The sequence below is a fragment of the Columba livia genome, chromosome 12 (genome assembly GCF_036013475.1).
Source record: "Columba livia isolate bColLiv1 breed racing homer chromosome 12, bColLiv1.pat.W.v2, whole genome shotgun sequence".
Classification (NCBI taxonomy): Eukaryota; Metazoa; Chordata; class Aves; order Columbiformes; family Columbidae; genus Columba; species Columba livia.
In genome coordinates, this window is record NC_088613.1 from 12,483,650 (window position 1) to 13,050,481 (window position 566,832).

The window sequence follows — 566,832 nt, forward strand, 5'->3', positions numbered from 1 at the left end:
AAAGAACATCCTCTAAGCTCAGACTCCACACAAAAAGGGACTAGTCTGCCCCAGCAGCAGGCAGGGAAGAACAGAACTTGATGTCCTGTGAATACGCTCTAACAACAGAGCTGCTTTCAGCCAAAGGGCAAGAGGACATCATCCCTTCTTTCTTGTGTATGCCTTCTTGCTTCTCAAACTGTGTATTTCCAGAGAGGTTTCTATGCTATAAGTGCCAAAACAAGGAAAAAACTCATGATGACAGTAAGCATCAAAGATGGACAGAAATTCAAGATACAGCATTATGTTCTGTGTTCTTTCACTTAGCATGTTTATTTTTGTTGATCACATTCTGCAAGTATAACTGCCAGCAAAAGACTGTGTAAGAAGCCTAGGCTTAACTTTACCCTTTACCATTTTTTTTTCTCTTTTTCAGAGATAAAATTAATTTCAGTAGTAGTTTTTGGTGTCCAGTGCTAGTCTAACAACATAAAGCTGCTTGAAATTTGCTCACTGTTAAGCCAGATGTAGATCTGTTTGTATCAGCTGAACAACAGAAAGCAGCTAGAGCTGGCAAGGCTAATCCAACGACTCTTTTCTTCTGAGGCACAACTCTAGTTTTGTACATCTGTGTGATATGTGCCAACATCTTCAAATGTATTATGAGATTGCATTTTTATTTTGAAATAATTAAGGCTAAGAAAATACCTGTAAGCACACGTTATTTGTATGACTAGCTCTTATATATTTCACCACTAAGAGACAGGTTAAAATGGATGGGAGCACCTGAAGAAGGCTAATTCTGGCTTATTTGTTGTTGTCACTACTACATGTATGTGTGTCAGTGGTTAGTGATTTGCTATTGAGGAAATAACTGGTAAATACCAGTGCAAATTACTGTAGGAAGTAGTGGATAGGCAGGAGAATGGCAATTTCTCATGTATTATAGCGTTATCGAAGGAAGTTAATGTTAGGGGGGTTTGAGTGCTGGAACATACAGCATCACAAATGGGGTAAAACTTGTTTTTGTCTTGTTAGTAGGCAAATACTGAAAACATTTCAAAAATCTACTAAATAACTCTAGAGGAAACTTAACACTAGTCTAAAAACCACTCAGCTTTGCTTTCATTTCCTATTAGTCATTGTGAGTACTGTCTTCTGAGATATGGAAGGTATTATCATGGTTGACTACATTACACTTAAAACCCTCAGGGTACCAGTACACTTACCTGTGCATAACCTGCAATCAAATATGAAAAATAAATATTAAGGTGCATTTTGGAATCCCTGAGGTCTTGTTTGAGTGGCTTATGCTGTCAGCTTTAGTTTCTATCATGCTTTAAATTTGGCAGACAGATCAACAGCAACGGATACTTTATTTTCAGTTCAGATAAACCATTTTGTTTAACTATGGCTGGAATATGCCCTGAATTGCACAGCAGTACAGATTACAGGTTGAGTTTTTTTTCCTTCACAGTGCAATGTGAGACATTTTTAGTTCAGGTCTAACACAGATCACAGCCTCTGCTCTTCATTTACAACTTGTTGCAGGTAAATTAATAGGAGCAGAAGTGGAGAAAGATGACAATACTTGGCCTTTGCCTTTTTATATGCTGAGCCATGGGAAAACAGTATTCTCTAAAGAGATCTACAGTCCGTTTCTCTGTTTCACATACCGAAACACCACAGAGGTCATTGGGAACTGTAAAACATGGTGATGTGTAGTTAAATGTATAGTTAGACAATGCCGCAATGTATATGCTCATCGGTCTGGCATTTGTTGCAGCCATGCTTGTGTGGGTTTGGATTAGGACACAACTGCCCACAGTGCAGCTGGAAACTGAGATAGCTCTGGCTTGTGTTAAAGGATAACCCACAAGGACCTGAGGGAGGTTTTACTGAGATCAGCCACTGGTCTTACTCTCCTCTCACGTCCGGTAAGTCTGACATATAACTGACATTCCTGTTATCAGTGTAGGATAAGATTTAGGCTTGATCTCATTTAAATTTTATCAGCATAGCTGTTGATCAGCTGTTGTTATTCACACATCTATCCTGATTCTAGAGTTATCTGTTTAACTGCTGTTGTACTGAAGCCAGGGTATGCCAGTAGAAACATTTTATACCTGTGTAATTGGAACTACACTAGAGCGATTGAAATAATGATAAAAGCAAAAGCTGGTCTTGTCTGTGCAGGGAATTTTATGAGCAGAAATATATTGCTATAAGCAGAGGTTCAGGCACACCAGTCACAGGAATGAATTAAAGCACAGGATCAGCTTATCCGTGGCAACTACTACCTGTGCGGTCGGGACCATTGTCGATGCAGGACGGGAGAGCGTTAGAACGTTTCAGGGAATGTAGTTTCCCAAGCCCTTGCCCTGGGCAGGGGGCACTGACTTGGTCAGCTGCTTAGGTCAGATGATGGATTACCTTGTTAAGCTTCAATAACTTGCGAGCAAGTCTGAGTTCCTTCTTTATATAGTTACAGCAGTTTAACTCACTCTGTAGTAATGTCATAAAGGAAGAGCAGCTTTTGTCTAGTTTGCCTTATCCTGCCTTTACATTTATTCAAGGCATACAAATAAAAATATCCAAACCATGACAGTGATTTCTTCTCTCAGTAGCTGTCTTCTCTACAAAATCAATGTTAAGAATACAAATATCAAAATGTATTCCTGCCAAACATCCAAAATGTGTTCGTGATAGCAAAAGTTAAGTAACTTAAATATGGGTACTCTGAATAACTACGGTAACACAAATCTCAGCTACCTGGAGCAAACAGAGGTTGTCCTGTTGAGTTCTACATTTGAAATTATTGATAATGGTGATGATGATTATAACAATGAAGATGATAATAAATTGTTATGAATTATTTTAAAATTTTATTCATAAAGATAAACTTTGGAACTGAAGCAGAGGCAATTTTTCAAGGTTGTGTCCAAGATCCATTGTTGGGCTGGAAACTGCCTTGTTTATGCCTTTTCAGACAACTAAATTATTATTCTTCTCTAATTATGATCCATTCTAGTATATATATTATTGCATATATATTATCATACATTATTTGATCAAATGGTGTTCCATCATTAATATATAGCCAATATTGTACAGAAACATAAATAAAATTGTCAATATTCTGGGGCACTTATATTAACCAAACTTCACAATATAACACTAAGGCTTATTTTGGTTCTAGAGTTTATTTTGTAAAAGAAAAAATATATTCAGAAATGTTAATGAAATAATTTGTGATAATAACCTGAAAAATGTGGTCTTGAAAACTTATTTATTCCTAAATCCATTTCATCAACAATATTGAAAGATTTTAAAAGGTTTCCAAAGATCACAGCTAAGAATATTAGCAAAAACTTAGCAGCATGTAATGCACATTACAAGCAAAATGCTGCATAAAGATTTATTTGATTTGTATCATATATGGGATTAATACTTTTTTGCCAGACATTTGATGGCTAAATTATTTGTCAAACAATTCTGAAGATAAGTGATGATTTATCCATGTACTCTGTAGTCCTGTTTTCATTGTTTAGTTAATTTTCAGAGAGAGTTCATATAATTTAGGGTGCTTCCATGCTCAAGTTTTGCATATATACTGATACACTTCAAGTGACAAAAACTGAAATTCATTGATTAGTATCACTTTAAAAATAGTTATAAGAGTCCAGGAGGGTGAAATATCTGCCTACATAAATCCTCTTTGCACCAGATCAACTGCTAGAGCTCTTATTGCCATAATTATACCTGTAAAAAAGAAATCACAACCATGACTACCATAGTGCTGCAGCTAATTACACCTATTTTTAAAGTGTATATCTAAGCCACTTAAGAAAACGTCACCTGTATATTTTTTTTGTCTCACATTCTTTTCCAATAATAGGCATAAGTAGCCATCTTTTGAAAGCAAGCTGTGCTTCATTGTTAAGTACTGTAAGTACAAAGTTGCTTTTTTCTTTAAATTGTGTTTATTATGACACTCTGGAACAGAGTACACAGTACTTTCAATGGATAAATGGAAATTTAAGACCTTTAGGCTATATTGGTAAGGACTCATTATGAAAAAGAATAATCATGTGTTAAGAAAAACAATAGTTTGTTGTCAATTGTCTAACCATAAATCAAATGCATTATCTGCAAACTCTCACTGTATAATTCTGCATATTATTTCATTATATTTCACGATTGCTGGGAGTAAGGATAAGAACAATTTTCAATCTGTTTTGTTTCTCCTCCCTCTTCAGTTTCGAGAAATTATGTGAGCTAACAACTTGGTTTCAAGCTAGAAATGGTCGAGGACATCAAATACTCCATTTTTTTTTCCCCAAAATGAGTTTTCTTCCTTAGGCAACAACAACAACAATGTTGTATAAAACTTGAATAAGCCCCTTTTTTTCCCACTGCACTGAAATCTGTATTTTAAACCCACAAGCATAGGAAGCCTAAGCTAAGCTGAACTAGACAAAGGTGTGTAAGATCAACATATTTTTAACTGATTTTTAGTTATATCTTATTTTTCTTTTACTGTTTGCTCTAAAATTCCTGTGAATACATTATCAGTATTGCATCTGTGCTTTTTAATAACTAATTGAGAAATACGTTAATTTAAAGCTTTATGTGGGATGTTTATCTTGCTGTTTTGTTGTGATTGTTAAGCAAGATCATGATTTGCAATAGGTGAGGTTAAACCAGTTTCATAAACAGCCAGTAACTAGGCAGTGAAATTAGCCTGTAATTTTTCCTGCTAAATAGTATCAAAAAAACTTTTCTGATTTTTTTGGTTGCAAAGCTATTGGAGCTGGTGAAGGAGTAACGTTGCCTCTGACTCCCTCTAGTGATTCTGCTCTGGGAAATGCAGCCAGCTGTGGCTAGAGCCACATGAAATCACCTCCAATTCCTTGCTAGACAAATTCTTCACATCTAAAAAGAAGTTTTTCATAATGGTAATTGAATTCTCAATAAATTAATCAGGTTTTATAAGCAGTGGGATAAAGTACTGTAGAACATACACTCTGTTGGGAAACTGATGTTCTGTAGCGAATAAATATTTTCTGATGCCAGGGGCCTTTCTTCCTTCTATTTAATGGAGAACCCTGATAAGTGAATAGAAATAAAAGTTTATATGATAAAATGCATAGTGCTTGTGCATTGTTAGCTTGATATTGATGAAGACACTTCAATTTCCAAAAATGCCAAGTGCTTTTCTTGAGATAATTGGGAAAGTCCAACACGAAGTGACTCTAAAGCACTTACTGCATCAGTTTGTGATGCAGTAAGACAGAACGTCACAAAATGATCAATGTACAACCACTTCCTTGTGTAAAACTGTAATATTCATTCTGACTAACATTAATATTTTAGAGTCTTCTCTTCGGTTCAGACACTCCCCAACCATTACCATCAGTTGCTGGTGTCCTTACACTATCTCAAGCCACTTTTACAAGCAGGTGTTCAATTTTCACAAGCATTTGAACAGTATGAGTTTGATTATCTGCAAATATTGGATTTGTTCCACATACAGATTGCCTTTGCCGCAAAGACATTTCTCCTTGCCATCATCATATATCGTATTTGTGACCAGGTTTGAAAATGTCATCAGCCGGTTCTTTCTAAACAAGGGCCTACATCCAGTTTGCTACAAGCTCCCAAGGAGAGCTCAGAACATCTGTCCGTGGCATATGATACTCTGGTTTGCCCTGTATTAAAAAAAAAAAAGAAATAATGCATTTGTTCATTGATCATAAAAATGCCCTAGAAATGAGAAGTGGTTACTATTGAAAAGTGATTTACTATAATTCAATAATCATTTGGGATTTGGATTGGTATTTTTGGCATGTGGGTATCTCATGGTTTAATGTTTGATGAAAATACCACCTAAATGCAATTCCAGATTTTGACTGCCAAAAATACTTTTTTCAGCAAGTAGATGTAGAGTGCACAGCTAATTGCCAAATCTGAAAGGAGTGAATATGATGTCCTATGATGTCAGCCCCAAACCCAGGTAGGACCGCCACATTAGTCTGTCCTGAAGCCTCAGTTTGCTTGTCAATAAACCACATCATGTTCCTGTTGTGAAAGGAAAGTCTAGTGTGTTACATCATCTCACGAAAAACTTAATAATGGATATTTTGTTATATAAATTGAAGGAAAGGAATCTGTACCCCAGGGGCATGCATTTCTGCATAACTCTTCCAGAATAATCCCAAGCATTTTAAAATGAACAACTTCACTCACCGCTGAAATACAGCAATCTTTGGAATGGGAATTGCTGAGCACTTGGGAGCATTGCACAGCTAGAAGCATTCATACCCAGTCTCCAGTATTATTATTTTGACCCTGCAGCAGATGTTTATCCAGGAAGTCCTATCTCATTATTATGTATATTGAATGAATACAGTTTTTGATTGGGTCCAGATTAGTGTTCTGTCTTGGCAACTCCATTTTGCAAAGCAATTTTTCTATTCTCATCAGGGAGTAAATGCTTCAAATGTTAGGTTCAAGGTATTTTGAGGATATGGACCAAACTTCCTCAGTTTCTTTCCCAGGTCCTATAATAAAAACTGATATTGATGAGTACTTTTGGTACTTAGATGACAGAGCATGAAATCCAGGGATCATCATTCCCTGCAAATTATGCATCAGAAATCAAAGCACCCTGGTTTACATACCTTTCCTACTTGGAGAAATCGAACTTCGGAAATCTTTTTTCAATGAGGCTTCGTCAAATCACTGTCTCATTAACAGACTTTTCCTAACTACTCAAACATTCTAAGCACATCTGCTTATGGGGAGTCTCATTTTCTCAGTTCCTCTGGATATTAATTTGAAAGTAGGCCAATTCTGTCATGATGATTTTACATTTCTGGTGTTACTGGACTTCTTTTATGATAAATATTGCCACATAATAACTTTGCTTAGGTATGGCCTGGACATGCCTTACTGGATCTACTGGGAACTGAGTCACCTAACATAGAATGTGTCCTTTGCAACACAAGACAGCTGCTATGGTTTCCAGTTCCCAAAAGAGCTGTGTACTTTGTTTCCCACTTCTACCCTTACTGGAAAACAGAACTAGTGAGTCCAGCACTAGTTCACTAGTTCACAGTCTATTGGGTAGAAGGAAATACTCTTGCAAAAACTCACCTAAAAACACACAGTAGGGTGAGGTTTACTGCTATACTACTGTGTTGTAGCCATATTGCTTTCCCTTCCAGTTCACTCTCACAGTACTGGGTATTCCATACATGCTGATTTCAGTCAGCAAATTAAAAAAACAAACCAACAATGACACAGGCCAATGCACTCTGAGCTTACTACAGATTCCAGTGTCATTTAGATGGGGTCCTGAGTCTCCTGAATACATACAATTCAAGAAAAATTTAGAAATCTAATTTTTTGAAAGGCACACTCTTCAGTATTAGACGGCCACCAATACCATTAGTATTAAAGTCATACCAAAAAAGGTGCCTATAAATATCCTATTACTAAAGAGCAATGTTTTTTCCCTTTTGCAAAATAACAATATAGTTAATAGCTTAAGAAATCCTGGTCTGATAAAGATTTAAAAGCACTTTATTTTAACAGGTCTTTACTCTGTTAGCAAGACAATACAAATAAATCTAGGCATGTAAAACACTCGTTAAATCAATTACAATTTTTACCATGAAGACTGGGAGCTATGTCTAACTATAGATGTATATCTGTTTATTAATGATTGAGATTTTCAATTTATGACCATGAGTACAGAAATGAACTGTTTTATCTGGAGACCAGTGGGAAGTGGTGACGCCAAGGTATTCTTTAACTGCACACACAGTTCAGCTGGAAGGAGAGTAAAGAAAAACATGCTTATTTATTTGAGACCAACTAATATTTTAAGTCCTATAATGAATATTAAGTAGTATTTAATAATGAAGGAAGGAAGGAAGGAAGGAAGGAAAGAAGGAAGGAAGGAAGGAAGGAAGGAAGGTAGGAAGGAAGGAAGGAAAGAAGGAAGGAAGGAAGGAAGGAAATATGTAACTTTTCATAATACTAAGTAAAATATCCTGATTTGTGGAAATATAAGGGCAGGTAGCAGAATAACCTTTTAGTATCTTTTGTTTTGAATATTTGATTAGATACGCAATCCCGTTAGTGCATATCATTCTGAAATTTATAGCTTTCCAGTACAAGCTAATTTAAAATAATGAAAAAAATATTGTTTATTCTAGCATTTTTGCATGTCTAGACTGCTTCTTAAACACAAGCTGTGCTGTAAAGTACAGCAAAAGACACAATGTATTTCAGCTTTCTTAGTTTGTTTCTATTTTGCAAGACACAAATCCCCAAACACTCTTAAAGATGCAGAGAACAGCACAGTGTAACACTTGTTAAGTTTACAAAGTTAATTTAAATGAACAGTTTCTGCAGATTTTTATTACTCAAATAATTTCCTGTTATCAAGGACAAATTACAAATATTTATTACACAAAAGGTATTTTGTAAGTTCCTAGGTTAAAAACTCAGCCTGATTTTTATGTTATCTAAGTCAGACTAAGATCTCACCTGTATTGCCTTCGGTTTCACAGCTCCTGACTCACAGTCAGGTGGGGAACTGGGTGCACAAACTCCTGCTTGTGCGCTAAGTCCCACTCGAGTCTTCCCAACGTCTCATCTCATGCACCTGTGCCAAAGCCAGGGCCTTTTGTATGTGTGCGTGAACAAACAAAATGTGCAGTATAAAATTTAATGTGTTTTATACATAATTCATGACACTTAAAAAGCATTGTCACTTGACAACTGAGATGATTATAAATTAGTATGTTCTACCTCCCACTGTTAGGTACGGACTTCCGAGAGCCCATGTTGTAATCATTTTGGCAAGAGCCCTGCGAGACAATAAACACCACTGGTGCTTGGCTCACCCTCAAAAATGTGTGTTTAGACATTGTAACCCTTCCAAAGATAATACAATCTAAACTTCCCACTTGCCAACAATAGATGTTTAATGTCTCCAGTCCTGGAATGAAAGGAATAGGTACCAGACAGTTATGTGACAATTGTTCATCTTGATTCGTAGCAATAGGGATTTTTTTAATATATCCATCATTTCTTGTTAACACCATATTTGACCTAAAGTGTTTCGACCTGAAGTTATGTCAAGTTATTGAAAAAAAAAAAAGAAATCTACAAATACTCTAGCAAAACTGATCAGCCATTGTAAATTATGGCTCACCACAAAAGGTGGGACTTGGAGAGATCTGCTGTGTGTTCATTGTGAAGTCCAGATACAGGATCAGTTGGCATTTATGAAACACAGTGCAACTAGATAAACATTGCTCCTAGAAAAGCTGAAACTTGGGAATTTCCATTATTGAGACATGGGACTAAAAAGAGTGCTAGAGCTCAAAGATCCCAAGTGGGATTTATTTTACATTTCCAGCAAATGGGGGTGAGGGAAAAAGAAGACAAAGAAACTGTTGTTCACATAAGTATATGGAGAATAAAAGTCTTACTTTTATGTGGTAAGTAAAAGACGTGGTACAGTGCAATTGCAATTTGTTTTTTGAGTTCTTCTGTTGCTCTGACAGGAAAAAAAAGAAAAGCGGAACTGTGTGAGGCCTTCAGCAGTGAAAGCCTCCAGCCTTCTGTCAGCCTGGGGAAAGCAGCTCCTTCTTGTTCCCTGCACCAGCCTCCACACATACCCCATTTCCAGCAGTGAGGGGAAGACTTGGGTCTCCTATTTTCTTGCACAGAGACATAAAAGTGAATTACAATCTTTCTCGGAGACTGTCATCTCCAGCGGCCTCTCCACGGCTTCTCTGGGTGAGCACAGCAAGGCTACTCCAGCAGTATATTTTGTGTGACCTTTGCAAAAACACTGAGAACTTGTCCTACAGGCAGGGCATTTTTATTAACAGGCTGTTCCACAGCAACTGTAAAGCCAGGAGTTGTATAACATTGATGAGACTTTTCTCCTTATATTTGTGAGAAGTTTATTAAAAAATCAGCATCTGTGGGCAGAGGAACCACAATGAGTGCAATGGGGGAAAGGCAGGGAGAGCCCCGGTTCTGCAGGCAGCAGCCTGCCGGGCGGCCACAGCCCTCACAGGGACCTGCCAGGACACAAGCGGCTCTGGGTCAGCTGCAGTGCGCAGAGCATCCCCAAGAATCAGCCGAAGGTGCTGTGTGGAAACCAGAGTCCTGAGTTTTCCTGTTCAGTGCGAGTTTCAAGCTTGACCTTCACAGTATGCAAAACCTTGGCTCTGGTCCTGGCTCTTTTCACATGTGAATAGCTCCTGTGGGGCCTCCTCATGTGCTTGGAGTAACAAACAATTTCAGGATTTAGACCTTGATCTCGGTCAGGGGTAGCAGCAATACTGGCTGATACGCAGCAATATTTTGGTTTGTTGCAAAGTGATGCATTTGTTGCATGGACAGATTTAATCTTACCCTGTCTTTGACTATTTGTGTTCATGATGTAACTACTTTGGTTTGTAAAGGGTTTTTTCCCTTTTCAAGTCTACCACTTCACCTCCAATATCAGTTAAATAAGCCATCGACTCCTTCTACCACTCTTCCCCCCTCCCTTTTTTTTTTAATTAAACAACAATATTCACTAAATTTGACTTCTGAGTGTGTATTTCAAACATAGTTGAGGCTGAACTGCTGGACCCACTGCAGTTTCTCCTTAGAGACCACATGGAAAAGCAGGATGGGTCACCCCCCAGACATGCTGGTGGCTTTTCTCTCTGGAATGGCTGATGCTGTCACAGTCAATCGCTCTTGCACAGGACAAACCATCATGTAGGTCATTTCATCTCCCAGTAATATTCCATCTTCTTTCAGTTTGTATTTTTTTTTTCCCAAGTAATAATATTTACTTTCATTTAATCTGAAACCAGGAGGACAAGAACACATCCAGACAATACACAGAAGTTCTTATATCAATTGCCTCTTCCTAGGTGTAAAATAGAGCTATTAGAGAACGCCTTTTATGAACTTGGCTATTTTAGAAATCCATTGTAATGACAGCTCAGTGAAACAGGTATTACAGGGATTGACAACCAGTCCTAATCTGTATGCCATCAATGTGATGGAAACTCAAGACGCAGAGCTGCACACTGCTTTTCTTTTCTGTCCTTCTGTTGTTTTTATATGCTTTATTTCACATTTTATTATGAGATCTTCAGAACTGTTGGTAAATAAGTAGAACTGGCTGGTAGGCATTAGTCTCGGCATCATGCTGCACTGCAGTGGGGACACGAACTCTAATTTGTGGGTGATGTCTGTTTATACATAACCAGGTACCTCTGCTGTCTGTATATGGGACAAAAATAATGAAGTCACAACTTCACTAAATTCATAGAATTTAGTACCCAGTAGAGTAAAATACAATGAGCTTTTGGCCAAAGTCAGGCAACTGAAATACGGTATGGAAATATAACCTGGAGGAAGCGGAATTACATCAGTTCTGTAGTATTTTAGCATGTTTAATGGCCATGCAATTGTTCACTCCAAGTCTATATTAAAAAAATCTCATTGAATATATGAGTTAACAGGTAAAATGGATACAATTCACTGAATCACTAGCGATTTTTAGAAGCCGTTTTTAGAACTCTCTCATGCTCTTTCTTACATACCTTTATTTCAGATAATTCCAGTGTTTAAGCTATATTTAGTGATAAAAGTGAGACATCACCTACACCTTGCTACAGTGAAGGTAAAACAAGGCTTTCACGTACATTGTCATACTATTTTTAAAGAAGGACACGTGCAAAAATGTGTGATGTTATGGTAAGTGCAATTTCTTTTCTTGTTTATCAGAAAAGAGTTTAAAACTGTCTCCACATCCAAAAGCAAAGTACAGAAAAAAATGCTAAATTATTTACTAATAATTATTGTCTTCACTGAGAAGTGCCTACTGCAGGCATCTGGAGAAATACTGCAAATAATTCAAGATACTCAGATTATTAAAATCAACACCACAAATTAACTGTATTTTCACGCAAGCATTCACCAGCAGCTGAACTCACCAGCACAAGCTCACTTTGCAGTCACTGACCCTGCACGTGAAATGAACTGACTCGGCACAGGCTGGGCTCCCCTCCCCGTCACACGGCCGCCTCTCTCCCTGGGGATGCGCCTCCCGGGCGGCCCCAATCCGGCTCCCGCCGCCGTGTCCCCGTAGGGCGGTCCCCGCCGACCGCCGGCCCTTGCTCGGTGCGCGGGGCCCGGCCGGCTCGGGCGGGACACCCTGGCGGAGGCCGCCCGGGGGCGGTGCGCGGCCGGCGCTGCTCTCCCACTCGCGTTCCCCTCAGCAGCTGGTCCTCGCCTGAGGTTGCGGCGCGACACTACGCCTCAGTCCCGGCGCCCCCGGCTGGGCTCTCCTGGCCTCCGTGAGACCCCGGCCCCCCGGAGCGTCCGCCTGCCCTCCCCTCGCCCTGGGCGCCCAGCACCGGCCGCCCGGCAAGGCGCCGTTTGGCCGCCGGACCGGAGCCCTCGCCCCTTCCGCGGGCGCCCAGCCGGGGAAGCGCGTCTCTCCGCGGCGCCGCTACCCGGCGCCCCCTGCCCGTCCCCGCAGAGGCTCGGCGGGCGGCGCGTGGAGCCGGGGGCGGCGGCCACCTCCGCGGGCGCTCTCGCAGCCGGGGCCGGCTCGAAGTGCCCGAGGAGGGTCCCTCATCTTTCCCCACCGCCGCCGCGGCGCTTGTGTAGGCGGTGAGCCCAGGCTGAGGGGCAGGGGCGACCCGCCGGAGCAGGGCTGCCCGACAGCCCCGGGCTGCCCGCGCTGCGCCCCGCTCCGACCTCGTTGCCTGGGCCTGAGGCCGGTCCGCCCCGACCCCGAGCGGGGGAACGCGGGGAGCCGCCCGCCGGGCAGCACCGCGGGCCCCTCTGGGCCTGTGCCGCGGGGCGGGGGGCGCCGGCGGCGACTGGGGCCGCCCCCCGCCGAGGCGACGAAGCGACCACGCCGCCGCTTTCGGGGGATTCTCCGAGAGGAAAAGGCAGGGCGGCTCCGGGAGGGGGAACCCCCCTCGGCCCGTCCATTCGCATCCTCGCTGTCGCTCCTCCTCCTGGCGGTGATGTCAGCCGCGGGGAGGGCCGGCTGGCAGCGGCAGAGCGGGGCGCGGGCGGCCGCGGCAGAGCCAAGCCGGAGCCGCCGCCGGGACAGCGCTGGCTCCGGGGCGCCGCCGGCAGCGCAGCCCGCGCCCCCAGGGCCGCCGCAGCGGCCGCGCCGGGCCAACAGCCGGGCCCGCAGGGAGGCGGGCGAGCGCCCAGCGGCGGCGGCTTCCCCGTGGTGGGGACCTGGCACCCGCACCCCTCAGCCGCCCGGCGAGGGGAGGGCTGCGGGGCTGCGGAGCGGAGTTCAGAGTCCCCCCGCGCAACTTACGTTACGCGGCAGGACTTCTGTGGACTGGTGCGGGGCTTCCAGGGCGCGATTGCCTTTCCATCCTTTTGCAGCTGCAAAGCAAATAATTAACTAAACCCAACAGAAATAAAACAAACTCAGGCTTACCTAAAAGTTAGGATACCTTTTTTTTTTTTTTCCCTTTCTTTTACGATTTTATTCCCTATGTGGAAGTCGCGTACGAATCGTGCTCGGCACACTGCATGGCAAGAAGCTGCTTGTGTTTTGGATCGAGGATTTGCTGTTGCAAAGCGGTCTAACTTCCATGCAGTGGGGCAGCCTTCGCTACTCTAAACGCCTTGATGATGTGCTGTGGAGCCCATGTAGATTGACATCCTGTGCAGAGAAGGCTCTGAAGGTAAGAAGGGGGGGCTTGGGGGAAAAAGAGGGCTTTATATCCTTTTATATGATATCTTTTGTCCAGCATCCTCCTTACAGCAGAGCATCAGCAGTTCATCCAGAACAGTATTGATAGGTTGGAACTGATCAAGTAAAATGAAAGTCTGCTGCTGTGAAAAGTACTCAGAGCTCACAAGTGATTGCAAAAGAGGTATTTATTTTTAGTCTGATAGCAGAGCACGTTTGTGATCCGTGCTTGCAGCGCGGACGCAGAGCTAACTCACACCGCTCAGGGATGAGATCTACGGTCTCAGTCTCTGATGGGCAGTTTGCATTGGCTGCTGCATTTTGTTGAATGTGTAACCCCCACTACCTCCCTAGAGCATTCTGTCAGCCCGTTGGATTTGGTGGTTTTTGCAGATATAGCGCCTGGTATTAATGAGAGAGGGAGAGGGATGGGGGGGGAAAAAAAACCCCAAACATATGGAACATTTTATTGATGTGATCATAATCCTGTAATGGAGATTGCATTAAATGAGGATTGCATCAAAATGCCTAGCTGCTGTGGAGAGACGAGACAGCAAAAATTATGCTGGATTGTAAATGAAGTTCTGTGATTGAAGGATTTTCTTCAACCATGAAGGGATGTCTGTAAGCTTGAAGTTGCTGTATATGTGGAGTACTGGAATGGGATAAAAACCAGATCAGGCTGAAATATATTTTAATTTACTCCAGCTCTGGAGGGAGTTGGAATTGGTTAGAGGCATTGCAGTGATGTCCAAGGAATTCTTGGTTTCGGCTATGGAGACCAGAGAAAGGCAAGGGGAAAATTTCATGGCTAGGAAAGAGGAGGATGGTTCAGTTGTGACTTTTGCCACAACAGCACGAAGCTTACAGCCTGCTGCTTACAAGCAGGAACCTTGTAGGTGATCTGAAAAGCAGAGCATTTCTCTCATTCTCCTTTTGCAACCTTGGTGTAGTTGCCTGTAAGAAGTAGCTGTGAGGTGTGTGCCAAGAGGCAGACAGGGACTTACGTGCCCCTCTCGGACACTGAAAGAAGCTGTGAGCTTGAAAGAGATGGAGTCGACTCATCTGATCCTGTCTTTTTAAGCCTGAGTTGCTAATACATCTTGAGTAATTGTTGCTGCTTATCTCATTTGGCAAAGGAGGGGAGAAGATGTTCAAGTTTATTGAACCAGAGCAGAGCTGAGGACAGTAGATATTATCAACTCACCCATGCATTCTTTTTGTGCTGAATTTTGTGCTGGCATAGAGAACTGAGCCACAAAGAGTGTCTTCTTCAAGCCTTGCTGAAAGAAAACCTAAAGAAAACAAAAAGATTAAGCCACAGATAAATTTTAACTTTTTGCCTGTCAGCAGTGGAAGTAGCATTGATCTGTCAGATTACCCAGGTCAAAAGAGGTAAGATAGGAAAAAAGTTAGTTATTTATCTATTTACTAACCTTATCCACCCCCGCAAAGTTGGCACACAAATAAACACCAGCGAGTGGGAGAGCACCGTTGCTTAGAGCCACCCAAGTCGTAACTGATGTGAGCAGCAGAGAAATTCCTGTAAGAACACTCAATAGGATTTACCTATAACTGCAAAAGAGCTGGTTAAATACAAAATAGTATACAGAATATAGCAAAACAGAATAGTGGATGTTCTCAGAAGTGATTTGTTTTCCCATTTGAGTTGTGTACAAAACCTGAGGCAACTGCTCCACAGTCCTGTCTGTCTCTTGCTGGATATTTGGCATGAAGTTGAGATGGAAACTCTCATTTTTAAATAAAATGAAGAAAAGCAGCATAAGCATATTGAATTCCTCTTAAGCATTTTATTTTGGCAAAAGATGACTTATAGTGAATTGTAAGACATGCGTTTAGAATATTCATGGCGAAACTCCAGGGAGCTTAGTGTTAGCTCAGTAGGCAGAAGGTTCTTCCTCTGAAGAGATATCTGGAAAAGATGTGCTTAAATTTCAAGCCATATTCAGTTGAGACTGTTGGTTTCCACATTTTGAAATCATTTGTTATGCTTCTTAGGGGAATGATGCTTAATCTGGAAAATGAAGCAAGCAAAAAAGCTCACTTTTTTTTATAGAAAGAGCAAGCAGTGTGCTTTAATTGTACTTCTGTATGTACAAATGTTCCAGATTTGTCTCTGTTTTTTTATCAAATAACAGCTGAAGAAAAATTTGTCTTTGGAAACCATGGTTATCCGTGCAGACCTGGTCTGCATTTTTGCTCCAGAAGAACTCTGTTTCATGGCTGCATTGTTCATCCTTGCAGCATTTCTTTAAATGTGAGCCTTGCTCTAGTTAAAGGATAATTTATATTCGATGTAGGACTGTCTGCTCAGTGGAATTGGCTTTATACATCACAGCTTCTGTGAAAAAGGAGATCAAAGATCTGAACCTGTGGTCCTGTATTGCATTTGTATTCTACATGGACTTGAGTAATCTTACACTGGAGCCATTCACGCTCCCAGAGTTAAGAATATGTCAGTCTTCCCATTAAAACACCCATTTGCTTAGCAATTGAACAGCTAGTTTTAAAGATGGGCTCTGAGCTTAACTTAGGCACTTTCATAGACTGAATAGAAAGATATCTCAGGCAATGAAGTATTGGTATTTGCTAATAGAGCACTGCTAAACTGAATTTCTAGAAAGCTTTGCAGAAAATCATGCCTGCCTGAAAAATTTAGAGATGAATAGGAAAAAAAAAAAGTCCTCTCAGATTTGGAAAGCCTGGTGTGGATCCAGGTGAGCGTTTACACCTCGATTTGAAAGGGGCCTGTGACTGGTAAGCCGGCAGTAGGGCTTTTTTTAAAGGTGAACAGCACTGGCTCAGAACAGGAATCAGACTTCAGTTTAATGGCTCTGCTTCAGGTTGTATCGGAACTAGTGCCACCAGCATTATTCCAATTCTTTTGAGGGTCAAATTAAAACAACAACAAAACAAAACTCCCAAACCTCCTACTTTAACCAGTGAAGTTATTCTTTCTGTGAGCTAGAAAGAGCTATATACATTTTTGAATAATGTTGACTGTCTGTCAGAGGTGTTAAAAGGATTTTGAGGACGCTGCTACTGAAGCACACTCACCAGGTACAACACCTGAACGGCCATTGTGGTGACTGGCGCCTCTCTTCTAAAGCTTCCCAAAATCTGTCCCAACTGCCTATCTCAGTTACATAGCCGTCTTCTAACCGTGAAGTAGGTGCTTCATCTGTGAAAACAAAGTATATGAATGATTATAATAACTTTGTGCATATTTCAGGTTAGAAGTTAAAAGACTGGAATGAAAAATACACGTAGATTCCACGTTCCAGTTGCATGTGCCACATAGTGCCTGTGTTCAAGCAGTAGGTTCAAGATACAGCTTGCTGTATTCCAAGCATTTTGGATTGGAAGAAATAAATCAGTATTGCTTGAATGGAAGTTTTGTCATTTAAATAAAAAATCAGAAGGGAGATTAATAGTCTGCTGTCCCAATTACCTCTTTCTGCAACAAGATCACCAAGGGGAAATGGGGAACCGCCGTGTTTCTGCCATGTACTGAAGTAGTGGTGAGCAGCTTGCTTGGCTCTGCTGAAAACTCCTGCTCCCTGCAAACAGCCAGGCAAGTAATATGAAGCAGGAAATTTAGGGTGGAAATGGGGATTTGATTATCCCTTAAGATCTGTGGGAAGACTCCCATTCTCATTATCCAATGGGAAAGTAAGGAAAATAGGTTTAAAACAGTCTTTTTTCAATTATGGTCTCTGAATGAGCGGAGTGAATTGCCAGGAAGCATAAAAGCTTCCATAGCTTTTGCACATTTAAGAGCTCCACTGAAAGAAGAGTTTAAATGATCCTTAAATTTGTCTTTAAGGTCTTGTATTACGAATAAGAGTGGGATTGGTGGAAAACACATTTTAAGAGATAATATTTATTACCACCGGCATAAGTGAATGATAGGTTTTTTGTCGTTTTGTTTTGGCTTTTAGATTTCAAAAGCTTTTTAGGAAAAAAATCCTGTTTCCAAATAAGGAAAATAAATAATGTTTACACAATCATGCAGTAATATTTCATATTTCAGTGAAAAACCCCCCACCAAACTCACCCCACTTGCACAGGAGGTTTCATGAAGGTCCAGGGAAAGGTCATGTAAAACTTAGAATACAGATAAAAAAGGCTGTGGAAGTCAGGGTGTAGATACAATCAAATCATGGTACTTTTGACAGCAAATAAGAAACTGTAAAGGGCTTTCTGTAACAGTGTCATAATTACACATTCTTTTAATTTGAAGTCTTTTGTCATTGCTTTTCATAAATATCCTGTTGACAATTACTTTATTATAGATGTGCTTAGGAATGTTTTCTTCTAGATTCCGTAAGGCTTAGCCTTCTTGATCCAACGTGGCCTGCACCAAGGCTTCCTGCGGTCTGTGAAATATTCGTGTGGGAACAGGGCCTTGGGGAATTGCTTCTTGCATGACATAATGTACAAACTTGAAAGTCTGTCGCTGGTTGAGGAGTTGAGCGCGCTGTGGCGGTCCAGAAGGTGTTGCTGCAGAGGAGTTTGCTCGCAAGGGTGGCAGGACTGAGCCTGGTGAGCAGCAAGTGCTTTACTGACTTTTCAGGGAAGTTCTTTTGAAATGACTGTTGTTTTTCTTCATTTCAATTGCGATAGACTCCACAAGGATTATATAATTTCAAAGGCACAGACATCACCAGATCAGCAGAGAGCCAAATATGTTCTCAGAGAGAGAGATGAACATTGAAATTGCTGGAGACTTCCAAATTCAATAGTGAAATTATAACCAGAGGTGGCCCACTGTATTTAAAACCCATCACTGTGGGGTTTAATCCGGCAGTTCAGTGTGCGCAGAAACTTTGCCTGCTTCATTTTCCTGCCAGGGGAACATCTTGCATTGTGTACTACTTCCATTTGATATGGTTGTTTTGGGGATGATTTTCTTCCTCCAAGCTGGTCTAGAAAAAAGATGTCACTGGTGATGTAGTCTGTTTGTATATCAGCGTTTATCTGCTACATCCTTAAGGACATAGTTTCGTTATTTTTTAAGAATTTAATTAGTGATTATGTGTGCTTTATGCTATCTACTCAAGTAGCAGGAAATACATGCTAAAGGCAAAAATGTCCAAGGAAAAGTTTGGGATGCTTTAGGCACAGCATATTTCATTTAACCAACTACTTACACCATCATTGTTACTGCTCTGTGCTATCTTGCTAAATAAATAAATTTATATGTATGGAAAAGATAGATCTACTGGATCTACTGGATCTATGATCCAGTGGACAGACTATGATGTGAGCAGACTAAAGCCACATCAGGCTTGATTCCAGCTTTAGTCCCTGGCACATACGACACATACCTGCACATGAAAAGTGAAAAAATATTTGGGGAGTGACAGAACTGCAGGTGCCTTTCAAATGTAGCATAGGAACAGCAATAAAAAGTCATCTGCCCACTCTTAGTCTGGAACTCAGGTTGCATTAGGGGGTCACACTTGTTGGTAATCCTCCTCAGAAAGGAGATTTCATGACTTTGGGGAGGAATTGAGTTTTCTCTCTGCTAATGGAAGCATTAGTTTAAACCCATGTTTAGTCATTTTGCTGGTTCTGTGATTGCTTTTGTAGTTATAAAAATACATATCTTCTTGTCTTTTGACAAGCAAGTATGAAACGGTGTGTCCCAACAGACACCTGGTTACTAGGATCAGTGGTTGTACGGGGTAGTTTTCTTTCTGAAATGGATTCACAATTTGGAAAGAGATTTTCTTAGGACTTGAATGATGTTTACAATGAAAGACCTAAACTTGACTTGTGCATGTTAGAATAGCCGAAGAATGGGCCACAGCATTCCCTAAAGGAAGGTGCAGAGGAATTCCAGAGTTTTGAAACTTCGATAAATGATGACTTAACAGGAATAGTAATGTCCATGTCTAATTCTGAACTCAGATAGTTTGGAACCTCACTGTTCAGATGATAGTTGCTGCCAGTAATTTATCAATACATGCAAGGTAGAAGGCACAAAACAAAAGCTATCATTATATAGAGTAATAGCTTTACTTTGTCAGTCATTTAATCGACCCTTGGAAAATGTATGCAACAATGTGTTGTAAATTAAGATCTAGAATACAAGGCAACAAAGTATTAATTTTGGGGGTGAAAATGGGAATGAAATGCAAAAAATGCATTTTCTTTTAATCTCCTGCCTTGCCTGCATGTGAGACTTTACCAGAATGAATGGATTCCAGCTAAGGGTTTCATAATAGTTTCCTGTAATTGGGACTCTGCTGCAGGAGATCAGTTAAGTGCTTGTCAGACAAGTGTATATTCATGTCTAATTACCAGATTATTCTTTTAAAAATTAATGCTCAGGATATCTGTAATTTTATGATTTCTTAAAGAAGAGTGGATATTAGGTAAATGAAGGAGTCTGTTGTCCTAGTAAGTTTGTGGTACTTTTCTAACATAATTGAGAATGGCCTTTTCCTCTGGCCAAATAGCAGCTGGAGTTATAGGTATCGCTACTTTATTTTCTATGATTCCACCATAAACCATAAAGGAGAAAATTACATAAGTGTACATGTGTAATTGTTTATGGCATTAGTTAAATCTGAACAATGAAAGTTATAGAAGGGTCCTTCAATACTGGAAAATAAATGTATTTTAGTTGTATATAATTGGTCTGAAATAATGATGACTACAAAATGGAACTATTGTAACATTTTTAGCGTTCACATATCCTTCTCCCACCCTCTTGTTTTTTCATATATAAGTTCCTTAAAGAGACAATACATCTAGAAGAGCACCATAAAACATGCTTTCTTAACAAAAAAATTCTTTAAAATACCTTTTCAAAAGGCTACAGACTTGTAAGCCATCAGCCATATTTATTTATTTTTTGATAATACGTTCAGTCAAATATCAGTTAGTTTATCTCTTTCACTGCTTAGCTTTATCTACATACACAAAGAGAACTATTTTCAAGAGCTGCTCTCCAAGCACCCTAAAGCATAACACAAAGTGTGTTTGAGAGGAGTTCATAGAACATTCACTCAAGGTGTTCCAGGCTACAAAGAGAGGGGAAAAAGACATATGACCACTTTAGAAAAAGTGCCTGTGAGTCTGAAAGCAAAGACGTGAACAGTCTGTGTCAAAGAAATGCACAGTATCATGATGTGGGGCCTATTACTTATTTAACATTCTGTATTTGTGGCTCATTGAACAAATACGGTTAAGCTTCAACCAGCCTGTATGGTTAACGAGCTGTTGGTGAGTTGAACCACCAGCACTGGAAAAAGTCTTGTTTATATTTCAAGACAATCACACTGAGCATGAATTCCCATCAGAAATAGAGATCCTTTGAACTTTCTGTTCACCTGAACTTTGTAATCCAGTTAGGCAAATTGAGACAATAAACAGATGGTAAAACACTGGAGGAAGAGTGAAAAGGAAGAGAACTGAGCTCAAATTCAGTAAGAAGTTTCTAACAATATGAATGGAATTTGGCTCCAATTTTGTGTTAGGGTAGGGCTTTTTGAAATCACTGTGTAGAGTATTCTTAAATTACCAGAAAATATTAATTAACAAAATATTATTGCTATTTGGGACTGCTTAGCTTCAGATGCTGTGTTATACAATTTGTTCAGTAGCTGCTTTCCTTAGATTTTTTTAAAATCTTACTAAGTTACAGCAGGTTCCAGGTCTTTGTTGTTGTTTAACATCAATGGGAAAATATAAAAACCCAGATTATTTCCCTGTTAAGTTTGATTAATGCTTAATCTGGCTTCATATAAGTGCCATTTGTTATGAGTCCCCTGAATGTCAACACTTGTATTTTGGTTGTACTGCATTTTACAGAAATTAGAAATTAAAAAATACTGTCTGAATCAAAAATAGTGCAACATCAGTCTGCAAAAAAATGTGTACAGTCTCAGTTCCTTATAAGTAATTTACTTTGGCAGGTACGGTACTTTTGCATTTTATTGTATTATAAATGCTAAGAAAGCTTGGGAGAAAATAATTGGAAATAGGTTTAAAGTAAGTGACTTAGATGAGGCTGGCAGGTGGTGTAGTATGGCTATCGCAAGATTAACTACATTCTGAAAATTCAGTCACTTCAGACTATTGGATCTATGTCTTGATTTAGTCATTGCTGAAGCAAAATTCATCCCTTTGCTGATCTGCAACTGCGGGACAGTGGTTGGTAGAAATATTAATCAACCAACAGAAAACACTTTGAAAAGTTTGGGATGCTTCAGTAATGAAAGTGCAAGCTTGGTCATGGCACCTCTTTAATTGCTGTATAGGTGGTTGTATGTATACATGATAAATATGCAACACTGTGACATTACAGATAGGTCTGATGGGGAGGACAAATAAAGTGTAGGGAACCTCTAAGGGACAATTAAGTTGAAATGATGAAATGTCAAAATAGTCTTGGAAACAGCTTCAGTAAGTTACTATGGTAGTAAAATACCTGTTGGTGAGTCTCACAAAAGTTAGATATGCTCAGGTATTTCTTAGTCTGAGCACTGAAGGAATGATCATTTTTAATAGACTGTTTTGTGATCCATAAGGACAGATTAAGGATGCCATCCGTCATTACAGTTATGGCAGATTGTCCTCCTTTCCTTTTCATACATACAACTTCGACTGATGTAGTTCTTGCAAACTTGACCATAACTGTCAAACCCTCTGTGGGCTGGCAACAGCCAGCTTCTCGGATTTTGGAAATCCTACTCAGTTCTATGAAGGACCCTGTAAACAGGAGCCCTGGTTGTCATTACCCGTTTCTGTCAATGCAAAGAGTTGTCCAATGTCCTTGACATCAGGGTGGTTTTGGGCTGAGTTATGCATGCTAATTTGCACTAGATCCTTTGCTGTTTTCTACTTTCCCAAACCTAAACAGTTTATTCATCTGAGTTTTGTCAGTGTGAATTATTTGAAGCTGCAAGCACATAAGTAAACCAAGAGAGATACTCAAAGCTGTTTCTCCTTTTTGCATGCTACAAAAACATTCACTTAATACTCAGAAGAACCCTTGGAAATTTTCAAAGCTTGACCTAAGGCCCAAAGCAAGCTAATGTAACTTAGAAGCTGATCAGCAGGTTTGGCTAGACCACATCTCCAGATGTGTCTTCCAGCCTGAACTTCCCCGTGATTCTATGAAAAAGACATTGACTCCTCAGTAAAGGTCATGCATTATCGTTTGGTCTCAGTTGTGACTTTTTGCCCAAATTCAGGAGCTTGCTATGTCCTTGCTGTTCTGGTTGTTTAAGGAGTAGTGAAAAAGTGACAAATGAAAGAGGAACCTACTAGTGAACAGAAGAGACCTGGTGTTTTGTGTGTTCTTGGATTTGGATCTCAACACTGTTTGCTAATCCTGTCTCAGTGTGTGCTGTTGGGTGTAATTTTTGGAGGCCTTCTCAAACTGAGGTTATACACACAGGCTGCGACTCCAACGAGTCATCTATTCGCTGTCTGTCTACAATGCTGCTCAGAATACAGTTTAAAGCACTGCTTTTGATCTGTGGAACACTTTTAGTTTCATTTCTCTTTCTGAGGAAGACCTGCTGTACGTTTTTGTTCTGTAAAAATCAACTGGAAAGCAGAAGCCTCAGCTTTATAACCTGAGCTGAGGGCAAGAAAACCTGAGAGTGATTCTTTTCCCTTAGACCTGCAAGATCTCAGTTGACATTCAGAGCTGTAAGACGAACCTGCTAATTCAGTTTTTCCTGAGGGTTTTCTGGAGTGGACACATTAGGTGGAGCGTAATTGTGTTTGTGTTTGTGAAAAGTTCTGCTGATGGCTCATGTTGATGGCTTAGTGCTCTTGACTACAAGAGTGTCTGGAGGTTGATTGACAGGTTCACTACAAAAATGCAAGAAATACACTTTCTAGAGCGGGACTTAATGAACAGATTGTAAGGATAAAAGAATAAAATAAGGTTGAGAATTAACAATATTTTTTTGGACAGAAGCTTAAGTACTTTCACTAGATAGAAGACCACTGTAAATGAAACCAAGGTTATAAAAAATTCTCTAAAAAGGATTTTTACTATTACAGAAGCTCTAATTCATTCTTTGTTTTGTCATGGAATTATTTGTCAAAGCAGGCAGGCAAGCAACAACTGAGCACTGGAAGGTAGTGATGAAGGTTCCTGAGTCTGAATGAGCACTTAGTGATTTGTTGTTGTTAAGCTAGATTAGACTATGTCTTCATTTCAGGTGCTTTCACTTATTTTCCATGCTGTCTGTATAACATATCATTGTTTTTTAAATGTCTAAAAGGATCATAATACTGCATATGCTAAATTTAACTGAAGTTATGTTAAAAATTAGTTCCATGAATTTGTGTTGGTTTGTTTGGGCCCATTTTAACTGAAAGCTCAGCAGAATACTCAATGGACTCCTTTAGTATTTTCCATCCTTGACTCTTGCTGTACCACTTCATTATCCATTTTATTCTGCTGTCTGAACAAGAACACTTTCCCTTGAAAAATACTTAGGTGTTACTAAGATATTTCAATGAATCTCTGCTGTTTGCAGTTTATTTGTAGCTGCTTGGTCATTAAACATAGTACTTCTACAATGATGGACTGTTTCCTTTAGATTACATCAAGGAAAGCTTCTTATCCTAATTATTTATCTCAATGAATGCATGTGAAAGGCTGCGTGGCATTTGTACCATTAATAGCTCTCAGTCCAATATTTTCAGAACCTTGCAGATGTGAATTTTAAATACATGAAACGAGCAGACGGTATACAGGGAAATCTTTGGTAGGCCAAGAAGCTAAACCAAAGTTACCCTGAGTTCCAGGAGGTTCCCTGCATAGGGACTCTTTTTCCATCACTAGGAAACGTAATAAGAAAGTGCTGATCTACAGTATGTTGTAGACCTTCCTAAATATGCAGAATAAGCTATAGAAAAAGTGTATGCCAGAGAAAGAGATCGGCACTCTTCACTCTATGCTTGTTAGCACATATTTTAGACATGGGGCTTAGACTTGCTTTGAGATGATCAACCCTGATGGTGCTGAATATAAAAATGTCAATGTAATTAGTCATCTCCAGCAGAAAATATTTTTTGCCACTTTTTTTCAGTGTGTGGAGGAGAGGTTGAACAGGTTTTCAGTTACTCTTTATCATTGAGGTTTTCTGGTTTTGCCATCGACTGGTAACATTTCCCAATGACTTTTTTCTATCTTGTATTCAGGGATGGGCTATTTTATGAGACAAATAAAAGAAATGCCCTGATGAATCAGTGTGAACTGGTGATAACTCAGCAAAAGCTATTCTTTGACTGACAATCAGGAATAGGACACAGAACCACAGATGCTCAGCTTTGGCTATAAAGTGAGCTACTGACACTATGCTAGTGCTAATCCAGCCTGTCTCTACTAAGATATTACAAGTGTTCATTGTAGAAGCTTCGCATTCGATGTTCTGAATAAGGCACATACATATGAACAGATTCTGTTTGTTTTGCATTGGTGCAACTACAAGAAAATAAGGTTGTGCAAATATAAGATGGTATCTATAAACCTGGTCCTTCCTTTATTTGAATCACCATAAAAAATTCTCAAAAGATACTTCATTGCAATCATAGCTAGGCAAGATAGCGTACCTTAAATGTATAGTTACCCTCACAGGTAATATGTATGGGCTATGTAACCATAGGGAAATCACAGATTTTCAATTTCCCTCGGAATGCATTCATTATTAGATAGTATTACCAGAGTATTGTTTATTGTAAGAGAAGAAAATCCTGTTTGAGTTTTTAATGAATCTCTTGAGAGGTTCATCAGCTTTACAGGTTAAAAAAGCTGTAAACATTCTACTGGGAGCAGTCATTAAAGAGAAGATTAATGTGAGTTTTCTGTACATTTCTTATGAAACAGAAACCCTGAAAATGGTTTACAAACCAAAAGACGGTTTCTCTTTAAGTGGTCTGCACTGCTGCATTATGTAATGAAACACAAAGTGCAAGCAAAAGTAAGTGTGTTTGCAAGATGAGAAGCAGTTTCACTGTCTTGTTCGGAGAATTTTATAGGTGAGACAGCATTGATCTGAATTGAAGGGAAGAAGCCTGAGACTAATATTTCCTTCAGTTCTATATTAGAAAAAGCATTAGAGTGTAAGAAAAAATATCCTCGCTGCATATTTAATCAACTTGGAGGGCCCTATGTTGAAAATCTGATTTTCTAAGTGAAGTAAAACTAAATTCATAAAAGGTCTGCAGGTTAAATAAATATATGCCAGAAAGCCAGCTCAATCCTCTGGCGAGTTACTTTTTTGGTAAATCAAAAAGTGACAGCACAGGACCGCTAAAAGGCTTGTCTTTCCACAAGGCTCTTCACACCCTGGATTGCTCACTCAAGCTTGACTGAACCAGCAGCCTGCCAGTAAAAACGCATCATTTGTGATGAAGCAGTTTGTTTAATCCTTGTTTTGTTTGAAGCATTACAGATGCAGGGAAGGGAACAGCTTGGAGTATACTGCTAATAGATAAAATGCAGATAAATATTTCTAAACTAATTCACCAATAATTGTTGGTTCGAACTTTTAAATTGGTCATCTAAGAAATTTTCTTGTAGTTAATATATCCTGCTTCTTCAGGAAGCTTTAGATCTGCCATGAAGAAGACTGTTTGTAGTTGGGGTGAATTTTGGCAGGAGTTTTGTTTTTGTTGGTGTAACTCTCCAATGAAGCACAAATGTACTGAAAACTTGGATAACAACAAAACATGAACTGTGTCCTAACCGCATCTGTCAAACATAACAACAGTAGTTTCGCATTCATTCAGCTTTCCAAGAGGTCACACCCTTTGCAAATGATATGCATAACAAACTGCTGTATTCACAGTGTCTCATCATTACAAATAGTGTGGATTGCAGCTGACGCTGCTGTTCACATCATGTTACCAGTTCAGTACATGACTGTGAATCTGGCCATATTGTCATATTGTCACAGTGGAAATATTCAAGACTCCAAAATAAAGTCACTGTGATACCAAGAGGATTGATACTTCAGCTGAATTTTCTTAATATTTTGTAGACATTACCTGCCACTGAGTATTTTCTTCAATACATGTGTGTGAGTGCGCCCCCTTTTTTCTTTTTTCTTTTTGTATAAAAGTGTGGTTTTTTGTATTTCCTGTAAATACGCATGGACATGCTGTGGTCATGAAAGTCGTAACATGTCCTTGGTCTGAACTAAACGTTGTGCTTACAGGTTCTGAGCAAGCTTCTTTGTGAAGCAGTGCCAGTAAAATTCATGTCTGAATTCATCTTCACCCACATACAGAATCTTCTTGAGCAGACTTCAGTCATGGCGTTCGTACCAGCGTGACTGACAATGAAAGGTAAATCGGGACAAGAATAAGGACATCAGGTCTGCTCTGGATTAAGACTGAAATATCACAAAACATAAAGGAATGTACTTGATCATGTAGAATCATTTTTGTGATGCAGCCTGTTGGTGGAAAATTAATGGAAGGGTCTTGTAACATGTTTTCTAGTAGCACTGTGTTTGAGTATGTCTTAAATATCAGTGTTGCAACTTGTTAGATCTTATGTTCTTTACATTTCCTTTTCCATGAATTTACATTTGGACTATCACTTCTCTAGATGACTGGAAAGCATTTTGTCAATTTTCTTGTATCCACTGTCCACTATTACCTTTCTGTGCTTATTTGTCTCCTACCAACTCCTACTTTTCCCCAGATAAGAGCCCTAAAAGGAACATTTCATGTTACAAAAGCAATAGGTTCCAAAAGACGATTTGAAATCCTGTGACTATTTCCTTCACGGAGGCTTGCAAGATTTTAGGAAAAATGCCAGCTTGTGCACAGACAGTTTGGCTCTCAGAGGCCAGTGTTAAGGTTAACAAGTTGTAAATAGCTGCATGTTGCCATTATCTCAAAACCCTGCTGCTTTCAGGACATGATGAGGACTCTAATAAGAATGTTGTTCATCACTTGGTTGTGTTTTTTCCCTTCTCATGCACAGCACTCACTGAAGAGTAAGATTTAAAAGTTGGATGGCTTGTGAAGGGGTCTTGATGTAATTCTTTCATCTTAGTGACCAGTATATTACTGATAGAACTCTAACAGATAGATCACTGAGATGAGGGGAAAAAACAAAACCCAGACCTGCCACTGTTTACTGAACAACTGCTTCTAGGAAGGAATCTGTAATTTTGGATGATTTTTTGTTCTACAAAAATAAATTCAGTGTTAAGAGAGCTGAATATATTTACAGTATCTACTGTAAACATTCATATATGTATGACATTTTACAGCTATATAAATGTACACATCTTGATTGATGTCTGTTGAGCTGTGCTGACTATAAAAAACACAGATTATATCTATCATATGTCACTCAAAGTTACAGTAGCTCTGTTTTTCAGACATATATAAAAATTCAGTTTAGTGTATTTAATGAAACAAAATATTTCCCATGATTAAGAGCTGCTTGCTTTGCTTTGAGAATATTTAATGTATAAATTTTTGCATGTATTGCTCAGTGAAGTGGCCAATTTTGGAAAAAGGTTGGTAAATGAATCATTATTAGTATATTTTAGTCATGATACAATCAGAATGAATTTGACACCGATCCAGGAGGAGTTAGTATATTGAAATTTGGGATTCTACGTGATCATTTAATTCTAAAAGAAAGCACCAACAGTGAGAAACATCAGACTCGGAAATACTGGGAAAGAACTGAAGCTTGATATCATTCTCCCTATTAGTGTTTTCTGACCAAAAATGCAGAATAACATTGTATTATTTGATTTGAAGAAGAGTGAAAATGTTTCAAGTAGACATAAAACAATACTAGTAGTAACAATATTACTACACCAGTATTGGTGACAGTACCACTTGAACAGATCACCCAGCCAGAAGTGACAACATTCTCCTGAGAATTTTTTCCCAGGAGTTTCTGATGTTTCAGAATACAAAAAAGAAACCAAACTGGGTAAACCTCACCGCAGTCACTTTTTATGTCAGATGCTGATTATCATTCATTAATTAATTTTTGCTCATTTTATTTGTGGCGGGGAAGAGGGATGGAGGAGAGTGCATTGTGTTATGTAGGAACACTGTTATGCCGCTGTCTAAGATATATCAAACCCTGTCTTAAGCCTGGTGAATTTACAATGGAGGTGAAAAGAACCACCTATGTAGGAAGAAATTAGAGCAGACTCCTTGAGGAAAATTTCATAGACGTGAAGACATGGTTGTAGAAGTACGTGGCTGGAACCCCAAAGTACTGAGATGAATATGCTGCAATACCAAGGCAAAGTGCCAAGATGAAGGGAAAGTGTTCAAAGAAACTTAAGCACTGGAGCCTTGCAATGAAGAAAAGCTTTGAGGCAAGACACAGAAGTACTGAGAAAAATATCAAAAAGCCTGAGACAATTTGCCAAGCTAGCAGAGAACAAGAACCAAGGTGAAGCATTAAATTCTCATGGAGAAGTACCCAAGTGCTGAAGGAAAAATGCTAAAATGTTCAGATGAAATTGATGGTTCTAATGCAGAATGCTTAACAGGCAAAAGTAAAAGTGCAGTGTTGAGTAGCTTCAAACTGAATGACTGAGCAGAGGAACCATGGAAGTAGTCAAATTAGTTCTTTTATTTGAAACTACGTCTTTGGGGAAGCTGATGTTACAATTCAGTCTGGTTTTGACTGATGGACTGCTTATGGCAACATCAAAGGATTTATTGGTGTTTTGGGACCAATGGGATACTTTTACCTAAGCACAAGATAGCAGTAGTTATTCTAGCACAGAAGACTACTGGGCTTTTTTTTACTATAGAGAAAAGTTATGTGAGGGGTACACTCCTCACAGTGTTTGCTGTGTATAGAATTCAAAGGGGGAATTTACTTTGGTAAAAATTCTCCTTGGGAGGCTTAAAGTCTACGAAATTCTGCCCAATGACACCAACATGCCTTAAGATCAAAGGCTTTGTTAATAGCTATATGTGTTTGCAGTTTGATGGGATACAAACCCTACCATTAAAAATCTTTAGGAAAGGTTGCCCTAAATTACACCCGTTCAATCTCATTTAGGTAAAGGGAGCATGTGGTAATTCAATAAAGGAGACTTGGTTTTAGTACAGTACATGTGTCCAGTTTCTTCAATATTCAGCTCACTGAATATTCCTGTATTTTTCATCAGTATGTCGTTATTATATAGTAGCAAGGGGACTGCCAGATAAATGGTGGCCCATGACTGCTGTGGAAATTTACTGAAGGCAAATGAAATGCAAGTTTAGCAGAACAGAAGACGCTGCCCGTCTAGCTTATTTTCAGGCAATATGTGATGGATCTGTAGGAAGGGAAAGATGGATATAAAATTCACAGAGATTCAACTCAACCCTAAGTAAACTTCTTTCACTCCAATAATGGCTGAAGAACCAGAGTGATGACAATTTGTGTGCAAAATTGTATCTATGTAAAATAATGCACATTTGTCATGGCTCAGTACACCTAGAAAGAGAATACTGTATACGCTATATACATGTCTTTGTCCATGGAGTTGGCAAAAAGCTATTTAATTCTGTGCATTCATTGTCATTAGAAATTGCTCTGTTTGCAGTTGTTTAAACAATTGCTTTATTGTAGGGACTGACTTGGACTGCCAGCCATACTTTTTCCATAGTTGCAGAGCTTTGCTGTAAAGATAGAATTTTTAGTAAGATGTTAAGGGACATATTATGCTTCTATTTTTCTTTAGTTTAAGGAGTTTTATGGTTCTGATTAGTCTGTCAGTTATCAGGATGACATAAATACTACCTCACCTGATAAGACCAGTGTTGTTTCACTTTTTTTCATCGGTTTATTTGGATAGCAAATGACACCCACTCCCAGAGCAGACAGTGTTCTGTGCAGATTCCGACAGACTGGTGGCAACAGAACATAGATGCGTGCACTTTGCTCACAGATTCAATATGAAATATGGAAAATAAATTTTGATTACCATCTTCCATAATGTTCTCTTGCTGTAATGAGGAGAGGGATGCCTAGCACAAGGTTTTTAAATGTTCAGAGGCTACATCACACAAACATGTATGTAAGGTTCCCTCAACTTGGAAAATAACGATCTTGGAGCAGCCAAAGTTCTCCCTTTACCCTTCAAGTGTTTGCAATGTTGTTCTGTAGCAATGAACACGTTGTAACTCCAAAGGCACTGGAAGTTGGTGGGAGAATTACTGGAGATTCAGAACAAAACTTGTACGTGATCCAAGTCTCTCTTGGGCAAATACAGCATGCTGGAAACTTGGGAAGAGTGTACATTATGTAACCAGGCTCAGCTTCACAGCTGATTTAGAAAAAATGACATTTTGCTTCCCAGAATGAGATCTGGGTAAAGAAATTTTGTCTTGGTCAAACGCAGCAGCTGTTGCAGTTTATATTCAAGTGTGATGCAAATCAAGCCCCCATTTCTGCTCTGTTCCACTCCGGCCAAAGAGGCAACCATGTGTTGTTGTTGTTGTTTTCAGAGAACTGGCCTGTGGTCTCACCCCAGTAATTACAAATATTTTTTTTTAAAAGATATAGAAGTTCTGGCATATTGTAGTGACAGATACAAACAATTTAAAAACACTTAAGTGATGAATCTGTGTTATAACAGCCAGCTGCAGAGTACTTCTAGCTGGAGTATTTTAAACCATTTAAATATTCCAAATATTATGTACAACAGATCTTGTACTAATTCATTATGAAAACAGCAATTTCACTTAATCATTTATTAGCTATTTATAAGGTGTCTGCATATTAAGTATGCATACAGATTGTTGTTCAACCTGGCGACCAGTATAATGATTGCATGTCACCCATGTTTAATCACTAACAGTTTTTTTGGTGATCATTGCTCTCAACTACAGGTTACCAGCATGACTCTGTGATGCTGAAACATGTATGTATAATATAGTAAATGAGTCTTCAACCCCCTAAGAGGAGAAAGAACCCCAACAAATTGCTCAAAACAGTGCTCAAATTTTAATGTTAAGTCATTCATTACTCATTTCTATTCACTTCTGGAGCATATAGTTAACACTGTTGTAATAAAGACAGTGAAGCAAGTTGCCCAGAAACACTAAAATCTCTGGCCTTAGTGGTTTTCAAGATCCAACTGGCCAAAGCCTGAAGCAGACGGGTCTGAGATCAGGACTGACACCTCTGCACAGGAGATGGGACTCCAGCCCTTTTAAGGACCCTCCAATGTGAATGATTCAGTGACTGTCTATGGAGTCACAACGGGAAAAACAAAGCATTCTGCTTAGTTATGTGTTATGTTTGCAAGGTTGTTAAACTTAATTTTGTTGCAGAATATGATGTTGGACTGTGATTAAAAAACAAACAAATCCAGAGGAAGCAAATTGTGCAATACTCTGCCATTCTACATTGTTATTTTTACCACGCTGCTGCAGTGTTTTGGTTTTTTTATATGACTGACACATGAGTTTCAGCTTCCCTGCCATGATAATGAGCTGCTTTGCTGGCTCTTACTGTACCATAGGTGTAGGGTACCATAGGATGCAACTCTGATTAGCAATATACTGTTTGCTACATATCTATCTGATGATTAAAGCTTTGAGAATCTTAATCAAAGAATTTGCCACCAAAGTTGAAAATATCCCAGGATTTAGGATACCAAATCCTAGAACAAGACTCTTATCTATGTCGCATAAATATTTACTAGTTCGGAAATAGTAGCGTATATCTTTCACAAATTGCAGAGGCCTTAGCTTGAGCTCTAAACAGCTTTACAGCATAAAGTAAAATGCTAATATTAACAATAAACATAAAAATGTGCAAAATCGAACATACAGCCATCTTGCTAAAATTCGGCTGATCAGGTTCAAATAGTTCCATTCCATGCCTGGCCAAGTGCTGCTCTGCTGGCTGCTGAAACCAGGATGTGCACTAAATTACATGTAGATTGAATATGACTGTTGAAATGCTTAGATACTGTTAAAATTCTTACTAAAAGGGTTATTTATCACATCTAGTCTCACTCTGAAAATGAGTGTGTGAAGACTGGAAGAGACCTTGTAGGTCTTAACAATCTTGAACCTTGCTACTGCAAACACTTCACTATATAGTCCTTTTCATAGATGTGCTTACAGATTATTTAAATCTTACAAAGAGTGTGGGAAAGGGATAAGATTTTGTTCCAAATAATAATTTTCTCACACACCTCAGAACTTCCATTTTTTATTTTCCCCTTCCCAACCAGATAAACATAAAAATTCCTTTTCCCAGCAAAGACTTGATAAAGTATTGAAGATTTCAAAACTCCAGCAGATTCCCATAGTGATACATCATATGGATCATATGGTTCCTTTGACTTTAAACTCTTAGATGCAAATATTTAGTGCTGAGGTACTCGAGGTTACCTGCACTATGCATTTCTTGTGAGGTGAAGACTCTCATAGGCAGTGAAAATACGAATTATTCACAGCGAGATTTGGTATTGGTTGTGATGCTACATGCAAGTGCACCTGCACTAGCTTCACTCTTTTCAATATCTGTATCATTGCCAGTTTACTTAAAACTGAGTCTACATTTTGTTGCAAATGTCTATATTCATGGATTGCAATTGTCTTTGGTTTATAGATACTTACCTACACATATATGAGAAAGATTTCTTTCGAAAATCAATTTTATTTTCAATTGTGAGAGTGAAATCTCCCTCTCTAGGCACAAAGTTTGTTGAAAAGAAAGACAACAACAGAAGTCAGCAATTGATAAATTTAAATGGGAGATAAGGAAAACTGTGAAAAGCCAGAGTGTTAAGTCACACGCCGGTACCTGTGAGCATTCAACAACATGGCACAATATGGCATTCGATCAAAATGAATGTTAAGCAATAGTGATTAAGCATAAAGTGTAATAGTTTGGAGGATTAATGACAGACTAAAAGAAACTGCTAGCTTGCGGGATCAAGAGAGCTCATCTGGCTATTAATTGCCTAGCATACCTGCAATGAACTCCTCATTGCTGTTATACCTTGAAATGGATGGAGAAAATGGTATAGATTCTTTTTGCATAACAAACACTCATTTGCTGTTCATCCATTTTTTCAGTGTTGGTTCCTATCACCTAAATATGTTTCAAAAAATAGAAATGAGGAAGGAAATTATGCAAAATTATCTACAAGGGCTTGTATAAAGTACTGATTTTGCTGCTGCCAGGAAGAAACATGCTAGTTACAGGCATCAGTAACTGAACAACCAGAACAAGAATCAAGCCAACAAGAATTCAGCAATGGTAATGCCAAACAAAGGACAACAAATAAAAAAATAAAGCTTCATAATAATCTTTGTATCTCAACTTGCCTGGCACCCCAAAGAGGGCTTTTCTGGAGAAGTAACATCATTTTGCATACATTTTGGTACTCTGAAAATAAAGTTTGATATAAACACACATAGTCTGCTTGTCCTTCCATTTATGCTCTTTTTATACCAGCTCACCTAGACTGACTTAAGTAAAATTACACCAGATGAAATATGAAATTAAAGTCTTTAATGTTAATTACTGTAACGTTAACTTCCATAAGTCTGTTACCTGTTTAGAATGAACTGTTCCTTGAATGTATGACTGCAGTAAATTGTAATACATTATCATGAACTTTATATAAGGAAAACCATGGAATACTGAGTACTGAGATCCTAGAAGTGGAATATGTGATGGACCATTTCTGGGTAGTAGAATTGGCAACCAGTGTCCAATCCAGTTTCAGTAAGCACAAAAGCCAATAAGTTAAGTTATGATCTTGTATTCTTTAGAAAGCAAATCAAAGAGAAGAGAAATCACATTTGTTAGTTCAACAGACCTTGGAAAGCTCTTACTTCCACAGTGCTGCCTGATTCTGTGTTACCATGTGAATATCCTTTTATATGCCACTAACAAAGTAATCTCTCTAAATTCCTTTTCAATTTATGCTTAACCATGCTGATTTGCATGCACATAGAAAAGGAAATGAGAAATTTTAAAACCAAAACTCTATATTCTTAGACCTTGATATTCATGCACATTTTTATGCATGGGATTCCCATTAAGATTACTGGAAGATTTACCTACACATCTTCCATCCTGGAAGAGTAATTAAATTCCCAGAGTCTTATGAGAAATAAGAAAACTGTATCTTGCTTTTCAGTTGTCACTTAATGCTAATGAGAGGCATGTGCAACTACATTCTTGTATTGTTTAAATTGACCGAAAGGTTTGTATGAAGCTGCTTTGAAAGCTGGAGTTGGGTAAGAATCCATGAGTTATTCATGTCTCAGAGGAAATACTTTTTGGTTTGACTTCTGCTTCAGTGGCTGAATAACTTTTACATTTTATTTTTCTGCTGAAAAAAACATCTTAGATAAGAATGTGAATATATGTGAATGTGCGTGAAGTAGATTAATTGCATGAGTACCTACTAAAATTAGTATCAAATTTCCTAAATAAAATGTAACTATTAAGATAACAAGACCTTGTTTTTTAAGGCTGCTCTTCAATTTAGGGAGTTATACCTTCCGTTTCGAACTATCAGTTGATCTGAATATGGTCTCAGTTGCATGAGTGTGATGTAGCAAAATTTCCTATTCCTGTTTAAACTAAAATTCATTGCAACTTCCAGAACCTTGCTTCGTTTTCTGTTTCTAGGGTAGCAGCAAAGAATGATTTATTTCAAGTTTCATCACTGCTCTCTAACTTGCGGCAAACATTTGGTGCATCATTTTACCAGATACATTATACCACAGGACTTGAATAAATAGAGGTGTCAGTCTGGTGGTGATGAAAAGCCCAAAGAAAGATCTTCATGTTCAGTCTGAGCTGCTATACAGTCATATACTGTGCACTATACACGGGGCAGCTGTTTAAATCTATAAGGTGAATTCAAGCAAGTGTAGAAGGAATGAAACTGGAAGAAACAGTGATTGAGACTTCAGTACTGGCTGCATTTTTTATATGGGGGAATTAGAAGCATCTTTATTGTTCACTGGATTTTCTTATCTTTATATTATTTCTAAGTTTTCAAACCTGTGGAGTCACTGTAAACATTTATGTACAAACAACAGCAACAACAAAACAAACCCAAAATGATGAGGAGAGAAATATTGCTAAGATTTTTATATTAGTTTTGACAATTTCTATGACCATTATTTTATTTTTAAACTATTTTAATAATTTTTATTTATTTCTGATAGCAATGACTCTCAGTATAACCAATAGTCTCTCTGACATAAATAATACTGGAGTAAAACAAGACTTCTGGAAATCAAAGTTATTTGATGTTTAGAATTTATAGAGAATTGAAAAGTTCTCATCAGGGTTGATTGCTGAAGGTGACGTACAAATATAAATACACAATTCTGTCCTGAAGAATCTAGGAATATAAAGTGAGAGTGCAATGAATAACTTTAGTTACTGAATAATAGGTATGAACTGAAAATCGATACGTGCTTTCTTGCTTTTTTTTGTCCTGACATGAGAAGATTTACTATATGTTTAATAATTCTGTATTATTACATCCTTAACAATTTAAAGGGGGGAAAAAAAAAAAGAAAAAAACTAATAAAAAAAATGTGGAAAATATTGAATTTTAGTGCAAAATTTGCCCTTTCTACCTAAAGGTATCTCCAAGTCTGAAGAAAATATTGGCAGAATGGAATTTTTATTTTATTGGCTACTTGGACATTGGTCACGCACAGGACAGAAATTGCCTGCAACCTACCCAATAAAATCACATAAATTCTTAGAAAAAGTGTGAATTTAAGTTCTACCTTGTAGTACCAGTGTTTTAGCATAGTATGTATTTTTGTCACTAAAGGGTGAGGTGCTTGCAGTGTGTTCATTTTTATGCAGAGTGATCCTATTTTTGGACATGTACTGATAATTTGAACTAATGCATTGTGAAAGGGCATTTTCTTTTATGAACTTGTTATCTACTTTCACTAATAAATGCTTTTTTTTAGTGATGCTGCAGACCTTTTTGTCATTTACCTACACAGTATGTTCTAAATCAGTGCACAGGCTGCTGCTGCAAACCATTGCTAAATGTTTTTCTTTATTTCAATAGCCCTGAAAAATAAGTTATTTAATAATTTCCAAGGTATGGTAGAAGCTTAGAGGAATAAGAGAAAAATAAAGATCTTAAGAGTTTTGGGTATTTTCCTAAACTAAACATGCCGTTCCATATTGACAATGCTCTCAAATCTGCAGAGTTAGATTTTTCTTCATATAAATGCATTTGTTACTTTGATATCAAAAGGGTTGCTCTGATTTATTAGCGCTAAGCACAGAAGCCAGTCATAAGACATGGTGAGCGTACCTGTGTGAATAATTTATGGTAAAGAGAGCATGAGGGAATGTACCATCAACTTCAGTTGCCAGCTGACTGATAAACTACATTTTTCCTATCATTTCTATAAATTGAAGATAGTTTTCATTAAATATCATGCTCCTGATATCACATATTGTTCATAAATTTTAAAGGCACAGAGATTCAAACACTTGGCTACTTTTGTATTCTTGGCGCTATAATCAGTCTTGATGTATTTTTGAAATTGTTTGGCAAAATATTTTATATACTGTTGTTATTGACTGTTTTCTATTCAAACTACAGACTCTACACAGAGAATTCCTGAGATATGAAAAGCTATATAGTGCTTTCCAGAATCTGGATTCCTAGTGTAGCTTCTTTCAGATTCTTGTTCAGATCCAACTGGATCTTGTAGATGACAATAACATCTAGAGGCACTTTGGTGACTCTTAGGTGACACGTTTGTGTGCCTGGTTACATTCTTTTTGAATTGCCCTGGAGACTGGACATTCATGAGTGTTGTCAAGAATTCTAGGTACTTGTTGGCAGATTAACAAGAGTTTGTTCATTGCAAACATCTTTATTTTTACCTTTTCAATTAATGCCCAATGGCTCTTGCTTGCACTGTCTTGACTTCCTAACTACCTTTAGTTTTATTTCACCTATAAATGTGGGATCGAGCCATTAAATTTCCAGTGAAAAAAGCATTCCAGATTTAAAAGGAAAGAAGAAAAGAGAAAAAGTAATTGGTATAAAAGTTGTATAAATGAAGTTTCTTATTATTTTTCTTTAAATAATGAATTATTCAGTATTTTGTTGTTAATAATTTAACAGAACCCAAAGTAAGATATCAGCAGGATGTATGTGGGATGGGTGGTAGTTCAAGTTTGATCTAAAAGGCTTGCCTTTGTATTGAAGTTCGGTTGAAGCTTTGATCTATTTATAATGAGTATTCTAAGGGTTTACTAATTATTTTAAACCTGAAGAGAATCTCATAGTCCATTTTTCAGTTGGAAGGGAACCAAAAATAAACCTTGCTGGAAGGTAAAGCCAGAAAGTCATAAAGTTCAGGCATGTTTTTTAAAGTTAAAGCACGACCGCCTACTGGCTATAATTTCTGATAACTTTGGGGGAAAAGTGTGTTTTCTGTCTCCTTTTTTCATTCTGTGAAATAAGGAAACTTTCTGAGGTACTTTTAACTTCTGACTAGAGATATGGCATCATTTATATATTCCATCCGTTTCAAAAGTTTGTAGCCACAAAGTTGAAATGCAGAAAAAAAAAAAAAGTTTTATTTCCTTTGGAATTTAGACAAAACTTGTATCTATTTCAGTTACCTGCCACATTTAATCTATTAACAAACTAAATTAGCTAACATACTTGTTTATGAGAAATTGTGGCATGGTAATCCATTTATCAAGGGAAACTATATAAAATGTTCATGACTACAGAATTACAACTTTTAAAATAAATATGAATGTATCACTGCTTAGACTGTTGCTCATGACTCGAGAGGGTTTTTTGGAACCCAGATACTTGTTCCTGGTCCATAGTTAATTCCATCTTTAAAGGCAATACACTTATTCCACTTTGTTCCAGGTTCTTTGTGCAATGATTTTGTCATTCCTCGGTGGAAAAACTTCACGTTGTTCAGATACACAGAACATGAATATAATTTCCTAAGATGATCGTGATGGAACAGCAGTGACAGTAACCAAGTGGATCTAAGGGCATCTTCTAGCTGTATGTATACAGGCACTGCAGCACGTGAGCTGCACAGCCCTAACAGCTGGAGATTTTCATTGCATTTGAGGGTTCATATAAATATTCCTTAAAGCACTAGTAACAAGGCTAGGGAACTGATATATATTTGCATCACAAAAAGCAGAAATTAATATAAAACAATTCTGTGTATTTTGGCTTTGAATCGGTCATTTTAAAATCTGGAAGACGTGGAAAGCATTTGCTTTATGCAGATGTCATTTCAACTTATTTGATCGTTGGGATGATACTTTCTCTTTCTGAAGCCACATACCACTGTAATACTGAAGCATTGTTCCTGAATATAAAATGCTGTGCTTCACTATGGTATTAAGTGCTATTTACATCATGGGAGAAAGATTTTATTTTTTCTCATTTGCTAGGAAATTTTCCACTTCTCCAGGAGTGCTAAATAGTTTAATGAATCTACAATACATACTAAATAGTTTATTTTTTTCCCCCTCAAATCAGTATTTGGGATTAAAGGTGAACGTCTTTTCATGGTTCAAATAATTTTCATTAGCAAAAAGGAAAAACATGCCCAATAAGCCTAGCACTGTGGAGAATTATTTAAAATAGTTCTAAGGAGCAATTTTTGCCTTTTCAATTATGCAAAGTGCTCATCAAGTTTTTGTCTTTGCTCATCTTTGGCTGATATTAAAAAACTGACACAGACTTCTTGACCTGCTACAAATGTAATAGTTCTGCAGGGTTTGGTTTTTTGGGTTTTTTTTATACCTCTACTCTGGCAGAAGATTAAAGAAATGAAAGTACTGTATTCCACAAATCAAGCTCATACTTATACCTGTATCTTATCCTTGCGATTAAATTTTTATAGAATCATAGAATAATTCACACAGGAAGGAACCTTGGGAGATTCTAGCCCAATCTCCTCCTGCTCAGAGCAATGTCAGCATTGAATTCAGATGTGGTTGCTTTAGGCTTTGTCCAGTCAGGTCTTAACCTGCACAGAGGGAGATTCCCCAACCTCTCAGGCAACCTGTTCCAGTGCTTAATTATCCTGAGTGATTGTTTTTTGGCCATAATATCCAGTCAGAGCCTTTCCCATTTCAGTTTATGAGTTTGTCTGTTTTTCTCTCATGCTGCACCTCAGTAAAGGGCCTGGCTTTGTCCTCCTGGGATTTTTTCCATGCTGGTGATTCCTTTCCTTCTTGAAGCTTGTGTCTTTAGGCACAAACAACTTTTCCCTAAAGGCAGAGGCAGAGAGGCAAAGTTTCTGTTGTGTGTCTTCACTTTCATGTCCTGCTTATGTCCTTTTTGAACTGGAGCTCAGTCATGAGTTCCCTGTGATACCAAGCAGGTCTCCTGGAATGTCTGCTTATTTTCCTGTGTTATCAGAATGGAGTGTTCTGCTTGCAGAAAGTTGCCCTTAAAGGTCTGCCAGCTCTCCTGAGCCACTTTTCCTTTCTGAGCTGCCTCACACAGGATCTCACCCACCCAAAAGAAATCCCTGCCTAACCTGGAGTCTGTCCTCTTAAAGCCCAGGCTCTGTACTCTGCTTGCCCTCCTTTGTTCTCTCAGGGTTTTGATTGAATATCACTTCTAGACTGCTATAATGCATCAAATAATATACAAGAATCTCTTAATTAACACACTTGTATAACTATAGACATATTTTACCAAATTCAGTGAGGTGTAGCTATTTTATGGTAATTAATTCCTGATTGATCATTTAAGTTTTTGTCACTTGGACCTAGATGAAATAAATAATGAGACTGCTTGTTACAAATGCAAACCAATCTAGATCTAAGGAGAAAGCATACAAAAAAAGAATATTGGAATTAAATCTAACTAATCATTTAATTAGCTGTACCAAGTAAAAAGCTCGTAACAAAAAAGATCCTTAACTGTTCTCTCACAGAATTTCACTTCCAGGGTGCTGTATTTCAAAGCCACGTAACACATATTGAGTCCATGACTAGTCACTACAGCAAGCAGATTTACTCATTATCATTGAATTTAGTATTCAGCGCACAAAATTTTTAATGCCATGATATTAAAGACACTTTATGCCTTTTATAAGACAGAATTTTTGCAAATATTTTGCATTGATAGAAGATCAGAAATACTGTAACAGTGAATCTCTCACAATGTCAAAATTAGTATTGGCTCCAGTTGAAGTAGGGCAATGGAAGTCTTGTCCAAGTTAATGAAAGGTCAATACAAATCAAAATAATACACTACATGGCTGTACTGTTCTTAAAAATTAATTTTGTCTCTATGCCATTGATTTTATTTGGATTATACTGAGATAGGCTTTGGTTTGGTTTATTTGAAATCTTTTTGTGTAAAAACGAGGAAGAAGATTGGAAGAAGAGGGATCCTATTTTTCTCTAATGGAAAAAAATGTTTATTTTCATTCAGTTTTTCCATCCTTTCTATTTTACCAGTGTCAGTGGAAGAGGAGATTTTTAAAGCTCATAGCATCCTGTCTAAATGACATGCAACTGAAAACCATATAGGATAAACCACAGTGCTGAGTACTCACAGTGTATTGTGCAAAAGCATACATAATTCCAATTCATTGTGTTTAACTCTAGAACTTACTGATGAATCCAGACATGCTGTAGTAATCTACTAGCTAAGTAATACACAATAAAACTGAGGGTTTTTTTTCTCTGCTGCTTATTTTGCCAACATAGTTGGCATGTAGAAAGGGACACATAGCTTGTAGCTTGTAAATCATGTATATTTTCCTTTGGGTTGTGGTAATTTGAGTCTGAACAATGATTCAATATATTGTGTATAAAAGATGCTAGTAGCCAGGACATATGCAAAAGAAGCCTTATTCAAAACATATTTAGCTGTGCTAAATGTTTGAATGTGTTTTTTTAAGCCACATCTGTATCTGTTGTTATACGGTGTGTTCTAGTACAACAGAAATTTTCCATAGTAATATCTGAAAAATATTTCAATGTTTCTTATTTGTCTCAGTACAAGAACACATTCATTCATATTAAAAAAAAAAATACATTTCCCCACCATGGCTTAAATATATATTGGCAATACAGAATACATTCAGACAGCTTTTTCTGTTGAGGAACACAGGATTTCATGCTTTCATTTAGCGAGCACAGGAATGCTTTCTCTTTATAAGACCTTTAAAAACTTTTTAAAGTATGAAATTCAGAAAAAAAAGAAGTTTATTTCTCATTATTTAACATAAATAAAAATACGTGTAGCAACGGCATTAAGAAAAAAAAAAATTAAAAAAAACACATACCAACAAGGACCAAAAGTGTAAGCAATGTCTACAAATAACTTTCAAAAACCCAGGCTGTTTTCTTTCAGTATTTACCACATTTAAGCTCCCCAAAGACTGCCATAATTAGTTTTCTCCCTTACAAGTAATTATGAGCACCTGTAATTTAAAAAAATATTTGTGTCTGAGGTATGATCCCTTGGGTATTTTTCTTTTAGCACCTTCTTCATTTGCTCTTAGAAGTTCTTTTCCACTAACTTTTACTCTTGGGATATTTTAAATGGGGAAAAAAAAAATGGTCCACTTCAACCTCTTCAATTATTTTTAAAAGCAGATGAGACCTGAAACAACAATGACAATGTTTTCCTCCCCATGATCACTTTGGAGTGAATGTCATAGGTCCGATCTACCTAATTAATACCCAATGAGACAGGGAGATGATAATGTCTGTGCAGGGTATAATCGGACCAAAAATAGCCTTGGGAGGGTTTCACACAGTTCACATTTAAGTCCTCTGAAAACTTCATGGCAGATGGCAACAATGTATGGGTCTGTGTCAATTGCTCTCCCTAGTTCTCTCCATGATGGTCACATATCTTAACATACATTAAAATGTAACCAGAAACGTTGCAAGATGGCCGCATAGAAACTACCTTGGATCAGACCCCTAATGTACAGGATATTTAACTGATGACCTCCTATGTGAACAGGATGGTGGTTCTTTCGAAACTGTTCTGGGGGCAGCTTTTAGTAGCTATTCAGTGACAGAGAGATGGATTTTATAAGCATCTGGGTCTTAAGGAAGATTTTTGTTAAGGAATGGTAAGTCAACACTTAATATTTTCTCACTGTTCTATTTCACCCTTTCTCAAAACGGACTATGTATCATTCTGTGGGAATTATGCAACAGCAGAAATCAGAAGGTAGTTTAAAGACTGAAAACTCCAGAATTACGTTCCTCTAGTCTTCCTTCTACTTGGATGTGTTGCACATCAAACTTGACAGAAATAAATCTTCCATACCTGAATGTTGGCATTAGCTTTAAGCTGAAAGATTTCATCAGAAAGAATTATTTAATAGTAATTTTGCTTAATGTGACAAACTGACAGGGTAAGCCATGAAGTCTACAAAGAATTGCCCATTAGTTTGACAAACCTAAACCACTGACTATCTGAGGAAATAATTTGATTCAGTTTTTATTCTAACACTGTATTGATCTTAGAATGATCTTAACATCATTTTGGTACAGTAGACCAGTGATTAAATTTTGTGTGTTTTCTTTTTTGTAAGATATTTTGCAATTTCTCTGTGCACTGAATCACCAATATAATGTGATAGAATTTCCTTTTCATATAAGTGAATTCTCAGTGATAGATAAAAATCACTGAAAATTATTTGGTTTAAAAAGCACTTTGGTTTAAAGGTTTTTAGGTACAGTACATACCCCTAAATTCACATGAGTGTTGATGAGTGTCCTTAGAGGACAGAGATTTGTAGCTTTGAGATTTTAAACCTGCAGGTAGCATATAAAGCACAGAACCTATAGAGCCTTCCCAGGTTCTAGACAACATGTCCATCATGGGAATTTTCTCAGTTTGTGCTGATAAGCAATTCAGAGCTTTCCACTTTTGTAACCTTTCATAGGAAGAAATGCCAATTGCACAGGCTTAAGGGAGAGACGTGCTGGCCCGATCTTCAGTCAGGCTGACTGGGAGACCCGGAGTCAACACCTCCTGATGCAGAGCTGATAAAAAGCCTGCCTGACTCTAATTTTCATTTTCATCCCTCCTTTAATCCCTGTTAAAGACAATGGAGACACTATATTCTGGGAGGGAACTAATGTAGAATTCTCAACAAAAACAAAAGAAAGCTTCTCAAAACTTGCAGTGGTCTTAGCTGGACATACCTTGTAACTGTATTTTCCCAAGAGCCTATCTCCCAATGAAGAGGTTGAGATGCTATTGTGATGTCAAAGCTGACTCACTGTTACAGTTGCTATTAAAAGTTAGCAGCTGTAATTAGGGAAGAATTTTGAAGCTGCAGTGTCGTATTGTCAGTTGTAACAGCTTTTAATTATCTTATATTTTTCTTTAAAGTGATCAGCTTTGCAGAAGTTGAATGTGCTTTTATCATTTTTACCCTGGAAATGAGCTGACACATTTAATATAATTTAGATAGAAATACTGTTACCTCAGAAAACAATCGGAATCTGTGAACTTTCTAAAGGATTTTGAACACAGGAGACAGCCATAGTGCTTAGAGGGATTTTGCCATCATCCAATTAAAATAGTCTTCCATTCTCTCTAATACCATTCTATCTGGTCTTAAAATGCGTAAGACTAATTACATTAGCCCACAGAGGCTTGCATGGCTAATACTATTGGCCATTTCCTCAAATAGAAGAATTATAAATGATTAACCATTTTGCAAATAATACTGATATTTCTACTGCTGGACTAAATTTGATACACAGAGATGCTGTCATTTTTACACTCTGCTTGCAGCAGTGTATGGTACTTATGCATAGAATAGATGTTGAAGTTGAAATTGCAACAACCGATTCCATTGTCCCTCCAGCCTCCTTTAGTCCATCAGGAAACCAAAACCTTTTGTTGCTGTTTCTAATCTGGTCTTATGCTGAGGATAGAAAGAATAAAGACAGAGCCTTATAGATTAGTCTTATAATAGGACAAGCCTTGTTATGCATGACTTCATTGTCTTGAAGTCCCTTCACTTGTATTGGGAAAAAAAAAATAAAAATAAAAAAAAAGAGTTCTTAAGGACCTGAAAGAATGCTGTTGGTGTAGGTTCTACTTGTAAAACAGAGTCTGGGTTAGCAGGCTGTCCTGTGGCGTGCAGCAATCTAGAAGGCAAGACACAGCTACAGAAAGACTGTACAGTATTGTCATTTTTGGCAGGCAGCATCCTTGTCAATATGCATGAGCACTCAGATGAATGAGAGAACCTGTCACCCAAGGGATGTGCCACATTGATGACAATGACCAGTCAGAGGTCCTCTAACATGTAGTTAGATGAAGTTTACTTACCATTGTCACTCTGAAAGAAGGAAAACTGCGAGGCAGCAAAGGACAAGCAGCATCAGTAGTGCAGCCATTCTTGCAGCCAGTATTGATGTTTTCACTTTTGGGATCCTGCTTCATGATTGGTTCCTCAAGACTGGAAGAAGCGAAAATTCTGTCAGCTTCAGGAGCACCAGCAAACCTGAAAATTAATCCTTGTATTACGATATTGTCCACTGTAATCCCATTAGAGACCAATTTAACCCATTAGAGACCAAATTAGCCTATTAGTTCCAGGAATGCAGTCTCACCCCAGCATGTTGGTATTAGGTTGTATTATTTTGATAAATTTTTATTTCATATATTGTAACATTCATATCCAACTAAAAATCTATCATGGGAGAGATTCATGGTCATGTCATGACCTGGTTCATGTACTCAGCTTTTAATTATCCCAGACACCACTGGCTCTATCCTACAGTCACAAATCACAAAAGCAAAAGTAATTAATCAAGCAGGTATGGATGAGCATCCTTTATCCTTCTAATACGTGACTAGTATATATCAAGAGATGGGTAATAAGACCATAGTGTTGGAGAAATGATAATTCCTTCTCCCTGTGAAACTCCAAAAAGCCCACAAAATGCTACAGGGGAATTTTATTGTTATGAATTTAAATTTTAGATTTGAAATCTGGAAAATGGGAGCTTTCGCTTACCACAGAATGAAAGACTCTTTTCTTTCAAACATATTCAGAATGTACTTCCTGTTCTAGGCAGTTCTAACACCCTGGTGTGGTTTTGTTTGTTTTTTGTTTTTGTAAATATAAATGCCCATCAAATTAAATCTCATCAGTAGTAAATGAAGTGCAATATAAATGGTGTTGGATAGTACTGGACAGCTTTATGGTCACAGTCATACAGCTATCTACAGAATGTTCAGTATCTTGGTGAAAGAAAATCTCTATTCCCTTGAGGTAGATTTGTAAGTGGTGGGCACGCCCTCTTAACTTGTGCTTTAATACTCAAAAGAAGTTTATTTCACTGAATGCTTTTAACTATTTATTTTCCATATAAGGAATGTATATATACGCACATATATATAACCACATAAGTCCTAAATAAATTTATAAATTGATGCAGGTATTATGCTTTCCAAAGTGAATAGGTTTTTGAAAAAAACTTGGACTTAAATAGCACTGCATGAGATATCCAGCACTGGGGACACATTTCCCAGTGCTGCGAGAACATAAGTTCCACTGAAGTTTAGTAGGCCTGAAGCATTGGCTCTGAATAAACCATTTGTGATGTGATTTATTTTCATGGAGACATGTTAAATCAGAATATGTGAAAATTAGTCTATAGAATCTGAATAAGAAAATATTTTCAGTATCTTCTGATACCTTTGAACATAGCCTTTCCACAGGCTTAAACTCTCACTATCCCAAGGAAAGCAGTGAGAGTAATTTAAAATTGAGTGAAGAAAGGAAGTAGTCTTTTTTACTTTGAGGGAGTATTGGCTGCTTCTTGAGATTATTGAATTTTCATTCCAGTATACGGGAAAGCACTACAGCGCCAAGATGAAACAGAAAGCTTAATAGGCACTGTAGCTCTTGATGTTTATGGAAACTTTGCCAACAATCTTAAAAGAAGCTGAATTGGACTCTAAAATACTGACACAAATGAAATTAGGAGGAAATATACCTTGCAACGGTAATACCAGATGTGTCATTCACACTCGTAAAATTCTACATTATTCTTCATTTCATTAGATTAAGTTAGAAACTGTGTGTGTCCAAGAATAATGGGAAATCTTACTTGTAGAAAAAGACTGACATTTATTTTTTCAGCAACAGATTGAGATAATGGAAATCTTACAAGTAGCTTGATTACTTACAAAATTAGCTTTTAAATAAAAGAATTTGATCTTACTTAACAAGAAAAAGGTGCATATCTATTCCATATTTATTTTTTTACGGGAAACTGTCACAATCCTACTTGGGGTGGGGGGCACGACTTAATTCTCTATAATTTTTGCTGAGTTGTAACACGACAACATGATTATGATATCCAGTTGACTAAGTGTACTGTTACTTGCAGAACACTTCAGGTCATTATGGAGTACTTGTTATTGTTAGGCACTAGGTGGCCTGCTTGCTAAAACATAGTAATGAAGCCTTACACAAAGACAATTTGCAAAAGCACTGAGTGCAAAATAAGTAAATAAAAATGCATTTTTGATTTCTAATAGAGGATGATGCATTCAAACTATCTGATGCAAAGTAACATATGCATGGAAATCTGCAGATAGTACAACCTACCTGACACCAGTGTAGTACACAATTATTTTGTTCTTGTCTTGCAGACAATATTTAGTTCCTCTGTGTATGTTTGCTTGGTTTATTTTAGTATCCTCAGAAACAAGACAAGGGTCAGTACTACTTATTGTCTCTACAGAGCAAATGTAACAGCTAACTTTTTAGGAGTTAGTTGTACACATACATTCAATCTGATCTCAGATAGCAATCTATAGAAAACAATAATTAAGAATAATAAGCAAAACCACACCTTGCTGGGTGGGTTGTTTGTTTGTTTGCTTTGGTTTGATTTCTAGTAATTGAAGGCCAGACATGACCTCTGGTCTTTTGAGTATTCCAGCCTGAGTCCTGTGCTGGAATAAACCATGATAAACTATATTTTCCAGCAATTTTGATGTTTTCATTTGCTGGTCTGTGGCTCATGTTCATGTCAGTAGAAGGAAATATGTGGTGACTTGAGGTGGTGTTCAGTTTGAACTTTTGGACATCGATTTTTAAAAATCGATTTTATTTATTTAAAATATAATGAAATAATCATTTAAATAACAAGCCTCCTTTAAAAATAGTTTTACTCTTCAATTGAATGGCTAAATGATTAAACACAGATTTATTTCAATATGATTATTCACCTTCTTAATTTCAAGTCAGATGCAAGACTAATGAGATAGCTGAAATTGTAATGATTATTTTATTTATCATTGATAGAGTCCTAAAATATTAGCAGTCAAGGAGAGTGCAAAACTATTACTGTTCTGCAGAGACCATGGGAGAAGTGTATATCTGAACCAAGGAACAGAACATAATCTGCATTCCAGGCAACACTATTTTTGGTCATCAGCTTGGAAAGTCATCTTGCAGATATTTTTCAGCTGAATTCCCCTAATGTCTCTGTTATAAAACAAATAAATGAACAAACAACAGAAAGCCCCATTGCACTTATTTCTGATTGTATAAGAAAGGGCATTGTGTGGCTAGCGTAATTACTTGTTTCGTTTTCTCCTGAAATCACATGAATTTTAACAATGGATTCAGATGACTGATCATATTTTTCTAGGACAGAAAAGATATTTCAACCTGATTTTTGTGTGCCTTAATCTGAGTAAGAGTAGAATACACTGGCAAATATATGGCAGAATATAGTGTGTTCCATGAAAATGTCTAATTATTTATTTTTTTCCTACAAGAAAACATTGCACCCAATAGAAGAAGAACGACAAGAAATTGTATTTTTTTCATTTGATCAAAAAGTATATGCCTCCATATTCCAGCCAAGTCTGAGCACAAATCTCTTGAATTGATTTTAAAGAAATCAGACTTGCCAGTATCCCTCAGGTTACAGAGAATGATTCTCCATTTAAAACAATGCAGCATTCATCCACACTGTGCACTGAGGAACAATATACCTCCTCAAACTCTGTCAACAACAGAAAAAAATCTGTGATACATGGCATACAATAAGAAAAAAATAAAATCTCATCACTAATGCTGGTAGTAGCAGTCAGGAATGGACGACTGATGATGTACACACTCCTACTGACGCATGGAGAAACATCACTGTGAGACATTCAACTGCCTCTAGGAATTAATCATCTCTGGATAACATAAAATTGGTGTCATAGTGGGATTCCATTGGGCAAATAGACCTGCAAACTTACAGCAACATCTCACACTCAGTATACTGGCTTGTTTGAAAAAAATTCATTTTATCTCATAATACTTTAAAGTATACATGTGGACAAACATCATTAAGTTCCAGGAAAGTATTCCAGTAATCCTGTTAAACTTTCTGATATTTTGTTCCTAATGATTATGCTGTGATGGAAACTGTGGCTACTTTTCAATACCACAATACTTGTATACTTCCAGTTCCTATACCACAATAGAACATTTGCTTTGGGAATAGTGCAATTAATATATATCGTATATAATGCAACACTGGAATTTCAATAGATTTTAGTAATGGAATACCAAGTTTTCATTACTAAACACTCAGGGTTTGAATTTTGTAAGTTCTGAACATCTGTTATACTGGAACTCGTTAGGAGATCTGACTGACAGTTACATTGTTAGAGGTTAAAGATTTGAAATGTTATTATTTTCTCTATTCATTTAATCACAAATCAATATTTCTACTTTTTATACCAGTAACTGATGGAGCGGTTAATCTTATCACTGTTGTTCTTTTAACTTTGATAGAATACATATAGTTAGGTCCTTGTGTCACTTGCTTTGCTCTTGCTTAAGTCATTCAAAACAAATTTTGCATCAATTTTCTTGGTAGGTCTTAAATCTAGAGGCATAATTAGCTGATGTAAAGGAACAGTCTGTCTGATGTGTTTTCATGACATTTCTAGTACAACCATAATAGCAATGTCTGATTTCCAGAAATAACCAAAATGCCTTTGGTCATTTCTAGTTGACTGAAACAGGCAAAGTCACCAAAGGGTGAAGCATAATAAAAATTAGAAATGATACAGCATATAATACAAGCCCATGTTATTCAAAGATTCTCTGTGTTGTGGTTACTTCAGCTAACAGGCTGGTATGTGTTTTTGTGGCATTTTTGTGCTCTTTTCTGTCTTTCTTACATTCAAATAATAAGCTGTTATCGAGTGGTGAAGTCACTCTATTTATATGCAAAATTCATGTTTTCACTTGGGTTTGTGGAGCAGGGACATTCATACAAAAGAGAGGAAGCAGAATATACATCTATTTGAAACTTTAATCTAATCATTGTTCATATTATTCCTTTAAGATTTTTCCTCATCTAATTCCTACTTTCAAGAACTAATATTCTATTTTCTTCAAAAATGTTCTGTGCAGTGTACCAGTAATGATAGAATGCATCATGGGCCCATGATATTGTGTGAGAAGATGTACTTCAGTGAGATTTTTGATAGCTTCTTCATGCACATCAGTGACCTACAGGACCCTGATATACAGATGTACACTGTTCTTATTATTAATGTAGTTGTGACTCTCCCCTTCTCCCCATTAAAAACCTGTTGAAGCTGCTCATCCTCTTGCACTATGTCAGAAGAAGGAGAATGGATGGGAAATAATATCCCAGACATTCTGTTCTACATTACAAGGTTGAGTCTGTGCCACCTCACTTGTGTCTGGGCATCCTTGACAGTAGGCTGCCCGCACTCAGTCAATGGTCATGCAGATTTCTAGCTAGAAATATTTTGTTCACATTACAAAAACCCTTTTATTTCATCCTAAATGTTGACAGGTTTCAGTGATGAGGCAGTGAAGAAATGCAAATACCATGTTTTCCATTGTTTGAGTAGAAGTCTATGAAGGAGCTACAGTATCTCTCTGAAGTTTATGGATGTAGGCAAAACATTAAAAATCAAGTTTTCTGAGATTCTGATAAGCGTCAGCTTTACCATGGCACACTTGAGTTAAGATCATAACTTGTTTGATCTGGCCTGACATTTGTAATAACATCTCAAATTAAGTTTCTAATGCTGACACATAGTGTTCTATGCAAATGTTTAATGAAGTTCTGTTGCTCAGATAGGTAGGCTATCTCACTTTATGCTTAAGTTAAGGCATTCCATTTTCAGAGCTATAATTCTGGCAAGTTTTGTAAACACTAAAGATGCCATTGATTTCAGTGGACTTTGAATCAATGTAATAGAAAATTATTGAACATAACTTCCACTTTTTAAAACATATTTACTATATAGGCAAATAATAAATTAAAGTACAGAATCAGGCCCTGCACGCCATGCTGTAACACATATTTAAATATCCTTATAACTCTGTTTCATCCAACTTGTGACTCTTTTTACAGAGTATTTTTTGCACAAGTACTCCAACTGAATTTTGGTAGTTGCCTTCTCCCAAGTCTAAATAGCTACGCTCCATCATTTCCACTGGTAATTTAGTTTTCAATCCCCTTTCCAGAATCACTTTATAGTGTAGTGCTCCTGGCACAGAATTTCAGTGCTTAGAGAAGCAATCCATGTGTTTGCAATCTGTACAGCACTTTGGGGATCTGTCAAGATGAGAGGTGCTATGCACAGGAAAGTGTTTTACCAGAACAGCTAGATGATTCTAGTGTCGGGGTTTTTGTTTGTTTGTTTGTTTTGTTTTTAAAATAACAGAGAAAAAAATGTACATTTTTGCCTATATAAGCTGTAGAATTAAAGAAGTATTTTTCTTATACATTATTAAGGCACTATACCTTTTACTAGCAAATGAAATTTCTTAAATATTTACATGATTTCACCTTTCAAAAGTTGGTATATCTTTAATAGTCATGCATATGCTAATGTTGATTTATTAAAAGGTCGGTCCAACTCCATTAGTACATAAAGGATTAAGTTAATTTTTGTTGCAATTCCTGCATAATTTACTATACATATTTTGTTTGAAGGTAACGTCAAATAATGTGAAAAAAAAGCAGAAAGCACAGTACAAAATAATTATTATCGTTATTCCCATTACTTGCACTATATCAACACATTGAAGCAAAGGTCATTTGAAGGTACAAATGTAGTAAGGAGATAATTCCTCCTTAGGAGGAAGAAAAACAGGTAATTAAACACAGAGTTGTGTCACAAGGAAATAATCAAATGATATTACTTAATTTGACTTTTAAATATATATTTACTATATCTATATTATAATGTCATAAGAGATAAATTCATGCCCTTAATCATGTAAAATATGAATTAATAAGGCTTGATCTTAATCCTTTTAAACTATATCAATAGCTGGGATCAAATGGAGATGGTTTTGGCATCCCACTTCATAAATCACAAGAAATCTTTCATCAAACTGCCTTTCATTTTCTTTTATATATGCTTATTTCCCAGCATTAGGAGAGGAAAAAGGGTGGTTCACTTCTTCCTCAGAGAAAATGTTTCTAAAGCCACAGCACGCCACAGCTGCTACTGCTGATGCCTTTCATGTCCATCGCACCTTTCCCTTTGAGCGATTCCCCAAGTGCTTTACGGACCCTAAATAGAGGGATTTATTTCTTCACACCACTCTCAGTCTGTACCAACAGTGTTGCACTGAAGTGGCTTTGGGAAAGTGAGCAGGGAACAGCCTTTCCACCTGTACCTAGAAAACGTTGGCTTTTTTACCGGCCAGCCTGTGGTAACTCCGGCCAGAATTTGCAGAGAATTCGTTAAGTGTTTATTCACGCAAAAGTTTGCAAAAAAAGTTACAGCCTCTCTTTGGATACATAGTATATAAGGTAATGCACGCACCCGTGCCACAGTTTCTACCAAACAGGTTTACTAATTACCGTTTATTCACATTTCTCGGGCAATGCTACTCGATGGGGACCCGCTCAGGCGCGGGGCGAGCGGGTGAGGGAGGCCCCGCGAGCTGTGGGGAGGCTGGTGGCCCCGCCCACTCCCGGGAAGCTTCTGGAAGGAGGCGGGGGGAGGAAGGCGGTGCGTGTTATGGGTGTTGTGGTGCCGGGTTCGGTCCCGCACGGGGCTGTGAGGGCGTGAGGAGAGAGCCGGGAAATTATGGGATTGCCTCGGTCTTTCCGCAATTTCTGTCACGACATGTTCCACAGCTAAAGGTGGCGGCCTTGTCTTTGTGTGCAGGTAATGAAAAAGGAAGGGTTTTCCTAAAAATTGCCTGAGGGCTGGAGACACATTTACTTATTGGATTATTTGTCTGTTTTGTCTTAATCTGAGTGGTATTGGGTTTTTTTTTTTGTTTGTGTGCATGTATGTTTGTTTGTTTTTTTTTTTTTGGTTGCTTTTTTGTTGTTGTTTCATTTGGTCCTTTTTGTTCACTCTTTTGTTATATTTTGTTTTGGTTTATGCTCTGATATAACTTACCTTCAGGTGGTTTTGTTCTGCTGTTGGAAAAGCCTTGCTCTCAAATCATGTTCTCTTAGGAGGCTCTTACATTACGTACTGCAATGTTTTATTCATATAGTGTATTTAAATAGGGTGAATTTGCTAAAGAATGTGTTGACTGCTTCCCTACTGTTTAGACACATACATAAATTAGGAGAAAATTCCTTCCAACATGTGTAATTAGTTCTCATGTTCATGGTACTCCTAGAGATTCCAGTTGAGTTTATTGTTCATAATTATGTATTCTTATGTGTTGTATCCATATGTTACATGCAACAACTTTGGACAAATATGGTGATTAGGCTGTTAATTCATGTGATATGTGCTAAGGTGCAGATAACTTCTTTTATGATTTATTTTATATTTTAAATTCTTGACCAATACCTTCTAGTTTGAGTCTCATTTCCATTTAAGCTATCTTTAAGTAGAACAAAAAACCCATCTGAAAATGAGGAGCTATGCTGCCACTGGTGAAAAACATACTCTTTCTTATCTAAAGGCTTCCATGGAGACTATGCTACTGCTGAAATTTTCTTTTTTTTGCTTGATGGAAATAGATTGAATAAGAAACAATTTCTCTTTTGTGAAGTGATCACAAGGATGAACTATTTTCTTCCTGTTTTACCCAGTAAGAGGAAAATAAATTTGATGCTTAACTAGTTATTAATTACAATAATAAGTAATGAAATGCATTAGTTAAGGATTATGTAGGGGTATATTTCCAGACAGCCTCATGGGAGGTTGGAATACACCAATACTAAAATATGTTTTATGCGTGCTTTGTTGCTGTAATGTCCTGGTCCTGTTTCATGTAGGCAGGCTGATAATTCGCTGAGCAGGAATTATGGCAAAAGTTCAGCTACTCTTCCTTTCAGGCTTGGAGCACTGCAAGAACTTGTGACAGAATCTGTGAGAGTAATTTCACAGGACACTCAGCCTTCTCTGAGTATATTGAGGCAGAGAGAAACTGATGGAAATATGAAGTTTATGCAATTAAAAAAAAAAGCGGGGAGAGGCACGATGGAGGAAGGCAATTGATTTCAGCTGCTGCAGAATGTTGTTATATGTATGACTGGATTCAAGGCAGAATTGTACTTAGTGTAAGTAGGTAATAGACAATACAGCATTCTGTGAGTAATACTCCCACACTTATTTACAAATACTTTAATTGTACATTGTGAAGTGTATTTTTCTACTGTTCAATAATGAGAGCTATTAACTGGCAGTGAAGCAAAATGCATTATGTATGAAACAGGTGATCTTGATAATTGCTATTTCAAAGGATTTGACACAGGTGACTGAAATCAGATTTACGTTCATTTTTAAATGAATAAAAATGTGGTTTAAGTTGAAATACATCCAACAATCACATGTGTGGTTTCACCTAAGTTCTTATTGTGAAATAAGCTAGTTGTGGCTCCCACTTGCTCACTTCTTTTGTTGATTTAAATGGGTGTGGGGTGATGTTTTCTCCTGGTGATAAGAATTTCCAGTTTGATTTTCTTCATCACTGGAAAGAAAATAAATTAAAGAAGCCTCGTTAAAGTCAGTACCATCACACTAATAAAAAATAGATCAAAGAATAAATCATTTCTTTAGTGGATTTAGAGTAAAATTGTATGAAGGAATGAATATGGAAGCTTGATAATGTAACAAATAGTCTGTTTCTCCATGAGGTAGGTCTTTTTCTTTGAACATGATCATGAAATACACTATGTAGGGAGTGGATCCTGTGGATAAATATTGACTGCAAAATAATTAATCTTTGAAACATTCTAGAGTGGGAAGGTGAGTTCAGGTTGTTTGTTATAATTTGTGCCTGGCCTTAAAAAAATTGAGGAGGATTCCTGTCAGGCAACAAATTTGTAGCATTTCTAATTGCCATCAAAAATGGTAATAAATATCACTAAAGTCTATACCTTTTTAAAAAAGTTAACCACCATCAAAACCAGCCAGTTTCTTCAGTGAAACGTGTTATGTGTGGTGGCAAAGGATAGACGTTCCTGTGTTCAGCTATGTTAGTGACCCCAATAAACCAGAAACACACAAAAGAGATGCGCAAAACCCCTACACACCCAAACAAAAATGCAAACCCGACACTAAAAATTGGCAATACCAGAAGAAGTCATACCTAACAGTCCAGCAGCTGAGGTCTACAGGATAGAGTTGAAATCCATACCAAAATGATTCAGAAATTCCAACTCCCTGGCATATAGTATAGAAATGCTTAATTACTAGTGGGCCTTTCAGAGGGAGCCTTTGTGAACTAGAATAATTACAAATAGCTTACTCTTCAGTTAAATAACATTATGATCACGCTATTGACTGACAAACAGAACCCATGTCATGGGAATCTTTGGCTCTGAGAAACATTGTTTTAACACAGGGATTTAAATACTCCTGTTTAAGGAGTACATGGTGGATTAGCAGCAAATGAAAGGGGTATTGTGTTGAAAAAGTGTGGTATAGTAGCTAAATTTTTCCATTTAATTCAAATAGGTTCAGGAATACGAAGATAGGAATGGGAGTGATATTTTCAGTATTTCTTCTGTATTATGACTTCAATATTTGGATATTGATGTAGCTTTGGACTTCAGTGTAATATTCCTAAATTTTTAAAATAGTCTATACCTTTTTGGTGAAAACTTGATATTGCAGTTATGAGACATTACCAAAGCTTATTTATTCCTGCTCTAAGTCAAACCTGAACTCGGGTATCAAGAAAGTGTTGCTTTTTCGTCTGAAGTGGACACCTGGACTCTTTTCTGCATTTACTATTTTTCTGTGATCCTCCGAAGTAAGAAATAGCAGTTGAGTCCTCTAATAAGCAACCAGAATTCTGCCTCAGGTGGGACCATGTAGATAGAGCCTTGTGTGTAAAAAAACAGGTGTAGATTCCATTCTCACATCATACTCCATTAGGTCGTTAAACATTTTATATTCTGTCTACTTTTCAAGGTATGATTTGACAGCTGCTAAATGAAGATAATTATGAACAATAATATTTAAATTATGCCATTAATATTTAGTATATTGGACAAAAAAGCAACTGTGTTTAAGTGCATAGATACTCAGATGAATGAGAGCAAATCTCAGATTTTTATTTTTGTTCCTTTTCTCCTCCTACCCTCTATCCTGTCCATCTGGGCCAGTTGTCTGACTAGTTACAGAAGTCAACGGTACAGACATCAGTACATTCTTTTGAAAGGTGGGAAAATGGCTTGGCAAGCTTAGATGTTACTTTATGCTGAGAAATTTTATTTGTTCATAATTATTTTTTTACCTCCTTGGAAACATGAGTGCTGAAACTTATGAAGGGTCTTTTAGAGTTGGACTACTCTGTTTAGCCTCCTGTACTTTTTTTTTCTTTCCTCTATACTTCAAGAAAGCCTCTTGCCACGTGCTGTACTGGGACTGCCTTTCTGCCCACTTTCTTTCTTTTTTCTTTTTTGTATTTTTATCTTGTCCATCTGTATTAGTTCATCTCTAACTTTCCCCACCATTCCCATACGCTCTTTCGACAATTTCTCTTACTGACCAGTTTGTCTGACTCTGACATTTCTATTTGCAGTTTATTTAGACTTTCCCTTTGCTTTTAGATGTGTATTTATGTTGTTTTTCCATTTTGTGGTATGTATATTTATGATATGTAGACAAATATAAGAGATATTAAATATTTTATGTGCTTAGAAATACTCTGATTTTTGTAAATATCTTTCACAATGATGCTTGGTTGCTAGAAAGTACCTCATACTTTCTTTGCATTGCTGTTGCCATAGTATTCCTTTCAGTGCTGTGGCACGAATGGTGACATACAGCTATGACTATATAAATAGATTACTTTAAGAACAACAGTTTCCCCATGGCTTAAGAAGTTCCAGTGTATATCTAAGCAGAAACCTTGAGTCATGTTGGTGGGGTTTTTTTAAGGTTTTAAACTGTTCTTAGAATTGTTGAGAAAGGCAGGTAAAGACCATTTGAAAATAGTGTATTCTACAGAAGTTTAAGAATTACAAGTCATTGTTGGTTGTTTTTTCTACATTGAGATTGGTTTTCTGTTAAAACTCAATGCTACCTCTTAGATGTCTGTACCCTTTAGTGTAATACTTCAGGGAAATTTATGGCTGTAAAAGACATTATTTCCATGTTTTAATTTATTTATTTTGACACAAATAGTTTTAATAGAATAGTTCAAAGTTTGTTTCATTTTAGAAGAGTAAATAAAAATATGTGTAGTAATAAAATGTTAAGAAGTTCTACTCTGCAGTTTTCCTGACAAACCTGTGAGTCCTGCTGTTGTTATTCTGTAATACCTAGAAACTCCACTGTGGTTATAGGAGTTCTTATCAGTTATTTTTAATATAAGTTATCTGCTGTCATTATCACAACTCTCAGAATTGATTTGGGAAAGTTTTTCATGAACTCTTTAGACTATTTGATTTGTGTACTCATCCTCAAATTGCTTTGTAAAACTTGATAGATAAAACACAAACTTTTGAGTGTGAGTGGAATTCCCTGTATCTTCAAGACGAGAGAGAGAGAAGCAGTATAGCATCAATAATCTTGATAATAATAGAAAGACTTTTATAGCATAAGATTATTTATTTGGAAGTTTTATATGCATGGCTTTAAAATATTTTAACATTATAGTTTATATGAAATCTTTACATTAGTGTTTTCACAGAAGAATTTGGGATAGAGCCTGGAATTTGGTTTAATTTGTGTGTAGGCTTTTTATTATTTTTTCCCCTCAAAAATCAACTGTAAGTTTAAAATACTACTCTGTAAACATCAGGATGTGTAGTGTTGTGTTCCCCACCCCGTTTTATTATTTTTCAGTTAAATTTCTAGTAGAGAAAAATGGTAGAATAATGCTATTAATGTTATAAATGCTAGAAACATGCTACCATTCTGAAATATTGTTTTTGTTTAGAGGAACACTTAAATATCAACTCTTTATTGTAACCCATGCTCTTTTATTGGTGTTTTGCATGGAAACAATATAAATACATTTATTTTAATAATAGTAGGTATGAAAATGTTCTTTTCTGGAATAAGAGCTTACTGAAGGTTGAATGTACATGGGCAGTTATTTTAGTGAGGTGACAATTGCTGGAGTTGTTTAAAAAAATACAAGACAGTTAATAAATTCATAATAGTCAAACTAACGTATTTGTACAATATCACCACATTTCTGTCATTAAACTCATGCTGCTGCCATAGTGTTACCATTAATGATAATCAGTATCTGCTGATGATTTCCTTATTTATGTATTTAGAGTTTTATAATATAATGGATGTGTGAGATGGCTGTTTATAGTACACTGTCTCTTCACTCCTGAATGTCTGTTTAGTCTTTTATTGTGCTTTATACTGGATTACTAAGATACTGTAAGTAAGCCAGTGATTTACTAAAATACTGCAGGTAATGCAGTAACTGTACCACATAAACTGCGTATCCAGTTCTCATCTGTGTCAGCAATCTCATTCAGGTTAATTGAATTACTCCAGTGAGCAATGCCTTTTATCGTAAGTGAAAACTTTCAGGACTGGATTTTTATTTCGTGTTGCTCCTTTTGTAAAATCATAAAGCCAGAAAATGTTTTACGGTTAAGTCATGCTGGCATGGAAAGATGCACCTTACAGATCTAGTTCACGTGTTCCTTATCTGCTGCTTACTCCCAGTTGAAAGCAGGTTGTAGAGTTGAAGTGGAATAGCAATATTAAGTGTTCCTAATCTGTTTCACTGCAAAGTCTAATGTTTTAAATTATCCTGAAAATGGTACTGCTGAAAGACAGTAGCTAATGGGTGAAGGCAATTACTGGCTTCAATACTTTTTTCAACCACTGCAACTTGATCTGCAGGAGTGAATCAATCTGTGCTATGACAGGGAGAATAAAATTGCATCAGGAAACAATTGCATTTTTACCTGCACAATTAAATGAATGTAAATGAGTTCGCACAGGTATATTTGAAACAGATACTAAGCTGGTAGGAGCTAGAATTTCATTATCAGGAAAAATCTCTTAGCTTTAGTTCTATACAGAAAAGTTTTTCTCCTTCTGTGTTGAAATTTGTGCACTGCTCTTGTGGATTTAGACACATAATCTGAATATCAGTGATTTGAGTAATAATATTTATGTTTACTTCCAAAGATCAGATTTTTGTCATTTTAAAGCAAAGGGCTGCTGTATTAGTATCACTGTGTTAAACAGATTTCCACATATTGTTGGCTGAAGTTCACCAGACTCCACCTAGTTAACATTTTCTTACCAGTTTACATTTCTGTATTAAAAATAACCAGATTTCTTTGTGGCTAACAAATATTACATAATTTTGTCATTATAAAACTTGGGGAAAAATTAAGACAAATGTTCTTGGTTTCCTATCTCTGAGCAAGAGGTATAAAAAGATCTGGTTCTCAGCAGATGGTTGCTTGTAAACTTCTTACCTACTTTTTCCTTTGGAAACAAAAGAAATTGAGGACAATGTGGCAGAGTTCCAGAGAAGAGGCATTCTTAAGGAGCTAAGGAAAATATGCTGGAAATATTTAGTTGTTCATTCACTCTGATCCAGTTTGAAAGCTCTTACCTCAGTGTTTCAGAAACAGTTTCAAGCAAAAAATTGTGCAAAAAAAAAAATTGGCTTTTGAAGGTTTGTTAAGTTAAATATTGCTTTACTGACAGGGTTTTTAAACAGTTCAGGTTATTTGCTATAGGAAAGGTATGTCTAAATTTTTAATAATTTTTGTTTTCCTTTTTCCAGCTACTCTTGGTGTTCTGCACAAATACTCATTAGTCATTCTGGAGATGGACTTGCTGTCTGGAACCTACCTCTTGGCAGTCTTATTAGCCTGTATTGTATTTCAGTCTGGCGCACAGGAGAAGAATTATACAGTGCGGGAAGAACTGCCTGAAAATGTCCTCATTGGCAATTTGCTCAAGGATCTTAACCTAACGCTGGACCCAGATGCGCCCCTTTCCTCACCGCTACAATTCAAGCTTGTGTATAAGACTGGGGATGTACCGTTAGTACGGGTGGAGGAGAACACTGGTGAGATATTCACAACTGCAAACCGCATAGACCGAGAGAAGCTGTGCGCTGGCATCTTTAGTGAGAACCGCTGCTTTTATGAAGTGGAGGTTGCTGTTTTACCTGATGAAGTTTTCAGACTGGTCAAGATCAGATTCCTAATAGAGGATATAAATGACAATGCTCCCCTCTTCCCCTCAACAGTTATTAACATCTCTATCCCTGAAAACACAGCAATTAATTCTCGTTATTCTGTCCCATCTGCCATCGATCCGGACATTGGTGTGAATGGCATTCAACATTATGAACTCCTTAAGGTGGGTTTTTTCCATTCTTCTATGTTACTGTCTGTGTTACTGTGTTTCCACAAATGTTGCCAGTCCTCATCAACCCATTGTAAACCTGAAGCTGTGTACCACAGCAGTGGTACGTTGCAGATATCTGTGTGGCATGTTACTCTGTATCCCTGAGTGCATTCTAGTGCATCATGTCTTCACTTTGTGGAATGCAGTTTATGTATGCATATGTCTAGCTGTATCACAGTATGATGAAGCATGCCTGTCTTCATGAACCCCCTGCCAGCATTCACGGTGTTAGTACACTTTGGCTAACAGTCATCTTTGGCCACTAAAGATATGTTCTTATTGTCACCAACATGAGAATGCCAAGTGCAACAATATTTTGCATTGGGTTTATGTCTCCCTCTTGCATGACTGTAGATTTGAGCATTAGAGCTTAGCTCAGAAGCTTATGTGATGCTCATCTCTATACTGGTGGGCTATTCCAGAATGAAAAAGAGTTATTTGTAAAAGCGGCTTTGTAGTGTTTAGGCAGGAGAATGGGCAGGAGAAAGTCCAAAATACGAATGAAAGCAAGGATAACAGTTCCAATGGCCTTGGAGGAGCAGATATTTCATATTCTTGTGTCTTTTATCCTTTCTAGCAAGTGACAGGAGAACTGCAATTAGGGAACAAAAGAATAAAATGTAAACATGTGGTGCATAAGAGTGTGATTGCAAAATAAAGGATTGCTTTCATATGAGTTTACTTAAGTTAGAGTTTAGAACAAGAAAGGAATTTATTCTTAAACTATTGGGTTATTATGTGGGAAGCTGAAAATGTTTTCGCTTCCCTTCATTTGGAATAGAGAACTGTTCGGCAATCAATCTGACACCCTTGTTGCTGGCTGGAAGAATATAGACTATATAGGCCAATATATTGCTTGGTTGACTTGATAGGTAATATTCACTGGTATTGGTACATAGTAACCATTTAATAAAAATAAAGTGCTGCCTTATTTTAGCTCTTTTACACTTTTTTTCAACCTGAATTAATTGTGGCAGTGCGGGTACTAACTAGTGACAAAGACAAACAAGTCTCTTTCAGAAAACTGCATCCCACTGGACACTTCTGGTAAGCTATCTTAAACAAATAAACAAAAAAAAAAAAGAGAAGAATACAAAACCAAAACAAATGCACATATGTCTGTCTGCTCTCAGTGTAGCCTGGGAATTTAAAACTTTTCAAGAACTTATGACCAAGTTTGAAGTCTTCATAGTAAGCTCTTTAAAACTTCTGAATTCCTAAGTTATACTGAGAGCAGGCAGATAGACGTGCATGGGGTTTTTTTGATAGCTAACCAGAAGCGTCCAGTAATATGCAGTCATCTTTATTTGGCATTTTAAATGAGAATCTGTGGAATGATTAACAGCATATTAGATAAATAACAGTAGGAGCAGAAAATAATAAAAAAGCCAAGGCTACAGACAAAACTGTGGCAAAATAATACATGGTCTGAATAGATAAATGTTAGTTAATATATCTGAGAGAAATATGCTGCTATTCTAGGAAAAAAGAAAAAAAAATATAGAAAAAAGCGAAATCAGGAGTCCCTGGGATTGAGTGAGCAACAGTTCAGATCACCACGACAGTGGTCTTGTTTTGTGAGTTTATTTTTGGACTGTGTGTTCAGAAACAGAATGTAACAGATCAGCAGAATGACAGTATATTTCTGTCACAAGTGGGAGCTCGTCTAAAATACAAGCTACAGCTCTGTACCAAAAGTAGTGTGGGACATAAGGCCTTGTCTAAAGATCTAATGTAAGGTGAGGTGGGCTGCCAGAGAGTCGGGTTTCACTGAGAGAAGTGCAAGTAATTAAAAAAAAAAAAAAAAAAAAAAAAAAAATTGGTATTTGATTTAGGAAAAAAAAAAAAAAAACAAAACCAAACAAACAACAAACCAAGAAAACAAAACAACAGTTGCATGTTTATTCAAGTGTCTCTGAAAAACTGCTTTTGCCACATAAGAGAAAGAGCTGATGTGGATGAACACACAGGGATATGGACTGAAAGCTCTGAATTCTTGTGCTAGATGTGTCGCAGCAAAATTAATCTGTAAAATCACAACCCTATAGACCACCTAAATGAATTCATTGCATTTTTCTCTTGCATGCCTGTTGGTCAGGTACTTCTTGAGTTATGGATCTCTACTGCCTTTAAGCCAGCAGTTTCACATACCTTGGGAAGTTATCTGTAAAACCCAGAGGCACTTTATGGCAGCCAGACACTGTTTAGCGTAGTAATGTCCAGATATTATTCTGTTGGTAGTTCTTCCGATATTAATACCAAAAGTGATCATATAAGAAGAGGGAGGGAAAAGTAGGAGAAATAAAGTATACTGGTGAGCCGACAGGGAATGTAGCATGTACAAAGATCCATCAGTCACTGGGGAAGAGTAGGGAGATGGAAAAGGAAGGGTAGAGTGATGGTACCTGAGAATTTTTTCCTGGGTGACACTGAACTACTGGGAGGGAGGGTGACAGGTGCACAAGGATGATGTTTCTAGCCTTTTCTCCTAAAATACTCTTCTAATGTGTGTTATGCTGTGTTGGTTTTTGGGCTATGCTCTGAAGATACTGATTTCTTCTGGCTTCTGATGTGCATTGACCTTTTACTTTCATAACCAGGATGCAGGAAAGTGGGGTAGCTGCAGCAGATGAAACTGTCTTGCCTTCTGAACAGAATGAGTCTAGCAGGGCTGATATGACGGTGTTGTGGGGAATTTTGGGAAGCACCAGAGATGAGGATGATGGGCAGGGCAGCATATTTGGAGGATGGCAGAGGAGTGGGAGATGACATGATATGCAAGTCACTTCACAGAAGCACAAAGGCTGATGCTTTAGTATGCGTGCAGCAACAGTGAAATGTGTCGCTCTGTATTTCAGAGCAAGTAATAGCAGATTGACAAGCTGTTCAATGAAGAGAAAGTTCTTAAGTTACATTTTACTTTTTTGAAAGTTTAGCTAAAAAGTGCTTATTGTCTGTGTGAAGCCAGGCCTGTTTTGCCAGAAGATAAAGAGATTTTTTTTCTTTGCCATAACAATTTTTATAAAAAAGAATAAACTTCTACTGCAAACTCAGCTGACTATTTAATAGTTTTTTAACACATTTTCAGCAACTCTGTATCTCCTTGGGAAGGTAACATTCCTGTTTCAGTATTTTCCTTACTTTGTTACTTTCCTGCCTCTCAAAGTATGGGGGAAAGGTTGACTGTAATTGTTGTATTCAGTTTCTTTTGCAAAGGAGATAATTAAGGATAAACTCTTCTAACTATATGACAGATTTTCATGTTATTTTCATCTGCCTTTTTCTAAAAATAATACTTAGAAGAAAACTAAACATTGTAAAATGTATTCTTGTATTTTGGGTGCAGCATTACTTGGAAGTTTCATAACACTGGATTTGACTTATTTAATACAAAAGCCTGCTACAATTACCACACAAATTAGCAGTCAGATATTTTTTTTTTCCTGCCTGCGTTTTTTCCAAATGTATTTCAATAGAGAATAACTTATTTGTATGGAAATGATTCATGGAACTGCAACTTCAAAACTTTCCAGATGTCTGTGCTTCAACTATATGCTGTCTTAAATGCATGAACTCTAAAGAGACAACAATTTTACATAATTTCTGCACTTCTTCTTATAAGACTGAGTTAGGAGTTATGTGGAAGACAAATTCTAAGATGTGTTCTAAGGAAAGCGGAGTATGTTGTGTGTGGGTTTTTTTATTTATTTATTTTTAAGGAAGATCCAAGCATATCTCTTGGATATCTTTTGAAATGTACTTATGGTGTCCTCATTTAGAAAATGTATTACCAGAATTTGCAAATATTTCCCACCCAGACAATGTAATAGCATTAGGAGTTGACCAGGAGTGGCTCTGGTAGAAGTTTACAAATATTGAATTATTTAAAAGTAGTGATGCTTTAACATTACATGAAGGTGTTACCCCTCACCCCAGAGCAAGTCTTTCCAGGAAAGAGTCATGCAAGGCATCTTGCTGTTACCTGTAGAAATTATGTGTAGCATCCTTAAAGATCTTGTTTCTCTACAGTGTTTATGATGAACAAGGCTTAATAAGATAAGATTTAAAGTAAAAGAAAAAGCATTTAGAATGAGAAATAGCTCCGAGTCTAGATGGGCAGAGTGATGGTATAACCCTGACAGTAGGAGGTGGCAGAAGGGGCAGATAAGACAGACAGAGAAGTTGTTCAGGGAAAGAAATGGCCAGATGGACAAACTTGCTTTCTTGCTCAGCTGAGATAACTACTTCAAGTATAAACTGGGAATGATAGGGAAAAAGAGAGGCAGGCATTCATAAGCAAAAGCACTATGTTAAAACAACAGGATGCAAGAGCAAATTTTAAATCAAATTGTTAATGACCAGCAATTCCTGATTAAGGGTGAATCTGCAAACACTGCTGTTGTGGTTTAACCCTGGTATGCAGCTTGAACCTACAGGTCTTTGTTCACCTCTTCAGAGCATTCACATTGCTTACACACTGATTTAAAATGTTCATTGTGTCTGGCAATACAACCTCAGTGTTAAAAATACTTACATGCTGTTGTTGATTACGCTATTTCAGTACACTTACATTTGAGTTCAAGGCAAGCTAATATTTAGTATAAACTGATTAATACACTTAAGAGTTTACTGGTGTCCCAGGCCTCTGCTTTGACTATGAAGATTTTAGTGTGAAACATTTATTTGCTGTCTCAGATATTAAAAAGGGGAGCCGTTTCAGAGCAGCTTTTGAATAAATTCCAGCTCTGCAGACTCTTAACAGTCATGTACATACTTCCAAAATGATTTGTATAAATGCATGTTTTAAATTTAAAGTTTTTTTTTTTTGCTTAACAGTTCTTGTCAGTTAGGTATACTGTATATGCTAGATGTATAGGCACAACAATACCCAGTTAGCCATGGACTAGAGTGAAAAGCATAATTCTGCTTTTACAGGAGCAGTGCATTTTCTTCTGTGAGCTAATCCTGTGTGCTAATAGGTTGTTACTTTAATCTGTCGCAGTTTGGGAGTAAATTAGATTGGTGTTACTGTTACAGTTCCATTACTCTTACCTATTACAGTAATTTTCCTGTATTTACTTATCATTAGAAGCAGCTGGTGCATTCCTTCTGGAATAATATAATAATCTTTTTGTAGCTGTCAGTTCATGCCTCTGTAATCTGACAAAATAGATTTTTACTCAGTCTCACAACACGTCAGTCTTGTCTCTGAGGAGAGTTACCTCTTGCTACTGTAGATCATCTCTTGTGATGTCTTTCAATGGAAGCTTTCCCCTTCTTTCTGACACAGTTTATCAATTCCATGACCCATGGAAGGTGGAGATCACAAATCATTGTATTTCAAGCCTGCTCTTGCAACTAGGTTATTTCTGAGCCTCACAGTAGTTCTGGGTCAAGTAACTAATGTCACTGTGAAAATCAAGAATGGAAGGAGATGTCTTTTGTGTAAAATGAAAGCTAGGAAGGTAGTTAAATCAAAATTACAGAGTGAGACTAAATTTGTAGTTAAATCAGAACCAGAAAGCCAGATTAATGAAGTCGTTGTTGGTAATCATATTGTAAGCAATGATACAAATTTGATAGTCAAAAACACTAACAGTGCAGGACAAACAAAACTTTTCTGTGGCCTGTTTGTGTTTTAGTGCTGCACCAATACCATCCGAATGGTTCAGCAGATAGAAAGGAAGAAAGCATGGTTAATGTCCTTGCAGACTCTGTGCACAGTGATACAGACTTATATTTTCTAAATGCAGATGTTCAGCAGATCATCTTCACTGTCCCAAGCATCAGCTGCTTGAGCCTCTCATTGCTGCCCTTCTTTGTGCTTTCGTTCTTTGGAGTGGAAGCTCAAGGAGCAACCCTCACTTTTACTCTCAAACCATGTTTGAAGGAGGGAGCATCCCACAGCTAATCATAGTGAAATTAATGTGGGTGATTCTTCTGTGTAGGCTCCAGCAGCATGGCGGGACAATGAAGTGGTATATTTGCCCTTTAAATAGGTCACAGAAAGCCTGGGGTGGTTGTTACCAACATCTGCCTTCTCTGAAAACTCTGTCAAGACAGAGCTTTTTCTACATGTAAACACGCATTTATTAATATTGCAAGGTCTTTACTGAATATTTCAATTAGAGACTAATAAGATTAGTTAAATTCCAACTTCATTACTATCCTGTTATCAAAAATCCTTTGTAAATTTATGGTAAACCACTAGTAGCAAACTACTTTTGTACTTTCTAATTTATTTTATATTACCTAGCCTTTCTATTAATTGTGTAAGGGACATCTGGCTGAATTGTAAATATGGCTATTCAAAATCCCAATAATTTTCTTTTTACAGTCATATATATACTCATGTAAATAAGTGATTCAGGTAGGAAATTTTTTTGCCTTCCTGATAAGACAATGAAACTAACTTTTCAGTATTTTTTTCTTGTAAATTGGAGAAAGGCTAGTTGGTCAGCGATATTTCAAGATTCACTGATACTAAACAAAAAATAAATTACACACATGTTGAAGTTCCAGGTACCGATAGTACTTAGGTATTTGAACTTAAAACTGAGGAATAATGGTTTTGTTAAAACAAATTCTAGATTTGACAGTGCTTATATACAAGGTGAAAATGAGATGCATGTTAAAGCATTTGAGTGTTGGCTTTTTTTGTTTGGTTTTCTTCCTTCTGACATGTAGTGTAGATGAAGATTTTGATTTTTTACTTGGATGGGAGTGTGGCTTTATTTTTTCTTACTTCACAATCCCTGAACTGAATTAGCATAGGGATTTAATTCAGCATGACTTTGCAGGGCAGGTTAACTTTTGTCTTCATTCCAATGGCTCACATGAATTATGCTTCGTATATTTGCAGAACAGTACTGTGTCGTCTTTCCCATTTCATGTGCCGGCATGGATGGGGAAGGTAATAGATTTAGGAAGCTCAAAAATAGATTTAGAAATTTTTTTTTGCTCTGGAGTTGCACTCCAGTCAAGCTCTAAGGTCACTGTCTATTGCCTGTAATTGAATAAATATGGAGAGCTGGACATGTTGTCTTTGTAAGGTAACTTTTAGCTGCCCTTTGGAAGAGAGAGGTTTTCTAGGACAGACATGCTGTCTTTCAAATGATGCTGACTACTTTTTTCCCAAGTCCACAGTGGTAGTGTAGAATGTGTTAGAACTGAAACATCTTTCCCTTCCTCTCTTAATGCCACAAGATTGGTGTATTTGTTTGGTGTTATGGCATAGCTTCAGTTTTTTCATGTGGGTGGTTCCCTCTCCTGGTCTTTAATACAGAGACAAGGATAATTACAGTCTGAAGTGACAGGAATTTCAGCAGTCCCCTGAAGATCTACATGTTTTTCATAGAATTTTTACTATTATACATTTGTAGAAATTGAGGTGCCATTGCAGGTTTCTGTTAGATCTTGAGGTACCTTCTAAGTAATTTGGGATTTTTTTATTGTTTGCTTTATTCTACTTGTGAACTAGTGAGGTACTGTACAACAGGGCTAGATTTGAAAGTTAGTCTTCAGTTGTAGGGAAGTTCAGGCATTAGCAAAAAGGGCTTAATTCTTTGAAAGACTGAGTCTCACAGAGTCTAAAACTATCAAAAAAATACATAACACTTTGCACCAATGGTTTAGTTGGCTTCCTTAGTACCATTGTGTAGATTTTCAGATGTCTACTCTGTAAGGCTCTGATTGGGCAAAGAGGTTTTTGAGGTTTCAGGTGAAGTAATAACTCTGACACAATAGTTTTAGAGGTAACTTCATAAGTAAGTGTCCTTTACTCTAGAAATCAGTTCTTGAAAACTCAAAATATTGAACTTAAGGATTATCCTTTCACTCAGACTTTTGTCTGATAGGTGCAATTAGGCCTGATAATAGCGCTGTTTCTGAAATTGCTTTATACAAAAATCCCCTCTCCCTGTATTTTTATCTTGTTTTTCCAGATATACCAACCTGACTTACTCTGCACAACTTTTACCCCAGTACTTTCCCATAAAGTGTGCACAGAAAATATTAGATAAATGCTTTAAGTGACTTAAGACAGGATATATTTTGGTAACCCCTTCCGTTATTCTTGAGAGAAGAGAGAGAAAAATCTCTTACTATTACAAGTTGTAAACATTTCTAATGTTAATTATATCCTAATATCAAAGATGTGCGGAACTTGCTTGTTATCAGTTTCCTTATGATATAAAAGATATGTTGAAATAGTGAGGAATAGTTCAAATAGAATGGAATACAGAGTTTACTCAGCTTTTAGTTTAGGTGAAAAGTAATTTGCACCCTGCCACCATTTATCTTGTCTAGTTCAGGTAGTTTTGGAGTTGTGGGTAACATAGCATGAGCTGCAATAACCTATAAAATGAAATACAGAAACTTGAGGAGTGCTTCTGAGTACTGAGTGACGTCCTAAAATCTTTGAAAGCTTCCCTGCAAGTATATGAAGGGACAAATAACTTCTGTTTTGATCTTATTTTCTATTAGTAGTTACAGAACAAAACCAAAAAAAAAACCAACCCAAACAACACACACAAAAACCCCAAAGCAACAAAACCCACACCAAACAAAAAAGGAAAAAGAATAAAAACACCGAAGTAACAACCAAACAAACTATGACCAAAAAACCACCAACCGTTTTTACTTAGCTCCTTACCTCAAAGACTTTTTCTGTTGTCTTTGCTTCCTAAGACTATTTTAATTATTTTATGATGTAGTTCAATATCCACCTGCTTCAATATCCTCTTCCATTTACCCATTTTTCTTACTGCCTGAAATCTGAAAGTATATAGTCCTAGTGAGAAAGTTTTGTAGTAAATAAAAATATTGCTCAGTAGTAATTTGTCTAGAGAGATCTGGGCTGGTAAGTGGTCACTTACAAATGTTTTGAACAAGTCACTGGCTATTATTTTTAAAGGGGAAAATGCTGATTTGCATCTTACAGCTGTGAATTGGGTCTCTAAGGAGAAAAAACTCTGCTGCTGACTGGTGGTAGTGAGTCAAGAGTCAAGGTAATTGCTTCTTGTTGGTTGACACAAGGCTCCTTTAGGGTGGTTTATGGCATTATTACTGTAAAACTGTCAGGTTCCGTTATCCTGACATCCCTTTAGGGGATTGACTGAAGAATGGAGGAGAAAGTCTTGCTTCCAGGCATGGCAAGTTCAGTGAATTAGGGTGAGGTACAAGCTGCTGTATCTTTTTGCATTCAAGGCTCTGATTTTCACACTAGCTGTCATGAAACAATAAGATATAACTTTGCGTGTCTCTGTGTGGGAAGGATGATAGACTCAAGCTGGAAGGTACAAATCTGCCAAATGGAGATCTTCACTTCATCTGTCTTATATGAATATTATTTTTTGCTGGTGTCCAGACAGATCAGTACGCAAGTTAACACAGATGTGGTGATGCTTTCTGAGCATAATAGACTAAGGATTTATTTATGTAGTCTTATTGAAACCGACTATATAGACAACACTTAGAAATAAATGTTTTCCCCAAATATGCTGAGTAAAAATGTCAGTTTCATTTATATGGAAAGAAATTTCAAATTACGCAATCTATAATGCTCTCAACAGTAAACCACGATAAAAGCAGTAAGAAAACCCATGTGTATCTCAGTAAAATTATCGTTTGGTTTGCATATATGCATGATGTTGAAACTGCAAATATACGATGTCAAGCAACATTACAAAAAGTCTCACATTCTTAAGCAGTTACATTGGAGTATCCTCATGTGAACAGTGATTTTTTGTTTGTTTGTTGACTTACATTGCCATTTTATAGTAATCTCTGAGGAAAATTTATAGGAAAATATTAAATGTCTTGTTCAAAATCGGTGAGTTCATATTTCATGTTCAAGTGACTTTCCAAAAGTGACTTAATTTCGTTGTTGATAAATACTTTAGAAATCTCTACAAGTTGCCAAAATCTCTGTCAGCAGTATCTGCATTGACTACAGGTGTAAACTGTGTGGCAGAAAGTGTCTTCTACATGTTACTTGTGTGTTTCAAGTTTTAAAGTAAGCTCACGCATCAGCTGAACTTTCTGAAGGTCTTTGAAGGTTTTATGTTTAGGTGATGGTTACCCAGCCAACAGTTGGTGTGTTTTTTCGTGTGCTTATGTGGCTTGGGATGGCTTTAGCTTATGAGCAACTTGGAGGAAAGAAACAAATCAGTATTACAAGCTTGAAAATAGTGTGGCATAAGAGAATTTGAGGTTTGTGAGGGGTTGTAAAGCATGTGAACATAGACAGTTGCAAATATTTTGAAGTGCGGAAGGGTCCTTGAAGATGAGTTTTCTTTCTACCTGTTAACTGCCAAAAGTATTTACTAAACATTTTTTTAGGTGCAGACAAACAATAAAATTCTCTAGTAAGGTATCTCTGCAAGTTAAAACTCATTCCACAACTGAGTTTTACTGGTCACTTGATCAAGATTTCATTTGATTTCAGTAGAAGCTGCCTTGAGTCTTTTTAGCTTTTCCTTGCCATAAAATCCTCCTCAGTTTCAGAGGGTAAGAAACTACTGTTTGATTTGTCTTTTTCTATTTTTTGCTTTCTACAAGATGCAGTATGCTCTTGCTACAGTTGCATGTAGATTTGTTGCATCTAAGCACATCACTACTATTTGAGTTTGGATAGCAAAAATGCACACTGTGTCTCAACATGTTTAACACTCTTCTTGGGGGCTATATTTAAAATATGTGTCAGTGAATAGTTCTAAATAGAAATCTTAATTTTTATAGCTATCACTTGCTCTCCTCATGGCAATCTAACATTGAAGTTCAGTCTCCGAAAAATCACAGTCTGAAATGAAATGAATATATGAGTGCTTTTGAGGAGCAAATGCTTTAATCAATTATAAAAGCAGCTCCTCATCATTGTTTAACCCATGTCTACAGTTTTTAAAATCAGAAAAGATTAAAAACTGCATATAGAAATAAACACCAAATTTGCCACTGAATACTTGTGTGAAGAGGACATCAGTGCATACTTTCCTATTGTATTAAGATGCTCTTGATAAAAGTTGCCATAATTTGAAAGTCAGTTCTGTAAGTAGACCATAAAAGATTGATAGAACTTTCCTGCTTTCCATCAGTGGTGCACACCTTGTATTGTTTCACATAAATGAAATGTTCATCCAAGATGAATATCCAGGATACTTCCTATGCTTGTAAGATGTCAGAACATGAATCAGTTCCTTGAAGTTTATGGATTACCTAGTTCTCAGCAAGATTTTATGTTAATTTTATGTGTTTTTTTTCCTTAAAAAACTTCTAATGCAGTCCAGTAGTTGTTTTAAGTCAAGTAGGTTTTAAGGTAGTAGCTTAAGTTGTAATGATTAGGAATTTCTGATGTGGTTTGTGTTTGAAATATTCCGTATCACTATAAATGGAAAGAAAGAAGCTCATGCTGTAGTGCCGTGTGCTCTCTGGTTCTGAAATCACTGAACACTAAAGAGAGAGGTTAATATGCGTGTGACTGTGGAATGATTGGTTGGCTTTTCCTGCTGGGCAGCTGTTGGAACTAATCAGATTGTGCCTATGAGCATAATAAGAAAAAACTTTAATAATACTTAGCCCTCTTGGAAGATCTATCATTTGAGCTGTTATATTCACTTTAACTAATTTACTCTAGGTTTTGTTGTTTTGTTAAGTCATAATGCTGAATTTAGGAACACTTTTCACTTAATATTACATTTTACAGTGGATTCTTCCACATGTATTTACAATAGACCTCTTCTTACAGTAACAGTGAAGTTAATAAATGGTGGGAGTAGAGTTTTGACTCTGTAGGTAGAATGTGTAACAATTTTAGCAACTAGTTTTATAATGTCTCTCTTGGATTTTGAGATAGTTGTAAAGATAGTAATGTGCCTAACAAATTTTGAATTCAAAATCAACTCTTAAGTCACTCTTTCATAAACATAAGGAATTGAGTTCTTATAGCTTAACACCTTAATATGCAAGAATCCTAACAACACATTAAACCCTTTAAGATAAAGAAATAGAAATTAAGTGTAATAATCAAGGTTCAGGCTAAGTCTCTGTGTCTAAGTTAAAAATTGTATGAGGTGTGTTTTGTTTACCATGCTGATGGTCAATTTGCCAGTGGACATAAGTTAACATGTTTTTGCTGGATTTTTAGGTTGACTTATTTTAATAGCTGTGGTTTGGTAGATTCAGATTCATTTTTTAAGAATATGAAAGTTAAACTTGGCATAGAATTTTTCAGAGCATGTTATCATTGCCAGAGGGTGCTTTCTTACAACCATTTTCCTAATCCTAACCTGTATGTGGCTAAGAGATGCTGTCTTTGTTAGCAAGTGTCTCAAAGCAAGATTAATTCGATGGGTGTTTTGATGGTTCTTTAATGTGAGGTAATTATCATAGTGGAGTAGTTACAAAGAATCTAACGAAAGTTCTCAGTTCTTGTTTACCACACTGACACTTTGGGTGAAATCATGTGGTTGCCCAAAAGCGGTTAACAAATTCCAGTAAGGAAGAGGCCACAAGTCCAGTTCTGTGTGTATTACAAAGTTTTATTGTGCCACAAGCACTGTGCTTGCTGTTATTGGGAAACATCTGGTTTAGGACAGGAATTGAATTAACCTCAGGAAAGAGCTTTGAGTGGATCCAGGCCTGGGAAAGCTTGCTTGTTCTCTGACTTTGGTTACATGAGTCCTTATGGGGCTGAAATGGTTTCAACTATCTTTGCTTAATTTGCTTTTTGTGGAATGGTACAGTTTGTATGAGGTCAGTCATATTGTTAAATAATGCTTCGGCTATTTTGTTTACTTTGGTGCTACATTTCCTGTGGAGATACACATCATCATTCACTTTACCACTAGGATTAACCACTCCATGCAGTTTTTCTCATGAATTGTGAGAGAGGTTTTCTCAGCCTCGGAGGACAGATGGTTCACAATTTGTTGGAGGATCCATGTCACCTGGTGAGATTAATCTGGATCTTTGCAACAGGAGATGGATATAATATTTGCCTTCATACGCTGGTGTTCTTCATGCTTAAATGTTGGCTTACTGTGTTCTGTGGTTCTTTGTTGTTGTTTTTTTTTTTTTAACATTTTTTCCTGTTGGAGAAAAAACCCTGCCTAATAACCAAAACTTATAGTGTGTATTCAAAAGTGGACTGCTGCTAGGAAGTATAAACAATGAACAAAAACTGCGCAGAAAAGCTGGAATGGGATGATGCATGTTTGGTGTTTCCCCAGTAAACATGCCATGTTAATATTCTTCATTTTTTTTATTTCTTGCAAATTAATTGCAACAAGTTCACAGATTTTAAGTTTGAGAAACAGAACAAGTTTATTCAGTCAGAGTAAAATTGGAATTTTATTTTTTGTTTTTAGAAAGGAATGTGTTCTTGAGTACGTATCAAATATGCTTTTAAGATTTTTCTGATCCCAAACCACTCACAGGGAATTTGTTTTTAGGAATATAACTTGTTAACTAGAAAGCCATGACAGTTTATATACTAGAACTTTCAATACACACAGGTAGCATGAGATTGCTTTTTAAAATTGACTTTCAGAGTTGAGTTACCGCCTGACAGTAAGGAAATGTTTCTTCCTTTTTATTGTGCTTTTGTTCTACTGCTTCAGATAAATAGGAGTTGCACTGTAGGAAGAAGACAAGTTGTCTTCCTGATAAATCCAGCACCAGAAAATATGTTTTTGGTTTATCCCCTACATTCCTTGATCAACATGGTGAAAAGACTTTTATTTAATGAGTTTTTGAATTCAGTCCACTGGAAGTATTTTTAGTACTTACTGTCACTCTGCACATTGCCTCAGCAACTGTCTCTGATCTATTATTCTGAAATTGCAGTATTACTTATTATCTTCCAATATGTAGTGAAATGGCATCTTAGACTTACATACATCATGTACTTTTACAGTTAATTGTGGTAGTTCCAGTGTCATTTTTTCAGAATACTAGAAAAAGGATCAGTTTTCATTATTTAGGAAAGCATAGCCTCATTTCTTTAAAAAGCAAAAATGATCCTGTGTTAGTTAAATGTCCCACCCAAACTTCTTCTACTTTTGGGTTTTACAAAACCCTGCAAAGAGTGGAGGCCTTGAGAAACGCTGTCATAGTCACTGCAGCAGGAGTTGCAACAGGGCTGAAATCCTAAAGGCTGTGTGTGAAAGCTGGGGGTAGTCTACTCAGTGAAAGAACTGAGCTCTACTAAGTTTTCTCTTATATTTTTGCCCACATGAAGTGCGAACTTTCTGCCTTCAGACTGTAGTTTTTTGATGTCAAAATTCATGAAGCAGTGATACATGCACATTAAAGTATGGTCTCTGAATGAGAAAGGAAGTCCTTGAGATGTAAATCCAGAGAACCTGTTACCTTGAAGGGGGGAGCAGTGTGAGATGTTCATGCCATTCAGATTTAAGTTTTGTCAACATCTTTTCCCGAAAGTGTAAACATAAAGGGAAGATAGGGTGGTTTTGCTCACAGCTGAGCTTTTGTTTAAAAGGGCCGTGTATTTAAAGAAATAATGCACTATAGCTGAAGGTTTTTGTGTGTATCAGGTGGAATGAAATAATAGCAATGCATTAATTTAATTGGTTTGCAAAGATTTGTACTCGTTTTTTAACAAAGGTGTTCTCTCTGTCTTATTTTTTTCCATTTGTCATGAGCCAGATCCCTGTGTGTCCATCAGCCCCAGTTTTCACTGAAATTCCTGGACACTGAGGATACCGGACAGTCTCTGCTTTTGAGTAAAGGAATTTTCAGAGGTGTCTCAGTTGTTTCTATTTTCTTGTATACAGTGGCTGTCAGTTTTTATCTCTTTCTGCCTGAAAGTGCTGAGCTGGTTATAGAGCAGGTAGTGACTAGGAGGGCATTGCAGGTTCACACTGCTCCAACACCCCGTCAGCATTCATCTGAGAGCTCTAAAATGTGCGATGAGGAGCCCAAGATACCTTGTTTGGCTGTCAAAGCAAAATGAGGTTGTGATTTAGGAGCTCTTCTGAACAGCGATACAGAATCGTTAGCTGTTACCTCCAAAAGCAGTGATGCATTAGAGAATTACATCACTAAAACTTCAACTCTTTTTTTATATATTTGTTTCTGTTCCTGATGTTTTTCTTAACTAGGAAATTGAGCAAATATATAATTGTCATACATAATTCAGATATCAAAATTCACTTGTTGAATATCTTGTTGCCTACTATAAATGCTATTTTTTTTCTTCGTTATATATCTATAGTGGGACTCCAAAGACAGGGAAAATACTGAAGGACAAATCAGGTATCTGAAGCTTTAGCTAGCTGTGGAAACATGGGAATTCAAAACAAAGCTGAAACATATTAAATACCTTAATCTGAACACCCTCAGGTGTGCTGAAAATATAGTTTGCTGTTCAATAGGATATCTGAGCGTTTCTGAATGCCTATAATGGAGGAGATTAAGAAGGGAGGTTACTTCCCTTCTTGCCTTACCTGCAGCTGTTGACCTCTCTTCTTTCAAGAGGAGTGTCTCTAAATGAACGAGCTTTTGCTAAGTTTAAAATTCTAAAGTTTAGTTTCTAAAACTTATAGTTCCAAAGTTCAGTTTAAAATATGATTGGTAATTCAGAATTGGCTGGATTTTTCAGACAAGCCAGAAACCTTGGACAACTGATAAAATGTCTCTGCACTTCAGTTTCCCATCTTTAGATAGTGATAAAACTGTTTATCAGCAGCATTATGATGATAAATTCCTTAAAGTTTTGTGGTGCAGCTGCATATTTTGCTGAAATAGGTAATGTTATGTCTACAGTATATTGTGCAAGACTATTCAAATGACAACTCAGTTCCTGCTGCTGCTTTTTGTAAGCAATTATCTTGGTAATTTTATGTCATGTTAATGCAGCAATGTGGATACATAGTTACTTCTACCTAGTATGTAGAGGTATGTGAAGTGAATTTTTATCTAAATAAAAGTTCCAGGTTTTTGTTTTGTTTTAATTGTAACGCATGGTTCAAAAGATAAGTCAGATTTCATTAAAAATAAAAGCCAAACCAGCATTTCACAGACCAAAGGTGTAATATGGGAAGAGAGTTACTCTTGAAACCTGCTGCAGTCTTGAAAATGTTCAGTGTGTGTGTTGCTACTTTCCAGCAGGTGTTCTCTCCATCGTAAAGCTTGTAGATTAAAAATATCAAGACAATTTAGGTATGGAGTTTCAGGCTTGCTTTGAGTGTAGATTGGAGAAATTAGGGCAGCAAGAAAGTAAATGTATTCAAAATGTATTCACTTGTCTTTGTTTCTCCTTAATGGATGTGGACATGATCTAATAAATATGTTCTGAGAATTGGGTGCCATGAATTGAGGAAGATGTAAAAATATTCAGTTTTGGAAAAAAATCTGTTTATCTTCTATCTATCTTAAAAAATAAAGTTGACAGTGTTCAGAATATGACAAGGTTGTAAGGAACTCTTTGCAGAAAGGAACAAATCCTCCTAAAGGATTAGAGGAGCTCAAATGATATCATTGTTAGGATTGTTTCAGTCTTTTTGTAATAACATTAAATTCAGATTTCCAAGGAATTTAGTGTTTAGGTATACCTCCTAGCCTTTTTTTTTTTTCTTCTTCAGAAAACCAATATTCAGTGCATTGTCTGTTGCTTCCATTCCATGTTACACTTTTTACTGTTCCTTTCCAGCATGAAATGGTTCATTATTATCCTAATGTTGTATTTATCCCATCTACAGCATTTTGCTTACTGTCTGCCTCATAGGATGAGTAAGGTTTTGTGTGTGGTTGTATATATGGAGAGTAAATCTTTGGCAGTGCTTTACATTTATAGAAGCTTTTTTATAATTGGAGCTGGAAAAATAGTAAGTTATGGTATAGCCATTGCTAATAAATGATGTCCTTAACTTTTATGTAGGAATGAAGCTGAGTAGAATTCTCAATGAACAAAATTCAGCTTCATGCATGATTGGAAGCTTCCAGGTCCTACTCTTCCTGTGGATTTGAACATAATCACAGAATGGTTGGGGTTGGGAGGGATCTCTGGAATGAAGACTGAGGACACTGTTGATCTGCTCTTTGTCAGTTAACAGTGTATAGTTATTACATGCAATTATATAACTTGTAATGTTTTAAGAAATAGCAACTAATAGTGTCTTAATTTCCAAGTAATTTGTATTGTGAATAGTAATTTTTTATGGGTATTTAGCACAATATTCTTCCCTATTTCTTTGAGAAACTACTATGTTCTATCAACTTGCCGGACTGCAAGTCTAAATACATAAGATGTTTTGAACACAGCAGACTGTGCCACCATTAGGAGCATTAAGCAGAAGCTGGCCTCTTTCCCCCCATTCCCCTCAACAATGAAGCTCACATTACAATTTGTGGCCTAAAGGAACATTTGTTGCAACATTCAGGTAGACAATCCCCATGGATTTAACCAAACACTGGGGTGAGACGCTGTGGTACTGCAGTATGTATGTCTAGAGACAAGTTACGTGTAGACTTTAGGTACACTTGAAGTCCTGTCCATAACACTAGAAGCTCTTCCAGCTTATCGCATCAAGTCTATGTGTCATTGATTATGTATTTATTACTCTGCCTAAATGTTACAATTTTAAAAGAATTCTCTAATTTTTTATTTACATGACAGCCCAAAACAGCTCCGAAAAGGACATTTGGATCCATTACAAATGAGCAGGTAAATATATGGTAGGGAGTGTTCAACAAGAATACCGGTTTCAATGTTTTGGAGACTACTGTGTGCATGAATCCACTGAAAAGGTTGTTATGAAAATGGAATAAGGTAACAGCGTTGCTTATTGCCCCGATAAAGAGTTTTGTGATCTGAGCTAGGGTCTCTTAAAGTTAATCCTGGCTCTGAGATGGGCATAACCTTGTTTTGCATCGTAAGTTAGATTACATTGCTTAAACTGGCTTTTTAGATTTAAAAAAAAAAAAAAAAAAAAAAAAAAAAAAAAAAAAAACCCTCTTTTTTTTTTTCCTTACTCCCATCTTTCTGTAGTGCTGGAGATAATGTAGCAAATTGTTTTTACTAGGCAGTCTTTTTAATGGTAAAAGGCACTATATAAATGTTAATTACCTATTATGCATTTCCTATGGACCAAACCCTTCCTCAAGTGAACAAAACCTTCAGATAATGTGGTGACTGAGGTACAGTTCAGTCCAAATAACAATCTGACCCTAATGGAAATTTTCTCTTCACTGAGGTTTTAATGGTGATAGAGCCATTTACTTTCAACATCAGGAATTGAATCATGAAGGGTTTTCTTAGTTTTTCTCTCAGGATTTTTAACTATAAATTTCTTTGCTTATAACAGAGAGAATTAGGTATTTATAATCTTAAAAATGTTTCCTGGATAGTTTTTGTATGTTTGTTTGTTTTGAGTGTTTAGAATGGTAGAACTGTCCATTCTTAGAAAATGTTTGTTAAAATGCAGCATAATGTCACACCTAACGCTGTTCCTTAAACAGCATGCAAAGGTTGCTTAAATTAGGGCAAAGTATGATTTACTGTAAGTCTCTTTTTGGTGGTTTAAAAAGGATGTATAAACCTGTACTGAATAGCAAGAAATACTCTTGGATAATATTTTTCTATAGAAAATTACTTGAGTGTTGATAATTAACTTGGAAGAGATCTTTGCAGTCTTTTGTGTTTCTGCAGTAGTTTGCTGCTAGTGATGGGGAACTGGAGCTCTATATTTTATATCAAGCTCATATGGTATAATGAAAAATAACTTTCTCATACTTGATAGTTAAAGAAAAGCAGAAATGGATATGCATATGTATAGTTGCATGTATTCACAGTCTATATGGAGTGTTTGTTGTAGTTGTGGGATCTAATGACAGAATAATCAGTACCCATCTGTCAACTTGTGTACAAATAACTAAGTAAAAGATAACTGACAGGATTTTGTTCCTCTAGCTTCTGTTACTTTTTTTTTTTTCCTGGAAATTTATGTTAAAGTATAGAGTATATAATTCATTATTTCTCACTAATTATGGAATTTATCACAAATAACTGTTAGCCAGACTGAAGATGAAGAGGAAACTTGCACTCTGCCTCATGAAGAGATTGTAATAGAATTACCATTCTAAAATTTAACCTAATTGGCTGAAAATGTATATCTTGATTTAGAAATGGTTTGTAAGGTTTATATTTTCATATGCCTTCTGCTAAAGAAGCCAAAGCTGCATTTGTTTTATTGTTTCAAAATGTGCGACTTCATGTTGTCACATACTGTGCAAATGGTGCAGTGGTTTTTGAAATGTGGATGAATAGTTTTTTTTCTCTATGAAAGAAATTATTACTTTTCTAGGGTCAAATCCTGGCTTTGAGAAAACAAATCAGTGAAAGACCACATTTCACAGAATTAGACCTATGAATGTGTATTCACTTAACAATCAGTAGCAAGATACAGTAAATATAGATCTTTTACAATTAATGACAAATAAGAAACCTTGCCCACCGGGAACTTTTTGTTTCCCTTGGGCCTGAAGTGTCTCAGATCAGTTTAAAACACACATACAATAACATGAGTAGAGGTGAGACAGCCACAATAAATGGAGAAAGAATCAGGCTGGACTCAGTTGTTATTACAAGTATGACACATAAAAATAAAATCCTAATTAATCAGGATCTTTACTGATGCTTTCTTTTTCTGGGCATTCTATACATTCAGCTGTAAAGATCTGCATTCTAGCTTTGCCCTTGTGGAAGATGTGGCTGGAAAACTGCCCTTATGTCCTTTCTTCATCTGAAGGGTGAGAGATGGGAGAAATGAAGATAATTGTGATACTCTTAATCCCCGCTTGTCTGAGGAGATGGCAGAAGAGGGAATCTAGAACTAGATTCCTATCTTTATTTTAGCAAACTACTTTGTCAAGACTAGTGTTTTAAAAGAAACTATGTTTGTGCAATATATGTAGCATTTCTTGGCAATTCCAGGAGTGTTAGTGGTTCCACAAACCCCATGAAAAAAAATTGTTTTCAATTTGATATCATAGTTCTGTTATGTTTTCTGAAATGAAAATAGATCTTTTCTCACTGGGATTGTATTTTTCACAACAAAAATAAAATCTGTAATGATGAAGAAAGGAATAGTTTTAATGAGTTCTAAAATACATTCCTAATAAACTGTTATGACTTAGTTTTGTCTGTACCATCTAATACCTGAATTATGTAGTAAGCCCATTTTCAATGACAGTGTTGTTTTTTTTATGCTGATGATTTCAAATCACGTCTGGAGTTGCTCCAGAACAGAGAAACAGTCCCTTTATATATTTATTTATTTTTTTTCTGTTTTCCTGGAAATTGAATATTGGTTTAGGTCCTCCAGTGTATGCATACTGTCTTGCCTTTGGACGTGATTGAACTTTGGCTGCGTTCCTCTTCCACACTCACTCATACAATAGAGAAACCAAGTTACATCTGTCCAGGAATTTAATAACTTTTCTGTAGAAACAGAGAAATGAGTTAAAAAACAAAGCAAAACTTCACCACCTCATCCAAACCTACCCCATTTTTCTAAAGTATCTGTTTTTTCATGTGTCTGTTCTGAAGCTTTCTTAAGGCCCTAGAGTATAAAGCAAAATTGGATATTGCAAAGTAAAGGTAAATATGTGTATTCCTGTATACAGTATATATATAAATATGTATTCCATGACAATTTGAGAACATTGAGATTTCTCTATTGAAATATACTGTCATGCTAAAGTATGTTCTTTCTGTGTCTTGTAGGGTCAAAATGTATTTGGTCTTGATATAATTGAGACACCTGAGGGAGATAAGTGGCCTCAACTGATTGTCCAACAGATCCTGGACAGGGAGCAGAAGGATACCTATGTGATGAAAATTAAAGTTGAAGATGGTGGAAGCCCTCCGAGATCTAGCACTGCCATCCTTCAGGTCACGGTGACTGATGTGAATGATAATCGCCCAGTCTTCAAAGAGAACGACATTGAAGTTAGTGTTCCAGAAAATGCTCCAGTGGGCACCTCTGTTTCTCAGCTCCATGCCACTGATGCAGACCTGGGCTCAAATGCACAAATCCACTTCTATTTCAGCAATCAGATCTCCAGTTTGGCCAAAAGGCTGTTTGCCATTGATAATACCACTGGTCTCATCACTATAAGAGAACCACTAGACAGGGAGGAATCTCCTGTGCACAAATTAACTGTTTTGGCAAGTGATGGCAGTTCAACTCCATCAAGAGCAACAGTGACTGTTAACGTCACAGATATTAATGACAATGTCCCATCAATAGACACAAGATACATTATCAATCCAGTGAATGGGACAGTGCTTTTGTCTGAGAAGGCTCCCCTTAATACAAAAATTGCATTGATAACAGTAATGGACAAGGATGCTGATCTGAATGGAAAAGTTACTTGTTTTACAGATCATGATGTCCCTTTTAGGCTAAAGCCAGTGTTTGATAATCAGTTTCTCCTGGAGACAGCCACATTTCTAGATTATGAAGCCACACGGGAATATGCCATTAAAATAGTGGCTTCAGATTCAGGGAAACCTCCCCTAAACCAGTCTGCAATGCTCCTGATCAAAATTAAAGATGAAAATGACAATGCCCCAGTTTTTACACAGCCTATCATAGGTCTTTCCATCCCTGAAAACAACGCTCCTGGTACTCAGCTAACCAAGATAAGTGCTACGGATGCTGACAGTGGGCGCAATGCTGAGATTAGCTATATCTTGGGTTCTGATGCACCCCCTATTTTCAACCTCGACCGCCGCACGGGCATTCTGACGGCAGTGAGAAAGCTGGACAGAGAAAAGCAAGACAGGTACTCCTTCACTGTGTTGGCTAAGGATAATGGGATGCCACCCTTGCAGACCAATGCTACTGTGACAGTGTCTGTCCTGGACCAGAATGATAACAGCCCTGCTTTCACACATAATGAATATAATTTCTATGTGCCAGAAAATTTACCCATGTATGGCACAGTGGGGCTCATCACAGTTACAGATGCTGACTCTGGAGAGAATGCTGCGGTCACTCTCTCGATATTAAATGGTAGAGATAATTTCATTATAGATCCACTTACTGGTGTGATAAGACCTAATATTACCTTTGATAGGGAACACCAGGGGTCATATACTTTCCAGGTGAAAGCTGTGGATGGAGGAAGACTGCAGCGTTCCTCAACGGCCAAGGTGACCATCAATGTTGTTGATGTAAATGACAACAGGCCTGTTTTTGTTATTCCTTCATCTAATTATTCTTATGAGTTGGTTCCAACATCTGCCAGTCCAGGGTCTGTAGTTACTAAAGTCTTTGCAGTTGATAATGACACAGGAATGAATGCAGAGCTCCGCTATAGCATCATAGGTGGGAACTCAAGGGGCTTATTTACAATTGACCAATTAACAGGAAATATTACTTTGAAAGAGAAGGTAATTACATCAGATCATGGCTTGCACAGACTGGTGATAAAAGTCAATGACCTAGGACAGCCGGAGTCTCTTTATACTATAGCTCTTGTGCATTTGTTTGTGAATGAGACAGTCACCAATAGTTCCTATGTACAAGAGCTGGTGCGCAGGAACATGGAAACTCCAGTTGGCCAGAATATTGGGGATGGTGAGATAACTCCACAAACCAACGATTATGTCAAGATCATCATTGCCATTATTGCAGGCACTATGACAGTTATTCTGGTAATTTTTGTTACTGCTTTAGTACGGTGCCGTCAGACGCCTAGGCACAAGGTTGTCCAAAAGAACAAGCAGAGTGGTGAATGGGTTTCCCCAAACCAAGAGAATAGACAGATCAAGAAAAAGAAGAAGAAGAAGAAGCGCTCCCCAAAAAGCCTCCTCCTCAACTTTGTGACTATTGAAGAATCAAAGCCTGATGATCCTGGCCATGAGCACATAAATGGCACTTTAGACATTCCCGTAGAGCTAGAAGAACAGACTATGGGAAAATATAACTGGGCCACCACACCAACCACATTTAAGCCAGATAGCCCAGATTTAGCAAAGCACTACAAGTCTGCTTCTCCACAGCCTACCTTTCAAATTAAACCTGAGACCCCTGTACCCCCCAAGAAGCACCACGTCATTCAGGAACTGCCTCTAGATAACACCTTTGTGGTGGGTTGTGACTCACTCTCCAAGTGCTCATCCAGCAGCTCGGACCCTTACAGTGTTTCTGAATGCAGCTGTCAAGGAGGCTTCAAGACACCGGGCCCCATACACACCAGACAGGTAATAGAAATTTTAAGGTGCTGTCTTTTTCTTTCACTTCTTACTTTGCCGTTCCTATAGCTTTAGCTGTAAGAACTGCAAAATCACTTTTTCTGCAAGGATTAAAAGTTTGAAAGGTTGTGTTTGACCGAGGCATTGAAAAGTAAACAATTTGAGATTCATCAGTGTTAAGGAAGAAAATTAAAATAAAACTGAGTGTTGGCTGTGAGGCGGTAGTGAGTGATTGCCTTGGCGGGTGCTTCTGACTGCAGATGGCACTGTGACACTCTGGCATCAGCGTGACACTCGGCATCGTGGCAGCACCCGGGGTAGGAAGGCAGAGAGAGGTTGTGGGACTGTCCTCAGGACTGTGTGCTTGCAACTTGGGGTAATCCAGACCAAGTGGGAAGCAATGAAGCTTTGCAGGGTCTGATAAGTGGTTCTTAATATTAATGGAGTCTGGAATTGCAGTCTTCATTTGGGCATAGCTTTACTTCAGGGTCTTGCAAAAGCAAGCAAGGATTTTCCTCTGGGAGTTTGTGTCATTTTCAGACTGGAAACATACTGGACTACTTAGGTCTGGTGGAATGACACAGTTGACAGGCAAAGTTAGGGAAAAATTTGAATCATCGGTATAATTGCTCTGACTTATTTGCTGCTGTGCTTGATAATACAGGTATTAGCTTATGAGAAACTGAGTACAGCAAGGGAAATGTCTAAATAATCTTTAGCTTAAAGTTAAAAATGAGAACCAAAGTACCTTGTATTCTTTAAGAGCCCACAGAAATGCTTTAGATCACTGGAAATTCTATCTAATGTCTGGAAAATTTCATTAATAATAAAGCTTTGCCGTTTGCTTACTTTTCTTCACAAATATCACAAAGTTTCAATGAAAACAGTTTTCTAGTTAAGCTTGAAATGCTCAAGGAATTAATCATTAAAGAAACTAACATTTCAGGAGAGTTAATTATATTACTGATGATGTATTTTCATGCTGTTGCTCAGGAACAAATCCTCAGCATGACTAATTCTGTTTAGCCTTTTTACTCCAGCTGAGGTTTTGGAATTTTCGTGGGGGCTTTATTTTGTTACCATTATCATGATAACAAAATGTGCCTTAAAAAAGCTCCCCGTTCAAAGTAGTCATCATAGTTTTTGAAAACTGCAGGATGGGTTGTTTATTCTATTTTGTTCCTCTTACCAGCACTAATTTGTGCGGTAGTCCATATCACTAGTCTTTATAAAATTTTCATCTTCTTTTGAGGTGCATTAACAGAAAAATTGAATAAACAAAAAATAATTTCCTATTTTTAAGATGATAAAAATAAAAAAAAGCATTACTTTTTGAGATCTGAGTATTTTGTATTAAAGATAATTGGATGTGTTAATTTAAATTACACATTAGAAAAGCTTCTTTCTAGTTCATGTGCTGGAGCTCTCATAATTCTGAGGAGGTTGGTGCTGTTCTCAGCATTTCTGTAGGTCTGATCCAAGTGATTTTTCAATTGAATTCTGATATAGTTCCTCTGAGCCAGAAAGGTTCTTCCATTGTCTGCTCAAATAAACTTTGTCATGCAGTAATTCTGCTAACAAAAAAAGCCAGCTTGTGACTCTCTGGGTTTTTTCTAACATAGTTTTTCCATCAGAAGGGACTTTTAAAGTAGAATGGAAAGCAGTTCTCTTCTGCAGAAGTTGGCTGGGGGAAAGACCATTTTTTAATCTCTACCTTAAATGTCAATGACAGGTGCTTCCTATCTGGAAGAACAGAATGGAACTACCTTGCTTTTTTTTTTTTTTAAGTACTCGTTACCTGATACTAGCTTATCTTCGCTTAGCTGTACCTGAAATTATATTATTATGATGTGCTGAATATATCAAAAAGAGATTAATATTAGTATTGATTTTGTTAGATCTACAGCTATCCATCTTAGGTATATTTTTCTGCATGAAAGTGATTGCATTGTTAGGGAAAGCATAACTACTCCCTATCCATGGCCCTTTATACTAATTCAAAAACAACATTTACCTTTAAACACATGAATTCACAGTATTATTATTTAAATAAAATATAAGTAATTTCATTAATGTGTTTAATTATATAGATTGGGCAGGAAAGGCCATTAGAGTTAAATCCTTTGTGTTGGACCATGATCACAAAGGCACAACTGTATTTCATTATAAGTAAAAACAAGAAGTATATTTCTTAAACCTTAATGGATCTTTTAGAAGTCAGTCTTATTCCTAACCTGATTGTGTATGTTGCAATCTATGTAGTTTTATCACCTGTGGGGCTATAGAAGGTTGTTCAGGACCGGCTAAGAGTTGTCACTGGTAGCCAGTAAAGAAACAAAACCAACCAAAGTAAGCTTATGCCACAGATCAGATGTCCCACTGTCCTGCCAGCCTCCAGCCTCTGGGACCAGCAAGGCCTTTGTGGTTAATTATGCATTTGTGTCGCTCAGTCTCTCAACTTTCAGAAAACTGTAGAACAGCCTGGAGAATTGGAGGATAAGAGGTTCGGTTAAAAAGGGAGATGTACTAATTTGAAAAATGAAAATAAGTTGTCTAATGTGAGGGGGAAAAAAAAAATTATCACTAATGGTTACTGTAATACATTCCTTGGTCAAGCTAAAAGCTCTGTGAAGGAGGTTAAGATGATCACATCCACTGTGAAGAGCTCTTCAGTTTCCAATGAGTGCTCATACTAACAGGCCTCACATCTCAACTGTTCTTGGATTTGTCCATGCAAGGCTTTCTACTCACATACCTGAAATACTATTGAGTTACAGCTAAAAATATGTTTTCTTTTGAAGCTCTAAATTTTGTGTATGTCTGAATGCTATTGATTCAAGTGTTAAAGAAAGGAAATTATGTCTTTGCTTTACTGCTAAATTTATCTAAGTGATCTATAAAATGACAAAGTCATCATAACAGCTGTACTCAAAAAGCATGAAAGAGAAGATGGAAAGATTTTTCTACTAAAAAAAAGCCAAAACATCTCTTTAGTGGTCATGTGGGTAAATAAATACAGCAATGCAACAGCTGAAATTTTTATGGAAAAGGAATCGGAGACTCCTGAAGGAGCTGAGGATGGATCAAATAATGAACTATGTGGAGGTGAAGAGGGAAAAGTATGGTCCTGATGTAATCTCTTCGAAGAGGGAGAGTTAAAGCTTCTGTTGCATGTAAGAAAGAGAAAAGGAGAGAGATGTTAATATTATTTTGAAGTTTAACAGTAGGAAGTAATAAATACTAGTGGCAGTAGACCTCCAAAGTTGCATGCTTTCTTTGGGGATGTTGTAGAGAGAATTCTTTTAAACAAGTTTTACGAAGTGATAAATCTGAAGGTGCAGCTTAGTCTTAATAAGATTTTCAAACCAGAATATTTGGAGGCTCAGAAAAATCAAACTGCCTTTACTGTCACAGAATTTTCATTGTTTTGGTAATTATAGACCTCACAGAAAGATGCATTTCTTTGGAAGAAAAACATACAGCACCTTTAAAGTTTGTCTGCAAGCTTTGTAAAAGCTCAATTGCTTCTGATATTTATCTTAGTGAGAGCAGACTATGTGAAGTATTCCATACTGACACTTTTTTTTTTTGCATTGGAAGAGGTTTTTCCAGTCTAACTTTCACGCAGTATGTAACACAATTTTAATATCAGAAATCTTTGGTCAAGTATGTTAAACAACATTTAGACAGTTCAAGTGCCTGTCTGTGTATCAACCTGTCTGTTCAAAATATGCATAATTACAGAGGACAATGTTGTCTCTGGCAGCTTGGTTCAAGGAAGCTACTGCCACAAAGGTTCCTTAGAACTTCCTGTGCATCCTGCTTCTTCTTGTCTCTTAATTAGAGCTATTTCAGATATTCTTTTCATTTGAAAATAGTATACTATGTACTATAGAACAGTAGAAATCTTCAAAAATAAACACCTGCTCAATCAGGAAGGGTCCTGTGACCTTTTGTATTGTCATTTTTAACTTAAGAACAAGTTTTATCTGATGTTGTGCTACTGAAGAAGTGTGAGAGTTCATGAGAGCAGCACTGGAGGACTTGGTGCTGTTCCAGTCTAACTCTTCCCCTGATAGAGCTGGAAGGTGCAGTCATTGGATATTAGGAAAATTCTGCATGGAAAGGATTGTCAAGCACTGAACAGGCTGCTCAGGGAAGTGGTGGAGTCACCATCCCTGGAGGCATTTAAAAGGTGTTTAGATGAGGTTCTTAGGGACATGGTTTAGTGCTAGCGTTAGGTTATGGCTGGACTCAATGGTCTTGATGGTTTCTTCCAACAGAAATGATTCTATGATTCTGTACGTTTGGGTGGTTCTCCCTGCTTCCAGGCGGACTCTCATCTGTCTGTTAGCTTAGTGCTATTGCTATTACACTATATTATCTTTGGGAAATCACTCAGGGAGTGAACAGTTGTGCAGGTTGATTTTTCTCATGTTTGCTAATGCAGATCTTCATTAGTTTATTTCATTTGCCAGGATTCTATCATCTGTGAACATATCCATAGTTAGGAATAGAAATTTCAGATGTCATAGTAATCTGTGTTCAGCTTGTTTGTTAAAAACTGACTGGAGACAGACACTGAATTCCTTATAGAAACCTGACTGGGAAGTAGATCTCATTTAAAATACACTGTCTTTTTGAGGCCCTACTGTCGCACTAGCGACTGCTCGGACCTGCTTCCAGCTATGTTATATTTGCTCTTCTGATTCTGATTTGAAATGTCATGAAATGTCATTATAGCTTCTCACTCACCGTGAGAACAGTGTGCTTAGGATGTGAACGGAAGGAATATTGCACTGTTCCTGAAAATAATAGCTCTGAAAACTCAGCTGTTACGTAAATCTGTAGCTGTGGGATTTATTGTTTTGTTTAATAACAGTGAGACTACCGAGTTTTATCTTGTATACTGTAATCATCAGTAGGCAGTGCTGATGCTTCTGGTATGTGAAAAAGTATAGAGATAACACTAGTACTTTGCATTGACAGATACAGAGTAAATTACGCTCAAAGAATAGTATCAGCTAAATAGCTGTTCGTATAAGCTCTTCCTAAAAGCCATTTCAAAAGAGACTTCTCTGATTCTAAATATTCCTGTTACTTTCTCTTAATTTTCTAGCTGATAGTTCTAATACGGTGACATGTGTATACATTTCAGAAAAAAAAAAAAATGAAATATGCATCTGGAGAAAAGATTTCTAACGGAAGGATAAGTGCAAGTCTGCAGCTTGGAAGTTAGTGAGCACACTCAAATGAGCAGTAGTGCTGAAGTAAAGCTGGTCAAGAAAACGCTTTACCTCGGTGGAACACTTTGAAGAATATGGGAATTGTTCTTTTAATGTCTATTTTTTTCACTGGAAGAGCATGGGTGAAGATACCTAGGAAGTGCCCCCCTTGATTCATAGTAGAGGACAAAACCAGAGCACAAATGGAAGAAAATAAAATTAAATTAGTGTTTTGTGTGAGGCAAAAAAAGAACGATTTTGAATATGACACTTAAGTAAAAACTAATTCAGAGAAAACAAAGGTGCCTTTTTTCCCCACTAAGAACTCATTGGCTGAATTTATACTAAACTTGCTAGATGAAGCTCCAGCTGTAATAATTGGGTGAATTTTATACAGGTTGGAACAATATGCAACTGTCTCTCTAACAGCACCATAAATTTTCTTAAATGTTAAGTGCATTTCACCTTTATTTTTTAAGTGAGAACTGAAAAGTTTAATCTTATCTCCCTGTGACCCAACTTTATTTTTTCAAATGACCTACAGCTATAAATCACTGTAAACAATGAGGTCTGATTTAAGTGCCGTTTAATTTTCAAACTTCTTTCCTTTCGTATTTTCTCCCAGAAAGTATTGCAGTTGGTAGCAATTTCCTGACCAGTGAGTGGGTGGTGTCTTGGTGACTGTGGTATTGAAAGTGCTTTCGTTCCTGGGAAATCACTGATCTGAATGGTTTAATTTCTGGGAATTTTTAGGACTCAAACTCTTGATTATATAAATGAAACATGCAGAAGAACTCTTCAAATAAAAATAGTTTGTGCTCTTTTGAATGAAGTCAGGTAAAATCCTGTGGAACGTGTTCTAGGTAGCATGGTAGTTGTCCGATAGCTATAATGTTGCAACAGCACTTGGGGTTTCAAGCTGATAAAGCAATAAAAAAAAAAAAAGTATTTGTTTGTCTCTTGTTTCAGCATTTTTATGATGAGTATATAGATGTGTGCGGATCTTTGTGTACAGAAACCTGAAAACACACACACAGCAAAGCTGGTTGGTTACTTAAAACCCCAATAGTTCAGTACTTCACAGACCATACGGTGATTGACACTGTAGGAGTTTGGAAACAAACTTTACAATATATGGGGAAAATGATGCAGGAAAGGGCTTTTCTCATGCTGTTTCTCTGTTTGCCAGCTCTGAACGTCATCGCATCTGATGTTATATACTGAAGTCGTACGTGTACACAATGATGTTAAGCCAGCAAACATGAAAACATGGAAATAGCACGAGAAAGCCCTTTGTCCTGTCTCTGATTGCCGAAGAAATTTATCGTCTGATCTCCAGAGGGGTTTGGAAGTGACGATGAACTGTTGAAGCTGCCCTACTGAAAGGTATCAAGGGCAAGAATTTTTTAAAAAGGAAAGACAAAGAAATTTTAGTACGTTGTGCTATAGTGTTCTATAACGTAGTTTTGCTAAGAAAAAAGTAATGTGACCCATCCTTCTTCACAGTTGGCAATTATGGTAAATTTATTTTGCTTGTGTTCTTGTCCCAGATTTTTTTCCTTATTTATTTTAGTTGAAACAATTAGGAATTTTGTTTCTATAAATATATTAAAAGGGAGCAATAAATTTTATTCATACATTAAAAAGAGAATGTAAAGTTCTTTATACTCCCTGCATTTAAAAGAAAAACAAATTGTTGACACTTATAGCACCATTACACATGTTAAGAATTGTTATTTATATCTATTCCATAATATTTTTAATGATGATATTGCTGCTATGGATCATAAATAGAATTGATCAAATCACTGCTTTCTTATTTTATAGGCACAATAGTAGAGTGAAAAGTGAGTACTTTCTGCTTTCTTATCCACATTTTGTAATAAATTATCACCTTTTAAATAACCAGAAAGTATTCACTTTGAAAAATAAAATTTAGTTTGCGTTTTGCTTGCTGAAATCTAGATAACGTCTGTGTAACAGGTGCCATACATTTAACCTTTTGAAATACTTTAATAAAAAGAAAGTCATAAATCCAGTGGCTTACTTTTCAATGTGATAAAATAGGAAAGAGCATGCATACTTTTTTCACTGTTAGCCAGCACATGGGGGGCAAAAAATGGAAAATGGCCTACTGTTCCTTGTTTTCCCAAATTATTTCTCTGTATAGTTAACTTTTTTAATGATTTTTTTTTTTTTTTTACATTATAATTTTTTATTTAGCAGAGGTCATTTAAAAATAAAATTTGAATATCATAGCTTCGTTTGCAGGTTGGTTGCAAAGTCTTGTATATTGCCTCACATTTTAGGGAGTAATGCTTAATATGTATCATCTATAATATTAGAATTTCATATGCAATGCGAAAATCTCGTAGGAAGCAAAGGAGTATAAAGAACCCTGTTTTCTGCACTTATCTAAAGACATGTACTATTAGTTTGCTAGAATAAAATGAAATACACTACTTTTAACTGGGATGTATACAGTATATATGACTTTCTTTTAAAGAAAAAGTTATTAATGCTTCATGAATTAGACAACAACATGGAATTCTTACACATGACTGTATGTTTGATGTAAAGATATTTATAGGCTTGTACTTAATAATCACGTTGCCTCAGTTCTTGGACTGCAGAATGTCTACCATGACTGTTGCCTATAGTTTTCTGCACATTTGCTATCTGGCTCTTTGGAAAATGTGTATTTGGCTATTTGATCTGTAAAATAAATTCTATTAATAATGAAGTACGTATTGTAATTTAGCATATTGTATTGCATAATTATAGCTATGACTGTTACAGAAAATCTTTCATTTCTGATAATGAAGTAATTTTCTTGGGAAGAAGTTTGTGTATCTGTAAGACAGTTTTGCTATTTCTATTTATCATACCCTTGCAGCATTTGTGCTTTAAATTAAAAAGCCCAACACTTGCTGTGGTTAGACATACAGTAATGATACTTATTGACTAAATGCCATAATTCAACCAGTTGCTTTGGGTGGAAATTTCATTCCTGACATAGTTAGGAATTTCTTCAAGAAATATTGTTTAGTGTAACAAAGCTTGGTCCTGCTTATTGCTGTTACAATTGTTTGTGTAGGTGCTTTGTCGGTGGGTGATGGGAAATGTTCAGATATAATTGTTAAGAGTTAGAACTATTGGGCCTAGCAGAGATGTTTGCCAGGAAGACAGCAGGATTTCACAGGCTTGCAGTTTCTGCTTTTAATTATTTTTTAAAAATTATTATTACTATTATTGGATTTCTGATCTTATGATAACTAAGTTTGATTTCATTGATGAGAACTCATATACATAAAATTAATGTTTGATTAAGGAAAGTTCCAAATAATCTGAATGCTTACATTGAGACTTTTTTTTCTTAAACAAGGGATAGTGAGTTGAGATACTGGCCTAAGTTAACCTAACTTCAAGCATAATGTAACTAAGTCATCTCAAATGAACATATAGTTGCATGGAGTATGAAGAGAATCTTTCCTAAGTACATTTCTAAGTTAAAAGCACCACTTATGTACTTGCAGAGAAAAAATATTTTTCATGAGATTTCTATTGCTTTTAACCTAGCTGAAGGTCTACCTATTCCTAGTGTTTCACTGGCTGTATCATTCCAGTCTATCAATAAAGAATTCTAAAAGAATCTAGAATGATTTTAAACTTCAAATAAGTTAGGAGGTATGAAATAAAAGGTACATCAAGTGGTTGGATTATTGGTCCAAAGGAGTAATCTCCCTCTTCTAGTTCTCTCATGAGTCAGCACAGCCAAATATAATAACCCTCCAAATGCACTAAGGGAAAAAACCACCAACCTCATAAGTGGTTCATTTTCCCGTGTTTCCTCTGTTTTGATTGGTTTTCTTACATCTAAGTATCACTTTTAAAAAAGTAATTCTTTCATAGACTGGCATGAGACTTGTTCAGCGAGCTCGTTTCCTTCTGATGGTTAAATGGGTTCATGGAAGTCTCAGGAAAGCCTGTATGTGTACTGACCCAATATGTATGTGTGCCGAATACCAATTTCTACACTTCTCAATGATGTGAAAGCTGAATGGAGGCCAGCCAAAAAATTATGTATTTAGTTTTGTGGGGTTTTTTGGTGTTGTGCAGGTTTTTTCTTTGTGGTTTTTTTTTTTTCTCTTTTTGTCTTTTTTTTCTTCCCCCCCCCCCCCCCCCAGTTTTGAGTATTGGCATCCTGAGTCACAACTAGGTATATGTGTGTGAAAAGCAACTCTGTTGCTTGAGTGTCTTCACCTACAGAAATACTGTTTTCTGACTGCATAGAAGTCAGAGGAAATTATGAGCAAGAATCACGGAGGGTACTAAATGCTGCTTTTGAAATTGAAAACTCTTTATATTTTCTTTGGAATATCAATCATACTTTCTAAGTTATTTTATTTTACTTTAGACTGCAATTATTATTACTCAGCATCATCTCAGATTCATCCTTTACCTGGTGCACGTTGCCACCCATGTCACGAGTGCTTGCAGGTGTGTCAATAGGTAGTCCTAGAGTTTGGTTTTAGTTAGTCACAGTGCTACGTGTGGCTCAGCAAGAATAATAATTCTTTATTTGTTGCCAGTTTTGGAGTGTAAATTAATCTCATGGCTGCTTTTTGCCCTACAATGCCAGGAGCCAGAGATGGCTCTTAGATTTGCTGGTCTGCATCCTGTGTCATGTTGTCAATGCCTGGATGTTATACGGGTGTGTGTCGACCAAAGCTCAATGCCACTTGTTGTCAGACGTGCCCTGGTATCAAGTGAGTCACTCCAAGGTAAAGCTCTGGCACACAATCTGCAGTTTGTGTGAAAGCTGCCTGTCAGATCAGAAAATGTATTGGACTTTGGAGGATATCTTTAAATCCTTCTGAAGTTAATTGAGTGGAGGACTGCTGAAGGGCAGTACGGTGCTGTCAGGAACAAATCTGGTTTGTGATGTAAATACAGTTATTTTTCTAACATAAACTGTAAGCTGCAGGGTATTTTTGGTTACACATTTTCAGTGATTTCCCGTTTTACCATAAACCGTATATTTATAGTATATCTTGGTCTTCAGTATTATTTATAAAATCTTTTAAACAATTTTAATATTTTTTTGCTTTCATATTGAATTACTGTTCATTTTATGTCTTATTTCTAAAATAAATTTTGTTTGAAGATAATACTTGTATGACTTCTGGAGAAGCAGTTTTTAAATACACTTGTGGTCTTTTTGCGTAATGCATGCAAACCATCAGATCTGGACATATGCTGATATTTTTTACAGTGATTAGGAGCTGTAATTATTAAGATAACTTCACCACACATGAAGTACAGTAAAGCTTCCTAGTAATTTATCTAAAGAAATATGCTTCTCTCAAGACCTCACACTCCTTAGCAATACGTGTCTTTTTTTCTACTTTTTCTTCGAAGAAATCTGGTCTAAGCAGGAATTCTGGTCTTTTAATAATGTTTACATGTGTGTTTATACAGTGTTTATAGCTAGAGAGAGATATATATACTGCTTATATTTATTTAAATGGATTTTTTGTGCGGGTGTATGTGAAGAATGAGCATGAGGGTGTATGTACTGCAGACTTGTGCGTATCTCAGTCTCTGGTACCTCTTGCTGTGAAAGGCAGCCAAGCGCTGAGGTTTTCACTTTACCACGTTGTTTTGAGACCTGGGATGGTTGGTCTTCCCTTCTGAGAATGTACGGGGTTCTCGCTCTACTAGAAAGTGACTCTGGATAACTTGAAGGTTAGGATATGATATCCCAAGTGCAGTTTTGAATTCCAGTTATTTTTCTTTCATTATTTCACTTTTCCTCATTCCAATACTGTCTCCCACTATTCCAAAACACTATTATTTTTCTATTACACTCATTCTCTTAAATCTTGCCACTGAAAAGGTAATGAAAGTGATGTTTCTGTATTTCTCCCAAGTTGTGAGCTTCTGCTTATTTCATAAATACATGTAAATAAAATTCAGTTATTTATATTAATACAGATGGATGCTAAGTGTGTTATCAGGAACATTTCAGGGGTACGAATTTTCTGCAATCTTTATATAGGCTTTATTCTTTTGTGTTTAGTATATTTTTCATTTTTAGCAAAGTTGTTCATTAAAGCTCAACTAACTTATTTCCAATGAAAACTGAATTATGATATCAAAGATATGAGCTTTAATTTCCCATAACTGAATTGCAGCTAAGAATTATAAGCTGAATTCCAGTCTCTTTACTCAGCATAGTTTTCATCCTGTCTCTGCTTTCTGTGGCTGTCAGAGGGATGAGTCGCTCTCTGCTTGTGTTCTCTGTTTCCTTCTGGGCTGTGATGTTGTAATTGTTCTTGGTATGATCACCAGAGTCTAACATGAAATTTGAATTGAAGATCTTTCTTCAAAAGAATGCTTTGTGAGGCCCTGGTGTGTCCAGGTGGTCTTTCTTCATTCCTTCCTTTTTGTCTTGAAAATGGCTTCATTTTGAATGAGGAAAAGGAACCACGTCAGGAGGGGAAGCTATAGGAGCAGTTCTTGGCTTCTGCGCAGTCTCACTCTTGTCTCTGTCTCCATCTTCCTCTTCACTTGCAGATATTGAACAGTCTTCAGCTGTCCTGTCAGGCTTCACCAGGCATGTCTTCATCTGTTTCAGTCTTCATGTCTTCTGCACTGTATTTTAATGCATACAGTAGTACGTTCTGTTGTGTCACTATTTCTTTTGTGTTGCTCCGTATTATTATTAATGCAGAATTCATGGATATTCACACAAGTAAATCTTAAGCTAATGCTGTAAAGCAAACGTATTTGGGAGAATTTGTTTCTTTGCCAGTCAGTACTTTCAGGAAAGTGCTTGTTCCTTTTCAGCCCATTTCTGGGATCCTCTCAGAATTCTCTGAGACTAATACATTCCTATGTCAGTACAAGTATTTAATATTTCTGGATCCTCAAGTATATATAGATGTCTCAGTGGAAATCAGATCCTTGTTTTTATCAGTCCACTACTTATATGCATATATATCTGAATGAATTAGTCTTACAGATATAAATATTTTATATCTCTTCATGTGCATTTTTAGAGTAAAACCCAATCCAACACTATTTTTTCCTCGCTTGTATGGCTCATCAGCTTTTGTGTTTGTCTTTATTTTGTAAATATTTTGTTAGTTTTCATTTGGTTTCCATCTAGTTCTACTACTGAAAACACCAATAAGCTGACACAGTCACCATTGTTTTACAAAACAATGAGGGAATCAGACTTTTTCAGAAACTTACCGTGAAGGCTGGATATTAAAAGCAGATAGAAATGACAGAATAATGCTGTCGATAGCAATTGAGAAAGATGAGATTGGAGGGAAAAAATGTTCATTTGATGTTTTCTGTGTACGAGTTACGCAATGATGCAGGTATCTGTTAACTTTCAGCCACCAAGCATGATTTATTCATTCAAGTATTTTGGCTTTGAAACACTGAGCATGGATAAGACAGCACGTGCTCACTTGTGTAAGGGTTCCAACATCTGTCCTGACAATCCTCTTACAGAAAGTCTTTCTAGAATTAGGAAATGGCAACATGAGTTCTGAAATGGATATGAAAGAAACAGAGTAAATGGGGGGATGGGGGGATTGGAAGAGAATATTACATTGTTTCATTGCCCCTTTTTAACACATTAACTGCTTGAACTATTTGTTTTTATGATTCCAGATGGTAGTGAGATGCATATAAATGAATAAAATGAAATAGAACAAATCAAATGCTTGGCTGCTGTTCAAGAGCAGCTAAGGCTAAGCTTTATTAAATTCACTTGAGGATATGATAACTGTGGAATTTCATAGAATGAACTGCAGTAATCTTAATCATGAAGAACATAATTCTTCTTGAGATAGATGGGAGAATCTAAAATTTTATCAGGGAAAAAACAAAGCCCATTCGGAGCTTTATTTTCAGAGAGCATTCTCTACCTGAGTGAAATCTATACATGTGCCACAAACAGAATCAACATGCACAGTCCATTTTTACACACTGAAAGTTTTAAGGGCTTGTTCCTTCTCAGCAGCGAAGTAGAGAATACTTCAAAGAAAGTATGTTCTATGTTAAAACTCTTCCTTGTGTCATATCAAGAGGTGAAATGAAATTCCCTTGATGGAAAACTTCACAAACATGGGAGAGGATGCAGATCTTGCTTGCAATCTGTTGTGATAAAAACCTTCTGTTTGAAAGATTTTTGAAGCGTTGAGTTAGTTTAAGAGGTAACTCTAACAACTTGAATATTTGCAGAAGTAATCATTTTTTGTTTTTAGTGATGCTGTACATATACTATTTTACAGCTCTTTGGCAATTTGGTGGAAGGTATGAAATAAGCTAGACCCTCAAATTCAGTGAATGACTGAACGAATGATTGGAATGATTCAATGCTGGGTACAGGACCAGTGCAAATATTTATTGGAATTTTTAGTAATAAGAATATTTTATATGACAGGCACTTGTATCCTATTATTTGACTCGTAAGTCAATTGGAAAAGATCGGACTAGTGGCATCCTTTGATCTTGTCTTTAAAACTTCTGTGGCTTTTAATGCTGCATTAGAATGATTCAAAATAAACGTTTTAGAACAAAGAAAGGGAAAACTGTATTGAGAGGGCAGTGAACTATTTTGAATATCATATTAACATAGAGTCCAAAGTATAAACACGAGCTGTAACAGAAACTCCATCTGATTATTGTTCATTACTTACGAGTGATACTTGTCTTTACTGTTCATTATATGTGCTTATACTCAAGTTATTGAGCAATACACAAGCTCAGAGCATAGTTTAGTACAGTAAGTACAATTAGTACAATTTTTTTTAGACCAAACAAAAAGCAACATTGAAAGAGCATGGGAAATTTTATAGGAACTGATGAAACATTACATCCAGAAGTTGGGTGTTAGTAGAGTGGACATCATATGGAAATACAATTAAAAAGAATTGAAGGCAACTGCTTTTTAAGTGTTTTGATGCTATCGCTTGTGGTTGGTCTAGGTAATGTCAGACATGTCCATTTTTGTTTGTGGGGCTGAACAACATGTTCACTGTTGTCCTGTTTGAAATGGAAGTGCAAGACAGAATCTGCCTGCTTCATAAACTGAAGGTATTCACCAAAGCCACAATGCACAACTTAATTGAAGGATACCTACACTTATTCCTGAAAATAATAGTTCAATGGTCTATATAAAAAATAATGGCCAGAAAAAATCTGACATATGTCATAACAGATCGATAACCTTTTCTCCTTGTGAAATCAGCCCAAATAAAAGCTTTCAGATTTAATCAGAAGTGTTTTTCCTTTCCCTGTGTCAATCAAAACTTCCCTATTGATAATCTGAACAAAGTAAAGTTGAGAACACAAAGTCTACTTTTGTATTATTAAGATGAAAAGATTCTGCCATGATTTGATAACATTTGAGATGCAGAAGCTGTTACAGGAACATAATGAATATCAAATATATCTGCAAAAAGGAATTTTATCAAGATAAAATCCTGATGAAAAATGCCAGTTATTCTTTATTTTCCATCAGGCAGGTTTAAAGACTGCAAGTCAAGAATGTAGATCTGTATTTAATGGAGGTATTTAGTTTAGTACTCTGTGTGCTGAAATGTGAACCTTGAATTCAGTCGCTTCTCATCTGATCCACAAAATAATTTAAAAATTGGATCAGTTCTTTCATATTCAAATACAGAATATTCTATTAATTAATGAGAATTTACCAATGGATGTCACAACTTTATGGGTAAATCTGTATAACCTGTTATTTCAAAGAAGTTCTGTAGTACTTGGACTGGTTTCAATGTAACTATTTCATATACTGTTTCCAGAGGAAAAAATATCTGACTAGTCACTTTGAATTTATACACCTTGGAAGTACTAATACTAGGTGCCATGAGTGAAGAAATCAGATTGAGTACAATGAACCAAAAGTTGCCGTGACAATTTCATGTAACAGTCCATGACTGTAATAATTTTTTTTTTTTAAGATAGAAGGGGGTTATTAGTCTGGTAATTGTTTAATTGGTTTCTGTTTGTTTTTGGTTTTATCTGACGGTGTAACATCTGAATTTATTAAGAGTGTTATTCAGGACAGGGAGTGAGGAGCTGGAACAGGATGTTCCACTGCTGGTCAGAGAGGAAAAAAAAGTGATGTGATGTGAATTCCCAGCTGAAGGTACTGTAGGGATTGGGGCAGATTGTCTTACGCTGTTTCTGTCCCACGACTTGTATGTGGTTGTAGGCTTTGTGTGGATTTCTTTTCTGTAATTGTTTTTGCCTTAGCCGTAGTGTGGCTGGAGATTGGAAGAAAAAGAAAAATGGTTAGAAAAGCTTAATAGCGATTTTGTTTTTGAAAGGGAGGTACTGGTTGATCCAGCATAGATGGTGACAGCTGGATCAACCAAGAACTGTTGAAGTACAGAGACAAATGCAAACTGCAAAACCTTACAGGCAAGCACCACACCAGCTGTAACCAGAAGAGCACAGTGAGAAGGAAAAGGGAATGAATAGGATATATTGTCATAAAATTTTGAGAGGATATCCAAGACCAGATGTGTGGAAATGGAACACCCTTTCTTAGTCGGGAAATTATAGAGAAAATCCAAGAAAACTGTTGTTTGGAGTGTTGTTGAGGATGAATGGAGCTCTCTTAGTGAAGGACAGTTCTAATTCATGACTGCGTTGGTTGTACATGACGGTGTTTGTGTGAGGTACATGGACAATATTCAGGTGCAGGCGTGATCTCACTGAGGCGATGATCGTACTGAATCCTGTAGACTGGTACAAGTGAACATTTTGTGCATATTTTAGGAGGAGAAATGCTGAAAAGCGATAAGGTAATGCTTTAGGTTTTTGTGGGGCTTTTTTAGTATCTTTGGGTTATTTGATTCTCTTCTGCAAATTTAGAAGAGATTGGCTGACATGCTGAGTCAGAAAATACACTGTATCAGGCCTAGATATTCAACTGTCATGTTTGGGTAGAAGAAGCAGAGCATACGCAGCCTTATTACTCACTTTGTATTATGTAGTGCTTGATGTTGAAAACAGATATCAACATCTCGTAGTCATTTCTTACAAGTGATAATAGTTTCCGTTTTGAACGGCTATAAAGGTAGCATACGGATTATTTATTTATTTATTTATTTAAATGAAGGATTTAGATTGGAGTTCATTTTTTCTGTAGGAGTTAAAGGAAGAGAGAATCAGCTGCTATGTCTCCAGTACCTGGCACAAGCTGGAATGAATCACACTCTGTAACTATCCTCACTCTAGGTACTGTAGGAGGAAACTGGGTGGACACTTAGCTCTCAGGTAGCTAAAGCTGAGTAAGATGATTTCTGAAATCTAATACAAAAGTAATTTAAAAAACCAGGGCTCACAAAGCTGAGAACATTTTGAAGCTGTGACCTTCATTACCAGAGGCATATGATGTACTCTGAGTTAGAAGGAGCTGAGGTAATTAAATGATAGATAATGCAGAAAGCACTTTTCAAAGTGAGTTGTAGTATTGTACTCATATTCTCACCTCCGTTGACATTAAGGGTGCTAATTCCATGTATGTTGTTAGAAGTTTGAAATATTAGTGAATTTTACCATGCAAAGAGATACTAAAATCTCTGATATTTGACCTTCCTTTTGTAGACTAAACATTTTATACACTATGTTATAGGGATTTTTCTTACCTTTGAAGTAATTTTTCTTCATTACATCACTGTTGTTTGTGTATTTCTGTCAGTCTGATTTCACCTCCTTTACTCTGATATAAGCTGATAAAGATACAAACGTGTTAGTTCTGCTTTTTTATTTGAGCATTCGCGCATTATAGTAGTAGTAAATTCCTAGTATGTTTACAAAGAAAAAAGTACAAGGATCTTGGAGAATATGTATTTAATATATCAGCACATGTCTCCATATTGCCAGCAGGCAACCTGCAGTGGATCCTGGTACATTCCAGCAAGCCAAAAACTATGCCCGAGGAGAAAGTGAGAAATGTTGTCTTCTGGCGGTGTGGATAGTGAAATCACTTTCTTGTTTGCGAAGTTCACAGGTGTCAGCATGCATGTTTTTGTCTCCTTTGATAGCATCTAACCTTTGGAGAAAATGCTGGTCACTTTGCATTCTGAGGGTAGTCGCTATTGAGCTCAGTCAGTGAAGCATTGGGCAGCACAGTAAATCCTTCTGGCAACACATCCTTACAAGATGAAGTTTGTGTCACGGAGGAGAAGTGGGAGTCTCTCTCCTCGAGCTGTGTTCCTATGCTGCTACTTGGTAACTTGCAGCAAAACATTTTGGGAGAAGCAGTCCAATAGAGAACTTGTTTCCAGAAAACACTAGATATTTTGCCATATAAATACTGCTATCAAAGTTTAAATTGAGTTAATGGTTTTAAAGAGTTCATGTTCCTCCCGGATTATGCCACCAGGACTGCTTTTGGAAAAACTGGACTAAGAATGATAATTTGTCAGCATAATAATTCTGAGATGGGATGTGAATGGCGAATGTCATATTCAGTTGCCTATGTCCTCTTCCCAGAAACCTTTGGAACACTGAGCAGTACAGTTACATCTTTATGCAAAAGAGTAGGAGCTCAGTTTGCAAGTATGGGTGATAGAAAGATTGGAAGTGGACTCTTTCAGGGGGAGGATTTCATCCAAATTAAATCTAGAAACAACTAAAAAGTCACAGAAATTTTTGAAGCAGAAGAAACTTGTTGCTTTGCACAGCTTTTACTCAAGTCCAGGAATTCTGGTATCTGTTAAGCATTTCTTACATTATCCTTCCTTTGGAAGGAGTCTATGTGGGATGGAGAGGACCTAGTGATGTGGGAAAACTGAAATTAAACTCCACTGTGATACAATTCTGCCTTTTCTCAAAGTAGTCTATTGCTCTTTTACTGTTGCCAGAGACAGACATCCCAAATCTGATAAACTGCCATCCCATGTGATATTAACACATTGAGGTGTTCAGAAGGATTTCAAAGTCTAATTAGCATCTGAGAGCTGAACTATATTTTCAGTGTAAGTGGAGCTCCCATCATGTCAGCATTTACATGTGTTAGAGTAGTATCATGAAGCTGCTCTTACATTGTGATGTGTTTTCAGATTGGAGTGGTTTCAAACCTGAACCTTCCTGAGTAGTCCTCATACTGACATGCAACATTTAAAGAGTTGGGGGAAAAATCAAAACAAAACAAAAACCAAACAACAACCCCAGACTATATTTTCATCTTTTTTCTTTTCAGATAATTTGACAAAGAAATTAGTTCTGATGGCTGCATTTTAATATACTTTAAAAAAGAATTGCTGTTAGTACTGTTTATTATTTGGCTAATTTTTATTTCTTCAAGGCCACATCTTAAACTTATATTAATGGAAAATCAAAGGTACAGTTATTATTTGATGCTTCATCTCATTTGCTTTCTTCTAGTTTAGAGAAATAGCATGCTTTTATTGTATGAATAAAAGGCCAAGAAAAAAGTGCAATAATGAAGTAGAATGATATTCTGTAAAGACATCTTTGTGATACTGTACATCATATTGCATTATATTTGTACACAGCTTTGCACTGTGAGAAAACTACAAGGGAATGAAACCTCAAGAGAAGAAGCCCTATGAAATGAGAACAAACAATATCAGCATGAGGTGTCTTGCTAACCTTTAAAAATGCAATGCAGTCCCCCACAATTTTCTTTTTTCAGAAGCAATCTGCAGCTCTTCAGCAGCAAACCAATCAGCTGAGTTCTCACTCACTTTGATGTGTGAGTTGATATTGCATACAAAAAAAGATCTTCTGGAATATCGTGTTAATGGAGGTTCATTTTCATTATGTCCAGTTTTCTTTCACTATTGGATAGTTATAGGGATATCTTTTCCCCCCTCATGCCCTTCTCTAGGTTATTTTTGTTTCTTCACATCCCTGGAAATCAGTGTAGTGGTCTCTGCTACTGGCGTCTTTCATCCTATCTTGCTGTGTTAATTTTAGCCACAAAACTTTATAGGTTAAAATTTTGGAATCATCTATCCTTCACTGAACTTAGACATCTGTTTCATTTCTTTCCCCAGTGGCAAAAGGTTGCTATTGCTTTATAGGAAATGATTTGGGGTTTTTTTGAGAAACAAAGCATCTTTGCATAATCTCAAGTACTGAACAACAAACAAAGTGTCTTTTAAATGTGAGATTTATTGATCTGTTTTTGAAGAGAACTTCTGTGTTGCATTCCTGAAGGATTTTGTTGTTGTACAGTGTCCTGTTTCCCTTTTCACTTTGGAGGTCTAAATGTAAGAACATACTTGAATCTGACAGTGGGATGCAAGAAGAAACTTGTCCTGGCCTGCTCATCTGTCTGCAGTCCCATAGAGACACATAGAGCAACAATCACTAGGAGCACTATCTGTTTAGTCTTATCCCAAAATTTGTTGAAGAAAAAAGAACTTTTTATTACGAATCTTAACCAAGCTATTCACAATAGAACCAAGTGGCGGTTTGTTTGGAACAGTCTGAATTCCTACAGTCTGAGAAATACATTCATAGACTGTCTTAGTTGGGATGGATAGGAACTCGCCATTTGGAAAGCATTGCTATTAGTATGACTACATTCAGAACAGGTCTTGTGGCTTAGCAGTCTTCAGTCTTCATTACCTGTATTTCCATATGAAGGATACTGTAAGCTTTTTGAAAAAAAGTTCAGAGTAATCACTATTGCAAATTGTCAACCAATTGTTACGCATAGTAGAGACTAATCTTACTTGTTATTCATTATTTAAAGGAATTGTATCATTTCAGAAACCTGAGTATTCTTAGGTGGCCAGCAGAAAGATTTTAAGTTGAAACAATTTTCTTTAATTATCCTTCAACAATTCACAGTTTAAGAAAAATTGCCCTTTTAGCAAAATGAATATAATGAACCACTCTAAAGAGCTCAGGGTATATACTGTATAGGAGTATCACTTAAAAAAATATCTCCCTAAATAAAATGTCTTTAAAACTTTTAAGGATTTTTTTGTTGTTGTTTTTGCTTTGTACAACAGTTAATAAAACCCTGTAAATGCAGCAGCATGTGATGGAACCTCTTAAAGAGAGCAACATTGATTGACGGGTGTTGGTATTAAGTAGTAGGAGAATTTTCCCAGCAGATGGGACACATTAATTAGAGGGAAACCAAGAGCAAAACCTAGAAAGCATCCGAGACTGGGTTAGATATGTACCAACTTACTATGCTTAAAGAGAATCTTCTCAATTAACTGTATAGTGTAAATGATGCTCCGTGAGATGATGGATCTCTACTCTGGTTTGACCTGGAAAAAGTGACGGTAACTGGAGAATGGGCAAGATATCTTTGTGCAGGATGTTTTCTCATACAGACATTCAAAACAGACTTTATCTCCCTGGAAAGAAAAGGTTATAAGCTTTGGAAATATGACTGATTTTACTACTTGTTCCTACAGCTGTACTAATAATTCATTATATTTGTCTTTACCCCTGTCAGGAGTAAATGTCTCTTTGGAGATTTGGACTAGGAGTTAACATGTAAGACTAACAACCTTACTGCTCTTACCTGTTGTGGTTACATACATCCTGAATCTCCACCTGGCTAAAGAAATGAAGTGTTTGAAGATGTCATGGTAGAAACTGTTTCACTTACATTCTGCTACTGATTGATCTGTAATCCCTCATTTCCATATTATAGCACTCTGCATCTAAATGCCTACAAAGGAAGAACACTGGGAATCCTGCAGTTCTGTATTTTTTAAAGTTTAGTCTGAATAATGATTAGGCAAACCTGACTTGGACTGTTTAAAATTGTATTGTCCTTAAATGCCATACAAAAGCATCCTGCTAAAGGACAGGCTAGAGAATCTGAAACTGTTTCTGACTACAAGCCCTTTGTCACAACCATCTAGAAGCCAAATCCAAGGCCTTGTCTTTTTTGCCGAATGTTTCTTGCTTGAATTAACCTATAGACAGAAGCACTCCTAAGGTAAAAGCACAGAAAAAGGGCATTTTAGTTGGAAAGTGAGGTGAGGTCAAGCATATGCTGCAGCATGTTGCTGACTAGGCCTGACTTCCATCACAATAACACAAAAGAGTATTGTCATCTCACCTGTGGTGTTTTGTTGTAGTTGTTACGTCATGGTTTTAGTTTTGTTTTTTTCTTTTCCACAGAGCTGGAATTTCTCATGCAAATGAACTGTTCAACAGTAATAACTTTTTTAGCAACAAAATTACTTTAGAAATGTACATTCATTTTGTGATTACTCCACTCTATTCAGGAAGAGGCTTTGGCTGAACAATTTGCTTGGCTTCACTGGTCGGTATGAGATTCCAATCAGATAATTTCTGAAGTCTTTAAGCTTTAAAATATTGTAACAATAATGACTTCAGTAATGATTAATTTTATGTGCCTCTCATCCTTTGTAACAGGATCAAATGTACCAAACTTTTGCAATCTGGCAAGAAGCTTCTTAATTCTTCTAATTCTCTCAGCTCTACTACTTGTAATAAGGATAATGTATAATCGTTATATTTTTACATCAGTTAAAATAGTCATAAGAAATAAATCCAATTCAATATTTTATAGATTATCTAGGCAATTGAGTAACCTAGGTTCAGTAAAATACAAAAGCAGTTTCCACAAATATTTCTGATTATCTTCTAAAATACTCTGAACTGAGATACTGATTTGTGTGTTTGTATGCCAGGTTTCTTCACTCCTCCTGCTGTAATGAAAGTAATTAAAAAGAGAACAAAATGGTGATTTGACAATTTATGGACATTAAAGACCATTTTCCATCTGTGGAACTGCAGATAATGGTGTAAAAATATAAACGCATCGAGTTATTTAGTATGTAAGATATAGCTGAAGTATAAAAAAATGACTACAATACTTATAATTTGAGAATCAAAATCAAGACAAAGGCAGTTGGAGCTTCTTTGGTGAACAGAGTGGGGAAAAAAATCTTATGGCAATGAAAATAAGGATGAGGTTTAATTTTATCTCTAGAAGAACTTATTATAAACTCCATTCCAAAAAAAGGGTGGGGGCAGAATTTTGAGATATGATAATCAAAAATCACATTCAAATCCTGCTGAACATATTAAAAAAATTTACATTTCCCCTCACAAAAGTTTGGACTTGGTATTTATTATAGTCTGCCATTATTTAGAATGAAATAGCAACCAAAAATAATAGAACGTGAATCAGTTTGCCTTCCAATTTTCTAAATATTTCATTTTCCTACAGATAATAGAAAGACACGTCAAGTGGTAATGCAAAATTTGGCCATTTGACTCTGAAATGTGCCAGATAAAAGTCTGCGTCTTCATCCAGAGAAGTCCATCACTTGCATTTCCAGTCTTATTATCAGATAGTATCTGTCAAATTTTTGTAATTAAGATAGATCTAAAGGGTTCAGTCTCAGCTGAGTGATGTTCTTGAAGTTCTGATTTTCTTTATTTTATAAGCAGGTAGGCATGATGAATAGATACCATCCACCTATTTATTAGGTGTACACTGTGGCAGCCTGATAGATTTATCTGCATCTTTATTTTTATTTCGTGAAGTTCATCCACTCCTGTTCTGATAGCATGAATAGTACCTGTGTAGTTTGCTTTGAGGTTTTATAATCCAGGAAAGCTGCAGCTATAGACAGGATTAAAAACCGTAATTAAAAGCAAGTAAAAAGACCTTTGTGCATTTGTGTACAAATAGTCACACAATCATGAATGTCAGAGAGATCTTTCAAGGTTGTGTCTCGGTGATGCCAGAATAATGAAAGCACAGTGTGTGAATGTTAAAGCATGACAGAAAACTCTATGTGACCCTGAAGTCATGAACTCCAGAAATATAGTATATTCCAGAAAACACTGAGTTTTAGCAAAAGACATGCTCTGCTTCCACTGCCTCTGGGGATCCCAGCCTCTCACTCTGTTTGGTACCTGGAGCCGAGGCCTGTGGTTATGCTTTGGGTAATGTGAGGGATGATTTGGCATGCTAGCACATTTGTTAAGGTGCTTGAGGGTCCTAGCTTATATATTCTCTACACTCAGAGATGAGTTTTGTTGTTATTCCATATCTTAAAAATATACATAAAATAGAAAAAAAAGTAATGTAAAAATACAACATCTTTTTCATGGCATTCAGACCGGACATCACAATTGCAGCCGTTCCTAAAGACAGATGAGAAAATCCAATCTCTGATCTACTTGTATAATGGTTAGGGCAAGTTTCTTTCTGTGCACTCAGCAGAACACAGGGAATGCATGACTGGAATGATGGACTGAAATGATCCACCAGCATAAATTAACACAGCTGAACAGTTATTTTAATTCAAAGTGAGTAGCAGTGTAGTGACATTACACGGTAATTGCAAAAACGGGAACATCTCTTAAACTGGCCTTGTATTCTGCCAACCCAGGAAAATATGTTTTAACCACTGAAGTGAGAAATCTATATATCATTTTTTATTTCAGCCACAAAGAAAAGAGCAGTTCAGCCATACACAATGAGCAAATTCCCCTCTCCCACTTCCGTGGTTCCCATTGAGATCAGGCAGATACCCCGGAGCAGTTCAGGGGAACTGGTCCGTCTCAGTGGTCTGTGGAGCTGAGGCATCTCTTGGTACTTGCAGGAGTGTTGCTGGGTTAGGAGACCTGATAAATTCTTACCGCTGCATTTTCTTCATAACAGGAGCTATAATCAATATATATGGTGCAAAGTCCATGTCTGTGACTAGACCAATGGGTCCTTGCCCAAAATCCTATGAAGTTCTGAGGTTTTGTTTATTTTCATACATTTTAAATTTGAAACCTGATAGCTAACATTATGTAGAACTGTCATTTATATGCAGAAATATGTTCTGCTTTATAGATTTAATTCCACAGAAATAATATGACGAGTTTCAAAATGCTAATCAGCAGATAAGTTATATAAACATAAACACAACTTGGCATGATGTCACAAAACAAAGTGTTACCAATAAAAGAGTGTGATTTAGCTACATTCAGAAATTAGTGACATACTTGGTCATGATATCTATAGTCTAGAAAACATGCTTGGGAATTTGGCCCCTGATTGCAGGAAAATAATAAATGAAGTGATTGTATTCTTTACCAAGGTTAAAAATAACCTAATGGAGTTTTAATTATATTACTAAAACTGGAAAGCAACTGCTAGTTTTTCTGTCAAACTGGGTCATTTGACCAAAACTTGATTGGGTTAAGGGATTAACCATGTATTTTCTGTTTTATACACTGGTTTGCACATCAGTTTTATTTTGCATTTTGTTTAGCTATCTGAATTTTGTGTTTTCCCTTATGATTTTTTGAGGCATCCTTAATTAAACATGTAGCTGTGGTGTGTATCTCATACAGCAGTCAAGAAAGAAAGGAAGGGAGGAAAGTTTTTTGGCACCATAAATCCATATACTCAAAGATGCTGACACTATATTCTGTTGTAAATTCTCCCTCTGCTTTCCTGTTACGGCTGGCTCTTGCCACTGCTTAGACAATGAATGGAGCTCAGTTCACAAGATGAAGATTTGAAATGCTTATCTGGCACTGATTGTTCCAAAAACAGGAGTCACAAGCTCCCCTGCAGGTTGTCTTCATGGCCAGAAATGAAGCTTTGTGTGCAGCGTGGTTTCATATTTTAGATGTGGCAAACAGACATTGCAATGATCTAATTCAAATTAAATGCATAAAAAAATGGAAATGGCGTGACCAACCTCGAATGACAGAGGTGAATTACTAAGTGAGGCTTTTGTTTATAGAAATAAAGCACATTTTCATTCAAGCATGTAGCACATTATGTTGCTTATAAAGAATAAGTTTTCTTATCTCTAAACATTGACTGTAACAGGACTAAGTTATAAACTGTAGTATGGCATAATACGTATTTCTATCACTCTTTAAAACAGTGGGCTGCACTATAAATTTACTTTAGCTGAAATTTTTCTCTCGCAGTACAACTATACTGCTGTGCTTCAGTTAAAACTCTTGCTCAGAGTATTTTTTTTAATGTTTGTTCTGAACTATCAGAAGAATTTTCTTAAGAACATAGTGCTTCACCACAACCTACATTTAAAAGTTTCTTTAAACGTGAGGACAAAAAACCGTTTGGTTTGCTTGTATTTCCCCAGTAATGGATTGCAGTAATCACCTCGGCTTACCCTGCGTTCCTTCCTCAGGCTAAGTTTCCCCAGAAGTGTGACTTTGATGGAAGTCATGAATAACGAGTGCGGAACAGGAGCCATTGTGATTAGACATGTGTTTTAAAAAAGCTTTAGGAATGATAAACTGCACAGTTGCAGTATTGCTATCTTATTATGTATTTAAGAACAACCAATGAGATTTGAGGTCTTCTAAAAGAGCAAAAAGCATAATAAGAAGTATGTTCTCTTGGAGTTTTCCTGAAGGCACTTTGTCTACTTCTGTCATGCTCAAGAAAGTGTAAAATATATTGTTAGAAGCTAAATGAAAACTTCTAAAAGGAGAAGTTTTTTGTCAGTGTAATGTACAATGAAGTCTCCTGAGAATTCATAGGAAATAGAGTGGATTAAGGATTAAAAAGCTGCCAGCGTTACAAACAAGAGGTCAAATGGGGTCATGACACACACAGACATTGAATAATTCAGAGTTTTACTGTATGTGTCACCTGCAGAGCTCACATAGTTGAAAAAGTGCAGAATCATGGCTTGCTGAACCATGGTAATAGCACAGATTATGAAAGACCAATATTACTGCCACGTTAATTAACCAGCACCAAGTTAGTGAACTTACGACTTTTGTAAAGACTTAGCAGGAAGAAGTTTGGTGCATCGCTCGGCAGGCCAGCCTTAGCTGTGCATCCTGTGTTGGAGAACATGGGTTTATAAACCCAAATCAGACACTTAACACTTTTATTTTACTTTGTTTATATGATAACTGGTTTTCTCTGTGGAGCATGAGATGGAGGACATCAAAAAGCAGCTGGGAGTGAAGCCTGATACCAGGCAGCTCTTGGATAAGTAGTTGGGAGTGACAATGATTCTCTCTAGGGATCATGTCAAGGGTGTCACCTGCTGGCTGCAGCACAAAGGAGCCCCATGAAGAGACTGATAGGAAATAAAAAGCATACAATTAGGAAATACAAAAGCAAAAATTACTTTGAAACTCAGTAGGGGTGCATAGCAACCCACTGCTCAGCAGCAGATGAAAACTCCCCAGGTCAGAATCCAGTCGGCCAAGTTCCACATAGCACTGCAGATAATGAGTCCATTGCTAGTGAGTCAGCTGGTGCAAAACCAACTATTTAAAGTGTCAGAACTGTCAAGGACAGTTTGACTCATCTGAGCACAGCGTTGAACCCATGTCACTTAGAGGCAATCAACAAGTTAAGTTTGAAGTCTCAAAAAGATTATCTCAATTTAAGAGATGACATTTGAATCAATACGCTTTTGGATCTTCTAGTAAAAGAGGGATGTACGTTGATTCAAGTTTACAAGCTGTAGACAATGGTCTGTTAAAGCAATTACAGTCACGAATCAGGCTGGTTGGAAATCAATATTGGCAAATGTGAGATACCTTTTTTTTTTTTTTTCTGCATAGACCTATTTAAAATAAACTAATCATTTGCCCTTTCCACGCTTTGAGTTATTGCTGTTTAAAATGCACTCTAGTCTGCATTCAGGTTTCTTAGAATCAGGTAATATTATTAAAAATAGTCTAGGAAAAAATAAATACCAGACCTTGCTTAAAATTAATGTCATGTATACCATGGGAAACAACTTGAATATTCTGTGAAATGAACTTGATTCACTGTCACTTGTCTTTACTTTGCTTTCAGGTAGATTTAAAGCACATCAGTACAGTGATGCCAGGTTATTGTAGATTTACTTGGCCACACTTTCAACAATTTTGATGGACTGTTTTGATTTTCTTGGTCCTGTCTCAGAGTAATTTAAAAAAACCCCACTAATTAAAGCTTTCCTGTTGAATAATACATGTGCTTCACCCTCAAAAGTTTAGCTTAAGGGACTCAAAGTGACAAAAATACGTTATATTCCTTTCACTTAATTTCATTAGTGGGACTTCTCTGACTTTGTGGGAACATAGAGATTTTCCTCCAGAGCATGTTAGAGCACAGAACGATTAGCAGAGCATTAGAAGTAACCACAGCCCAGGAATGATGTCAGTTAGCCCTATGGCAGTATGCGAGTTCCAGGGCAATTTGTAGATGTTCTGTTCAATGGTGTATAAAATAGGGACTCACTGCATTGTACTTGAGGCACTTTCTCTAGAATATCAGCCAAGTCTGATACACTAAATAATTCAGGCTTGTATTTTCCCATTTACCAAATGGTATACTTTATGTACTGTATTGGCAACAGAAGAACTTCAACATAAAAAGTGATTTTTTTTGTTTTTTATGCAATCCTAGAAAAGATGATTTGATTTTTGTGTTTATGCTACTGAAAATCAAAAGGAGTTCTTCTAAAATCAAGAGGATTTTACTGGTGTAAAATTAGGTTAAGGAAGAGGAGAATCATGCCCTCGCAGAACAGCAAGAGGCAAAGGGTGACAGTAGGAAAGTATTAGTATTCTACTGTGAAGCGAAGCTTCCTGCAGTAATGAGTGCATAGCAGAGGCCAAACAGAAAGCAATACATTTGGGTTCAACATCACATTCACCTTCTGTGGTCTGAGAGCACATGGGAACAAAAGAAAGTATGAGCAGTGATTTCAAATATTTCTTGTTATCCTTTTATTTCTTTACTGCTTTCTATTCCTTCCTGTCAGTTATCAGTGATCGTCATTTTAAAAACACTTGTAGTTCTGGGAACAGTTCGTACTCCTTTGTTGGAGCATTTATGATTGTCAGTAAAACTTTTCAGGCTATCATTTAATGTAAGCCAGTTTTATGCTCTTTCAGGCTACTAGAAGCATTTTCCTTTTTCATCAGCCAGTCAAGTTGCATGGATGGTGCTATATGTATGGAGTTTTGAATTAATGTTCTGGATTACATTGTGTTCATTCTGCTTTTAGGGCAGGTTTTGAACAAACATGGTATTGTATATCTGCTCACTATACACAGGCGATTTGCTGATGTTGTAGGACTTTATAGATATGTGAGCAAATACAAAAAAAAAAAAATCAGGACTACCTGTTTTAATGTTTGTTCTATCTAGTGCAATTCCCAAAATTCACATTACACAGATAAGAACTAAAAGTAATGTAGATTATTTTCAAACACCAAGAAACTATCCTGCAGAATAAATTTTCAGTTTAACATGTTGACAAAAATTAGTTGATAAGATGCAAACTGGACTGAAATTCTGCCACTACTGAGTTACTTCTCTTCATTGAATATTTGCAGTTACAACTGCTATGTTACAGATGTGAAAATACAGCTCAAAACCTTTGCAGTTAGTGTCGTGACTTTCCTCGTTAGGTCACCCACTCATCCTCCTCCTGGTTCCCTGGTCATTTCTTTATTGTGTTACCAAACAGAATGTCATCTCTTTTTCTATCCTCTGCTACTCCTTCAGTCTGTTTTCGTCACTGTCCCATCCTTATTTCCTTTTCTGTCTCCCTCTAGATCATGTATCTGAATATGATGAGTTTAAAGGCCATCCCAGTACTGATTATTCACAATTTGACATCCTTACTCTACATCAGATATCTCCCATGGACATTGAACTGAAATGTAATGGTCAGGATTATGTTTCTGGTGTGGTTCTGTTTGTTTGTTTGTTTGGAGCCTTGAATGCTTCTAGATTTTGCTGTGTTGCATAAAAAATTCACAAGTTTTGAGGTTGGGGGACCAGACCAAGCACCAACAAGGCAGTACTAACCCTAATGCAAGCTAACGCTTTCCCTTTAAGGGAAACAACTTCCATGGGTAGCAATACAGGGTACTAGAGTGGTTCTCCTGTCTTCATGTGAAATAAGGCAGCAGCAGAACTAGTGGGTTTTTTGCTTGTGTACAAAATTCGAAGACAAGGCTGCATATGTTCTCTGGTTGGTCCATGGGGCACTGAGTGTGTGACCCCTCCACAACAGCTGTCACTGGTTCACAAAGGTTCCTTTTTTCCTGCCATCCTTCAAGGTGAGAAACTTCTCCAACCAGAGAATTTTGGTTTTTAGCAATACTCTTAAGGGTACAGCTTTCTGATAGCATAACTAATGGCTTCATTAACACAATTAAGCTATGCACACAACCTTGTTTTTGTCATTGCTTTTGTTATGCCCTGAAGCAAGTTTCTTTCCAGGTTGTGTTCCGTGTTTACCCACAAGTGGTCATGTATATTTCTATTTCTGTGACTTCTGGTTTCATCCTGTGGCTGCATCTTTAAGGTTTCTACTCACAGTTTGGGATTCGCTCAATAAGCAAAATGATTAAAGAGCCATTGACAACTCACTCTTCAAAATAACTTTTCTTAGAACCTTATCTATTTGTATGTATGTAACACTATCTCAAAAGCTTTATTGTTGCTATGTAATGATTAGCACAGTTACCCTGCCTACCCTCAGTGATCTTTCCTTGTGATTTGTCACGGTTCTTGTCCCAAATCCTGTCTGTGTGATCTGGCAGAGTAACTTTCATCACAACAGAAAGAGCAATTCAGGTCAATTCAGAGACGATTTAGTAAGAAGATTTTTGATTTTCAGTAGCTTTGCTGGTTGATGTAATATTGAGGGGAGTTATGCAGAACCACTTGCTTCATTATTGTAGCCAAAATCAGCAAGTAGAACAATTGAAATAAGCGGTTTACTGAGCAAAATTTGAGAACCAACAATGCTGATGAAAGTTTCATTAGGAAGTGTATTTGAATTGTAAGATGATAATGTACCCAAACTTGCAGCTGCTCTGTTATTGGAGTTGTAATGGAATTTTGGTTACTCTGGGATGTTTTTTTGATGGTTATAAGCTGGTCAGAAGACTTATTTGGAGCTTCTTTGCCTGGAAAAACAACTAAAAAGGTTTTTTTTTCCCATCTAGCCTTGTCTATTAGGTCTCTCCACCTCCTTCCCTCTGAAATGTACCCATTTAAAACTGTGAAATCTCTTTGATCACTATCTTAATAGTAGCAAATGTGGCAGAAATTTCTTTACTTGTCACAAAAGAAACTGTTAGACATAAATGTACTGGCTGTTGTAAATGTATAATCTAAAAAGGGCTATTTTTATTGAACTCCTGTCCTTCCTTTTCATCTTCACCCAAATCCATTCTCTGCTTGAATTAAAAATAAAAAATCCCACCACAACCTCAAAACAGATGTCTCAAGATTAGAATGCTGAAGTTTGTGGGGCTTTTTTGCTTTATTTCTTGATTTAAAAAAAAAAAAAAAAAAAACAACCAAAAAACCAGTAGATTATGATCAACGTTGTTTATTTCACTGCTTGACTTCCTAAATACGAGCGACTGGATTATGAGCTTGTCTGTGGATAATCAGAAAAGGCCAAGAATTGCCTATTTTGAAAATCCTGTCTAACCAGGGGTAGGAATGTGTATCTAGCAAAGCTGATGGCAGCTTTTAATTCCTGATTAGTGCCAGCTGCAAAGATGTAGAAATTAACTGACCAGACAGTAATCAGAAAACAGACAGAGGCTGGGAATGCTCAGTGGGTAAACTTTATGATTATTAGCCTGACAGAGGAGGCCTTGTTGCAATACTCAAAAGACAACAAGAATTTTAACTTTAAAGAGGAGTAATACTAACAACTAAAAATAATTGAAGCAACTTGTATATCCTGACAAAAAAAGCTTTTTCCTGATAGTTGTGTAGCTATAGTAGAATGAACAAGAGCTGTTTTTTTCTACCTCTCTTGAAGGACTCAGCCCTGCCCATAAAATACAGGAGATACTAAAGTCTTTAGATTATTTTTCCATTTACATTTCCTGTGTTTATGCTTCCATGTGCTAAGCAGGTTCCCACCAAGCTGAATTTCATAGCCACAAGTGTTATAGACCAGCTCTTCATACTAGGGTCCGTGATATAACAGTCATGTTGGGAAAAATGGTTTTGTTACATCCTCAAAGATGTTCCAAAATACCATTTTTTTAATCTCTGGACTGGAAAAATATTTGGCAACATAGCTAAGAATGCATAGAGCTTTAAGAGGAAGCTTTGTTCACATCTGATAAGTGCTATGTGTGGTTCGGGTGGGTTTGTTTGTTCATTTGTTTTGCTAAGTCCAATTATACCTGCTCACTGTGTGGGAATGAAAGAAACCCTAGTTTGGAAATCTAGAAGTTTTACAAGAATTAGTTTGCAATATATAACACAGTTCATGGTTGTCTGTATTAAGTATGATTCAGTAATGCCAGTTAATCTGTAATGCTGTGATCGCCACCCACCATTGCTCCTTCAGTGCATAGCAATACTTTGACTGACTTAATGCATAATCTTTATATTTTAATGTTCTCTGACTCCGTGACACAGAAACCCATTGGGTATGATGAATCCAGATACACAGTCAGAAAATCAAATTGTCATTCTAAATTATTAAGCAACTTAGATAACTTTAAATGTCCCAAGCAGAGGTTTTCCAGCTTATAGAATTTCAAATGTTTTGATGATTTGCACCTGCACTTTTTCCATTATTTAATTTCTTGATCTAGTTTTGAGAAGGCTCTATTTTATTCTCTTTTTTTTTGAGTCATAGTAACCCAGTGGCCTACTGCTAGTCACACATTTATCTTTTTCTTATGATGTGGAAAGAATTGTCATCAGCGTGACCTTTCTCTTTTGAATAATCTTAAGCATTATTAGAAAATAATGCAGAATGAGCTCTCTGAAATTCTTCATTGTGTCGTGTCCTCAACACTGCAGCTCCACAGTGTGTTTTCACAGCCTGACGAACTCTTTGTTATGGCACTGTGGATATATTTAGCTGGCAGTAATGTGACACTTTTTCTTCTCCTTACAAGTTGCATCATTTTCTTGGAACTAAATACGATACAGTGTAGATATTCCCTATAATGTTAATATGACTCACTCCTCTTATCACATTTATTATTATTATTACATCTTCAATATAATATTGCTGGAAGTAGTTGGAATTTTTAGTGCATTACTTGACCAGCTACGTTGTCTCTCCAGAAAGTGTGAATTCATGTCCTCTGTGGAATATTGGGATGCCAAGAGCAACAAGTAGTGACTGCAGTACCAGTCAGCCTGATTTATCTCCTCTTCGAGCTCAGTTTTCATGACTATTGAAGTCTCATTCTGCCTCTTATTCTGTAGATCATAAAAGTATTGCATAACTGTATTTCTTAGCAAAAATGGTTCAATAACCAAAGGTATGATAGAGACTTGGTAAATGAATGTTTCTGTTGGATTAGTAAAATGCATTAAGTTGTTATAACTGAGATAAAGTACATTGTTCCTGTATTTGTCAGTGATTTTGAAAAGAATCCCAGTATTTGAAACATTGCAAACAGATGCAGCTCAGCAAGGATCATAAATTACTGGAATGCAAGAGACCCAAGAAAGGGAAATGCTATTTTGAAGCATGTATCAATGGCAGGAGGAAGTATTTTTGTGTGATGAATAATTAAAAATTCATATAATGTCCAGTACTCCAAATGTGAAGAAAACAGTTGAATAAAAGTATTTAAAATTCTTGGATCTTGACTATTTTCATTTCACTTCTGGGACAGAGATGGAAAACCTTCCAAGAGCTAAAACCAGATAGGAATTTGTGTGTACCATCCAAAATGAATGTGTGATTCTTAGTATCAGGAGCACTCAGAACTGATGGCGTTGAAGTGTCTTGTGGAAATAGATGGTATATGGTGCATGGAGGGGAGAAGTATTGAAAGTAAGACAGGCTTGCGTCTTAATAAAAGGGAGAGTAAAAGAAAAAAGCAGAAGACTGAAACGTTGTGTAAAATACAATGAACTGGATCAACAGGAGAGTCTAGAGAGGAGGAGGAGATGTGAGAAGTCGTGGTTACTGTTGCGTTAGAAGCCAGGTTACAGGTACAGAAGTGGTGGGCAGATGAGATGGTGCAGCTGCAAGCAGAATAAGAAATCATTACAGTGAATTATTTGGGCACTGCTTGTTCTGAATTAATTTAAGCAAATGAGCATTTTACTTCATGCAAAGAATTAGTGCCAATTTGAAGAACAATGAAAACAGAAATAGTGAAAATCTAAGAAGTTGCCAGAAACATCATCAGAAATATCTCCATGGAACCCGAGATTTGTGTGCTGTGCTCTGTAATACAAATCAAATTCTGTATCTTGCTTTGCAAAACTCCTTGGCTAATAGTTGGAATCTAGTCAGAATTTGTCAGTCTGTGAAATACCCAGATAACAAGAGATGCAAAGCAGGCCATCTTCTCTAGTTTTTGACATGCATAGATAGAAGCTTCTGGGAATGCAGGAAAGGAGGAGTAGTCAACATGCTGTATTTGTGATTTTTTGCTGGTATCCAGCACTTGTGTTCCTAAGAAGAATTATTGGACGATGAATAACACAGTATTTTTCACTACTATGTTAACTAGTAACGAAATCGCAACAAATCAATTAATGAAGAAATACATTGAAGAAATGGAGAACCCATTTTGATAAAATCAAGGCATTTTGTAAGGCTGCCGTGGGAAACAACACATGAGGTGATCGGAGCACCTCTGAGGTATATTATCTGTTTTCTTGTTAAGAAGTTGGTCATTCTTCATGGCTTTAATATGAGTGGGATCATTGTTTTTTATTAAATGCTCCATCCATCTGCAGACTAAGAGATAAGAGGATCACAGAAATAACTCTGATGTCTGTCAAACGTTATGAGGTTTACTTTTATTTTTTATTTCTTTTGAATGGGGACAGGTATATTCCTGTTTTAGAATTTTTCTCATTAGCTTGAGAGGACTTTCTAATTGTTAACAAGTAAATTAAATAAAGAATTGGCAGGACTTGAGCACTTACAGACTAATTTTCTTGTGCAATTTGGGACATGAATGTGTCCAGGGTAAAGCGTAATTTGTCCACTGGATCAGTGTGTAAGTACTAATGTTAATATGGTCATGGAGGGATTTGTTAAATGTGCAAAGTGAATTTGTTATAGGCTAGATGTGAAATAATTTGATTAATGTATTTCAGTTTGAGAGGCTGGCAAACAGGCTGCTTATGGAGTTTGTCCCTACTTTGTTTTGCATCTGTATTCCAAGGACTTCTAAAAGGAAAACAGAAAAATAAAATAAGCCTTCTTAAGAAACGATAGTGGTATGTATAGGAAAATATGATGTTGTTTCTAATGTGAATGTTGACAGACATTTAACACAGTTACTCCATAAGGGTACACTTTGAAAAAGTAATTGTATTTGAAGTGTCTTTAGCTGCTCTGTGTGGTAATTTTTTGAAAAGAGAAAACTCCATTTCCTGCCCTACCTGTAGGCTTTGAGTGCAAATGTAGGAGTTTATTTCTTCTGATGGCTAATCTCACCTAACTATTTTCTCATGCAAATATGACCTTTTTCTCTTTTCATGGAATTAAATTCAGTATAGTCTTGTCTGGCTTTGCAAATACTTAAGGAAAGGCAAAAAGGTCATCTGAGGAGAAGTGGACCTATGGACTCTTCCACTACTTGTAGCTTGACTTTTCGAAGAAAATAAGTAATAATTTTAATTCTTATTAAGCTCTCATCTCTTCATTTTGAGGATGGTATGCCTCTGATGTCCAGAAGTAGATTGTAAAGGTAGCTTTAGCCATTCAAAGGCTTGCAGTCAATTTGCAGCTTCTCATGTTTCTGAATAAACTTGAAGCCCAACCTTGCTTCTTGGATTTTTTTGTTATGTTTCAATAAATTTTCAAGAAAGACTAATAGAGGCTCTGGGAGTAACATACTGTGGACTATTTATAAAAGAATGACAACTGTCTAGCTTTTGCCTCCTCCAACATTCTCGCACTTTTTCCTCATTTCACGCAGTCCATTTCATTCTCAAAAAAGACCAACTTTAACATCCTGGCAACATGTTGTGTCATGTAGCATGACCACTATTGATAGCATACCAAATAAATCGAACTAAAGGTGAACTTCCAGGCAAAGCGTACAGTTGAGACAGACAGGAGCAGAAATAATAAGGGAGCAAGCAGAAGTCTAGTATGTTTTACACAGGCAATGATATTTTTAATTATATTTTATTCTTCAATTACCATAGAAGACAAAGAGAAAACGTCACTAATAATAAAATTTATGCTATGAGTGCTATTACTAAAGGAAGAGCTGTTGAATAAGTCCTTGTAGTTGCAGTGCCCACATATTTTTTTCTTTTTTTGTTTTTAATGCAAAGTTACATTTTTTCCTATGCGATGATGCCTGATATAATGAAGCAGCAGACTAGATATGATTTCTGTTTTATTTGGTGCCATCATTTTGGATTATATTGTTATGATTTTTTTAAGCTCCTTACTTGTAGAATAAAGATCAAAGCTGTAGACTTTATCCATCACTTTTTTTTTCTCCAAAGCCAGATAAATCACAGAAGTTCAAGTCACTCAAGACAATTTAATACAAGTCTGTCCATGGCTAGATTGAAAACTAAGAATAGACTTTGTAATTTTTAAAAAGAATTGCAAAGTTTCAATATTAGATTATTTAATAGATTGTAGAGGGTTTGAAGGTAAAGGGGTTTTTTTTAGGCCTTTGTTCATAGTAAATACGCATGATCTCAGAAACTCTGGTGTACTGTGAAGCCCCATATTGTACAGTCACAGATGTAGACGAATTTCTTCTTTTAACCTTGAAGTTGTTCTGTACCGGTATGGAGCTCTAAGTCACTGTTGTTCAGTATTTGTCATATCAACCTGAAATGGTGGCTGTGCCACATGTTACAGGATGGCTTAGCCCTGATGAGGGGCAGTGGGGGAAAAAGAAGACTCTTTCTACCCGGCAGTATTTTCCATGTTTGCTTCAGATCAGTGAACAGCTGTTTGTGTTGATATACACTTTAGAAAGGTTTAAAACTTACCTCTAATAATGTGTTGCTGTTTCATCATTTATCTTCATTTAATATTGATGTTTTACTCATCCAATTTCACATGTGGGGGCACAAAGCTTTGGCTGATGTTTTCTAGAGTGGACGTTCCTTTGGATTTTTTGTTTTCCTTATTTTAAAAGAAGACAGTTTAGATTAGCGCATGCATAATTCACAACATTCTGTAAGAGTTTGTGTCCGATTCTGCAAGCATCCTGATTGCTTATGCATTTTGCCTGTGCAGTTGGGAATTTGGCACCCATCCTTCTAGTGGATCTTTCTGCCTCTTGCAGTGACTGTGATTGTCCAGTTCTCTATTACCTGCACGGCACGTGCTTAAAGCACTTGTGCAGTCTCCTTTGCAGATTAGCAGGCAGTGATTTGATTTTGTGTGTGTGTTTGTTTGTTTCTTTTTAATTGTAGGTGTAGTGCTCATTTACTTTGTAAACCTGTCGCTGTCCACTGTCTAGAAATAACCTATAAGGGCCTTAGCTTACATCATGGCTTTTGCATAGGAAGACATAAATAGGCAAGAAGTATCTCTGTGTCTTAACTTCCAATATATAATGTGTGGAATCTAATTTAAGGATCACTATTTAGAAATTGTAAAAAAATCAGTTAAGAAATTACTGTAGCAACAGTGTTGACCCTAAAATATCATCATTTTAATGTACCAAAAACTTTTCACCAAGCTTTTGTAGCACTCTTGCTATTAAAGCTGTTGAAATGCTATTTCTTAGAGAAGTGGTTTTCACTTTCCATTCTTCACATTGCAAGCACGCTATATATCACTGTTCTGACATGACTGTAGTGTGCACGTTGTGTATTTCTACAGCGTACTGCTCTGCTGTTGAAATAATCATTTCAAGTTATACTACCCTGAAGAAAATTAATCTTTGGCAAGTTGGTTGAAGAAAAAATAACCCAGGCAGATGGTAAAAGAAAATAATGTACAATATTTTATTTTACAAATTGTGATTAATTTCAATTTCATTTTGTAATCCTTGAGGACTAAAGCTTTTAAAGTCCCAAACCTGATTTGAATAAATATCGTGACACTTGAAATTCTAAACTGAAGTATAACATCAGATGATGTATTCTGCCATGTACATGTATTTAGAATTAATTTGGAAGTCTGTAATTAGCACAGAGGCCATAAAATAATATGAAAGAAGAGCTTTATTGTTTAGTGAAAATTAGACTATTGTTTCCAAGCTTTCAGTCTGAATTTAGACCTTGAGGATTCAGCTGAAAGTCAGCATTAGTTAATAGTTTTGAAGGACTAGTTCCATTTCTCCTGCAAATGATAATTCTAGAAAATGTTGGATAGGTCCCAGGTTCGTTCTTCTGGTTTGTTGCTCTTACACCACTACAAAAATTCATCACAGCAGGAGACTAGAGATACTGCAAAAACTGGAGACTTACCAGTTTCGAACCTCTGCCTAGACTAGATCATTTGATGTTAAAATATATAGACAAAGAGTCTGTTACATGGTTTTGTCTAGGAGGGGTAACTCTAACAGAAACACATGCTTCAAAAATCACACTTGTCTTTGTTCTACAAACTGGGAAGTAACAGGGGCTTTATTTGTCTTTTAAAATGAGGGACACTGTTATTATATATTCCTAGATATAACCATTACTGGTTAAGGCTTGACAGAAAATTTACATTTTTTTTTCCCCTTATAAATGAGAAATAAAACGTAGAAGATTGGTAGAGTGTGATAATAAAATAAGGAATTACATGTGAAGTCTGCCATTTGGCCATCCAATAACCTATACATGATGGAAAGAATGAATGCTGAATTTTCTGCTAGAAAAGAATCGAAAGAACAGAGCTCTAAGTTAAATAAATACATTTATCTCTGAGACGGTCTGGCAGGTGACTGCTTCACAGTTGCTTTAAAGGCCCTATTGGGGGCTGTGCTGAATGCTGGATTTTTAGTTCTTTCTACAATTTGCCTCCTTGTCTTTAAAATTGTCATGATAACTCTGCTAGCTTGTTCTTAGCCCTTCTGAATTTTTTACCTTCCGTGAAATTCCCACTACTTAGAAAAAAATAAATTCCCTTGGATCACGAAACTCAAGAACTTCAATAAATTGTTTCTTTCAGTGCCCTTTCCTATAAGTCTTGTTTTTCCTTTTGTGTAGAACATTGATGTGTCTTCCATAAATAGCTCACTTGGATTATTACTTGCTAAGAAGGCTTTTATTTTGACCTTGAAAATTTCATTTCATTTGGGAACTGCTAGCAGATATCTCTGCTCATCCAGCATCCTTCAGGAATGAAACCTGGAAGCACACACGTGTGGAGAAATATTATTTTATAGAAAAGATACTGAAAAGGCTTAAAATATTTATGACTATTGCAGTGAAAAGCTGAGAAAATATTAAATCACATGATGAACTTAAGTACTTAAAGTGTAAACAGAAACTGCTGATTTTCCTAAATATTTATGAAATGTTCTGTTTGTGTTTGTGGAAGTCAAAGCACTACCTACCCACAGTTAGGCAGCACTCAGACAAGAGGTCACTTACCTTCTCTGTGCTGTTACAGTTTTCCATAAAGCTTCCTGTGATTCAGTAGTTCTTCCCCAAAGCTGTGATGCACAAACCCAAGGCTTTTTAAGAACAAAAGTATCTGTTTTCCTTAAGCCTGAAGAAAAATTCTCTTAACTTCCATGATGAGGAAATGTGTAACAAAGGATGTACTTCAGTTGTCATGTCTGTCACATGAGTATAGGAAATGGAACCTTTTTCAAGTGCATAATTTCTTTTGTAGTGTTCACATGTGTTCCCTGAGAGGGTCTATATAGCTTGCATTTTTTTTCCCCTGAAGTGGTAACAGAAATACTAGAAATACTGGATGATGTTTTAATATCAGTACAGAGTTGTCAGTTGCATAAGAATTTGAAAATATTTTCATACTTACTTTGTGTGTCAACACCTGCTGGGTCTCTGTAATGTTAGAAATTCTGCATCTTTCTTAAATGACATTTTGTGTGGAATCCTGGTAAAGTATATTAAATATATTAAATAGAAGTCATTTAAATTAAATGGGTAATGCTGAAAAATTGACTGTCATGAGGGTACTTGGTTTTATTAGGAGATGTCCTCAAAGTTAACTTTACCATGTTAATCACATAAATCTCTTAAATAATTATCAGTTTTATACACTGCTGCTAAGCATTTAGCAGGCTTTAACATCAATTAAGCACTTTGCAAAGTTAGCAGAGCTTTTAAATAATATTTATTGAGAGAATCTCGTAGAATATTCATATCACATCTGAAAACAGATTTAAAGTATCTTTGAAAGAATAGTCTAGCTCATCTATCTGAATTACAGTGACACAATGTGGGTTACTCTCAACACTTGCTATTTTGACAAGCTGAACTGCACAAATTTAAGAAGCATGTTATTTGCTAGTATTTGTGCTATCTAGAAGCTTACATGTATGCAAATGTTTGTATTTTTTAGTATTATTAAGTAAAAGCTCAGTATCTACAGTAATTGAGATAGAAACATAGAAGCCCAGTTGTAAAAGCTGTTTCTCACAGTGAGAATCCAGAAAGAGAGCTGATGTGCTCTGTGTTGGCATATTGTGGTTCAGTCTCTAGATTAATAGATATACAGATAGTTGTTTGCTTCTGAGAACGCAGGATGAGGACTGCCACTGAAGGAAACTAAGCTTGTTTCAAGAGTGGTGGGAGTTTTCAGTTTCCCTGAATCTTTGCTGCCACTTATGATGTAAGCTGACTTAATGAATGCGTGTGACCATACAGCTGTGAGATTTGCCTTTTCTAGGAGAACCACTCTAAATCAGACTATCAATATCTAGGGCTGGATTATTGATGTTTAAAATGATCAACTATAAATTGAATTCATTATTTGTTTAGATATTATCAATTCAGAATCAAAAGGCACAATTAAGGGAGCAGGTAATATTCAAAACGTATCGTGAAAGTTCTCTCAAGATGTAATAGCATTGCTATCTCATGGTGCACCACCGTGCAGAGGTGGCTTTCTGTGCCTTTGTTTTGTGAGGATTCATGTGCATATGTTCCTGTGTGTGAATAATTCTGTCGGAGACGTGACCTATTTTGAATTTTGAGGAAAAAGAGTAAATGCCTGATTAAATTTATGTTTTGAGTTGCTTCCTCCTAAGTCAAACACATTACAGAGGTTAACTGTTTTCCTGAGAATTAGTATCAATATGTTAGAGGGGCTTTTTGACTCATCAAAAATCAAAATGAAAATGAAGATGCTTCAATTTGTAGATGCCATCCTCTGCTCTCATTTGTTTTATTCTTCCCTTGAGAGATCAAAGTTGCTAGAGAGCTAAATGCCAAATGTCTCACACTACAGTCCTGTGCGACTGATGCCTCTCCCACTCTGTGATACACAGCAAATTGCTTACTTAGTCTCAGTGTATGTTGGTTCCTTTTGTCACCTAATTAGATTGTGTTTGAAATGGCATTTGGTAGTAACAATCCAGTCTGCTTTGCCATTTGGTTCTTCATTAATTTACTTCCAAGGGTTTGTTTTCACCGGGTAAAAAATAAAGAAAAACAAAAAGGGTTTTTTTTTGCGACAAGGTGTGTGACACATGTGCAATCTAGTATTAAAAATCACACTGAAGAAAGCACTCAACTTGTTAGTAGATCAGCTCCAAACTCCACTTGGGTTTGAACTTTGCTGCATGTTTAGCTTGAAAGGACTGACATGTACATATTAAAGCTGCAGGGGAAGATGGGCAGGTAGCGAAGACAACACCCAAATGCATTTTCATTGTATGATAGAATTTGGTACTATTATATGCTTTACCCATCCAGACCTCCCTGTCCTTTTCAGCTCTGTGTGCGAGTGCACTGCTGGGCTCCAAGGAGCCGCTTTGTTCCTTTACCTGTCTAGAAAGACATGTCATTTCAAGCTTTCAGAACAGTAGATGTTTTCAATACGTGATCGTCCCTGAAATGATGTTGGATAACTGAAGATGCTCTTTGATGAAAGGAACTGCCTCCTTCAACCATTTGTTTTCCAAAGCTGATTGCCTGTGGCATGATTGTTTTCCTGTGTCTGAACAAGAGAATGTACAATTTACTCAGTACTTTAAATCAGAGAAACATCCTTGAATGAAGAACAAAAGGTTGTCCTCACTCACAAAACAGCAGTTTGGACTGTAAGATAATGTAAATTGAACACTTAGAGACTTATTTTCTTGAAGCTAGAAAATATGTAATGAGACTTGGTTTTGTCCGGAATGGAGCTACATGAGGAATCGCTTTGGGCAGAGGACAAAGAACCCCCAATGCTCTTGTAAAGCAACAGGCAGCAGATAAGGAAAAAGGAGTTCTTAGAATCCTTTTACTGTACCTTTTTTTTTTTTTAAAAAAATTATTTTATGACAGCATGAAGTGCAATTAGGCCAGAAAAACAGAACTTTGGTAATGAACTTTCTGTTCATTGAAGTGATTTTGTTAGTCACTATTACAAACGCTGTGTAAGAAGTAATGGTTCTCTGAATAACTCTATGTTTCTTAGCCCGTCCTCCTCCCAACCCCAACACATACTTGTCATCAACTGTTTGGGTCTGAAAGCTGATGAATACTGGTGAAAGGAAAATGTAAAAGAAAGCTATGGCTGATGCATTTCAGGTGTCGTGAACTAGAAGCTAAGAACTTCTAGTCTGAACTGGTGTGGCTTTTCTCATGTTTATCCAAAACCAGCATCTTCTTTTTAGAAAATGTGAAGAAGTGGGAAAGGTAGAAGTAATACTCTCAACTTATGACAGTATGTGTCTTAGTTATGCCTTTAATTCTTATAGCATTTACTTTCACAAATTAGTCAAGTTTTTTTTGAACCCACAACATCTAAAACATTCTGCATCAATAAATTCCCCAGTTCACCTACAGGGTGTCTGAACAAGCAACTTGTTTTGGATTTTTACTCGTTACTTGATAGTTTCCCTTCCTGACCCCTGTAAGATGATCTCCTCTTATTCCAGTACAAAGAAAACACAGAAAATGGGCGATCTTTGCCTTCTCAGTGCCACTCGGTTTAAAGGTTTGATGTCACACACCCCAAAGTCAACTCTTCTGGCAGAAGAGGAGTTGTTTGATAGCTGTTCCTGGTACAGAGAGCATCCTGTATCTTTGATTATGCTGTCTCTGCGTTTTTTGAAGTACATTAAATGTTTCTTGATGAGTGGAACAAGCTTACAGAGTATTGAAGTATGTTAGTACTTCAGATGGTGTTTCATGCTTAACTGCCAGAAAATTATAGCTACAGACAGTGGTCCAGGAGCAAAGGTATATTTAATATTTAGATTGATGTTACCTGACAACTAGATGAATCTGAGGGGAATGTTTGGTTGTCATTTGACATGTTTTCAAATATCTGACTTGAAGTGAGAAATAGCTGGATTTGTTCTTGCTCTAAAGCGTTGGCATCTCAGATTTGAAATCAGAATGTCAATAGGACAATTAAGGATCATAAGAGCTCTTACATACATTAAATCAAAGTCTTTAGTGTGACATACACCAGTGAGTATTGTAAAGAACTCCATAATATAAGAAGCAGACTTAATGTTGGCTTAAGGGGATTTAATGAGTGAATTACGTGTGTCCTGCTTTTTACGGAGTCATAGAATGACTTGTAGAGGCATAACAGCAGATAAACAATGACACTCTTTAAGAGGGCTTCTCTAATTTTGCAGGTGTTTGTTTCAGTGTTTCTGTGGTCAGAATATGTCTTCCTCACTGTCCGGGCAGGAACAGGGACTAGTCATCTGTAGTTTATGTTCTTTTCATGTGTCTGCTGAATTTGCTGTAACTGACCCTCCAGCTTTAAAACAGAGGAACATAAACCTAATAGCAAAAACACCTCGAACAAAAAGCATTTGAAAGTCAGCAAACTGCAGCAGCTGTTTTCCATGGACTCCTGTGCAACAATCCTGTTTCAAACAGATTAAAACAGCAGGACAGCAATTCTACTGGTAGTACCAATATCTGTTGATATTGTTTTTCCCCAGGCATGGGGGAGTCGTCTTTGTGCAGTTTCATCTTTAGCGTTTGCTCATCTTCAAGATGAAAACATTTTTGACAAGGTGAATATTAAGAAAATGTACAAAGTTGAATATCTGATTGCCAGTACTCTTATTTTTCTTAATGTTTTTAGAAGCTTTCTGCTGATATTGTGCCTGCTAATCTGAAATTTTCCTGCATGGAATTGACACAACTTGGATTTAGCAAGGTTTACAGACAGTGGTCCTAGTTTCACCACTGAATACAATTGGAGTTGATCAATGAAGGTTAATGAAAAACATTAATTGTTCTGATAAAGTGATCTCAAATTTATGAAGATCTGGTTTTTAATCCCTGGTTAGATACCCATAACTTACTTATCTTGAGCAGACCAGTATTAACCTCTCCCTTCACAGATGGATGGTCAAATGGATTTTCTGTTTTTTCCAGCTCTTCATTCTTTTGAGACCAGAAAGGTGACAACTGATGACAACCTGTTAGTTTAAACAACTTCTGTATTTCAGAGAAAAAGGTGGAGATTCAGCTGTGTGGGCTGTCCATATGTGGAAATGTACACATGTCCATCTTCATTCAGAGATCAGCAAGACTAAGCAAGAAACAGATTAAGGCTACTTAAAGCAGGGTATGTAGAACACTTCAGAAGAGGGAGACTTGAGTTTTGCAATCTCTAATCCAGCTCTTACGGTTCCTCAGCTGACAGTGACTAAGGCGCTGAGGGAGTTTTTATGCTATTTGCAAGTCAACATCTGATAAAGGAAAGTTTGTTTTTAGTTTGCTTGATGTGTTTTGCTTCTCCCGTTTGGAACGTCTTTCTTCATAATGATGCTTTCACGCAAATACGTCTTTCATTATTTATGCTGGAGGGGAGAATCCTAGATACCTAGGATCGAATTTTCACATACAGTATAAATACATACTATATAGAGATCTGAATTTACAGGGAGTGATCAATCAAAAGCACATCATGTTGGTCATCTGCAGTCTTTAACAGTAATTGGGGGGTTGGGTGGTGAATCTTTCTGCTCTTCTTTTGTATTTTCAATCATGCTTCCTTCCCACAAACTGTTCAAACACACAGGCATGGTTTCCTTTCTTCAGTTTGACGGCTGTTGATTTTGCCAGAAGGCATGTTAGCATTCATCTACCTTGAAGTGTTTTTACATCAACATAAAGATAAGTACAAGTTGTGTTTGTCTTCTGAAGAACTATACTTTTGGGATATTCTATCACAATCCTGATATAGACCTGAAAAATTGAATGAATATTAAATCCAAATAAATTATTTTCTCATAATCAACATATATAGAATCAAATCACAGAATGTGGTAATGAGACGGGATGCAAACTGACAGTACAGAAATCTTTGTCCTGTGATTGTGTGTGTGTGTGTGGTGATGCTCAACATCGACTAATGTAAAACACTGAAAAATAAATAATTGCTTTTTATCCCGGAGTTTATGAAACATGCAAGAATGTTGCTTTGCGTCAACACTAGACTCCTTCCCAAATAAATCTACATATGGAGAATGGAAAAAAAAAAGAGCTTTCTGCAAACATAACAGCTGAAATGCATGCTTGTCAGAAAGAGCAAGAAATCTGGGAACAGGCGAGTGAAGATGGATGTTCAGCATCTAGTTTGTACACTGCAAGTTGCTTTTATCTGAACATTTCAACTCCTAAGAATATTTGGGTGCTGCTTCCTATAAAAACCACATCTGTCTTCTCTCTCCTTTCCCAGAACAACTAATTCTCCTGTTTTGCTCCGCAAAGGATGGGAGCAGGTAGCTGCTGCTCTGGGCTCCAGAGCAACTTGGTGCTAACGATGAGGGTGTTGGTTGAGCAACCTGAACTGAGGGAAAGAGAAATTCTGTTTGGGAAGAAACGTGAACAGGGAATTGCTGCATGTGAGACTGAGGAGCTACTTTAAACTTCGCTTTATCTCCAGTAAGGGACCTCTCCAAATAGCTGTCTCTCTACCAAACTTTGCAAAGAAGTGAAAAGATATTAAATTTTCTGTTTGTTTAGCACATGAGAGGCTAATATAGGATTTTATTCTAGTTAATATATTTATATATAGGTATATTAGAAACATACTTCCTATTGATTCAGATTTTTTTAAGACAATAGGGAAATTGTCTTAGAGTACTGAAAGCCAGAAAGTTGTCGCGGGGGAAACCAGCAGGAGGCTGAAAGCCTCAGGGTTGACTCTTTCACATTTTGAAGAGAGTGTTGTAATGTGAGTTTCCCATCAACTTGACTGCTGGTAGAAGTGAGATGTTGCTGTTTGTAGATAGAGAGGGGAAGAGTTTTGACTGCGAATTGTTAATTATAAAAACCCAACCAACTGTGAATTGTAATTTTACTGCTGATTTAAACATGAATATATTTATTGTCATGCAGGCTAGTATGAGCTCTAAAACATGACAGTACTCGTAATGCACTGGTCTAAAGCAATAAACTTAATACATATTTATTAATTATTGACACTTTCTGTCACTGTACAAAGTAGATGTTCTTCCTAAGTGAACATTTACATTCTTCGATGTCCAAACATATAATACTGAATAGCTGCAATCACAAGAAGTAGCTGACAGATTGGCTCCGTTATTTGTGGATTGACGTAAATTCATCAAAATTCCTGCAAACAGTCTGTTTATTTATAGAAGTGTCAGGATCTTACTAAAAGCCTTAGTGGGGCAAAATTAGTATTGCAAATTATATTAATTAAAGTATTTCAGGCTTTATTAACCAGCATAATTCATTTTTGTATTAGAAAGCTTTAAATGGTTGCACCAACACTAATTAAAAGAAGTGCACAGAAATCCTTTTTTTATTACCAGTCTGCCTTTCTTGTTTTACAGGTGTCAAACCATGCAAATAGCTAAAAACTAGAATCTAGAAAAACGACTAAAATTAAGTTTAAATAGTGCTGAGTGCAGCTATATTTTATGGCTCATTAAATAGACTCTTACAGTAAACATCATTGTTTCCTGCAGGTTTTTGAGTATAATGTCAGATACTGAGCTCAAAATAGAAAGGGAATTTTTTGAGCTTTGCTTTAAAATATGCAAAAAAGAACATTTAATTGAATTCATTTCTAGGTATAGTAGCTTAAAACTCTCACATCCAATTTAAAAACAATATAGCAAGATTTAGAATATTGGAAAAACCATAAAATCAAAATGTATTCCTTGTGATAGATAAAAATGTGGGGTTTTTAGGACTTCTGGTGTGTAATGAGATAAGAAGCAAAAGTAACGTTCACAATTTTTACTGATTTCTGGTGTTTAAAATGCAACCACCTGTCTGTCAAAGTCTGAACAGCAGATCTCTGGGGTGGGCACCTTCACCCCCTTGCCCATGAGAAGATCAGGAGATACCTCGGCATCCTCCCTCTCTTCTTTTGGGAAGTGTTCCCTGGTGTCTGCATCTGATACTGGAGGATCTGGCTGAGATACTGTAAACCTTCAGTGTGACCCTGCCTGAGTTTTAGTCACCTTTTGTAAGGTTCCACTGGGACATAGATAGGTGGAATTTTGATTTTTCCCCTAATTCACGGTCACTGCATTTGTTTATGCCTTCTGATTGTGTTCATTAGCACATCACCTTTGTGTCATTCTTCTGGGATTGGAAAACTTGGTGTTTAAAAGAGTTAAAAATGTATTGGGTAGTTGCTTATTATCCACTTAGACTCTCAGTAGTTTTAAAATAGTTCAGTTCTATCTCACAACAGCCCACAGCTCTTCCTCTGAATATCAATACAGTTTTAAAGGCCTTTGCTAAGGCTTTAAATATTGCACATTTCCCATTCTCCACCCCCCGGCCCCCAAACAATTGAAACTTGAAAATATTTGGTACATAAATCAGCATTAATGTTCAAGTTTAAACATTTGCCATTGTCTTCATAGTGCAGAAAGCAGTGCTTGCCTTGCCTGCTTTTCTCAGGCTAAACTCTGGCAAGTTTACTGGGCAGTGTAGAAGATCAGTATAATATTCTGTAATTTTCTAGCCTTTTCTAAGGAAGAAGTATTTTTGTCCCCAGTGTTTCCTTCAAGATGCTTTCAGCCGAGAACTTCTGTCCTCATTGCGACATAGAAATACACTCACAGTTCAATGAGCAGTGGAGAGGGACTGAGGAGAGGGGAAGGGAGGCTTGGCAGTGCGGAGGAGGTTGTGTGTGTCTGTAGAATTATTATTTTGCTTAAATTTCTGATAAATTCTACATTGTGCTATTTTTGCTGCCTGAGGATATCCAAAACACATGCACGGGGATAACAGGTCTTACATGGGGTCTACAGAAGACATGTACCCGTCTTGGTTGGTAGTTGGTGTCCAGCCAAGACAACTTAGACCATCTACTATATAATGATGTTACAGATTGGTGTTTAGGCAACCATTTTCCACTTTCTGTAATGGTGAATTTTCTAATGAGGACGTTGGATTTAGGGGCCCTACGGTGTAGTTAACATTGCTGCCAACTTCAGATGCATTGTATTCTCACACGGACATTTTCAAGTGTAAAATCTAACATTTGTTTTCTGAACAGAAGCACAAATGATTCTTCTTATTAAAAAAAAAATAAAAAATTCTGGTCCTGAGTTTTCAAGTATGTATTTTTTAATTAGTGAGCTTCACCTCTTAGCTTGTAAATTATCAGATCTCTCATTACAACCTAAAGGAATATGTATTCTTATTTTTTCCAGATGACTTCGGGGAACAGGGGTGTTTAGAGTTGATTAGAAAGTGACTACTATGAAAAAGAGCTGTTTCATTGCCCGAGATTGAGTTTGATCTGGGGAGAAACTCTTTGGAAGCCTGTGGGTATTTGCAAATGTTTCCACATGTCAAGGCAGTTTAAGTGGTGGAACAGTTTTGAGCCGTGAAATGAGCGACTAAGTGCAGAGACCTGGTTTGTTTTTAAGTGTTCGTTGTAGAAAATGATGCATTGGTAATTTAAAAATCATTCTTCATTAGTTTCAACTGAATGCCAGCCAGACTGCATAGCTTAAGGAAAAAAAAAAAGAATCCAGTATCAACAAACTAACCACAGGAGGCTCTTGCTTCATAGCGATGCTCAAAAATGTGTTAAAATGTTAGGAGAGTGTGGGAAGCCAAAGAAAAGTAGTGACTCTTGTCTAAACTGACACATAAATAAGTGGATTGATCTGATGTAAACAAGTGGATTAATTGGAGTTACAATGGTTTGCAATCATCAATATGCCTTTGTAATAAACTGGTGCTTGTAGGAGGGGGAGAAAAAACCCTCCACCTGCCCTTCACTGATTCTTATCATAAAAGAAAACATTAAAGAAACAGCAGGACAAGATGTATATTTCAAGCAAACCAAAAGAGGCTTTCTTTTCTGTTTGATTTTGCACTTGGGGAATTTTACTTCATCTCTCCCTTCAAAGGTAGCAGAGAATTCATTTACTATTGCCCGAGGTTATGATAGCAAAACAAAGGCTTGCAACTTAACATACTTTAGAAAAAAACAAAATAATTCAATTAGACTAACTCACTTGGTTGTTCTTGGACACTTGTGAAGTTGGGAAGGACATGGAACTTCTTTTTTTAAAGGAGGCAGTCTGTAAAATGGAAAGAAGTGTTGGGGAAAAAGGAAGGAGGGAGACTGAAAGGCAGCACTTGGACTAAAAAAAAGTCACTTGGCTTTTACTTCTTCCCCAGGTGAAGAGGGTTTTGAAGTGGGAGACCAGGGAGACCAAGAGGTCAGACCAAAAGAACCTGTCACTTCTAAGGGTAATGAGTTTAGTCTAGAAGATAAAATATTCATTAAAGTTGAGGAAGCTGAATATTTTATACAGGTGACCAGATAATCATGAGAACTTTTTCTGAACGATAACACAGCTGATTCTTCTCTAAAGCAAGTTACCAAACTGTAAGTGGGTAATTTGTCTTCAAGACTTGATGTGTTTACATTTTAAGTGACTTTTTCTGCTGTTCTCTTGTTTCATTTGCTGAATTTTGAAAGTGAACAGATGCCAGACAGTCCTTATTGTTTCTAGGATATTTTTATTCGTTGTAGTGGAGTTACGTAAGTCCCTAATATGGCCGAATGTGTTAATTTAAGTCCATTATATTCCTGAACTTAGTGGCCCAAGCTTTTTGATGTACACAATGTCATGCATGAGCTTGTCAGTTATTTTGGGAGATTTTTTTTTTTAATATGTAGAAATCTGGTAGTTTTTTGTGAAAACCAGAAACTACTAGTGGATTTTTCAGTAAACTAGGTTTGCACTGAATCGTGTTGATATACCTTTAACTTGTAAAGCAATTTACTGTTATTAGGGAGTGTGTCTTGACCAATTGTCATAGGTAATCTAAGTTGAGCTGCATAAAGAATGTGATTTAATATCACAAGTCAAGGTGCTTCATGGCTACATAATCTGTGAAGGGCTAATGGCGAGTCTTTTCATAGACTGGATGAAATTACACTGTGCTAGTCAGTCGATGCAGTTTGTGCAACAGCTCGTCCTTTCAGAATTAGTTTGCATCAGAGAAAGCTTGGCTTCCGCTCTCTCCCATGTTTCTGTGACCTGCACTACACTTTGCTTCCAAGGATAACTTTGCTTCCTGGCCAGGATAACTGCAGCCATTTCTGCCATCTGTTTCTAGTCAGCATCCCATTAGAAGATGTTTTAAAGCATAAATCACAAACTTTGTTTCTTGGCAGCCCAGTCTAATCAACCTGACTTAGGTTTCCTGATCTGCCATTGTAATTTTTTTTTCTCTCATACAGGGGAAAAAAAGGTCAATAAATGGAAACTTGAACCCTAGATAAGATATATACATCATAAGTATATGCAAATATAATGCATGTTATTTACATTCTTCCTCACAGGTTTTGCAGTCACAGAGAGAGTGCATTTGCAACCCTGGGCACTGTGTGCTACCCACTCCTCTAGGGGGCTGCTTTCCTGGAAAGAAAGTTTGTGTAGTCCTGGACCTAAGTGTGAGCACCCAAACCAGGATTTCAGTGCAGATAATGTACTCCTTAGGATGCTTGTACAAGTGGACAATTCTTTCTGCCGCCTTTGCCCAGCCCTTCTGATGCCACTGGAGATCTCCACTCCTACCCTTCTTGCAGATGTCACCTTTATAGGACTGAGCTTATGGATTCTTTGAAAGGTGAAGTTTTAAACTCTGTTCCCCTCAAATACCATATGCTGCTACTTTGACTTCAGAGGAGGAGGAGGAATTTCAGGTGATCTTTGGCTCATCTGCCTGTCTTCCCTATTTTGCAAAATAGCAATTTGAGTAGGTGTGAGACAGGTTGTCCCTTAACTTTTACATAGTAATAAATGTCAACAGAGTAAATATATCCCCCTTCTTTCCATAGTACTTTATTTGGTCTTTCATACTTAGTCACCCTGGTGATAAGTCATCCTTTTCAAAGCAAAAACAGAGAGAGGTGCTCCTGGTTTTCCCTTCTTTTTGTATCCAGCAGTTCCCATGGTGCTGAAAAATCAGTTTTTAAAGTTTTTAATTTTGCCAGTGAAAAATAGATTTGAGTTCAATAAACAAGAAGTTGATGTTTTGTTTTGTTTTTTTCCCTGGACAGGTGAGTACATTTCTCCCTAATTTTCTATGTATTCAATTCCTTTCCAAATCCTCATAAGTAATCCTGCTTTTACAAACATATTTAGCTTCCTTTTTGGAGATGAGATTTGCAGATGGTGAGATTTTTATAAAAATATTTAAGCTGGAAATAAACCAAAGAGGATTTAAAACTATGATGGGAAAAAAACAGATGAAGAAAGGAGTCTTGAAGTGATCCAGGAAATTCAAAAGGTAGCTCAAGCCCATTCTATTTTGTGTGCTAATGCCTGTTTGCATTGTATTTTTCTTCTGTACAGAGTTACAAGCATTAATTTCAGAACTTCTTGTATTGACTTCATATTCCGTGCTAGTAAGGACCTGATAATTGACTAATGATGAAATAAACCATTTCTTATTTCAAAGAAGTTTGAAGATTTTTGACCCTCTTTGCTTTAGAATGTTTTTCTTGAAGTCCAAAACTTGTATTTTCATTTTTAGTAGTGGGTTCATATTTTCAATATGCTAAATTTCAATACAGGAAAAAGATTATAAAGAGTAGGTTGAAGCATTTCAAATAGGTAGAGGAAAGAAGAACATAGTGCAAAATGCCTCTGTGAGATTTCCATCAGTTGAAGTTGTAACAAATAGCACTTATCCCTCTGTTGGCAAATGTAAGAACCAGAGGCATGACTGGGCAGCTGCAAGTGCTAAAATAGACAGTAGGTATAGTGCTGGTTTTATGACCATAAAAAAGGAATTGAGTTTTTTCCCACCGGTGGAAGAAATTCTGGCATTTTGGAGAGAGAGAAATATAGGCTTGTCTGTGAAATGTTAACAGTCACTGAATCAGCATAGCTTAGTGAATATTATTTCAGGAAAGAAACTTTGAGGAGATCTCCTTTAAAAAGGCTGTGAGATGTGAATGTGTTATGTAAATAAATGGATGGCCTTAAGGAGATCATTCATTACTTCTGCAAAACCGACTTTGTAGGTATGTGGAAGCTGGGAAAAATGCATCATCTTACTTTGAAAAGTGATTCCACATATTATTTCAATACCCAACCAGAGGGAGGGATATGGACTGCAGTTAAAGGATTACCATGTTCTGCATATCACTTATTACTTGATTCTCCAAGGAAGTATTCTGCTCAAGGGATAAAATGAGAGAAAAATAGACTTATGTTTGGTCTCGATTTTTGTGTTAATTTATAGGCTTCTTTTAAAAGCTACTAAGAAGAAAAATAAGACTTATGAAGGGATCTTTTCACGGCTGCTATCAGTCATATTGTTCTTCTGTCCTCACAGCAATCAAGTCATTCCAGAATGACCTTTGTCTAGGAATCTGGATTCCTACCGTACGAGTCTGCAGCTCTCCTCAGTCTAGATTTAGCTATAACGCTTCAACCTAAAATATAATGTGAACAACTAGAAAACACTCAAGGTGATTTTTTTAGTTTTTGCTAAACAGTTGTACCATCTAGAAAATTCGAATACACGTATTTTCCCATGCTGTACTTCTCTTGAAAGGCAGCGAGTCCTGAGCAAAGGTGGAGAGCCAGCTCTGCCCTCCAGCACATCAGCTGGTGCCTCCAATTTGGTGTCATTTGCAGCCTTGCTGGCAGTGCACTGTATCTCTTTGGTCAGCTTGTTGATGAAGATGTCAGATGGTATTAACTCCAGTATTAACCGCTGAGTAACACCTCATGTAACTGGCTGCCAGTTATAGTTTGAATCACTGGCCAAGCTTTTGAACCCAGTAGTACAGGCCTTTCTTTGTCCACTTCGTACCCTGCTTGTCCAATCCATATCACCTCAGTTTACCAGTATGATATGCTAGACTCTCAAAAGCCTTCCTAAAGCTGAGATAAATGACATCTACTACTCTTCTTTATCCACAGAGCCATCCGTTTCATCATGATCAGGTTAGTCAAGTGTGGTTCGCCTAGTGTTAGTTCCGCTATGGCTCCTTCTTGTTGTGCTTTTTGTGTTTAGACATGACTTTTATGTAGACTTGCTCCATAATCACCACTGAGACTGAGGTGAGGCTGACTGTCCTGAATTCCCTCTCACCTTTTTGAAGATGAGCACGGTATTTGTCTTGTCCTTGTCATAGGGCCTCCTTCAGTCCTCGCAGTCTTTGAAATGACAGAAGGTGTCTTCATGATGACATTTTTCAGCTCCTTGCACACCCGTGGATGCTGCCCATCTGATCTCATGCCTGGATTTGTATGTGCTTATCCAAGCAGTTCCTAACTTGATCCTTCTCTATCATGAGTAAATTTTCTTGCCTACATAAACTTTGCTACTAGGCACAGGTCTATCCAATGACTGAGAGAAGACCTTGCTTGTGGTGACGAAGGCAAAGGAATCACCAAACACCTCAGGTGTGGCTACCAGAAAGAGTACCTCAACCCACTCCAACAATTAAAATAATACTAGGGATTTTAAGAAAATGGAACTGAGATTGGTAGAGAGGGTTACTGGAAGATATGATGAAACAGGAATGCTTTCTTCAGGTTTTCAACAGAAGTTCTGGAGTTATCCTTTCTATCCTTTTGTCTTTATTAGATAAGTTTTGGAGTTGAACTAGAGTCAGGTACATGCTTTGTATGCCTCTGCAAATAGAAATATTATAAAATTGAACTAAGCTTAGAAATAGGTGGTTTTTTTTAATTATCTGTACATATATTTGAAATTGCAATAGCTGTTGCTTCTACATTATCAAGCTGATGAATGTAGCTGTACATTGCCACTGGAAAAGGAAAGATATCTTGCTGTATAGGATATGTAATTCAGGATTTGAAACCTGTGCATTCATTAAAGGTAATGAGTATCCCAAACATGCAGCCCTGCCAATTGCAATGATAATGAATCAGGAGAGCTGAGTTTTCCATAGATCTGAATGTATCATTGTGAAAACAGCTTTAATGACTTCCTGACAAAATTTACAATGAAAACATAGTTCAGCTAATTAGTTTTGTTTATATTCTTTTGACAAGAGGGCTGTGGCATGCATTTGTAATTCCCCTTGGAGTGCAGTGTTAGGTTTTAGTATGCACACTTTATTTTACAGCATTTAGTTTATAAAATAACAATGAGCTTTCAGCTTTAGTTCCTTCTTTCCCTGCTGTCTATATCAACTGTATTAAAAAGATACAGAGAAAATAGAGTTTCGTAAAAAAACTACATCTTTTCCCCAGGAATCTTGCATTTAGTATCTAGACATTTTTCTACTTTATTGTCTGCATGTTTCCCTTCCTCCTTTAGGTGAATCACCTTTACATCTAAATAAAAAAGGTTTTCCTCAAAAATCACATCTCTTGCCTTTTTTACAGAGCAATAGCTAAAAAAAGAATAAGAGGAGGAAATACTTTTCCTTTATTGTATATTGATTTAGAAATTAAACACTATAATGGAAATGATAATATAACTTTATCCAAAGCAGTAGTGAAACCTCAGTGCTATGAGGGAGCAGATTAGCAATCACTCGTCTTTAACAATTACCTTTATATTCTTAACAGAGGTTGCAATGGAAATGAAGTTCCCATGCTGAGGGTGAAAAACAGCACCTAAACTTGGGTGAAATTCTTCACACTTTTTAGGAGCTTTTTCTCTTAGATACATTTTTATCCTTGTTCTGATTCTAATAAACATACAGTAAGAGTAAAGAAAGTAGAAAATGAAAGTTTTCTTGGGGAAAAAAGATATATATATATCTTTGGCTGAAGTTTTCCATCCTCTAAATGTAGAACTTGCTAGGCTGTGAAGTCAAACAAAAAGTCTAAACTCCTAGGAGATTTATGTCCTTGCTATGTTATTCAGTCAATATCTTTATTTATTTGGAAACATTTAGTGATTCTCTAATAATATTAGAAGTATGTTAATATTTCATTGTTTTTTCCTAAGGTTTCCTGCTAATCACTTATAGAAATGACCATTAAATATTCAGGGACTGAATGACCTTCAGTTGTTTTGGAAGCATACATTGTATCATTTAGTTCTTTTTGCTGTACATGAAAACACTGTTCGTGGCACTGTTGGAAAAAAATCCCATGAACTAGTTTTCAATTCCTATTTTGATGTTATTTTTTGTATTCATTATTATTTATTTATGATTGCATATTATCAGTATTATGGAAACACTGAGAAGCTCTGAGTAAGTGTTTAATTATATCAGACACTATAGACATGTGAAGCAAGCAAAAGAAAGACTATTCTCCAGCTAACTTAGAAGATATAGATATGGTGGGAGAAAGGCAGCTGCTTTGTCAGTTTTTGACAGATCAGGCTCTACCATAGACTGAGTCTTTTTTTCTGTTCCTCCTTCCTTCAGTGTCTCTTTCATTTAAAATATCTTGAACATGTACACAGCCAGCTTCATATAACAGTCGAATTTCTTCCTGGGTGCCGAAAGTGGAGTGGGTACTATAAACCTAAGGCATGTTACAGAATACATACAAGTAATGAGTGAATTTTTCAGCCCAATGGACATATCCATCATTTTGTTAAGTCAAGTCATTAGTGATTGAGGGCAGTTTTCAACACCCTGCTTGTGGGAAGGTTCCTGCCTGTAGAATGAGCAATGCATCACGTAATAAAATCTCTATTGCCATTTTTCACAATTATCTGCTCAGCTTGTTGTTTGATAAATTGCATGGAATTAGAAAATACTGTATATAAAATGCTTATGGGACACTGGTTTATCTTCTGGGCATATGTGGGAGTCTGTTCTAAGGAAATCTGTTTTATGTTCAGTTCCCTTCCTAGTGAAATATGGTGTGTAAAGCTTCACAAGTCAGATTCTTGGTCCTGATTCTTCAGTAAAAACATCTAAAAATATCAAATGGTTCTCTAAAAAAGCAACGTGTAGCACAATTGAAGCTGTTTGAGGTTTATCCGAGACATTAAAACAGAGTATTCATGAGGAGTGGTTTCAGGAGTGGAATCTATTGGAATAGGAAAAGATATTTATGTCAGTATTTTAGAAAGATATCTTATCCAGTATGATTTATAGGAATGCTATGTAGAGAGAATTTTCATCTATGTATTTGATATTTTATTCCTAACAATATGTTACTGAATATTATTTCTTTAAAAAAGAATATTTTAACTCTGTGCAGAGAATAGATTTCTTGACATAGTTTAGTACAGGACTGTAGAATTGCAGCTACAGAATTTTTTTAATTGTTGTTTTTGTTTTTCCTTAAAACCTGCAAGGCAATTTACTTTTCCTTTTAATACAAACAAACACTTCCTAATTATAGTAATCAGTTCACATGCAGTAATCACATTAGCTGTGGCAATTATTATATGCATCACCTGGACCCCTATTTGGGTTGATAGACAAAATCAATAATTCTCAAGTAGGCAGAAGTGTGAGGCTGATTACGTGTTCAAGTGATCAGAGATCAGATAGTATTTGATTAAATGAATCGGTTAGAGATTTTAGTAATTAATGTTCTTTGTGAAAATACAAAGAACTAAAGAAACGCGTACACTCTACCCTTGCTGGTAAATGGCCATGCACACTGAATGCCATGATTTGAAATGGAAAACCAGAATGGCAGCATCATACCTGGCATCATGACTTGAGGCAGTGAGTTTAAAAAGCAATTGTTTAAGTCTTTCTGTTGCTTACCTATTCTTTCCTGAATATATCAATTCCCAAAAAGTTGTTAAATCTTGCGTTTGGTACTGTCTTCTCTGTCAGATAGAAGCAGACTCATATGATTTCCACCACCCTCCCTCCCCCTCCAAATATTAGAACAGGAATGTGTTTGCAGCACTGGCAATTGCTCATGTAGCCAGCAGAGAATAATACACAGCTGAGGTAAAAAAATTAGTCTTGCAGTCTCCTTTGTGTTTAATGCTTCAAGATAAAATATTTAGTTGCTGATGGCTCATCATACTAGTGAACAAGAAACTGAGCATTATTCTAAATACAGTACATAGCAAGATAATCGTTAGCACTTATATGTAAAGAAAACTTAAATTTTACTCAGAAAAAAATTACAGAGCTGATTACATAGGTCAGTGCAGTGGTTTGCAGGCTTGTTTTACCAAACCACGCAAGTTTTTCAGCAGCAACAACAAAAAATCCACAGACTATATCATGCAGTTTTCCCACAGCGGATGTTTTGTATGATTTGTGTGATACATAAAACATTAGAGTATTCTGAAGCCCAAAGAGTTAAAGCACCCTGAAAACATTTCGTTATATCAGTTTGTCTCAAAATGAGTCCAGAAAACATTTACTATAATTGTAAATGTAATTATTAAAGGCTTTATTTTCATATCCAAATTATGAAAAAAATGACATCCTGTGTCAGTGACTTTCTTCTGCTTGTCTTTGGCCACATTGTGTAGGAAAATAACTGCCTGTGCCACCTGCCCGCTCTGTCTTGGACACAGTAAGGAAGTGAAGGAAAATACATTTTTCCTCCTGACACAAGAGCACAAGTTGGGAAAAAAAGTGAACACCAGCATTAATTATGCCACACATTAAATAATATGTGTGTGAGATGTCAGCTACATGTGCTACACAGTTCAGAGAAGCGTGAGCAAAAAGCCCAACCAGGCAACAAGCTCTCTGATCCCTGTAGTAAAAGCAGGAGTGGTTATTGCAGAGCATTACTGAAGGTCTGGCTCTGCGTCCACACAAGAAATTCGTGTGGCCAAAGGAGACCCCTTGGACTGGTGAGGAAACACTCAATTATGTGCATGACCAAAGAGAATCAGATCAAGCTGTAGGGTGAAGAAGCATGCCAAAATACAGGGTTGGGATGAAAGACTGATACAATGACAGGCAGAGTGTTCTGCACATCAAGATATGATACTTCTGCAGAAGTAACTTTGCAAAAATTTGTGCGTACTCCCCTCAGCAAGGCTGGGCTACATCAAAGTGCTGCTCTACACCTTACAAATCATCCTACAACAGCACTCACTTCAGACTGGTTCTGCCTGAGGCACTTATTACTGCTTTTACTGTAGACTCAAAAAGGGTAGTAGAATGAGAAGTTGTGGGCAAGTAGAAAGAATGACCAGAGGCGTGGAGCTGCTTCTGTCTGGGGGCCGGCTCCATGAGACAGAACTCTTCAAACTGAAGAAAGGGCACCGGAATAGAGATGTGATGTTACAGAACTCTGTAAAACCATGTGTGCAATAGAGAAAGAGGCCAGGGAGCAACTAATCACTGTTTCCCAAAACAAGAATAGGAATGCGTCAAGTTAAGCTAGCATCTGGAAAGTTCAGAATAATAAAACTTCCCAGTTATAATTAAGCTCTGGAATTTCTTTGCCACACAACATTGTTGATAATATGTTTTACACGAGTTGAAGTGATAAAAAGATCCACTGGCAGCTTTAATACAAAATACCATCTCTTGTTGAGGGGACAGTTGAGTCAGAAGCTGAGGGAAGAATCCAGGGCCATATGTTGCAGGGGCCATTCCCTGCTGGTCACAATTAGGGAAATGATACAGAGATTGATCAATCTGTGGCTCTTCTTTAACATGTAGTTTTTACAAGATACAATTAAGTGTATTTTGAAATAGTAAAGAAAGCTGGATTTTAAATTGCACAGTTTAGAGGTTGCTAGTTGAATGAGGAGCCTTTTCACAAGTCTAGCACACAGCCACAAGATCACTGAACCCCAGCAGCTCTTGGGAATGGAACTCAGCTGGGTGCTGGTAAAATTCAAGAGCTGGAAGCACAAGCATAGGGCAAGAACTTCTAAAACAGATTGGACAGTGAACAAAATGTTATGTAAATACATGAGGTTTGGTTTGGTTTGGTTTCTTTTTGTCTGTGTTGTATCTTGCAAATAATGTTTCATAATGACTTTTGAAGGACATACCACATTACCTGTCATACTTAAGTAAGTTGAAGTAAGCTGTATTATAAAAATTACATTGCAGTATACTGTTAAGAACATTAATGGAAGTCTTTGTATGGCCTCAACTTTCATATAAACAGATGTGTCAGCAGGTGAGAAGCAATGCTAAAGAAGTTACTCGTCTTTCACAGAAGGTTTTATTTTTTAAATTTTTTTTCTAGAAAACAATATATTTTTGAGGTCACCAAGCATCTTTGAGAAAGGATAGGGCAGGGAATCTAATAAACCGCCCTATAAGTTTAAGTGTGCACCGAATGAGCATGGGGAGATTTCACATAGACATGATGAAGCTCAGCTGGTTTTCCAGGAAAGAAATACGGTACCCTGGGTTGCACCAGCCTGCACGGACTGCTGCTGTATGCGACCAAAGATGTCATTGCTCTCAAGTTGGATGCCACTGTCCTTGCTTTTCTATTTCCAGTTCTACTTCAATGTTTTTTCTTCTGATTTTTACCATCCTACCTACCCCCAAAGTTGGAGAAGGTTACAAAGGCAAGCAAAGAGAAAAGTTTAATTTGTGCATTCCTTAGCTTAAAAATGACCACAACTTTCCAATTTAATTATTTTCCTTGGAAAGTTATCTGCACAATTTGTGAATTGTATGCGTGTTTGCAGGAGAAATTATCATTTGCTATAAACACTTTTTTCTCCCTGGCATGTGTGTAACTAATACCAGTTTTAATGCTGTGCTACTTTCAGAGCTTCCAACAATATGCAAGTTTAATCTATGTCAATATAAAACAGATGAGTGATTACCTTACTTCAAGACTACAATTTTTTAACATTGTTTTCATTCTGTTTACTGTCTCTTAAATTATCATAAACGATTACTGTAACAGCAATTCAGTACAGATCTTTTGTTTATCCAATTCTGTTTCTCATTTTGTGTTTCTTCTTGTTTAAAAGATAATGAGTTCTTCTATTTACCAGCAGCAGAGGAGTTCTTTGGATTCACTTAACAAGTATTCTCTTTTGTCATTCCCTATTGGAAAAGCTTTTGAGGACACCATTTTAGCCTATTAAACCTGAGGTAGAAAGTGCTCTCAAAAAGCTACTTCTTTTCCTGAATTTTAAAGGACAAATTGTTAAGTGTGGTCTTGTTTTTCCACATTTTTATCTGTAAGAAGCAATTTTGAAGAAGACATTTAGGAATCTCAAAAATATTCTTGCTCTAAATATTAGTGCTGCATCTGGAAACTTTGTTAGCTCCAGCCATATTGTTCACAGGCAGTTGAACCCCAGGGCCGAGCGTTACATCTCCAGGATAACTGAAGTGCAACAGGTTCAGGAAATACATATCCTGGATAGATCAGCCTGGATTCATGATAGTCACTTGAGTGAGTGTTTCCTTTGGCTTTACAGAATAGACATAGAATTGGCATAATCCTAAATAGAAGTATTAGTTAGAGTTTGAGGAATACTTAAAGTTTGAAATTCGAAATTATCTTTGCAACAGATCTTTAGTACACTGAATAAGTCTTCTTGCATCAAACAGCATTAAAGCTTAGTAAAAGATTTCTTGTTGCAAATTTTCTGAGAGACTGTATTTCTCTGGGAGCTATATTACAGTAATATAGAAGACTTCGAAAGCTTAGGTATGTCACATCAAGTACCAAACATCTTGCATGTGCATAATTCTCAGTGGATGTACTTAAATAAAATTTCACATGAACTCAAATATTAGATCCTATAAGATATTTGGAGATATTTCAATGATTTCAATGGCTAATGAAAAAAAAACAACCACAACTCCATTTTTGTCTTGTCTCATTCTCCTTAATCAGGAAAATGTTATATATTGGATATTTGGGGGTAAAATTTAAAAAATTGGGTAAAATAGTGGGGTTTGCCTTTTTAACTTCCTGTGCATTGTGCAAAGTTGTCAGAGTTCATTTTAAAAGTTGCTGGAAGATTTTTAAGGGTCTAAATTTTTTTCATTCTTATTCAGTGAATCCCTGCTCCTAGGAGTGGTAACCACTATGATTTATCCCGTATTATGTTAAACAGGCATTAAATTTTGTTTTTCATTAATACATTTCCTTGTAGTTTGCAATGATTCAGTGAATGTTACATGAGTGTTAGAGCCTACATTATGGACCTTTTATGGAAGTTAGAGGTTTAGCCATCTCCATTTGTAAATTGGGGCCCAAAGAATGCTCCCAGCTGGGTATGTTTTTCATACAGCGGTACCCGAAACTCTTCCAGAAACATTTCCTGGCTAGCCCTGGGTGATAAATGAATATATAGTCCTTGATCAGAACAAAATGATGGCCTAATAAGGTTCACATGGACAATGACAAGAGAGAAATGCATTCAAATATATACAGTTTTTCCATCGAAGTATGTTCTTTCTTTTATTATTATAAATAGAGTAAACCTTAGGGCTAAAGCGTTAGATCCTCATTTTTGCTTTGGAATTATACTTAGTGTTCTCCACTTATCTGAAAGGGAAGTGATGGTTCTTTGTTTCCATTTGATCTGTTTTGCTCCCTCCAGCATAATGAAGAGCAATGATACTTTTAGGTGTTGATATTTTAGAAAGCTGAGATGGTATGTAGTAGACTACAAATGATGAAAGCTTAATGAAAGTTATTTTCTCATAATAGCTCTAAATTGGCTATTTACACGGAGTGGAATGGGTCCAGTGGATTGAGCTTGAACTTTTTATCCCTCTGTAATCCTGTAGTTACCAAAAGTAATGTGGAATGACTATAACTGTTTAGCTTTTTGAAATCCGGAGTTAAGCAAACTGATTCAACTTGAATTTTCACATTACTCCTATATGTAGGAATTTGTCAATGTAAAGACCTGAAGGATTGTTATTTCCTAATGTACTCCCTTGCAAGCCTAGCAGTCAAAATCAGAAACTGTTTTACAATAGTAAAGACCATAATGTGAAACAATAGGAAATGGGGATTTTAAACTTCTCTACCAGGATAAAATGATCATATTATCCAAACTGTGAGCAAAAATATGAAAACTTTCAGTAGATCAGCCTGTAATGATTTAATACATGTAGGGCTGCAAGGCCCCTAAATCTCATTTCTCTATATAGAGTTAGGAAGATTGTTCCCAAATACATAAGAAAATGAAAACATAATGAAAACTTTCCCAAATTTTCTCTTAAAAAGAATAATCTGAAAACCTTATTTAAACAGAACTTTTATTTTTTTTTTCCTCCCAATACTTAAAATTGTTGGAAATTGTATCATCCTGGTTTGTGCAGAAATGTTCAGGGTGCAATGACTTCTCACATTCATGCTACAGCGGGTCAAAGATCCAAGGTAATAAACCTGAGATACACTAATATATTTCTAAAAAGAAGTTGTGGTGCTTTTTTTGTCCTCAAATGTAGCTTTTTAGATACAAGCCTCTGTCATAGTAACAGTTTTTCAGCATGTACGCATTTGTAGAAAAGGTTGACTAATTCTTGTAGTTGTCTCAGGCTAAGGATAGGGTTGTAATATTTCAGTAGTCTTAAAATGGCATCAGTGTCCTTGGCAAACACATTATCAGAAGTACCAATGTTTTCAAAGCTAATATGATTCTATCAATTTATTAAGTATAAGCTTCTATTTATAAGTGATTGATATAATTAATGAGGAAGATTCTGCTTTTGTAAATCTTCATTTTGTAAGCCTGAAGTAAACTGTTTGTTCACCCTACCAATTTAATAGAAGTATGTTGTTGAACTTACTAAGGATATATTCTAGTTGCTTGGCAATGGATTGTGGAACAATTCATTTAAAGTTCAGTGAACACAGAACTAGAGTAATTTATTCAAATCCACCACTTATTAAATCAGGATTTGACTTTTTTTTTTTTTCCTGACTAATAAAATGGACTTGAAAAGAATTAGCTAAACCTCTGTGGAATTGTGACAAAGTCATTCTGATGGCTATGTTGTCTATTAGTTTTTACTGCCAGTAAGTAAGGCAAATGGAGATGAATACATTCCCCATTGTTTTGTGGATTGTCAGAAAGGGATTCATTTTTAAACAGTTTATTGTCTCAACATCATCCTCCTTTCAAGATAAGTAACATGGAGATAATATACCTGCATTTTTATTAGGCATCTGAAGTATCTGAATATTTCACAAGAAGGGATATTTTCTTTCTTTGTCACTAGTAAACTGAATGTTAAAAAACAGAGACTGCAGGTGTTGAATTGAGATAGTTCTGTGATGGGCACAAATACTTTATTTGCCTGAATTTAAAACATTACAATAATAAATGTATTTTAAGTACCAATTTTGGCCCAATTTTACTAATGCATGTATTTCTGGTTGGAGAGTTGCTGCTGCTTAATCTAAAAAAAGACAGACAAATATAACATGACGTATTCTTGAAATGTCAAACTCACCTGCAATCACTGGATTTTACTGTGAGCTTTTAATCAGAGCCATAAAGCATGTTTTATTATGCATTAGGACCTGAAAGAAGGAAACATGAGATTCTGAGGATTATATTGTTGTTCTAGCATTATCCTCACTACCTGTAAAACGTCTTCAGATCAGGGCACGCTGTGTCCTCTGGGGGAAACAAAGCAAGACAGACCCAGGAGCCTACAGAGTCTATAAAACGAGTTATAACTGATGCTTCTGACCTGTTGGCTTCACCACAGGACCAAGTATACAAGGAAGAAGACACATGCTTATGGGCTTGTGGCTCTTTCAGGATATTACCAGGACAAGGGTTATAGTGGAGATTTTGGGCACATAAGCTCTTCTTCCTAAGCATTTTGACGTGTTTGTTCAGGATTTTGAAAATACTTTTGCGATAGGAGTCACCAGAGCAGGGCTGCATTTATGAAGAAGGGAGGATATACTCCTGAGATGTTTATAGAAGATGAATTGTGAAAATAAATAGTTACAGATATTTACAAAATAAAATGGCAGGTTGATGAAACTAAGGCATTACCTCTTTACAAGCAGATTTTGGCTGACATACTTGACAAATGCTCATGTTGTGTGTTATAGATTGCCGTGAAAAATAGTGATGAGACTGAACTAAATGAATAAAATCACAAAGGAAAGGACTTCAGAGACTGAACAGGAGGAAGCCACTGATCCTGGTGACTTCACAAGCAGCATCTTTCTAAGGGAATTTTGGGTTTCTTCTGAGGGAGCAAAAAATATTTGCTTATATTTGAAGGTTTTGATAGAATTACATCTATCAATGTTAACTCCTATTTTCTTAAGGATATCTGAGCATGTGTGTGTCTCTGTGTATGTATGTATTCACTTAGATGATGCAAGCTATCTGTAATTATGCGCAGCAATGCTATTTAAAGCATATGTGATTATAGCATACTAGGAATAACTACTTCTAAAGCTTAATGGCAGAGGTGTGCCAATTAAAAAGCTGGTTTAACTTTCCATAGTAATGAGAATATGGAGAGGTTTCCTTTAAAAGCATGTATAGCATGTGTAAATAATAGTGTAGGGTATTTAAATAACGGTGTAGACTATTTAAAGAGATTTAACTTTCTGTATCAATGAAAATATGGACAGGTTTCCTTTGAGTGCTATAGAGTATTTAAAGACCTTTAAAAGAAAGAACTGTGTTTTGGGTTGTATTTCTGCAAACAGTTCTATTAGATCATTAAAAAGTTATATACAAAGGGCAGCATTTCTTACCAAGAAAATGAGATTTTAAAATAACTCACGTGAGTGGTCAATCCTTGTTATGTATGTTTGAGTTCTAACAGCTGTAATGATTTGTTTTAAAGGACCCATATCAACCTGTTCTGATTTTTAAGCCTTTGCTGATTGATTTGATTTGTTTGATGTATTATAAATCACACAGCTATAAAGTCACAGTAAAAATTCCATTAAGCTTGTGAGGTTAAAAAAAAAATCCATAAATAAAACAGTACGAATTGCAAGGCAGCAGCAAATGTGCTATTTCTTTTTCTTTTTTAGAATTTAAGTTTAAGTTTACAGCCGAGGCCATTTTTATGTGAAGAAAAGCAATGGCAACAAATAAGAATGAACCTGGAGTCTCGCTCTGTAGGTGTACTTTATTTCCTATATTTGAACTTGCAATGCAACAGTATTTCAGTTTCCTTCATTGTGCCTCTCTAAGACTGATTTTTGTTATTTCATTGGTCAGAACTGGTATTATTTGTTTTCAAATTAAGAGTCCTGACCAGGAAAAGTATTGGTAAAAGTACCTAAAAATAGCTAGAAAAGGTAAGGACTTCCCAATATGATCCCTCTTGCTTCTGATACTTCAATTCTAGCATTTCCACAGCCTAGTACCATCTAGGCTGCCTAAGCAATAACTATGCGGAACCTCACAACAGAATATTTTCTGTTTGATTTCTTGTTGCTGTATATTTTATCTTGGGAATTGTCCCTTTTTAACTTCCACATTTAGGCTGAGTTGATAAATACTGAAGTAATTCTTTAGAGGTAAAAAAAAAAAAATTGTGATTGAGATTTCAGAAAGGAAAAAGAACTACTGTTTTGACTAAGTGTCTAAAAAAGTAAAATGAATTGTTCTAACTTAGAATCTTGGAATCATTTAGGTTGGAACAGACCTTAAGAACTGGTACAAGTTTATCAGAATTCTTGCCATTTCCTTCACAAAAAATAAAATTTAGCCTAAATGTAAATGAAAATGGATTTTTCATTGAAGTAGGTAAATACTGTTAGAATTTACTGTGTTGTGATTTTTTTTTTTTCTTTAATTCAGGATGCACATATTATTTCATTGTACCTTAGCATCTGCATGGACACAAGGTATTCAAGACACAGGATTCTCATTCTGGGCTCTATCACAACAGCCAAATCTAACAGGGCATATTCCACTAGTTAGCTAAGCTAGGCTTTGGTTTTAATGTGGGGCTAAATGTGAAACAGTGATATCTGTACAAGATACATGTTAACTGGCTACTAAAACATCTCCTGAAGCTGAAATATCTCTTCATGCTCCTCTTTGATCTGAGGCTGCACTTTTCTAAGAAGTGATACTGATGATGATGATCCATGTGCCTGTTTCTCAACAGTAGCTGGTTTTCTGAGGTGCTGAAGAACATGTAATACATTGCATTATGCTTGCTCTACCTATCAGTACATCACATGGACAGTAATCCTTGATGGTTCCATGCTGCTGTCCTTAGCCTGGCTCCGGTGACTTGCGTTACTGATGCTCCACTGTCCATACTGTAGGTTGTGTTCACCTGAGTCTCTGCCACGGTCCAGTTTGTCACTGTCAGAGGAATGGGATGATCTCTGAAATATGGCAACTCAGTTTTTGTTAAGAATTAAGGGCTGGAAAATCAGCATTTGCACTGTGATCAGTGAGGTTCATGAGGCCCTTAATGCCGTGTTGTCTCCTGAGCTGTCAACAGTGAAAATATTCCTATAATTGTTCGAGGAATGGAATAGATGATGTTTCTAAGGTGTCAGGCAGATATATACTTACCATTTCAAGCAAATAAGTTTAGGAAAGAATACTTTTCCTATTTCATAGACCTTTAGAGGCAAGCCTGTAGAATCCTGAAACATATTCATTGGTGTGTGTAATAGGAACATTAGGATGAGACAAGATAAAAAGATGTCACGTGGACCTGTTCATTGCTGTTAACCATGACAGAGTTGTAACAGAGTGTTCATTATTCCAAATACTGGAAATACCAAAAGAAGAACATAGTCCCAGAGTTATTACTGTTATTCTGAGTCAGAATGGGCTTGTAGAAAATAAAACAATCTCACTCACAGTTGTGTTATCTACCAGGTGTGGATTCCTCTTCAGCTGGTTCGCAGGTCTATCAGAATGAGCAGCTGATTGCATTTTTGGACTGTTGCTTTCTGGAGAAGTGCATGTGCTGATAGTTTTTTAAATGGTGGATATATAGCTGTTTTTATTTAGTGCCAGTCCAAACAAATATAGTGGGTGCCTCAAATATTGCACAGCAAATGAGTATGTGAAGGAAAATACACATATTCAAACTATATTCCAGTTCACTGTCTTGCCTCTTGAGGCACAGTTTCTTAAATTTCCCTATAAAATTCTTTGTCACTCATTTTTAATGGGATCACAGCAGAAGGCTCAGAAAGCAGCTCTTTTTGCTCTACTGTTGTTTCTTTCTCTTTTTTTTTCCCCATTTCCTTGTTTCTTATTTCAAATATTTTTATGACTACATGGAGCACATCTCATTAATCTGTTATCAGATTCCCTCTGTTGGTCTGTCATTTTGTCTACAATTTCAGAATTCTGACATCAAGTGCCATGCTTGACAGGTCAAATATTTGTTCCAGAAATAAAACTTGTTTTTTTGTGTTTTTCTTGCATATGCAGACACTTTTACAATTAAATAGTAAAGAATTTTTTGTTGTTGTTTTACTCAAAAGAATGACATTCCATTTTTTTAGCATATATTATGTGTACACACTGAGAGTATTACAGAAGAAGGTATAGTTGAATAATTCTGCCTTTTAACCATTCAGATCTTCTTCGCAGCTGCAGCGACTTTACAAGATGTAATATTTCAGATACTACAATGGAAGAAAGACCTTTTATTTCATGCATTTGGGCTGAACCCATCTGTTTTTGCTAAAAAAAAAAAAAAAATCGTATGTCTTTTGACAGTTAAATTGATAAATAACCAAATGAGAATTGCATGTAGCAGTGGTAGCAGTGTGAAGTTTGTCATGCCAAGAAATCTCGGAGACCACCTGGAATAACTACTGAATGAAAAAAATAAATCTGTTTTATTACTCCTGAGTACCCTTCCTCTAATCACTTTATCTTTCTTGTGCACTGATGTCTAGCCTCCTTATCTCATGTTCTTCCTGGAGCTTCTTAGAAACACTTTGGTTTGTTCAATGTTCTTCTTTGTTAAAGTCATGGGTTTTGCTCATGTCAGGCACAACCTGCTGCAGTATTATTGCTCCAAGATTACAATGAGCCTGTACAAACTTCTTGACAGGATTAGCAGAGGCCATTGCTGCTTCAGATAATGAAGATCGTCTAGACTAGTGAAACTGCAAGTAGTATGGAGGTGTGAGTGCTAATCAGAGAGATGTCAACATAACCCATTTATTGTCTGAAAGTAGAGCACAGGAACGGTCAAAGAGCAGACATGGAAATGTGTTCGGTATGTTTGTTGAAAGCTGGGAGGGAACCGTGATAACCGAATTTATTTCAGCTACCTTGGCTGCAGGTGTTCACTTCAACAAACATTTGCAATGTGAAGACAAGTTTAAAAGTCCTTGGTCCCCCCAGCAGTGCTTACTTCTCTGTTGTTGGATGATAACATGTGTGTAGATGTTCACATGTGTGCCAAAGTAATGCAGAAGAGGAAGTTCTGCAGGCAGGATCTTTGTAGTGAAATCATGGCCATTGCTGAAACAGCTGCTGCATGTCAGGTCCAGTTTGTTCTTTCCATCCGAGCTCCCTAGTAGCCCAGGGGCTGTTGGCTTTCTGAAGAGGAGTGCAGAATGCAGGAAAACCTTCTGCATTTGCTTTTTGTATAGATTGCTGATGCTAGAATAGCCAGAGCTGTAGAAAAGTGAAGCCTGGGTGGGTGAACACTTGTTGCTGAGCTGAGCAGAGGATGTAAGGCAGCGTTTTCTCTTTGATGTTGGCTGCATTTGAGTTTCCTGGGTGGCTAGGCTTCTCTCAGGATGGTGTTTCTGTTAGAAATAGCTAATTTGGGAGACATCAAATAGTTCCCAATTTAGCTTAGTTTAAAGGAATTCAATATTGAAAGTGAAGCCAGATACCAATGAGATACTAGTGAGAGCAGTGGGTCAGTAAATGTATGTGGGGTAAGTAAGCAAAGGATCCACTTCAGAGTACTAAAAAAATCCGTTTGCCTTATACTGATTTGGCTTTAGAAACGTATCTTCTGAAAGTGTCACTGAAAGATTTCCCCACTGTTCTTACACACAAATAGGGATGTATTCACTTGTCACTTGCATGTAAGGAATACTGCTGGGGTGGCTGAGATCCTTCATTCAGACACAATAGATATGGGTATGAGAATGTCAATCACAGGACATGACTCATGGAGATGTGATGAAACATAAGTCCAGTTTTGAGCTAGTGCATGGATGTATGTGCCTCTCCTGGTTAAAAGAACGCCCTGAAAACAGGTCCAACTTCTCAGGATGTTTTCCCACCTTGCAATGCACAGCCTGCATCAGGGCCATAGGGACCTTACCCTCAGCCTTCTCTTTTCCTAAGATCCTTGAATATTATTCCAGCATCTAATTTTAAAATGCCAGGTGGTTACTTTCTGCTTTTTAGCCCCTCTCTTGTAATGTGATGAGTTGCCTGCAGTCACAAGACCAGTGTCGATCTTGGCAAACCTGCTATGTTTATCCCACTCCCAGTTGGCTGCTGAGCAGGCAGGAGCGCTCGGAGCTGCCATGGCCGGGCAGTGTCCCACAGCTGTCCTGTCTGCCTGCCTCCCACCGAGTGCTCACAGAGAGCAGGTGCCCATTGCACATGCACAGTGCAGGTGGTTTATTCATGCACCAAGCTGAAGATGTCTTCAGAAGCCTAATTAGCTGCAGATCTACCTATTACCTGTATTCTGCATGGAGGTGAGTGGTTTGCTGCAGCTAGAAGGTGCTCTATACATCCAGCAGTTCCAAGAACTTGGAACGTTTACTCCATTATACTCTCTCTCCTGTATATCTCCTTCAGCAGATACTTTCAGCTTTCCAAATAGTTAAATATTCAGGGTCTTTAACACATTTTAGTATTGCAAAATCTGCTTGCTGGGCAGGTAGCATCTAATTCAAATTTACTGCAACAGTTGGAAGATGATCCTCTTACCTTAATTATTTTGCAGATGCTTCAGGATATCTTTTGGTATAACACCAGGGATTTGACTTTACTATTGAATTGAAGTTGAACAGAAAGGAAACACAAAGAGGCTGAACATCACTGTTTGCACTTAGCAAAGTGGCAGCATGCTGCCGTTTATGCAATGCAAAATATTCTTTTCATTCTGAATGTTTTTCATGATTTTTCATATTTTCAGCATTACAACTTCCACAAGTAGCTGGGAAAGGTTTGTTTTCATAGCACTCAAAGATCCTGTATGATATTATAATTTCATATAATTCTGACTACTATTTTGCTTTTTTTCCCTTCACTAGAGGATTGTCAAATGGATGTAGTTGATGATACTTCACAAGCTGACTGAATAAAAAGGAAGCTAATTCTTTCAGCACTGACAATATTTGCATTATATATATTATATAGAAATAAACTTGCTTGCAGTCTTGCTTAGAACACTGATTTATAATCTGGGACACTGCAATTAAAGAAGAAAATCCAAATACAGATTAGAAGAATCCAGTATAGATACACATTTGTGCAATCAAAAGGAGGGATTTTTCTTCTTCAGCATTTGGTTCACATGTTTCAGGAAGGAAATCGTAGCTTTACAATGTTCCCTAATGGCAGTAATATTGAGATTTTTACTATGACTCTTTCTGCTGAAATGCTCAGACCAAGAAATTCATTGAGTGCTTTAGTCCTTGCTCACATTGACGTTTCTATGACATAAGCACATCAACTGAATGCATTATCCACAGACAAAAAACACTTCTCAGTGCTCAAGAATCAATTATTTTTTATAGTTTCAGTACCTGCTGCCACACTCAAGAAATGAAAGAGAAAAAATTAAACACATGGTAGGTATGCCCAAGAATACCTTCAGGTACTGCTTTCAAGATATGTTCTGTCTTTAAATTAAATTTTGAAGAGGTGCTAGAAACACTATCCTTCTCCTGTATGATGTTACAAGAGATTTTTCTGGAAAAATATCTGATCACATTCAAGGTAAGAAGTTAGAGGTTGTTTGCTGAACATTCTGTTATCAAAATCTCTGTTGAATAAACTCCTGTACTGCATTCAGCAGAGCAGAATTTCTAGGTATAGTAGCGATTTGTGAATAATCACAGCGCTCTTCAGTTATATTCTGCCTTCTTTCTCAGTAGGTGAATGGCACATTCATAGGCTATTTCTGCATATTCTCAGTTTCGTAAGGTTGAGACTTGCAGAAAATTAAATACTAGTAACAGATTATAGCAGACTTCAGTCTACACCTTCAGAACGAAGTGAGATGCAACACACAATTCAGATACACTTTTGTATGTTAGATGTTTATTAATACTCTCTGGATTAATCTACTGGTTTGGGTATTTTTTAAAATAACATCAGAGTTTTAAGCCTAGATGTGTAAACACAGCTGCTAATGAGTGTGTGTTTACAAATATTTTTCTTTTGCACTTGTGGTGTTGGGATCCAGCTGTATTGCTTTTGGACCTTTGTCTTCATTGGAAGAATCGCTTTATTGCGATGAGATTGGACCAGGTGTTTTACCTTGTGCAAACTACTATCCCCTTGACTTTTTTTTTTTTTTTAATATATATACGTAGCATTTTATGTGGTTTGCATAATTTCACAGCCCTTGTTCTATGAAAACCTCTGCCATAATCAAATTTTGGCTTCATAAGTGTAGCAGGATTATACTAAAAACTTATACTGCCTCCAATTTGTAATGAGTGTTGAACTTCACACTGTCACGACAACAATAACAAAATGAGCATTGACAAAATCACTTAGGTGGATAATTCCCTTTTCCTGATGTGCCATTCTTTCCGTAGTCCATGGAGCAGCAGGCTTGCAGCTCGGAGAGCACCTGACTGCCAGCTTTTGGTTCTCTCTGTCTCTGTTAAACCTCTGCAGTTGGTTTGCAGAGAAGCTGGACCACAGAATGAATAGACAAATATATAATTGCATTTTAATAGCTTGTTTCCTAAAGGTTCATTCATACTTGATTAAATGTACGGTCATAAAAATATAAAGGTAAATTTTTGCAGTCCAGTCAGCGTGTAAATGAAGACTTTCTGGTTGGAGCTCTTTAATGTCAGTCTAGGCAATTTGTCCTTTTTCTGACATAATTGGTTTGGCTTTGGATAATTACAGATGTAATAAACTGATCAGGAAACCTTCATATTTTTTAGCAGTATAATATCTTCACCAGTAAAGTGACCTATAGATTCTGCTTTGCAAATGTGGCTTTAAGTTAGCAGCTGTATTGAGTGGTGCTATTGAAGTCAAACCTGTAAAATAGAGAAGCACAGGAAGACTTTATCAAAGTAATCTGTAATATTTAAGCAGAATGAAATTAGCAGGGTAAGAAAGAGATCAAAGCTTTAAGTGAGGTTCTGAGGGTAAAGAAAAGGCTGCAGTGGTGAATAGCGATTACTTGTAGTTAATTTAAACTTACTGAATGATTTTAAGGATCAAAGTTGGGTCTTTTGAGGAGTAAGATTGATCCGATTTCTTCTACTTACATTTTTCCAACACAAATTAATCTCCATATAATTTACTAGCTTCTCACTTTTGTAGGAGCAGGAGCACTGTGACCACCATCTGCTGAAACTCTTGAGCTGTTGCTTGCTGCAAACACCAGGAGTTTCAGGGTCCCTGTCTCAGGTTGTGGAGCCCTGTGGGCTGCCCAGGCCCTGCCCGCAGCAGGACACGGCGCTGCGGGTCGGTGCGCTGCTGGGGACCACAAATGCTTCTTCTCTGAAGTTGGCCCATGCAATCGTGGGGACTCACGGTTTGTATGTGCCCTTGTGGGCATCCCTTTGGTACCCAGATGAAGTCAGCAAAAAGATTTCCTTTATGTAGTTTATTCTTCTACAAATAACATTACATTGAATAATTGTATTTTGAGGTACATTTTCACCATGCGCAGTTTCTCAGAATGCAAGCTAAAGAAATAAAGTCAGCCACAGCAGCACTGTTTGTACTTTAGGGTAGCAGAGAGACTCTGCCTGAATTTCAGCTCAGAATATGTAATGAAAAGCATTTTTCGGTGTATTTCTTATTTATAGAAGCATAAAGGTACTTGATCTTTTGAGTATGCAGCATGGCCAAAAATTATAATATTGTGTTCTTAGGTAATTCCATTAAAGTGCTATTTAGCAAACACATGTTGTCAAGTTTTTGTTTATTTTCTGTTTGGCTTTTAGTGCTTCAAAAAGTGATGGTGGCCATTGTGTTTAGTAGTGATAACAACAGGTCGTAAACATTTTGTCTACTACTAATTGCATAATCTATGTGGAGAAAGCACATTTTAGGGACTGAATGATGAATACAGTTTCTTGTTTGAAACTTAGTAGCTAATAATACACCTGCAACACCAGTATGTTATTTTACAGTAAGTTATGGCTGCCGGTACTCCATTCAGTTACTACATTTCAGTGGTAAATCTGTAATGAAACATGAGTGCAATATTTCGCAAATAAAGCATTTTAACGTGATGGCAATATTCCTTTAGGGTAACCTTTCCGATTCTACTTTCCTACCTAACTTTGTCATGAAGGTATCCCATCTGATGATGTTGTCCAGTGACTTCATTATGTTTTCTGCTAGTGTCAAAAGCCACCCAAAATGTTTCTTTTTTTAAAATTTTATGTTAGTGTTTGACAACTGTGGTAATACTAATATATAATAGTAGTCTATAGCTGAATGTGATTTTGAATCAACTGTATTACAAATTGTCCTGTTCTAAGTAATAAAATTAATAACTGTGCAGCAAAACAATAAAGAAAAGATTGAGTATTACATAGGAATAAAAAGTCTCTCAAAAATTATGTTTCAAGGGGTATTTAGCAGTAATTTTGCTTGCCTTAAAAATTTATTCTGATAATTAGACATATATGTTACAATTCTATAACAAAACCAAACAATCATTTAGAATAATGTTCACCTCAGGCAGTTGTAGGTTTCCTTGCTGGCAGTCAGGTATCCCTCCACTTAGCAGGTATGTTACATTCCTTTATATCCTTGTATGAATATGAAATCTAGAAAGAGCCCTTAAAGTAAGAATATATTTGGTTTAAGATTATCATCATTTTGTATACCTGGTGGATTGTTTTTAGGCTCAGACTCTCCTGATGAGATGCCACGTGGCTGATGACACTGTGAAGTGCTGGTGAGAGGAGGGACTCCCCTCTCTGAACCTGACTGCACACTGCAGTGGGGTGCAGTGATCTCTAGGGATCGGGCTGGTTCCATTTGTGATTAAAAAGGGAATATGAAACACGCCAAATCATAAAATCGTAGAGTGTCCTGAGTTGGAAGGGACCCATGGGGATCATCGAGTCCAACTCCTGTCCCTGCAGAGGACAATCCCAAGATTCACACCATGTGTCTGAGGGCATTGTCCAGTCTTTTCTTGAACACTGTCAGGCTTGGGGCCGTGACACCTCCCTAGGGAGCCTGCTCCAGTGCTTCCGCACCCTCTGGGGGAAGGGCCTTTTCCTAATGTCCAACTTAAATCTTCCTGGCACATCTTCCTGCCATTCCCTCAGGTTCTGTCATTGGTTGCAAGAGAGAAGACAAAGCCTCCTTCAGCTCAGGTCACTGAAGCAGCTCTCTGCAATTTAACCAGCATGGTTCTGATGCATGGGAAAGATGGAAGATCACTCCTTCGACAGCAATTTGCTTCAGACAGCGATGTGCCTGCATGGTCACCCCATACCTGCTTTGCCCTGGGGACTCTCCTGATGGAGAGAGGACCAGGCCTGGTTGTGCCGCACCAGCCTGCACCCTTGGCATGTTTGTATTCCATACTCTGACAAAGTTGTCTGCACCACAGGGCAATTGCTTCCACTCTTGTGGCCAAACCTTGAGGTAGCATGGAGTGTTAACCTTGTTGATCTCACTAAAATTATCTCCAGCTTGAACCAGGTAAGAATTTGACACTGAGTTTGGAATTTTCATACCTGATAGCCTTCCCACAGCCTTGCTAGTACCTGCTGCTGTCACCAACATTTACAGACACATTTCATCTTGCTGTTCTGTGACAGGCTGAGGAAAAGCAGAGTTACAGTTTGGCTGATCTTCTGAGAACAAAGATGGACATATTTGGGATTTTCTTTCCTTCAGTTCATATTATAAGCATGATTTATATCCCTCAGTTTTCAAATGACAGTGTATTTAAACAATCTTCCAAATCATGGCACTTCTTTTGATTGCCTCCTGTATACAAAAACATATTTGCCTGACTGACTAGAAAGGTGTGAGAAAATATCTTTCCAGCTTGCCTTTTATTACTGCTTTGATTTCTAAGTATTATAGCTCTTAAACTGTGGTTTTTTATCTTCTAAAGTAATGGCAAAGCTTCAATACAACATTGGTATAAGGATTATGAAAGTTTTAGCTCTGAAATCTTTTTAGTCAAACCTTAATTTGCTTCCTCCTCTAAATCCGAACTGTATTTAAAATTTTATCCTTAATTATGAAAATCACAATTGTTCTGTCTTCAATTCATGAGCTTCTTCCACTTACTAGTAATTATGGCCTGGGGGAATAAAAACTTGCTAGTTTCTTTAAGATTGAAATAGAAAGCTGGGAGTTTGTAAAATATTCGGTTCTTTCTCAATTAATACTTATCTGCTAGCAGTGGTGTACCACCTGCCATTTGGTCCATGAGGCAGCTAGTCATTGTCATGAAACAAGTCATAATTGTTAAGCTAACGCAACTGAAATTAATCACACATGGTCACTCCTACTGTTTAATAAAAAGTATCCACACTACATATTCCTACGAAAAACTGGGACAACGTGGGTACATAGTTAGCCCAAACCCACTGATACCTACTCACATTGTGTTGTGGGACGTTTAGATTCTGGAAGGGATATAGAGAGTTACATCGCTGAGTTGATGATATCTGATGTCTTTAAAGACATGACAGTATGCATCTCCACAGAAGACTTTTTGATTAGATTACAATATTCCTTGAAGAGATTTAAATTCCAAGACTGCTGTCACTTGAAAGTGATTTATCTCTGTATCTAGTTTCAATGAAAAGACACATGGCATAACATACACTGAACCTTATTTGGAGGTTACCTGAAGGACAATATAAGCAGGTTGATGAAAAATAAAAGTTCAGTGGATAGCAACACTTTTCACTATCAGTTTGTTGCAGACTGTGTCTACCTGCAGCTCTTTGATTACCAGATGAGTAAGGGAGAAGAGCTTAAAAGCAAAACTTCTGAGAGGGCCAGCAGATCACTAACTCACTGGCCAGTCAGATAAAGAGAACATGCCTGATGGAAGAAAACAACATTTGCATTTCAAAGAAGAAATAAAATAATCATCATCTTTTATTTATTTGGATACTATTTCTTACATCAATTAAAAATAAACATGTTTGGGATGTGAGAACAAGTGGGGGAGGGAGAGGAATGTGTTAAATCTGCTCAGCTTCTTGAAAAACTCAAACCGAAGATTAAGTCTAAAAGCTGATGGGCTGCACTTTCAAATGGGCTTCTCTGACTAAAGAAACCTGAGGAGAACAGAGTCCCTGAGGAGGTTTTGTCAGGAAAGCACCTAAAGCAAGTCAGCTGGGTACAGGAATACAGGGGCCTTGAAAATGTAATCTTGGTTTGAGAGGTTAAGTGTGTTTCTCTGTCTTTTCTTCTTCTTTTAGCTATGTGAAAGAATAGTGTCTGTTTTGGATGGTTCATAAAGTACTTCTGTTTGCACTTTACTTTTATGCAAGTTTGTGTTGAAGTATAAGTTTTTTTCTGATCAGCATCAAGGTATCCACTGAAGGATGCCATTTGTAAATCAGGAGACTGAAGTCTGAATAAATATTCAACTCTCATTAATGCTTTAGTCTGCGATATTTAAAGAGTAATGGTGTGTAGCGCCCTAGAAATTTCATAGCCCATTTAGTGCTGTGGTTTTGAGGTGTGGAAGAAATGTCATCTAGTGAGCAGTTATAACTAGGATGGGTCTCTGGAAAGTAAAAAGGTACTAACAGCTGCAGTCAGCAAGGTATCATGGTGTTCTTCCAAATTTAAGGGTATGGTTGAGTAGGAAATCTAATATCCACACACACTGAAATATGATATAAAAATCTAGAGACCCAGGGCAAGATTTCCCAAGTGGTTTTTGGCTTGTGAACAGAGTACATGGTAAAGAGTGTTCTCTGCACATGCTGGTGTTTGGGAAGATGTGTTCCATGAAAACAAATAAGATTCCTTCAGTTTGAAAATGCCAGAGTATTTACTTGCTAAATAAAATATAAAGAAAGCTGTAAATATGCTTCATTACAACACAGCCTGGTCTTTAGAGGATTTTGAATAGCTGTTGTGCACAGTGGAAGACAAATTAATCTCTCTGAATCTCTCTCAGCTGAAACATTCTAATGTTAACTAACAGTTTCTAGTGATCAAAGTGATTTAGTTAAATTATTTATTTGCATATGCATTTAAAAGTTTTTATTGTTGTAGCTCAAGGGAAGTGACTGAAACGGGGAAGAAAAGGGTCTTAAGATAATTACCTGAGATTTAAAAGCAGCTGACCCTGCCTTGTTCTACTTTCCATGGTAGATCATGGTCTCCCCATTGCCACGTGGTCCTTGCTGTGGCTTCTCACAACTAGAATTGCCGTCAGGACTAGTAATCAGGATGATCAATAATAGATATTTTAATCCATTAAAATATGTTGTGTTGTATTCCCCTCTAGTCAAATTGTTTGCTTACAGGGTAGGTTACTCAGTTTTCCAGCAGACTATATCACAGTTGTGTGTATTTTATTGTCTCTTTTCTGTTATTCTACATATTGACCTCTTTAAGAGGAAAATTGTCAACTTAAAAGTCAGAATCAAAATCTGTTGGGCAGATGAGAGAAATCAGTGGAAGATTATAAAACCGTAGTGTGGTTTTATGGTTATTTTTTTATCCCCCTCCACCCCCCCCACCCCCCCCATGTTAATTGGTTCCAGTTGCATGTTGCTGCTTTCAATGAGTAGTCTAGTTGGTGTCTGCTGTGTGGTATAGTGTATAGCCCCAGGAAACAAACTGATTAATGAAAGCTAATCAGGGTACAAATTTGTTTGTATTGGTGTTTGAAGCCTGAAATCAATATTATATAACAAATAAAGCAGCTAAACTATCAAATCTTGTATAGCTCAGCTTCAAAATGAAAAAGGCAGCAATTTTTGGTTTTTAAAAATATCTGTTAGAAAAAATGATGCAGGGAGTTAATTGCCAGTTCTTAGTATCTTGACTAGCATTCCTGCTCCATTTTTAGTTCAATGCCTTTGAAACTTTTGTAAAAGAAAAACACAACAAAACAAAACCTCCAGAAAAGCATTTAGAAAGGTCAATACAAACCACTTTTTGTCTTATCACCTTTTCATCTGTGGAGACACTAATTCTCAGAACTCATAGGAGAAATATTCTGTTGCGGCTTTCAAAGATGCAATAAATGTAAACTGAATACCATTCTGCATGTTCTCGGAAGGAGGAAGCATCAATGTGTATGCTTTGGCAGCCTTTCCTTTTGTTGTCTTCAGGGCTGCATTTTAAACTATTGTATTGTCATAACTGTATAATAAAAAAAAACACATTAAAAAGGGACTGAAATGGTAATTAAGCTATTTGTGATTTTTTTGAAATCTTGTAGAATAAAAGTTCTTCATTAAAAGGTTTGTGCAACTTCATATATTGTTTTTTTTTCAGACATTCTTTATAAAGAGTAGTCCCACAAAGAATTAGCCACATATGTAATATGTATTTGTGTCCAGACTTCAGCATGTATGTTCATATGTAGATATATATATATATATATATATATATGTAGGATTCTATAGCACAAAGCTTGAGAAAAGGGTGCCTTTGTATGGTTATTTATTTGTTTTCTAACCAAAAAGCACTATAAACTCTGCATTCGGTAATACAGCAATGTGGTGAAAACAGATAAACTGTTATTTCAGATGGCAAGTTATAAATATCAGTTATGACTGAACAGACAACTTTAGGAAGAAGTGTAACTGGTTAATTACATTGCTTCAGATCTGCTTTATGCTCTTATCAAAGATGAACAAGGCCTTCCTTCATTGCTCGTGAATGAAAATGTATTAAATTGCTAATTGTTGCAGTTACTTTTAATGGGAGAGTCAGTAAGTGAAGTATTCTAAGATTAGTTTCAGGTCTATCCTGTATTATCGTATTCTGCAGGCAGGACATCATTATATTAAAAATAGACCATTTTATTTGAGTCATTTGCACATTGCTGTGATTTTTAAAACAGATGAGCTTTGACCTAAATCTGCTCCCATTGGATCTGGCCATTTAAAATGATTCTATGATTTTGTACTTTAATTGCTTTTCATTCTGTTTTGCTGTTTGCCTGCAGCCTAAAGAAAAAGATAATGCATTAAAGTAAATGACACTGATAAAATTTAGAGATTAAATACCTTAGGAAGAATTGCAAAAGTCCCTCTTTGCATATCTGTAAATTATGCTCATTTCTGACCTGCTTGACACCTTTTTTCCACTTACCGACTGCTTTTGTGATGCTGTCAGTGATTTTGCTGGGCTAGCTGAAGCCTTTTAAACAGCTTTTCAGTGCTACTTATCTCCCAAAGAACTACAGCCAAGGTCCCCTGAGCACACAAGTTAGTGCATCGGTTCACAAAGTTATTTCTCACAATAAAATTGAATAGGAGAGAAATCGGATTTTTTTCTTCATCAGCTATTTCAATGGCATTTTCTTCCAGTTCTTGTGATGACTTGAGGTGGCATCCATAAACACTAGGTATGGTTTGATGTGTGTATCAGATTGTACATATGGATCCATCTTTGGCACAGTGTAAAAAACTGCAGATAAAAAGACAAAGGACCTAAACCCCACTTTTTAACACCTCTAGATCTTTAGTTGTACATAGCATTACTTCTTCCCCGTGTGTCATTCAGACTTCAGGTTCTTTTTTCTGTGTAAATAATCCTACTGCTATGCTTTTCTTCTCTACGATGGATATATTAATTTCATATCTTAACGTCAGACATACTTACCATTTTCAATTTTTCAAGCATTCTTCTGGTTGATTATTTTTAGTATTTTAAATTTTCTCATTTTCCTCCTGCCTTCATTGAGTTTGGACAGCATATATGAGACAGATCTTTTTTCTGCTTTTTTTGCCAAGTTCTAAAAATGTTGTGTTTGAATAGCTGCATAGTGATAACTATAGCAGTTCTCTAATTCAAGCCATCTACAAAAGTGACACCTCCGTGGCAATATGTTAACCTGATCTAGCGGAAGGAAAGGAATGTTTATTTTTTTCAAAAAGCCGCACTTGAAAGAAGAGAAAATCTAGTGCCTGCATATTTAAACTTTGGTTTAAATGGCAATTCTGTACCTTGAAGCTTTAAGGGTGGGGATTTAGAATGTAAATTGTTAAAATAGAAAGGTTGGGGGTTCTGATTCCTTTAACAACAACTTCAAGGAGTATGCAAGCAAGTCCTGAAGGGAGATCCAACTCATCTGATTACCCACTAGTCTAAGAAGATTTAATTACTATGAAGATTTCTGAGACTGCCATCCTATAAATCTGTAATATTTTTCCCTGGGTCCTGTCTTTTTACGAACATTCATAATTACACTGTTTGTGAGATAAACAAAATCAAGAACAGAGTTACAGTAAATAGACACTAATGTTTATTAGTAGAAGTGTGTAATTACATATGTAAAAGACCTAAAGGCTATGTTAAATTGTAGTCTTTGTAATGTTAAAGTACGTAGCAGATGATACTGGTTTTCCTAAGGGCTCAGAGTTTTATCTTCAAAATTGCCTATTACAAGGGCTCTCCCATCATTGTGTCAGATCAAACTTACCTTGAAAAATTACTCTGGGATACCAATGTCATAATGTGTTCTAATACTGCTTTTAATTAATGATCTCTAATAAAGATAACGAGTCAGCTTACGTTCTCCCAGATAAGTTGAAAAATGAACTTCAAACTACAGTTTAAGGGCCTAAGTCAGGCGGAGACCAGCAGCCAGGGTCTGAATGCATTAAAACGTTTGGAGACAGAGATCTCTTACCTGCCCTGCAGCATGCTGGTTGTTCTCTGGCATGATAGGACCATTCTCCTGCCTTTGGACTTCCCATCAGAATAGAAGGATGATGTATTCTGTGATAATTTTGTTATTCTTCGTTTGTTACCCATGTCTTGCAGTGCTTTCTCCTTACCTCACAAAAAAGGTGGCTGTGTTCAATGGAACATGCACCCACTTTTCCTTTTTGTCTGGCTCCCTTCCTTACCTTTCTTTCTGTATGCAATTAATTCCATATCTATATATTATATATTTGATGCAGATGCACATATTCATTCCACTGAATTGAAACTCTGAAGTACCTTAGGATGTGATATCTGTAAATTATTCAAAATTCCAGTCATAAATTTTAATTTGATTCTGAACAACATACTAATCTAAGGAGATGTTAAGTAACCTTTGCAATATATGTTGATATATAAATTGTGGCATTAATGCATCTGAACATTTTGGTAAGTGTTTCATGGTATCATACATTCTCCATCTCTCTCAGTTCTAAAAGCCATTGTTAGCATATATAATTTTCTTAGTGAATTCTCAGAGCTTGATCCCATATAGAGCTGCTCTACAACTTAAACTGTTTTCCATTTGGTTTGCTCACATGAAATGTAGGATTGTGTGTGGAGATTTAAGGAACCTAGTCTTGCCAATTATTATCAAAGTATCATGGAATTATCTAGGCCGTGCAGGATCTCTATCTGCTCATCCAAACCCCAATAAAAGCTGGGCAAACTTTGGTGTTGCATTAGATTACTCAAGGCCTTTTCCAGTTATTTTTAAATGTTTACATGAATGGTGATTCTACAAACTCTGGGCAACTTATTCCAGGCTGTATTTGTGAATGTTACAGGCTCATAAATAAAAATGCATTTAAAGTATTAACACCTCATAGTTTTCCTGTAACTTCAAGAAGACCTATTAATTAGCGTAAGAATGACATCCTCCACGTAACATGATAACATTAAATAAAGTTATCTTCTCTCAGTTTTTATCAGTTGAATTTTACTATTATTATTACTTTGTAATAATATTTGTGTTATCACTGAAGAGTAGCAGCCCTCGCAGGTACCCGCAGCAGAATGCTGCAAAGGAATGCAGAAGTTTTTTGTCTTTTAGTGTTGAGTATGAAACGGTCACATTTGCTTTAAATATCAAACAAAACTTTCTGGGAAATTGCTGTGAACTAAAAGAGAGTGTTTGGTATCTGTAGTACAATGTAGTGTAAAAGGATTAAATAAACCACAGAAAGCAGTTAGTGGCAGGAAGAAGAAATAAGTTGAAAGTTTTATATTTTGGATATTTCCTGAAGTAATTGTTAACTATGATAAGTAGAGGCAGATTTTACAGCACTGCAGTATACCTGCCAGGAAATATGTAACAAACGGTTTCAATTGCTAATGCACTGATATTAACAGTGCAAGCCATGACAATTGTTCTATCAATAATTACTGAGACATGGTAAAAAATAGTGTACAGTGCTTGATGTAGCCAGCCAAATGGAGGCCAAATAATTGTCTACTGCATCAAACTGTAAAATATAATGACTTTTGAAGGTTGAAGTTTATGAGAGCAGTTCATTATGTGTTCCAAACAATGCTTTATTTTGCTATTGTTTCTTCATTACGTGGATAGAAGCACTGTAGCAGAAATTGGGCTCAAGGGAAACAGTGTCTACCAGTAGTTTAACCTTGTGACATTCCACTAAAAAGCACAGGTTCTTCTGAAATACATAATACATGAACTTCTCTGATTGTTTAGCATTGATCAGTACTCAAGTAAATTGAGTTACTATCTTATTAGCATAAACAGCAAGGCTTTAGTGATCCTCTTCACCCTCCCATGCTATATATCAAGTGGCTTAGGGATTTCTGCTTCTTTAAAACTGCAAGTCAATTTAAAAAACCCCACACAACTAGAAAGCTCTATAACAAAGGCAGTACAGTATTTTGAGGCGGCATCCTTCTGATTGCAGATGCATCCTTTTTAACTTCAATATTCAGCTTCCAGTATAGATTAGTTCTCAGACTTCTTGTCTTCTGTTGTCAGGCCTATCCATCATTAAATTTTCCTCTCTCTCCATAAGTGTATATATGAATTATATATAATTGTATATAAACAGTAAACATTGTAGATTTCTGTCATAACATAATTAGGCTGTGTTTCAATGGCAAAGTTAATAAAACTTCTCCCCTCTAGGACCTGGCAAAGCAGAATATTGAATACATATGCCTTCCCCAGAGAAGAAACAATGAAAGCATATTTTATAAGGATGTCCTTTTCTTCATAAAAACATTTGCATGCACGGGTGATATATTTAAACAGCTAACAGTTTGGCATTGAAGATGTTTTCCATTTGCCATCTTAACTTTTCATCTTTCCTTCTTTTCACCTTTCCAGATGCAGAAGGCAAACTGGCCAAAATGGGTGGAATGTTTCTAGTATAAAGTAGACTGATTGAATCTACTTTTATCTTCAGTGGTACATAATTATAATTGTCAGCATTTATTTTTAACTCTCAGCAAAAGGTCAGGATGAAATATTATGTTGAATCAAGGGAACATGCAAGATTAAGGCTAACCATGTATTAAGAGCATTTCAACTCTGAGGGAGGCATTTCTGTTGAAATTAAAGTTTGATGTTGTGGGAACTAACTTTGATTTTATAATGTTCTGAGCCAGTCGTCCAGATTATCAAAGATAGTTTCCCTATAAGATGGGCAGAAAACATCAAAAAGAACCCTTTCCAAGACTAACTCCTCCAGCCTTAATTGTTCAGCCTGTCTGACAGTTTTGAATCCCTCCTTACTTGTCAGAGGGCCTCAGCTGTTTTGGGTGATGCTTGGGTACCAAGAATCGCAGGAGCACAGGAGTCACGGGGGTGTGCCAGGCAGCAAACCTCCAGTTTTTGTGTCTGCTCCTTTGTCTGCATACTGATGATGCTGAAGCTAGTTTGTGATAAAATTATCAAGATGAGTATGTCATAGAGAAGTGGAAGTGTGGTATAGATATATGCTAACATTCACACATAATTTAAAATTAAACTTTTGCATGAAAAAATATTGCCAGAATTTAAAAGACATTACACGTATGTACAGATTTGGTGCAACATGTTATGTGCTTTCAGCTCAGGGAGTTTGGTGTCTTAATCAGTGTTTGCTTATAATTTTGGTCCTTTTCTCATCCAGTTCCTAAATATCTTTCAGTTGTTCAATATCCTTTATTCTTTTGTTCGTGCACAGACATTTCAGAAATGGGATAACCAGCAGTGAGATACTGATTTCTGGATGCACAAAGCATCCTTCATAGTTCTGTGAGATGAGCTCATATCTGTAATTCTTTTTTGGGCCCTCTGAAGTTAGTGTTCCTTTGCAGTACATGTAAATTCAAGCTGTCATCTTGGCCAACAGCAAAGCACACAGACTTGAGAAAAAATGTAAATCTGGAAACTACTTGTTTTAGTCTGTACTTCAGTGGGAATAGAGAAACAAATCATACCTGTTTGGGACCTAAGGTTTCTCCAAAGAAGCCATGTAAACAAGCCATTAGTCTTCACAATACTTTGTCTAGAGCTTCAGCAGCTTCAGCCTGCCTCTTTATCTGGGTACTGAAAAAAGGATCTTAAGGTCCCTGAACTTCTTGTGGATCTTTGCTGCTCTCTCTTTCAAAACTTGATCTTACTGTTCTGCTAGTTCTGGATCACCCGGAGGAATCTATAACCATCTGAGAAGTTGCTGTAGGTGGTTGACCCCCAGCAGGTACTATTGACACTTAGGTTTCCCTGGGCACAAACACCTGAGGCAGTGGTCAGGACCTGATTGCGTGAAGAGCTCAGCTGGGTGGGAGCTCACTGATGCTCACATGGCTCAGGAAGTGGTTGGTTCCCCAGGTGGAGGTGCAGCTGGGGCAGAGGGGTTTCTGCTCTGCAGGGTGCTGGCAGGCACTGCTGAACTTGGGGAGATGATGAGGTAAAGATGTTTTTAACTATGGATTACTGTACAATAATTGTAATATGCTATAACTATACCATGGTTGAACTTTGGGAGCTCCTTAACAACTGGACATACATACTGAAGGTTTTCACACCCTTGGTATACCAAGGGTAGATGTTGGTGCAAACAGTGTGTGTGGCAGTGAGTTCAATCTCCAAGGGGCAGTGGCATTCCTCCAGACAGAAGTTGTACGAATGGGAATTCCTACTCAGAAGGAATTTTGCTAGAATGCATGAACTGGCTCACTTGGGTCAGGAATTTAAACATACATGCATGTATGCTTCTGTAATTAGTGTTTGCACTGATAATGGTCCTTGTTGGATCAGATTTTCATGAGTTAAATTTCTATTCTAACATACAGAACCTTTTATTTTCCTTTCCAGGTGATGAAATAGCAGTTATATGTCTCTAAAATATTATTTTTCTCTAGGATACAATCTCTTACTTATCTGTCTGGCATCAAAATAATCTGTCCACAAGTTCCATTTGTTTTTGTTTCAGCCTAGAACATCTATTTTTCACTATCCTGCATCATGTATTATAATATCATGTAGTTCAAACTTCTGCCTTATATTCATTGCTCTGAATATACTAGAATATATCATGACACAGGATAATAGTATCAATTTCTGTAATTCAGTCACTTTGACTTGGGGTGAAAGGTTGAATTACTGCTGCTATAGTCTTCAGACCTGCTGAAATATTTCAATTCTGCAAATTTAGTTTGTTTAGATATTTTTCTTACTTGATTTGTAAAGAAGCGAAGTCAGAGCAATTTAATTGTAGCAAATGTTGCTTAGCTTAGGTTATTGGTCACCTATCTTTCTGCACTGCATTCTTGACACACAACTGAATTGAGCATGCATTCATTTGTTGATAACACACATGAGAGATCTAGATATAATTAAAAAATAATGGCCAAAACCTTTTACATGCAGATTTTTTTTGACAAACCAAACCTGTGGGTTATGTGTAAAATTCAGCTTTCCTGTAGATATATGATTTTATAACCATATTATTAGATTCTGCTCTAATAACTGGCATGTAATTAGATGGCCATAACAGAAATACATTGCATTCTCTTTTGAATAGATTAATTGCAGAACTTTTGTTTTCTGTTTGGAAGTGCAAATATATAGGCAGAATGAAGAAGGATCAGGTGCTCATGGTATTTTTACTCTGTGGTGTAAGCAGCTTCTTCACAACAGGCTAATTTCAACAGGCTTGGTATGAATACACTTTGGAGTAGCAGACACTTAGCAAGGGGAAGTTACTGATTTCATTGTGTCTGTTTAAATCCTCTGAGATTTCTAGATGAGTTCTGTCAGAGCAGTCAGAAAATAAAAAGCAGTTATTGGGAATGTGCTAATAACAGATTACTGCCTTTATGCCAATATTCTCCTCATCTGTACAGAGGAAATAATCAAGCTCATTAACATAGTAAGATTTATCAGACACTTTTGCAATCTGTACAGGGCTTTTCGAAGGAAAAGCTGAGAAATGCTGCCAAATGTTGATTGATTAGGAGACACAAAAGAACTTGCTGATGAATCATATTTTTGTTATTTGTTTACTTGAGATCTCAGCCTATTCTGTAAACCATTTTTAGGAAGGTGAATATCTCATCAAATAATTTTACTTTACCTTAGTACTTTGAAAGAGTAAATGATGTGGATTGCCTGTCAAAGTGTATTAGAACAGAATTATTCTTAGTACTTGCATTTGAAAAGAATTCTAAAACTGAAAGTGATCTAAAATATTATTTTAAACAACTGATCATTAAACTAATTGCAGGTCCAATTGCATTTTGTGGAGCTGGATTGAAATTCTTCATTTCTGATTTTTCTTTTTTCTTTATTTTTTATCCATCAGTTTAGAGTGTAGTTTTTAAAAATATTAAACTACCTCAAGAACATATGCTTTTAACACACTAAAATCAAAATGGGTTTAATTTACATTGTGCACAAGCTCCTTCCAGTTGGAATTGCTACTGACAGCGCTCCTATCCTCCCTTTAGTAAGTTACAAGGCTTGATGTTGCAGTGTCTTGAAAAGTGGCCATAGGAAATATTTTTTACCTTCACTTTAAAACAATTTCATCCTTTTTCTCCAAGTCACATAATGTGTTTTAACCTTTTTAAGTGCTGCAGGCAAGATATCAAACAAACAAACAAGATTACTAACTTGGGGGGTTTGGCTGTTGGTTTGTGACTTTTATATTTTTTTATTATTATTATTATTTTTGACCCTGCGAGTGAAAGCAGTGTGACAGGGCCTTGTGCTTGGTAACCATCAAAATCTTATCACCTTGAAAACTTTTCTTCTAACCGCCAACCTGGTTGTACTGCCGTTATGCTTTAGAAAGAATCTGTGGGGCATTTTTCCAAAACTGTTGTCTGTGCAGAGCCCTGGAGGTAGATCCATCGTAGCTTCTCAAACAGCTTCTACGACATTGAGATTAATTCTGCAGCAGTGCAGTGATAAGAGACTAAAACCCAAACCAGTGAGTTCCTGTTTATGCTTGACATGTAGTTGTTCCTTAACCTGTGCTGAGGGGTCACGTAATCCAAGTCCCCACATCATATAGAACTGTGCGGAGGCAGCCACTTGCGTTTTAGCATGTGTAGAGTCTAAGAGGCCAACTGCCCAAATTGCAGCATAACTACTGCCATAATATTTAGAAAAAGATAATGTATACTGGTATACCATGAACCCAAAGTTCAGGAGAGCTGAGGTGCAAGAGCTGTCACTGGCCACCTTTATGTCTCTTTATAAAAAAGATGGAAAGAATTAATAGATGACTGGATTCATCCTTGCAACATAGTCTACAAAAATCTAATAAGCTCAGCCATTCAGCTAATTTGAGTTAAGATTTTAAATAATCCAACTAAATAAAAATCGTGCATTTTAGAAAGGAATCCAATCAAGGTATTCTCATTATGGCCATACAGATATACATCTGCATGCATCTCTATACATCAACTGTATATGACTAGATATACAGTCACAACTGATAGGAACACTGGCTCCAATAACCCTCAAAGAGAAATATAGACATTTGAGGCCTAATTAGCAGTAATGTGAGCAGAAAATTGATTGGAAGATAGATGGTAAGCCAAAGTTGCTCATACAAAAGAAGATACATGCAAGGGAAATGCTTGCCTTCCTAACCTTTGGTATAGGGATTGTGAGTGGTTCTGCCAGCAAAAGTGCAATAGCTTAGTTCTTTTAAAATGAGAATAACTGAATTTTCAGGACAGTTAATTTGTCTTGCTAGATTGAAAGATGGATGTACAGCATGTAGAAGTTTATGAAAACACAGTCAAAATCTGATTCTGAGATTTTTATGTTTTTATGGCAACTTTTGTGACACACAACATAGCTCAATCTCCCTCCATGGTTATTAGCTAAAGGATAGTGCTAAGTCTCTGAAGTACCCCATCTCAAGAAGCTGGTGCTGATATTGTCAAGAAGATATTTGCTCATTGTGTATACATCCTAACACTGAAGTAAGGGTTATCCTTAGCTATTTATTATTAATCCCCAAAAAAGAACTATTAATATGCTGTAGACATTTCAAGATGGATCTGTATTTTCCTCTTAGATATTTGCCCTCTTCATCTACCAAATTTTGTCTTGCTGGCTTTCAGATACAAAAAAAAAAATTAGTCCTTTATAGTCTAAATAGTTCTTTAATGTGGCATTTTATTCAATGTCCACCGATCTTGAGTATTACAGCATTTAGCTTTCTTCAGCTGAACTGAGTTTTATTTGTTTAATCTACATCTGCAATATTATAGATGAGTCTCCATGGGCTTAGGCTGTGTGATACTTCAGTGCACAGTACAAACGTGCAAACAATCTGAGCTGGTTTTGAAACACTTAGTAGATTATGTTTTCCCCTTTAATTATCTTTTTCTTTCTTGAACTGCTGAAGTCAGCAGTCTTGCCCCGGAACATAAGGATATTTTTCAGAGAGAAATACCAATAAAAAATAAACCGTCAAAATCATATTCCTATCTGAAATCCACCTTTATCTGTCAGTTTGCTAACAAATACCTTTAGAGTGGAATAGATTTATTACCTGCTCTGCTGATAAATTTCTCATCAAAGCCATACAAATTAAATTCGGGTGTCTCTTCCAAAGCTCTGACTCCTCCTAACTGTGACCGTATTTATTTGTAGTTCTTGCCTAATTTCTGCAAAAGACCATTTTCAGTATTTTTATATTCTTAGGCCTGATTAGTGCTGCATTTTCAATGGATGAGTTTTTATCCAAGTGTTTCCCATCTTTGTCTCCTTTCTCCCCTCTTAAGAAAATGCGTATTTTTTTTGTGAAATATGCCCATCACATAGTTATGTCTGTTTAAAAGAGAAACTCATGGATTGGTTCAGCATTCACATCATTTAAGTATTTTAAGCAGAATGAGAATTTACTATGGCCCTAGTGAAAAAAAGAAATGTTTCTTTTCCTGCGCTTTTGACAAGAACAGTTAGTTCTGGACTGGAACTTACAAGAGCTGGCCTAAATTCCTGGCTGTGCCACAAACAGTTTTTGGGAGCATAAACAAATAATTGAATTTTCTCTTTGCATCAAGTCTCTATTTTGTTAATGGGGATATTAATACTTTCCGTTTTTCTGAACAGTTTAAATAGATGGAGTACTCAGGACACATTTCATAGTGTCATAGTTTCATAGGCAATAATTTGGTGTTTATTGCAAGAGAAGACTGAAAAAGAATTTTAAGGATGTGGAAGATGGAATGTGCTTCCAAATGGGATTTTGTTATTTTGTGCTCTGTAACTTTGCACTTGTTAATATTCTGAATTTCAGGGGGTTTTAACTTTAATTGGATTATTTTATTGATTAATTCAATATGTTAAGTAGGATGTGGGTTAAATTTCTGTTAAAATTCTCCACATTTTCTAGTTTAAAACCAAAGATTTTAAAACCTACAAAAATTTTACTTAATTGTAATGACTAGAAAGCGTTGGCAAAGTAAAGCTATGGCCAAAACTGTTGAAATTCTGCTCTCCACTCAGTCATTAAAATCTTTGTAAAGAGCATTATTAACAGATCTCCTAGTTCTCCTGATTAATTTTCCATAAGTTACTTGCATATCAGTGAAAATATTTTGTAAGATTTTTGTAATATTTATTGGAGATGGATTAGTTCAGTATGGAATGTATTTACTAATTTAACAACAAACCAATTAAATTGAGAAAGTTCTGAATTTCACCAGTGAATAAGAAGAGTCCTTTTAACTGAGTCATTTGTATTCCAGCAGAAAAAAAAAAAAAATCAAACCTGGGTGCTGTAACTTGGGTAATTATTTAAGTTTCCAATATAAATTCAGAGTTATTCTAATGGTAACTTCATGGGTAGTACCCCGGTAGAGAAGCAGAATTTAGTTATTGGCTGAAATAGTATGTTCCTTCAGCTACCAAGTAATTACCAGAGGTCGTTCTTTGTCTGCAGGGAAACATATGTTCAAATGTGAACCACCAGACATCTGTTTAGTTTACTAAACTCTGCTCGGTGTATGCAAGTGTCTCTGTGCAAATGTGCGGGTATAAATGAGCCCGTGTTGTGTGCATTCAGGCCAGTGTGATGATCGGGAATAATTCCTGCTGGTTTTGTGTTCCATAATAAATAAGATTAAATATGACTCATATGGTAACCCATAACTCACTGATGAAGACTTTTCAGGCTTACATTGCAAATACGGAAAGTGTCTTACTGAAAAATAACATTGATTTCTGATAAGAAAATAAGCAAAAATTTTCCTTGTGCAATTTGTTCCCACTAGGCTGTTTTTTTTTGTTGTTTCTTTTTTCTCTTTCAACTTCTCACATTAAGCTTGCTGATAATTTTCATTATCAGAATTTCTGTACACCTGTTTTGTATGTCTCTTTCCAGTTAGTGAGTTTGACTCAGGTGTACGTCTGACATTTATACTCTGTAATGAGCAGCGATACTATCCCCAGACTCCTGCTGAAAACCCCCTGACACGTTTGAAAGACTGCCTTTCAGCCACAGCTCTCCTCTGCTTGCTGAACCGAGAGCTTTCTAAGGCAGGGTCACAGATCTGCTCCTCTTTTCTTCCCCAAGAACAGAACTGGCCAAATAATAGTGTTAATGAAGAAAATCCACTTAGTGTTTTACTTCTGAAAAAGTAAACAGAGTATAACATGCCTGATCAGTGTTACATTCAGTAAATCAAACATTGTAACTTTTTGGACACCACACTTTTGACTTTAAAAACAAGTATTTTCTCAGGCTTACTGCTTCTAGGGGATGGAGGTGCCTATAGTAAAGGCTGCAAGTCATAATAAATGTCAAGTTGGAATGCTTAATTGCTGATTCCTGTAACATATGTCCAAGCCACTCCATTCATGCAGAGCATTTGATTGCCAGGGAAAAGACTTGCACAACACTTTAAATTAGAAATTAATCAGAACAATGTGATTTCTGTACGTTTAATACATTTACTTTAAAGGAAATGAAATACAGCATAGAATCTTATTGTTTGGTAGTGTGACAAGACAAAGCTTGTAGTAAAGGTAAGTTAGGGAACTCTGATTCTTTTGTTGGTGGCACATATTTAAATAATTATCTCAAAAACATATTCTTGACATGCTGGAATTGATAGCAAAAACCATACTGAAATGTTGGAATGCTTTTAAGAAGTCAGCCTACCTGAAAGATTGCTCCTTGTGAAAGAGGCAATCAGCAGAGGCATGAGTAATAATGGAAAGAAAAGAGTAATGAAGAAAATGAAAATACATTAACAAATACTTCACGAACAGAGAAAATGTCATCATCAGTACCTGTTAGTCAAAACAGTCTTATTTCTGTCTGCCTTAGCCTAGAGGCTTAATGAAATACTTGAAAAGATGTATTCACCTACTGTTGAAAGAATAATATTCAGGTAACTGATGCAACTAAATTGTCTGCATCAGTCAGTTCCTTATTCCTGTGCTCCTACAGTGTGAATGTCTCTCATAAGTCTTGGAACTATTAGAGTGAGATTGTTGACCCATGATTTTTGTTTCACTTTAAACCCTAAGACAAACAAAGAGCAAGACTTGTATTGAAGAACTAAATTGGCAGTTTCTCCTGACCTGGAGACTGACCCTACCTCATTTGTCTCATCATGAAGTAGAGATACTTAACTCCATTGGGATTTTACAGCACAGTAGGTGATTTAATCACATAATAGAGAAGCACACCTTTTTATTTCTTTTCCCCCCTGTAGTAAGATAGCTGCCTCTACAGAGAGAACCTCTACATGGGTAGGAACTGGTTTGTGACACAACCTGAGGCGGCTGGGCCGCAGTGAGCACTGCAGTGTGGCAGTGCTGAGGAGAGAGGCTCAGGCAGGGAAAATAATGTTTTGTTCTTTTTTTAAAATTCAAGTTTAAGCTGTTTTGAAAAGAAATGTGTGTATCAAAGAAGATGGAGAAAAGTGTCAGCAAATGGCTTCTTGTAGGTTTTTTCAGTCCCTGTATCAGTTTATTCGTGTGTACATCTGCTGGTAGACTTGTGTCAGACAATAAAGTTCTTACAAGTCTCGTTATTTTAACAGTTCAAGGAGTTACTTTTTGCTGTAACTGTCATGATTTCTAAATTTTGTCAGTGACATCTTTTAAGGATTTTCTCTAAGCAAAATGCTACATTGTAGATAGGCCAATGGCCTACATTTTAAGGTTCTGACCTGTTGTACTGCCATTAGGAGTATATTAATTAAATAGCTAATTTGAGTCATGTTAGCAAAACATCCAGTTTGTCTAACAGCACAGAGAATTAGTCACACTAAGCATTCATATTCAGTGGGATTTGTTGTAATGCCTTCTGAAACTTAAATTTATTTGAACTTGAAATGACTCAAAAGGCTAATATCCTGACTGCATCCTCATCTTATTAGTTGCTGGAGACTTTATAAACAGCATTAGCAGAGGTAGATTCTTCTTTGCGCTTTTGCGAACCTTGAGAGGAAAAATAAAACGAAATCTGCAGTAGCACAGGATATGCTAGTGTCAGGCTTACCTGAATGATTTAAGAGGAGTTTATGCTGAATCCCAAGGACTCTCTTCTGTGACATGGTGAAGTTCTTCAGTATTCAAGACCATTGTGGTTACTTGCTTTGTTTCTATATCCTCCTTAGAGTATTCTGGCTCTGGCCTGAGTCACTGAAGTTCTGGAAGTAATTTCATAGTTCATACAAACCATGAAAGTTTTATAATTAGTTTCAGAGAAGAGCAAGACTGGAAACCAACAGATAATTAGCTAGAAAGAATGAGTCCCCGTTAGCAGCTGAAAAATTTGGTAGAGTTGCGCTTGGAAACTATGTTGGCAGCTGTATGCCAGTTCTGATACACGTTATGCTTCTGAAAAGGGAAACTCTGGCAAGTGATTTCCATAAAACAGCCAACTTCAGAGCCAGCTTGGTCCAGCTGGGCCATATGGAACCAGCAGCAGTGGCAGCCCTACCCCTCTCTTCTCGTCCTTCTCAATCCATATGGAATAGGCAGAAGCCAAGCTCCAGCAGAACCGACGTGCTAATTTTGATATCTAGCAAAGCTGTGCCTAGGCAAAAGAATGCTACCTGGGGCATCGCTGCATCTTGTTGTAATGGTTCTCTGGAGATCAGTGCTTTTGAAGGGGCTGGAGTTACATTCTCAGCTTGACAAGTTCCAAAATAGGGTAACAACCGAAGAACGCAATCATTCCTCTATCTCTTAAAACAAATTTATCTTTCTGTGCCTGCCAGGGTATCAATGGGTTGTCACACCAGCTGCAGTTATCGTTCTTACGTCAGTTATGTGGTGAGTGCCATGAGAAATTTTATCCAAAAAGTTGGAAGATACTGCTCTGCAACATCTAGCTCATTGAACTGTTACGTGTGCTGGGAAGGAAATGTGAGGAAAAAGATTCTTTTACATTATTTAAAGATCAAAATTACATGTTGATAAGGCATAAAATTACTACTCTGAAGTCTGAAGTTACATGATAACAGTATGAGATTTTATAAAATGAGAAGGCATTCTCATCTCAGATGGAACATAATTGTAAAATGTGCATCAGATAAAGGCAATACTGCAAGACTGCTGTTAATGAACAAATACGCTATTTTGTATTTTGCTTTGTAGGAAACAGTGTTGTATCTCTTCTTAAAAAATAATGCTACCTAATCCAAGAAACACATTACTGTAAAGGACAAAAGATCACATACAGTTTTTCCAAATTTCCTAGCCACCTCTTTTGCAGAAAGTAGCCTAACGGAAGAGGCCTTTTTAAAGAGTTTTCCTTCTCAGTTGCTGCATCTATACTGTTCTGTACCAAGGTCTTCTGAGAAAACAGAAATCTAAATTTATCTATACATACTTGCTGTCTGAAGGCAGCTTTTGGAATTGGATCTAGAATGATCATGTGAGTGTTTCTAAAAAGAAACCTCATTTCTACCCCCTGCTACAGAGCCCACTCAAGGACAGGGTACCTGTGAGTCCATCTGTCCTTACAGCAATAATGCTGGGAAAGATGGAGGAGAACATGTGGGAGTGTTTCCTCGGTGGGCCCTGGCGTTGGCGACACGTGCCATTTCCAAGTAGGAATTTGCACGCTTGTGAAAACTTGTAGAAGAGAGGAGGGAATTTTATTTTCCTCAGCTGAAGGAGAATCTGAAAGGCTGAAAATCTCCGTCAATTCTAGAAAAAAAACATAAAGATCAGGGAAATTTTAGTCTCCCAAAATCAGTCTAATTAGAGTATCTGTAGCTCCTTTTCCAGTGTAACTGCAAGAAGCATCATGGGAAATGAGCAAGATAATTATGGGAATTGTTGCTCAATGAACTTGACTGATTATTTGGCAAATAGTTCAATTGTAATGAAATGCTTTGTGCTGTGTTTTACTGTTCTCTTCAGAAATACTCTCTTAGATTCTGGTTTTTTATACCCTGTTCCCCAAATACTTTAGCTCATTTAAATTCTTATGTAAGGGGTGGGGGGGTTGGAAGTGTGAAATTCAGTTTTAAGCAAGTAATTGTGCTTGGTGAGGAACTGCCAAAGAAAATTAAGGATTTGGTTTTTCTATTTTTTATTTTTGTGGTCAGTGTAAGATCCTTTTTTTCACATATTTTTAACAGAGAAGACTAATAAAAAAATGGTGCTGCGTGCACATATTGCATAAAGAATCTTTTTAGTTATCATAGCTTTTTATTTATTTGGTGATGAAAGATGGGTTTGTATGGAAGTGGACATTGCAATACAAAACCTACAATTTCAAAAAAAGTCTTTGGCAGAAACAACTCAATACATAAGTTTTCTGTAAGAAAAAGTGAAAACAAAAGGTGAGATTTGGCCAGAATTTGTCCTCTGACGCGTATTTTTTGTTACTCTTTTCTTTCTTTTTTCTTTTCTGTAGGACAGACATGAGATTGTGTGCAACATTGTAAGCTCTGATTTTGTCATAACCAAGTAAAGAAATTTTGTGTATCTTTTTCCTCTGTGTGCTTTTAGCAAACTTTTGATTTTACAGTTACTGTCAACACAGTTCTGACTGCGTTCTCTCTCATATTAAGAGAAGATTAATAGTCTATGTAAGAAAAGAAGAGAGGTACTGTATGAAATTGGGCTCTCAAAAGAAGTCTTATAAACTGTGGGCTCTGACAGCAGCACATACTTACTGTTATTGTTTTGCATTTATTTAAAAGCTGCCAGTCTGCCAGTGAGGTTGGTATCATCCCCAGAGAAGAGAAGCTTTATGCCATTGCCAAGTAGCATCTCTTTGATTATATACATCAATTAATTCTGCTGTAATCTAACAAAATGGGGTCCTTTTGACTTTAACCTTTCTTAATGTGCAATGCCTGTTGCAGAAAGGAATGTTTTTAATTGAGGAAATAATGCTGTGCACACAAAGAAAACTGCAGAGATAGAGCAAACTAACCCCCTAAATATCCCTCAGTGTGTTCTGGAGTGGATTTAGATAGCTCTGTTAGCCAATAACTTTTATTTCTCATGGATAGCTGCTGTTTTTGGGAGAGTTGTAGTACACAAGTCTGGCTGCTTTGGGGGCATTTAAATACCCACAGTAAATCCGCAAGAACAGTGAGTGTTCCAGGCCACTTCAGTTAATATTTTCTTGCACCTTAGTCCTTGGAGTTTCAGTTTATGTCATCTGTCCTTGCATCACTTTACACTGGATCCCAAAGCTGTGTTGTACGGTGTTGCATGCGTACGATGGACTGAATTGCTAAAGAATTACTGCCCTGGTCCGGTGTGTGATACCTGAAGCAATTTTAATAAAATTACATAATTTCTCAAAGTCCTGGAATCTTTCACAATGCAAGATGTGGGTTGTATGTGCACAGGTAACCATTGGAAATCCATAATTAAGGGATAGGAAAATACTGTGCCATTTCCCTTTTTCATCTATTTCTAATAGAACCCAATAATTACTTGAAAGCAGAGAGAATTAATGACTGAAACAAGTCAGCGTGGAATTTATAAACCTACATTAAAATTACCTGATTTGGCGAGGCATTAATCAGAATTTACAAGGAGGAACAATTTTAATGTTTCTGTCCTGATGTAGGTCAAAGTTGGTTTTATTTGTTTGTTTTTAACTAGGCTTCCCTGCAGGCTAACATTGGCTCACAAAAACATTAAATAATGTTTTAAATAAATAAACAAGGTAATTTGTTAAATTAAAATAAATGAAAATAATTAAATGCCACCTCAAGTTCCCCAGTATTTTTGTTCAGGTAGTGCTACAGTGATAAATTAGGTGAAATCTAGAGTGACAGAGAGGAATGTAACTTAAAATTGCCTTTTTCATTGTAATCTAAAGAAAGAATCAGTGAAGAAGAAAAAATGTAAAGATACAGCAATGCTTTTAGTTTTAATTAATAGTGAATATCAGCAACATTTAATCATTCTTTAAGTACTGCAGTACTCTGTGGTATGCTAATATGTGCTGACCATAAAAACATTTGTGGAGGCCCAGAAATTCCCAGTGCTGTGACCCGTCTCTTTTAGGTGATCATGGATAGTTCAGTGCTTCCGTCTGATTTTGTACAAATGTGCAAATCTCTGTGATGAACTAACACAGAAAAATGCTCCTGACTTCTGGTTTTGCTGAAGTGATGCTCAGGAAAAAAACATTTATCTGGCTTTGTTTTCTTAAGCTCCTCAGACATGAGGCGCTTAGAGGTTTTTGCCCTTCTAAATAAACCCTACAGTGCATTAAGTTTTATTACAAACTATTTTTTAATAAGCATGAAAAGCTATATGAAGGCTTTTTCTGTAGATGCTGGGATGTACTTTTCATGGTGCATACAAGGAAGATGTGCCAGCAAGAGACACAGAGTGGGCTGTTCCTTTTTTATGTGGTATTTGTAGTAAAAGGCCATACTCACATTTGGAGTGAAATGTCCAAGTCTTTAAATTGATATAGAATGAGATCTGGTTTAGACAGAGTAAGAAAGACACTTTACTTTTCCTGGAACTGACAAAATAATGAGTTAAATGCTGAAGGTGCACTTACTTGGCAGGCAGATGGTACAAATATAATATGCTGCAGAATAATTCACTTACAGCCTTGAACATTAACTATAGACTATTCTGTTAAGAAAAGAGATGGTTGGCTGGTGGGATTCTTCTTTGTATCTCAGCCCAGAGGCCAAAATGTGATTTTCATGTATGTTAGGAAATTAGTATATAGCTTGAAAAGATCTGACCCTGTATATTCAGATTAGAAGCCAGATACAAAACAGAAAAACATAAAAATGTGTTGGTTGATGTGTGTGTGGGTGTGTGTTTATTTTTTCTCTCATTATTTATCTTTGCACTTTCTATTTTCTTTCAAATTGATTAATCCTGTAATGTCGAAGGTTCTCAACTGCTCCGTAGTAACAGGACCATAGGGTTCAATCCAGCAAAAAGCGGAGCCCCCTGAACCCAGTGCAGTAAGGCACCTAAGTGCTTAAGTGCATCCTTACCATTATGAATGTGATTGATTGCAATGGGGGTTTCTGTTTAACTGTGTGCTTGATTTTAATTTTTTTCTCAGTTTGAGGAAAAAACAATGTAGCAGCTTCTAGGGATAAACTCCTATTAAGAACACATTTAGTTAATTGTTATTGTTGATACAGTTTTGGAGTTTTACCTACAGAAGTCATTGCTGTTTGACGTCCAGTGATCGCGGCTCATCTAATGAATACTTGAAAAATTTTTTATGGCAGGTTAATCAATTTCTCACTAGCTTTTTTTTAGTTTTTGTTTAAATTTCTCTAAGTTGGCACAGGTTTTTCAGCAGTCTCTTACAATGCATGGTGCTCTTGTAATTCTTTGGTATATGAAATAGAACAAATTTCGGCAAATGAGCCTAAGAATTGGAACATTTGATCATGTAGAGGTTCTAGTAAGTGAGGTTGTTGTTCCTCCTACTCAGCTCTTCATGTGATCACTGCATGAGCAGTATCCAAATGTGTAGTGACTGCTTTTGAAAGTTCGTGACCAATTCTGGGAGATCAGCCCTTCATCGTCTTTTAGATTTAGGATTCCCAGTGTGTTAGCAGAAGGAACATTTCCTTGTTTCTCCTTTGAGGGAATTCAGATAGACTTAGGCTCCAGTGTCTGGTACATGATCTTAACAAGACAAGATCACAAAGCAGCACCAATAAGAGGTCGTAACTCAAGTGCTTTCCGCACTGAGAAAGCAGGCTTGTTTAGCATGTTGTAAATTGAGTACCTGGACTTGGTGACTGTGATATCTGTAGTAACCATAATGCATCTGTGAGATATTTTGTCCAAGGAAAACCAAAAATTTATGAAACATAGCAGAGACAATAGTGTTGAGATTAGCAGTAGGGATAACGTTATGCATTTCTCTTAAGAATTGTTTCAATACTAATTCCAGAGTAGATTAAATGCATCCAAGGTTTTATGTTTAACTGCTGTCAGAAATAGCAAGGAATTTCTGATTGTATTGAAAGTCCTCTGTAGTACAAGTAGCCTCAGGACCCAAAAAGAGAGTAAATTCTAATGAAATGTAAAGCAATTGAAAGTCCCCTCTATCTTACTGTGAGGTTAAAATGGTGAAATGCTGGGAAGGACAGTCCAGGTCTAACTTTGTTGCGGGAAGAGTTAACCCATAAGCCTGGACTTTTCCATTATGCCATCTTCATTTTCTGATAGTTTGCAGTGCATCACATGCAACTTTCACAAGCTTCCAATTGAATTCTCCTAACCTATTGCAAAATGGCTGAAATTTATCTGAATTGCTGCCTGATTTATAATTCAAAGTGTATTAGGGAGAAGTACTACTCTTTTCAGAACTTTGAGGAAAAATTGCGCATTTGACCTTGCATTTACTGAAGACAATAGCCAAGCTTGCTGCTTTTACCTTTCAGGCAAAGTTGACATCTTGGGCCTTTATTATACATTTTCCTTGAGGCACTAGCGCTTTCGTTTTGCTTGATTTAGAATAACAGTAATGTTTTGATTAAAAGGACCAGCCCAAGCTAACTTCAGTGTTTACCCTGAAGCACGATCCCTGTGAACACATGGGGTTTATTCATCCAATCATTACAGAAAATGGTTTTAAAAAAAATCACTCTTACATTCACTGATTTTGCTGTAAATGAAGGCCCACAGCCTTCCCTGTGGGCCTGCCATTGCAAAGAAAGGTATAGATTTAAGATGAGGGGAAGACTTGTATGTCTAACTCAAACATGTCAAGCATTCACTTCTTTGCTGAAGAAGAATAATGCATTTAATTAGACTATCATTGTGACAAATTGGTTGTGATGAGGCCGTCTATCTCAGGAGAGTGATGCTAATCTTTCTTGTAGTTTAAAGGCTCTCCTGTGTTGGCATAAGATAGATAACTAATCTTTTTGGGGCTGCGGGAAAACAAGAAATTGTTCCTATTAGAAATGATTGGATACTCCAATTGCCTTGTATATGTATTTTTTTTTTTTTTTAAATAAGAGATGGTTTTGAGGACATAGCAATTTTAAAGGATAAGGACTCATTAATGCCTTAAGCACTCAGAAATCAACTTGTGAGTGCCTAACTCATTAAAACCTCTGCCCCTAGAGTGGAATCCTAAACATACAGTTTAACTCTTCTGTACAATAAAGAGTTACTCACCTGAAGAAGGAGGTCCTGAAAGTTACTGACTAAAGATCTACCCTGAAGGAGGGGAAAGGAATCGCAGCGCAGTGTGGCATACGCTTCGTAACTGAGACACCTCCTGAGCCACGGAGTGCACGTGTTGATACTTTTGCTCCGCAAAACCAAGTTTCCTTCCTTACGAAAATCTATTGACACATTTCTTACTCGGTATTCAGCATGCCTGTTTCATTTCCGAGTGTGGCTTGCGCTGCGTCACCTCCAAAAATTGAGCCCTGTAACAATTAGCAGAATCTTCACTAATCTCTGTAATTATGTCTTCTACTACAGGACTTGGTATAAAGAGAAATAACATATTATTCTGCTGTTCTTGAAGAAAATGTTCAGTGCTTGCTTTAACCTGACAGGAGTGGTCCTTTAGGATCTTGTGAAGTTCAGAAGAAATAAACACTGCTGTCAAGACTATTGTAGATAATGCTGAATTGATAGTTCAATGTAAAAGGCAGAAGATCAAATAGGTCATCAGCCTTCAGTGGAACAACATACACACTCCTGACACATCACTGTTCCCCAAAGACAAATATTTTGCCATTTCTAGTGCTCCATCTCAGCCTTTTCTAAAGGATAGCTGCACTCCTAACTCCCCCACCCAATATCTTGTTTCCTAAACTTTTGACCGCATTGTTAGTCTCTGGTCTGTTTCTGTCTTCTGCTCTATGGCATCCAGCCTTAGGTAACTTCTGTTTATTAGTACAAGCATAAGATGCAAACACCTGTATGGTCCAGCTGGGGTGCAGGAAGATGAGTATACTTTGCTGGAATGCTAATTAGCTCTTGTAAGCAGCTAAATTCTATTAAACTGACAACCACAGTGCAAAAAGCTTTAAAGGTCATGAGGGATTGTTGGATGTGTGATAATTATGACACACCAAAGTCTCAGCTGTACCTAGAAATCAGTGAGATTAGACCTCTAGAAAGAGCTGCTTTACCCCTTCTTGAAAGTTTAGCCTCAATAGCATTCTAAAAAAGAATCTGCAAGGACTTTGACCTGTTTGTAAGGTGAATATATATTGAAGGAACTCTCTTATTCCAACCAGTTAAAAATTAGTCTTTTAAAACTGAAGTTAATATTGATGAATGATTAATCAGTTGAGTAGTCCTGTTGAATAAAGGCTTAAAGCAGTAGACTTATTGGGAAAATCATTACATATCTAGACAGTTGATATCGCAGAAGGAATCTATTTATTTATTTTTATTGTAACTGAAATAGGCCCCAGGACATGGTGAAGATAAGAATGCTTGTGTGAGCTGATCTTTGTATGGCCAATGAAATATCATGTGGTTTGTTCCTATATTAAGTTGCAAATGTAGAGGCTGAAGCACAAGTTTTCAGTGCTGTTGGCCCTTCCATTGAGCTGCCGGGACAGATAAGCAATTGGAGCTGCTCTGTGCTTGCAGGATCACTGATTAACCTCGCCTGGGTTGTACGCAACAAAAACGGTGTCATTTTGCTTCAACCTCTGTTTGTTAAATATAGCATCTGGTAAAATAAAAAGAGTGAGTGTGTATGTGGAAATAATCAGTTTGAAACACCTTGTTATTCAGACTGAGGGATATCTGCTTTCTCGCAGAGATCAGATTTGGGGGCTTGAATAGCCATGCTGGCTGCCTCACACAATGCTATCGTTACTTCTAGCAGCAAATGAAGCATGTGTCCCTATGAGATAACTTCGAACTAAGAAAATTCTATTTTCCAGTAGTAGTTTCGGAAATGATGATGTGTTTATATGTAATATGTTAAAAGGAATTCTGCTGTATCATTTCGCAGGATGTTTGTTTCCCCCAATAGATGTTGGGATTTTGTACACTCACAATCTGAGCTCATTTGCTGGAGTCGGAGTTTAGTTGATATTCCAGAACATGTAAACATCTGCTTAATGAGATCTGATTACTACGATCCTATTTAAATGAGTGAACTTTGGCAACAATTTTTATACTGTGGTATATCTTGATATTAATCTAACTATGCCTGAAGGCACACTTCAGTTTTTCTAGGAGATAGACTCATTATCTAAAAAAATCTGTCTCTTTTCCCTCTGTCCTTCCCCTTTCCCAGATCTCTTGTCATGTCCAACCAGGAGAACCAAACGTTAACAGAAACCTAAGAGGCATATTTTAGATGAAAAATGTTTACTCAGAGACTGATCTGTAAATTAAGATGTATTATATTAAAAACATGATAATTGAGAGGATACCTCTCAAATAATTTTCCTTGCAGAAGGACTTTACCATCAAAGAGTAAAGAAATGAGAACCATACTAGCAGTAGTGTAAAGTAGGTAGCAAGTGAAGAAATGTGATTTAGTTTTACAAAAACTGAAAAGCCAAGAGCAACAAAAAAATTCACCCCCCCAGAAGACCCTCCACAAACAAACAAAGAAAAAACCACAAACAAAAAACAAACCAGAAAAAAAGGAGGGAAAAAAAGCTTTTGGGACTTGCTCTGAGAGATGAACCAAAATAGACTTTGGCAGTTGCAAACAAAAGCTCTTATCCTTTTCTTCCACATACTGCCTACATCACATTTGTATATTGTATTCACTGATACCCACCCTTATTCTTCTTGTATTCTCGTATCCCCTGCTAACAGTATCGGGGCCATTTCTAGGTATGCTGGTTTATACCTGAGCTCATGGTATAGTCTACTTGACACCATTCAGGTGAGATGACTGCTTATCCATTCTGCCACAAAAGCCCAGCAGATGACAGGTTTCAGTCTGCAGGACATATGAAATGAATTGTTAATGCTTCCCTGGGAATTACCTGTATGGGCAGGTGAACCCTGTGAACATCCCCAAATCCCGGCTGCAATGTCCTGCTGCAGCAGAGCCCTGCTGTCCCTTGGCTTTCTGCGCAGTTCTTTCTGTCACACAGTTTGAAATTCCTCTTAATATTTTTTTTTTTTTCCAGTAAACTGCAGTACTTGCCTTAAGAGAAGGCAATAAAGATGTGCAGGACTGTCCTAAATATTTAAAGCAGTTTCATGCTGTCTTGTCTGTTTTTTTCAGTTTAAGCTGAATAATTGAAATCACATAAGAAACTAATCTTTGTGTTTTTGAGAGGAGGTTTTGAGGACTCTCTTCAGCGTGATGCTGGAAATAACCACACTGTGTGTCACAACAGCAAGCAAATTATGGTATAGATTGCTATGTTAAAGCGTAAGCTTCTAAGCCTTTTCTCTTTGTTGTTCCACAGATTCAGAAGCCCGCTCTTTCCAGCTGATTGCTGGGTGCACAGGAAATTTCAGTCAATTATTTCTGCTAGGGCTGATTTTTGCACACTTATTACTGAATACTGCAGGAAGTTCTCTTTGTATATAAAATTATATGCATGGGTTTTTACACCAAGGGAGAAGTATCATCACTTCATAAAAGAATAGATGAGAACCATATATATGTTCCTATGCACAAAGAATGAATTCTTTTAATACATGGATAGAAGTAGATAATGCATGGACTAAGAGCAGCTTAGTTTTTGCCTGAGTTAGAACTGAGTATTTTGGGATCACTGTTTAAAAAACAAATCAAAAGATAAATTATTGTCTTTAAAATGATGAACACTTCATAAAATAATTCCTCTAGCTGTAGCCTGCAGCTCATTACTGACAAGTCCTTTGATTTTACAGTTTTTCTTACCCCTGACCCTTTCTGCCAAAGGTCATGTAGTACTTTACCACTATGTGGCAAGAGTAGGGAAACTGGGCATGTTTTTTCTGCAGTCCTGAATGATTTATATCAGGAATAGCACAGCAGCTCTAGTGAAGAATGTTCTGCATTGCTGACTTGAGTGTTTTGCTTTAACTTCCATGGGTTTTCTCAAGTGCTGCTGGTCTTACCTTTAGCATACAATTCAAGTGGTGGAATTTTTTAAGTGGTGGTGTTCCCTAGCATGAGTCTTAACTAGTGCAAATTGTCACACATGGTTGAAGTCCATACTGTAGATATTCTTCTACCAGGAGGAACCACTGAAAATCAAGTTATTGATGACCCAGAAGCTTCCTGGTTAGCTCAGCTGTGTTTGGCTCTAGTAAAAACGTCAATCATTCAGTCTTGGTTTGCTTCTCTTAAAATCAGTCTTGGGAGCCCATTGAAATTCAGCAGTAAGTCACTTCCCTGCAGCCAAGAGAGACACTTCTGAAGAGCTTTTCTGATAGTTCATAAGCATTGCCATGATGCAACACCTGCACAGTTATTTTTTAAAAGCTCCTTGTATAAACCTAATGTACAAGCAAGTATTGTATATGACGTTGGTTTGTTAGAATTGCTACCTCTACAGTGCTTAAGAGCTGTTGTAAGGTTGAGGTTTAAAGTACTTTGTTTTGTGTGTGGTTGATGGATTCTGCAGAGAAATGGGGCTGTTGTTATTTGCAGCACTAGCTGTGTTCAGCTGGTAGAGCTACCGTGTGACAAAGCGCTGCTGCCAAAATTATACATTGGGAATTTTGAAACAAAATGTCAAAGGTTGCCCTCTAACGAGCACCTATAGGAATTCCCAGTAAGGTGTGGGGTTATTTTCTTGGTTTTGTTTATTCCCTTGACTAGGCATCTATTATGTTGGAGCCAAATGTATGCTTTAGGAATGCCATAGGTGGATTTTTTTTTTTTTTGTGATCTTTGCTGGGGTTTTGCTATTGATCATGAGAAAGAGTTGTCTTTTATTTTAAATATTGATTGTTTTTAAAATCTCTTTTTGTCAATATTTTATTTGAGGGAGATTTCCTGACTGATTCTGCTTACATGCTCAGTTAACACTGAAATGTAAGTGTAGGTGCTAGGTACCTTTACTGAACATTTCCTAAATAAGTCTCAAATATTGGGCAAGCCTTGTCAGATCTGTTTATTTGGCATTTTTCTTCTACATCGTATTTAGCCTTCTGTAAGCCTATATATGCATAATTTTCTCTCCAGGGGGCAGGGGAGGTGAGGCATTTGCATTGCTCACAAAGTAAACCACAGTCCTGGATACATCCTGAATATGTGCTGAAAGTAGAGAGAAATGTCAGAACAAAGCTTTTATTTCTACTTTGCTGGCTGTGTAGATGAGTTACATTCAAGTAAGACACTTGGTCTTACTCAGCTCAGTTGTGATCCTGTACTTTAAATGTATTTCTTACTCCTGTAAGAAATACAGGTGAGAGAACTTTAATTGCTTTTTCAGAGTGAGTTCTGCTTTTCATTTTTACTAGAGCCAAACTCAGCTGAGCTAACCAGGAAGCTTCTGAGTCATCAATAACTTGATTTGCAGTGGTTCCTCCTGGTAGAAGAATATCTACGGTATGGACTTCAACCATGTGTAACAATTTGCATTAGTTAAGACTCATGCTAGGGAACCTAGCATGATTATTACCTGCTTATTACTGGGCAGTCCTTTTCCTGGGCCTTTCCTGTGCTGACCTTTCTCACTGGTAAAGTGGGCTTTTTCTCTTCCCTAACAAGTCTAGGAGGTTGGTCTAAGGTGGGGAGATGGTGAACAGAGTTATTCCTTCTCAAGTCTCCAGCCAGTTAAAGGTTAATTGGAAAGAAATGTGCCAAAGCTGCACACAGCATTGCTGCCCTGCAAGAGGTGATGAAGGGACTCAGAAAGACTAGCGGTATTGCTGGTTTATACAAGAGCATTTCAGAATCTATGGCATGGTAATTTTTGGCAAAGGGTGGACTTTGCAAAGACAGCTGTTCATTAAAAATGGGATCATCTAGAGGAGAAAAATACTGGAATTTTCTTGACCTGCAGCAGGTCAGGATATGGCAGAGAAGTTGCCAAAAATTTAGTTGGTTTGTTAGGAGGCTCATTAGAGTTTATTACAAGATTGTTTGGTTTGTTGCAAAAGGAAATGCAAAGGAAACATTTAAATAAAAGCTGGTTAAAACTGTCATTGTGCTTCTGTGCTAGAGGATAACACAACTTCTACTTTTTTTCTTGTTCTTTTTAATGAGTGCTGATCACCTGACTCGCAAATAAGTGACCTCATCAAACAATGTGCTTTGTACCAGTTGCTTTCATCTGGTCTGGAACACGCAATTTAAATAAATAGAAGTTATTTTCCCAATGATTTGAAATTTTTAGAATAATTTCCCTCTTCTCAATTAACTTTAGTGTGATGCCTTCTCCTTTACAGTGTTTGACATAATCACAATAGAAACAATCTCCCTTCTTTCTTTTATTTAACTTTGTTCTTTTGCTAAATGCATTATCAGAAACTAAGTCAGACTTGCTTTCAGATTTCTATAGTGCTATTGTATAGTCCATTACACACTTGTATGTTGTGTTCTGATTACATGTTAGCAGACTTAGTTTCTAAACTTCCGCCTGACCTTAAAGGGTTCAAGGACTGAACTGTCATTTTCTAGAACACAGGGCCAGTGATAAAATTGGGTCTTGCCAGCATGCTGAAAATACCATCACTAGGATACAAATTGTGAGGAAGACTGTTGGATAAGTGTGTCACATGTATTCATTTCAAAAGCTAATTAGTCTCTCATCAGTATTTGTCCTCTTTACTTTCTTTGCTTATATTTTAAAGTAGCCCAAATTCCCAGCTTCTACTCCAGAGTGTTTCCAAAGCTGCTGTTGTTCTTTTTCTACTTTTTGTTTTGTTTTTAACCAAATGTTTGCTGTTTTCTACCTATCAGAAGTAGACCTTAAAAATGCAAATGTTATCCACAGAAAAGAACTTCTCTTCTTGGATGAAAGAGGAGAAGGACAAAACGGGTCCATTCTTGTTATGCTGACAGGTCACCAGTGCCAACTGAAAAAGCTAGAGATTACTTAAGTCTGATATTTTCCAGATTATCTATTGGAATAAGCACGTACATCATCAATACAATTATCAGAGAATATATTTTTAAACAGTCAGCATAAGTAATCAGAAAAAAGAGAATTTTCTTTTACTAGAAAGCTATCTTAATTATTCAAGAAAGCTACCAGAACAGAGTAGCAGTGCAGGCTTCTCTTGTCTTTCACAATAGATAATATGGGCTGTTCAATCGGGAAATGGCACCAAGAGAGTGTTTTGGTTGTTCTTGATGCAAGGAAAGCTGCCTTGTGCGATTGCGTGGCTGAAATGGGAAGCAAACTTAAAGCATTTGGTATGTTTGTGGAGCCCAGAGCTTAATTTATATTTAATTTCTGATCTACCAGTGAACTTACTGGAAGGTGGGTGATCAAAATACTAAGGTTGATTTTACAGTGGTAATTAATGTTCCTCATTAGCCAGTACATTGCCAAGATACAATTATGTGCTTTTTTACATCTGTATTTTCTTTTTATTGGTGATCTTGCTACTGTATTGGTGGAATTAGCCAATGTGAAAATGACTATTGCTATGAGGGGCTTTGTCATTTTTCTGCTCTATCTACGTGTACTGTAAACCTAGGATTGATTTTATCCCTAATAAGCAGAGAAAACCTGCACAAAATTTGAAAGCTGCCATTAGATTCCAAGGGACAAACCACTGCTATTAATGTGGAGGGAGTGGTTTGCTGAATTGGAGCTGTTGGCTGAAGGCCAAATGGGTGGCTATACAAGCGTGAAACAACCAGGCGGATTGAAATCTCTGTCACTCTGTATCGACTGGTAGGAAACGTGGCTTTTGCTCAGGCATTAGGTTGTGCGCTTGTTTGGGATCACGTGAATGGAAGCCCTAGTGCGTTATCTGTTGTTACACCACTAGATGCAACAGCAACATTTCCAAATAATTTTTTTATTAAATGTATTGCGTTTAAAAACACTGATGCTGAACAAAACAGAGAATGCTTCGTACCCCCAAGGGGGGTGGCTTGACAGAATGTTGGATAATCATGTGTACACAAAAATTAGACAAGGTACTTTAGTTTTTCCTCCCTGAACCCTTCTTCCCCCTTTGTATGAGGTAAGATACCATCAAGGCCTCATTTGAGGATGGTGTTTAATTGAGTAAAAATGAACCTGTCAGTCATATTCAAAGACAAATCTTTACTCTGAACAAATTAAATTGCTGGGTTTATTATTATTTTTGCTCTTAACTTCAGAAGTGAAGTTAATCTTTATAGTCAAATGTTCTAGGACAATTTATACAGCTGCTGTGACCAACTGTCACCAGGCTTGGTTACAGAATTTTGAGATTATTTATCTGCTTTACTTAAACATTGAAAATAGGAAAATGCAAATGTTTCAGTGAAATCTTGTATTTTCATTCTAGCCTCTTTATCTTCTATTAATTTTATCTACTTTATCCTCTCACATTTTGTAAACTATAGTTTCTGTTTGTAATCTTCTTGCTTCTAATGTATGCAGACTAATGCTGGGCAGCCTTTTTTCCTACTTTCTGGCTAATCAGCTCTTGTCATCCAATTGTGACCATTCAATGGGGATTCTCTGAGCTGTGACGCATCTATGGAAAGTCCACATCTTGCAATGAAGCTCACCCAGTGACTGTGGGACAGATCATGTACATTCAAAAATAAGTGCTTGCAGGCATTTGCTTTTAAGGTCTCAGTGCAGAAGTGAGGACCAAATAGTGTGGAACAAACATTTAGTGCTACATCTGCACTCGTCATATACACTTAGTGGTTTACCCTCAATTTTTATTCTCCTTTGTGTTTTAACTTTCTTCAAAGTTAATATTATCTCTTCTGTGGATAAAATGTTTTCCTAGATAGAAAAGTGGAGTTAAGGTATTAATATGTTTTCCTCATCTTAAAGGACACGTCCCAGCCTAGCCAAGTCTGTAGCCTTTCCCATCAGCTATGCACAGGGTTCACCACAGTCTCTACATACCAAGAAAGAAGCTTCAGTGAAGTTGTAGGTTCAACCAGTTCACCCCTTAGTTATGGATTTATTTACAAAGACACCTTGAGAAATGTGAATACCACATATTTTGTCCTGGTGGAGATATCACAATTTCTTATGCCTCTTCCCGGTTTATTTCTTTGTCATAATAAAGTTCTGTTCATACTGAGCTGGAGGTATATGGGAGAGATATTATAGATTAACTATAGGTAATGTCTGTTGATATTTACTTCTCCCCTTCCCCTCTCCAGTCTTTGTGACTCCAAGTCTGGGTGACAGAAAGTTTGAATAAATCTTCATTCCCTCCTAGATTTTTCACTTCATCCTTTTGTCATATTGCAGGAGATGACATGTATGTATTAATAAATCCTACTGAAACAGAAATTAAACACTGAAAAGGTTATGCCATAGCTTAATAAGTGTAAGTCCCGATATTACAGGTAAATAGTAAGTAAAGGAACACATAACTTCATGCAAAAAAGGATTTCTCTGAGAAAATGTGTTTAAGCTTGGTGGGGATTTTTCTGTGCTCATATTAGGCTGCTAGAATCATTTAGCAGATGCTCTTGAGCCTGATTTATCTGCAGCTCTCTGTTTTGTTGTTGTTGGGGATTTCTAGATCTTATTATGTTTGTCTGGATTTCCATTTTGTTTGAGGAAGGAGCTAAAGTTCAGAAGGTGGCACAGCACAGGTGGCTCTGAGGCTGCAGGAGCAGCTCTGTGCTCAGGAGCCCCAGCAAAAGTCCTGCCAGGTCTCCCATGTCAAACACAGAAGCTGCCGATGTGCAAGAGGAAAACAGGCCCAGAAACAACCATATGCTACCTGAGAAAGGAAAGCTGGCGTCTTGTTAAACATCTTGTTATGTTTGTGGAGTTACTGTGGTTTATACAAGAGAATCTTCACATAAACTTGATTAAATTACATGCAATTATGTCTAGGTAATGTGAAAAAGAAACAAAAACAAAAACCCCGTATTTTACAGTTCTATAGTACAGAATAACATAACCCAGAATATCATTTTTAATGTTGAGTTTCTATCCATTTAATCACATCCACACTTTCTCAAGGCCATGAAGTAAAGTTTTATAAGATGTTATAAGCAAAGTTCTTATTGATGTTTTGTGATATTTCTTAGTTTGGCATTTTGTAACTGCATTTTATTTTGCCATACCTGGAAAAGCCCCCCACACATACATTTCATGCATTCACTTGATAAAGTTTGGAGTTTAGATGGAGTTTTCTAATTTGAAAGTAAAACATCTGAGAGTTTTGTAGTATGAATTTTGACAGGGTAGGTTTTTTTTGTGTTTACATGTGTAGTGTCATCAGAAGTGTTTCTAGCTTCACCTGTGTGTTCCTGAAGGTAAATGGCTAGATACTTTGCTTACGCTGCTCTCATTACTGGGTACATTTGCATAGAAACAAGATAATTACAATACCTTCTGCTTACAGTAGATTCCCCATGTACTTTTAATTAGATACAGCCTCCTTGATTTCATTTTGTGAACAATTATGTAGCTTGCTATGCAATGTTAAACAGTTTGTGTTTCACCCCAGAAGTGTGTGAAGTGATTCATAAATATGATAGGATCATAAAATCACTTTGTTGGTATGAAAGTGCAGATGGGGAGAAGCAAACTGGGAACACCGTGCCCAGGGACGTCTGGCAGAGGAGCTGGGTGCTCCTGGGAGAGGGGGAGACTTGGAGCTGCACAGGGCAGAAGGAAGCAGAGAGGATCCGTCTACTGCAAAGCTTTTCTCTCCCTCCTTCCCTGCCTTCGTCCCCTACCTGTCATGGTGGTGAGAGGAGCTTCCCTGTTAACTGCAAAATATCATTTGCAGCTGTCAAAGGAATGCTGTTTGGAGCTAGTGGTTACAAGTGGGATGAGGAAGAAATGCCTTTTTTATGCTGTGTGTCTGTAGATTTGCGGTATCTTCAATGTCTGAAGGTTCTGTTGATGTCTTGCAGGATGACATAGTGCACCATGCCACTCTTCTATTGCTTTGTTTGGCTATAGCTATGGTGGCTTTGCTGTCTTTCAGTTCCTCACTGCAGGGAGCTCAGAATTAGCCTGTTAAATGCTCTCAGTACCTCAAACAGGGCACTCTGCAACCGCTTTTGAAATGCTCACTGGGTTAGCAAAGCCTTTGGGGTTTTTTGCCCCCATTCTTTCTGAGCATTTCTGTGCATCTTGCCTATCTCGAAGTGTCACTCTGCATTTTCCCCACTGGATTTGTGGCTACTTTATTGTGTATTTCACTTTCTTAACCACCGTGGGTTTGGCTTTTATTTTTTCTTTTCCGCTTTCTTTCAGCAGTCAGTTACCAGTAATATGCAGTAGGAAAGAAGCTTGTCCAAAACCAATTATTTTAACACATTAGGCAATTTTTGTGCATGTCTAAAGAATTAACTTGATGCCAAGACTAGTCAGGTGATGGCTCAAGTCTGTCTAGTCTCTTTTGCCCATTGCTACTTCTTTGGTGCAGCTTCCATCTCTCTTGAGAGTAAAACTGTTTTAAATATACCAGCCGTGTTGTGATCACAGCCATGTTATGATCAAATATTTTGTCAAAGGAAAAGCAAGTGAATAAAGGATTTGTTTCCCACACATGTACACTGTACTTAACGGTGTTCAGAACAATTGAACACAGGTGTCACCTGTAGGCCCAAGGGGAGCTGAAAAAATAATTGTGAGCACCACCCAACCTACTTAATGCAAATTCTTTTCCAGGATAGACACACAAGTTCAAAATGAGTTTCTGATAATATTCCATTTCAGGGCAAGCTTTATGGCACCATATTCATCTTGTCAGCAGGAGGCAGAGCCCTTGCCGTGTCACCAGCTGGTCCCCAACAGGCCTTCTCCTCTCCCTGCACACCGGGCAGAACACCCTTTGGGTTGTAGCCACTTGAAAATAGCTGGGTAACTATCAGCAACAGGGAGTTTTCCCATTTTAGCATAGGACAGTCTTCTGAAGGAAGTATTAATTAGAGCTGAAGGAGCTAAGCCTGCATCTGAATCTAGATATTTGTTTCCTTTGATAGTAGCCAGTCTTAGCCATCTCAGCAGAAAGTTCACAAAGATTATTCTGCTTTCATTCCAAAACAAGTTTGTGGGTTTTTTTATCAGATCCTAAAGAGGAGAAGCAGCCTTTGAATCCAGTGGCTTTGTACTGTTACCTCACTGCATAGTTCTAACAGCTTTTCATGCATTTTGATGTTTGGGTTTTTAATTTTTAAACCAAGTTCTCTATTACTGATGAAAAGTCAACATCAAAGATGTTAATTTGGAGGCAGGTCTTCTCCTTGTCTGAAAAGGAAACGGAGACATTCTAGCTATCTGATTTCCAAGGGAATGCTTAATTTTATTATGCCAAATGCAGGTGCTACATATTAAATGATGAAACTTAGCTAGCAACAGTCACTCAGAGTTAGAAGGCCACAGTATAATGTAATTTTAAAATGAGAATATGTGGTTTATGCATATGAAAAAGGATAATAAAAATTTTTGATTTTTGAATTACCATTTGCATGGTTCAGAAACAGAATGTCTCCAGTCTGCAGCTGGCTGGAAGGTCAGAAGGTTTCTGGTTTTAATGAATTTGAAATCTCCTTGTTATGACAAATCCTACTTTCTTGAGCAAATGTATTTTTCTTTTGCCCTTGCTAGAGTCATTCACGTTTAATATGAAATGATGCATACACCTTCAATAGATATAATGTGGGAGAGCTTTATGTCCTTGTGCTCTATTCCCAGGTGTGGTATCCCTGCCCAGGTAGGACACCAATGTAAGTCTGAGTTTAGCTTTATTTGCCAGCTGGCTACATCTGAATACTGCGCCTGTTCTCCTGTGACAATAGTGTCTCCCAGGCCTTGACACCTGGGCTCATTTTGGGAAGAGTCACAAGTGATGCTGCAGTCCATGTCTGGCAGTGTCCCCTGGAGGGTGTAAAGAGTGGTGTCCCCTTCACAAAACAGAAGTAACACATTGAGTATTGCAGAGGGCTCAGGTGGCCTAAGATGTTTCACCATGCAGCTTTTGCAAGAGAATGTCAAAACATTATTTCTTGGGCCCTATCTTGTGATGGGCTTTTTCTGTGATTTCTGTGGTATCTGTGCTTTTGCAGCCAGCAGAAATAAGCAAATCATTAGTTTCATTGCCCTTGTTATTGCTGCATGGTGGATGTAAGCATTTATTTTACCTCAGGCTCCAAGGACCAAATATGTCATCATATATGTTATTTTGAAAATTTCATTTCTGTGTCAAAAATACAAGGGCTCCAAAGCAGAATGGAAATGCCCCTTCAAGTCCCCCTTTTCAAGAGCTATTGTCATCTTTCATTTCATCTAATCTATAGGACTCACAGTTGACATTGAAGCCTGAGCGCTAAAGACACCTACTAAATTGCCAACTTAATCATCTCAGAAGACAGGCCAAACTCTAGAGCTTTTCTCAGTGCTTCATTTATCAGTTACAAGACAGGATACCCTGTCTTACCCAGTTTGACAGACTGCCAGAAGGTGGGCAATTGAGGGAAAGAGGCTGGCAAGAGAAGGGAAAGGCAAGTGTCATAAGTTACCTGCATTATTAAGGTGGAGTAAGTGTTCTTAGTGAAGAAAAAATAGTGGTAGAGATTGTAGTTCAGTACCTGTCGGTACCGTGAATGCTTCTCATGACTTTGTGAGCAGGAGGGAGGCTGTTTAAGCTAGAAAGGGTGCACCAAGTTTGTCAACCTAAAGAAAAAAGATGCCGAATAAGGAACAGCTTTCCAGGGAAGAAGCACTATGGAAGGTGGGAGGTGGCTGTCTTCGTTTTAATATTGCAACAACTACAGTCAGTATGGAATCTGAGTGTTAGATGTTATCTAGACATGCTTTATTTCACTTTGTTCTTCTTTATTGGTTTATAATTTTTATAATTTTAAAATCACTAATGTATGTGGTAAGAATCAACTCAGGTTTGGGAGGGTATTTTTGGTTCAGAATTGGCTGTCAGTAAGATTAATTTCTGAAATCTCTGGCAAGCCCAGCGCCTGTTCCTTTGCAAGATAAAGTAGTTCAGTGGGTGTACTTGCAGGGTGTTTGCAAGCAGGAAAAGTCAGGAATCTCCAAAATTAGAAGCAGCCAGCAGTGAGGTTGCTGAGCAGGATTTGGGGGAGGGTGTTCATTGACCATGAGCCCTGTGGTGAGGGAGGAGGGATAAATGGGCACCCACAGCCACAACTGGTAAGTGTTGTCCCCCAAAAACATAGTTTAACAAACTGAATAAAGAGTCTTTTTTTTAAATTTTTTTATTTAATACTTTAGTAGGAGTACAATGATATGAACTAATACTATTTAGTTTCATGTGGCTTGCTCTTTGGCTCTTTTAAATATTGTACCCAAAGAGTTTCAAGCAGAAGAACTGATTTTTTCCCTAAGGTTGTTAAACGATATAGCAGATTTATGTTTGCTTATGTAGCTTCCGTTACGCTTTGTGAACACTTCATGAATGCTTTGAATGCTGAAAATGTCTCGTTCGACTTAGAGAGAGCTAAAAACACAATCTCTAGTGTTTTGGCTTTTGTGGTGAGTGTGGTGTGGGGTTTTGGTTTGGTTTGGTTTGTTTGCTTGGTTTTTTTTTCCTCTCGTTTTTCTTTTCCCATGTTATCTTTTGTCTTAGATTGTTTACTTACCTAAGATAAAACTGTCACGTTTCTCTTCAATCTTGCAATTGTTATTTTATCAATCTAAACATGCACTGCCTAAACAGAGGGCCAAAATACTTTAGACCTGTGTTGATAATTTTGTTGTTGCTAAAATTTATTCTAATTCAAGCCTACAAATTACATTCTTAAGTCATAGTTGTCTTTTGAGGAGCAGCTATTTTTTTCAGCACCAGTTTGCATTTGTTTGGATACATTGAAAATATACGTGCACTGAGAACTAACTATACATGTGATAACACTAGGAGATGACATTTCAGGGTTGCTTGTGGGACACATCTGTGTGGAGAATGGGTCTGGGACCCCTTGGACCACCCAGGGAATCCATGAGCTGGGTATTTTGGGTGTTCAGAGATGCAGCCCTGGTACTCAGTTTGCATCCCATTTGTAGCTCAGTGACGAATGGGGCTTTGGTACACACAACTTACACCTTATATTCCACGGCTCCTGCTGCAAGAACTCAAGAGTTCCCTAGCAGAAGTGAGTGGTTTTCAGAGCTGATGAAGTATGCCTTTAGTGGTTTCGTACGAGTCAGATTTTATCTGTTTCTTTGGAGAATTGCATCAATGTGATATTTATTACAGTCTCCATATTATGTAAATAAGTGCAGATTTTTCTCTTGTTACTGCTGTACAATGCAAATGTAATTATTTTTGAGGAGGTGCAAAGTATGGAGTCTGTTAAAGTGTGGTGTATCTTACACCTTGAAGAACAGTAGCAAAATTTAAGTGCTTGCTCAAAAAAAGGCTATTAATTAAGTTGTGATTAAGATACAGATAAAAATAGGTCTGTTGAGTGCATGCACTTTAATTAGGTCTCCCTTTTAAAGTCATGCAAAACTAAAACTTAATATAATAATTTATGTGTTACATTCCTGTACTATATAGGAGTTTATATTTGACATTACTTCATGTTAGTAAGTCAAGTAAGCTGTTTAACACTAAACCCAAAGAATGTTGTCATACTTGCAAACCACCTCGGTGCAACAACAAAACAATTGGCAGATGCCTCGTTCTGTGCAACAAAATGTATTTTCTCTGTTCTGAGCTATCCAATTCACAGCTATTTGTAAACGGAATCATTTTTGTTAAGGTCTTTCATAATGGTTTTTTTTAATATTATCCTGCTGATTTACTATTTGCAATTAAATCATCCCTGTATTACAGTATCATCTATGTCAAAATATTGCCACATCCATTTTGTTTTGAAAAACGTGCTAAGTCTAAAACTTTAATTCTAAAATGAATAAAACATGTTATTTATTTAGTTGTTTGTTAAGGTGATACAAGGGAAATTGCTTTTGTTATTTTACCATTACATTCATTTGTAGACTTACATTCAGTTGTATGCTTCTATATAAGATTTATGCTCTACCAATATTCTTTCTTATATTAGTTACAACAGTTTCTTGTTGGGCTTTCAAACTTCTTTCTGGCTTCTAGTTGTGTATCCTCACAACTATAATTTCTGGGAGCTTTAATATTGGTAACACCTAGCATATCTGCTGAGAAACTGTTTTTAGCACTTCCTTTACTAATATTTGGTATCCGTTCAGGAGTTTAATCAGTGTCCCTCTTGTAAACCATTTCAGTCATAGTAGTTCTGTATTTTCGTCACAACCAATTTTCCCCTGTCTTAACATACCAATTTTTTAAAGAGAAAAATGTGTCTATGTCCTGGTGGGATACTGATAATGATGATTAATTGTGGTTAAGGAAGGAAAAGACTCTTTGTACTTTGGTGACTGGAATGTCATCAAGACATTTATACATATTTTATACATATTATCAGAATGTTAAAGTAGTCCCCTGTTGAAATATAACGTACCAAGAAGAATATAGTGAAGTGCCACATGTGTCTCCCTCATGTAGTCTATTCCTTGATTTCTAGGGTACAAAAAATATGTGAAGCTTTATGCACATGCAGCATAACTAGACATCAATAAAACAGTTCACTTATACTGCATTCAGTGGCTTTGCACCAGTAGGTCACTAGGCTGTGATTCTAACATCAAATATACAAATAATCCCTCTGAAATCACAGAGATGATCGCTTAGTACTTTAAGGTACGTGAGCAGGAAGACAAAAACCTGTTTATATATTGCAACCATAAGTAATTCTTTATGCTTTAGTAGGAAGGTATATCTATGTATATATATATGTGTTGTTTTTTTTTCCCCTGAATTGAAGTTTTTCCTTATCTTACTGGTGAACAACTGACAAAATGCCTGGCTTTCTTTCAAACTGCACGTCTCCTAGTGCAGAGTCAGCAGCACGGCCTGCAAATGGATATTCCAGAGAGGGGTGAATCCTGTAACGGGCACTGGAGAAAAGCTCGAGCAACAATACTGAAACCAGAAAAAGATTTGTCTTCATAACATCGGCATGAAGTCATGTAGTCATGAGCGTGTGAAAATGGAGAGGAATTGTGTCTTCTGAATGCATGAAAAATACCCCTCTCCAGGGAAAATGGATCCCTAATACCCTTCTATTGAAAACACTTCACAGATTCATCACAGCCATCATGCCATCTAAATTTAGGAACAAGAAAGAAAGTGAAATAAGCCTTTTCCATCTTAAATTAACTGCATATCTAAATTAGAGCACGTTGTGTCCACCGACAAATCCGGTTTTCTTCTCAATTTGAAGCCATCTGATGAAATTGTGTTTGGAGATGGTTTAAAATGTGGAGTTCAGTAAAGAAGTGCAATGAAGTGTAAAGTAAAAGTAGAGAGATTAAAAAAACCCTGCTGTATATATGGAAAACAAAAGTTCTTGTTCCTAGTGAGGTAGTTCAGCCATTGTTTTAGGAGACTTTGAACTAAGTTAACCATTTTCATCCTGGGTTCTGGTACATGCTGTGGGGAAACACAGCTCAACTAAAGCACCTTGTGCTTGTAGTTACTGCTGATGTTTGAGTGTGAATATATTCTGGGAAAGTCCTGGTAACCTGTGTAGTGTTCTGATGGTATTTGTGGGTGATTTATTAATAATCGAGGGTGTTTTTACCAGCGAGCCCATGAGAAGTGTCTTTTTAGCCTTGTTTGGGATCTATCTTATCAGCATCAAGCCATGAAAAGTGGCAGCTAGATGAAGTTCTTATGATAAAATTTTGTAGGGGATGTTTTGTTGAAAAGAAATTGAATACAACCTCCTGAAATAACTCAGCCTAATTTTAACTCTCCTAAATACCCATAAATATGTGCTAATCAAGAGGAGACCCTAAAACTTGTACTTTTAAAATAAATTCCTTTTAATGGGGAAACAAAAGCATGAAAGATACTGGGTTTTATTCAGTTCCCTCTGATATATTTTCGTAGCTTCAAAAATGCAAATGAAATTTTTAGATTACCAGTTCTTACAGAAGGAAAGTTATATGCAATGACAGTGAGTTAGTAAGACTGAATCTGTGTTTATTTGATTAATAGGCACTTGAATCTGAAGAGTTTGCGATGATCTGTGTAGAGCTCAGTGAGTGTTTACTCTTTCTGTAGTTTATGTTCAAGACCATGAAGTTTTAAAGGTCAGCATTTGATTTGTGAAAATTACTGGATGATTTTTTTCTATCTTTAAGGCTGAATTGAGTGCTGACATCCCCAACTCTGTACCAGCCTAGAACCATTTTCTCAATGCATCTGACGTTAGACATCTAACTGTTATTTCAAACTGTTGTTACTAAATCATACCTTATGGTCATCCTAGCACCAGAGGTTTTTTGAAGGAGATAAGGATAGTTTTTAACTAAAATTAAGTGTAAGCCAATTGGTGGTAACTGAAGATAAACTGCAATGTTATTGTTATTCACACTTCATGTTGTTCACTCATTTTCACTGTTCAATTTTGCACTTGGGCTATGGGAGAGACATTTTAAGACACTTGTGCTTTTTAGCACGTTGACGGGCAGTGTATACTCTGTACAATCGTGTTTGTGTGTGCCACTGTAGTGTTACAGCATCACAGAATATTAGTTTTTAGGACAGATCTATCTAGGTAGCTTCATGGCTTTTAGGAGACTTGCACAGTGACTCAGATCACTGCTCCGATCTTCCAGTTAACTCTCATTACTGGTAATGGCACAGAAGCCTCCGGAATAGAAGGGCTAACCGCTAATGTGCTCAGCCGCTTCGCCTGCTGGCCTCTCGTCTTCTGAAAAGATAGATGACATGAAAATTGTGTTTAAAACTTTCTCTTGGGGTTTGAATCTTTGTGTGTGATGTTACACACGTTCAAACTAATAGAAAGAAATGTTGTGCATTAGACAGTTTTTCTTTGTAGTTTTTTTCTAGCGAATGTATATGCTATAGCTAAATAGATCTGCTGCTATTTTGTAAGGATGATAGATATTGATTTTTAAAGTGAATGAGAAAAGCAAATTGTCTGCCTGTTTGGTAAAAATGCAGAATGTAAGTGCTTTATTGAAGTAAATGTTAAATTTTTGAGAAAAAAAAAGTTTTTTGGCAAATGGAAACTGCAGGGTAATGTTTGGAGCTCTTTTGATATGCACCAGCTGTTGTAACTGAAAACTCTTCAGTCTGGTGTGAGTCTTGTTTACAGGCTGGTAATTTGATGCATAGCTTGATAATACAAAAGAAGTGAATCCTGATCAATATGAATGATTTTACTGAGTTTGATAACTCAGGATGGACACCAGAAGGCACTTCAGTGTGCGCCTACAAAGACAAGAGCAGAAATTCAGGAAGACAGAAACACTCCTCCCCAAAACTGTATCTATATTGTAGAAGTAGGCTGCTAGAGATAGGAAGGCAAGATGTTAATTACTTATCACCTTTTTAAACTAATATTGCTCAGCAAAAGTTTTATTCCTAAAGTAGGCATTGTGAAGTTAGAGGAGTTTGTAGAATTTAGCATAGTGATGGGATGTGTTTGTTTGCTAATGTTTCCACTCATTGCAAGAGGAGCTTCATTTCTGGAAACATAAAGTACTTTTTCCTTGTGATTTATAGCAAGATGCTTAAAGTAATTCAGTTTGATAAGTAGGTCTTTCAGGAGTGATTAAATGCTTCCTGTTCTCTAAAGAAGAAATAGATACATGCTTTACGTTATTATATACAGGCTGGCAAATTGCTTCATAATGCTTTCTGTCTTACTTCTATCTGGAAGGCAGGAGCCCATAGCTCCTCAGACATCAGCATAAATGATAGACAAAGTTGAAAAGGAACTTCAATAAATGGGAGAACCTTTAAGAATTGGAGTATCTTCTTGGCCAGGCACTGTTGCCTTTAACATCTGTGTTAAAAAGGAATTCATACATGACAAAAGAGGCAATTAGTTTCTGAATGACAACAAGAAATGTCACCACTGGTAGTAAACTGATGACTCTATTCTTTATTCTGTTGGCAGGTCTTATTATTACAAACATTAAAGTAATCAGTTCCCTGTCACTTAAAATCCGTACCTGCCTCTTCCTTTCCTCAAATACCCTGATTTCAGTTGTATGCTGTGTTATTTATGTACTGTTTTTACTAATCCTTGCCAGCCTGAAACATTACAATAGTCTTGCAGTCTAGGTAGAAATATGACCCATAATAAGCACATGGAAGAAATGACAATTCTAGCATATAATCATTGCTGAAGTGCTCTTTAGAGCTTTGTAATGATGTAGGGGTCCTCCACTGATCTGAAGAAGAAAGTAAAGAGAATATGATTCAGAAACATAACTTCAGTCAAAATTTACTTAATACTGAAAAAATAATCCACCTCATTTCCATTTTTTTTTTCTTCTTCTTTCTTCCCTCAACTGTCCACAACAGTTCAGACCCTCCTTGGTGTTCTGGCTACATGTGATTTACTGAGCCTGAGACTGGTTTTATTACTTGTTCTACTTTCTTCTCTCTGGGATTGCTGAACTGAAAATAGTAATTACAAAATAGCAATCAGATGTTTTTAACTGATCTTAAATTAAAAAAAAAAAAAAAAAACAACAAAACTGTCGACTATAAATTAGGAGATAGGATAAAATAAGCTGTATCTCAAAATTTTGTGTAGCATTATTAAACACTTGGATAATGACCCCAAATCTGCCAGTAGGGTGCAAAAGGATGTGGAAGGTGCATCTGCATTTTGGCTCAGATAAGCGATCTCTGCTTCATGTGCCTCACTTCATTTTGTGAAAGGGTTTGGGTGCATGCAAACTGGATTTTTTTTTTTAAGGTAAAAGTACAGCGAAGGATACATTTCAGGAGAACGCCTTTTGTACTTCAGTGAAGAGTGGTTGTTAACAATAAGGGCTGGACTGAATCTACATTGAAATTTCTGAAACACATACAGGACAACCCCTCATGTTGGTCACCATTTCAGTGTACAGGCACAGGCCAGTTCCCAGCCTCCAGTCTCTTCTGGGATTTGAGCTTTCTTCTCAGTGTTGTTATTGTGGTTTAAACTTTATCTTTTCCAGTCATTAATTTGAAATACAGTGCTCAGTTCAAACTCTGCAATGTAAATGATAAGAATGAGCTGGTTGGCCTTTTCTTGATCTTACGCTGTGGATATTGCAGTGTCTGCCCTTGGCCATTGAGGTGGGTCAGACCAATGGTTGCCTCCACTAATGCTTATTGAACTCCAGGCAATTACTCCCACTGTAAAAGGTTAAGGCTGTGCCATGGTTGTTGGTTTTTTTTTTTAAGTAGCTTTAGGGAAGAGTGTAAAAGTAAGCCAACAAATAACCTAGGAAAATCCTATAAAGAAAAAGAAACCAAGATTGCTGGTCGCAAACCTGTTTATCTAAACTGTGCATTTAAAGAAAGAAAATTCTTTGTTTCACCTCTTGGGTTCTGTGGGAAGCTCTTCTCTGAAATACACTGCTGTTGCTCTGCTCCTCTGCTGCAAGATATGTTCGTATGGAGAGAGAATCCTAAATTAATGACGTGATTCATGGCAGTTTCAATTCTGAAATCCATCACTGGTATAGCCCACTAATGACTTACCATAACATTGCTTACCCAGCTAGTGTACAGTTCTGTTGTTTGGTCTTGTATCTGTGAATGGCTGCTGGCCATGCAGGCTTGGGAGACAAACAGGGTCTGAAATGTGATTAGCTAAATACTTTGGTTATAACATTCAAAAAACAGTCATAAGGTAAATGGTGTAACGCGTTTCGGCAGTTGGTGATTTAAAGGAACATTAGCTTTCAGGCTCAATTGACAGCCTCAGAACTATGTTTCATAGGAAGTACGTGCAGTTTGCAAAGAAAGTCACAGAAACAAAGAAGTAATCTTTTCCATTAGAGGAAGTACACTTTCAAAAATAACTTTAGCATTGTGAAAGAAGATGTTAATGAAGTATTATTACTCTAACACTTCTGAATTCTAAACAAAAGAAACAGGTGTCTTGCTATAGACACCTGCAAAATGGTTTTTGTGCTGCCATGACAAGTTATTGTGTGAGAGTGACAATTTGGAACTACAGGCCAGTCAGTCTCCCCTCTGTGCTCAGCAAGGTCATGGAGCAGATCCTCCTGGAAATCATGCTAAAGCACATGGAAAATAAGGTGGCAACTGGTGACAACCAATATGGCTTCACTAAGGGCAGATTGTGCCTGACAAATTTGGTGGCCTTCTACATGGGGGTTACAGCATTCGTGGATGAAGAAAGAGAAACTCATGTCATCTGTCTGGACTTGTGCAAAGCATTTGACATTGTCCCACATGACATCCTTGTCTCTACATTGGAGAGACATGGATTTGATTGATGGACCACTTGGTGAATGACAAATTGGCTGGATGGTGGCAGTCAGTGGCTCAGTGTCCAAGCAGAGACCAGTGATGAGTGGTGTTCTTCAGAGGTCACCAGCTGGTATTGGGACCGGTGCTGTTAAACATCTTTGTCAGTGACATGGGCAGTGGGACTGAGTACACCCTCAGCAAGTTTGCTGATGACACCAAGCTGTGTGGTGCGGTCAACACACCAGAGGGAAAGGGATGTCATCCAGAGGGACCTTGACAGGCTTGAGAGGTGGGCCTGTGTGATCATCATGAAGTTCCACAAGGCCAAGAACAAGGTTCTGTACACGGGCCAGGGCAATCCCCAGCACAAATACAGGCTGGGCAGAGAATGGATTGAGGGCAACGTGAGGAGAAAGATTTGGGGGTGTTGATTGGTGAGAAGTTCAACTTGACCTGGCAATGTGCGCTTGTAGCCCAGAAAGCCAAATGTATCCTGGGCTGCATCAAGAGAAGCATGACCAGCAGGTCAAGGGAGGTGATTCTCTCCCTCTACTCCTCTATGTGGCAACGTGTGTAACATAATGTACATACATTATGTGTAAGGTAGCACTTGCCTTTTACCACTTGCATAAGAGCATTAACAGAAATATTAATATCACTACTTCACCTTTAGAATACCTGTTGACCTTTCTAGTTTAAAATACTCATATCCTTCTCTTATTAGCATCTGTTGGGAGAAATGAAGTGAAAAGATTGCCTTATTCTACTTAACAGCCTATTTAAATTAAAATGATAACATGCACACACATATATTGTCCTTGTTTGATCTGTCTGCATTTTTTCCAAAGCATTTTGTGTGTAAAAGAAAAACAGGCATTATTTGTCTATAAGGATGAATTAGGTTAAGGTGTGTAAAGAGAAAGCAAATACAAAAAAAGAGATTTCACAGAAAAGCAGATGTGTAAGAAAACCAATCTGAGTCTGTGACTTCCACAGTTCTGTGGAGTCTTTATTTTGGAGGCATCGGAGGGGAGGGAGAAGAGAATATAAAACAAAGCTTTCCAGACAAAAGAGAAAAATATATCTTTATCTTCCAGCTTCTAAAATGTATTTACTCAAGCCATTCAACCTGGCAGTCACTGAAAGTGCTTTCTGAAGGCTTCCAGTTGCCTTGAAAGACTTCAGGGTAGAAGTGTTGCACTGGCTTAGTAATCGTGTTGTGTTCCTACTGATTGTGTTGTGGTTTTTCTCACCAGTAGTTTCAGAAGTTTCTCACTGGTTACTTTATCTGAAAATCCAGAATACTGTGGCTTTATAGTTCAATCGTGTTGTGAATTATGGTGCACTTAATTAATTAATTAATGTCACAGCATTAATTGCGAGTGTATCCTCTGCTGCTTCTCTCAAAGGAACAGAGTGCATAACAGTAGTCCCTGTTGTGATTATTTCAGTAGAGGCTATAAGTTACAGCTGCAGCATGTGGATGTTAAGTGTTTTACATTGTTGTAATTGTAAATCTATATAACTAGAGGGAGAGTCTTTTCAAGATGCTGACCCCTGTGTAACAGCACAAAACACTTTTTATTGATGGTGGTAATCCAGATGGCTCGTAATAGATAACGAAAAGGATAGAAGAGTAAGTGAAATTAAGTAAACATTTGAAGTTGAACTCTTACTGCAAGAAGGATTAGTTTAGTAATTTAAATATTGGCAGTTCAGTAGAAGACCTACTTGCTTCATTGTATCTAAAATGGTGAAGTTCTTCAGCTTAGAAAAGAGGAGGAAAAACTGTGAGGAAAGTACTTAATATCTTTGTAAAAAGAAAAATAAAAAACACAACAATGCAATTTCTGACAAAAAGCCAGAGAACAAAAAGGTTTATCCTTTCTTAAATATAAAGGTACACCCACAAGGACTGTTAATGCCATGGCAGCCACAATGAATTTCTGCAGTTCTGCAATTTGTTGTACCTAGGATGAGTACAAATATTTTTGAGAGACTGAAGAAGGTTACTTGATTGAAAAAGAAAAAAAAAAAGCTATCAAAACTCGACACTCTGAGATGTTAAAATTAACAATAGCTGCATAATTGAAACAAAGGAAATTATTATTGTGCTCTTAAGTACTTCAGTAAATTCTTTTAATTGACTTATTCACCTTTGAAAGATGCTGCACTCTTTATTACTTATCTAAGTTAGTATGTTATGTATATATCGAAAGGGTACAGACAAGGGATAGATGTTAATAATAAGTCCCATTTTTATTCATGTACTAAACCTAACTATAAAAATTGATCAAATATTTGTAAATTGGTACGCAGGCTGTATTATGCCCCGTAGGAAAATAAGCATACTCTTTTAATCATTAATATTTTATGCTATGCCGAAACCCAGTATCAGCTAACATAATGTAAATAAACAGTAGTAGAGACATCTCTGGCTGTTTTGTTCTTCATAAAGACACTGGGCACAAAAGACAAGCTTTGAGAGTTCCTTCGGAAAGTAGATCTGAGCTGAGAGTTTTGGTGTTATTCCAACATAAACAAAGCAGTCGACTAGGGAATTTCAAAGAATTTCAGTTATGTTGAAAGTATTCTTACTTTCTGACTGCAGTTGTTATGGAGTATGGACAAAGCATGCCATTTCATCCTGCTGGGACATTCCTGCCCATAGGAGTTTGTGGTAAGCAAATTTATTCTGGCCAGAATAAGGTGACAACTTCTATAAAATGTGGTTGTCGTGCTGCCAGATACCACAGTGCGAGTTCCATACAAACGGGCATGTATTCCTGGTTTTCTGTAAAAACAGGCTGTTTACAGGCATTTGATTTCATAGTATTGTTTTCTATTGGCAGGGATCTTAAACAAACAGGAAAGCCTTTATACAGCCTTAATTAAAACAAACAAACAAACATATAAAAATCATATTCCAGAATATTCTTTTCCTGATGTGGATTTTTGTCATGGGCTGATAAGTTTAAATGAGTAGTCATCTTTACATGAAAGAAATCTAAACACAAAGTCTCAGTACGTATGTACATATCTAAGCTACAGCTCCAACAAACCTCTGGGCTGGGAAACCAGCAGCAAAGAAGCAAAGGAAGGATGGATGCAGCCATAGAATTATTACACTGGAGAAACCTCTTCTGGAATTGAGAATGACCATGAACTGGAGCTGAATCTGTTCTCTCACAAAGTCACAGCAGGAAAGAGAGAAGCTTTCCGTTTTGGAAGAATCTTTGGACACATGTAAGCAGTTAGGTTTTACCCTCAGTAGCAGGGATTGTGGGGAGTGTTAGTAGGAGTATAATTACATTAACTGGACTTTTCCCCTGGCTCTCTGGAGGCAGCTGTGGAGGTTTCTTTGTTTTCTGTGCTAGGTTCATGATTTGGATGAAGAACTTGGCTGTAACTTTTAACGTGGGATTGACAAGCCTGAAGTGTTTGCATTTCCCACCCCCTCCTCCATTGCTACACTCATAACGTTTCTGTTTGTTACACCTCCCACAGAGGTGATCTCCTCTGCACATTTGGCACAGAGGGCAATCTCAGAAATATAAGTTTCAAATTCAGCACAGTGTGCTGTGCCAGGGATGTTGTGTTTGGTAGTTAACTTCTCTAGATTTCCTTTACACAGCTGATTGGCACTGGCTGATAATGAAGTGGATGATTTACGAATGCTAAGGGCATGCTTAGGATGAACCTGTTGACATCTAAAAGCAGAAAAGAGCACATCGTGCCTCAGGAAACCGTAAAAGCTTTTTATGCTAAGGAATGCTTACTGTGCATTAGGGAGCTGACCTTAATGCCCCAGCACATTTAATTTTTTTTTTCTTGTAAATTCCCTGAAATATATTTTTAAAATTTTCTTCTTTTTTACTTCTCAATGTAAAAACTACTACAATCTACAGCTTTCTCTCATAAAACTTGTAGTTCATTGATTTCTCTGAGACATGGGAAGTCATTTTCCTACATTAACACATTAGACTGGAGGCTGACTCTCACACTCTTCTCTAGCAAATGTAGGACAACATGCCTCTTGTCAGAATACTACCTAATGGTTTCTTCCATGAACTATTTTTCTTGTTGCTGAAGCACAGTTTACCACACTGTGTGACTTACTGAAGTGGTAACTATTGAACGATTCAAGGATTCCGCAGGTTTTGCTGGTGCTGTGGTCGTGCTGTCTATAGCGGTTTGGACGTGGGTTGTGATGAGAACCATGAAACACTGTGTTGTGCCCTCCCTGCACTGGGAGAGTTGTGTCCTCGGAGCTCTGGCTTGCAGTGACTGAAATCAAGTCACTGGAGCACACACGTTGTGACATCTTGGCAGAGCCTGGTTGTCAGCAGGAGATCTTGTGTTGTTCGGGGGGTTGTTTCACTCTGGAGACAAGCGATGGTTTGCCAGCTTACATCAAACGTCTGCGGACAAATGCAAATCTGCAGAAACAAGAAACACCGTGTTGCTAAAACTGCAAAGTACACCAGAACTAACATGGGCAAATGTGAGTTGTTTATGAAAAATGTGTTAGAAATGCCATAGGGTGGAATTATCACTTAAAAAGATCTCACTGCCACAGTTTAGAATAGCTTAAAGGTGATGGAAAATAAGGTTCTGCACTGCTCTCTGGAGATCGTGTCTATTTTGTCTTAATTATTATAGTTCTGAATATTGTTAGTCTTTAATGTCACGTTGTGAAATCCATCATGTGCTCAGCGCTCCAGCCATACAGCACACATTTTTTTTTTTTTCCTGAAAACCCAACATCTTAATTTAGTTGGTTCACCATACAATTCACTTGACTTACAGATATGCCTGTGTGTTGGTATATATTTCCTCTTATGTCATAATTTTCTTTTTCTTCTAAGAGGAAAAATGCTGTTCATTTATAATATTTCTGTACAACCTCGATGCTTCTCTTATTTGTATCCATTTTCTTCCTACCTCTCTGATCTATCTAATTACATGGTATTCTTTCTAAGATACAAAACCATCTCATGTGAAGTTGCGTTATTGACTTGCTCCAGAATTTCTGAACAGCTTGGTCTTTATGCTCTGGATTGTTGTGGTACAGCGGGCACTATAGCTTCTTAACAATATTTCTTTGCATGGTTGGTTCAGGTCATTAATCAGTGGAGATCAAGTTCTAGATCCTGATTTTTCCCCTGCCCCTCCAATGATACTTTTTTTCTGGTTGGCTCTGTATCAGTGAAGCAAACGGAAAGAAGTGAAAAAAGTGTTCCAAAACACTAAGATGGAAAGGCATATTCTAAGAGAAGTTCTAACTGTGGTGAATGTTGGTGTGTGAGCAGGTGGAGAACCTTCACTGGTTTAAGTAACTCCTTTGTGTGGGGCAGATATCTTCCAGCTCAGATTGCCAGTGATGACAGTGGGACTGAGAGCACCGACTGGTCCATTGGCTCTGTCTGAACCCAGTTGTGATGGCAAATGCTTAATATCAAATGGATTTTTCTCCACTACCATAGAGAAATAAAAAAGGGGAGGGTGACTACAACTTACCTCTTGCGGGCAGGAGGGCAGCCCTCAGAAAAGTTGGAGGAGTCAAAGAATTGATCTATTGTGAAGGATAGTTAGAGGAGACAGCAAATCAATGTACTGAAGTGAGAAGTTAGTGGGAGGGTCTGCTGGGGCTTGCGGCTAGGGAGGACTAAGTGAAACGGTGGCCCAAAGGAAAAGGATGGAGATAAAGGTGTACATTTCTGAAATGAAAGGAAGGAATGCAGAATTAAATGCAGATCTCAAAGCAGCAAATAACCTACTCTTGTACTTGGGAATTTATGATAGAGGTAAATTAAAGAAGCCAATTGTGGGCAGGAAATTGCTTGAAGAAATTTTATAAACTAGAGATAGCTTCATAAGGACTGTGAAAGAAAGAGAAGGGGAAAAAAACCCACAAAACCCTCAAAACTATTCCCAGTATGTTTCTGGGAGAGAAATGTAACATTTTTTAAAAAGTGAATTGGATTTCTGGTTGAGATACAATATTAAACTTTTGTAAGGAGATGACTATTTAAGACTTCACTTGAGCTGTGTAATTTTCTTTATAGTCATTTTAGCCTTTTATGAGAAGATTCTTCCGCATTACGTTTTTGCTGAAACAAACTGAGTTGCCTAAAATAATCGGTGATATCTTATGCTACAGTAGAATATTTCTCTAAAGTAAGAGGTAAATGCGGGAAAAACCTGTAAATAGAGAAGTATAAAAATTATTGCCCCAGTGGGTGTTTTTCTACGTATCTTATGATTTTTGTAATAGTTCATGCATTTATGGGTATAATCTGAAGGAAAGTTTAAATATGAATTCTATATTATTGGTATTTCACCTAGTGAAGAGTGATTCCAGATTCTCTGTGTGATGAGTTGGGTAATAAGGGAGGGACACGTAACTTGGATATTATAGGGATTCATTGATGTGTTAAGAATAGAAGTATAATATGTCATGATGCTTTGCTATTTTCTATTTATTGCTCTTGGCCTTTCTGAGATTGTTTGAAAAGAGTCTAAAAATTTGCTGATGTAACATAGTTCTTTAAAAATTTCCATGAAATAAGAGATGCAAGGTTATGTAAAATTCCTCACTCACAGGATTCAGGACAGTGCAGGATTAGGTCTGTTGTCTTAAAGTTTATATTTATCATACATTTAACACAGAAAATAGTTTTACAGGTTTTATTTGATCGTCAGCTTTCCAGAATTCTTCTTCCATCCCTGTTGCATCTTCTGTCTAACATCAACCATGCGACACATGCTCATTTAGCTACCTGTCAAAAGCAGCTGGTTTTGAGGAAACTCTTTTATGTCATTTTCTTTGTATGTCATTTACCATTTTTTAAAAAGATTATTTCAGCTGTGATTTTTATATTTGCAGTGGTTTTCTTAGAATAATCAGTGTATGTCTACAAAGGAGAACAAACATCTTTTTTTATTTCCTGTTTCAAAAGGTTTATCTTTCTGGGCTTCTAAATTAATATCTTGATCAGCCATGTCTCTTAGTACCCAGTGACTGAGCAACAGTGACATTTTCATTCTTCTCGTTTTAGTTTGTATTCCAACTCTCTGTTTGCTAAAGAAGCAGGATGGAATGATTGTTTTAGGATGTTGTCAGAATAGGGGCTGGCTGACACAAATCTTGCTGCACGTACTTGTGTCGGGTACACTGCTGCCTCAGAATGGAACCTGGACATTTTAAAGGACCTAAAGTTTCTGGTGTTTGCTTTTTGAGTTGCACTTCACTAATACTGAACAGCTGTGGATGTGCTCGACTAGGTAGAGGAGGAAGGAATGAGGAGCTGGTATGTTTGTATAACCAGTCTACCTGTCCTGCCTCTGATTGCCTAGAAAATTCCATTTGCTTCAGTCAATAAGTTTTGGGTGGCCTCTTGCTTCTTTCCAACTGCTCCCTTTGAGATAAGTCTGGAACAGTAAAGAAAGGAAAATATTATTTTTACTTTTGAATGCTGGAGCTTTATACATGTATAGGTAGATCATAACAACTTTACATTCTTGTAATAATGATGTTTTATCTTTGTGTTACAACAGGACTAAGAAGAATATTTAAGTCATTGTGGGACAAAGTGTTTTCCATTACCCTCATTCAGAAATAGATAATTAAAAAAAAATCTTTAATTTCACTTGTTGATAAAATTTCAATTCATATGAAATATTAACCTATACTGGCATTTTGAAAAACAAATAAACTGTCAAAATAAAGAAAACTAACCCAGGATCTTCTCTGTTAATTTGTGGGGATTTTGTTTGTAGTGAGCCTTGGACCGATATTTCCCCTATGAAAGTTGTTTGTGGTCAGTTCAGATCTTTCATTTCAATACTAGTTCATGGGTTGTAGGTATTGGAATAATAAAGAACATCTGAAAATATCGAAGGGCCACTGTCATGTAACTTGTGGGAGTATTTCATGTTCCTCAAGATTTTGAATTTGCACCAGGAGGTTTTGTGCAATAGTCCTGAGATAACAGAATGGTGTTTTTTTTATGCAATCCAGAAATCATAGATGTTAGAGAAGAGGATTACAAGACTTGCATAACCCTTTAGAAAATTATTGAGATCTTTCTAAGTAAAGTTGTTCCCTGTCTATTGCATATGGACAAAATAACACACTTTATAATAAATTAATGAAAGTGGCTACTGTGTATGATTTCACTGCCATATATTATTTCACGGAAAGTGTGGTTAATCTACGACAAGTAGCAATTCAGTGTAAATAGTTTAGAAATCCAGTGATGGCCATTTTCTGTGGTTCTGTCATTACTTTTCACATGCTCCAAACATTTACTTGCAAATCTCTTATGTTAAGTGAGTTATGCAAACCCCCAACTTCCATCAGAATGACGCTTCAATGATTTTTATCTCATTAACTATTTCTAATAGCTCCAATTATTCCTGGAATACATCAGCTGGAAGAATTAAAGCAATTTCTCTTAATAAGCAAACTGCCATTTTCTTTAGCACATATAAGAGCTCTGTGTGCAAAATAGTATGTCCTTTGGTATTGTTTTCCTTCAGCCACTAGGATTATTTTCTTTTCTACAAAATAAACAAAAGAGGGTGTTTTAAAGTGATTTTTCTTTCTGCAAGTTCATATCTATGACCTTACCTATCTGAAGTAGAATATCTACCTTTTACACTTTTTTATAACAACATGTAGAGTTTTGCTGGGAAAACTGAATTCTAAATCTTGCAAAGCTTCCTGTATTTCTCTGTAAGCTGTCTCAAAGTCTCTGCTATTATGTCTTCACTATTTTTGGTGTTTGAACTAGGTAGAATTTAACTGAATTGGGTATGTGTACATCTTATTATGTTTGGGATTCAGCATTCAAAATAATTTGCTAACATTTTTGCTGAAATTCAAAGAGTTTCATGTTCATCTGCTTAGGGCTGGAGCTTGTAACTGAGGCATCAGATCACCTCGCTGCTTCCCTCAGGTTTCATGTGCCCTGTATCAGTAACGTCCTGCTCAGAACTTAGATGTGGAAAAAGAATTATTTGCGGTCATTTAGAAAAAAAGCTTGACTTTCACAGTGCCTTGCTTAATAAGTGTCCTCTGCAATGTAAGAGTCTGTTCTGTAAAAATGCATAACAAAAACCAATTCAGCACATCTGAAATATTTGAATTCTGGAGTTGCTCTGGAAATGGGAGAGCGAGAAAGGGCGTGTGAATATACATCTGTTTGAAAGGTGTCTTCCAAATTCTAATCTTCTGTATGATGAAATCTGCTTCCAGTGTTCTGATGTGATACTTTATGACAGTAGTTTTCTTCCCAGTCTTATCAAAGAGAGGGCATTTTGTCTCTCATCTTAGCTTTAGGAATAAAAAATATCTGTTGCTTTTAAAATTGCTTTTTGTGTGACTCTGCTTTTTAGTTTGCCATTTTTAAATGAGGAAAATGATGCTTCTGGAGGAATGATACTGATACCAGTTCATTATTGTTTTTATAAAATAGGAAGATTCTGCTTGAAAGGTTTTCCATTGCAGGCATTATTAGCAGAAGTGGACCAGCATAAACTAATTTGTGTATTTATGGAAGATTTGATTTCAGATACTGTGTTCTGGGTGTTCTTTTTCTCTTTGCCCTGCCCTGCCCCAAGGGGGAGAAACAGTGTCTCATTTAGTAATTCATGAATAACAGAAAATAAAATAGGAAACAGCGGACATGTTAGGAAATATATTTGAGAAACAGTGTGTATCAGGATTAAAATAAGCTTTAAGATTGAAGATGAGAATGCACCTGGACTTAGGTACAACACAGTTGATAGAAGACAGTCAGAAACTGATTTATCTTAAGTGAAGACACCTCACAGGATTAAGTTTAGACATCCTTAACACCACTGTAACACCCGCTTGTCAATGTTCTTCAGTACTTCAGAAATACTCCTGCCTTGCCCATTATTTAAAAGGCGTGGATCTGCTCTGATCCCCTTGCATTCTTAATTCTGACCTTGTTTATCAAACCTACGGAGAGCATGGAGTTTATTTCTTCTTGTGATGATTATTTTACTTCATCTGTCTTTGGTTACAATAGCAATAATATTTTGCAGTAACGTGGGCTTCAGCACAGGCTGTGGGATCCCTGTGGGTCGCTAATCTGTGCCCATCCACGTGCTGCTGCTGTCCTGTTGTTTGACCCAACACCAAGTGAGGCAACAGGAGTAAATAGACTCGGCCTCTGCTGCACACCTGTGCTCCAAGCATATTTCTGATCACAGAATGGACATAAAATAACAGATGCACCAGAGGTAATACCTGTATTAAGTACTTAAGTTTTAAAGCCATTCCAGTATCTGGGCCAAGGAATCTTGTCATGGTGCCTAGAAAATCATGAGTGCATATCTGTCTTACGATAACTTCCTTCTATCTGTTTGTTGGGTCCATCACTTGTATATATATAATAAAACACGCACCCCCTCCAAACAAACAAAAACCCTCTGACCAAGCTGCCCAACTTAAGCAAAAAAAAGCAACCACCTCAAAAAAACCCAACTCAAAAGCCACTAAGAATCCTTCTGAGCCTGCCTGATTTGCACTTCTGCCGCCAGGCCCCAAGCACCCAAGATGGTGTCAGTATAACATAGTAGTAGGGGAAATGTGGTGGGACTTTTTGGACATCTGTGGATAGCAGTTTTGTCATGGGAACAAGTAAATAAGTATTTTCATACTGTTTTCTTGATGGAAAGCTGACATACATAGTTATCCAAGGAAAGGGAAGAGGCTGCAGGGAGGCAGATAAGCATCAGTTTGTTTTGGTTAACAAGAATGCAATACAACTTTAAATGGATTTTGCAGTAATACTGAGATTTCAGGCTCTGTCCACAGGTAAAGTAACAAATGTGACAGGAAAATGTGGTCACTTATCTCTATGCTTATAAAAGCACTGTGTATTCATTTTTCTCAAGTTGTGCTAGTGTAGCCCACAGACATTCTTGGCCTAAGTGTGGCGATGGATCTCCCGTGCACAGACCTGCCGGAGAGTAGATGGAGCTGCTCTTACCTGTCACCCTGGGTGACTCCTACATGTGTTTCTCTGTTACTCCCTGTTTTACCACTTACACTGTTTCTCATTTAATCTGAATTCTGTGCCATGGGTTCGGATACATGCTGAATAATTTACCTGGAAACTTGATAAGAAAAAAAAAAGTTATTTCCAAACATGCGTCTTTATCTCTTGAGGGATTATTTATGGTACAAGTGCCTGTTCTGGACATACTTTTGCTGTCTGAAGAACAATCTGACATTTTATTTTACTTTATAAACTAAAAACTACAATATGCATGAGAAAAATCAAACATATTCTATAAGACAAATAGTCACAGCTGGGGATAAGGAATATAAATAGGATGACATCAAATGGAAAGAGCTGATGATCCAACAAGGCTTCTATAGATCATGTTGTCTCTAATGTCAAGAGAATTGCAGATTAGTCTTGCTGCTCTTTATGAGTAAGCCTATTTATCAACTTTCTGGAAAAATCTAATTTAAGGTGGCACATTTTCCTTAGTTCTGCCACACTTCAAAGCTTAAAGTTTAGGGGTTTGTCAGCCATTCTCTCCTGGTGATAATTGGCGTGTGAGATTCCTGTTCAGGCCTTTCTCCACCAGCCAGGTCCAGGCTGCTCCTGGCCGACTCCGATAATGGAATTTTAGTTTGCTTGATTAGTATAGTAAAAAAGCTAGGAAGCTTTAGCTTTTAGCACCTTTATCCAATTCAGACTTAATGTTCACAGAGAAAGAGCAATTTAAATTGCAAATGCTCATTATAAGAAGCTGGATTTCTATCAAGTAGAACTTAGTCACACCATAGAGAAAGAAGATGACAAGCCCTAGAAAAAACCCCATTTGGACAAGGTAGGTACTGGCAGAGGCTATGCTGTTTTTCCTGAATAATCTACAAAAAGTGAAACTATTTTTATGAAGGGATATAACAAGAAATGTGAATTTTAACAGCTTCAGAGAAAACATGCAGGTATATAAAAATCGTAGTTTTGCTACCATGTATTACATTTTTTACATCATGCTTTATATCTGGGTCACAAAATGGATTGGTGTACGTTTACATTCATTCTGTAAAAGCTAAGTAGATCTCAGGCAACTAAAACAAGTTGTTTGATATTTTGTTCTTTCTTTTTTTTACCCCTTTCAATTGATGTAAGAATACCTTAGCATATAATGTCACATTACTTTTATATATGTAAATACTTTCAAGTCAGAACATGTACTGTGAGCATATTTTATCAGCTATTACCACCAAGATTTTTACATATACGAACTAAGAAAAAGTTCTGTGTTTGTAAAAATTTGAAGTAATTTTGCTCCTTTAGCATGATCTGAATTTGTGGGAACACTTTTGCTGTTAAAAGGAATTTAACTATGCATTGATTAAGAAATTTTTGTGATTTCTGAAATTTGGGAAACTTGTTGAAGTATGATAGCAAAGATGCATAACATAAAACAGAAGTGAAACACAGCATCTGATTGTTACTTAAATATAATAAAATCAGTTGAACAAAGAAGTCTGGAATAGCATATTCCTATAGATAGGCATTTTCTCAGGCATTTCAAAATGCTGATGTTCTTACAGAGAGCTTTAGGATAAATCCGTATAATTCCTGTGCATGACATTTTGAAAAGACCAGAGCTGTGAATATCACACCTGATTGCTTTTAAGTCAAAAGCTTTCATGTGCAGGAAATAATGTTTCAATTAAAAAGAGAGAGAAGGGGGAGGTCATTTGACATTACTATATTGCATTCAAAATCTGGCACAGAAAAAGAAAATTAGAGCAAATTCAGTAGGCTGCTCACTTAAAGCTGAACAGACTTAAATGTTTGTATCACCTATTCAGGAAGTTGTTAGGTCACAAGTTTAGTATCAAATTACTGTATCAAGTCTCAGAAGTGGGTGATATCATTCTCTTTTTGAAAATTTGCTGTTGCTGGTTACCACCCACTTGGTTTTATTCTCCATTGTTCCCCCTTCAACTTTGTCATCATTTAGTGTCTGAAACCTCTAAATTCCCTCTACTGTAATTTCAACTGTGAAGGTACTGTGTAAGATTACAAATACTGACAGCGGGTGGAAAGAATTTCTACTCCTTCCTATACTGACTTTGTGCTTTTCCCTGTGAACTGTATTTAATTTACAATTAAAAGAAAAAATATATATATGTGTGTGTGTATATATGTATAGATATATATATGTACTTGGAAGATTAGTGAGCATTTTAATTTTTAATACCACATACAGTATCTGTCATTTCACTGGGGCTTCAGAGGAAATCCGTTCTTCTTGCATAAAACGAACAGGATGCATTTACCCTAAAATTGCCCTTGAAACAGATACTTTTTCTAGTAGTGTTTGGAATAATTTCTCCCAAAGGACATCTCCTTTCCCATACGATGTTTGATCATTGAATCCTGAAATACAGATTTGGGTTTTGCTTATTCTTGGGTTTCTTTACAGAACCATTATGAGAAAAAAAATTGCCATGTGAAGATGCACCATGTATGTATGGATTTGCTGGCTGTATAAAAAGCATTGTTCTTCTGTGGATGACCTCCTTGCACAGAATGATAGTTTTATCCTTCTCTGCATCATTATGTTTGCTGTACAAAAATCCTGCTGTGCTACATCATAATAACATGTAATCTTCTTGCTCAGTTTAGCTGAGATTTAAGGAGCCGCTGTTCATGGAAGCAGTTTTCTAAAGTCTGATCTATAATTTACCAGAATCAACCAGGCAAAAGAGCAAGAGGCTTTATAAGAGGGATACAGCCCTTAAAACTCTTAAATGAAGATTAGTTTAAAGTTTTACAATCCGGTACAGAACCATCTGGCAAATCTCATGTCAGGCTTTGTTAAACCTCTGAGCTTTCCTAGTATGCGGTCGTCATTCAACCCCCACCCCACCTTTATCTTCCATTCCTCTGTCTCCTGCCAGGCACCCGCTTTACTCATAGATACATTGGAACAAAAGAAGGAAATAAGTAAGTGAAAGGCTGATTTTTCCACAGGAATAGTATAACAGCTGTAAATGATGGAGGCTGCGGGTGTGCTGCACCTCTGGAAATTATGCCCTTATAATTGCTGTCTGGCTGTATATGCACTAGGTGATTTATTGCATCTTTGAAGAGGTAATTGCAAGATAAAAGCTGCCTGTTGGCAGAACCATTAGAGACTTGCTGGGTTAAATTGTGGCTTTTGAGGCCAAGGAATCACTGGGAGGATATATAGTAACATCACAAGGCATTTTGATACTTTCAGAAATGGAACCGCAGTTGTTACAGCCAAAACAGTGTCAGCTGGTGCGGTCATGTCAGCGGTGATGCCAGGTTGTTGGTTGGTGTGGAGAGCCAATTGTTCCCGTCGTCCCTAAATCACATTTCAGGGCTCTAGACCGTGGGTTCCTCGATGATAACTCCACAAAGAGGTTTTTATCTGTGAGTTCTAAATTGTGTTGTTGTGCTTTGGCAAAAGGCTGATCTAACGTGTTTCTCAAACACAAAACAAAAACCCTCCCATATGAATCCTTACATCTCGACTTCAGCTGTCCATATACTTCTGTGTCATACAGATTTATTTTCATATTTATATAAAGCCTGGAAATGTAGAAGAAAATAATTTGTTCTACCAATCTGTTACATAAAATTATACTTTTTTCACTTATATTAACCCTTCTGTTCACCTTTCACGTGAAGGGTCTTAGGAGGCTGAAGGAGAGGACTGCAGGAATCCAATTAGCTGGAATCAACTTCCAGGCAAGGAGACATTGTTAATGGAGATAATCTCCTTCTCAGGCTTACAGCGTTTCTCTGTCTCAGTGTGATAATGAAGATGTTCTGCCTGGACAGTGAAATTAGTATACACGATGTCCTGATTATAATGTGGGACAGAAAAACACTACAGTCTGCAACTCCTGTTTTAAAATGTAGCTTTTGGCTATGTAATTTAAACATAACTAAAAAAGACAAATGTTGCCTCAAATAAACATATGCAATCCCAACTAAACTTCGATAATGTAACATAGCTAATACACTACTTACAAGATATCTTTTGCTGTTTGTTTCCTAAATCTCACTTCAAGCAATACAGGATTTCAGCTTGAAAGACAGTTTCATAACACACTTTTTTGTTTTCCTTTCCTGTGAAGTGCAGGAGTGGAACACTTTGAGTCAAACAATCTTAATGCTGCCATAGCAATTTTGTAAGGCACCAGAGAAAAATGCTTTATATTATCTTTGAATTTCAGTCTGCTTTTGCCTCTCACAGCAATCAATAACCATTAGAATTATTGGTGGTAGTATCTGTCTAGATAATTTTAGGGCTTTTCCAGCAATCAAAATGCATAAACCAAAATTGTCATATTGTAACTTTTTCTTTCCTTTTTGACTATAATAAAATCCAGATTTGCTTTGAAAAAAAGTAAAAAAAAACCCACCCTGCCAATAGGGCAGTGGAATGCAAATGAGGTGACACCTAGCTAACAGATCCAGTGTCCACCTCCCTGAGCTGTGCAGGGGACTGGTGTGACAGGATCCCAGACAGAACGAGCCGGACTGGGACCTCAGGGCAGAGAGAGAAAGGGGCTGAGTCTGCTGGAGAAAATAGGTTGGGCAAATTAGCAGCATCTCGTTATGGATCAGCCTGACCTGTCCAGACCCCGGGAGCCGAGCAGTGCAGGGGAGGATGCTGGCAGAGGGGAGATCTCCTGGCACAAGCAGTTGTTGTAAGATTAGTTTGAACTATCTCAGGTGCACAAGAAATTTCCTCCTTATATTTCAGAGTGGAGACCACCAGTGTGGCATCTTAAAGATAAAAATGAAGTCTGACTTGAAATGATGACTTCCGTAGCCTTTAAAAGATATTTTATAATTTATTTTCTCTGTTAGATTTTGGAAGACTGGATTTTACCTGTCAAGCTGCCATAAGTAATTATATGTTTGCTGACTTACTGTTCCTAATAAACCTGAGGAAACACTAATGATGAAGTTCATCTTTTCTTAAAATAAAGATTTAATAACAACTTTGATTAAATATTAAAGCTTTCTTTTGCTATTACAACTAGACAGAAAATTCCAAATATCAGCGAATTGTTTCATGCACAGTCTTTTTACTACCTGGCCATTGTGCTCGACTTCATTGATTGCTAACATAATTGATCAGGGTAATTTCTAGGTAGTCAGGTGGAAGACTGATGTGACTGGCTGTATGATGATTCAGCAAATGAAACTTCTTTCATGCTGTCTCACTGAAACTACCTGAAAATTGAACTTTCTGTGGATAAATGGGATTGCCTGGCCTTGGGGAACAGTTGACAGGAGTAGTGTGTTTCCCACTGGGCAAAAGGGATTACTGAGATAACGGGAACTTTCACAGCCAGCAGGAACTTCTGTGGTTTCCTCACAGGGTGTCAGGTAATGATATAGAGCAAAATGAGTATCACTAAACTCAGGTGGAGGGGGTGATCTCAAGAAGGTGTTGGATGAATTGTAGGACGTGAATCAGTTGTCTGGATGGGCCCCACACTTGTGGAACAGTAGTTGGCTGTAACAGGTTGTTCATCAAACATGAGAAGAACCTAATTTATTCCACGAGTCAAACCTGCCTGCTAGAGAAACTGTAATCTGTGCATGTACAAGAGCTAAGGGAGCTTTAATGGCAGTGCTGAAACCATAATGTAATATCCAGGTTGAAATCATTCCATCTTTATCTCATTATGAGTACAATTTTCTTCCATGTGTGAAACTCAAATGTCAAATTGAGGAAGTAGAGGGAACATAAACAAAAGACTGTGGGCATATTCTATTGTTTCTTTAGAGGAATTACAGAAGGCTGTAGGAAGATGCTCCAAGCAAAACTGGGGGATAAAGGCTTCCAAAAACTTCCCACTTTTAGTAAGAGCTTCTTTATTTGTGTTGGAAGAAAGAAGCTCTCGGGAGGTTTGTCTATCATTACCACATTCTTCTTGTTTAAAAAAGAGAAAAAAAGAACTTATGAATAAGTGCTGCTTATGCAATCCATCAAGAATGTGTGTGTATCCCAGCGAGGGGTAAGTGGGGCGCTTGTGCCCTGGAAGCACAGTTGCTGCAGTAGCAGGTAGCTCAGAACAGGCATTCGCACACTTTCAGTTTTGCAGCCTGCTGAGTTGGAAGCTGCAGCAGAAGGGCTGTTGGTTAGTGGTACAAATACTGGTTTGTGTTAAGACATCTCACGTGCAGTCACAGCTCACGTACATGATGCTTTGTGTATTTTATTTATTTATTTATTTATTACACTGTAAAGCAGCAACGGAAATACATTTCTAGGTCCTCCGTGGCAAACTAGGTCTGTGGTGTGTGTTAGGGCCTTTAATTTCTAGAGCTCAATCCTTTTAGCTCTGAAACAGCTTTGTAAAAACAGAATGAAAGCTAGAAATTTGTGCCCTGGGGCTGAAAGTAGTGCCCGCTCTTTTTTCTGTTTTGTTTTTCCTTTCTTCCATGTATTTCAGGATGCAGGCTCCTGGCTGACTAGTAGTTGCCCCAGAATCTGCTCCATTTTCACTACTCTTCTTGTGTTTCGTCACTATTTTCCAACACTTGCCTTTGGAAGGGTAAAAGGGTCTTTTTGGGTGCTGGGTAATGGAGACAGTAAGAAGTAAATGAAGGACACAAGGTGCTAGTCTGTAAGCAATTCAGCGTTAAGAGCTGTTTGAGTCTTCATTCAATCGTATCTAAAATCTAGAGCTTGGGTTTCAAGTGTTGCTCATAGGTTTTGAGCATTGTCTCACCTAAAGATACTTTTGCATCCCTTTTCTTCCTATGCTCATACGCTTGCTTTTCCCTTTTTCTCTCTGCTCTAAGATATAACTGACTGGACAAATGTTGTATAAAAAAACTGATGTGGAATTCCAAGGAAAACCAGTTCTCAAGCAATAGTGTGACTGCTATTGTTAGTTCCTGGTAGGTTATCCCATATGGAATTATTATGGTATCTTGGCACCACAATTGATATGTTTGACAGTTTTCATTATGTGTTTGGGTCTCTTTGATGTTTGATTATTACATTTAAAGAAAGATTATAAGGTAGAATACATTTGCTTTTGAACATGTGAAAAACACAACCTTCCTTTTCCAGATGCATTCATTTTAACTCTGATTAGCATTCACTAAAGCTGCGGTTATTTCTTTCTTCTTTTGAAATGCACTCATTGTTCTTTTTCAAGAATGAATCATGTTCCGTTGCTAGCGCGAAATACAACATAACAAAAATGGTAAAAATGATTGTCTGTAATCCTTTATTACAGGCAATCCAACCGGCCAAAACAAAATTGCCGTTTAATAAGGTGCTGGTTTGTTGTGTTTTTTTTTTGCAATGAGTCCTGTGAATGCTCCACACTAACTGGAGCTGCCCACAAATTCCCATTTAAAAAAACAAAGTTTCCTTTTAACTGACCAGACTTTACTGCATGTGACAGAAAATGCAATGTCTTCTCCTTCCCTCTCTTTGACAATCCTTGCAATCTCCATGGGTGCTTAGATCGCTCTGATGTGAGACCTGGATAAGATGCTATTTATATTACATATTGTCAAAAGCCTTATCCAAAGGGTGGTGCGTTAAATGTATTTCAGGAAAAGGAAAATCCTGGCACTACTTCACTACTTAAATAGTGTATTTCAGCAAAGGAACCTTTTTTTTTTTTTTTGTGTGTGATGAGGTCATTGTTCCCATTCTATGACAGAAAGAATTTAGAGGAAAAGAAAGTATGAGAGAGAGACTTGTCGGTATTTCAGCAGCAATGTGAAAAGTTCCTTCCCTGGGAAATTCACATGGAGAAAATGACAAGGAGCCAACATCCTATTCAGTGCTCAGTCCCAGAGCTCGTATTCATTAGTAGAGCGGAGGTATTACAGATATTAACAAGTATTTGGAGGATGTTTTGGTAATATTAAAAAACAAACAAACAAAACCAAACCCCCAATAAAACCCAAATAAACAACAACAAAACCACAAACAAACAAAACACACAAAAAACCAAAGCAAACCCCAAAACGTGAAGGGTCAGCAAGCCTAATTCTATGAAGACTAATAGTAGTGGTCGATTTTGAAGTAGTCAAGGTAGTGAAAAGTTGGAAAGACAAGAAGCCGTTAACTGCTCAGTGTTGTGGCTCCAGCTCCAAAGAGCGCTGAGGAAATGCAAGGGCTGCCATCTAAAGACATGGCCCCCCTGCTCAAATAATGAAGAATTTAAAAATGTTTTCCATAATATTTCTTTTAATTCACCTCTTTAAATTAGTTTCACTGCATTCTGTGTCCTTTTTCAAGGTGTCCATGGAACATAGCACAGCCTGGGGAGCAAACAGGAGACAAACCAGAGTCAAGTTCTTTCTGAAATTCTGCCACTGAACCTTACTCCGTTGGCAGATACTTTCATATTTTGTCTGAGGTTTTCATCTGTGCACACAGATGAAGATGTGTGCTCTCATACCTTGCAAGTTAACTTAATTTTCATAGAGTTGCTTTATTTAGCTTCAAAAATGTCAGGATTACAGTCTACTCTAGATGTACGCAGTTGTGATATGTTAATATGATTTTAGATTAATTTTGTACGTGTTTATTATCGCTTAAGGGAAATTAATGTTGAATGCTGATAAGAGTGCTCAAACATACAACTGATGCATACTTTTCTCTCTTAAAAGCACACAAAAGAAGTGGGAAGGCCGCAAACTCCTTTGAAAGAGACAACCTTGGAGCCTTGGACTCAACCACAGGTAGGCTGGAACAACTTTTCTGATAATGTGTTTTCTGTTAAGGTGGTTTCTCTAAGTCTTCATAAAATTATTCTGGGGATCTAAGAAAAGCTTCAACAGGTAGCTCTGTGGTTCTTGGCATCATATGTCAAAATGATTTGTTTTGGTGTTTGGCTGCCCAGATTATTGGTAGTGGCCTTTTCGTTGAAGTCTCAGCTTTTTTCTAGGGGAGGAGTGTCAGCGTTATCTTGCCTTCTGTTTGTGCTCCTTATGTGCTTGCAAAACTTTGCAGAACTTTACAAAACAAAACTGCTTTCTGAATGGTGTGTCAATAAACGGCGAGCATCTCCTGGCTAGAAATGAAGTTTGTGGAAGTTAGTTATTTTGAAAGATGGACCTTTTATGTTGTATGGATTTATCAAAAAAAAAATGAAGCAGTATTTAATCATGTAAAAAGAAAAAAAGAAGCATTTAACTTCCTTAACACAAAATGGTTTGCATATTTTGGCATTGCAGTTGTGTAGTTAATCATAAATTTCTTACATGCAGGAATTCAGAGCCACTTTTGCTATTTATTCCCTGTGTAACAGCATACTGTACTGCACATTGCAATATGTGGCTTCAGAGGTAATGGGAGGGAAAGCAAGCCCAAAGTCTATTCATAGTGTAGGTGAAAATGGATGTTGCTGTTCCAAGGATCAGGATTGGGGCTGCAGGAGACAAGGTGCTGGACCCGGGTAGTAGGATGAAGTAGGGAGCTGGAAAGACCAGCCTGGAAAATCAGGCTGTTTCTTCACATTCCCAGGGGAAGATACCTGCTGCTTTCTATGGATGTGGAGATGTTTTTCCTTCAGCAGCTTCCATGTCTGTAATTCATATGGCATAGTACCTTGTTCTGACAGCAACAGCAGCCTCTGCTTTGCAGGGTTCACCTGTTGCTAAAGGCAGCAGTGAATCTATAGCTTAATGCCCAAGTTGAGAGTTTCCTGGCAAAGACGGAGAACACCAGGCAGAGGTAGCAACCCCTGATCCATAATTACAGTCTGTCTCTAGTCTAAGTAGGCTCTGCCTCGTATTTTCAGGCTGCAATCACTCTGCCCAAACAAATAGTCTCCTATTTAGTCTTTAGTTTTTACAAAATACATATATGAAATCCTATAACTTAGGCTCATTCTAGAGGCCCATTTACTCCAAAAGCATGTGACAAACACAGCATAGGAATTTAGAAGTAGAAATGAAGAAAACCCTGCATCTCTGTTGCTACTGCTTCCCTTCTTCATGCTTGAGTGCATATTTTTTATTAGTTGCAATGCTAACTGTGCAAGCCTTTGTGGTACAAGCTATACAGCTGACTGGAATATAGGAGCTCTTAAATGGTAAATTCTTTACTGTAGTCACAGATATATGACATTTATATTTGTGGACCTCTGCACACAGAAAGATGATGGTTATCTGCAAACATGCAAGCCTTGTGTTGTAGGGAAATCCCTTAGCTGTTACTTTCCAAACAGGATCTTCCTTCTTTACTAAAGAAAAGGCTCCGAGGTGCAGCGTGTGCCCGGGCTGTTCCCAGGTACTGCATGGCCAAGCCTCCAAATGCCTCTATTCAGGCAGCTGCTAATCACAACGGTTCAGCGTGCATTGATCTGTGTCTGCAATCCGTAATGTTTGTGTGCAGGACCACAGAGGCTTGCTATGGTCTGTAGTTACTAATCGTAACTCCTTATGTGCAGGAACAAAACTGTGGAGGAAAGTGCCTAGTCCCAGCAGTTCCTGCTAATCAGGTAATGAATCATTGAGGGAGGGCTGAGTAATGTGGTAACATTGAGGAGGGCTCCTCCTGCCTTGCCCACAGCTCGTGCTGAAGAACAGGCAGGTAGAGAGCTTGGAGTTAGGGCTAGGTTTCCGTTTGTTGGCACAGAAGAGAGAATTTTGTCTCTGGAGTTGTGAGAGGAGGAGTCGAAGCAGCTCGATGCCGTGATCACCGTTTAGGGGAGCTCTGGTGCCTGGACATGGGTGACAGCACTGAGCTTCTGCAAGGGGTGGCTGCTGTGGCTGCTGCCAGCAGTGTTGCCAAAGCCACGTTCTGTTGCACTGGGGCTGTGCTGCTTGGAACCGCTGTTCTTCCCGAGTAGGCAGACTGTCACCGTGTTATCTGATCACTTCTGAAAGCTGCATTTGCCACTGCTTTATTTGGTAACTACACGGATTAAAGCATGTGAAATGTTTTTGTCATTCCTTTTCATTTTTGAAAAAAAGAAATATCTGCTTTTTTAAAAAAAACACATACAAAGAAGCTAACACCAATATGCTTTCTTTACTTCATGGTAAGAAGAAATGTAATCAACAAAATAAAAAACTGCTGGAACCATTATTGTAGAAGAAAATTAAATTAGTTGTTAATTCTTTCATGGATGCAGTTCTGGCCCCTGCAAATCCCTTCTTAGATATTTTGAATAAAGTGAGTAAAAATTCATGGCATGGATAAAAGCTTTGTCTATTTTATGAGCAACAGGCAAATGATCCAAATGATGCTCATAAAGCAAATGGTTCCCAACTCTGAAAGGAGGAGGAATATATTTAAAAGCCACTAGAATGAACCATGAGTAAAACCAACTCCTGTTTACAAAAACATGTTGTTTACGTGAAAAAATTTTAATCCCCACCTCCCCACTAAAGGGAGGGAGTCACTACTTTTGTCTATTTAATAATAACAGTAAAAAATTATTACATTTTCCTAGGCTCCTTACTGCCATTCAGTGTGGAGAACTGCTGTGGGATGCGTTTTACCAACAGAGAGAATGAAATAGCCGAGAGCCCAGTTTCAGTGTGCGGGGCCAAGCAGTTAGTGAAGCAGAAAGTACCACATCTGGCCCCTCACACTGGGAGGTGAAAAGCTGGTACCTATTAGCGGTCGGGCAGTTTCACAGAGAGAATATAGTTTGGGGGAAAGAAACAAGAAACGCTGCTTTTTGTGCAGGGGGAGGGAAGGTTTTATGGCTCCTCTTCTGTCGTGGCTCTCGGTTGCCTTATTTGTTCCAGGTTTCATCTTAGAAACAGGCAGGTAGCTGAAAATTTTGAAACTGAGCTGTACAATTACACACACACACAAAAATAAAGAACTCTAGTACTGTGTCAGGCTCATTTCTTATTCTGTAGCTTGGTTGTCCTTGAGGTTGGTTCGTTGGTTGGTTGTGGGTTTTTAGTGTTGTTGGTGTTTTGGTTTGTGGATTTGTTTTTTGTTTGGCTCTGATTTAATAAGTTCCTAGAGCAATATGACATTGCCAATATGGGAATTATTTTTCATGGCCATGCCTTTTAACTTGAAATTTACTGTATCTTTTTCTGCAAACTCAATGAATGGAAACTGATGTTCCTGCCTGGAAAATAAAGTATGAGAGACTCATTCTGATAAATTCAGGACAAGACCTTTGCAGATAAGGAACTCGTGTGGTAGTAGTTGCCCAAATAGACATGTCATTGGTTTACAAGCTTTATTTAAATGCTAAATACCACGTATTTCTGTGGTTATGTTTTTTTTGCTGCTTTGCCTGATTAAATGTTTAGCTGATAAACCCTGTCAAGGCTGTTTAGAGCTACTGCAGTTTAGATTACGTGTTCATAGCCTCTACTTTTATAGTCAGTTAGAAATACGATAATTTAAAATCAAACTAATCTGTAATTGTTTAAATTTTTGAAGTTGCTGACAGTATTTGAAAATCTGATTTATTTTTTTTTTTTGTGGTAACAGCATAAAATAATATTGATTACAATGATTCTGATGTGGAAAAAAAATGGCTTTGGTCTTTCAAATTACTAGGAGGATAAATCAAGAAAGAGAGAATAAGGATTTGCCAAAATAAGGAAAAGAACAATGGTTGAAATTATGTAGCTTAAAACTACAGTAGTGGCAAATAGCAAGGCCAAATAGCATGGCAGATACAGCAGAACTCCACTCTGCAGTTGCATTGTATTTTCAAATTAAAACTGTTTCTATTTCTTGTGACTCTTCCATCACTATCTGTTTTGTGTCTCTGTGAAATGCTGCTTATAAGTGATTCCTAGAGGTGTTTGACACGGTAAAACGTGAGAAGCTGGTGTTATTAGTGCTGTAGCTTTTTGTTTGTTTATTAATTGTAATAGCCCCAGGTGCTCTTACTTAAGATATGGCTGTAAAGCCAGGGTACAGTTGCATGAATTTTCCAGGTCCAAATGTAGCATAATTACTTTAATGAACACATTATTTTCTCCCTTTTCATCATGCTTTTTGTCCTTCACTCTTTACCGTGCCACTGGAAACCCAGACAGTGATGACCCTGAAGGCTTATATCTCCTAAAAGTACTCTGTAAGGTTTAAATATCCAAGGATTGAGATTTGGCAGGCTCAGGTAGTGCACACTTGTGTGTCTTACAAAGAAGCAACATCCAGCACCAACATGGCTTTATTACCACCTGGTGTAACAGGGCTGCGCTGCCCCAGCAGTGAGCATGACAAGCAGGAGCAATAAGATACAGGGCAAGTGCAACCATTTCTTTCTCAAAAGCAGGAGAGGAAAATAACTTGTTTCCTCTTTCGTGTCTCTAGTTTTGTTTTCTCTTTGTGTGTGAAGCACAGTTCCTTTTTTTTTTTAAGCAGAATTACTTTTTGTGGAAAGGCAAAAACACCAAGACTGAAATCTAATTACAAATGATAGAGTGTAGTATTTTTCTGCTCAGTTTTAAAAAATCACTTTATAATGTTGGAACAGTGGATAACAACATCACTAATCCAATATTTTAACAGTAAATACGTTTGATGATGGGAATTGCTACACTAATCTTATATCCCTCCACAGTATAGTTAAGAAATCCACAGGGGGTTTTACTAATCAGTTTTTGTAAAGTAAATCAAGTCATGTAATTCTCTTTGCTTCTAAATGCCCAGCAACTGCAGGCAGAACATGTGCAGTACTTTTTGTTCTTTTCATCAGTTTTTTACCCTAATCTGTAGCCGTGCTTTCTCCTTCAGTATACAAGAACGAAACTTCTGGAGAGAAAAGCCTGCAAGCCCCCTCTGACTGAGGTTTGTCCTTAGGTGAGCTGGCAATTCACCTGCCCTGCTGGGAAAGGATGGAGCAAGTTCACCCCTGCATGTAGCTGAAGAGCTGCCAATAATAAATATGATTCAGCCAAATTCATTACTATGCTTCTGAGACATATGATTTAAGCTACTTAGTTGTGACCTCGGTTTTAGTGACCAGCAAGATATATTGCAATATGGCTTGTGCTTTTCTCTTGCTCTAAAAACTGTAAAATATAAAGTAGTTTCCTTTTTTAAATTATAAAGAGAATGTTTTAGATTAGGAAGAAATATTAACAACTGTGGTTAAATATTTGAAGAGAAGCAACTAATAATAATTCTGTGCATATTTTGTTCCACAGTTCATGGGAGCTGAATTATTTTTCATGAAGTCCTGGTGTGCTCTGTTTACTTGGCTCACAGCTTCAGCCTTTAGGATTCAAAATCAGTGGAAGTCGGAATGAAAGTGAAGCTTTATTTCTGATTCAGTGTCTTTAGCTTAGACACAAACCAGTCACCTCAGTCTAGTTACATCCTGTTTATCTTTTGTATTTAGAATATGTATGCTCAAAACATTCCCATTTTATTTGATGTCTTAATAACTTTACATATTCCTCAATTATATTCGTATTTAATGGAACTCGAGTTGTAATCCTGAGTTCTAGCGCAAAAGCCTTGGTAAATTTTAAGAAATAAAAATCCAGATCTGAGTAGAGGGTGTGGGGATTCTAAATGCAATCAGAATTGCCTGCAGAAATATCTGAACTGATTTCGAACATTCCAATCTTAGAAACTGCATTTTTGTCTCTTAAAATGTAGATCTCATGAACTAAAAGCTGACTGGAAGCAGGTAGTTGTTTTGGTCTGATTTGAGTGCAAGCCTGAATGAAATAGTACTTTATTATGAAACTTAAGAGAAAAATACAGTAATTTTTACACTTTGAAAATAATTACAGTGGATACCTTCATAAACATTTAATCTTGCCAGGAGCAGCTAGTGCAGTACCTGGCTGCCAAAAGGTACAAACCTGTCTTCTCACAGATAGCAACACTATTTCATTTTAGCTCTCTATGTTATAACCTTTAAGGTATTCCTGACATTCCAGAAGAATAATGTTTCCAGAAATCAGGGTACAGTTCTGGAAGGTAACTTAATGGAAAGGCAATTTATTAAGTGGAAATGGGCATTAACCATTTCCTGCCTAGCGATTGTGTTCCTGGATTGTTCCAGTTAATACGGAATAGAAGAAAACCAAGATGCCATATATAAACAGTATATCAGCCTGTATTAGGCCACTGGGAGTATTCAACTGGAAATTATAAAAGTGAAGTTTAATTGCAGGATGTTTGCAAATAAAAACTTAATGATAATTAAATAAAGACTTATTCTGCAGTAGAGCAGGATTGCTGAGATAACCTAGCCAACTGGAAGAACTCTCTTTTTATTAATCTCATAAGTTTTTGTTACATTTGACAGGCTGTATATACATATAAAATTGCCTATTTTTTCAAGATCAAGTTTTGCCATAGCATGTGAGCATTGCAGGTTAGTAGGTGATCTAGCTGAAAAGTCACTGAGAGAAAATAAGGAAAAAAAAATCAGGATATCCAAGTTGTGAGCACTGAATTTACTATTGATTTCAGCAGGGGACACCATTACAAAGGCAGAGAAAAATTCCATTTCATTTAATTTTATCTGTCTCTTTTCCAGCCGCATCATGGTTCTGTGATTAAAAACTCTCGATCTGAGCTAACCTACTGTTCTCTTATGAGTTAATTAAAATAAATGAGAACTCTAAAGACAGTTTCCATACAGTTTATTCAGTATGTTTTCAGGCGTTTGGCTGTTGGGAAGCAGAAAGCCATCCACTTTGGGGCCTGAATCTCTGAGGAAAGACATGCACTTGGTGTTAATTTTTGTCACATTGTTCCATGTATTTTCAGAACCCAAATGTCAAAGCTGTTGAGTGAAAAATTATGATAGTAAAGGTTTCAAGTCCTTACTACCTTGAAATAGTTAAATCTTTTCTAAGCCATTCACCGAGACTTTGAAGAACATCTCCCTTTTGTCCACTACGACAGCAATGTTTTCTGCCTAATTTCTTTGGCTCACACTGTTAAATCTTTCCCTTTCTCTTGCTTCTGACATGTCAGAGTTGTTATTACAGACTCAAACAGCGGTGTAAATGAGGAAAGAATGGGTAGCAGGAGTGGTGAGGTCAGCTGTAGAGCATCACCTGGAAGTTCAGCCCGGTGTGCATGAAAACAGGTAACCCCAGAAAGCTCCTGGCAGCGTGTGTCCTACCGGAGCTGCCAGAGGGAGCTGAGCTGCCCGGCACAGGCGGGTGATTTATTCACCATTACCATCTGCTGAGCTGGAGGAGATGGGGTTCTCAGTAGTGCAATACCAATGACATTGTTTAAAAGTAGATAGCTGCTCCTTCATCCTGTGAGATACAGAAAGAGCTGTCAGTGTCTAAGTAAATCACCACGAACCTGCTTTCACAAAATGTAAATAAGATCTTTGAGGTGCTCAGAATGGCTTTCGTCCCTACTCTTTTTCTTCTGCCCTCACCCCTGTTTGGTGAGAAAGTGGAGATGTCCTCATTATTTAGGAGAAAGCACAGAATAACAAAATCATTTAGTTGCACTGGACTGTAACTTGTTCTGAGCTGTGCTCAACATGTATAAATCTTAAACCAGAAAACATAAACAGGGTGTGATTCATGGAGGTGCCTGTTTTCTCCAGTGCCTGGTTCGCTGTCAGTGGCGGTTTGCAGTAGTGTCAAGTGGGAGCTCTGCACAGGCACAGAGCATCATCTTCGTTGCTGCAGCTGGTGCATGCGTTCATGTAGCTCAGAATAAAAGGAGTGGTCTGCAAAGCCTGAACAGAACAAAACCTTTCTGGTGTTTTGTTTTAAACCTTAAAAATGGTACCAGCTTCAGCGGGGACCTTTGTGAAAACAGTGGGTGTATGAGGAAGAGCTTTTGGAAGAGTTGGGCTTTCAACTGACTCTTAAACCTCTGAGATTTTTCTTTAACACACTGCTTTTTGGAAACTTTTAACCACTTCTTGTTGGTGGCTTTGTTTGGTGGCATGGGTGATTATTCTTTTGTTTGTTTAGTTGCTATAAACTTATACAGTCTTTAATAAGAACGTTATACCTTCCCTCCTGATGGAGACACAAATTTTATTTTCCTGGATGGCAAAGACAGGCACTGCCATAAAGTCTTGTCACTGGGAATAACAAAAGGAAGCACTAGGTGCATCGTGTGAGCTCTTCACCTGGGGATTGTCCACACTGGCCATGATTCTGTAATGCTGAATGTTTTACTGTTGATCATGATGGAAGAAGACTGAAGCCCAGTATTAGCTTTCAGGTAAGAGGGATTTATTCACAAATGCTGTTAGGGTCCCCAGTGTACACTGATCAAACCGTAGGTCATATCTCTTTGGTGTTGAAAATAGTTTTTCGACTGAATTTGGTTAACTGAAATGAGGTATTTCACCAGTCCATTAAGTTATATGATTATTGTCAGTATCTGTAGCGGAGGTGGTGGTTCTGGGTTGATGTTGCAACCCTCTCAGTCAGTTGGTTTTCTTCAAAGATATTTTATGGCCTGAATATTTTTTTTCCTGCAAATTATTACATATAAAGCAGATACACTCCAACTCGGTGCCCGATGGCTGTACAGTAATGGGTATTATGTCTCCATTCAAAGCCCAGCTGGTATTAACACCACCATTCTCTCCATCTGCCTTTGTGAAAGAATCCAATAAACAAGAAGGCATATAGGAGAAGGTTATCACATTACATTCAGCATTTTCAGTGTGTGTATTAATTATTGCGAGCAGTCAGGCACCCACTTGGTGTGGGTAGGAGCTGCTGTGTGGCCAGGAGTGCCTGTGTTGGACCCTTTTGACCCAGAGCAGTTTGAAGACGGTCACTTCTCACTCCTCAGGCTGTGCCTTGTGGGCTCGCTGGCAAGCAAAGCTGCAAGGTGCTTCTTGTGAGATTTTTATCAGTTATCTTCATCTAAAAGGTACTGCAAAATGGGAAAGGGCTAAAGCAAAGGCGTTGTGGAGGTTTTATCTATTCGGATAGCTTTTGATTGCAGATTCTGATGCTGAGCTGGAAGTGTCAGAATCCAGCCAGGCCACATGGCTCCTTCCATGCACCCCCTGATCTGCATCCAAGTGTCTGTGTGTGTAGGGAAGCAAGTGTGTCCTCCCATGATTAGTTCAACAAATAAGACCTTCTTCCAGATCTCTTCTTTCTGTGTCACATCTTGTCCCATCTCATATTCCTGCAAAGCAGGAGCAGTTGCTGATTTTCAAGCCATATGATTCCAAGCCATTTTTGTCCATCTGACTGAGCTTGCTTCTGTCATCTTCCAGCAGCACAAGTTTTTGTAGCAGTTGGAGACAAATTACAGGGGGTCTCAAAAAAGACTGTGGCCTGGGATCAAATGCCACTGAAATGGTGCATCCAGCCCACAGTCTGCCTGCTTGTGACTGAAGGACACAGATGAACAACACAGTGTACGTGATAACTATGAAGATGGTTAAAATAGATTTGTATAATAGAGTATTTGCCTTCTCTTAGAAATGAAAATATTTTTGTTTAGCAATTAATTCTGCTTTGATTATGGAAGGTATTTTTTGGGTATATATAATTCTTGGTATATATGAACTTCATTTGGAAGGCTTCTACAACATTCTTCTATGCTGTTATGAATACACATTTTACAAACTGGTTATAATTGATTTATTTATGAAGTTAAATTAGGCAAAACGCCGTTAGAAAAGAATACCAGGTTCCAGACACTAAATGTTGGTGTTGCAGACCAAGACGCCGGTTTGGAAAATGATGGCCAAAACTTTACATTTTGCCTTTGTTTTGAAATGCCTCTATGCTTTCCCAAATACCATATGAAGACAGCAGAAATATTTGTTGCACATTATGCTGTTTTTCTAACTCTAACAGATATTAGAAGTAGCTCAGACTGAGAAAGGAATTAATGTTGCCGATACTGTGACAGTGGTTGTTTGTAGTACAATTCATCATCCATGAAAAGATGCATATTCTACAGCTTTGTTTTTAAATCCATAAATTTTTACTGGTAGTACAGTGTTTTCTAATGTCATGGATTTCAATATATGGCTGCAATATGGATGGTGACAACGATGAACCGAGAGAGAAATGACACTCTGTGTTTTGTTTGACTTGCCCTCTCTTTGTGCTACTGTTCTCCCTCAGGATTTTATTCTAAATTCCTCTTCACTGTTGGGCAGAAGTTCACATTAAATAGTGAGGTTGCAACAAGTTTCCACTTGTGGAACCTTCTTCTTCGAAGGTGCCCACAGTTAGCTATTGCAATGGCCAAAATCAGTTCTAGGTGCTCATTTTTACAGTTCAGGGTGTTCAGGGCAGTATCATACTAATCTGAAGTACTAACAATTCCCCTATATTTACAATATGGGGGCATTTTTAGTACTGTCTTGTTTACCTGCTAATATTCTATACTTACATTTTTACCCTCCAAATTGCTGTAGTTCTTGGGTCTGTGGTTCAAATAATATTATAAAATGCCATCTTCTCTATTTGCTATGTTCAGTACAGAATACATGTTTGCTAGAGCAGCTTTCCAGGTATTTCTGTGCAATCTGAGCATCCAGTCCCTGGTTTTACTGGGAAAGAAATCCGGGTTAAACCTGTACCAGCAGTGACGCGTAAGGACCACGTTGTCACCCTGAAGCTAAGATGTATATCTTAGGTTGGTTTGTCATGGCATTTCATCAGGATAAAAGCCAGTACTGCTGGATCAACACGTGGTACAGATGCTTTTAATATGTATTCAGCCTTTTTATATGTTTAGTTATCTATGGTTTTAGCAGGTATGTCAGTGGTGGGCTATGTCCATAATCGGTGTGAGCTACTGACAGAAATGCATAGAATAAATGTGGTTCTGTTTATTAACTTTATACAAATCGAAGTGTGGAAGCATTGCTTATGATTTTCTCTCTCATTGTTTCGTGGAAAAAACTGTGGTCTAACACAGGTGGTTTGTTTAGTCTTGAGAATGCTATTGCTTAAGGCCTTTAGAAAACCGTGGTATTTTTTCCTTTTCTGAAAAGTGCTCTCTTTATAATCAAAGATGGATGATGAAGTCGTTTGTCCGTTCTCCCTTATTTCACTGGCTTTTTCTTGCTCTTCCACTTTTTCCTGTAGGAAAATCTGGTGTATGCAGTGATTCTGTCATGTGCATGTTAAAATTTTCTCCTTCCAGATTTTGTTTTTGTATATGAGGATCATTTATTGAGATCCATAAAACCTTTTCTGTCCACACTGGATTCTTATAATTTGTGTTTACTGATTTTATTTTCCTGCTCAGCAGTTTGCCTATAAGGTGATGGCATGAGACAGGCAGGTCTCAGCAAGAGGGCGGCTCTTGGTGGTTTTGCATTCTGATTGTTTTTAATTTAACTGCTTCCGTATATATGTCTAACATATAGATTTTGTCTGTTTAAGTGAAAGTAATGAAGAAGTAATGATGGTTTATGATCTGTTTCATTCTCTCTATTTCAGGATTTACAAGTGTTGTGACTCAGAAACATCTTGAATTTTTATTGTTATTATTATTATTTTTATTTTTTTAAAGAGGAGCAGTGAGAGGGACTAGCTTGCTTTATTTCTTTTTCAGAACACAGCCGAAACGGTAGGCTCTGGGTTTGGCAGTTTTACAGCAACTTGATAAAATAAAAATAATCGTGCCATCACTATTTTATCTTCTTTCAGATGTGCTTCCTTCAGAATTGCTGCTTTCATATTTGTGGAACAGAGCTCGGCAGAGTGGCAGTCTGTTCACAAGCTCTGCCAAGTTGAGGATTTGAGAGAAAGTAAACAACTCAGTTGGAAACATGGATAGCAAGTGTTCTGTAGGCTCTAAGAAGCAGAGATATGCTGCTGTATTATACAAGAGTTCGCTTAATGGAAAAATGCTGTTTTCTCCGTAGAAGGAATGAATCTCTCTGGCTGGCCATTGTCAAGTAAGCCAGTTGTGCCTGACAGCTGCACTCTGTTTGGGCAACTTCTCTATCAAGTTTTTTATAGCACTTCTCCTGAATGAGAAAAACTCATTTTTGGCCCTCAGAACATAAGCCAATATTTGTAAGGAATAAATCTGAAGGCTAGAAATACCTAGAGAGGAATACCTAGAAGGAGCTGGGAAACACCTGTGAGAGCTGCGAGATGGGCAGTTATTGAAGGAGTCTTTTCCAACATACGAAATTGTTGCTTCTCACATGTTCCTCCAATATTAGTTTACTTGCTAGTGATATTAATTCCGTGAGCTACAAATCCACTTATGATGCTTTATAAAACAACACTTAATCCCTGACAGATTTGAGTTTTTGCAAACAGGGGTGGTTTAGATGAGCTGTTTGTGTATTGCTGTTACCTTAACCCAAACAACGAGATGAAAGACAGTTGCTAATTATCTTCCTGAAGAGGAGGTGGGGCTTCACTTTTAAGAAACATCTTGAAACTATTGCCTAGTGCAGTTTTCCCAAAGCAGAAGGATCGTGGTTCGCTTTCCCCCCACCTCTCTTCTGTGCTGTTTCTATGCAGGCTTTCACTCTATCTCCACACTCAGAATTATTACTTTTTAAAATCAGTCCCATAGCTTTGTGAAGCCCTGTGACATCTATTAGTTTAAGGGACTGCAGGTAACTCATGCTGTATATTTTGCTGAATTACTTTACCCCTCATGGCAGCACACTTTGGGTCTTCAGGGATAAGGTTTACCTAGAGCTCCGCTTCACTGAAAGAACTTAGCAAAAGTTGCTTGCATTAACGTCATTTCATTGGTATTGTTTGCTTTGCTTTAGAAACCTAGGAATGTGAGTAACACCATACATTTGAAAGTGTATATCAATAACACTCAGATACCAGAACTATTGAAGGTCATAATTTAAATTGTTGAAAAGTATGAAAGCTACCTTTTTGGATAGGAAAATTCCCATTCTACTGAAGTAACGTCTTGAAAGATCATATTTTAAAATGAGGTGAGCAAAGGAATATTTTAAATGTCTTTTAGTAACTACAAAACCACTTTTACTGGTCCTTATTCAGTGATCTTCATTCTCTATATAAACTAAGCTCCCTCAGATGGCAAGTATGGTAGTCATGATGGTAAAGGAGAGACATACAAAATGAACAGGAGGTGCCAAAGATCTTACGTGATATTATAAGCAGACACAATGTAAACCTGTGTTGGTATGTGGGAACATACACACTAATGTATGTAGCAGAAGACCAAACAAATATAGGTGCAGAAAGTAAATGCTTCTGAATAAGATTGTTTAGCTATGATAGATGTGTTGTCAACCTGCGGCAGCTAAAAGCTAAATACATGAGTTGGAGAGAAAAAAAAAATCCAATTGAACAAAATCAATCATTGGGGTGTAGGCTATTAAATGTTGACAAGTGGTAAAGGCTGGTTATACTGCTCCAAAACTTTGGGGAATAGCAAAGCACCTTTGAGTAAACTCGCACTCTTTAAATCAAAAATGAAAGTTTGTTGTTTTCTTTCATGGCATTTTATGTCAGGGGCCAGTATTCTCAGAGACTCTTACACAGTGTGAAATTACTGTTTTACTCGCTTCTTTGTATTTCTGACCTTGAGTCTTGATCATTATATTCTATACACCTGACAGAGTTCAGAAAGAATTTAGATTCTGCAAGAATAAACCTTTTTTTTTTTTTTTTCTTTTAGTTAAATAATGAACAATGCTATTTATGCAAAGTGGAAGTCAGGTTACTGTGATTTGGTTCATTCTGTAGGGAGCATTGGACAGAAAGTCCACACAGGTCCTTCATTTGTTTTTCTTTTACAGCCATGGAATTTGCCACACTATTGCATGAAAATGCAAAATGAAGTCTTAAGGAGACAATATTTCAGACTCTTTGAAATTGCTTTCTTAAAATAACAAAGCTTCTATTGATTTCTACTTCCCCAATATGTTTTAGACTATAAGGTTTAAATTGTTCAAATTTATATAGAAAATAGGGAGAACAGACAGAGCGGGTTAACGGTGTGGAGACACTCACAGGGCTTCAATCGCATGTTTCTTATGCATTGATCTGACTGTTATTTGGTGGTTCTGCCACATTCTGGGGGCTGAGCACTAATGATCAGCACTTGCTGGAAGAATGAAAGGGAGCTGGTACCCATCTCTGGCTGTGTCAGCCTGCTGGCCCCAGCTCTTACCAGCGCCTCGGATATGCGCTGCTTTTTATGCCAGTCAGTGCTAGAATAAACTGAGGGCTACTAAGTGATGAACACGAGTCATAACTTAAAGGTTTCACTTTAAGATCCCCAAGGAAGAAACAGTAAAACAAAGAAGAAAAAAAGGATGTGTCTACTCCTACTCTTGGTGAATTTTTCAAAAAGATGATTGAATCTCCCTTATAATTTGTGTCCTCTTGCTGTTTTTCCTCAGAGATACGGTGATGGATTATCATGATGCATACAGTAGATAAGCTTTTCACACACACACACACACACACACACTTGTGGCTGGGTTGCACTGAACAAAATATCAGGTCCAGGACCCTGAAGGGAAACTGCCTTGGGTCACCTCTAAGCCCAGTTTGATCTTTTGGTCAGCTTTTATGGGCTGACGGCAGGTGGGTGTAAAAAGTAGGTGCTTAAATCATTATTTTAGTATTCTCCTGAATGTTCTTATGTTGGGGTGCTTGCCTTAGAGTAGTGACAGTTTCCTAACAAAGAGAAGAAATTACCTCCAAATTAAAGCATACTGGAAATGATCAATCTTCCCCAGCTGCAGTAAGCTGTTGGAATAGAAGGCAGACTGTAATATTGTATGTTATATGGCCTATTACTGACTTCTAGGCATTACTACAGAGCAGTCAAGGCTTCTCTATGCGCTGGAAGAAACTAAATGTATAAATGCTAATTAAGCCTAGACAAAATAAATTTTATTATGTGTTTCCAATAGGTAACATATATGGCTGTGGCAGACTTCACGGGGAAATGAAGGCAAAGTGAAGAAACAGCACAGCTGCTGTGCATGTGGTAGTTTTTCTAAGGAATAAATAACAAGAAGTATTATGTGGTGACCTGCTGCAGTGGGGTGTGAGGTAGAAGGAATTTTTCAAATGCTAGTGGTGGTTTTAGGGATTTCCCAGTTTAATTGAAGATGCTGGTGCAGTTAGCAAGGAGGTGCAGAAATCATTTGCCTCTGGCACCTACGAGAGTGGTAACAGCCCATTTTATGTCATGTTATACCTACAGAAGTCAGGAGAATGGAATAATGTGTATAGATCCAAAATGTTTTTTGTCTGAAGGAAGCTTTAAATGCTCTCATAGGAAATATATGGATCCCTACCTCTTTTGGAGGTGGGTGACACTCCTCAGTGGCCTAAGAAAGATGAAGTCAGGATAATGGCAAGTTGGTTTCGAAATGAAAAGATAACAAAATTGAGAAACTTACTTTTAAAATCTTGTTATGTTCAGCATGTTAGTAAAGCTGTAGTTTAAAAGGCAACTTCAAAGCACTGAGGGGGAAGAGCTGCCAGCTGGGAGGGGGCCCAGGAGAAGCACCTCGTGGGAGGAGAAGTATCTGGTGGGCATCCAGGTGCCCTTTCCTGAAGGTCTTAGTGGGTGTTACCCAGAAATGTTTGCAGTCCCTGGGTGTTGAATGGAATGTAAGACTATTTACAAGACTGTTTAGAAGTTCTTTAGTTTGCAACTTTTTATTTGATTTTATATTTGTTTGAATTCTTCTTTTAGTTGCCTTGTTGATGAGATTCTGTTTTCTTATGCTAATCTTTGTTCAAGAGTCCCACATTTGCTTTTTCTCTTGTGATGAGTTGGGATATGCAGAAGGATAAGGAGGTTCGAACATTGCTGGGAGGCAAAGACAACTGGAAGTCTCTTCCACAATTTTTAGCCTATGTTCTTTAAGTTAGGGAAGTGTGAACATTTAAGGGCTTGTTTTACTGTTAAAATCTTTACTTTAAAATAGATCCTTGATGTCATGCATGAGATAAATCATAGCAGCGGTTGTTTTGACACTCTGGAGTGTAGTTATATTATGCACTGGTTTCCCAAGAGATCTTAAAATTTAACAAGCAGAGGCCAGTGTGAGTGATGAAATGAGGCAGCAGTAGAGCCATTTCAATTATACTTTTATTACATAGCCATTCTTCCTAGAGCACTTCATACTTTTTGTAATGCTTACTAGAGTATGAAGTGCTTGGTGTGGAGGAAAGGTAGCTCTGATTTTATGACTAAGTGGCCAGTGTGATTTGAACGTGCTCTGGCAGGAGTGCTGGGGTGGAGCAGTGTGAGTAACGCGGGAGAGCACAGGGAGGAAGAATCCTCTGCTTGACTGTAATGACTGGGGCCCTCCTTGGAGAATGATAAGATTGGTAATTCAGTAATACTGGTAGAACAGAGGTACTTGCAAACTGTGTAGGTTTTTCTATTTTGTTTTGAAGATGATTTACTGTTTCAAGTCTGTGGTTAACAGTGGTCCTTTTTTTTCTTTCCTTCTCCGCAGTAGACTGGTACAACAGCTTTAATATTAATCATGTTCCTTATTATCTTTTTACACTGCTTATCTCGTAGTTATCTGCTTGTACTATGAATTATTCCTGAGTGTTTATTTCTAATGTAGGCTATCATCTAGAAGGATTATTAAATATTTTAAAGTGTTAATAATGTAACTTGTGCTTTAGATTATGAATATAAGTAACGTCCCTTTTTGTATGAAGACAGTAACAAGTGTTATACAGATTGCATGTATAAATATGTAGTTAAAGATCTGAAAGTTTAAACTATGGTCCTCATTTATGACATTTTAGGGTGCAATTTGAAGTTGTCATAAGGGATTATAGTGAAATAACTTTTCATTTAAGACTGCAATAACAACACCAGGTGCTGGAACTCTTCTTAGGTTACACAGGACATTAAAGAGCTTTTGTTTCTATAGTATGTTTATCATGTGGCCTCTAGTTGCTTTAGAGTATGTGCCTTTCTGTGTTATTCTGTGTACCCCTTGAACCTTCAGCGCAGCTGAGTGGCCTCCACTAAACATGTGATGGGTGCAGGTGGCACCTGGAGGGGGTTCACTGGGCACGGTTGGGTTGGCACTTTGTGGGGACAGGAATCACAGCTCGCGCTTTGGTTATCGAACTGCTACATATATTCTGTCAGGCTATGGCTCACCATGGTTATTAAATTCCCATTTGAATACACTAACCTTCATTCTAATACAGCATTATGAGAAACCTCCCTCAATGTCTGAGGTAATTGTTAATTTAGACCACTTGTGTCTTTCTGAGATTAGCAAGAAGGGAATCTATTTTTTTCTCCCTTTACAAGCAGACCTGTTAAATCCTTTAACTGAATGGATAACGATTACAAGTCTCAACTGACAAGCTACAATTTTTTTCAGTTCCTGAAAGGTCATTTATAATAACAGAAATGACTAGCACAGCACACCTACAATATCTGTGTTGTGAGGGAACTCTGATTAGAATTTCAGCTGGTATCAAGGGGTGTGCTTTTTGTATGCAGAGGGAGGCTCTTAGACTGCTATTCATGTCCACAGCTACTCTGGCCAGCAAAAAATATCCACACTCCTTTCTTATAAAAAAAAATATAAATGTGATGATATAAATGCAAACTGCCTCCATTGAAGGAATATTATTAAATTCTTCTGATTAGAAACAGATGTGCAACATTTCCTGATAAAGAGAGTATTGTCAGAGTGTAATGCTGCAGTGCAATTGAGTGTATGAGGGAAAATTCAGTTTTAGTAAATGCAAAGGAAAAGGATATTTTTTTCTTCTATTTGTTATTTATGCTTTGAAATAAAACATTAAAAAGGATGATAATATCTAGTGTTTGAGAACAGAGCAGTATCTCCTTGCCAGTGTTGAAGCAGGTTTTTTCTTTTGTTCTTTTAAATTAGCAGTTGCTAACAAAACTCTTACACATGTTGGACTGAGTATGGAGTTCCTGGTGTAGGTAGAATAGTTCAGGTAAAGTTGTAGCACTCCCTAAAATTCAGGGAGTTTGTGCACACTGCCACTAGATACAGGGCTGTAAAGTTTCTACAGGTGTGCTCAGATCTTAGTGAAACTCAGAAGGTGTTTGTGTTGTCATGTTCCTTCTGCTGAACCTTTGGACCCCAGACCCAAGAGTCTACTGGAAGAGCCCAAGTGTTGATTGAGGAATGATGCCTCACGTGCTATTCTTTGCTATACCTGGGTAGACTTCAATATCTGTTGGGAAATCCTATTTTCCCTTGTAATATCTGTGATCTGAAGTTAGCTACTTATGCACCCTTTTTTTTATGTTGCTTCTGAGCTTATAAAGCATTTTGTTGGACAAAAAGAAGTTAATATCTTGATGCAAAGAGGTTCAATCAAAATTGCATCTCGGCAATATAGCCAGCCATTCTGTTTAGTTTTGGACAAATGACATACTTCTCTGTTTCTTTGTAGTTTTGTGGTGTTTTTTTTTTTTTAATCCTTCCCATATAATAGACCGCAGCAGTGTAATGTTCCATCTGACAATATGCATACATATTTTCCAGGAATAAATCAGGACATTTCCCAGTGCTCTAGCACATCACTCTTTAATATAGGCCAACAGATCAAAGACAACTACTGTAGTTTCCCTCCTGGGTCTGTTAAAGCCAATATAAACGTGGCCCTTTATAATCTGTGCTGTATTATTTAGAAAGCCACTGTTTCCCTAGAGTTATTCAAAAAGTTATTGAATTTGGGGTTCTTTTAAAGTACATCTTTCTGTGGTATGTCTACTTATGTATCTAGTTAGCTACCTGGCTTATTTTGTGTAACTGACTGGTTACCTACTTGCACGTACCTGGTAATCACCTGCACCTACTACATTGTTACATTTGGATTATGAACCAGCAGCCACAAATAATTTATCCAACTAGTAACTTCTCATTTTGTGCATAGAGCCCTCAAATGGTTAATGATTTGGACAATTACTAATTTGCTGAGGAGTATATTGAGGAGTATGTTGAAGATCATATTTTTATATATGTGATTATCCTATGCAATGTAATTTCTACTTCTGAAGAGTAAATTATGTTTTATGATGATATCTGTAGAATAACTCTGCTATCCTCTGAACTAAATGGGTGTGATTTCCTTCACAATACAAGTAAAATTTCTACGTGTATCCAAGAGAAATAAGGAGTGCTGTGTCTGTGAGTAGCTTATTTTGTTGGAGTACATACACCAGTCTGAGAGATTCTGGTGTAGTTATTCACTAGTGCATTAAACACTAACAGTAACTTTTCCAGAGTAAGAAAACTTGTGAACTTTGCTAGAAAAGAAACTCTTTAAAATGCCGCACCTTTAGACTAAATATTAGCACAATAAATGTCATCTCACCACTATAAATGAATTATCAGAACCTTAACATAACTTCAAAATCTTTCCTAACATTTAGGTGATGCTGTATTAATTTATTTTGAAATTATTATTAAACCACAACTGGGGGAGAAAAGAGCAGAATATTTTGTTCTCCTATGAAAGCCAGAATGAATAAAAAAACCCCTAACAAAACCCTCCTGATTTTAACAGTACACCAGGTTTAGGAAGTCAAAAGTTTTCTGGCATCTATTCAATATATAGTTTTCAGATTAAGCAAATGAAGGGAAGGCAGTTTTGTTGTAATTTGCAGTACAAGAAATCTGGAATAGTCACAGTCACTGCCGAATTTGTAACCCACTTTACAGATATATCTGTTTGCTTCCAGATAGAAACTAGAGATATGAGCATCCAACTTCAGGATGAGATCTCGTAATGTTTATTGGTTAACAGGAAATAAACAGGGTAAAGTGATTGATAATATTGCTTATTTCTTCAAACTTCTGTGAGTTTCTTGTTTACATGCCCATCCAGCTGCGAAGTGGGAGCCACTCAGTGTCCACATCGCTGGATGTTGCACCAGCTGCCAGGATTGATGTTCAGCCTCCAGCTCAGGCGTTATCTGACCGGCTGATTGAACAGTGCAGTATAACTACATGGAGTTTTATTCCTACTCTGTCACACCCTGTAGTTATTTATTATCCTCTCTTACACAATTTAGTACACTTTGGCATATGCTCGGATGAATTACATTGAAGATTAGTGAGGTCTTTTATTTTCCCTGGGAGACTGAAATTCAGTATTATGAAAACTGACCAGCACTGCTGTCCCCACCTGCCTCCTGTTGTAAAACTTGCAGGATGTAAGTTGAGCAATGTTTGCTTAAAGTAATACTAAAAGAAAAAGGACCTGCAATCAGATTTTCAGATGTATTCAGAAGTGGCTGAATCACAGAAACATTACTTCTTTCTGATGGTAAACCCAATAAAGTGGTTGTGCAGTTTGGATAGTAATACAGAGAGGGAACGTGTGGCACACTTGCTTTTTCTGACTTACCTAGACATGGTCTTACAAGTGATTTGTTAGTTAATGAAATTTTGAGTAGCTGAGGTAAAGCATCAAGTTCTGTATAAACAAATCATTTATTATGTAAACAAATGAGATTTAAATTAGAGTGATTTTTCACCTGATACAGATCAGTGCAAAGTAAATAGTCATTTACATTACACTGTGTGGCTGTGAGTGCATGAAAATGTATGGCATGGTTGAAGAGCAGAGGCTGCGTGATGGGAAGGGATGAAGCCCTGTCCCTTTCTCTGCCTGTTTGCTGCTTGAGGGTGCAGACAGGTCTGTGGCAGCCGAGGAAACCTTCCTTCATTCCTCCTGCGCTCTCTTGGGAGGTGATGCCTGTTGGGCCCTTAAATCTTAAAAGAGCCGTTCATGCCGAAGGAGATAAAGGAGCCTCAGCCCTTCTCTTCAGTTGCATTTCATGCCCTTCTCTTGCGTAGTTTTTTGATCTGTGAAAAACTAATTATTCTTTCTGTAAAAAAGTTGAGAAGGGAAAAAAAAATATATTGAATCTGACCTTTCCTGACACTAATGCTACAGGGCTGAAACAGTTCTATATTTTTTTAACTATATATTTTATAGACAAAATTATTCATTAAATTCCTAATTGTCGGAACAGTGGTGGCCACTTTGAGTTGGCTTTGGGAAATAGCTTGGAAAACATGACCCATAAGATTTCAGAGGGGCAGCAGTGGGTAAAATGCTGCGGAGCCGGAGCAGAGGAAAGCATCAGCAGCGATTGACAATATGGTGTAGGTGCCTGATGGCCAGAGCATCAGGCCAATGGTGCAAGACTGTCTGTGTACACAGATGGGTACACACAATGTATATATATGATCTGTACATTGCATGGTTTTAAAAGAAAAATTCTTAAAACTCAAAAGGGAATCCTATTATTGGGGTTTATCCTTCCATTAACTGACAGGGATGCTGAGAACTGTTTCTTCTACCCTGCTGGCTGGCTGGTCTGTATCTGTCTCTCAAGTGCTGGATAAGGTGGTAGCTGTTGCTGTTATCAGGCGGAAAATTATTCCTACCAGCAAGTTTGACCTTCACTTGAACCATCAGCACTGTTAAGTTGTTGGTAATGATACACATTTGCTCCAGCCTGGTGCATTGAAGAATATTTTTCTGACCCATTTATGCTTCTCCCATGTATCCCTAGCACAGCGCTCGTAAAATATTTTCTTTTTCTTGTGCTTTGCCTCTAATGATTAATAGTAAACCTAGTGATGAATGTGAATGAAAGGGTGGCAATTATAATTTCATTAATCACCTAATAATTGGGGTCCAGAGCTCAACTGTGACTTTAAACTTCTACATCCTAAGGAATTAAAGAGAAATTTCTATTAATCACCCTGTCCCAGCTGCTGACAAGGCCTGGTCTAACAATAGATCTAATCATTTCAAGATGTGCTACAATTAGTGTGAGGATGATAAAGGAGTTCATAATCCGAGCCAGCCTTCTGGTCCTGGGAGGCTGCACGAAGGATCCTCTCTATTAGGCCAGTGATTTACCTCTCAATGCTATGCGTTAAAGTCATGCTTCCCTGGAGATTTATGGATGTTTAAAGCTTTTAATAAACTTAACCTGACTTACAGAGTCTGTTCCAAGCTGGATGCTTTGTTACGCTTGGATCTCCCTGTGATGATTTGGCTTTCCAGTTGCTGGGTGTTGTGTACACCCAGCCAAAAAAAAAAAAAAGTTGACATTAAGGATATAGTATGTTTATTAATTTGTGTATGGAAAAACATCTGGTTGCAATTCCCTCATTACACCTCAGTTTATTGATTTGAGCAGATGTGTGGTTAAATGGTAGATTAGAAAAGAGTGCTGTGCCTGATTTTGTGTAACCAAAGAACAACTTTAACACCATTAAGAGCCAGTATGTCCGGCTATGCCAAGCATAGGGGAATGTATATTGTGCTATTTCAGATTTTCAGCTGGTAAGAGCATTTTTTGTTTAAATCTTTGAGAGAAATTCTTCGAGTTCACTGGCTCTCTTATCTGCCCTAAGTACAGAAATAAATGAAGCCACCAATGTATGAGCAATATTCTGAAAATAAAGACTCCATGCATAGAGAAATAATGAATTTTCTAAAATCTATATGTGGAGATAAGCCCCAGGTATCCATGTTTGAGATACTGAAATGATGTAACTAAGGCAACTGGAATAGTAATTTGACATCAGAAGGAAGGCAGTGTAAATGGCATTTCAGGGAGCTGTATACATTTTCAAGAGGTTTATTTATACTCTTTTCAGCAAAAGTGAAACTTGTCAGAAACGTGGAAGTCTGTTGAAGTTATCAAAACTTAATGTTTATCAATCATTCGTGTTTATGGTAAATCTCTGCAAAGGTTTTTGGGTTTGAATAGAAGATTATAAGTAATCTTCTATAAACAAACAGAGCATTTTAAAGGTTTCCATATAAAAATTTCTAAGCCACAAATTGTGCATGATTTTATAAGTGATTCCGCACTGCAGAATTCGTAGGATATCGCTTGGACCTTGTAGGTGCCAGCATGTAAAACAACCTTCCCCATGCACAGAAAAACTCAGTAAAGACCTGTTCTGAAACAAGATTATTGAACAGAATGTTCTAAAACTGGGGAGACAAAAGCAAACAAATTTTGTTTGGCAATATGATGTTTGAAGCAGGCTAATCATACATGACACAATTAAACTTGTAGAATAATATAATTATTCTATATATACACTTAGAGTACCACCTGGATCATTGTTACAAAATGGTTAATTTGAAGGAACAGGACTGGAGGCGTGGTCTTTCTGTATTGCACCTTTAGTATGATGTCAGGTAGTTCTTAATGAATAGTACAACTGAAGCCAGTGGAAAAACTGCTTTGCAAGGTGTTCATGAACTGAATACATGGGTTTGAAAAGGTGATTTAGAATCTCAATGCAGTGATGACTTGAATCGCATCTGATTGAGGCAAGTCTGAGTAGTTTAAAGTAACGATCTGAGGTGAAGCCAGCACGATCAAATACTTTGCTACTGAAACGGAGATTCACAGATAATTTAATTGGAAATAATTCAGTTGGTGAATTTAGCCTCCTTTTCAATTCAGAGGCTGCTTGAAAGGAAGTTTTGATTTCCTCTGTGGTATTTGCTATTCTTATTGGTTTTTTGTTTAATTCTATGAGGCACTGAACTGTTTGCTTTGGTCATTTGCTTCAGCGCAATCAAATTGGAGCTGTTGAGCTCGGTTGGGGTTGCTGCAGATACCTCCTGGTGAAGCGTGTGTCTTAACAGGGGACTTGATATGCTTCCGAAGCTTTAGGTTCTTAGGATAGAGAAAAAAAACTATATCTTTAGTAATGGGCTTCAGTGGAGCTACAAGAAGCTGTAGGTATTTGGGAGGCTCAGTTAAAATCCACCCAAAAGAACCAGGATTTAAGACTTGCTCTTTTTCTCTGTGTAAGCATGTGCCTTTTACCTGAATGATGCTTGTGCTGATGGGAGAATTTGGGTGCTGTTGCCTGTCAGAATTTGTATGCAAAAAAGTTGCTGCCTGGCAGCGTGGTGAGAGGAACTGGTGTGAAAATGGGAGGAAGGGTCTTTTGAATGCAAGTGAATTAGATTTTATCAGACATTGACTCAACTTTTATTGTATTTTTCTGAGCAATGCTCGTTTTTCCATACAAAGGTTTTAAAAAAGGGAAACAGGAGTGCTGGGGTGTTTTAAGAGCAAATGGACTGAACTTCCAGGGGGTGCTTGGTTTACCATTCATGGATTAAGTTATATGAGTCTATTACTACAGGTAGAAAAAATGACTACCATAATTTTTAATACAGGTATGTTATGGTATGTAAGAATAGACATAATTTAAAGATCATAAATTTAAGATTCAGTTGCTGTTATTACATCCTCCTTCCTCCTCTCTTTAAGAAGAGATATTTCAGAACTTTCTGCTATCTTACATTATGTTCCACAGCCAGTAATATAAGGAAAATTTATAATCTGTGAAGAAATGTTAGCTGATTTTTTTTTTGGCTTCAATAACTGAAAAAACATCTTTTGCATTCTTGTTGCGTTCATTTGTGTTCACCACAAAATGATTATCTACAGAACTTGGAGAATTCTAAGTGGAATTCAAAATTACTCATCCAAAAAGAGATCCCTCTGACAATCCCTTATTTTTAAACGATATTATAAACAACAGAAGTCTCAGCATAGACCAAATGAATGAAGAAAGCTGAATTTGTATAACAGCGTGGAAACAGAACATGAAGAATAGAAGTACTGAGAAGAATTGTTTCCAGAAAACAAATAACTTTTTAAACTGTTTGCTTACTATTACTGTTAGATTGCTGGCAAGCGCTGCAAGTTCTTACAAGGCTTATCCAAATTTTTTTTACAAATAGGTTTATTTTCTGTAGTTTTGATAGTCTTGATAGCACTTTGTCACACGGGAAGAACTAACCCCAGCAACCAGTTATGAGACTGAAAATAATCACCATCTTCATACTTACTGCTGAATTACCACCTTTTGTCTTCGCTTAGGCAAACTTTCTCATTTTTCATCTTCCATCTATAGTTTGTCATTACTGAGGATGGCGTAAAAACAGTTTTTGTCGGTATGTGTGTTGATGCAGTACAGGTTTGTTAGAAATGAATATGCATATACTATTTTCTGTTACTAAGGGCTTATATTTAGTAGTAGCTGAATGTTTGTGCTTTACATACCGTAGTTGTTTAATACTCATAACTGTTTGTTTGTTTGTTTTTTAATGTATGTGTATACTCTGTTTTAATGTATCTGGGTATATAAAGGATGTTTAATGTTATAGAAAACTTCCACAAATCTCAAAACAGTTGTCTTGCTTAGCTGATCATACTGAAGACCAGAGCACAAAAAGCAAAGAAATGAAAAAAGCTGTTCATTTGTTCTTACAACACTTGGTTCCTTCCCTCTCCCTATACCATTTGCTTCATATTTTCTTTATATTCACATAGATTTTTGTATATGCTATATAAAAACCAAAGCAGTATGATAATACACCTTCAAATAAGGGTGCTGCATATCAACACACTTCAAATTACTCTGGAATGAAGTTTCTCTATGAGCAATGCTGTATATTGTAGTGAATATGTGCAGAAGTGTTTTTGTTGGCATGCATTCGAGATTGACCTTCTCAGGGAAGCCAATTTCTAGTACTCATCAGGTCATAAAAAGACTTCCTGTGTGTTCTTCCATGAGTGCTACAAATAATGAAATTTCCTTATTTTTTTTCCCATGTCTTTGCAAGTATTACCATTTGGGATCCTGCTGGCAAATAAATACAGTGTAGCAAAAAGTGGTCATTATAGTGACTCATTTCACCCAGGTTGTGGAACGCTGTGATTCATTAGTACCAAATATATGGTAACTACTGCAGCCTGAAGTTTTACAGTAATGGAAAGGCAAGAATAAAGTGGATTTTAAGAAGAGGAGTAGGGAAAGGGAGTCCCTCTACTATAAGTTGAACATAGTCATTTTCACTTGACATTGATAAAATGAGTATGCCATAAAAATGAGTATGTAATAAAGAGAAGTTGTGTAAAATCACTATACAGATTAATATTAGGAATAGCCAATATTCATAAACCTTTGCATAGGATCCTTTTATGTCCTTTATTATTGTTATTTCCCTGTATCTTCCAGTCATAGAAACCTCAGCTTAGAAAAAAATCGTGATATAAAATTTAGGTGATGGATTTTTGGTAATGAAGAGATTTATATGGTGGTGGTTTGTTGTTTCTTTCTTTCTTTGAGAAAACTTTCCTTTAAAACCTGTGCTCTGAAAAGTGTTTTGGATGCTTTAACTTCATTCAGTAAAGTCAGTCCTGAAAGTCTTGTGACACAATTAGGATATGAAATTTTTGCTATAAATGATGTGAGGAGCCCTTTTTCTCATTTACATCAACCCTTCAGAAGCCTAAAACTTCCCTTAACAAAGGGCAGGAGAATAATAGTTACCAGTTAAGTTGGGATTTTGTTTAGGCAGGCAGGAGGATCTGTTTTTGTATCTTGCATCTTACACTCAGGTTAACTTTAGAGTCTAGTGCTTTCTCTTCATTTTCGCATATTTAATTTGCTCTCAGTAGATTTTGTTGACACTTTTTGCTTCCTGTAATTTAGGAGTTCAAGTTCACCTTGAACTAGAGCTGCATACCAAGTGAGGACATCTTCCTTTTTTTTTTGTTTTAATTTTTGGCAGAAGGTGTATGTGCTATCAGCTCTACAGCATTGTGTATGCAGTGATTTGCTATAACAATTTTTAGCAAGAAAAATTTGCTTTTGCCTTTTTCTTTTTTCTTTCTTTCTTTTCCTGCTGGTTCTTTGCTCTAATGTTGAAGTTGTCTGATGTTTGCTAGAGTTTGTTTTCATTAGAGATGCCATCTGTGGAATAACTTGCCTTCAAACTATGTTGAATAATACACAACATTTTCAATAAAAGTAATTATTTTGTCAGGACATGGTCATGTTATGGATTGTAAATTCCAGTTTTACTGCCAACCTCTGTCAGAGTTTACTTGCTGCTCTGTACAGGCCTTTCTTGAAAAAAATATTGTCATAGCTATTCTTTGAACAGTTGAGGACATCATTGCAGTATTAAAAGGGGAAAATATTGTAAGTGTCCTTTCCTTCTTATGGTATTTTTTTCTGTTCCACTCTGCGAGGTTTTTTACTCACTGTGTAACAAACGCGGCATTGCCTTGTAAATGTAGGATCTTATTAATAACCTCATTAGCATTCTTTTTAATGTGTACTGCAGTTCAAGTATCAGAGGGGAGCTCCCTTGCCCAATTACTGTCATTGCTTACCCAACTACTGGTATGATATAGAATGTTTATTGATGCTGTGGCAGCCGGGAGCCCCAGCCCTGCACTAGGTGTTAGAATCTTCCCATTACTGAAGCTTTCATAACAATTCTGGTTGAACTTAGCTGTCCCCATCCCCATCGTAGAAGTTCACAGTATCACAGTATGTTTGGGGGTTGGAAGGGACCTCAAAAGATCATCTAGTCCAGTCCCCCTGCTGGAGCAGGAACGCCTAGGTGAGGTCGCACAGGAACATGTCCAGGCGGGTTTTGAATGTCTCCAGAGAAGGAGACTCCACAACCTCCCTGGGCAGCCTGTTCCAGTGTCTGTCACCCTCACTGAGAAGTTGTTTCTTCTCAAATTTAAGTGGAACCTCTTGTGTTCCAGCTTGATCCCATTACCCCTTGTCCTATCATTGTTTGCCACCGAGAAGAGCCTGGCTCCATCCTCATGGCACTCACCCTTTATATATTTATAAACATTAATAAGGTCACCCCTCAGTCTTCTCTTCTCCAAACTAAAGAGACCCAGCTCCCTCAGCCTTTCTTCATAAGGGAGATGCTCCACTCCCTTAATCATCTTGGTTGCCCTACGCTGGACCCTCTCCAGCAGTTCCCTGTCCTTCTGGAACTGAAGGGCCCAGAACTGGACACAATATTCCAGATGTGGTCTCACCAGGGCAGAGTAGAGGGGAAGGGAGGACCTCTCTTGATCTACTAACCACCCCCCTTGTAATACACCCCAGGATGCCATTGGCCTTCCTGGCCACAAGGGCACAGTGCTGGCTCATGGTCATCCTGTTGTCCACCAGGACCCCCAGGTCCCTTTCCCCTACACTGCTCTCTAATATGTAGTTTCCCAACCTATACTGGAACGTGGGGTTGTTCCTGCCCAGATGCAGGACTCTACATGAGTTCCCATGAGATAAAGCTGCTGGAGCTGTAACAGTGGGTAACACCTTTACTGTTGAGGCTCCTTTTGCTGTTGGGGTCTGGCAGAGCCACGACTTGAGGCACAGAGGAGGCTGGGTGACATGGCTCTGATCCTGCCACGGGGCTCATCCTATGAAAGAGTCTGGTGTGTTCTGCGTGAAACTCAACAGGTCTGTCACTTGGGACATCTAATTACTTTGGTGAAATGGAGGATCTGTACAGATCAGCACGGTCACACATCTGAACCTGAGAGCCTCAGGCCAAAGTGTTTCCGTGGGCAAAAGTGTATGTCCTGGACCTGTGAAGCTGAGGGTGAAGAGGGTTAATGAATTTAGGGACAGGAGTTGGGACTACCTCTATTACCACCAAGGTGGACTTAGGCTGGATTTGCATCTCTGTCCAACAGCCACCCACCAAGGGCAGGCTCTTGTCACTCACATTTTTCTGCATTTCTGTGCAGATCTGGATTACAGCAGCTCAATTCAAGCATGGGAGCCATGCTTGAAGCACCTGAGGTACAAGGGTATATGGGCCATCTTTGGTATGCTGTTTCCTTAGATGCTCTTCCATCCTTCTCTGTTCTAGAGGAAATGGAGAAGATGTAGCTAGATGGTTTAGCGGTTGTGTGGCACTTGGTTTGCCACGGGCTGTGAAATGGTGGTGAAGTGACCTCCACAGCACAGGAAATGCTTCAGCTGCCTGAAGTCTGCTCAGGCTCACCCAAATGACAGAAATCTCTTTGCTGACTTCTGTCACTAATTTCAAGTAGCTTTATATAGAGAGCAGTGCAAAGATGGTTCTGCTGTTTTTTGCCCCATTTAATCTTTTGCCGAGTGACAGCAAATGTGAATGACAAACATGATGCCTTGAGTTCCTTGCATCCGTGTGGCACTGTCACTGGCAGCGCTTCTCCACTGAGAGTGGAGTATTTTCGTCTCCTGGTTGTTGATCAACATTGCAAATCTTATAAAAGCAAAGGTTTTAGAAATGTACTTTCAGAATGTGCTGGTGATATTCCATATATGTTGTGTGTATCTGTTTTACTGACGATGGTATAGTAAGTAGAAATATTTAAACTCTGAAATGGTAACACAATGCTTGTGAGATTTTGGAGAATTACTTTTTTGTGTATTGATTTCTTAAATCTGCTCAGTGGGCAGGTTTGCAGACTTTGTATACTAAGATTATATGTTAAACATGAAGTCTACAAAACTGTTATTGTGACCTAACTTTTGTAATGCTTCTACTTCAAATGACCGCATACTCTAGATTTGCCTAATGAAGTGCTATTTTGGATTGAGAGGCAGGACTTCCAGATTGTTCTGCTGGTCACCCTTCCTGTTGTAATGGAGCTCAAATTGCTGAATGAGCAAACCTTTCCAACAATGTCTGTGCAAGAAACTCTCAAATTCCGTTGTTTATTTTTGCTGTTGTATTAATATATTTTTTATCAGATTAACTATAGCCACACAGTTTTTCTCTACAGTTTGTTTCTTAAACCACTATCGTGGCTAAGCTCTCTGTGTCTATGGTGTGCAAAGAAACTCTCCTGGCGATGTGCCATACAGTGACACAGTTTAGGTTCCTCTGTTCCATCAGAAAATGATAATTTGTTTACTTTAAAAGTATTGTCCATGCTTCAACGTGCATTTTCCTTACCTTTGGGAATGGCTGCAGTTCAGTGAAGGAAAAAGTGATTTCATATGTGACATATATAATAAAATACATAAAATATATAGTAAAAATCAGTTGATGTATGAGTGTTTTCTTGTGAGGCTTAACCAGCTGGTATTTTGAAGTCCTATGACATTGTTAGCTGAAAAGTTAAATGCAACCTGTTACAATGAGAACCATATAAATAGCATGTGTTGGGAACAGAAGTGCACGATATATAGTGCAAACGATCCCAAAGTATGGCCCAAAGCAATCTGTAATCCTGTATACCATACACAGAGGACTGTGTGACTCAACCACATACAAACCCAGGCAAATGGTTGACAAACGTTTTTGGCTTGAATGGGTAGGACTTTGGCAAGGTCCGAAGGATTGTGTGTTTTCTCCTGCAGCATAAAACATAAACCCCATCTCCTTCAGGTTTCAGTTCTGTCCTCTTACAAAATATATTAAACCTGTACTACTGTGGCTTAAAACTAACTTACCATTGACGTGATAGTTTAATTCTTTTACTGTAGAAACTGCACAAAGAATATCAAACTATTAACTCAATTTTATGAAATTAGTAGCTTAATTGAATCAGTTGCAAATGAAGGTGCACTTACCTTTTCAGTTCACTGGAGAGTCTGTTAGGCCAAGTGCAAAGGATTATGAGAGGATGAGGACTGAACTTTCCAGTTTTCCCACAAGCCCTGTGAACAATATTGTAAATATGTATTATGAGTGAAGTAGTTACTGAAGCCAAGAAGGTGAACTAATTCTGATGAGATATTCAAACCAGAATGTCGATCAGCATGATCACTGCAACTCATTATGCTTCGCTCCCAGCAGATGGTCTGATAGCACACTTGTAATTTATTAGTAATGTGAGACACCGTATTGATTTAAAACTCTGTTACACCGCCTTACTGCTATGTGGTGCAATTTTGTTTTGGAGCATGACCTCAATGAAATCAGCTTCAGGTCTGTAACAGCACAAATATAAATCATGTGTCTCACCAAAACACTCCTAAAGTGTTGACTAGGAATTAAAATTTGCATGGAGATGGTTACATCTAGCCAACCACATGAACCCTGGTTTATAGTTTTGTGTTTAGTACACTTGCATTAGTTAAACGTTAAGCTCTTTGTCTAGGTTTGTAAGGGTGTGTGCAGTCCTCATGTAATTTGGTAAGAATTCATATATTCAGATGTTTTAAAAGAATTGAGAAGAGAGGTAAACATCTAAAAATACATTTGAGAGTTTGAGAGTCTGAGAGAAACTTTTTTTTTTTTTCTGCTGAAAGTGTTTTGTTGCTTACATGAAAATTCAGAACTTGCTGGAATTTCTGTCTTGAGCTAAGAAAGTCTCAAGTTTTTTAAAACTGAAGGAAAAGGTAGGAAGGCACTTTGCCCGTTACCTTAGAATTAATATTTTATTTCTATTACTTGCATGACGTGTATCTCCATCAGTCTGAAATCTATTGCCAAGTGTGTTCTTTCCATTTAACTGCAAGGTTTCAGGATTCTCTGGGGATGTAGTATCCAATATTTCTATTAAAAGAGTGTGCATGGAATAGAGTTTGACTTCCCTAAGGAAAACAGAATGAAGTTTGCACAGATTGCTCTATAGGTTTGTATGCAAAAGGGGCAGGAGGAGGGAGGTGTGAGATTGATGTTCAGCTGGCAGCAAGAGTTTGATCACATTGGTGACCTTCAGCTTGGGGTCTCTGGTCTTCAGAAGGTCATCTGTGGAGGTGAATGGTTTCACAGCTTGTAACAATGAAGAGTCACATAGTTCCCTTGGATTTCCAGCCTGGGGGGATGGGAAATTGTATGAGTCTCCTTTGGCCAGAGCTCTTCTCTGTGCTCCTGCAAAGCATCTGGTTTCTCTTAACTGCACCTGAATTTCTGTGCATGTACTTAGGACATTGTGTTTTGTCTCTGAGTAGGTGGTTTGATAGAGAGATGCCTCTGAGTTATGCTCCATATTGGTACAACTGTTAAATTTAAAGCTATGTAAAATATGACAGACATAAAGATAAACATTATGACTGAAGTGAAATAATCAATATAAAATAGTAAGCTACCCTGCACCCCCCATTTTAAACTAATACATATATTTGTATTTTGTTGGAATTTATCACAGATGTGGTGAGGTAAAAATTTGTAGTTGAAAGTTCTAGATAATACCTTCATTAATGAAGTTTCCAGCTTTTAGATGGGAATAAGCAACGTACGTTTACGTGAAATTCGCACACCAAATTCTTTCTTGACTAAAAGAAAGAAAATTATTTTTAGTGATGTTCACTGGCTTTATGATTGCTAATTAGTTTCTAGTAGTTAATGGAATAGATGAGATTATGGAATTAAACCAATGCAGCTAGCAGTATTTTGCCAGACAGGATTTAGCAATATGCTGAAAACGTCAGTAAACAGTAATGGATAAATGACAGCTTGGAATAATTTCAGAGTGGAATGCTCTTTCTTGCAGGTATGGGAGTTTCTGCATGTTAAGTGGACGTTTCCGAGGCTCTGAATTTTGAAGAGGTAGTTAAATTAGTCTGTAAGAATATTTAAATGGCAAGATTGCAGATTATTTTTAGCAAGAATTTACCTCCCTCCCATATTATCATTATCATCTTAGTGTTTTGAATCTGTGGTGAATAATGAAACCCAAGTGGCACTGGAAAGTCTACCATGCTTAACACTTCACAAAAACTGCAAAAATAAGGGACAGGAAAGCAATGCAAATGTGGCTTCTGCAAAGGAGATGTAATAGGTCAAGTACAGAATGATGTCTTGTGTGCTAATGAGGTCACCCTCTCTGTAAGCAGACAAGTGTAAACTTGGGGACACATCTACCTATGAGCAGTTCAGTGGTAACTAAGGGTGGTACAGAGAAAATGTACCATTTTAAGAAAATTCAACCATGGTACTTCACACATGTTGTGTGTAAGCTTTGAGGCATGCACAAGACTTTTTAATCAGACCTGAATTATGTAATGGCTAGCAAGCATAATAATCAAAAAGCCTGGGTGGCTGTTTTTGGAATATTTGGGTTGTTTTTGTTTTTTTTTTTTCCATGCCATGGGGACCACTGGGTCTTTGTGTCCCCCAGGATGAAAAAGTCAAACACAGACATTCACCTTTGACTGTCTTAGTCTAGTCCTGATAGAGTAAATAAGACCTGATGGTGCCAATTCACAGATATTTATTAACTACCAGTAAAAAGAATAAAGAAAACATCCTAGCATAAAAGTATCAGTTACTTATATGTCTACCTATGAATAGTTAAAAAATTAATTCAGTTAACCCTCAGTTATTACTTGTGCCGATCAGGCGGTTGCGATCATGTCTTTGAAAATGAGTTAATTTTTTTTCTGAAATTGGGATCTTACTGAAGCGATAGAGGCTCTTCAGAACGAAACTCATTTGAAACAAAAAATTAAATGTTAGTTACATGTGATTGAAGACGAGAATTTTTTCCCAAGATCCTTTTGTTTGATGTAAATGTGCTGATTTCTGTGAAACAAGTATTCTAAAGTACTAACTCTTTGATATTCATCTGTGAGCAGTTTTCAATCTGACTTTATTTTCCCACCAATAATATATTTCCTGCTGTTTGGAAACTGCATGCAGCTGGCAACATCACTTTGAAATACTCTTATATTAAAATGTAACACACAGCGATAAAGGGAACTACGCTGATGTTTATTCGCGGTTCAACTGTGCCAAAAATTAGTGACTAGGAACTGTAAAGTAATGAGAGGGGTTCTGAAACAAATGTGGTGATAAAACGATGATGTGTTTGGCCTTTGCTGCAAGGGCACCTGGCAGATCTGTGTCAGTGTTGCCACTGAAAGGACTTGATCGATCCTCAATTAGGCTTGTCTTGCCTGGGTCCACAGGCTGCTGCCCTTATTTTTTATGAAGAACAAAGGTTTTACAGTATAGTCAGCTTTTTGCATGCATGACAAACAGCAGATCACTGGCACAAGCTCCATGTCATTAACTGTGGAACTAAGAGAAAATATCAAATAAAATGTCACTATAAGATTTTAATACAGTCAAAGTAATCTACTTTTCACTTCCCCCCCACTCCTACCCCCAGTAATGGACTAAATTGAAATGGCCATTAAAAAAAGATCAATCAGAACTATTAACATCTGGTGAAGTATTTCTGAACAAATATAAATAAGATACCCAAGGGTCTGTTAGGCCAGCTCAGTAATCGCCACCTTGACATGCTCTAGCTTGGTTGGAGCCATCAATCTACAGCCCAAAAGAACAGGACCAAAATGTGCTCAACATCATCACAGCCTCAGGTGTGGCCTTCTGAGTAAAATGAAGTTGTTTGGTGAAGACTTGATAGATAAAAACTGAGCTTAAAATAAATGAACTAATTTGGCTGAAAGTGATTAAGAAACACATGGATCTAGAGGGGGTTTATCAGTGGGGATTGGGCTAATTTGGTGGAAAGACAGCTCTTCAGCAGGCACTGCTGGAGTCAGAGGAGGGCACAGCCTAATACTTCCAAATTAATAATGTCTGGAAACAGATTTGAAATCCCAGGTGGTTTCTTAAATTAGACTTTTGTTTAAATAAGGTAAAAAAATAAAGAAAAAAAAAGTTTATATAAGACCTGACCGTTAGGGAGTTATAGTAGGAAATAAGTATTCCCGAAACGATGTATGCTGGTTTTATGCACATCTGTATTGAAAAATATTTTTAAAAACTAATACACCGTGAGATAAATTGTGACTTGATTTCAGAATGCTGATTAATTTGGTGCTCAGTGTACATTTCCCAAAAAAGGTTAATGAATCTGTTGAACTAATGAACTTTTCTTAATTAATACAAGTTTCAATTTTCTCAGAGCAAGGACGTTAGAGAAGAGAGCAATGAATATCACACAAATAAGCACATATTCACCACATTTTTGTCAAGTAAGAATACATAGAAGATTGAATTATTTTGCTGCTTTTATATAAGACACTGATGGAATCAATCTGTATGTGTGTATGTAAATATTCGTAGATATTTCAGAACTCTCTCCAGAGTATTTTTATAGGTAGAGCTGAGCTTTTTTCCCCCTGAGACTCTTACTTTGTGTAGCTGTTTGACAGAGGTGAAATTCCTATGAGGAAAAAAAAAATCATCATTCTTTTAGTTAAATTGGCCTAGAGATCCTAAGGTAGAAAGGTTCCCACTCAGCATGGAGGCTTTTTTCCCTCACTACTGTCTAAAACTAAATTGCCCTCAGGCCTTGCGCAAGTGCCTGACCTTGTAAAAACACTTGTTCACCAAAGTGCTAAATGAGAGGTGGCAGGAGCTGAGCGGAGGGGGATTCTCAGAGGAGCCGGTACCTACCACTCCGTATTTGCCTGCGGTGAAGTGACAAAGTGGTGTCTGTCTGTCAAGGCGAGGAGGTACCTGAAACAGGAGCTGGGGATGTAAGTCGCTGCCCGCCCCTGGCCGCTCACCTCTGGAGCAGCTGTCAGCAGCATGGCCGGCGTGCTCGTGCTGGAGTGTGCTGTGACGTGGAGGTGAGCAGAACCCTCCCAGGGCTCCAGAAAACAGATGTTCAAACATGAACTTACCCATTCGACTGCCAGTGTTGTTCTGCACCTTTCTGTCCCTAGGTATCCCTCTAACCATTTCATGGCTTTACAACAGACTAAGAAATTACTTTCTTCACGGGTTCTCTTCCAATTTTGATTTGGTTCCACCTTTCAGTATGTGCTTTGAACAGCGCTTCATGCATTTGCTTTTTGGAGTCCAAAATTCCTTGGGAAATTATAAGGCTCAGTTCGGCTTGTGGAGTATCACTTGTGGTTATCAAATGGCAGATCCTTCAGGTCTCTCCTGTATTTCGTAGTCTAAGTGAAGCAAACTTTTCAAGAGTGCAAGGTGTATGTACGGCTTCAAACGAGGAAAATTTTTTCCTCTATAATTACATTAAATGACTTAATAAAGAAAAAGGTATTAAATAGATCATTCCTATTTATAAAAGTAATATTTATACAGTTATTCTGCTAAGTAGCTATTAAGGATTGTCAAAGATGATTTGTAAAATAGGAAGCTAGAGCTTAATTATGTAGGCTTCTGAGGTTAGCAAGGCTCCCTGTTACATCCTCTTTCTGAAGCAGGAAATTTATTGAGCTCGTACACTGAGGAAAGTAACTGGGTGTGAGAGAGGGCAGGAGGAAATACAGCCCTTGTGAAGGGTCATTCAGATGGACGTTCTGCTCTCTAGTTTCTTTTGAAATACAGTCCAAACCATCTTGTGTTGGGGTAGTACTGGCTGCCTGGCAAGAACTTTATATACAGTTTCAAGAGTCCCTTTTTATTTTAGCTCATGGATGCAGCAACTCAAAAATTCCTCTCATTTTTTTCTTCCCTTAAATGGTCTTCGGTTTCTTGGAATGAGCACTGAAGCCAGTGTGATGCTTTATGGCACTCCTGGATCAGTGTGCAGTCCTATACCCATGTTACCCTTACTGATGTGTAGGATTGTGATGAATACGGAAAGAAACCACTGTCTGTATTGCTTGTCCGGTCAGAGCTGATGGTCTGTAGAAGAGGAAGCCAGCTGGTGTCGACATAAGACTCAGAAATGGCTTGCAAAGAGTAACAGGGAGCCATGAAACTCCACCTGTCTCTACTCTCAGGGTGGGCAGGTTCTCGTAACTTGGTTGATATTGAAATAATTTCACATAATCTTTTAATTTTTTCTATTTCCTTTGACAGAGAAGGTCCCCTCTTGCTTCTAATAAAATGCATATGTTTCATAAATGCTTTTATAGGTTTTAAATTTGTGGTACTTAATGGAACAAATTTAATAAATTATTTCATAATAAAAATACATTACCTGTTGGTTTTCAAACACAATGTTAAGCACTTATTTAACTTAGTTGAAAGCAATTAGGCAAACAAACTTACTTGAATTCTGTGTCTGTGTTCTCTTTCATGTTATCTTTTAAACTAGTTTTGTGATTTACTTTGTAAAGTACTGATGGACCTACTCTGGGAATGAAACTTTTGTTAAGTTACAATTTAAAATAATGCTTCTATATTCTTCTACCCCTTTCGCTATTGTATATGGCTTTCAGAGTCACTTTTGAAGAGTCTGTATAAAGCTAAAATAACTCAGAAAAATGCAAATTGTAGGTATGGTCTAAGTAGCAATGAATAAGATTACTCTCAAAATTTATATGTGTATTTAAAATCACAAACATTATTTTAACAAGATAATATTGTATTAGTTAACAGTGTGCAAGCAGCAAAGTATAGAAAATAGAATTGACTTCTTTGCTTTGCATTTATTGGCATTGTCGTGCTTCTCTTTCTAGTTCCAGGGATGGTATTATTGATGAGGTTACATGCCTCGGATTAACCTTACAAAGGTACATGGAATGGAGGGGATAACCATTATATTAGTGTATTTTTAATAATTTGCGCTTTAGACTGATAAAGATCTTAATGTGTGTCGCTTTAATGTACAGCCATTTGTGTAATCACAGTTCCTTCTGAAGCACTAACAGCACAGATCCATCTGCGTTGCTGTTCAGTTCGCAGTATGGATTGTGCAGCTGCTGCAGGAGCAGTATAGATGTGCTCACAGTAATCAAACGCTTCCTTTGAGCGGGAAGCGGTAAAATAAAGCATCTTTAGAATAAGAGTGCTTTGAAAAGGGGAATGTGTGTTTATAACATGCACAGTGAACATAAGTGAAGTCAATGCCAGGAAGCAGGTTAACACCCAGCTCCTTTCCTATTGCTTTCGGGATACTTCGGTGGATGCCAACCAGTAAAAAGATGAAATATTTTCTACACCTTTCAAGGTCCCAAGTATCTTAAGAGGCTGAAAAACACACAGCTCCTGTGAGGGCTGAAAGGGGTCTTATTGCAAGCGCCTGTTTTTTCTCCTCAGCATTTATAGGAAATCAGTCATATGATGATTAAACCTTGTGTTACATTGATTGAGCTGTTTGTACAAAACCAACTCTGTTAGTATACAGCTCCATCTGTGGAGAATACAGAATATTCAGGTACTATAATGGAACAATCAAGGAAAGCAGCTCATGTTCTCCCTTGGAGAGTAGTATGAGAATACAGTACAAAAGTAAGCAAATGAAAATGTTACCCAAGTATCAAGTGACAATATTCCTGTAGTGCTTTTGTAAGACTTTGTTGGAAACTCTGTTCTTGCTAATATTCAGCAAGCTTATGTCTTTACTTATGTTTTGAAAATAAAATTTGGTTTGCTATGCTCATTTTTAACTTGTGTAAATATTTGCCTGTATTTTCATATTTAGCTACATTGTATTTCTTTTTTCCACTATCACAGATGTAGGCAATTTTCTATCCCTTCCCCCCAGCATTTTTTTGGCAGCTAATGAATGCAGTCCTTTGGATTTCATCTGATCTTTGGCAGGATATCTGGAATTGATGTCCTAGGATGTGTGTAGCTAGCTCAGTAATGATGTTACAGGAAAACTAAACACTCCAAGCTACAAAGCTCTATTCAGAAATTTTATCTCTTATCCAGAGGCAAACTAAAAACTGCTGTAGTCCCATGAATCACAAAATAAGTATTCAGTAAAGCACACAGATAGCCAAGGGAATGAGTGGGTGATCCTCCAAGGAAAGCATAATACCAGTAAGTCGGAGTGCTTGGACCCCTTGTGAGGGAATTGTTATATATTCTTGAATAAGTTACTTAATGGTTTCTCAGTTGTCCTCAGAAAGAAGTGTAATGATGTAATACAAAGTGTTGTTAGTATATGGCTTTATATCCATATTCAATATCAAGATCCCACTGTGAGGGACTGTAAAGTCAGTTTGCATTTCACCTGCTTAAAACTAATTCCTGGTTGTATGGGAGTAATCCAGCAATCCCATCTCGGATTTCTGCAGGATGTTACCAGGTGCCAAGAGCTATCAAACAGTGCCTGAGCTGATGTGAGACAGGTGGAAGACTCTGTCACTCTCCTCGTCTCTTTGGAATAATTCATTAAATACTTCTACCTGTGTCAGTTGCAGGTAAAACCTACAGTGGAATTACTTGTCTCTATTTGTGTTAATCCCTTGCCTGTCAGCTCTCATCAGGCATTACATTCTGTCTGCCTTAGCAGTTTCAAACATGCAAATTCTTTGGCTGATGAAGTGCTGGCAGACTGCTTCATACAGGTGTGTATTATGGATTTGGGTCATGATTTAGCCCCAGTCCTCGCTGTCCTTGGCAACAACCAAAACATCAGTGGGTCCTCATGTTCTTTTCATACCAACTCCAAAACACAGCCTGGCTACTGGAAAGGAAAAATTAACTCTGTCCCAAGGCATGAGAAATTCAATGTGTTATCACATTATTCTCATAGTAAATCCAAACCAAAAGACTATGCTAACTATTAAAAATAAAGAATTCTAACTCAATCTCAGCACAGTGTCATATATTAATCTTATAGTAATATTTATCTTTGTAGTTTGGACACTTTCTGGCACAGTTTTCAACAGCAAATAATTGAAATGCTTTAATTTTTTTTTGATGGAACTAGGCATTTATATGTATATTTTTTTTTTCCTGAAACATCGAAGAGGAAGAGTTCCAGTTTCGATGGATGAATGTGTGCTCCAGCACAACTTATTAGGTGTGTAATGCTGTAACACATTTTATATGATGGTGACCGCACTGACAGTAGCAGCCATGATGCTCTGCTGAAAGCTAGCTACCGGGAGGTTGGAGACCAGCAGTCCTCTAAGTGTTAAATCTTTGTGTAAAATAGCAAGTCAAAAAGATAAAGTATTGTCTATCTCCATCTACCTGTATGAAGAAAAGCTTATTCCTGTATATGTGAGGTTATTCAAGTTGAGTTGCCGTATAGATGCAAGGTTGCTACACATGGAAGTACACATAAACACACATCTGTATAGTAAAGGGAACAATTCACTGTGAAGTAGTGTTTACAACAGAGCTTCTGAGGATTAAGGGTGGGTTTTGGTTTAGTAGCACATTTGCTAGAAAGGTGGTGGTGGAGAGGAGCCAATAGTCAGTGTCCTCACACCTTACCTGTACTTGGTCATAGATTTAACAGTAGAAAAACTGCAAGTGTGATATTGCATCTACAAGTTTAGCTTGGAGAGGGGAACAGAGAAAAATAGAATATGAAGTGTGGTGGACAGAACAGGCAATGAACAGAATTTTTCGAGAAATAATACAGAAAAATCCTTTCCATCTCCCTGCAAAAGACTCATAAGCCCAAGATCTACTCCACCCTCAACAACTAAAAGCAAATTATTTTTTTCACTGAAGGAGGATGTAACGTATTTCTGAGTGGAATAATGAATTCTGGAGTTGTCAATTTGTTCCAGTACTTTAAGTGCTGGAAGCCCAGAGTACTTGCCAAAAGTAGTTTTGTCCACGTAATTAGGATTTTAATGTAAAATCAGATCGTTGTGGATTTCTTTCTTGCGTAGGACTGCAACCACATAAGGATTGTGTTTTGATGAGCATGAGTGAGCAGCAGCGTATGTTTTCAGTACTCTTAATAGGCTGGAACCAGTGTCAGAGAGAACATATGTATCTCTTCTTCCAGCCACCTCTTTTGGCTGATCTTTGGGTGCTGGTGCCAAATAAATGAATAAATCTTGTCAGTCCTTTCAGGCCATTCATTAACTTCATTTCTTTTTGTTAAATAATTTCTTATTACTTTGGGGCTACCAATGTTTTTTTTTGCATGGGATTGTATTTCAGATTCATACACTTATTTCCTGTGTGTTAAACAAAGCTGTTTTCCTTTTTAATTGGATTCTGTGTATGTATGCTTGCTTAAAGGAGAATGCTCCAGTTTTGCTGTTTTTTGGACTATAGGATTCCCTACAATTCTGTGAGCTTCCAGTAACCAAAACCTAGTTTCAACCCTGCTTATGCTTGCTTCTTGAAGAGTAAAACCTCTTTATTTTCACTTTTCTAGTTCTGATACTTAAAGATTGGTTTAAGAGGTTGTTGCTGCTTTTATCTTTTTTTTTTCCAGTGAGAGTAGAACATCGGTAATGGCTTTGTTACAGTGCTGTTCTACGTACTGACATAATGACTGATTTAAAGCTAGTGAAAAAATGCTCAGGGCCAGGGGACCACGCAAGGCTTTGTACCAGCTCAGTGTGTTGAAAAGGCTTAGGAAAGGGTGGGATGCTGAGAACTAGCAGAAAAGATGGGCAGCGGTGTATAGCTTGAGATAGAGGAGGTAAAGGTGGACCTGTAAGCAGTAAGGGGGACAAGGCTTCTCTCTAGGTGTGCAGCCTCAACTTGCTGTTTGACCCCGTGTTTCTGTGCTGAACAATAGAGCTCTTAGATACAGTATTGGAGTACCTGTTGAGTAATTGGAAACCAGCTGGAAAACATCCCTCCTGCTTGTATCCTGTTGTAGCTTATCCATCTCGTAGCAGTAAGGTGGGATTAAAATATAGATGTGTTTTGGAAACATTAAAATTACAAGTTATGTAGGTTTATTACTTTTATTCATGCTTTTAATAATAGCTGTTTGAAATTATAAGGCTCTATCTTTTCATGCAATTGTGTGTCTGTCAGTATTCCAGAGGGAAGGCTGTCTCTGGGAGAAGGTATCAAAGTATGAATACTGCTGGATGATTCATTTAGAAGTTGCTTTATCTTGTTAGGAGTTTTTCTGTTGCATTTTCTTCTCAAATACCTAATTTGTCAATACAGTAATAGGATGATATTCTTAAAACCTTTGAGAAGGTGTGATATTACTTTGATCTCAGAGGCCGGACAGCATGGCAAATGAAGCATAGCGGACTTCCTTAAGTAGCCTTAAGGTTCATCTGGAACGGGGCATGTCTATCCCTCTTTATTCTGTGTTGTTACCAAAAAGTAGCCTTTTCCCGGGAGCATACACGTGAACATAGCATAGAGAAAGAAAACACCTGGTTTAAGGCAACTGAGTTATGGGGAATCTACATTTTTTTTCTGGTGTGCTTGTAGGTATCTGACATGCATGAGTGTCTGTTGAACACTGAGATGACCACTTAAATTCTTTAGAGAGGTTGAGAAGCAGTGAGCAATAAGTGGGATTATTGACCCACTTTAATAAATGGCCTGTTGAAAGAAATCATTTATGTGCATATAGTATTTATTCTACACTACACAAAAAATCTCTGATATGGGCTTGACAGATTTGTTCAAAGAAAATATTTATTGTACCCTGAACTATGTAACATGTCTTGATTATTGATGTTTCTTGGTTTTGCTGGCAGAGAATGATCGTATTGCCTTTATTTATTTTTTTTGTAAATAAGAATCTCTGGCATGATTCTTAACAGTAAAGAGCTAGGAGTTCTGCACCTTCATTGCAGTATTTCACTATGTTTGTTACGTGTGTCTGTGTTATGAGCTACTGAATATTGATTTTCTTCTCTTTACTCCCAAGATTGTGTATCATTTTCTTCCATTTATTTTTTCAGACCAAAGGAAAATATATTTAAACTTGTGTCTTAAATGCAGTTCAGCTTAGTCTTTTATTGTTATAATTTACATGGAGCTTAGATGGCTTAAGAAACAACTATTTTTGGGTCAGCTAGATGATGCTGAGGCAGCATAACACACTTTTCTGCAGCAGATACCTTAATTAATAGGGCTTTTGCATGCTCTCTGTGAGGTCCTCAATACCGGCTTTAAAAAAGCCTCTTGATTCTTTAACCTTTCTGATCAGGAGGGTGCTACTGGAAGAAGACAACTGCTTAAAATGAAAGAGAGTCAAAATGGTTTAAAAAAAACCTTTAAGAATATGAATATATATGTTATTATAGAGCGGGAAAAGTGGGGAGAGAAGGGCGCTCAGTATTCGGTGTGTTCTAGGGATCTAAGCTTGAAGACAAGACATTTCATTGGGATTTTCTTGTATTTTCCAAAGGAACAAATGTATCTCTTGTCCGTGTCATTTTCTGTTAAGAAAATGCTAGTGTGAGTAATATTTGATGCAATATATTCCTATTTGTTTGTATCTGTGTGACATTTTGGTAAACATAAAAGCAAATGGGAAAATAAGGAGCATCAGGGGGAATGTTATGGCTGAGAGGGAAGTTTATCACTGAGCTGTCATTGACAACGGAAAGAATTCATAGGCTCAAGTGTCACACGGTAACACATTGCTAACAGCAATTTATTTAAGAATATAATTCTGAATTTAATATTTGTGCTACCTTCAACGTTAGTAGCTAGAGGATACTTGGGATCAAAGAACCCAGAGCATGAAAGAGTCTATTAGAATCTAAACCAAGTGCTTAACTTAGATGTTGAAATGGGTTTATCACCTAAATCCAGACCAATGAATCTGTGTTTAGCACTGAGTCTTTTGTCCTCTTTTGGTTGTCCAGAAAATGGTCCTATTCTTAAGGACATGGCAACATGTGTATCCTCATCATCAAGAAAATGATGCATGAGGTCACCTGAGTTTTGTCTTCAAAGACAATTGAATCCCAAGAAACCTTGTCTGTGGTAACTTGCTCTGTAAGGTTAGATCAGGCATTTTCAGGAGTAATTAATTTCTAACAAGCCAAAGCAGAGCTTTGGTATTGAAAATTTAAGGGAAAGAACAATGGGGTAGGAACCTGTTCCATTGCAAAGGATGTTTAGTTTAGTATTTTACTTTAAACATAGAGCCACTTTTTACTGTCTTTATATTTTTCTTCTCTCTAGAGGAACTGGATAGTCCACAGAAATAATATTGGTTCCATTTCCATCTCTTTAGCTGGTTGCTGATTGTAAGGTTAACTTAGCAACAAATGTCTTGTGAAGCTTCTGGAAAGGAACAAGTGAGGACATGGAGGAAACTTCTATATTGAGTTATAATACAGAGTAAGAGTCAACATTTCTGTAATTTCATTAGTGGCTTAAAATGATTGTGGTAATTGAACTTGTTAGTTGATTCTGGATTGAATGTCAGTGGTGGTGTGTAAAGGAAGTTCTCTGAAGGAGAGAGGAGCAGGTGCTAATGGCAGATCACAGCAAGCAGCTGGTGTTGTCCGTGACTTCCAATGACCATTGCTTTCTTCAGTCTTCATTTTGAGGTGATTTTTATCTGCCTCTCCTGAAATAAAGACATCTTAAGTTAGAAGACTGTTGCCAAATCATGGAGTCACTCAGTTAACAAACACACTTCTCTCTCACCTAAAAGATCATATTTTTAATATGGGACTTGTTTCACATTACTGCTAAGCAAGATGGAATCCATGCTTCCAAATATAATTTTCACCATTTACAGCTTTTGATGCAGTGCCTAAAGCTTGATTTGTCACTTTGGCATGATTCCATATCAAGTGTCATGAATCAAATTATTTTCTAATACAATGGGGTTAGCACCTCTTCTACTGTGACAAATGGTTTTGCAGAGGTACCAAAATAAATACTTCATGGTAGCAAGGTTTATCTCATATTTTGAATAAACTCTGCCCACTTGTCCACTCTTCAGTTAGCTAGAGAGCAGTACGGGAAATTGTTTTCCTTTGAGATAAATCCCCATCAGGCTACACCACGGGCTCTTTGAAATTAATTGTTCCTGTGAGACAAATTTCACTGACCATTTAGGGCAGCTCACCATGGGAGAGACCTGTGAGCTGGTGCTCCACTCCAGTGTCCTTGCCAGTGTGAAGGAAAACTAAGCTACAAAACCTGAAAAGCCTGCTAATCTTGATAATTGTCCTTTAGTCTATGTGTATATCACTCCATATGTGTTTTTGTAGTTCTCTTCAAGGGAAACAATATATATGGGATTTTTAGGCCCTGCCAACTGATTCCATGTTTTGAGCAAGAGTGCAAGTTAACTTCTGGCATTTTTGCTGATGTGAATATTCTGGATCTCCAGTGAAAGATGAATTAACCTATCTATATTTTTTCTTTACCTATTTAAAGATTAGAGAAATAAGATTTTGCCTTTCTCTGATGCCTTTCAGTTGAATACCTTCAAGCATATAATCAAATATGAATTACTTTCTGTCTATTGCAATGCTAACAGAACATTATCGTCTCATTTGTTGATGGAGTTATTGAGTCACATTGCAGGATTGTGGAGAATTTAGATCATAATGGAGAGAATAAAGTGAGATGCAAGTGGGACATTTTAGGGGCCAAGAGACCTTCTACATTGTGAATGAGGTGACACAAACACACTGATCTTTTTTAAAAAATAATTGTACATGTACTAGCTCTCCGAGTTTTTGATAGTCTTTCCCCAAATCAAAAGCTTGCACATTCAAATGATGTTTTCATCCTCATAAAATGATAGAAAACACCCAGTGCTATGTTGGCACTAAACTAGGGTTGCTTTCTACGTGCTTGTATGACTGCAGCAGACACAAGCATCTTATTGACAGAACAGTTTTTCTTCAGGTGAAGGTTCACTTTCATCTACAAGTTTGTAAGACATAAATTTGTATGGGAACTTTTCTTTTTTACAAATATAGTTTTATATTTTATGTTAGATACTTTAGTCTAGAGTATCAATTTTATACTTTTCTTTTGTATTGCGTGTTAGTAATCCATTATAATTTGTCCAAAATGCTGTGCAGGAAGAGACCTGTTGTGCAGTGATTTTGTGTATAAAATACACAAAATACACTTCTACACCAGGTACTATATTTTACATTTAATTTGAAATCTTTGTGAGATACACTGAACTGTTGAAAACAGTTTGAGTAGCTGGTGAAGCACAATGCGAAGGCCCATAGATAGCATAAAATATTTGTTTTTACACTTTTTTTGCTTGGTTCTTTCAAAAATACAGTGTCAGAGCTAAGGCACCTTCAATTTAACTGGATCAGAAATGTTTTAGTTCTCTAAGCTGCAAACTGATTTAGCTGTTGTGTTGACTGGGTAAATCTGCAATTGAAATAATAGCAAGTGTTACAGCAAAACCAAAATTTTGATTTAATCAAAACAGAAATTAAAATATCCTTTTGTGGTACAACAAATTTTGCAAGGCAAATCCTATGCCTATTCTTACTTCAGTGTTGCTATTGTCTGTAGGAGAGAATGGCATGCACACACACACTTGCTGGAAGAAATACTACAAAAGAAATGAATAAATGTCTCTGAGAAAAATCCTATTCATTTCATCATGTAGCATTTGTCTTAGTGCTGCTGCTTTACTGGAGGTGAATTAAGGGCATGACTTATTAGAAAAAAATTACTTGCACACACTGTAATTGCAATAGGTTAAGAACCCATAAGTGCTATCCTATATAATGGAAAGAAAATGTAATCATTTAACCTCATGAACTGTTATCCATATTTGCTATGTGGGTATCTGCTGGAATTATAAATTCCAGTCTTATTTTTTATGTTAGTTTGTGTCAGGCTTTTTGGTAGACTCTTCTCAAGTTTGGAGCGAAGTTTGTCTAAAACATATGCATTCTGTATGGAAACATGTAAGAACAGTAAAACAGGGATCTCAATATATGTTGTTATAATATCAAATTTGGTATATAGAAATTCACTCTTGTCCAAAGTCATGCGTACCATTTGCAAGCCATTTTAAGAGATACGTTAGGAAAAATACACAGTTTGAGGTGCTCAACAACTTGCATGGCTTCCCTGTACAGAGCTGAATTTCACATTGAAGTGTTGTAACTTACTGTAATTGTGAAATATAAATACATGTGAAATCTCCACCTTCCCTGGTTTTAAATGTGATTGGCTATATCTGCACACTTCTATTTGGTGAGAAAATTGGAATTCAAATCTAGAAATCCTTATTCTTTTGTTCCTCAATCACAAAATCACACCTAGGCTTTGGGGGTTTGATTTTATTCATAGTAAAATCATGCTAATTTTAATTTAACAAAGGAGGTTCCAAATCTCACTGTTCAGTGCAAAGACTAGTAACATTATGTTTTGCTGTTCATGTTCCAGTAAGGCTTTTTCTGGAGTATTTTTTAACAGTGGTACCACTTTTAAAATATTAATTATACCTGTTGCAGCAACATTAACAACAGCTGCTGGATTGTGAACTCCTATAAAAGCAGTAGAATGTAATAATATTAAAGAAGTCCTTAAAATGATGGCAATGATTAAAGTGATAATGAGCAAACCTCTTCTGTGTTCATTAGTTGCAGAAGAGTATATTTTTATTACGGAACTGATTTCTGTAGAAGCAGCTCATAATGTGATTGAAGTGTGAAGGATCATTTGTATTAAATATGACAAAATTATGTATAAAGCAGGTATATGAATCATCATTCAAGGTTTTATAGCTCTTTGACTTCCAATCAAACTGTATTGTTACTGGTAAATGATTGTGAATTCTTCTTCTTTTGTAGCACCCTTAGCATTGTGACACTGGTTTTGTGCTTGTTGGTGAGTGAGAATTTGAGTATATTTCTAATCAGGAAATAAAACCAATATTGATGCTCTTGCAGTAAAGGAAACAGGAGCATATTAATGATTAAAAGAAAATCAAAGGTACTGCTTATGTGAGCTGAGTTCTATGAGACTGGAAGCATAAATAGTTTAAAAAATTGGCATGTAAAAATCCATACTCTGAATTGGAGGTCAAAGTCAGACTCAGTGGGTGAAAAATGTCAGTTTTACTCCCTGTTTGACAAGTAAAACTTATTACTTTTGCAAAAGACTTTTCTGTGTTTGTGACCACTATTTTAATTTCCATTTCATTTTTCTTCTTCTAACAATACACGAGGCACCTCCGTATTCATATTCTCATTCATTGAATCTGTGAGTGGATGGAGAGTACTTACCTTACCAGAAAATATTTTAAAAAAACAAACCCAACTCTCCCTCAACTTTAATTGCTTTGATCTCATGATTGTCACTCGGGGAAGACTGCGCTAAGAGCCTCACACAGACCGTTTATTTTGCAGCTCCCTTTTGAAATTAAGTCAGTACAATACTTATAACACAGAAGGGCTGCTTTTCCTTTGCAATGCTCGTGCGTTGCTGCTGGGAAGGGGATGCTCCCAACTGGGAACATGTGCCTGTGTTACCCCCCATGCAAGCGAGGACCCGGAACCAGAAAGTACAGAATGAGAAGGGGGTCAGGAGCTTTCACACCCTGGTGGTGCAGGTGGAGACCCTGCCAAGCCGCCTGCCTGAGCTGAGGCTTCCTAGACCTGCTGGAATCCTCTGGAAAGAGCTCAAGTGGCAAAGCAGCCAATTTCCCTCATTTCTGGCCAAGATAAATTTGACTGGATGACTTGTAACTCTCTCTGCTTATGCATGAGAGCTTTTGAGTTAAATGTATCATTCCTGATAAGAAAAGGAAGATTAGGAGACAATGACATCTGCTGGCTTTGGAAAGAGAAGACATCAAACCAGCATATCCTGACTAGGCAAGGACTTTGCTTTTTAACAGTCCTTTGTTTTGACATTTCCACGAAGCTGTGGACCTATAAAACAGTGTGAAAGAGGGAACATGGGCAGAATCTTGCTCTTGGGAAGCAGGGTGGCTGCTGCTTGTGCTGGCTCCAGCCTCGCTCTGTGCAGGAGGGTGTTGCAGAGAGGAGGAAGGCCCTGACCAGCAGCTCAATAGCAGGAGCTGCCTCTCTGCAGGCACCCGTGTAAAACACCCTGAGAGAAACTTCTGGTGCAATAACTTCTTGATTCAGATGAGAAGAATCACAGCTAACGACCCTTCAAGGAACATATTGTCCTAGAAAACCAGCATAAAAGAAAAAAATTACAGAATTTTTTGTATTACTCCTTCTTTGGGTTGATGAGAGAGCTCCCCTTTCAGGTGTTCCCACTGGAACTCTTAATTAGCACTGTGCTATATGAAGTATATAGCATCTCCCATCTGATGATGTCAGAAATCTTTAAGAAAAAATAAGAAAAAAAATTATACCTATCCTTTTTTTTTGCCTAAAGTTAGTAACTTTTTATCCAACATTTCCAGTCTCATTTGTTTGGGGATCATAAAACTGGATTGAAAATCATAACATTTGCATTGAATATTTTAGGAAGATTTTTCTGCATTTGCTTTACAGCTTTGATTAAGATTCATGCACTAAATCCTTCTGCAATCTCTTAAATCTCTGAGTGTCGTGTAACCACATCTCTCTAGAAGCAGAGATGTAAGGAAAATATTAAATAGGAGGCATTTTGAATTAAAAAATGAGTTTTTTAACATTTGGAAGCCTTAGTAGCACAGTAGGCACCTGGAGAAAAAAGAGCCACTGTTTGTTTCAAAGATATCTTTGCGGGCCCAAAAGCCAAATAAAATACTAAAAATAAAGCCTGGGCTTCCAGCTGGTCTGTGACTGCAGTGGGTCTTAATACTTCTCTTGAGTAGGGAGTTTGAGAGAGAGGGAACAGTTTGGCTGCAGTAAAATAATGTTCAAATGCCTGTGTGGCTTTTGATTTGATCATTCAGACTCAGTATAAAGGGAAAAGTTTATTACAATACAGGCAGGAGACCCAAAGTACTTATTATTTAGTCTGTGTTGTCCATTTTCTGTTCATCTTTATTATAGCCTGTTTCTTGCCTTCTACCACTTACCCTCCAGCTCCAGATTTTACTTACTAGCAGATAACTACTAAAAGTCAGCCTACTGGTTTGTTGTTTGCTTTTTTATTCTTTTTTTTGAACCATACTTCAAATATTTTTGTCAACTGGCTTTTCTTGTACTAAGCTGTGTACTAAAAGGAAAATTGCATCTGTTTTCAACAGGATATAATAGCATAGATTTGAAGTCAAATGGATATATTAGGATTACGGTTTCACTTCACAAGCAATTGCACTGTGTCATCACGGTGCTTTTGTATGTGAAATATAATTTGCTTATTTCAGAGTGGGGAACTGTAAAAGTATTTCTGTGTTTCTCTATCAGCTGTCATCCACCTTCCTCTGCAGTAGATTTTGCTGTTGGTTTGTTTCTTTCTGGGGTTTATGTTGTTGTTCTTGTTTGGGTTTTTTTGGTTTAAATCAAGCCTGGTCATCTAGTTGGCATGCTGTACCTGGATTTGTGTTGAAGGAAATTGAAGAAATGAAAGTTCTTTGGGCCCACATAGTTTAAAATCTTCTCCATATACAAGAAAAGAATTCTTAGCATTCATAGCACACCTCATAGAAATGCATTATATGTATTTACCACATCGGCTTGTAATATTGGTACATGGCTTCAGTGCCTGGCTTGTGTTTGTAATTACATTTAAATAATTTAACTCCATTATAGTACAATGTCTAGTGGAAAAGCATGATTCTTTAGGAAGACATTTCCTTTCAGGTTGATCTAATGACTTCAGAAAATGCTGCTATTATTAAAGCTTGTTAACTATTGATATGCAAAAAATAAACTGTTATGAGTGCAATGGAAGACATTAATAAATATACTCATTTTTGAGAGTATTTTTGCAATGAGGTATTTGATAACTCCTTACTTGATTTGGCTTCTGTGTCAGATAGCGTTTGTGGCTGGACTAGTTGTATTTTGCAGATCATAGGTAGCTTTTATCAAACTCAGGCTGAAAGGGTTCCAGCAGGTGAGTGATTGAAGTCATCCAGTAAAATATAGTAATCATTCTAGAATAATGCAATATCCAGTTAAATTCTTGGATGGCAGCAACATTTCTTGGACTGCAACAGGACTGTGTTCACCTGAAGCTGGAAGAGACTCTAGAGTACACACTGTAGGCTTTTTTGGTGCATGTTTACCGATGAATTTATCTTGAGTGTTTAAAGGGTAGTGCAGTTTCGTAACTGCTGAAATTCATCTCATATTTTGCTTTGAATTAGTATAAACACTTCAAAGTTGTTTTTCAGTCTTCTGTTGGGTTTATTTTTGATTTTGGGGGCTGGAGGGGGGTTGTGTTGGTTTTTTATTGTTGTTGTTATTGGTGGTTGGTTCTTTTTCTTCTTCATTGTGGAAAACAGTCTACCGCAAGTTTTGAGTATAAAACGCTACATGTCTGTTGCATAATGTGACACCAGAGAAGCTTTTAACATCATAAAAAACATACCTTGGTGTAAAGTGTGCTTCCTTTTTTTTTTTCATTCACACTAAACAACCCTGTTTGCAGGCCCTCAGTTGGAACTAAATAGTAAATTCTAGGATGAGCACATTGTTTTCCCTCTGTAACACCAGTGAGTCCCTCAGCAGCACTGTGGAGCAATATATGGAGAGCTACAGTAATTTATCAAAGATGCTCAGTAAATCTGTTGCACCTTCTCGTCCTCAGGTTGCTGGTTCACGTCTTTGCTGTCACTCCAGAAAACAGGCACAGGATTCTGTCTGTCTCTCTTCCCAGGTGTATCTCCGAGGTTGAAAAGCTGGATTTCCTTAGACTTTCTGCTTTCCCTTTTTCCAACCTGTTTATTCATCCCCATCAAATTTACTTGCCTTCCTCCAATCCTTCCTCTTCCTTTAGTCCTTCATTCACTTTTCCTGGTCTGTAAGGGCTGTTTTGAATGTCTTACACTTTTTTTGTCCATTTTGCATCACGGGATTCTTGTGATGGATCCAAAGGTTTGTCTCTGGTTTGCAGTGCTCTCTGGATGTGATGTGCTCTGGCACCCTGGCAGCAGCTTTCTGTACCCCCCAGCCCTCCCACCAGCAGTGACAGGCTCGGATTTGTGTAACTGTGCAAAAAACCTTGAAAGCGTCTGGATCATGTCTTCTGGTCCATTTATCATAAAATAGATTTCCTTCTTCTTAAGAGGCTTCTATGGAGCAGAAGAAAAAATCAGACATATATGAAGCTAAGTGGAAAAGATCTGAGTGAAATGGCAGGACTCTGTTTTATTTTCCAAATGTATTTTTTCTAGTTTTTTTTCTAATTTTGGCACTAGTGGTGAAATTAAGATATTAAGTTTTTCCACATGCTCTATTGGGCATGGCTGACAACACCTGAAGTTTTGTTTAAACATATGCCTTTAAATATTTCTATGTAAACTACTTTGAGGTGTGGTTGTTTTTAAGCTAAATGGCAACCGTCTAAATTACTAACTTTGTATTTTCCTACTGAACTAAATACTTTGATCAGCTTTAATATAATAAATATCAGAAATACACTCTGATTTGGAAAAAACAGGTGATTAAGTGCTTTTGCAAATGAAGACAAATAGCCATTTCTCCCTGTTGTCAAACGCAGTTCTCTCTGTTTGATTGAAAATACACATATTTTCATTGTGCATCAGCTGTGTTACTTAATGAAATGGACCTATCACTACAGCTCAAAACTATATATAAATTACATATTGTTATAGTTGCTATGGCAATTAATTTCCATTATTTAACGGTAACTTATGAAACCATTAAGTAGCAAGGCAAATGTAGTTGTTAAAATGTGAAATGCTATTTCTTTGGGGATTAGATTTAATACCAGATCTCGATTATTTCTTCTTGATTGTCTGGCTTCATAGCTGTTTTGAACTGTGTACCTCTGAAACACTAACAGGTATACAAGAAGGAAGCTTGATTTTGGACAGAGAATAGAGTTCCATGTTCTCTGTGGTCCTGGCTCTTGTACTTCTAGTTTTAAGGAGGTTGCTCATTCATACTCCAGCTCTTTCCCAGCTGTTGGTGTTAAGAAACTGTGGCATTACCTTCTCATGAATTAGTCCTAGACTGCTTCAGACTTGCCTAACTGTGGCTCACCTCAGATGGTATTACCTTTTAATATCAACGGGATTTGGATATTTGTCAGAGATGACTTACTGAATTACAGCCAGGAAGATATTACTGTTATAAGTGCTCGATGCTGGTCTCTTAAAACAGGTGTATTTTCAATCACTCATTAATCTTTTGGGATTGTTCATGGGAATCAACAAACATGCCTCTTTGCAGAAATTTTCTAGCTAAAAGTTTACTCAGGAGAGGAGCAGATGCAACCGCATGGGTAAGTATATGCAGAAACACTGCAAGCTCAATATACTCCAGATGAAAAGATGGAAATATATCTTATGTGTATATTATACTGTCAAACCCAGCAGTAATTTTAAGATTGATTTGCCTCCCCATTATTGATATGTGTCACATTTCCCCTGAGTTGAGTCAGATCCTGTTCATTTCTTGCCTTTTCTCTCCCTCCATCAAAACTTGAAAGGTGTCTAATATATAGAGAAGTCTGGAGCTGAGTGTTATTTAAATAACAGATTGATCCAGGGCTTCTGTACAAATACATGGTCCGGGAATAATTGCAGGTATTGCACAGATTTAACAAATGTACAGCAACTGAATTAAAAAATCAGCATTTATTTGTGAGCATGTCATGCATTGTTCTTCCTCCTTGACAACAGACTTATTTACAGGATCTTGCTGTGGTAAAGCTTGGGCACTGTTGGTTTGACCAGATACTGTTTGGTACATGACCTAACATGATCCAACTTTGCAACAGAAACTATACCAAGTAGCTTGAAATCCACACTCTCACTAGCGATGTTCTGGCTTTCCAGGTTGACTTCTGTATTCAAGGAGCTGAGCAGCAGTGGCATACATAGGTTTTCTCTTACAACAGTGGTTCTGGCTCATTTCTCTTTAGAGCACTTTCTCTATATCTTAAATATCAGAAGGGAAGAAGAATGAAAACTATATTAAGAAATGTGGCATTTAATACAACATAACCTCATCAATTAAATAGCTTAGATTTGACAAGGATTAGATATTTACAGCATGCAAATAAAGTTATTAATTACACAAGACATTGTTTACTAAGATTCTTAATCCTCCTGCTTCAGGGTATAAACTAATCAATAGACAGTGCTGAAAAATTGCATCATTTTCTTATATGAGTTCATGGAAAAACTGTGGATGAACAAAATGAAAGCTGCCATGTGATATTAATAGACCAGCACAGGCATCAGCGGCTCTTGATGGGAGGTTGTACTTACAGAATGCTGGGAGAAATAGTCCTAATCAACCAGAGAACTGAAGTGGGGATAGCAGCAGCCCTTCAAGGGGAAACAAAACTTGAAACATCTAATTCAACTTTCTTTAAAATTGGTATCTGTAAGAATGGGTGATAATTAAATGTATAACTTAAATAGACCTTTCTCAGCAGAGAGCACACCATGAATGTTTTAAGCACAAGTGGTGCATTCATCTTTCTGAAATGTGAAACTCTTAGTTTTTTAGTAGCAGAATAATGGCTCACAAGAACCTGGCCAATGCTGTGGTTAAATCAGGGCTGGCTCTGTGACAGAGCTGTTATCCCGGGGTCCGGGAGGCTTTGTGCTCCAGTGGGTAATGAGGGTTAGGAATGGGCAGCTAGCAAGCAGAGGTCAGGCCCTTGTAACAATTCACCTTCTTTCTACAAGCCTATAAAAGGAAAAATAAACTCAGCAGCATGGTGCTACCACTTTGAGCAGCCCGTATTTCTCACCGGCTGACTCCACGCAGGAGCCTGCGCTGCTTTCAGCTGCTCTGGATCCCTCCCCTTGCTCATCCAGAGCCTGAAGGATTCGCTGGTGGTTTCAGAAGTCCAGGCTCATGACCACAGTACACTTATCTTCAGTGTCCTGTGCATAGAAACTTGTAACAGAGAGAAGCTCTGTTCTTTCACTGAGCTGCACCGGGAGCCCACTGGAGAGCCTCTAGTTCTCAGTGTTCCCAGGGCTTCATTAGGAGCTCAGGAATGCAATGGGAGCATAGAGAAAGATATGTATTGTTAAACTAATTAAAAATCTTATCTTCATAATTTCATTTTTGTGGTTGAATTTGCAATGCTGGCAGGCTTCTGTGTATGTGTGTGTACATCTGTGGAGGTGTATGTTTGTGTATTCAAAGTGAGTGTGTATATCTGTTAATCCTGAAGAGGAAAACAGACATTGCAGAAACAGAAAACTACAAAGTTATTTGTTTCTGTAGACAGAAAAATATTGTGCTTAAAGGTAATAAAAACATGGTGGGAATTTGCTTCTCCTTTCTTCACAGTCAAGGTCAGTACAAAGAAGCAACTGTGAAGTTACAGGTAGTTCACAGAAAGTATTTTCTTAAAATGGGACAAAATGTGAAACGTTTGGAGAACCAAAACATTTTTTCTGTCCACATACAAATAAAGTGACCTAAATACTATTTCTCTGCATCCATTTTTCTGTTCCCACAATATGGGGGAAACTCGGTAGGCATAGTTCATGGAGGTTAACGTCTGCCGCTGCATTCTGGCTACAGAACTGGTGGGTCTCAATGCTCGAAATAGAAGCAGATGTCAGGATTTTGCACCAGCTCTGGACTCTGGATGTGGCAGCCAGAGGAATATCTCATTCCTGCCTTTGTCAGGCGTGGCGGTGCAGTTGCAGTTTGTGGCTGACTCCATACCTCACTAAGTAGTTGTGATGACTATAAAAGTTAAAAGTACACTGTGAAGTATCATAACATTAGAGTAGCTGCCTCTGATATAGTATGGAAAACCAGAGTTGTTAAGCTTCAAAGACATTGCAGGAGTGAAATTGAAACAAGTAGAAAGACAGCAGGTTGCATCTCCATTCTACACTATTCGTCTAGCTCTTTTTCTTTCTAGACTGTCTCGCTAATCCTTTTTCTGGAGTATAAGATCATTTAAAAATATACTAAGTGAATAATTTTTCTAATTCTTTGCATGGAAGTCATAGATTGATGATATTCTCACTGATGGTCTGAAACTGCTCACCATTATTTTAATTAATTTTTCTAATGGTTTTGTTGTTTTGTTAAATAATTGGTACAATAAGGCTCTGCAAGGTTTTCCAAATAAATAAGCACAGAACAGCATATTTGATATATGATTTTTGAAAATTCCTGACCCAGGCTTTCAATAAATCTTAATTTTGTAGGTAGGCAGTGCATGAACACAGGCTTGAATTCAGAACTGCACATTCATCTGTATATGTAATCTGCTGTTAATTGGGATTGCCTGCTTTTGTCAATAGACCTGTTAGACCTTCATAGATAGATAGAGCTGTTAGACCTTCAGCTCGTAAAATGTTGCCTTGGATTCTGTTGTTCTCTTTCTGCCCCTCGTTCTGAGTCTTTCCTTTGGCAAGTAGCTTCTAGCCAGTCAGTGATTTTTATTTTGGTAAGGGTTTTTTGGCTGGATGATTTTTTTTTTAATGGGGGCGTGGTTGAGACCAATGCAAGACGTAGTGAAAAGAAAGTGGAGGAAAACTTGTAATTGCAGTTCACTCTGATTCATGAGCCCTCAAGCACAGGCTGCAGTTAAAGCCCATCACATCTGCAGTCAGCAAATAAAATCCTAATGAGAAATTAAAAGTGTTGCAGTAATTCCAAACTTGTTATTCCCATGGAACTATAAACTGATGCTTCTCCAATATCTGGAAGAAGGTACCAAGATGAGAAAGCAGTGAAATTATGTTAATCTAAGTTAGCACTTAAATGCCCACTTAATTTTGGTTAACTAGATACTCCAATTTCAGCTACTTATGTGCTTAAGTCGTTTGTAAGTGCTTTATTTAGATGAAGGTGATGTTTTTTCCATCTATCATTACATAGCGGTCAAGTGGAATACGGGACATAACTCTTACAATTGCAGCAGATTTGAGAGTCTCCATTTCTTACTGAAGGGGAGGGAAATAGAGCCATTTCCTTCATGTGTTACTAGTATGAATTAGCTTATGTTTGCTAATTAGTGCAATAATCTTCTAGTAATTCATTCTTTTTCTGCTTGGCTTTTCATCCTTCAAGTGTTTTTTCTTATTGGTACGGCATCTTTGTATTTTTGTGTGCTTTTCCAAGTGAAATGAAGACTTCAAACTCAGAGGGGGAAGCATGAGTAACATCTAAAAGAGGAATTAAAACCAGCGTTGCAGTCATGCTAAATACATTCTTCCCAGGAGGACGGGAGAGAGATCTCACTCCATTCTGCATAGAGGAATCAAGATAAAAAGCATTTTAATATACTGTGGGAATTGTATAGTGCTTTATATTTGTAGAAGGCTGGGTTAATGTTACCGAGCGGTTGCCTGTGAACGCTGCCTGCCTGTGTCCCCTTTGATTCCTCCCTTACACTGAAGTTTAGGGAAGGTAACACAGCAGTCGGAAAGAAGTGTTATAAGGTGTGACAAACCCAGTTTTCTCTGAAGAGTTCAGCTGCCATGATGCATATTTTACATCTTTCTCTGATGTAACGAGAGGTGTGAGTTCCTTTCTGATGTTACGTTTTGGAGCTGGCTATACAGATTTAGACTTGCCTGGAGCCAGAAAATGTATGTCAATAGAAAATGCTTTATTTTGGGTGAAGGAGCAAGAAATCTTTTGCAACTGGAAGGAAAGGGTGGGTTTTCTGATACACTCCTCCCCAATTCAGGGATTTAGAAAGGGCTTAATGAATATCCTGCTAATTTCACAACACACTGTGTAGGCTGGTAAATATTCTGGCTTAAGTAAATGTTGTAATGAAGTCAATCAAAAGTTCCAGGAAATGTTTCAAGAATTTGGAATAAAATAGAAAATTATTTGAAAGTGTCTGCTGAGCTAAAATCAAATGCAAGAAAAACAAGCCTCCGCAGGAAGTTGAGCTAAACTGAGACATATTTAGGAAAGGAAATGATGATATAAAATGAAAAACTTTTGAAGGATGAAACATAAATGCTTCAGGGGGAAAAAAAAAAGGAAGAAAAACAATGCTTCCCATTCTTTCCATTTAGATAGGCAATTTAGTGTAAAGAGAGACAAAATTGCTTGATTTCTTTAAATTTTCACTTAATCCTGATGTATATTAAAGCAAGAGTCAAAACTTCAAGACTTTTATTCCAAATCTCTTCTGATTCAAGTGTCAGCAATTCTTCTTGGCCCACCTTAGGCCTGTTATTTCATTCAGCAAAGTCACTGGTTAATTAAACAAACAAAAAAAAAACAACAAGAAAGAAAAACCTCTCCATGGGCCTCTGCCCCTGAAGAGAAGGTTTAGATTTCAGAGTTAAGCAGCCACAAGCTATGAAATGCTCCATTTCAGTAAATGAGCCAAGAAAGTGATATTGTTGATCTTTCTTGGGCATGTCTAACCTAGTCTGTGCGTTGAAGCGTATTACACGCTCTTTATTTCTGTAAAGCTGTTATAGACTGAGGGACAAATATACATAAGCTATAGAATGTAAATGTAAAAACAGAAATACAAAATTGCCTTTTCAGGATTACATTTTTTTCTTTTCAAGAGCTAAATAAATACAGTTTTTCTAATGATCCCACAAGGACATCATCTGGGGAGAAGGAACTAAGAAAATATTATTCCTTCTTGCAATGGGACATAACTAGCTGAAATTTCTTCAGTAGTGAAGAATTGTAGTAATTCTTTGTAGTGAAGATTGTAGTAATAGAGAAAGACTGTTTTGAAAAGCTCCTAGGATATAAGGTCAAGGGGATTTGGCAATGCTAAACTGCGTACCTGGAAGACATGTACGTACATAAAGCCTGAGGAGAAATTATTATAATCAATTGCCTTGTTTTTCCTCGCATTTCAGGATGGGATGCAACATCCATCATACAGCAGAAATCAACTGAGGAGAAAGGGATGTCATGTTAATTCATCTAACTAAATTCTAATTTTCAGGGCCTTTGTTTGGCTGCGGAATAGCCCTGGCAGGATAGTGGCTGCTGGCAGAGAAGTTCATTTCTTTCCCAGAAGAAAAGAAATCAAAACAGCTTTACAGTGATCAGCTGGCACAGACTGCCGGATCAATGGTTGGCAATTTGCAGGGCTGTGCTGTAGATAAGGCTGTCACATTTTGGCAGTCTCATCACTACCAGTCAGCCACATAATAGCTGATAGGTCCCTTTCAGATAAAGACGAATAGAAGATAGAAAACTGAAGAGAACAGGGAGTGCAAGGGGGATAGAGGAGGAAGGGAAGATGACAAATCAGTATTTTCAGCCTCGCTTTGTAGTTGTGCTCCTTTGGTCCCTGGTTCCTTTAGATGTATGCTAATATTGCTGTTAATTCTTGGAGAATTCAACTGATAGTGGTGCTCATTAGTGAAATTCTTGGGTTTTGTGCTTCACCCTTCTCAAAATGAACAGAAGTTTTCTGAAAAATAGAGTGCCTTCCTCTCTCCCAGCCCCCAAAACCAAAAGCATATGTTCAAAATAGTCATTATCTGCTTTAGATGTCAAAACTGTCTCTGTTCTACATCTCAAGATTATTGCCTCTCACTTCTTTCGTGTAAATATGACATAGAATGTGGTTATCTCAAAAAAAAAGAAAGTGGACTTTTGCCCAGATCCTCTCCTGGTCCATTATTTATTGTATATTAACTCTAGAGGGACTTGGGGTTTCCTTCTGCAAAGCTTGTGTCCTGGGGAAGGCAAACTAGTAAGAAATTAAGAGGAAAAAGGGCATTTAAGCAGCAGCTGAGTTATTTTCAGATGTTTCTGGTTTTAGGAAAACTGAAAAATAGTTGCTTCCTCTGAATTCTGCTGCTTTCTATTTTTCTAGTGGTTCACCACAGGTCGTAAGGAAATCTGCTAGTGACTGGCTGACAGTGCAATGAGGAGAGGTGTGGGAATCGTTATATTAATACTGATAAAGCTGCTAAATATACTTAGGGAGATTTAGACATTTCCAAAAGCCCAAGAACACACAGAGTAAAGGATTTATTAGGAAAAAGTGCCCTGACTATTCTTAATCATCTTGAATCTTGAGCTTGCATTAGGTATTCATGACTATAGGGAATGTGCTCTAATTCCACTTTCTATTATGGTACTCAATGTAGGGAATAAGTAAAATTTTTACATTTGCCTTTTTAGATTTCCAGATTTTACCCATCAGGAGGAAAAATGCTTATTTTATATATAAATAAAATTTGCAAGTACTTATTTTTTCCTGCAAAACCAATTTTCAAATATTTTATCAAAACAATTTAGTATTAGTCATTTTGCAAAACTCCCTACAAATTATCTTTGCTGTTTAGTCCTTCACTCTCTTCCTTGTGAACAGGGGAAAACAACTCCCTTTGATCTGTTGCAGAGAAGCTGATGAAACCGCCTGTATCTGCAGCGAGGTAGAAGAACTCTCCCTAACGTCCAAAAGGATTTGAGATGTAGTCAGCCAAGTCTTTCAGACTATTTTCCAACTTGATTTAGTCAATTCTTATGGTGCATTGCACCACTTTGTCTTGATGTCAGAAATACTTAAAAAAAAAAAAAAAAGGGGAGGGGAAAAACACTCCCTTCCTTATTGTCATTCTGGGGAATTAAAGCCCAGGAATGAGAACACCACAGTGGCAGCTGACAGGGATTGTTTATTTAATTCTTCCAATTTGTTCACCTTAATGAAACACCAAAAGATTTGAGTGAGCGGTAATTAACAAGAGAGAGCCTGTCTAATGAAACCGGTTCAGGATGGTATTTGTTTCCAGGATCAATACAAGGCTGTGAGTGAGGATCATACCAGCATCATTCAGGAAAACAAATCACCTTGTGCCAATCAATTGTCATGCTGCACATGCAGGAGTCTGTGGGAAGCATTTTAAATATTGCATCAGTAGAAAGACAGGAAAGGAAACGCTTGGTAAATTTGGAGGTATATAGTACTTAATTTGTTGGTCTGTCAGGTACTATAATTATAGTTGTAGCATTCTTCTTCTGTGCCTTCAATAGTCATTACTAAGCAATTCTAGTGACATAATCTAATTAAAGTACGCTTCTCTTACAGCGTACTGAGTCCATTGCGGAGGGTTTCTTTGTCTTCTAACTATCACTGCTTGCATGTTTTCAGGAAAACAACATAGACTGCATTCCCAGAAAGGAAGAAAACAGAGCGGCTGATAAAAAAGCTACTTCTCTGACAATCCTTTTGGCTCTCCGGAGACAGCAGCTGAATTCCCCATTGCTACTAGTTGACTTAGCAATTAATAATGCAGCAATTAGCAGTGAGCTTCCAGATCTCAATGCACAAGGCATGATTTTATTTATACAGTGAAGTTACTGACAATAATAGAGTAAAAAGGAAAACAGTGGTGGATAACTTGTATCTTGAAATACATAATCAATCTGATTATGGGAAGAATGGGGTTAGTGCTACACAAGATTATTAAAAGCTATATGGAAGCTAGTGTGGAATTGTTTTGATTCTAAAGAACATAGATTTGAAATTACATTCCTGAAAGAAGAGATTCAGAGTGTTTTTAACTGCATGGTATGACACAGATTATAGATAAGTGTTTAGGAACTACATTATACTGCTGACTTTAATTTAGAATGGGATTGATGAATAGAAAATAAAGAAGTCCTCCTTTGAACAACAGCTGACAGTAATTCAGAGAGCCCTAATTCAGAGGTGATTGTTTTTCCTTTCTTTTTTAAGGTATGGAGACATAGTTATTTGAAAAACAAAATATTATACTTTAGCTCAGTCTTTGGGTGGAACAAAAGAGTAATCGCAGAGCCCAGGCACTGCTGAAACTGAAATAATCAGCTTAATACAGACACGTAGACTGGAGGTGCACAGGATGATGTGGAGGATGCAGGGAAGTTATCAATGAGATTTGTTTGGGTGGCTGGAGGAGTTTCAGAAGCTTGATGTTTTTGCTCCTTGTAGGTGTGAAGATGAATGAAAATTTCATTGGAGCTGTTGGTACATTTCCAGGAATTTAGTTCCACAGTACTTTTTCTTTTTATTTTCGCCTACAAAATAATTAGAAGGGTATTGCCACAACTTTGTATAATGTATATTTTGTTAGATATTCAGACAAACTAATTTGGATAATGGGAACAAATTTTTAGCACAAACTCTGAAATCTAATCTCTAATGTAAATCTTATGGGCCTCACTGAGTTCAGCTACAAGAATCATATTCAGCAATTGCATTTGTAACTGACTGGCAGCCAGAGCTGAGCTGTAGTTCTGAAACTTCTCAAACCTTATGAAGTGGGAAATGGCTCTGGCCGGCTTTATTCCTGGGATGGCAGGGATTCTCAATTGAGAAAGTACCTTTAGAAAGTGGAATTTGCATGGAATATTCAACTACCAGCAGGAGGGAATGCACTGGGGAGGCAGAAATTGTACTTTTTCTGAGCTCTAAGTGTCACAAGGTGGCAAGATCTATAAACAGGAAACTGCAGCAGATTAAGGAGAGGAAATTGTCTTTAGCCAGTACAAATAATGGTTTTATGTATCAGGATACTGCCCCATCGAATTATTGGAAGATACATGGGATAGAATGAGCAACTGAAGACTACTTCAGTGACTACTTAGAAACATTTCTTAATATTTCATCTATGGGTTGATTTATTGATGGTGTATGTCTAAAAATATATGCGTGCTTGTATATATGATAACACAGATAATTTGTGTCCTTGAAGAAGGTGGATGGCTTGTGGGTATGAGACAGGAATATGTTCAGTTTGCAGCCTTTCCTTTGTGTGGCAGGGGAAATAAAGCAGTATGAGGGAAAGGCCTTGCATAGTGAAACTCATCTTATCCTTGAACAGATTTCACCTGTAAAGATAAACAGCAACCACCCATTTGGAAACAACAAAATAATGCCAAGAATAAGGACTCTTTGTGAATACATCAAAAGTCTGGATTTCTTTAATCAAAATTATGCAAGACCTCACAGTCAACAGACTGTAGAGACAGTCAGTTAATACAGTTACTTAGGATCCAACCCAAGCACTTCTACACTATTTACTAGTTTGTGCTGCTTGTCAGTTAAATGCACCAGTTGTTGGGAGTTCTTGAAATTCCCAAGTAAAACAATTGGGAAACTTGAATTGTGCAAGGCATGGTGTGGTAGCCAGAATGTGAATCATGAGAAAAAAGTGTTGCTGACAGGAAGAAAATTGAAATCCTTGAGGTGCAGTACTGGCAAAATTTCAGAAAAGCAGACAAAGGCTTATTTTAGAAAAATTAACTGCAGGTACTTTTGTCCAGAGTAGGTTACAGCAAATTTATGTGTTTGATCATGACAGCCAATGGGATGATCATAATCTTAAAGCTACATCTTTATGAAAGCAATGCTGGAAGGTTGTGGTAATAGAGGGCAGCCATGGTCATGTGAATAGAGGATGTGCTGGGAGGCTGGATCCTGGTGCTCAAAGCTATCAGCTGCTTGAGACAACTTCTAAAAATTCTGTTCTATGTAGGCTATACATGAATTAAATTCTTTTAGCTGTTTTGCTTTCATCCTGTTTATTTTGATGCTAAGGATCTGATAACGTTGTTATGCGACTTGTGGAAGAGGGACTGATCCTCCTCCACATTTTATAAACAATACGGTTGTAAGGTTAATGGATGCTAAATTGCACAGATCTTACCCATGTGCTGGTCTGCTTTTAAAACTGTGGTTTGATTTAAAAAAAACCCCACAACTTCTGACAAATACATCTTATGATAAAACTTTGCAAAGAAAATTAAATTTCTACAAACGTGATGCTTCATGACAGATAGTGACCATTTTGTTATGGTCAAGGCCATCTTTTTCCTCAACGAGTTCTTCATACTGATTTAACCACAATATGTCTCCCATTTGGGTTCAGACACACTCTGTGAAAGGGAACTCCAAACTGAAGAGAATCATACAATGTTTGAGAAAAAAAATCACATGTTGCTTTTCTGTTTCCATTATGAGACTGCTCTGATTTTTGTGTTTTGGTCCGTCTATTTAAGTGTGTTTTTTTTGTTCGATACTGTTGTATTTAACTTGATAAGTGCATGCCTTGTTCATCTGATACTTTTCCTCATTCTTGTTTTGATATGTTTTCTGATGACTTAAATAATTTGTCTGTTTGTTTGACACTTGTGGGCATGTCTGGATTATTTCCTAAAGAAATCAAGTACATCGGTAGCTATGTAGTAGTTTGGTTCAGATACGGGAAAAAGAAATTTTTCTTTTCCATTCCCTGTAATATCTCTTTCTCTTTCAGGTATGTCTGCCTTTTTTATGCTAAGAGTCTGTCCTTATTGTTGCGGGCTTGTTCCGCTTGACATTTCAGCCACCTCTTTTCCAGAGTCTTATCATTTATGTTGGTGAAATGTGTTATTCACAACGCTAGTAGTGCCTAAATACCTACTACATATTTAAAAGCAGTGTGAAGAAAAAATTACTTGGTTTTAAGTCATATCAATATCCAACGCACTTATAATTGCTGTCACAGTTGTAAAGAGAAAAGAAATGGGCAACCTACTAAACAGATAAAATATCAAGTATCTGAATTGTGATAATGATTTAGCATGTAATCTATTTCAGTCTGTGCAGATGCTGCTGGAAGGGCTTAGGGCCATTTCATTCTAAAATTTTTACAAGTAGTTACTGTTACTTGTATTTTTTTTAGTACAGGTGGGGTTCCTTCCATTTGAAGGATACAGACAATTAAAAATGTGTTATTTCTTTCCTTCTTGGTAAATACTAGAGAATAAATGTCAGCACAAACCATTGTGTATCACACAAATGGGAGGATATGCCTGTGTGACTGTTTCCTTTTCCTCCCTAATACTTTGAAGCTGTTACTCACTGTTGTATGGATTGGGTACATGACGGGTAGAGCGACATCTACTCATTTAGGGTAGGAAAATACGACTGGAAAGTCTCCAGGTGTTTGGTTTGATTTAAGCCCATTTGCTGTTGTGTAAGACAGAGAATAAACCCTAAGGAAAGCCATAGAGCTGTGATGTATTGCACTAGAGCCACTGTCTGGTAGTGTAAATAAAGACTTTTATATTTTAATTTATTGACTGCAATGCTTAGGAGCTTTACATTTTCCAATAGAAGTGGCTGAAAAAATATGTATGGAAAACCTATAGGACACGTAGAGGCATTTTAGAAAGTAGAGAACAATTAGCTTTATCACTAAAGACAAAAGCATTGTCATATACAGGCTGCTTTGATCCTACCTTTTGATATTTCTGCTTGTGCTGAGCTGCTAAGAATACGTACCATAGAAAAGGCAAAATTTGTTCTTGCTGGGGGGACATGGTGCTTCATAGTGCACTTGTATTTTCTTGAACGCCAATATTCCCTGGAAAGAGTGGGTCCAGGCTCTCTGCCACTGGGATTGTCGGACCTTTTGCTTTAGCTGAGCTCTGGGTTGTGTGGAAATACAGGAGTTGTGTGGAAATACATGTTTGTGGGTGCAAGGACACACGGAGGACTGGACAACAAACTCGACCCGTAATCCACGACTCAGTCCCATTTTTAACAAACATATAAGACAACGGTATAGTGAAGACTCTGAAAAAATTACACATTCTATTAAGTCTATATTCATGTTTCTTTTTATAGGCTTTTGTATTGCTGAATGTGTAGGAGTTATGATATAGTATGTAATATCTTCAATATTTTAATAGAGATGAGTGATTAATGCTTCACAAAGCATTAAAATTCACTAGTCACTTCATCAGCTTGTGAAAATTAGCTCTTTTCAGCAGAGCATACACACGTTATCCTGCTTTCCCGCTTTCTCTCGAAGTGTATGTAATATATACAGTGGTGAATATACCCTTGAAGGCTTTTAACCATCAAAGTACAAGTGCTTGAGTAGACTGAAAGCACTGGCCTGAGTTCTGCCACTGTCATAATTCCTGAAGTCATGAATCATTGTGGCTTGGATATTAGTGTTAAAATGAAAATGGATGTGAACAGAAAAAAGCTATGGAAGAGATCACAGCTCACATTAGTCAATCTAAAGCCATCTTTGTGAAGTGTTGTCTTGCAATCAAAATCTGGTTTTACTCACATAAATAACAAAGAAAAACAACAATGATCTTGATCTAAAAATTCTGTGAAGTTGTTTGTAGTCATCTCTTATTTATAGTCATTTGATGAAAGAAGGAAGTAGGATCAGGTTATAGAGTTTGTCAGTCTTTGATCAGTACCTATATAGGAAATGTTACTTAGAGAAGAGAAATGTGCTCCATGATCATCAAGGCACAGTGTTCATGTGTCCTGAGCACCTTCAAGCAGTGAGAAATGATGGTATGAAGGGGAGGGAGCATAAGAATTTAATTGGAAACTTCGGTACATGCAAAAACCACAAATTGTGCAAATCGAGTATTGTAATATTGCACTTTCCACAAAGGTGTGAGAGAACCAGTGTCTTGAATTTAGAGGAAAAAAAATGAAGAGATTGAATATAGAGCTGAACCAGCACCACAGAGATAGGGCCAATGGTTCTGCAGCAGCACTGTACTTTTATTTTTCTATACATGCAAAATAACTATTGATTTCAGTCCTATTGCTCTGGATTCACACAACTGGAACAGAGGAATCTCCTGTTTACCAGCTTTTCAGTGCCTATCCATGATATTTTCACTACTAGTGCTGGTAATTATATGTCTGTTAAACTCCACAACTTTATCTTGCATCTTCCTAATGATCACACTGCAAATTCAAATGGTTTGGAGAAAAGATATCTACCTCTTTTCTTTTTAAATTAGAAGTTCCTACCAAATTCCCATGAATGGTGTTTAATTACATGTTTTTTACTCCCTAAATTTACTTTTCTCTGTTTATGGTTTGCATGCACACATATCCAGTTGCGCAGCTACGAGATACCTCTGCTGCTGACTAATGAGCCTCTCCTGCAAAGTTAGATTTTACTGTAGTTGAAGGTACATATGTCACTAGAAATTATTTAGAGTGTTTGAGTTTCTACACTCTAGGAACGGTGCAGACAGTTGTTGTCCTTGCCTGGCCCAGGAACTGGGCAGCTGAGGTTTTTCAAAAGCTGAAGAAGTTCTGTATGCAGACCTGCAAGTTGGTTTTGAATAATTTGATAAATGTATGAGTTCATATAAGACAAACATTGCTTTTTAAATCCTAAGGTTTAACATTTTGTTGTCACAACAATAATATTAAAAGGAGAGCAATGGGTTTTCACTGAAATGATTATGAAGTGTTAGTTTATCCCAGTGCACTGGTTATAGGCAAGACACTTGCTTAAGCCAGCAAATAACATGGGCAGGGTTGTGCCATTACCCTGCAAGTAAACAGAGTGACAGTAACTGCACTGCCAATTTTAGGCTAATAGTTTTTGTGTGGCACTGGTGAGTAGGTGATCAGGAACCTGGGAGACCAAGGGCACCTGGTGAGACAGACCTGCAGGCCAGAGCTTCACTAGAACATCACTGAGGCACTCTCGGGCTACAGCTGTTAAAAACAGCATGATTTTCATAATTTCAGTGTTCCAGCTGCTTCTCTGCTTTAGTCCGTTTTTCTATATTCTGTTTTAGCTGGAGTCTCCCTAATTTCACAACTCCCCTGTGGTGTATAGGATTTTTTATAGCTGTAAGGATTGTGAGTTGTTGCCTTGGAAACACAGTTGTGCATGCAGCTGTTGTTACTATACTTGTTACTTCTGCTTTATCACAAAAGATTTCAAAGCTTTTCTGTATTTGTCTGACATTTCTTGATTCTGTAACTCTTTACAACCATCTGTTTGACAAATTACAAGAAGAGGAAATAAAACCTCCACTTCGCAATGTACAACATGCCCTCGAGTCCTGACTGCATCACCTGCTTTCTTGCCCTTGGAGGCCTCCAAACCCCATTTGGTCCCCTGCAGCGTGTTGAAAAATAAGAAAATGTAAGAATTTTTGAAAAACAAACTTTTGATATTCTCCATGAGGGCTTCTCTCTGCAGATGCTGGGGACAGCGTGAAGCCACAGCTCCTCCAGGTTTCCACGTGGTACCAGCCCGGCCACTGGCAGAACTCCCGCTCCTCACGCCAGAGCCGGCAGGACCAGGGGGCAGTAGCTGATGATTTGGAAATGCTTCACCCATGTAGAGCACCTTTCCCATGAGAGCTGCTTTGGTACCAGAGAAGGACTAATGTTCATACTTGCTGCTTTTGCTGTAAGAGTGCTTAATCCTTTCCTTTGGGCCTCCTGCTCAAAATTGGGTCCTTGAAGTAAAAGGTATTTGATCAGTGTCAGTACTGAGAAGGGGATTTGTTGATCAGAGAGAAACCACACCGGATCCCTGCCAGGGCAGGTCCTCCTTACTTGCCAGCTGCAAACTGGTGCCAAAGCTTAGAAATGGCTGAAATGCATAGGCAGTAGTGGCATGGTTTTGCAAGTTGTATATGTTCACTTTATTTTTTTAGCCAAGGCTTCTAATTGCCAGCATATTTTCAATCCATATACCTGTCAACTACACTGGTTAGCTGGCATTGCACTGCCTTTATGTTGTCTTCTGTTTTTATAGCAATATAAAAAACGCTTTGTGTTTTGTGTGTTGCTCCCTCACTGGCACTCAGACTGCTGAGCTTTGCCATTTCCCTGTCTGCAACATAAGCCGTAATAGCTGAAGCGAAGGGCAGGTGGGCACTATTTCTGCTATGGTCTTCGAAAGAGGAAAGAAGCGCTGCATAAATAAACAGGAAAGCTGCTAACTGCAATTAGATGTTATAGCGGTTTTGTCTCCTTGCATCTCCTTGCTTTCCATGGACCTCAGTCCATTGTAACACATTATGATGTGTGTTGCTTGTAGCTAAAGTTTTTGTAGATAGCCTCTAACGTGAAGATTTGAGTTGAATCAGCAGCGGAAATCACAGTCTCAGCTGTTTTAGCTGACCAACATGAAGCTGGATGTGATTTGCTGTGGGGAAAGGTAATCTTACTATGCTAAGAGAGGCTTATTATAGTATAATATAGAATGACTTTCTTTTCCAATTTCATTTCCTCAGATGATTTAACCTTAGTCAGTTATAGTCTGCATTTTTTTAAAGGAGTTTATTATGAAAGCCACTAAAAAACAGATCAAACCAGAAATATCTGAACAAGTAATGTGTAGGTGTAATAGACAGTGCTGAAGCAGACAAGAAAGGGATGGTTGTGCTTGCTTGTAAACAACTTTTACAAACTCAGTAAAAATTACAACAATTCTCTTAAAATTGTCACCCATGTGATGAAAACACATGTTAACTGTCAAATTGTAATCCAGTTGCAAAAATTACTCACTAACTTCAGAGGAACAGGGAAAGGAAAAAAAAAAGTGGGCAGTTCTGGAGTTTCTTGAGCTCTGGTTGGAGAGTGCAGAGAATAAATATCCTGAGGCTGATCACATTCAAAGCCACTTTTTTGCCTCATTCTCTTTGATGGGTCATTCTTTGGAATAAGAGATGTTCCTGCAGGGAAAAACAAGCTGTGTCGTCAAGTTCCTTCATTGTATTCATTAAACTGATAGGTAATTTAGGATCTGCTATTTTACCCCAGTTTCTCACTGTATGGGGAGAGGATTTACAGGACTTACCATCTTTTTGTCTGGGCAGCTTGCAACAAAGTGAATTCAAGGAAGTTAAGAATTAGAGCAATAATTTGAAGAGGATGATATTATCATTTTCAGAGCATGATCTCTGTAGTAGTTTCAGAATATAATTAAATATTAAAATAAGTGCAGTCTAGATTGTTAGAATGTTGACAGCTACACTAACCTGTATTTTTAGTGGTTTTATGACAGTATCTGAAATACTTGCTTCTACTGTTCGTGTTGAGTATAGAAATGAAATTATATTGGACTCTGTAAAGTTCATATACTACCAGATGCAATATTCTGGAACCTAGATATTAATGGTCTGTGAACATCTGTAGTTTAAGCATTTATAAACTTATTAAGAATTCATTGAGGTTGTGTCCTTGGTTGCTGATTGGAGTGAGCTGTGAAAACCATTGCACAGTATGTTCGCTCATCTTCTGAGATTTTCTTCCTCTGTCAGCCCTTCCTGGGAGGACACTTTGACATTATAACCTTTACAACAGAAGTTTGCAAAGCCTGAATTCTGGGAACTTAATATATTTCGGACTTGCGTGTGTTTTTTTCTGACTTGGAGGATTCTTTGGATGGGAAAAAGATTTGTAATTGCAAAACACTAGATGTGTAATAATGCAAATGTATTGTGCTGCATTAGCAAGATTGCAGGCAATAGGTCCAAGGAAATAATTGTTGCCCTCCATTCAGCTGCCATGAGACCATGTCTGGAGGGTTGTTTCTGGGCTTGGGCTCCCTGCTCCAAGAGAGACATTGACTTAATGAATCAAGTTGAGCAGAGGACACAGTCACTGAGCTGCTTGTGAGTTGAGGCTGACACAACTGGGTTTGTTTGGCTTGGAGAAGAGGAGGTGAAGGGAAGGTCTTATTGAAATTTGCAGCTGTCTTAGAAAAGCATGGAGAAAAGATGGAAGCATTGTGAGTGTGGTCAATACCAGAGGCAATTTCCCAGAGATGCTCAGGAATCTGTCCTTGGAGACATTCAGAACCCAACTGGACATGGCTCAGGTTAGTCTTTTCAAGGTGGATGTACAGGGTGAGCTCCAGAGATTGCTTTCAACTATAATTATTCCCTTCCCCTGTTTTTTTTTTTTCATCCCATCAACCTTGTCAAAAATGTATTTATCATCTACAAAAGCACTCAAGGGAAAAAAAAAACAACCTTCTTATTTGAGGATTCATTCTACTGTTTGTTCAAGCACAGAAACTAGTACAAATCAACAGATATTTGCCATTGTGGAAAAAAGCAATGGATAAGATGAGGAAAAAAAGCCAGAACAGAATACCCCTGATGAAGGTTGTTCAGATCTCAGAACTCTCTCAGAGAATCTCAAGAAATAAACTGTCTTAAATTATCCTCCCAGGAATAGGATGGCAGTGAAAATGAGTGCAGCATTTGCTACAAATGCTAGCATCTTAATCTATGCACTTTGTATTTCCTCAACTGTCTTCTGTTTCGTATTTCAGCTGTCGAACTCCAAAGTCAAAAAGCTAACAGCTTTGCAGATAAGTTCTGCTTTCCATTCCTGACTGCAATTGTTTCTGACAGCTTGTGTTTGCCTATCACAAAGATTCACACAGATTCATTTCCATCTTGGTGCTGAGGATTTGCATCGGGGTATTAAATGTACAAGGACACAGTGAGTGAATATCTGTCTATAACCTGAAGACACTCAGGGTCTTGAGAGCCTTTAGGGACTTTATAAAGTGGCTTGTGCAGGTAAGGAGACACCTGAGTGCACCACCTTTGGCAGCTAATGCAAGAGCCTTATGGATTGAAACAAGATTTAGGAGGGTTACTGACCATTTTACTCTTGGTTCTACTAAGTAAAAGAAAACCTCTATAACAGGAAAGGGTGTTAGATACCACCACTCATGGAAATAACTGGAGCTAATTAGTGGTCACGAAGTATTATTTTCTGTCACTGTTTGTGTCATTGAGATCACAAAACTTTTTCAAAAGATGTCAAACAATAAACATTTTTTTTTTGTTAATAGCTTAAAGATTGCATTGTAAACCTAGAGACGTACATCATAAAGTGAGGACTGGCATTGGAAGCTTGTAGCTATCCAGCTAAATATCCCTTTTCTAGCTCCTTAATTAGGTAGAGTGTCTTTTCCTCTTCATAGGTGTTATCTTTCAGTGTCACACGTTCCTGCCATTACTAATTGACACAGCAGCAGCCTTCTGATGGCTGGAGAAGTCAAAAGGCAAAGCACGTTAGGGTAATGAGGATTCACCTGCTCTTAAAATAATCACCATATGATCGTTTATGACCTAATAGTTTAGTAATAATGTATAGATCTATTCTGTCTTCTCAGAACAGCTTTATTGACACTGCAATGTGTTTTTCAGTGCTTTGCTTGTGAAAAGAAAATCCCATGGTTGGTGTGCAGCCCCTGTGTAAGAAAGAATTCCTCCAAATGGTAGAAGAGAAATGTGCCAAAATTCTATAATGTCTAAGTGGTGGCTTGCAGTCTCCTAGTTCTTCTGTACCTAACTCTTCTGATAAGTTGTGCTGAGGGCACAGAGTACTGACAATGGGCTGTTACACAGGCAAAAGGTTGACTTGACTGGTCTTGAGAGTACTAACGTAGAAGTATGTGGCAAATCCATTCTGCAGCCAAAGCAAGGGGAAATAATTGGTTATTATTGAAGGATGCGTTGTTATTTCAGAAATAACAAGCATTGGTCACAGCAGTAGTGACAAGATGGTTTCTGTAAGATAAATTAATCTCTGAAAAAGGAAGCATGGAGACAGGGTAGAATAAAATGGGAACAGTGTTGCTTGGTGTTAGCTGCCATGCCTACAGATAGGGTAAGTAGCTGTTGGCCAAAGCAAGGCTTTGATGCAAAGATAGGCTTGGTTTAAAGCCCTGACAAAGTAGTTACTGGGTCAGCTGAAGCAGCTGAATGCTAAAAGGTACAGATCTGATGTTTGTTATTTAATACCCCAGATTACGCATAAAATCTAAAAGAAAAAGAAGATTCTATTAGTGATTATGTGTGTCATTGTATAAACTGGGATAGAAAACCTGCAGGAAGCTGAAGGACTATTTAGCAACTCCCTTTCACCAGAGCTGGGCTTCTTGTAACAAGCGTGCACAGTGGCTGATGGTGTATCTGCTCTTCAGTTTACCCTTTTACATGCAAGAGAAGAACTGGAGACGAAAACTGTGTCCCGTTCTTCCTCTTTAAGACAATCAGATTTCTGGAGTTCACTAGTTTTTTCTGTTGTTTTTGTGTTTTGTTTTGTTTTGTTTTATATATATATATATATATATATATTCTTAAAGTGAAGTTTGCCATTCCAATGCAGTTTACTTTGCAGCTGGAAAGAGTCAAAAATCATCAGGGTTTTTAAAGCTTGATGAAGCTTTTCTTTTTCAATAGGTATTTTCTTTCATAATGTGCCAACAAACTGATAGGTACATCGAAGGTAAGTATGTGTGTGTACCTAGATGTGTATCTATGCACACTGCATATAAATCTACATTAAAAAACCATCTAAGGATTCATTCACAGCAGTAGCTTTGCCACAGGTGAAAGGGTGAATTTTTAGGGCCATTGAACACTGTAAATGTGTTCATTGTATCAGTGCTTCAGAAATACCCATTCTAAATGACTTTGTGTTGATCCACTGTGAAAATTCATTGTGCTCAATTGCCCTCAAAATTTCTCATTTCTCATCTGAGATGTTGCAGGCTGCTGACTGCACACTGGGCTGCTGTACAGAGCCTGGAGGCGCCCGGCTTCAGTGTCTTCAAATACTGGATATTGCCTGCAAGGCTTCTGTGTGTTACTTAAGAACTGAGTAGATCTGTGTCTAGGGCTTGTATCTGTGGGACTTTGAAAGGTGGGAGTAGATTTCATGGAGCTAGTTTCTAAGCTGAGGCATACACACACAACGAAACAGTCTCACGTATGTCCCGTATCATAGATATCTAACAGAGAATTGTGGGAAATAGCACTTTGGCTTTAATTTTTAATCATACCTTTGATTCAGAGAAATCAAAACCGCTCTCACATCATTTCAATTCTATTTAATTTAGAAGGAAAAAGAAAATAAATCACCAGTGGCATAAATAACTTTCTTTTGGCATGTATGGCAAGAAGTTGAGTCATAAAATGATTGGGAGTTTTTTGACATGTCATTGGAAACAAGGTTTACTGGTTGTATTTGTTTGTTTGTTGTTGTTTTTTTCTATTTTAAAAAGGGGCATTTAAACCAGAGTTTTAATAAGGTTTTTATGACCTTTGATTTATTGTATTGTCTGATTTCTTATAAAAGTCTGTGCATATTGGCCTTTAAAGCCTGGGAGAAACAAATGCCTCTTTTGGTACAAAGGATAGGTGACATTTAAACACCTCTCCAGAATATGTCTAGAGCTGTCTCCCTTGGTCTTTATTGTGTTAAAGTCACTGGTTACTGACTGTGGATGCTCAGAAGCATTAGAATAATGATACCATTATAAAATCCTGATGGGATTGCCAGAAGAACTGGCCACGGAAGGTGCATCTAGGAAAATGAGAACTTTGTATTTACATTAGAAGTGACAGAAAGTGTTTTGAGGAGTGCAAAGCTGCAAAATTAAAAGAAGTATGGGCTTTGTTCACCTTGCAATTTTATGCCTGTAAATTTACAAAACAAAATCTTGCCTGTAATTTAGACATAATTCAAGTTACTACTAATTGGAAGAAAAATCTAAGTCTTCTTACACAATCAAGTATCTCCTGCCCTGATTTTAAGACAAAATGTCCAACTTGTTAAATTATGAATTATGTCCTTGTACCAGCATCTTGCTGGAGCTGAGTTCGTTGCTGAATTGCTGTACAGGGGAAATTCCTCCTTAAGCACCACACAAGCTGATTCAGTCTGATTCTACTAAACCTGAGCTTCCACTGGATCCTGCCAAGGTCAGACTCTGCTTCACTCGAGTCTGTTCAATAAGTGAACTCCCTAGTAACTACTTAATTCATGTTTTGCTACAAATTCACAACTGTGTATTATTTACAATTTGTAGATTTTTAATCTTTAACACTGGAAATGGGAAAAAAATACATATTTTTTAATGTTTTTATTAACAGTCCATTTGCCTTCCGTCCCCACTCTGCTCTGGTTTTTGTTTTTCAAACAGAGTGTTTGTAAGCAGATGAAAGCTGTCTCCTAGGAATATGAGTATCAGTCGTATTTTTTTAAAGAAAACCAGTATTTGCAAGCACATTGCATTTCTAGTCTTGAATGTTAAGTATACAACAAATAGTAATCTTGGCAAACACATAAAGCACTTTCATGTCTCTGTATGCATCTACATTCATCTCTGGCTCTTAGTAATAATACTCTGGGTGGCAAAGAAGGACTAATTCATATAAACGATGGTGTGAACAGTCATAATTAATCTGTTCTTCAAGTTTAAGAAAAGACCTACTATTCTAAACCAGAAAATATTATCTGATTTGATTTTATATAATAGTTCTATTCTTTTGAAGTTGTTGGGAACACATGGGAAGATCTCCCTTGTTTTAGTGCCACTTTTTTTTTTTTTTTTTATTTAAATGAGTAAAATGAATAGAGTCATTCTTACATGGAAAATAAAACATCAGAGGAATATTCTTCTGAGTAGGCTTGTGAAACCTGTATTTTGTCTAAATTATTTGCTGACTTCAGTCATCCATTTCTCAGAAAGAATAAAAAGGTACCGTATCACAGAATCTCCGAAGGTCTCTCAAGAGAAGATAAAGGCCAGCTTGAGTCTATTGTCTAGACTCAACCGTTCAATACTCATCATCTTTATTCTTTTTATTCTTATGCCTCAAAGTATTTTTAAAATGAGGGAAGATAATAAGAATAGTTGTATGAGGGTGGTATCTCTGGCAAATATGACCAATTCTGTAGAAAAAGAGCTCTTCTTGTTATAAAGCTTTAATTTTCTTTTACTTAGTTTTACTGCAGGTCTCCAGCACTTCACTGCTGGTTTTATGGTATTTCAAAAGACGTATGCTTTCACAGCAAAAGATTATATTTATGTAATCTGTGAATTTACACTTTTACATAGTTACAATTGCATCTTTTGTTTCAATAAATTGCATTTACATTGCAGTTACATTCTGTTTCATAACTAAATTGCTTTCAATCTAAGTAAGTACAGGAAATCTATGCTTTGATGTACGAGTTTGCTGATAAAGTGAAGGGTAACCCAATTCTCATCCATGCAACTTTTTAATTAGTTGCAACACTTCTGAGAATTAGGCTTGTTGGGATGTCTTGCAGAAAATAACATTAATATTCAATTTGGTGAAGGAATTTCAATAAACAAACAGAATAAATAAAGCTATTAAACAAATGTCTCTGATGACCAGTTTCCATATGTATTGCAACTAATCTGAACCATTTCCAAAAGCAGAGAGTTGAGAAGGGCTCACCTTTTAGTGTTTTTGCTGAATCTTGAAGAGTACATGGGTGTTTTCCATTATGAGCTGATAATATGCATTTGAATTTACTGAACAAATTTTCTGGGGTCTGCAAAAGCCAGGTGGAAAATAATGCTTTGTTACAAGCTTTGTTATCAACCCTCACAAAGTACATTATTTCATTTTCTATTCGCCTAGGTCTCAGAATATTCTGTATCTGAACAAGATAGCTTTCTTTTTACCAAGTTGGAAATTATTATTTTAGAGGTGAAAGATTTGTTAAATTATGCCCTTATCTGGAATATTTTTGAATGAATTTATATGTGAGGAATACTTTTGTGAAATGTTCTTGATGAGGCTCTACAGCTCCAAGTTAAATTACTGGTATTAAAAACTGGCTCAGCTAAAGTAAACCTGGGAATTAATATTTTAAGCTTATATTATCATTTGAAAAATTGTGAATTTCAGTGAAAGAGAACTGGTATAGAAATGAACTCTTATTTCCCATGTCCCTTGGAAAATAAGCTCTGCTATTTAAGTCCTGGCAGGACGGTGTTGATTTTGTGTTGAGACTTTTGGCTGGTTTTATGGTGGCATAAATTCACTTTATGTTATAGCTTGCTAATACATACAGTGTTATAAAGCAAGAACACTCTTTCATAAGTTTTGAGAGCTATTGAGCTGTCAGTGATGATGTAACTTATCCCAAAATACTGTTTACATTGATTTAGGATTCCTGTAGGGACAGGTTGCATTTACATGAAAGAACGTGCTATTAAATTTGTAGCCAGTATATACTAATTTTGTTTGTATATTCCATGTATTTGCATGTGCGTGCATGAAATTTATTTCACCTTCTGGTTTTGCCAAGCCATTTCAAGAACATTTTAGATGGCACTAGAAGAAAGGCCATTAAGAAACCCACCAGGAGTGACAAACTCTTTGGGTGTAGGTTTACCCGGAGCTCCTCACTGAACTGCAACGACTGTGTTTTTTACCTGCCTGGGGAAGGGTGACAGCGCTGCAGTGGCATGTGGGCTCTCCTGAAACATCTCTCCAAAACAAAAACAGCAACTGTTTCCTTCAGCCCTCTGGCCCATGAACTGCATTAGCAGAGGCCACGGGGCAATCTTGCAGCAGGTTTGTAGAGCAGCATCTTCCAGGAGAGGCTTTGGGTGAGCTGCTAAGGAGAGTCGTTTCCCTAGTTGTCCCAGTTCAATTTGCTGCCAATTTAAGCCTCTAATAGCGAGTTAAATGCACTGAAGAGCTGCAGGTGGTGTTTGTCTCGAAATTTCATCTTCTACTGTATTGCAGAGGGTGATCAGCTGCTCAGAAAGCGAGTGGGACTCGAAGCATCAAAATGACTCCACTGCTCTTCCCTTTGCTCTGTGATAAAGCTCAAGGCTTAACTCTTGTGAGTAAATGAGGAATATTCCATATTGTGACTGCCAGAAGGAATAGGTGGTGGAAGACTATTTCAAAGAGAGTTTTCTTATGACTTATTATAGCTTTGAATGTGCAGTTTACTTTGTAATTTGCCTGACTTTGGTAGAAATCTGGGTTCTTTCTTCAGTGTGGTCTACCATCTGTCTTTGGGGTTTTGTTTGTTTGTTTGCACTTTCCCATAAAACAAATTCTGGAATCTGATTCAGTTATAAAACAGTATTTAGGCTGTATTCCTGGTTGTTTTGCAGATTGAGTTTTATGCAGTAAGGTAAATGTGTGGGGGCTAACCTTTCTGATAGACTTACAAAATATCCTAATGTTTTTACTCAATTTATACTTTCTCTAAGTTATTGTACTTTATGGATACAGTGTTTATGGAAACAACTATCAATGTGTTTTAAACGTAAGTGTTGTAGATTAACCCTTGGTAGGCCGCTAAGCGAGACCAGGCACAGCAAGGGTGATTTCAAAGGGTTTTATAGACGTTGTAACCAATGTGAAACAAACCTGAGAGGAGTAACATTAACCCATACATGCAAAATTGTTTGTGCTCCTTTTTAATGCCATAAATTGTCATTATTCTTTGTCACCATCATTTCACTGCCCTGTTCTTGATGAAAAACAGAGTAGTGGTTTTGTTCTGTGGTTTCTTCCCCAATTCAGGGTCAGTGGTAGACACCATGCTCCCTTCACTGTATAGGCCAGGGAAAAAGTCATATAAAGGATATAAATTTTATTGTAACAAAGATGTAGTTATTTATAGTAAAGTGTTTTCTCACTATGTCTTGCTGTCCTACATGGTTAAACACTTGGGATACTGCTATAAACAGTTAATCTGCTGACATACCTGCAGTTTCTCCTGGCTGAGGCTTTGCTGGTTGTCAGCATGTGGGATCCCCACTGTCCGCAGGGAGCTCGTTAAGCACCATGATGTTTGTTGCTGTTAATTTACTATGGCATTGCATGCAGGACTGGCCCAAAGTCCAGCCTGCAGTTTAAGGAGAAGCACTGAAATGATAAAATTCTTTCCTTGTTTAGCAGAGGTTTTCTTCCAGCCCTGAATTTCAAGTTATTTGAGAATTACATGCAAAGTAGCTCTACAGGAACAGATTTGTAGTTAGCTTTCATTCCTTAAATTAGAATGTCATAAATTGCAGTTATACGTGACACTATTGCCTCGTTTTCTAAATGCCTTGTGAATTGGATGGCCTTTTCCCAGGAGCAAGGGGACTGATGCCTGGGTTTTCTGTAAGGGCTGGGAGCTGGGCACACGTTCCTTCCCACCTCTTGGTCTGTAAGGCAGGTGGTTACTGCCACAGATACAAGGCTGGTGCAGGTCAAATTCCCATCTCCTTTCACGTTGAGGAAAAGGTGATTCCTACACTTTTACTACTTAGGTACAAACATGGCGAAGGTGAAAAAATCTTTCTCAAAAAGCATTCTTGTGCTATGAAGGTTGTTGTTGCTCTGTCATAATAATATGACAACTTCTGAACCACTTTAACGGGACATTTTCTATCGGAGATAGTTATTATATATTAAAGTGCCCAGGAGGAACCTATTCACACATTGATCTATTGAGTTCTCAGGAGAAAATAAATAAATAATAAATTGTACCAACATGATAAATTTGGAGGAAGCCTTTAATCAATTATTAATTGATTATTCACATGAGCACAACGCTTGTAAAGATCAAAACCTAATTTTGACAACATATGCAAACTTTTCCTTTTGAATTTAATAATATATTCTCAATCTGTTGTTCATTAAGGTGAACATCTGTGAATTCATTAATTTTTCTCCAAGCTTGCTGCACCACGTACTTCATTTCTTTAACAAATTTTCCAAAGAATAATCCCATTATGAGCTTAGTTTATAATACATACGATGACAGCTGTGTTAGCATGCTTATCTTTTCTTTTTTTTTGTCTAATAAGTTTTTGCAGCAAAATCTATTCCAGGATAGTTTAGGGCAGCCAGACCAGTAAAAGTGTGCAAATCTGGTTGAGGAAACTGGCTTCAGAGTTAGAGAACTTGTTATCTGAGCTCATAAAAATATGACACCATCCATTTCCCAAAATATGGTGATTCTTTGCTGTACATTGTCACGTGCAAGTTAGAGAAAATGTGATTTTTGTCCTGCTTGTTTTCCTTCTTGTCTTTTTCCAACTGGAGTAATAAAATAATACAATTGTAAAATCCCTTTTTTGCTAAATTTACGTTATTATTTACGTGAAATTATAACAGTCCTATAGTCCTAAAGATTTTTAAAGCATACTGGGAAGGAGAAGGAAGGAATAGATTAATGATTCCACTTGCAAACCTTGATTTTGAACTTAAATTGAAATATGTGGGTAAAACTGTACTCCGAGATGAAACCTGTGGGTGTTTCTCTAAACACTTTCTAAGCACAGATACTCTTCCTTCTTACATAGTACAATGGTAAATGAAATTCTCTCTTACATATTACAAAGGCAAATGAAACCTGCCTGTCTAACCCTTTCAGGCAAATATATGTCTATGGATAGTTTCCTTTTCTTTCTCTGACATTTTTTCATAAAGTTAATGGTAAATGAAATACTGGTGTTTCAGTGAAGATGAGTTACATGATATATTAATCTGACCAGTCCACATTAGGAGAGCACCGAGCAGAATTTGCAGCTGCAGAGATTGTCACTGTGTTCCTGTGTTTAATGGAATAATTTAGGCATAGAGACAGAAAGAAGTCTATGCTAAAATGAGTACAAGCACTTCTAAGTAGAAAACCTGTAGCTAATTTTCAGTCCTGTAATTGAATTTGCAGGATAGCACATAAATAAAGCTAGGCTTTTTTAAAAGTTGGAGGCTTTCCACTGCATAATAATGTTTTACTACCTTGTAACGCTTTCCCATGTATTTTCCCACATACTGTGAAACTACATCACAGTGCTGCATGCCTGGAAACTTCACCCGGGATGCAGCCTACGCAGCGTTGCATGGGGGAAGCTTCGGGAATACATACAGGTTGACTCTTGGCAAATAATTGACAGCTTGCTAGATACGAGTTGTTAATTTGTGATTTGCTATTGCATGTTCAGCTGTCAGTGCATGGTCTCCACTGTGTTGTGTCCTAAATTGAGGTGCAAAACTCTTAAAGGCTTTTTGATGATCTTTGTGTTTTGCTCCCACTAAAAGTCAGAGCAATTCTTAAGAGATTCAATTCCAAGCCCGAGCTTTGAAGAGTTTCACTGAAAAGAAATTCCAAGAGAACAGTATCGAATTATGTTAAAAATATATAACATTCTTTTTATCTTTTTCTGACTGTATTGAATTACTTTCATTTAGTAAATAAGCAGAAGATTTTTGAAGTTATGGATAAAAATGGATTTAAATTGCCATAGTATCAATTTAAACAGTAATGTCTGTGAACTCAATACTACCTCACAAATGTGTGTTAGATTATGTGCATTTGAGATGCAATCTCACAAAGTACTGAGTTCTCTTAACCTTTTGTAAAGTCAGTGGAAACCATGGGCACCTGGGTTGAAGCAGAGGACATCGAGCTCATTGTAAGATTGAGTGTTCACTGTAACTTATCCTCTTAACATTTTGGATAATCCATTGATCTCTTTTGAACAGGTAGTATCTGTAATACTACTACATTTTCTACATCATCTGAAGTCAATTAAAAAGCACGCATTATAGCTGTATTTTAATCAAGACTTACTGGGAAATGGAAGTAAAGAGTTCTGCTTTTCTTAATAGTGCCATTTGCAAAAAGGAAAGCTGACTGAAATATCGAATGAATTATCTGTTCTTTATACATCCTTTCTATGTCCACTTTCTTCATGAAATGAATTTAAATTATCTCTGTCCTAAAGCAGAAGGTATTTCAAAATCATGAGGAAAAGATAGCTGGATATTTCCAGAGCATTCACACGGAGAATTCAAGTATAATTCATTAAACTTCACTCTATAAATAGGAACTCAGCAAAATACAGATTGTCATTGAGCCATAGTAAGTGAACTACTAAGTTTAGCGTCTTCCAGCCCCATTTACTCAGAGGACTTACATTAAAGCGAGTGCATTTCACTCTAAAGATGTAGTAGAAACAAACTCATATATACAGAACTTCAGAATGGACTTGAACACACCATTATTTTTTCCCTCACTCCTCCAGTCTGAAAGCTGTGCTCAGATGGGTAACCGCTCCGTATGCCACTAGTAGAGTCAGGAGCAAATACCTGCCTTCAGAAAACTGGCTCTTGTATGATTTCGGAGCTGATCAGTATGACGGTGGTGTTAAATTTTGAAGGCTTTCAGGACCACTGTTGAGAAGCATTTCCTACTTTTTGGTAAAACAGGAGTATGTTTTAAAGTAAAATAATCAGTATCTTACCAATTAAATCATCGAAAACATGAACTCACGTACTTATTCAAAGAAAATAGTTTATTGCATGTGTATGAGGGATTGTCATAGATACTTACATTTATTTTGAAATCTTGAATAAATAATTTAAAAAGGGAATCTTCAGTTTGTCTAATGTATTGTCATTTACATTCTGTACTTCTGTGGAGGGTAAGCTCAAGAGCGACTGTAATTAGGAAAGCAAAGGCTCATTTGCTATTTACCACACGTTAAGAATGAAAAAAAAAAAAAAAGATACTGCATTGGCAATGAATCTGTTGGTCCTGTGACAGCTTTGAGATTAGGTTCTTATACTTCCATGACATTTTGAAGTAGACCATTTTTGTTGAGGAAAAGAGAGAGGAAAAGGAAAGGTCATGTCTCTCTTATCAGGCAGTCATAGTCTCCTGTAAGATAGAAATGTCTGTTTAATGTCAGTGAACAGCCCAGATGGAGATTCATGTTGGAGGAAAACATCTATACTTTATCTTATACCTCAAACTTTATACTACTTAAACCTTGTGATAACAGAATTCTGAGTCACTTACAGATAGGATTCCTCTACCATTACACCGTGGTTCTCCTTTCAGGTGCTGTCCAACTTTTTCCTCGTCTCCTCCAAAGTCAACATGTCTCTTAATGCCTGACAAAATACTCTTCTGTGTCAGGCATCTAACACCACAAAAGACTCAGCAAGCTCAGACTCATGTTACTACATTAAAATATTTCATGGTTTTTGCTCAGAGTGGATTTTCCAAGTCTTTTTTTCCTTCCTGGCTGAATGTACAGCCAGAGAAGCTGAGCAAGTCATTGACCAAAGTGATTAAGAGGAGTGGGACTACCATGGTGTTAAAAGGCACAAAGGCAGGGATAATAAATAAAATGGGATTACCTACATAAAGTTTGCCTTCGTAATTCCTTTGAGCTCTGTATAAGGAACAACTTCATTTCTGTACTGCCTTTTGTTTCATTCCATCTCTTCTGTCTTTATGAATCTATTTCTAGATACATATTTACCTAAATGATTTATTTCAAAAAGTCATTGCTTTAAAGCTTTCAGTTGCTGATAAAACAAGAATCTGTTCTTCTTTTTAACCTTTACAGGCTATGTAAAAATGGGGAAAAATATTGTTTGCAGTCATGATAGTTTAATTGTAGTAATAAGAGCAATAGATTTTACTTTATTACTCTGTGGAGTTATGTTTCCGAACAATTACTTTTCACCACCTTAAAATTAAAAGGACTTCAGTGCAGTCTACCTTGAAGTTAAATGTGTGGATGTGCATTTGAATGGTTTGTACACGTGGGGGACTGGCACAAAACTGGGTAAATTAGACCACCTGTAAATTAATATGCTTGAAGGAAGTTTTGATATTACCAGAAACTAAAATCATTTTAGCAGATGAGCGTATTGTTTTGTGTGTGGCTGTGTGTGCGCACGTGTAGTGGTTTTTAATTAGCTGCACAGCTCTTTATTTCCCTGTACCCTTCTACACAAGGAATATCCTTCAAAGAAAGATACGCTTTTCACTAGCTAACATTTAACTTTATTTCTGGCAATAATTGGTGAATATTATTTAATAAGTAATGATTGAAATAACTCTTTCACAGAAATTACTTATTAAGGAATTTCAGACGTGATGGCAAATTCTATTGCATTGCATATTCATGCAGTTTGATTTAATACAATATTTAACGTAGAAGATAACATTAATTGCTTGTAAATAGTTTCTTATACTCTAGATGCAATTTTTAAAGTTTCTATACTATCAGAAATAATCACCTGGCATTAAACTTTAATCAGTCAATGTCTGTGTTAATATTAAGTATGTTGGCAAAACAGTAACCATTGGAAAATAAAGAAGTTGTCATTATTCAGTCAAACAGGGGACTTAATTATAGGCTTTCTGGAGTCTGATACCGTAAAGCGAGTGCGGTCAATGTTTTGGCAGCTAAGATTCTAGAAAAAATAAATGTAATTAGTTTATGTGCTATTCTCTTCTATATTGCTGCTCCTGCCCATTTCTCCTACATTCTCCGTCCTCTTTTTAATTTTCTCCTATTTCTTTTGCTTTTCTCCAGGACCTTCATGTCACTGTTTACTCAACCTTTTCCCTATGTGTTGTGGATTTTTTTGGGGGTGATATATACATTTTTTAATGCTATTTCAGGATCAATCCTCTTAGTCCCATCCCTCTACCTTCTGCATTTGGGTTTCATTTTTCATCCATAAAACATTATTTTTCCTGTTTTTTTCATACCTTCTATGACCCCTTGGAGACTTTTTTGATAGAAACAGAGGACATTCATCAACTCACAGTCCTTGTAAACTACAAAGCGAAATGGTCATGTCTGTTGAGCACAGGTTACAGCAGCAATGTCAATTATGTACAGACACACACCTTTACAGTGTTTTGTCCTAGATTTCAGGAGTTACCTTTGATGGGCAGGACTTTGTCTACTTTCTTCTCTCTATTATTCTGGTATTTTGCTTTCTTTCAACGCCTTCCTGTTAGGAGCAATGAGTTGTTCATATATGGTGTGATTTGCTGTCATTAGTCTTATTTTACATTCCTTTCCAGATCAAAACATGTAAACGTCTCTGGGTCCCTTGGAAGCTTTAATCTTATAAAGTAGGTTTTATTGAAGAGTTGTTGTTTTTTGACATTCATGATAAGTTTGATAATTACATTAATAATTATTCTTTCATGTGTGCAACAAAGCATCTGATTCTGAAGCTCAAGGAGAAATCAAAACATTGGTAGAGTCAAAGATATAACTGCAATTAAAGTGAATACAGTTTCTGTTGGAGAGAAACAGTTGAGTTTTAAGAAGGCTGGTTCTGGACAGTTTTTTCACTACTGCACTGTAACAGTTACAGTTACTCTCTCCAGCTACAACAGGAGAGAAACCCATGAGTAGAGTGCAGTCAGATTCCTCATTATCCTCCGTAACCATGTCATCTAACTTTCTCTCATAAACTAATCAAGTTCTTCCGTAAATCCCATGAGCAACCATTTAAATAACTGGGAGCTCAGTGTGTCTATGTTTTCAATTTACAAAAATTATCACTTCACCTCTGGGTTTATTGTGTGGATGTGCTGAATCCAAACACTTCAAAGGAGGATTAACAGTTGGAATTCCTGATAAATCCTTAGCTCACCCACCTGTATAATTTATATTAGCATGTCCATTAGAGGTTTCCTTACAGCATGTAGATTTCTTTCAGAAATGCTTCAGAAAATTGAAATAAGGGGAAAGCAGACAATAATAACATTCTGTAAATGTATATGTATGAAAAGCTCAGATAACTCTTACACAACAAAAAACTCCATTTCTCTCTCTGTCAACTTGCTCTGTGCTGGAAAGCAGAAGGTAGTGGGAGAACCACAGTTCCTCAGCACTTTGGCAAAAACATTGGAATACTGAGACGTAGAAATGGGGAGTGTGTGCTGTGTTTTGACTGACAAAAATACTGACTTTTAGCTTCAACAATCATCTATCACTGAGACACAGGTCACATTTCTCACCACCCTGAGATGGTGCCTGTTTATCCCATCAGCTTCACTGTTGCTCTGTACAAAGAAACCAAATGTGACCATCTCTTGCTTAATGAAGTTACAGGAACATAATGTTGTAGAGATTTCCATTGGGAAACTCAGAATGTATGTAGGCATGTGAATTTTCTGGTACGCTTTATATTCCATCCTTTTACCATGTTATTCAATATGTTTCCTTGTTCCCTACAACCGCCTTGATTATTTTCTGTTTTGTCATAAAATATTTGCTTAGTAACAGGCATGGGAAATTGGCAGTCATCTCCGCATTTCTGCCTTTGATTGTTAGGAGCTTTGAACCCGTGCAGAATGTTTCACAATTCAGAGGGGAAAAGCAAGCCTGGCAGTTGATTTCCAGCTTTTAACCAACACACAAAGCAAAATATTTATTTACAGTGATCACAGTTCTATTGTTCTCCAGACTATAGGAAACAATAATGCCTAATCAGATACTTCTGCAATTCAGAACCTAAAATTATCTTGACTTCTACAAGATTGGCTTAACCTTTCTCTTGCAGATCTTCTTTCTCTTGTTTTCATCAGGTTTTTAATGGCAGGAGGAGTTAAGACACTTTTGCATTTTTCTGACTTCAGCGTGGAAGGTTTTATTGCCAATCTGTCTGGCTTAAATTAGTGAGGATATATATTTCAGCCCTTTGCTAGATATTGACAATATTTATCAAAAAAGTTCCATTTTTCACATGAAACTGATGTTATTCTTGAGCCATCTGCTATTATTTCCTGAATTCAGCAACCTAAGGGAGTTTACTAGAAAAAATGGCCCCCGTAGCAGTGTCTGTTGTGGGACAGCATGTGGGACAGTGTATGATGGAGCTGGAGCGCATCTTTGTGTCTCGTAGGTGTGTAGCACCCTCAGCGGTTTCAAGTAAAGACAATTTCTTCCTGAAGCAACCGTACATGCACATTGTAGGGTGTTTAAATGATCTTTTCATCTAAAAGGCAATTGGCTTGAAGGGACAGGAATTGAATCTAGGGAAGAAGTAAAATCTGTGATTTACTCAGAGGGTGTTGAAATATATGTGACATGCATGTTGTATTTCAGCACATTTCTGGTTCTTACAGGGGACAGGAACCTAGTTCTGCTGTCAGTCATTTCATCAGGTCAATGAGCACAGATGTAATGTGGCAAATAGAAAGGTTTTGAATTTTTAATTGTTTTAGTGGAATGAATGAGGTGAAAGTTGCTTTGAAAACTAGGAAATTACATGGAAAAGGGAAATAATACAATTACAAAAGCATCCACTGAAAAATCAGAAAGTACTAGAAATGCAGTTTCAGCAAAGCTATCAGTACGTATATTAATTATGAAATAATCACATATTTTTCTGCCTAGGAAAGCATTGATATGAATCAGGTTCACGGTGGGAAGTTCCAGGTGCAACAGCACTGAGGCTGGAGGGGGTTGTGGGGAGCTCTACAGAACCAGTGTCTGTCCTGGGAGAATGAGGGATGGCAGGGGAGCCGGTGGTCGTTTTCACTCTGTAAGAACTGACTACAGGCTTTGGGAAATCTGACCTTTCTCTAATTAAATCTACTACTACAAAAGAGTATATTGTAAATCCTTTACTGTTACTATTGTAATAGTGTCTATGAATTGCTGTGAAGCAACACTCCTGGATAGTGTGGGAAGATTAACAATGAAGTCTTCAGCTGAAGTATGAGAAAAATCTTTGAAAAGTATATAGAAGTACAATATTCTTCTTCACAATAACCAAGAAGAACAAAATACAGAAAATCTCCTTGTTACTGAGCACTGTCTGCCTTAAGTTTTGCAGAACTGGGATATTTATCTTTACAGGTACAGAGTCGCACGATATGAAAGTCCTGTAAAATGAACATTCTAGGTTTGGCAGCCGTGTATTCCCATGAAACTCTTTACAATTATGAGTCTAATTCAGCATATGCTTATATCCATTAAGTAGCAGATAGTGTCTTCAATGGGATCTGGATCAATATTTTTATGAGCCCACCACTTTCATGTTTTGAAATGTAGTGTCTCGACTCAAGGTGATTTGTCAAAGGTGAATAAGAGTAAGATCAGGGTTGGCAGTTACTGGTAAATCCCCAGATTCTTCCTTTTAGTGAAATCTTAATGCTGTTATTTAACTATTTTTTTTTTAAGCAATTATATAAATTTTGGTCTTTTAAAATTCATGTGATAATTACAAATTATTAGACCATTTCCCCTTTCTAGATAATACCGATCATGTTCAATGATATAGCCAAATATATGGAAGGATTTGTCTCTATTTAAATTTTTGCATATCTAAAAGTAAGCATCAGGAATGGACCCCTTTGTATAAGAAGAAAATTAGGTGGCCAGGCATGTAATCATCAGCTAATACTAACAACTGGTTTTTGGTGTTTGCAGATCATGTAATGTAATCACATTTTTACAAACAGCCTTCAATTATTCTGTGCTCCCGTTTTTTCCATGGGTGTGCCAGATTTATTTCTCTCTGAATACTTATCTCATGGGGCTGCCTGACATGTGGCAGCCCCTGATAGTGGTTCAGACCTGCTCAGAAAAAATAGTTCTTTTAGCAATGACCAATATAAACGATTGGAGCTTCTCTGTTTGTGCTGCGTGGTAATCTGGGCTTTCCCCATAAATCCACCAGGCCTTGAGAGTATCCAAATTTCCAAATTGCTGTGCATCTCCTGGCTGTGCCTTGGAGCTTTGATGGTTTGGGAACTGCAGACCCACAGTGCATATATTGTATGTGATAAAGTCCTATGATGCGGAAATCTCAGGGAATACATGTGATACCTTTGCATCATTTTTTCCCAAAGGAATACATCAAGATTGAATAAATGTTTTTAAAATATATGTATATATTTTGAACTTTTGAGAACTTTGAAATAGAAGAGGTAGAAGTTTCCTCTTTTTGTTGTAGAAATAAGTTTAAAATTTACTGGATAAATTAACTTTTTTTTATTTTCAGTTAGAAAGCTGAACAAATGTTTTAGTTCAATCGATCTCTACCTTCATTTTATCTTTATTTCATTTATGCAAAGTACTTTTAAAACCTTGATATGCAGAAATTTTCACTTGGTTTGGAAAAAATAAAAAAGTTTTGAAATACACTTTTCTGATTCTTCAGTAACTCTGCTGACTGCCAAAACCTTCTTCTGTGGTTTGTACAAGGTAACTACAGACAAGGTGCTATTTCTTGACATGTTTGCCTAGATCAGGTCATAAATGCCTCTATTAGTTTGGGTCCCTCCATCATTTTGGGCTTTGAAATCTGTTTATGTTATATGAACTTTTTTGGCTTCCTGAGGTCAGGTGGAATAAGAATGTGGGTTTGGCTTCTCCGAGTGTCTGTTTCCTTGAGGATTTGATTTTTTGTTTTCAGGGAGAGCAATGAGAAGAAATGTCTGACTGACACTGGGGCTAATAATGTAAAGACGAGTATCACAAACCTGGTTACTAAAAGTTGAAAGCATGAAGTAGTAGTTTCTCCTATCTTATTTACTTGTTACCTTGTACCAGGATAGTTTCCTTATTTAGCATGTAAATAGTTTTCTTCAAATGCAGATAATCCAAAATTTTCTGCAAGATTATCCCTGAAAATATATATCCAAGAAGAAGAAAGTTAGTATGTTAAAATGTAAGAATGGTGGTGAATTTTGCATGATCACTGTCAGGAAAATAAGCCTGTCCCACAGCCAATCTAGCCTTGTAAATAAAGCAAAGACATCACAAATCATTTGATTCTCATTTTACTATCTCTCCCCCTTTGTATTGATATTTTTCAGCAGCTGTATGTGCATTTAGGTATGCAACTGAATGTCTGCTGTGTACTTGTTACCAGACGCAGTGTTCAATTTGCTAGTTGGGATTGAGGCCTTTTAAAATGTCACCCTGTGTTTTAGCATTGAATGCCATGTTTCTTCAATTTGGATTGAAAAGCCTACTTCAGCATGAACCACTCTGTTAGTTATTTTTTTCCTTAGTAGCACTCCTAAGCATATTCCACATTTGCCAGCGGAGAAGCAGTTAGCATAGAGTGAGACACTCCCTGATTGCCTACTAATCTGTAAGGATCTTTCTGGCCGCCTTCATTACTGCATCAACAGATTACAGGCTGCTTGTTTGCTCTGTGTTCGACGAGGTTGGGGATGCTGCCAGTACATTCCATCAAAAGAAATTGCATTGTTCTGCATTCAAGCCTCTGTCAGATGGAGTTTTGCAGGGTACAGATTTTGTCACGCTTATAATCAACGCTCGTTCTAACATAAACAATTAGTGATACTGCTCAGTGGTGTACACCACATGATGGTGGATCTGAAGTCCTATTTATTACTTTCAGCAAGAAATTAAACCAGATTGTGACTGTACAATATGGTGATGAGAGTCTTTGCCTTGAGAAGTACCTGGGGGTTTCTGCCCAAGATCTCCAGTGCAGGGATCTCGGATATCCAACACCTTTGCAAACACAGTCTGGCACTGTTATTCTGTGCTCAATTCTCAGGACAGCCTAAATCATGGACTCTTACATTCAGCTTGTCTCAAAAGAAACCCAAGCACTGCTGGTTCTGCTGCCCTTGCTTTCAAGTATTTGGGCAGAGCATTAGGAAAGTTGTGCCATCTTATACGGCTGCTGGTACAGGTGGTTCACCTGCACAGAGTGCTGTGAGCAAGAGCAGAGATGCTCAGAGTCAGTGGCACAGATTCAGAAGAGCACAGAGCCTATATGCGGGTGCTCTGTGCTGGAAATACATCCGGAGATATTTTTCCGTGTCACTGCTCCTAGCAAACAGTCACACTTTGATCCGTGAGGGAAATAGTCCCTGAGAGATAATCTGAATAGCAGAGCAAAGCAAAAATCAAACTGCTCTTTCTGTGCATCTCTGATACATTAGAACTTAATTTACGTTACACATAAAACAGCTTTAACTTTACCTGGAGGCAAGGTGCAATTTAGATTGCCTTTTTTTAAAAAAATAAAGAAATCCCACTCTCAATATTTAAGTGTTTCATGCATATAAATACAGGCTGTAGACTAACCATTTTTTAATGTTTGTTTGTTTTTTATCAATCTGTTTGAAGCATAAGCTGCTACAACTTTAGTTTGGATTTACCAAAATGAACAGTTAATTTATTGCACACACTTTAGCAAGTTATTATTTCAAATACTTTGCTAATATAAATATGGCTTATCCTATTCTGCAGGTCGATGTTACTGTTCTCATGTCTTTACATGGCAGAGACACCATAGGCTTGTCCAAAGAAGAGCACAGCTTAGTATAAAATCCTATCTTGATACACAGTTTATTTATCCCAAGTTAAGTAGCAGTGATATTTCTCTGCTTTATCAGTGGGAGCTCTGACTTCCATGTAAATGGAAGCCAGGGTATATACAAGCAGGTACATCAAATTAGAGGTACAAATTAAATAGCAAGATTAGGTTCCTAAGTAAGTTTTGACCTAATTTTTCCAAATGTCAGTCACTTGTTCTTCCCTTCTGCCTCACTGGGACAGGTTTTAATTTTCTAAAAATATAAGTGGGAATGTAGCTTTAAACACCTCATTGTGAAAAAGAAACAAGATAAACAGTTTAAGTCCTGGAATTAAACTTGAATCTCTGATCTTCTGATTTACAATGTGTTGAATGCACTTATTAAAACTTGTTTAAAAGTCTGGCATAGTGATATTAATAGGGAGGGTTTAATTCTGAAGCAAAGCTTATTTTCACATAGGATAAGTTATATTCAAATCAAACCTTTTAAGTCAACTCCTTTAGCTTTATAGAAGTTTTGGATTCTGTGGTACCTGACAGAATTAGAGGATGCCCAATAGCCGCTGCCCATTAAGTTTTCACTGTGCTGAATGCTGGCTCATGTCTGTGCTGGGATTTTTTTTCTTTTCCCAAAATACTGTTGTCTAATAAGCAAAAGCTGCATTCTACCAGTCCAGATTTTAATTAGAGCATTTGCTTAATGCAGAATGCTATTCTTTCTTAACTGCAAATCCACATAGATTTTGTTAAAATCTGTTGTCTATGGAGCGGAGCTGAGTAAAGTAGCTTTGGGTGTCAAAAGGAGTTTATACTTTAGACAGTTGGGCCTCGGTAAAGCAAGTACGTTAATATTTTCATCAATTCCAGTTAACTTGGAGTATTTCACTGGTCAGATCTAATTTGTTTGATGAAGTACCACTGAAACATGCTATCTATAGTGTAAGCTTAGAAATTGATTGTAACACAATTCAAGGGCACGGTTTCATGCCTAGGGGAAGAAATACTGTTTTTTTCTTCATTTCATTTGCTCTTTTGTAATAGATTAAATGGTATCTACCAGATTTGTTTTTTGCTTCTTCAAATCTACATACACACTAACAAGAAACCCTACACTATGTGTTTTTCACTCAGACCATGCTGTAAAGTCACATTTGTTTATTTTTCGCACTGTCTGTCAGAAGGCAAGAATATGTCAGGCAAATCAGATTTCAGTTTATTTTTGCATTCAAAGCCACACTGGTTAATTTGTTTATCTCATTATTCAGTCATTAAAAGAAAAGACCTTGAAGTTTTAACAATATTGTGAAATTCACATATTCAACAGGCTCCACTGATACTTTATATATGTAAACATGTACACACAAACACAGCCGTCACCTCTTTAGCTAATATCCATTTAGTATGTATCTTAAAGCTGAATCCTCAGCTCTCAGACCAAAATTCTTACATTAATTGGCTTAAAATTTTCCCCTTTCTTTCTTGTGTAAGCCTAGAGCCATCCTTCTGCTGTGAGAGTGCTGTAGGTTTTATTAAGCGTGTCCCAAGATGATGTGTATTTCAACTATTCCGTTTGCTTCATAGTGTTTTTTTTTTTATCCTGTAATAAGAGAAAATATACTGTGATGAGTCAGCTGAATACTTAAGGTACAAGTGAAATTTCCTGCTGCATGTCTTTACCCCCAGCACTGTAGCTCCCCTGGGACTGCAGACATAAATACATCGCCGTCTGTACAGCTGTACAGCTGTCATTCTGACAGTCTAGGAAATGCTGACATTCAAAGTATTAAAACAAACCACCAGTGGCTTTCCATAGTGCCTGTGAAAAATTCAGTTTCCAGACAATTCAAGTGTTGTTGATCTTGTGTAACTTATTAAGATTTATTTTTTTTAAAGAGGGATTGACTGTTTACTTTTTTCCAGAATTGCTGCTAACTCAGTTTTCTGTGCTTTTAGATAGGTTGCAAGCAATGTTAAAATACACACTTCATCTGATAGTGATAGGTAGGAATAATTGGAATGCATTGGAAATAGTCTTTTCTGAATTTGTAAGATTCAGGTAATTGGTAAAGTCAAAATTTATCAGGGCATGAGAACGGCCAGTTGTTTCAGAAAATCTGGTCTATATGCATGATGATAACCCATTTATCTTATTGCTTTACTAAGGATTTGTCTCCCTGTCTTGTTGCTTTGTTTTACTAGAAACAAGTTTCCCTTTATGCAGGAGATGTTGATGCTGTTTGTCCTTCTGCCTTGGTTTCCCAATATACCGGAGCCTTTTATATGTGCAAATTTATTGTTACAATCATTTTGCTAGTGATTGGTCTGTCACATTGCCAAACTCTTCGATGTGATTTAATGTCTAATAAATCATTAATTAATGAAGACATAGAGATGAGTTTAGCACAATGAACTCTTTTCCTGGTCAGATACCAGCCTGACTTGTCAAAGTGTGGGAGTGTGGGGTCAGTACTGTGGGAAGCCAAGTTCACCCATCTGTACTCATACCAGTAGCACTCCCCGAGTTGGAGCTCGTGGTTACCCAAGTGTTAGCTACAAGTATCACTTCTGCATAACGTGAAGCAGGGCTCACTTTTTATCTGTCTGTGATCCCTTCTGCATCTTCCTCCAACACACCATACACACCATAGTTTGATGTTTTTGGACATTATTTTACTTTTTTTTTTTTTTTTTTTTAATTGCAGCAATCAGGTTGGTTGTAGGACATTAGGATGTATTCAGTGTTTTCTTCGTGAGGTGGCTTTTGGAATAGTTGTTCAGATCTGTGTATGCTACCCATGTATAATCCCATGTATAATCTACTATAATCTACTAATGACCTGTGGTGACAAATATAAGTGCAGTTGGAGTCTTCTCAGCTGTAAACTGAAAAGTAAATTGGTGGTCTTTTGAGTTCTCAGTGTTACATTTTCCTTTCTTACAGAGGAGACTCTAGGATTCTCCCTTTATTTTTGTGATTTACCTTGTATGTCATAGAACAGGTGTATTTCCTTGAATGGCACTTGGTATGGATTGCATTCTGTCTTCTGCTGCTCAGTTGTACCCATGTGTATTTCTGTGCTGAGCATCTGCATCCTTCAAGAAAAAGGCTTTCTTTATAGCAACATTTAACCTGCCCCTATTTCAAATATTTCAGTGGAAGAGGTAGTTGACTTACCTTAATTTTTTTTTAAAAAAGCCTCTCAAATCCAGTCCAAAATTTTAGGACTTAACTGGCAGCTATAGTGCTCTGTGCTGTGTGTGAGAATCAGCAGCTCTGGAAGAACTGAAGGACCTTTTGATCAGACTTACGTGACCACCATTCTGAGCCCTTGGTCTAACTAAAACAATCACAAGATCATTTTCTTTCTTAGTTGAACACCCACCCCAATATTGATCAGAAGAGGAAAGTTATTTCTCTTCATTATCACATTAGAGTTCTGAAACTGTAAACAGTATTATTCTTCAGGAAGATTTTAATATATGGTTATTGCTATGTTAAGGAACTGGATTTGTGGAAGTCTCTCGAAGATTTCTGTCTTGGTTCAGGCTCTTGCATTTTTAGACATATGCTCTTGCTATGCTTAGGTTGCATGAGAATAATACTAATTTCTCTTCACGGAGGAACATTCTGAGAATTTCTTCTTAAAAGCTGATGGTTTTGGAAATTAATCCTGAAAGCAAATTGCTTTGAAAAAGTATTAAATTTAGGTATTTTAAAGAAAAAAAAAATACTATTACCTAAACCTTTTTTCAAAATAGCATTCCGTAAATTCTGGCAATAATTTGGATCCTGAATTGAATAGTCCAGCTTGGCTTTGTTCCTTTCTTATGTTGTATACCAAGTCTCTGCAGCAAAGTAAACTTTTCCAGAGTAGTTTAACAGGGTATCATTTAAGAAAAGGATTTAAAATACAGTTCTAGAAAGGAATGATGATCCCACACTTGTAACGAGCAGTCCTTAGGACTGTGTGTTGTGTTCTGTCCCTATGCTCACAACCTGCTGAGGGCATCACATCTTTGGTCCTACAGCAACAGAGTGTATCTATGGTTTAATTTTTGCCTAAGTCATTTGATAACAGTTTGTTTTCCCAAAATGTGTCTCCTTTGAGATCACTGTGTTTCAGTAGCACTAAATGCAAGTGAGCATTGCTGCAGGACAGAACCTGCTGGGTCACGGAGGCATCTTTCAGCACGTGTCAGACCATTCCCCAAAAGGCAGTTTATTACATTGCCACCACCCTCACACAAACAATAAATAATGTGAAATAAGTCGGACAACAAACAGCTGAAAAGAAAAGCAAACCATGCTGAGTACCTGCAAAGGCGGATGGTTGTGCTTCGGCATACATTGAGGAAAAGAACATTCCAGAGCACACCTAGCAGTACTGGGCTTAATGAGTAAATCGACTTGACAAATTTCACCTTCTTTTCTGCCCATGTGCAAGCTTTCATCATTTTGAATTTCCTATTCCAAATTACCTGTGAAGTATTTCCTGCAGACAAATGTCAGCTTGTGAATTGCTCAGATACTCAGTTTTTCTCATTCCTAGCACTGTCTGGTTGCCCACTTAGTTAAATGCTGCAAGTTTCTTATCCCCCAGGAAAAATACAGCTGCAAAGAGGCAAAGACCCCATACAGAATTAAGTTTATAACCAGAATTTTTACTTCTGTTGGCCCAAAATGCCTGCATTCAGGTTTACCACTCAGTAAAGGAATTAAGGAAGTGATAGCACAGTGATTCCCTTATCAGGTTGATCCTAACTTGATGTAACACACTCATGCTCCTGTAATGTTACAGGAGCTATGCAGACATTTCATTCACATTACTGAATTTCCCCCCAAGCGAATGAATAGTATTAGGATGCTGGTCCTGGCATGATAGAATGTTATCCCTTTTAGTTGTATTTCTGTCCTGGTATTTACAGGTAAAATTTACAGGGATTCAACTCATATAGACCTCCTCTTATGAAGGTCATTAGTTAAAAGTATAAAAAAAAAATGGACACGTGCAGACAATTGTCCTGGTGAGTCCTGATAAGGCGGCTACACTGCCAAAGTAGCAGTGTCTCTCACGATGCTCCGTTGTTTGTGTTGCTATTAAAAGATATAGTACATCAGGAAAGGATATCTAATTGTATTTCTGGTTTCCAGCTTTCTATCAACACTTTCATTATAGTTTAAAACAGGTCCAGTAACATGTATTTCCTTTTTATTTTAGCTCAAAAATAATCTCCCACACTATTTCTAAATAGTTATTGTTCAAAAGTTTGTGGGTTTGGAAAGAAAATTGTCCTGTATTAGGTATCAGTACATGCTGAAAGTTTGGAATTGTGTCATCCACAAATGTGGATCAGATTCCAATCCATTTTTCCATAGCACAAGGAAGGTGTGACCCAGTGAGGGTGTGCTGAGCTGGACTGGCATACAGTGGTGTGAGGGTATTGATTGGGAAAGAAATGGGTTTTTATTCTTTCTATATCCTGTATCTGTCATTATCTCTGCACCCTCCTGCTGTTTTCCTACAAACATTCCTATTGTTCACAAAGCACATTAAGTTCTCAAGTATATTTTTAACTTTTTTGTTATTTGTTTTAAGCAGTATAGAAAGTGAAGTAATTAAAACCCTAGACACCAATGCCTATTTACTTATTGCAGAAAGAAAAGAAATGAACTCCAGATGGCTTGGATGTGGTCTTACCTATAGCTCAAAAGGTTGAATTGATTCCCCCTTGATTGCTGCACAACGCTTTGGTGATGGAACTCCTTCACTGCTGGAGTTCCGTCTCATTAGTTATACCACCTCTTTTGCTGTATTCTGTTGGGACAGCTTGAAAGGATATTGATTAAGGGCTTAACTTACTTTTTTTCACAGCTAATTATATTTTTTTGGTCAGATGCTAGATTTCAAGACTTTGCTTTTGGAGCAGCCTCTAACACATGGAAGAATGATTAAATCTTCAGTGAACTGTTCGCTACAAGTTCTGACTATCAATCAGCTATTCAAACTAGAATTCATAAAGAGTTTGAAAATGGAAATTTCCCAGGTTTTTGAGATATCTCTTAAGAAATCGGACATTGTCATTGTAGTGAGTACATGATGCTTTTCATCTTCCCTTACTTGCAGTGTTGCTTGTCAAAACTGGGGGTGAGAGGGTGGTGTCGTTCTGAACAGTAAACCACAAACATTTTGCTGCAGAATTCACTCCGAGGGAGCCATTGCATTTCTGAGAGATGTTAAGAGCACACCTTTGAAAATGAAAGTTGCAGAATTAACCAGGGTCAAAGGTCCTGATGTACTAATTAGATATAATTACGTTTATACAAGCATCAGCACAATGACTTCTGCTTTTGCTAATAGTATTTAGATGCTTGTAGAGTATGCGGTGTGGTGAGATACTAGTGTATAAAGTTTTTTTGTTATTGCATGCTCATTTTTTATTTCTGAAGCTAAACAGATATTTATAATTGCATTTTATGATCTCAAATTACATAATATTTTAGTTAATCTGGGGAGCATATAAAAGCCAGGCTTTTTAGGAAGAAAGAACAACGCTAATTAACTTTGGAAGGAATAAGATCAATATTGTTCTTTTCCAGCTTCTCAGTTCAATTTCTCCTTTCTATTTTCTGAAAACAGAATTGATGTAGGTTATGGTCAGAGGTTTAATGGGACAGTTTTCATAGTCACTCAAGTGAGTAAGCATCTGTCCCAATTGCTTCCACAAACATAGTGTTGTACACTGCCACTGTGACCAGTTTGTTGCATCCAAATTACAGAGGACGTTGCTTGAATTCTCCATCATTTTACAGTCAAAATCCTATTGTGGGCCAAAGAAAACACAGTTTTTGTGCAAAACTAATAATTCCTGTTAGTCTAATTGAAGTCTTAGTGGTCTAAAGAATTATTAGTAGTTACTTTTCCACTCTCTCACTGCTCAATAGCTCCATTCTGTAGGCAGGTAAGACTACCTCAGTTGTGAGCATTTGAGTGTTTTGCCAGAACTGTGTTAATGATGTTGATGGTTTCTTCTTCCTCGCCCTTCAGTCTGGTTGGAGTCCTCTTTACAGGCTTGCTAAATGTCCCACACCTTGTTCTTTCTTTACAGGACTGCTTAGGTCCAAAGTTACAATGTCTTTTACATGTGTTGGATACTTGCATTTTATTCTCTTTGGTAACCCTAAAACTAGTTTTACTCAGCTCTTAGGTGGGGGTTTATAGCTCTTGGGCCTCCATCCTGTGCCTGTACTTTCAAGGTCCCTACTGTCTGTACTCCTCTGTGCTGCATTTTATCTAGAGTATCATTTAACCTAGAATACCTGTATGTATTGCTATTTCTTAGTTTCATGTACTGGATGTGTATATATAAAACAATAGCTACTTCCCCATACCAGAAGCACAGAAATAATAGCACCTGTATTTCTGAGAATTGCTGTTACAAGCACAGCAAACAAATGAGCAAAGCACAGCTCAGCCCAGACAAGACAAGTTGGGCCAAAGCCTGAGAACACCAAGGTCTGTGCTGCAGCTTAGTGTAAAGCCTCTGGCCTGTCCCAGCAATGGCAACCCCATATTTATTGGGCTACTAGGCTACACAGCAAAGAAAAAGTCAGAGTTATTTGCAGTTTTATTCTCTACTAGTTTATCACAAACTACACCTTTCTCTTGTCTCTTTCACCCTAGTAAGCCAAAACCTTTAGCTGCCTTTTTCACACTTACCTTTTTGCAAACTTAACTTTGATATACCAACAGTCCTTCTTCACCAGGCTGGTACCTCCATCTGCGACCCGCGATGGATTCAGGTCCTTTGGGCTCATTTTCACCTGTATCAAACAGTGAGATGACTTTATCAAACAGTGAGAGAGCTGAATTCTGGAAAATGTTAGTTGATCCCTCTTAGTAATGAATAATGAGGATGAAATTCATGTCCGTGTACCTTCCCTGCATTCTTAAATGTTGAGTTTTGGGCAGAGCTAACAAGGCTCTGTCTGGTATAGACATTGAGCACTGAGCACATGAAGAGGAAAAGTCTGGACTCCAAGTCATTTGCAATAAGCATTTCTAGGTAATTCCAAGTATTAAGTGTAACAGTGCACACTCCCCCTGTGATTTTCGGCACCCATTTTTTCCTCCTCTTCCTTGATTGCTAATCAAATTGCATGTAGAAATGATTTCCTGATTAATCTCACTCAATCTATGGGCAGTATTTCATCTGTACTTCACTACCAAAACATGTGATTTTATCACTGTATGCCTATATAATAAAATTAATCTTTTCAGAAGCTTAAAAGAGTCTCCCTCTGTGTCAAAAGGCTAAATGTCCCAGAAGGCTGTTAAGTGGACTTGTCCTTCAAGTCTTAAGAAATAAATGGAATGCTCATTTGGTACAGATTTGAGAACAATTTGAATAACCATGGTATCCTATTTCATAAACTGCGTGGTGTCCAAGGCTTCTCTCTATTGATTTTTGTGTTTGGGAATGTTATGGTGGGTTTTTGCAATTTTCCTTCTTTGTTTTTACTGGAAAAAAAGATAGGAAGAGAGAAGGGAGTAGAAAATAATTCTTGCTATACTTCTGAAACAATTTCCTTTTTTCATATGTTGTAGGCTTTCATGTATTTGTTCAAGGTCTTAAGGAATAAGTATGATAGATTAGACTGGGTCAGTGATTCTGAAAAAGTAAGGTTTGAGGGAATAATGAGAATATACATGTGAACAGGATAGGGGACAGAAGCAGGCTGTTATTGCATTGCCGTATCCATACCCTGACAGTAATGCCTGTGATTGTAGTAATGGACCCAAATGAATAATAAGCTTTTTTTTTTGAGCAAGTTAAGCTGTCAGCCTGTCCCTTAAATTTTCCTCTGTCTGTCCTATTGAGTTAGCTGTAGCTCTAGAGAATCACCAGGTGCTATTTTTGTGCTCTCACTGTGCAAGCAGAGATGTCACACCAGCCGGCTTTTCCCCCATTTGTAGCTCCTGTGCTTTGCCAGATGTCAGGATGTGATGCTTAACTTTGGAGTCTAATGTTTGATGCAGTACTAAGGTAAATTATCCACTTAAATACTCCCTGAAATGAGTTGTCTTTTGTTCACAGTGGTCTGATTTGAGTTATAGTATATAATAAATAATGAATGCAAAAGAGAGATTCCAGTTCAGTCACAAATTATTATTTGCAGAATTACTGCTGACCTCTCATTAGCACTTACATGTGGCAGACCAGCTCTTGAAGTATTTAGGAGATTGCTTAATGAAGATTCATTTATTAAGATGTATGGCTGGCCAATAATCTGGTCATTACATTGATCTTAGGATTGGATCAGAGTGTGAACAACCTTTGTGTAACTGAGGAATGAAAAAGAGAAGCAGCTAACTATATTGAGCAAGTTTGGAGTATTTTTTTTACCTGTCTGCTTTTTGAGTAAGTGATAACTCATTCTTTCTTTTAGTCTTCTTTAAAAGCTTTCTTTTCTTATTTAAGTAAAAGATATTTTGTTACATGATATTTTGAAAAGCAGGATTTTGTATAATAGGGCAGTAAGCTACTCCACAATTCAGTATAACATTTTCATTACCTGTTTTAAAGTCTAGCATAATTTCATCCAGACAGGCATATATAGCCTGCTCAAAGATTTGTGGTTTTGACAGACAAATTATATAGGTATATCAAAAGTACAAACAGACTAGAGAAACAGAATGTATAAAATATTTTTTATTCATAGACATGGGGCATTGTGTCACCTAAACAGGAAAGATCTCTTTGAATTTAAGCAATTTATAGGTAAATTAAGGTTGTGCCCTGCCTCAATCCCATTTCTGAATCTCATTTGTTTTCTTACCAAAAATCATCTAACTGGTAAAAGATAAATATGTACACACTGTTTAGGAATGACATCTTTTTTCTTTCTGCTACAGTCCTTCTTGGTGTGCGGTCACCTTCCACACCTGTCTTGGTTTTGTCTGGGATAGGCTTAATTTTCTTCCTAGTAGACAGTATAATGCTTTGATTTGGATTTGGTATGAGAAGGATGTTGATAATAAACTGATGCTTTGGTTGTTGCTAAGCAACATTTGTACCAAGTCAAGGACTTTTCAGTCAGGAGGCTGGAGATGCACAAGATGCTGGGAGGGGGCACAGCCGGGGCAGCTGACCCCAACTGGCCAAAGAGATATTCCATATGATGTCATTCTCAGTACATAAACTAGGGAAAAGTTAGCCAGGGGGCCGCTGCTTGGGAACTGGTTTGGTATCGGTTGATGAGTGGTGAGCAACTGCATTGTGCATCACTTGTTCTATATATTATTATTATTATTATTATTATTATTATTATTATTATTATTAATAATAATAATTTATTTATTTTCCCTTTCCGTCCCATTAAACAGTTTTTATCTTAACCCACAAGCATTACCTCTTTTTCCAGTTCTCTCCCCACAATTCAAACGTCTGTATGGATTTATTTGGTTTATATATGACTAAAATGCTACTGGCAAAGTAGTGACTAAAAGCAGTGGGTATGTGTTCTGCTGTCAATGACTAGAATCCCACTTCAGAGGGATGGGCATGAGTATTGACCTGAAGAGTAGCATACATTGTATTTATTCTTATGGCAGAATAATACTATACAGATATGATAATGTGGATTAAATGTAGGAAAAGAGTAGTTTGGGGATTTTTTTTTTTGTTTTGTTTTAATTTTTGTAATAATTTAAATGGAATGATGTAAAGCCAAGTTAAAGTATGTTTTGAATTTTAGATTTTCAGGCTTCCTTCTGTTCCTGAGTTCTGCTTCAGTTTCATGCAGAAGCTTGGTGGTGTTGTTTAGTGCCCTCAGATGTATCTTCCTAGGGTTAGAAAATTGGATTTTGCCTGCATTTCCATTCTGATGAATTTAAATTAAAAACCAAACAAACCCACAAATAAAACAAAGAAACATACAACCACCCAAAAAAGCCCAGATGTCCAATGCTTTATATTCATGGATGGGAAAACAGCCATTGATTGTTTTATTCAAGTTTTAAGCCAGCTGGGATAATGCAAATCATTACACTTAAAATATAAGTTACAATAATTGAACCTTCTGCCTTTAGTAGGGGTATCTCAGTGGGAACCTTTGTCAGGCATTGACGGGCACTGAGGAGACATTGACTGTCTTAACTTTCTGTTTCTGAAGTTAATTGTCTGGTCCTCTCTCACCTCTGTAAATCAATCAGGTTTTCAGCTTTTTCTGCAAACACGCACACTTAACAGCACTGGCGGAAGGTAAGGCAGCACATTGCAGAATCAGTGTTGGATTTCTGAGCTGCAAAACAGACTCATTAGAGAGAAAATCTGCCTTACGCTTTCTCGTCAAGCAACAAGTATCACAAGTATTTTAGTTGGATTCTGCTAATTCACTGGCATCCCTTTGTTTGAAGAAAGCCAGAGCAGGGAGGCGAATGCACGTTGTCCCTGGCTAGGTGGTGCGGAATTCTGACCATGGGAGAAGAACGGTCTGGAGGTGATGATCAGCCATCATTAGCAGCAGAATTTGACCTTTTTGGTTTTATTTTGTTATTTTTAATGAGCCAAGCATTTTGTAATTTAAACCAAACTAACTTTCACAAATGACCTTTCACCTCATAAGAGATGCTTTTAAAAGAGGAAAAGAAAAATCTATTTGCATGTTTGCATTAAGGTACAAGATCTCTGCCAACGCTGATTGAAAATATGCCTAAAATAAATTTGATTTTCACTATTTTTTGATCACTTAAACTATCACTAAACCAACTTAATTAGTTTTTCTCACAGAAATAATCAAGAGTCTCCTCAAAACATTTTAGAAGTCAAAATACATACAATAATATAATTATTTTGAACTTTAAAAAGCACAAACAAACAACATAAAAAATCTGAGGGCATGTTGTCTTCAGCTGTTTTGAAATTAGCTGGATCCATTTTGCTTCCTGTTTTGGACTTAACCACAATATCACTAAATATTTCCAGAAATTATCACATAACAAGCAAACCGTAAACATATTTTAAAAGACAGAGGTGGGGTTTTTTTTTGTGTTTGTTTTGTTTTTTTTTTTCTTGTGTGTGTGTTTGGTTTGGGGTTGGTTGGTTTGTTTGTTGTGGTTTTTGTTTTGGTTTTGCTCTCTTGGGAGTTTATTATTGTTTTTAAAGGGTTTGAAATGGCTGGAGAACTGGTTAATCCATGTGCTGTTTGTGGCGAGATGAAAAAGAACGCTGTGTAAATGAAGAAACACTGGTGTGAGAGCTGGTGCAGTTTTCAAGAGCCTATTGAGTATCTGGCACCCAGCAGTGCGACTCCACAGCAGCTTCACACCAACACCGGGGGTGAATTAGCTCTTTGCCACTGACCTCTCATCCGGGAGGCAGCCAGGACTCAGGGCCTGTTGCTAAGGGAAGATGAAGTACAAAGTTTTAGTAGAAGGTTTTGCACAGGTTGGTGTTTAAAATGTAGCAGAATGTTTGGGTACTTATGCAATAATTCAACCTAAACTTATAGTTAAATTTGCTGTTGCCACTTTCAGTGTTGCTGTGTATTAGTGCTTCCGTTTCTGATTTGCAAAAATGTGCAGCTGGAATTCTGTGCTTGTAAGAGAGGTAAGCTTGAACAAAATCAAACTCTCGCAGATGGGTGTGTTAGTTTGTGATATAATGCCTTTTGGCTGATTTTGATTGGCATCGATTTGTCTGTGTTTTTGTTTGATTACCTCTAGGCTGGTGTTAGAAATGCGAGCTTTGCTGCTTGATCCCCCATTAGACTTTTACCTAGATGTCCTATTGACATGTGCCACTCGCTTCTCCTCTGGCCTCCCGCTGAATGCAGCTCCCTGCATGCCTGCTTTGGAACTTGAAAAATGAAATGAAAAAAAATGTGAAGTGGGCCCGAAGCTGAATAGAGCTCTGGCATTCCATTTGAGCTTCTAAAATGAATAACAATAAAACATTTCAGCATAAATCTAATATGCTAAAGCTTCCTGGAACTTCTGTGCTAACATTCCTGAAGAAGCTCTCTAATGCTGCTCTATAGCAGGGCTTTGGTTAAAGAGAGTCTTTGGGAAAAATACTGCGGTCATTTTCTGTAGAATGTTATTTCTTCTGGCATTTTGATAGAAGTTGTGTCAATATTGAATTGCAAGATTGATGTAGGAAAATCACTGAATATTTATCTACTAAAGTTTCCTTTGTGAAGGGGAACTTAAAATTTTAAATAATGTCTACTTTTCGTCTGAGGATGTCTAGTTTTACCAGTGATAGCTTGTTGGGACTCAACATGTAGCCCTATATCTTTGAACTGGTCAGTATTACAATGTCATAGAATATGGATCTGGATTTTATTGGGGCTTCTTTCATTCACTTCACCCAACACTTATTTGGAGGGAAGTACTTCAGGGAGCTTTGGGTCAAGTCTTCCCTATGTAGGTAATGCATCTGTCGAGGGTACCTTGAGGCATTTTAATAGTCTGAGCAGATTGTAAGATTGACTTAAATGCTAAAAGGAACGCCCATGCTTCTAATTTAAATTCTGTATTATGTTGCTGGTAAGTAGTCGGACGTGACAGATTTCAGGCTCTGCGTTGGGAGCTCCTCCCAAAGCTCAGCCTGTTCATTTGGAACGAGTGGTAAATGCTGGCAGGAGCGCTGCTGTCAGTGCAACTTCAGAATGAGAAAAAACATATTTAAAAGTGATAGCAGATGATTGTAATGATTCAGTCTTAAGCCTCATGAACCTGTAGAGCTTTTAAGCAGGAACTTTGCTTATCGAGGCAGTCCTTTCTTAGCTGTGGGTTTCTCAGCTCTAATTTGAAGATTTCCATTAATGAACTGCTCTGTTATTCATAGATGGAATATCTGGCAGAATACGTCTTCTGCAGTCACCAATTTTTCAGTCTTGTTATAGCAGATAAGATTGTTCTCTCTCTTGTTCACAGAGGTTTAGTGTTAGATGATGCTGCTAATGGCATTTTTTTAATCCATACTGCTCTATTGAAACAGAATGCATTAGTCCTCACTTCCATGAATACCTGCTAGTATTGGCCAAACTGGTCAGAAAACAGTTTTTATTGGGTCACCTTCATTTGGGTTTGTGGTGTATTGTCTGGCTTTGATATGGTTTTAAGTGATACTGTATGTGCATATATTTATGTGCATTATTCTTATAAAATGAACACATATAATTCCCTGTTTTGGACAGTCTGTGATATTTATTGGAATGCACATACCTTTTTTGGTATATTTTGAGAGACAACAGCTTTTTACCTGGAGAGGCATGGTGGATAGAAAATAGAAAACACAATTAAGTTGCATAACAGTCTACCTTCTATCCTGGACTCCTGATTCATTTTTGGATTCTGCTATTGACTTAGCCTAACCTTCCATCATGAAAATCAAGAGGGCATAGCCATTTGTGCTTTGGTTTGTTGATTTGTAAACTGTTTCAATAACTGTCTTTTCTATTCTGTTATTCTGAAGCTGAATTAATCTTTCCAAAGCCCATTCAAGGAAAGAATGATGTATATGTGCAAAGTACTATTACACTATAGGCTGTTTTTCAAATTTCTAACATCTGTTGTCATTCTGTGGCAGTTATTGTACATTTGTATTGCTGGGAGAAGGAGATTTACTGAAATGCAAAACCCACGGGATGCAAAAATGCTTAATGTCTACCTAGCAAGAGTAAGAGTACATCACCAATACAGAACTTTGCAGAGTTATGCTGATAGGGCGATGTGCTTGCTGAGTGACAGGCAAATTATTGACTGGAGCTGGAGACTCAGCTTCTTGTAGTTGTTGTTTGTCTTCTCTTTCTTCTATGAGTCTCCAGGGAGTCAGTGGGGAATTAAACTGTAGTTTGTACCAAGAGTGGATTTATAGTTTTTAACTGTGGGAAAAATTGGGGTACATCTTTTGAGGCAGGGATGTAAACAATTGCAGAACGTGGGTTTGTTGGTTGGAGTTACAGGGAGCCAGTGCAAGGGCATATAACACAAGAGGAAATTATTTTCTCCCAAATAGGGAAATGACTTCCAGAGCTGCCTGATCTCTTTCATCAGAGACTCTCGGCATTAATCATTATTTCTCTTATGAAGTAAATGAACGTACCATGGTCCTGAATCTCAAAGGCAGTTCTAGAGACATAGGTAAAAGGGACAAACTATTGCTCTGGATCCCTTTTGTTTCACTGCTTTAGCATTTTGCCACCTTGCTACATGAGCATCGACTGGAGTCTGTGCTGATTTTGATTGTGTTCATATGAGATGTGACAGTACATTCCTCTAGTAAATATATCCCTGTCTGTGCTTCAGCTACCTACGGCAACACAGCCCAAGTCTTTTGAACTTGTGGGAAGAGTCGGCTGCTGTGCTTCAGGCTGCTGCTTCGCTTCAGATTTCCCAGTAAACTACTTTGAAACCAAAGCAATGCTGCCAGCCTTCTTTCAAACAATGAGCCTGCCTCCACAGTTTAATATTATTGCACTGAATCGCAGACAGGCACTGTTTTTTCAGAGTGGGTGGTTGTTTTTTGTAAGAAATTATTTTTTTGTTTTCGACACACTAGGATGAGATCAAAGTTCCTTCAGTTTGTGTTCTGCACAAAGGTCTGAATCCCATTTTCTGGAAGTAAAGCTTCATCTCCTTGTGGCTTTGATTTCCCCCTTGCAAATACCTTGTTTATCTATTTTCTTTGTTATGTATCTTGAAATGTTTAAATGTCTTAAACATTACAGATAGTATTTCAGCTGCTGGATCAACTACAACCAGTTCTGCAGCCATTCCTCCCCTTCCTACCACCCCGACTGCAGTCACCCAGCTTCTGCATGAAGGGTTTTATAAACAGTGTGGGAATATCTGTAGCTACAACTATTTTTGATTCCTCAACACAATATAAAACTACCAGAAGACAGTAGAATTCACTCCATTAAAGGTGGTTGCTGAAGTTCATGATGTGCCTTGATTTCTGGCTACTAATGAAAATACGTTTCAAAGTCTGTTGAAATGGAAGCTGTTTAACAATAAGCATTTACCTTTCTCTTATTCTTCAGCAAGAACCAATACCATTTTAAATAAAGTAGAATTCTTTTTAAAATTATGATTAGTCCCTGACATAAAGGAGGGTCTTGAAAGTGTTTAATTAGACAACAAGGAAAAGCACCAAATGGGCAAAGCTGAATCTGTAGATATCTGATGATCATACTGAGATATAATTGAAGTAGAGAAGCCTGTTGCTTCTAATAGTTTAAGTGCTTTGTACACCCACTACATGCATTGAGTACAATAAAATGTTCTATCACACATTCTCTTCATCATACCCAATATATGATCCATATTCCTGCAATAATAGCAGGGATAATTAATTCTGGCTTAAGTATTCAGAGAATTATTCAGTGCTGCAATTACAGACTTTCCAAATGGCAGTATTTAGAAGCAAGAAGCTATTTTCTACGCTCCCCCCTCCCATATCTGAGTGCACTGAAAAACTACAATTCAACAACATACGGAAAAAGCCCCTGCAGGAGTGCATCTTAATGTAGTATTAATTGGGTGAAAGAAGAACATAGCTCAGGAACACAGAGGGTGCATTTGGAACAGGACAAATAATCTGAAATACAAGTTTGATGAATTCCCTCCATCTCTGTGCTGTGGTTGCTGCAGCACTTTTGTTTATATTGATCTGAATGGCTTGGAAATTTTCTTTCATCTGTCATTTACATTCATTTTACCTCTTGCAATTGCCTCTGCCAGCTTACATGCTTGTTTTCTGGTGAATCTATTAATAAGATTTCCAGTACATCAAAAGATTTTTTTTTGTGCAAAGGTAGAATATAATATGCCTAGAGTGTAGGAGGGTTCCTAGCTTCAATTTTACCTACTAAAAGTTATTAATGATTTCTGTGAACTAGAAAAAAAAATAATGAAAAGGATAATGCTAATTATATGCTATAGATTTTCCTCCATTGCTTACTCATTTAGTTGGTCACTTGCAGAATAGAATATTTACACCGTAGCTTTCTTCTGATTGTAATATGCCTCCTGAATTGACAAAAATAGGACCAAAGGTCAAATTAATTAAAAACAGTAGGAGAAAGAACATAATTAACGCTGCAAGTTTGTATTTACACATTTTGCCTGGAAAATGTGTGAAGTGCATTTTGTTTTGTGCAAAGCACAGACTCTGTATGCCAATGAAAATAAGAAAACACTAAGTAATATCTTAAAGAGTAGAATGAAATTGAATTCTTTAGTCAGGAAAATTTATGCATAATGATGGTTTCAGGGTGAGCAGCCAGGGCAGTTACCATGGGTAATTTGATACAAGAATGTAAGTCTGTGAGCACGTGCGTGTAGCTGTGTGTGGAAGATACACGCGCCCGTAAGTGTCTCCCCGTTGCCCTCCTGCCAGCTCTGCTGACATTAATATTATTACCCTTTCACATACACATGTTTCCTGCTGTTTTATTTCAACGATCCTCCCTGGTTCTTGGAGATCTACAGCAATTTGCCTTCTCCTGAGTAGAAAGAATACAGTGTGGACCCAAAGCCTTGCATTTGTTCTTGTGTGACTGCATGTTACAAGGGATTTCTGCACCCCCACACTTTTCTGGATCACCTAGAGCAAGCAGTCAACTTTCCCGATTGTCTCCTTGGTGTCAGAGTTGTGAAAGTATTGCACATTTATAGGATTCCAATCCTGTGTGGCTTGTATGGAGAATAATATTTACCTCTGATTTAACTGAGCTTTAAATGAAATTTGAATAATCCTTAAGTAAAGATGGTAGCAGTGTTGATCTTCTGCATGGCAGGTATGGAAATGGAGGCACCCACTGAGTGCACTCGGGGAGTTGTGCCCTTGGCCTTCCCTCCTCAGCTCCTCTTCTTTCTCAGCTCTTTGGGGCACTTTTACTTGGGCATCTTTCCAAAGATGCAGAGGCTTGGACTCAGGGTGATGCTATTTATGAGCATGCAATAATGTTATTTTTAGTGTTATAGAGTAAATGGCTGGGATGAATTTGCTCTTAAGGACAGCCTTGGTATGCTCAGTGCTGCTGACAGAGCCCGCAGTCCCGTGAGGGAGAGCTGTGGCCCTTGTGGCTCTCTGGAAGTGCCCAGTCCCTATTTTTGCTGACTTTTCTATTATTTTCCTTTGGTGCTTTATATATTTTTGCATTAGAACCTTTCACTTGACTCTTGAAGTTACTAAGTAAACAACTTCCCTTCTGTCTCAGTTTTTACTTACTGTACATGGCTTGAGTTCACCTGTTTCCTCACTCGCCTTACTAACTGTCAGGAAAGCAACCCAAGGTCACAGGTCGGTGCTTTATAAAGCCAGTTCCCTGGTGATAGTTGCCTGAACCTCACCTTGACTTAATAGCTACTTTCTCATTGTGATTTCTGAGCACAAGCCCCACGGTTGTAGGTCGGGGCTGGGTTGGAACCAGGGCAGCTGCACAGGGCTGGCTGCTGGCGGCAGCTGCTCTCAGCTTGCTTTGGCGGGAAGAGACTTGCTTCGGCCTTCAGCTGCAGTCCCTCGATTCCCCTTGCCCAAAACTGCATTATTTCTTTATGCTAACATACGCTGCGTTTCTTCAGCAATTTTTATTTTGCTCCGTGAAGATGAGTAAGTAATCTTAATAGTCCCAAAGAATAGCTGCACTGAATATGAAAATAAGCTGGAAAGATTTAAGGAACAAGGGAAGTCTAATGGCTTTATATTTTGCTTTACTGAAATTACACAATTGGTAGATTCTGAAAGACAGTTATATATTCTGATTATCTGAAAGGACAATTGCAGAGACATGGCTCTCTGGGAGCGAAGGACGGTATCAATGATACAATACAGCACTTCAATTTGTAAAATTTTTCCCATTTACAAATAGGTATTCCAGACTTGCATTTAAGAATGCCTTAGTAGCATGTAGCTCAATTCACTTCAGCAAATTTGAATATTTCATGTATTCTGCTGTAAATAACAGCTAAAAACTTATTCATTATTGCCCTGATAGCATAAGCTATGAAAATAGTGAATGCAAATAGGAGATTTCTGACTTTATTTGAACAAAAGGTAATACTTTTTCTTAAAACAAATTGGATAGAAAAATGAATATTTCAAATGTTTGAAATAAAACCAAAATATCGCAACAGTGTTCACCATGGCATTTATCACATAACATCTTTCCTATTTACAGTAACAGAAGATTAAAACAAAGCAGAGCATACCAGTCAAAAAATCCTTTGTTTCATTATATGGAATAACTCCTCATATTGAGAGTGAAATTTTATCTGGCCATTGGAAAGGCAGTTTCAGGATACATGTTTGGAGCCTGGAAGCTTTCTTGGATTCTTGTCAGTGGTACCTCTTCTGGTGACAGTTTCCTTGGTCCAGGGAAGCTTGTCCTGGACCATGGGAGTCCATAAAAGAGTGTAATGCTGATAAACACTGCCATACTTAAACATGAATTTTTTACTTTGTACAAAGGAAATACAGCAGGAACTGCATCCCTGCTTGTAAATTTTGGCCTACAGCTTTATTTTACACAGGCCAGCAGGTTTTCTTTGTGTTCTTTTGCCTCTTCCTCAACCATTTCACCTGAGGGTGGGCTAATTATAATTGCCTTGAGAATCTACTTTAGACAGGTGGCAAACGCACTGTACATTTAAAATTAAGAGTGGGTAATCTAGGTTGTTGAAGGCCAAAAGATAAGTGTTGCAAGAAAATATTGATACAGAGAGCAGAAAAGAGAATGCTTTTACTGCACTGAAAGCCAGTCTTGAGTTTCCAGAGAGCCCATTTTGGGTGAAAGGGTACATTTTTGTCTATTCTCTCTCTCATCCAGAAAGAACAACCCAAAAAATCAAAATTAAATAAAAGTTCCTTTTTTCTGGTCAACATTTATTGGTCAGAAATGATGAAAGCACATTTCCAAGCCACTTTAAGTGAACACTTGTGATTGCTTGTGTAGTTATACGCCTATGTATTGCTTCAGAAAGATTTGACCTTTAAATGAAAAACTGAATAGAAAAAAATTACGAATGGAAATTGAATCTGGTTCTTGAGATTTCTTCCAGGTCTCTATAGCTCTAATAACCTTATCATGCTTGAACTTAATGGCTTTGCCTTGACTGCTGTGATGCAAAAGTAGGGGCTGGAGGTCAGTGAGTAATTCACTGGAACAACATTTATTATTCCATAAATATATACCTAACTCATGAAGAAAGAGGAAATCTATTTATCTGAGCTACAACAGAGATGTATAAATTAACAGAATGAAATTAGAGCTAGAGTGCTATGTATATTTATGAAAGTATAAATTCTGCTCTATTTCAGTATTAACACAAAGAAAATATTAGGTAAGCAGTAGTGTTGTTTTTAAAAGAAGTATTCAGAACTGCAGCAACACTTAATCAATATTTCTGCTAAAAAAGATCCATGTTGGGCCAGCAGTCAAACTATTTCTATATTATTGTTTATTATTATGTTCTTTGAACTAAAATGGCTTTGCCTATCAGAAATTCAAGCATTCAAGATAATGACATCACAGATTATATCTTGGAAAAGGAGAACATATTAAAAAAAACAGAATTGAGATTTTTTTTATTTCTCAACCTTGGCAACAGCACAGCCATATTGCAACTTTCATGTGTAATTTTTATTTAATCACATGTCAAATGGAAGACCTACATGAATTAAACTTTAAAAAGCACACTTTCAGCTATCATTTTGACATCTAGTTAGCATACAATAACTGCCTTTCAAAAGCTAAATAAAATGTTTGACATGCTTTAAATGTTATTTTCAGTTTTATTTGCTTTTTTTATTCCAGTTCTTTGTTGTCATTTCAAGAAGCTCAGAAAATACAATTTAATTGTTAAATGTGACTGGGAAATGTCATGTGAGAGTAACTGATTGGTACGATGAGGATTAGAGTCTGAAATAAATACTCAGTGAGGTTATTAATCAGAAATTTGTAAAGTTCCAGGTTCATAACATTTTTGTTCAGAGATGATTTGGTTAATGCGTTTGTTCCACGACCTCTGTGCCGCAACAGGAAGCCAGGAGTATCGGATTAGCTGCTCGTTACTTCAGTGGAAAATGGCATTCGTGAAAATTTGCTTCTTAAAGCAGGTGGTGGTAAAAATACTGTTGTTTACCCACATGAAAAAGGGTTTCACAAATTTTTCTTTTGCGATAGCTAATAGCTGGAATATATGACATTTTTGCTTATCAGTTAGGTGCTGTTTTAATGCCTGCAAGAAATGCCTGTAGGGGCATGTAAGTATGATTTTAATAAGGCACCCTGAGTAAGTGCGTGTGGTAGAGCTACAAGATAAGCTTGCAAGATTACGTCTGGTCACTTGAGCCAACTCTTTGTGTGAGTGAATCCAACTACAAGATCTGACAATTTTAAGTAATTTCCATTTGAGCAGGTAAAGAGGCACCACCTGTTGCCCAGTTTTGCTGGGGAGGTAGCAACTACAGATCTGTCTATGATAATAACTCATATTGAATTGTCATTTGTCTGGGCAGTCAACCAAGCTTTTACTTACCTTTTGAAGTTAATAGATTATGCTTCCTGCATCTAAATAAATTAATAAAATGGGAGGAGTTATTTAAATCAATAATCAGTGGAAGCCTAAAACTATTTACATATCTCACACTGCTATGGAAAAGCTAGATCATTAATCACAGTAAGGGAAGGTAAAAGTGTTTATCAAAGCTTTCTCTTCTTTAGAAGAAAACCACATGCTATATTTTCCATGAGTAATTAGTGAGGATATAAGAAACCAGTTATTAACGTTAGTGATATTAAATCAGGAAGACTAGATAAATTTATACCAAGAACGTCAAAAGATTTTATTGGATTTCTGAAGTTTTTAATCTCTGAAAATGTAATGTTTTTCCAATATTTTAAATGGTAAATTTGGTAGACTGGGCAAAAAGTAGTTTTGTTTGACAAACATACAGAAAATCAGAAGCTGAAAGAGATGCAATCAATAAAGATGGGACAATAACTGATACAGCCGAATTTGTTCAATAAAAAGAAGGACTTGTTCAACAAGCTCGATCTGTATGAGATGACAATTAAGACTAAGAATATTTGCAATAGAAAGGCCCTTCATTTTGCAGTTTTGAAGAAGTAAATAAATAAAAAAAAAGTGAAATCATACAAGATTATTACAATAACATTTTGTTATTAGTGATGTGTTTCTAGTTGTGTGTAATAGCAGTGACCAAGAGTTTTCAGCGTCTTTATAGATGCTCCAAAAGAAGAACAGTTCATTGTTGGCATATCTAGAAGTTATTGCAATTTGGGTGAAAAATGAAATATATTATGTATTTTGTCTATTGCAAAGTATTCCAGATACCATAGTAAGAAATTAGATTTAATGCTCTGAGCTGCAATAAGTATGTGAAATACAGACTTCTAAAATAATTGAGAGAACTCTTTGGGCTGTAAGAGCTCTGATGTACACTATTAAGTTTAGAGAAAGAAAAAATAAAACTATTTGCTTTTCTTTCTTGAATTTCCACACAAATACATGTGTTCAGTTGGGTTTGTGGTTGGATTCTTCAAACTGTTTCTTTTTATGTTATTCTGACAATTTTATATTGATAGTTGCTGGTTCTGTGTGTCTTTATCAAAGCACGTGGAACAAAAGGTGATAGTTGAATATAAAAAGATTTGGTCTGGAAATTAGAGTTTGATTAGGGGTTTTCTTTAACAACTGAGAAGTACTGACCATGACTGAAGATAGTTGTCTGGTTACTTAAGGCATGCCTTTCCTACCTTCTTAGCATTTGAAAGGCATAAACAACTGAGAAAATGAGTATTAGTAGCAAAACTACAGTTTAAAGTTAAACAATATTTCTTACTACTTTATTCAGTGGCTGCTAATACTGAAGAAAAATGTTGAAGTAGTCCCATTCTTTTACTTTCATGCTGTCTTGCAGCATCTCCTAAATAACGTCTGTTTTAAATTAGAATTATCATCTAAATAATATAATTAATTCAACAAAAATTAAACAGTAATATTTTTTCTTTATGATATCCTTTTAATTTGCTTCAATGAATGAAGATAATAAGGTTAATAGTTTAATGTTCCTCAGTTGATATCTGCTGCTTTTTCTATTACCTTTTTTTTTCAGTTTTTGATTATAAATTGGCTAACCCCTGGTGTATAATTCCTGAAATCATCTCTTCAATGTATCCAAAGCTATTTACTTAGACTCATCTTTATTATTCCCACTGCCACAGTCTAATTATTGTAGTGAAAGATTGAACACAGAATAGTTTGGGGCTTTGATCAGTCTTCATATAAATTTAAATAATGAGAGTAAAAGGTTTGTGGTTTTCTGAGATAATTTGATCCCTCCAGACACACGCTGCTATTACAAAATGCAGTTCTTTTTTGGATGCCATATGGGACCTCTGATAGAATTTGTGTCTAGGTTCATGACATCTCCGGAAGAAAAATTCTTGTTTCATACCAACAAAGAGTGATTTAATATTGTTAAATATGTCAGAAAAACTATAAGTTACTGTACATTTTTCCTGAAATTTTCACTTCATTTTCCCCTATCAGTCTAGTTGTCTGTATCACAAGTTCCTACATCAGCATTTTCAGAATACATTAAGAATACATACTAGGTTTGCTTGGATTTCTCTCTTTTTGAAAAAAAATAAATATACTGTCAGTCAAATAAATAAAACAAACCATAATCCTTGTTATTCTATTACTATCAGTGTGAACTCTCTTTGGAGATAAATAGAAAAGCATCTGGAGTCTGAAGATATTTTATAAACCTACAAATGGAAATTTAAATGCCTCAAGGAGGAAATCTCCAAAATAATTCTGACAGAAGATAAGTCCCAACTTTTGGCAAAATTTTATTAGAATTGTTTGTTCCAGATCATTGTCTGAGGCCTGTATGAATTAAGAACACGGTAGCACTGCCTTGTAGAGAAATAGCTGGGGTTTTATGTCATCTGAATAAATTCTTCTAGAAGTGCTGTCATCATCGTTATCAGCTGTGACATACTGAGGGACACTATCAAAGTAAAAATCATGAGCCTTTAGCTGATGCCAGGTTACTTTAAATCATATGGTTTTAAGCTTTCCTACTAACAAGATCTCAAATTATTTAAATAAATATTTGCAATTTTTTACTGAATGTGAGGGTTAGTTAGTGAGATTTTAAATATTGTTTAGGGTATGGCTTTTGGTGTTTTTTTTTTCTCACTGGGCTAAGGCAGTTAAAAATGAAAAAAAGACTGGGTGACTTTCTGGTCATCTTTACTGTCGTCTGCTGACAAAGCTGCATTTTGATAATTTTCAGATAAGAGTCAGCTGAGACTGCTGGTATGAATAGGGCTCTGAGAGGCAATTGATGGTTAAGAACTGGAATAGGATAAGTCATATCAGTAAGTTCTGTGGATCTATCTGTTTTTTGGACTGTACAAAGACACTTCATGTGTCATACGTCCACCCATGTGTGGTGGGAAGAGGATTAGAGAGCAGTGGGGTGAGCGGGACCACTGTCCCAGCAGGCAGGTTGCTAGAGTCAAATAAGATTCTTCTGGTGACAACAAAAATGCATGAGGAAGTGTGGAGGTCTTAGCTTTGTACCTTTCACCAGCTGACTTTTTTTCCAGTGGGCTATAAGGCTTCTCCTCCAGTCACAGGAGGGATAGTTTCTCCCTTTTCCATCCTGTGTGATGGGAAGTTGTTCTGTGCTCAGGTTTTAAAGATATGCCTGCCGAAGGAAAATCTAAAATCTGCAAATTTTATAAACAGGAAAGCAGGACTGGAAGGCAGAGTGCACTTGATGCTAAACAGATGAAGTCATCTGGAATAAAAATGGAATGGCAGGAAGAATAAATGCAAAATGCTGCACTTGGGCTCCAGCAATCAATGGCACCAGCCAGAAAGGGGACAACTAGTGAAAGATCATTAGAAAAGGAGCTGGGCATTATGGTGGTTGGCAAGGAAAATGTGTTACACTGCCATGAAAAAGGCAAAGCAGTAGTGGAGCCTGCAGGAGATGTGAAATGATCTTTCTGCTCTGTTCCATGCTTTGAAGAGCTCAGCTGAAGCTGCGTGACGAGTTTTGAGCAGCACACAGAGACACGTTTGCGGGGGGGACTGTAAGAGGTATCACAAGGCACATGACAGATTGAAATAATAAGGTCCGTTTATTCTGAACTAGGCTAAAATGCCAAATGCCAGAAAGATGAGTGGGAATAACCAGACCAAAATGGATGGGGCTGAACAAGTGATTTATTTTGTGACAAGAAAGAGGCAGGTTAGACATCAGAAGAAAAGCTCTTCATTAGTAATGGTGAAACACTAGAACAGATTTTCTGGGAGGGACGTGAATTTCTTACTGGTAGCTTTTAAGAAGAGTTTTCACTCACATCTGCCAGGAACTGTATAGGTAAACTTGATCTTGCCATTTTCTTGGCTGTACCACACTGCACAGCAGCTGTCTGTGGGCATATGTAATAATGTCATAGTGATAAAAAGAGATTTTGAAAAATTGAGGAACTTAGCTTTTTAACGAAAACTTAATTTAACCGATGGTGTTCAACACCATCACCTATAGGAACCAAATATCTAGGGATCTCTGACAACATCTGTTGTATTGTAAGAACAGTACATACTTCTTTTTGTTTGTTTGTTTGTTTGCATAATTGCATCAAAAATCTGATTTCCAGCATTACTAATCCCAACAATTGGACTATAAAGTTTTGCATTGCCTTTCAAATGGAATTTTGAAAAATGTCAAACTAATAACACTTTAAATTGTTATCTTGGAGATTTTTGAATCTTCATGTTTCATGTTTCCAAGACACATGGAAATAAGACACATGGAAATAAGCAGGTGAGCTGCTTATTTCTTTGTTTCGTATTTTCTTTTCATACTGGGGCAGACTTAAATTTTGGTTATTCAAGTCCTAAATCAGGCAGAGTCAGGTAATTAAAGTGTTGTCCTGTGCCTGATGTGTCAGGTGCATCACTCACTGCCCGTCCTGCAGCAGCCGTGCTGTGAACCTTTCCTTCCTCAACCCTCTCCCAGCTTCCAGCCTTTTACGGTGAAGATGCCGGTCTGTGGTACAACAGAAATCAAAGGGGTTCTAATGAAATGTCTGAGGGAGAGTAGTGAAATCTACTTTTAATTCATTAGTTTAATGGATGTGCAGAACCTATTAAAATTGTTTTCGATACAGAAGGCTTGTTATTGTTTGCTCTCTCTCTGCCGTAGAAGAATGCAACATTAGAAGTGTGTCACATTTTTTAGACCCAAAAGTGTGGAACAGCTTTTAATGGGAAAGAAAATGTTTTGGGTTTTTTTTTTTTTTTTTTTTTTTTAACTAGAAAACTGAGCATTGAAATAAATTGAGCCTCAAAAAGTGACTGAAATCTCCAAGTCAATATACAAAAAGCATCCAAAGACTTGTGAAGTCTGACAGAATCTCTTTAGTTTGAGGTGTCTTTCATTTTGCATCAGGGCTTACATTTTTAAAAAATAGAAGAAAGCAGTGCTGTCAGGTGAAGCGGGTTTGAAAGCAGGCTTTCCATGAAAGCCTGAAATTGTGCACAGCTCTAGATAATGCGTCTTCAGCAGATAACTGAAATAATACATTTCCTAAATTGGTTGCATTAAGCAATTACTGATACTGTAGTGGAAACCATATAATTTTCTCCCTTCCTTGTAGCCTCAGCGTCGCGTCACATTTCACCTACCAGATGGTTCCCAGGAAAGCTGCAGTGACAGTGGGCTTGGGGACCACGAACCTGCCAGCGGTGCCAGCACATCGCACCCCCTGCCCCTCGGCTTCCCCCGGGACGAGTACTATGAGCAGGCGTCACCCAACAGCCGGACAGAAGGAGACGGCAACTCAGACCCCGAGTCCAGTAAGTGATGAACTCTGGTTATCTTACTTGTTAAATCAGTTGAATATCAAAAGCAGGCTTCTTTTTCAGGCAATTATTAAAGCTGATCATTGATTTTAATATGGTCAAAGAAGCCCTATATTTCTCAAAGTGTGAAGTCTGACCATGGGAAATAAAACACTCTTGAGCTGTAAAGAGTTTATGGATTACCTGGTATTTTTATAGATCTGCTGTGCTGTATGAAGAGGAGCTTTCTGATGAGGTTAACATTGTTGCCCTTACAGTTGTAAATACCTCTCTGAGGGAGTTTATGCTTTTTAATGTGTTTCCCTACCCAACGCTACTGCACGTTGTAGGTTGTTTGAACAGGAAGAACTTCTGGATGATGAGTCGGTCTGTGGAGACACTGCAGTCTCCAGAAATAAGTGTTTCTTGATTTGTCTTTTGAGAGCAACTATGCTATGTAGTAATTGTCTCAAAAGTTTATCATCATACTTCTGCTGTTATCACTGGCTTCTTACAGTATTGCAAACAGTCAGGGAAAATCAAGGTGAGCTCAGGACCATGCTGGAGCTATGGATACCGGTATTGCTTTCTCTGCTGTGATGTGAAAGCCAGTTAGAGACTGCACTGTACTTCAGTCAACTGTTCATTGTCCAGGGGCTCTTTATCTGGATTAAATTGAACCATGCCATTGATAAAGAGACACCTGAATGTGTGTAAGTCTCTAAGGCCTTGTTAGCGGCCTAATAAGTGATTTGAAAATATATCTGTTCTGGGCAAAACTTGGCCCAAAAGGTGTATTTCTGCTGCTTTAGCGTATCATGAAGAATGAATTAGTAAGTCCTATGCACTTGAAGTAGCTCAGTGAGAAGGTAGTTACATCTCTGCACTGGCAAATACAGCATCCAGCAGAGAACATTATCTGCAACTCTGGGCTGGCTCTGACAAATTCAGCCTGTTTTTTGGAAATCCCACCGCTGCCTTTGCCTTGTGCTACCCCAGGCCGGAGTCTGAGGGGCTTCTCTGCATGGATGAGGTCCATTCTCTATTTTTCTTTTAGATCATAAACTATTAACTGGACATCCTCAATTTCAGACTTTTTAAACTATGTAAAGTTCCTGAAATAATGCTAGAATATTATTTTTTTCTGAGCTGACAAGAACCATCAGAGCTTTTGGATGTTGTGTTGAAAACATTATACTTCATTTGCTTTTGTTTGTGTTCATATATTTGAGACTGTAATATACTCTTGGGAATATTCTAGGCAGTCAAACTGAATTCTTCACAGAATGGGGCTATAAAGGGCTACAAATATACCCCAGAAGAAAGAAAATTTAAAGTTATACATCGTTATTTGCTGCTTTTTCTATGCATACTCATGATCTGAACGTGCTTTCCAGCTCCTTTCTCCTTTTGTTGTTTGTAATTGATGTTTATGCTCTACTGAAGTGAGCAAGATGTACAAGAAATCGGTATTTGAGTCCTTTTATGCAGAAAGTGTGGGAGAGGAGGTGCATGGGCAGTTGTTAGAACAGGCGTGTGGACCTGTCTTGCTGTTTAAAAAGAGGCTCAGGTTTTGGACTTAACAGCACTTTTGGAACCTAGATTTTGCAATTTCAGAAGAAATATGGATTGCGACTCTTCTAGAATGTTGCCCTAGAAGTAATACAGTTTTGACATCTGAATATCATTGACACATATCACTGTGTGGAGACTAAGCAAGCATCTGATGTCTTTTCAAGTGTGAAGTTGAAGAAAGTTTAATCACCTGTTTAATTACCTGACAGTTCAGTTTTCAACTTGAAATCACAGTTTAATTAGCATTTATGTTAAGATTTCTTTGCCCTTCTAACTTGTGACTTATTGAAACAGTTTAATTGACACAATATAGCATGATGCCTACAGTGTGGAAAGCATAGATTGCAGTCCTTTTTAGAGTTTTTTACTTATATTAATGGCAGCATCTAGTGGCAGAAAAAAAACCCAGATATAAATATCTGTTGAGTGCTCTCATACATCTAAGTGAAAAAGAAGGGCAAGACCCACAGCATGTTTTTTTTCAGTCTGCTGCTGCAAAGTGACTTACTGAGGGTGAGAGCAACTAAAATACTTGGTCTGCTGATTTAGGAAAGTTTTCAGCCTGAGGTTCATTTTGTTCCCTTGTGCATGTATGACACGTTTAGTCAACGGTTAAATAGTGGAAACCATTCTCAGTTGATAGTTTCCTCTACAAACATGCTGCTAGACTTCTGATAGTTGCTTTTTTCATCTAACGTGGAGTGGCATGATATAGTCAAGTGTTTATATTCTTATTTCATAGACCAAAACGTTGTTAATATGAAAAGAGAAGGGAATATACAACCAGATAATCTGAGTAGATACCGGAATTCATACAGCAGAATAAGCATGACCTTCATTCTGTCTCAAGATCTTAAATATCTGACCTATCTTAATCTGAAACATTGTCTGAAACATTAAGCCTGATTAATCATCTGATGATGATTTAGATCAACTTTGCCTACCAAGAAGACATAGAGTTGGGATGAAACAACTTCAGTAATGTCTAGAGCCTACTGAGACATAAGTGGCTTATGAAAGCTGATGCCAGATGCCCCATCACACAGGGATATTCAAAAGTCTTTTCTCCCTCTTGTTTTTCCTGAATACAGTTCTTAGGTTTTAGTTGTTTCTCTAATATTGGGAATTATTGTATTTTGGAAACTTTTCGTCTATTAGCAATAGTAAAGCATGTATTACAAAACACTGAAAAGATGGGCGTAACTTAAAATAACACAAGCTGAGAAATATTGATGAGAGGAAGCCTGGCAAATTCGCATCAATATAGGACTGAAGCAACGGGGAAAGAGTAACTGTAAGAATACACAAAAATATGAGCAATTTATATATACACCTTTAAAATTAATAAACTCTACTAATTAAAGTTAGCAATAGGCTATTTAAAATTATTTGTCCTTTCTTACTTTAGTTGCCTCTGCAAAAAAGCATAATGTGCAGTGTGGTAGATGTGTCATAAGGAAGAGATGCCAATAAACTGTCACACTAAGTAAACAGTAATATAAGAATGCATGTGGGTTTGTAGAGAATATTGTCCTTAAGTAACAGCACTAATGTACGTGATATTAATATATTTTCTGCTGATAAATTGCTCAAACCAGTAAGGATGTTCCAATAACTCCCTGTGCAAAGGATTTTAACCATACCACCTTTTATTGTCTTGTCTTTTCCCCTGCCCTCTATTACATTTAAATACAATACACACTACAAGCAAACATAGGTGAAAAGTAACAAATTCTGGTTTTGTCAGCTCAGCAAACTGTGTCTCAGTGGTGCCCCCTTAGTTTCTGTAAGCAGTGATGTTGACCGAAGCGGTTGAAAGGTACATGTTGACCCCAGTTATTCTTGGTTATTTAATACGTGTGTAACATATGAATGACAAATTTGCTTTTTTTTTTTTTCCCATTAGAGTAAAATTATTTTTCTTACTATTATTTGGAGAAAGTAGAATGTACCCAGTTCACCTAAGAAACTGGGCAGAGTAAGCGGAATATCATTGCAGCTTTAGGGGGAAAAAAGCCAGAGAACCTGAAAGTAATCTGCAATTAAATAATTGTATTTTTTTTTTTTATAAACAAAATGGAATTATACACAAAGCTAGCTGAAAATTAAAGAACTAGTTAATGAGGCAAATCACACTGAGGTTTCTGGGGTTTGAAAAAGAAAACTGGCATCTTAAGGAGAGTCTCCATAATGATATTTATCATGAAGTAGTGACTAACAAGCCAAGAAAGTTGCCTTAAAAATCAGAAGATGTGACACTAAGGAAAGGATAGCCGGAAAGGGAGCTAGTCGTATGTATTGTAACTTCATGGTCACTTGGAGCTGGTATTATCAGATGTGTCTGTGGCTGCTTGTTTGTATCTCCCAATTGCACCTTCTCTTGTGGAAGCACAAGCACTTGTTCACCTGGGTGAACAGGATAGAAGAATTCACCTGGGTTCAACCTGATCTAAGGACAGGGGGAAAAGTTATTTTTAAATGGATCAGTTCCCCAATTCCATTTCTTAGTTGTGGACAGCAAACAAGTGAATGAGTAGCTGGGGCAAAGCTTATGCTGGCTTTAAGTGATCATCAGACTTGAAGAGAATTAGTCTCAAGAAGAATTAGGGCTGTAATCTATGGTATTTAGCCGCATAAGAAGGCGGTTTGCAGCAAGGATGACATCTGCTCATGATTAAGGACAGCATATATTTCTTCCCCAAAATTAAAACACTTTCACCTTGCCTTAATGTTTGATAAGGATGACGTCGATGAGGGCAAAGACAGGCTGATGAAGAATAATGATAATGGCCCTGAAAGTCAGAGCAGGTTCAGTGCATTCATGTGGAGGAGAGGAGATGATCTTCCTCCCCAGGATATCAAAACTGATCATGTTTTCCTTATTTTTCTGTAATTCCAAGAGACAAGGCGTCAAGAAAAAAAATACGTGCTCCATCAGACTTCACTACTGGAAAATATTTACCAAGAAGAATCTATGATATATGTAAACAGAAAACAATAAATGGTATAATAAATTTCTCAAAAATAGTATTAGATTAGCTCTATTATCTCGCTTCAATAACATGTATTTTTAATATTGTGGAATAAATGTATAGTTAGTCTATATAGAATTAAGAACTAATAAATATTATTATGACGTCAAGGTGGAGCATTAGTAATAAAGAAGGAAAAGACAGCGATTAATAGAAGAATGGAAAAATCTCCATTATTATCTTCATTAATAAGTTAGGCATTAAAAAGCAGGAAGATATCAATGAACTATTCTGCTATCTCAAAGCCAAACATCACAGAAAATATAGAGGAGGAGGAGGAGTGTATGCCACAAGAATTGGATTTTGCTAAGGATTTGGAATAATAGCAGTGGATTGAAATCTAATAGTTGGCAGTCTTTCTCATAGGAATGGGTGTGTGTACCTAGTACATAAATCACCAGCTGAAAATGACATAAAGAAAAAACAACTGAGTATTAAAAAGATAAACTATAAATCACCAGTTCCTGAGGTGATTGTGAAAAAATCCTGAGTTACTCCTAGTACAGGAAAAAAGAAGAAAAAAAAAGAAATAACCCCAAGGCATTGATGATACCACAACTGGCATATTATGAATAGTGTTGGTTTCCCACATTAAAGAAAGGTGAACTCACTTGAGAAACAGGTGTAAAGAAATATTATTAATAACAAGGGAATGGAATGCCTATATACCGAGAAAGGAATTAATATTGGCCTGTTTAAACTGCAAAGTAAGGGCTGGCTGGGGATTAGGATTGCTCTGAAGTAACAGCAGAGAGTGGTGGTAGAGAGATTTTGGTGGCCAAAATGAAGCACCGAGTTGCTGCATGGCAAATGAACAGGTGCCATCTGTAAACCAGCCAGGGCCAGAAGTTTGGGGATTTCAAACAAAATCAGTGGGGAAGTATAGAAGCAGGGAATGAGAATGCCTAACTGGTTTTAAAGAGAAGATTGGTAAATTTCTAACAGGGCAAATAAGTCTTCCTCTGTATTAGCAGCAAATCTGTTCTGTGATCCAAGAGGTCCCTTTTCTGCTCTGGTGTGTTTGCTGAATCTCAGCTTTGCATTAGCCCTTGCTTTCGAATTCCAGCAGCAGGCTGGTCTGGAGCTTTGTCCTGTGCCTGTTGAGGTCCTACACCAGTGTAGCAGAGCTGCCTGCCCAGCCTTGAGCAAGCACTGGGGAACCCCTCCTTGGTGACGGCTCACGGGGTCCTGCAAATCTCGTTGGTGTCATTGTGAAGAAGGAAGGGTCAGTGCTTCAGCAGACAGCTGCAGGGAGGAAGCTTGCTCTCCCTGGGGGAAACGGCTGTGGTGCTTGTCATGCTGACTTGTCTGATAATCAGAAACTCTGCAGCTGCTGAAATATACTCTTTAAACATCATCAATAAGACTGCTCTGGCAGCTGGACTTCAGACCTCATGCTGGGGCACCAAAAAAAATACAACTACAAAGTTTTAAGTATCTTGTACCCTGTCCAAAAACTGAGGCTTAAGAATACTTGCCAACAGATATGATTTCTTTTTTTTTAATGGTGTTTTCATTTTTTTCATTCTCTTCTTGGGTTCTTTTAGTTCCACAACAAGGCTGAAATGTAGCAGTAATACTTTAGCTCTGCGTTGTTGCTGAGTTATAAATACGCTATAGCATTTGAGTCTAATTTGAGGGGAAAAAAAAAAAAGAAGGAAGACATTGTCATTAGTTAAAGGTAATAAATCTTGGGATAAAATACATCCCAGTCTACCACATCTGCCCATTGGGTCCCTTTACTTCTACTGTATTGGGTTTTTCTATCCCCATGGCTAAACACTAATAATTAATTCGGAAAGTGCTGAGGTAATTAATCTTTCTGAGGCAATAGAGTTTGATTGATCTTCTACCTTTAATCAAATTAGCTTGTACGTAGGTGGGAGAATGTACTGGCTGACTGCAGCACTGTACCGCTTTGTGAAATGCCAGCCTTTCCGATGACCTCTTGCGAGTGTGCCCATGAATCACATATATATAAACCACCGCAGCAATCATTAAGTGGCTGTTTGATTTAAAAAATGGGGAACTGGCAGAGATCAAAATCAGGATGTGCTCAACATTCACATTTTAAAGTACGTCTCCTTTAGAAGTGCAACTTTATATCTGCATGGCATGTGTCGGAGGGCATTGAATGTCACAGGGCTGACAACTGCATGGATTTTCCAAATGTCTTAGCTATCTTTCTAAACTAAAATAACTGTCTGGTCATAAGCATATACAGTGAAGCAAGCCAACAGAAACTCCTAGAAAACAAAACATTATGATATTCTTGATTTGTTGGTGACTGGACATTGAAGAGGAAGGAAGAGGTCAGATTGAAGAGGTGAATTTACAATGACACAAATCAGGGCTTTTGCAAGTGGATTTTTGCTTGTACCTAAGGAGATACATATTGCATATTCAGAAATAATTCCACAATTTGGTGATTTGATCCCCGAGTACCTGACTTTAAAGTCATTAAGGCTGTTGATGTGAAGGGGAAAAATGAACAAAGCAAATTCCATGAAAAAATGCAAAAGGAGAAATATTGTACCACTTAGACCCTATCAATCAAACACCGCACTATAAACACAGACCCTGATTTTTAAAATCTTATACTTTCTGTGAATAAGGAGCACTCTCTATAAATTCTTCTAAAAGTAAATTTTAGATATTATATTGTTTAGATATTATATTGTTGAGATATTATACTGTTGAGATATTATATTGTCTCAGTGTACATTTTCTACTGTTCAAAAAAAAGTAAGATAAAAGAAAGTTTTCTGAGATGCGCCATCTTTCATGTAAAATCAATGGGGGTTGATGGGGAAAATCAATGGGGAAAGTCTGTTGGATTTTCTAGGCTACATACTGAGATGAAGTAACTCAGGCAATAGTAATGTGTTTATGAATATCATCTAATGTTACTCTTGACTGAGGTTTATAATATAAGTTGCTCTGAATAAAAAAAATAATAGAAAGAATAGCTCCACCTTGCAGTTCAGAAATCAGTCATTTTTTGTGAAATAATAAGGAAGGCTTTAAAGTGTTTGTTTGGGGCTTTTTTAATAATAAATGAGATCTGACATCTATAAACAGTGATTTAGTGGCAGATGTTCTGTGATATATATTTATGTTATCACTTAAGCTGACATGGTAATGGATAATCCTATTTTTTTTCTGTTTGAGGTTTATGAAAGTTTTAAAATCTATTGCTGTAGCAAGCAGCCCAGTGGGGCAGAGGTGGATAGAGAAGAAGTTTCTTGAAACTCTCTACGTTTTCAAACTCCTGCTAGATCTGACTAGCTGTCATATTTGCATTAAGTAGAGGCCCTGAAGTTTGGCTGGGAAAATGGAATCTGATTTGGAGCATCCTGTATCTGGGAGTGTATTAGGGCTTTGATGGTTACAATAGCTTGAAAAGTCACAAAGGGCACAGATTAAACTGGAAAGTTTATCTGGAGCGTACGAAAGCTGAAGTCATTGACAGAGTTCCCTTCTGGTGACAGCTTTGAAGACGAGTGTATCCTATGTATCTTAAATCTAGTTGTGGATGAGATAGAGGTTTATCAGGGGAAAGCAGACCTCTGCCAGCAAAGCAATCCCTTATCGTGTCCAGCGGGTTGGCCGATGACAAGTGTGAAGCCCGGGCACAAGTGTCGGGGGCCGCAGAGTCCCCCCGCTCCGGCACGGCGTCCCTTGGATGGAACCGATGGCCGTCTCTGTTCAAGAAGCCTTCCTTTGCTTCTAATTTTTATTAGGCCACGCACACAGGAAGATAAAGTTCATACAATGTTTGTTTTTCTATTGTTTATGAGCCATGAAGCAAGTCATTTTATGTCCTTCTGTCTTATTTTGTTTCAAGCTTTCACTTCTGTCTTATTTTTAAAAATAGGTAAACACTGGTGCAATTTGTTTTCCTTTCTGTTTTTTTCAAGTCAAGCTAATCAGTGGCACCAGGAGGAGCTTTTAGCAGTACTAAAGATTAAGATGTTTGTTAGCATCTAGTTCCTGTTTTAAAAACAGAAATGTAGAAAAAATATATTTTTTATATTTTATTTTATTTTATTTAAGCCATGTGAAAAATTGCATGATTATAATTTCATTTGAACATTATAATTTATGACTTGATTTCACTGTGATTAATGAAAAATGTATCAGGAAATTTATTTAACAACTGTCTACAGTTACCAATCAGTCTTAGAAGTTAAACAGAAGAATTGTGTTTATTGAACAAAGAAGATTCCCAGCTGACAGTGCACTTAAAGTCACAACATTTGCTGAGTCAAATCTGATCAACTCAATAAATCTAGTGATTGTTGTCCTTGTTTGTGTAGAGATGTCGGCATCCCTTAATCTGATATTTTCCCTTTAACTGGACTCTTAGTAGGGAAATAGGATCCAGTCTTGAAATAAGCATTAGGAACAACTAGAATTTTTGTTTCAAAATGTATGCCCACATATTCCTGAACACAGGAGATAATTTTGCATTTATTCTTCAAACATCTTTTAGTCTTCCAAAAAACAAGATGTTTTTAATAAACTTCTGTTTCTTTAGTTTTTGATGTTGTATAATCTGTGTTGTGAAGCTTTTATTTTCTGGCTACTTGTCAAACCTGAGCTTTGCTGTGGTAAGGTCGAGGGAAGGTCAGAAACCCTTGCCCAGGCTCTACACTGGGGGAATGTAGGGCTGGTGTCACTGGCACATGCTGGTAATCCAGCTACTGGAACACCAGGTTTTCTTGAAACCGACTGGTCAGTAATATTATAGTCACATTCCAAAAGAGAAAAGACATTTGTCTGGGCTGAGCTGGAGAGACCTAAGCAAAATATTTATGATGATTTATATTACATCAGAGGTTGAGACTCTCACCTTTGTGTTTAATGCCAATAAATAATGTAGCTGCTTTATAGTTAGTGGCAGGATTTGGTTGCGTTTTGTTCAGAATGCTGTGTGATTCAGTACTTTTGTTATGAGACCATTCTGATTGCTTGTAAATGTTTTCAGAGTTAACTCTGACTCTGTTGCTGGTTTCAGCAGTGCCAGAAGCTCCTATCTCATAAATGCCTTTCATAATTCTCATAATGATCTCACACTGTCTTGGTTATTTGGACATATCCATTCCCATGTTTCAGTTTGAATTAGATTGTAAAGTCCCTGGATTACAGATAGAAATTTTGCTACGTATTTGTGGGGCTCTGAGCACAATGTGGCTGTTACACTCATTTTATGCTCCCAGTAGAATTGCAGTAAAAGTGTTCACTAATACTTGCATAATAGAAGTGGAGCTGATCTATACAAATAACATATGCTGTACTAGCTGTGCTTCTAAGTGCGTATCAGGTCTTTTTGTTTTCATTTCATTCTGTAAAAATAGGGAGTTAGCTTGTCGTGCTGCTGGGCAGTACAGTGGTGGGCCAGCATCATCTCGTTCTAATTTGCAGTCACCTCACAGCCAGATCAACTGTTTGATAGAGCTTCTAACCTTCCTGTATAAGGTGTATGGCAATTATTCACCTACATCTGTGCATGTTAATAATACTAATTTGCTGTATGTATTTAGCAAATGCTTTTGTGTTCCTCAGATTTGTGTTACTTCTATCAGGGTGAGCAACACTTGCATCCTGAATCGTTTGACTTAGATGGGATAATAGGGTGGGATAGTAAGATGGAACAGTAATTAACAGCATCTTCCCTTTTTCCTTTGTGCTTTGAAAAAAGACATTGCTTTCTGACATGCCTTGCCACTGAGCAGCACTGTTGCAATGTTTGTCCTTGCTGCAGTGCTTACAGCTCTACTTAAAGCCTTAGCATGTCAAATCAAAGTTCTCTCTAAATAATAATAGCAAGCAATAACTGATGGCGCCAAAATGCCATTCCCATGTCTAGCTGATTCTGTATTGTCTACTGTACTTAAATTCCTCTCATCCAAAATAACTCTGTTTCTTTCAAATATCAGAAAGAACAATGACACTGTTTCAATAGCTGTTCTTTTATCTGTTTATCTTGACTGATGTTCCAAAACCAGTGTCCCAGAAGATGTGTCCTCTATAGGATGAGATGGTATAAAACCTAGCCCTCACCTAATGCTTTAAAAGAAAGCAAGCATTTCTCTCCCAAGAAAGGCTTTACTAATGTCACATACTAATCATACACCAAAGAACTGCTTAGAAAGAGAAAGACAACCTCTGCCACTCCTCCTCAAAAGTAGTACTTGTAAAGAAAAACAGTGGCAATAAAGGGAAAGAGGAATGGGGAGAGAAAGCACTTTGAAAACTATAGAAGAAAACCTTGGTTTTATCTTCTTACAACTGATATTAAAGCTTTTCTTTATACTCATGCTGATTTTTTCACTGAGGGTCAAATATCACTGATTACAGATTCTGCTGGGGTGGAGCTCTCACATCTATCTCTAAAATTATCTCCTTGTTTCTCTTCTTTGTGAAGATCACAAGATTCTCTTTCCGTTGACCCATTATCCGTCAGCATTACTGTGACCTACTCCAATACTGTAACATATTCACAGCATTGTGAAAAAGATGTATGCTTGAGAAGATCTAGAAATAAAATGGGTCCTTTGCCTTTCATTGTTATGTACTCCCAGTGGGACAGCACTTGGTCATGTCTGTATGTGGGGTCTGAGTTGTCATATGATAATTAGGAGTTTAGACAGTTATAGTAAGGTTTGTATGTTTTGTAAAGAATATTAGCAGATAAATAATCAGCTTGGATATTGAACTATCCAGTTTTCCATTTAAGAAATCATAATTACAAGATGTTTAGCTTTTGGGAAAAATTTTTTCCTCAGTTTTATTTTATATCTTTGTTTGCATCTGCCAAGCTACAGAAGGATTTCAAAGCACAGTGCTGTGAATTGTTCTGGAGTTGGAGAAGGACAGTTCTCTTTTTTTTTTTCCCCCTGAAGTCTTCTGATTTTTTGATCCAGCAGGGCTATTTCTGCAGTGGGAGTTTGTGTCTGGATCATTGTGACTCCTGGCCCTTAATTTGTGTCAGAAGGCAGCAGATTGCCAAATACATGTCACAACTTCAGAAATGATACTCTCTCTGTCATTCTGTAACTGGCACAACAGCAGAAATCACCAAGGAAAGAGCTGTGATGTTAGTAAGACTTCCCTTGCTACTGATATCAGCTAATATAATAGTTAGCAGGGCTCTAATGTTAACACTTAACTGCTCAATAAACCTAATGAGTACAGTTAGTTTATTCAAAGCTGCCTGCCTCTGTAACAGGAAAGCTGACTCCCTAAATCTTCATGCAGTGGGAGTTTTTCTGTCTTTGAGCTAAGATGCGTATATAGAGGCCTTCAAGGAGCATCTCCTCAGAGTGTTTGTTTGTAGCAGAGACCGTGCTGTGACGGGCATCCTGCAATCACAGTTCTTCACTCAGAACCCCGGCAGCTTGAAAGCAAAGAAAGAAAAAGAGGAATTCACATCGCATGATTAAAATTGCCAAGGAGACCACTGTCCACATGGTGATAATTCAGTGCACTGACATAAAAATTAAACACTGTGATAGACAATACTACCACAAGTCCTAAGAGAGGCAAGGTATTTGGAAGCAGGGAAAATAAGAAGGTGCCCTGACCTTATTCTCGGTTAAGGGTGAATCATTATAAGGATTACAAAATTTAAGAAATTAGTGTAGTTATTAAAGATGTCTTAATGAAAACCTCCGTCATAATTCTTTCTTTATGCTTTTTTATAAATACCGAATTTTAGGATTTGTTTATCCTTTGAAACATACTTACAAAGAAATGTGGTTCTGCCTTGTACATTCATCCTTAACCTCTGCTATCAACTCTGTATTTCTAATCTAATGAGTTCAAGAGAAATTATAATACAAGTAAGCAGATGTTTTCTGTTTTGTGTAACACCTATTCTTGCTGAATAAGGAGAAAAGATGATATATGTAGAAAAACATTAATATTTCTTGCTAAAACATGCTTTGCAGGCTGAAGAAACTCATATACATAATGATAGTCAAAAGTCAGGAAGTAAAGATAGGAATTTATTAAAAACAGCTGTGCTGCACAACTCTGTGACAGGAATAGAGGAAAGCTGTATCCAGTAAAAATTTCAGACTTTATTTAAAAGGAACTGTAGCTGCTAGTTTTCACCAAGGCATAACAAGTGTACAAAGTGTGGGGGGGTGGTTTGGTCTTGTTTCATGACCATGAAAAAAGAAACGTTCAGCTCTCTGACAGAGCTGCCATTTTTCTCATAGCAGGATTCTCTGTTGCATCAGACTGTGGCTGCAACATGTTTTTAAAGCTGCCAACAGCACCACTGTCGACTTAATATTCCCTGAGAGTCTTTCAAAGAGATGCTGATATTAAATAATAATACTGTTTTAATGCTCTTGCTATCAGTATTTTGTTTTGTTTTGTTTTCCCCAAGGTGGTGTTACAGTCATTACCCCATTTCCCCATGGGAGCCCAGGGGTGCAGCTGGGGTGTTGGCGTGTCCTGCTCCGGTGCTTTGCAGACGAGGAGCGTTGCAGACAGCGCCCATGATTACCCCTGACGGGAGGACACGGAACACTCACCCTATTATTCAGCTGGAACTGGCACTACCTAAGTAGTTTTCGAGGTTATTTGGTTAGTATAGACTGTATGTCAGAAAAGCTTTTTACCCAAATGATTAGCAAGCTGAATTACAGATGGTTGAATCTATGAATTTAGAAATCAGATCCAAACAGCTGCCTGCACTGAAAGGCAAGAAGATAGTTTCTTCCCTGCAACATTGATGAAGCCGTGTTGCATATATGCTTTAAAAATTGATTACACTTTAAGCATGTACTACAACTGTATCTTATTATTTACAGTGACTGAGAGAAACAGGATCTAACATCCTGTGCTAACCAGCCTTTGACTAGTAATGCACAATTTTGAAATAAGCACCTAAACAGAGTAGATGGGGGGGTCACAGAAAGATTTTTCTGGTCCAGAAGCTGGAAGTGAAATGATGACCCAGCCAGGCAACCAGCATGTCTAATTCGTAGTCACTCTATCCTTTCCCCCCTAGAAATGTACTTGAATCCACAACCATTTTGTGTGCTGAGGTGAGATGTTAAACACGAAGAAATGCTTTTAAATAATAAGCTAATGACACAAACCAGCAAGAACAGGGATCTCAAGGTTAAAGATAGCATTCCTTCTTCAACCTAAGCTGCTGTAAAGGAAGAAAGAGATTAAAAAAAAAAAAAAAAAAGATCTGTGAATACATCAAAATACATCATAAAAAGATTTTTTAAATCTGATGCCAGTGTGTATATATCTGAGACATATTTGTCTTCCATTGTTAAAATATTTGTATGGAGGCAAGAACTTTCTCAGATGCTTGCTCCATATGTACTCAATTCAAATTATCATTGCCTATGTTGCATGTATAACTACATACAGAGGGACATATTTTAATGCAGATGGTGACATTTTTTTTCCCACAGCAGTAGGAGAAGGTTCCAGTAAAAGTATACTATCTTTATTCAGATGTCCATGGTAACAAAAAAGAGGAAAATAAACAAGCTTTTTTCTCAACAGAAATCCCTTTGAAGACAAGTGGATTTTTCACTCAGGTATCAGTGGTGTTTCTGGAACAGGTCTGAACGTTACACACTTTGAGCTTCTGTTACGATTCTGCTCTGAAACAACGTCTTCTCATAAACACTCCTCTCTCCTGCTTTGGGTGTGAGTCACTTCTTCCTGGAGGGAAATTTAAAAAATTGGTAATAGATGACGTGAGATATGCTGCAAAAAAAGCGGTCATGTATATCTGTGTATATATTAAATAAAAAATTCTTAAGAATTCAATTGGATTCTGTAAATAATTTGGTAGATTACTGATACAATTGGAAAAATCCAGTAAAATTTTAACTCCTCAGCCATCTCTTTAACTCTCACTGAGGACTATGCAAGCATTCTATCTGCTCAAAGCTAACCTTTGGGTTGTTCATGGTCTCTGACTCTTGGGAATGGACAAGGAATAAATTCAGGTACTAAAGAGAGAGAAATATAAAAATAAACCCAGTCTGAGAGGAGATGTACATGAAGCTATCAGTAAGAAAGAACAACATTGTGTTTAGCAGACTTCGTTGCAATATCAGTAAAATAGAAATATATCTTTGTAGTTTTATTTCAACAGATTCCTTTTTCAAGAGGTGAACTTCAGCTGAAAAGTGGCATGCCCCTTTTCTTTCAAGGTTTGCAAGAATAAGAGAGCTTTCTCTGGAGTCCTTGATGGAACATGCATTTTTATTCTCATTGTGTCAGGAATTTATCTAAATTCTGCTCATGTCAAAAGAAGTCTCAGTTGTAAAATGTATTTGTAAATTACTGTTTGAGAATCTTGAACTATAAGATCTGGTTTGTTTGATGTGAAAATAATTCTAATTTCATGCATAAGATATTATATGTAACAATAATGTTGCATTTATTGTACTAGGTTTCTTTGGAAAAAAATGAGCAACCCTAACTGAACTAGGCAATTTGCAGCCTTGATTAAGTGAAGCAGACAGATGAATGACTGAGAAAAAAGAAAGAGCTCTGGAACTATGGACAGAGCTGTTTACGCAGGCAGTGCAGCTTCTCACTTCTTTTTTTCTTTTTGTGTGCTTCAACTTGGTCACCTGTTCAGCATCAAAACTATAGTGTTGTCATACGCTTTTCCACAAACATACTGCACTTAGCACTACCTTTCAGCAAGGCCTTGGTTTGGCACCTAAGAATTTATCTAAGAATATGTCTGCCACTGAGTGCGTCTGTGATGTTGAAGTGATTTTGGTTAGTCTAGTCGAACTTCGGGGTCCATGTAGTGGCATCAGGATTGAAGTTATGCAAGATGCAGACTTGTGGGACAGCTGCCTTCCACCTCCACATATTGCAAAACTGTGGAGTGGTTAATAACAAGAACTATCAATCCATAAATCATTACAGTTACTTCAGTGAGACCTTATAGCAGCCTTCCAGTACCTAAAGGGGACGTATAAGAAATCTGGAGAGGGACATTTCACCAGGGCTGGTAGTGATAGGACAAGGGCTAATGGTTTTAAACTGAAAGAGGGGAGATTTAGATTAGATATTAAGAAGAAATTCTTCCCCATGAAGGTGGTGAGGCACTGGAACAGGCTGCCCAGAGAAGCTGTGGATGCCATGTCCCTGGAACATTCAAGGCCAGCTTGGGCTTTGAGCAACCTGTTCTACTGGAAGGTGTCCCTACCCATGGCAGGAGGTTCGGAACTTGATGATCTTTAAGGTCCATTCCAACCCAAAGCAATCAATGAGCCTATGATCCAGAAGATGTCACATGCTGGTAATGTAGTACATGTCACTTACTGGCATGATATCAACCCAAAATCTGGTTAATATGTGCTATAGGACAGTTTCTCCAAAGGTCTATGTTCTGGAACTCAGAGAGAAGAGAAAAAAAAAATTATCAATCTGAGTTTCAAATAACCTTTTACATTGAGATTCTGCAAGTCACTGAGTACTACAGAGAGAGATTTTTTTCAGTCACCAGAAAAACAAACTACTTCTAGATGTAAATCCAACACATTTGATCAGTAAAAATTGTTTTGAAGTATATTATATTTTCGTTTTAACATTGGGTCTTGTATGTGCTCAGAAAGCCGAACATTATGTCTGGTTTTAGCCTGTGCTCATTTATAATGAGTAATTATCTAATGACGATAGTGTTCAGCGTGCATGAAAGCTCCTCTAGCAAGATTTGGTATTTTAAGGAAACACTGTAGATCAAATGATAATGTCTCATTTGTATTCTCTCAGTTCCCTAGTCACTATGGCACTTCATAAAGCAACTACAGAAATGGATTGCAAACATGCATCATTTTTGTGCGAGATGAGAAAAGGCTCAATGATCCTTAAATAGTACCAATAATCCCTTTTACACACCTTATAGTATCAGATGATACTGTTCCAAGCACATCACACATTGCATGAAATATGTTTTCTAACCCGCCTAGAAGTGTGCAACTACTACGGTCTTTGGGCGTAAACATAAGACCGAAGACAGCATTAACTCTGCATGACTATGTGGGCACGTAGTGTAATTTTTGGCATCCCTTTAGCTGAAGAACCTGGTGATACATTTTTTGTAGCAGTAGCATGCTGCAAAATTCATTTTGGAGTTTCTCCTTTCTAGTCTGAGGTTTAGGACCATGGAATATAGGGGATGTACGTATGAACTGTGACTTGAACAGAAGTGTCTGCTTCCAGTCTAGGTGGTGAAGGATGTTGTTCATCCCATGCAACTGCTGTTACATGGTTTTCAGGGTCTCCCATCAGTGAGAACCTTTTATGATTAAAGCCAAAGTTGAGGCAAAAGTGTTCCTTATTGTGGGAACTGTTCAAATTCATGTATAATGTACTACACTGTGTTGTCTTCTGCTAGATAAATCTATGACCATATACAAAATTTCCATGGAAGACCTTGATGTTTTGCATTAATGCAGTAGGCATAAGTAATATGACACAGGGGAAAGAAAATGTACCAGTCTGAACTCATGATGCCTTTGCACTGGATGCTGTTATTTAGTTAATGGCATAGTTCCATAAATGACACAGTGTGTTGAGTGAATTGTAGATAAATTCTCTGCTGAGTCAGATGCCCTTCTTCCAGTGTGCTTTTAAATGTGAAAAAATGTTACTTTTTGACATATTAAAGTTGTTTGTTTGGGATTTTCATTATGTAGTTGTTCATTTCACAAAGATGGAAAGGTTTACAGGGGTTCTGTATTAAGCCTGAGCTACACGATTATTATCGATATGCCTCTGATTTACATTTAGAGCATGTTAAGGTTTCAAAGCCAAACATTCCAAAGAGAGTAAAGTGAGAGTCAAGACTTCTTACGCAGACTTAATTCAATGTCTTTTGCATATACTGCACAATATTCAGCTGCGTTTTGGGTCAAATCTCATTTTTCTACAAAGTGTTTTGCTTATTTAATGGACAGTGTGGTTTGAATGAGCAGCCTTTCCATTGTTTTTATTTTTAATCTTTAACAGATAACTGCAATTATTGAACCTTATTTAATGACTAGTCTGAGTAAAGACTATGTTCCTCCTACTCCTGAGCACTTCCTTGGTTCTAACACAGAGAGCTGTGGAGCCCAGGGGAGATATTTCAAGAGATAAACACTCCAGTTGGCACTGGCACAGCTGGCAGGCAGTGAGCTCTGGGATAACGCACAGACAATCTAGTTTTTCTGGGCAGAGGAATAGGACTGGGATATGATGATGGAATTTAGCAACATATTTCTAACAAGTCTACAAAGGGGACCTGCATGTCTGCTTGGCCAAGAGTTGCCTCCAAAGCCACTGTTGGACCTGTCAACAGCTGAGCCAAGAAAATATGTTTGATCTTTACCAACTGACTGACCAACCAGCACATGTGCACTGGAGGTTGTACAACCAAAAATTAGGAAGGATTGATGAGAATATGAGGAGACTGGAACATGACTGAAATATAACTGAGGCATGTAGTGTCCCACCAATGACAGAACCCAGGGGAATGGCAGGAAGATGTGCCAGGGGAGGTTTAGGTTGGACATTAGGAAAAGGTTCTTCCCCCAGAGGGTGCTGGACACTCGAACAGGCTCTCCAGGGAGGTGTCACCACCCCAAGCCTGGCAGTGTTCAAGAAGAGACTGGACAATGCCCTCAGACACACAGGGTGAACTGTGGGGTTGTCACATGCAGGGACGGGAGTTGGAATCGATGAACCTTGTGGGTTTGTTCCAAATCAGGACATTCTATGATTCTTTCTTGACTCAGGGTTTCTTCTTTTAAGTAAGGTGTGGTAATATAGGAAAAATCTATTATAAAAAGAACAGCAATGTTAGTGAGATGTCTTTAACAGCTGTTAGTCCCAGTTTCAAACCATGTATTTGTTAGAACTTTTCAATGACATTGTAACGTTTATAGCTAAAGTGGAGGGGGGAAATACAACAACTTCAATGACTGCTTATAAATGAGAAGGTTGGTAATCCTTTTAAAACTTTTCTCTGTTTGCAACTGCTAATTAAACAAATAGAAGCCTGTTTAGCAAAATACAAATGGTTTATGTAGTTAAAACAAATGAACTAGAAACGTGAGTACTCTATTTTTAAAGAGATTTAGCAGTTTTCCATTGACAGTAGACAATAATTTGGCTTCTATTCTAATGTCAATATTTTTCATTGTGTAGGAGATATGCTTGTATATATGCACAAATATGAATATTTATCTGCTTTCACAATGTGGACAAATTATGTGTATGTATATACAGATAAACACATCTTGTATCCCACTGACTCATGGCTCAGTTTTGCTTAATGCAACACTTTATCAAAGTGACTGCCAGGGATCAGTTCCACGCTTTGTTGGGGAAAGACAAGTATACCCATGGAAGACAGTCTTGTAATTGGAAATAACAAAGAGCAAAATGCTTTGAAGTCCACCATGGATAGAAATGTGTAAAGCTGTGTTCACTGTTTAGCTTTTAACCTGCAACAGCCTATGTGCATTCTTTAGTTAAATTACATCCTCTGAGCAGCTCCAGTGAATTCAGTGGGTCTACCCTGAATGAGCAAAGTTAAGTAGGTGCATAAGTGTTTTCAGGCTTTAGGCTTTACAAGCTTTCATAATTATGGCTCTAGAAAACATTAATTAAAGAGTACTTTAGAAAGAATATAGCTGTTTAAACCGCTCTAGTGGTTTGCATCTCATTCAAGGATCCCAATCAATGCAACACATGGATAATCCACTCAGAAAGCAATGCTGTGTTCATATGATTATAGTTTAATGTCATCTGTATACATCTTTGCAATTGTATATAACAAACATAACTTCATACAAAGTCACTTCAAGAATAATTAAACAAAAGATAGTAATAATGAAAGACAATATATGTTTTCTATTTTAATATAGACTTTCTTGCAAGTACTGTGATCCATAGTAATCAAACATGATAAAGAGGCAAGATTTCCTAACGTTAGTAATATTTCTCTTATTTCCTTCTTTAGCCTTGGGCCAGAGTTAGAATTTGTATCTTGCTCATCCTCCTGTTATTGTTTAATTGAGGGACAATTAAAAATAAGAACACGGATTAATAGCTGTAAAATGCTTTAATGAACAAAATTTTATTTATATGTTGAGCATTATGTGATATCTAATTTATTGTAAAAACACTGGTTTGAATTTTTGTTCCACTGTACATGCAAAATAAGTCTTCTGTCTTCATGAAACCATCTTAGTATCATGTGGCAAATCTTTTGATGTAAGATTGAAAATTGTGTTTGACAGTATAGTAGCTCTACTTAAAGCTTAAATGCGGTTTTAATTTTTGACACTACTTGCCTTTTATGCTGTCTTTTCCTCCCATATTGAGATAATTTCCAAGCGCTGATGAAGAAAATCACTGCATCTTGTACTGATATAGTTGTAAAGGCACAATAAAATTTGACATCTTCCATTTAGTATGTCTTGATCAGAAATAGGACTATCACTCAGAACAATTTATTTTGAAGCCTAAAGCAGGAAGGATATAATGGTTAAGCACAAAATTACCTGATGGGTCTTTAATCACCCGACAATTATGAAAGAAAAGATCTCTGTCCATTATTGAAAGAGGAACAAAAGACCGAGAATAGAAGTAGAGACTATGACAAACTAAATTATTGAGAGGCTGGGGGTCTCCTGTACTGTCTAAATACTCCAATCAGTGCCTAAAGATTCTCAACGGTTATGGGGAAACTCAGACATTTCCTTGCGTAGGTTGAGCTTCTTTTCATGTGGCTTCGTATTTTAATTGTTCTAACAGAAGGAAATTATGCAAAGCCCCTAGAAGATTTGTGTGTCTGCTTGTTTGTCTGTAAATGTTTCCCTGAAAAAAAAAAAGCAGTGGTGGACCCAGAGTGCCTATGGGCTTTGAGGTGTGGAAACAGAACCACATCCCGTCTCCAGCCTGGACACGAGCCTGGAGTGCCCAGGGGAGCAGGACTTCAGAACTCTTTGGGTTGAGAGATGGAGTTACCCAAGACACCCATCTTCAAAACAGGGATAGGCTTCCTCCTTGAAGGGGGACAAAAGATGTAAAATTCTGTAGTTCTGTAAACACTATTTCTCTGTTTTCTTTGAAAGACGAACTTTTCCTAGCATTTACGTTCCCTTCCTATTCAGCATTGCTACCTCAAATTCCACTTGGTTAAATTAAGCTCTACTATAAAATCTGGATTTGGCATGATAACAGAATAATTATTAAACAGGTAAGATTGAATCATCATTTTTTCCTCTGGCCTCAACTCTGTGCCAGTGACTGCTGATTATAAATACTGTTAATGAAACAGAAATCAGCACAGTGTACTCAAGTTTCTTTTCAAATAAAGAGTTTTTTTCAGCATTCAGGTTCCCCATAGGCTTTTAATCAAGGTTATGGGAAAGTCCATAAACTTTCTGCTGAATATTTAATAAGCTGGAGGTCATAGCAGACATGAGATCCCAAGGACAAGTGAAATGAGATTGCAATCAGAAGAGCAGAGGAGACCTGGAGATAAGCAAAGCTTTGTCCACAGATAGTATCTAATAGAACAAACACCCAGAGTTACATTTTTGGGCTTCTTTTGTGAGTCTTAATTTTCCAAGTATAAACAGCCATAAAAAGGGGTAAATACATTTGGATGGTTGCACTGGTTTTAGTCATTGAATTTTGTTGAAATGGTGATTGAAATCCAGTCTGAAAAAACTTAAAAAAAAGGCAGACATTTCATTATAGTTACACACATTTCATTTTTACTGACTTGAAATCCCAGTTCCCTAACACCTTTTAAAAATAAATTCTGTCAACAACCTCTGTTATCCTGAATTGTAATGCCTGTTTATATGTCTTTAGCCAAGAACTTTTGTTTGCTAGATCTTTATAATTGAACTATTTTTAATAGTATAGTTGTGACAATATTTTTCTGTATACAAATGGGAAAGCAGTCCTGCAGAAACTTTTATCCATGCCCATCCAGCAGCTATAAAAATATAATTATAATACTGTTGCATGATGTATAGAGTGAATATTCAGAAAAGTTATCTGTCATGTCAGCATGATGTGTGTAGAAGCTACCTGGAGTTTGCAGCGTGATTTGGCTTTGCAGGAACAGAACAGAGAGAGGAGTGAGACGGGGCTGTGGAGCTGCCATGGCTGCGGCGGCTGCAGCAGCGCAGGCTGGTGTCTCTGAGACGATACCAACTCATAGCATCTGCTTTTTTTGGTGATCCTTGAAATTAACAGCCCAACAAAGTTTTCTCCATGTTAGTGAGTGGAATTTTAACTGTGTATTTTCAGAAAGTGATAGATTGATTGTTCTTCATTTGTAGCAAGAAGTCACTGAAAATTTTAATACTTGGCAATACAATTTAACAGCCTGCTCTGAATAGTATAGATGAAAATTCCTTTTATAAAACCAAGTTGTCTTATGGCTTTTTATCTGATTTTTCCCCTTGTGTAATAACTGTTAAAATATTTACCCTCAAATGACCTGCTGAACTTCAAGCTGGCTTTGTAGCTCAAAAGCTGAGCACATCCCATTTCTATGAATAGAGTAGCACACTGTTTTGTGGTAAATCTGGTTAGACTAGGTAGAATATATTCATAATGTTGTCTCCGGGTTAATTATCATAGAAGAAAGCCTGATACCATGCTAATTGTTTTCTGTTCAGAAATTCTTATACTAGATACTGTTAAGGACCCCAAATGTCAGCAACTCTGTGACAACCATTCTATGCCTGCAATGACTTCCATGTCTTTCACAAATCAAATCATTATTTTGGGGATTCTTTTCTAAAAAATTGGTGCATTTTTCTTCAGATTATTCCTTTCATAATTTCTCATTATTTTCCTTGAGGGAACAAGAGAGCCCAAAAGAGAATTGTAAGCAAGCTGTTAATTTTTGTGACAACATTTGAGGCTTTTCTGTTGCAAAGGTTCTAATTCAAATATCTTCACAGCACTACCAGCAAGGAAGGCTAAAAGTGACCCAGCAGTTTCTTCATTAAATGCCAAGAGCTGGAATTCCTTTTCTCTCCCAGATGTCTGAGGGCTGCACATCCAGAGGGGCTGGACGCGCTGTCCCAGATGCAGAATCGATCCTGACATCCCTGTGCATGTGCTAGAATGATGAAACATTTATGCACCTCCAGATGAGATATTTTTGCGTGACTTCTTTCAAAACAATGAAGAAAACACCTGTTTTGGTTATTCTCCCTTGCCAGATTTAAAGACATGCAGGATGAAGATAACTTTGCCTGTGTGGGGTTGATGGATCATGATCCATTGCCCCTTGGGTTTTTGTGAAATCACATCTTTGCCACGACATAAATGAGTCCACATGAAATAAAATCATTCTTTCCAATATATTTAAAAATACAAGAAAAAAATTGAAATTGTGCAATTTTTAAGTCTAGTCATAAAACAACAATCAAGCATTGCAACAATGAAACGTCTGGTAAAAATGCTGAAAACCCGAAAGAAAGGTCAGTTAATAATAAATGTAATCTCAGTGCTTCACTTGTAAGGTATTCATGTTTCACTTGAGGCTGTACTGCTTTCAAGAGAGAAGAGCTGAAAAGAAGTATATTGTAAACATCCATTATGTATAGTTTGTGCATATATATTTTTCTTTTGCCATGTAATAATGCAGTGTTATACCTTCAGCATCAGACAAACAGAAACAAGTTCAGCAACTGATGAAAAAAGTAGAAAATTTGTGTTGCAACTGTATCTTTTGACCCCACTACATTAATTCTGGCCAGTGAACACATTGTTTATGATTTAAGTGCACTTCTCCAGGGAAATATCACAAAGTAACAAGCGTAAAAACACAAGGAAGCTTGTTTGTTTTAAATAGAGAAATTTGTTAAAAATGTAACAACTCTCTAAACCTAATAATACCAGGAACAAAATTAAGAGGAAAACTATCAGGTTAAAATTTAAATATTGTTTTTAAATATATATTTTTTGTTTTCTGATACCAGTGATTTATAAACTTAGTAGTTATCTTACCAGTCCAATACAGGACATTTCAGTGCAGAGCTACTGAGTTTAGTTTCTCCTTGTAACAAACGTTAATAGTCTTGTTATCTTTGATTAAATGTGTTTGTCTGCCAGAGAACAGCAGATGGATTAAAGATAGGAAAAAACCCCCACCTTTTCATCTCTTCTAACTGACCTTTACTCAATATTTTTTTAAATTAGTAATGAATAACGGTTTCTCTATCTCTGTAGAATATGTTTCATAAATTTAAATTTAAACTTAATGGATTAAACTTTAAATATTTTTTTTTCTAGCTGAATTGTCTTGAAAAAGAAGAATTGTACAGAACTGCATTATGTATCAAGATATTCAAGATGGCTTGTATAATAGTAGATTAACAGCACTTAACAGAAGTCAAACTTGATCCAGACGATAGATAGTAGCAGCTGTTTCGCTGAGACTGGCTCCCTCCTGTAGCAGCACAGTCACAGTCACAGTCACAGTGTCAGGTCTCCGCTGCTTTTGCTGAATACAGGCTTGGAGTTGTCTGACTTTGAAAAAACAAGAAAATGTTCATGGAGAAATGTGATTTCCCAAGCTGCCTCTTCGGGGTCTGTAAGATCCATGAAATTAAAAGAAAGGGGAAGAGAGACTGTGATTAGAGACCCTCCATGTGAAAATCTTTCACAGTATCTCTGCAGAATATTGTAAATGATGTGCTTATGAATAACACATAATCGTTGCAGAGATTTCATTTATTCATATGGAGGTATTATCATGCAGTAAGTGCAATAGATGCCATACATATGTCTCATAGGTGGAGGTGAAAGTGATCTTTTTCTATTCTTTGTGCTGCTTTGCATTTTCAGTTTCTTTTTTTCTGAAAATATAGAATGTTTTTAGGAAATTAAAATTATTGCAGGTTGGGGGATGTTGGTGGTGGTAGTGGTTTTGTTTTTCTTTAAAGATTAGGAAACACTAATGAGCCAAACAAGGGAAAGTATTAAAAAAGGATATAGGTGAAACTATTTCAGTATGAAGCTAACTGAATAACTATTGATCTTGTGAGAAGTGGAAGTTTAAAACCTGTCGCCACACAAACTATAGGATAGGTATGGATAGTAATCTATAATAAAGGAAATATTAATAAGTTGGTAGAAATGATACATGTTGATAGAAGTGAGATACTTCCATTCCACACTCAAAATAGCAAAAGCATGTATATATTATCTGATAGTTATTTCACCTAGTAGAGAAATAGTGACATGGTGGCTAACACATATGATAAACAGGCTGCACATGCTAAATGAAGATCAGTATCTGTAAACCTGGCAAGACTGTGACAAACCTTCCAGATAGCTAAAAATCAGTAATGAAAAAATGTGTAGTCTTGTCATATTAGAAATATTCATAAATCCTGCATAATGCGACAATGAAATGGTTTTCAGCAGGATTGGGTAAGGAATTGCAAAATTATTTATTCTTCCAGAAAAACAAGTAGACTGCAGAATGGGCAGGATGCCATTCTGTCGGCATCTCTGACAACTTCATTTAGCCCATGTCTTTTATATCTGATCCATATTTACCAAGAAGGATATTATAGAAGGATATCCGGAAGTTTGCCTCATTACAGGATGTCTGATACTGTGTTTTTACTGTGTCGCAAATGCCCATTTAGCCATGTATCTTGATGTCATACAGAGAGATATGTTTAATTTTGTACTAGAAAAATAGAATAGACACTTCCCTGTCTTCTCTGTCTCTAGGCAGGATACATGTCCTCCCATGAGAGATTAATCAATATGAATGCTAACTTAAAACAAGGTCCCTTTTTCAAGATGGGGCAGATAAGAAAAAATAGTGTTGCAGATTTGGCCTTGATCTTCTTTCAGTTTTTTTTCCATACTGTCTCAAACCAGAAAAACAACAACAAAAAAACAAACAAACAAAACTCCCCCAAAAACAAACAAAAATGAACAACAACAAAACCCCACAAAAATACGAACCAACAAAAAGAAACCAAACAACAACAACAACAACAAAACCCCAAACAAAGCAACCCACGCTGGTTTTGCTCAGGAAGTTAAAGAGAGTTTAATATGTTTTCATTTGTTGTTATGAGACACTAGTAAACTATCATAAAATATAATAAAAACCGATAATGCTAAGTTGAAATCTGATAAATGGGTATGAAAGACTGAAGATGGTGTTACACTATGGGAAATTGTCAGGTAGTTATTTACAGGGGGATTGTCAAGCAGTGAAAATGTCAGGGATTTTCAGATATGAATTTGGGAGGTCAAATGTATCTTCTTCTCAAATGTTCATGTTCGTATTTTTAAAAATTCATCATAAATGTTTATTGTAATTAATTAATTTCCTTGACAGCCAACTTCAAATGATGTTTGCATTAAATTATTGTAAGAAAAGGCTTTTAAATATTAAGGAGCTTTATTCTATTTCTGTTGTTGACATATTTAGGAGTTGGAGTTTTCCTAACAGTTATGAAAAGATATTATTTTTTAATGGATATTTTGTTTTAGAAGCAAATATTAAGTAATTGATTAATGAAAAACACACCTTTCTGCCAGTCTGTACTCAATAACTAAATTTTCAAATTGAATTATGGAAGGGATGGAGATTTGAAGTAAGATTAAACCTGTAATTCCAACAGTAGAACATAAGAAAAAGCTAAGAATAGTCCTACAAATAGAAATGAATAAAGAAATAATGCTTCATGTGTATTTTTCAAAGCTGTGCTGACATTTTTCATTTGCCAATCTGTTGTTTGATGTCAGTCATTCTGATTATTCTGAAACATTAATCCAGCAATGGCATCTCTGCCTTCATAAACTTCCTGGAGTGATTGGTATATGCTATCACCGATGTCTGAGACCAAAGTAATTTGAAGAAGTTATATACATAAGATTTATAGGTGGAAAAATTGCATTTCATAAAAAATTAAGTAAAAAAAAAAATCACCAAACTCACTCATCTGAGATGATTCAGAAAGTTTCCAGAATAAAAGCCATGGAGAACATTTTCCTGGGTTTTGGCAAAAAACAATAGTGATTGACTGAACTCAGTGTCCAGCTGCAAATGTTAGCTAGACACAACATTACTGCCAGCATTGTAAAACCATTTCCCATGCAATCTGAGTAGTAAAGGTGACAATGGAAATTAGAGTTGAGATCTATAAGGCTTGCCAGGGACCCATACCCACTTTTGTCCTATAAATCTTAATTTGCTCAGTTTGGTTTTGGCTTAGTTTGATTACAGCATGCAAGTATCCTCTTGTGAAATTACAGTGGAACTTTCTTCAGTGTGCTCACAGAAACAAGCACATGATGCTGTGCTCTTATCTCCTCATACTTGCCATTATAATGGTCCTGAAATAAAGTGAAAATCATAGATATATGTATTCGTGTTATTGCAGTGTGAGAAAATGCTGTTATTCATTCAGCATGGGTAATTAGTATTAGTTATAAGAAATTATAGGTAAGGTCCCTGAATGGAAGTCAAGAGATGCAAACCTGTTGTCTCTTTTAATGGGTTTTGTGTCCAGGCAACGGTTGATGTGTTAGGTACATACATAAGGATTTAAATTCATCTGTGGCTATTACTTTATATTTGTAATTCAGGATGAAATAAATGTAATCTGTTACTTTTAAGTCTACCTGCTGGAATTCTGAAAGTGGTGTCTGTAATTTCAAGTTAGATTGTTCCAAACTTTCTATAGTATTCAGACCATATACATGTTTTGTGGGGAAAAAAAGAATCTGTGCATACACATATTGAAAAGGAAGAGTTTCCAACTTTGTTGATTAGCAGTTTTTAGGGAGGTCTTTATCTATCTCCCATAGTAACAAATTTTTACACCATTTTTCACCTGAGTGCTATGAAATCCCCACTTTGAAACATGCCCTGTGCCTTTGCTAGCGTTAGGAAATAATACTCTCTTACCACAATTCCCCACAAGGAATTTACTCTTTGTTAAATGTGAATAAAGCATAATCAGTGATTTGGTTATGTTTTCAGCTCCTTAGACTTGTTAAGTGAAGCTTTCTTTGAAGTTCAGTATCGCTGCATGAGTACAGTTTTCATAGCATGGACTATTATTTCATCAGCAGAACAGAAATCTCGCTAATTTATTTTACTGATGACAGCACCTGGTAGCTGGCACTTAGGCTTGTTTAAGCTATTGTATTACCATTTTCTTTAGTGTAGCCTTCTGCTTTGTGCTGTGAGTAAATGTCATCTGCAGACAAATTAATAATTTGTTTTCATTTGTTGAAGCAAGAAACAAGAGAGCTGGGAGTCAGCTAAATAGGCAGGACCACGGCAATGGTAGAAACCCTGTAAATATCACTTAAAGTCAACCCTCAAAACATACTGGTTGAATGCAATGAAACTGAAGTAGTTTCTCACAATTGTTTACCACCTTCAGTGCATTAATAATAGATAAACATTCAGTGGTGCCATCAAGTTATGTTTGTTCTGTCAGTGTGAGTGGGGAGAGCATCCATACTCTGCAATGGAGCGTGCTGTAGGGTAGGCATGGGTACAAAGCCTTATCTTGCAGACGAAGAAGCAGGAGTTTCATCATCCACTTGACTGTGTGTCTGAACAAGCTTTTGTAGCCAGTCAAGTAATTAAACACAGACGTAAATGATCTTTTAATATGTGCCCCAGACTGGGAGTTTCTGAAGAATCTGTGAGTGAGGTAATTAGCGTCCACTGAATACTGAAATGAGTTTCTTACAGTGTCCTGTGGAAATGTCGTCTTCCAAATAATCTGGGCTATATGATCACTTGGCGAGGCCAAGGTATCTCTCTTTAAGATGCTGAGTCCCTTCAGAGCAGTTCAACCTAGTCCTTGTTTCCTACTGGGTTCAATCGGAGTTTGATCAGCAAGTTATTATGTAGAGGTGAAGGCTGCACTTGTCAGAAAGTATTAATACTTTTTGTTCCACAGGATTTGATCTTGCTGTGCAGAAGGACTTGCTTGGAGAGGACGCAGTGAAACCATTTATTTAGCTGCAGCTGAACATCGCTAGCTCTCTGGCTGCTGCTTTTAATTAAATCGACAACCAGCCAAACAACCTGGCTCATTTCCACGGCCTTGTTTCTCAGAGGGTTTCCCCCGCCCCCCCCAGTTTGTCCAAGGGTAATCTGAATACTACAGCTTATTTGTGATTTTGACGAAACAACACATCGCTTTACTCTTGGTAGCTTTATTGATCTTATTAAGATCATGACCAATCTGGGCACAGTCCCTTCATTTTGCTTTTAATTATGGCCCTTAATAAATAAAATCACCTTTATTATTGACAGAAATACTGTAAGGAGTAAAAAATTTCTCGGAACAAAGATATTTTTACTAAATGGGTGTGTTTGTTATAAAGAGTTGTAAGATATCTGAAAAAAATGTAAGCTTATTCGATATACTGTTATTTACTGGTACTTTGACGGATTAGCTTACAAATTATGGTGGTCAGACGTATCCTACTATTTATACAATGGCTTTTTTTAAGAAAGTTCATTTTTAAGGTAAGCAATCAAGTAATGCCTTATATGGAGGGGGGAATATTTAACCTTGAGTACAACAACATTAACTCCAGTGAGCTTAATGAATTATTCATGCTATTATCCACCTTGAGAGACATCAAATCACTCTGCACTGTCTGCAAAGTGCAGTTTACCAAAAAGTGATAGCTCGGTGAATTATATTTGTATATCTGAACATTAAACTAAAGACAGTACTATGAAAAGGCATTGGCGAATATACCTGTGTAATAAATGCAGAAGCAAGGTCCTGCATGTCATTTCCTAATCCATTTGCAGTCATAACTCATTAATAATTTTTTTGCAAGGAATGGCCTGATAGACAAAAATAATTTAATATTCAAATATTCATCAGTGCAATCACTGCAAGCACTAACCTTTTTACAAAGAAGCTGTTCATTATGGTTTCTGAAGTTTGGCAGAACATCCTGAAGTATGAAGTTGCCTTTTTCTCTATTATATTTGGTTTTTTACAGATGGAAACCAAAATGCTTCTTGCCTTTCAGTGTGCAATTCTGGAAGGAAAGTGACTATTTTTAAAGCTTGGTTTAAAGTGGTGCTAACATTTTCATTGGCCGTAACAAAATTTAGCCTCTTTGGACTATTTTTCTGAGGTCTTCAAACATATGCTCTTCACAAATATTTCGCGCTTTTCTCCCCTATTCTAAAGTTCTAGTTTAGTCCATTACTTAGGTACATAGAAATAATTTAGAAGCGTAGGGAGAGTATCAGTTTCCAAGTTCGGTGTGTGTTTTTGCACTGAGAACCTTATACCAGATTTTCCTTATTTAAAACCACGTATATATGTTATGTTCACCTACAACATTATTATTATAGTTTGTTTTGGAGAAACATCACTCAAGGAGGTCATGCAAGAGATTAGGCCTTGTGGATTCCTTTTCTGAATTTCTTAATAATAAGATATAGAAGATTCTTGAAATCCTAACTAAAACATCATTTGCAGAGCAGTTTGTGTGACAGGCAGACACACAAACACATGTATGTAATTTGTACTACAGCGATACATGGATGGAGTTTCTGCTTTTTCTGGTGACTCGTATTTATTAATTTTATTCTCCTCATGTTGTAGTTTAATGAGTAAATTATCTCCATATTTTAATATTACGTTGCCATCTTGCTGATACTACTGTTTCCAACAGGTTGTCTCTAATGAGCACAATTCTTTAGATAGCTCCCAAATTAGAAAAATGGCTTTAAACCACTTTTGACTGTAAAGGTTTGTACTTTGTAAGTTCTGGAGCCATGTCCCTCCAGGCCTGTTGGCCAGGAGCCATCACACAGCACACAGCCTGTGCTGAGGACAGAGTGGGAAACGCCTGAAACCTCAGCAACCTTCCTCCCTCCCAACTCTCTTATGCTGGCAAGAGTGTTTTCAAGTAACTCAATTTTATACCAACTTAATGCACATTCTGCAAAGGTGTGCAGACTATTTTTCCTGATAGCTTAATGTTTTTAAGACATTTTGTGTAGAAAAATATGTATGTATTATATGCATACATATATACTTTTCTGTTTTTAAAATCCCGCTAAGAATGTCATGTATTTTCAGGGAATACAGGAAAGAACAAAAACAAATATTACATTCTTTATCTTCTATTCAATAGACTGCTTTTTAAATCTAGAAGGTCTACCTGGATAGGCTAAACATGATGAGACAAAATGTGAATAAAAAATTGCATGCTTCATTCCAGAATGTTCTCTCAATAGCTTAAAGATATGTCTGTGTACAAATATTTGCACTTTTCACTTTGTCTATGGGCTAATCATTCTCTGGACCTTAGCACAGAATTAATACACTTTTCTGTCATATTAATCATTAACATTTTTAAAATTATGTTTCCTAACCATAGTAACTATCCATAAAGCTTACAGAGAAGTGGTGGGAGGGTGTTTGAAGAGGACACAGACATCACTTTGCTGTCTGAAAATAGATGGATAGCTGCAGAACTCCCACAGAAAGAGATTTATCATTAAGTAAAATTCAGAACATCAAAAAGATTCAAATTGAACCCTCTGGCATCTTCAGCTCCGTATCAAGATGGTATTACCAATTTCTGAACATAGTCACTAATTGCTTTTGTCTGTGAAATGTCTTTTAACCCATTAAAAATGCTCAGGGCAAAACCCATGTATTTTATGGATTTAGTTCCTAATACTTTGTAACTCACAAGATCTGATAACTATGATAAATCTCTAAAGACTCCCAGGATCAGAGTCTCATCTTTTCCTTGTCTACTATGCTTGTGGCATTAATGATGATTTTTACATATATAAGAATGCATTCACTTATTCTGAAATAGCCAAATAATTTAAAATCAAAATCCTTATGAAAAGCTGTTTACTGTCTGCACACCCAGGCACAGATAAACTTTCCTGGCTGCAGAAATATCCAAATGAATAGGACAGATAGCAATTTGCATCAGTTCCAACTTTTGCCAAGAGGCTTTTGGTCCAAAGATTTACAGTCAAAGTCTGGACTGGCAGGAAAACATTGAGACCATTGGAAATCCTGGTCTCTTGAATTATTACGTTTGATACGGGATTACAAAAAGAAATTGTAAATATCAAACTTGAATCTGTGCCACAGTGTGGACTCGAGGGGCAAATGCAGCATCGTATGCTTGTGCAGCCTCCTGGAGTGTCCTATGGGTTATTTTGCAGGTTCCTCATAAAGCATTTATCAAATCTGCCATTACAAAGTATTTTTTACTTGACATTTCTTTGTAGAGCTAATTTCAGTCTTGTGTTTTGACTACATAGTGTTTTTGGAACATCTGACTGATTTCAGAGCTTGTAATTTTAAAATTATATTGTTTGGAAGACAGAAGGCTCAGTATGATATCTGACAGTTGTTTATCACTACAAAGAAAACTGGTTTTTATAATGATTTAAGTAAAATTGTGTTTACCTGATTTGACCTTTTTACCAGTAGAGATTTTGCTCATCTTAAAAATACATTTGAGAGTGGGAGGAAGTACCTTGTCTTTTTCTCTGAATACTAAAGGACATAATAGGTAGATATGATTTTTTTAAAGGCTGTAGTTGTCTGGTTGGGGTTTTCAGTACCTCAATGGAGTGAGGCACCCCAGGTATCCTTTAGGTATTTCAGGTGGAGAATTAGTGCCTTGGGGCTTACAGAGGTGGTTGAGCATAGAAAGGGACAGATCTATAGAGCAAAAGAGTTGTTTTGTTTGTTAAATGGTTTTCATTATAGTAGATATGCATTAATCCATTTAATACTAGAATACAACTTTGCTGACTGCATGAATTGGAAGAAATGATGAGGCTTCCTCCCACCAAACGTACTTTTAAAGAGTAAATCATCATCTTGGTGCTTTTGTCTTTGTTTCCAGATGGGGTAGGAATTTCTTTCAGATGGAACTTATTAGAATAGGTTGCATGTGTATTATATTGCAGATATTTAAAAATTTCAATCACAATAGTACTGATTAAAAAAAAAAAATAACACACACACAAAAGAAAGAAGGAGTTTCAGATACGTATCTCAAACTAACAGAATGAAAACAATCAGAATTTGCTAATTGCAAATCACACTACTATTGTACAAAACACTCTGGAAAATAGCTCTTATAATCTGTAAGCATCTCCTTTTTTTGCTTTTACAAATCCCAATCATTTAATGCCAAATTTTCTTCTTGTTGGTGTCTCCTATCTTATTTTCTTAGACTCTGTGCGTACCTACTGAAGTTACAAATGGTCAATTGCAAAGCAGAAGTCACGGGAAATGTATATGTGCACCAGCCTTTTCCTTGGGGTTTTTCTGTTGGTGTTTGCTTAGTCCTTTTCCCAATCCAAAATAAACCAGTATCTACTTAATTTTCTTTTGCAAATGCTCCTGAGGTAAAAATTTATTGCAGATACTCACAGATACCACATCATATTGAGAAATACATAACTACTGCATTTATCCCATTACTTCAGGGTAAGGTCATCTATTATAGTACAAGTTATTGTAGGTCGCACATGTTAGCTGCTGCTGGAATTGATTCATCAATTCACAGACTTCATTACACGTGTTTTAACCCATTTTGAAATTTAGTTGACAATTGTTTGATGAGTAACAGTCATGATTAACATAAAATAACAAAGATGAAATAAATTCCATCAATTCTGGGACTTGGGGAGGGGAAAGAATATTCTTCACATTCAAGCTGACAGATTTATGGATTGTGGTTTAAAGCCGGCTCAACAGATGAAAATATTCAGTCACGTACAGCTACCTGATATTTGGTTGTCAAAGACCTTGGAGTGTGCTGGAAGCAGACGTATTTACCTCTCACATTTACAGATGGGTCAGGACTAAGGTCACGAACAACAGAGTGAAAGAAATCTCAGATTTTGCCTGCTAGCACTGTATCTTGGGATGCAGCTCTGTTCTGCCTGAGCTCAATTTCTGGTGCTCCCTGACCCTTACTCTGTTATAAATAATCAGAAATATTCATTACAGAATGGCAATAGCTTTGGAGAAGTGATGGAGTGTATATTATCAAAGGAAAAATACATCCAATTCTCATAACTCCTTGCAAATTGTATTGGAAAGCCTTCAGCTGAATATATTCACATCCTGCTTTAAGAAATGCTACAAATAATGTGATGAGTTGAATTATCCTCAAATAATTCAGCTCATGAAGATGTGTGTGTTCCTATTTCACTGTGCAGAGGGTTATCATTTTCTGTTTTCTGACTGATACAGCATATTGAAATATTGGGAAAAAATCCTTTCGTGTAAAGTGTCACTATTGAAGTCATAAAGTTGTGAGTACTGCTAACATGGCACTGCTTTGTTTTGTATTTTTTCTGGGCCTTTTTGCTTTTCACTACAAGTTTAGTATTTGTATTAACAGACTGTAAAATTCTACTTTTCTAGACATTAATGAAAAAAGTAAATCTGATTCCTGGCTCAGATTCCACAACTCGGTCACTTGCAATGGATACAGAAGAAGAACATGCTCTCATTACTGTCATTCCCATGAATTCAAATTTAATGAAGGGCACTCCAGAAAGAATCGTGAGGCTCTTTTCTTGTATTAATATTGAATTTTGAGCGTGGCTTTCTTTGGATAATTTTCCCCTTGTTCTTGTGAAACTTGTTATATTTTCTTTTTTTTTTCTCTGCAGCAAAAATGATAGAAGCGCTGTTGGGTTTGGAACTCTTAATGCTGCTTTGGTTTTGTTTTTCTCAACACAGAAAATGGAGTTCCATAATGTGTTTGCAAGCTGATGCTTTAATAAAAGAAGTGAACTGTACAAGAGCAAGAAATGCAGGATGCAAAGGCTTAGTTAGGCTATGTTATGGTCTATGAAATGTCATACCATCTGAAGTTCTGATAGGAATGGTGGGTAAAATTTTCTGTTCTGTGCAAAACAAGAAAAGCAATTATTAATTTTTGTTGATTAATTTTTAAATGCATTTAATTTCATTAAGTTTATTTATTGAATATCTGCCTTCAGTTTCTAGCTTGAGTATTTGCTTTTGGATAAGGCCACAAAAGTAACATTTGCAAATGTTCAACTTGCTACTGGAAAGAAAATTTTCCATTGTAGACTTCACACACCAGTGGAACTTAGAAATTTTAACGATGACAATACTCACAACTCACGCCCCATTCCATGCTTTAGCTCTTAAAACACCTGTGCATTTATCATTATTGCTATTAATATTCAGTAGGAGGCATACATAAGGTTACTGGGAGTGGCACTGCAGTTTGTACACAGTGTTTTCTGAAGCACAATGTAACATAGCTTGGGGGTCAAGAATTTTTATTTTGCAATTGTTCCTATTACTTACTCTTCTATTCACTTCTATATTTATTAATTTTTGATTTGGTTCTTTAATAAGGAGGGACAATTGTGACATGTACAGCAGAGTGAAAGCTCATCACGTTCCATATAGTAGGGTTTAGTGGAGGCTCGCAGGTTTTGGACACTTGAGCAGAGGTGGGGAGTATCTGCAGCAGATCGAAGTCTGCTGGTCTTTCTAAAGCCACAAGTTTGTATTTGCAGGGAAATAAATGTAGATGGGAAATTATATCGCATTCAGTGATCCATGCTGATTCCTCATGTAGATTCTCTATGCTCAGCGTTGCTCTATTTTGAAAAGGGGGAGTGAGTCTGTACAGAGGGTTCTTACGGCACATTAACCGTGTCCACAAGTGAAGTGAGCGCACAGTCCCCTATAAATTTACAGCCTTATTTACTGCATAATAAGTTCCCAAGGGAGATAAACTCTCAGGTGCGATGATCCGTAGAGGCTGTGAAGAAATTGGAGACAAGCAAATTCACCAACATTCTTCAACTGATTACTCATAAACCTTGGAAAAATACCATTTTAAACTCTGAGACATCCTAATTTTATCCAGACAGTGCACTGTTTTAACTTCATGTTACCCTAGAAATCTTCATGTGTCACCCTGGTAATTTATGTGATGTTCCTTTGCAGGAACAAAAATCTATCTTACACTTAACTCTTTTTGATAATTAATTCTCTCCCATCTGCTTGCAGCTGCTATGGTAGAAATGTGCTGGCATTTCCTTATTTGCTCATGCCTTGGAGTCATCTTTTAATATAAGTAGCTGTGAATCTCCCAATAATTTTGAAATGAGCCTTTTTTCAGTTTCTGGCCAACATGGCTAAGTCACATTCCTTGTTGCAACTTTTAGTGTGTTGGTAGGGGAATATAACCTGACCTTTCTGTACTATTTAATAGGAAGGTGCAAACTTTTCTTCATATATGATCCATCCGGCACTTGAAATAGATTTTTAAGAGCAGTGTGATCATATTCACATAAACAACGTACCTCCAGTTTACTGAGAAACTGCACAAGATTTGAAGTACGTTCTTTTTGCAACCAGGCAATAATTTCCACCTAATAAATAACTTCAGAGTGTTGCTGCTCTAACCAGCTTAGCTTATTTAACACAAGATAAGGCACTCCATATTTCTCCTTGCCCTGGGTAATGTATTTTGCATTTGTGTAGGGTGGGATTTTTTAAACATTTCTTAAAAGAGTTATCTTTTGACCCAGTTTTTAGGGTAAACTTCTGCCTCGCATACCTTATTTATACTAAAAGACTGCAACAAGCCAGGAGAGAATTCCTCCGAAACAAAATAATATAGGAACAAAGTAGCTGGCCACGAGCTGGACTATTCTTAAGACCTTGGCAAATGAATTATGTTGACTTAGGATTCATTGGAGCTTTCCTGCCGTGTCACAGTCTGCAGTGTTGGTTTGCTTCTTGTGCAGAGAAATAAGTAAGAGTCTTATAGAGGAAAGCAAGCTCTGAAAGTGTATTTAATGAATAAAATGTGTGCATGCAAGATGTAGAAGCACCTGGTTGTCTGGAACAGTATATTTGGCCTTTGTAATTACAGCTTTCAGTCACAAAGGTTTTACTTGGATTTTACAGAAGATAAGTAAGGCGATTCTTTGTGCCTCACCTGCATTTAAGGAGGTCTAATTTTATTTCTGAAGTATTTTATTACTTTTCATTACACTTAACTGGTGACAGACAGGTACTGATATGTATCCACATTTTTAAAATGTTTGTTATTTTTCATATATTAAACATTCCTTTAAAATTACCCTCACCAAAGCCAGTATTGAAAACTCCTCGAAGTCCTATTTTTCAATTAATACTACAGACTGAAACATGTATCAGTCCTTATTCATGTGCTGTCAACTGCTCTGATGAGCTGTTCATTTGTCACAGTAACTCATATTTTTCTAATCCAGTTAAGACTTGCCAGAGCATTTGAGGCGTTCAAATGGCTTCTATTTAGTTGAAAAAAACACAAAAACCCCTAAATCATTTTTGAAAAAAACACTAGAAAATTCATTCTGTAAAATTAAATTAAAATACTACTTTTGGATGAAATAACGTATTTTGTTGTTGTATTTCCAAATTAGAGATTTTAATCTAAAAAACATAATGAAGATACATTTTAAAATTATTTAAAGTAATTGTTTTGTTACTTAAATGTCAAACTCTTTGATCTTTTCAGGGTGTTTTGTTTTTCACAAACAACTGCATACAATCAATGAAATGGCTGTTATTTTTTATCATTTGAGTAAATATAATTCCAGCGGCAAAATATCAAAGCTCTTCTAAAATCAGTGGAAAAGAACAAGGATGATTTTTTCTTTATATCAAATAGTCTCAGACAGAAGACATGGCAGGGATCCTGGCCAACACATGGCAGTATAGCTGGGTGTCAAACTCATTTTCACCAGGGGCTGCATCAACCTCGCACTTGCCTTCAAAGGGCCAAATGTAATTTTAGGACTGTATAAATGTAACTGCTCCTCATGAAAATGAGTTTGACACCCCTGCAGCATAGAGACTGTTCAGTGTGACTACAGGAGAAGATATAAATCAAACCGTGTTTCCAGTTGCTTTAACTTGTTCTGCCCACTTGCGAGGGAGGCAGCTGGTTAATTCATGCTGTGGCATATATAAATGTGGATTAAAGTCACCTTTGGTTACTCTTAAAGTACAAAACCGAATTGAAGATTTCACATTTCATTGTCCTCCATATACAAGCCTCCTTACAAGCACTCCTTCTATTAATATGCTAGGGAAATCAGTGCTTTTGTTTATGTACGCTAAAGTTCATTTCTACTGCAGAATATAAGCCTTAGAATGAATGAAATAATAATTGTGAATTTTGGCATATTTTGCTGAAAATACATACCATTTTCAGCACTTGACTGCATACAACATACATTATAAAACCTTCTCATTTGCAGGGATCTGGCTGAGCAGAATTGACAGCCTGATACTAGCTAATGAGATTTGGATATCTGACTTCAAGTAGCTATGGTTCAGTAACTACTATTCACTCTGGAATGTGTGGGGAAAAATACTAAACTTCTGCCAGGAGTTTGTGTGGTTACTGTTTTAAGTCCAGTAACATCAAATGGTGACATCCTCATCATTTCCTGAATTTCCTGCTCCATGTCATGTCCACTGGTAACACTGACTAGGAAATTTACTCTGGTCTTTGCTTATACAGTCTCAATTCACAGTGTATTTTTCCGCACTTTCTAGATGGATGTGTTTAATTTCTATATTTAGGAAGACAAATGTGCAGATTTTAACACCACTGAGCTACTGGATTTTAAGAAGGCAGAAAAGCTTTGTAATGTCATATTGGTGTTTTTTCTTATTGTAATCATAGTGCAGTGAATTTGTCTATTCAAAGAAATACTTATTCCAAAAAAGGCTTGATCAAGTTTCTTTTTGACCTTTTTCCCTACATTATCGAAGTATTTCATTAGCACTATTCAGTTATCTCCATAAGCTTCTTGTGTGGGTTGTGATTGGATTCCATTTTAAAGTTGGAAACACAGGCAGATGAAGACTTAATGAGAAACTTTCATCATCTAAAAACTCTATGATGTACAGAAAATTATCCTTACTATGGTCCAGTTTGGTAATCGCCAGACTGTTCTGACTGCTTTTGAATGAAACAACATGTAATGAATATGGTAACTCCATAATTAAACAAACAATTTAAATAATCTGTTAATAGGTAGTTTCACTTCATTTAATATTCTGTCTTTTGCTTTGATACATATTTCTTCTTTAAACAAAAGCTGTTTTAATTACCTATATCTACTTCTTTCTGTTTATTTTCTTAACAGTTCGTCTTTATTACTGGTGTTCTAGCCATAAACCTAACTGTGAGCTTTTCAATCAGTGCTACCAAAAATTATGACTTTCAGTAATAAATTCAGATTAATTGCAGACATTATTGTCTAGTTACAGGCTCAGATTGAATTGCCTTGTTTTCATATGAATAACTTATATGGCTTTAGAAATGAGTACATTTGCTTTGCGTATTTGAAGGTAGACTGGACAATTTAGCAAACCAAAGATTTTGGGAAATACCTTTTTCTTCTTTCTAGGAAAGAAATCAACATCAGAGTGATCATGTTTTAGGAACACTTTACAGTATACGGGAAATATTCTAAAACAAAATGTGTGGACAAAAGCTGAAAACACTTACTCTAATAGTTTATACCTTTTGTGATCCATCATTGAATAATAGTTTATAAACTACGTAAATTTCAATATTCTATTTGAGAAATTAAAACTGTAACGGGAGCTAAACAATTGCTTTCTTGTTATTTTTTTTCTTTATGAAATGTAGATTACAATGTAGTTGTAAAAAATACAAATATGTTTGAAAAAAAAGCGAAGTAGAAACAAAAAACTATGATAAACTACCAAAAATTACAATGTTATTAAGTAAGTTTTATAATTAGAGTTTTAGGTGTCTTGGGAAATCCCACCTGCTAAGATTTTGTACTTCATTAACTTATTTACCAAGTTCCAGATTAATTTCAAGTCATTGCAGAGGCAGGTGAAAGACAACTCTGATATGGCTGCTTACTCAGTCATAGAATGGGAAAATGATATATTGAGGCTCTTGTTTACACAACTGTCTGCTACCTGTGCTGATTTTTCTGAGCAGTCCATAGATAATTTCTGATTCCTCCTTTCTAACTATATAGAGACTGGTTCAGTTGTTCCCATGTAATGAAATCTCCAAAAGTACAACATTACTGCTGGTGGTGGTTGTGTCCACTACATTGAGTCAACACTTATAAATATCCCTGTTTCAAGTGCAGTTCTAATTAAGATCTAGAATTTGGATGGTCAAATGTCAATTGGTTCATAATTCCCAGAGAGCACAGGGAAAATCTAATCTTCCTCCCATTTTTCTTCAGCTTTAGATGGCAGCATAGCAGATCCAAGCTGCCATGCCAGCTGGGCCACTGAGAACACTGTTCTCCTTCTCTGCTTATGTGGGTAGCCTGGTCCGTTACCCAAATCTATCCAGATCAGACACTTCTAAACTGCCCCAGATTTTGTGTATGCTACCATTAAATAATAAGCCGTTGGGGTTTTTTAATGAACTTTCTTCCCTAAGTAGTAGAAAGATAATATTCTGTCTTTATTTGTGCAATATTGTAGGCAGACAACAGAATTTTTGTATATGGAACGTCAGCTTCAAATGTTATCCTAGAAACAATTCTTTCTGGAATTAGCAAAGTGAAAGTTGTTGATAATTATGAGCCTATTAAGCCTAGTCACGAGTTTGATTCCATCAGAAAAAGTTTTAGATTATTTTCTCATCTCTTCTGTTCTGTTGAGAATAATTAGTGGCATGATAATCTGCTTACCTAGAAGAGCAATAATAGTTATTTTCTAATCCCAATACAGTGTGTTATTTAAAACACGGTTTTTCTTTTATTTGAATTTTAGCTTTGGTTTTGTTTTAGAATAAGTGTAAAACAGGTGTTATGGTCAGTTAAGTTGTTTCTGGCTGCTTTTCATGAGCACAGTGCCACCGAGCTTGCTTGGCTCTTTCATGTCTAATAAGGCTACAAAAAGTTCCAGGGGCTTCCAGATATGACAGGCTTGAAACTGCAATTACAAGAACAAGGCCCTAGCAAGATGTGACTATTTAGGTATGTGCTTAGCATGGCACTATGTCGTAACAAGAAGTAGTAGCCTTGCCCTCATGATTGTCATTGCAGCTCAAGGATGTAGGAGCAGACACCAAGGTCACTTCCAGGACTCCAATCCCAAAGTGAATAATCCGCTACATTAACAACAGCCTTATGTATTTGCTGAAGATACAAAGATACCTTGTAATGTTTATGACTGGAAATGTTGCCTGTCTAATGCTTCAGCTGCTTTATACATGGTAAAATCGATAATGGTCTTAGACTGTTTTCTAGTTTTAAATATCTTGAATACCCATGCTGGTGCAGAAGTTTCTTGTTTCTGAGGAAAAAATGTTGCATTTGGTGTCTTCAATGCTATGTATGCTACAAGCTATTATTCCTCTTACAAGCACAAAAAGACACACATGCAGAAAAATTTATGTCACTATGTTCCCCTGATGAAAAGGGGAAACAAAATGGCTAATTCCTGAATTAGTTCTTACTAGTTTTTAGGTCACTCATAACAATAGGTGCTTTGTTTCACTAGAGCTCGTTGTGACTAGGAGCATGGTGATTTTGGTGTTGTTCCATAGGTGTTTGGAGTTGGTTTGAATATGTCCTTGTGACTCAGCTCTTCTGGTGTTTGCTTGAAAAAGGTGCTAATCTGAATCACAGATAGGAAAAGACCATGATCACTTCAAAATATGAAAGTTTTTACAGTAATTTCTACTATTGCTTCAAAAAGGTTTTGAGGCGATGCTGACCTACAGAGTTGGTGTGCGCACTGAAGGTGTCTAAAGACATCTTAGTTCCTGAGTTATGCCTGACATCTCTGTGGCATTTAAGTCCTACTTAATTTTGATGGAATGACAAGAAATTACTATATATTTTCTGGAGCACTAACCAGTTGCATTTGTAGTTTCTTACATTCTCTGGCAGGAGGCCGCTATTTACTCTGGCATTGATAATTACAAGTTACAGTTTGAAGGACACCATGGGGGGAATTCTGTTTGTACTAAAAAACAAACTCCGTATTACAATAATGACCATGTTTTCATGTAGATCATAAAAAAGAAGTGGTACCACCCTGCTGCTATCTGAAAGAAATGTCAATTTCTTGCTCTAAATACACCAAAAATAAAAGATAATTTGGAATTAAAAGAGCTGTGACTGGGTGATATAGATTATTAGAATAATGCAGCAATTTAACCTAGGTTCTATGTGTAGCAATCAGCGTTAATTGTGGAAAAAGGTACTGACAAAATTCCATGTGCTTTTTAACACTATTTCTCTAAAAGAACTAAACATCAATACTGATTCTCCTCCTGTGAATAGTAAATATAGTATATGTTTTTTGTGATAATATTAGAATAACATTTCTTGTCATGGTTTAATGCCTCGTTTCTGCATCACTAGGGAAGCTGCTTAATCTGTGCAGAACAGCAGCAAAATTGTTAATAGAAGTAGCTTGCAGTGTAATGCTTAAACAAGTGCTATTGATAGAAAGAACAGTGATCTAGCCTTGTAAAGCACCACCTTCTAGCTGAAGCAGTTTCTGGGTTTATGTAAATTTTCACAGAGGAGACGACCATGAAATACGTTCTCTATAGAACACTCGTGCAAAGGATGGAGTATGTGCTTGCTGAGAAATGGATGTCTGAGACTGCAGTGGAGATGTCTGCTGTGTTTCTTGGTAGAATAGTTGTGAGAAAACTCTAAAAAGCATTTCATGTTGCCCAGCTGTTACCTTAGGCTGCTTTACCTGCTTTTAAGTTCTCTGTGTGTGCAAATATGTAGCAGTTTTAGGTTTTAGTGTGTCAACAAGTCAGACAATAGAGCCATGTCTTTAACATATTATAAGTACAGTCTCGTTTTGTATTCACTTACCTGTGTATCATATTTATGTCCTTGTTATTTTAACATCTGTACACAGCTCGGAGAGATCAGATGTTATATTAAAGCAGTTTGTCTCTTGCAGAAGTTACAAAGCAAAAATGATTACATACTGAAAAACCAGTTGTATCTAATTGCAAGCATAGTGTACGCTTGAAATCAATAGCCTTAAAAGAAAAAAGAATTAAAAGCAAGAATAAAATCTATTAGAAGTTAAATTGCTTTGATATATTTGAGTATGTTACTAAAATGGCTTCCTATCTTTTCAATGGTGCATTGAAAAGTAAGGCAGGATGGATGGGTGAGTTGTAATATCCACTATTAAGAAATAGTCAGTACTCACCAATATCCTAGGGTCATTAGGCAGCCTAATGGAAAATAATTCTAGGTCTGGAAAAGGACTCTCTTGCCCCATACCTTCTCATAACTGGGTGCAGTGTCTATAGCAGTGCCTCCTTGTAGTCCAATGCGAACACAGTATAACTTAGGTTACGTATCATCCACCTTAACAGATAATATACAATGCTTTCCTGAATTAAGTAACATAGAAATAAGACTTTCAAGAAATGAGTAGAATGGCTGTCATGCATGTAGAAATGCAAAAGTGAAGTACGTAATGAGAAAGTACACCTTGATAGAATGACTAGAAACTGTTCTGTCAAACTTCTTAAAGCCTCCCTGAGTGTAACCGTGTTCTTCTATAGCTTTTAAGAGTTTAAGTGGGAAATACATTTTGCAAAGCAGATGACATGAATACACATTAATCATGATTGTCTTTTTCCTTTCCTTATTCTGATATTTTCTTCTTACCAATCCCGCTCTTTTCTTTCTGTTTAGCAAACTGTTGGACTTATTTAGACATATCTTGATTGCTACTTTAACAACATGGAGACTAGGGTTACCTAATTCTTGCAATGCATAGACTTAAAATGCAATGTTATGCTAGCACTATGGATCGTCAGTGGAATGAAGGTGCGGACTGGAATACTTCTCAGGTAGGATTAATAGCATTTGGGTATAAAGATGATTTACATCTTCATTTATAAGGGCGGATAGATAGTAGGTTGCAATTTAATTTTCTATTATTTCTTTAATTTAATGTGAAGCCCAGAACAGGTCTAATTATGTCAGTGAAACAGTATATTTCTCAGTATATGTTACTATTTTGTTAAATCAATGAATTTCAAATTAGAACTTTCCTGTAGAGTTTTTCTGGCAGGCTTTATTGTGACGTGCCCTAAGTACCTCAGGCTACTGGGTCCTAACCACCTCAGACTGTATCAAAAATTTGTGAGAACCTTTAATCATAATTTCTCTGCACCTTAATTCCTTTAGTTCTTGTCCATCACCTATTTCATCTCACAAAGACTCCGTGAAAGTAGATTCATTATTATTAGTGAAGAGTCAGATATCCCAATGATGAGTATTACAAAGTGGTAGTAACAAGATGAATAATTCTCCCATCAAGAGATGAAGAGATCTGTCCTGAGAGTTGTTTGAAGTGTGCAGTAAAAATTAAGCAAGTCACACTCTAATGAAGACACACCAACAAAATGAACTATGTATTAAATAAAAAATATGTGTCCAAGACCACATAATCAAAAACTGTATCAAACTGCATATATACAGAGGCCTCAGAGGTTGCAAACACAAGCTTAATTCAGGCGTATAATCTCTCGACTTTTCCAGTCTTAACAGAGTTCTGTCTGAAATCAGGGTGTGAGAAGGTATATGTATGCACACATGATTCCTACTGATTGTCAAAGCTTACATATTTCTACAGCATGTGGGAAACTGTACATACCATAATTAATAGTTTAAGTATGATTTTAAAATAATAAGGGCAAGAAGTGACAACAATGGCAATTAAAATCCATTCTGCCAACATCAGATACTGTTTTAGTGTGCTTATAACTCTAGTTCTTCATTTCCTAGATTTTTTGGGCTACTGACATCTGTATAATTAAAGAAAAGTTGAGAACTATCTTAGAAACAAAGACTTTGAAAAAAAACCCCAACAACCTCCCACTCTGCCAGCTTTAGGCATAAGCATGTAGAAAATGACTCTATGTCAGCAGTAATGACAAAAGCTACTTATCGCTTACTTTGTCTTAGCAATCACCTTGGATCGAGGCTGTTTTCTTTTTACACCACAATAAATAATACTGCATTTAAATAAGAAAGCAAAAATGAGATGAGAATGCATAAAAGAGTAAATTGTGTATGACCCAACCAATGAACGGTGCAGACAGTACATGTTCTGAATAAAAGTTGAGGTAGTTAACTCCTCTGAAAACTAATGCAGTGCTTGTGAATAATGCTTGGAAATGAACAATGGCAGATAAATGGTTGTTTCTGCCATTGCGGTTTAGATTCTTAACCCTCAGAAAAGAAAGACAAATTGCATACAGGATTTTTAAAAGCCTTGATAGAATTATCCTCATGTTTCTCTTAATATTCCTTGAGGTAATCATCACATAACTCATTTTTAAATGAGCAAAAATCTCTGCTCTCTTTAGAAATAGTTTCAGTGTGAGATAGAGAAAAGATAGACTTACAAGAAACATTTATTCCTTTCCTTTCTTTACTGAATTAGAACTGAGTGTATTTAAAGTGCTTCTCTGGTTCTACATATCATGGTATCAAAAAGTTTGAGTCCACTGAGGTGTGAGGAGCATTAGAGTGATATAAATTACAGAATCACTGTGGATCTGTAATTTGCATTCCTGGCTGAGCAGTTCAGAGCTAGGAAGTTCAAATAAGTTCAATACATGCCAGTCTGTTCTCCACCTCAGTGGAAAGGACTGCAAGAAAGGAAGAACTGAGATTTACTCATTCTATAAAATGTAAACATTACCAATAGGAAATGAAAAGGACATAAATCAAAAAGTAAATTATAAAGAACATGGAAGACCTACAGACAATCTGGATAGGCCCTAAATACTCTGTTTCAAGTGGCAGTGTCACCTTGTATTGTTATTTACGTATGAGATACTTCAGATAATGTACAAATGTCTTACACACATCTTGGAGTGTAGCAGGTAAGCCACAATTTTATTTTACATAGAATTGTAAAGGAAATAATTTTCACTTACCATATTGCTCCTAACTCAACTTCTCATGGAATTCTTGACCTGCAGGTTAGGGGTTATTTATTGGTGCTTACATAGTAGAATCTCAGTTTATTGCATTGTTCTGTGTACACGCGAGATAAAATCGAAAATATGTACGTACTGATGAGTAATGTAATTATCAGTTAATGCTGGATAGATCTTACTGTGAAGTGTTAAAATATATATCAAAGGTAGGTTCCATTCAGAATTATCAACCAAACTGAAATTTACTTGTGGACCTGTTAACAGAGATGTCTGACTGCATCACTTGAGTATACAGGTTACATGTTGTCTTTTGTAGAGGTCCTGCTGATTCACAGTCAGGGTATAGCATGTCCAGAAGCTAATTTAGTTTTTAATTAAACCATCATAAATAAAGGAAATACATGACTTTCAAAAATACTTTTTATATTTCCAATAAAGCCGAAGATGTAAAATGATATAACTTCTAGTAAATGTAATGTAGAATGCTTCCCATTTTTTTACAATGTTTCCATATATCTAGTACATATAGAAAATACCCTTCTGAGAAAGTCAGGATCAGTCACTTCAGAAAGTGCTAAACTCAAAGAGGTTGTTTGTTGTCTGTTGAAATTTTCTGAGCGACTGTTGTTACTGCCTTCAGTGGAAGATAAAAGGTTCTTAGTACAAATACGTTATTTAATGAGTTGACTTGTCCAATTTTTAAATGAGTTCTCTTTAAAATATTTTAAGAAGTGTCAAAAAATTCACATTGGATAGTGTGAAAGCAGGGAGGGTAAGTACATGAAAGAGAATGTGTTTGCACACAAAGAATGAATGTCAGTTCAAAGATACTTGTGACCTTCCTATTTAATGAACACAAATCAGGCATAGTTCCAGTGTATAATTGCAGTCAGACTGGTAGCAATCTGAACTGATGTTATTCTTTATTCTCTAAGAGTTCTGATTGTGTTGAAAAAGCACACTGCCAAGGCAGTGTGCCTAAGGTGAGGCAGAATAATGGTGGTTCGAAACTACGGTACAAATTGTGTGTGGTTATAAGATGCAAAACATAACAGAACGAACATCTAGTCTGACAGAGATCTAAAGGAAAGCATTATATTCTGATTCTTTTAATAATGTCATTTAAATCCAGGCTAATCTACCTCTACTGTTTTTTACAAGTTCATTTTTCAGTATGGATTACAGATGTTTTCAGCCATTCTTCCATTTCTTGAGAGAGCAACTGAGTGCTATGGTGAGTGCACCAGCTTTGAAAGTATGTCTTTTAATTAGCCTAACCATAATAAAAGCTTATTCAGCCAAATGATATTTTTTTATATCTCTTTTTACTGTTTTCATTTGATGAAAGGAGAAGCTGAGACAGAGTTTAGATACCTGTGGTAGATCTAGAAGTAGCAAATCCCTCTCTTGATTCCCGTTCCATACCCATTTATTTTCTGGTAAGGGAATTTCTGTTTCTAAAGGATTTTAAAACCGTACAAAGCTAGTAGATTTGTGGTCTCCATTATTCTCGATATTGTGATCATCCTAAATGATGTCATCATGAAGAGCTTATGTCTGAAAACCAGTCTCAGACTTGTGATGCGTTATCGATGTGCTTAATGAAACTGAATGTGGTTTCAGGATCTCAGTGCTTGTTTACACATGTGTACACAGGAAAATTAATGCAAATGAGTTCTGAAATTATCTTAATTCATTTTATCTTTAGTTTAGGAGTGAAATAAGATAAACTAAATTAAGATCATTTTACTTTTAAATAAGAATAACTACACAAGGACTTAGGATAATGTAATTAATCCACTTCAAAGTTCATACATTTTAGTTAATTCCAATTAACCTTCTTGAGTGTCCTCATGTTGGTAAATTCCAATGAACAGCCCACCTCTAATGTAGTAATGGAGATGAATGGGAGTGCTCTGGTGTCTGTCTCTCTCCAGAACGAGGGCAGAGAACAACTTTCTCAAAGATAATTCTTCTGAGATATGTTCTTCTGCTTTGTACAACTAGGCTCACTTTCTGAGGAATATTAGAGGAATTTTTTAGGTTTGATTTTCTAAGGAAGAAGAAAATGCCCCAAATGCTGCTGTGTTTACATCACTGAATGTGCAGAACAAAAGACTGTAACTTCAGCATTATGCCAAATATCAAGAATCCAACTTTTCCTAGACTCCTAAGCATTTGTATTAATACAGATGTATACTTCTCTTATTGCTTCACAGCATCATCATTGGAGTCACACTCCTTTATCATGTGTACAGATATATCCCATTTTAGGGTTGTCTTTGCTTTTTTTTGTTTCTGTATGTGTATGTTTGGGGTTTTTTTAATAGAGAGAGGCCATCTCATCTTTTTCTAGTCAACTCTGTCAATTGAGTGAGACCATTACCATTGTAAGACTCTTGCCCTGAATCCTCACTGCAAAGAGTGTTGGTTCTAATTTAAATGAACACAGGGCCTGCATTATAAGCTGCACGTCTATTGCTATTCAGGATTTAAATCACTCCCAGTGCAGGTAGGAGGTTTTGAGATAGATCGGTTGTGATGTGAAACCCACGTAAATCTGCAACGCTGACTTAATCTAAACAATTGAATGTTTTGCAAAGCACATAAAAAAACCCTTTGAAATTTCTGGTTTCATGCTCAGATTTTGGATCCAAATTGCCTTCACTTAGTCCCATTCAGCCCTACTGGCTGTTTACATCATCTGATCTTGCCAGGTCCAGAATTTTATTCTCTTTTATCCTTTATCCCATATACAGATTGCAAGTTACCTATTCCCTGTCACAGTGTGCACACTTGTATGTTCACGCACACGGAACAGATCTTGGAGATCACGTAGTTATCGTCTAACAAGAACATATATGTAGATGAAATAGAAAGTCATTTTGTCATACACTCCTTTCAAATGGAATGAGTGTTTAATTGAACAGTGTTTTCATTACACTGCACTTAATATTTAATTGCTTAGTACTATATCAACTTTGATAAGGCAGAAGTATATGCAAAAAAATTGTGTTAATCTTCAGGTCTTTTTGTCTAAACATTTTTAAAGACCACTGTAACAAAAAGCAGTAAATTGCAAGTTTGTAAGGAATTAAAGACATTTAACTTCAAGGCTCCAGAATATTTTTCTGGTTTATGATCAGACCAAACATATTAAATGTAAGAGTAGTCTCTAAAAAGAAAATAACCAGTGATCTGTTTTTTCAAAGTATAAATGTCATCCCATGACATTAGACAGGTTATGTTCACACACATAAATTTTACTTTCTTTTCCAACAAGTTTGCTCTCTTCCTATGATTTCTCTTCCCCAGCAAACAGCTTCTCTGTCCCTTTCTTGCTCTTACTGACATTTACTCTTCAATCCACTCTTCCCATTTGTAGCAACAGATTTCCACCTGGTTCCCTGTTTTCCTTCTCGCAATATCCTACACTCATTCTGAATGTTGCAGCTTACAGGCTAATGACCAATTTCTTTTAAGCTGTGTATTTCTGTTCACATTTTCACTTAATCTATGGCCCTGCTACAACAGTTCTCTGCAATAAAATAGCTTTCTTTTACTATTTTATTGAACCCCTTCTTTCTTCAAGGCATGCTGTTGTTTCTCTTTTTCAGTAGATGTCTTATTCAATACTGCCATCAGCTTTTTCCTGCATGAAGGACCCTACATTTTTTGGACTTGTTTTAAAATTCTCTCAAATCTGTGCTCTCTTCTTATTCTTCCCCTGCTTTCATTTATTTTTATATCACTGCATAATAGCATGTCACTTTCTTCTGGGAAAAAAACCCTGACAAGATGAGGTGTTTATCTATGCCTTCCCATTGGTTTGACATTATTTTCTCCATCACAAACATCTTCCATTACAAAGATGCTCAAGTTTCACATCTGCTTCTTATTCTAACTCTTCTACTTGTCCCAACGCATTTCCGTACATTTCTTGCACTGTTTAAATCTTTCCTTTTATTTCCCTTGAAAATAAAAACATGGTTAAGCCTTAAACCTCTCAAGCTTTAAAGACACCAGACACCTGAAATACAGCTTCTACTCTTCTCTCCATTTTCTTTTTGTTTTATGCATTATTCTAATTAAGTTTGTCTCTTTTGCTCTCAGTCTGGCCCCACTCCAGCTTCAGCATTCAGCTAAAACTTTTGTTATCAAACTTCTTAATCACACATTTTTAGTTGAAGGTCATTCTCATCTTACCTGAGCTATCGTGTACTTTTATCAGTCAGTGATGCCCTTTTATTTGATATCTTGTCTGCATCTGTCTTCCATCTGTATTTTGTTATTTAAGAGTGCACACCTCTTTATTTCATAATTAGGGCTTCTATTTTTCTCATAATACAAGTCATAAAACTTTAAGTGAGCTTAGCTTTTTCTTAACTCACATTGTTTATTTCAAAGAAGCTAGTAAAGTTTCAATAAGAAATTTGAGAACATGTGCAGAAATGCCTTATAGAACTAAAACATTTAAAGTGAAACATGGCACTAGGGTTAACAATTTTAGCTTCTGACAATCCACAAAGAAAATACTTAAAATTCCTCTGAGCCACAAATGATCCTGGACATTATCTAAAAGTGTGAAGCTAAGTAGCGTTTCCAGGTAGTAAGTAGCATACAGACTCCTGCAAATGAGAGGTGGCTATAAGGTAATAATCACACCTGTGTGGAGGCAGTGGAAATATTTTAGCCAGCAATTACAATGCTACATTATCTTCTTATTATACTCTTGATGTTTCATCACATAAGCAAAAATGAGAGAGGAAAAATAAAACAAAACTGTGCTTCTTCCTACACTGTGTTCTATAGCAAGTCATTCCAAGTAATCATGTTGCATTTTTCAGTGAATTTGTTTAAAAAATTTCTAACATTCACATATGTCGAAGTCCGTAGGCGGAAATCCAGGATTTTCAAACTGTGTGGTGTGTAGATATTTTTTGCCAATATCTTTAAGAGTTGTTCACCGAAATCCAGCATACGTCTTTGAAAAACTACCATGGAATATCAGGCGATCTGTAAACAACAGAATCTCATGGTGTAAATAAAATGTTTCTAAACCACTCTGTGACACGAAAGGAATGAATGGCTTGTAAAACACCAACTTCTGCTGTTGGGTAGATAAAACTGTTTCAATCAGAACAACATGCTGAAATTCTGTGGTTTTCAGTGAAATAGCGTTAGAGAAGCCAGAGTTGTGATTTGTAGCTCATCGGAGAGATTTAACAGGACATAGAATTAGCTTAAAATCTGCTGGCATTGCAGTGAGAGTAGGTAGGTATCTCATTTTTCACATGTACACAGAAAACTTTTAGGTGAGCTCAGTCTTCAAAACATTCTTGTTTACAATAAGATTTTGAAACTAATTTTTCCTGAACTTACATCTGGAAATTGGATCAAGTCTTTAAATTCTTGGTTGAAACCACCAATATGAGTACAAGATAACTGTTGCATATGAGTTTTGCAAGCAGAATGACCCAAAATATATATCAGAAAAGGCTGACTATTTTTGCATCTGCTGTTAGTGTTAGAATATTATGAAAATTAATATTGTTTTCAGGGAACACCAGATACTGGACCATTATGGCATTGCATATTCCAAGTATGCTAGTTTTATTTGGTCTTTTCCACATGATTTGACCTTTAGTACAATAAATTTTGTTCTTGAACACTGAGAAAAAGTGATCTAAGGTTAGTCCATAATAAATGAGAGTGTAATTTAGAAGTAAATTCAGGGCTCATCAGAGATTCTCTGCAGTAGGAATTAGCATATGAGACTTTTTATGTGAAGTTAGAAAAGAAAAACAGCTATGCAATACATATTCATAAAGCTAGATCCATAAAGCTCACTCTAAAGTGTAGGATTACTGCATTAAAGTAATTCAACTTTTCAATGAGAATGCCCTTAAGCATCAAATAATAATTTCTACAATCTTGATTATTATTGTCCATATATGATTCAATAATATTTTACTTTGAGTCTAAGATTAAACTCATGAATCTGTAATCTCAAATATTGAGTTTTTCATGTGACCTCAGGTAGAACATGGTCAATAATTTACTTTCTGTTTAACATTAGGTAGAAACTAGCCAATTATCTTCTTTCACAACCTATACTGATTTAGAAATGAAAACAGAAAGAATAGCCCTTCCTCCTGAAAAAAAAATTCACTGTGATCTAGAGGACTAACAAGAACAATGAAGAAAAAACTGTTTTATTACAAGTGCAATCAGCCTAAGCAGATTTTTGTACATTTTGTTTCCTCCAAAATGTATTAAAGAATATTATTTCACTGCTTCTTTTCAAGAAAATCTCTGTTCTGGCAGGAGTATGCAGTAGGGAATTAAATGCAGGAGCTCATGGGCTAGAAAGGGAGCAGATTGTTACTGCAGGTTCAGTAATCATTTGTAAAGTGCTACTTTATGATTGGCTTAAGTAACTTAGAACTATTAAGAGCTGTGTGTGTCCGTATGTATGTACGTGTTTTCTCCTCCAGCCCTTCCACTCAAGAGGATGATGAATGTCCCAGCACCAGGTCAGGGTAAGCTTGGAGGTAGAAACCCTTATCCTGAAGTTTCTGATTTTTCTTATTTCAACACTACATACTAGTGTTACAAAATTCCAGTCCTCATTCAAAACTGCAGAATGGGGACACACCTGTAAGAATATCAACAGGTTTCTCCATTTCTTCTCAGGATTTTCTGAAGGCATGATTTCATTGCAGGAAATTAAGTTGCTGTAACATGAAAATAAGAAAGGGCTTTTATGCTAAAGACCTGATTTTTAAAATCAATAAAATAGGAAAAATGTAATTTTCATCTCAGTATGATGCAATTTCTTTTGAACTTCAAACACTTTAAAATCAGTTTACAAGAATGTGAAGCGCACTTCTCTCATCAGCTGTGGTGAGCCATGGTATAGGTCATATTTTCTGTGGGCTGGCAACAGGGTACTACAATTTGCCTTAAAACAAAATGACTCTTTTCAAGCATGGACTGCAGCGTGTGTTTTAAAACTTAAAAATAAAACCATAAAGAACTTTTTAGGTTCTGTAGGTGAGAGAATAGTATAAATGGGAGATGTAGTCAGGAAAAGGTCTCCAAAGAATGGGGATACCAAGCTTTCTGTAGCTCTTATGAAGCACTGCGCCTACCAGAAATGCTCTATAATATCAAACAATCACAAAACAGTGAGCAGAATTTGAATGAAGCAAACCACGTTCATTTCAAAAGTACAAAAATATTTGTGGAAAATATCTTTACATTTATTACAATTTAAAAAATCCTAAAATGTATGTAGTAACAATATTAGTAAGTGCCCGCATTTTGTTTGTAGTTGAGGTGGAATTAAATTTCTAACAAGGCAGGACTTCTGGATTTTCTTCTGGTTTTGTTTTGAATAGGTATTTTAGTATTTCGGACTCCATAAATGTTCTCCTGCACCACAGCTTTGTTTGGGAGGAGAAATGGCTTGTTCTGAGGTTGTCATCCTTAGTAGAGATCATAATGTGGTGATGTTGTTGTTCTTTTGCAAATATGGCATCTGCAGTGATTTACATTTTACAGAGAAATAAGGATTCCTCTTATTGCCATAGGTCTTTTTGTGTTTGTGAAAATTTGCATTGTGGGCCAAAACATATTGCTCAGTAATTTCAGATTGTGCAGTGATTCTTCCTGTGGTCAGTGAGCTATGTGGGAAATGGGTTTCATAAGCTGGTTGTTCGAAATGTGGTTCCAGATCTTTCTATCCCACTGCAGCATAAAAAGCCAAGCAGAGCGAGATCATCTGCTGATGTAAATGATTGTGTCTGAAGTCTGTGTCAGCTCAGGATCTGCCACTAGAATTTATGCAGAAATTTACACATAGCCAGAAGGTTTGCTTTGCAGAAGCAGTTCAGGCTTTATTTTATATCACTACTTGGAAGAATATGTAAATTGTAGAGGCACCAGACTTTTTTCTTCTTGCCTCCAGATGTACTATTTCAATTCTGATATTGCCAGTTTGTCTCAGCAAGGTTGGGTTAGGTCAATACTTCATGCTATTCCTGAAGCACCCTGGTTTTCCTTAGAGTCTTTTCATTGAATAAATTGCACTTTAGGTCAATACTGAGCAAATCACTGTATTCAGAGGCACTATTGCAGACAATGTGTCAAACAAATGCCTCTTTAATTTGAACTTTTTATGGGTAAGAGTCAGCCGAAAAATAAGCACTGGAAAAATGTGACCAAAAGAAATTTGTTCTTGAGCTGTGTAAATATACAAAAACTTTCTGTACTTTTGTGCATATTCTAAATTTAGTACTTTTCTACCAAAAAACCCTATGAAACTTAAAGTGTCAGTTTTGGAGTGTTTAACAGTTGTCACTGAAAAAAACCAGTAAGTTTAAAGAAAATCAGTTCCACTTTTTGCTCACATTCTGTGTTTTCAAACATTTTATATATTTTTATTCTTGTATGTTGAACCTATTATTCTGATAATGACAGGTGGAAATTACTCTGTCAATTCCTATATTAAAAATCATTTTAAAATGGAAATTAGTTTTGTATCTATTGTGTAAGTCCGTATGATTGTGCTGTCTCTTCATTAACATTGACCAATACTCTGCTTATTATAAGACTTTTTTACACATCGTTATAATTCTGGCAGACTTGCTCAAATCTAACATGCTACCTAACTGCTGGAAGCTTCTCATGGAAGTCATCCACCAATCCTTGTGTGATACTACAACAAAGACTGTTGTTGATACTGCAGTTATGCACAAGAGGTCAGGAAACAATTTTAGTGTTTCTCATTCAGATGAACTCTTGATTATTGAAATACATTTCAATTTGTACAGTGCAATTAAATTTACCATAAGGCAAAAATTCAGTACACAGGTGAGTCAGATACACCTGCTGGCAGCTGAGGCAGAAAACGGGGAAAAAAATAAATTAAGAAATTATTTCTCATTCCTACAGATATCTTATTACTCAAACATACCATATATGAAAATATGCATATGAGTAGGAGTAAAGCTCGGTTTATTTTTATTTTTTCTCATACCTGCTCTTTTGTGTACTGTTATCTGTGCGTCATTAAATGTATCAGCATTATATTTTTGTTTATGGTTTTTATATAGTGGTATTTAAAAGGTTGTATTTGATGAGTATGTGGAATACCTTAAAATGTACTTTTATGCAGTAATATTCCTGTGTAGCCCAGGACGTTGTGAATACTCTCACAGTTACCATATCACCTGAAAAAGCAGGTGAATACAGAGCTAGGACAATTATAGTGGATAATGCTCTCCGAGATACTGCTGCAGAGTAACAGATTTTGTTGGGAAAGTGGCAAACGCTGCCTAAACCCCTGCACACAATAACGAACTTACCGCTGTCAGTGGCGTGGAAACCCAAGACACTTGGTGTTCATTTTGTGGCAATATCAGATTCACAGCACTATAACCACTATCTGAGAGGCACCAACCCTTAAATGAGCCAAGAAAAAAAATCATTCTAAGCTCATGTTATTGAAGTTTTATTGTGTTACATGAAATAATACTACGCAAGTACAGCTTGCTTTAAATTACAAGAGAAAAAAATGTGGAAGTTGTATAGATGGAAATAAAATCTAATAGCTTTGTTCAATGTAAAAGCATACCACAAAGTATGGCTGTTAATTAATGACGCTATGATGTATTGTCTCCAGATGGAATGGGAGACCAGAGGTAAAAAAGGCAAAATGCTACAAAAAATTTCAGATGGCAGAAGTTAAATTAGTTTGTGGGAAGGATAAAGGAAATTACTGAGGTATCAAAGAGTTACACAAAATAATACATATTGTGTACAGACACACATATGTATGGAATACTGATGTCTTCTCTGAAACAGAAACCTTGATAATATTTCAAATAAGCTTAGTTATGTAGCAAATCCTAAAATGCATATTCGAAGTCTTGAGCAGAATCTGTAAATACTTGTGCTTTGTAGCTGAACAGTGAACTTGACTCACGTAGCCATTAAGCAGGTTCAGCCATTTGCACAATAATAATGGTGACTGTTGGGCGGGATTTTGCAATCAAGGATGTCATGCAGGTCATACTGTCCTCAACAAAAGTTGTAGTAATTCCAGCCAAGGGATGAAAAGAGAACAGTTCTTGGAAGAATCTATAAACCAGTTTCCAGACTGAGATATCTCACAATTGTTATGATTAGGAGGAATCTCGATTTTCGATCAAGCTATGTGTTACTCTCAAACCTGCTATGGGCAAGGCGTCACTAGAGATTTAAAGATCAGATGCTTTTCTGTTGAAAGGTCTCAAGGTTGAGAAAACTCAAGAACGAGCTCATTGCAGAAATATGAGCCAGACAGCTGCAGTAGTATTTAAGCTTTCTGACTTAAAGTCAGTGCTGGAGGTGGCTAAGAAATGGCAGAAAGATTCATCCCTTGGCAATACTACAAGACATGTGTCAGGGCGCACTTATGAAATGACTAAGTAGCTATTTTAACATACTTTGGTTGGTTCCACTGGTGATGTTGTCACCCATGTCATATTTTAGTACATCAAACACTATGTTATATAAAACATATTTCTAATTCAGTAGCAGGCCTTCAAGTCAACTACTGTGCAAAGGTTCATGTTTGTGTCAAACCTGGCCTGTCCTGACAGATGTCATAGTAACATAATTCTGTCAATCTGTAATACCCAGAATATACAGAAAAGTTTTCTCTCAGCTTGTATAGTACAGTAAATTCGGTATGCAAGCAAAGAATTGATACGATTACACTGTATATTGTGGCAGCATTGTGAAGTTATGAAGTAAATGCTTTTAAGAAATTATTTTTCTCTGAGAAGACAAGAGAGCCAAGGGGAAAGATTTTTAAAAAACTCAGTATTTATTAAATATTTCCTCAGGTCTCAATGATTCAGTCAGAACTGGTTTCTTAAGTAGTTCATAAAAGTTGTCTCAAGGAAACTCATCTGTTGGATGTCGACTCACTTTACACAGCTAAATACTGAAAGCTTTCCAAACCGTAGCAATTCTTTTAAATATTATAGTTGCACTAGGCTGCTTTATCAAAAACCCCTTCAGGATGCAAGGGATTCTGTGAAATGATCAAAGCACAGTGCCAGTGCCTTTACTACCTAATGATTTTTGTTTCTATTTTTAACAAAACCTTCGTACCTTCTTCTAAAATAGCAATAGGACTCTTCGTAAATGCAGTATTAAATCTCAGTAATGGCATAAGTATCTTTTTCTTACTGTACTTGGATGCCCATTGTTATGCAAAAGAGGCTCAATAGTACCAAACCAAAAGACACCCTGTAGAGTACACAGCTCTTTGTTCCCTGGGGTGAGAGAGGCAAGTTAAAGTAATATACAGCACAGGTGAAGGAGTCTCATTAAAAGCATTTACCCCCTAATGCCCTGCCAGGTAAAACTGCCTAAGTGTCAAGGAGAAATGCCTATTCAGACTGTAAAAAATAGAATATTGCTAAAATTACGTTAAATTCAGGAAGCGGAAGCAAGAGACAAACAGTGAAAGAGGATGAAAGAGGCAATCTATAGAAAATGTGTTGACAACTTTAAGTGCTTACTTTCAGTCTTTACCAATTTCTTATGATGTTGTGTACAACCTTTCTCATCTGTGGTCTTATGGCTTAACACGGAGAAACAGGGAAAACTGCATGGCTGAAAAGCTCTGTGACACAGAGCTTAGAGGAAGATGGGTCAAGTGCAAACTCTGCATTTCATCATTCAATAGGCCCATAGAAACTGCCAGTTGTTTTGACACATTAATAAAAAAAATTAGACTACACAGTGATGTAATAATGCAAGTAACTGTTTTCCTCTGTGCCTCAATCGGTAAAAGCTAGTTCCTGATGTAGTTCATAAAATTTATGGTGGTATTATAGTTCAAATGCATCAACAGACAAATAAATGAGCTATTTTTCATCCTTTCTTGCTGGTTTTGCTGGCTTTAAACAGTTCAGGACTACAGTATGTTCTGTGAAAAATAAGTTATGCATTTCTTGACAACTGTATCAAACAAGTTCACAATTACACCTTTATGAAAAACAAGGGACAGGGAAATGGATTAGGATAGTGCTATGAAGAGGAGGAGAGGAGGACTTACCACTTGTGGGAGAAAACCTAAAAATAAAAGAAACCAAACCCCATTCCAGAGAATAAATTTATTGGAATTTCTGTAGGGAACATCTTAAAATCTGGTCAGAAAGATGGTTTTGTGATTTAGAAATTCTTGCAGCTTTCACAAGCAGTAATCAGTTGTTTTGTGGTTTCTGATTATGAATTTCAAGCATTACCAGAATGAAACAGAAGTCTGTTTTTACTACTTCCATTTTTTTCAAAAGAAAGGAAACAGAATTTAAAGGAGTCAAGTGGAGAAAGAATAAGCACTTAGATTCTAAGAAACAACAAAAGAGAAGCAAAATATACTATGTCTCAAAAATATCTCTCACTCTCATAAGTCTATTGAAGACAATTAAATTATCCTGTTCCTCCTATTCTGTTTGAACTAGAATAAAAACAAAGCAGAAGAGGTAGAAAAACAAACTGAAAAAAAGAACAGCTAGGCTTAACAGGGAATATCAAATTTGAGTACAAGTACTTACATTCCAAAAACCAATGTCCAGAAATGATAAAAAATATATGGAAGTTGATTTGTCCCCATTTTGATTTTCGTAAGATAAATGCAGTCAGTGATAATATGGATAGTTCCCGTACCAGTGCTGGCTCTGGTATCCAAACACTTCTTGATCACAGGCTGTATACAAGTAGCATTTCTTTACACTCTCTAAGTTGTTAGAATTCACTGGATACCAGATCATCTGCTAAGCTGTGTATAAAAGGAAAACATCTATAGATACATAACCACAGGAGCTTTGGCAATAAATTGGTAAAAATGTGTTCTTAATGGTAGGTTATTTTGTGGGATGGAAACTTGCTATATCATGACCTTGCTGCCAGTAGATACACTGTTCATGCCTGGATGGCATTTCTGACAAAATCAGGATGTAATCATGAGCATTTTATCAAAAGTTCAGAGAGAGAAGATACAGTCACTGTGAGTTTGACAGGGTCACTTTGAAAATGCATTCAGCGTGCACTCTTGCATACCTGCTGTAGCAATGCAGTTCCATCAAAAGCATTTCGAAAAATGACTCCGTCACTAGATGCTTCATCTATGGTAATATCTTTGGATCCCATTTCCTTGGAAAGTTAACAAGGCATATTCTAAAGATAGATGCCTTTGGCTAACGTATATCCAATATTGTATATACAATTTTTCATGGAAATGAATAAGTCACTTCAAAATTAATATGTGAGTATGCACTTCTTCACTACTGAGGGCCACTGTTAAATATATTTCTTAATGTAGAATGTGCTGAAAAGCAGTGTGAGAAAAAAAATCTAAGGCTGGATTTAGTGAAAAATGTTCTAGGTATTTTGGTCATTTTTCGTAATTGGTCATCTTCTGATCAGATAAAAAGCAAATAGATATTAATGAATGAATGGATGAGTAAAATCTAAACCAAAATTGGGTCTTAATCCTGTCAAATCGCCAGTCTGTCTCACACAGAATCACAGAATGTCGGGGATTGGAAGGGACCTCGAAAGCTCATCCAGTCCAATCCCCCTGCCAGAGCAGGAACACCCAGATGAGGTTACACAGGAAGGTGTCCAGGCAGGTCTTGAATGCTTCCAGAGTAGGAGACTCCACAGCCTCCCTGGGCAGCCTGGTCCAGTGTCTGTCACCCCCACTGAGAAGAAGTTTCTTCTCAAATTTAAGTGGAACCTTTTGTGATCCAGTTTGTACCCATTGTCCCTTGTCCTATCATTGGTTGTCACCTCATGGACTAAGTGAAGGAAGAAGCAGTATCTTGCCAAAAGCATTCAGCCTGGGATCCCCCTTTTCTGGTGTCCCTGTAAGGCACTCAGCAATGACTGGAGTTTAGCTTAGCAGTTAGTATTTACTGCTGAAGGCTCTTCCTCTTCCAAAAATAAGTGAATCGATAATTATATTCCTCTTCCTGAAAATGCACACTGTTAAATACATTGGTAGCTAAACAGTGAGCCAAAAGTTAAAATGCCTCAGAGCAATCTCTGTCTTCTCCCACTTAATTAATGGTTAAAATTAAGGAATCCAAGACTAATCATAAAAACCCAGGGAAAATTAGAACTGCAACTACTTATATTCTGGGTTCACATGGTCTCTGCTCAGGGCCTGAAGCCTCTGGAGTGAAGGAATCACCAAGACTCACCAGCCCAGCATCAGATTTCAGAGCAAGTGCATGTGTTCCATGCAGACGAGTTGTGCGTGCAAAGTAAACCTGATGTTGGGCACATCAGATTTGTTGTGTTTGCACAGAATGTTTGCATGTCACATGCACCACAAATCTAACTGGGACACACAGACACCCAAACAGCACTATGCCAGAACTGCGATGACAGCTACAAATTTGTATGCAGAAAATGTGTTAAAGTTGTGCCATGCTGACAGAACTAGAGACCAATACATATTTTAAAAGCTTTTTCTCACAGAGTCAGAGAAAACAATGTCGGAAACTTCTCACCCAGCAAATGTGATGTCTCAGGTATGAGCCAAGGAGAAGTAACTGGGCGTAGTCCCAAAGCGTAGCTACTGTTGAGAGTGACTTACTGATGTGCTTTACCACGTTATTCCTCTGTGATCTTAACAGGCATGGGTATTGCAGGGTAAGAAAACCTTATTTTTATGTAGCTTGATTTGGCTAAATAATAACTTTCTTGACAGCAATGTGTGATTATTTAGTTATTTCAGTTATATTGTAATATAAATAAACCCTAAAGCAGGATTTGTTCTTCAGTCTCAGGATGTGCCAGTCAAAGCAAACAGTACAAATTAATCATTTCCTTGCACACCACTCACCCCATAGATGAACACTCATCTGCATATCTGTCATTGGATACAAATCTAACATTAAATTTCCTTCTCCAAGATGATGTAGTTCTGGATACAAGCTAGTCAGAGTTGTAGAAAATTATTTTCATGATTTCATTTGTGCTTATGCACTACCAAGCTAGCACCACGTTCAATAGCTCTACTCTCACATCATTGTGTTATAGTTTATGACCAACATTTTAAGATTCTCCAATACTGGAGGAAATATTGAAAATATAATACCATAACCACAGAAACATGTAGGCTGTAAAGAACCTTTGAAGGTCATCTAGAGTGAAAATTGAAATGTCACTGGAAAAGCAGCACAACACTGTTCATAAGTAAAGATTTTATTCTTGATCTTTATTTATATAGGAAATCCAAGACAAATCTTGTTCTTCTTCCCAGCAGAATCAGAAAAGTAATAAGTACGTTAGTATGCCACAGGAAAGGCTGTCTTTACTATAACCTGGAAAGGGCACGCTATGTGAAGCGCGTTGTGAAGAAGCCAAAGTAGCGGATGTCCAGCAATATCGCTGTTGAAGCCAGTGCCTGTGGGAGTGGTGTAGGTCACTCCTTGCTCTTAGATGTAAGAAGGAATCTTAGAATCTAATTTTTAGATTAGAAATTATGTTTTCCTGGAGAAAGACTTTGAGAGCAGTGCAACTTCAATAAAATGCCATACCCGGTGATGTTCTTTATGAAAGGGTGCTCTTTGCGAACCGAGAGCAAGCCAGCAGATGTCAATGAACGCTGGGATTGCGTTCATTGCAGGGTTAATGTGTTTATATTTCTACTATTTCTCTATATGTGTACAAAATCATTTAAAAAGTGCCTTCATTTCTGCACCAGAAATTGAATAAATATTTCATTCTAGTCATTGGTCATGTTCTTCATGTTAATGATTTTGGGTGGTCACTTCTAAAGCAAAGGCAATTTTTTAAGTGCTTCTATACTGAACAGACACCATGTGTTTTCTAATCTTATTATTGAGTTTAATTAATTTAGGTTAAAGGTCATAACATGCCAAAATTAAAATAAATATAATGTATAATTGCTTTTAGAGTGGATTCTTTATAAGAATTTTACATTGTGGTTTCTACCTACAGTCTTATTTGCAAATTATTAATTCAATAGTAGCATTGCAGCATATACCATTCCTATTGCTTGATCTTAATTAAGAATGCACCCCTTCTAATTGATTATGGTAGTGCTTTAATAGAGATGACTCCGTAATGGCTATCTCAGGATATTTCCTGCTAATTAATTAGCACATTTTTTTCTTTCCTACATTGTCATTAAAAGAAAGACAATCTGAACTTCACCTTTGTACTATAACACCTATGAGCATTGTAAAAGCTTCAGAGAAATTGCATACCTGATGTTTTTTACTATTTCTTTTTCAAAAGCGGGTCAGCCATATTGTTTTCTTTTCTTCTTTTAAGAAATTAACAGAATTACCAAAGTCTAGTTCACAAAGTGCATTTGTAAGAACGCTTTCTTGCTCCATGGAAAAAAAGGGCCAGACTGGCTCAAGGCTAACTACATTTGATTCACAGCTACCATCAGGAAATAAAAATGACTGCATTCAGTAGAGCAGTAATTTTCTCTCAAGTGAGAAGAATTCTCAGGACAAAAAGGAGGTGGCTTAGGTATGTGCACAGGGGCAAATCAATAAGGTACAAAATGGTTGTATTTGTGTCAAATACTAGAACGTTTTGCAGATTAAAGGATTATTTCCTGAAAGTCCAAATCTGACATATAATGTGTGAATCACTCATTAATGAGCACCTAAATTCTAAAGAAGGGAATGTTCAGGATAGTAGTTGTTTTGTATCCCCTGATGTTTGTGTGTGATAAAATTCAATGACACTTTCACCTTGACTATACTTGCAGATTTAGGAAGGTTACGAAAGTTATTGCAGCACTGTTAGCTGCACTATTCATTCTGAAAAAGCTAGTGTAAAATGAAATAAGAGCTACAGGAATAAACCAGTGGTTTAGGGCATGTTCATGGTTTCAAAACTATATATTTCTATTTATTTTGGTTTCATACATATCTGCTTCTGATATAAAAAATTACAAAAGTGGAGTCATCCCCCTGCATCCAGCAACATAGGAGATTAAGATCCCAAACCTGAATTTGATGTGAATTTTTCAAGATTTCACAGCTTCACATTGGAGACAAATGAGAAGTAGCCTAACAATTGATAAACTCCATCAAAATAAAGACATATGTCTGTGCACGCTGTTCAACAAAATATGTTTGAGAGAGCTGATTTTAGCCCTGTTTCTCCAGCAAACTGTTGCTTTCCTCATAGCAGCTCAGTGAGAAAGGTGATCTCACGTTACCAAAATACCAGCAGGTGACAGAGGGTATAAGTAAGTCAGCTCTGATGAATGTCACTGCTAGGCTGATTTAAGTTCAGTTTCCCAGCTTTGCACTGCAGCACTGAAGATGCACGCAGCCGCTTCCTTTCGTCAAGTGCTGTGGGTGTGAGAATCTGTGGAGCCACCAGCTGTTCTCACTGTTCTGCCACCGATTCCTTTGTCTGTGATAAGTTCCAGAAGAATCATTGCGGGAGCAGCTGGTAACTGCTTAGATTAGCATGGGAAGACCTGCCAGAACTTTTCTTTCAACAGCCTCCTTAAGGCTCAGGTTTTGTGCAGCCGCCCATGTGCTGGCTCCGGTGATTTCTTCCCGCGGAAGTTTAAATATCATCACATATATAATTACGAAGATTGTCAACAGTTGTGATGCAAATTTAAAAAGTGTGTTTGAAGGAAGCCATTACACTAATTTCTGCAGTGAACCCTTACTTTTCCTTGAAGTTTAGTGGAAATGGAGCTTTAGTTCTACTTACCCTTTTCTTTGGATCGATTTGTATATGGCTGTGCTAGTGTTTCACATATAAGCCTGGTAATTTGCTGTGTGCCATAAAGGCACATAGAAGTTTTCCCTTTTATGATGTGGCCCTTTTGATGATTCATCAAATGGTAATCACTTACAACATGCGGAGGGGAGAAATTCACTCAAGAAACAGAAAGGAGAGAAAATATCTGTGTCCAGATACAATGATTAAGATTTTTTCCTTATGTGTCAATTAATTGCAATCTGTACCCTAAAATAAACACACGTAAGTATACTTTTTATTGAACTGAATTCCTCTGAAAGGTGGCACAGTTTTTTTTTTAATGAGAGTTTCCAAAAGAGTTTTAAAAGATACTTAGGTGGTCATACTATGAGAAGAAATCAAAGCGCGTATTTGGCATTCAGCAAATATCTCATTTCTTTGGTAATTTTGTTCAGAACAGACTGTGTCTTCTTGTAAGCACGCTGACTTTCTGATTTGATTTTTTTCCCCTCTCTTGCATTTATCTTTGACATTTAATTTCCAGATGGGTGCTTATTATGACTGATGCCTTTTTCTTTTTTTTTTGGTTTGTGTGTGTAATCCTGAATTCATTTTCCAGGCTGCAGAAAGTTGACGGCTGCCAGTTAGGTACCAGTATTTTTGTATATCTATATATGAAATCCTGATTTGATTGATTAATTATTAAATACAAATTAACATACCCAGAATCACATAATCTCCGTAAATCTCTGGCTCTCATCATTTCTATATTATCTGATATATTTTGGTCTGTTCTTCATTGACATCACTGTCACCATGGTTACCACCAAGACAAGTTAAAAAGCCATCTCAGTAGAAACAAAGAAGAAAATATCATCACTCTAGGATCTAAGACAGCAAAAGATTGTCTAATAGTTAGAAATTGTAGGCAGCTTTCAGATTTTTTGCATTGCGAGGTTGTTACAGACATGTCTTACTTAAAGTTGATAGACAGGAAATTTGCATAAATGCTTGCAATTTCAGCGTGAGCGTAGCCATTACCGCAGGCTAGCAATTACTTTTATTTGGCTTGGAAAAGCCTGAAGGTGAATATTTGAGACAAACAAAACCAGAAGAAAATCTTTCAAAGTATTTATAACAAGTGAAGGGCTTTTTTTTGTTGTTGGTTTGTTTGTTTGTTTGTTTGTTTGTTTGTTTTTTAAGGACAGTCTCTTGAACAATTGAAGATACGGAAAACTATTTGGCAATTGAGCAGGCAGAATAAAGTTCAGAGGAAGATCTGTTTGCAGAAGTTCACTTCTCTAAGTTGTTTAAGTTTAACATTGTTGAAAACAATGGTTTAATTTGCAATGGGCCGAACCTAGTCTGAACATAGAAATTAACAAAATTAACAAAATTAACGTTGTACTGTATTACGGTAATTTGGAAGGTTCGCTGATTCTGTGTGTATATGTATATATATTAATTAGTAGATACTGCATGGAAGATAGTAAATAATGCAGTGGCAGCACTCTTTTGGATAATGCTATGCAGCACTGATGTCAAGTTATCTAAGTTAGTCCACTTTCATAGATAATTCAGTGGTCCCTCTCCAGTCTAGATGAATGAAAAATTAACTATGACACTTTATATCTCTTAAAGTATCTGACCTGAACTTTTTATAAATCCTTGCTGTGTATTTTATATTGATTGGTCCCACTTAACCCTGTATTTTGATGGATAAGTGCATCCTTTGAAGTTGCTATGAATGTGTTGGTATATATTGAATACAGCAGTCAAAATGCAAAAGGGAGTATTATTTTTAAAACAATAAGGTCTTTTTTTTAGAAATTAATTTGAGGAGAAACACATTTTCTAGATAAATTGAAGAAGATCAGTGTAAACTCTAATTAAAAATTTTAGTTTTTAGCAACTCAGATGTGTGATTGTGTAGCTAGATAACCTTCAAGTGCTCGATATATCAAGAACATTATCTCAGTGAATTATATTTGGATGGTAATTACATTAGATTTTCCTGCTATACATGGTATGTCTAATGCTTTTGACCATCCGCAAACAATTGTTGCAGTCAGAACAGAAAAAAAAATCTTTCAAGTAGAAATTGAAAAATATGCCTTCAGTGGTCATGTATAATTTTAGGAGATCCTGCAGGATTATATTAAAATGGTTTAAAAGTCTGGTTATTTTAAACCATAAATTTTAAACCATAAATAAACTTTTTGTTTGTTTGTTTTGTGAGGTTTTCTTTTGTTTGTGGTTTGTGGGGTTTTTTGGTTTGTTTTTGTTGTTCTGTATTTTTTAATCTATTGACATTAGCCTCTTTAAAACAGACAATGCTGGGATAGCTTCAACTTGTACTCTTAAGTTAGCGCTAATTTATTCAGTTTTAATAAGATAATATGCTGTTCTTACAATACAGAGGATCTAAAATATCTTAATAATTTATGTAATAATAATTGTAGCACCTCTGCTGTTTATTAAGCCACTAGTTAGACTGGCATAAAGCAAAATTAGGCCTTCTTTTCAGTCAGCTTCTTCTGGACATCAAATGATTAACAAACAAAGATCAAAGCATAGCATTTGTTTTAAAGTAGTCTGTTTTTTGTTTTATTTAATTGTATGCAACGTAAGGAAAATCAAAGCTTCATTGTGCTTGGAGGTGTATGTGCATAACAAGCCAACAACACTGCATTAAATAACCAGCAGTCATCACTATTGCCTCACCTTGTCGAATACCTTCTTTGGAAACAGATCTGACAACAAAAGGATGTAATAATAATAGCTTCCACACTGATTTGTTCTTTGTTATACACTTACCATGTGAAAAACGTTTTGTTGTCTTCCTTTTAAATTGCAGAACCCAGTATTAACAGCTCTACAAGTTAGAGTTCGTATGTCAGGTTTCAGCATGGCATGATTATTTTTATGACGGAGTCACAAGCCCCATAGTGACTGGAGCTAAAAATGCTAATAATTGTCTAAATCTACTGTCATTACAGGGCTTCAGAGATCAGTAGAGGTTTTTCAAGACTGCAAAACTGTCACCATCTCTGACCTGCAGTTGTGGTGAGAGTGCAGGAGTCTGTAACTCGCTGAATTACGAGGCTTAGAAATGGCAATGCATACAGTGCTTCCAGGGCAAGGAAAAATATAGACACATTTAGTGAAAATATCATTATTCCTTTACTTTGAAAACTCTGTGATAGTTTTACAAATTGTTACTGGGCAAAAAGAATTCAGCAACAGCCAATTTGCTGTTAACACAATTACAACTCAAATGGCTGACTAGAATTTTGTTGTGTGACAGGAATCTGATATCCTGCCATGGTATATTATGCATGGGAATTTCTAACCGCAACCCATTAGCAAAAGCCACAGTACTGCTCTTTTGAGTTCCTAGCTCCAATTAGGCGGCAGTGGGACACCAATGTGAAACCTTTATGAATAGAAACCAGTATGCCCCTGGGCAAAAGAAGCATGTCAAGTAAAGGGATGGCTCAGCAGCAGCGGGGGAGAAACTCACATTTTAAGCAACTCTGTATATTGTATGAGGAATGTTTTTTAATGTGAACAGGCATCTACATTCACCGGGGTATTATAGGAGACTAACTCCCTGACAACATCAGCACTACCATTCATGACTTGAGCAAGTGACAAGGATGGCTCTTAAAAAGCAAGGTGTCAAATTCATCTGTTTATGGAAGCTTTTCCACAAGTTAACCTCATAAATAGAGCTGGTAACACAACTGAATCTTATTACAGAGTAAATCCATTCAGGGCGCTCTTCGGATTGGTTCCGAAACTGAGGAATAAGGAGGAAAACCTGCTGTAGAAAAGTAGCAGCTGATTCAGTTTGCAGAGTTTGTCCACTGAGTTTTCTGGTTTGTTACCTAAGGGTTTCGGTTTGTATTTCTTTCCTTGAAGACTGAGAGAGTTGTACAGCCATGATTGGGCAGATAAGCATAAGCTATCAAGAGCTGTCAACATATGAATTTACTTAACTAAGATAAATCAATAAAGGACCTTAGTAAATGTCAAAAGATGCAGAGCTTGAAAAAACTAAATTATCTAGTTACAGAGACAAAGTCTCTGCAAGCAGGGTGAGGAAAAACATCAAGAATGAGAGAGGAGGCTGTATATTCATACACTGTCAATTGCCATTGTAAATTAAGAGTTCCTAACTCATCAAAAAATTACATAGAACAGTATTTACTAGGGACTGAGTGTCAAAGTATAGACTCGCAGGGGACCACCTCACCATCTTTGTGAGCAAAACAGTGGAAATACGCATAGTTTATAGGAGCTGGAGCTGAGCTTATGTTGAGGATACTAGACAGACATGAAGCTGAACTGATGTTCATACAGCATGTTAAAAACACCTATAGCTGGAGAAGTACTAATATGTGAAATGGTGGCGTTGATGATGTGTAATATCACCTGTTTAGATTAATAATTCTGATTAAGTCAGAACAGCTAAGCAAGCAAATCCCAGTAACATGGCTTATTTGTCCCTTATCTGGATATATGCCTAGTTATTTGTCATCTAACACTAGTAGAAATGTACAGCAGCATTCAGGACAACATGCATATACTGGTAGATCTGTGCTTCTATAGGGACGGATTCCCCAAAGTCAGCAGTTTTACCATAGTCCCTAACTGCTGATTGAAGTTAGGGTTGAAAGACTCTTGATTTTAAATATTAAATGTTAATGAGTTTTAAATCAGAGCTATTTTGATCACTACAGGTATTTTTAAAACTGAAGCACTTCAGAGGTCAAAATTCCCAGTCAAGATCCAAACATAATTAAGTATGTAAAACGGCCTCAGAGTAGAGCCTCCAGAGTGGGGAAAAAAGCTTACTTAAAGAACTCTATTTGGAAAATTATCGTCCCCAATTTTTGGCATTATCAAATCTGTGCAAATGTTGTCCTTAACACTTTGAGTCTGGATTTTATCTGCAAAAATCCACATTCCAAATTCATTTGAGCCAAAAGAAGTAATTTGACCAGTTTTACTTACTTGGACAAATTGTATTCTATCAATTCAAGACAGGATAAGGTAGTCAAGTCACAATTTGTGAATTTGTCTGTACCTGCCACAATGCATTGTTGCTGCCAACATTTAGCTTTCTGTGTGTCAGCCTCTAAATCTACTTTAGAATTGCTCGGAGCATAACAGAGTCCTTTCACTCTCATAATGTGTCTTCAAAAGATCAGTAAATTAACATTTATACAGTGCTCCCCTTCCAATGAGCCAGAGCAGGCCCACATACAGATGAGCTGCTCTGCCGCACCGCGAGGTTTAACAAAGACCTGTATGCAGGCAGATTTGAGACAAAATTCTTTTGGGCGATGGTGTGTTTAACCAGATCGACACTAAGCCATCTTCTAAATTTCCACTCTGATGCACAAACCTTCAGCTAAACGTGCATGTGTGTGCTTTTACAATATTAAAAGGTAATTGAAGCTACCCAAAAAGGTAGCAATATTATTCTAGAGAAGTAGAAGTTACATCAAATGCAAGAAAAAATACACAAGAAGCATGTTCTCCTATTTGGAAGTCTGAGATATATATTCACTCTAAACAGATGGTGATTTAAGGCTTCTCCTATGTCAAAAATGGCCAGTGGAGTTACAAAAAGGAGACATATCCCAAATTCCAGGTTCCTGAAGATGTACTAAACATTCTGAAAGAAAGTTCAAATGGTTAGCCCTATCAGAAGCATTCAATATGCAGGAAGCATTTATTATGAAAATATTTTTTAAATCCACCATTCTCAAAAATGCTTCTTTTCTGTCAACATAGCAAAAGTTGAAACTATGTAAAAAGCCTCATTATCCCATAAATGCAGATCAGAAAGCCTTGTCAGGCTGCCTATTGAATTAGCAAATACAAAAGTTGAGCACTCTGATTGATGCTGCCCTGCCAAAGCAGCAGCCAAGAGGATTTAGGTGGCTTTATTAAAGCTGGGTTGTACGGTAAGACTAAGTATTAATTCTTAAGATGGTCGAAAGCAAGGTTGGAGCATGTCTGCTGAGATTGCTTTTTCCTTCTGTTAGATTACCAGATTCAAGCTTACTGTCAAAATGCAGAACAGAGGTTTAGATGTGAAGTGCTAACTATACTACACGCGCACACACACAAAAAAAGCTTTCCATTTTGCCATATGATAGTTTTAAGAAAAGGACCTGAAACCCACCCCCAAATTAAAAGAAATAGAAAGCATGAAGCAAAACGTAAAAGACATAAGAAAATGTCTTAGGTACTATCTGCAGCTTTTTGTGGGGGGACACTTGAGTCTTCAGGAAACGAGAGTGAGTAGAGCGGGGTCTGTTCTAATTACTAACAAAACGAGGGCAGGAGCAGATACAGCTGCACTGTCTCGTTTGTGCCAGAGCTTCAGAGAACTGTGCCTGCTCCAGCTGCTCCATCAGCAAGGCGTGGGGTGAAGGCAGCCTCTGCAGGCAGGGAGGTCCCCGTTCCCACACACCACTGGTTACAGGAAAAATAAAACACCTGGGACTGTTCACAGGTTTTTTTCCTCGGATAGCAAGATTGAGTTTCTCTTACTTTTAGAAGGCTTGTGGTAGTGTTTGTATTATTATGTAGGCTTTATTTGTCTATAGTGCATTCTGACTAAAGGGGACTTAACTTATTTCTACGAGAAAAAGTCTGTAACGCAAAGAGCATCACAGTTAACTTGCTTGTTGTTAACTGTTGCAGATAAAACCAAAATGAGTAGGACAGAAACAGAGTTATCAGTTTTGAAAACATTTGTCAGGCTGCGCTTGCCATGTCTTTAACATAGTTACATAGGAGATGCTTACAACTAGAGGACTCATACTTTTTCATCAAATCCTAGTTTTATTGTCTATATATTTTTGTGGATTCAAAAAGTGGTAGAAAATGAGAAAGTGTACTGCTCATCAACACCAAGACTGTGAACTATGAAAAGTGTCTGGAAAGATACCTTTCCATCAAATATATCTGGTTGTCTGGACTGTCATGTCCCTGTTCAGCTATCCAGAGTTTATGATACTTTGGTTTTGTCCTTGGACACGGGATGCCAAGTGCACAGTGTAGGAGTGCCACAGACAGGGGATCTGAATGGGGCTATAGTCCATGTGGACAAAGGTTAATTTGACTGGTTTTAAGCCACATTTAAATTTTCAGAATAAGCTTTCAACTGGTTCAGAGTTTTTCATCAACATTTTACAGTCTTAGTTGTCTGGGGTTTTGCCCCTGCTTTCTTCTCATTTTTTTGAGTCTGCTAGTTTGAACAAAATAGACTGAGTTTCACACCTGTTAGTTTTTCTGCCAGGGATTTAGTGATCATTTTCCCATTTTGCATTGCCTGACTTATTTTGCAAAGTGTTGTATTTGTTTGCATTTTACTTTGCAATGTTCTTTTTAAAATATGTGGGTATAGGCTGCTGTTTGTCTTGGCCTGCTGGCTGCAAACTGGGTTGCTTAGTGAGAAGGGGAGAGAGCAGTAATTCTTCCATATCTCCTCTTGGCAACTAAGCCAACTCTCAGGTTGCTTTGGCATGAAGTAAGAAAGGGAGAAAGGATTGAGAATGAGAGACAATCAGCAGGGAGCCGACATGCAGACAGATGTGGAGGCCTGAGAGGCAGCAGACAGAAACATCTTAGGGACTTGGAGCAGAACGAAAAGAGGTAACAACAATATCAGAGTTGCTAAACTGAGAGCAAGGCTGAAAGAAAGGCCCTTTCCATATCCTGTAAAGACACAGCGACAAAGAGGATGAATTTTGTGGTTTTATTGTCTCATCCTGATTTTGAACTACCGAAGAAGTTGATGGCTCCAGGTATGTTCTAACCCAGCTTGGCTTTTGCATTTGAAAGATCTTTTGTCTGTTGTTCTCATCATAAATAGAAAATAGATCTGGGCTTGCAAAGCCTGGCTGAAATGGAGTCTTGCATTGTGTCAGGTTTAAATCATTTGAATAAATGCTGCATTGTTGAGAAATTATTGCAGCACACTGGCAGCACCCCTGGCACTAGTGAAAGAGCAATTTCTTACCACTTTTAGCATTCTTAATAAGTTTCCCTGCTCTAGTTTGCAGCCTGAAAAACAGACCAAAAAAAATCTCATGTATGCTGAGGAAACTTTGCTGGAGATTTTGGGAGTTTGTTTTAAACTAATTGAGTGCTATCTCAGTATCTGGGATTTGCATGCACTTTTGGGTAAGTTTATATCTTATTATTAAAAAAGTCATAAAATGCAGGAGCAATCAAGATCTAGAATATTAGTAGCTTTATACAATATTTTTTAAAAAATCCCTCTATTAGTGCAAAATTAAGTTAGTTTTGTACAGTTTCTCTTTCACAACTATAACACACCAGTTAGAATCCATGTCCTACTATACCGTGTGGGAGTTTCTTCAAATAACTTCAATGAGAAAGAGACCTACATTAAGAAGTGATTGGTGTCCAAGTTCAAATGAACTAACCAAAACTGAGAGCATTTGCTTAAGCCCTAAGGTGTACCAGTAATCTATGAGCTGATCTTTGAACAGAAGCATATTGTAAAATCAGGAAACACGTACATAACATAACTCAAGCTCAGCTCATATAGTTCATAGCTAATTTTTGTCTGACAAACAAGGATACAAATTTGATGAGCTTTAACATACAGGATAATAAGAGTAGTCCCATGATAGGCAACACTACACAAAAAGAAACAAAGAGAAACATGAAAAGCTAATTGCTTTAAATTCTCAGCAGCTGTAATGAAATACAGTAAGAAACATCCCCAAGCCATACTGCATTAGATTCACTTGCATAGAAATCAAGAACTGGTTAAACAAGCAAAACTGAGATTGAACACTCCCTAGCTCAATGGCTCCAATGGCAACACAATTTTTACAAGAAAATGCATGATGTTTACCCAGCATGCACAAATTAAAATTAAGCTAAAATTCTCTTTCTTTGTTCTTTTCTACTCTACTTTCCAATGAGCAATTTTTCTTGCACAAACACTGCACTGAGCAGAGCAAATAACAAGCTCATTGAAAATATGAGTCAAGAACAAGTAGATGATTTCTTATCTTTGCACTGCAGATTAGACATACAAATCAAGTACAGTGTTGTCCTCCTTAAAATGCATCTTTAAGTGTCTGTAAGATCATTTTTATTTCAAAAAAGGGGTGTTACTCTCCCAGCTGAAAGATATATTATTATAGTCAGTTTTCTACTTCTGGTTTTAGGTCCAAAATGGAAGCACAATGCTCATGCCATGAATACTCACCTGAGGAGTAACACATTGTTTCACATGTCATTGAAATGGAGTCAGTGCTGGTGCCAGTCTGTCCAATTTTCTTATACCTGTAAATGCGATGTTAAAAGTCAAGGATACAACACTTCTCAGACAGAACAAAAATTAAACATCCCCAAACGTTTTGTTGCTAGATTAATCAAAGTAGAAGAATTAATCAAATCATGTAGACTGAAATAATTCATTATTAGATTTTTCTGTGATAATTCATGTTGCTATATACACTACTACTGCTATCATTTCTGTATGGCATAAAAGCTAACGCCCATGGAAGTTAAAGTCTGTCATGATGATATGATATGAATTTTTGCTTATTCCAGTCATTCTATATAATAGTCTCATTCTACTCTGGAGTTTTAACCATGACCATCAAGCAATATTTGTTTCTTGCTCATCTGACATGATTGCATAGCAAGTTTCTGGAAAAATCTGTAAGATCTATAACTCACCCCAATACTCGCTATCAGTAGCTGCTACTAAAACTAAATTATCCAATTATGACTACTTTTTACTCCAGATAATAGCTAGCAAATGAGAATCTCAAAAGGTATTTTGTAATAGATGGCATGTGTGAAAATCAGGTGTACTTGATATCAGGTATAGTTTAGCTCTCTCTAGTTGACTGATCACTCCAAGAGAGTGAAAATGGTGTTTTAATGACCTGCCTCTGTTAAGTATCTGTCAGTTTTATCACTTTACTTATAGAAATCCTAACTAGCGTACTAAAAGTCATGCTTCAAAGTCCATTGGCGTCTGATTTAAGTCACCTTCCCATAGTAACTCAATTTGGTGAAAATTTCTGTTAATTTTTTGTAGTTAAGTCATTTCCTCTTTTTCATTTGGCAATTGAAATAGTAGAGATTTATTAAATAAAAAGCTTGGAGGTGTTAATTCTTGTACTCCACATCCTTACCGCAGTTGATTAGCATGTTGAACCAAAAAATATGCCCCTTTCTTTTCCAAAAACCACATAATTACTCATTTTCCACTTGAATATCAGATGTCAATCAAATGTGGACCTCATAATTACTGTTGTGAGGTAATTTCCATTAATTAAAATTATATGCATAACAACATATTGTTTCTGAATTCAAAAAACAGGATTCAACTTTTTAATTCTGCAGTTTATTTGAAAGGTTAATCTTTGACTTTAAAGCAAAAATTACATTGCACAAAACATAAAGCTCTGTTTGTTGACTTACACTGATGAAAAAATCTTACTAATTTTATTCTGACACTTCTCATTCTGTATGTGATTTTTGATACACTTAATATATTTAGTGCAGAAATACTTTGACTGTTTTTAGCTTGACAGAACAACAAATAAACCAGTAAGTAGAAAAAGTATTTAATGCTACCAGCAAATGCTTCCGTTGAAAGGAGAAAACCAAAAAATTCTAGTTTGTTTTCCCAATATCTAAAAAAGGTTTGTTTGCTGCTTTATAGTAAATTGGCATAAAACTTGTATCGCATAATATTTACACCATGTATATCGTATATTGAAAAGAACATTTTAATCTTTAATAACCAGAAGAGTTCAATTATTACGTAATTAACCTGAAATGCCAAGAGGTTTTGAGCTGGTTCTGGCTTTTGTTATGTTTTCTTTAACAATTCTGGTATCTATATTTACAAAGAGCCAATTTTTAGACTGAGATATTTCAATATAGTTTTTTTTTCAGCAGCTGAAGTTCTGCATTTTATATCTGAACTTCCACTTGCACCGTCCTCATTGCAGAAGTAAATTAGATCTTTCATCTAAGTAGGGCTGATCCAAGGAACCATCCAGTTCTTCCTATACTGCAGAGCAGACCTCTTGTCCTGGTCCTGAGAGTGATTGCAAGCTCCAGTTGTTTTCTCTTGTGTGCAGTGACACAACCAAAAGGATCAGCAGTTTGCCAAAGCCAGCTCCTTTATACAAACTGAAGATGTCTTCTTAAGTGGTGCACAGGCAATGAACTGATGATGTGTTTGATTTACAATTCTCCACCTGTTCAGCATAAGGTGAACTTTGCAGTGTATAGACTGTAGTCTTATTAAACCATCACTTGGGAAAATAGTAAGGAATTCTAAGCAGTAGGGCCAAGTCCTAGTCTTACTGCATGAAGGTCCTCTAGCTATTGCACGTCTGACATTGAGAAGCTTTCAGAAAAAAGAAGAGACATGTTAAAAATCGCAAAATGGTGTTTGCCCATTAATATGTGAAATAAGAGTAATAATTTCTCTTGTGTTCCTTGAACTTAGTGGACAGGTTGATTTAATTTATGCTAATTATATGCTTAGCAAGCCTGACAGTGTCAGCAATTCAGTAGTTGCAGGGGAATATTGTGTGTATCCAGCTGTGCAATGGGACTTCCAAATAAAGCACAAAGCTAAATCTTTGTATTTGGCTGATTTGCAATAATGAGCCTTTCAAGACAGGAATGGCACAATCCTTTAATTGCCACACATTAGGAAAGCCATTTTATCAAAGAATCAATAGAGTAATCACTTAGATAATGTACATCATTTCTGCAGGTTTCACACACTTGAACAGGATTTCGCCTTAAGTTGAGTTAAGGACTGGTCTTCCCTAAGTTAAATGGTTCACAAAAGGTTCCTAAGAAAACCTAGGGGCTGTTTTTATGGTCCCAGCACACAACTAAGTAACAAAAAGAAGTGAAAACACATCATGGAAATACTAGTTTATGAAAAAGAGTTGTTGTGGATTTTCAGTTAAGAGCCTTACTACACAGGATCTGTGTAAGATAGGTTTCTGCCACAAAAAGTGGGCTAGGAGGTTGTTTATGTATGGATTGCAATCAAAGCACAGCACATAGACTTAATAGTTTCATTAAAATTGAGAAAAAAGTTTCTAAAATTTTAAATACATTCATGCTGTTTTCTTATCTTCTCTCAGCTGTGATTTCACAGGGCATGGCCTAACTCATGGTTTGCTTTCATCCAGCCTCAGACAATTTGTTTTCTTTTGAACAGTAAGCTAGAAATGTAAAAAAGACAACTTGCAATGGCATACTTGAAGATAAACCGTTTAAAAAAAAAAAGTTTTAACAACCTTTCCTAAATTATTCTTAGGATCCCTGAAACACTTCCAGTTGCCAGTCCAGAAGGTGATGTTTCCAAGTTATATAGAGGTACGGCCTGGATGGAGTGGGGTAGAGGCTTGGTTTTGGTTTTGGAGGAGTTTTTTTGTTTGGTTGGATTTTTGTTTGTGTTATTTTTTTTTTGGTTGTTTTGGGGTTTGTTTTTTTTTTAAACCCCACTGCTGCCAGAATGTGCTTCAGGCCTGTTCTCCTGTTCTGCTGAGGGATTTCTGACAGGCGGGAAGGGGAGTTCATTCTCCATGGCCCATTCAGTCACCGGCTGCTTTCTTTTCCTGAGGCTGCCAGCAAAAGTGCCAATTAGTAGCAATTGTGATGGTGATTTCTGAAGTGCAGTTTAAAGGATTTCTAACTGGGTTGGAGCTGTTGTCAGTTGACTGACTGGAATAATAATAATAAAAAAGCTTACTGCTTCAACAGAAGCTTGTTAGACTTTCCTGTGTGATCTGCTATGGATGGCGTGAACTGCAACAGCTTTTGCATTCAAAAGAGGGATTTTCCTAAAAGCATCAGTGAGCTCTTGCCTGTTTTATCTGCTCTAAAAAATCTTAATTTTAAATTCTGTTTAAAACAAAAATAAATTAGGATCTGGAAATAGGAGGAAGAAAAAAAAAAAAGTAACCTGCAGGGCATGCATAACTGTTTCAATACACCAGGATCCCTTAAGTGTAGTCTTATCAAGTGGAAAAAATATTATGCATTTTTTCGTGTGCAGAGTTACTGAGATAGAACTGTAAGCACTAAATGGGGTAAAACACATGGGGCCTGATATACTAAGGCTTTGCATTGATATTTTATCATAAACATCACAAACTGACACATACTGACAAGCCATCCGAAGAAATAAACATTTATTATTTGCATATAATAAGGGAATGCTCAAACTATATACAATCACTATGAAGCCATCTTTTTAAGAATTAATCTTTGTTTAAAACATTTTTAATGGGATGTGCATATTTAGCTTCCTAATTTTTTTTTTCCAATACTAGTTCGATCTTAAAACACTGTGAGAGCTGTGCCCAGAGTTAATGAACTCACATGAGCAGCCACTTAGCAAAACAAATAACATTCTGAATATTCAGAGCCATATAGATGGTGTATATATATATTAAAGTGTGACAGCTTCCAGCTGTCCCCTAAGCACTGACTGGCTTTCCCTCACTCCCGAAGGCTCATCTTGAACTGGTCACTTCCTATAGAAGGGGGACATGACTGAAGGAGCACAAAAGAAAATAAATCCCACATCAGATACCACAGTGTGGCTTTGCTTAGGCTGTAGAGCTTAGGCTGGAGGTCCTGAGCTTCATCTGTCAGGCCCCAACCTTTCTATCCTGCTGGTAAAATACGATGGGAGGGTGGAGGGTTAAAATGACTGTATTTTGAGCAGGTGGTATGAATTAATGAATGTTTGTACCTGTGAGGCAGTGTACCTGCGTTGCACACACCTGGGGGTGGGGGGGTCGAGAGTTGTGAATCCTGTGTGGGCCAAACCTGCAAAAGTCAGCCTGTGAGTGAAAACATGGGGGGCAGGTTGTTAATATGTGCACTGGTTCACTTCTTTGTTACGTGGAAGAATTTAAACTGATGGTTCAACAAAATCAATGTATTTTCTAATGTTTTGGGTGTTTTCAAAGCAGCAAGTCAGAAGAATCTAATGTGTGATCTAATCTAATGTTACATGCTCATTATGTGTGGTGATTTAAGGAATTTGTCCAAAAAGATTTGGGGACAACCACTGAGAGACAGTTAATGCTTCCAGGAATTAGTTTTGCAACTTAGAGTAGCTGTTACCAAGCATTACTTTTACTCAGAGGATAAAACTTTTCTTTTTCTATGCATTTCTGTTTCACAGCGGGTTGTAAGCAGATGTAAATCATAAAGAGTTTTACAGAAATATATGTTACACCACTCCTGTTTCCATAAATATGAGCTAAGACTAAGAATGTCATTCAGTTTTTGTACATCTGGAATTATATTCTCGTTATGGAAGTGACAAGCGCCCTAGAGGCTGAAGGTATTCAGAAATACTCCTTTGCAGAGAAAAAAGAAAAAAACCTCAATACTGTTAAGAACTAGAGAGACCATGGGTGTAAAATGAGGAAAAACAAGACCTCTAAAAAGAACCACTGACCAAAAATAACAGGGCTTCCCCCTAAATCCTTTCCTAGTCATTATTATAGAAGAAAAATCAAAATCACTTGGTTTACTTTTTAATCTGAAAAATGGGGCTTAATTTTTAAAAATAGAATGTTGTCTGTTAAAAAATATTGGGGCTGAGGTATGTTTTGTAGAGGGAATTTTCAAAGTTTAAGAAATATTACAGGATTGCAGAGGGCACGTTCACAGACCCTCTACTCCTGGAAGAAGTCATGTCAGTGCGATTAATAGATTAATTACTAGTTTGCTGAAGTTTTACTGTTTGTGTTCATAGTTATAATAACTAATACTTCTGTTGACTGCAAAAGTAGATCCAGAATAAGACCAAAAAATATCTAGGGTTATTTTCCAACTATATGCATTTTTCAAACACAGTTTTGTGCACAAACATGCACTCATATATGTATGCATACATGTATAATTGAAATAGATATGCTTCTTTTTCATAAAACAATAGCAACTGACACATGTTTTATGTAAAATTATTCATGCAAGGATTTAATGTGTTTCTTTCTGGCTAGACCGTTTCTGAATATATACATATTTTAGTGTGAATGTCTTATGTGAATATTCCTATAAATATAAAGAAAGATTCCTGTGATTAAAGTACGTCACTTATTTTAGGCACAAGCAATTTGCCAAATTCAGAGTTATGATCACAGAACACTTCTGGGTAAACAAATTCAGCTTCTGTTTCTGGCAACCATATCACATAATGTCTTTTATGTCAGGCTCTGTCTTAAAAATGATTCTTACGACTGCTTGGAGCTATCAAATTCCTTTAATGGTTCTTAAGTTTTCTAATTTCAATGCCAGTTTATGTGTGGCATTTGTTTTGTACCAACATTATTCTTTTAATTCGATAATTTTTATTCTTCTGATCCATTTTTTAAAAAGTAAATTATGATTGTATTTGAAATTCATTTTACTAGGCAACAGAGCGAGTGTCCTTTAGTCTGCTCTGTTCCAGAGTTCGCCATTCACCACTCGGCCTTAGTAGTTCTTCTCTACACCCATGCCAATTTACCTTCATTTTTTTCATTACTGTTTGCAACTGTTACATAAAACCTTCTAGATAAACCCCTCATGCATTGAACGAGAGCGTGAACACCTCCCAATATCTACAGAAAAATACAAAAAATGGTTATATAGAAAAGAAAAGTACATTTCCTTTTTTCATAATCATGTTAACTAGGAATGCTTAGAGACAGGAACATCTGGGGCAGTTCTGTAGAGACCCATTCTCTCCCAGTCAGAAACACCTCTGTAATTCTTTAAATATATGTAATGTAGGGAACAATGAGATACTTCAAAACAGAGGTGGGAAAATTGAGACATTAAAAAGAAGTATGGGGGAGAAAATGGGAGTTGCTAGGGTGCAAGAATTTTGGGACAGAGTCATCCTGTTAATGAATATTTAAAAGATATTTTCATCTTGCAACTTTTCCAGTGAACTACTCCCTGGGCTACTGTTTCCTGTTATTAGTGCACTTATATTTTAATAGTGCTAAATTTCATTCCACCATCTTTCTCAAGGTCATCTAGTTCTTCGTGTTTGATATTCTAGTGCCCTTCAAGCTGATGGCTTCCAGCTTCCTGCCACCAGAAAATCCCGCCAGCACCTCCTACGTTTTATGGAAGCCATTAACATTAGATAAGAAGCCTCCAGCCCACTTGTTCCTTTTTCATTTGCAGTGTCTTTGCTACATACCCTTTAAGCAATTTCTTATCTATCTTTACAGTTCTTTTACTACCACTTTCTACAGATTAACTGATAGTTTTCTATATCTGTCAAATACTTAATATTAAGGTTCAGATAGGTTAGTTCTACCACATTTTCTTGATCTATAAAATCAGTTATCATTCTGACATCCAAAGTCGTGGGTAAACTTATGCTCTATGTCATCCCATTTATCATATACCTCTATGTCTTTACAAGTAAAGTAATATAGGTTTCTTCCCTCCGTGCGGAAGAGAAACTCATTACAGCAGAGTTGAACAATAAAAGATAGTTTATTTCTGTATGTACCAAGCCTATTTTAGACAGAAAGTAATTCAAGTGCTTTCTTTTTTTGTTTGTGGAATTATAACATCCATATTTTCATGCACTGTGCTGCCTTTCTTACTTGTTTCTCTGAATAATTCAAGCTATCTAAATTTCTTTCATAGTGAAAGAAACAAACCTTTGACATGAACGTGCAAATAGAAATATTGCAGCATACCTAGAGTATGGTATGAGAACATTTTGATTACCTGATTTATGAGAGCAGTCCAAGTATCTACAGTGGCGTTTCTTGGCTAGAGCAGGAAAATAGTATCTACTTTGTTATTTGTATTTTTATAAAGATGGCGGTCATTTTAGGAATAAATTAAAGTCTGGTATGTGTATATATATATATACATAATCTTAAAGAATTTTGTATTTTCTGGTTGACCTGGTTAGCAGGTTATAGGTGTCAAAAATAGCTACTCAGAGGCAGAATCCTTCTGGTCAGCTCCTTGGCAGTGTCCTGCCCCTCTGAAACTTCGCCACTACCAGATTGGTTTATCCCACCATGCTTTCAGTGGAACCAAACGCTTGCTTCTATGTACCTGCAGCTGATTGGAATCCAGATGTTTCACACGCAGGGGAAAAAAAATAAAAAAAAAGGTGTGCTAAAAATACCCTGTATGTGCTGATACATCTCTTCGTGAACCCTCGAAATGGTCTAGATGAAACCTACACACACGCACATGAAAACAACAACGACAACAAAAGAATCATTGAGGTTTTTTCAACTTCTGTGTTTAATTTGACTTACAACAAAGGCCTGCAAATAGCTGTACTAGTCTGATGTGGAGGGCCAGCAAAATGAGTGACAAGAATTATGGGCTGGGGAGGGTGTGTTAAACCACTTTGAGAAGATAATATATTGTGTAATTACATCCTGTGTCAGCTTTTCAGGGACAAGCTATGTATCACAAAACTGAAATCTATTCTGTTTCCATACCTGCCTTTCATAGTTATTTTGAAAACTGTAGTTAGCCAGACTTTAATATAGTTACATTTTCAGTGATGTTGTATCCTGAATTAGCAGTGTTATATAATACAGGAGTAGCTAATTTTTGTTTTGAACAAACTCTCTGTACACCTATTAACATTTAATCTGTGAAAATTGCATTTGGATGTTAACATTCTATCCAGATACATGGGAGCTGTTCACGCCTTGGTAAGTGCCTTACTCTTTCACTTTGGTTATGAACAAACAAGACAGCCATGAATTCTTGTGCAGGAGAGAATCTATCTTCAGAAACAGAAAAGCTAGACATTTTTGGTTAAAATGTTAAAATTTTGGCCGAGTAAAGCATAATATATAAGAAGTTTTGAAATTCCTAGGCTTCCCTTACTGTTTCACTTCCAAATTCAAGTTCCCTGAAAAGCTGATTTTATTTTATTCTACCAAAATAATGTTGTGCCATAGGGAAACAGTACTATTTGCATTTAGGATTCCAGTGTAATCTTGAGGAATCTTGCACCTGAACTTCCAAGACATTCAACACCCCTTTTAAAGCAGAGTAGCTAGTTATGATGAATGTGAATTATTGATTGGTTTGAGAAAATATAATGATCATACCCTTTGCTGTAGAGTAATTGAATGAGACTAGAGTAATTGAATGAATATATAAGTTATTAAATCCTGTCTATTTTCTATGAAAAAGTTAGATTTTATTCTACCCTGACATGTCTATGGTATCCAAGCCTGTTTTTGTATCTAAGCTGTCAAAGATTTCCATAGATTTGAAAATCTGTCCCCTGTTCCCCATATTAAATGTCACTGTCAGTTTACTCCATGAAAAATGAAGTTTATTTGATGTGGTTGTCATGATACTTGTATAAGCAGTGCACCTATCACTTTTTTTCTGTAAAGAAAAATCTGACATGATATGTAGTCAGACTTGTTTTCTGCAGTGACTTTTGCAGAGCAAAACTGTAGTAATGTATACTTTCTTTGCTCACATAATTTACAGAATACATAAACATGTAATAGTCTAAAGAAAAAGAGGGTAGATAGAACACTCACATGCTATGCAATAGGAATTACTCTGTCTGGAAGCAGTTGTATACAATGCATGTTTGTTCCTACCTATAGCAAAATTAATTGTCAAATAGTTGTGAGGACTGATCTGTAAATACTCACCCCTAAGTGAGTACATAGATTTCTCAGGCTGTTTCTTTCATTGGGACAAAAGGGTAACACTGACCACTTAGTGAACAACTACTAATAAGAACCCTCTTAGTATCCCAGTCATCACTCGAGTCAGGCTACAGATTACAGGGGAAAGGTGAAGTACCTAAAAGCTCTTCCATTTTTCCAGATAATTCTCCTTATGGGTGAGAAAACTCCCTTGGGAACAGTTTCCATTGTGACAGTCTCAGTCTCCATTTGTCTTTCCTACCAGTATGCTTGGATGGCATAAGATCTGTGTGCTTAACTCCTGCATCAGTGAGGCTGCCTGTTGCTCCCACATCCATGAGGACATGGGAAAAACAAAAGCCTTAGTTTGTTCACTTTCAAATTGTATTGTTTATCAGTCTTTTCCATATTTTCCCCTAAAATAACAGTACTGGTTGTTTCTAACCAGTTGACACTACACTATGAGCACTGTGAAGCACTCCTAGCAAATGACTTGGCATTCTGGGACAATGTGCACAAACATGACCAATCTGACATTGTCTCCATGTGATGCATTCACACTTGGAGAGCAGTGTTTCTTCAGGTGATTCAGCCTGGAGTAGAGAGGGCTCCAGGGAGACCTTCTAGCAGCCTTCCAGTACCCAAAGGGGACCTACAAGAAAGCTGGAGAGGGACTTTTCACAAGGGCATGTAGTGACAGAACAAGGGGTAAAGGCTTTAGACTGAAAGAGAGTAGATTTAAGTTAGATATTAGGAAGAAATTCTTCATAATGAGGGTGGTGAGGCACTGGAACAGGCTGCCCAGAGAAGCTGTGGATGCCCCGTCCCTGGGAGTGTTCAAGGCCAGGTTGGATGGGGCTCTGAGCAACCTGGTCTGCTGGAAGGTGTCCCAGCCCATGGCAGGGGGGTTGGAACTGGATGATCTTTAAGGTCCCTACCAACCCAGATCATTCAATGATTGTATCGACATTTATATGTCCCCTATTTTTATTTCTTAGTAATTCTTCTGCACATAACAGGTGTATTCATATTGCAATTGATCTCTTTTTTTCCCACTTCTTTTTCTCCTTTTTTTGGCCCTTTCTGCTGTATTTTAGGATTGTCTCCATCTCTGTATTTCTCTATTGGGTAGCCCCTCCTAGGTTAATCGATGTACATATATGTCCTCATGTTCATACAGAAAGCATCATGTATGCGAGTCACTTCATTATGCATGTTTGATAACTACATTTAAAATTAATACAGTTCTTTATCATCTGTAGGACTGCATTTAGTGGTACAAATTTGCACCAGTCCAAGCCACTATGTTGGGACTATGTGTATATGCTAAAGAATTTTCCCACAAAAATATTCAATCTAAAATGGTCAGTATCTAGTTGACTAAATGGCTAATATCTAGCAAGGCCAATCTTTGCTTGTACTGCAGTAATATTGCTGCCTATGAGTGTTAATTTTGTTTTACTTATTAAAGAATAGTATCTACTGAGTTCACAGAATGCCTTAATTCAGGTTGTGTAGCATGACTGGGCTTCACTGGAATTTGTCTCCTGTACAGCTGTTAACACTGACCTTAATTACAACGTGGCTTAAATCACCTGCCATCAGTGAGAAGAAAAACAGGTATTTAATGAGCCATATAGTAGCCAAGAAGCAAATCCCACACCTGTCATTAGTTTAGGTATGAACTTCCCAATGAGTGTTTACAAGTTATCATGAATGAAGTGAGATTTGGTGTGTTAATTAAATACCTTTCCTAATTTAGGAAGCCTAACTTAAAGTATTACTGTAAGTTATGGCATACTCTGGCCTGCAATATATTCCGGTAAAGTGAGGCATCATTTAAATGAATATTTTAGTCTGTCACACTTGCCTGAACAGTTATAATAAATGTAAAAAAAAATTTGCAAGTCTAGCTGGATTATATATTATTAATAATAGCCTCCAAGACATATCAGGCACTCCACAAAACTGTAACATCAGCTGTGATGCCACAGGGCTTACACAGAAAAAACAGGCAGATAAGAAGCAAGGATGTGACTAGAAACTGGTAGTTTTTCCTTTAAATCACTACAATTTCCCCCCATTAAAAATAAATAAATAAATAGATAAAAAAAAAATAAATAGATAAATAAGTAATAAGAAAAACAACATTGGTTCCCTGTACTTCCTCCATCTCATCTAAGTTTCATTTATTATTATAGTATGGCTTTCACTCACTATGACACTGCAGGCCTAATTTGTTTATCCTTATATTCATACTTACATGTTCCCCATTAATGTTGTATTTGAGTACTTCAGATTCCTTCTGAACCTCATAAAGCGGTTTCGAGGTCAACATTTTTTTCCTGGGGAAAACTGATAGAAACATATAGTAAGGTCATGCAGAAGGTACAGATAACTAGAAGGATGTAGAACAGATCTCCAGCTATTTGGTGATCTGTCCTTCCACCTACTTTCATGTTCTTTTTCATTATCTTCCTCCTGTCACTTAAAACTACAAAATACTGATTCTCACTTAACATTTAGCCTAGTACTCATCGGAAGAAAAAATCTCCAGTTTATTTTTCAGCAGCCCAGTCAAGTCTTCATTTTTGTTCATTGAACTCTCTTAATAGAAGGGAGAGAATTAATTTTGGAGGGGCGATGTACTAAAGCTGCCATATGAGATCATGGAAGATGTGGAGAGGATAGATTCATGTTTTCTAAACTCTTTGTGTTCTAAGGAGGGAAGGCACAGAAATGGAAAACTGGAATGTTCAAAACCAGCACAGGGAGATTGTTCTTCTCTTGGGACTAATTATTAATCTGCATCACTCATTGCCATATGGTATCCTGAACTGAACATCAGTAAGAATAAAATAACACTCTACTTGAAATGATTAGTATTTAAAAATATGCCAGAGTATTGAAAGGATTACAAATCTTTGTGCTTTCTTGCATAAATGGTCTTGTCTTAGATGTGGTAAAAAGGACACTTTTCACAGCATAGATTCATTCTCTAAATGAAGAGTTTTGGTTTTTTTCCTGTAAAATGTCACTGTTCAAGACAGGATTTGGGATTAGATGGATGACTGCTTTGATCCATGCTGGCCATTCCTCTTGACGCTCCAGTCAAGGAGTTCTAGGAGTAAAACCTGTCGCCTTGAAGATTTTTGATCATCTGGGTGCCTTGGGAGATGGAGGGTCGCCCCATGATCTGACAAAATGCGGTGATGGGTTGAGATTTTGAGTCAAGCTTTAGGCAGCAGACAACATTTACTGACAAACTGTCACCTACTCAGAAGAAGTTGATAGTAATGAAAATGCTAAGGAACCGTTAACTCTGAGTAACCTGTGCTACTGTGATTGAGAGAGGGTATCAGAATATCTGTGAAAGATTATCTTATAAACTACTAAAGATTTCAGCTTTTCTTTGTTTCACTTCTTTAATAGTGACAGCAAAAAAAAAAATTGCCTTTGTTTAGATTGAGAAAGGTTTGAGAGGAACAAGCAGATGTCTGAAGTTCAGTATGCCTTTGACAATTAGATAATGTCATAAGAAGGGCTGTTAGTTTCAGTGAAAATACTATATTTAATTGGTACATACTTGACGAATTGCAGAATAATGCTTATGTAAGGAATAAAACAATAGGTTCGTGTTTTCTTGTCTGGAAGTTACATGATTCTATTTTGATTAACTGGAGCAAATACTAACAGTGCATGCTTTACATACTCTCTCTTTCTCTCCTGCCCTACATCTCTTCTTTACAAAAGACTGATCAAACTATGTATTTTTTTGTAAATTCAAGACACTACATAATCCCCTCTTTCAGAACACCTTCATAGCACATATGGTATGCAAAGTCTTCTGTCTTTGGAGAGCCCTGTGATACAGAGTGGTAGTTAACAGTTCCTAACTCTGACCAACCTGGCTCAGGATTTTTAAGTTAAAGTTTAAGCAGCTCCTACTGTACAAATGTAGTTTACATAATGCTCACTTGAAAAGTGTAACCTAAAATGTCAGCTAATATATAGGAGTATGGGGTTGTATGAATTCAATAAAAATACTTCATATTTTTGGGAAGTGCTAAATTTGGATCATGGTTATTATGGATCAGTGACACTGCATGGAACAGCTTACCAGTAGGCTGGAAGGAGATCTACAAGTATTTGGAGACACCATCTATCACAACAGATGCTGATCTAGAAATTCCAATTTTTAAATCTCCTATTAATGCTAAAAAAACTCCAGGTGTATAAGCATCTGTGACACTGCTAAAAGTATCTTTTCCAATTATTGATGATGGGTGAGGATTTTTACTGGGAGGAAGGGAATGAAGAAGTCAGTGTCTTCACATTTTAAAAACTGAGTAGAAAATGTAGATTTTTTCTTTACATGTTTACATATAAGAAATTCTGCTGAGCTCTGTTCTTGCGTATCCATCAGGGGCTATGCCTACACTGTTGGGTTTTTTTTTATTATTTTTAAGTCATTTATTTGTTTTAATCCATCTTTGAAAGTGATATTCTGCCTGTTTAAGTTTGGATATATTCGCATCCATCTGGCCTTGATTGTGTAGGCCAGGCTGATGCCTTCAGTCCCCAAGGCGCTCACAGCTGTCCCTTGCTTGGGACATTTGCCCCATAAATGCTGACATCCCCGCAGTCTCTAACCCAGTGGACGTAGCATGCCTAATCCTTTTGGCTCTGTATTCTGCAGCACTTCTTCAGCTCTCGTTGTAGAACACTGGTGAAGGCTTGGGAGCTTTTTTACTGTGACCAGGGTTTTTCAGAGCACAAAACTGTTACATTCCTGATAGTGGCCGAGGAGTTTTTCACAGGGGTATGTGTAGTCCTGGAAAGGCTGGGATATGATGAGGCACACTGTCACAAGGGCATGCACTGGCTTCAGTGTTGTCATTCTGAAACATCCGGTAGTCCCAGGTTTCATCTAATGGGAGATCTATTGTTTCTGGTCCAAAAGAGATTTTGGGAATGAGTTAGCACATGCATAGTGAGGGTAGGAACCTCAGGGCAAGATACAAGGGAGATCCATGCTGACAGCATTAGCTACTCTTCTCTCGTTCAACTGTATACAAATCGCAATGTGACTTAATTGATCAGTAAGCTCAATACTTTTCCCTTTGTTCATTTAATTCATCAAAAGCCCTTCCACTGACTTTCAGTAGGTTCTGCATCGAACTCTCAAGCAAACTCAGTGAAATAATTGTGACTACTACAGGAGCTGGAGCTGAAGAGCCTTTCCAAATGCTTACTGGCTCAGATTCAATAAAAATACCATTGCTTTTGAATTTTATTATCATTCTCTATACTGTATTAAATTATGTATTAATTTAATAAATACTCTATTGAAAGATGGTCCACAGTTATGTATGTTCAACAGTGAGGCTTTATTCCCATGTTATTAAGTGGTGTATAAATAGGTAATTAAAAAAACCCCCTTTGATTGAAGATGCTTATGATACACACAGAATTAGAATGCACATCATTCACCTTTTATTTTCCAGTGTCTGAATAGGCACTGAATATTGACTTGCTTTGTCTAGCCTAGCAGCTATCCCAAAGTGTTCTTTGTGAGTGGCAGAGAAGAGATAGGAGCGGGAGATGACATGCAAGTGTTATCTCTGAAGTACAATCAGATTGTCATTTTATGTTGTGTTACTGTTAGCAAATCACAGTTTGATTGTTTAAATGCATCAGTGTGTGAGAAACTTGCAACCATGGAGCGTTATAAGAAAATATATAATTCTAAAAGAAAAATCCTTTCTGTTGTTCAAAAAAAAAGGGGGGGGGCGGGGAAAGCAGCTTTGAGTATTGCAAAGAAGTGCTCTTGTTGCTTCTTTCAAATATGCAGGGAACGTGGCATGGTTCATGGATCTCTTCAACAGCGGTTAGTCATGAAAGGCAATAATGTAATAATAGATTTCAGTGTGATTCGGTAACATGAGATTCAAATATACAGGCTGTTCTGATACTTATAGGAAGAAGCAAAGGATTCTAACTCTTGATCTCTTTAAAAAAAGACTTGATTAAAAAAAGAAAAAGCAGCTGTAAAAATTTTTCTGTAGAACCTTTGAAGGAAACAGCTAATAGTTAAAAATCTTCATTTCAGTTTTTAGTAGGGACTCCTTCTATAACCTTGGGAGAAGTTAATTAACTTTTATTCACATCTAAGATACTCTAATATCTGATGTATGAGTACCACTATGTATTGCTTCTTGGGCCCTTGTGAAGGTAAATAACTTCAGCATGTTGAAAACCAAAGTATATGCATTAACTCAGATTTAATTTCATCCTGTGTCTGTAGGGTCTGCAGTTAAGTATAGTCTTGATATGAAAAGGATTGAGCTGCTTTGTGTTTTACAATTAATTGTATTATTACCATTAATTATTTTACAAATGGATAAATTAAAGATACTACGTTACTTATAAAGTATAATTACATCTGTTGTATTGTTCTCACTGATTTCTTTTACAGTTGAGGCAGGCATCCCTGAAGGAGAATTTTCAGTAGAGGGAAAAACCTGTAGGTATTGGTGATTATGCATTTAAAACATTGTGTGTGGGGGTATATGTGTAGAGTCCTATAAGAACAGTAAATGAACATAAGCACTCATTTGCAGTGCATTTCCAATTCTCCCTCCATAGGTTCAGACAGTTCCTGAGCTGCAGATCCCAGCAGGTTGGGACTGCGGCTTGTCATTGCCAGGGTGGTGATGCTGGGGGAAACGGGCATGACCCAGGACAAATATTCTTATATACTGAGGTTAAGGTGATTCCGTGAGGGAGAATTCTTTAACATGGAGATGTATGTATGTTATAAATTATAAATGCATGTGATAATTTGCAAAATTTGTAATATCTTAAACTGATAGGGCAGAATGTACAGAAATAGAGTGCTTACCTTGTACTAAACTGGCCCAAAACTTTCAAAACTTCTTAGTCTTGTGTTTATCATTTCCACCTGAATTACAGCACTACATTTCTTTATTGTAAATGCTTAGTTGTGAGTACGGAGTGACTCATCCAAACTAGTTTTGGATGGGCAAAGTTAGGTACAGTAGCAGGCTGGCCCTGGCAATATAGGCCTTGGTCTAACCTAATTAACAGGGTTTCTCAGTGAAGATGTGTAGACAGATTGCCAGTTTTCCAAGTGAACATTTATAACTTTTGTTTGTGTGCACCAGACCTGTGGCAAATATCTGCACACTCTTCTTCTCAGTGGATACATTAGATGGAAAATGATGCACCTTAAACAGAGTATTTTTTTATCAACCTATTTTTTATTCAGTTTCTTGACAACTCCCTGAGGAAACAAGACGTATCAAAATTAAAACAGTGCCCCAAAAAAATAAAAAAAATCAGTTACTGAGGTGAAGCTGAGAAAAGCAAAAGTGACAGCAGTTATATGAAGAAGCGCTGGCTCTTGAAGTTAAGCTGCTCTGTCACATACCATCAATTGGACTATTATCTGGCACAGGAGGACTGTAATAAATTGTCAGATTTTCTTCTTAGCTGAAATGATGGGATGGAAATTGTGCAGCGTATTTTTGGACAGGAATGGGGGAAAAATCCAGCATGTAGCTGATTTCCTCACATGCCAGACCTGCTATGATGCACAAACCCAATTTCCCAAATGTAGCTCTTAGAAATCTTGTGTGATAAATACTGAGATGGTTAAGAAAGGAATCCTATCTCTTCTCCAGGAAAACAAGGTCAAGGAGGAGAAAAATCATTAATGAGAGACAAAGTTGTTTTTTTTCTCTGTGTGTGTTTTTTGTGTTGTTTGTTTTTCATATAAACCCAATAAATATGTGGTTTCATATGTTTTTTTCTCCTTGTTAGAGAAAATCATGAGGTATGCAGGCTTTTATAGGTTGCTGTCTCTGGTTCTGTAGTATTTTCATTTAAACTTTTACAGAATTTTAGTATCAGAATATTTCATTCTTTAGTAGGTGGATCTGATGATTTGATACGGAAAAGATGTTATTACATATGGAAATGCTTTGTGGGGCTTATATGATCTTATTTAGATGATCTGTGATGTTTCTGGAAAGTGGCTGATAATATCTAGTGATGGTATGAGCAGTAGATGAAAATAACTCTTTCAAACTGTTGTACGTTCTCAGAAGTGGGACGTTTTTGGTAGAATTATTGTATGACTAATATATACACATAAGTATAATAACAGGGTGTTGATATCCACTTTTAAAGCCTTAGCTGAATCATAATGTAACAGCTGTAGTCAACAAACTCAAATTACTTTGCATGGCCAACATCCTTAAATCATGGCTAAGACTTCAGGATCTTCCATGGTATTACAGTTTTCTGAAATATTTACAGTACTACAAACAACAAGTTCTTTAATTAACAATGACTCTGAATAGAAATAGATAGAAATACCGTAATAAGGGGTTGAAATTATAACCGAGTAAATTTAGAAGCCATTGAGGCTGCCTGCTTTGTTTCTCTGCTTCATTCCAACCATTAGCTGGTCATTCACCTGTTCCTCTGTTTTCCAGTTAGTTTCAGCAGTACTTCAGATGTGTAAAAACTCATTTATGAGTCTTCTCAGCAAGCTTGAGGAAGTTGAGACAGTGAATCAAATGTGTATGGCAGATGAAAATGTTAAAAACTATCTACTACCTTCAGTTTTCTGTTTGTGAGGCTTTGCGAGGAATTTAATTTGGAAAGTTCAAGCTATAAACTAGAACAAGGACTTATACCTCAGTGTACCTTATAAAGTATTATTTCTGTATAATATTTCCATTATTAGATAGGCCTCTAAAATGTGCAGGTTGTATTTAGATCTTTCTCAGGGAAAAAAAAAACAGTTGTCATATATCAGAATGTGTATTTTTATACCAGTTCAAAGGTCTTGGTTGTAGAGTCTGAAATAAGTCTCTTTTCCAACAGAAAATTGGAAATTTCATCTAATGAAGTCAATAAAAAATTGTACGAGCCAAATAAGAAAGTGTGGAACAACTAGACAGAGTACTAGAAACCAGTGGAAAGCACTTCATGTACTGAATCAGTCAGAAATAAGAAGACTGAAAAAAAAAATTAGCAAGTCTGACAGAATAGGAAACAGAAAGCAGAGCTGCGAATCATGAGATTGTGAAAAACTAAGATTATTTACTTGCATTATTCCAGTGCCATTAGAAACGGAGCCAATACTGGAGATGCCAGAGCACGTCAAACAAGTGTAAAAAACATCTAGTATAGAATATATTGATCTGTGAATTTTGAAGGAACGTACAGGCTTGAGCAAGCTGTTAACAAAAGTGTGTAATTTGTATCTAAATAAACTGTGGTGGAAAGAAGGTAGCAGCTGCTCTATCTAGATTTACAAAATGCTAGAAATGGGATCATTTCAAAATGACAAAAATTGTTTAGAAAATGTTTCAAAATATCTAAAATCTCCCATCAATGTGAAAGGAATTATAAAAAACTAAATTTTACCAGCATACCAGTATGTTTTTCCATTCTGCTTCTTTAGGATTACCTTAGTTTGTTGGTTGAATAACAGATACACTAGAACCTGTTGGAATAATTTCTTGGAATACTAAAATATTAAAGTCCCTGACAGATAATAGAAAAGAAGTTGTCATGGAATGTCAGGTAAATTATTGCTTTGGATTAGAAACTTGATAAGACACTAAAAGAGTAAGAACAAGTAAACAATTTAGAACAGTGTTGCCTCAGGGCTCTACTTTGCTACACTAAAACCAAAAAAGTCTGAAAAAGAAGTTGCAAGCTGATAGGTGGCACGTGAGAGCATAGATTAGTGAATGTTAGAGAGGTTCAAGGGTGTTAAAGTTTTGATCTCAGTTGAGAAACTTTAAATTTATCAATGTATGATAACTGGTGTATTCATTGTTTATACACGTACATCCTACAAAGTGTTGTGGCAATCCACATTTTAAATCCTACTGCGTATTGTAAATACATGTTTCTAGTTTCTAATGTTTTCATTTTGATTGGAAAGTATGGTTTCAGAGGATTATTAATATAGTTTAATCTTGGGGTAAAAAATGGTTATTGTCATGTCAAAGCCTGTGATTTAATGGAAACTGAGTATTTCTTTAATTCAACAAAAACCTGGATTATTCTGTGAGATGGTGCTATTATAATTGATTTTTTGGTGCTTTTGGCGTGGGTATATATCTTCATTTTGTGGCTAAAGCAGTGGGCAGCAAATCTTTACAAGCCTTTGCGAAGCTTACCAACCATGAAACAGATTTCACGTACCATCTGCTGTGTGAAGGACACATTAAAGTAGTTCCCAATTTCTCCAAAGCATCAGCACATTCATGCAAATCCCTATTCTCCTACCTGTACTTTGGGAAGTGATGGAGTGTGCTGTCTACACAGTTCACTGAATCATATTGGAACTGCGCGGTCTTGTTTGCAGGAAGAGGAGATAGCTCGATAACAGCTAAAATGCAGCAGAGGTAGTCAACTACTTCATATGGATAATCACTCTGAGAATTAATTTTATCCAAAGTCCCATAAAGGCTATAACAAAATTTTATAAAAGCAGTTGAAACTTCTGGAGAAGGGTAAACTTGTGATATTCAATGCTGAATTAATAGCAGTTCCTCAAAGAATTAATCCACTATTTGTCACAGTTGAAGTTACTGAAAGTCTCTTTGAACAGTGAAACAAACAAACAAACAAAAAGTAAAAGATGAAAATGTATTAATGATGAGTTCAGTGGCTTTTGTTCGTATTACTGACTGAAGGAAATTGTTTACCCTACTGAAATCAGGTGTAAAGACTTTTCATCCACATCGATTCCAATGACTTTTGTACCCCAGAAGAAATGCTCCTTATGACACAACCTAGTGATACTTAAACTTCTGCAGATTGTGACCTTGCTGTAGGCTTTTACTTGTCTTATACTAGCAAGACATTCTCGGCTTAAAAGAGCTAATGCACTGGAAGATTCCTTGGCAATCAATGTTTATTACTTTTAGTGTAGTGTTCAAAAACCCCACAGTATTATTAATTGTCAATAGAAAAATGGTAGTCAGCAAAATCCAAACATATTAAACTGTTCATCATAAGCTGTAGAACACAGCAGCTACCTGGAGAGACTTTAAACCTTTAGGAACAGGATAGCAGACAGTCTGCAGCATATCATTTCTAAAACCCTGCGTATGGTCCAAAAGCACTTGAGTAGATTTTAGCGCTGATTTACATCTATTTCTTATATTCTACGTTGATATTCATGTGAGTATTCTATACAGTTATAGCATTTAAAGCAAACCATTACAAAAGTATGCATTCCTTCATGTGGCCGTAAGGATCCAGATATTTCCATCTCCATATGACAGGATATCCAGTCCTGAGCTTCGTGTCACGGATTCTGTGCTATTAAAATATGTGCTTGGAATGGGACTTTGATTCAGGGAGATTTTTTTGCAGATATATCAGTTTGATTGCTTTACTCAGAACTTTTATTTTGAAGGAAAATAGCTCCTTGTTTAAAAGAAATAAGGAAGGTGCCTCCTGTGTAATACTTTCTCTTTACTCGCTTGTAGGGCTTTTATCTTTTTTGTTGAGTAGTGAAGTAACTTTAAAAGAAATTTAATTCCGTATCTGGAATGCCTGGGTTTACTACAGATTGAATTGAGAAGTTTCACTCTTTGAAGAAGTTTTCTCTTTTATTCACATCTTGCAGCTCAGAGCTACCTCTGTCATATAATGAAAGAAAACAACTAAGTAACAGAATGAAGCCAAGGAAGTAGATTTTTGTGTTAGCTGTGGGGCTATCTTTTCCTTTAACATTGATTTTTACTAAATGCCATAAGCATAATTCTATTCATTCCTGGGCAGTGATTCCCTAAACTGCAGTATAAAACTTGGCTTATCACCTTAAAAACAATCTTAGTCATTCTGGAAATCTCTTAAGGTAGTCTCATAGGAAACATTCCTTTCATCTGCTTACTCTGGTTGAGTTTCTCATATCATGCTATCCAAAGACAGCCTGCTTAGTATTATTCATTCTTGCCCCTGTTCTGTTAATAAATAAGCCTTAAAGAGGCTTTGAGATGCCTCAAATCTAACACTGTAAACTATACAGGGTGTTTCAAAAAGATGAACCCAGTTTCAAAGGCATAGTGATTTCAAATTGGGTCCATCTTTGTGAAAAACCCTGTATTTTAAAATAACACCAAATAGGGGGTAAAAGAGTGTATAATCTTGTTTAAATTTTAAAGGAGAAGCTATCTGTGCCAAATCAATGTTTTGTTGCCTGTTAACTGTAGATTAAAAGAAAAAGTCGTGTTCAGTCTAAGAATAAGTAATCCAGGAACTGTTTCAAGATTCATGAATCACCTGTGTCAGTTAAACTTTACGACAAACTGATAATTTTTTAATATATAGCATGGAATTTTAAAGGAAAAATAATTATATATATTACTGGAATGTTTAGGAAGTTAATTCAGCATAATGACTGTTAACAGTACAAGTAGTTAGTGACAATGTCCTGTGCTTCTGTCATTTGTCCTGCTTGAATATGGCTTCAGTGTTAGTTTATAAAGATTTCAAGTCTAAAGCCAGGAAAACACCAGAAAAATTAGAGAAATAGCAGATTAATCTCTCCTTGGCTGTGTAAACATAGTTCTGTATATTGAATTGAGGGGTTGCTAATCCCTTACAATCATGTTTCTTCCAATTAAGTTGCAGGGCTTTAAATACTTTCAATCACAGGAGGCTGAAGAAGCAAGTGCAATGTCAGGGAAGGGAGGAGTGTGATAATCCTAAATGAAAGTAATTTTATTAGGAGAGAAAGTAAGCAGAAAACAGAAGTTCTGAAGTGGAGAAGTTCAGAAAATAAAGGATTCTACAAAATGTTCTGACCCCCTAGGGAAGTGAAGAAATAAAATTGGGGTTTTCAGCTTGATTAAAGTTTGATTTATGAGCTGCTTTTCGTTAACAGCAGTGGAACAAGAGGAGGAGAAAAAGGATTTAACTTGTAAGGGAGAAAATTCTTTTGGAAATTGCCTTCAAGTTCATGGAGTTTAAAAAAAGTGACAAATGGAACTGTTTTGTAAGTATTCCCCTTCGAGCCTCTGCTTTGTTCTCCACTCCCTCCCCCAATCCATAGTTAGTAATAAATTATAAATACTAGTGAAGTAACCTAAAAACACAACAGATTACTAATTTGATGTTCTATTACTGTTCAAGAGTAAATAGCTTAATATTGGGGCATATCTCCTGCATTTATATTGTCGGCAGTCTTACTTAGGTAGCACAAAAATGAATCAAAAGATCTAGAAGGAGATCACAAGCTTAATTACCATACATGGTATTATATATAGGAGATCAGGAAGTGGAAAAAAAATCAAGAAGTGCTGAACCTCTGTGCAAAAAGGTGCAGTCTTTCACAAATGGAAATAAGATAAGGAAAATATAAAATAATGAAGAGCCTCTTATGTTTTTCTCTTAGTAGGAAGGAGCTGAAGTTAGGGTTGGCAGGGAGCGGTAGGTGGTACAGCTTTCTTCTTGCTCTATGTATGGAAAGATTTCTCCATCTTTGTTTCATCAAGCTCTTACCCCACTTTCACAGCTGATGATGTGAGCTGTCAGTCCACAGCAAATAGTAAAACAAATCCTCATTTGGTACTTCTGTCCCTTTCTCTGCAAAACATCAGGTAAGTGACCCCTGGAACCAGCAGCTTCAGGCAGGATGCTGTTTCCACAGGTCTGGTTCTCCAAAATGGAGTTATGGTGACAGATACTAAAAGTTACCAATTCTTTAGTGCACTGAAGGGTTAAAAAAAATGCTGTCATGCTTTGTAAATGATAATGGGCTCACATTGGCTTACAAATTGAAAGTTACTATTGTATAATACCTCTTGAAGGTAAATGTAGGAGTAAAATTGCTTTCCAGTTTGAATTGACTCAGACACTGAAAATTCTGAATTGTCATCATAAAAATTCAGGCTGCCAGTGCTTTAACAACCCTTTACCTTCAATTTTTACATAAATCACCAAACTTGTATAAAGTAATAACACACATGAGGGTTTTTTTCACTGAAAGGATATTATAACTTGTTGTTTGAAGCCAAAGTTTTGAATGCTGTGATCCATGATAAGATAGTTTTGGCCACTTTGCAATTACATTAAATCTTTTATTAATTTCAGTTTCACTTGAATTCTAAATAGACTCTCAAAATTTCATGCTAAGAAAAATGAAGTTGTCACTGTGCTAGTTGATACAGTGATTTCATATATAAACATTCAGCAAAACTTACTAAATAATAAACAGTAGCTGTTGAAACCATCTGCCACCCATCATCAGGGCTTCTTTATTTCTAAAAATTTACCTATTCACTGTTAGCCCAACTCTACCCAGTTTGCTAATACATAACTATGTCTCAGTGAAAAACAGAACAAGTATAAAAGAATGGATTTTTAAATTATTTTTCTTCACTAAAAAGTATACCAGTATATACTACAGATAAATGCATACAATTCTTGGATTTGATATTATGTTGGCTGTATATCAGCAGATATTAACATCTAACTGCCCAAAAATAAGGGTACAGACATGCATGGGATTATGCATCTGTTCAACCAGCAAACTCTTTCTTTCACTGTTTCAGCAGAAGTCAGTATGAGATATAAGTTTCCCAACTACTAGCCAAATCAAACTTTTCAATCTGGAAGTCAGTAGGTTGAAGTTTGTTTCTAGTATCTGATGGTGATATGCAATAATATATCAACATCATCAGTATATCACAATTTTAAACATCCTTTGTTCTTATGTATGTTATACTTTCAGAACTCTCAGTCAAACATATGTGATACCAAGCCATACCAGAGGTGATAGGCACAGGTATAACAGCAGTATCTTCATAACTCCTTTACACCAGAGTGCAGAATCTGCCCCTCATCATAAGAAGGACATTGAGGTACTAGAGAGAGTGCAGAGGAGGTGACAAAGCTGGTGAGGGACCTGCAACACAAGTCTTATGAGGAGTAGCTGAGGGAGCTGGGGCTGTTTAGCCTGGAGAAAAGGAGGCTGAGGGGAGACCTTAACACTGTCTACAGCTACAGGAAAGGAGGTTATAGCATGGAGGGGTTGGTCTCTTCTCCCAAGTAGCAAGAGATTGGACAAGAGGAAATGGCCTCAAGTTGTGCCAGGGGAGGTTTAGATTGGATATTAGGAAAAAAATTCTTTATGGAAAGGGTTGTCAGGCATTGGAACAGGCTGCCCAGGGAAGGAGTGGAGTCACCATCTTTGGAGGTGTTTAAAAGTCATTTAGACCAGGTTCTTAGGACATGGTTTAGTGCTAGAGTTATGGTTCGACTCAATGACCCTGATGGTCTCTTCCAACCAAAATGATTCTATGATTCTAACTCCCAACTCACTTGACAGTCGAAATGGAGGAGAGCTGGGGATGGTCATGTCCTCTTTCCTTTCCCCAGAGTCAAGCACCTTCCTCTTCCCATCAGTGTGGCTCAGAGCAGAGGAACTCCATGGACAAGGTGGACACAGGGATGAGGAAGGGAGGAGGATACTTGTGATACTATAGACTACTGAAATGGGAGCAGGAGAGGTGGCTCCCGTCACGCAAAGTTGCCTTTACTGGTAACTTTGCTACAGGTGCATCCTTGAAGCAATTATAGCTCTGTAATGAGAAAGTAAGTTAGTTGAAAGGGTGAGAAGAGATGTGAAACATGCAAGTGGTTCACAGATACGTTATTTGGCAAATATATTGGCCTGAAGTTAATATGGTAAATGTCTATTAAAGTCATGGTAAGTTGACTGAAAAATCTCAGCAAGTACTCCCATCACAAGTATAAAACTAAATTCAATTTCTGGGGTTTTTTGCTTCATGAATGTGTGGGCATCAGGATAAAATCGGACACTATGAAACAGCTAAGGATTGCATGCCAAAGATATTTGCTCTAATAAAGGCAGGGTACCTTCTCTTCCATCAGTGCACACATGTAGTATTGGGTTGGATGCAGCAACAGTAAGCACTGGTGTATGTAAATTTACAAATACCAATCTGTAAAGTCAGTGTCAGAGATTAGAAAGTACAATTTAGTGTCTTGTCATATTGAAGGGTTGTCTTTATTACAGTATGTGCAGTAGGTGGCTTCTGCATGTAGAGATTGTCCTTGCAATCATTGTATCTTCCTGTCACTTGGATGTTTCTAGTCTATTTACCACTTAAAGAAGCTGGACTGTCACCACATTCCTGGCTGCCACTGTCGAGCTCTTGGAAGAGAAGTGGGCTTAAGTACTGCTGATGGGTGTTATTCATAATTTACCACAAAAAGCAGAAACATTCAGGGTAAAAATTCTGCCCTCTCATATATTTTTTGGGTGCTATTTCATTTTTAATGTACTCTTACAAGGTAGCTTTGAACTCAATTCACATAAAAGAGCCTCTAGCCTTACATCTTACAAAAAGCATGTAGACCTTATTTAATCATTCTTTTTATTCCTCTGACTTGAGTGTGATCTCTATTCCACTCTCACTGATGGAGCTGGCACTTGAACTTCATCAGCATTTAGTCTGGATCTAATTCAGTAGAATACAAAGCACAACAGATTTCCGAAGTGGAATAATAGCCACTTAAATATTGTTTAAGACCACCACATAGAGAGGCAACACTTTTGGTTTCTTCAAAATTACTTAAATCTTCAACAAACATCATTATTCTTCCTCCTGTTTATTAAGGTACCATCTAAGTGGCAGCATGTCCGCTGTAGGCCAGATGTAATTTTATGTGATCGTTGTTGCACCTTTTATGTTGGAATTCTTTTCTTTTTTAAGTGCTTGCCACTATGTTGAAGAATGGTTTATGTTTTCCTCAGGCAGAAAGGGGGATGGTTCTTCTTGCAAGATAAGCTACTGAATGGGGAACTTTACTTATTCTCATTAACAATTAAATTTAGCATTTTGGATCATGTAACTATGTCTCTCTGGCCACAAAATTATGTGGTAGTATGAATTCCTGTAGCTATTTCCATCAGATTGGGACTGGATAGATCATCAGAAATAGATTTATTGTTCACTTTTTCAGAAATACTCTGATTACTGAGCCTACAGAAGAATGATGCTTTGAAGTTTATTACTTTGGGTCAGGTGGGAATTGTTACCTTTTCCCATCTACTGCTGTATGAGTAGAACTGTAGGTCAGCTGAAGTGGAATTGGATTTCGAAGTTGGGACATCTTTTCTCGTTAGCCAGTACATGAAGGAGCAAATAGACCTCCAGTGCATGGATTCATGTGTGTAAATAACTGTTCCTGTCCCTTCGGTAAGCACATTCCTAGACAGCAAATGTAAAATAACTACATTATTAAGGGAGCACGTATCTTGAATATATAAAAAACTGTTCTTGTCCTCTAGATGGTATTTCTTGGTGTGTTTTTCTGTAGGAAGGGCAATTTTTGATATTTTTTAAATCACTCAAAACAAATAATGTGCACTTATCCTGATATGTTGCTTTCCAAGCTTTCAAAATACTAAGTGTAATAGATATCTTTGTCATATAAGGATATTCTGCACAAGCTGGCCATCAAAGCAAACTCTAATACAAACCTGGAGTACTCTGAGCATCAGCCTTTGAGTTGATGCGTGCAAAAGAGAATCACAAATGGTCACAGATTTCATAAATTAGCAGCAGCACTGCTGTCACCATTGTGCCATGACTATGACATGTCATTTCCTCACTGTGATTAACTGTGCTTTACCAGAAACCCGTTTTTCAGTAGAACAAAATGGGAGAATTAAATTTCCTTTATATTTCACTTACTTCATTGTGACCATAGACTTCAGTCCGTCTGATCCAAATCGGTTAAATGTTAAAGCAATTTGGCCTCTTTTCAGCTCCAATTTCTACTTGCAGAACCTGAAGACCATGAACTCTGTCTTACCAAAGGGTAAACTCAATTTCATTTTCTGTTATGTAAGCTAATTTGCAAGGGGTTCTCATAATGTCATGTCTTCAAGGAGATTGCAATGAGTGTCTTTAAGTTCAGGCCAAGCATGTCAATTTGCTGTTCATGTCCTAGTATTAATTAGAACTAACTTAGATCTTTTCAAAATGTCCAGACTCTACAATTCAGAAAGCAGAAAGTCTCATCTACAAGTGATCTGAGACCTTAGACAAATTCCATCAGAAGTATATTTAGAGTAGAAATTGGGATTCTTCTGTTGAATGTCTAGCTGTTCCATTGATTAATTATTTTTTACTTAGCCTTCAGTTCTTTCTTCATTAGTGGTTGTCATATTGCTTACTTTTTTATAGGGGCATGGCACCTAATTACTACATTTGGATGACTATGACACAGGGGAATGTATTTTAATAGATATTAAGGTATATGATTTGAAGGAAAACAGCTCATATTCTCACCAATTGTTTCCATTATGTAGTGTTGCATCCAGTCCCAGCAGTGAGTCCTCAAAGATAACCAGACCGATCAAATACAATGCAAGTAACCTTAAACTAGATCCTAAGATACAGTTCCTTTTAGTGATAATAAGGCAATAATTTATATAAAAAGAAGCAGTGCAGTACAAGCTACCAGAATGATTAATTCTCCTTAACCCAGCTCTGAAGAAAAGGGAACGTGTGCAGCTCAATAAGGCTTGTTGCAGTATTACTTAAGCAATTTAGATGTGGTTTCACTTGTGCTAATAGTTAAGGTCAGCAGTTGTGTCGTTCCTGTTCTGGTTTAATTCCCACAAAGGACTTCTAGTTTGCTCTTTTGTTGTTTGTTTGGCTGGGTTCTGTTTGGTTTGGGGGGGTTTGTTTGTGTGGGTTTGTGGTTTGGTTTGGTTTTAAAATTTGCTAGTGTAACCATTCTCTGGACATCCATCAAATTATATTTTCTCAGAAATTCTGTTCATCTTTTGGACCATGTATTTTCTCCTAACTTGGTTATCTGTGAACCGTCCATCAGGATATGCTTTTCCTCAGTAACAGATTAGTATTATTTTGAACCATATCTTAGTCATGTTTTGCCATGCATTGTTCAACATTGCCTTAATATATTCTTGGTCATCCAAACATTGTTACTCTAGGGTTTCTGAATTTCTCTGAAAATTCAAGTTACTTAATAGCAAAAGAATATATACATGTGTGTTTGTGTGTGATACTTTTTGAACAACTCATTACTAACATCTCAGGATCTCATGTTAATAGTAGTTCTCGAAGATGTTTTCTTAAAAAAAAAAATTATTCTTGCTACAACAGTACATGCAGGCTTGATTTCATTTATCTATCTATGTATCTGTTTATTTATTTGAGGTTTCCAGAAATACAGAGCAAGTAATATGCTGCAAATACATGTTCTGTTTTAGCCAAATGGAGGGATTGAACGAGTTTTCAAGAGAATGAACACAGAAGGGTTTGCTATTATCTCTCACATAAGGAAAAAAAAAAAAAAGTGCCATTTTTTGCTTTTGTATGGCTAGTTCATGCAAGAAACTTCTGAGTCAGCATTTCCAATACCGATTTCAATTTAGTCCATGGCTGCGAGTGCTACAGTAGCAGGAGAACAAAGCTGTGGTTCCCTGCAGCAAAGTGATGATCAGGATTTGCTGCAGTTGCTGGTTAGTGCACTCGCCATCCCTCTGACATGCCAGGCGAATCCCCTGTAACTCTGCCGGATGGATACAATCTGGTTGGTTTGCTCACAGTTCACTGTACTGGTACTTGATGCTATTTTTTGTGTGACTGGGCTGCACACAGGACGGCTGCCAGGTTTGTGGTGGCTGGTGTGTTTGCCAACAGCTCAGGTCCAGATGGGTTCAGCTGAAACCTCTCATCACTTGAGATCCACCATGTACCTGCATATTACTATTGATATATTTTGATGAACGGCAGTTGTCATGCACATGGTAACAAAAGCATTAATTAAATTCTTGATCATTTTCATTACTCTGGCCCTGCAATAATAAAATAGTATTACCTTAGTTATTGCTTCTGTAATTGGCACTGGCTTATTGGTGAATGCACAGTAGATTTGCTGCTGAAGTATCATACATTTGCAAGGAGCCACTGGTGTTTATATGAGCTCAGTTGAACAAGTAAACCTGTAATACAAGAAAAAAAAAAATAAACAGGAGAAGATGAGTTTTAATGGGCTCTTCTGGAAGTGGTATTTAAATAAATAGAGGTCCTGTTCTTGCAGATATTTCAGATGCAATTTTACCAGCTCTTTGAAAATTAATACTGTACCTTTCCATCTATTTATGTATGTAATCTATATATATTCTTTAATTTTTTGAGTTCCTTTCTAGCTAAATATTGTATGACAGTAGCTTGCACTGAAAACAAAAAACTGCAAAACTCGAGGAGAAAGAGAAGAGAAAGCTACTCCTACTCTTTCTGTCCAAACTTGGAGAATAAAGAGTAAGCCTTAGTCAAATGAGTATACTTAGGCAAACATATTTGCATAGCATTGGTTGTCAGTTCTCTTCTCTGCTTTGTAAATGAAAGTCAGCATTTCAGTGGAGTGTTGTCGATTGTGTCATCTAGGAATTTAGGAAGGGAATATGCGGCCAAGGGATTCTTCTTCTGGGCTTCAGCTGTTCAGGAATTGTGTAGTCCTGTGGAATACAGATCTAAGCATATAGATGCTTAGAAACTCTTAACTTTTGTTAAAATTAACTAAAATGTTGTTCACAGGTAAGCTCAACTTTTTTTTCCCTGATATTTCTGGAAGCACAGAATATAATAATAAAATAAGCTCTCTAATAGTGACCATTAGGAATGCATAGATCAAATGGTTAAGCTGTCTTTCCATTGCTTACAAATCTCTGGCCTTCTTTTTGATTATCTGAATAATACCGCTGCAGTTCTGCAACGCAGAAACAAATCCCTGCCCATGGTAGGAAAGCTGAGGAAATCTTATTCTTCCAAACATTTTTTAATTAGTTTGGATGGAGAAAAAAAAAAAAAAGGCGATTCAGGCAAAACAAGAATAGTTCTGAATATAACTTGTGGCTGTATACTTTCTCTCACCTGACTTAAGCCAGAAGTACATGGGGTTCTTAGAAACGAGCTTATATTAATTACAAAATGTTCTGCAATGTACTCTTTTTGTGACTAAGACTGTTTCAAAAGGATCGTTCGTACAGTTCGTACAGACAGATATTTTAGCACCTTAGCCCCTGATCTGTGCCAGCTAACTTGGGCCTATGGATGTGGACTACCAGGGATCAGAGCAGTCCTACTCTCCTCTGCACCTTGGCTTTGTGCTCCCCCTCCCATTCTTTTATTTAGTTGACAGGTTGGTTGGTCTGTTTTCAAGCAAATATTTTATTTTTAAATATCAGTTCTACCTAAATCTTCCTCTCTTTTACAACTACTTTTCTTTTAGCATTCACAGTCCACAAATAAATTAAAACAGAATCCAAGTTCTAAGTCTGCTTTGTGACAGCTATTCGCTAAAATTGAAGGTAATGTAATTAATTACTCACTTTCTTAAGAGACTTGTAATGCTGGGTATCTTGGTACAGCTAAAATGGAAAAGCAATATTTGATTTTCTGTTATCGTTATTGCTGGATTACTAAATATATATATATATATATATATATATGTAAAAAAAAAAAAGCCATACTACAATTACTTTTAAGCCATGGCTAAGGGGTGATTGCAGATCTGTGGATTTTCAGACAGCAATCCTTTCATCACGCAGTTGTATGTTTTATAAGCACAGGATTTGTACGTTGTGAGAGTTGCTATGCTATCCACATGTACCAGGAAGACTGTAAGAGAAGTGTGATTTATGATAACAACAAACTGTATTTAAAAAAATAGTGTTCAGAGGTGACTGGTACATTTTAGTTGTGTTCCTCAAAAATAGAAACCTCTTTCTTTTGGTGTAAGGCTAAAATTCTGATTCCCCCCAGGATAATGCTAATGTGGAGATATGGTAATAATTTGGGCATAGGTCCTGGGCTGATACTGATTAATACAACATGCTCTTTTTCCTGTTACTTGACTCCAAAATGGTCTCCCCTCATCTTCAAATCTACAGCAAATGCCACAGTCACTGAAGGTAAAACTTAACTGCATGAAGGGCAGATGCAGGTTTGCTAATACCTATTCTAAGAAATACAACAAAATATTTGTTTTATTGGAGTGGCCACTGGCCTAGTAGCTACAGATTACACCTTTTTATTGCCATCTCGCCCCTCTGGCTGAACTGGCAGTAATTTGGTAAAAAACCAGTGTGGTCAGTTCCTAGAGGTGAGGCTGGGGAGAGCCAGCAGTGATGACCCTTTCCTGCAGCAGAGGGAGATGCCGTGGGCAGAGCTGGGAGAGATAAACCCGGGTGCATGGGACTGAGGGGAGGGCTATGCCCTGTATTAAACATGAGCATCTCCTCTTGAAGTCTGGATTCTGTCTTCCTTCCAATTAAGAGAGGTGACCACTTAATTCCACCTAATTAGAGCATTTTTTAGCTCTGTTCTCCATTAGGGGCACTGTACATGCAAGATCAGCATCTTACCTTTGCCGTGAACTCTAGTGGATTAATCATTTATATTGCAGAGTCTAATTACTTCATTTCAACACTTATTTACTTTTGACTTCTAACTGACTTTATGAATGCCATTATTTGTATTGTAAGGCTCCTTAAGGAGAACCTGATAATATTGTATTTTTTTTTTTTCAGTAAAAATAACAAAAAGCTACAGAAAACATTGTTCAGATAGAGTATTATAAAGGTAAATTTGTTTTCTGAGAGCTTATAATTTGAAGAACTTAAAGGTTTTTACATGTAGCCCGAAAGCTTTTGTAGTTACAATTTTGTAATTTCTCTCAATTGCTGATTCTCAGTTCTGTTTAGTGGTTTCCTCCTTTTGTTTTAATGCTCAGATTTCTAAGAATCTGGGAAGACTTTCTTTTTGAAAGTAAGTTTCTGCCTGTGTGGATTGAGATAAAAAGATTCAAAACCCGGTACAGGTAAATGCAGCTCTATAAAATATTCTCCAAATGTGACATTTTGTGTGATCTTTGAAACTGATTTTCTGAAAGTCATGTGGCTGCTTATGTTTAAGCAACACGATAATTCTTGTGTGCGATTGGTAGTCCATAAATGCACTTCCCACAAAAAAGAGGGGCAGATGTCAGCCTCTTCTGCTAACCCTACGTGTTCTTCTGTAAGGACTTTGAGATGCTGATTCTCTGTCTAGTATAACCCCGACCAGATGAGAAATGAGGGAATACCTGAAGTTTTTCTTCTTTAATTTCCTTGTGCCTTGTTGCCCGTCAGGGGAGCCGAGGTTTGTCCTGTACCAGGCTTTTAAACTGATTGCACAAAAGGGTTTGAGCAAATTCTGTATAGTGTCCCCTTCTCTGCCTTCTAGGCGAGGAAACCTGACCTTTTCTTATACCACTTAAAATAATAATCTCCATAGGTGACTGTATGTATAACATAAAATAGTGTTTTAATTATCCTTGCTGTGATTTGATTGTCTTTTACGTGGGATTTTGTTGTCCCTCTGGATGTTTTTCAGTGGAATGGTGAAACATTAAGCTTCTGGCCATAGCTAAAATATTCCCTATATATTTTGTAAAACAGTATTCTAGTGATGCAAAGATTATTATTTTGTCTCTAATAAATACTTTATTAATCTATCAATACTGAAGGAATTATGTATATCCTTTTCCTTCTTTAACTTGCTATCATTAGGTGTGAAGTGGAAAGGCTGGATTTTTTTAATTCGATTTCTTTCCTGCATACAACCATTTTCTCATTCCCATTTAGCCAATTTATGCTGTAACCATCTCCTACTTCGAAGAGCAAGAGTCTTCCACTTAAAATATAAGAAATATTTATTGGCTTTATTTCATCTAAAGAATGTTTCCTTGAGAGAGTGATTGTTATTTTTTTTCCCTGCCTGCCAAAGGAGCTTATCAAGTTGTTTTACACAATCCTTTGTATTGTAGTTTTTCTTCCCTGAATGTGAATAAATGCTACAGTCTGGAAGAGAACTGATTCCTAAGTTATCTCTCTTTCTTGAAATAATAATAAAAAAATAATTTAAAAAAGTATTTAGTGAATTGTGAGTTATAACTCTGTTTTCAGAAAGAAATATTCTACATTGTTGAGTCCTGTAAACAAGACAACCACCATGCCTGTAAACTACATTGGTTAAAGGGCAGGCAAGTCTCCTTGGCCCTTTACTTTAAAAAACAAGCCAGCTTAGAATAACATCTAATAATGTAATAGACTTACATGTAAAATTTTAGGGCTGTAGAATGAGAAAATATTTTAAAGGATGATGTACTGATGGCCTGTCAATATTAGGACTGAAGTGGAATCAGGTAGATAAAATCTAGTGGGCATTTGTCTAATTAGAAGTGACCTTTATTAAAGCAGAGCTGTTTGAATTAAATTAGTTATGGCTCATCTGGTACTAGCTTTCTTTATATATGAGAATTTGGTAAATCTCATCTAGGATGCTAATTCTATCCTTCCATCTTTTCCTCTGAGACACTTTTCATTTAATAATTACTTCCTTAATTGTTTTTTAATTTAGGACAGAGGCCTCTTTTTTCCTTTTCAGGTTATCTTTTAATTTCTGCACTGAAATATGTAAATACTACTTTCAGAGAGAAAGCAATAGGAGAGGTATGTACTTGAAGTAGAATCAGATCTGTTGCCTTCAAACAGAAGAATAAAGTACACTGAGCAGCAAGGTAGCAGCTGAAGATTAAACTTCTCTCTATTTCAAAATGTTTTTAAATGTAATCTCTATCATTTAGCATCCTCCTATTCTAAATGTAAACCTCTCATCTGTGGAGTTCTACAAAAGATTCAATACTTGTCTAATTTATTCCTTGTTTCTTCTTCTTTCCCGTCCTTCCCTAAAAACCCGATGCTGTTGTCATTAGTGTTTCATATGCAGAGCACATTCCTTCAATTTGTTCTTCTCACTCTTTGGGTTAATAATTGCTTCCTTGTTTTAATCAAGTGGTTTTGTCTGAGTTTGCCTTGAGTTGCTGACCACCCGAAGTTTTAACCGTCTGAGGCTGAACTTTGGAGAAATGCAAAGTTACTGTTATTTCTGTGAGCTCAAACTGCCGAGATGCCTTGATAAACTGGTGAGGAAATGAACATACAAGGGTAGAAGGGATTACAGATAGAGATAGACGGATTAGGCAGTGAACTAGCAGGAAGGCTTGCTGCAAAAATGTTGCTTCAGGCTTTTGTTTATTATTTGCAGAAATTCTATTTAAATGCAGATTAGATTTTCTACCTTGAAGTACAACTTATTCTTTGTTTAAGAACTCTACAAAGAAGAATGAATACATAGTGTTTTTATTTTCATTTCTTCACAAACTTTGACAATCATGTTGCTTATCCTGTTATCTGGATTAGATATGCAAGCCGTGGATATAGAAGTTTTAACAGTTTGTTTAGAGGCTCTAGTTTAATTAATCAGTGTAAGATTACCAAATTGCCTTGGGATGAAAAACTGTCTGAGAAGTTGTAATTGGCTACTGACTAAACAGAAAGGCCCAGCTCCGCGTTGGGTTTTTGGGGAGGGACAGGAAAGAAGAAGAAACAAGGGAGAAATTAGACAAGTATTGAATCTTTTGTGAACTTAAAATATTTTTGTTCTGTATGCAACTTTTTTGTGTTGCTCTATGTTCTGTAATCAATCACCTCTTGAAATGCCATTTCATCTTCCTTCAAAACAAAAAAGAAATTAAAACAAATCTTTATCAATTCTGCTGGGTTTATGAAAAGTAGTCTGAAAAGTCTTCACTTCAAATAGACTCCCAAATACTCAAAAATGTTTCCCTTGTGTATTGCAGGATTACTATAACTGTATGAAGAAAATGTAGCTTAGGGAAATATCCAAATCACTTCCTCTGGGTTTATTTTTATTCCTTTATCTGTTCTTCTTTTATCTTGTCACCAGCATCTTCTTACTTACTGATCTTCTCACAATTGTGCTAACGTGTTGTACAGAAAAAAATGGATCTGTAACAAACAATGCATGACTGGTGAGTGATAGAAAATGGTGTATATTTCGAAGAAGAAAGTAGCGAATCATGATTTGCAGATATGAACTTGTCAAATTCTGATATCATACAGGGTCAGTTGACAGACTGAAAGGCAGTTATTGCAACAGCTTATTTTTCCTTTAATATATCATTTCACTATTACTTGTACTCCTAGGCTACGTCAGATATTTATATTCTGTCTCAAGAGTTTCTATTATTTGAATGGAATACAACAACTATCAGCTTTAGTTTGAACACATACTTGAAACTATGTGCTCTGGGCAATTTTTATTCTTGTTTTTAATACTTATTTTCTGTTTTTGGGTTGTCTACATGTGTGCATTACCATTTCAGGCTAGTTGGTAGAACCAGCAGAAGTTATGAGCTCTAACTTTAGATGTGTTTATTTTGTGAAGATTTTGTAATAGTGTGGGTTTTTTGTTGTGCTGTTGGTTGGTTTTGGTTTGGTTTTGGTTTGGGTTGGGTTGGGTTTTTTTTTGTCTGGAGGAAGAGAGCAGCTTACATTTAGGATGCTCTACTGTGAGCCTGTGGAATTTTCAAAGCTCAGTTGTAACTAAAAAAATCTTTGGACAAATGGCCTTTCTAGTGGGTACTTCAGGCTCAAATTAGAAAATACAGTTTTCTGAATAGACCTCTGGGGTGGCCAGCAAATAGTTGCTTGTTAAGATGAAACCTTGTAATGAAAAATCTGGCATTAAAACCTGATAGACCAGAACTCTTTGAGTATGTCTTGTTTCCCCCACTTCTTTCTTTTGTGACAGGAAAGATAGTAATATCTCTTACTTTTCTTCTTTTCTTCTGGCTTACAAGAATACGACTGTTCAGTTCAGAGCATTGATTCTTCAGGTAGACATAAGTATAGGGGCCACATGTGAAGCTGTTTTGTTACGTGGTAAGAGTTAGACACTCCTTCCTCTTCATCCTCCTTGTACCTGTCCTTAAGCCCATTTACACACTCTGTTACAGAATTATATTGATACAATCTATACGAACATGAAATGGCAAGCTCTAGCCCATTTTTATATGCTTCTTAGTTCTTCTATATCTGCAACATAGTCTTTCTAGAGAAAAGGGGTGCAAGCCTACCCAAGGAAATGTGATTGTTGCATTGCAGTAACACGGATGTAGCTTCAGTGCTTCTGTGCAGTCACAGAAAAGCCACACGGTTGCTCCCCTGAGCTCCTTGTTGCTGTCGCCATTATGGTAGTTATGCCTAAGCTGTCTTGGATAGAACTAATTGAGCTGAGCATATTGTGCTGACTGCAGAATAGACCTCTGTGTTACTGTACATAGCTGTACATAGCCCTTCTGAATTAATTCTTAACTTTCTGCCATCTGTATGATAACAATTTGTAAGATGTACTTTTCTACAGATGATCATTGTATGGGAGCTGGAAAGGGACAGCAGACTTCTGCTATCACAAGTATTTTATACTTTCTTCTGCATATGTTCCTGTCTCTTCATTATCTGTCTTTGATTTGTTCCCTAAGGAAATAAGTATTTAACTTCACTGCATGGAAACTGTAGCCTGTCTGTGTTGGTTAGGAAGGAAAGATTACAAGCCATGTCAGAAACATCCAAGCAAAAAAAAATCTTCAAAATAAAACACTCATTAGTTAGAGATACTAACAAAGTAGTTCTCAGAAATTCTGACGTATGTGTCTATTTTTAATAACATATGGTCAAATCTACTTTAAATTTAGATACAAAACCGTAAAGATTTTACAAGTAGAATAAGTGTAACTGTAGTCCAATCTATTTTACAAAAGAATTAAAGTTTCATTCCGAGAAGCACCTTGAGGACTTTCGAGAAATTGGCTTACCACGTAAAATTTTATGAAATCATTAAATTTTATTAAATTAGAGTTGGTAAATTTTAAGATGTGTCTTTGGAAAGACTTGATACCTTATCAAATCATCAGAGCACATATAATCCTGAGGTTTTTAGTGGTTTATTAAAATAATGAGCTCTTCATCACAGGAGGACTATTTAAAGTGTATATATGGCTTTTTGATGTTGCATTTGGTTAGATTTACTAACAACAGTGAAAGATAAATCATGAATTTGTCTATTTTTGTTGTATATTTCAAAATGTACCTATAGCTTCTCCGTGGAGAGAAAAAACTGAATTTTTCCTAGTATTTTTTGCCCTTCAGGCTTTGTTGGGTGCCAAGGGCATCATCGCTTCCAACAGATAAGCTTTGCAAGCTTAGTATAATATCAAATTGTACAAAAACCTGGTTTAAGGTATCTCAAGTTGAACACCTAGAAATAATGGAGACTGCATAATTTTACTTAATTTCTTTATGCCTCAGTTTCCCAGATGCAAATGACCTAAATAAAGCAAATAATGCAAGTGGGATATTATTCATGCTCATGAAGCTTTTGATTGTGCTGTGAAAACAATAAAAAAGCACACAAGGAAATGAATAAATCTGCATTCAACACAAGGCTTTGAAAGTATTAATTAAAAAGGTGTATGGCCACATGCTGATTAGAGTAGATAAAGAGAAATATTGAATAACTACTTACTCTGAATTGGGCCCAAGGGTCCTATGAGAAAAATAGTGTATGATAATTTAATTAAAGTTTGCATCAAAATACATTTACACAAGGGAGCTGAATTAATATTGCAGAATTTGCACTTCCTAACTTTTCAGAGCTTCACTGGGAAATGTTAACTCTCTTTTAATATAGTGGTTCTTCAGTGTGACATAATGCACTGATCAAATACTTGGCCTATTCACCTCACTGAATCTCTTAAATTCAAAGCATTAATAGGGTAAAGTGAGTGTATATCTGGAATTGGAAGTGCCGAATGACAATAGCGGTGCACTTGGAAGTGCAAGTTTTCTGCGTCCTGGAATATGATAGAAGGAAGAGGGGGAAAGACAGCTAGGATGTATGCTCTGATTGAGTCAGCTAGAAAAGCCTAATATTTACACATATTTAAACGCTGATATTTATTATTATTTGTGATCATATTTGAAATCCTCTGTGAAGTATCTAGGCAGAAGCTGATGAGTTTTGTATTTTGGGGGCAGGTCTGGAGTACTCACTGTTGGGTTTTTTTCCCCACTTCCCTGGGGAAATTTAGTTACTCAGGTCTTGAAGCTGCATAATTATTCAGTGTAACAAGACAAAGGAGCAGGGAAATGGCACTGGTATGTACAGAATTAGAATATGAGAATATGAAGTGATGGATAAATGGAGTAACCAGTCCCTTAGGGAAGTGGCCATGTCCAGTATACAGCAGCTTTTAGTATATGGGAGAGGAAATTCTCCCTGTGCTGCAGTTGGGGATAAAACAATAACAGTGAAACAAGAACACCTAGAAAATTTACTATAATGTAGTGGTTAATCAAGTGTTTCCAGGCTTTAAAATAAATCTCCACAACCCATATTACAATTACGGTGGTACCATATTCATGACAGTATCACAGTGTTTTCCAATTCTACTGTATAATGGACTTATAATGGCAAAAAAAATCCATTGTAATAGCATCTGAAACATGTTATAGATGTTCTTACATCCAGTTTTTCCTGTAATTCAGAAAATTCGTAGATACAGAGAGCATGTTAAAATACTTAGAGTAGTAGATTACCAAAAATCTAGTAATTGCTGTTCTAGAAGGGATAAATACAACAAATTATAAATAAAATAAATTAGTATTACATTGTGCAGCAACATGGATCTGTTGATTAATGGTTTGTGACTCTCAGAGTGTCAGTACCATTACTGTACAGCTTTGAACGTCACTGGCACGCCTGTACCTGTGTGCTGGTCGCCCTCTGGGTCCCCGTGCTGTGCGAATGATGGCGAGTGGAGCCTTTGTGATTCCTTCGGCCTCGAGGCAGCACACAGGGAAAGGACAGACCTGGGAGGGTGAAAATAAAAAAAGAGTCAGTGGCCGGAACCTACGTATTTTGGGAGTTAGACTCTGCGGTTTGGTTGGTTGGTTGTTTTCCCCTTGAGACTTGAATGTCCTTCTCTGCAGAAGTTGTGCACTCATTACGATTTCATCTCCCGACATTCCAGCAGCCCAGTTGGTGGGAGGCTTTTTCCCAGCCATGATAAATTATTCTCTGTCAGAATCCAAATCTGCCTTTTCAAGTCTGATCATTTCTGACAAATTTATTCTCTTAACTTGAGCTTGAATAGAAGCAATAGACGATAATAAATTAACTTTGAGCATATTAATGACATCTCTAGGAGACTATGGATGAATTAAGGAATAAACAGATGAAATAGGTTCAATAACAGGCTGGTGAAAACTTAACCAGCAATTGACTGGTAGCTTTTCATTTAGGTCCTTTTATATCCTATGGTTAATTAAAACCATAGAAAGATTTTAAAGCAACCTTTTGGAATACAGACAAAGTATGAATTCCTCCTGCCATCCATACTTGCAGTAGAAAAGATGGTTGTCAAATGTACACCACTAAAGCTTAAGGAACATCAGCTTCAGAAACTCAGGTTTGTACCCTCTCAAAAAGAAACCTGTGTGCCAAACATGGCGAGAGCTTTCTATATGCACCTGCCAGAGCAGCACTTAGCCCAGACTTAAAATATCCTTTCTGTAGAGTTTATGAAAAAATACATATATTATGGGCTTTTGTGGATTTGCTTTTATAGACTGGAGATGAGGGTGGCATATGAACTTCCACTCCTAACAAGAACTGTTGTGATCTAAGCTTCTTTTGGTTCACTTTACCTGCTGTGTCCAGCATTTCCAAACTAGTCTGAAACTTAGACTTTCAACAGAGCTGGATGCTGAGTTTCAGGGACTTGAAATGAATGTTTCTTAAATCTGATTGTAAAGGATCCTCTGTCTTAAGCAAGCGAGAAATGGCTGATTGAGGCTTACATACTAAAGCAAGTTATAAGATCCTTGACAAACCTGAATCCTACTATTTAACCTCATTTAATAATGTATTTTGGGCTTTCATTAGCCTAGGTATGCTCATGCTAAAGCCTATCAAACAGGAGTGAACCTTACTTTTTTGCAAAGACAATTATGGTCTATTTAAATGTTTAAAAATGCAAATTATTGGTTTATGCTTGGACATCTTGTTATACAAATAGGGCTGACTCAAAATTAAACACCTACTCTCTGAAATCTGAAGCCTAACAAATATATGTCTCTCTTCAGGATCCTAAATATAGACACACATAGACAGTGTGTGGTTATAAGAGAAGATGTTTATATAATTAAGTTTATAAAAGCATACTTTAAACATCAACCATTTTTTTTATTCCTGTTTTAAAGCATTTCTATCTTTGAAGTAATGGAATTTAATTTCCTGAATAATTGAATGCCTCGTGAAGTTTAGCTTTATACCCCTACGGTTTATATTTGTTGTGCTCAAAATAATTTCTTAAAATAGATTAATAATAATAAATACACTACCCTGTTTTCAAGCATCATCATAATCCTCATAGTTGCAGTCACAGAACCTGTCCTGACAGCTATTGAAATGGGCTGAAAAGCTTGCTGTCGGCAGCTGCTCACTCCCATCCTCTTGGCTGCTATTACTGACCCAAAATCTTCAGAATAATCACAGCTATGACTGTTCCCTAACACTGTCTTTTTAAAATTGCATATGCCATGAGAAATCTGTCCAATGTTGATCTGAATTACTCCCATCATGTATCAGTTGTCCAGGTGCTGAGAGAGTTATCTGGTTTAGAAAAGGAAGCTACAAGTATATTAATGATACTAGCTAAAAGTAGAATATTTATATATTTTAATTGAAAAATACTTAGGAGAACAGAAAAGAATATTGAAGGAAATCGGAAAGTCACTGTTGGTGTTTGTCCAAGGGAAACTCAGGATTTAAATGAAATAGCATATTTTCTAAGAGGTTTGGTTTTGTTTGTTTGTTTGTTGGTTTTGTTTTGTTTTTAATTTCGGCAAATGAAAAGGAGAAGTTTGTAAAATATATGTGTGTGTATATATATGTATATATATATATTTTTTTCTATCCTGCTGGCAGCAAAACTCCTTGATGCCAAAAAGTGCTTAATAGCGGAAAAAAGCCCAGGTGGAGTGATGAGAGAAACTTCCAAGCAACAGCAAAACTTCGGTGGAGAAACTGGTCACAACTGAATATTTAAAGGGTGATAACTGTGAAAGTATCGCCTCATCAGAACGGTGCCAGAATTTCTGAAGGCACTAGAAGTGCTTATAAAGGCCCAATTAGGAAGCTGTAGCCATCACAGTAAGTGGTAAATGATGGAACCTCTAGTCAGGCATCTTTTTTCTTCTTTCAAATGTCTATTTGGAATGAGGCTCTGAGCTACTGTGCAAAGATTGCTCCAAATCACTCAGAGCCACACTTGTATGCCTGACTGGAGCACAATGAAGTTTGGATTATGCTGTTTTAAATTATCACCCATTTGAAGTAATTTTCTTCATAAAACAAGATTAAAATGACTGTAATTCAAAACATTTTACCTCAAATTGATGTGAAAATTGTAGTGTTCATATTACTTCCATTTTTCAATTTGACAAAACATTTCACTCCATGTATAAGCTTTTCTGTGTTGTCACTATCTTAAGAGTGAAAATATGCATTTTACTCTGTGCATTTTACTCTTTCCTGATGTGTCTTATTTCTTAACACTACTTATTTAAATTTTTTAAAGCATGTCTTTAGTTAGTCTACTGTGGTACCTGGGGAAAACAGATTTAGGAGGTTTGCTTACCTCTTTTTTGGCCCACACAATAACGGTTTAGAGCTTCATATTGTTAAATTTGCACTCTGGTCTTTCTACATGCCTGATGGTTTGGTAAGTGCTGATGATAAAGCAAAGCAAAGAAGAATTTGAAGTTCTAGCATGATAGAGCTGAAACGCAGAATGTGGTGAATTTTATTTACGTGAAACCTCCTTTCATTCGTTTTCATACTAATATGACAGTAGAAATTTCTCACCATATTTTTTTTCCTCAAGGTTTCATGTCTCCTGAATAAGTAATTAAGGGAAATGATAGTCTTTTCTCTTCCTCATAAGTTTATTTCATAGACAGGCAGTTATATCAATAATTGTTTTTTTTAAAAATCCAGTAAATTCCAGTATATTTACTTGAGTTCCCTATGAATAAGGTTATTTATTTCATTTAACATGGAGTGCTTCTTACAGACTTTTTGTGAAGTACAGAACAATATGGAAAATCACTGGAAAAAGAAGCAACTTGCAGAAATCCACGGCTAAATTAGTGCCAGTGAGAATTACAACTGTAAAGTTCCTGGCCTAAAAATACCAATATACAAATGTACTCATTTTTAAGTTATACTGTATTCACCCAGAAATGTAACAGAATGCCAAACCCTATCCCATAATGTAATAGCAATACGTACATCAGCTATCAGACCTTCAAACTCCGGGAAAGAGCTGCTTTGTGTGCTAAGTCTGCAAAGGATAATTCATTCCTTACTAGGGGGTATGATTTCAGGAGCTGAAAGCTTTAACTACTACATATGTATAGGACAGATTTAAAGTGATTATGGAAATGTCACCACAGGACAATACATTATTAGTAGTCCCTCATATGTTGTATGCTGTTCCCTTATGTTTGCTGGTAATTAAAAAGCAGATTGGGATGTCGTGATAAGAATGAGTGCAAAATGTCCCTTTTATCATTTGCAATAAATATGAAATAATGGTCTTTCTGTATCCTTCAGTGATTGTTCTGTTTGCGTTGGTGACAAATGACATCTTTCTCCTTGTAATGTGCCTGTAGGGTTAAATGACTTTATTATTATTAATGAGTCATTGCTCCAGCTGCACAGAAATAGAGGGAGTAGGAAACATAAGAGATTTACACCTAAGTAATTACAAATGTAATTATTACCTTTCAAATTTCATTTTTACAGTAATCACCAAGTTGTTAATCAAACATGGCCCTTTCCATGTGTTCACACTTTTTTGGGGTCCTTGTCAAAGGGATGAGTAACTACGTGGTTCCACTGAGGGCAGTCTGTGACAGATTGACAAAGTGGTAACGACGGAAAACTGCTGTGAAAAATTGGTTAGAAAATGTTGTCTAGTCATCAAGGAGTCTGTGGTTCAGAGGATTTTCCAAGAGAAAAACCCTCCTGGGCTGCAGCCATATGGAGGACAGTGTCCTCTTGGGGAGGACAAAAGCTGCGGGAGGGGAATCCTTTTGTCCTGTGGAGATATGAAATGTCAAAGCTTTACTCCTCCAGTCTGTCCTCCCACAAGGTTGTAGAATGTCGTTAAGGAATCTAATAAGCACAACAGGAATTAAAATGTGTGCCCTCTTGACCCTGCAATAGATATCCTAATTACTCATAATTCTGGATTTTCAAGCTTTCAGGCGGAGCACCAGGCGTGTTCTTCTGTAGTAATGGTAAGGGAGCCACAGGGAATTTACGGAGGGGGAATGGTTGTGGATTGTGTTAGACCATGTTGCAGATGCCATGAAATGTAAGCAGGGTTGTTTTTCAGATCATAATCTGAACTTGAAATGTATTGTGAAATGCAAAATTTGAGGAAAAGCTTTGGACAAATAAGAACATTGCCTTTCAATAATGTAATTTCTGCACAATTTTGAAATATTAAGGATTCTCATATTTTAAAAATCTAAATTAGAAGAAAATTAATAGAAAAATGGAAACTGTTAGCTTCTGTACTTTAACCTCAAAATGTTATTTGAATCAACACTGTCACAAAACAATTGAACTTTGACACTACGCTGCTGATGGAAAACTGCTTTGTCGAAAAACTTCAGCAAGCTTTACTTATATATATATATATACATACACACTTATATATTAAACTGGAATAAATAGTCCAGTCAAATGTAATACCTATCAGCACTCAAATAAACGTAGTGTGTTACTTAGATAGCAGTGTAGGTGAATATCATAAAAATGCTTAGAAGTATTGCAAAATAAATAAAGTCAGGGTATTCATAATAAAAACAATTCATTATTTTTGTTTACATTTTAATAAAGATTTTTTTTTCTCTTGAAATGCATTTGGAGTCACAGCATAAAAGCCATAGAATATTTATAGAATGTTGTAGGTTTATTTTGTTTGCTGCTCTAGTGGCCTTTGACTTGCAATGTGTTTTTTGGTATACCTGATGAAAACACAATTTCAAAACATCTTTTATTTCTACTTCTTGAGTTATCACAGGAAATACTTGTTTACCAGCTTATTTAGCATTTGAGGGTTTTTTTCTGTTTGCCTTTTAAAGTTAACATTTCATTAAAGTGTCTGAAAAATGAACAATTGCACACAGTTGTTCAATGACTTAGTTTAAAATAATTTTTTAGTATTCTCCTTTCTGTTTATTTTTACTACAAACTCAATAAAAAGAAAACAGCCCCATTTGGTCTGTAGATAAATCAAGAAACTCTTGCTAATGTGAAAAAGGGTGTAAATACAGATATTTGAAGCAGAACTGTAGGTCTTTTATCCCACCCCCGTCCCTTGAAGGAGCTGCTGGATGTGAGGTATCTCAAATATAACTGAAAATGAACTTCTTCTTCATCACCCTGCCTGTATTCTGCATTCTGCTGAGGGCAACTCACCTCATGTGCTTATTGTCACAAGTGTTGGAATTCATTATTACAGTAGAATGAGAGTATACTAATATTTTCATGTAGGTCTTTTATCAAGAATAAAAGCTACTGACCTTATTCCACCTAGAAGTACTGTTCCCTTCTTATCTCTCTGAAATTCATCCCTTTTCCTGTCTCCAAGCCCAGGTCTTTGTTCTCTAGCCAGAGAACCACAAAAGATAATTGATTTTTTTTATTCCGATGTCCACAGCCTGAGCTTAAGAAATGTATTTTCTTCTGTTTCCACACCAAATGAATTTATGTAGTTTCAGTGATTCATAGCTTTCTCTATGAAACTTTACCCTTTCAAGGTATTTAGTGATTTATCATAAAATAAGTAAACTACGTCTGCTTCACACACACAATTTTATTTAAAACGTAGACCTTAAAAAAGGAGTATAATATTATATTCTATATACTTACACTGTAGATATTGTAAGCAAGAGTTTTCTTTTTAAAGCTTAATGTATGTGTATTTGAATGCAAGTGTGAATGAAACAGAACACTTCTTTAGTTAGTTTTGAAGAAGAGAGAACAGATGTGAAGAATTCTATGTAGAAATTACTGTGAATATATTTTTCTGAGGATTAGCTATATGAAGCTGCATTTTGAAGGCAGCTCATTTCATCACTTCAGATAAACAGCCTTTCTGTACAGGCAAAACCTCAAGTTCTTTGTATTGTTTTAATGTATCTTTTTCTGCTTTAAGGCGGAAGGTATACTAATGGCCAAATTTCCATTATACAATACATATTTTCTCACTTTGTTTTATCCTTTAAAAGTGTTTAGGGCCTCTTAAAATAGTATACTGATATGCCCCTACATTCTCCAGCAAACCCACGCACAAAAGATTCTCCTTGGTGTTGAATTAAACGAACAAACATACCATGTTGAACTGACTCTGGATTAAATAAACAAATAAATTGATTGATACAAATACACGTCTGTTCAATTGGTGGTAATGGATCATCATATATATTCCTAATGAGGCATTTGAATAACTATTTGATCCCTAAAAAGAAGATATAAATGGTCTTTCAGAGCGTACAGTTACCTTGTTAACAGTTACCTTGTTAAGGGATTTTTTTGTCAGCCCCTATTCTGTTTTAACATGTTTGACTAGATCACTTTTTTAAGCTAAACATTTTAAGGGATGACTTCTGCTTGCACCTTTAAAAGCAACTTTTACTGAGCATTTGAAATTTAATCTCTAGAAGTTGATACGAGACACACTACTCTTTATAGATTTCCTCCATCTCATATTTCCAGTAATGCTTAAGGATATTTAAGAACATGTAGAACTAGGTTTAATATATACATGGGTGAGCAATAAGGCTTTAGAAACATCGTGATGATGTAGTATTTAGTGATATTAGTGTTGTACATCTTGCTGGAGACTAATAATGCTTGCAGATACACTACCATTACTACACTTATTATCTTCCTGCTCGCTGTAACAAACAGCATTGACAGGAGAAGCTCATCTTTCAGAGAACGGTAAAAGGTTTCCAGTGCTCCAAGCACCACTGAGGGGTTGGGGGTGAGCGAGCGGCTGCGTGGTACTGAGCTGCTGGCTGTGCTCAGTCCAGCACGTCAAGATAAAGATGTTACTTGAAGAGGCAAGAGGTGATAATTGTTGGGTATCTACAACTTTCTATGGACATTTCATTCCGTTACTGCAGATAAGAGTTGTATCTTGTAAAGCTTAAAATTAAGTTTTAGACATTGAGAGACAAAGTTTACTGTGTCATAAATGCCCTAAAAAAACTCATATTGAAAATGTTTCCTGTTCCAGACACCAGCTGAAAAATGGCACCTGAAACCCTTTTTCATCCGGCATATTTTTGTAGGATGTTTGGTTTGTTACAGAAACTTTATATCAGTAGTAGAGCTTAATATATACCACCTGAAATGCATAGTCATCTCAGGTGGGGGGGAAGAAATGCAAATTTCACTCTTTACTATGTTTCCAGGTCAAAGGTTATTGCTGGAGGATAAACCATTTTTCACTTTGTAGTCACCTTGTTTAATTGATTTGAATTCAAATTTATAGTCTGTGTTAAATAATGAAGAATGTATTAATAATTAAGAAGCTTCAGTACAAATGTGAAGCAGTTAATTAAATATTAAATAAAGCACATTGTATTACTCAATGTTGTAATCAATATACTAGATTTTAGGCTATTCATTTCAATCATTATACTTCCCAAGTTATGGTTAAAATTCTCATTGATAATATGCACTTCATAGGCTAAGAATCGTGTCCTTTGGAAATCACCGTGTTTATTTTGACATAATTAGCAACAAAACATGGACATTGAAGCAAAAAGGGTCAGTGCTGTATATTCTACAACACTCATTATGCATGAAGAGGTTGCAGGGGGTTTGGGGACTTGAGGTTTTTTTGATGAAATCCCTTCCTATGGAAAACAGCAATTATTGAAACTGAACTTACAGGAGCATTGCTTTTATACTGTTTCTTGGGTTTGATTAGTACAAGTTTGAAATTCTAGTCAGAATAACAATAGGAGATGACTTAATGAAAGATTAATGTGTTTTATTTATATGGCTATTATTTGGGAAGGAAAGATTCACTTAAGTTCAGAAGCATAGTTAATTTATACAGGAATTAACAGATGCTGTCTCTTTTCCCTAATACTTCCTCCATTCCCTGTCTTCTTCCTCACCAACTTCCCCCAGCCATCTTTGATAATGTTTTCTGGACTCATTGAAGCCAGGTACAAAATACTCATGCCTCATACCACAAGGGTTTTATGATAAGAAGCCTAACTCATGGCAGGTTTTAGTATTGAATACAAATTAAGTCTATGGATGTTCGTAGGATATAAACTCTGTTCGCTGGAATGGAAGCAGATCTTATTCTTGCAAGATATCCAGTACAATCTGGCAAGCCTAGGTAGCACAGGAAAATGTGTGATTTCCTGCATGCCTGTTGACTCCTCAGTTAGAACATCTGGAGGATCAATCTTCCTCTGAGTAGGATTTCTCACACCCTTTGGTCATGACAAGTTCTGTACACACAGCTGAAAACGAAAGGAAGTGGTGTGTCCTACTTGTTCTTCCAATAAAATGGTTCAAAGGCTAGAACTTCAATAACTTGGGTTTTAAGTTATTGAGACATATACAGGAAATAAAATATTCATGGCAAACTTGTCCCAAAGGCGTTTTATTATTAAAGCAAAAAAAAAAGAGTATATTATAGCTGCAGTTACTTAGGGTTTCTGTGTTCAAGCTTCTTCCTCCTGACCTTATTAAAGTAACCCAGTTTACACTAACAACTACTTTCCCCTCCCTTTTTTATTGTTAATGTCATTTCTGTTCCCTTCACGTAGTAGAGGCTGTTAAATGATGTTACCCAAGTGGCCACTTTTGGTCACCAGGGTAATTCTGGACTATAATTTCCCTATATTATGCTTGAATTCCTGCTTAGATTTAGTACCACATTTAGTAAATACACATGGGCAAAAAATGGGGGGGAAACGACCCATTCCTTAGGAGCTATTGGCTGGGATGAGTGGTAGAAGGTTGTCATCTTCATCACTCTGGTGGGTTCCTGCTGAGCAGAGAGCACTGAAAGTGCGATGGGAGCTGTTTAATATGAAACGCTTCAGTAAATGAGAGGCACTTCTGGATGCTGACAGAATAGCATTGGCACTGCAAGCCATGTATTCATATATGTGCTGTGTTGTGAAAATATGAAAAATAGCTCAGCAATGGCATAATTATGGGCAATTTGCTTAATTGCTTGCTAATTGTTGCTTGCTTTATTATGAAACAAGAGTGCTCTAAATGTAACACTGGATGGTTTGCATCCAAAATATGTCAAATTCAATACTGGCTTTTCATTAAGACTTCAGCTACATGGCTTTAAAATTCAAGCACTCTGTATTCTGGGTTTTAAGTTGTTTTCATATTTTTTTAATTGTTTTTGAAATTTTGTTTGCACAAATTCTAAAACCCCTGAGCCTGCATCAATACAGTGCAGTCTGATAAGTTTTGAACTTTTAACGAATCTGAGTATTTTGCTGATCAATACATTTAGAAATGTCTTTTGATCATTATTATCCATGTGGATAAAGGTGGACATATTTGAAGGCTTCTCCAGGAGCTCATGTGCTTGGTTGTCCAGCTCTTAGAAATGCACACCTCCCTTTTAATACATGCATTCCTTTTTCTTTTTCTTTAAAGGGACATGTGCAATTCTGAAAGTTTAGCCTAATTTTTGGAAAAACTATTCTCTTCTGTTTTGACCAAGCTATCGTGCTTTGACCAGAATATTAGACCAGACATCTTCAAATGTTCCTAAGTCTTTTTGTAATTCCGTAATCCAAGTGGTGACTTTTACGGCAGATTGAGAAAGGAACCAGCCTTCTTGATGTTGTCTCTGTCGTAGGTTTCCCTTTTGGGGTGGAGGGGAGGGCATGGGGGTTGAAAAGAAAGTGTATCATGCATACACCAAGTATACGCTTCAACAGTCTTAAAGGTCTTTACCAACCTAAATGATTCTATGATTCTAACATTTCAAGATTCTGAGACTGCTGATAACACAGTTGTACTAACAGCTTGTCTTTTGAGAATTCTCTATGAGAAATATTCTTAAAACTGGAACATAATATTAAGCTGGAAATGCCAAAGTAGGGAGTGCTGTGCAATATATTTTGTAAACTGAGAGGGAGAGTAGCATTACAGACCTTCAGCTTGCATCCCCCAAAACAAAGATAATAACCAACACTTTCATTTACTATCTATAAAACCCCACACAGACTTTATAACCACAGAAGTCTCTAACCAAAACAAACAGGAAAAAAACATCAAATAGGGTTTTTTAATAATAGTTTTGACTGAAGGGTTGCTATCTGGCAAGGTTTGGATTCCACTTCTTCTTAAGTGAAAGCAAATATTCTTACTGAAAACTGGTTTGACCTATAAATGATAGAGACTGTGGAGCAATGAAGAAAGTCTTTTAACTATTGTTCTTTTGGTTGTATTTGACAGTTCTGATCTAAACATTTCATAAGAGCTGACAGACACATTCTTTAAAAATGTTCCTAGTTCTAAGGCAGACATTTTTAAAAATAGTTTCATTCCTAAAACAATCTGGAGTTCAAATCAAAGTGGTAAACTCACACATGCATGAGTGTGATCTGTTCTATGAATTAAAAATTCTCTTTCGTATTATTTGTGTGTCATTCTTGAAGAGTCTCCATGTAGCATGAAAAAAATATATATAAAATTAAAGGTTTGTTACTGAGTGAAGTAAGAAATGAGGTAGACTGGTAAGAGTTAGATAGAATATATTGTTTATTCATAATACATGAGGGATATGTACATTTCTATTTCCATTTATAAACCTGTCAGATCTTATGTGAGATGTTACCAGACACTGAATTTCAGTAGCAAAACCCATCTTTTCTTCTGAAAATATTCAGACAGCAGGAACCTTCTTTTACTTGATTGGTAGAGGCAGATGCCACCGAATAATCGCCTACGTTACTACTTTTGAATGAGAGAAAATGTTATTTTCACCCACATTTAGCAATGACTTGCAAAGATGCAAAGTAGAAGGACGCTTAAAGAGTAGCAGCTAGAAAATGCCATGGTCCATTTACACGGCCTCTGGGAAATGGCCACTTGAGCACTGAACTTCACGCTCACACAGCTGCGTGGCTTGAATTCCTGCTCAGCCAGTCTTCTGGGATGCTGGGCTGAGCCGGGCAGAGAATCCTCTGGTTAAAGTGGGTGCCAAGTGGTGGAGGAACAGCCAGACAAGGTGCTGGGGCCAACATCACGGTGCGAGTTACAGTGACCTCTTTGCATGTTCAGTCTGTAACAGAATATTCAGAAATCAGTTGCATTCTATTGTAAGTTGGCACCATTAGTATAATATATTGCTGACATAAAGCTCACTGATAAAAATGGGGATTCTAAAAAATCTGATTTTAAGTAAAGAATAGTTTAGATGACAGTGCAATGCCGAGTAGTTATTTAGAAGGATTTCAGGTGCTAAATGAGCAGGAGAATGATGATATATTAGGACAATGAAGAATGAATTAGACTGACAGAAAGAAAGCTACATTTCATGGCCTGGAAGAGCAGGAAAATAAAGATAATGCCTGGTGAATATTCATGCAGAAAATTTCCTACATTTTGTTCTAGGTTCATTCAGAAACAGAAGAATTATGCTCCAACAGTTATTTTTACTACATTGTGCTAAAACCATGGTATTTCACACTGCTGGGTTTATTTATTTTTACTTCATACCAAACAAACTATTATGCATCCCAGTTGTCCTTGCTGGCATTATTTACCCTGGTAGCTCAGTTGATGATATTTTCTAAGTTTCCTTCAAATGCAGATACTGGGGACCCTGTCTGCCTCACACTATAGTCATTGTAACGCCTTTAGTTAATTTGGTTTCCTACAGCATGCCCAGTCTCCTAAAGATTCTCCCAGGGTTGCACGAATGCTATGGTCTATAGGCAGGTGGTTTGGATTCAAAGAAAAACAACACAGAAAACCATGTTAATTTCAAAAACAAACAAACCAACAACCACCAAAACAAAACACCCCCAAAAAACTCCTTTTAAAGTTATTCTAGAGGTTAAGGATATAATTGATTTTGAAAAATTATTTATTTTCATTTTTTTAATGAGTGCAGTATATTACAAAACAAAACTTGACTGTTATTACATACAGAAAAGCATTTGTATTTGCTAAATACTTTTTTTAATTTGCTGTTCTGCAGCACTGCACAGGTGCTCAGTAGAAAAGGCTTTTAACTCTTTAATGAGAATTGTATATTTTATATGTTATTAATCATAAGCAGTGATGAAACACATCCTCTGACAATCAAGATTACATGTACCACATAGCAATGTTGAAAGAAAGATGATGGCTGCTATAAAAGGTGTATCTTCTATACCGTCCTGCATTGGCAGACTGTTGCGTGATGAAACCTCAACTAAAGCCAAAATAATTTGAATGCATAACTTATGATTATGCCCAGGACTGTTCTAAAGTTGGGGGGTTGTGGGTTTTTTGGGTGTGTGTTTTTGTTTTTTGTTTTGTTGTTGGTTTTAATCTCTTTATTAACAGAATAAACAAGACTGTCATTCTGACGTTCATAGCATGGTAAGGTGTTCCAAGTCTACAGGTAGCCTGGCAACACATGGCACAAAATTACCGTCCTACTGATCTGTTGAGATGGTGTACAAAATGTTTTATAAGTGACCCTTTATGTCTGTAGTTGCCTTATCTAAAGCTTAAATGTTAACTTCTCTTGATGGCTTAGCTTTCTTCACTCTCTTACTGAAGTTTGAGACAGATAGTACAATGTAAGTATTGTAACCACTTGCTGTGAAGAGCTACAAATGTATAAGTTATTTCCAAATAAGTAATTGTGTGTTTTTCAGTGTAACTGAATTAATAGCATTTAAAGAGTGATTAAAAAGCCTTCAGATACAAAGATATACTGAGGTACTGGGTATCAAAAAGGGTTTTTTTTTTTAAATACATTAAAAGGGTTGGTTTTTTTTAAATACATTAAAAGGTTGTGTTTTTGTTTTTTTTTTTTTTTTTTAAATACATTAAATATATCAGTTTCTGTATAAAACAGGGATAACTCAACACTCTGTCAAGGTTCTGCCTGATTTCAGTGAATTGCCTTGACCAGAAGAGAAGCAAACCTGGATAATTAAAGAGCTTAGCAAGACTTGTATATGCTCAAATGTATATCTCTAATAGCAGATAGTAGGACACAGAGAGATTAGACTAATCTACCAGTAGTAACTTTTTTTTTTGCAGGAACTGTTTCCTCTACTGAATTATTTCCATATTTGTCTCCTACTGTCCATCAAAACTGGATTAGTATTTCAACAGCAAGGTGCCAAAGCTTTGTCAGGATTACATTGAAAAACACTGAGACAAAATGACTGAAGACATGTTGAAATGCCAGTAATAGGGTAAAATAGCATTTAAAAACAATCATTTCTCTAACTAGCACATACTCATACAATGTACTTAAGGAGAAATAATCAATAATATAGCATTCATGATACAACAAGCCACCAGCTGTCTGCTTATACGTAGCAGATTTTAAAAAGATGTAACCTGTATTTTGGACAGCAGCATTATATATTTAAACGCCTGAAGGTAAAACTTAATTAATTTGTATTGAAATGTAACATGGAAATATGTATTTGTGGTTTGTAGCTTTACACAGATTTCAACATGCAAAGTATTTATTAAAACAGAAGTGTAGCATGTGTTTAACATAAAGCTCAGACGGTGAGAGGCTTCTACTCAGAACTTACATTGCTATAAGTAATTCCTAGCGGAATACCTTCTCCAGTGGTTTTTAGCCAGAAACCAATTTTAAATGTTATTTTCATGAAGACAGATATTAAAAATATGTATGTATCTTTTATTGGAAGGTTTTGTGAAGACAACACAGCAAAATATCTAATCAGATACTCTTCCTTGCTCTTGGTATATTTAAACCATGCACACAGCAAGAGAATATAAAATTAACACATATAATAGGAAAACTATTTTAAAGAATGATTTGTAGAAGTTTCATTCTATTAGTTTGAATTTACACAACATAGTAAAGACACAGCTTAAATGAAACTGATCAAGATCGTTTATGTATTGCAAATTATGTCTTTCAGATTTAGTGGTTTACTTTGCCTTCGAACAAATTATAATTTCTAATTATAATCCTTTTTCAAGAGCACAAACCTTGTGTCTACTAAAGAAATCTGGTTCAATTACTAGTAAACTGCAGAGGTTACACCTTCTTTTGCTATTACCCTTTGATTTTTCAAGGTTTCCACTATCAAATGCGTGGAGAAATCAATTCTCTTTAAAATAGGTGTTACACTCTCTTTTATTTTTGTATCTCTTGTGTGAAATTTTAAAGCCAATGTACCATCTTTGGCTTTGTATCTGAATTAATTTTGTTTTGCCTTAAGCAAAGCAAGAGAACCCAAAAATCCAGTTTTAAGAGAGTACTAAAAAAAAAAAAAAAAAAATCGTAGTAATTATATTTTTTTCACATAGTTGTATACAAATATATAGAATTATGGTATTAGATTATTATAAGGCTTCTAGCTTTGTTACACAAATGACAATTTCAAAAAATGAAAAGGTCATTGTAGGTAGAATGTGTAAGGGCTTTAGTTACAAGGCTGTAATGATGGTGTCATCTGTTCATTAACCATTAACTTTTTTTCAGATGATAACCAATGACAATACTGTGGGCCCAAAACTTGCCAATATCTAGACCTTCACTTAAGCAGTACACCTGGAGATATTTTCTTTCCAAATTGTGGTCTTCATTGTAGAACTGAGATTGCTTCGTTAACCTTGATTCTCTGTGCGCATCGGTCTTCAGACCTCTAATAATGTCTTGTCTTTTTCCACCCTCCCAGCTATCGAAATAAATCTCCAGAAGGCCCTGGCTGAAGCCTCTGAAACCTGCACACAGGAGTGTCTCATCCTGGGCCATTCCGACAACTGCTGGATGCCACCGTCTTTGACGCAGTACCAGCAGTCCAACACCCCTTTGCCATCATTTGGCTTCCAGCAAGGCTGGGGCCGAGGAGCCAGGCCTGAGGGACGACACACTCTTGGGAGGCCCCTTCCAAAGGATGACAGTGACAAAGGCCAGGGTGGGCCCAGGCCCCAGTTCTACAACACCTGCGAAAGACATTGCGCCAGCGAAGACCCTGTCAAAGTCATTCCTCTGGCAAACTTCGCCGCGGCCCACCAGGCACCAGTGTCTGGGAGCAGCGCTACGTTTGTACATGAGCACCAGCTATAAACACATATCTGACAAATCCACTATTTCAGGCTTTAAGTGTGACTGTATATAGTCACAGCCTAACACTGTTCTAGTGCGTATACAAACCTGTTAGGCTTGTGAATATTTATGTATATAGAATCCTAAATTTGAAATTGAAAAGCTAGATCCTTAGGACTTATTAAAAGAAATTTACCATAGTTCTTGGTAAAACCCACAAATGGGGAAGAAAACCTACAATCCCGAAACAATCAAAACCACAAAATCCTTTTGATTTTCTTATATGGGCCATATAGTGCAAATTTCTGCCAGCAGTTCTTCCTCCCTGTTGAAAGCAATTTCTTAGTACAGTTTGGGGAATATTACAGTTTAAAGATACCTTATTAATTTTTTTCTTCGTTGTTATAATTTATAGCATATACATAGAATTCATCTTCCGTTTGCTTAGCAATAGAGATCAAGTGGGCAATTTCTCTTTTGATTACCTTACATATCTGATTCTTAGGAAGGATGGTATATCTTTCCATGAAAATTCATCTTTTACATAATTAAGAAGGAAAATGTACTTAAAAACATGACAGATCCTTTTGCTTTTATATTTTATTGGCTCAATCTACAGGTATTTATTCTTTGAAAGGATGCAGTATATGAAAAAAAAAAAAAGCTTTCATCTAGGCTTTTCTGTGTGAAATAAACAAAATAAACAACAGGATAGGATATGCGAGATCTAAATTGGAAAAAAAACATCTCAATAACTTTTTTTTTAAGGTCCAATATTTTCCTTTCTACAATAGTGCTACGTATTATGCTTTTCAAGCAATAAGTCTATTTGTAATTTTTATTTTTATTTTTTCATCTTGCAGAGCTTGGTTTGGCTACTGTTCCTGTTAGTTGGAAATTACGTGGGCACCGCTGAAAACAGTAGGAAATTGGGGTAGTTTTTTTCACAGATGTGATGTGGCTGCAAGCTACGGGTGTTTAAAATAATATTATAGTGATGTATGTGGCTTTTTTTACAGCTATTGTTAAGTATTCAGTAAAAGGTTAGTTATTAGTTATTAATACTTCATCACAAATCTATTAGATGAAGGAGTACTCGTCATTGTGGCTTACTTTATTACAGAATGACTGACAGTTCTCAGCAAAGAAGAATCTAGGTAATGAAAGCTAGATAAATGTAATTATAAATACACCCTAATCATTTTTGATCCTTGTCCCTTCCAACCTGATATTCTAAGACTCTATGATATTGTTTGATAAGGTCTCAAGATGATTCTCTTTAAAGATGAGGGAATTTTTTCAGTGTTCTGTGTACTGGAGGATGTATTATTAATAGTGGCAGAAAAAGCTGGTAAATTCTACAGTGCATGAAAAGGATATTCCTTTCTTAGATGAAAAAAAAAACAAAACCCCACAACATTTTCCTTCTAGTATTTTGTTACTGTTTAGCCATTTCATCATTTACAGTATGTACATACCAATAATTCTTTTCTTTAAAACACTGCATAACTTTGTTTAGTTTTATTGCTACGTTAAGTGAGACAATCGAAGTTGTATGGAGGGGAAAAAACACAGTGTGTGAATATTTCCTATGGATAGAATTCTATGTAGGCTTCATATTGTAACTTAAATCTGTAATTTATGAACTGTGTGTAAAAATGCTGTAATATTAGCTGCTTGTAAAATTTACAGAAGTTCAAGTCATTGAGGATTTCCAATGAATGCTAAAAGAGCTTTTCTTATGTGCCCAGCAGGTTTAAGTAGCTTTATATATCGCTGTCCCCACTGTAAATCTATTCCAATGGCATTTAGATTTTATGTGCAAAATAAAAGAAACTTCACTTTTAACCTACTGATAGGGTTTAAATAATGATCATCCGATTATCTAATAATGTACTTCTTATTTTCTTTCTTTCCTTGTTTTTTAAATGTAGTTTTCAATAACATTTGAAAAGATGTGGCACACTGGCTTCCAGTTGCATGTAAATCCTGGAAAAATATAATAATCCTTTGGGTACTGACACACAATAGCTGACAAAACTCATTTCCAATTCCAGGACAATTAAAAAGTTGACAAATTAATTCATACCTAATATATACAAAGCACTTTGTTGTTTGCTTTGGAGACATCACGATGAGAAAAATCAGCAGTCCTTTTCAGGGATATGCAAAAAGAGCTTATCTGTAGTTTACACAGATTTACCAAACATATTAGTCGTGCAAATTTAGAATAATGCTGACAGCTAATGTTTCCTATTGTAAGCAATGGACTTCAGTTTTTATTACAGAGGGCTGCCATACCAGTGTTTACAGAATTGGCAGCTGCGTTGGAAGACTCTCATTTTTTTCTTTTTGTCTGCAACATTTCCTTTCTGCCTGAAAATTATAACTGAAATTTCCTGGCAAATAATTCATTTCTACAATTTGATGATTTTCATAGCATAAGGTGAAGGAACCAAAATTAGTGGTTTTTCACAGGTAGGGAAAAAAATCCAACAAAATTCCCATTTGAATGTTTAGAGTTTTGTGGGTTTTTTTCCCCCTAAGGTATAGGAGCTATTAACCATCCCTCTTTCTCTTGAAAAGAAGTAAGCAAATAACAACAGTAATAAAAAAAACCAATCACCAGAACCAAACAACAATAAAAAATTGTTTAAACAAAAAGCATTGTAAAGATGAATCAGATTATAGGAAGTATTCAATGTGACATCCATGAAATTGTGTTGTGATATTCAAAAATTCTCTCAACAGGATACAAAACAATTAATTGTAAATACATGTATCTGGAGTTAAATGGTTCCCTCATTTTTATATATTACATATCTAATATATAAAACTATGCATTTGAGGTAACATTTTTCTGAATGGCTTGTCAGTATCCAGAGGAATAACTTTACTAGAGACGCTTTACACATCTTGCCATATATATAAATAATTTATCTAGTACATAGACTGTATATTTTTGTGTATTTTTTTTAGTCTTTTAACTTATTTTATCTTGTGTGAATTTGTGGAGAAAACAATCCTATATACAATATACAGTAAAATGGTAGTTACATGATTAGATTTGTTTCATACAGTGTAACAATAAAGGAAAACCTTTGCCTTCAAAGTAATGTGTCACACAGTCTAGCCTAGGTCATCCTGCCCACCCCAAACTCAATTCATGCTCGTTGCACTTCTAAGTATTGCATCAAAGTCACAGTTGGTGGTGGCAGAAAGGAAGACATTTCTTGCCGTATTGTAAAGCAGTCAATTGTGGTTTTTTTTAAAAAAAAAAAAAAAAATCTGAAGTCAAACTGTTTGAAGTAAAATATGCTGTCTCTTTGTTTTCCTAAACTGTGCTGTATTCTGAAGTGTAACTTAATTCTAAAGAAAGGATAATTAGGCATGTCTGCTTGGCCAGACAGAGACGACTGAGCACCTGCTCTCTCTGGGCTGTGAGCTGGCTGGATGCAGGTCATTTAGCTAATTATCACGGCAATGAGCCCATGCTAATCGGACCTGAGGGCTTATGAATGTTAGCATGACAGCGAGCTTGACACAACATTAGTTACGTGGTTCTGAATCCAGCCAGGTCTTTTTCCTTGGCGTAGGGCTGGAGGAGAGCGGCCGCTTTGAGTCAGCCATCGAGGAGCCCAGTGAGTGCAGATCTGTCTGGGTGTTTTGTAAAAGAAGAGTTTGCTCTGCTGTGTTCTAAGCAAGCTGTAATCCAGCCTGGAACTGCATCAGCTCTGAGCTACTGTTATTACACTGCGTCCAGCAAGGGCAAGCCAAAGACCATAGACTTAAATAATTTCTAGTCATTAATGGTTGATTTAGCTCAAGTTTGTTTGATTCAAGCTTACAAAGTTTGAGTTTTTAAAGTTTGAAAATTTACACTTAATTTGTTTGGTCAAGTTTTGCTTTTGCAGCTTTAATACCAATCCTTAATGAATGATTATCAATTACAGGATTGCACTGCAGTTTACTACCTTTATTTCACTGGATAAAGAAAAAGGAAAGGATTGGTTTGTGTAGACACAAAGTAAAGTTGAAGGCAAAGATTTTATTTGGTATAGTAGGAAAATTGTGTATAACTTATGTTATCCCTAGTGAAGAAGGAGATTGACAATTTCTTGTAAATATTTGAGTTTGTATTTTTGGGAAATCTCCCTGCTCTATGGCATACTACAGGATCTGAGAGTGAGCAGTGTATGTCTGTGTATTGAAACAGCCCTAATCACACTTTACAAATAATGCAGTTGGACATCATATACTACAGTCCGGCAGCATTTAAAGTCCAGTAAATTTGCAGTAGTTCTATTTCAGGTTTCTGTACAGCATGTTGTCTTGTTAATTACAATGCTTATTAATAAACTAGATCCACAAAAGCAGTTTTCTCCTTTGTGCTGTTTTCCTCATGTTTCTGATATATAAGGGTTTTAAAAGTATTCCTCTAGCCACACTTTTCTCCCATTTCCACCTTTCCAAAACTCCTTTCTTCATGAAGCCCCAAACTGTCAGAAAGTCAAGAAAATTTAACTTCATTTGCAGTTGCTTCATGTAACTGAGTAGCAGGCTTCTGATAAACAGTAGAAATATTCACAGACAATGTGGACAGCAATCTAGCTTTATCTTATCAGAAATATCTTCCATTTCTTTGTCACTTCTTTTCATACCGAGCTCCCTCCTTCTACTATGCCTCTGATACACTGAGCTGGAGGCAGCAGTGTTTATGTGTTTTGTTTTGTTACAAAATAAGCTATTTCTAATTGAGAGAACATAGTTAATAAGTTGCTGTTGAGCTAAAGGGATTATCCCCTCACCATGAATGTGATATAATGAAATAACCGTGAAATGAGGAACTAATGAAACAACATTTTATGCATTTTTTCTATATTATTTAAGTCCACATTTAAAGAGCAACTCTTTTGATAGTTGGCCTGATACTAAGGCAGTAATATATTATTCTTTGTCACTTATGGCTTTGCAAGCATAGGTTTCTTGTCTGCAGGACCTTTTTAAATAGGAAAATAATATTTATTTGGACATCAAACCTGTGCACAAGTATATTCCTCTACTGCCAACAACTGTTGAAACATTATTATTCCAAAGAATGTATTCGGCCTACAAATATTAAAAGTTCTTGAGGTGGAGGGTTTCCCTGGTTTGGATAGTAAATTCTCAAGCTGGGCTCAGTAATATTTTGAAGGGCAACCTCAGGAGGCAATGAAACACTGGAATTTCACAGAGATGTGATAAAGCAGAATAATAGAGCACAGAAGAAATATGCAGTATCTGAAGATGTGCATCATTTTAGTATTGGTGTCACTGTGCAAAACTGCAGGGGGATGGCAGAAGTAGTGTTCCCTGGGACTCATCTTTTTGTTTTCCTCCCTGCGGGCATAAGGAATACCTGGAGCACTTCTCTGCCCGTGTTTGAAATACTTGAACCCCAGGTATTTGCTGTGTAGCTCTACAGAGTGTGGTATTTTCACCAAAGGGCTGCAGCACTGAGGGAGGGCTGGTCCAGTGTTCAAAAACCATCTCCTAACTGCAGGATGCACTCCAAGACCGCCTGCTAGGTAATTTGTGGGGAGGTGGTGGTTTGCTAGAATGTACATGTGGATTTATTTGAAGAAGAACATTTTTGTATACCAATAGAAGGCAATTTTGGAGATATGCTGCCCATAAGATCATTTAGCATTCTTGCCTTTTCTTCAGGTTTCTTCCAGGTGTGGGCCTAGGACTGAGCTGTAGTTTGACTGAACAGCTGCTGGTCTGCTCCTCGTTAGAAGTGCAGCGTATCAAGCAGAAGAAGAAAATGAGCAAAAAGGTATTTTATATTTTTTATTATTTTAGTGATTTAGAGATCTTTTGATGGTGCATATTTTGTGCTTAAAACTAAAGCTAAATGCATTTATGATCTGAAAGCTATGTCTTCATATTTAATTCAAAGCAATTCAAATCAGGAGCTTAAATCTGTAGGTCCATGCTTTCCAGAGAGCTTTGAACTATGGAATTGATGCTACCTCCTCTTACACTTTTTCTTCACTAGGATTAAGAAGTCTGTATTTATAAAAAAGAAAGTTAGTATGTACACTTATCAAAGAGACAGATAAATGAAGTGCCTGGAAGCACTGTACTAGACTTCAACCTATAGCTTTGAGCTACCAGCTGTGATGTGTTCTAGAGCAGATGAGTAGGATGTGCAAAGAAAAAGACATCACTGAAATGAAGTTATTCATTGCTACTGCAGATGTTATGCATGTAGTAAAAGAGTTGATTAACATAATGAGATTAAACTAAGCGAAATTGCTTTTAACCTGTGCTTAGCTTGAGTTGTTTAGTTATCAGAGATGATAAAAGATTGTACCCAAAAGCTTGTCTAAACTTTCCAAATGGTAGCAATTCGAGCAATTTCTCTGCTGTGTAGATCAAGCTTCAATTTACAGGTGTATGGAACTACAATAAGTCAGCGTGTAGTTCTCTGGAGACTAACTGAACAGAGGAAAGTTAAAATCACTCTGCAAAACGAAGCGATTATAAGTGAGATGGGTGGGCAGGGGGAAAGGTGAATACTTTGAATGCTTAAGAAAAAATACTATAAAGACACAGGCAAGTAGGTAAAATGAGCAACTTTTCCAGCTAACATATACGCTAAGATACACTGGGTTATCTGCAGACTTGCAGTGCAATGCTAATTTTACTAGTTAACATTTTGTAGAGAGGTAAAACTTTAGTTTTGCATAAAAATATACATTAAAATCTACATAATCAAAATCTGTAATGGTAAAGACGACATACCTGGAATATTTTTAGGCCTGTTTAAAAAGGCCCTTGTACCAAGTAGGCCTACAGGCTAAATTCTAAAAAATATAGAGAGACTCTTGCTGTTGCTTTGCAAGAGCTAATGCTTTCAAGTGATTCTAACTAGAGAGAACAAAAAGGACCATAATGGTTTAAAAACTCCAGTTCAATGAGATGTCTAATCAATCTACATATAAGCATACACACTCTCAATTTCATTTTATTTTTTCTCAAAGTTCATTTATGTACAAGAGACAAATGTCATCACTGAGCATCACACCACCTACTATATATTATCTAAAAATATTAATTACGTTATGTAGGTGTGCACAAAGTCAAAACTGCCTGTCTTGGTAGATAGAAGTTGCTGTTTGTTTTAATTGCAGTGGAGACATTTAGCACTGTGCCTGCCTGGTAACACAGGAAACGTAACACAAGACCTTGACATCTAAAAAGATTAGACTGACTGAGATTTAAGAGCTGACTGGCTCTTAAAAAAACAATCCTGAGGAAACTGGCAAAGAAAACAACTCTGAAATTCTAAACAAATATTTTAAATGCAGAAAAATAAGTTAAAGAGTCACATTTGCAGCTTATGTGCTACAAATAATGTGCTGCACAGCTATATCCACATAAAAGTAAAATTTTCACAGTGAAACATGGTAGGAAAGCTCTTTGTTAAATGAATTCACTCTCTAGCAATGATTACACACAATCAATCTACTTGGATTTTTAAATGCTTTTTATCAGATTGCAGCCTATTGAATCATAAATGTATTTTCGTCAGTGTAATACTACTGAATATTGAAGAAAAGATCGAATTTTCTGACCAAAAAACCTGTCACTTCAGTCCACAAAAGGCAGTTATTGAAGCCTATTACTATTTTAGAAATGCTTGCCTGAAATTCCCTCAAAATATGTTACTAAAATATGCAGAAAGGACCAAGAAAACACTAATATTGAAGATCTATGCTGTAAAATTTGAGTGGATTTGCATAGAAATGTTTTGCAGGATAAAAGAAATGTAAAGAAAATTCATGAATGTTAACATTATCACTACTCAGAACATCTGACTTAAAGTGAGTACCTGAATCTAACTACCATGAAAGTAAATCTAGCCACTAGGCTGCATAGAAACAAACATGTAAATATATATACACATTTACCTATTACATATTATAAAAAAAATTATCTTTCTGCATAGTTTTAATTAGACACAATAGCCAAGGACAGATACATCACTCTTAATTTTAGGGAGGTGTTTTGTCAAACTTAATTGTCTAAAGCTACTGTAGCAACTTCTACGTTTATACAGGCCTAAAATGACTTTCGGCCTTTTGAAGGCAACTGCAAGGCTGATGTGCCCAGGGTGAAAATGAGTTTGACACCCTTGGTCTAAAGCATCTCTAAACTGGGTATTGGGAATGAGGTACCTGCAGGGGATATTGCTTCAGTTCTAAACCTCCAGAGTCTGCACATGCCAGCTGCTGATGGAGGAAGGCTAGAAAATTAAGATTACTTGTCTGCCTTTTAGGTGGCTAAAATGAAATTAATCCAAAACCTAGTACTTACATAAAAGATTATATTTTATATTCCAAGTATGAAAATCAGTGTGATTGATGGATGTCAAATAAAACAAGCCCAACCCCTCTTCTCCCATGAAGCATGACTACCCACCTCTTCGGAATGGTTTGCCTGCCAAGATGCACCTGGTTGTGTTTTGTCCTTCGTGCCAGCTTCCCGTCAGAGGCATGTAGAGAGGCTGACATTTGATGCATGCAAAAGAACAAAGAATAGGTTTTGCGTTAAAGCCAAATTGGCAAATCTTTTTGTTTCCTATGACAAGTTTTGCTTAACTAGCACAAGAGCCAGCCACGCAGAGAAGTTTGCTCCTGTAGTGCAAAAGAGAATCTATTAAAGAAGGTAAGTACGGTTGCTGGGTTTCCACTTCCCTTTCTTCACTCCCTTGCTAAATGCTGTGCTGGCACATCACTTTCTTTTCTGTGACAAGTCTTTTGGAAAGCTAATGGGGAGCCAACTGTGCTAGGCATGTGCACCTGTACCACAGAGGAACAAAATGAAAACATTAAATAATGTTTCTCTTTGTGCAGGAGAAACATCAAGTGCAAAAAAAAAAATTCTGCGAGAAGTGTTGCCATAATGCAGACAAATTGGTAAATAGTCTTGTCTTCATAAAAAAAAAAAAAAAAAAAGAAATTCTTCTGAACTGGGAAGAAATGGCTCATTTTTATGAGTGTACCTGTTTTCTTAGTGCTTACATCTGAAGAACCTGTGGTTGCAATGAACCAAGAAAACAATTATGTCAATGAAATTGCTTTCCCTCAGCTTCAGTTTAAAAGCTGATCACCTGAAGGAAGGTCACATGCAGGGAAATAGCACTCCAGTGAGAAGGTCATATTGGACTGACCTGTGTGATATCTGCAAGTCTCCTTTACTCAGAAATCTCTAGGAATGCCACCACCCACATTGCACAGCCACACAAACCTGACAGTGCCTAACGGGAAACAATTAACATCTATTTTTCCATTACATTGTTTCAATATTTAGCAGCTCCTCCTATGCACATTTCAAACTCCTTCTCACTTAAGTTTCCCAAGTCTACTACAGGTACAGCCTGCACCATTAGTTTTGACAATTTATTACTAATTATTAGTTCATTACTTGCTGGGCTGTGTCAACACTGCATGTTTTCCACATAGTAAAGAATGAGCTGCCAAAAGCCTATAACATAATAGCAGCTGCTTTACTCATCACATCTACCTCACATGCTAGAGCATGTGGCACTAGTATTAGGAGTTATTTGCCAGGTTTGGCGACTTTCTGCTTCCCAGAAAGGCCCTCAACTCATGAGATTTCCAGAAACACCTATTATGTAAGGTCATAGTTGGCTGTAGTTGGAAACAAATTAACACCAGCTGTAGTAACACCAGCAGTAGAAAGTTTGCTGCACATACAATGGTGATTTCAGTCTGATTGAAAAGTAGTATTCTCCAAGTCAATTCTTAGATGATCAATGACCTGAGATATAAGTTTAGCATGATAAATGTGCACAGGCACTGAAAGTGTGGATGTTGGTATGAAGAAAATGAGTAATAAAATGAGAGTTACATTTACCTCGTTCTCAGTTCAGCTGGGCATAAATATGCATGGTAATGTAAATACGTACAGTGCATTTTTAAAATATTTTAAAATAATTTCCTTTACATCTTCCCCTCAACTTTAGTCTTTGTATTATAAACCTTTTTAACTACTCAAAAATACTGCTCTAACTGTGAGTTATTCACCCTTTTCTCAAATTTTTCCCAAATCCTTACAACTTGGTTGCCTAGTCATAGTTACCTTCACAGACCAGATCTGACACAAAAACATACTAACAAACATAAATTCAAAGAAGTTCTTCTTGTGATTTCAGTGCAGAAAGTACATATCCAGAGTAGTAAAATTATTATTTTATACAGCTACATTACAATTCCTAACTTGGAGTGCAGGCATATGATGAAGTTACACATTTATATTGTATCTCATGCAGACTTCATAAACTCAATTTGCCATTTTCTTAAATAGAGTTTATGGAAGTTGTAATAACTGAAGGGCTTGCAGATTCTTCTATAGAGAAATGTGCCTATTTTTGTTCAGTTTATGAACACTAATTTAAAAAGCCAGAGTTTGTGATTATTGATTCTATAATTGATAGTTTGCACAAAGGTTTAAAATGTAGTTATCGACTGAGAGCTGACCCTCTGGAGAGGCTTTAGCTGTTCATTGTAAGTCTAAGAAGTTTGACATAAGTAGATTGTAACTATATTGCTCGATGAAAAAACTGAATTAATTAAGGTTATTGTAACCTTGTTTATTAAAAAAAGAGAAAGATATATTTATTACAGTAGATGGTGTAGTATAATTACTTCTTAGTCCTCAAAAATGTTACAGTAGTAATATTACTATAGAAAATTATATGTATTGAAGCAACTATGACAAAGGTGATTTCTACAAATCAGTGTTACATCACATACTTAAATCCTTATCATCACAGCCAAGAAAAGCTAGAGAATAAGAAAAGGTCTGGGTAGTATCTTTGGATACTATGGCAGCTTGATTCTTTCTGGTCTTTCCATACAAGTACCCTCCGTTTTTGTTTAAGGGAGCTTGCATTCTAGAGTAATTTATGTGTGTTACTAGAAATGAAGCTAGCAAAAGTAACTGAGCCTTCCTGATTTAGTGCAGTTATCAATAAGTGAAATTAAAAGAAAACAATTATGCTGGGTGTTCAAAGTAGGCAGCGAATATGGAAATTGTCAACAAAGGACATCCTGGTTTCCTAAAGCTATCATGAAGTCTGCGGATTTAAATTCCATAAGGGAATTAAATAAGCACTAAAATGTATATTAACATGGTAACTTTTGCATTCAATTTCTTACACTGTAAGCTGCTCCCCTTTGGGGTCTCTGTCTTAAAAACTGTATTCTTAAAGGGATGTGAATATTATTCTACTATTACTAATTTTAAATTTGTCCTTGTAACATCTTCATATTTTAGGCTAGAATGGAAATCTTATTTTCAAAAAAAATTAAGCACACATGAAGGTTTTACTCACAAGGGATAGCAACTTTTTAATTAGTTGCAATTAAATTACATACTTACCCACATATCTTTCTCAGGGGTTGTGTACAGTGAGACAGCAACAGCACGCTCAATAAGGGATAAGACAAAGTAATGGACAACAGATCAATAAGCGGATAATAAACGCGATGGACAGGGGTGCAGCTTCTAACACAAATAGTGTGATGGCTGGAGGATTGTTTGGGGCCTGGACAGTGAAGATAGAGCAGGTTCACTTGCTCCTTCTGAGCAGCACGTCTAGCTGTTCCAGTCAGAGCCAGAACCCAGAGCTGGACACACTTCTGCTCTCATGGAGTGGGGCATTACTCCTGAGCTCGTGCAGACTGTCAGGGACATCTGGACAATTAACAGTGTTCACAGCTCACTGAGATTAATCACGTCTCCCAGGAGCCACTTCTTTAATATGCCTGCAGAAATGGCCCCTCTTCAGAAGAGTTTCTGCATAAGCAAATATTTTAAGAAACTTTTCCTCTTCTTTCAGTGTAAGCTTTAAAGTCCTCAGACTTTTGCAGCTGTGATTTATTTTTCATTTGCCATAACTAATATTACTACTGATCCTAGTAATTTTATTTGGCCTTTTCCCTGCAATTTCCAAAAGGTATTTGATAATCCAGAGAAATTCCATGTACTACTTCATAAAAATACTCAAAGCTGTTCTCCAAAGACATACTCATCACAGTGAAGGCATGGACCACAATCACCTCTCTGTCATTTATCGTACAGAAAGTAGTCCTGTAATTCTCTGGTATTGCATCATCTGTTCAACCCGGGTTACTCATCCTCTTGCATTATCAAGATTGTATTTCTTCTCCCCGAGAAACAGCAGTTATAATAGACTGTTTTCAAAATGACAGCTTAAGTGGCTCCATGGTTCCTTAATATCTATTCAGAAGACTTGTCTCCCTGCATATTTTTATTGCTTTCTTTAAAAAGCAGCTTGTGAGAAAGGTAATACATTATTAATGCTACATGTCATAAAATAAAATAAATACTCACTTTTTGAAGAACCTGATCCACTAATCAAGAGTAAATGAATGCATCTGAATTATTCAAAGAACCTCAAATAGTGCAACTTGTACTCAAATCGAATATTGTGAATAGAATTTTCGCAATGTAACAAAAAGAATCTCTAGTCATATTAACTACTTCATTTTGATAACAGGAAATAGGATTTTTATTCTTATTTTTGATCAGTGTAAATGTTTCATGCACCTTGCAAGGGCAAGAAGGTCCATGGTAGGTTTCTGCACTTAATCAGCCTTCTAAAGTAATGTTTATGTTCACAAGAACAGTCATTAGGGCAGGTTACATGCTTCAAATGAAGCAAGTAAATCTGTTCCTGTGCAACAGAATTATGCCTCGGTTAATGATAAGGTGCAGGTTGGTGGTCATTAAACAGCTGCACAAAGAACATGTGAAAAATGCTACTATTTGTTGTGAGAAAGAGAGCATTCCTGACTTTATGGCATTTTGAACCAGTGAGTGGCAGCACTGACAGCAAGACAGGAATGAGGAAATCCTAAGTATTTAATCAACAGCTCCTGCAGCCAGAGTTTGTTTCCTCTCTTTTACAACCCATTTATGTCAATGAATTTTCTGGCACTGTTTCAGTAATTTTCAGTTTTTCACAGGGTGGTATTAATACCATATCCACCAAAGATACTTGCATTCCCAAGTAAGAGTTTTCTTTGGGGAAAACAAAACAACAAAAAACCCCCAGGTGTGTCACATTTCTAAGTGCATCTGCAAACTCCCTTCCTTTGAATAGAAGCCTCCTAAATCCTGTGCACCAGGACATCATGTTCAGATTACTGATTTAGTTAGCTGTTTCTACTGAATAGATTCTTCTGGATTCAAACAAACCATCCCAGGAACTATTAGAAATGTCAAATTAGTGAAAGTAACAACAGTCATAGAATCATAGAATAGTTTGGGTTGGAAGGGACCTTCAAAGCTCATCTAGTCCAACCCCCCTACCATGAGCAGGGACATCTTCACTCAGCTCAGGTTGCTCAGAGCCCCGTCCAGCCTGCCCTGGGATGTCTCCAGGGGCAACCTGGGCCAGGCTCTCACCACACTCAGGGGCAACAATTTCTTCCTCATCTCCAGCCTGAATCTCCCCTCCTTTAGTTTAAAACTATCACCCCTTGTCCTGCTGTAACAGGCTCTGTCAAAAAGTCTGTCCCCACCTTTCTAATAGGCTCCTTTTAAGTGCTGAAAGGCCTCAATAAGGTCTCCCTGGAGCCTTCTCTTCTGCAGGCTGAACAAGCAGAACTCTCTCAGCCTGTCCTCATAGGAGAGGTGTTCTATCCCTCTGATCATCTTGGCAGGTTCATGTCTATCCTGTACTGAGGGCTCCAGAGCTGGACGCAGCACCACAGGGGAGTCTCACCAGAGCAGAGGGGCAGAGTCACCTCCCTCCACATGCTGCCCAAGATACGATTGGCCTTCTGGGCTGCAAGTGCATGTTGCCGGCTCATGGCCAGTCTCTGATCCACCAGCACCTCCAAGTCCTACTCTGCAGGGCTGCTCTCCATGTCATCACCCTACAGCCTGGATTGATACTGGGTGTTGCCCAGTCATCAGAGAGCAGTAAAGCAACAAACTGCTATAGCCGAATGCAGTTCCTGATTCTATTCCTTGCTGGTTCTGTGATGCAGTCTTGAATTCTTGAGATCATGAATTCTTCCCTTGTGGTTTTGGTTTGTCAGCTCAACACATGCATGGTTTCCTAGTATTCACTATCAGTGAATCTTTCTCAGGTGCTGCAGATACACTCATAGTGACTGATTTCATGTCATTGGGGGCTGATAAATTAAAGAGCTGCTACAATAGTTCTGAGCAGCCTTTATGATATGAGAATTTTGTTTATGCAAACCTGAAAGCCAACGCTGAATAAACGTATTTTATATATTCTAATATGAATTTAACCTATGTGCTGCAATATAAATCACACAGCTATTTTTAAACTAAATCAACAACTTGGAAATAGCACACTTCTGAACAGGATTTTTGGAATTGCAGTTTCCATTTGAGAATCTGAAGTTTGGCAGACATACCTTGACCCATGATCCTATTACCAGAAATATCAAATAAATGCTCAAATCAAGTAGCAAGTTTGAGACCTCAAACCTGATTCAATTCCTATTGAAATCAATTGATTGTTTCCACTGAATTCAGTGCCCATCTGTTCAAACCACATGTGCTTTGTATTCTGTGACAAAAAGAGTAAAGAGCAAGAGAAATTTTTCATCTCAGATAGTGTTTTCCCTAGAGGAAAACCACAAGCTGCAGCTATGGGATTTACGAACCCCTTTTGTTTAGTCCTGGAGGAACAAAATGTCTCCAAATGCCTATATTCCCATTAGCTTTATGTGCTCTGTCTCTGGAATAGAGATATCTTATCTGGTTGTTTCAAAAACATTGAAAAATCTGCAATAATCTTGCAGAAAGGTAACTTCTGTCTGGAGAATATGGAATTTCTTTCAGAAGCTAACATGAGACATGAAGAGAAGTACATAATGAGCTCTTTCTATATGATGTAATTGAAATGTAAGAAAGAGTCACTTAAGTGTTAGTATGTTTTTCTACTCAACTGTGAGCATGTTTACATGTATACATAGATTTCATTAAAATTACTTTCAGTGAATGGTGATATACTATATACCTATGTCCATACATACAGACAAGTACCTTTTCGTTATAGTGAGCAGATCAAAGCAGACCCAGAGAGAATGTATTTGTCACATCTTCTATTCAACCTCATCTGTTTTTCCATCTACATGTATTCATCATAAATCTAGTAAGACATGCTGAAATGCAGTGGAAGGGCAACCTCAATAATGTCAGTAGATTTATGTGTTAGCAAGACTAGATTTTAACAGCAGCATTACTTTCTATTTCAAACCTGCAATAAAACTTCTGCTGCACTTTGAGAGTTATCTGACAAAACATTTCCTTGTTTCAAATCTGGCAGGAAGAAGAATGATTGAGTTGGCAGAATGCTACAGATAAAAGTTTAGGAACATTCTTTATCCGGATTATTTTTTTTAATATATCTTGAAGTAAAATATAGATTATCCCATTTAAATTTTGAGTCCTTATCCATATGCTTTTCTGGGGACTGGAATTTCCAAGAGCTGAGATGTAAGAATTGAAACCCAGTGAGGCTGACAAAAAGATTTTCATCAGCTCTTGGCAGACCTTGAATCAAGTACTAAATAAATATGGCTTCTTTCATAGTAATGAAAAAATACCTCTTTAAAAAAACTATAACTATTTGATATATCTCTTATTATCTGTCAAAAAGATAACATATTTAGTATTAGTTAGTAAATGCTTTTTGTATTAAGATTTACTTTGAAGATTAACCCTCTTTCTTCCTGCCTTCGGTATTTTGAGTATGGTAGCTGCCCTGCTGTTAGTATCCTACACACCACTTTTTTTCCTTTCAGTGTGTTCAGACCTTATGCTGAACATTAAAATACACAATTTCTTTATTTGCAGTGTCGTTTAATACAAGAACATGTCTAGACAAATAATTACAATAAGCGTTTTAAAGTGGTATGCTATATTGTCATGTTTGGATTATGAGATCAGGATTTAGCAAAAGTTGATCTCACCTCTAGTAGAGGCTGAACCTGGGAGCTGTACCAAAGGAGCTCTGTCTGGATGAAGGAATGGCTACCTGGCAGAGGACCATGTCCCAGGATGAGGTAGGTGAATCCTAATTATGTAAAAGTTTTGGGAAGGATTCAAAACATAATAGAAATAATTTGTAAAAAATGATTTCTTCTAAAATATACTATAGAAAACACAAAACATTGACATTGTTGGGGAAAAATATCTCAGTTTCTTGTCTTATCAGTCAGCCATAAAGTGTAATTGGCCAAGCTCCACAACATGGCATGAATCATTAGGATGACATTATCCTGTCTTCACTTATTTCTTTTCTGCTATATCTCACAGGTCTGAGACGGGCAGCTATTTTTAATACTGAAAGCTCTCATATGCCAGGTCCCACATGAACTAATGCTGTCCTCTGTCTTATTCAACATCTGTCAGATCAGCAGCGAGTAACATGAGATGTTCCAGACTCAAAGCCAGTGACACCTGACGATACAGCTCATCTATCAGGAACAAACACAGCACTGTCCCGGTCCTTGAGTGACTGGAGTGTATGCACAGATGAGAAGCCTTGGGACTTTCAGAAAAGCTAATTCTTGAACCTTTCCTCATGAGCAGACTTAGCTGCAGCACAGGTTTGTCTAGCTAAGCCTGAATCTCTTCAAGGCCTACATCTGCCCTGCACTCACAGTTTCATTGGGTCCTGTCACGCTGTAATGACGTGTAAAGTGGCAATAAACTCAAAAATAGAATGTTTAGAAGTATATTAGAAAATGATGAGCAGTGTCTGACAGGTGAAAGGGAATTAATTGCCCATTAAAGAATTAAAGCAAAACTAGCAAGAGTTCAACACACACAAATGTGGTGGCTCTTAGGTGGTTGCAGTTCATGTCTGGTGTTCCTGGTCACAGGATGTTGTCACTGCGTAGAGCTAAATGGGTTCAAGCAGAGACATAGCAAATCCTCAGAGAAATCCTCTGTGTTAATTAAATGTATAGCAACAATGCCAGCTCAGGAAATGCTGAATCTACAAATGGTTAGATCCTGAGAGAGTACCAGGAGGAAGTGCTGTATCTGCTTTAGCACTTCCTTACCATCTCGTCAAGGTACACCTCCACTGGGCTAGTCAGACTTTTGGCTTGGATCCACTACAACCCCTCTTATATTCCTTATTCACAGCCATCCAGTTAGGTTACTGAGCTCAGGTATGCATGATGTTGTTTAATCTGTGTGCACACTGGTATAAATCAGAGAATGATTTATAAGTTGGTTAGAAGGGACATTTGGAGGCCATCTGGTCTATCCCACTGTTTAAGGCAGAACTAAAGTTTGGTCAGGTTGCTTGGGGCTTGCCTTGCTCAGCCCCTGTTCCAGCACCTGATTGGTCTCCTTGTCAGTTATTTTTCAGTTATATCTAATTAGAACATGTTTGTTTACTTATATGTTTGCTTCTGGTTCTGTGTTTGCACTCCATTTTTTTGCAAGCACTAGACTGCAGCTTTCAGTTGCTTCTGGTAGCTTCTAGAAGGTTCTGCAGCCCACAGCTTTTGTGTGCTATGATTGGCAGGTTTGTGGGTGTTAGCTGAGTTCTGATTGGCTGGTTCTTGAGCATAAAAGGCCTGTAGGTCACTCACTAGTTGGCTGGTCTTCCGGTTGCCTGTGGTGTGCTGTTGAGTGCTGCCTACCTGACAGATGGCTACCAGGGCTGGTTGGGCTGGAGGCTGGAGACTCTTCAGGAAAGTGTGGAAGTGCCCTGCACTGGTGGTACCACAGGCTCCATTCTCAGTGCCAGCAGCTGCCATCCTGTTTGGGATGGGAGGCAGGACCCAGGGACTCTCCTACTTGAACAGAAATTCCTTCCACTGAGTTGCATCTTCTGGTCAAGAGTGCAAAAGCATTTTCCAGGCATGAAATTTACTTGCAATAACACAGTAGGTGTGAAACTTTACCAGAATTCTTCTTTCTCCAATTCTGACTTTTTTCTGGTCCATACAAGCCAGGCTAAGCTGTGGTTCTGTTAAAAGCCTTGTTAAGGATTCAAATCTATGTAAACATAAGGATCATCCTGAAGGATTGACACTTAGTACTGGCTATTGACTGTTCTTTCACAATCGTGACCTTTTTTCTGCCTTCAGGAGAGTCAGAGAAATCAGTTTGTTCCACATTAGAAAGAGGAGACAAAGAGTTAACCTTACTGCTGTCTACAGCTACCTCATGTGAAGAAGCAGAGGAGGCAAAGCCATACTCTTTTTGGGGTTGCACAGGGGACAGACTGAGCACAATTGACAAAAGTTGAAACAAGGGATAGTCCAGTTACATACACAAACTTTGTTTTTGCTGTGTGAGTGGTCAGAACCTGCCACAGGGGATCAGAGTGGTAGTGGAACCTCTGTCCTTGGAGACACTCAAAACTCGACTGGGCAACTCTCAGCCACCTGATCTGCTTAGCCCTGCTGCACACTAGATGACTGAACTTGATGAGCTCCAGAGATACCTTCCAACCTAAATTATTCTATGAATCCTATTGGTAAGCCTTTAATACATCTCTTCATTAGTACATATGCAGTAGATTTGAATAAAAGTATTAACAGAAATAGTCTGTGTGAAATTTGAATATCCTACTTAGCATGTCCTTACTTCTTTCTGCATAGTTTTTCTTACTGAAGAGGAAATTTTGAAATACTTTCTTGTAAAAAATTCTGAATAACACTTCTGACAGAGGAAAAAAAAATCCAAAACTGCAAAACCAGACTTCTTTTGAAAATCTAAGTTTACCGGTGACATTTTTTGATTTACTTTTTGTTATCTTCATGATCAGTGTTTAGGGTTCAGCGTTCACGTGTTGAATAGAAGAGATTGATGAGCGGAGGTAAGCCAACAAGTAAAATCAGCAAATTAATCAAGAGTATGCTATGGGTACAGCTGTGCTGAGACACAAAATCTTACTGTGTATAGGCCACCATGCCTTCTTTGTCAGGCTTCTTTCTGAAAGCTTTTTTTCTTAATAGCCACAGATTTTCTGCCCTTTCTTAGCTTTTTATTATTTAGATAAAGACTGTCTTCATGTACTCCTGTCTCTGTGCTTTTTGGAAAAAAAAAAAAAAAAAAAGCTCTTTCTTCTCTTCTTGTAGTTCTGTTCTGACTGCAATGCTTAACTTGCGTTGCTAGTTGCTATAGCCTCATGCATAATTAGTACAGGATTTCTCTTCCATGAGCTCATCCAGACTCTTACTGTAAACTTTTGACATCAGTGATGTTCTTTGGCAAGGAGTTACGCATCCTAATGACATGTTGCATTAATGGTGGACTAAGGTAGGTAAGAACCTGTATCTTGATAGCTCATTTCTTGCCATCTAGTTCTTATACATGAAGGGCTGGTGATAGGTCAACAAATTGATCCAGGGGCACCTCCCCTATGCAACTCACAATTACAGATCTCTGTTGAAGGATACAGAAGAGTCTTTGCTTACTTGATCACTTCTTATAAGGAAAGCATTTACTGAGCTTTGATCATGCTTGCTGCCTCTGAACCTTTTCAAAGTCTAGTACGTTTTTGAGGTGAGAGCATCAGAACTGCATGCAATATGGAAGATATTGGTGAATCATGTATCATTTGTCGTTACTTGTGGTGCTTTGTCTTGTTTTCTTATACAATGATTAGCATTTGCTTTGTCTTTCAGGCTGGTATTTTCATGGAACTTTTTGTAATAACCCCTAACATCTCTGTCCTGAATGATAAAAGTCACCTCAGAGCCTATTGTTTTATATGTGAAATTAGGAGTGCTCTGCACACCCAACATACATCACTTCATGTTTTTCTTCATTGAATTTTGTCTGGTATAAGTGCCTGCCTGCTCTACCTGAAAATTCTTCTGCAGTTCTTTACAGCTGCTCTTTGTCCTTACCCTTTTGAATGGCTTTGTATTGTTGAACTTCTATCACCAAACTACCAAACTACTTGATCCCTTTTCCATCTTGTCAATGTTCAACAGCCACAGTACACATCCCTGCAGAATGCCATTAGTGACCTCCCTTCTTCATGAGGGCAGATCATTTATTCCTACATTTTGTTTCCTATCTTTCAAGCCATCATTTATCCATGACATTGCCTCTTACGCCATAGCTTCTTAGCTTCTTTCAAATCTTGAGGGAGAAATTTGTTGAAAGCCTTTTAGAAATATCTGTAGACTTTTGTCAACTGGATCACTTTTAACTGCACAGAGATAACCTTTTTGGAGAATTCTTTTAGGTTTGTGAGGGGCAATTTCCTTTAATAGAAGGCAGGTTGACTCTCTCAAAGTACATAATTTTTGTCAAGATGTCCATTAATTTTTTTCCTTACAGTTTCTATAGATGTCAGACTTCCAGACATGTTATTTCTCACATCTAGCTTGGCATTCTAAATTTGGTACCATATTTTTCCATCACCAATGCTCAGACACCAAGGTGATTTTAAGTGAATGGTTATTCACTGCTGTAAGTGATCTGGCTGTTTGACTTCCCTTAGAAGTCTTAGATTAATACCGTTCAGTCCTTGTGATTTGGTATTGTTCATAATGTAAAAATGCCACAGAATCTTCTCTACAGTTACTTCAGTTTCAGACAAATCCTTTGAGTCCTCCACAGAGAAGGATTCTGGAGTGAGAACATCCCCTCTTTCTGCCACAGGGTACATATGCAAAGAATCTGGCTTCTCTGAAAGCTTCTCTTGGAATATATGTATTGACCTTATAGGCCTTTCTAAAGGTTTTCTATTGTTGATATATGTAGAGGGTGGGGGGGGAAAGGTTGGTAGCTTTGATTCCTTTTGTTTGTTGTTTCTTGAATTCATCTTCGATTGATTTACTGGTTTTGTATGTTTAATGCACCAAAGTTATTATAACTTCATTTTTAGCAGGATGCCTTACTGTTTCCAAAAAGCCGTAGAGAATGCTAAAACTTTGTAAAGATCTTTAAGCAAATGGAAACATGTTTGAATATAGTAAAATATGTTTTTTTTCCTCTCTGCTATTTAAATTGATTTATTTTAAAGGTCATTATTTCAAAATTCCTTTTTCTTTTATATAATAGTCTGTATAACTTCACGCACATGTAGGTACATTGCTGAATAGGAAGGGATTTAATTAGAGGCTTAAATATTCTGCTCAGTCAGGACTTGATACCTCTAACTTCCTAACAACCTAATTGATATATAATGTCTCAGAAGAATAAAGTTTCACCCCAAACACCTTGAAGGTTCGAGTTAAAGCTAGTCAAAGAGATCAAAGCTCAATTTAGCAACTTTCATTGCTTGTTTGTTTGTTTGTTTGTCCTTTTCTTTTAGCTAATGCTTAAATAGTTAGGCATGCTTTCTTTTTCATTACAATCTAGCATACATTACAACATCAAATTACCATGAAACCTGTTTTCCTTCCGTTTCTAGTGAGTTATGAATCAAGGGATTTGAAGGGGTTATCATGTGCTTCTATTCATTATTGTTCATTAATTATAACACCACTGTTCAGATAGAGATTTATCAGGTAAACTGAAAGTCTCTCATGTTTCTGTTTTGGATGACTAGTTTTAGATTTGCAGTAGCTGTCTAGATCTCAGGTCTTTCTTTTAAATTAGTTTCCCTAGGGTTCTGAAGTTGTATCAGATAGTGGAATAGTAAACAGTTGTTCAGACTTCAAGCCCTAATGTTTCTGATTAAAGCCACGAAAGACTTGCTTTCCTATTACAAGTTTCAGCTGAAGCAAAAATGCCAGTTCAGGATTTTCTTCATAAAGAAATTTCTGTCGGAAGGAAAAAAAAAGCCTCATATTTATGCAGCTTCCTTTCTTTAAAGATTAAATGAACTTGGAATACAAATTGCTTACTTTATAGCTATTTACTTATTTTTTACTTACAATAATTTGCCAGGCTTTTGAAAATATAGTACATATCTCTAGTCAGACCATCTCCAAAATAGCTCTTCAGGCATACAGCGTTATATTATTTTGGTTAACAATAAGATCTGCATCTCAAACTTTCCTACCTAGACAGAAATAAGAGTTTAATGTTTACAGCTTTGTCATGAGGGATGCTGGCTACAGCACAAGTCTGGGGAAATGTAGTTAGAAATACGTTCTTGATAATAAGAGTATCCCTAAGATGGGGATCCATGTGTGAATGATGGAGATATATGTGTAACCTTCTGTTCTACAGCACTGAGCTAAAAGTTGTGCAATATGCTGGTATAAACACTCAAAAAAAAAAAATTAGGATCACCCTGAAGAGTTCAAATTCTGTTCTGCTTTGTCAAAATTTCTGACACTGTTAACTTCTTATTTCTCTTAAGGGCAAATAAAAAGTGAAATAAAGGCCTGATGTCACATCTATAGTCTAGGTTGGCACTATGGCTTGGGCTAGTTCTATAATAAAAGGCTGGTTTTGGCTGCTTTAAATCCTGGTAGAGTGAAGCCTAATGTTGTCAAGACCAGTAGCTGATATCAAAAGTAAATATAGTGATGGCTAATGCTTTTTGATTCTCGAGATGCCTTTAGGATTATTATGAAGGCATGAAGACTACAGTAATAATGTGTCACTGAATCTCCTAGATCAACAGCAGATCGCATGAAGGAAGTATTATTGATGTGTCTGGTTTCAATATATGTGTATTAAAAATGAGAATAATCAAGGATTAGGACCAAGGATTAAGCCAGGGTTTAGGAAGAGAGTCTCTGAAGTAGGATTGCAGATGGACTAAGTAATGCTAACACTCTACAGAGTGCAGGTGGTTAGTTTTAGTGTAATACTCAGTTAAGTTTGAGCTTGGAAATAGAAGGCTGTACATTCAGTTTATTGCTGAAATCCTAATGTCTACAGTGAGGGTTGGGGATGGCAAGAACTTGCCCAATGCGTTTACAATTTGTACAATAAGGTGAAGGACTCAGTAGCATGTATGACAAGTAGGCCTGGTGGGTGTGGTATATTGGTGAAGTCTACATGGTCTGAGTTTGTGCTACCATAAATATTGATAAGTGTTTGTGTTATAGCATTTTTAAATTTTTTGTCACTAAGATGGTCTAAAGGCTAGGTTAGATTTGATTGCTTGAATTAATGGTTAATATTTAATTTTATTTTAGCTTATCATTTTAATGAGGCAAGGTCATGGTTGGACATTATTAATTTTTGAGAAAAATATTATTTGTTAGTAGTGTTATTTATTAGTAGGGCCGGTTGATCTCTTCATAGCTCATTTGTACAAAACTCTGATACATCGTTTCTTCTAAATTTTAGTCACAGTCCTAATGCCTCTTCCATTGAGAGGTAGACAGGCTTCATTTAATAGATGGATCATCTGGACCCTGGAGGACCAGCATTGGCTTCAATTTGGTAGGAATCATTGAACATTCTTGAACTTCTCAAAATGTCACTTTATCTTTGTCCTTTGTGTGTGTACACACAAAGAGACTGTGCCAATCTTTCTTGCAAATAAATAATTGCAGTCAGTCACTTATCAAATGTGACATCCTTGAGCCTGTCAAAGTTTTCAGCATCATCCCGTTGCCAGTTCATTTCCCCCAGCCCAGACTATGTGTTCATTTCCCATACAACACTTATCAAAACAGTTGGAGAGCTTAGCCTACAGACTAGGCTTCGGCAACCTCGTTTAATTGCTAAATTTGATTTTCTTTTCCAAATTAGAGGTTATGTGTTCTCATCGTCTCCTGACTCCTCCTGTGTTTCCCTTTCAAGAAGCAAGATGCTACTGATTTCTTCCTTGATGCAGAGGTAGATCATGCCACTAACACCCCTCTGATGGGTTTGGAATATGGTGGAAGCCAAAAACTAGCAGGAGCTGCCTCTCACAGGTTTGTTCACTATGCCATGGCTCTTGGCTTGTGTTCTGTGGCAGTTGTACTATGGGCTGCTGAATAGAGATGAATAGATTGCCTCCCACACCATAAATTGCTAACCTGTTCTCTGAGCAGTGGTCAGTTTGAAACAGGTACTTTGTTTTAAAAGCATTTCACTGATGTGTTTAATTCCTTTTCGTCTTAAATTGAGACTGTACTTTAGCCCTACCTGCTGCCTTTTTTGTTTTGTTGTTGTTTTTTTTTTAATTGCTTTCTTACTGCAGAGTCAGGGTCATTTGAGATGTAGGCAAAGATAAATAAATAAATAAAAATCTTAATTTGCCTTTTAAAGAAAACATAAGTCAGTCTTGTAAATTTGAGTTTCTATTTGCACCCACCAGTACTGGTGTTTCATTAAGTGTTTTCCATCAAATAGAAGGCATTGCTTGACATCTCCAAGCTTTAGTAGTTCTAACAGGAGGTTAGTAACTCTCACTTGCAGAGATATTTGCTATATAATGAATAAGAAAATCTAAGGCAATATAATTAATGAGAGGAAAAAATGGTAAGAAATCAATGACAGGTCAATGACAGCTGAATGCAATTCATATAAATGCGACTGGTACTAAAAGCCATCTGTGAAAAGCCTCAACTAGAGAATTAATCTGAACTTCCTGAACTCTTCACTTTTATTTCTGCTCTTTCTTCATATGTATTTTATTCCTGTCAGGAAACCCTTTACTCTTCCAACAGTTTTACAGAAGATGTTAAGAACTGCAGTAAACTAGCAGACGTGTACAGAAACTTCCCTACGGTCTTTCTAAAAAAAAAAATGATGATGCCATCTGGAGTCCTGGGAAGATTAAACAATTTACTTTTTGAAATGTGTTTGGTTGCATGTTTAAAGGTGTTTTCTTATACATCTTGTATTGCCATCATAATATTAAATCCAGTGTTATCAAACAGCAGACAGAATAGCTCGGCAAAATTATAATTTATTGATTACTATAAGATATGGGAATAGAGTTCTATACATGTGCTTTGGAATACATGAGCGTTATGCTGCACAAATCAGGCAGTTCAGTGCATTACATTACAGTGTCTTTAGTGACTCCAGTCTATTTCACCATGACAGCAATTGCAGTCATCTTCTCTAACACGATTCTGCAGCTCTGCTATTCTGTGTACCACTTCCTTGTGAACAAAACAGGGTATACAATATTAAATAAGCTTAAGCATAGCATGAGAAACGTTGAAATGGGGAAATTTAGTGATATAGCTGTAGTCATATGACTCTTGAAATAAACACGTTTCAGGATTTACAGCCCTATTTAGAGTGTTATCTGTGTCTCCTTGGAAGTGGTTCAATTTTAGCAAAACCAACAACATAAAAAAAAAAAGAAAGAAAACAAAAAAACCACTGAATTCCAAAGATAGAGACCTGTACTAACAGAGAGAGTGGTATAATTATACTGGTTTGAGTATAGTAATACATTTTTCCAAGGTAGACATTCTTCAATCATATTTTGGAATTTCTAGTCATTTTTCTTGTTAGTGGTGGCCAAAACATGATTGACTGTAACATCTAGCTTATGCAACAGTGCCCTGAAATGGCACTTAGACATTTCAGCTCAGCCCTCACAGTGACACACAAAATCTGGGTACAAATTTCCAGCAACATCAAAATAACGAATAAATCTTTTCCCTCTTTGGAAGTTAACAGGAGATCATCAGTCAGGCAAGCACTTTCTCCATCCTTGAGGATACTGCCTCATGTTACACCTTTCCTTCACAAGGATATCTTGGAGAAGTTTAGTGGTACATAGCATGAATTTAACATATATTTCTCTTATTGGTAGAAGTAGCAGTATCTACTTTTTTTTTTTTTCCCCACACACAAACCTGTGTAACTATGTCCCTGTAGTTGAAAATGTATTAATACACATAAACCAGTGTAAGTACTTGCAGAAATCTTAAAGGGTACAAAATCCATCTGCAAGTCAGAGTTTTTATATATATATATATATACACATATATATGTATGTAAAGATTACTTGGAGGGGGTTGAAGCATTTTATTCTAAATAAACATTCTGTATTTTCATAACATTTATTTGCTAAAAAACTTAATTTCCACTACATCCCCCCCCCCGCCCCAACAAAGCTACTGGTGTCTTTTAATTGAAGTCTACAGGACTAACTTGTCATTAACATGGTTAAGAAAGAGAAATACTCTGCGTACTACCAGAAGTAAAACAAGAAATGGTCTGAATTTGGAACTAAAAAATGCTGATAAATTCTTAGAAATTTTAGTAAAGATCTTAGCCGTGTCTCTGATTCCAATTTTATACCTTTTGAAGGTCTTACATTGTCAGAGATTGTTTTATAATCCATTATGCGTGGTGCCTTTTAAAATAAATGTGGCTATTTTTCTTCTGCTTAAAATTTGAAAATCAATACTTCAAGTTTATCTTTTAAATGGAGTTTGGAAAGATATGGCAACATTCCTGTGAGGTTAATTTTCACTTGAATGTCATGAAAAATAAATATTGGTCTTCTGTGTTGGTTCTGCCAGATATTCTGAGTTCTACTCAGTTATCAGGTCAAATGCCGAGAGTGGCGTGACCAACACGTTCTCACTCTTCAAAAGAAAGGGAATGAGATCAACTGAAGAGAAATGTTTACCCGTTTGGTCATAATGACTTCACACTCTGCTTTTTGCATCTTCACCCTGCAGCAGCAGCCTGAATACTTCAGCAGTGGCTTGTTTCTGCAGTCTGAGGATAAACAGTAAAGCAGCAATGAAGACAAGTAGTAATTTCATCACCTGATTAATTACCCTCTGCCATGTGTTGTCTTAAGAAAGCCATGAAGGCCTGAAGACTTGAGGAAGACTATATTATGTGTTTATCATTCATTATTTTATGGATAACAACTTTGATTTTCAGTTGTGAAAGCAACAGCAAGTGATAGCTGGGAAGCTGTGAAAATCACTGAAGTGTTTAGCAGTGTTATTCCAGTGACTATACTAAAGACTATTTGTGGAGTTCAAAGCCATAAAACATAACTGAAGTCAGGTCCCTTGCTTATATATTTAAAATGGTTAAATTCTGTTTGTGAAAACAAATGTGAAAGAAGCAGTCTAAAACAAAAGGATATCTGAAGGCTGGGAATAAATATAACTTGTTTTCCAATACTCTTAACTTGGCCATTTTGGCACTAAATGCCAAAATATTCAGAAAACCAGTGACACAATGATCGAGTAATTTGTCAGAAAGAGCTTGAAAAGTCACTATGACCATCCCTTTCCTGTAAGCTGTTATCAACCATCTATCTAATGTGTTCCAAAATTTACCTGTCTCTGTTTTTGCAGTTTTTGTAATGTCTGGCTTGAATCTATTTTTCTGCATTATTAAGTGATGAACTGCTGTTTATTGTGCTTTTGTGAACATGTAAAGCATGACCTTCTTTGCTATCCTCTTTTATACCGGCTGCACCTATGACTTTTGCTCAATTTAAATCCTTCAATCTATCTTCTTAGATAAGGAACAAGTACTCAGACTTGCAGGGGCAGAGACCTGTTATCTCCTTCCTACTAAGTAATATTAATATCCTTAACACTGAAGGCACTTCTAGCTGAACTATACATGCTCCCACAGACTGGCTGTTATAACAGAATTCTTGACAAGTTGAGAATGTTAATGTTGATGTTCCCTAATCAAATAAAATTACTTTATTCTGCATGAAAACTTACGAGATTTTCCTCATGGAGTAGTGCTGAATACTGAGTAATCCTGTGAATTTATCACAGAATAAACTATTCCCAGGTCACACTGTGAATAATCCAGGCATATTATACTATCTCTTAACAGAGAACATAGGATGTGTAATATCCCAAATATATCCCAGAGCTGCAGTAAATCCTCGAAGTACAATGTTACAATGCTCTGGATAAAACATTTCTTGGGGAAAAAAAAGGGGGGGTGGGGAAAGAGTGGTGGAAAATGGTGATGCAGGGATGCTCTTTGGAACAAATTAACTGTGCTGTAGGTGTAAATGGAGATATAGTTAGGACGTATGATTTGTTGTTGGTGGATAGCAGTTGTGTAAATAGGAATATGGAAAAGGACAACAAGTATTTAAGCATAATTTATTTCATAGTACAATGATGGTACAAATAATCCCATCTAGTTTAAGAGTTTAATTGTAATCTAAGGTCTGTAAAACACCAAAATAAGGGGAATGCAAAGTTGCATTCCATTTTCTCAAAGGATTTGTTGTCCACCCTGCTATAGCACTGTACTTTGTTGCTTTATTTTACTGTATTATCAGATATTAACAGATTTTAGCCTATGAATTTTGCAGCTCATGAAAAATGCTCTTTTCTGCAAATAGAATTTTATTTCTGCAGGAAAGTGCATATTCAGTATTAAGCAAGGAAAATGTAGAGAAAGATGAGCAAGACTTTATAAGAGAGAGAAATTATAATAATTGTAGTGAATGAATGCCTTTCACATTGCTCTGCCAGTTCCCTGATTTTGATTTAAATGTTAGCCTACACATGGGAGTTTTTATAGTAGCTTGGGAAGATGAATAGAGAAGAAAGTTCATTTAGCACCCAGAAGCTGGAAGGAAACAGGATGAGGAAATGCATTTTGGACCATGTCTTCAGCAAATTTCTTAACTTTGGAGGAAGAAAAGATTTGCTTATTAGTTAAAATAGGCCACTGCCACTTTGGATAATATACTCTAAAATTCCACACTGTGACATCTGTGACCCAGAAGTGAAACACTGAATTTTTACTATGACTACGTTGATGAGAGCATCATTTTATTGTGTCTGCACTTGTGATAAAATTGGCTGGATTGCTGAGATCTGTATTTCTAGATGAAAACCCTTTTAGAAAGCTTAACAGAGTTCATACTTCAGGGGTTTACGTGCAGATTCTGACATTGTCTTTTTATCGTTGCTGCTCCTATGGAAGTAGTGTGCTTTGACATAAAATTATGTTGCTTTCCACTCCTCCTCTCCCATACAAGACAATTGTACATATGATGTCTTGTAAATATTGAACCAATCAGAATGGTATCAGTTCAATGTAACAGTCAGAAATTGCTATATGATAGGTACAGGCATACTCTCTCTCCCTCTGCTTGATTCCAGTTGCTAGAAACGAAGAAATTCTCCCTTATTTAGGCCAGGTGGAGAAAATAATCCTACAGAAGCAACTGTGAGGTCAAAGCCAGAATCTGCTTCACTTCATGTTCAGTAAATTCAGATTTATGGTCCATTCTACAAATCTGATAGGAAAAAAAGACTATGATATTCTAGCTTTTTTTCTATTAGATTTAACACTTCTTTCTATGGTCAGAATATTGAGCAGAAAAGTTCTAATGCATTAAAGTCAGATGGGCTACAGAAGAAGTAAAGATCAGCTATGGTTTTATGTTTGGAAAGCCAAAACAAAGACCTGGCTCTCATTCTTTGAGAGGTATACAAAGAAAACAGAAATAGCTCAAGTAGTATAAATTATTATACTTAATAACAAGGGAAAAGAAACCAAATGACCTTGAGAAAACAGACAATGTTCCTCATTCTGAGTACTTGTTATTCCCATCTCCCTCCTACATAGGCTTTGCTCCATCTCCTAGACTGCTTACAAATTCCATCTGGACTTAGGGCAGGCAGGTGGTATTTGTGATAGGCTATCGTCTTTCCTCAACAGTAACCACATGATGGTGCAGCAAGGCCAAGTGGAACAAATAAGAGTCTGCCAGACTGCATGCTGAGCAGTGACCCATCCACATACATCCCCTGTATCTATCTATAGGCCTGAGAAAAGGAAGGCTAGCAGAAAAGGTTTTGTACAAGCAAGTGAAAGTTTTATCTGTGACTTACTATCTAACTGGAGTTGCCTGGCTCATTCCTATCCTACTTTTCAAACTTTTAAATTACTATCCTGTTTCCTCTGAAACTTTGAAGGTGTAGTAACTTTAACAGTGCACTGACACAACTTTATCCTCATTGGGACAGTTCAATAAGTAAATAACCCAGACAATGGCAACGTTCTCTTTGAATTCAGCATTATTTTGCTTTTACAGAGCGATTTACTTGTAGCTGAATCACGTGTAGCTCAACAGACAGAGGAGAACAACTAGATTTGTGCAAGATCATAAGCACAAAAGTGAAACTCTTTACCAAACTGATGTAACTGGTTTCATATTAGTGTCTCGTATTTTGTAAACATACTATAAAATGCTTATGTCTCTCCTTGGCTTCAGTCTTTTAGTCATTTTGGTCTCTGTGCTAAGTTTATTGCAGTGAAAGTAAAACCATGCTGCAGGTGCAATAGAAAGACAAATTGAGATGATGTGTGATCTGCTGGTGATGACAATCACACCTACGACATGTATGTCCAATATGCATCTACCTATTATTTTTATTGTTTGTACTAACAGATTAAACTGAGTGCATCAGGAAGCATAAATTAAGAATTATAGGGTCTAGGTTTCTTGTTAATTTTCCACTCACAGATGCTAGAGAAAAAAAAAGAAGGAAAAATGTCTTTAGATCATATCTTAGTATAAAATAATTCTGTGTTTGTCTTAGGTGCACCTTTGTGCTAGGTCAAAATGCTTAGGAAGTTTTAGGAGAATATCTTGCATTTAGCACACTAAAGAAGTAACATCTAAGAGGCTGATAACTATGCAAAACTGCACACCTGGACATCTGATTTTGGGCACCTGCTGAATCTTAACAGACTCTAATGGCAATAAGATCTTGCTGTTATAAAAAGAGAGTCCTGCCAGGTATTTGGAGAAAAGTGGAAGAAACCAGAAACAGAACATAAAACTGTTTCGTTTCCAGGCAGCAGAGGAGGGTGAAGAAACAATGTGAGAAATTTTTCATCTTGATATGTTTGTTGTAATTTTTAAGCGAAGACTTTGTTTTCCAAGCCTGTCTGCGGAAAGTGTGTAACAGCCCATTGTTTCTGTTCAGAGACAGACCAGAAACAGGTGTGCTCTGGGAAATAGTGTCCTCATGCTGGTAAGGACCCTGGGGAAGGTCGGCTGTATTCACACAGCTCAGGGCGATGCAACATTGATATCCCATTTCTGAGATCAGGAAACACGGGTTGTGCTCAAGAAGCATGTCAAAAATTTCTAAATGACAGTGCTGATCAGCACAAGGGAAACCTTAATGGATGCAGTTCAGCATAAAAGGTCCAAACAGAGTCCTGGGCTTTTTCAGTTAAGGGAGTTTGCATCCTGAGCTGTGAGGAAAAAGAATACAAATCAATGTATTGGTGGGAAATTATCAACAGGGGTTATAGACAGAAAACGTTTTAAATTTTTCTGGAGGAAAAAGCTGGCTATTTCATTCCCTTTCGTGCTACATGACAAATCTCTTCTTGCAAGATTTCCTTACCAGACTCCCCTCGGTGAGAAAAAGAAGTCGTTATCCTGCTAAAACCCTTCAGATTTCACTCAGGAATGTTTCAAATCTTTCTCATCCTCTTAAGTTTTTCTTTGTAGCAGTATGAACTGTTGCTATCAAAGCAATCACCTAGTCTATGTACGAACAAAGAAAGGCATTTCACAGGTTTCACATTAGGCTGCACAGTTCAGACAGCTGGATACTTTGTCTAAATAATTTCCTGCTGCCTGCAAAGGAACTGTAGGACAGGATGAGGTGCAAGGTCGTTCTGGAAGCTGTGAAGGAGACAATATCATCTGAGTTCATCTGAAACTGGGGTAGAAGTGATTAGTCAAGGCAGTGATTACTGGTATTCTGTGTTTGCTTTTTTTCAGTAAATTAATAATTTTAATGGAAAAGTTTCTTTTTAACATAGCTTTACATCATAATTTGAGACAGCTTTGTCAGAGTGGTTTTCAGCTTCCAGGCTTGTGAACTGCAGTGGTGTTAAACTAAGAGATCAATTTTTGTTTGAAAGGGACACAAATCTTCCTTTAAGATGACATGGGTTTAGTTTTGTCATCTGGTTTGCAATTCTTACTGTCCTAATGGGATCATTTAGACTCTGTGAGATGTTTAGAGAAAAGTAGGTCACCAAGTAGTCAGTAACGAATACCTATCTATCAAAGTACAAAGGGAGAACAAGTTTAGCATGGAGTTGGGCTCCTGTATGCTATTTCATATCAAATCAACCCATTGTTTGTGTTGACTGACAGCATGTTTTCATAATTCTAGTGCTTTGGCAGACATACAGAAAGTGCTTTTGCCTGCCCTGAAAATATTCCATTGGAAACTATGAAATAGATTAGGGGTCAAGATTCTTGGATATAGGGCTCAGTGGATATCGGTCCACTGCCATAGCCACTAAATAGCATGGAGAAATCCAGCTAGCTGTTTTTAGCCATCCTGACAGGAACAGCTGCATAATTATGGCATTGGGAGGATCTTAATGAGCCACTTTTGTTTGGATTCTTGGCTACTCTGAGACTGTAGTGTGAGCATGTTCTGTGTAAAGAATTTTTACTTTCTTCTTTGGAAAAGTTCACACTATTATTGTAGGTTATATTTACCATATTTGTTTTTAAGAGCAGGAAAAATACAAACCCAGATCTTTTTTCAACAGTTGACATGAGTTGAGCCTGTGTAAATTAAGGCAAAATTGAACTTACAAGGTGAAATATTTGAAGTCATTGTCTGTCAGGAAGCGTGATTCCTTACCTGGTCGCTGCATCAACATTTAACCACTTGACAAGACTATTATTACAGACAGCTGTCATATGTACAGTTTGCCACTTTCATCTGGTATTGTCATATCTTGTATTTTATATTCCAATTTGACGTGCCAGGCTTTGCAAGTTTTCTGTAACTTAAAATAAGCAGTTCCACAGGCATATGAGGATTTCATTTTCAGTAGTGAAAAATGCCTGAAAATTGAAAGGTAAAAAGTGGTAGTACAAACAGCGTGTTGCATTAATTCCTCCTGCCCATATGGAAGAACTTCTTAATGATAACTGATGACATTAAACTCTAGCAGATTTCTTAATAAATATTAATGTAATTAAAGTGGAATGTGTAAACAACAGCTCTCCACTAATGACCTGCTGGCTATATGACTCAGTCCTATCACATAGCAGATCAAATTTGCCTCCTCATTATGGTCTTGTAGGTAAATGTAGGATGTTTATGCACATAAATCCTCATTTGCCACTGAGACTACATCTATGTAGTAAGAAATGTAGTTTGTTTCTTCCTCCAGTACACGTTATAGTTTTGCATCTATGGTGCAATATTTCCATTTTTCATCAGTTCCTCACCAAAGACAAGTCTCAAGTGCCTGAATATTACTAGCTCGTTAATATGGTTTAATAAAACATTGTCTTTCACTTAGCTTTAGAAGATGAAGCATGTTATTTCTTTCAACAAACTTTCAATTTACTCACTGTCCCAGAGATTGGCCCCTTATCTCAGGCATCCTGCTAGGCTGGCTGATACAGCAGCGCAGAGTGAATTACTGCTGTGAATGCCTACTTATGAGATTCAAATGAATACAGAATTGTATTAGTTCCAAGCAGTTTTCATGGTACCTCTTCCTTTCAGAAGACATTTCCTTCCGAAGTAGTCTGCAAATTAAAAATCTAGGGCAAGAAGATATCACAGAGTTGTTCACAAGGCTGCAGAATAGGTTGCATATGATAGAAAAAAACATAGTTCAGGATGTGCTGCTAACTATCATGATGTTTGTCCATCATTGTCTGTTCTGTAGCTCCTGGTACCATCCTCACAAAACCTGGGAATCACCATATACCTGATTAGCATGTGCTGCAAAGAGCATGTTGCTCTGCTAGGCAGATTTTCTGAGCGCAAGACTGGGCAAGTAAGCCACCAGTAGAATTACCTGCTGGCTAAGACAAGTGATGATTTAAAAATATTCTAAGTTTTCATTTGGCTCTAGACCTGAAAAGAAAACTCTCAGATCATCAAGAAGTGACTCATTATAGAAAACAGACCTGCCATCCTCCTCAACTGAAAATATTTCTACATTTTAACATATTCCTCCTTGAAAATGGTCTGCTGAATTTAGCAGTTTTATGAGAAACTAATCTGGAAGCTGCATAGTGTGTACAACAGAAGAAAACCCTTTAAAATTGTTCTTCAGGCTACCCTGGGACTATAGGGGGTCTATTTAATTGCCAGTGCTTCCTCCCACCCCACCCTATTCTGGGTCAGAGACTACAGCATCAGCTTCGTATGTGTGTGTGTGCTTGTGCATTCGGGTGTTGACCTCTGATATGTTCACCCAAACTATGGGGAAGCTTAGTCCAGATGAGAAACTTAATTAGGTGCTTCTGCCTATCAGTGTTTTTTGCAGCTTTGTGTTAAAGACTGTGAATTAATGCTACAGGCCGGGTCTTCCTCAATACTCTGGGAGGATGGTGAGGAAGAAGAAGCAAGGGCTGGGAGAATGAGCATGTTAGGGAAATGCAGGAACACTACATGCCAGGAGCGATGCCAATCTGATTTTAGGCAGATTTTACAGTACTATCTCTGGGTTGCATTTCCAGCTTTTGTATGTATGGTAAGAATGAATGAGTTAATATCAGTGCTGTAAAGATATAAGATGTAACTAAGAATTACAAACAACATAGATGAATTCAACTGCATCTGCTAAAGGGAAATGTGCTGTTAAAAATCCTGCACATAAAGGATAAAATGTGTTAAGACTAAAAACAAACAAGCAAGCAATTTTTAACCTTATTAAGGTCTGATGCCTTTCTGTCTAGAGGGCTTAATCTTTTCATACAGAGCTATAAAGAACAATTACATTTTTTATAGGTTACAATTACAATCTAAGGTGATTTACTATTTGGCTTATATTGCTGATGAGAGTTGGGCTGTTATTTGTGCTGGAGTTTTTGTTGCTTTGGTGGTCTATCTTGTTCAGTTTCTCATTGTATTTTCTGCCTCCTAAAACTCCTTCATGCTTCCATGTCAGCAAGTAACTCAGCTATGTACTACAATTTGTTGAGGATGTAGCGGTAGAAAAAGCATTACCCCCTTCAGATGTGACATTTGGTGTATTACCTGCATGTGCAGTATTGTCAGGGGTGTACTTTCTGACCTGCAATGCATTATCTGCTCTACTGACTTTGGGGCTGTTTATCACCGGTGACATATTTCTCTGCAGGAACCTGCCATTCTTTTCGTGCCTGCTTTAAAACACTAAATGCAGACATACGGTCTGAAACTAGGTGCAAATTCGAAAGTGGAATGAAAACAGATTTTTTTTTATTTTTTTTTTTAACAATTCCCTTCAAAGTTGTCAGCCAGACATGGTGCCTAGTGAGCTTCTTTTGCTACGGTAACAAATACCATGTTAAAGAGCAGAGGCACTGCAAGAGTGAAATTAATTATGTATGCTTTATGCTTGTCCAACTAACCACACTCTATTCCCAATGAAATACTTAACACATCTGTGCATTCCTAAAGTCAAATAACATCACTATAATTTGAGACTTATTTTGAGCAGTGCAGAAAAGATTTTGTTACACCTACAGGAAAGCTATTCATTGGGAGGGTGTTTTTTCATTCATGTGCTTTTATGGTGTGCTACTTAATTTAGTAAAAAAATTTTAATCGAGCTTATTGGCAGACTGCCTGATATTTGACACAGTAGGAATCTTTAAGTTTGAACCTTTGGGGATGTTTTCAGAGGAACGTATGTCTTCTATTTCATGTTTTATTGTGGTAGACTGATGAGAACTTTTAAAGCAAATGACAGTTGACATAAAATAACTCACACTGGAGTTTGTTCTCCCACTGTTGCTTTATACATGATAAATTTCAGATATTCTGTTTCATTTAGAATATGTGAGTATTTGATGTGATGGTAATAGATGGCAATAGCAGCAGAATAATTTAGTCATAGAAGAAGAGGTTAAGTGTGAAAAGAACTCTCATGGGCAATGATTTCTGACTAAGCAATCACTGGTAGACACTAGAGAAGTATTCAGTATCTGAAGGAGTTAAACAAGATAGATGTTATTTGACAGAACAGTTATGTGTCATGGTCTAAGCAGACATAATAGGATGAAATTAAGAAATATAAATATTTAGGCTACAGACAAGACTATCTCCTGATACTAAGACCTGTTCCAGTTTAAATGGTCTCTGAAGAAAGAAAAAAAAAAGGCAGCTCCTAGCAGGGAATATTTAACACCACGCTGAACAATATGCTAATCCTCACAGGAACATTACAGAATTGTCAGCAGGATGAACTAGCTGATCCCTTCCATCTCTGTTCTGTTTAATTTCAATATCTCTTAAGGTCTCTGCTTAGGAGAATATACACTTCACTGCTTCGTTTTCCTGTTTTCTTGAGACCTGTCATGTCTATAGCCTCGAGAATGTTCTACTGCTGCAGGACATCCTCTGTTTGCTTCTCATTGCCCTTGATTTTCACGAGTAGTCTTGTCAATGAATAGCTCCAACTGAAGCATTTGAGCTCAATTTACCTAGTTACATACTAAGTATGTCTGTGGTATCAACCAGATGCTTCCTACTGACCTGGAATCATCAGATTTCCAAAGCTCCAGGACTCTACAAACGGATGTACTCAAACCAAAAGTGTCCTTTGAAGACTTGTTCATCTTCCCTCTGCTCTCCCAGGGAGAAACTGGTGGATTTACATGAATGTCTGCTCCCTTTTTCCTCTGGAATCATGGAGATAATTCCACTTGACTAGCAGTTGTGTGAAAAATGAGACAAAATTATGCTGAGGCTAATTTTTAAAATGTTCTTCTTAACTCTTCAAAACATTTTTCTGCCCGATCTAGGATGTTGCATACATCTGTTTTTCAGTGTGGCTAGCCAGTATTCTGTTCATAAATGTATTTTAAAGTATGTTTATGGATTGGGCGGAGGCAGGGGGAGTTGCTACATTTTAAACTTTCAGGTTGATGGCCTCCATTAAATCGATTAAATTATTTTAATTTATTAAAAGAAAATATATTTAATGATAGTGAAAAACATTTATAGAAATGGTAGTTGTTAGTAAAAAAATTCAAGTCAAATCCTCCGTCCTGCATCCTGCTACAACTTGCTTGAGTTCTTATAAAGACATTTGGCTTTAGAAACATTACTGGTCTGTGGTCCCTTACAATTTTCTGTTCTTGAATTCAATGACCTTTTGAAATGTGGAAATCCATTTGTATGGCTCAAAATTCTGTTGTCCTCAAAAAGTTCTTTAACCTGTTGTCCTCTACAGGAAGTTACTATGAATTTGGAAATTACCAGAATAGTCAGCAAGCTCTAAAAAGATAAATTCTTTGGGTCAAATTCATAGTGTTCAGAAAAGCAGTGAAAAAAAAACAATCCAGATCAATCAATCATAGGTGTTGAGTATCTCAGTCTTGTAAATGCATCTAATTTTAACCCATTCTCCCATATACACCTGTGGTATGTCATGTGCTAATCATAGTGTTGCTCACCCATAGCGGTCAGTAAACACATTTATGTCAAAGTAACAGCTTGCAGCTTCATTGCTCATTGCTATTGAACAGAATAATCATAAATTTTTCTGGACAGTTTGTTTATAAAGAACAGAGGAAAATGTTTACCGTGAGATTCTCAATGTAGTTTGTGAACCATGAAGTCTTCTTCATATAATAGTCTTTGGGCTTTCTAGCATCCTAAGATACCCTTAGGGTTTACTTTTTTATGACCCTTCCCCTTCAGTAAACATTTCTGGAAAGTTTGTCAAACTCAGTGAGGACTGTTTTTTCACCAAGAAATCTTTCAAAGTTGTTGCCTAATTTTGTGGGAAGTAAAATAATAAAAAAGCAGCGATGTTTAATAAATACTGCTGGAAGTATCTTTCTAAGATACGATCCCCATTCTATTTATGATAAAATTGCAGTGTTGTCATTAGCTTCTGTGTAAAGTAGATGACAACTCTAATAATACAGTGTATGCTGTTGGAGAAATGAAGTAGCAGGTAGTAGTTTGCATATTTGTGATCATCGTAATTTTTATTGTAGTTTCTACTTGCTCAAAGTAAAAAAATCTATCAAAATAATATAAATCATTTGACATAATGAAAAGTTATTGACCCTTTTAATAAGTATGTTGTAGTGTGCGAACATTCTAGTAATAATAATAAATTTTATGTAAATAAAAAATGCAATCATTTAATGACTCATGCTAGGATTTGTGAAAATATTGGACACACTGCATCCGGCTCAAAAAGGCTTTGTGTAAATACATGTAAGTGGGGTAGAACTTAGTTTATGCCTTAGCTTTGTGGGAAAGCCATTCTTTGGATGGCAAGATCTGAGTTAGTTCTGAAAATTTTGCAAGGTTCTGAGAACAGTGGTGATAAGAGACCAAAAAGAGAAGCAGTTTTCCTATCTAGGGAGAAGGCATGAAGACGTTTACAAGGTTTTTGGTATTGAATAGCAGATCATCAGAATAAAGATCACAGGGGAAACAGAGGAGTCCATAAAGACAGCAGAAAGCCATAAAACACAGATTGCCGAGCACCACTGATGAGCCGGCACTGCCTCATTAAGAGCTTGTTACAGTACATACATATAGGCTCAATCAATTTGTTTTATTTTTAACAGGGCACCAAGTGCTTCCCATAAAATTTGAGGGCACTCAGTACTTAATTGAAATCAGCCACATATAACCCTTGTACTCAAATAAATATCTAGCTTTTCAGAAATAATCAACTGAGCCTTATATGCATCAGTATATACAGAATAGCATAAAATAAAAAGCAATTTTTTTCAACAATAATGAACCTGTACATCTTGTGTAATGGTTAATATATGCTTAATAATACATGCCAATACTGAGAGCCACTTTTTTGAAAGGAATTTTTAACAGGTTTGACAGAGGAAATGGTCAAAAACTTACTGTGCAGGCTCTGAATGTACAGAAAAAAAAATATCAAAAATATATTTTATTTGTCCATAGAGAATCTCAGGGAGTTTTTTTCTCATGTTTTATTACAAAACTGCTTATGTTGTTACAGTCTTGGTAACGATATGACACTATGCAATATGCATCCAAAGTGAAGTATTTTCTTTTTCAAGCTAGTTCATATTTAAGTGTAGTCTAAAGTGGGTTATGTCATGCAGTGCTCAAATTTCCCATAAATGGCTCCTCTGTGTGTTCCCCTGAAGCCAGGTTTCCAGCTTTTGGCCCTTTGATGCAATGTCATTCCCTTCCCCTGGTTTAGGACCCTGGGCAGGCTGGCAATGTGTGTGATCTTTGGAGTAGCTGGACCACCATGGACAACGGCCTGTGGCAGTCCCACACAGAAACCTGCCTTTATTTCATGAATTTCATTTACCGAGACAAAAGAGAACTGAAAATCTGTTTTGAAGGAAGTAACCTGGATTCTTCAATGTATTGCGTGCTGAAGAATTGCCTATACCTTCACAACTTTTCCAGGTGATTCTCAGTCACCAGATTGTCGTGGGTATACTGATACAAGTAAATATACATGTCAAAAGTAAAATATGCTCATGTAAAATTCATACAGAGAATCTTCATTTCATTAGCAGCTAGTAAGATGTAGTTCCTTCATTTGGACGTACTATGAGAATGGAATAAATAGAATCATAAATAAACATTTCTAATAGCTTGACTGTTTCCTGAAGTATATAGGATCTGTTGCTGGAGGATATAAAAAGAACATTTATTTAATAGAGTTCTGTAACTTCATATATATATTTGAGCATTTAAACTGCTACAATGTATTACAAAGTACACAAAACCCAATATGTTCTATATACAATCCCATCTGTTTTAAATGTGATGATTACTGATCACAGAATATGGCACACATAGTGTAAACAGTTTGCTACATACAAACCAATATATTCTAATTGCAAGTCAATAAATTTTGTATACAAACCAATCAATTAGTTGTCATAGAGACTCTTGTATTTAGCAAATGATCTGTTTCAAATTACTAATTTAAGTAGACCATTATTTAATTGACAAGCCAATATATTTGAGGATAGAAAATGACATATCCTACAATAAAAACAATATCATGCAATGAAAATAATACTTCAAAGTACAATATATTGAAGTTAGATTATTTGATAAATCAAGTAGCTTCATATGGGAGAGAGTACCATGAATGCTTTGAAGTAGTCTTCCTACCAGTTCTGCAGTATTTCATTTTGTTGGAAAATAGCCCTAAATCTGTGCAAAACACAGTAGATATAGCAAGAGATTCAGGCTACAAAGACTCAGGTCTCAGCTTTCGTACTTAGTCAAACTAGCACCCGCATGAGTGCAGAAAGTTGTATTCACAGATGGGAAGCAGGAGAGAGGTAGGATTATCCACTGTGGCACTAGTAGATTCAAAACTCAGAATCTATGGATCTCTGGGAAAGATACATCATTTCCAGAAACACTAAATAACTTGAAGAAAACACAAATAGAAGAAAGACTGAAGGAATTAGTCTTTAATACACCATAGTTTCCTTTGGTTTTCTAGTGTTGCTATGTAGTTCTGGCTAAGCAAAGTTCTTATAAAGCAATAAATGATGGGTTTGATCCTGGCCTGATGTTTTGAATTTGTATCACAATTTTGTTTTTCCAGATTTCAAATTTAGCTCATACCATGGCTAGTTCTAGGCAGTTCTGCAAAATTAGAAACTCCAGGCATAGTTCAAGAAAATAACATTTTAATAAACCTCCAAATGAACTGAGAGAACCATGTTAATAGTGCCTTTGCATGTTTCTGAGGATGAGACAGGGAGGACCTGATTTTATCCTCTACAGAAAGAGCAAATAGAATTACTCTTTTCTTCTCCGAGATGTAGATGCTACACCACACAGTCCCTGATAATGTGCATTCATGTAGCTGATAGTCCACAACAAGAGTCCGTATTTCCACAGGTCTCTACACCACTGAGGAAATATCCTAAAGAATGTGAGGAAAACTTTTAGAATGCATACTAGTTTTATTTTAATGGTATCAGGTCACAACTTTAACTCAGAGAGTACAGCAAGGAGAGCCTGAATTTTACAGGAATGGGAGCAGAATATGGAGAATAAGTATTTTGTAGTGATTTGTAGTCTTCTGCTGCCTTTCTGCCAAAATGTATGGGTGACTGGTATTACCTGGCATTACCTCTGGTCCACATGAAACTTGGGCCTGTCAAAAAAAATACAAATCATGGTATAAAATGATCAGCTCATGAAAAAATTCAGGCTGAGATTTGTTTCTCATTTGTCACATCAAAAACAAGAAAACTTTTATTCAGGAAGCTGGAGAGCATTTGACATTAATCCTGCTGATATGCAGGGAGAATAAATGTGGAATTTTTGTTTGTGTGTTAACATAGCATATTAATGATTTTGATAACAGCATGCAGATATTTGGCTACTGTCTAACATGTTAAATTAAATTGGTATGGCCTTAAGACTTCTTTTTTGTCTGCTATTGTTCTAGTAAAGTTATAACAACATGTGACTGCTAAAAGAGTGGAGAACAAGAGCAAGTGTAGTTCAGACTATGGTAAAAAAAATTACTCTCTTTAAGTAGTTTCATTAAATCTCTTTAATTGATTGACACACACACACACCTGTTTAACTGTTTCCTTTCCCCCCTCCTTTTTTTTTTTTTTGCCAGCAGCTTGTTTCAGGATCTGTGATATTTATGTGACATACATGTGCAATGGTTATTTAGTTATAATAATTCAGCCTACTAAGAAGCAGCTATACAGAGAAAAAGTGAGAAACCAATTTCCTTTTAAAAAAGACATGTTTATTTAGACTAACAGTTCGACAGATGTTGAAAAGTGAGATATGGACTAATTTTAACTTTACTGCTGTCACCAAAGATAATGATGTGTCTGCTTTCTGATAAAATAAACTAAATGACACTCACTTGACTAATATTTATCATCATTCAGGTCCCACAGAAAGGACTCTTCATGAGTGATGGTTATTTGGAAAAACAAATATGTACCCCCTCATCTTGAGAAGATCTTCTTGAAAGAGACTTTTGAACTGCAATATTGATGCAAAACCGAGAGTAATCTCCTGAGCTATTAGGGGCGGCTAGAAAATGGTAAGTTTGTTTTGTCATATATTCAGACTGAATTCCTACTGCTGAGTGATTGACTACAATTGTTAAAATGCAACTTCTTCATGTGGAAGTTTCACCAATGGAATCTGAAAGCAGAAAATCTGGTTTCTCATCTGTTCAAAGTCAGTCTTTGGCTTTGAAGGTATGCACAACAGAATCATATTTCCTTATTATTGTTACATTTCTTCTTGTGGCTTGGAAAACAAAACAAAATCTCAAAATCTGTAACAATTTTTTGTGTGTGTGTGTGTGAGTTGAGGATAACTCACTCTTTCTCCAATTAGTTAGTTCAAGAATCTCATCTTGATTTTTGTAGTTAGGAAACATATGTAGTGTCAGATGGTCAGTGAGAGAACTGCAGACCTGAGGTTGGGCAGAACTGTTTTTCAGGGTTAGAAGAGAACAAACAAATAGCTGATATATGTTAGACGCACCATATTTAATAAATCTGGATCTAATTTGCAGCTTCGGGGCCATGAAAAAAAGAGCAAGATGTGAAAGCATGTTGGAAAACATAAGAATGGAAGCAGGTGAATAGAAAGATGAGGAAGGAGAGAAGGAAAAAAAGACCCTCAACATTGGTGTCATACTTGTCAGGGTAAAGGACTTCAGATGCTGCTGAAATGCAGTACCCAACTCCTCCAACTCCCTCCGACCAGACTGAAGTCATCAACATCAGGGCACCCAAAGGTGAGTTGGAGGGTGAGTATAACATCAGAAAAAGGGGTAGAAACTTAAAGGTTTCTGTACAACAATGCTACAGGGCATCTAGGGCCAACCTGTGCCCCTTGGTTGTCATTCCAAACCTGCACAGCCTCCTGTGTCCCCACTTCATAACACCTTTGCTATCATGCCAGGCCTGTATTCCTCTACACAAAATCATTATGCTGCAGTCATAAATATCTCATAGTTCACAGAATAACTAATCTACTTGTTACTATTATCTGTAGAAAAAGAGAGGCTGTACCATAGAGATATTACAAAAAGAAATTAGAAGTAGCCACTGGGTCTTTAGACAAGTTGCTATTGCAGCAAAATCAAGAAAAAAAAACCCAAACCTCTGGGCAGTTCAGGTAAAGCTTGACCTGACCCCAGACAAAGCCTGACTTGCCTCAGTCCTGGCAACTTGCAAACATAGGACAAAGCTAGTGGCCTGTTATTAGCAATGGCAATTTTGTACTTCTTTTATAAAAATAGAATTTCTTTTCAGTCGTGGCATGAAGGTTACAGCTTTTAAGCTTGAAGGCTTGTAACCATGCGGAAGCGAATGAAATGTTCATTTTGGTGCTGCTGATTCTGGAACAACACTTTTAGCAACTGTGAGTAGAAAATTAGGAGTTTATTTAAGATAATGAGCCTTATAGCACTTTCATCATGTAAATGCAACAACCAGAGACACACTCAAATCAAGATAATTAAATTTTGTTGCATTAACTTGTTAAATTCTTTTAATGGCATTAAACACCAGTAGATGCATTTTTCAAAACTCTGCCTGAAAAACAACAATCAGTGATTTACATAGGTCTTCAGTTTCTGTCCTGATCCTGAGCATTTTTGTGCAGGATTAAGCAGTCCAAGAAGCAGATCTAGCATAAAAAACAAAGTAGCGCTCTAGTTTGGGGATAATTTCCCCTCCTAGCCACCACATCCCCATAGCATCTCTTTCAGCTTGATTTGTTTTCTCTCAGGATGAAGGCTGGTCAACCATCACAATCATGTTGCTTTTGTGTCCATGGCTGTATAGATTTTGTGTAAGACAGCAAAATATCACTTGCATTTTCCAGTGCCTAATTAGATAGCAAATACAATGTCCTTGTTATCAAAAGTAGTGTAGTGAAGATACTGCTTGGTAATATTCTGAACTTAGTTAAATTTGAGTAGCTATAAGTAAAAACTGCTTAACATGGGTAATGACAGCTGCCTAATATTTATGCCATACTTGTGAAGCCAGCTTCGTAGTTTCTGAGCCCATTTACAGGTTAGCTTTATACTCGGGTCTCTTGGAAGGGCAGCTAAAGAGAACCAGCAGAGGCATGTCGGTCTGTGCTCCATGGTTTGTGTTTTACACAAAGCAATTTCACACAGAGCAGTGGCTACTTGAACACAGGATCCTTCCATTTCTTTTGTAATCATTAGACTTCAATGTCATGCTTAAACAGCCTATATTTAGCTCAATTAATTTTTATTCCTTAAACAAAGAAAGATGCTTCAACAGGAAGATGAAGTTCTTTGCCACACACTGTAAAATTGCTGAAATTCCTTAGTTGGGCACTGAAATGCCTGCAGGTTTAGTTCTGGAGACCTCTCTTCCACAAGGGGAGTTCATCCCACTGTCTCAGATGTAGGAACTGGGAAGACATGTCTCAGAAGGAGATCCATTTTAAATGTTGCTCAGCTGGGCAGAGGCACTGAGGACAAGGGGATGTAACCCAGATCTCAAAATTACCAAAAAAGAGCAAGTTATTAATGAAGAAAAAATTAATCTGTCTCTTAAAAATTTAAGTTGTATTCAAGGTTACCTTTACATGTCACAGATAAAGTTCTCATATTGAAGGCACATGAGTGCCACCAAATAGAGAAAATGATTCATAAGGTCTCTTCAGTTCCCACCTGTTCTTCTATAGATCAATCTGTCATTGCTTCCTTTGATTTTACTGCAACAAAACATAACTTTAGACTTGAATATAAATCTGACTTGCAAAGTTTACCCATTGAAACATAAGATATGAGACTACAAAAGAGAAAGTCATATAACAGAGTGATTTCTTTACTGAAGCAAATCCTTTTTCACTCCTTAGAGAGTGAGATAGTATAATATGGAAAGATTGCACTTCTCACATTCTGGAAGAACAGTTTATTCGATGTTCTGACAGCATGTATTTGGATCTCAAATAAACAGGTTATGGGAAGCATGGGGAAACATTATATTTGCCATGAATTACCCTCCTTGGAAATCTGTAATATGGAATAATTTCAGTCAGTCAGTGTATTTTAAAGAATTTTTCTGGCATCAAATGCTTATTTTGAGAAATAGAAGCTAAGGGTAGTTTCATCAGGAAAACTCAGCACCCCAGCCAGCTGGGAAAATACCAAACCAAACAAACAAAACTGGGAAAATCTGTAACTGATAACAAAATTCTGGCTGGAGATAAAAGCACACAAATTATCCGTAGATACAACATTCTAGAACTACAGAAATATAGAATATTTTAGGTTGGAAAGGGCCTTTGAACAGCATCTCATCTACCCTCTAGAAAATAAGGGTTTGGTGAGATTGCTCAGCACCTTCTCTAATTTTGAATTTGTCTCCAATAATGGAGATTTCACAGCCTCTCTGGGCCCTTATTCCTATGTTTGACACCTTCATGTTCAGCATGAAGAAATTTTTCCTCAGCCCCAATAAAAACTTCCTTTTGCCACAATTTATGTCCATTTCCACTAGTATTGTGCATCTCTGAGTAAAGTCTGGCTCTGTCTTCCCTATAAACACTCACTAGGCAACTTAAAACACATATTAGATGTCTCATTAAAAAAAAAGAAGTTTGGCAAGGTACTGAGACCCCAAAGCTGGGCAAAGTGTGGTCCAACAACAGGTAGAAGAGAATAATCACTTCTCTTGACCTGCTGGCTACATTTTTTGCAAATGCAGTATAATATGAAGTTAACGTTCGTTGCCACAAGGACACATTCCTATACATTTTTCAACTTGTCTACCAGGACCTTTCCTGCATCCTTTTCTGCAGAGCTGCTTCCTAACCATGTTATTGTGTTTTTTGTTGTTTGTTTGGTTTTTTTTCTTCCCAATGTGTAGAGATTCCTCTGAATGGCAGCAAGTCCAGCCAGAGACCCAATGCTCCCTTTCATTTCAGTGTCACCTGCCTTCCACCCACCATCCAGGGAGCCAACAATGACATAAACCATGAGGGTCCCTGCTAACTGCCTCTAAGTAATGCCACTTTTAATCATCTGCCAGGCAGACTTCAAACAGCTGATACACTTCAGGTCTGAATTTTACTCTTACTTTATTTTTAGAGTAATTTCTTAATCTATTTAAGGAATTCCAGAAATTAACTATCATTTCATTACTTGTTATATATGATAATAAAATTAGTTCTTCACAGAGCTCAGCTAAAATTAGTGTTGCATACAGAGTATGTCCTGATTATCTACCTGTGAATATTCCATTGAGGCTGTATAGAGCTACATAGGTAAAATTTGTCATGTTTATTTATATCATAAGTGACAAAATGACATTTTAGAGACCAGGCAGAAAAAAAGACACTGTACCTTCTCATCTGAAATTTATGAGTCTGAGAGTCATTATGGTACTATAGTGCCCTCAAACTTGCTGTGGTAGTCTGAGGCAAAAGCAATCCATATTTTGCAGTGTCTGTATGCATTGGTTGGCTGAGAGCTCCCAGAAGCTCAGGTGACCAAGACTATAATAAATTTTAGTTCAGATCTAAGCTTTGACCATAAACATCTTCATCTGAGAATCCTAAAATCTGAAACTTTAAAATTTTTGATACAGAGACATCAGTTTCTGGTGTTAAAAAGATTTAGAAGTGGATATTTTAAAGTATTAGAAACAGTATCCTTTCACTCTGCTTTCTACCATCTTAAATACCTGTGTTCCTTCCATGAATGCTGTAAAGTGCAACTAAGAGACCTGACCATGCAGAAGTTGAAACATGTTGTAATGAGATGGCAACACAATCAAGATAGGAAACGTTTGTAATAAACAGCCATTGGCTCTATTTATCACTACTCTGGGATATCTAGACACAGATGCTAGTCTTGAAACAGGACCATAAAAGTGAAGCCAAACACATTCAGAAACCCTTTTTATGATAAGCACAGTCTCACAGAGGTTTTTGCATGAGTAGAATGAATATACTTGATTGAATGGTACCAAACAGTAAATAGCAAAGCTTGACAACAGATTATCAGCACTTTGGGGAAAAAGTCTAGTTGTGTTAGAGAAGGAATCACTGAGGTATGTTTAGCAGTAAAATAGTTTTTAACCAGTATTCCTGAACATAGCTAAATGAACATGCTGTGATAGTTCTGAACAGTCACACAGTTGTATTGGTCTCATTAAAAGACAGACCTTCTTAATTATATAGTTCCAGTAAAAAAAACTACACACAAGCAACCTTCATTAGAGATGCAGGCAATCCAGACATGGATGTCATTGCATTATCCTATAATCACAAGTTGGTTTCATCAAATGATTTTAATATACCATATATTAGATTCAATTCTTCGTGTATGATATTTAATTCAATCAGGTGCTGTTTCTGTTTTGCAAGGTGATGCAGATTAATTGAAGTGAGATACTGGATGCTGTGGAAACTACATCTAATGCAGCACCGGAGGTGGTCGATTCGCTGCATGTTTTGTAAAAATCAAGAAGAAGCATCACAAATTTAATGCATACCGTCTTTTAGAATATAGTCCATGGATTTTTTTTTTTCTGCACTTCAGTATGAAATCACACATGTATACAGTATGATAGTTTATTTTCTGACTGAATTTTACCATTAACATGTTTTAAAAACAAAAGAGAGAGAAAAATGCCATTAGAATAATCAGATTGTGAAAGAGCTGCTATGTTTGGATGTGCAAACACACAGTCAGCTTTCATAGCAAAGAAAAATGACTAAGTTTGATGAGAATAAGAACGGAAATATTTTGGGTAAGTGAGGAGAAGTCGCACAGTTGACAACCCCCATGGATTTCTGAGGGCTTTGCCAAATTCATTCTGCAAAGGTAGCAAAAAAAATAGAGGAAATATCTGTGCAGATAATCAACAAAATTTAATAAATTTTAAAATCTGAATGATGGATCAGTCAAGCTCAGTCAAGCACTGTCCTCAGTCTTCTTGTGGATCTTACATACAAGTTTCATGGAACAGAAAATGAGAGAGGCTGGGGGGACAAAGACACATGTAAACTTTGGCACATAGAGAGAAAATACACAAAACCATAAATATTGCAGTAATATGAGCCAAACATACACTGCTGTATTTCAGGTTCACAATTTCCTGTCATTTTAGGCAAGTGTAGTGCAATTGCTACAGAAGTAATGCAAGAAAGTGCTGAATTTCCTAAACCAGAAAATGAAAAACAATGTTTTTGCTGTTATTACTGGGATGTTTTCAGAAAATATGTCTGAAAAATATCTCTGTTTCTTGTTTTATTTGGCATACTAATCATACTCAGAAGAGGCGGAGGCAATAAGGCTTGATACACTGTGCTCATCCAAGGTCTGTATACTCCATGTTGTCTTCAAGTCCTATTGACACTGAGTATCTGCTGCAAGACTAATAGGAGCAATGAGAAAAATATTCCTGTCCTGATTCTGTCTTTTGCCGTAAGTGGAGCCACAATGCTATTGAGCAGTTTTTCCCAAGAGATCATAGTAAGTAACAACCTGGAAAAGAGAATACAACTCCAAGAGTTTTCCTGCTGTACTTTGGTTTAAGCCTAAGATAACAAAAGTTTTAACCTCCTCTGCAACTAATACAATAAGAGTGGAAGGCTTCACCACAAATTGCTTTATCTTCTTCTGTCATTGTACAGATAATAAATTGTCTTCCTAATGTAACCAGTTTTAATACATTCTTGAACTTAGACAAAGACAGATAATCACCTTTGCACCATTAGATTTAAGTTAAACTAAGAAATTCCAACTGGAAAGCACTGAAGTATGTATTTCATAGGCCAAGTTTCAATGAACATGAATATTTTTTAGTATTTATGACTTGAAGGGTTTGTTTTTACAGCTATGCAAGTAATTTTCCTAGTTGTTTTTTTTTACAGAAAATTAATGTCAATGATATTTTTAACAGTATGTAAGATGGCATGATTGACACAGAGCAACAAAAGCAGCCAAGCATGTGGGTGAAGAAGTGTTCTTAAAATTCAAACCTAAAATGTTCCATCTTTTAGATCTACATGTGAAGTACTACTCGTACATAGTAGGGTATGATAATATTAATTCAATTAATTCAATTTAGTCACACTACTATAACATAATTTTTAAATGTATGAAGATGAATTTTTAAATTATTTTTAGTTTTCAGACATGTTTTTTCTTTGGGTTTTTAATTATTAAATTTCTTTCAAATAGCTCAAGTGGAAGAAAGATTTTACAAATATTCTATCTTCTGCAATCTTATTTTAGAAAAATTATTTAGTTTAAGCAGATGGGCTGTTTAAAATAATTAGATACTTTCACAGTTTAAGTAACTTTCTATGCTACTTTTCAGAGGAAATAGCCAATGTGCAACATGGGAATGTGACAGTAAGTCAGTCACAAAGACACACACAGGTTGGTTATAAAAGTGACATGCAGCATGTACTTAGGATCTCTGCAGGCTTTTACAACTCAGAGCAAACCTTTTGCTGCCAAGATCACAAAATTATTGATACATGAATGTGCTTGACAAAAGCAGTTTCATTTATAAATGGATAAGAAATATGAAATTGCTGTATTTTTCAATTTATTTGTGTTTATTCTTTCTTACAATATACTTCAACTTCTTTGTGTGCTTTTGTTGAGACCAGCATTGAAAAGTAGGGATTTAAGTATGGAACAATTCTAATAGCTATACTGCTCTTTTCTACTATTAGAAGGATTTGCATCATAACTAAATATTTGCTTGTGGTTTTAAGTGCGAAAAAAATAAATTATGTTTGCAGCAGAAACTTCTACCCCCACACCAAGTGTATGTCTCCTAGCCCATTAGCTAAGCTCAGATGAATAACTCAGAGTCTTAGCAGATGAGTTCTTTCCCCAAGGGAAAAAATCTTTCATGTTTGGAGGGCAACAGTGCTGCAAAACAAGGGAACTCTGCAGAACTGCTGTGAGGTAGCCAGTGCACACTTTTAAAGCAATGTAAAGTTTGGGTTTCTGAGGGTTGTTTTTAGTCTTGCTTGGATGGAGATGGAAGATGACTCCTGACTGCCTGCTTGAATTAGGGAACATGACTTAATATCTTTCTTATAGTGAAATGCAAAAAACTTAAATTAAACCTTTTGAGAACTTCAGCATATTTTCAAGAGATTTGTATTTGGAACAAGATGTGTAAAAACAGGCTGTCCCGTGCTCATGAGGACCTGTACATGGAACTCTTATTCTGAGCTTGTATGTAAGTAGACATTAAATGGAATATTTCCTAATATGTTTGGATCCAAATTGAGTATATACTGTATGTCAAAGGATAACATTAGAGAAAATTTTCCCATTGGCTGTTCCTCTAAAAATACAAAGTTCCAGTGATTTTTTACTCCCAAAATTTTCTCCCTGTCTTTTTTTTTTTTTTTTTTCCTCTCTTTCAGGTTTTAACTTTCAATTTAATACATACATATAATTTTTTAGGCTTTATAGTAATGCAAGTTATCTTCATTTTCTTCTTGCCTTATATCTTAATGAGCATCCAGATTGTTACCTATGTGTGTACAGATACATATATTCACAATAAGGAATGAAATTAATTGTTAGAGAGAGGAGAAATACCTGGTAAGTGCTTTTTCATGTCTGCATGAATTCTCTTTGCAACCTCAATTCATGCTTTGTTGGCAGTTAAGGTTGTTATCTGAGGAAAAATAACCTCATAGCCCAATAAAAAGAAAGTTCTTCAAGTTCCTTTTTGTTTACATGAAGGAATAAGCAACCAAAAAGGTTTTTAGTTGTGCATGTTTCTGTACACATCGTGTTATTAAACAGTGTGAATGCAAACTGAAAACTTGATATTTTGCTGAGGCAATCACAGGGTATAAGGGGAAGAATATTTGGCAGTGAAGTCAGATAGGAGTGAAATATATTTTTTTTATGATTCATCTTTCACACATTTAGCTTGAAAGAGTAGCTCTGAATAATTCTGCTTTGGAATGAAGTGGCCTACCAAAGCCAAACAACATGAGAGGCTTCAACTGAAAAGCTACTCACCATCAAGGCTGGATTGTGAATGTTGTGTTCATGACCAGCAAAGCCGCCTGAAAATGTGTGTTTTTGCAAGTGCTTCCCTGAAGCGGAGCAACTTAATTTGGTTGCTCTGCGGGATTATCTGATTTTGGGGCTGCTTAGACATTAATTCCACAAGCCCAAATTACTTTCAACAAAGGGTCACAGATGCCTACTAATTCACAGGATAACTATTAACTCTGATTTAGATTCGCAATTAATGCAGGTTTCTCACATTTTCAACATCCTCTGCCTTTCCAAGAATTTAGCAAAAATAATGATATAATGACTCAGGAAAATCACATTCATAGACATCTGTACTTGTCCAGGATATAAGACTTGACCACAAACCCTTGTAGTTATAAAATACTTTCTGTCTTCTCTAACATTGTTGGAAGAGTTACATGTTGTTTCTCAGTGACATTTCTGAGGTTTTTAAACCTCTGATAATAGATGTGTAAGGCATAGCTTTAAAATGGCAAGGTTCAAAAAAAAAAAGCTAGCTAACAAATTTGTTAGGCCATACTCTCATGATGTACTCTCCCACAAGCCTAAATAAGAGGTGTTCCTCTTATTTAGTATATGTATGGTAGTGTTTAATACAAAATAAACTTCATATGTGCAAACAAGTTCATTAAAATTGCAAGAGCCTATACCACATTTGTAACAGCTTGCCCAAAGGTTAGCATTTATAGTTTTGCACTGCCAACATCCTGCTTTTATGGGCCACATTTATATGCTAAATTGCCTATTATGTTAAGTTGTAAGTTCCCATTTAGCAGCATCCGGAATAGGATTTGACTATAAGTGTTTAGATTTTATTAGTGCTATGGTTGTCTTCTTAACAGCTCAAACTTCCTGCAGGCTGAAAATTTGCTGCATCCTCTACAGAGGTTCTTGTGTACAAGATGTGTTTAGGAACAGCAAAGGATAGACAGCATGGGAAGAAATGTAAGACACTGCCCATTGATTGGAAAAAATGTGCCTTATTGTGTCTCACCTCTAAGGAAGTCTTAAATGTCATGGTTAAGCAATGCTTACATCTAAAACAATCTCAGTAACATCCACTTCTTGACTTAACAAGACCAAAAAGGTCAGCTGAAAATATTCCAAGAAGAAGGGTGTTTTATTGGTAAGTAAATATGTCTAGCTGCTTTCTTTTTGCTGTAGGTTACTTCCCGACGCATGACCTAACAGAGGGAAGTGTGATATACCAGCCACATAAACTGAAGTGGCAAATTTTAGCTGTATATGCAGTTCGCAAAGGTAAGAGAAATGTATTTGCTAATTAAATTGTGTATCACTCAGTCTTCCCTTGCTAACAGGTAGTTCTCAGGAGAACCTGGGACTAAGGGAGTTACCAATATCACAAAAGCCTTTCAGTTCTGTTACCAGTTTGTCAGAGCAGGGGTCTGATTTTAGAAATATCAATAAATATTTGCTCTCCCTGACAAAATAACAGAAGCTCAGGGCTTTAGCCGAGGCTTTCTCTGCAATTTGAAACAAATAAAACTGTGTGAAATTTCTTTTTGAATGCTCTATCAAAACCAAGAATGTGAAAACACTAAGATGCTGCTCTGCTCCTAAGCTTTTTCTAGCATGCTGGAAAACAGCATTTGAAAGAGATGTGCTCTACAGGCTGCCCAGACCAGTTTTACAGACTTATTTCCGTTCACAAAGTGGGTGTAAGAATTGAGCTCTGTCGTTGTAGATCATCAAAGAGCTTTGGAAACATAGAATCATTTTGGTTGGAAAAGATCCTCAGGGTCATTGAGTCCAACCATTAAGAAAATATAAGTCAGTTAAAGCCATTATTGTTGTAATAATTTTTAGATTGCAACTAGCTATTCGTCCCAACCATAAGTGGAGAACACAAAAAATGGAGCTTCAGATTGTTCATACAGAAGAAGAAATATTTTCCAAGCAAGAATCACGAATGTATTTTGATACAATGGGATGCTTTTAGTGGCAAGTAGGAATGATAAAATGTAAAATCTGTCAACACAATTCATAACTGAGGAGGGCTACCTCAATCATTGATTAAATAGGATTGCAGAGAGTTTTGAGTATGCTCTGCAGAATTCCAAATTTTTCAGTGATTGTAGGAGTGGGAGTGGGGAAGGTGCTTTCGTGGAAAATACAATAGCATTTCCAAGAGACAGAGGCCCCACATGAAAGCTCTGAGGTCTCTGTAGGAATCTTTGTTGCCAGTAAAGGCTGCAACCCCTAGCAAATGCAGACAGCTCTTTACCTATTAAGACAACGTGTAGGAGAGAAACTTGGGGAAAGTAGCTCAGAAAGTTTTCTTTAAAAAATGACCTATTTAAAGTTACGTTTTTCAAATCATTTAAGGAGCAGACTTAGTTAATGCTACTTAATCAAAGTTCCCTGCAAATAACTTAAAGGTGACAGGTCAGCAAAGACAAGCTTATTTAAAGACTGTATTTTAAGATTTAAAATGCTAAGAGTCTTACCAAGTCTAATCTCCTAGGAATTATAATAAAGTATAAGAGAAGTTCAAACCTTATTTATTTCAAGATCATATTTATTATTTTTTGAAGACCTTGCAGGCAAAGAAACAGACAAGAATTAACACATCAGCTATTTCTCTAAAAGCATGCACTGGTGGTTGGATGATGATTGGTCACTTCTGTTATTCAGAATATTTAGGATTTCGATAGTTCTCTATGGTCTAAATGGGTTCCTCTGTTTTAGGCAGTTGAAATTTTTTACTTCTAAGTTGTTGTTGTTGTTTGTTTGTTTTTTGTCCTTTTTATATAGACATGACGTAACATCTGTAAATACACTGCAACACTGTGCTAACTCCAAGTTCTTGGTTGTAAATTTCTTTTTAAATAGCTGTTGCTGCAGTTTGAAGTGAAAATGGTGACCTCAACAAGCATTATCATTATTATGCCTTCAAGGGACTTACACACTCCCATTCACTCTGATGTGCTATATCTGAATAATTTGGTGTTCTGGGCCTATTATTTTGCTGAATTTACTATTAAAAAGGGGCTATGCATTGCACTATGTTGCTTTCTTCAGATATGTTTCATAATAAACCACTGCACAGTAGGCTTCTGATTTCAAGTTAGTAATTGGAATGTTATTTTAATTAGAAATGTGCACTTAGAACTTTGCTTTTCCTATGTCGGAGTTATATGGTGAATATGTAATTGAGGAAGAAAGCCCTAGTGATTTTCTACTTTTATTAGGCTAAGAAAGAACTAAGGGCTATCCAGTGAAGGCATTACAGAATCCTGGAAGGAGAGAAAGTTCATTGCTGTAACATGGTGCTCACAGCTGGGAAAGGAGAAAACATCAACTAATGAAATGGACTGAACTACAGGTTCAAAAGTCTGAAGAAGTCTTGATGTAACCACTGATATATTACTAGCCTAAATCCAAAATATAACTCAGCCTTGCAGTTGAGTCTGTGAGGATCTGAATGCCCTTTTTATATCTGAACGCCTTTTGAATTATAATAAGTTCAACAAGAGAAGAACGAGGTTCTGAGAGTGGGAAGATTGCACCATTGTGCATTCTTTAAGTCAGTGCTATCCCAGCAAAAAATAATTGAGGACATGTTTTTAGCTCCATTTGAAGATTTGTGAGGCATATGTGTCAAGCATATTAAGAACAATGCAGCAAATCCAGACAGCTATTAAATACCAAATGATGTGCTTTAGTTTAGAATGAAGCAATCAGTGTTTGGAGAATGCTCTTAATAACTCTGTCTCTCTGGAAATTACCTATTCAGTGCAGGAAATTTCTGTTTGATTATTTCTACAGGTAAATATTGTATTTATTACATTCAGAAAACAACAGGAATTTACATAGCTGAGCCTACATATACTCTTGTAGCATTTTCCTTCTCTTTTACATTTATAATAAACATGAATTATATATGGAAAGACAGCCATGCTTTGTTTAAACTGCTGCACTAAGTACTCTGTGACAGCAGTGAATCAATGGTTTGCTTTCTTATAAATTTGAATGAATGTAATAACTGGAATAAACAATTAATCTGATGGATACACAGGAACTCTCTGCAGCTAAGTAGAACTAAAAGAATAATACTGTTCATTGTTCATACATTTGTCATTTGTTGATCATACATTATTGACTTTCTGTATTGTTTGTCTAATTATTTGATTTTCAAAGTTACTTTGAATTACTTATTCAGTGTTCACTTAAACTGATGTCTGAAAAAATTATTTTTTCAATCTCTAACTAATAAGCCAATTAAGATCAGCTTTGGAAGCTATTAACCAGATTACAGTTTCTGGGTTTGCTACCTAATTAAATCTAATGCTCCTGGCACTACAGTGACACTCAGGCACTTAATGTGTTAATAATTTTTAAAAATAATGCCAGTATTTGTACAAAATATATACATAAATACATACATATGAGATACTAAATATATGTATATACAAAAATACTAAAACGCCAATTAGTACTTGCTTATTACCTTTAAAGACCAGTATGAGCTTCAGTTGGGCTGTAAGTCTGGATGTATCAGGGGACAATAAGTGAGTGGAATTGTTCAGAGGAGCTTTCATTAGGTTTCTGCTACCTGATGCCCTGACACTGTCATGGACGTCACTAAATTAATGGAGGGAACAAGAATGACTGTACAGTGACATTCTGTGGACAAGCATAAAACATTAGATAATAAACTCACGGAGCTTGTTCCATTTTGTATCTCCTCATTTTAGAAACAGAGGAACTGGAATCACTTACATGAGAGGAAGAAATGCCTGGTGGAATATTCCTGTTTCTGTTTCTCCATCTTCCTTGCTAAGTGAAATCAAGGAACAAGGAAAATGATCTCGTTAGGACTATTACCCATCATGCTTGTTCTCATGGATTTCTTCTTGCAGAGATGCTGGATAAATTCTGGAAAAATGCTGATTAGGATTGGCCTTGCTCATACCCAGACCTGATTGTTCCCAACCCAGATGGTAAATGGAGTCAGTTAATGTCCTAAGCAAACAGTTTACTGTACTTTAAGGACTGCAACAAGCAACTGAGACAAGTCAACCTTGTATCTAGGGAGAAAAAATTGGTATTTCTCCACCATGAAGCTTCTGCCTTCTCCAGAGTAGCCTACATTCTTACATTAAGAATGTTAACCATAACTTACACAACCACATAACTGAGATCAATGCATGGAAGACATTTGTGGTTTCTGAGGCTGACAGTGACCATATCCGTTTGGGACAGGATGGGTCCAAAAGCATGGGCTTGCCTTTGGGATGCAAGAACCTTACTTGATAACACTGCTGTGAAAAATGTTTTTCTTTGCTTTCTGCAAATCCTGAGAAAAAGCCACAAAGCCTGGCTCCCCAGCAGCCTGCTTAAACTGGGGTTGCCTGCAAATCTAGAGTTCTAGACTCTGGATTTCAGTCAGTGCCTAGCATGCGGGTCAGTGAAGATTTTGTAAATTCAGGCATATTAATTGAAGAGCCTGAGCCAACAACTGACTTATAAGTCATCTACTCTGTCCTGGATTTCAGCACACTGGATATGAAACCATTTCTTTCATCAAAATTAAGTTTCTGACCTGTGTTTTCTTTTGTAAAACCTTGGCTAGCAGTCCCAAAAGGCAGATGAAACAGTGTAAGCCACCAAAAATTTGAAGGTTTGTCTCATGTTTAAGTAAGTTACACCTCCAGCATCTGGCCCTTTATCAGTTTTAGTTTGTAAATAACAATAAAAGATGAGTTTGTGTAGGAATAATCTACCAAACTAGCTCATTGTCTTTTTGTAATTAAGGGCTAGACTTAAAGGAATAATCAAAACTATATCATTTTTTCATACATGTTTTGGCTTTCTGTCTCAGAAACAACCATATCAGGTGGACTCAAGTACCCATGATCAGGGGAGGGGGAATACAGCTTCTTAAAAACTAATTTCATTTTTTGGCAGATCCTTTAAACACTTGAGGTAAAAGTACATTAGAATAAGCTCTGCATCAATGTAGAAGTTAAGATGGTAAAAGATTTGTTTTATTATTATAAAAGACATCTCCTGAGCTATCTAATTTAAAGAAGTTATCTGTTCCACAGGGGTAATATTGCACTTAAATAGGAACCTAGATTTGAGATAATAATTTGCTTCATATTCCAAAGTCAGAACTGACTTTTCTATGGCAGATGGGAAAATATTACTAAAAGCCACTCTCTTTTGAAGCGTACTGGAATGCAGATATTACAGATTTACTCTTCATGTCCAGAAAGGGTTGTATGTTTGGGGAGGATGTGGCAAAACATGCTACAAAATCCTTCCACTAGACAAAATCCTCCTACTAGGAAGAAATAGCATTATTTAGTTATTTCCTTTGTAATATTTATGAATAACTACACAAAATCCTCTACTGGTGAAGAAAACATCAAGAGTTGATTAATTTCAGTGTTTTTTTATAAATTCTTCACATATTGTTTTTCCTTATACTAGCTAACAATTTGAACATATTGCTTAGATCTTCCTGTGTTTGTTATTTTTCTTCCCCCAAAGCTACACTAAACCAACAAATTTGTGAATTCATTTGCCTAACATGTGCCTTTATTTCAGGTCAATCACCTATTAATATGTTCCCCCAAACAGGTATTGGAGTGTTCGAGTTTTTCATGCCTCAAAAAAACAATAAGATGCTTGCCAGTCAAAAATCCCTGGAGTCTGGATTTTCTTCATGCCAGTATATTAAAAACCGGATGGGAAAAAAAAAAAAAAAACAACAACAACAAACCCTCTTTATTTTGTCCTTGAAACCTCCCAGAGAGAGCTACTTCATGAAAGGAAGAGAGGTATTTTTCCCGTAACTGACAACAGGCTTGTGTCACTTGCTATAAGGATCTGATGCACTTTAATCCTTAAGGTTATTCACTGTATTTCCACTTACTAAGACACTTATGGTCTCTTTCCATGCCTCTTGTGCTGTCATACACATTAGCGTGCTTATAAATGCCAGTGCACATACCAAGCTGTACTACTGCTATCAAGAGATAATCTTCCTTTTTTTAGTTTTAGACTATGCTAAAAGTTTCTTAGAAATTGTCATAAATGCGCAGCATCCGGAAATGGCCACAGTCACCAAATTAATAATTTGGTGTCTCATCTTACATAATAATTTTAATATTTAGTCCTTTATTTGGTAACTTGAGATGGCATAGTAACTGATTATGTGTTTCTCCACATCACTCAATGTCAAATAGACAATTCATTGAAAAAGTCTACTTGAAAAGTAGGAGAAACTGGCCAGTTAAATCTTCGAAAGGTAAACTTTTGCTTGTTTATGGAAACCTAATTACCAAGTGAGAGAGAGGGGAAGTAAATATGATGATTGGATAAGGCTGATGATTACCAAAAGCCAAATGACAATGAAAATAAAATAGGGCCTTGAATTAAGACTACCTAATTTTATTTGCTGTCTCCCACTGACTGGCTTTAATAACTGTTAAAGACAATGCTGTTCTGCATGACCACACCAGTAGTTCATTGTCTGAGATGTGAGCCCTCCTCTTCATTTTTTGTGAATTATAGTGAAATAAAAATGACTGATAATTGAGTTTGTAAAGCACTTTGGCAATCATGAAGGTGAGCCTAGTGCTGATACAGCCAAGAGAATTGCTGGCATTAATTTTTGTTATATTAACGGACAAGAAAAATGTCAATTCCCAGATAACATTTACTGGCTAATCTAGGGCCTGGGTGTCCTTACATTTTGTTTAACCTCTTTACAGATATTTGATGGAATGTGGACAGATAACTGAGTGCAGGATCAACTCTTATTCCTGGAATGACTTTTATGGCTACTGAAGTAAATGTTCTCAGTCCGATAACATCAAGAAAGCTTTAAGTAAGTGGAACATCTTGTATTGTGGTCAAAGAGATATGAAACATAGCACTATAATAACCAAGGCAGTCTTATTATCAAGAAATATCCTGGCCAAAGGAAGCCAATAGCATTCTTATTTAAAAAAAAAAAAAAAAAAAAAAAGCAATCAGAATTCAGAAAGAGAAAATTGATTCCACTTTTGAAACCATGAAACTGCATGCAGAAATAAAATGTGTTAAATCCAGTTGCACTTAAGTCACTATTTACTTTTCTCTCACTGTGTGCTTCAGTTCTGTTGAGGGTGATAATCACTTGCTGCCAAACCAAAAGGAAAAGCAAACCGTTATTATTCTCAGGATAGTAACAGGGTTTTTGCAATGAAGGAGTGTGTGCACTCCAATTATTTGACTTCCTGTCAGCAAACTAGATGTTACTATGTTTGTTTTCTGCTTTCCAGTCAACGTGCTTACAGCACTGCATTTTCTAATCTTTCTGGTGCACAGGCTGACATTGCAGCACCACAGTGTAGTCTGTTACCTTCTGTCACATCTGCTTAGATTTGAAGTAACATGTATATACTAAGACACAACCTGATGAAACACAGCACATCAGCAACATAAAGTCATGCTCTTTCTTGGCTTTGGGGACAAGTGTAGAAACTGAAATTCTTATACAAAAGGCAGTGAAGGCAATAGTGCATTTGTTTACTGGAGTCATCAATTAAATCAGAATATTCCATTTTCTATAATGAAAAAAGTTGGTAATATTCAATGAAAACATTTACTAAAATGTATGATTCAACATGTTTTTTTCTCATTGCCTGTTTTGCAAATGTTAATGGGAAAATCATAAATGAACAGAGAGCAAATCTAAGTCATTCCTACTGCTTATTAGAAGCCAATTCAATATGTGATTAAACAACGTACAAGCCTTGTTCTAATCCTATTCATAAAGTGAATTTTATTCTGTAGAAAGATCATATCTAGAAAGCGTGTCATGACAGATTTATCAACAAATTCAATTACACTAAAAGCTAGAATGTCTGCACTAGCAAAATTGTACAAGAGAAATTGCTTCATGAAGTTAGTGATGATGTATTATTTCTACCTAAGACCCAGACTTCTGATACCAGTTAAGATTTAAGAAAAAAAAATCAGTATCATTTGCTCTGTCAAAACACAAAAGAATATAACCCTTTTAAACTTAACACAAACCGAAAACTCATAAAGAACTTACTAAAATGAAATACTAAGTTGTTTATTGCTGGTAGAGGATAATGGATGGGTATGTTCAGGAAATGAAGTTACATCAGTGAGACAGGTCTTGTCTGCAACCACATAGCAGATCTTGCACTGAATGGTTCATCCTTTGTCTTTTTCAAGTAAAAAAAGATTCACATATTATAAATTCCCTTTTTCCTGATAGTGGATCAAGATGGGGGAGACAAAGATCACGAATAATATTTATTAAAACCTTTCATTAATTAAGCTGGTATTATTATTAGAATCCAGCTTTTATTTTTAATTAAAGATAACTGTATGTTCACTTACTCCCCAGCTCAGTCATACACATGCTTACGTGAGGTGAGTCACGGTTATGTGGCTGGTGTAGTGGGGTGGCCAACCATGGTGATGTCAGCTGGGTAGGTAGGTGTCTTTGTTTGAACAGAAGCCATCACGTTTTGTCTGTGGGTCAAGTGATAGGACCCATTCTTGATGCTACTGTGTACTGGTGGCTTTGGACGAAGTCAGCAGACTTTTGGCATTTTATCCATTTCTGCAGGTTCAACCAGACCATTAGTCTCCAGAGTTTATCAGACATTGTAAGGCTTTTAAACACTCTCTCTGAACATATATTGACCCCCTCTTTGGCTGTTTTCTGGTAACTTCCTCTCCATCCACACCCATCAGTACCTCCAGACCCATTTCACACAACTTCACACAGATGAGTGTGGCACACAACTGAAATTTCAAAAGTGTGTACACAAAATGCTGTGATAACGCTGTATTCCTGCCATGTTATACACAAAGGGTTGAGATGCATGTCCCCGTCTCACCTATCAGTCCTATAGTCACAATATCAATTTGTGGTAAATTTTCCATGCCCTGCTGGATAAATGTAATTATACCCCATTTTTGGACAGGCACCAGAATTCAAGTAAGTCAACTATGCTGAAAAATTTACCCTGTTTCCCTGAAAATAAGACCTACCCCAAAAATAAGCCCTAGCATAATTTTTTGGGATTTTTGAGAATGCTTGAAATATAAATCCTACTCCAAAAATAAGCCCTAGTTACAGTTCATTAAAAATGTCAATTTAAATAGTGTCCAAACAGCTATACATGTAAAATAGTAATAAGTTTTGGAGCAAAAATTACTATAAGACCCTGTCTTGTTTTCAGCAAAACAGAGTAGTAAAGAAAGGGAAGGGGGAAAAAAAAAAAAAAAAAGCCAAAGAGCTTCCATTTGAATTTACTTCTTCATTTTTAGGTACAAAAGGAGAAAAAGAACCTCTGTTTTATTTAACTATTGACCATATTGCTGATACTTGAGAAATAAAGGACTTTCCTTTTCTATTGGGTACTGCTGGATCTTGGCTTGCTCATAGTACTCATTAGAAGAAGAAGAATGTTGATTTTGCTGTTTGAGCACTGCTTGTTATTTTTTCCATGTTGTGTACAGGTTACTGTCTGTTTGTTAAAAGACAAAAGAAAATCAATGCAGGTGTTGAAAAGGAATCTTGTGTATTCAACTTCGCAAGCAAAGTTCTTAAATAAGCACCAAGAAAAGTGTAATAGAAAAAAATATGAATGCCAGACCTAATTACCAGTGTACACATAAAGCCATATTGCTTTTTCAAAGATAGATAACTGAGTGGAAAAGGTGAAAAAAATATTTCCAAGGAAAATAAAAATGGACTGACAACATACATTTGCATTTCAGCTATGTTTATGTCCTTTCATTTAATAGTGATGTATCTTAAATGATTCGTTGATACAGGGGAAGATTAAAAGAGGACAATTAATTCCTCAAACTCAAAATATAAGGACAAAGGTATGATTTTTATCTCAGTTGTTGGCAAGAGTTATTGAATCACCTGTATAATCTTTTAGATATTAGCCTCTGAATAGTACATTCTGAACAGTACATTCATCTGGGTGTTCTGAAGATGCAGAAATTTTAAATAATTTATGATCATCTTGGGAAAAAATTGGCAAGTCTGCAATCCTATATTTTTGTTTGTTTGTTTCTTCAACCTAATTCTATAATAGAAGTAAAACATATGGATACATTCCTTGCCTGTTCTTAAATTAAGATACTGCTAAAAAAACATAAACAGAGGTAACAAGCTGGGTATTGAGTCAATAGATTGAGCGTGAATTAATTGTTTGATTCTCTAGGGTATTAATTTGTCTCTAAATTTCATACTGATTTTCTCACTGATTTATAATTAGTTATAAGAATATTTTATATACCTTAAAATACAGAAAGATTAGAAAAAAATACAGAGTCTTTTCAGGTAAGAAGCACGTCATTCACCTGAGAAAAATGTCTCTACCAAGAGTAGAGCTAATGATGTCTAGTGCTGAGTTTTTCCAAGATTTCTGTCCCATTTCACATATAATTTGCAAGTTGCTTGCCAAGACAGAGCTGCCCAGCACAATTAGACTTCCATGTACTAATGAGAGCAGGAAGAGCTGCCAGCAAAAGAGAAAAGCAAACCAGTCCTAAAGTGCATAATGGTTTGCTGGGAGGATGCGAAAAGGTACATTTGAGGATGAGTTGGGGAAATAAAAGCCAGTTATGTGGTCTTTTGTTCATTGACACCACTTCAATATGAAATAGAATAGAAAAGGGGGAAGGACACCAGTTGTTATTAATCGATACTGATATTTGCCAGTTCTGTAGCTCTTAATGCCAGTCTCAGGTGTCTATCTTGTAAACGCTTAGATATTAAAAGGAAGCAAGAGTGCAAATGTAAGAGTAATACGAGCACAGGATGGACCCTAAGAAGCTTTAAGCTTCAGTTGTCTTTCTCAGTTCTTTATCAGTCTCCTGGTCCTTCTCCCACTTGACCAACCTGCACTTTTTTAGTATCAATTAATTTAATTCTTGATACTAAATTCTCATGCAAGAAGTGAGCAGAGGGAGAGAAGTGTGTTCATAGTGGCTGTGGATATTTAAATAGTGAACACCAGAATTTAGAAACTGGTTGGAGAATAGCGCTTTCTAGATTAATGCAGAATCATATAGAGAAAGGTGTTTGTTAGTGTGTGTGTTGTTTTTTTTTTCCTTGAAAAGTATTGTTAACCTCTGTCTTAAAAAGCTGACATCAAAGAGCCATGGTCTAGGCTGTTTAGTTTTTTTGGTGTAGATTAACAAGATTTTTTCTATTAAAGCCACTGAACACAAAATGGTATCTCAAGATATAGTTAATTCTGTAGATTCTGTATAGTTCATCATTATAAGAAGAAAAGATATTTGTCTACAGTTGTTTTTGTCCATAATAACCATTACTTTGCTACTGTTAAACTGAAGGCTTTTGTTAGTGTTTTTTGAATGCTCTTTACAATAAACACGAAAACAATTTTTCCCCATCAACTTCAGCCTGAGCCAGCTTTAGCAGTTTCAGAGGTACCTTGGTAACATGCCACCAATATATACTGAAAAAATGAGAGAAAATGCTGATCCAGAAATCCTTTTAATTCAAGCAATTAAAGAGGTACAGTTCTGAGCAACACTATTTGTGTTTATATTCTACCTGCTATGCAATTAAAAAAATAAATCAAAAGCTCCTCAGGACTGTGCTTATTTTGTACTGAAATCAATGTCAGCATCTAGTTACTAAGAAGAAACTCTCAATAGCAGATCCTTGCAAGAAAGAAAGTTATTTCAGCTTCAGGCTGATAAAAGGATTATTAGAAAACAGCTCTCTGTGGGTGTGTGCATGTGTGCATGTCTGAATGTTTAAACAATCTTGAAAAATAATACTTTGACATCATTCACCTCAAGCCCATATAAACAAGACTGTCTCATCCCACCAAAAGCAAATGAGGACATATATCTGCATGTGATGGATTCAGGAGTGTTTCCTGGACTGATGATAATTGCTGTAATAAGCTCTCACACACAAAAATAATCCTTTTGAAATATGGTCATGCTAAGATTATGTGAGAAGTTTCCATAGTAGGTGGCTTGTGTTGGTGTGGTTTTTGTTGTTTGGTTTTTTGTTTGGTTGGTTTGGTTTTTTTGTTTTTTTTTATACCTACTCACTGCCATCTTATATTTGCTAGGATTTTCTGAAGTAGCATACTGCACACTATGCAATACACTTACTATGTAAAATACCAGAAAAAAAAGGTTGACATAATGACTCATTACAATTTAAATCTTATTACACAAAGCTTCATTCAAGTCAATATACATAGTAGAGAACCGCAGGGGTACATTTTAGCCTGGTGTGAGAGGAATGAGTCATGCAATTCTCATTATGCTTAATAGAAGAAACACATCTATTGCCTCATGTAAGCCCCTGGAAATGCACCTTGCAATTTGTATCCAAATCCCATTGGGCGGTGGCTACTCCACCAAACAGTCAAAGTAAAATAGGTATGTTTCAAACTTTTTGGAAATGGTATTGCATTCTATTGATGACCTATAGCAAATATGACAAATAACATCATTTGCAGTGATGATTACTCCTAATAGGCACAGAATTGAGTGGAGCCTCTCAGAAGCTTAAAAAGGGAGGGACAGAAACCACATGAACGTGGATCATGTCTTTGCTCTCATTATCTTTACTGGCAGAATGTTAACTTTTCCCTTCCTAGACTCTTAAAAACGTTGTGTACGTTTAGAAGCAGTTATTCCTGAACCTGGCCACTCCCTTATTGAATTTTAGGATATATATTGAATTATTTTTTAATAAGCTATGCTAGAAGACTAATAGCTTATATACTTACGGTTTTAGTTGCTTGTTTTACTAATGGCTTGTTCCGGCTAATTAAAGAGAATCTCCAGGAAATCTCTTTCTTCTGATAAGTAGGTTGCACAAACAGCTTCAAGGAGAATGCATCCTTCCAGCCATAAATCTGTACTTATAACTGCCAAGTCTGTTGCGTAGTCTAGATTGGTATGCCTGTGACTTCAGTTTGATCTTATTGTTGTAGATTCACGTGCTATTGAAAAGAGATATTTACTATTAATTATTGGGGATTTTTGAAAAAGCATCCTGTAAAAAATTTTTAGTCATAGACAATGCTACTGTAGATTAGAATCAGGCATAGTTTTACTGGGACTATCTACATCAAAAAGGACTGAGTTCTCAAAAAAGTGCACCCTATCTTTCAAGTTAACAAAAGTGATTCTTCTTTTAGGGCTCCAGTGCAATTAAGGGATTTGATTTATGAATTTGAACTGCAAGATCCAACTGATCTTTCTAACTTCTTAATTTTTCATAGTTTTTGCAAAAGACGAACCCCCAACTTAATTTTAATTCAGATAGCTCATATTGCTTGCAAAACTCTAAAAGAAAAATCTCAAATTATCAGAGAAGTGTTTTGAAAAACAAAGTTGCATGTGTTCTGAAAGCAGAGTCTAACTCAAAAAAACCCCACTTTATTAAAGATGAAAGCTATATAGAATTTTTGGGAACAAATTCAAACAGCTCTTGCTGAATCCTCAAAGAACAGAAAGGTGCAGGTCACTAGTGCAGTGCTGCTCCTGCAGAATGGCAGCATCATCACAAATTCAGCTTCATTGCTGAGACTTAGCAGCGAAGCAGTAAAGCAGCCCTTATCCAAAGGGCTTTAAAGACACTTTCTAAAAGAGCAGGATTTCCATTGTGTCTGTGTTGTGAGCTTGGCAGAGGTATTCATCAGCCATTATTGATTTAGAATAAGGCATGGCTGGAGTGAGGAGGATTGATCTGAATCCTCTCCCTTGGCTAAGTTAACTGTTGAGGGATCTATTAATATCAAGATGAAGCACTGAAGAGTGACCTGCAATGATAGGAAAACAAGTATCTCTGTCTTTTTCTTTATAGTGTGTGTGAAACTCTTTTTGTGCTTGGTGTGTTTTGGTTTTTTTTTGTTTGTTTGTTTTTTCTTTTTCCTCTATTAGCTTTTAGAAACAACATATTTCTGAAGTTTAGTATTTCCTGATTTTACTGGGCAATCCTTTAGGGAGCTGCAGAGCAACAGTTTCCTCTGAGATCATCTGGGAAAGGGATAGGGAAGAGCGAGCTATTGACTTTCTGTTCAAGCTGCAGTCTTACTTGTGAGAAACTGAAGGAGGCAAGACATGTCCGACAGGAGCCTGGCTTAGCTGCACTTTCTTAGTCAGCTATCCCTGTCTCCAAATGTTCCAGCATCTCCCCAGGTTATTCCTGTGGTCAGTATTTCACCCTTGTCTTTTCCATTAATATATTGCTTCTCTTCCAGAGGAACTGCAACAGGACCATGAGCTAAATGGACCCAGGAGAACTGATCTTGCATTCTCCTTGCTCAGATCCCTTATCTGGATACCAGTTGGGCTTGGACCTCTTAGCTCTGTATTTATGTGAACCATACTAAATCTGCGCAGTTTTTTTGGGCTCTCATGTTATATCTGCAACATCTTTCTGCAGATTTTAAAGTACAGATTTGCCTTACTGACAGACATCCCAAATGCTTCTGCAAGAAGCATTTTTCTTTTCCTCTCTTTGTATTTTTTTTCCCCCATTTCTTTCACTTTGCAGATAACCTGACTGTCATGCCTTTATGGCCTTTCCTCCTACTCGTCGTTTCACATGAACTACTGATACATCAAGTGCCACCACTGATTAGCTTCTGATCTCAGCTTGTTCAGCTATTTACTGGAGTTTGGGACAAACACATTTATTCTTTGTCTCGTGCTGTTTGTCACACTCTTGAGGTCCTTTTTTACAAAGCACATGCAAGGCCATTTCAGGGTTTTCCCCATAGTCTTTTTCAGGAAGAAATAAGTACCTTTTGCTTATATGCTGCTCACTCCCCCTTTATAGTTTCCGCTTGGCCGAACAAACACACATAAGGAGATTTTGTCTCCTTCAAAAAAAACCCTCCAAACCTCAAAGAGATGTATCTTTTGTTATTTTCCTGTTAGTCTCACCTTAAAAGACTATTCCCACAATAAACTTAGCAAAGGTAAGACTGCATGTAAGACTGTACAAAGTTTACCTATGATGGGAATTAAAGTTTTTATCATCTTCAAATTCTGCACATATCAACAAGTGGCTTGTATTTGTTATGCAACTTGGGACATCTTTTTCTTTCTGGTTATTGCAGCGACTAGCACAACAGATTCCCCAATCCATAAGTAGGGCCCCTGTATGCTGTGATACAAATAAATAAGAATATTATTCTTGTTAACAAAGACATTCAAAAGCAAGAACAAGGAGTTACAGTTTAAGTCTGTTTTGTAATAATTTTTTAAAAAATATAAAATTGATATTATAATTTAGAATGCTACCTTTAAAACCAGATTATTCAGATGTCACAACTGTTTATTCCTGTAAAGGAATTAGCAGAGGCTAACCTTTTCAAATAAAGAAGAAGCATGGAATTCAGTGATTGTGAGTAGCTCAAGATCTCAAGGTCTTTACTTCATTATTTGATTTACTTTATCTGAAGATCTTTATTAATTTAAGTACTTCAATCTTTAAAAACCTGTATGTATATGTATATGAACTGACTTTCCTCACTTACTGTGCTTTGCTTCACGTGGTGAAACACCAGCTGTTAATGGGATTTTAGTCCCAAGGACCAGATTAAAGTCCATGTGAAGTAAAATTCCCTGAACCATTCATGATGTGGTTGTTGGGTTTGCATTTCAGGGTAGGGAAAAAAAAAAGAAGTCAGATAGATTATCCTTTTGAAATTCCTAATAATGGGGAAGAAAGTTACATGCCTTGATTTGCACAGAATTCCTGTGGACAGTAGGAATCATGATCAGTCTTTTTATGAATAAATCAATCAGGAAGGAAGTATTAATAGTCCAGTTCTTCCCAAAATATGACACAAGTTCAAGATGAAGGAGTGTACTGAAATCCAGAACAGTGAAGATTCAATGCATGGCTGACATTTTTTTCTTTCCAAAACTTTTGTGTTGTGACCCAATAAAAAGCTTTTGCTTTTGAGAGTTTTATGTTTTATAAACTTCTCATCTTTGCTGCTGAAACCACCAGCCTGCTTACTGTGCTCAAAATAAAGTGATCATTGTAGTGAGTTCACCTTCAAATCATCCCGTATTTGTGATCATTGTAGTGAGTTCACCTTCAAATCATCCCATATTTCCTTTATATTGCCATTACATTTATGAGTCATAGCATATTGATTTCATCCTTACATTGCACTGAGTTTGACTTTCCCTTAATAGGCAAAATGACTGTTTGCTTTCTATAAATCCTACTATTTGTATTTCTTTTCTTCTCTGGGCTGTAATCTGTGACTTACAATAGGCCACTGCTCAGTAAAATGGTGAGGTGCTAGTTCAGCCTAATATTGTTCAAATAAAAAAGTCTAACTGCCAGTCTATTGTTACCAGTGCTTTTCTAGGATATGCTCTTCAAATTATCTAACTTCCCAATAAATTGAACAGTGCATTATATCCACCTGAAAACTGCTCAGATAATTATCTCATACAATATTTGATCCCTTCACAATGTTCAGTGTTGGCTGCTGTTCCCTGCTCCATACTGTGTAGGTCCAATTTATCATTCACCTTCTGTAATGTTGACTATTACACTGAATTACACATCATGCTGCATTCATACCTTCCTTCACTGTCTTGGATATAGCACACAGGACTAGATTGTCATTTCAACAGTCTTCATCAAATGCTTTTTTTCTTCTAAGACCTTTCTTGGTTCTCTGAGGTAGTTACAGGTTTCTGATTTGTGACCTGAAAATACTACACCAGCTCAATTTCACACGGTTAACAAGTGAACGTGCTCCAGAACATTTCTTACAAGTGCATGTCACCGGAGCCCCACCAACTCCCACGTCTCTCTTGGGTCTTCCTGCTTCTTAACTCGCCTGTTCCCTGTCAAAAGCTTTTGTCATATTTTTACCAGGAGAGGCATAACTTTGACCATATCAATTTTTTATTAAGAGATCAAGTGAGATATTAGACTCCAGCCACTTCAGCCTTTTCTACTCTTGTGCAGAAAGAAAAAAGAGTTTCAGACAGGGTAGTACTCTCACACAAGAGAGAACTATGATTTTTAAAAAAATAATTTGAGACAACATGTAATTAACTGACTATTCTCTAAACTGTGGACTGCTCTGTACTCAGCTTAGTGTTTGACCCATGATCCCAGTGAACCAAGCTTAGGGCTTCTTTAAACTAAAATGAAGTACATGAAGATTATCCCAGTTGGAATTAGAAGGATGTGGCTCCTTTAATATCATTAAAAAGATGAAAGAAAAACCTGTCAATAGAACATATTTTGATTTTCTTTTGACCATGGCAGCCATGAACAGCTCCATCAGGGGAATTTTTATTTTTATTTTTTTGCTTGTTCTTTAGTGGCAAATCATCACATTGTACTGATCAAGTCAAGCATCTTGGTTTGCCTGTGCTTCCCTTTTCTTCTGGAGAAATGCCGTTATTCACCACTTTCTGCCCTCAACCTTTTGTCAGTTTTGATCTCCTTGCAACTTTAGCAGATTTCTTTCGGAGAAATTTCTTCACCAAAAGTGAAAACAAGATCAGAATCTGTTTTGGAGAAGTGCTTTTCCCACCCACGGAATAATGAGTGCAGAGGGAAAAAGTGTTAAACTTATGAAATAGTTTCTATTGTAGATCTCATTGGTTTTGATTTTCTTTCTCTCATTACAATGCAACTGAATTAGTATCTATGATACTCCTTTTTAACTTGTTTTTTGGAAACAGATGTTTTGATCAAATTATAAACGCATCTGTAATCTGCATAAATGTGACAAAGAAAACAGGATTATCAGCTCTCACATCAGCAAAAGATATTAGTATTTAACTAAAGTGGAAGACCTGACCTAACTTCTCAATAATTAGGACTATTTCTAAAAGTTAATAAAATATTGCATTTAACAATAGTAACATTTTAATTTCCTTTGGTTAAAATAGATTTTAGCAATATTGTTTCATGCCTCATACATCCATACATCAAACTCCAGAAAAACAATCATTATGATATTTGGTGGTTAAATATATATATATATATATATGTATGTACATATGTATATATATATATATAAAAGTTATTTATTTATTTTAGGGCAATTTATTATACAAAATAGTACTGGAAAATCATCTTCTATTAATTTTAATCATTTTAGCAGGCCAATAAGCCGGATTAACTAAATGGAAGGTGGAGTGCCTACATACAGAATAGCTGCTCAGTTGTCCTGTTCTTAAACAGATTAAAGGTATGTTTGCTGTGTATCCTCTCAGCTAAGGGTTATTTCTATAATGCCAGATTCCAAGGTATTTCCCTGATGGTCTCCAAAATGACAGACTTCTCATTGCTGCACAAGACTTGAACTCCTGTTGTTTGACTACAGGAAAAGCTATGCGGTAAAATTGCATTAATTTTGCTTCAATGAAGATCTTCCCTGTTCCTTGTCCTCCTTACTTCCATCCAAGTGTATGTGTGAAGAAGAGCCTTCATCCGTCAAGAAAACAGCCCTTATATTTGATGGAAGTTCTGCACCCGTTATTGGACACCTATTTCATTTAACATCAAGCGCATACCCACTTGCTACTGGATAAATTCTATTAGTTTTTGTGCATGGAGTTGTGAAAACATGTGAATGGTGAGGGAAGCAGCAGCATCACAAGAGAAAAAAGCTGGTCTGAGATGAGCTACCAGTCTACATCTTTGACAGCAAGGCAGGAGGGAAGCATGGCAGTTGTTATACAGCACACAGATGAATGATGGCTGAACAGAGCTTTCAGGCCTTTTAATCTGTTCTTTGATCATCTCTGAAATAGATCAAGGCAAAGCCATTCCTTTCCTTTCTGATAAAAAGTACTTACTGCCTTCTCTATATTAAACATAGCCTCCTATTCTACAGGATATCTGGAAACTAGGCTTAGGAATGTCACCTACTCACTTCATTTCACTCTGCTCAGTACAAAGGAAGAGTTTTGGACCCAGTCCTGTGGTACTTCATGGAATAACTGGAGTAACTGGGGCATGTTCTTTGTGAACTGAGGCAGATATGATCAATAAAAGGAGCTGTATAGAATGCTGAAAGAAACTAGTGAGAAAGAACAGAATTGTTTGTATATCAATGTAGATGGCCTTTAAAACTAAACAGAGGAATTCTAACAAATGATGCAAGTCATGAAAGTTGATATTATAAGAATCAATAGATATCTAGTATGAAAAAGCAGTGATGACTGGAGTATATTTATCAAAGTCTTTGCACTCTCAAGAACAGATAGCACTGCAGTGTATGTTAAAGATGGACTAGGGCATAAAGACAGAGTAGCACAAGAAAACAATCCATTTAGGTCAAAATCACTCTTGATAAGAATGATAAATAGTTTCTGAGAGGCCATGGGGATTCTTTCTACATAGCCCAAAAGGTTACCTTAACTCATGATTGATATCTCGATAGTATTTATTACACAGAGCAACAAAACCCACCTGCAACTTTAAAATTTTCTCTCATTGGAGAAAAGTGCTACTGGCAACAGTCAGGCCCATATGTTCTTTGCTGTGCGAGTTGACTGGGTTCTGCAACAAAAAGTCACCAGACCTACAAGGTAGGATGTTACTTTAATTACAGGTTCAGTAACTAATGAAGATATTAAATGAGTGATAGAAAGATAACCTTATTGTTGATGAAGGCATCCCAAGTTTGCTCTGTTTAAATGTAATGAAGAACAGAGGGTCTGTAACAAACATCTCCCATTTCAAAAGGGCAACAAAAAAAAAAGGTAAGGAAATGCTATTTTAATTTATTGTTGGTCTCTCCATGCATTCACAGGTTTAATTCCTAAACTTCTTTAAACAAAGCACACTATAACCTATAATGAGAAGGAAGACCTGCTGTCCCAATGCTTTCTTTTTGGTTCTTCCCTCCATTGTATGATAACTAACAGTTTTGAATACTCCCTCCGTATATACGTACAGGTATTCAGTTCTGTATCTGAAAATTATTCCTATTGCACCACTGACTTATGTATGCTAAACTCAAAACCTGAGATAGCTTAAAATTCATCAAGTTAACTGTAGCAGCACTGGTATAGGGCATACATCCATATTTTGACATCCTGAAGATGGTGTTAAGTTTTCTCTTATGTTATTAAATTGTATCAGACTTGCCTTGCATAGAGTACAACCAGGCTGGATAAACACGTGGTTTTAGCTACACTCTCCCATTTATTTTCACACTGTCAGGCTTAATCCATAACTGCTGTTCAGAGGCAGCAAACAGGAGGTGAGGGTACATCTTGACTCAGCTGGTAGCTGGCTACTGGCAGCCAAATTTGCAATAATTTATTATTATTCTGTCTGCATCTTGACTTAACTTATTTTCATTTTTCATAATCTATTCTCTGAGGATAAACATTTTCTAATTACATGATTTAATTAGTTTTTATTTTGTGTCAATTCGCTTAATCTCATTGACCAGAAAGCATGGATTTTTATGAAAAAACAAACAAACAAAAAAATCCCCCCCAAAACAACAACTGCAGTATCTGAAAAGCACATAAAAGAACATAAATGCAAAACTCAGATTGCTGGAGTTAATATAAAAGTCTACGAACACTTCTTTTACTCATGCTGAATATAGTACAGATGTTACTGCTTCATTGCAACAGATAGGCTTGAATTATCTTAAATACTTTAAATAGATGGGAGTTGTCTTACACTGGGTTTCACTTCAGCACAGTCTTTGGCTGGCACATTCTCCAATTCATATCCAGCATTTAATACAAAGGACAGGCACAAGAAAAGAAACCTTATTTTCCCTTGAGGGAGGCTGTATATGTTCATCAGTAACAAAAGTGCACTTTTCTTTTTTCAAGAGCTGGTGTGGAAATAAAATTTTTGATCCTAAAATGGCTTAAAAATTATATTCAAATGCATTTCCCCAAGTGAGCTGCCATAGAGATGTAAATAAAACAACCTCATATGGATTTTGAGCATCAGTTCTTCCCACACAGAGTCGTGCCCACAAGTTCCCTGTAATACCAGTGCCAGAGTCCAAAGGCAGCATCATACCTGGTGCCACTCAGGCAACATCCACCTTCCTTGGACTGCTGCTCAATCCTGGGAGCTGGGCCCATTCCCCCGCAAGGGGGCAGTGGAAAATCCTCTGTAACAAAAAATAGAGCTTAGCACTGTGATAGATTGCCTGATGCAGCAATGTAAAAATCCCTCTCACTGGTGAGTTTTAAGATTAAATTAGACCAGTTTCTTGAAAATCAAGATCACTAGTCACTGTCAGCTCTCCCAGATGCCCTCCCCCTGGGCAGCAGTCCCATGGCTACTGGCTGAGCCTTTCACAGGACATGTCTAGCGCCTTGGTGCCCATCGGTGATGTGCTCTGGCCAGGCACTTGGGTTTGTCACAACACTTCTATGCTCTTGTGACACAGCAGACTGCTAGCTGCTCATGTCAATGATGCCTGGGTCGGACAAAAGTGTCAGGATGATGCAGGAGGCTAATCCAGCCTCTGATGAGTAGTGTGGGTGGACTAAGCAAGCACTTCATGCTTCAGGAGTTATTTTTATGCTCTATGATATCGTACTGCAATATTTCTTCCTAAAGTAGAATTTATTCAACAGAGAGTACACATGGGCACCCTTATGGCATTTTTCTTCAACAAGAATGCCCTTCACAAGCACAGCTCTAGAAGAAAGAAGCAAGTTGAGACAATGGTTTCCACTTTTTCATTGAAATCATACCAAATGGTACTCATTCATCTGACCAGGTAGCAGAAAGAGGAGTTTGCAAACAAGTCTGGTCTGAGAGAAAACAAGGTATGTTCTAAAAATATTCAGTCAGTTCCTAAAACAAAAGAAATCAAAACAGGTATATTTGTCAGTTTATTTCCAAATTATTTATGTCAGTGGATTATTGTACTTCTAACCCTGGTAAGACTGTCAACACTGAATGTGGCACAAGTATTATATGCAAGCTTCGGAATAAACCTTTTAAAACTTTATTCAAAACAGAAAGAGCACTGATTCAAAAAGAGTTAGTATGTGATTCAGTAGTCAAGAAAAAAAAATGGCCCTGAAGAATGCATTGTACTGACCTGCTGTATGTCTGCAGTAGAAGACACATAGTATAAGAGAAAGATCTTCACACTATATAGGAGTGGGAGAAGAAGGAAAGCAAAGACGGGGAAAAGATCAATACAAATTGCATGAGACAAGAATCAGCTTATATTGTTATTACCACTGAGTAATACAGAAACAAAACTACACTGCAAATCGTGCTAAACACTAGACAGCACTAGGATCTTTGCTCATACATGCCAGTCTGTTACAAGACGGTAGGATGAGTAGCAGAGTCTGGTGTTGCCAAGGCACGTTCACACCTGTGATCGGTAGGAAGCTCCTGTGCCAGCCTGTCTCTCAGCGCTGAATCCCACCAGTCCAAAAGCACTGCTGGAATCTCTATGGATAATTTTGTGTGAACACTTCTACCCCAGAACCTCTGTATTAGGACTTTACAACTATATAATAAAATCTGAACCCATGATATTACTTGGCAAGTAGACTTGATGCTTGAAAATATTTATTTATTTATTTAAAGTGGAATTTTTATTCTCATGGAGTACACACTTGCATCTGTGACCCGAGCTTTATTCTGTTTGGGAACCTGACAGCTTCTATATCACTATTGGTTCCAAAGGACACCTTCTCTCCCTCCACCCTGAAGTTGGGAAAAGATCTGATAAGATTGTTTTTCACTGTTTTGTACTGAGCTTTGCATAGGCTGGGATAGCTTAGCGCTTTGTCAGCTGTGACACCTGTATTCGCTCCTTTTAGGTAACAGAAGATCAATGGCCTTACAGTAACATTTTATCTTACTCTTTCTTTTAACTTGTCTTGCCACAAAAATGCTCCATGGGGGGGAACTATGTCACTGTGGTTGTATCATAATTTTCCAGCTACTGTACTGCAGGGGGAGGAACATTCTCAATAGCCCATAGTATATTTCACTGTTTCATCAGCTATATTTATTCATAGAGCTTGTTTATTACTAAGACATGTTAAAAGTGAAAATAAAACAGAATGAGTGTTTCTGGATGTTCCTATTCATCATTAGAATGCATCTGAATTGCAAAGATGCCACTGTATCAAGCAACCATTTCTTTTATCCCATGGGCTTTTGAGAAAATCTTGTTACAGGACCTGAATTGTTCTCTTGATTTGGGATGTAAGGAAAAAAAAAAAAATATCATTCCATTAGCTGATTCCTTTGCAATTTAAATTAATCACATACAGTGTATTGAGCACATGTCCCCCCCAAATGGCTTCATTCCCACCAGTAAAATGCTAAAAGGTTGTCTCATAGTCTGTTATACAAGCGTTGCTTAATCTACTCTAAACTGTCAGTACTGTGTTTTGCACCAGTTTCCACATATTACTGAAGTATGGAAAAGAACATGAACTGATTGATACAACAACTTATCTTCTTATCACTTACCACAGGGCCAGCTGAAATAAAAACCTTTCTACAGGAACAAGGTCTAGCAGGAGCAGTTATTGCATCATTGTAATTTTGCACTTTCTTTGTTTTCACTTTCTGCTTGTGAGTACCAGACAGGAGGGTTCTGGTACTAACAAAGCCCATGTCTGGATCAGAATTCAGCAAAAATCCTATGTGTTCCTTATGTTCACTTAAATAAGGCATTCAACCATGGTGATTTATGTCAGGCTTGACCTGCTTAAATTATCCTGTCTCTAACCAGTTGATAGTTGAGCTACTAATTACCCTATGGGCAGAATAGCAGTGATGGACCCAACAATTTCTTGTGCAAAAAGCTGAATAACAAAACCAGGAGGTTTAAACCCATTTATGCAGTCAGAAAAATAACGAAAACAAAATTTAAGGGATTCTATTCTATATCAAGAATATTGACTCACATGAAACACAAGCTCTTTTTTCTCTCCTCATGCTTACATTTTCATCAGCATAGTGACAGAAGAACTATTCTGAAAGCTGAGCCAATTGATAAGCACTGATGCAAACCCACTTAAAAAATTGGTACAGAGGATAAAGGAGAGGCAGCATTAAGCTGGGAGCAGTGTAGCAATGTGAAGATCTATTCCCTGCCTATTCTCATTTATTGAGACAGGATGGTGAAAGGAGTCCAAAACTAAGTATTCACATTCATTACCAGGGAAAAGGAAGGAAAAAAAATAATTTTCCCTTTACTACTTTTGATTTCAGGAGTGATTAGTTTCAACTGTGTCTCTTAAATTGCTTGGTAGATGTTCTATCTCTGTCATTTCTCTAACAGGGACAATGTATTTCATTATAGCATTTTCACTCAAAAGCGACTGGAATCATAAAGAACAAGAAAGAGAGGGGCAAGGTAGTATTCTGAGGTCATTAGATTGTTTTAAGGGTTGTTTCATTGTCTAAAAACACTCTATCACCCCTCTTCATATCCTGTAAATAGGAAAACTGCCTCCCCTGAAAAACAGCATTAGTGGTCATTTTAGGAGTTTTTTGGGATCTATTACCCTCTGATAAACTACCGAACACAATTCATCAGGACACTCTTTTGCAGCATCAAACCGAGTTAAATTTTACTATAAACACCAATGTTCTGTCACAGCTGACAGCTGCTCTATTAACACCACCGTGCTAAGCGCTATGTAGCAAACAACAGCAGAAAAGTTTCCTGAAAGTAGACATCGTTTGGCCTCAGCATGACAGAATCAGAAACTCCAGGATCTGCAGTAACAGTTTTTTCTTCAGAGGGTCCTATTCAACTATGAAGCCATTTGCCTCCCCTGTGCTGCTGGTGCCAGGCATGAGCCAGGTCTGAAAATGCACTTGGAGAACCCAGATGACACCTTCTATCTGCAGTCTTTTTCTGGTACTGCTACTAAACGAAGAAAATAGAAGGAAGTATTGAACTTATGTCAATGTCATGGGCTAAGAAGCTTGGCGTAATAAGCTGTAGGAACAAACATTGGAAAATCATTGAGGAAATAGCTAATATTAAAATTATATAAAGGTCCAGATTTTGGCTTGTTTATAAAACACATCTACAGCATCCTAGCTTCAATCGAGATTGCTTCCATCCCAGAGTTTGACTTAAAGAACCAATTATTAGGGTGTAGAACTTTACGTCCCAATTTAATATTCTCATTGTGACACCTGTCCTCATTTTTTTTGGTAGATAAACAGAAGAAATAGGGAAAATAGATTTGAATATGCTGTTTTAAAACTCAGATTTTTTTTCTTTTTTTTTTTTTTTTTTTAGCAGGAGATTATTTGCAACAACTTCCTAATGCAAGCTGAAAAATTGGCAGTACATATTAAAATTGAATTCTCTTATGCATGTACAACAACTTCAACAACTCCTTCACGTGTGCTGACCTCACATCAGAAATCCAAACAGGCCAAACATGAAGTAATTATTCTCAGAGCCAGCAACACTTTGCAAGTCAGACTTCCAGACCCAGAGGAGATGTCTTTGTATTTAATAACCTTTAATTGATTTCCCTTTCATGAATTTGTTGTCTTGCACCAAACATGCAGACGTTCTCTTTGTCAGCTCAGAGGGAACCTGTTTTAGGCAACTGCTGCTCATGCATGAACACTTGTATTACTTTGTCGAGTCTGTGAATATTGTTTGAAGAAAGGATGTATAAGATGTTAAAAAAGACTATTTTAGGATTTCAAGGACACAGTCTTTTTTATTAATATATCATGAATATATATTTTAGGTACATGAGCAAACATTTTATACTATTCACCAATCTCGGATATAGGGTATTACTTCTTCTATACATTACAAATTTGGATTTTAATCTCGGCTTCAGGCTCTGTGCTGGAAACACTAAATCTACTCGATTCTTCTAACTTTTTCAATACATTATAAATTTGGATTTCTTCATTTTTCTTAAAACAGGAGGAGAAAATATTATTGTGACCCCAATAAGCTTTCTAAATGTGTTTAGAGGTGCCTTAGGACAATAAACATGTTGTCTGCTTTACGTGTTAGGGACATATCTGACACTATGTTAGAGAAAAATAAAAGAGATTTCATTACTAATAATGATTTGGAAGATTAAAAAACTTTTTTTACTTACAAGGAGCCATTTAATCCTACCATCAATTCATCACCCATTTCTCTGACTCAGGTCCCATGCCTAGAAAAGCACAAAGAGTGTATAATTTGAAACAGATGAATAACCATTGTCCTTTATATTAATTTCATAAATCAGTATTATTGTGGGCCTAAGGGCAATCTTTGAACCAGAAGGCATGATTGCAATTAGCTGTCAGCATTGCCAATCAAGAGTTGCTTCCAGAGTTCAAAGGAATTATTTTAGATGTAAGTAAGATCAGAATCAGGCCCACACATTTCAGCACTGTTGTTTCTCAGGTTGTACAATAGCACCAATACTAAAATTTTACAGTGTATGGCAAGGGTCAACAGATAAAATATTTGGAACTTTCACTCATGAATATATTTAATTTGTTACTGCAAATGATTTTGATTACATTTTACAAAATACATAGCTGCTTCTGCTTTTGCAATTAAAGATTCTTAATAATACACTCAACCTTCTTAATCATTGTTCAGCCTAGCATAAAGTAAATCTTGCTGTGTTTGAAGAGAACGTAGTCATCTTAACAGCATCCGGTTTTGCTCCTTTTTATTTTACAAGATTAGAATACTTAATAACCTTTACCATATCTGACTGCAGTGGAAATGCAAAGAAGAGTAAAATTTGCACAGTGGATTATATGGCTGGGACAAAACTCAGTTCTGTAATTAGGTTTGGTTCTGTTGCTTAGGTTTGCAAAAAATGTCAAAATTAATAGTTCTTTTTGCCTAAGGTTCCCCTGCAGAGTTATATATAGTAGTAAATCATGGTTAGAGCCAGGCCTATTATCAGAGTATTTGCCAAAACCATTGATTCTTTTATTTTCCTTGCTGAAAACATTCCAGTTGGGAGGAAAACAAATAGAAATACTCAGCACCTGAACAGTCATCATTTTAATTGCAAATTATTGAGACACTTAAATAGCCCCGGAACGCTCACGTACGCTTATATTCATCCTTATAAAGACTAAGAGAAACTCCAGCAACAGTCTCGGATATTGAAAGCTCGGAGTTGGTATTGCTGCACCTTTAGAGCTCTGCTGTGGAGTGGTCTTAGGAAAGATCAGTAAACCTTTGGAGACATCCCCCCAAATCTTCTGAAACTGAGCATGGAGTTCTCAACACAAGCTTTGCTTTCATTAAAAAGAAAAATGCATTCAGGCAAGTTGATGGAAACATGAAGCAATTTGAATGTATTGAAGTTCTTCGCTTTGCTACAGTGCTTTTAAAATGGTGTCTGAACAGTTGGTCACAGATTTATTTATGTTTCCATGTAAAGAAAGAAAATATTATCGTTTTCTATATGGGAAACAGTTTCCCTAATTATTTGGCTCCTTTTTCTACCACATAAACACAGCAATTTGTACCCCTCTCCTTCAACTGGCTGCAATTAGCAGCTACATTGCAATAAGCAGATTATGTTAATTAAAAACTCAAAACTATGTAAACAATGGGAAAGCTGACTAGCCATTTTCTATTTTTGCCAAATGAGAGGAACACAAGAGAAATTAGTACCAAGCTTAATTTTGCTGTTTATAATTCAAGTTATTTGTAACAAATAACATAATTTTAAAAGTATTTTTAAACAATTAACTATATCTCTCTATACTGATTAAAGCACAGCCCACATGAGTTTTACATTTGCATAAAACAAAAAAAAAAAAAAAAAAGGTGTCAGGAAAAAAATCTAAAAAGTTGTTAAGGGAACAGATTTACACACGTCATCACCAAACTGGAATATTAAACACAAGTTCCCTTCCATGCTGGAGTCATGCTCTCAAAAGTCATGGCCAAGGATAAAAGCATGACTTAGTTCCGCTTCTTCAGCAAAAATTTGAGCAAACTCTAGTAGAAGCATATCCCAGAGGACATGAATAAATTGCGAAGTTTTAAGATGTTGCTACAGTTTCATAGAAGCTACAGTTTTGGTTCTGTTCTGTTTCCAAACCGGGATTGTTTAATGAGGGTGGGAAATGTGGGGGGCAAAAGCGGATTTTGCCTTTTAGTTATTATGTTCCTCTCCATCGTGGAGATACCTCTCAGTGTCACACACTAAGGGGACGTCACCACCAAATGAACTGCATGCACAGAGTGAACATATATAAAATGTATTTACTCTAGCTATGAACTTGGTGTTGATCAGGCTTGGGGAAGAAGAAAGAGAATGAAGGACTATAGGCCTTCTGCAGGTTTATAGAGGAAATACTCTGTCCAGGTACTTGAAGCAGACAGCCAATTTCCTTCACCAGGTTTGCACAACTAGATATTGCTGATGGACTACAAAGAGGAAAGTATGAGTGTGGGGAATGATTGTAGCTTCAGATGAGGTGTTAGACTGTTTCTATGGGGTTTTTCAATGACTGTACAGGAAAAGAAAATTATACAAGAATGTGTAATGGCTCTTTCGATCTGGGATCAGACTTTCAGACTCGCCAGTATAAAAATACTAGTTCAGTGTATTCTTTCAGTTACACCCTTGATCTAGACTGCTTTAGAAAATGGGAAGATTCTTTAGAAAATGGGAAGATTCTTTCACAGAAGATGTGAAAGTTACTGATAAATGTATTACTTGCAAGCCCTTAGCAGGCCATGTAATGCCAAGTGTACAGGAAAAGACAACAAGAGAATGGGAAGCTTGAAAAGGGCAGAGATTAAGAAGAGCTGGTCACATCATTAGATTCTGCACCATCTTTCAGTCATTTATGGATAGTGGGAATACTGAAGTGCTTCATGTATATTATGTTAGAAGAACGTTTCGTCTGTTTTAAGGGCAACTCTGATTTCCCAGCTCCTGCTTCCCTGCAGAGCTCACAGACTGTGGGTGGGCTACTCAAAATAAAAGTGCAGTTGATCATTTCACTTTTTGTACTTCCACTGTTTTCCTTTTGGAGACATGAACTTTAAATGAGCTGCTGTACAAGCTTCTTGGGGTCAAAATAGAGGAAATCACATCTACCACAGAGACACACACAGCAGAAACCCCAAATATGACCATTATGTTCAACTCAGCAGTCTTTTTCCTGTTGGTACAGTTTTGATACAAGCTTAGCATCAAGCCAGGCTGTCAAAACCAATGAAATCTATTTCTGTGACATTGAAAGAGCTCTTGATGAAAGTCAGTTTAGGGGATTTTTTTTAGAGCACCTGGAATCAAGACAGGGAAAGAGCTGGGTTTTAACAGAAATGCTGGTTTTTTCAGTTTCTGAGAGGCAAGGAATATGTGCTAAGTGAACACATTTATTCTGCAAATAGTACATGCAGTGCTTGATGCTAACAACTACATTTTAGTCTGACCATTTGCTGAGAGTCCTGTTTCTTAACAGAATTAACCCTTTTGCTAGATCTTTTCCTTTGAAATTATTGGAGGGGTATATTTCTTGATGGGACTTCATTTCTCGGTAGCACACAAAGCAGCCCTCAGGCTTCTGAGTGTAACAATTTTTAGTTTTCATAACATAGAAGGAAGAATATCAAAGGGGATAGGAATGACAAAAGGGAGGAATGGCAGCTTGGGTAATGCCAATGATACTGGATACTTTTCCTATATTTAAGATTTCACAGGATTTCCTGTACAAATATGTGTTCATTGCAGTAAGCTACTACTCTTAAGAAGCATTAGACTTATTACAAAAGGCTTTTGACTGCACATACTGTATTTTTGTTGCTTTCTAGGCATTCTGGACTTTCAGGATATGAATACGTAGTTTATAAGACCATTAAATAACCTTATCTAGTCTAGAAGGCTTTTTAACCAAAATTTAAACAGTTTCTTTGCTTCCAAAGTGTTTTATGGGCCCTTTGATTCCCATTCAATAAAGGGCAGAAGATAAATACTCCAGGAATAAATATGTGTTTGGTAGTTTTACAAATCATTAATTCCCCCAGCCTATAAGCTAACTATGGCTGTTTAGAGATGATCACTTTACAAAAAGGTTCACTTTTACATCTCAATCCATTCTCTGCTCAAGGTATAATTAAAGAATTTGCTATCTTTTTCCCAGCCAGTTATTACAATGCTATGAAAAAAATGACTTAAATATTGACCTTGTCGATACAACCAGGTTCAGATGAGCTAAAAGTAAATCAAACAATCTTTTAATCCCAGGGAAATATTTTAAGGCTTTTCTTTTTATTGTCTCAAACTCACTTTTAAGACCTTAGTTTATGACACCATAGTGATTCATGCAACCACCAAAAGAAAACTGGGAAAAGAATAAAACAAGTTATTCACTTTCATAGCACTGAATCAGTTTTATGGTTTGTTGACTCAAAAGCAATATGCACTTTTTTTAAAAAAAAAGCTCTACTGATTGTTACTTAATTTTTCAATAAAATAAATCTACCAGCAATTTTCTCATCTAATTTAAATCACAACAATACATAACTTAACACTAGCACTCTCCTTTACTTCCTTTCCAGTTGATGCTGCTCAATTTTACCCTGTGTTAATATATATTACATTTTCTATTCAATTTAGATGGTGCTTATTACTGTTCCTCTAGCGTCTGAGCTCTGAGCTGGGGAAGCCAGGACTCCATTCAGAACCTCCAGTTCTACATGGGGAAAAAGACACTTCAAAAAACACTACCAACAACCCTGGCTATTAAATCAACACACTCTGTGGGTAGAGCACAAACACAGGTTAATCTATGCAACGTATTTAGGTTTTAATGCTGATTCCATTGGATCTACAGTATTCCAAGAAATTATTAAGTTAACCAACAGTCACCAACAAAAGCAACAAGAAACACACTGTTAGTCAATTAGTTTTCTCCTCCTAGAAGTATAAATTTAAAGATATTCCTGAACAGATTTTACACTTCCATTAATTCTATCAATATTTTCCCAGATTTGTTATTCTAAAATAATGACATGTGTTTCAGCTTTGAGATGATGAGATTAGAGTGTTCAAAAATTTACCTGATGGTATAAGGGTACAGTTGTGTTACAGGTTTACCAAAGATCTCCCATTGATTCTGGATATCATTCATTTCTTTACTGGTATTTTTGAATAATTATTTAAAGCTATCCATATTTCATTGTATCTTGTGAGATACCTCAATATCTCATGTGAGCTATTCCTATATTGAATCATCATTCATTGTTGTTCCTTTTGGTCTCCTGCCTTGGTGCGCAGAGCAGGAGACCTGTTTGGTTCAACTGGAATCCACAATCAGCTGTTCTTGCTGCCCAAACCAGCGAGCCATCCTCAGAGGAATGTCATACCACAAACTCCTCAGAGATTGCAACATTTTGCCATTTGTGGGAAAAACTTTGTTAATTTTAATATTTGAGGTGAAACAGGGTTGGCAGGGAATCATACAGCCATTGCTATTTTCCTCCCACTCCCATTCCCTGCTCTACCAGGACTGACAAATCCAGAGACGTGTGCAAAGCTCACCTTCAGTGTGACAGCCCTGAGTGACCAGAATTTTGAGCTGACAAGGACATAAACTCTTGTGTTTGAAGTGTGTTATTGATTTGTATGCAGCCACAGTGCAGAGATCAGGGGAAGTTCAAGGCTATACACTGTTGTTAAATTCCTCTCAGATTAGGAAAAAAAAAAATCTAATTACTTTCATTGAGGTACACAAAATGAAAAGTCTATTTTAGTATTTTGAATTTAAAATTGATCAATTTCTTTGTGTAGTTTACCTCTTGTACCGAGGGAGGATTTCATCCATTATGTAAAGAACAATTATATCTTAGAATAAATTAAAAGCAAACATATTGTTTGTAAAACTGAAGCACAGATGTTCTCTTACTGTGGACATTTAAAAATAAATAAAATCAAGATAATGCCTCAAGAAGATGCATGAAAAAATTATGATTATTTAATATGTTCATATTGCTGTTAATACAGATGACCCAGGAGTGATTCACCCTCAGAGCAATCATTTCTCATTTCATTTTTAAAAATTTCAGGCTGACTTCAAGGTTCTTTGCAGCCCCAGGAAGGTCTGAATGGTCTGATGGTTCATTTTTGCTATGCTCATTGGTATTAGTATTTTATCCACCACTTGCATTATCATCAATGCTTAAAAAAATATGCACACTGAGAAGCATCTAGAAATGAATTAATTCCACATGATTTTCAGAGTCTTAGGCCTATTTAAAATAATCTCATGTGCTTGATACAAATAAGTCTTGTTTAGCGCTTCCCCCCCAGTTCTCAGCTTTTCCCTGTTGTTGTGGCAGACCTTTCAAAATGTGTTTGATCAGACATTCTTTCTGCTTGATATTCTGTGCCAGTGATTGACAACAGTCCTTTGTGAGCAAGCATTTAAGTAATGATGTACGTACTTGTTAGGGAACTGCTATGTCAAGAAGAGAAATGAACAATAAATCAGAATAAAATGGAATAGCATTTGAAACTTGGCTGGAGGATTTTGCATTTGTGAGGACAAAGGACATTTGACAATCTGAGTCATCTTGCAGCTTTGCCTGTAGCAACTGTCAAATTAGTTCCTAATGCTACAGGGAAAGGGATTGAGTCACAGCATTGCTTAAAGTTAAGAGGCTCATCAGTAAATCACTGGCAGCATTAACAATTATGAGCTACACATTAATATGGCAAAAACACCCCGAATATTATGCTTACAACAGAAAGCCAAGAGGTGAACAGAATTTTGCTTTCAGATTCTTATGTCTTCCCCAAGGGACTATAGCTTTAAATTGGGGACAGTAAAGGAAAAAAGGGTAAATCAAGATTTTTCTAGACTACTTGCCCTCACAACTATATAACAAGAAGAAAATCAGGCACTACAACTGGATTTAGTGTAAAAGTGAGGTGAGGAAGGGATGTGCTTACCTGCATATAAATTCAAGATTCACATGCATGTCTGTCACCCCCTCCTAAACTACACCTAGCAGCATCCTCCTCTCAGACACCTTTGACTCCATCCCTTCCCATCAGTAACTGGAAGATGTGACCAGATGCCACAGTGACTCCCTTCCCACCAGCACCTGGTTCAGATAACAAATTTAGACTGTGTATCCATGCTGGGGAAGAGGAAGGGCTGTGTCGCATACACCAGTTCCAGTCCACACTAAGAGAAAAACTTAGAGTTGTCTGTTAATTATAAGACATATTAGGGAACAATATTGTCTTTCCAATTTCCTCACACACTCAAGAACTCTTAGAGCATTACACTACTTCGGATGTGAGAAACATAAGCTGCTTCACAGAATGCAGTCCCTTTGGTGGAATTGGGTCAGATGGCACTCTAGTGTTAGGAAGGTGCACACAGGATTCTTGGATTTGAACCATTTTTGAAAATATGGTGCATTTTCAGGCCAACACTGACTTTCACAATCATTTCCTGTGTCATTTTATAGAGTGGCTTTCAACAGAAAAAGAAAGCATACGCCCACGTTATAATTTTAAGACTGAAGGTAAGACTTAACTCTCCCATATGATGATCAGCGTAATTTCATCTCTTTCAAAATCTCTGTAGGTCTAGCTCAATATTCTGTATGACATTATAAGGAATCTATTGTGCCAGGTTCTACATCACTTTTCAAAGACAAGACTGCACAATTCTACCATTCTCTGGCATGAAAGGGGTCAGAGGGGAACAGAATTAGATATGTTGTGGGAATGGCCTGAGTTACAATTACATTGACAACTCATAATGACACGATAGGATATCTTCTTTCATAAGCGACGCAGGTCTTTCACACAGTTGGTATTGCCCTTTTAAGTGCTTGCACACTGTAATGAAGTCCCCTAATGCTGACAAAAGAAGGATGATGAGTACATTCACCACCTGAGGAGTCTCTTACAAGTGACACCAGAGAAAGAAATTTCCTGAGCTCTGCAAACACTGCACTAATGAAACTTCAAGTGGGATTGGTTGATCAAAATTCATTTGAAAAAGAAAAAAAGACAAAATCCTCACAAACAAGCAAAGAAATTAACTAATAACAAAACCAGGAAAAGAGTAATTAAAAGAATTTGTTTCTTTTGTGCTAAGAGCCCTGGAGAAACGAATCAAGCTTTATAAACTAGCTTGATGTAGGGCCTTTTTCCAGGGAAAATATCAATGAAAAACATCCTGAGGGACATAAAAATGGAAGGTCTGAACTTAATGAAGGTTGACAATGACTATTATTGATGTCCTTATCACAGATGACAAGAGGTTTAGGAGACTGTTCTAGCATATTGACACTGTACTGGTTCAAATACCGTTTTTTAGTTGTTTTTTTTTTTTTTTCTATGCTAGCGTACTGTCTGCTACAGAAGCAGTGTCGGAAAAACTTGATGTGCAGAATGATATTTGTCACCCTTTGTTCCCCAGATAAGAGCACTATCTTCCTGTTAGTCATCTTTCAAACTGAATAACAGCTGCATTAACACAAATTATTCTCTGTCCATCAATTTTAATTTCAAGATGAAAAGCAAAGGCAAACTCCAAGTAGAAGAAGAATGTTTCAAGAACATTTTCTCCCTTACCCTTCTCCTACCAAATTACTTTCACAAGAATATGAATTCAGATGCTAGAATACAAGATAATTGTAAGTAGAGTTTAGAAATATTTTTACAAATTGTAAAATGATAAAAAATATTCTTTAAGAGATGTCATCAATTTGCATTGTACAACTTCAGTGAAACACTTATAAGGAAGTTAAGAAACTGGGAAAACAAAAACTGAAACCAACAAACCAACCAAACCCAAACATTTTCACCTCCAAACATCAAGAAAGGACATGGTGCCTTCAAGGCAGACAAAAGGTCAGCAAACAAAAAGCAGATGCAAACAAAATCCACCCATCTGTCCCTTCAGTCACATCCTAAAAAGGTACAGGTAGATGCCCATTCGTTGTGAACAATACTCGCCATATGCAGAAAGTACACTACAACTCCAGTCACTCAGAGATTTTCAGTCAGTTTCCTAACACAAGATTTATTAAAAACCTGTATGAAATATTTCTAACTTCTATAGGTTTTAAGCCTTCAAAATAAAATTCAAAACACTATTTCAAGCTTTTTATCTACAACTAAACACACTGGAAATGTTTTCTTAAAAAGGTATAATCACATGTTTCCTGAAGCTTAAATATAAACAAGGCAAACTGGTAGTATAATTGTGCAACTAGGTAGCACTGTATTCATGTATAGCATAACATGCTCATTAATCATGAGTAGTATCTGAAAGTAAAATCTCCCCAGCTCATTAGTATTAAAGCTTGAGTGAGACTTTGTTAAGTAAATTTATTTTTCCATAAACCAAACTCTGACTCTGCACTGCTTATGACAGGCAGATTCAACCATTTTTAAAACAAAAAGTTCTCCTTCATTCTATTTTGCCATTTTGATAATGAGCAGTTGCTACCAAAGAAACAAACTCTAATTACAGAAAGAAATAAAAGAGCAGAGTGAAATAAGTATGAGTACAACAAAGATTTTCAGCTTAAATATATATTTTTGATCTATACCATACCTACACTTGCTATGTATAGAAGACCAGAATAATAGTGTGTATTTTATAAGGAAGGCTCATTAAGATTAAAATATGCAGACCAGAAACTGTTTGCCTCATGAAACATTGCCCAAGTTAACATATGTACACCTCAGGTTGGATATCTTTGAAAAGTAATTCCTTTCCACGTAAAAAATTCTTTAGATCTTTTCTTTAAAATAGGACAAGACTCAAAATGTGGATGAGAATCTTATGGCTGAGATATGACTCGAGAAACAGCTATAAAAAACCCCGCTGAATTTATCCAAGTTATAAACCTCTTAAAAAACAAAACCCTAGTCATTTGCTCATATTGAAGTTCTTTTTGCTAAGTTTCCAGAGCCCGTTTGCACTGAGTTTTCCTAGCAATGCACTCTCATGTTCCTGCTGGCTATAGAGATTTAATTGGAAAACTGAAGAGCAGGACAAATAGGTAAAATGATTGCGGGGAACAAAGGTCTCTGTAGACCAATTAGATAATGAAAATAAATTCCACTAATCCAAATAAAACCATCTCCTCTAAAACAGACCCTTCTGTTTTCTTCACTCTTGAGAAGCATCATGGCTAAATGTTCAATTGCAGAAGCCTCAATCAAATGGAGTAGTATTCTTCATGGGGGAGAATGGAGGGGTGGAGTGAGGAAAAAAGAAAGTCCAACAGTCAGTGTATTAGTTTAGTACTTGATGTATCCCATCTCATATTTATGTTGTAAAAAGGTTTTCATTGATCTTTGTCTATTACACTTAAGATATGTTTTTTAAAAATTGTGCTACACCAATTTCACACTTTATTAGCAAATTCATGCCATGTTAGAATAACTCTCTAGTTCAGTATCTTACTAGGAGTTCACCAAGTCTACAGCATGCTTGGGCAAGTAATCAAAAAAAAACAATTGTCTGATGGAGTTCTTTATTTCCACTAGAGCTTTACAGAAATTGCAGCCAATGTGGAAGTAGCCAAGAGTTATGAACTGTCAACATGCTAATAGGAAAGTAAACAATGTAAAAGTGAAGCCAGCATTTGAGTCTCACAGCATGGTACACTGCTATAATGGTTTAAATCATAAGCCAAATGATTGTTATTATAGAGATAGTGAATGTCATGCTTACAGAAAAATTGTGCATGTTAAAAATGACTGCCATTAAAAAGATAAGTCTCACAGGGGGAAGGGACCTCAAGCCAGTAAACAGACAAAATGCATTACAGCAAAAAAAAGCAAGACAGAAAAGGAAAGTCTTATCTAATTATCAGATTCTGCTATCATTTATAGTACTCTTTGCTACCAAGAAAAAGCTGGAAGACAGGCAGATACAAGGGCAGTAGACTCAGTTATTTATTTATTTTAAAAGCAACAGAACCTCAGTTAGAATTAAAAGCATGGTATCCAAATATATGCATATCCAAAAATAGATACTGAGTCTTTACAGGCAGGTCTTCAGCATTGGTAAGAAGAATTCCGAACATAAAAGGCATTCTTATTTAAATGTCAAAATAAAAAAAAAGAAAGATAAGGCTGACCCTCCACCATTAACACAGAAATGTGTTCCTTATCACAAAAGAAGAGGAAATCTGCACAACTATTCTGCTGGTTGTTACAACCAGATTAAAACACCAGGAAAGGAAATCTCAATACAACAGTTATCAGGCACTATTTTAGTTTATTTTCCAGAAGACCAGGAACAGAAGACTTCCTCCTGTGCCAAAATACAAGTTACTTTTTTATTGTTATCCTAGCACACAGCTCTGGCCAGAAGATAATTTATTCCCCTTCAGCTTGGAATCCTACCAACGATTGACATGGAAGGGCAACATGTTCAAGAATACTTAGGAGTCAAGACTCAAAGTTCTTAAATCCAGAGAGGACCATGATTGTGAGGCCTAAGAGCCTCCTGCTCGACTTAGACTGATGGATTTTCTTAAATTAATTCCTGCTTGAATAGGACATTTCAAAGAGAATCAAAATACTATTTATTTTTTGGCTACTGGTGATGGAGAGTCTACCAAAATTTTTAGAAAATTGTTCAGGTGCTTACTCAGCTTATAGCTTATATGCTTATTCAGCATATAGCATGAGAAAAAGAGTTATGAAAACCTTCTTTGTACAATGCAGGGAAAGTTTCACTCATCCTGTACCATCTTCTTACAGCCAAACATATGAGTTTAGACACATCCAATACTGTAAGGTCTGATCTTGTTTTTGAAGACACGTATTTCTATACTGTACTGTCAAATATTCTTGCGGGCACTCAGTCTTGTCATTCTCTCTCAGAATGCCAGTATTGAAAAGCTCAGTTTCCACATGCTGTATAGGAACCAGATTTGTTTCCAGCAAGTCTGATGCTCAGACTGAGTTTGTAAGCCTTCCTAGCTACAGTGGCTTTTCTAAGTTTCCAGAGTGTCTTTACAGCAATAGGTTGCTCTGAAATGGGTGAGCACCTCTGGAAGAGAAACCTGCTTGATAGGATAACTCCTCCTTATGTCCACCTTCTCTTTGACACTTCTCAGTTGCTATGCACCCAGTCTGCACCACCATCAATGTTCATATTCTCAGGACCCTCCCAGGAAACATGCAGATCTGCTTCTCTTGAGCTCTGACATTACCCCAAGCTCCTTTGCCTTTCCAGACTGTGAGATGGACTGAGGAGTGCAGCAGAAAACACACACAAATACGTTGCAGGAATTTCTGTCACTTTGTATGTGCATCTTATCAAGCATACAGCTAGCAGAACCAGACACTTTACTCCTGTTACTATCAGAGCCATGTTAAATGAAAACTTCTGGATTTTTTTCTATTTAAAACCCTCTTCTTCATATAACTAAGAAGCGTATCAGCCTCCCTGGGCATTCAGATAAGCTTACGACTGATAGCCCATTCAAATTCAAGTGGGTTATCCAATGTAGTTGCAGACTGCTTCCAGAATAAGTCTGGGGGGTGGAAGGGATTCTGTAAAAAATGTTCTTTATTCCTAGAAGTAGAATCTTTTTTTATTTCTAGGCAATTCAAAGACTCATTATTTATTGGCAGCAAAATCCACTTGGAAACTAATATGTGAGAGAAATGCTCAGTATAGAGCATGAGTTGAAGGGTAAAAGTCATCTTTGTAAGTTATTCTCAAGGCAATCACTTCGTATTTCTTTTCATTATGCAGCATATTTTTCAGGTATTCATTCTGAATATATTTTTGAAAAGAAAACATTGAACTCACTGTATTTTAAGACTCCTAAAATACTATTATACATTTGAAGGATTTTGTGCTCCAGGCCAGTAGTTTGTCATCTCTGTTTCTCAGTTACATGGGAAACTAGATGAGAAAATCAGATTATCACTCTCAAAGGCCTTTAGGAGAAAGCTGAATTAACATGACAATTCAGATTCCTGGAAGAAGATACTTGTGCAAAGTGTGCATGACTTATAAATACATTTAACATTGACTTTGCCATTAAGTCAGCTTACATCCTTAAAGATACTGCAGCAAACTCGAGAATGTCGTAGGGAAATGAAGTAGCAATGCAGAAAAATGAACTCATGCATTACCTTTTATTACCATTTGGATAACTGTGTTTTCTAAAAGTCTCCATGGCTTCCAGAAGTCTGAAGTTCAAAATTATGACAAAGATTAAAAAAAAAAATTAAAATATATATATATATACACACATATATAGCTGGAACTTTGTTAAGAGGGAAAACGACAACAGCAGAAGGAAAGGACAAGCATAGCTGCTATATGCCACAATCTAGATAGGAAGACTTACGTATTAAGGACAGTTTGTTGTCACTGTGTTCTGAAGGTCAACATCTATAAACCTGGTGGTATCTTGGGGCTGACATACAATGTATTTAACAATGCTAGTATGTTAATGCAATTTAATTTGCTTACTTCAGCACAGCTTAAGTGTCCTTTGAAAGACTTGTAATAGGAATAGGAAGATTGATACAAATGAAGTACAAATAGAAATGTGTGTTTGAAAGCACCAGATGAAACAGCAGAACAAGACTTGGAAAGAATGTCCTATACTGATAACAGAGGAAACTCTATCCAGCAATAAAATCAGGGAAGTGCTGCTTTCATCAAAACCAAAAATCCTATGCTCTGATATGATCGAGCATATTGAGAGAAGACCCTGAATTCTGCAAGCAGGGCAATAGCATTGGGGTTGTAGCACGGATATAACCTCCTCCTTTCCCAGTCAGCTCACCAGGAAAACAGACTGTCGTCGTAAACATGGGTCTGGCTCAAGTAGGAACAAGATGACGAGACAGCAACCTTGCCTGTTATTTATGGAGGCTAAAACAGGCGAGATTTGGAAGCAAAGGCCCACTCCACAGCAATTGTGGACTCCCAAGAGCCTGAAAGTTAAAAAACGAGTTTGCTGTTCCCACATAAGAACATCAGGGACATGATGGGATGGGAGACAGGATGTCTTCCATCCTGTGTCAAGCACAGGTGATCCTGGCCAGATTATTTGGGCACACATGTCTCTGCTTGAGTATGTTGGTGTGAGAATGAATGCAAGTTTTGAGACAGATGAGTAAAATCAGTTTACTCACAGATTTTTTTTAAATAGATATCAACCTCTGCTAGTACAACTCCTCACACTTAACACAAGTAGAAAAAGCAGATCTTTGAACTTGCAGTAGAAAAAAAGTGGTTGCAGGAGAGGAAAAGTGATTTATGTGACAATACTTCTCTAGCAAACACCTATAGCTTTTGCTGAGAAAAACGGCCCTTCTTGAAAGATATCATGAAACTACTTATGCAGGATAAATAGGAAAAATGAAAACAAACATAGTTTTCATGCAGTATCAAACTTCATTTTCATGTGGAGAAAAAAGTTAGACACCTTTGTGCAAGCCTCTGCCACTTTTAGTGAAAGCTTTTATCTAAGGTTAAATCTCCACACTTTTACAGAGTTTTGAGAAATAAGGACTAGTAGAATAAGTGCAGTAATAGAAGAAAAATCTGACAGAAAGTAAAATACTCTTGAAATCCAGCAGAAAAACTAGTGCCGTATGTTTGGAGACCCTGGAGAGAAAACGGTACTTAGATTACTACAGAATAAAAAAATAAAATAAATAAAATAGCCAAAAAACCATGGTAGTCAGTCTATGGACTACTATAAATCACAGATTTATAACCTAAACAGCCTGCTCCAGCTCAGCAACCCACCAGCCCAAGAGTCCAGTGTTGGAATTCATACACAACAGAGAGAAGAGCAGTGGAAGCAGAGAGTATGGCCAGGCTTTGACATACTCTATTTCATGGCTCAGTGAATCACAGACATTGCATCTAAAATCTGCTGTATTCTAATAATCTCCTGATTATAACAAACATCAGCATAGCTGAACTTTACATATGTAACTAGCTTATTAAATGAGTTTTAGTGGTTTAATCTGTACATTTTTTAAGATGGGGTAGAGTCAGCAAGAAATATTTTTGTTCATCACTTTGTTTTCCAAATTCACTTATAAGCTGTTTTGTCACACTTGCTCAAGGTATTATATGATAGCAATAATCATTGATGTAAAGATCCTGCAGTTCAATTTAAAAAGGACAATGGATAATTAGAAAGAGGTAGACAGGAAAGCACAATTCTGATGAGCATGGGGTACAGTTTCTTGCTCAGGAGACAACAGAAAAACAATGCAAAGACAGGTTCTACAAGCATTAGGATACATGAAAGACCAACTTCCTGGAGATGTCAAAGAAACATGCACATGGCAGTTGTCAAGACAAAGAATATTCAAAAGCTACATGTCATAACTGAGTCTTGAAATGATGCAGCTGTTGGCTGTGACAGATGTTTCCTTAGGCAACCCACATAGGACAAACCTATAACACATGTGAGGGCCTGGAGAAATGTCCAAGTCAAAGAGCAGCCTTTTAAGACAGGCAGAATGGTGGTGATCTTGGTATGATGAGCAGACAGCGCTGCAGGCTGATTATCAGTATCTGTACACACATCTTGACATGAGAGTCACGACTGGTAATGACCACACTGAGTGACAAGTGTTAATTTCAGTTAAAGATCAACTCTCTATCACAATATGAACTTTTGAAAGTAAAGATGTGTTGCATATTAAGACTGGAAGGGATCATCATTATTCTCTGGAGCTAGAGCATTTAAGCTCATTTTTCATTCAAATTTGGAAGCTTGCTATCCTTCCACTCCAAATGAATGCAGAAGAGTCTGTCTTCATAATGTAACTGTAGCTGAATTCCACACAACATCCCAGATAGAGATTGTGCAAATTGTAAAGCTTTGCAGTGCCATCTGGTTTCTACAACACAGCTGCAGCCAGAGAATATCACCATAAGACACCAGAGGTTTTGCCAGAATTCAGGTGAATATGAGCTTAACAGCTTTCCTTTGTATTTGTCACTTTAGATAAAAGCATTAAATTCCTATCTTGCACTTATAATGTGCCTTTGAGTCAAAAGAATACCAAAAAATACAATTATATACAGAGATAATTTCCTTCATCACTGAAATGAATCCTCCTTTGGGGTAATGACGGAGTGAAGAGCATACACCAAATCAAGAACGTTATTATGTTTAAATATAAAACTGTACATATGAGTCTAGCAAGGTGCACAGACTTTGATTTCCCAACAGATTCAAGCCAGGTAGCTCAGTAGGAGAGAGAATACTTTGTACTTTGAATATCTAGCCACAAACAGCACAATTAGAGCTGCTGTACAGCAATTTCTCTTCAAAAACATGATGGTGCACATGTATCAGTCACTGCCAGGGAGGTTGGTTGTGCCATGCAGAAGCTCTAAGATCGCATCAACTCTTAAGTTCTGCCTATTGAACTTTCAACACCATTTCTGAGCGCTGGTGTTAACCTAGTCTTGACACAGCACAGATTATCTTAAGTGCTCTGCACTAATAGGATCATAACACTGGAAACTGTGACCTTGCCCTTCCTAACCCTGGAAGCCTTCTCAGACTGTAACAGTCTTTGAAAGCATTCAGTTAACATTACTAATTATAACTGCCTTTTATTTGGTTTAAAAGCAGTGAAATAATGTTTTTTTCCAACTGAGGCAATACTAGAAGTCTCAAGAAAAGACCTTTCTTTTTTCAAGCCTCCAAAACTTTTGATAAATGCAGAAAGCTTACTACATTGGAATGATACAAGATGCCTTCTTATTACTAGATTACATATTAAATCTCACACAGAAAAATATTAACTTCAGGTAGAACTTTGCCTTATTAAAACATTACAGAAAGCCCAGAAATAACAATTATTGAACATGTTCATCACTACTTCAATATGCAGTTTCTGAAAACTGTATATACTTAGGCTATCACTTACAGAGACCACAGATACAATTAAACAATAGTCACCAAAGAAGTAATTTCCCAAGTTCATCTTTCCAGTATGTTTGATTTCTAGATATATGAATTAAAATCAGAAAGATTCTCACAGAAGAACACTCCCCACTCCCCGCCCCCCAGTACTATGCAATGGTTTTAAGTAGCTGTATCAGTAGAACTATATAGGTCATTCAGTCACAAACATGACTGACATGAAATAGAGCAGCTCTTTTCCATCTCTTGTCATATTCCAAATAAGAAAAACAATATAGTGACCTCACGTAGCAAAGACCCAGGACAAACCTCTGTCTTACAGCTTCCTAATCAAATTAAATGCTTCAGTCATACATCTGCCTTATCACGTGTTAAACTTTCACTTTGGAAGCATCAATATCACATATATAAATCTCTCCCTCCTAGATGCCTTGCATTCTTCAGTACTCTAGCTGAAAGGATTTATCTCCAAGTCCAGCTACTCAGGGACACTAGTGCATTTCTGCTCAGTGGAGGTGTCTGACCCTCTCTGAGGAAAGAAGTGCTATGAGTATGTGCAGCAATAGACATTTTGTGAGTCTTCCAAAAATCTCTTCACATTTAATTACAATTTCATTTGCCTCATCAATAGGGAGCTTACTTGGGATGGGGAGGTGCCTGCTCCCTCCTTCAATGACTATGTGGTGTGAAACGGTGTATTTATAGGAATGAGAATACAAGTCTGAATTTCTCAGGCATTATGCTTAAAAATCATGTTTGTGTGCTCTTGCTATCTGTCTTTTCCCCCACCCCCCACCTTTCCCTTGCATCTTTTCTCCAGCAAAAATTTAATTATTTAATGCCAAGTGCAATAACATCAGGAGAGACCAAGAGCATTCTTCCATAGAATACTTCATAGCACACTAATTAGGACTCTTCTGAGAGATTTAACAATCCCTGTAGGCAGATGAGGGAACTGAATTTGATCTCTTCTAATCCCAACAACCATCCTCATTTTTGTGCTATTGCAAAGAGGGGAGCAGAGGGCTCTTATTGGCCACCTTCTGTGAGAAAATTACTGTTCCTACCTCACTCCAGCTGTGGATGGGTGCCTTGTTTGGTTCCAAAATGGGTTAAGACTGAAACAAACCTTGGTACCTAGCGCTTGTTATTGCTTGTGTAGATTGCACAGCCTATCGCTTAACATGCTGGCTTTGATCTGAGATGTTACCAGCTCTTCCTCCATGGAAAAAGAAACTTGTGAACCTAATTTGGAACTGTAAGTTCTACTAGATACACATCTGTGTGTGTGAGGCTCTCCAACACTGGCCTTAGCTCCTTCCAGCTGGTTGGAGCTTATGCAATATGAAATACGAAGGTTTTGAGCCATGCAGGGAGCACACTTTGATTATGGCAGAGTATATTGTTGAGCAGTGAGGAACACACGCTGGAAGGGGAGCACCAACATCTGCCAGGGGGAAAGCAGCACATAAATTGGTATGATGTACTATTCTTACAGTTCTGAGCTTCTGAATACATCAAGACCACATCATACTTTGGCCAGTACAAATCGGATTTTGGCAGTACATAAAAGACATATAAGCAAACTAGAATATTAGCATTGATCTGAACATTGAATCCGATTGCAATGAAATATGTTACATATGTATTCAGGCCATCAGTTATAGGTGGT

General features: G+C 36.9%; 1 protein-coding gene and 3 long non-coding RNA genes across 8 annotated transcripts; 2 read left to right on the plus strand and 2 right to left on the minus strand.

The window, feature by feature from the left end:
- The first annotated feature begins 13,125 nt into the window (after nucleotides 1–13,125).
- Nucleotides 13,126–474,653, plus strand: PCDH11X (protocadherin 11 X-linked). 5 transcript variants are annotated; one of them, XM_065077865.1, is made up of 7 exons: nucleotides 13,126–13,736; nucleotides 59,984–60,567; nucleotides 78,251–78,298; nucleotides 81,359–83,845; nucleotides 225,476–225,547; nucleotides 342,458–342,656; nucleotides 469,907–474,653. In XM_065077865.1, the coding sequence occupies exons 2-7, from the start codon at nucleotides 60,028–60,030 to the stop codon at nucleotides 470,296–470,298; spliced, it is 3,738 nt and encodes a 1,245-aa protein (XP_064933937.1). In that variant the 5' UTR covers nucleotides 13,126–13,736; nucleotides 59,984–60,027; the 3' UTR covers nucleotides 470,299–474,653. The 5 variants fall into 5 exon arrangements, with proteins under 5 accessions (XP_064933937.1, XP_021150690.1, XP_021150706.1 ...); XM_021295014.2 differs by lacking the exon at nucleotides 13,126–13,736 and adding an exon at nucleotides 52,766–52,956; XM_021295015.2 differs by lacking the exons at nucleotides 13,126–13,736; nucleotides 78,251–78,298 and adding an exon at nucleotides 52,765–52,956.
- LOC110362860 (uncharacterized) lies at nucleotides 15,613–45,216 on the minus strand. Its single transcript, XR_002420530.2, has 3 exons — nucleotides 45,091–45,216; nucleotides 16,823–16,946; nucleotides 15,613–15,779 (listed from the first exon to the last, which is right to left on the minus strand). It is a non-coding gene; the product is annotated as an uncharacterized LOC110362860 (long non-coding RNA).
- Nucleotides 474,654–519,388: 44,735 nt separating the features above from the next.
- Nucleotides 519,389–531,086, plus strand: LOC110362876 (uncharacterized). The gene is made up of 4 exons (XR_002420549.2): nucleotides 519,389–522,483; nucleotides 525,942–526,187; nucleotides 527,833–528,032; nucleotides 528,969–531,086. It is a non-coding gene; the product is annotated as an uncharacterized LOC110362876 (long non-coding RNA).
- Nucleotides 531,087–534,657: 3,571 nt separating this feature from the next.
- Nucleotides 534,658–544,545, minus strand: LOC110362875 (uncharacterized). Its single transcript, XR_010475688.1, has 3 exons — nucleotides 544,338–544,545; nucleotides 543,299–543,392; nucleotides 534,658–535,241 (listed from the first exon to the last, which is right to left on the minus strand). It is a non-coding gene; the product is annotated as an uncharacterized LOC110362875 (long non-coding RNA).
- Nucleotides 544,546–566,832: the final 22,287 nt, after the last annotated feature.

Coding starts and splice junctions, on each gene's coding strand:
- PCDH11X (XM_065077865.1), top strand. CDS start 60,028: ATGGACTTGCTGTCTGGAACCTACCTCTTGGCAGTCTTATTAGCCTGT. Junction 60,568..78,250: donor AACATTATGAACTCCTTAAG/GTGGGTTTTTTC, acceptor TTTACATGACAG/CCCAAAACAGCTCCGAAAAG. Junction 225,548..342,457: donor AGCCTTGGACTCAACCACAG/GTAGGCTGGAAC, acceptor CCTTCCTTGTAG/CCTCAGCGTCGCGTCACATT.